This window comes from Ochlerotatus camptorhynchus, unplaced genomic scaffold, assembly GCF_037179485.1.
Source record: "Ochlerotatus camptorhynchus isolate MF236.1 unplaced genomic scaffold, CSIRO-AGI_Acam_v1.1 ptg000024l, whole genome shotgun sequence".
In the NCBI taxonomy this organism is placed as follows: Eukaryota; Metazoa; Arthropoda; class Insecta; order Diptera; family Culicidae; genus Ochlerotatus; species Ochlerotatus camptorhynchus.
Genome location: NW_027040516.1, coordinates 1 through 476,841, shown reverse-complemented (window position 1 = coordinate 476,841; position 476,841 = coordinate 1). Strand labels below are relative to the sequence as shown.

Genomic DNA, 476,841 nt, shown 5'->3' with positions numbered 1-476,841 from the left:
GGAGATTTTCGAGAAATCATTGATTTCTCTTCAAACCTTGCTCTTACCGGTGAGAAAATTTCTACAACAGTAATGTAATAGTGACATTATGTCGATTTTCCACGGGCTCATATGATTGAAGGCTGCTCGCCTTCTGGTGGTGAGTGCTGTCAGATGCAGCATGAAACACCTAATTATATACCTGTGCCTTTATTATTACATAACTAACCTACCAGCTATTTCATTCTGTGTTCGGTTGTAAAATCGAGTAGTTTAAAAAAATTGTGAGAATTTCATGCTTGCAGTAATTGTTTCCAAAGCAGTTTCGCTCTATTGAAATGTTGGAATTAAATTACACCCTTTGGAAAATGTTTATTTTTAAGCTGTCAAAGCGAGGTAGATTTCAGTACCGGGTCACATTTCCCCTCCGTCATTCGTAAGTTTGCGTGACGCTCGTGCGCCCATCTCTCGTAAAATGTTTGCTCACTAGCGCCACCTCGCCGCTTGGGTACGGTCGCCGTGCAAACTAATCTGACGGACGGCCGCAAAAAGCCAAAATGGCGGAGCTTGGCAAAAACGAGAGACGCGTCCTGCTGTGTGTGTCCCGCGGTAATTGAGTGAAATACGTGTGATTTGTGTACGAAACCGGGCCGGAAGTTTGTTCCTGACACAGCGGAACAAGGATCCGATCGAGTTGTGCTGAAGTTGGCCCCTCCGTAGCGTAGAAACGTCGTCGGAAAGCGCTTGGAAGCGAAACGGCTCGTGACGAGGTGGACCAGTGCGGGAGAAGAGCAAGCGAAGAAAAGAAAGAAGAGCAGTGTGCATCGCGCACTGTGGTGTGTGGAATTGAGAGCTAGCTGGTGGACCTCTGCGGGAAAAAAAGTAGCAGGAAATAATATTGGCAACACACCAAAGGAAGCGCGGAAGAGCTTTGTGCGTTTTTCCTCTCCTGGTCGGTCGGTTTGAGGTGCATCTGCACTTGTCAAAGCCTTCCGTCTATTATTCGAAAAAAAGGGAGCAAGTTTTGTGGGTCGAGTTCACTGTGACCAGGAAGGACGACGTCGTCGACGACGGTTGTGGTACTCCCCGGTTGAGACGCGCGAACGTTGATCCGGTTTTCCTTTGTCGCTGGCCAATAGATTTCCGCTATCAGTTTTGGTCAACATTGCACAGTTATATCTTATTCGCTCGGTTGGTGCCTCCACGCAGAGAAAGTGGTGACCACGGCGAATGCCGAAGCAAAGCAGAAGAACCACGAAACGAAGCGGGCCAGCAAAACAACGAGAAGAAAGTGAGGCAACACACAAAACATGTAAAAAGAGATCGACGCGAGTGAGAGTGTGAATTAATAATAATTAGCGCATTAGCGAGGGAGGGCCCGAAAAAAAGTGATGAAGCATCCGTCAACTGATCTCGGTTCATTGAGGGAAAATTAAATGTCATAATATTGTCATAATAGCCATCAAAAGAGTGAGGGTGGCAGAAGAAAAACAAAACAAGCACACAACACTAGCCCCACAATCAGCACCCCCCGAAGAAGCGCTCTACGCTCCTCCGCTCATCCTCTTCTGGTGCTTCTGTGCTCTGTCCACCGCACGGTCAGAGCAACGCGCGGGCGGCAAGTTGTTCGGTGTATGTGTATGCATGTATCCAAGTGTATGTTGCGTGCTTTCGGTGTTTGTGCTGCGAGGAAGTTGTTTCCCTTAGTATAGTTTATAATCACATTCGATAGCGCAAAAAGTAAAAAAAAAAATAAAATAAGGCAAACTGAGAATTTGATTCGCGCGCGCGAGAGAGAGAGAGAGAGCTAGAAAGTGAATTGAGTCGGAGTGCGCTTGGCAGTAGTAGGCAACATAAGAACCGAGGCAGAACGAGAAACAGACGCTGAGCGGGTGGTGGTACAAGCCAGCCGTCCCAAAACCTGTACTGCTGCTGCTGCTGCTCCTGCTGTTGGTGGTGGTTGTCTCCGGTGGCGTTAGTGTAGTGGAACGGGGTGTTTGAGAGGGAAACGCCGAAAACAACCCCGCGGCCACTATGACAACAAACATGTACCGGGTCGGAGGTAGGTGGAAATGAAACTTTGTTTGTAGTTGTTTGAAATATGTCTAATCTTATTACTGGGGCTTATCTGATAGTAATTGAAGATCACTAGTTATCGGCGAGGAAATCTACGGAGCATACATAATCCCATCGGAATGCTCTGAAGGATTGTCATCAATTTCAACGAAGTTCTTTAGGGTCGTCTGGTGGGGCAAGTGTGCCACCTTAACAATTGGACGTTCTATATAAGCCAAATAGTGGATAAGAGTGTGTACACCGTATTGCAAGTTCATAACATTGTCTTCATAAATAATTTACAATACTAATTAATTATTACAATTACAATTATAATAATTACAATTATAATTATTACAATTATAATAATTACAATTATAATTATTACAATTACAATTAGCAATGTAATTGTAAATTAAATCTCACCAAAAGTTGATGACGATTTTTTTAAATGTCGCAAATTTTTTTTTTTAAACTGCATTGATTTGAGCGAAATTGATTAATACTTGTTTGTAAACATATCCTTTGGTTAATCATTTTAGCAACAGCTGTTATTGGTTACTCAATTTAACTATGTAATTTTACAACATTAGGCAGGGATGGCACTCTTACCCCGTGTGAGGTTCATTTTTAAGAAGGATATTTTTGACCAATTCGAGAAAATAGGTACCTATTCTTTGTTATTAATGCTTCAATTAATCATTAATAGTCTTGGCCGGCGATGAACCAGCATCTGGCTGAAATCTCCTTAATAAAGACAACCAACCAACCATCATTAATAGTGATGCCTCTTTGCACAATGTCTAATTATTATAAATAATTTCGATTTTCAACACATGAGTACAACATATTTTTTACAATTTTTGTAAGATTTCAGTTTGGACAGAACTTTCTATAATGCTGCATAGAAACACCATTCATAGTTTCATGGCCGAGCCAGCATTGAAAATGTGTTTATTGGCACTCTTGCCCCACCTGACCCTACTTATCTTTGGGACGATCCTAAGGAAATTTAACCTTAAGCTTGCACGAGATTATTTAAATATCAAGAATCTTGCAGTTAGGAGTTATGAAGGTTCTGGAAAACGTTACTCGGGATTCATTTAGCCGACTAGACGGATTTTATTTTCAAACAATTCGTCGCTATGCAAATCGGGGTAACTTCTTCCAGTATGAATCGGAAATCCATAAAAAATAAGCATGATTTTCTAGCAAACCATAGCCCACTTAGTAATGGAACAAACTCTTTTACTTATAACAGCGTTCCTAGTGGACAACAACAATAACAATATCAGTGAATTTTTTCAGTTCATAAAACGCTCTTGTTTTGGAGACAGTTACTATGCAAGAGAAAATCCATCGTGGTCCGCGTCCAAGCTGACTAAAGTGTGTTTCCTAGAAATACCGTATGGCGCTTGCTCAAAACGTACAGGGAAACCTTGAAGACGAATCGGAAGCCTCAAAGTAAACGCCGGAGTGGAACTGACAACCGTCAGCTCTATGGAAAGGTCGTGAGGTCTATCAGAAGCAATTGCTTAACCCAGGTATGGCCGATCGCGATTTGAGTAAAAAGTATGATGTCGCCCGTAGTACAATGCAGTGAATTCGCTACAGCGACGGCTTACAGGCATACCGCGATCAAATCGATCACTCAAGCAGAATATCGTAGCTAGAACCCATGCTCGAAAGCTGTATGACAACCTGCTGATCAAGTCCGGTGAGTGCATACTTATGGATGATGAAACCTATGTAAAGGCCGACTTCGGACAGCTTCCAGGACCAAAATTTTACAAGGCGAAGGCGCGAGGTGTTTTTGCGGATATTCGCACGCGAATATATGATCTGGCAAGGAATTTGAGCAGAAGACAAAGGTTTTCTTCAATGAGAAAATGATGAACTCGGCGGTTTACAAAACCGAATGTCTTCAACCATATGATGGTTCGGTGACATTTTGGCCGGATCTTGCGAGTTGTCAGGGAACTGAAGGTAAAAGGTACTGTCATCAACATGGTCAACAGCTCAGATGAAAAATTGGTGGGTCAAAATCGCCAAAACAGTGGACAGTATAAGGGAAAAATTCGAGAATTCCTTTGCAACCGCGACGGATAATTGGCTTCGTATTTGTTTTCTTAAAATATAAGGAATAGTATGCACTTGAGTGAAAACCGTTTTCAAATTCGTTAAGTCAAATCCGAAATAGACCCAAATGATGTTGTTCCATTACTAAGTGGGTCATGCTTAACTTCTTCACAGAAGTCATACCGCTAGGGCGGTTCAAATTATCGCAATCGATCCAGAACCGGGTTACTTACCGTATGCGTGATAATGTTTGCACCATCGTACAAATAAGGTTCCCGTTTCACCTGTGCATACAATACCTTGGTTTTCTATGCATGTACGTAACCTATAGCTCATACCGGCTGTGTATAAAAGAAAATGATTTACATAGTTTGACAGTTGCACCATGACGAAGTGGCAGCGTATTCTTGATTTGTCCCACGCGCAAATGTCGCAAAAAGACATTTCAATCGCCGTAGGAGTGTCCCGGTGGACCGTCAAAAGGGTTTTAGACCAAGAAAAGAGAGGACAACTATCCGTGAAGGTGGCCACAGGGCGACAGCTCGGGTTCCGAATGTTATCGCTGCTATCAAAAAGAAGATTCGGGTGAATCCAGTGCGTTCAATAAGGAAAATGGCAAAGGAACACGGGATCAGTGACTTTACGGCACGGAAGATCGTAAAAGAAGATTGAGGGGCGAAGTCGAGGGCACGGAAAAAAATTCACATGATTACCAACCGCATCCGGGAGCTACGAGTCGAACGATGCAAGAAAATCTTGAACTTCCTTAAGCGAAGAAATCCGGTAATCCCGTTCACCGACAAGAGCATGTTTACCGTCGATCCCGTATCAAATTCCAGAACCGACCGGTATACGAGCACAAAAACGTATATCTGACCAAGCATCTTGCTAGCCTTATGGTGTTTGGATTGGTGGCTTCCGATGGCAAAAAATGGACCCGGTTTTCATTCCAGAAGGCGACAAGGTCAACACGGAGATCTACATCGGGATGTCATGTAAGTATGTTCTTCCGTGTATCAAAGAACAGTACGGTCCGAAGCCAAATGTTGTATTTCAACAAGATGGGGCTCCGTGCCACACCTCGAACCGCACTCAGAAGTGGTTGCAGGAACATCTTCCGTTTTGCGCGAAGGATATGTGGCTGCCATCCAGCCCCGATCTTAACCCGCTGGATTACTCAATATGGCGTGTCATGAAGGCCAAGGCCTGTTCTAAACGCCACCCGAGTGCAGCAAGCCTCAGACAAACACTGACCCGTACCTGGAGAGAAATGGATCCAGACTACATTATTAGAACCTGCCGTGCATTCCGGAAGCGTGTGAAGGCCGTAATTGCAGCAAGTGGAAACTCGATCGATGATAAACATAGTTTAAGACTGAGAAACATCTCCCTTTGAATAAATAAAAAAAAAAACTCGAAAACGAAATTTTTGAGGATTTTTTTTTATTTTTACCAGTTAGTGAGTCCTGATGAATGTGGGCGTCAATGAGGAATACCTGTATCCTTGACAGATACGCGTATTTCGTCTACAATGTGCAGACATTTAGTGAGGTCAGTTAGGCGATGAAAACGACGATTTGGGGTGAACACTGAGAACACAAAGGATGGATTCTCCGGAAATACATGCCCAAACGTTCGTTGGTTTGGCGTTGGGCAAGTATCAAGGCGCTAACTTTGACCGTTGTAGAGACCGGAAACTGAGAATCGGAAGATACCCTGGGACAGTTGAATAGTGACTTCAACAGCGAGATGATCGGCGTCAATAACAAAAAGTGGTTCATGCATCCAGTCACTGTCCAGTTGTTTCAGTCACCACAGCAGTATCCAAAATTCGAGCGTTTTGGTTAGTAATATGGTTGATTTGAAATAGCCCATGTAGACTAAAACTATCAAATAACGAGGCACAAGCAACAGATTTTTGTGACTGTAATACATCATCGAAAAGATGTTCGTGGCTTGGTGTGATCCAGACAAGGCAGACCAAGCAATATAGCATGATCGTTTCTACTTAGCTGTGAATGAATTGCTCCAATAGACTCGATATAGTCGTTCTTACGATCTGGTGGAAGATAAATGACACCAATGCTAATTGTGCAGTTATTCAGTTTTAACTTCACCCAGACCTTTTCTAGAGAGACATTTACACGTGTCGGATCAATGTAGCTGTTAAGATTGGATGCAATAGCAATCAACATTCCACCACCACGTGATTGTCGACTGTTATAATTGCTGCGATCCGTTCAGTAAACGGCGTAGGAATCACCGAAAACTTGTTTTTTTTTTGCGTAATCCTCGAACATGTTGATAGTACATAATCAATTTCTCCTTGGCGTCTGAAATCGGCTCGTCGCAGGCAGTCATAGCAGGACTTGAGTGATTAAGAGCAGAATCGATCTGAAAACTGATGTTACTTCAGTGGCGTCGCCGTAATGAAACCAAGTTATTAATGTTTCAAGTCACTGAAGTCTTATGATTATGCTCATTCAACTGTTCAGCAGGCAACATTGGTGTTTCTGGTGCGAAGAATAGAGCACAAATATCAAGAGCAAATTTTCATTATGTCGTAAGTAACATTCGCACCGATCCGAGAAAAATAAAGTTTCGTTTTGATGACCGAAAAGTTATTCCTATTTCCAATTAAACACATATAATCTCATAGTGATAGCAATGTTTAACATATTTAGCCGGGTTTTAATCATACAAAGGCAAATCGCTAGCTTTCATGCTAAGAAATACTGGTTTTTGAGTCAAAAGTTATTATACGTCGTTTGGTGGCCCCTATTGTTACTTAAGTCAAAGTGTATTTACCAGGATATTCGGGAGAATTATCAATTACGTCTCCTTACGTGCAGCCCATTCATCATTTTAGGACCACCGAAATCATCTTAGCAACAAACAGTTCGATTTATTCACTTTAATAATGAGAAAGCGAAACGACGAAAGTACACTTTTCACGGGTTTCTCAGTGCTGTTACTTAAGGCAAACGGCATCTCCATAGAAATTGGGTGACTTAAGTAACATCGAAAACTATTTTGATCGGAAGGTGATTACGTCAAAAAGCAATTCGACTGGTAAATAAATTTAAAAATGGGATGTGATCCTATATTCGGACAGTATATAGTGTAATAGCAGGAGCATCGATTGACACTGATAGCTCGACTTTGTTTACCTTTGTTACATTCGACGTAATGAAAATTTGCTCTTGATATCATGGCTACTATGTCACACTGCAGAATACAATGTTGCCCACAGAACAGCTGCTTGATCATGCCATAAGATTATCAATCTCTTAAACAATTAATAACAATTTAATTTGACATTTGGCTGAAAAACTATATTCCGCAAAGTTGTAGCTTAGAAAATTTCCCGTAAGAGTAGCTATATAAATTTTCGAAAAAGCAATATTGAAAATGGGTCGAATACAAAGAAGAAAAAGTTTGGTTTTCCCATAGTAATTTCCATATAAGCTTCGAATAGTTTGTGCCAAGTCAGTTTCTTACCAAATGAGTTTAAATTTTGGGAGGCTAATCAGGACCTGATTTGAAACCGTTTGAGCACTGTGGAGCGAAAATTTCAAATTTTGCATCAGTCTAGTGCACAATGAACCAATGAAAACAATGACTCACGACTTACAACTCATCCACGCAAACTAATTACACCAACTGATGGAGCAAACTTCGCTTGACTGCAGATTCTGATGTTGTTTTGCCCCTGGAAGAGGAGCCTCAATCGCGACATCGCTGATGAAATCGACGTTTAAAGTCATTGTTCACATTTAGCACATTGGTCCTTTTCACATGTTGCTCTGGAATTGTTCTACAGCCGGGAATTAGCTGAGATAATTTCAGTGGACGGTAAAGGATTTGTTTGTACTGCTTTTTAGAGATCCCTATTATTACAGGTTGTCGACTACCTGGAAAATCAGGGAATTCATTTTTGCACCTGGAAAATCAGGGAATCTCAGGGAATTTCATTCAAAATCAGGGAAATACTTCTTAATCACAGAAGTATGGTAAACTTTGCTAGTTTCAAACAACTTGATTACTCGGTGTTTGAAGATGGTTGTTCATTTTAAATTTTAAATGATGATTATGATGATGGTCCCACCTCTTACCCCTACAAAGGTTTGAGCTGGACGATTTATCTTTAAGATAATTGAATATGATATTTTAACCAGGTTGGCAAACAAAATCGAACTGGTTTCTGTTACAGATATAAATTCCCTCTAGAGTTTACAGTTGCTTCACAGCGATATAAATGTGGAAAAGCTCAGGCGTCCACCTCTTAGTTCGCCTTTTTGTCCACCTTAAATATTCATAAGCATTACAAGCAATCAAGAGTTAATGAACAATCAACAAAGCATCCTATTACACTAGCAACCCCGCAATCTGATGCTATCATAATTTTCAGCAATGTCAGGAATGCTCACGAACCCCCAACATTTGCCAGAAAACTTACTACTAACTCAAAGTATCTTGCAAAAAAGCTTCAAAACTGCATTTTTTTTATCGAATGTTAAATTCAGTCCTCTATATCCGTAATACGCGCGCGAGGCTCAAACCTTTGTAGACTACTTTTTTTTTTACTACTACTATAAAATCAAATATCAAAAATCCATCATCACCATCGTGGCGAACAAAATAGTTTTTGCAGTGCTACAATAATTATTAAAAAGTCGTTATAACAGCTATCCATACAAAATAATCCGTTAAAAATAACTTCGTCAAGATCCATAATTTGTCAATTCATAAAAAAAATCACTGGATAACCGTTCAAATGACAGTTTTAACGTGTGAAATGCAATGTCTCTTAAATTCTGCTAATGTTGTTGAACGTTTAATGTGTCCAGGCATCGAATTGAAAACATTTATTCCTTTAAAAAATAATGAATTCTGTGAAGCACAAGTCAAGAAATGTGGTGTTCTTATTTCATCCGCGTTTCTAGTATTATATCTATGATAGTCACTTCCTCTTTCAATTCGATCACACAAATATCGAGGCAGCAAACCGTTAACTACTTTAAAAATGAACACCATAGTCAAATATACAATTGTAAGGCGTCTAGCATCAAAGTTGAGGAAGTGAATCTATTACATCTCAAAATCAAACGCATTATTTTATTCTGCAAGCGCTGTAATCTCGATATTTGTGTTGCATTGGACAGAAATAAAATGGATGGGCAAAAGTCTAGATGAGGAGAGATGATTGATTTGTATAGCTGTATTTTACTGGCAATAGTTAAATCGTTTTTAAGTCGACATAGAATTCCATACTTCTTGGCAATTTTCTAGATGGCATTGTCAATGTGAGAGTTGAACTTAAGTTTGTCATCAATAATCACGCCAAGATATTTAATCTCCTGAACACGATAAATAGTATCATCATCAATTACAACAGAAACGTTCTCATTTAATCGATTCCGCGAAATCACCATAAATTTAGTTTTACTTGTATTCAATTTTAACTGCTTACACTTCAACCATCTACTTAGATACTGCAAATCTTCATTCAAGTGTGAGACGGCAACTTCTAAATCCTTAGCTGCAATGAATAACACAGTATCATCTGCAAAAAGATTAATGTCGCAAAACCGTAAAACACGTCGCAAGTCATTAATATACATAATAAATAAAAGGGGCCCTAATACACTTCCCTGGGGCACTCCAAGGTTGTTCCCCACGGGACTGTAAATCTGATTAGCTCGGAAAATTAGCTTCTCAGTGAAAGGTGAATGCACTGTTTTTACGATTCCCCACCATAGGAATCTGGCCGCAAACTACCGTTTGCGTATTAACCGGAATAATTTTCTTGGGGAGCTGGGCCTCAAGTTGTGCTCAAGGGATTAAAGACAAGTGTTTCATATGTAAGATGTAGGAGAACTGGTTGAATTTCTGCCCCTAACGTTGAGTTCAGAAACAGTCAGGAAAGAACTTCTAAGCCGGGTTGAAAAAGTTCACGATATTTCACGAAGTTCTACAAGGTAAAAGTTCGCGAGTCATAGTGAGTTTTGGCGAATATTTTCAACTCTGCTTCTAAGGGTGAGAAAATCGCCATGCCAAGGATCTCTTCTCATATCATGGAGTAAATCGAGCAAACATGTTGAAAATTTTAAGCGATTAAGCAAGACTTGTTTGTAGATTGATATCGAGAAGGTTGCAGTTTCCTTCGCTATTAATCAATAACGAGATTACAATTTGTGAATTTAGAAAAAATGTGATGTCTTCCCGTTTTTAGAAACACGCGATTTCTGTCTTATTTGCATTCTATAAAATGTATCGAACGCTTTATTCAATTGGAGATTGTACTGGACCACTCTTCATGGGTTTGAGGTTCATGTGATATTAAATGAAAAAATGTCCAGAAAGCACTACCCAACTAACAATTTTAGCTGCAGAATAGCTGATACAACCGAAAAATTACGTTATGCATCTAATTTGTACCTGTATAGGCTGAGGATAAGTAGGGGAAATGTAGGTAATGTCGGCCTACATGTCCCTAATTTGGGCCCATCGCTAAAAGTCTGCTATTTATCAATTTTATCTAGATGAACGCGTTATTAGGACGTTACTAATGGATATTTTTGGTTGCTATTGAAAATTTAGTTGATTTCTGAATTTATGTATGGGCCCAAATTAGGGACACATAGGCCGACATTACCTGCATTTCCCCTATATATGAGGAAAGTAATAGCTGATGAGATCGTGTTGACAAAACCATGTAGACACTACAACTGGAATTTGTTTGAAAATTACTGGAAAATCAGGGAATATCAGGGAATTTGGTTTTCTCCATTGAATCCTTACCCTGTATTTGTACCATCAATATGTTTCTTTCTTTATATTCATTACTAGCGAAAAATTCAGCCCAAACCCATAATAGATCGGTAGAAGAAAGCGATAGTGCTGAAAGTCAGAGACCGTAGCAAAAGCATCAGCCGCCCTGCACTGCACTCTAGCTTCATAGTCCGGTTAGTTGCCCTATTACGATCCGAGCTGCTGCCGAGATAACTGTTCAGATCAGTTGCTCCTACCTTCCACCTCTTCGTGCCGTCGCCATACTTATGGAAACCCGATCTCTTGATATGGATCATTACTCGCAACTATTCGCCCCACCACTCCGGAGAAATTAGAAAACCCAGCGTTGCACAGTCCATGGCGATACGATCATCGTCCGAATGCACTATTGGATCATATTTATCGCCTTGCGGGAATCTCCGCCTCATTGATAACGAATACATCTGCATATAATATTATCGGTGGCTCACTTCAGATCGGGCAAGTGATGTGTGCGAACGCATGACACAACACCGCGGCGACCTGACGAGTACAATGAAGATTGACTCTGACACTCTCGCCTAGTGGTAGCTTATAGCTAGATAGGTATGTACATAGGTCGATGCCTATCTCTTCACCGATTTGGGACAAATAATCGCCAGAATGCGACACGCTAACGAGTAGCAGAGTGGGCCTATTAATAGATTCGCGCAAAGTAAGCGCTATTCCTGCTGCCTACTACTCTGCACTGGTCCGCTGTCTGTCTCTTTCGCTTTGACCCTTCCCCTTCCTCAACCCGCCCACCTCTGCACACTGCAATTGTTTTCCGTCACCTAACTGTGTGATTGCTTCTCCATTTAAATATATTTCGTTCGGTGAACCGGTATCAAGTTCGGGATTTATTTTCAATTTCTGCGATTTTCGCTTTCTGTTCCTGTTTGCTTTGATTTTGATTTGATCGGGTGTGCGTTGATTGGATTCTTTGTGTGCTCTTTCCAGTGCTAATTTTTCCTCTCGAAGAGTATGTGTATGGGTGTGTGTGTGTATGTATACGTTTAACCAGTGCTGGGGCTGTTATGTCATAGATACGAAAACGAGGCTGGCAGTGAGTGCATTGCATTTCGGACGCATACATACTCCGGCTTAAACGCATACATGGCACACAAAGAGGGGGGGTGAGAATGACTTAATTTAAATTACTTCCGCTGGTCTGACCGTTTCTTTTGTTTACTTATGGATATGTGTAGTTAGTTGGTGTTATCTGCACTAACCGCTGTGTGCATAATGGTCTTATCTATCTATCGGGGATGGGGGAGTGGACTTTCGAGTAGCGTCTATTTTTTTATCGTCTGTTATGAAATCGTAGGGTGATGTCATTTTTTGCTTTGATAGATCAAAGCCATTTGATGCTTGTTATTATTTACGGCACTTTGTGAAGTTGCTTCAGGTTTTAGTATGCAGAATGAATCGAATCAAGTTCTAAATGATGATTTGGTTCCATCGACTGGAAATGCTCTCGGCAACGTGGGGCGTTAGGTAGTGACGAAACGTCGCTAGAACTATTTCACAGCCGCACGCAGTATTTGAGCAAAGGCAGTCGCATACTTTTTGCCTGTAGATTTGAAGACATACTTCAAATCTCCGCATACATCGTACGGGTTAGGCAAAGAGTGTGCGTTTGACTTGCACTGTCGCATTAATGGCCCTTCGCTCATTTTCAACTTCTATACAATTTTCATACTGCCGTACTCTAATGGAACTATCTACCTACCCTCTTCTAAAGATCATTCTCTAGCCAATACATTATCACACTAAAGCTTCATGTTAGATAGCATTTCCAACCAACTCTGATTTAAAACCCTTCAAATTGGTGGGTTAAGAACGAACATAACCTGTTGGGCTGCGGAGTAATCTCAATTCAAATGTATAATGAAATGATTTTTCGACTGAAATACTGAAAATACCTTTACTCACTCATTTGTTTAAATCTCATAAACCATACAAAATCCTGTCATTTTCGGACCAAATCTTTTGGATGGTTATTATAATAAGTCCAGTGGCGTCGCGTCCACATGTGCAACCTGTGCACGACACAGGTGTAAACAATTTAAAAAATGCGTTTAGATTTTTATAGATTTTATGGTCACATTTCAGGGCTGGTAGCAGGTCACTTTTTAGTGACTTGGTCACTATTTTGGAGCAAGTCACTAAAAAGTCACTTTTTCCACCAAAAAGTCACTAAAGTCACTATTTCCCTAAAAATAGTCACTAAAGTCACCTTTTCACTGCTAAAATAGAGTAAAATTTAAAAAATATGAACCAAATGTTTAATTTGAGTACTTGGCACTAAGAAAGTTTACAGTAGTTTTAACAAAATATACATATCTGTTAAAAAATTTAAAAACTTCAAACAAAAAACTTTATAACACCAGGAAAACTATTGGGAAATGCCTTCAATTTCGATTAAAAATTGGAGAAAATATACCTCCTTTTCCAGAAAATAAATTGTAAACCTTGGAAACTTTCCAAAGGTATTTGTCTGTGATAGATTTTCAAAAGTCTTAAGATGATTAAGAGCTTTAAAAAATCCTAAGTAAATTTTAAGAGAATTTTATAGGATTCTAGGAATGACACCAAGATATATCAGTGGAGATTACCGTTTAACAAGAGTTCTGAGAAGAATTCTATGAGTATTGGATGAGGATTCTATGTCAAATTCTAATAAGAATTCAAAATTAGTTCAAAAATTTCAAAAGATTTCTAAAGAGTTCGAAATAAATTCCGAGAATTTCAATGGAATCGAATTTTGAAGTTCAATCTCAAAGGAATGCTGAGAAGAGTTTCAAAGTTATTTTGTGATGGTTTTTTGTTTTGAGAATTCCGAGGAAATACTATGGGAATTCGAAGGATAATACGAATTTAATTTCCAACTGAATGCAGGGGAGAAGTCCAAGATTATTCTAAGCAGAATTTTATGACAATTCTAAGGGGAATTCAATAAATATAAAATTGATTTATGGAAAGAGCCTTCCGAATCAATAAAAAATCGAAAATGATCTACTTTAAATAATCATTTGTTATTACTTCATGCATGATTTTAACGATTTACATAGTCGGAGATGCTTAACGTCAAATATCATACTTTAAGTGGAGATTTTATACGATAGATAAGGAGATTAAATTATAGAGTTGATGGTTCCGTTGTAGCAGGGGAAACGCTCCTATAGTTGCGGTACGTTAGAAGCGTTAGGTTCCTATAGTTGAGTCATGGAGACTCAATACACAAGTATAGGAACCTAACGCGTCTAACGTACCGCAACTATAGGAGCGTTTACCCTACGGCAGTGTGAAAATTGTATACACAAAGTAGAAAGCGAGCAATGGACAATTTTGAGGAAGGTACGAATCGGGTAGTTGCTTACGTCAGATGGTGACTTGAGTGTGAAACAATCGATAGAACTGTTTCCGCACATGGGAGGTACATGAGCAAATCGGTGATCATCCCTTTTGCCAAACATCACGTGTTTGGGAAACATCTCTCACCATCCCTCATTTACGGATGAGCTTGGTAAAGAGAATGCTCTACCCGATTCGTACCTTCCTAAAAATTGTCCTTTGTTCGCTTTCTACTTTCTGTATACATATTTCAAACTATAACGGAACTATCAACTCTTTACTTTCATCCCCTCATCTATCGTATTAAATATCCACTGATGTTTGATGCATGCATATCCAACTACGAAAATAATCAATTTCCAAGAATTTTGTTGATTGTTCTGCGGAGAATTTCAAGAATGCAATATTAGTTTTGTAAAAGCTTATTTGCCTCAAAGTTTAAGAGAAACGGAATTATTCTAAAACAATTCTTGAGATCATTCTGAAGAAATTCTGTGGAAAGTTCTTAGCGAATTATCAAAGTTATCTACCTAGATATATCAAAATTTTAAAGATTTCGAACGCAGAATCAAATTCAAGATCATAAAAAATGGGAATTACTATTTACTTGTCATCATGTATAACGTAAGCAAAAGTAAATTATTCAAATCACTTCAAATGCTCTTCACAGAAGATTCCGTTGTGAGATTCGATTAAATTAGAGTAATTTGTGAAATTTGATTTTAAGTTCCTTGACATAAAAAGTTTATTTCAATACCAATATAAATGGTTACTTATTTAGTATTTGCAAGTCACTATTTGGTCATTATTTCCGTAATTTTAGTCACTAAAGTCACTACTATTATATCGCATCAGCACTACCAGCCCTGCATTATAGCTGTACTTCTTGACTCCAGACCACAAGTGACCATGAGTACACTATTTTACAGTGTGGTTCAATTAAATATCTTCGACCTTGGTTTGCTTCAAAAAGGGTTAAATTCAGTTCGGATGGTCTGCCTAATCCCTTATGCATTGATTTCTAAGCATGTCGATATCACTACCACGACAAAACTCGTTAAATAGTGCACCTAAAAACGAGCTCTTTTGGGTGCCGGGTGGCAAGTTTGTGAATGCCTGCAGACCTTCTATCACCTCTTGAAACATACCACAAATTTTCCACAATACATGGCGGTTTGCACCACTGGTTGTAATTGAAGCTTTCAGCAGTCACGCGTCAAACGGGAGCAACACGGAAACAGCAGTCTGGTACGCTTTGGACTTTATCATACTTGCAGACCGGTTTGAATGTGTGAGTTTAAATTAGAAGAACATTTGTGATGTATGGGTGCCCAAAGTGTGCATTTCTCGCTGTGCACTTGGATATCTGATTGCAGACAAAGAGAGTAATGGAGAAAGAGAGCGTAAAAGCCCGCTCTCACTCTCTTGTCAGTTGTGAATCTCTCAATTACCGATAGTTGCGCCGGTGCGCCTGTCAAAACTTATGAGCTTCCCCTGGTTCATTCTGATAGTGTTGTTCTGATGAATAAAGAGTTGATTAATTCAAGTTCGCTACCCAGGGAACTATGAATTTTCTCTAGATTTTGACATTGTTTTGTATAAACGGATATTCTTTATTACACTTCAGTCGAAAGAGTTAGCCTTTTGATAAAAACGAGAATTCAAGCTGAACATTGCATTAGGTTCTAAGACACATTGACAGATTCTCTCCGTCAACTTTCTCTTTGTATCTCCACGGCCATGTAAATGCATTCCTCAGTATTTTCAGCACGCAGATCGATGAAAGAAGTTTTTATCTAGCATCTAAAACGACAAACACAACAAGAAATGGTTATGTGGTCAAGTTATTAACGAAATAGAAAGTCGACGAAGAGAAGAATCGATCAATATTACTTAGAACTTAATGCAATGTTCAGCTGGAATTAGTTGCAAATACTTCGGTTAGCGCGAAAAGGGCCATACAAGTTTTGTTTATACAAGATGTAGGTGCTTCAAATGTTACGTTAGGTAGTGATTAATATAGTGATGGAGAACATGTCCCTCGAATTCATGGAGCATTGAAAAATAAAACAAAAACTAACATGAGAGGTATGAAAAATAGCGCTTCTTGGATAATTTGGGTACCTTCCGATAGTTTGTATGTATACTGTAGTTTAAATAACACGAATCAATTGTGTGAACATTTATTGAATTCTACATTATAAAACCTTCAAATTGGTGGGTCAAGGACACAAATAACTTGTTTGGCTGCGCAGTAATCCTTATTCAAAGGTATAGTTTTCAAAAAATCTCAAAAATGCACGGTTGTAGCCCAGAGGGTTTCGAGCACTTTAGAGCAAAATCCAAAAAGGCGTTTTCCTAGAATGTCGAAATAAGCATCTGGGCAAAGTTTAGTTGAAATCGGTGACATTGATCACAACTCTGTATACATTTGAGCTGGAATGACCCATATATCAAGCGTAACTATTCAAATCGACGTATCTGATTTGGTAAGCAATCACTTCAATCGACGATTTGTGGCAACTGCTAGCTCACTCACAGAAACTAACAACACTAGCTAGTAGAGGAAAGATTCTCCTACCTGATGATGGTGTTTGTTTTCGTGGGTGAGTTGGCAGTTAAGACAAATCGTCGATGGAAGTGATTGTTTACAAAAGCAGATACGGCGATTTGAATAGTTACGCTTGATATATTTTTTTTGCCTTAGTCCAGCCATGGTTATTAGTATGATGTAAACAGTTTTTAAGGTGCTGATTAACATTGGCGCATCTGATGTGAGCAAACGCTTGTAAAGCTACGTACAGATTTAGTGTGCTGAATCCGCAAGCGATTGCCACGCGGGAGACTAGTGCCGGAGGAATGTTTCTCTGGTCGCCAGGCTCGGAAACGCGTTGAACCTGGCAAGTTTTCCGTCGGTGAAAAAAAAAGGGTGCTGGTACGGAGTATTCCAGTCATGATGTTTTGGTCGATGAATCCTGGGATCCATTTGGATTGTTTCCATGTGGTGAGTTTTCACTAAGATTTGATAGATGGAACATTTTCAATCAATCCTGCTAAACCAGACTAATTTCTGACAGACAAGGAATCAATTTTGACAAACACCTTTTTGAGAATCAGATGATCACCAATAGAGGGATTTTCGAACATAATAATTTATTTTAGAATTGTCAAATTTGAGTGCGGGTTCTCCAAATGGAACACAGCCTTGGAGTATTTGAGTGTACGACTGTGAGTGCAAGGTAAATAGCACTAGGCAGCAGAATTAAGGAATCCTCTGGGATACAAGAATAGCAAGGTGTAATGGCCAGTGGAACGCTTCCTGGATGTGGGACTATGTACCGGAATGCTGGTGGTACGCAATGCCAAAACCACCAGGAAGCAGTTGTCAGTAGCTATGGGAACAATTTAATTGCGTTTCAATTAAGGCATATTATTTTTTTTCATCATTGGGAAATGGATCTATAACAAGCCAACAATTGAAAAGGCCTTAACTCCAGTTTTGTAAACAAACGTTGTAAGGCCATTTTCTCGCGAACCGAAGTCCGCAAAGGCAAACCAACATAATGAAAAGATAGGGGAAATTCTCCTCTACCCGATTGTGGTTTAGGTTTGCGGATGAAGGTTTTGGTTCGCGAGAAAATGGCCTTACAAGGTTTGTTTACAAAATGGAGTTAAGGCCATTTCAATTGTTGGTCTTGATATTTTTCAAAAATTCACCAAAATGTTAGGTTAGCGACCGTGTTGCCAGATTTTTATTTTCAAAGCTAGAGTTTTTTTAAATTAATATATGTTTTGTTTGCTCTACGATTTTTAGTATTATATTTTATAGTATATATAGTATTTTAAGCATGCCATACTCAAGGTTTCCCCAACTCAATTCTATTCAAGGTCCCTTCAATTTAGCAAGCATCACCTGATGTGTTTGATTCATTTTTGCATTTTTTTTTCACCTCACATAGAAGACTTAGTGTTTATTTGTTTTGCAGATAAGTTTTGATAAATCCGTTGCAGTAAGATTGATCATTGAGATTCAAAATTGAGCCTAGTTGTCATTGTAATACAGTCAACTGTCCCTCACTTGATATTCTGTATTTCGATATTTTTCCCAAATCGATGATTTTAAAGGCCCTTCAATTTTGCAAGCATGCGTATCTCCCTTACTCGATACGTTTTGTCATTTCCCATGTATTCTTACCCACATATGTCGATTTAATATGTTTTCTCGATAATTTTACATAAAGCAGTAGCAGTATTTGTGAATTTATAAGTCATGACATTTAAAAACAAATTTTGTCTTGTCTGACTGGCCAATATAACATTAATGATTACTTCCAACCGGGTTCTTTAATCTTGTACAATATATCGGTTGCCATACATCATCTGAAAGAGCTTCGTTTTCTGAGTACAACGATATTTTTTTCGATCCCATTTACTTCCATCTCGATTTGTAAATCAAGATTTAAAGCAAAATAACCACTTCACTGTTCGACACAAAACTCACAAATTGCCAGCTCGCATCTATACAAAGTACAACTTAGGGGCGCTAAAATGGTGATTTTTGCTAATGTAATAACACTTATATAAGATTGTTCTAGTGCTTCAGAATTGATGAAATTTTGGCAGAAAAATGCACTCCCAGGTCCTTTCATATTACGAGATTTATGGTTAAATCGCTTGTTTATCGTGTATTTTGCACGAGGGGCACGGTGGCCTTAGAGCGACCATTTTTGCTTACTGAGCAGAACATCATGACATCTAATCTCAGGCCCATCCACATTCAAGATTCGTCAATTGTTTCATTTGTTAATATCACTACATGGTAATAACAGCAACTCGATGATTGAAAAGGAGCTCGTTTGCCTAGTGGCAAACGTTTTTGCTTACTGAACAGAAGACCGTGGGTTCAATCCCAAACTCCTTCGCTTTATATGATCGTTAGGACATCAGTTTAGCTTATCGTTTACCAAAACGAACCCTTCTGCAAACCCAAACCTCTTACCCAACATCCCAGTGATTCCTCGTGGAAGTGCAGGGCACTCTTCGGCTTCCATCAAAGCGAGTGTCACGTCAACAAATTGCTACCGACTTCTTTCTTGACCTGCGTTCGGACGCGGCCGGCGCTGGTATTGCCTAGTTTGAGATCACCAGTTTTTGCACATTGAGGATGATTACTAGTCCCAAGCGTCTATTGGTTCTCCGTGTAATTATAGCTGCTCTGCTCTAAATTTCAATAATCTGGAATGACAATCAATATTCACGACATGGACATGGAATAAATCCAGGAACCCAGATTTAAAATAAATTGAGAGTCTTGAAAAAGTTTCAACGCTTATGATGATGATAGGAATTTCCAAGGATCTCTAGGTTTAATTTTCAATGGAATTCAGAAGAAAATGTGAGAGGGTGAGTTTGTTTTAGGAAAGTGAGATCTGAGGATTCCTTTCAAATTAGTTCTGAGGATCTCTAGACTCCAGGTAAAACGGAAGGAGAATTCCGAGGTAATTCTAAGTAGAATAGAAGGGAATCTTGAGTAGGATTCAATTTTAATTTACAAGATAATTCAGTGGAGCATTCCAAGCCATTCCAAAGAGAAGTCAAAGAGAATTCTGACTGAAACTACTAAGTCATTTTGACGAAACTTTTTTAAGGGATTTGTAACGAAAACTGTATGAACTTCTCCGGTTCCCGGTGCTGAACTCTGTGCCATATCATTGCATCTCAACGTCATTGTTTTTTTCTGCAGGCTCTCGCCACTGTACGACAGCAGGCACCCTGTTCTTCCCCAGTGAAGCACCGAACCTGATGCAACAGAGTGTTAAATGATCACATCTTGGATGAATCCCTGCATGGCTGACAACACGGAGCATCAAGCGGCCGTCAAGAGTATTTTGAACCGGGTATCGCAGCCCTTACCTTACATACCGGGTACGGGTACAACGACCACAGTCGTCGATGCCATCGTCCAAATCTGCACTGACCATCCAAAAACGCACATTCTGGTGACGGCTCAGTCCAACTCGGTTTGCGATGAAGTTGCGCTACGCCTGATGAAGTTCTTGACCCCAAATGATCTGTACCGATTCTACTCTCGCTCCAGTGAAAAGTGCCCGGAAAAACTGCAGTATATTTCGACGGACTTGGGAGGATGTATACCAAACTAAAGTGTTGATCTACAGTTTATCCATCTGTGGCCGTTTGGTCCAGAGTAATATTCGTAACAATCACTTCAAGTATCTATTCATAGGCGAGTGCGGAAGTGCGTCGGAGCAAGCAGCGTTGATAGTTGGTAGTTCCACAGGAAAACTTAACACTAGCGTTGTCCTGGCTGGAGACCCTTATCAACCTGGTCCAGTAGTTCGAAGTGAGTTGGCTATGAAAATAGGTCTCGGTATGTCTATGCTGGAGCGGTTGATGAAACTACCAGAGAGAACCCGAAACGAAGCCGTACAATCCTCAGTTAATAACGAAACTGGTGAGGAACTACCGTTCTCATGAAGCGTCGATTAACTAATAATTGTTGTTCCCGGATATGCTCAGGGTGGTGCTGCAGAATACAAACATTAGTATTACTGCCGAAACCTGAAAAGTAGGAGATCCAGCATCCTTTCTGGATGCACTTGGAAAACTACGGGACACAATTATCCTCCACAGGCTGACGAAATGTACGGAGAGTGAGCATGGATTTTGTTTGGATTGAGTTTGGATTCTGGAATGGGAAATATACGGTGCATGCAATCCGGACTGTGATATAGAGTGAGCCTAGAACTCGTCGAATCAAAAACGGAAAAGGTATCGATATTGCCCCATGGTAGCGATAAACGTCAGGAATGCATTCAGTAGTGCCAGCTGGGATGCCATCGCCGAAGCGTTATACAGAATGAGGGTTCCTGACTACCTTTGGAACGGGTTCGCTGATGACGACGTCTTAAAAGTAATAGGTGAGACGCGAGAAGAAGTTGAAATGCTAGCAACGGAAGCGATCGGAACGGTTGTGAACTGGATGCTATTGGTCAGTAACTGCAAAGCGATGGAACAGGCAGAAAGCATCGTCGCAGAACCTGGGAGTGATGATCGACGATTGGCTATACTTCATTAACCACATCGACTATATCTGTGAGAAGGTGGTAAAAGCCATCACGTCAGTTGCTAGAATTATGCCAAACAGCTCTGCATCAGACAGTAGCAAGAGGCGTCTTCTGGATAGTTTCGTCGATACTTAGGTACGGAGGTCCAGTGAGGAAATTTGAAAGAAATACTGGAGCACGTAGTTTTCGACTACCCAAGATTTGAGGCAGTGCGAAGGGAGATGCCTACTGTTAGCGAAATGTTCATCAACACGGAGACGCAGCCAGACTGTTATACAAATACTGACATAGCTGTAGCGAAAGTTAAGAGGCGATCAGTGACCTAGCAACGCAGGATACTGAGGTAAATAGAAATACATGAGTGCGTCTCCCGCTCCTCTTGAAGTAGTAGGTCCTGGGAAGACAAAGGTTATAGGAGAGCAAGGGGTTGTCCACATTCCACGTGGATAGTTATTTGGACTTTTGTATTCTAGCACAAATTTGTATGATCAACTGTTCAAAGTTTCATGGAAATCAGAGTTCGCGTCAATTGGCGCAGAAATGCTTAAAACTTATAAAGTTACACTCTTAAAATGGGTATGGTTCCGTGACATACTCTTGGCCTACGCTACTATTTTGATTCTATAGCTATCCCTCCTACTTTGATGCAACGTACGTTCTGTACAGCTGACGTATAAAAGCCTAGATGATTTCCGTGAGCATAGAAAAATAAGAGATGGGTTGCTACAACAGGAGCATTGGAGCAATTCTAAACCGCATTGAACCTAAAGATGGTAGAACTAACAAAAACAGCGCACGCATTCGATTAGTCTTAAATACGACGGCAACAGTTCAACAACTTTCTCGCAACACGCGCGTATTTCGTTATCTGCTTGATTCAGGTTTCTTCTAACAAACCGGTACGGCCCAGGTGCTTGACGTAATAGCAACAGCAAGAGCAAAGTACAAATTGATGGACACACTGTCCGAATCTATGTGTTGCTTCGGTCTGCTAAGTCTACCAGCTCCCACACAAGCAACACGCAAATTCTATATCAGTTTATATAACCTTTATATAACTGGAATTGGTTGGAAAGTAGTTTGCCCAAAATAATTGCATGAAGATTGGGTAGTCAATTTTATTGTATTATGATCAAGACACGAGGTGCCCAAATTGGATTACGGTGATGAATGTGTAAACTATTTCCCAAGTTGGCGTCGATATTGGAAACGTGCGGACACGTTGCGCGGTTTCAAATTCCATATCACCACTTTTTTTTATCGAATTTTACAAGATAGCGACACACGCAGTGGCGAATTATAGAGCCAAGCAGCACGGGAGGGTGTCTACAGTAATTCCGGCTATTAAATTTCGTCCACCTCTCTTGTTCTTCCTCCACGCTCTCCTTGCTGTTGTCCACCCTGCTCAAGTTCAACGGTGGTGGGCAGGTTCGATCGGCTCTTCATCTCTGCCTCTTTTGTTTCGTATGTCCCGTGGGTTCAATGCATGGAACAACTGCCACTTCTCGTTCTGCTTCTTCATCTTCTTCTGCTTAATTTTCCCTTTCGTTCCTAACGTGTACACTATGCAGTGTGTTGTTTTATAGCTATACACATCCCATTCATAGACCAATTCGCCGTCGTAATTTTCGGTTGGGGTTCAGCAAACGTGCGCGACGCAAACACATACATGGAAGAAGAAAAACGCGGAAACATACATATTTGCATGTGGATTTGTTGGACGACAACGCAACGGGCATGGAGGATCAGGATGGAGGTGCTTGGAGGATTGATATGTAGGTATTTGTAACGAGAAGCCATTTGAACGCTCTGGTGCTGCTGCTGCTACTGGACGGTTGTTTATCCTTCCACTTCCACTTGAGTTGCGGTGACCTGCTGGCACCACTGCTGGCATTGATTATTGAGGATTTCGGGGTTTTCCTGTTGTGTCGGTCGGCAGCATACGATATCGAAATCAGCGTACTTGGAAGGATAAGAGGTAATGGAGGGAAGGGTGTGAGGGAGAGCAAATAAATATTTGTTTATTGTGAAAAATATTGATTAAATATTCCACCACCCTATTATGTCTAGTTGAGCTCGAACTAGCGGCGGCTGAGGAGATTGAGATTAGATTTAAAATGATCCAATCACTGTTTCAGAATAGATAAGACATAAAAAGATAAGACTTTCAACTCAGAACTTTATGTCTGAACGGTGCTGGATGATAAGGCCTAATATGCGCAAGGTTTAAAGTACATTCATCCGAATGACAGTTACGCAGCGAACCGGAAATTTTAAAGTAATTGTTTTAGATTAATTAGATTAGGAATTCAAATCAAAACTTCCTTCCTGCTTCCCAGCAATGACTTGGAATTCATCTCAGAATTTCTTAGGACTATACATTTGAAATTTTGGTCAGAGCTCCCTTAGAATTTTCCACAGGATTTTTTAAACAACATTTCCTTTGATTTAACACTTTAATTCTTTTTTGAATTTAGCCCAAATGTCCACACATGTTCAGCAGTGTCAGGTAATCTATTTTGTAATCTGTGATAGGGAAATCACAAATCGAGTGTCATAAAATTACATGGCATGTTGAGAGATTGAGCTCGTGAGAGCTAATTTTCTCTCACAAATTTGAATTTTTTGGCTCTCTGGGGACTGGTAGTAAAGCAGATAAAACTGTAAGGAAAAAAATCATTTTTATTTAATTGTAGCTTAACAATAATTTCTGACTTATTTCTTTAGGTTGTCGTTCACTTTTTTTGACCTGAATATGCATCGAAAGAACGAATTATTTCCACTTCTCTCAAAGTCTATATGGAGATTTTTATCACTTCTCAAAAGGGTGAAAATTGCTCAAATTATGCGATAAGTGAATTTTGACGTACGAGTATCTCGAAAATAACAACTTTGGGCAATTTAAGCATTATGAGCTTATTTGTTGTAAATTTAATGTGTTTTAATAATAACACCATTTCAAAGATATTCTATTACTGTAGGTAGTATTTTGAAAAATAGTACTTTTTTCAATAATTCATAACTTTTTTGTTTATGAGTTGCCCAGCAAACGCATATTGTCAATAAGTAGCACTTTATCTAAACTACAATATGAATATAAAAAAAATAAAAAACAAAATATGCAATTTGAGTAATATATTTTTTTTTTATAATTTTGATTTATTTTTTTTGTAAATAACAAAATAATTTTTTACAGTGTAGGCACTATACTTGTCCGCAACTTCGCGGAAGACACCATCTCGATCAAACAAATCGTTCGCGAGATATATTTTTTTCTATTGATGCGCATCATTTTTGCATAAGCCCTTTTCAAGTGTTAGTCGTGTGCAAAACTAGGGAACTAAATATGTAAAATGACATTTTGGACAGTGATAAACAACTGTGAAAAATAACAAGTAATTCTACGATTTGCGAATCTGTGTGGAGCTACTCGGGTGCTAAACTGTGTCAATGAGTGTGCCCATGTGTGCCTAATTCTGTTTTACGTTTTTGGCACGCTGTGCGGAGTGATCAACCTTGATGGTTGTTTACTGGTTTGGGCCTGTTCATAAACTACGTAGACAGTTTTTTGGGATTATTGACCCCCCCCCCCCCTCCGCATGCGTAGACTATTGTCCATACAAATGTTTTTTAAATGTGTATGGGCCGTGGATAATTGTCAACCCCCCCCCCCCCCCTAAACTGTCTACGTAGTTTATGAACAAGCCCATTGCAAATTTTTGTCTACTTCCATGAGCATAGAGTAGAAGTGCTTGAAACTCCGGTACCTCCGGAAACAGTTGACTGACTGATTCAAAAATTTAATATTAACAACACTTAGTGTATATTACCGGGATTCATTTTTAATTTGAAGTTCTAGTAACCCTATGACCATCAGAAAAGGGTGTTTCTAGTAGTCTTATTTGCTTTTTTGTTTTGATTCTGCATTCCATTTCGTATCGTTCCATTTCACTTTTCTCCATTCCGACGTTTGAGCAATTTTCTAAATTTGCATGGCGTGCAGATTACCGGGGTTTAAACTAAAAAGTGTTAAAATTAAAAACAAACAGACTACCGGGGGACCACGGTATTATTTTTTTAAACTTCACCTTTTTGTGTATTAAGGCGAGAAACACGTCTTTCTAAATTTAAAAGTGAATAAAAAATTATTTTGCCGGTTTATCCAAATTTATAATCATCACGGCGGCGTGCCGACTCAAAATCATCGGCGGCGGCGCACAGGACTACATGGGATCTACTTGCATGCTTCTCAACCGCGGTATTCAAATGCCAGGGTGTCGACTACCTGGATAATCATATACATATACATATACAACATATGTATGTATTCAATATTGAAAGTTTGGGAGCTTATTAATTTCAAAACAAGGAAAGGAAGATTGAGGAACGCTGGACTAGAAGTATTTCTTATACATCCAAGACATGGACTATTTCTTCAAGATTCTGGGATGTAATTGGGGACATAATGGCTAATGAAACAAATTTGGATGATAGTGTGAGAAGTGAAGAAGTTTTTGGTAGCAATCAGTGGCGTCGCCTTAACCTCAATCTACCTGTGCACCAACTCTCAAAACATAAACAATTATCAAAATATTGCTTGCAATGGATCGAGTTAACTTGTGAACGTTTCAGCTCAATTGATACAAACATAACAAAGTTACATCATGTCAAAGTTGACCATTTTGTATGAAAATCGGCATGCGCTGCTATTTTATCGAACACAGCTGTAAATGAAAGAACCAACGACTGCGATTTCGATGAAATCTTTGATTACAATTTAGCAAATTATGATAACATTAGAAATAGAAGGAACATTGTCGATTGGCAAGCAAAATTAAGAACTGCAGGAAATGTTCAATATGCAGTTGACGTATTCTACAATGTGTTGTTTGAAATAATACTTGAAGAAGTGTCAACTAAAAGAAGAAGACGTCAGAGTCATGCAAAACATCCGGTTTGGTACAACAGGGAACTAAAAAAATTTAAAAATCGAAAGCAAAAAGCGCACAAATTTTATAAAAAAAATATAATAGTGAAGAAACTTTGGCATACTATTTAGACATTTGCGATCAGTTAAATATGGCCGTGAATATGGCATTTGAGGAGTATAATTAAAAAACTGAACTTGAAATAAAATCTTGTCCTAGGAACTTTTTCAATTATGTGAAAACCAAATTAAAATCTGATAATTTTCCATCAAAGATGCATTTGGACGATAGGGTAGGTGAGAACTTGGATGATATATGCAGTTTGTTTGAAAATTTCTTCCAACAAATCTATACTACGTTTTCAGAAGAGGACCGTGACCGTGAATATTTTGGATCTAATCCAAAATTTTCAAGTGACATCAGCGTAAGTCAAATAAAGGTTCATGATATCTTGCAACTGAACTTACTGCTCCAATTTTTTGGATTTTCAATATGTCACTGGAATCCGGAAACTTCCCTAAAATATGGAAAAACTCGGTTTTAGTGCCTATCTTTAAATCGGGCAAAAAATCTGACACACGTAATTATCGTGGTATAGCTGTTATCTCTTGCATTCCGAAAATTTTCGAGGCGATTGTAAATGAAAAACTCTTTCTTCAAATTAAAAACAGAATAACTACTATGAAACATGGCTTCATTAAAGGCCGTTCAACAACTAAGAATTTGCTCGAATTAATTAATTATTCCTCGAATGCAGTGGATAACGGAAACCATGTAGAAGTGTTGTATAAAGATTTCAGCAAAGCGTTTGGTCGAATTGAATGGGAATTCATTACGCACTCCTCAAGTGGCTTGAATCATATTTAACTGACCGCCATCAAATAGTAAAATACAAAGGAAAGACATCAAATCCCGTTGATGTCACTTCAGGAGTTCCTCAAGGCTCCCATTTAGGACCGCTTTTATTTATTCTCTTCGTCAAAGACATATCTTTCATTATTAAGAAATTAATAATAAAATATTCAAAGTGTTTTTATGTTACTTCATACGCGAAGTTAACGATTTTCAGAGTTGGTTGGAAATGCTAACATGAAGCTTTAGTGTGATGATTTATTAGCTAGAGAATGATCTTTAGAAGAGGGTAGGTGGATAGTTCCGTTAGAGTACGGCAGTATGAAAATTGAATAGAAGTTGAAAATGAGCGAAGGGCCATTAATGCGACAGTTTTTAAAGATAGACGCACATTTTTGCCTAACCCGTACGATGTACGCGGAGACTTGAAGTATGTCTCCAAGTCTACAGGCAAAAATGTGCGTCCCTCTTTTTGCTCATAAACTGACTGCGGCTGTGGAATAGTTCTAGCGACGTTTTCATCACTACCTAAAGCCCCACGTTGCGAGAGCATTTCCAGTCGATGGTGTGTTATAATGCAGTTCTTCTTTACCCAACTATTGTGTTGCTCCTCTCGTCATGACCAACGTGATCATCTCAGAGAGAAAGCAGTAGGGAGGTTGTTGCGTGCTGTACCATCATCAGCATTGTTGACGGCTACTCCCGCCTTGAGTTGTTACATTCAAAGTGTTTTTTATGTTACTTCATACGCGTACTTTGGCGCGCTTTGGGCGTACTTTGGTTCCCGTGTAAAGGGCCTTAGAAAGTTTGTTTACAAATGCTTTTGTGCCGTTATCAAATGTAATGTCTGCATTGTAATACGTTCTACACCGATTGACGACAAAAAATATATTTGTTTATCCCAACAGCTCTACTTTCAATTACTTTTAATTATTTTCAAGCAATATCGAACATTTATGGAATACAACTTTGATCCAAATATTCTTTTCCAAATCAAAGAGGATATTAATAATCCTCTTGAAACTCTGACTACTTCTATAGTTGAAACAAGAGCTGCCTCAGTACCAAAATGCATGGTTATATTCAATTATAATAGACGACGATCTTCTGCTCTTGATCCGTCTGAAAAATGTCCGTAGGCGGCAATATCAATCTGGCAGGATTTGAAAAAAACAAATTAAAACGTGATTCTCTGTCCTGAGGAACAAAACTTTTGAAAATAATGTTTCGAAATGAGACCCAAGTTCCTATTCCTAACTCTGTTGGAAGCTCACAAAAAATTTTAAAACACCTCAAAAGTCTATTCCAGCGCTTAAAGAAGGTGGTAAAATTTTGATCACACATTCGGAAAAAGTCAGGAACTTGTTAAGCAATTCGACTGTTTACCATATTTCGGTATTTATAGCTGATCTTGGGATATTTTGGACGATTTTTTATCCAATTAATTCTGGTTTTACGAAAACAAATTTATAAGATCCTTCAACAGTTTGTTTTATTAAAAAAAAGATAGTGAAATACTCATAGTGGTTTAAGAATTTATGATATTTGTCACAGCGGATCGCATTCAACGACAGATTAGATTCATATCTTTAATATCTTTCCGATCAATAAATGTCACTATTGGTCACTTTTTTATTGTTTTAAAGTCATACAAAGTGGTAACTTTTTTCGTTATTATAGTCAATACGATTGTATAACCCACTACCAGCCCTGCATATTCTAGAGGAATTCTGCTGAATAAATTTTATCATTATCTCTAAAGGGTTAATTTGAACGCCTTTTTTTGTTAAAGATAGAGTTTTTTTTTAATGACCTGGAAAAAACCTGGAATTGAAAAATGGAATTTGACAGGACACCCTGTATCTACTTTCAAACCGCTACATCACGAAAACGGTGTGACTTAGCAACAATTTTCTTATGTGGTTTTTTAATTTAAATTTGGTGTACTTCCATTATATGAAGTCGAAACAGTAATTGGATCAGGTGTGAAATATTTTTTTCAAAAACTTGATTTTTTTTAAATCATAACTTGTTCGTCCATTATTTCTCCATCTTGACCTATAGTGCAAGATGGCATTATTTGTCCCCCAAAGCATATCAATGATTTTAAGGCTTTATTTGAAATTAAAAAAAAAAGTGGGGTGAATTTTTTTCAAAGTGCATATTTTTCAAATAGTCTCATCTATTACCTGCAATATTGCCGAAGACACCCAACCGATCGGGCAACAGTTTTCGAGTAAAATTTTTCTGAAGATAAGCTTGATATTTTTCTATATGCTCTTTTTAAAAACAAGGCTGGATTCAAAATGGCGATATGAAGATGAAAAATGGCATTGTCGGTCATAAGGAACGTTTCCGCAAATTTTTAACCAAATCAAAAAATACAAAAATAAACCGATTTGCGAATTCGTAGGGAAATTGCTCATCTTGGGATGTTTTGCACCAGCACCAGCTCTCAAAAAAAGTAGAAATATCTAGTGGTGAAGAAATCCATCAGTTGGACCAGAGATATATTTCACTCTCACTCAAGTATCCTGTTTTTTTACTCCAGGTAATTCTATTTTTAAATAGGTTAGTCCATAAAGAAGCCCTTTGCTAACAATGGTCAAGCTTCGTACATTTTCAACCAATTACGCTCATAATTTTACCGATAAATCTCGAAAACTTTATGATTACTGGAGATTTCAGAAAATTTCACGCACATCCGAAAAAGTTACAGTTCTTTGAACGTTATATCCTGCCGGATTACATTCCAGCGCTTGTTTGCCCATTTCGTTTCCACCCCATTCATAGTGTGTTGTGTGGCCGACCCACCTGAACTACCAGTGAATAATGTTTCACAAGTAATTGCAGAATTGGTCTGGTTTATTATATTCATTCTTCGAACTGCTTCATCAAGGCCCGAGCATTCACGTCGCCAACAATTCCACACCAGTACAACGCTTCCTTCCCCTCTTCTAAAATTTTAACCGGTGTTGCGTAATCAATAACCGCCATTTTTGCCTGCAACCAATCGAAACGACATTCGCGTGACGTTGGAGATAAGGCAGAGGCAAATCACATTCAATACAATACATATGTATTGATATTGTGTGTCGTTGCGTATGACTAATTGCACTGAAAGTGCACCGTATTTACTGAACGATTTCATAAAAAAGAGATTTCATTTCACATCTAGTTTCGAATTCCTGTGCTTTTCAGCATAGCTGCGAAAAAAATTGCGGAAACACGCGTTGCAGTACGAAATAACGAAGGACGGCCGCCTATTTTTTTTTTCTCGGTTGAAGACGAGCGTAGATTGGTAGACGGTGGGGCGGAGGTGAGATGAAAACTTTCGCGGGGGTCATCCCGAGATAGAACCATCGCATCAGAACACAGAACCACTTTACACATGCGCCGGCCACGAGGAGAACGAAGTATGGCTTGACTGGCTGCAGCCGCCGCGATTTTCACTCTGGGTGCTATTTTGGGGTGGTGCTGTGCCGAGAGGGATGAGGCAAAAACGGAAGAGGACAGTTGTTTGGATATGGGGTTGGGTGCGGGTGGGCGGCTGAGGCTAGGTTCGGCCGAGGCAAGCGAGGCGATTTTCGATAGTTTATTAGCTGACGATGGAGAGATGTCGAAACAAGTACACTGTGGCAACCTAGCAGTGGATACTCGACTTGGTATGGGGTGGGAAGGTAGAATATGTGTGCAAATACATTCACCACAAAGAAAACCAACTGGCTGCGTTTCTAGAAAGTTCCGCTCTATTCAATAGCAAAGGGTATCACCATGTTAGAGTGCCTCAATGTATGCGATCGTTTCGGCAATTGATGACCTACGGATTCCTTCCGCTTCACCATGCCATCGAGAATCGATCTCCGAATCCGCGCCTGGCATCTACACCTATTTAACTGTTAAGTTAAAGCTCTTCGCTTCATTCGGTAGGCCTAAAATTAAAATCCTCTCCCATTCGATTTCGAAAGGTCCAGCCATCAACTTCCAAATAAAAACCCTCTCGGTACCTATGCTGTCTAGTGTGAGAAAAAGACTCATTAAAAAAAAAGAACTCATCCTCCTCTTGATTGCTTTTCCCAAGGTCAACAACTTTCGGTTGGGTCCCGGCAGTGGCACCGCAACGGCACGCGGTTGGTATGTGTGAGTATATCGGTGCTTCCTTCTGGTCGCCGATTTTTGTTTCGTTTCTCTTACCGATTTTTGATATCCACCTCCTTCTTGATTCTAAACTCCTAACAACCGAAGGAACTCGTACATCACTTCACCCGTTTGTTCTCGTGCAGAAGATCAGGGAAAACGCAAATAACAACAAGAAACTCGCATAACTAGAAGCGTGCAGTTAACGCTTTCTCCCTTCTACATTGGACTATTCCCCTGTAGTATTCCTCGACTAGCACAAGTTGATACATCCAAAACGTACCTTCTACATATACCTACCTAAAAGTACGAGCGAATGAATTCGCCAATTCTGGTTCTGTTTGCTCGCCTCGTTCGCCGTCCCACCGTTGTTCGTTTCGTTGAATGGGATAGAACGGGAGCAATGGCAAAAGAAAACGCCAGCTTCGAAATCCAGTCGTCTCCCGCAGCGTGCCTCACCAAGTTGATAAAAAATCGATACCGCATGTGTGCACTCTTATACGTAATTCTTCCTCCGTTCCGTGTACTACTAGACTTGTTGGAAGGAAGTTCCGTCACGTGGTGGTGAGTTTTGTTGGTCGACAATTTCGGGTTTAGTTGAACCAAGGTCATCGTGACGGACGAACACTTCAAGGTGTCGAATGTTATGAATGATGCCGATTATCGCTTCGTGGCAGTTGGTATCTATACGTGGAATTCCCCTGCTTGTAGAAAGCCCCCAGTCGGGGGTCAATGGACGCACTAGAAACGAGGCAAGCGAAACAAGGTACCGCCAGTCGGGGTGACATTGGGCCAAAAATGAAAAAAATGTTTATTGTTGCAAATATCTTAAAATTTACAAAAAATGATGACTAAAGTAAAGCCTGGAGTAAAGCGTAAATAACGTTAACGAGTTGTTTTATTTAAATGGTATTGTACACTTAAGTGGCATAACAGGGTGTCGACTACGTGGAAAAACCTGGGAAAGCAGGGATTTTTTTTTAAATCGGGGAATAATTTTTAATCCCTTCAGAAAAGAATTACTCATCTCGCTAGTCTCATACAATGTAATTACTCGGTGTAGTTTCAGTTGTGGGTGGCGAACTGAATTTTGATGATTTTTGTCCCTGTGGGACGCAGAGGAACGGTAAAAATCCATTTTTACATCTTTGAGTAGAGCTATACATTGTAGGTTGTGACAAAATTCATGCTCCAAGTGGATTAGCGTGTCTTATTCAATTTGGCAATCAAACCTTCATGTCAAACACTGTCAAATGCTTTTTCTATGTCTAGAAGAGTAAGTTCAGTTGAGCAGCCTTCAGATTTGTTTTAACGAATTAAATTGGTAACTTTTAAGAGTTGATGAGTAGTTGAATGCCCATGACGAAATCCAAACTGCTCATCTGCAAAAATTGAGTTCGTATTGGTGTGAAGCATCATTCTGTTCAAAATAATCTTTTCAAAAAGTTTACTTATTTCTGAAAGCAAACTTATTGGACAGTAGGTAGAAGATTCAACTGGATTTTTATACGGCTTCAAAATTGGAACAACGTTTGCATCTTTTAAAAAATCTTACCAAGAAAGACATGGTACTCTCCTGGAGTATTTTATGAGGATATAGAAAATTCCGTCATCACCTGGAGCTTAGATATTTTGTAACTTTCTAGTTATAGATCTGATTTCGTCCAGGCATCATCAAAAATATTTTCCCTAGAGAAAATATTCAGATAATCCGAAGGAACCGGATTTACAATAGGACTAGTAAAACCCAAACTGAAATTATGGGAACTCTCGAATTGCTTAGCAAGTTTCTGAGCTTTTTCCAAATTTGTGATCAAAATTTTACCACTTTCTTTAAGTGCTAGCTTTTGAGGGTTTTTTTTCACAATTTGTTTGGAACTCAGGTCTAATTTTGAAACATTATTTTCAAAAGTTTTGTTCATCAAGGTAGAGAATCACGTTTTCATTTGGTTTTGCAAATCCCTCCAGATAACTTTCATGGCAGGATCGCGTGTTCTTTGATAGTGCCTCCAATAGACATTTTTCAGACGGATCAAGAGCTGAAGATCGTCGTATATTATAATTGAATGCATTTTGGCACTGAGGCTGCTCTTGCTTCAACTATAGAAGTAGTCAGAGATTCAAGAGCATAATTAATTTCATCTTTGGTTTGCAAAGGTATGTTTGGATCAAAGCTATATTCCATAAATGTTCGATATTGCTCCCAATCAGCTCTATGGTAATTGAAAATAGAGTGGTTAGGATTAGAAATTATTTCTTGGGATATTTCTAAAGTTACTGGAAAGTGATCAGAACCGAAGTCAGCATGGTTAACCAATCGGCTCAAAGTTGACATGAATCAGTTAAGACCAAATCAATAGTTGAGGGACTTCTTGTTGAAGAAAAGCATGTTGGGTTGTTTGGATATTGAATAGTGTAATAACCTGCAGAACAATCATCGAGTGGCGTCGCCCTAACTCAACTCAATCTACCTGTTCAAAAACTCTCAAAACGTAAACAAACAAAACAATATTGGTTCCAATGGATACAAATCAGTGAAACTAGAAGACCCTATGCCTTTTGAAACTGATTTGAATGTAAACATGACCCTAAATAATGTTTTCAAAGTTGTTGAACAGGTAAAAATGAGGTTACGTGACGCCACTGCCACACCATAGGAACAAATTTTTACACCAGAATTCCAGAACAAACCATTACAACAGAGTGATTCTTTACCAAATAAATGTCTTGCTCTATTTAGTGCTTAATTTTCTTCAGTTTGTTGTCTTATTGTTTTTAGAATTTAATCACTCAGCAATATTGCAAATTAATCTTTGTCGTTTCAATTTCAGATGTAAAGCACATGGGCCTCAAAAGAAAATATTGAAGATGCTGGGCTTTGGAAACAAATATTTTTAAAAACCGAAACTGAATTATTCTTTTCCGGGGTTATAATTTTTCGTTGTTCAAAATTCTCATGATATGAATTCCAGAATTAATTTGAAATTCTGCTCTGAATTATCATGGAATTCTTCTGAAATAAACCAGAAAACACTCCTCGTAATAATTACTGTTAAATTCTTTTTGGAATTTCCTTGCAACCCCTTCTAAGAATTTAATTGGAATCCTTCTTAGAATTTCCTTGAAACTATGCGGGGACTTCGATTTCTTTGAAAATCTTTTCAAAAATTTCTTTTAACTCTTTTCAAAAACAGCAGAAATCTTTCGAAATTTTATTAAGAAACCCCTTGGAGTATTTTAAAGAATTTCCTTCAGCATTTTTTGCAATCAATTTTGTTTGAATTCTGTGATGAATCTTTCGCACTAGGGTTGAAATTATTGCCAGAACACTCTTATAGAACTCTGTTTCTTGTTTAGTTTTGATCATAATTTTCTTCTTTAAATTCATCTGTCATGATTCTCATACAAATCTTTTTTCTTTATTTAGGAGATTTTTAACCGTAGGCTAGTTCATCTCCGTCCCATACAAATCTCTTCAGAATCACGTAGGAATTTTCCTTAAAGTTTTGTTTGTCACAACTTCTTTTGAAATCCTCTAAAACTACTTAAGAATTTTATTTAGAACTTGCATTCTTCTCCACAGAAATCCCTCCAAATTCATCAAACGATTGCTAAGGACTTTATGTCAGAATAATTCTGGAATTCTGCTCAGAACTTCTCCTTCGAAAACTGTGTGGGAATCCTTCTCAATATTTGTTTGAAGTCAACACTTTGAATTCTTTCAAATTTTACTGAAAACTACAGGGTTTGACCACTAGATTCTATAGATTGTTCTGTAATTTTTTTTTATCACCCTTAAAATGTTTCCAAGTCTCAGAGCGTGACAATTCTGACTCCACGTCTCATAAGTATGATTTTTCAAATATGTGATCTTGAAAAAAATTTAAATCTCACATTTTATTTATTTTTTCTCCAAATCTTGCATCACAAAGTTTGTTATTAATCACAAAGTTCTAGTTTCAGACTACACAAATTTCAAAGCCCCAGAATCTTGGGAACCTTCTTAAATCACTTTTTATCCTTTCAGTAAACTCCTTTCAGCACGTTCTAAAAAATGCGTTCAATTTCGTTTTTTGTAAAATATTAACAACCGGGAAATTTGTAAGATTTGAGCCGGGAAAACCGGGAAAAAAACGAAAATTTTAAAATGAAAATTCACTGGCCACCCTGCACTGCAATCATCAAACAATATATTACTATTGGAATTGCTTTAAGCATTATTCTATGAGCGGTGTTTTGCATTAAAATAAAATGAAGAAAGAATTTGACGTTTGATACGTCTATGAACAATGATGGCTACACCACCACCGATAATAAGAAACGTTTCAGTTATAACGGCGATATGCACGTTATGAATTCTCAAAAAGTTAAATAGGCCGTCTTCATTATCTTTAAGAGATCGAGCATACCAATTCAAAATATTTATTTATTTAAAATCCATTCAGAATTTCAAAATCATTACGATATTGTCCGAAAATTTAACTCCAGTTTGAATAACTTCCAACATGGAGTTAGTTTTTAGCATATCAGTAATCATGTCGATTAATAATTTCTTTAAAAATTCCATTTTATGAGCAGTATTGCTAACTTAGTCAGAATCATCCAAATTGCCGTTAGAATTATGTTGGCTGGAATTTTTATTTCGATTTCTACCAGCTGCAATAGCAGCATAGTTTGCTCCACTTATTTGCTGAACATTGTTAGCAGCAGGTACAGATGAAGAATTTGAAGCTTGTTAGCTGTTTGTACCTACGGGAACGAATGTAGAATTCAATTGATTCCTCGTTGACTGTTGTTAACAACAGTAAAATAAGCTCCTGGTCGGGAACGTGAAGCTTTTCCTACCTATCGCTTGGAACGAGATCGCGACTCTAACATTTCCAAAAATTAGATTTGTGGTTTTCAATTTGAACATTTAAATTTCTTAGGATCTTCCTTCACAGAACAATCGTCCTTTTCGCGAGATGAATCACCACAATCCATGCATTTAGCTGGCATGTAGACATTTTTTTGGAAATTTCCTCCTGAAGTGTTCCCGCTTCACTCTAACATAGAGCATAAGGCTAGCTTTTTCTTAAGCCTTAAGTTTGTTTAGTTCTCTAGACTTGAAGTGAACTAAATAAAAATCATTAGAAATCCCGCTACGCGAATGCCCACTACGGGATTTTATTTTCATTTTGATTACTTGGAGTGGCTCAACTCCAAGTGATTTGGTCAATTCCTCGTTGATCTGATCCAGGAATTCACCACTGGGCAGTCCTTTCATGACAACCTTGAACAGACGTGCAGTGTTGGTGTTGTAAGTAAAAAAAATTGCTGCCTCTCAGTTAGGTACTGGAAATGTCATTTGAATCCGTCCAAGGTTTCAGCCAATGCACGACATTCACCCAGACGGCCAATTTGAAGAGAAAACATGAATTTAACGATGTTCAAATGTTCCGTGCGAAGAGCAAGGAAATCGGAAGTGGTTATCACAATAGGGGGACCTTTTCCTTCCTAGCATTAAGCCGGAAAAGTTTGGTGGAATTTTGCCTGGATGATGGATCATTCTCATCATCCGTGAGCATATCAAATTGATTGCTCAAATAAATTTCATCAGAAAGGGGATCAAGAGATTGCCCTTTTCTTTTGCGTTTAGGCGCCATGAAGATAGTTTCTGCAAATCGACTTCCAAGCATATTACTATAAGAATCCGAAGGATCGAAGAGGAATTTTCCAAATCGATATCCAAGCAGGATTACCGTGGATACGGTCCAAACAAGGATCGAAGAGGTAGAAGAGTCGAACAAGGTAGAACATTTGCAGGTAAATTTGAGCAAGCTGATTAGCGAAATTAATAATTTCACCTAACGACGTTCTCCAGCAACATTTCAAAAGCTAAATTTGATGCCATTTTTCACTTCAACACCGCCACTCATCTTCAACTTTTGCAACAACTGCAACAACCCACGACCGAGTTGCGGGTAAGGACAATGCACGCAGTAAACAATGAAACTGATCGAATAAATAAACTGTCGATAGTGCTATCGATATCGAGAGATACAAATGCTTCTGTGTCCGTCCACAGCTGAAAGCGAACTGAGAAATTCTGAGGCTTTGCAAACATAAGATGTGTCGAACTTAAATAGGCAATACAAATAGATTTTTCTATGTAGGTCGAAAATATCATTTACTTTTTGGGACTTGTCCGGGGTTGAAATCAGAACTCATGACCTCATGACTTTGACGTGAGAGGTATGGTTGTAATCACTACGTCGGGGTCGTTTCCACCATATGGACTGTCCACTTTAGGGACTGTCCATATATCTCGTGGACAGGATTTAAGCTGTTTCAGAAATTTTCTACGAAATAAATGATTTTTTAGTTTAATCTAACGTAAGATTACGTGCTCGGTATCAATATTCGGCGACTTTGTTAGGGAAACCACTTTTTTTTCCATCACGGAAACGTGGAATAGTTCAATCATTTATGGTATTTTTTTTAATTAGGGAAACACCGTTCGGCGAGACGGGATAGAATTCGTTTTGAAATCTGTGTTAGGAAAACTGCTTTTCGCAGGCAATCGGTGATAATTTTAACTATCATAGCAACAGATCCACATTCGTGCAATTTTCATTAGTGACCACGCGTGAACTTATGGGAACTGACATCCGATTGATGACCTTGACAAATGTCCAGAAAATACTCATTAACAAATTTATGGTGGTCCTGAAAAGAACCGTGTCGTGATCAGGGGTTGAAACAGTTGACGTTTTTTACTACACTCGCTTCGTTGTCGTGCGCGACAGTCTGTTTGTATTCGAACACTCATGCTCTACCGTCGTCTCTCTCACACAACACGAGCGGTAGAATAACATTCGAGCTAAAAGAAAATTATCAAAATAGCTATCATATGACATGTGTGATTTCGTTGTAATTCCTCAATTTGGTGTAAATCAAACCATTTCTGATCAGAAATATTATTACTAGGACATCATTGCTTACTATTTTCAGAATTCACACAAGCACATCATCAGCAGCTCCTATTATGAGAAAAATTAAAATACATACATTCGTGACGGTCTTCAGCGACAGTGTCGTATGACAGAGCCTGTCATACGACATTTTAGTTTGGTACTGTACTTTGATAGCTTGCTTTGCAAGTGTCGGAGGCAAAGGCAGTCAATTATCACAGAAAATGTGTCGACTGCCGTGACCGCTTACAAGACTGGTCGTGATGGTTGAGTTATGCTGATCTATTAGGGTGTTCAACACAGATGAGGCTGGCAAGCTGTATGTTGTTTGGAACGAAGGTGATGTGCTTGGCATAGATGGCCCACAGCGACTCACGATGAGCTACTGAATTCTATCAGTAGTGGTGCAGCATCTTCATCCTTCTTCGGTGAATAGACGCTTATGTGGGCTGCAGCTCGCTGCTTGCGGGCAGCCTTTCGTTGTGTACTGAAGAACAATATTCAATGCCACGCGCCGAAAGCACTGCTACTGCTGATGATGATGACGACTAACCGGACACCACATACGGTGATTGAATAAGCACCGTTCGGCGAGACCGGATGGAATTCGATTTTGAAATCTGTGTTAGGGAAAGCGCTTTTCGTAGGCAATCGGTGATAATTTGATCACCATTGCAACAGTTGGACATTTGTATAATTTTCAATAGTGACCTATTGAAAATTGTTAAACTGTTTTTGAATAAATTGATTCGTAGAAAAATTTCCAATCGATTGGCTTATTTAGAATTAAAATCCATCCACTAATGACAGAGTTATAAATGGTCAGAACCTGAAGTCTTTTCGTAACGCGGTCAATTTTGTTTTTTTTTGAAATTACACCCCCAATATGCTTCCTAAAGACGCAATCCTACGTAGAAAAATTTGGCTTGACCCATTGAGAATTCACCCATGTCTTCTTCGCATTTCAAGCTTATTGCATATCGCATATTAGCTTATTGCGTGCTCTCAACTTAGTGTTCTAGATGCACTTCCACAGTTATTAATTGAGAGCTTTCGATGCCTGTACCATTTTTGCATTGGTATAATTGTGTGGCAAGTCCAATCATACTTCTATGCCCAGGGAAGTCGAGAAATTTTCCAACCCGAAAAATTCCTAGACCGGACCGGGAATTGAACCCAGCCACATCCAGCATGGTCTTGCTTTGTAGCTGCGCTTTTACCGACTGAGCTAAGGGAGGCCACCCCAGGTGTTCCACTTGTAATAACTACGAAAAATTTTGATAGTTAAATTTTAGAGCAAACGTAATTTAAAATATTGTAAAATTGACGTGCTACTTCAAATGGGTTGTCCATAAATTTTGCTATGTTGCTTAGAAATAGAGCGTCATACTTGCCGAAGAAAGTATCTAGCTAAGTAGACAAACAAAACAGTTGTGACTGAAAGAGTGTGTCCGTTTTATAAAGTGAACAGTTTACTATCCTCAACAAAGAAGTTTAGATGGCCCATGCCTATGGAGGGTGAGGAATTCAGTTGCTAGCGCACCATGCGGTGAAACAATTAATTTACCACTACTATAAAAATCTTGACTGTACAGTGTTTCGTGATCCTTGCTTCCTTATGCAAAGAGTTATCGGGAGCCTCTTCCTGGTACGCTCTAAACACCTTTCCAGTGAAGACACTTAAGTTCAAGTTATCAATATTCTGCAAAATCGATTATCTAATTCACACATATCTAAACAACATTCTAATTATGACTGGTGAAAACTGATTACCATCGCATCAATCCAATCATCCTACGTTAGTTGCCTCTTGTTCACGACACATCGAAAACGGCACTTATACATCCTAATGTCCCAATCTGACGTAATATCTGCCGTAGCACCCCCACAGTTGACCACATTGAATGGCATACTCGCAAGGAGAGTTCGCTCTCGATACAGTTACTCGCCACACCGGGTAGACACCCATTTACTCATTGGACAAAGACAGCCAACCGACCAATGCCAGCCAGCATCGATAATCAAGATTACGCGATAATGTGCGGGCTTATTAAAATGCTTCCATGCTTCGTCCAGAATGATGCTAGTGGAAGAGTGGCCATTGGCAGACACAATGCCTCCGTAAAACCACAAAAGCTTCTAAGTACTAATTGATACTTGGAAATTTGCTTGCCGGATACGAACAAGGAAGATTGCTTTCCGGATGCCAACAAGTGTGTCGAAACGTGGGCGAAAGCTCCATAAACCAATCAACCAATAATGCCGATGCACAGCGCACCATTTAGGTCATATAGGCAAATCAGATTTTATACAAATCCTCATGCACAAACACCTACAGCAGGGTCCAATCATAACGCGAGTCTTTCACATTAATGGATTGTTCTCATAGAGGTATCGTTGACACTTGCCTCGGCTCGGAGCTTATTTGCACTCAATAAAATCTAATTGCACATCAACCAAACCAATCAATGCGACGTCAGTCAGAAGTAGAAAAAAAATATAAGAGGAAAGCTTAGTGTGCTTCCGTATGTGTCTGTGTGCGGCGTTTCAGGCTCTTACTGTCCGTTCATTAGGCCTTTATGGCTGCACATTTGTTTGTGGGGATTCTTGTTTTATTTTTTTCAAATTGGCTGAAAATGAGCTCAGGTTAGGAAAGAAATTGGCCGGAAAATCGATTGGCCCATTGTGGGCTTCATCACACACTCGACATCGAAGAAGAGGGGTGTGATCAGATTAGTGAGGATTAGTGTTATGGGTCTATATAAACTGATCGACTGGTTTTTACTGTTGTTGGATTGAGGTGAAGGTGAAGGGGAAGGAGGTGTGTCATGTCTCGGTTGGAATTGACTACCTGTTCCGTTTGTGGGTACCTATCCGTTTTTAGGATTCCACGCTATTCTGGCACGCTTGCTGAAATGGAGTCGTATTTTCGGGTGAAGATGAACCCTCAAATGAGTAAGGTCGTACTCATAAGTTATTAGTCATAACACTTGAACCATTTTTGAGATTGTTTTCAGGAGGCAGTTGGTAGTTGTAAACATTCTAAAATTTTCCATATGCATATGTCAGCTTAATATGCATCGCATTTTTCATTACACACAGACCGTAAATTTTATTTAAATGTTCTAACAATATTTTTTTTCTTTATCGTTTCAGGTAAATTCATTTAAACTATCGCAGAAATTATACTTATATTTGCTAGCATTTATAAACAAATGTCAGAACATCGTCATCTACTGAGGAAACAACATACTAAATGCTTATTCTTTATCGAATTATCTTCAAGTCTTGCAAGGTGCAATAATCAGTAAGTTAGAATAATGCGTTCAATAGAAATGTGGACCGAAAACTTGTAAATTAATATTATCAATTCTATGTCAATATATTTTAATCATCTATGACACCGTCTTTAACCAGACTGCACAGACTAAACACTTAACATTAGGGACAAAACAAAACACCCAGTAGACCAGTAGAAAAAATTCGTGGGACAGACAATACGCCTAAACGACGAGTGACGCCGCCAGGCATGGAAAATCATTTACTTTCATTTCGTGTATTCATTTGCCTTCATTTGCCTCTAACTTTTTTCATAAACAGATTTCTGTAAAATGATGTATGAAGCTTTTAGAGGTTGTTTAAATAACTACAACTTTTGTGAATAATTAAAATCTGTATCTATTATGTAGCTAATATCAAAACCTACAAAAGCTTTACACATCATTTTAGGGATTTATTTTTTCATGCAAAAAGTGAGAGGCAAATGAATGTAAATGAATGCACGAAATGAATGTAAATTATTGTCCAGGATATTCATACAATTAGTCTTATAAAGCTCGGAATAAGCGTAGAAAAGACCATAAGAGATCCAGGGCTGTTACAACAGGCGCGGATTTCGCGATTCGCGAAGGGACTGATGTGCTATCACAAAAATTTCAGAATTCATTGCTTATGATAATTTTTAGGAATACGATTTTCTATTTATCGTGTTTTATGATGTACAGAGCAGTAATTCCGGTTTATTAGAATTCATCCAGTTTTATCCAGTTTTCCATTATTAGTTGAGCAGTTCCACACAGATTCGCAAATCGTTTCGGATCGACCTTTTACGATTATGATGAAACTTTGCACAGTTGTTTTTATTGCCCAACATGCAATTTTACATATATGGTTCCCTAGTTTTGCACACGACTAACACTTGAAAAGGGCTTATGCAAAAATGATACGCATCAATAGAAAAATATATATCTCGTGAACGATTTGTTTGATCGAGATGGTGTCTTAGAAGAAGTTGCGGACAAGTATTGTGCCTTCCAAGAAAAAATATACACTGTAAAAAATTATAATTATTTTTACAGAAAAAAAATCAAAATTATAAAAAAAAAATTAAATTACTCACATTGCATATTTTTTTATATTTATTTTGTATTTTAGATAAAGTATTACCTACTGAAACTGTGCATTTGCTGGGCAAATCATAAACAAAAAAGTTATGAATCATTGAAAACATAAGTATTTTCCAAAATACCACCTACAGTTATCGAATATCTTTAAAATAGTGTTAAAATTAAAACACATTAAATTTACAACAAAAAAGCTGATAATGCTTAAATTGCCCAAAGTTGTTATTTTCGAGATACTCGTAGGTTAAAATTCACTTATCGCATATTTTAAGAAATTTTCGTACTCACAAGAACATTCATTCTGTGCTCACGCATGCACTCAGGCAAATGAACATGAGCCCGAGCGTATGTTTAAAGTTCATGCACGCACTTCGTTTTCTTCAGCGCTTGAACATCAATGTTCGCACCCAAGCGCAGACGCTGGTTTCTTTGTCAGCATTTTGTTTTCGAATAAACGTTTGGTATGTGTGACGGACTCGAACATAATTTAGTTAAATCACCAGCGTTACCAATTCAGTTATCTCTAATCACAAGAAGTAATCGTTGGTAAGTAAGACTGTATCTCGATTTTCATGGGCATAAGATATCATTGTGCTTGCCATACAACATATAAATTCTTGCATTGGTACCCCAACAAACAATTTTAGCTGCAGACCTGCATATACAGGCAAAAATTAGCTGCATAATGCAAACTAAGACTGTATAAGCTGATCTGCAGCTGAAAATTAATAACTATAAAAATGTATCTTGCACACTAGGTTGCTTGAAATGCGAAAAAAAAAATAAGAATAAGAAGAAAAATAAATTTACATTTTTCAAGACATTTTTGAATATTCTCTTCCTTGATTATATTAGTGATGTTCCTTCTGGGAGTATAAGTCCTCTACTAACATTACTGTTCCTCGTATATTGTTCTGCTTGCATGATTCATAATCGATCATTTTAGATGACCTGTTTTGAACCCATCACAGACATCGACAGGACATCGATACAAGATTCCAAAAACCTAACAGAAGACGATTTGGAGGCTTTACTCGAGAAAGAGTGCCAGCAAGCATCTACTTATAGGTTGTGTCCTTCTCAAGTTTATCTTAAGCTGAGGCTTTGGATTTGGCAAACACAAAATGTCGACTTCCAATCAACACAGATATTGTGAAATATTGGGAATCCTGACGCTATGAAGATCCACAATTGAATGCACTATAAACACACTTAGAAATAATTAATTTTACACGTTACGGAATCCTTCTTTGACATAAAATATTAGACGTAGAACAAACATGTCATGTAATATTAAGTGATTAGAGACTGAAAAGTTCGTTGCACAACGAAAAGAACGTTTGATTGAGCTATATTTCGCTTCTGTTATGACTCAACTTTATGTCAAAATTGACGCTCGTATATGTCACTCTCAGAGCACCTAAATTTACTTGAATTTTTCTAAGTGTGAATGATTGGTGTTGACGATTGTCGCTAAACCTCTCTTTAAATTACGCACGTTAACAACTCGGCAAGACCAACCAACCAATCAAGTAAAACCTCCGAGTGCAACCTCGATGTTCGAGCACAGGCGCAAGCACTAAATTTCAAGCTTGAGTTCATTAACGCTGCGCTCATCCCCACGTGTTGTTCATTTCTCTCAAGTTTGATGTGCGTGTGTAAACATGAGCCTGAGAGAGAACGCGCGCTTTGAATGAACTTGCACTTCTGAAATTTGAACTCACGCTCAGCGCCGTGCATGTTTAAGTGAAGACTGCGTATAGGCACTGACGTTGGGTGTGATACTGGCGGGTTTTGCCGCAAATCACTCTTATTTTATTTATTTTTACGCAGATAGATTTATTTGGGCTTGCAAGGGAATTATACTATTGAAATATTTCAGAAAACGCCCAACAGTGCTCCTTCTATTTGCGTGACAAGCTTAAATTGTTGTTTTCATTGAAGCATTACTCAGGGAACAATGTTACACGCCATTTTTGTACATGGTATTGTAACTAATCTTATATGTGCTTCATTTTGATTTGGGATAAATGTTTGAACTATGGCCCGGGATTTCGACTGTGGTGTGCTTCTATTGTGATATATCCATACGTAATTTTGTGGGAGGACATAGTGGAAACGTGTGAGCGTAGTTGGAGCATATACCCTATATAATTTAAAATCAGCTAGGAAACTAACTTCAAAATGAAGCATTTTAGTCACTTGAAGGTGTCACCTGGGTCGAACTAAGATATAATAAATAGGTATAGGTCAAAATCAAAAGTACTTGAAACACGTTTAACTTTAGATTATAAGCACAATTGATTGATAAGGTGAATTAGAGATTTCAATAATTTATTAAATTAGACTAATGAGATATCACATTCATCAAACGAACTTAAATAAGAAAATTCAGAAAGTCTAATAACATTAGGAAGATTAACAAAAGAATTAGGATGTCCCCCCGTTCGCTTAGGGAGGCAACTAACCTTTAAAGTTATATAATATATTTTCCTATTTAGTCTTGAACTTCAATAAGAAAACGCAAGCAGACCAATAACAAGCAGCATTAACAAGGAGAGGAATAGTTTAGGAAATAAGTAAAAGTAGAGGTATGTGACAATTAATAACTTTTGATCTTTTGTAGGTATTGTTTCCCCTGAGTTCATTGTACTCGATTACTATATTATTCTCTCAATAAGCGAAATCTCTGATATAGGGTAGAGAACTACTTCGGCCTAAGCGCCCATTTTGGGCCTATCGAGCAGAAAACTTCAAATAAATCCATGATTTCAGAGTTAACAAGTCTATTATACGTTTGGCACGATACTTTAGTTAATAAGCTACCGAACGAAGTCAATGAGATCGCGTGATATGAAGGTTTGCACCCATTATTCCCAAAAACAAAAGAAGCGCTCCGACCGAATCAATTATTATCTTCATCCGATAGGTCGAAGTGAATTCATTGGCGTTTCAATGCATTAGGCCGAGTTTAGATTCCGTAGGCCGAGTTTGGCGTCAAGAAGCAGTGTTAGACTATTGACAATATCTCAATTGATTGGTTTCTCTTTATCAAATCTTATGGTAAACAAATTTGGAAGCCATCAGTGATAATAAGATTCCGTTTGGTGCTAAACCGCAATATATTAAGAAAGACTAAGTGCGGGTTGTGCTTAATAGGCCGGAAATAGGGTAGTTAACCCTATACGGTTAAAGTATTTGTGTTAACTTATTTCTTAGTGTTCAAGTACTAACATTTGTAAACAACAATCAATGTTAATCTATGATCTAAATCTTATGTGACTGAAAAATATATCTTTCCTTATGTTGTATTGATGCATGTTTAACATTTCCGCGGCTGTCGGAATCAACGCGCCTATTTTTTTTTAGCTTATGTAGTTTAGAATTTGTTCGGTACGGTCGCGAAATTTTGAAATGATTGATACGTGCGGTAAAATAACTAAATTGAAATAAAGCTCAATAGTAAAATAAGTAGAATATCTAGGGAGGAAACCAAAATTAATCAACTTGCCAACATAGACGATCACATTTATTTTTGTGGCACTCTTTAAATGATAATAAGCATTTTTTTCTCGCTTCGGTTGTCTCGCACGGCTCTCGGAATTTACGCGGTTTTCGTAACTTACATAATTTAGATATTTCGTTCGAAACTGATTGACTTCTTCAATCTGTTTACTACGCGGATGTATCTACGCGCTCACGTCGCAGCATTTTATTTCCATAACTATCGTGAAATAATACATACGGAATCCAGTGTTCTGATTCAAAGCAGAGCAGAACTCTCATTAACGAATTCTAAATAACTCATTCAAATTTCAAACTATTTCCAGCTTACACATTCCATATCATCTTGTAGCATCGTGGCCATCTCAATCCAAAAAACATCCAACCACCTACCTCAATCTAATCATTATCCCTTCCCATGGCGATCATGTAGCCTGCATGTGAAGAGTCAGCCATTACCCCTTCTTTACTATAGGCCTTGGATTGACTTGCCCTCTTACTGCCCCACCCTGCGCTGCAAAATGAAAATGAATGAAAATGAGAACACCCTTTAAATTCTGTTTATAATTATCTTTGAATTCTGAGAGGCTCGGTGGCCTTAGAGCGACCGTTTTTGCTTACTGATCAGAACATCATGAGTCTTATCTCAGGGCAGTGGCGTCTCGTCCATATGTGCACCTCGTGCACTGCACAGTCTCGAATTTTCAAAAAGTATAATTAATATTTCATAAAAGTTAAGAGGCAAAAATTTAATACTCAATTAAAACCATTTTTGTCCGCCCTATTTATTGGTTCCATATGGATAGTAACTGAATTATCCACCACATCACTGCAGAGTAGCTGGATTGTTTACCACATCACTGCTCAACCTCCGTTTTACCCGCCACTTAAAGTAAAGTACGTAAAAACAGAAGCGAGGCATAGCGATCTTGTTTTCACGTACGGGCACCCTGGGATTTTACCACGTGCAAACAACACTCTTTTTGAGCTTCTATGGCGAATGAGCGACACAAAACAAGCAAGGAAAATATGCCTTCGTTCTACCAAAGCCACCGCATGCTTAGTTCTCCCAGTCTGAGCACTTATGCTTGTGCACCAGAAACGCTCGTATTTACAACCAGATCAGTTGTATATGTATTGAAGTCCCGTAAGCATAATTGCCGCTGTGTTAGTGTTTATTTTGTGCACTTATATGTTTGCACAGTTTAAAGAGAAGAGAATAAATTGGCAGGTATAGGCAACGTCGCATTTGAGTTTCTCTCTAAATTGATTGAATCTTGGAGAGCCGTCATTCGTTGTATACCTACCAACACGCACACATAGAATTTTTAAATTTTTAAATTTTCTCACTACCATGTCTACATTTCATTCAGTAGCCTCAGCGCATAGATGGAATATTGTTCATAGCATAACGCAAAATTAAATAGGAATCATGGAACAGGATATTGTTGATGACCTCCTGAAAAGACCGTTTGCCAGAAGATCCATGGAGGAATAAATGCTTATTGCGAGAATGGACGTCCCTCGACCAATGTTGGACAACTTGAAAACGACATGTAAAAGAAATAGTAAAATCATAACGCGGAACTTTGCCGAAAATGGACAAGTGGAAATTGTTGGTTGTGTCATGCTCGAGGAAATTTCGCGGCAAGTGGAGCATTTCGAGGAAATCGCAATTGGCGTCAACTCTACGCTACTGCTTAGGAAACGGTGAGTAACTTGAGCTTGAGCTTGAGCTTGAGCTTGATTGACCGCCCACGGTTGCTACTCTGTTATTGCCAGATCAGCTGTAATTACACAGAGAACCAATAGACGATGCTTGGGACTAGCAATCATCCTCAATGTGTAAAAACTGGTGATCTTAAATTAGGCAATACCAGCGCCGGCCGCTCCCGAACACAGGTCAAGAAAGGAATGGGAAGGATTGTGTTGACATGACACTCGCTTTGATGGAAGCCGAGAACACCTCTTCACTTCCACGAGGAATCACTGGGATGTTGGATAAGAGGGTTGGGTTTGCAGCAGGGTTCGTTTTGGTAAACGATAAGCTGAATTGATGTTCTAACGATCATATAACGCGAAGGAGCTTGGGACTAAACCCACGGTCTTCTGCTCAGTAAGCAAAAACGTTTGCCACTAGGCAGACGAGCACCTTTTTAATCACCGAGTTGCTATTATTACCATGTAGTCATATTAACAAATAAAACGATTGACGAATCTTGAATGTGGATGGGCCTGAGATTAGACTCATGATGTTCTGCTCAGTAAGCAAAAACGGTTGCTCTAAGGCCACCGAGCCCCTCATATCACATAATACCGTTGCTCAAATTTTTGTATCCATTCAAACCCGGAACCAACGACAACAACGAGTTTCGCGCAAAATACACGATACACAAGCGATTTTACCATAAATCTCTTTGATATGTAAGGACCTGGGACCGCGTTTTTCTGCTCAGTAAGCAGGCCACTGTAACCGACGATCTTTCAAATCCGAAAACTAAAAACTACGAAAAAGTACTTAGGCCTTCATTAAGTTCCACTTTCACGCGACGTTCAATGTTTCAATTTGCTCTTTACGTATTGTTCAGGCTATAAATAGGCTCTTTTCAAAAGTTACGCGAGAAATACGCACAATCGTCGCCTACCTCGCAAAACTGGTTCCAAACGACAACAAAGGCATAAGCAACGATGGATTGTTGAACTTTGCTGGCTGGTGTAGTGCTGCTGAAAAAAGATAAGTCTATTATTTTGTAGTTGAAGATGCTAATTTCAAATAACAGACTGCAGTGGTAATTTTTATACGATAGATGGAGTAGATGAAAGCATAGAGTTGATAGTTCCGTTAGAGTACGGCAGTGTGAAGATTGTATATAGATATTAGAATAGCGAACTAGGACAACTTTTAAGGAAGGTACAAATCGGTTTTTTCATCTCTCTTTACCAAACTCCCCCTTTTGGAGAGGGATGGTGAGGGGTGTCCTTGGTTAGTGATCGTTTGGATTTGGGTCACCCCACGTTGTGTTTAGGTTAGTATAAATAAATAATACTATTTAGTCATATAAATCACCACAGCTCATTATCTTCAGCGTTATCGGTTTTCGTTTCTGGATCTTTAGTTGCCTCTGTGATATACTTACTTGCGGCATACTATTTTGGGAGTGTATATGAGCGTGTACCATGTACGGTAGCTCATCTCTCATCGTGATGGTGGGACATAGTAGACAAATTAGAGAGAAACAAGGAGGTATTAGTATTAGTTATATGTAAACAAACAAAACAAAAGAAGAGAAGAGGAAAGAAGAGCAGACAAATAAAAAAGGGATGAAGTAGATAACATATAAAAGAAACGTAGGTAGATTATTAGAAAAGGCATAATCCGAGACTCGGCAATCAAACGTCACTCCCGCCGAGATCTCAGCGAAACCCCCTCCCCGCCGAGACCCACACAGCCGAGCTCGGTAGAAAAAACTAAGTGTGTAGATAGATTAGTAGGAAAATAAATAAAACTACTTTATGACTCAAAGTGCAATGAATGAGCGTTAGTTTCGGGATCATTTCAGTGTAAGAGTTATGTTAGTTTTGATCCGTAATCAGCCCTGCCGACCCCTCAACATTAGTTGCAGGCAGTGGTTGTTAAATAATGCGGCACTGTAATTACTACTATTTTAGAGGTATGATTCGTCAAGTTTATACAACTCAATGTTTCAATTGAGCCAAACTATCTATCTTACAATTACAAAAGCAAACCGAAACTTACAATTATATGCAAATGCAAAATGAAACTTGACAAATCATCGTCAATCCCCTTATTACAGGGCAGGGCCTGACGATTTGAATCTAATTTAATTTTGATCAGTGAACGGGCACCATATGGTACATTTTCTCAACATGAATCTATGATTTCTAGCCTATCTGAACTATTTAATAAATGGAAGCCATAACATGGGTTACGCTCCCCCTAAGCGGGCCCTCCGCATCCTGTCTCTGTCTTATCTCAAATACAAAATACCAATGGTATGAATGTATCTATATATATTGGTCAGGCTTCAGAATCGTCCAGTGGGCAGTGCGCTCTACACTCCAAGTTACCTTTTTTTCAAATTTACCGCAAATTTGATATTTTACCCATTGAGTGTTTATTAGTCACAATGAAACATTGTGACAGAAGTTGAGGTTACTAGTGTATTAAATAATCTAGGTCCTATTTAGGATTATATCTGAAAAATCCAAATCTGGTTAACGCCCACCCTAAACCTAAACCTGTTCTAATCCACCTGAAATGACTAACGTATGGAAGACTTTGACTACCCAGCCATGCAATAGTCTCATTCCGTGCCTTATGGCAACTTGATGATTCTATTGCGCTCATCTTCTTGCACCACCCAGGGGAGACTTGGTCCTGTACCCAATGCTTAACTTATCTCCTTTCCACTCAGCTACTCGCAATTTCTTGTGATATAGTGGGCGGAATATTATTATATGAGACAATTCAATGCAGACGTCTTTCCAAATTTGGCAGATCGACAGGTAATCGGTGAGTTACCACGATAGTTGCTATTCAACAACTCGACAACGTCCCATCGTCAACGCCTGCTATGAGAATTTCCCATTGCAGACGCCAACGAAATGACGTCATCGAGCTATCGATCAACTACCCTGGTTATCGCCTGGTACCTTATAGCACGATGCTAGGAGGCGAACCGGAAGAATCGATGAGCTACCTCCCCCCTGCTTAGGAAACGGTGAGTAACGATGACAAATATCATAAATATGAGACTTAAAAAGAAAATCAGTTTCTATGCAAGAGTAAGCAAAACTGGTAGCAGAACTGTTTCCCATCATCATTTCGTTTATTTTTTATGCAGGTACCCCCGTCGAAAGATTTGTATCCCATTTTTTTATTATGCATCAAAATTGGCTTCTACTGTTACAGACAAAATATAAATAAAATAGGTGCACAACTAGTGAATTTTCTCACGTGACGCCACTGTCTCAGGCCCATCCACATTCAACATTCGTCAATCGTTTTATTTTTTAATATGACTACATGGTAATAACAGCAACTCGATGATTAATAAGGAGCTCGTGTGTCTAGTGGCAGAAGACCGTGGGTTCAATCCCAAGCTCCTTCGCGTTTTATTATCGTTAGGACATCAATTGAGTTTATCGTTTACCAAAACGAACCCTGCTGCAAACCCAACAGCGAAGTGATTCCTCGTGGAAGTGCAGATGACTCCTGGGCTTCCATCAAAGCGAGTGTCACGTCAACACATTCCTATCTGGACCTGCGTTCGGGTGCGACCGGCGCTGGTATTGCCTAGTTTGAGATCACTAGTTTTTACACATTGAGGATGAATTCTAGTTCCAAGCCTCGTCTATTGGTTCTCTGTATATTTACAGCTGATCTTACAATAACAAAGTAGCAACCGTAGGAGGTCAATCATGCTCATGCTCATTTACCTACAAATATGATCGCAAATTTGCACTTCGTCACGTTTAAAAAAAACATTGAATACTTTCATTTATTACTGAATATTATAAACCGGTATTTTTGTTCACAATTGAACCGGGAAATCCGGAGAAACCGGGAATTTCAAATTCACTGGCCACCCTGATAGTTTTGCGTGCTTTTAAGTGCGTGTTGAGGACGGGCCCGGCGTAATGATTATTATCCATGCATCTCACACTAATTGTCACGAGTTCAAGTCCCATAAGTCACGAAAGATCTAAAATGTGTTTAAGTGACTATAATAAAAAAAAGTACCTTGAGCTCGTTTCCTGGAATGTTTCTCAAGATCATTTCAACAGTGCAATAGCCCATAAATTGAACGAGTTAAAATCCATTTCCAAATCTGTGGCTTGGAATGAAATGATAGCCGATTTGAGATCCTACCATAAGACACGTATGTGAACGAAACCCGAATCTGCGGAAACGTTTCCAAACTAGCATCACATATCCCCTAAGTTCGGCATCCATGGGGGTAAAATCCATTCAACTCGAATCCCGTTAGCCGCCATACGGCAACACAGCAACGTCACAAACACATCTATAGAACAGGCCTCTATCGAGCTGACCGCTGAACAATCAACTCCTACAGCCCCGGCCACAGCAACATTAACTAGAACCGGTGAAACATTAAAATTTCATGACATAATATCAACTCGGAGAGAAAGTGCTCATCTACGTGTATGAAGTGCGAAGGAGGGTAACGCTATTCAACTTTCATCCAAATAACGCGGCCATTCATTTTTTTTCTTCTGCCGGATCAACTACCTAGCAGTCGTTTTGCACTATACGACGTGATGACCAACAAGCCATGGGAAATTAACTAATTTAATAGCATTTATAATTACTATTCGCGACAGAGCGATGCACATTTATAGACGAACATGTGGAAAGGGCCAATGAGCCAAATGTAAACAATGACTTTTTCAGGCAAACCAACAGCAGCATCTGGTAGAGGAAGTTTGGGTGAGAAATAGACATTTTCCTCATTGGTCCTTTTCACATGTTCGGCTGGACTTAGATCCGCGCGGTAGGCAGTCAAGCTGACTGCGAGCGTACATTGACCATCAAATCCGAGCATAAACGATTCGACTATTGCCTAATGGTGCTTAAGATTTATAGACACCTTAACCCATCCGCGTTCGAGTGACCTCGCCCCATTCGTTCGGCCATTCGTAGCTACAGTTTGGGTTAATTTCGCGCAGAGCAAATATGGCTTCCATCTTCTCCTCCTGTGTATGGTGATTGGAAACAAAACCAACAACCTCCAGCCATCGCATCGAAGGGAAGAAGCGAGAGAGCTCGATTCGGGCTCTGGCTTGGGTATAAAATTAAAATTTCCTCTCGATCCGTATCCCCCTACCCTCGCACCATCGGTCTCGGGAAGGCAAGCAAATACATCAGAGCCATCGCAGAGCACCAAGCCTAGGCAGAGGAGTTGGAGATAATGGCGGTGAAAATCAGTCACCGGAAATAATACACGCACTCCGCTGCTGCCCTTCTTGCTTCTTCGCCACCCTACAACACAGCGCGCCAACAACTCTGATGCCGAGAAGGCAGTGAGGTGTGCAGCAGCAGCAGTACACCCACGGTCTGGCGCATTAGAGAAACCACGCATCTTTCCGGACAGCAGGCGGACAACAACAGCACTCGGCTCGGATCGGAATCGGTTGGACGGGACTAGAGCGGCCATCATCATCACTATCTGAGCTGGCAGCAGCCCACTCTACTACTCTCTAATAAGTATACATCGATTTTCTAAATGTGTTCGTGTACATGTCCGTGTCCGGGTGAATGTGTGCGGATAGCTGTGTTGCCAAATTGGGTTCGTTCTTGATTCACGGCTTTCAAGGTGGTTGCATAAATCAGTTGTAATTATAGTAATGGGATTTGCTAGAACTGTGAACCGTTGGGCTAGTTCGGGTTATGGACTGCGAAGTTGGATTAGATTTGATAGCACAAGACCAACAGGAAAAGAATGGCTTTGGTTCTTCGAAGGAATCTTGCAAAATGCAGTTCAGATTTACAATTACAAAAATCGATACCTCATCAAATTGACTACGTCAGATGACTAGGTTGTCCATATAACACGTGGGTGCTTTAGTGCGGGAGGGGGTGGGTCTAAAACCCTCAAAAACTGTCCACGTGGCATATGGACAGACCCCAGATGATCTGAAGAAACTTCAAGAATTCTTTGGAGAAAATCTTGGACCAACAAAATCAAGGACCAACCCCCCTGGAACGAGCAAATCGACCAACGTCAACAAGAGATTAGTTCGTCTTGTGGCTTACTGTGGAAGTTATCAAAGTTTATTTCAACTAAGCAGCTCGTTGTTTTCTACCGTGCATTTATCTAATCTAATCTTAGTTACATGGTATCGGTTGACTTAGAAGTTTGAAATTTCTGCAGAATTGTAGCTTGAAACTCTCACCTCCACTACACACTTGAACTTTTCCCTCAAGTAGAATCTTCGATATTGCCAGTTACGGCACTTGGATTGCTCTAGTCTGTGCAAGTACAAAATCTGTTGCACAATCCTCAAGTGCATCAGAACCAAATGCTTTCACAATTTGTTTTGCAGCAAAACATCCTTCGATTATTATGCTAAGAACCAGTCGGTCGTCATAAACAGGGCTGGTAACGATACTTTTAGTGACTTGGTCAGTTTTTTTAAAAGCCCAAGTCACTAAAAAGTCTCCTTTTTAAGGTCAAGTCACTAATGTCACTTTGTCTTGTAACCTGTTAATATTTTCTACTTTATAAGTATGGATTTATTTCAAGATTGATCATTTTTCTTGCAGTGTGTAGGATCTGATAGTTCAATCATGCTATATTTTGTTCTAATTTTCGAACAATTCAAAGGTTTTATGCTTCTATAGATCTTTTTCACGTTTCTCTGTCTACAGAGTCTCTACTCATTTGGCGAAATAAAATTCCCTGAGTTTCCAGGTTTTCCCAGAAATTTAACGTATAATTTCCAGGTCTATAATAAGAAAGCTTTTTTTAAATGCGTTAAAATGTGCTTTTTTTAAAACAACAACAACAGCAATTAACGCAAACGTTTTTAAGACATGACAATCAGTTTGCAAGAAACAGCAAATGACGAATTTCACGCTAACTCAACAAAGGATTTGGCAGCACCCTCTCAGATTTAAATGAAACTTTGTGGGTGTGTAGATTTCGTCTACTTAAGCAACTTTGCATACTTTTTTTTTAAACGCTAGACCAACATTTTAAAAGGGCGAAACTTTTTTTTTATTAATACTTTCTTTAAAAAAGTATAACTCAATAATGTCAAGTCCTACAAAAATGTTGCCAAATGATGATTTGTAGATAAATAAATGAGCTTGCATAATAAAATACCAAACCATTAAAAAATTTAATGCTACACTGAAGAAAAAAATGTTTAAAATTTAAAATTAAGATTTCTCAAAAATATATTTTTTTTAAATCGGAATTCTTTCTATAGATAGGCAGACCATTTATCTATAACTCGTTCATATATCTCAAGATGGGCACTTAAAAAAAAAGTTATTTAACAAAAACTTTTTCGTGTTCGCACTGATTTCAATGATTTATTTTTAGTAGACATGAAAAACATTGAAATTTTGAGACTCATGTAAAACCTACCACTCAACCGGATTTCACTTAACAAGCTCCAAATGAAAGGTACACCAAAAAAGATATTGAGACGTTTTCAATCCTAATGTGAATGATATAGAAAATTTAATTTTAATGTTATGTTTAATTGGCAGAGTATGAAAAAATTGTGTTCTTATTTCATAAATTTTTATTTTATCTTATTTAGAGAATAACTTATATATATTATTTCTTAACATTGTCAAGCAAAGTATTTTTTTTTGGATGCTCCGTTGAATTAGAATATTTTTTAGCTGCAATTTGAGTATCGGAAATAGGCTGAAAACTGTGAAATTTTTGTCTATCGGATATTTTGCATGGTGAAACGAATCTTCTAGTTCTTCTGACATTTTTTCGTATTGCTAAGTAGATATATAACAGAAATTCAATTTTGTGATGCTTTTCTCTGTTTGTTTAACTGCCCAGTCGTAGAGCTCTCGTGGGGTTGTAATAGTATTTCCGTGTTCTTGGGCAAGGCTTGCTTTTTTTGCCATTCATTTCAAAGTTCCACCAATAGGACCTTTGCCATGACATGTTGCAAAGAAATGCCAATCTGCTTCCAATTTGTTCATTGATTTGAAGTTACATAGACTGGCAATTTTTTCTGTTCTTATAATGCGCAGCTGCTCCATCTGACATAAATGTAATTTTGGAGAAATACTCTCAAGAATTCTATCAGTTTGAAATGAACAATTGAACTGCTATTGTATCATGGGCCAATACCTCTGATATTATTATAAAACTAACGTTTTCTATTTACTCTCCTTCATATAATAAACCACAATAAGGTGAATAGTTGCCTGAGCCTTATTCCAATGGTAACCCTGAGCAGCGTTCTGAATAATAAATGAATAGTTCTTAGAGAAATCGCAAATTACACACATGGTGGTGGCACATTTCTTGCAAGCTCGAAAATAACACTCTGTCGTCCTAATAGAAAAATTACAAAGCAGTTTATCCATTATTTCTTCCTGGGATACGATTCCCAAACTATTTAGCATTAATTTTACATTTTCGTGGATTGTGCACACACATACATTATGAGTACCTTTACTATCAAGTAGCTTACAATGTTTACGTCTCAACGTTGTAAATAAGGTGAAGCCAATTTTAATACTCGCATACGTTTCTTCAAATATTGTATATGCCTCTTTGAGAGACATCATAAGAAGTCGCTTCTGAACCCGTTCTTTTAGGCCATTTCGGAGTTCAGACACGTAATCGTTAATTCCAGGCATTGGCCTGCTTATATCATTACTATCAAAGAAATCTATAACAGTCTTTTTGTATAATTCACTGATTCCGTGTCTACTTGTCTTACCATATATACCGGTGCATTGAACTCTTCTACGATTTTATTTGTTGACCAAGAGTACGGTAACACTGATAAAACTTTTATCTGCTCATTTCTATCATCAGGAGATAAATTAAACTTATTTTTTTAATTGTGTTACCATTGCGTCAAATGCTTCTGCTTTACTGATGTCTGTTGGATCCATATTAAAGAATTTCTGTCGTACTGCTTGTGTGATGTTTGCTGATTTTGTTACACGGTAATCCATGGTCCTCATGTTCCTTAAGGGGGTAGTCCACTCTGGCGGCATGAAAAATAGGTCATTTTCACAAATTTGTTTGAGGGTAAATAACAATCTATTCAAAAAAAGGAATGCATGGTTTTGTCAATTGAAATGTCCTCTACGTACAAGACTAGAAAAAAGGTACTTAACTCGAAAATTCAATCGCCGTTTAAATCGAATGAGCCGTTTCTAAAATACAGCGCCCGCCAATTTTGAAAACATCGTTTAGAGATAATCGTGGCAGCAGTTGGAACTACTAAGACACGCCGTTTCGCCGGTAACGGGCAGGTACTCCGAGCGCTCACCTGAGCGCGCTTGGAGCGTCTGGACACGAGTCCACTAATCGGCCTATAACTTTGTCACTTGCGGACTTGCGGTCAAGTCTATGTCAAAGTAGACATTCCAAAGTATTTTTTAGCCCAAAAAAAATTTTTTTTTGAAATTTTCAGACTGGACTACCTCCTTAAAGAAGTTTTGAGAAACTCAGTGAATTTCCGGAAGCTTCAGCAAAGCTCCGAAAGAATTTTTGAAACTTAATGGAAATTTTAAGAACTTCATAAAATTTTGAAAATTTAGCTAAGTTAATTAGAGAAGATCACCGTAGTTCCATTAATAAAAAAATGCGAGGACTTTTAGCAAGCACCTATATCTTCAAGAAATTTCAGAGAACTTCTAAGAAATTCAGATATTTTTAGTTAGTCAGCGGCGCCGGTGGTTTAGTGGTAAGCGTGCTTGCCTCTCACCCCAAAAGGTCCGGGTTCAATGCCAGTCGGCGTCGCTGGAATTTTGTGAGACATAAAATCTCTGATCATGGGAAGTAAAGCCGTTGGTCCCCGGGCCATGAGTTGATGGGCTTTTAGGTAGGGTCCAGGTGTGGGAGCTGCCTCCCTGGCATCGGTAGCATTGGTACTCAGTACGAAAAACAAGAGCGACGGAAAAGCAAAAAAATAATAGATAGTTTCAGTGAAGTTTTGAGCACAGACAATCAGATAACTTCAGAACAATCACATTAACTTAAGGAAATTGGCAGCGACTTGCAAAGAGTTCCGTTAAATTATGGCATATTCATGGGATCAATCAGTATAGCTAAAACACCCATATCATTTACATAAATTTCAAGCATTCATGTACATTCATTTTTCTCTAACTTTTTTCATCAACAGAATTTCGTAAAATGATGTAGTAGGCTTTTGTGGGTTTTGATAATAACTACAACTTTTGTATATAACTTAAATCTATATTTCTTATGTATGACACACTATAGCGGGTAGAACTTGTTGTTTTTAGTAAATGTAATTTACATTCACTGAGGGGCCTCATAGCCTAGTCAGTAAAGGCACGGTATTACCAAGCCGGAGGCGGTGGGTTCGATTCCCGGTCCGGTCGAGGGAATCTTTCGGGTTGGAAAATTTCTCGACTTCCCTGGGCATAGTGTATCATTGTCCTTGCCACGCAATATACAAATTCATGCATTGATATTGGCATCGAAAGCTCTCAATTAATAACTGTGGAAGTGCATTTAGAACACTAAGTTGAGAGCACGCAATAAGCTAATATGCGATAAGCAATAAGCTTGATATGCGAAAAAGAAGAAGAAAAACAATAGTAGGTTCTGTTCACCCCCCTCACTCCTTTCGTATGAGACTAATATGAAAATGTTCTATCGGGGGTTTTTTATTTTTTGTAGTGTAAACCACGCCCAAACATTGATTTTCATGCCCGTATAAACCCAAACAATATATGGAAAATGACCCCCGATAGAATTTTTTTAAACTAGCCCCAAATGAAAGAAGAGCACATAAGATTTCGTTTGGTGGGTATTTCAGCAATACTGATTTTTTTATATCAATGTTATTTATGATGATGATGATCCCACCTCTTACTCCTACAAAGGTTTGAGCTGGACGATTTATCTTTAAGATAATTAAATATGACAATTTAACCAGGTTTGAAAACAAAATCGAACTGGTTACAGTTACAGATATAAATTCGCTGTAGATTTCACAGTTGCTACACATCGTATTACGTATCATAAGTATTACAAGCAATCACGAGTTAATGAACAATCAACAAAGCATCCTATACACTAGCAATCTCGTAATTTTCAGCAATGTCAGGAATGCTCACGAACCCCCGACATTTGCCAGAAAACTTACTACTAACTCAAGGTATCTTCCAAACAAGCTTCAAAATTGCAGATATGTAAGAAAAAATTGAGAGAACTTCATGTAAGCATTGAAAACTTCAAGGGTATCCAGTTAAGTTCCGGGAAAATGAGTGATATAAGGCAAAGTTCCGTCAGCGCTTATAAAGTTTTTAAAACATAACACACCTGTTGAGATCGCTAAAAAGGGTAGTTATTTGTTATTTTTTTAGAACATTACAATAAATGCAATCATTTCAATATGCAGGGTGGCCAGCAAACCGGGAAAACCGTGAAAGCCTGGAAATAACCGAGAATTTGAAAACAATTCGGGAAAACTGGGAAAAAGCCGGAAATTTGACGGGAGAACCGGGAAAATCAATAAACCTTAACATACTCCAACATAAATTAAAAGTTGAATAACAGCTTGAGCTTAATCAAGCAAATATATGTTTCTTCAGCTCAAAAATGGTTTATTCAGCTCTTAATTATCTTAAACCTTTGAAATTATTTGACCTTTCGCAAAACTCTCCTCCGAAATCCTTTGGAATTCTCCTCAGAATACCTTGGAATGCTGTGCTGAATTTTTGTGAAGCTATCTTTAGAATTTAATTTATAGTTTTCATCATTTTTCTTTATTTACCTCAGAACACGATTTCTTCGGCATTTTTCTCGGATCTTGCTTAAAGTTGTCGTGTGAATCTTCCTCAGTATTCCTTTGAAGTTATGTTCAAAAAACTCTTTAAATTCTGTTTCAATTTCTTTTTAAATTCTCCTTAAAATTCACCTGCTATTCTCCTCACAATCTGCATACAATTCTCCTTGAAGTTTTCCCCACAACGCGCTTGTAATTCTTCCAGTGAAGTTTCCTTAACCTCAATCTACCTGTGCTCCAACTCTCAAAACATAAGCAACTATCAAAATATTGCTTGCAATGGATAGATATCGAGCAAACTAGAAGATTAAGTGTATTTTTCAACCGATTCGAGTATGAATATGTCATTAAATCTGGTTTTGAAAGTTGCTGCACAGGTAAAAAGTGAGGTTACGAGACGCCACTGAATTCTTCTAAGAGTTCGTCTGGACTTAATCCTAGAATTAATTTTGGATTCTTGTCAGAGCTCCGTTGCATGTTTCTTCGAGTTCTTCTCAGAATTTAGAATTTTCCAAATTCTATAAAAAAACTTATTATTAGAACCTTGAACATTTTTCCAAAACAACACCAGCGATTTTCAATTCTGGAGTTCATATCATAAATCAGGGATCTAGAAAATTTTTCAAAATCACACTTTTTGACTATTTTTCTCAGTTTCATATTGTTGGAAAAAAAATCCACCCTGTTTTTTGCTTCTAAATCTAGGATACATTCTCGTAAGTCATCAAAATCTCTAAAAAATGGCATATTCTTAGACTCTAAACACGTGTCAAAACCTCAGAATCATATAAATTAAAATTGTTTTTTAAGATTTATATTAGTACATATCACGATACTTTATAAAAATTTCTTGCTTCGTATTAAGTTCAAGATTATTAAAACAATTTCTTAATATAATCTCTCCTTCTAAAATTGGGTGTAATGACCCATTCGCACCCACTAGCGTTCGGCTATGCGACCTTAAAATGAGAGGACTCAAGTCTAAAAAAAAGTTATTCAAATTGATTCTGAGTACAGGGCGGATTCGATTATCCGGAGTCTTGAAAAAAATTTCACTCCGGATAATCAAGCCCTCCGGATAATCGAGCCATCAAAAAAAAAATTTTTTTGGTTTCATGTGGTCTCATTTAATGTTTTTAGTGGTCCCATTGAACGCTATGGAAGGATTATAGAATCGGACCACTGGTTTCGTAGATATGGCCGGAACAAGTTCTGGCGTTTATGGGCCATGAGACTAAATTTGACTTGAAAGGAACAAAACCCATTAAGCGACACATCAAATTAAATCAATATTTGATATCAAGATCAATGGTGGCAAACATTAAGTACCTTGGACCACATTGGCCACTTCCGGGCAAGTTCCGGGTGCCTCCGGAAAAGTGGCCAGAACCAGACTTGAATAATAACCTATCATGCGACACATCAGATTATATCAAAATTCGATAACCAGATCAATGGTGGAAAAAATGAAGTACCTTGGACCATATTGGCCACTTCCGGACAGAATCGGACTTGGATAATAACCTATCATGAGGCACATTAAAATACATCAAAATTCGATAAGAAGATCAATGGAATTGAACCCATGGACCATCCGCTTGAGAAGCGAACGTGTAGCCAACCACGCCATAAGATCCCTCAACTTGAGAAAAATCGTAATCTCGCGACTCTCACGAGTGTGTAGAGACAAAGTTGAGCTTGGCTAAAAATCACGGCGTGAAGGCACCATACATGAACAACTTTGTTCAAGACAGTAACTTTCTATCTGGTCAAGAACGTGAGATATTTTATATGCGAGAATTTCACATGTATACTAGCATCATGAAGTGAGAAAAATCTGTACTACTGTCCACCAGCCAAAAGACCTTGACCTCCTGAACAACTTTCTATCTGAGGATCTCGAGATATAGCATATGTGAGAAGTGTACATGTATACTAACGCGTGGTGAGAAAATTATTAACTACTGTTTACCAGACAAAAATTCTTGACGCCCTAAACAACTTTGCCCAAGACAGCAGCTTTCTAGCTGATCAAGATCTCAAGCTATTGAATATGGGAGAAAGGCACGTATATACTAGCACCGCATAGTGAGAAAATTCTAAACTATTGTCACCCAACAAAAAGATCTTGACTTCCTGAAAAACATTGCCGAATACATTTACTTTCTATCTGGTCAGGATCTAGAGATATTTTATATGCAAGAGTTTCACATCTATAGTAGCGCCGCAAAGTGAGAAAACTCTGAACTACTGTCCACCTGCGAAAAAGCCTTGACATCCTGAACAACTATGCCGAAGACAGTACCTTTCTATATGGTTTGGAACCCGAGATATTTTATATGAGAATTTCACGTGTATACTAGCGTCGCGTAGTGAGCAAATTCTGAATAGGCTTTGATCTCCTGAAAAACTTTGTGAAAGACAGTAACTTTTTATCTGGTCAAGATCTCGAGATATATTACATGCGAGAATTTCACATGTATACTAGCGCTACGTAGTGAGAAAATTCTGAACTACTGTCCGCCAGCGACAAGGCTATGATCTCCTGAACAACTTTGTCAGAGACAGTAACTTTCTATCTTGTCAGAATTTTGATATATTCCATGTTGTAATCAATTAAGTCAAATCCCACGTAGTATGGTCACAGTTTTCGCGGTTTCCATTTACATTTTCCCTATTATCCGCATTTTTTAGGTGTTTACTGTAATCAAAGTTTGGCTTGTTTAGATCAAAACAAGTTTTTTGAGGAATACTCGTTGGTTTCAGATCGATTGGTAACTCAGCAACAAAATGGCAATGGAAAACTCATGTGTGTTGTACAAAGTACAACAGCACGAGTAACGGAGGGTTAAAGACCCTTTGGTACATTTTTTTACGGATCTTCAAAAATTTTGGTTGCCATTCCCCGCCCCCCTGAAACGTGACGTAATTAGTGAACGGACCATCATGGGATTCAGTTCTTGTATGTTGTTGTGGCCAGGGATGCCATTCTCCCCAGTGTAAGCAGGGTGATGAGTTGAAACGACACCTCGCACTATGACAAAAGCAAACTCACCCGAGAGATTTTTATTTTGTTTTCAGTTTCTATCGCTTCTCCCACTTCGCAAACAAATACAGTTTCTGACCTCGCACCTCCAACAGTCCAACACACCGGAGCGTATGAGTGATCACTAGGGAGCACCGTCAAGAGTTCGTTTGCATCACTGGGGAGAATCACCCCGGTGAAGACTTTCGTTGTTAGTTTGTTGCTAAGAGGAAGAGGAGACAACTGACTTCTTACTCTTTTATCTCTATTTCTATCTCCATCTCTATCTCTATCTTTATCTTACGCATTTCCAATCGGCCAATCACGAGCTGGTTTTCGCCCCCCGTATTGTCTTCTCTTCCTCTTAGATTTGTTGCATACAAAGATTTTTTAAAGGTTACTTTTTCTATTAACGTACAGTAGTCAATTATTTTAACATTTGGTGTACACATTTTGGAAATGTGAATACGGGAAGTGCATCAGCGCACCATTATTGAAATTTGCTTCAGTTTAGTCGACAGACAGACATGGGACAGAGATCGATTAGGATCACAGCGGGAGTTCCACAAGGCTCCATCCTTGGTCCAACGCTCTGGACCGGGATGTACAACGGCGTGCTAACGCTGAAGCTGCCCAAAGGAGTTGAGATCGTTGGCTTTGCGGACGACATCGTCTTGACGGTAACAGGCGAGACACTGGAAGAGGTGGAAGTGCTGGCGACCGAGGTGATCAACTTGATTGGTAATTGTAAGGAGCGAAGCTGCAGATGGTCCATCATAAAACGGAAGTTCTATTGGACAGTAACTGTAAAGCGGTACAGCGGGAAGATATCACCGTCGGGGGCATGCCATAACCTCAAAGTGGAAGACAGTGAGTGCTACAGGCGAAGGGAAACCGGAAGAGTACGGAAAGTTGTGAGAGCGGAGTCGTTGGCTAAAAGGCAACAGGAGTGGCAGAGAACGGTAGATGGACACGTAGACTAATAAAGAGATGAAACAGCCTCTGGCTGAAAGTCTCGCTATTAAAGATAACCTAACCTAACCACGTAGACTAATACAGATTTTTTTCGACCTGGGTGAACAAAAATCACGGAGACGTCAAATTCCACCTAACGCAGTTCTTGTCTGGCCGCGGCTGCTTCAGGAAGTATCTGCATCGGTTCGGACACGCAGTGTCACCCATCTGTTAGGAGTGTGGCAACGTGGATGAAACGCCGGAGCATGTGGTCTTCGACTGTCCAAGGTTCGAGGCAGTTTTGTGAAGGGAGATGCCCGTCCTTAACGTGGAGAAAGTCGTCGTTGAAATGTGTCGAGAAGAAGGCACTTGGAATGCCGTCAGCAGCTGCAGTGAAAATGGAGAGAGGAGCAGCGATCTAGCCACACCAGAACACCCGATGAATATTGACGAGATGCCGCTTCAAGTTGAATACCGTGACCACTTTTAATGTTTTTTTTTTTTTCATTTGCCCTGCAAAGCACAACATTCACAACCACTTTTTTGGTACTGTCCTCAAACCGCACTAAACTCAGCAACACAAAGGCTTTCGGTGAAATGACGTTCGGTGAAATGGCATTCGGCAAAATTTTCCATAGTAAATTTTTTATCGCCTCTCCCTAGCTCAAAACCTGGCTACGCCCTTGTCTTTGTATACGTTTTTCAGCCATTTTATTGATGTTTTCACTCACTCACGTCAAGCTCTGCCGGAATCTTTGGAGAAACAATAACGCATTTGCGCTGCTATCTTTCTCACGGAAGTGAGTGTATAAACAGATAAAAAGTGAACTGTCAACATTCTCACTATCTCGTGCTGTGTCTAAAAATCTCTCCAGTGGTGCCAGGAGAAATCTCCGAGGAGACAAGCAGAGATTCACCCCGATAATGATATCTCTTGCACCCGGGTGATTCTCCCCAGATAATATTCAACTCTGGTTGTGGCACATGATATGTTTGATTCCTTTCAGGTCAAAGTTAATCGAAAACCCTTTAACGCCGGATTTTGTAACAAAGGCACACAAACACTTAAATATAGTCATTTCCCGATCTTGTTAGACTGAGTCGAATGATGTATGTTACTCGTCCTCGGATCGAAAGTCGGTTTTCCAAGCGGTTTATGAAAACTAATTTGCAAGATAGGGAAAAAAAATATGACTCCGGATAATCGAGCCATTTTCTCCGGATAATCGAGCCCCGGATAATCGAGCCTCCGGTTAATCGAGCCTCCGGACAATCGAGTCCGGCCTGTACCTCGAAGATAACGTGATATTACAATCATTTTTAAAAACCGGGAATATTTTGAGATTTGAACTGGGAAAACCGGGAATTTTAAAATCAAAATTTAATGGCCACCCTGTCAGGAAGAAGAAAGACGGGAAAAATGCGGGACAACCCTGATCGCACCGAAGATCATATATACTCATCCAAAGTAAAAAAAATGGTTTTATCATAGTCTTGTAGGCCATAATTTGATCTTGAAGAATCATTTAAACCTTTATAACACTTGCAATGATACTTGGAATTTGGAATCAATCAATTTTATATCATACCCATAATTATATTATCTTGTTTACACATCTGTTTACAACTTTCATAAACTCTCAAAATTACAAAAAAAAACTCTATTCATTTCTTTCACTCGCTATCTGTTGGGACACCAGGAAAACGGCAATTTTTCCTACCACGCTTACAGAGTAAATTTTTAGATTTACTTTTGGAAGAAACGTGTTTGAATTATTTATTGCTTATAGAACTTCAAGATCTTAACTCCAGGAAGAATTGAAGGTGGTTTGTAATGATATATGTTTTTTATAACATACCAAAACTACATTTAGGCACATTTTTGCAGTGGAGGTTCTTTTATTTCATATCGATTCATGATTCCATGGGGTTTTGGAGATCTAGATGATCAATATGTTAATGCAAATCTCATTTCATATTTTTCCTACAAAGTAGACGAAGTAGGCGCACACTTAATCCAGTTTGGGATACATTATTGACTGCTTTCGAGAACGTAATTTCATTTTAATAGCTTGTTTAACCAGAGCTTAAACAATCGTCACGTCGGTCATAGAATTTTATGATAGCCTAAACAATGCGTACAGAGCAAATCTAAACATTGAACGTCACGTGCATGTGGAACTTAATGACGGCCTAAGTGATTTTTCGTAGCTTTTAAAGGGTGATACGGTCAAAATTTGGTCAATATCAACTTGACGTATTTCTTTCAATTTTGCATTTAAAAAACCTGAACACCCCTCATTTTGAAGGTGTGTGTGTGTAGAATGTTGCTCTTATTTTGATTTTGGAATTCACTCTTCAGTTGTCAAAATGCCGTCCAAGCAAGAAGAGCAGCGTATCAAAATTTTGCTCGCGCATCGCGAAAATCCGAGCTACTCGCACGCAAAGTTGGCAAAATCGCTAAAAGTTGCCAAATCAACCGTTACAAATGTAATTAAAGTGTTTGGGGAACGTTTGTCGACAGCCAGGAAGTCTGGATCGGGGGGAAATCGAAAACCGGAAGCCGCTGAGACGACAAAGAGAGTTGCCGGTAGTTTCAAGCGAAACCCTAACTTCTCTCTCCGAGATGCCGCAAATAAGCTGGGTGTATCGTCTACAACCGTGCATCGAGCCAAAAAACGAGCCGGACTATCGACTTACAAGAAGGTAGTGACTCCAAATCGCGATGATAAACAAAATACGACGGCCAAAGCGCGATCCCGGAGGCTGTCGAAGTTTGACTGCGTGGTAATGGACGACGAAACCTACGTCAAAGCCGACTACAAGCAGCTTCCGGGACAGGAGTTTTATACGGCAAAAGGAAGGGGAAAGGTAGCAGATATTTTCAAGCACATGAAACTGTCAAAGTTCGCAAAGAAATATCTGGTTTGGCAAGCCATCTGTACCTGTGGCTTGAAAAGCAGCATTTTCATAGCTTCCGGGACTGTCAACCAAGAAATTTACGTGAAAGAGTGTTTGAATAAACGTCTGCTGCCTTTCCTGAAGAAACACGGTTGTTCCGTACTGTTTTGGCCGGATTTGGCATCTTGCCATTACGGTAAAAAGGCCATGGAGTGGTACGCCGCCAACAACGTGCAGGTGGTTCCCAAGGACAAGAACCCTCCCAACACGCCAGAGCTCCGCCCAATTGAGAAATACTGGGCTATTGTCAAGCGGAACCTAAAGAAGACGAAAAAAACTGCTAAGGGCGAGCAGCAGTTCAAGGCAAACTGGCTTTCTGCGGCGAAGAAGGTGGACAAGGTGGCTGTACAAAATCTGATGGCAGGGGTCAATCGTAAGGCCCGGCAATTCGGATTTGGAAAAGCGGAAGCCTAACTGAATATTTTTCCTGAATTTTATACTAATTGAACTTGAAAAAGAAATTTAATTTGATTTTTTAAATAAACGATTTCACCGATTTACACGCGTTTTCCCTTGACCAAATTTTGACCGTATCACCCTTTAGTTTTCGGATTAGAAAGATCGTCAGTTGCAGTGACTTGCTTAGTAAGCAGAAAAACGCGGTTCCTGGTCCTTTCATATTAAAGAGATGTATGGTCAACTCGATTGTTTATCGTATGTGTGTCGTATTTGAATAGTTACAACAGTTCGTGTAACGGTATGATGTGATAAGAGGGGCTCGGTGGTAGAGCGACCGTTTTTGCTTACTGAGCAGAACATAATGACTCTAACCTCAGCCCCATCCACATTCAAGATTCGTCAATCGTTTTATTTATTAATATGACTACATGATAATAACAGCAACTCGATGATTACAAAGGTGCTCGTTTGCCTAGTGGCAAACGTTTTTGCTTACTGAGCAGAAGACCGTGGGTTCAATCCCAAGCTCCTTCGTGTTTATTATCGTTAGGACCTCAATTCAGCTTATCGTTTACCAAAACAAACCCTGCTGCAAACCCAACCCTCTTACCCAACATCTCAATGATTCCTCGTAGAAGTGTGGAGGATTCCTCGGCTCCCATCAAAGCGAGTGTCACGTGAACACATTCCTACCCATTCCTTTCTTGACCTGCGTTAGGACGCGGCCGGCGCTGGTATTGCCTAGTTTGAGATCACCAATCCTAGTCCCAAGTATCTGGTTCCTTGTGTAATTACAGCTCATCTGATCATGCTCATTTTGTCAGTTTGAAAGGTGCATTCTTAGGGCTGCCTCCAGCATCCAATCGGCCGGAAAGACGCGGTGTTCAACATGATGCAACATTTGTGTGGATATCATGGAGTCAGCTTTGAGCATCTCTACTGATATGCGATCGACCCCGGGAGTCTTGTTTGATTACATGCCACGGTTAGTTGCGTGCGTATACCTTCTGCAGTGATGATGGCTGGTTGGTCGTCGAAACATTAATAAGATGCTCAATCAACGTGTCAGATGGTCCAGTCGCGTCTCTCACAGGCGTTCTTAAGTTCATCTATGCTCCACCCAATTTGAAGGGGTCGACCCAAGTTGTTTTGAAGGGTTCGACTATAAGTATGATTAATTAAAAATTGATTACATAGTTCAAATGATTCAAATTAGCGTACGCGCCAACTTCCCAGAATGCATCTCAGAAGTTCACGTTTTCCTAATATAACCAACTAAACACAATGCAACATCTGACTCCTAGCCATGCGTTTTGGTAAATATGATTAAACTATAACTTGATCAGGCATTCGTCCAACATAGGATTCCAGAACTTCATTGCATGACTAACCTCATTTATCATTATCGCAATCTTCCAACGCTATACCAGTACCAGCAATGCGTGCGACTGGCTATCAATTTCAAAATTGCAATTTACCCTTTCACGTTGACAAACGCCACAGCTCGAACAGCTGGGCATTCCTGTCATAATAACCAGTTACCATGTCGTTACTGGAAGCTTTTAGCATCAATTTCTCCTGCTTTTCGCTGCTGCCGTGCAAGTCCCCGTTCCCCGTACCGTGCCAACCTGCCCTAAGAAAAAGAGGATAAAACAGGTGGAATCGATGTTTCCTGATGCTCCGCATCATGGTGAAGCCTTGATGTATTTATCATTTTGTATTGTGCCTACCGCTTCCGCACCTGAGCCCAAATAATTGTCTGAAATTTTAATCACTCACGTACGCACACACACACACACTCAAACATCGACAATGACTTTGGTCGACGGTTGGGTCGACACACTCATCCATTGGTCGCGACCGTCATCATTTAATGAATAACATTTTCTGCGGTTAAGCGCGCAGTATGCATTTTGCCATCATCATCATCATCATCATCGTCATTGATCGATGTCGTTGAAACAAAATAATCACTCTCGCATAAAACAGGATGAATGGGGAGCAAAGCGAGATCAATCCCTCTATCAGTACGCGTGAATTGGCTGGGTACACTGCATTGAATGAATACGGACAGCGGGGGTTTGTAATACCTCAGTCAATGTAGCGGGAAAAAAAGAGTCCACTACTGTTGAATTGAATTAAATGGCACTGACCGCGTGTCGCCTGCTGATGGTATTTGTAGTATAGAGGTAGGTACCTATACTCATGCTGTGGCTGTGAACTGGTTGATAACCCGGTAACCAGAAATGACCAATCGTGAAACCAACTTGAATTGGTGTCCAGTGTGGTGACCCCTCGCCGGCTCTGGGAAGTTTTATAATGCGGCCGGCACCTGTTGGTTGATGCTCCGACACTGCGACGAGCGGAGATAACAACCAACCAACGACAGCAACACAACTGGGCGATTGAGTGGACATAAAGCATACGGCACTTGTCCATTCATTAAATTAAAAAATTGAATGCATAAATATGTTTTTTGATGATTATTTTTGAACGATGGGTGTTGCGTTTTCGTGTGTGTGTGTGTTTTTAAGGTTTGCTGCTTTTGTGGTTGCTGGAGTTGAAGCGATCTTTGATGATATGTTTATGCATTAAACTATTCCTGTTTGAATTGTGATTTAATGCAATACTTCACGTGTAACTACTACGCTCAATCAGGGAAAATGTACGATTCTATTACAAATTTTAAAATATGTACATAGGGTCAACTACCCCATTTCCGGCCTATTAAGCACAACCCGCACTTATTATTTCTTAAACTAGCGCAGTTTACCACCAAACGGAATGTTATTATTACTGATGGCTTCCAAATGTATTTACCTTTGCGTATGTACCGTAAGATTTGATAAAGAGAAACCAATCGTTGAGATATTGTCAAAAGTCTAACACTGCTTCTTGACGCCAAACTCGGCCTACGGATTCTAAACTCGGCCTAACGCATTGAAACGCCAATGAATTCACTTCGGCCTATCGGATGATGATAAAAAGTGATTCGGTCAGAGCGCTTCTTTTGTTTTTGGGAATAATGGGTGCAAACCTTCATATCACGCGTTCTCATTGACTTCGTTCGGTAGCTTATTAACTAAGGTATCGTACCAAACGCATAATTGACATGTTAACTCTGAAATTATGGATTTATTTTAAGTTTTCTGCTCGATAGGTTCAACATGGGCGATAAGGCCAAAGTAATTCTCTACCCTACTGGATATACAGATTCTGAAATGTGGCCGTCGGAAGTCTTTTTCAAATAATTTTACAAAACTTATAATAATACTAAGCTATTGAGTATTCACCAAATTGCTACTGTATTTTCGTTCAAAGTGTCGGTTCAAACCTTCTTCAAGGACTCCAAAAGGGGTTATTGAAATTACAATCAACTCTCCACAGATCAATATTCTATTCCTTGATGGGATCAGTGGTGCCTGATTTTTTTCATACATCGTACTCCCCATAAGTCGATATTTCCATGTCGATGTTTTGTGTAGTGTTATTTTGATTCTATAACTCGGCATGTCAGAGGCAAAGCTTGTGAATATTCTGTAATTCTGATTTAACAATTAACACAATTAACCAGACACAAATCAAACCAGTTCTATTGAGTGCTCAGGGCGATAGTGTCACATCCAAAAATGTTCCAGATGTCCCCAGAGGAGAAATCAAACCCAGACTAGAAGCAACACCCGTTATGCGATAGATAAAATCTTATGAGCGGTAAATAATTAATTCATTTGCGATTACATTGATCGTTTATCACAACTACAGACACATCTGGCATTATTTCAGGCATCCTTGGGGATGAGTGGAATTGACAGCCTTAATGCGGGCCTTTGCTTGGTTACTTATTCCGAATCAACTATTCAGAATTTCCGCATGGATTCTTGAGTCATTTTCGAATTCCATTTATCCCGCTGACGATAGAAGTGCTGAAGCTGCTATTTCCCCTGGTTGACAAGTAGCACAACATTTAACAAATCGGTTGATATTGTTAATTTTTATAATGAGGTCAAAACTTATCATTTCCTTCAAACTAATACTTCCTTCCTCTTCTTTCTTCTTCTTCGCATTTCAAGCTTATTGCATATCGCATATTAGCTTATTGCGTGCTCTCAACTTAGTGTTCTAGATGCACTTCCACAGTTATTAATTGAGAGCTTTCGATGCCTGTACCATTTTTTCATTGGTATAATTGTGCTTCTATGCTCAGGGACGTCGAGAAATTTTCCAACCCGAAAAATTCCTAGACCGGACCGGGAATTGAACCCAGCCACCTCCAGCATGGTCTTGCTTTGTAGCTGCGCCTTTACCGACTGAGCTAAGGGAGGCCCCAACTAATACTTCCACACATCTAAACAAATGCTGCAAGATAAACAAAAGTTACATGAGGGGTTAAGTAAATGTATGGCGTATTTTTCGAATCAATTGGATCCATAATTCGGTGACGATAGCTACGTGTTTCGCGGATTGCAGGATCGAGAGAATATTGTCAGTCGGTTAGTGATCTTTGCCATCGGCGTTCGATGTAAGATGTAAGATATAATTTGTGATGCGATGTAATTTGTGAAATAAAAAACAGTAAGAGGTTGTTTCCAAGACACGACCGTAGATTTGACGTAGGATTACGTGTTCGGTATCAATATTCAGCGACTGTGTTAGGGAAAACACGGAAACGCCTTGTTTACGCATTTTCGTGCACAAAACAAGCGGAATTTTTCATTTATTCAATAGATAATAAAAAAGCTAAAATTGATTGGAAGAATTTCTTGCTCAAATTTTCAAATCGCGAGATATTCGCGATAAATCATATAAATTCGAGATTTTTATGCTTTTTTCTAGCGACCTAACTTTAAAACCTTTAAAACCTTACCTTAATTCGAAGTGTTTCTGTTTTGCTGGGTACATCATCAAAGAGCTTTGAGGGTGATGTGGCGGGCAGCAAGGCGAGCGAACGTTCAATTAATATTAACTATTAAACAACAATAATCCTGAAGAGAACCGTTTTGTCGTGATAGTTGAGTAATGCTGAGCTATAAGGGTGTTCAACACGGATGAGGCTGGCGAGCTGTATATTGTTTGAAACGAGGGTGACGCGCTTGGATGGCCCACAGCAACTCACGAAGAGCCACTGAATTCTATTAGTAGCAGTGCGACTTCTTCCTCCTTCTTTAGTGAATCGAAGGCTCTTGAGGGCAGCCTTGATAGCTAGTTACTTGCGGGGAGCCTTTCGTTGTGTACTGGAGAAAAATGTACAACGCCAACACCACTCACCACACGCGGTGATTGTTCGTGTGTTCAAAGACTGATGGATCAAGCGTGGTTTGGTTGTTGTTGTTGGTGACTACAATCTACCCTTCTTGAATTGGGACCATGATGATGAATTGCGATGTTTGCTACCTACAAATACGTCTTCTGAGCAGGAGTTCACTGTGGTTGAATCGTTCATCGCTAATGGTCTGCATCAGTTGAATCATTATGGTAATGCGAATGGAAGGATACTAGATTTGGTTTCTCTACTGATATCAATGTACTCGTGCTTGTGGAGTCCCCGTCACCGCTACTGCGTGTTGATGAACATCATAAACCATTGGTGCTTGTGATTGAAACTGCAAGCGAATGTGACATTTCCCGAGCAACTGATCCGTTAGATTTTGACTTCAAGCGATGTGATTTTGCAGTTTTGAGCTCAATGATTTCGGACGTCGGATGGGTGAATCTTCTAATTGGTTGCAGTGTCGACGAAGCGGTATCGATATTCTACGACAAGCTTTATGGAATCATCAGCGAAGTTGTGCCTCTAAAACAACGGACCGACACCCACAGGAAGAAACAACCATGGTGGAACAATGAACTGCAACGGCTGCGAAATCGTCTACGCAGGGCAAGGAAGCATTACTTTCGGTCTAGGAATGAACAGCATAAGGCTGAGCTGCGTGACTTAGAGAGTGAATATAACTCTTTGCATGCACAATGCTTTCGCTGCTACATTCATCGTACTGAAGCAAGTTTGAAACAGGACCCCCAACAATTCTGGCAATATGTGAAGACCCGTAAGCGATCCAACGGAATGCCTCGATATCTTAGTAACCAAGGTGAGGCAGCTGAATCTCCATCAGAATCTGCAAATCTGTTCTCAGCGTTCTTTCGAAGTGTGCAAAGTAATAACCGACCACCTTTGACTGAATCGTACTTGAGCAATTTGCCGCACTACGACTTGAACGTGACCGTCTACAACTTTTCTCGGCAAGATCTTTTTGCTAAGCTGGTTTCTTTTGACACTTCGAAAGGAGGAGGTCCAGATCGTCTGTCACCTTTCTTCATCAAGCGGTGTGCGGAGTCAATCGCTTTGCCTGTGAGTATACTCTTCAACAGATCTCTTTCCGAGGGCATATTTCCCAACAAATGGAAAACTGCAGCCATCACTCCCATACATAAAAGTGGTAATGTTAATGACGTCGAAAATTATCGTGCAATTTCGATTTTGAGTTGCTTTCCTAAAGTCTTGGAGAGTCTTGTCCATGATTCTTTGTATCGTAACGTTCAACATGTGATATCAGAGAGTCAGCATGGATTTTTCAGGAAGCAGTCAACAACAACCAACCTGATGTGCTACGTTTCTTCTTTTGTGGACAGCCTTGAAAAGCGACAACAGGTCGATGCAGTTTATGTCGACTTTTCTAAAGCATTCGACAAAGTGCCGCATGCACTGGCAGTGGAAAAACTCAAACGCATGGGATTCCCTCAGTGGCTTACTCAATGGATTGAATCGTACTTGTCTGAGCGTTGGGCTTTTGTACGCCTCGGTGGAACCTCACCTGAAACGTTCTCAATTACTTCCGGGGTTCCCCAAGGAAGTCATTTGGGACCATTACTTTTCGTGCTGTTTGTTAAGGATCTGTGCGGACTCATCAGATCACCGAAGCACATGTTCGCTGATGACCTGAAATTCTTCCGCCTGATAACCTCCATGGTCGATTGTTGCGCTCTTCAGATGGATATCGACTTGCTTCTTGAATGGTGCTCACTAAACGGAATGGAAGTGAATATTCGTAAATGTAACATAGTGTATTATCATCATTACTAATCATCTTTTGAAAATAGATAAAGTCTTAATTTTAACAGATTCGTAGAAAAATTTCCTATCGATTGGCGTATTCAGAACTAAAATCCATCAAATCAGACCACTTTCATGCCGCGACCAAATTTGGATTTTGAAATTGCACCTCCATTGTTGCGCTAACAATACATGGAATGTTAGATTGAAACTTATGGGAACTGACATCCGATTGATGACCTTGACAAATGTCCCCAAAATACTCTTTAAACAAAAAATTATGGTGGTCTTGAAAAGGACCGTTTTGTCCTGATGGTTAAGTAATACTGAGCTATTAGGAAGTTCAACACGGTTGAGGCTGGTGAGCTGTATGTTGTTTGGAACGAGGGTGACCCGCTTGGCATAGATGGCCCACAACGACTCACGAAAAGCTACTGAATCCGATCAGTAGCGGTGCGGCTTCTTCTTCCTTTTTCGGTGAATGGACGCTCATGTGGGCAGCCTTTCGTTGTGTACTGGAGAACAATGTTCAATGCCACGCGCTGAAAGCCCTGCTGCTGCTGATGATGACGACGACCGACCGGACCAGAGCTGGTAAACATCACGGCCGTCATGTGAGAATGAGAAAACAGGTCCTCTCACTATCACGAGACGAAACTACCCATCATTAGCTTTCTTGTCATTTTCCAATGATCAAGCACTCATGAGAATAATTCTATTGCGGTTTTAACATCTACATTTCTAACTGATTTAGATTAATGCAAGCAAGAAACCGTATGTGATCGGTAGGGTGAATATATTATTACGATTTTCTCGGTACAAGTAAATTTAAAAGCAATAAATGAGCTAGTAATTACGATGATCACAACACTGTCACGTTTTGTCATGACGAAAAATTCGATGAGATTTTGAAGAAAATCTCTGTCATCGTTTTCTCATCCGATGATAGTGACATTTCAAAAAGTAAATCACTTTTTGCTAATACTTGCAACTTTTCGAGAAACAGGATTATGAAAATCATGGTAATTTTCACTATTTTGGCTAACATTTCGCTTGTATCGACCCAAAACATTCGGAACTCTTCCTTAAAACTTGCAAATTATCCGACTTAAAAGATACACGGCGTTAAAAATGATTTTTTTTTTTCGTGTATGGAAAATAGTACAAAAAACGTAAATTTCAGTTAAATTTTACAATATTCACTGTATCTTTGTTATTTGAAGACCTAGAACTTTGAGTCCTTCGGCATTTTTTTATATTTTTTAATGTTCTACAACTTTGCCCAAAACATAAAACCTCTATCATGTGAAATAAGAAAGTTTGTATCGCAGCACCATCTATGCGGAGAAAATTGGAACTAATTTGCATTACCAGATGAAGGCGCATGTTAACCAAGAAACTTTGCCAAAGACTTAATTTCAATATAATGCAAAATCAATGCGCTAGAGGTTTTGTCTTGCTAATGTCGGTTCCTGGCCCAGTGTGCATTGCAACAGTTGGATATTTGTGTAATTATCAATAGTGACCTAATGCTAATTGATAGTGTTCATTTTTGCAGATTGGTAGAAAAATTTCCATTCCATTTACTTGTTTAGAATTAAAATCCATCCGTTATTGACCACTTTTCGTAACGCGGTCGATTTTGGATTTTTGAAATTGCACCCCCAATCTGTTGCCGAAAGACGTAATCCTACGTCAAAACGCTTTGTGTTTCATTCGACGCGAATCCTGCTGTCATGATTGCCACATATCGCATTGCCGAGGCAAAGGCAATCGTCATTAAATGTGTATCTGAAGCAAGCATACACATGACACATAATCCGCAATTACCTTACAATTATACTGATGGAAAGGCAGTACACCAATTCTCCCCTTCCCGATGAATTGGAGAAAAGAAATAATTAATGTTTTGAGTTCTTTATTAAATTATCTAAAATATAACATAAGCTAGCGTTCGGAATCCTCCATAGAATTTTTTTAATATTATAATGAGATTTCAATTGTCTTTGAAAATATTCTCATAATTTTAATCAAAACTCTCCTCGGGAATTCTAGTTTTGTAAAATAGACTAGACTAGACTAGACTAGAAAACGCTCCTCAGGAATCCTCCTGAGGATATTTTTTTTTAATTATCCTCAGAATATCCTATAGTTTCTGTTAATAATTATCGCGCAAATTATATTGGAACTTTCCTTAAAATGCACATGCTCACGATCCCGATAAAGTTCTTCTCAGAATCATCTAGGAATTCTCCTTAATTTTCTTTTCACAACTTCCATGGTATTATTTTAAGAATTACCTAGGAACTCAATTCTTGGAATTCATCTCAGAATTATCTTCAAATAAAACAGCAAAAAGGGTTATCTTCCATTTAATTCCACTTAATTAATCAGTCAGAGCAGTCTTCATCAGTGTCATTCCCACTAAAGGCTTATCAAAAACCTAACCCCCTTAAGTACTCATCCCCTACGTAAAAATGTCAAGATCACAGGTATAAAAATGAAACTACATCGTGTAGAATCGGAACCTTCCTAACTAATGAAAACCAAGAAAGTAGCCAGTAGGGAGTGAGCAAAGATGAGCTATCCGTACCGTAAAAGTTAAGGTAGTTCCAAACCGGAGAAACGTCAATCAAGTCCAAAGGACATTCAGGATGAATTCAGCTGTCTTCCAAATCATTCGCAGAAAATATTTAGGATGGTGTTCAGGGGAGGTCTAGTGGACCTCTACAGCAAATCCAAAGTAACCATAGAGTAATTCCAAACCTGATCAATTTCAATGTTAAAAATCGCGTAGGCCGCGCGTGAAAGCTGACGTGTTTTTCTTTTGCTGCGTATTTTTCGTCAGCGAATTAATTTTTTTTTTGCTTTGAATTCGTCAATTTGTGTGCTGAAATTTAGTTTCAAGTGTTCATAAAGTTATCATTTAGTGATATATCGTTTTTCTTTTCCTGTGTTGAGGCAGTTCAGTGCAAGCATTTGCTTTAAAAAGATCTGTGTGTGTGTGCTTTATTTTGCTGCTACTCGAACTTTCTCGAAATCACGTGTGTGGAAAATGAAAGAAGTTAAAATAAAATCCGAAGAAGTTTATAGATTTTGCGCGTTCACACATTCATACCTATATGAAAACGGATGGCTTGTGTTCAGTGATGGCGAAGAAAAGCGGGAGACCGCAGAAGAAGAATGTCAGGCTGCTGAGTGTATGGTGTGTGCGTGTAGGAATTGTGTTGGATCTGCAAAAAGATTGCCGTGCTCCCAGGTTTTCAACGACGTGCATATACACCCCAGCTAAAACGACCAATTTGGTGAGAGCTTTCTAATTGAACTTAAGGTTCCATTTACTTTGATGCATTTTCGAGGGATTCAGGTGCGGTTTTTTTCGACCCATCATTTCGGATTTGCGAAAGCTCGCGTCATTCTACTCTTTTTGATATTATACACAAAATGACGCGAGCTTTTTGCAGTCTGAAGTGGTGCGTCGAGGGGAGCTGCGTTTGAGTTTTTCGAGGATGCATCAGGGTAAATTGAACCTTAATTTTAAACAGATTTGGAATGTTAATAAGCATCTGTTTTAAAATTTAATTTTTTCCTTCTATCGTAACTATAATTCTACACTATTGAAAATATATTTCTTTTGGTAGCCAGCAGCAAAATTATCCACATAAAATTTCCCAATCAGTATTTTTAATTACGTGATTTTGTTCGTTTTTACGAGTGAAGGTTAAAGATGTTTTCAGATATGGGCGTGCAAGAGTGGGGCGGGTGGGATTTGCGCTGTAATAAGGACTTTATTTTTTTTCAATTTGGAAATGCAGACAGCACACATGATGGACTGGTAGAAAGAAATTCAGGTACCTTACGCATACAGCCGAGCAGTGTCGATACGAGTGCCAAGTTAAGAAGGGTTGTCAGTACAGAGGACAGTGAGACCAACTAGTTTCATCTTACGTTAATACATCGATATTGACAATATTTATGTATGCACATCATCAATATTATTGTTAAAATTCCCCTTCGCGTCAAAATATGTATACGTGTGTCGTTTTCTTAAAAGGCATGCAATGCAGATGAGTAACCCACTGGTTATGGCTATGCTGGTAAGATTGTAGAGCAGTTTTTCCATAATTCAGAACTAATTTGATCAGAAGTTGTGGTAAGGGTAGTAAGGAATATATCGGTAGATATGGCCACCCTGAGTGCATGATATCAGGCATAACATTTGATAACGGCACAGAAGCATTTGTAAACAAACTTTCTAAGGCCCTCAACACGCGAACCGGGGTACGCCCACGCAAACCAATACCACTTTCGGAAAGGTGATAGTTGCCCCTATCCGATCATGTTGTTGGTTTGCGTGGGCGTACTTTGGTTCGCGTGTGGAGGACCTTAGAAGGTTTGTTTACAAATGCTTTTGTGCAGTTAGCAGATGTTATGCCTGATATTATGTTCGAGTGATACTAATGCTTTCCCGATTTTTGCAGAACCATTTTTGAAAATAATTACATTTATTGCACTATAGTAGGCCTCGGCATGCATCTGGCAGATGAATGATACAGTTTTAGAATCAAGGTTATATTAAATGTGGGGTACGTGGAGGGGTTGATCAAATCGGGAAGGCACTGTACTTGAGTATTGAAATTGTACACTTTTCCTCTGTTATTATTAGAAGGTAAAGTGGAAAGCTGCATACAAGATGGTGATTTCTACTAACGCTGACGGATCAGCAGCATCTGGTAGAGGACATTTACGGTGAAGTTGATTTGCTTGGATTTGTTGCCAACCGTGATGGGTCAACGATTGAAATAATTGTTTGCATTGGCCCTTTTCACATGTTTTCCTGGATTTTTGGTGCCTAAATCTTGGTAAATTCCTTGAAATCTTAACAATAGAAATAAATTCTTCCTATTAATGATATTAGATCCGTCGACGTCAAGCAGCCAATTATTGATGGAACTTCAACATATTTTTATAATAATGATTTACTTTTTTCAGCCTACGTCCTGATTATTCAAGATTATCTCAACTTACCTGAAACTGGCATCTGGAGTCTAAGAACGACTGAACATGCTCATTTTATTTATTCTATTCCAACAGTTTCAGGTAGATTGAGGCGTCCTTCTCAACAATCTATCATGTGGGAAGGTTAATAAGCATTGCGAATGTTGTTATTTGATTTGTTGGATCGTATCGTTGGAAGGATAATCTCATTTTCCAGTGAATTTCGGATAAGTGTGGGTTCACAGGTTCACCAACATCATGTCCAGTTATTTAATTATTTTAGCTTTGCAGTGTTTCCAGTATATAAAATCATTGTTGATATATTCAATACCCTAATAAAGATGATGGCCTGTGTTCAAATAACCATGATTTTTCATAATTGATTAATTACTTTGATACTGTATTTTAAAAAAATTGCATGACACATGAAGAAAAGTATGTGTATAAGTCCCAATAAAATATTAAAAGAAGATGTAATGCAATACCTTAAAATCTAGGCAAATACTGAATTTCCCTAAATATTTCATGTACATTAAATATTACTTGATTAAATATAAATTTATCCTGTATAATAATGTGAGGGAGGTTAGGAGAATGCTACTATCATTTCAAGTGATTGATTGTAAAAAAACATAAAACGTATAATAAAAATTGTTTTTCAATTATAAGTAAATGCTTAACTCCTTAGTTGTAAATGGGTTGTATCTGTGATGTCAGTAACACCACAGAAAAAGTATGCAATCTTAATTATGCGTCTACATGTTCCTTTTCCTTGACCCCCCTCCCCCCTTGTCACATTTTGTGTATGGACCTTATATTTTTTTGTATGACTCGTCACAGTTTCCAAAACCATGTTTCTGGAGCGCGCTAGGCGTTGATTTATCTAAATGTTGCTTGATAACAATGCATTTACAGAATGAGAGAAGGAAGGCACCATTTTATTGTTAAGTTGATTGTATTTTTATTGTATTGTATTACTCATCGAAATTAAAATTAAATAGATGAAGTAGAGGAAGCAACAACAATAATAAACATTATATGCGTATAATTATAATATAGGTACCCTTTTTAGACTAGATGCTACCAACGACCAATGATTTATAAATATCAAAACTTGTTTATTTTTATACATTTTGCATTTCACTACATATATTATATAAATTATACATTGCATGATATACTATTACTATTAGCTTAATATTTCAGTTTACCCAAGCAAGTCATCGAAATTAATATGAAGCTGAGGAAGCAGAGGAAATAACAACATTAAATAATATTATATGTATATAATTATTAAGCAGATTATATCTCGTCATGTTAGTTATTCATCATAATTTTGAGCATTATTGTTAGAATCATTCGAGCAAAATATATTTAATTGCTTAATTTAAAATTATCCTATACATTTCAGTGTTGCATGCACCTGCCATTGTGAGCTGAGGAGGTATAGAGCTGCATCTTATTATATGTAAAATACTTCTTCATTGCAGTAGCAACTATATTATCCATATAAATGTATTTCATTGTGCCATATTTTAATGTTCTGATATATTTCATTTCTCCATTGCATATATTTTCATTATATAAATAAATACTGGGTTGGAAGGGAGCATCAGGGTATCATTCAAACTGAAACTGGACGATGGTATGATTGACAGCCGGAGTCTAGGAGGGAATAAACACTATCATTTTCTTTATCCTACCGATTCGATTGTGGTGGTGTGAATTCTACTCCAACAGTTTCAGGGCGATTGACGCGCCCTTCTTAACAAACCATCCAGTAGGAAGCTTAATAAGTAGTGCGAATTGTGTTATTCGATTTGTTGGAGCGTATCGTTGGAAGGAGATTCTTAAATTCCCGTGGATTTCGCGTAAGTGTCTCTGCTTACGGATCCACCCCTCCGTTTTTGGCCCTTCATACAGCGATATTGTGAATTCAGATCGGTAGCTCAAATTGATCTTGCTATTAAGTGGAGCTGCATACAAGACAAGTCTTGAAGGGATGGTGGCTGCCTTACTTACTTACTTACTTACCTGATCAATTTCAATGTTAAAGCTCAGTGAACCTCCAGAACCATTTCAAAGGTTGTCTAAAAGCTAATAAAAGGCAGATCCAGATAATCAGTAAGGCAAATGCAGAGAGAGATTGCCTGGAAAAACATAGAGGATCGCCAAGATAAATTACAAGGGGCCTGTACTTCAGGATCTTAAGGCCAATTCCAGAGATCCTTCAAAACTAACCGAGAGGAGCTCCAGGCCAGAGGACTTCCAGGTGGAATTAAAAAAAGATACACGTTAAGTCCACTAGGTTTCTGGTCTCGGGTCGTTGTCTCTCGTTTATTTAACTTGTTTCGATTTTAGTTTAAAAAGGTAAACATAATTTTGATATCATAAAAAGATGAAACGCTATTAAGTTCTCCAAATTTTGATTAAAATTATGAAATTTGAATGGAAATTGGATTACAAACACAACAACGACAAAAATTCCTGGTTAACACAGGTCTAAAGATCAGACGATTTTAAGGGTAAGTTTAGATTACATACAAAAAATCTCTACGCAAAGACTAGAAATTATGGAAATCAAATTATACAATTAATAGGGTGACGGTCCCGGCGTAGTGGTTGAAATTCACATGTCACGCCAAAGTCACTAGTTCAAATTTCATCCTGGACCAGTCACAAATGACCCAAGAGTCATTAAAGTGATTAGTGAAAGCAACGCCCGACTGAAGGCTGACGCCAAGCAGATTGGAGAGGAAAGAAACCTCCGAGTTGGAACATTTGGGCTCCCTGGTGACCGTCGATAATGACACCAGCAGAGAAATTTAAAAAATTAAGGGGGTATTCCCAATCTTTTGCCTTTTTTCGGCCTGTTTTTCAATTAATTTTTTTTTCAAGGAAAATGAATAGTAATGCGCCTAACTCTTTGGGATTCTTGTTTATTGAACATTAAAGTTTACAAATAAATTTTTTTCTACATAAAAAAAGACATTATTAACGTCACAAAATGGCGGCAAACAGACCCCTGTTCGCCGCAAACGCCTGGACGGGCGAAGACTTTTCTCTGGAACGGCTTCATCTGAAACAGATTTCGTGATGAAATTAATAATCTGCATAAGATTCTCTGGAGCTTCTCCCGTTGGCACCAAAAAATCTTGCAAATTAACAAAATGGCGGCCATATGAAAAAACAGGCGATTTTTAGCCCGCTTTTTTGCAGCTTTAAGGTGCTTCAAACAATGTTAAATGTTAATATTTTTGGCTGAAAGTGGGAGAAGCTCCAAAGAATTTAATAAGGAACAAAATGCGCAAAGATTCAAGTTAATATCTTTTATAGTTTCTGAGAAAAATCTTCGCCCGATAAAAAAATGTGGCTTCGAGAAAAACGCGTTTAAAGTTTTGACTTTAGTTAAAACCATTTGGGGGTTCTTACCATTAGTCAGCTATGCCTGGACACCGAATTCGCTGATCGGAAAACGGCTTGGGGGGATGAAAGTATATAGTCTAAAGTACAAAAAAACGTGAAAAAAAAAATTTGATTTTTTGAAAAAAAAAAGATCGGGAATACCCCCTTAATGTCGCTTAAAGCGCCAATGCATGTTTGTATTACAGAGTGTATTTAGAATTTGTAATGCATGCATGTTTTATTACAGAGTGTAGTTGAAATTTGTAATGTTCTTCTTCTTTGACTTTATTACGTCTCTACTGGGACTTTACGCCGGCTCTCAACTTAGTGTTCTTTAACCCGAAAAATTCCTGAAATCAAATCCAGCCGCCTCCAGCTGCGCCTTTACCGACTGAGCTAAGGGAGGTCAAAGTGGGAATGTGAAGAACGCGAATTGCACCAATTGCTCGGGAACCACCCACCCCATCGTCCACACCGCATATATCGGCACGTCGTATGAATGTCACGATAGTGAATGATAGACACGTCGTAAGAATGTCATACGATAACCCGATGATAATTGTTATCGAAAATAACCCGACTAGAACTACACGAAGATGCGCGCAGTGGACAAGGTAAAAAGCCATTTTCGGAGCTTTCGCAGACAGCTTGGCTGGCAATAAGCAGCCATGTATCCAGTGGAATGCACAGGACAACCAGGCCTTAGATTGAATGGTAAGGTAAGGCCTGCAGAGTTCACCTCCCGCCTCGAAGTCTGTTGATTTTACTCTGTAGTAAACTGAAGTTCCAATGAAGTTTTATGGACTCATCTGCCAGCCTCTTGGCTATGTTGCCCTTAAAACCTTCTGACGCGCGTTGCTTTAAGTTCTTCAGAAATTGCTGCATTCTCATCACATCATTCAGAGTTCCAACCAAGTATTGCCCAGGTACATTATGTCCCTGCGAGAATTTTTTCAAAACTCTGCAAAATCTTCAGAATGATCCAAGCACTTTTTTTTTCAAAATTCGAATAAACTTTGAATTTTTTTTTTCGTGTTGGATCACTGCGACCAGTACTTAGATCTATTGTGATATATTCCCCGTTTTAATATTGCTTTATCAGCATGTCGTAACACCATTTTATGAAGTGACCGACATAGACTGACCGAAAGCATTTTCCTAGTCAGGTATTACATTTCGAATGAATTGCACTACTTGGCTGGGAACTGAATTCCAAATATCAAAGGGTTCTGTCAGCCCCTTATCCAGAAAAATACGCCTCTTATTGAAGATTGCTGTACAAGAGCATAGCAGGGGTTCAGAGTTTTCTTTTTCTATGCCACATAATCGACACATGTCATCTTGAAGTTTTTCTATGAGCCTTAAGTGATATTTACATGGACAGTGTCCTGTTATTAAACCAGTGTACACACTGAGATCTTTCTTTGATACTATAATAATTTTGCTAGTCATTGAAATGCTCGGATTAATAAACCGTTTCGACTGCCTAGCAATGAGAGTGTTGTTCCAATTGGTCTCCACTTTCATTTTTTCCCATTTCTTGAACTCCATTCTAAGAGAGCAAGCAGAAACTCCACAGAATGGTTCTGGTCCTATAAATTGTTGAGATGATCCAAGCCTAGCTAGTGTGTCGGCTTTCTCATTCCCTTGAATTCCACAGTGACCAGGAACCCAACATAAGTTCACTTGGTTTTGGCAGGCCAATTTTTGGAGTGACATTGTACATTCCCATACAAGTTTAGAATTACATGTTGGTGATTTCAAAGCATTTAGTGCTGCTTGGCTATCAGACATAATGCAGATATTCGAATGTCTATAATTTCTACGCAAGCAAATTTTAGAACATTCAAGAATTGCTTGGACTTCTGCTTGGAACACGATAGGCCAGTAGCCCATAGATATTGAGATATTTATACCTGTACCTGGTACCCCTGCTCCTACACGATTATCCAATCTAGAGCCGTCTGTATAAAAGACAATTGATCCTGGACGAATGTTTGGTCCCCCATCGTCCCACAAATCGCGATCCGCATCTGCTACATTGTAAAGACTATCGAAGTGATATTTTTTCTTCATCCAATCCTCATTTTGTAACACAATAGAATCAATATTGAACATTTTTAGGATGCTCATATGTCCTCTAAGATCACCTTCAAGGAAGTGCTGTGACCGTCGGATCCTTAATGCACTCCTTTCGGCTTCTAATAGAATAAATTGACGCAACGGAAACAGATAAAGTAGAGCATCTAGTGCCATACTTGGTGTGCTACTCATTGCACCAGTTATTGAGAGAGTAGCTAGTCTTTTTCTGAGCTGATTTTTCATCGGGTTTAGGCCACCAAACCAATGATGAACTTTGAATTTTACTTTAACAACACTTAAATTCAAAAGCACATTCAAATGCTACCATCCATCAGATATCAAATTCTATACGAAAATAGCTTTAGAACATACCAAAAATAACCGGAATTCCATATTCTGTCAAGAGTCAACAGAGACAATTCCCATTCGTGCCTTCGACCTAATCGACCAACTCATAGGCACCTCGCACGCCGGAGATAGAGAACCGGTTTCAGATATACGGTTACCTTTTCGTCAGTAACAACAAGAGCGGAAACAACCGTGTAGGAAGGGTCGTGAGCGACTGCAAAAGTGTCTCCCAACCTTTTTCCCAGCTCCTGAATCCACACACCGCCCGTCCGCAACCGCCGTCGTCGTCGTCGGAGTCCTCTTCATCCCGACAGCAGCAGCTACAAGAACAACAGTAACAAGAAGAACCTCCTGCACTGCACATACACGTCACGTCAGGGTTCGAGCGGTTGGTTGGTTGGTTGGTTGGCTGGCTGGTTGATGCCGTGTGTTTGTGTGTTTGTTTATACTCAACGGGTTCATTATCATATTGATTTTTACTCTCCTATCCTGACTTCAGCACACGCTTCCTCCCTCTGTCAGTGAGCTTCGTACTGATTATAGGGAGATTCCAGCAAACTCGAGCGCTCGGTGGTTGTTGTACCGCAACAAGGAGATATAATCCCTTCATATTTACTTTTTTTATGGGAAGAAATTAACTACAGCAAAAAAGCAAGGGGGAAACCTAACTCTTGCTCAAAACACAGTCCGGACTCCGGATGAGATTCGTTCTTCGCCACCACGCCAAACAAGTGGCGGGCGGATGATTTGCATCCGAAGATTTGAGCTGGTCTTCTTTCTCGTTTTGATTTACGGCTGTTGTTTAGGACGACGACGACGATACTGCTTTTCTCCCATTTGCATATCTGTTTGATCCAATCTTCTACCTACGTCACTGCAGCGATAGCAGCAACTGAGCCAAAAAAAAAAAGAAAGAGATTTGTTTCTTCAAATATGGCTTGAATGGAAACTCGATTTTCAATGAATCGCGCGCACATGACTCACACCAATCTTGACATTTTTTTTTCTTGATTTCAGTCCGAGTGTGTGTGTATGTATGTAGATAGAAGAGAAAGTAAACGAAGCGTGAGGTTGTTCCAGGAATATGACCTACGAGCGACTCGAGCGTTATCAGCAGTGTGACCAAACGGAATTAACAGCTACTGCGTCATAGGTAAACGCAATGAAAAGAACATTTTTAATTCTTAGTAGAGTGACGTCAAAATGTTATCGACGTTATGTTTCGCACAATACATCTGGTTCACAGACAGAGTGATAAATATTGGACATTGCAAAAAGTACGTTTGCATAACATGAATTACCCACACCCAACCAGGGGATGTAAGATTTGCTTACAATAATGAGTTTCCAAATAAATGGGTGAAACAGAGCAAGTCCTTATCAACATAAAGAACTGCTCGTTTTGCTGCATAATTGCCATCAGTTAGTCTTCTGTATTAGTACAATATTGCAAATATATGTTTTGTCCCTACTCCAATCCGGGTCAAATGTTAGGGTGTAGATTACCTGAAAAAAAACCTGGATATTCAGGGAATAACAGGGAATTCATTTTTTGGACCTGGCAAATCAGGGAATCTCAGAGAATTTAGCTCAACTGCAGGGAAATATTTCTTTATAAGTACACACTTAGAAAAATTAATGTAAATTTAGGTGCTCTGAGACAGACATATACGAGCGTCAATTTTGACATAAAATTGATTCATAATAGACGTGAAATTCCGTTCAATGAAACGTAATTTAGAACTTTTCAGTCTCGGAGCACATAATTTTACAAGACATGTTTGTTTACGTCTCATCCTTTATGTCAAAGATGGATTCTGTCACGTGTAAGATTGGGTATTTCTAAGTGTGTATGATTGACTTCGCTAGTTTCAAACAACTTAATTACTCGATACAGTTTGAGGATGGTTTTTCATTTCAAATCTTAAATAGAGTTTCTAACTAGTGTTTGTTCTATGCTTGATGTTGACTTTTTGTTACTCAAATTAAAGGGGTATTTCGATGTTTTTGAGCCTATTATAAAATCAGCTCCCACTGGGTGCTGTCACATTACTGAGTAGAGTTGAGATAAAAATCCATTTTCGTAGACGCTAGACGCTGTTAGTTGTTGCAAAATTTAATCTGATAATGGGTATGTGCGTCTCTTAATAGATGTAACACCTAATTGCGTCTGACAAAATTTAACCTTTGAGCAGATCAATCTAAAAATCAATTCTTCACACTTAAAAAAATTCATGTAAATTTAGGTGCTCTGAGACTGACATATACGAGCGTCATTTTTGACATAAAATTGAGTCGTAATAGACGCAAAACTCAGCTCAATCAAACGTACTTTTCGTCGAGTACCGAACTTTTCAGTCTCGGAGCACTTAATTTTACATGACATGTTTGTTTACGTCTCATCCTTTATGTCAAAGATGGATTCCGTCACGTGTAAAATTAGGTATTTCTAAGTGTGTTTGGATTAGAGCCGCAGGGCTGGTAGCGAGTCATTTTAAGTGACTTGGTTACTTTTTTCAAGCCAGTCTCTTTTTTAAGGCCAAGTTACCAAAGTCACTTTTTCTTGTAAAAAGTCACAATATTTAACTTTTTTAAACGTGAATTTATTTCAAGATTCATCATTCTTCTGAATAGGCCTACATTTTGATCTATTTTTTTGAACAATTCGAAGTTGACGACCTTGTATAGAGTTTTTTTTTACGTTTTATCGTTCTTATCTATCTACAGGGTGTCCACTCATTTGGCTAAATAAAGTTCCCTTAATTTTTTCCAGAGTGTTCCATAACTTTGGCGGATAATTTCAAGGTTATAATAAGAATGATATTAGTGAAATGCGTTAAAAATATGTTTTTAACGCAAACGTTTTTAAGACATGACAATCAGTTTTAAAGAAAGAGCTTTACTATCAAATCCATTAAATGTTGAAGTTGAACACTTACTTCATTTTAGTAAGTCTAAGATCACAACATATTTCATATCTTGACGGTTCGTACTTACAAAAATGTGAAATCTTTAATGAAGTTCTATTGATCTCAGAAAAAAACTAGATCTTGAGATCTTTGGAGAATTCCAGTGATCTTAAGGGGCAGTCCCCGAAACTTAAGCCCAGACTATAGAATTGGTTTAAAAATCTATAAGCGAGAGTTAAGGCAAATTCAGGATAGTTCCATGATGTACCGAAATAAAATCGAGAACCCATAAGATGTTCCGAAAGATTCAGTACAGAGACCTTTGAAAAAATTATGAAAACTTCAGAAATATTTCAGGAACGTTTAAAGGTGTTAACGAGAATTCAATTTTTTTCCAAGAACATCAAGACAGATAAGAGAATTAAAGGGCAGTTCAAAAAAAAAAAATCAAGGAAATTGCAGAAACCGGAATTTCCGGAAACTGGATTTCCGGATTTCTGGATTTCTGGAACGCAATAAAAAGTATAGGAACATGCGGAAAATGTGAGAGTATTTCAATGCTGTTATATCATGAAAATTTCAAGATCTAAAATAAAAATCGAAAATTTAGCTAAGTTGATTAGAGAACATCAAAGAAGTTCCAATAATAAAAACCCGAATTTATCCACCTATGGTGTGATCAGACCCTTCTTACTTATTCAAGTTTATTTATTTTATTGTCATTATCAGTGACCAAGCCCCCCACCCCCGTGTCATCCAGTGACGCTACGCCACTGTCTGGGGGTAACCGGAATATATCCGGGTGTAGTCTATTTGGTGAGGCTACCAATCACCTTATCATCGTATTTTAATGTGATTTAATGGGTTTTAATTCATATTCAAGCAACTTCCCCGGGGTACCCGGAACATGTCCAATGTTGTCTGGAACACTTAACACGACTTGCATTGATCTTATTTTTGAATTCTGTAGTAATTTGATGTGTCGCATGATGGTTTTGATACGTTTTCCGTTAAATCCAGCGTGAAGGCCCATATTCACCGGATCTTATTCCGGCCATATCTCCGGAACCGGTTCACCGATTCCAAAACCGTTCAATAGCGTTCAATGGGACCCCAAGACCTATCATTTGGCGCCGAGTTTGTCCAAATCGGTTGAGCGGTTGCTGAGAAACGTGAGCGCATTCATTTCGTTACACACACATACACACAAACACACGTACACACACACACACACACACACACACACACACAGACATGTTCCGATCTCGTCGAGCTGAGTCGAATGGTAGCTGAGTCGAATGGTATATGACACTCGGCCCTCCGGGCCTCGGATCGATAGTCGGTTTTTCAAGTGATATCTATACCACAGACAAACAGACGTAACTCTTTGAAAAAGTTTTTCTTGAAAACATAGTATCTCAAAACATAGGTCCTCAGTAACGACATCTCTCTGGCTTCTCGCGGAAAACAAGCTTGCTCGCTAACTCGTAAACAATATTGCATAAAAGTTCTATAGAATGTATAGAAACGTCAAAGTGATCCGATGCCAGCGCTGCGGCGAGTAGTTCGCGGAACTGATAATATTCAAATCAACCGTTAAATGCGTGAACGAAGATACACAATGAAGTGTTACGTCTGTTTGTCTGTGTCTATACCCTTCTTTGTAAGAAGGGTAAAAAGGCGAGAACTTTTATCAAGCACCGATATTTTCAGCATTCCAGAGAACTTCTAAGAAATTTAGATATTTTTAAATTGTTTCATTATATTCAGTGAAGTTTCGAGGACGATCAGATAACATCAGAAAAATTACATTAACTAAAATTTGCAGCGAGCAACAATGAGTTCATTAGAATTATTTAATATTCCGAGAATTCTATGATTGATCCGAAAACTTTAGAAGCCTCAGGGAATTATAAATATATATCAAAAAATTTACCGGAACTTTTTTTATCAATTCAGAGAAATTAAGGTAAGCATAGAAAACTTCTGGGATGTCCAGGCTTTCCAGGGGAAAGTAGTGTTTTAAGGCAAAGTTACATGAGCTTTTATGAACTTTATAAAACTTAAGGAAAATTGTAGAACGTAAAGGCAATTAAATCAATTCCAGTAAAATGGTGGGTTCTTTTAAAAACATACTAAGATATTCAGAAAATTGAGACATATTTTAAGCAGTTTTAAAAACATTAGGAAACTCTAGACTATTGAAGAAGTTATGAATTAGCTTCGATAATTTGAACTTCAGACAAATCTTGAGAACTTCAGTGAAAATCATATAACTATGTTAATTATTTCGCTGCGGAAGCTTAAAGAAGTTCCTGAAATTTCAGAATAACTTCGAACACTTCACAGAAGTACAGAAACATTTCGAGAACGTCATAAAAGTCTATGGAACTTAAGGGAAGACCCGAGAACTTCAGGAACTTTTATGGACATTTCGCCCCTCCCCCTTAAATAAGTTTATTTGAGCTCCAAAAACAAATGGAATTTCAGGGGAGTTCAGTTCTATTAGTTTCACTAAATTAGTGGGAAAACTCAAGAAGTTCCCAGATTTTCAGAGAACTTTAGAGATGTTAAGGAAATTATTTAGGTTTTCACAGAAGTCCAGAAGTGCACGCAAGCTTAGACATTTTTAGAACAGTTCAAATAAATTCATGTTAGTACACCAAGCTTCATAAGAACTGAAACACTTTAGAGAAGTTTCGAGAAAGATATCGACCTCGCTAATAAAGCTCTAAACAAACAAAAAAACTTCAAGAAAGAACAAATATCCTCAGAGCAGAGATAGTTCAGAGCAGGGAAATTACATAAATTTTAAAAAAGTTTCGAGAAATTCAGTGATTTGTTAACGTTTTAGAGAAGATTCATGATCGATAGGAAAAAATATGATGAGAAGTATTGCGAGCATCAGCCTAGTTTCTCAAACTACAAAAGTACTTCAAGGAAGTTTAATTAACTTCAGGAATATTTTGGGATCTTTCAAGTAGTTCTGAAGACCTAGTCCATTCCATATTCAACGGAGATTTCTCATGAAAATTCGCTTGGAGTTTACTATCTTAGGCTTAGACGTCACATGAAGTCTAACATTCCTCAGAACTGTTGAACAGATTGCAGTTGATGTTTTTCTCGTAGATTTTTTCTTGAGCCTTAAAACTGTGCAAGGAACTTGACTCTAAATTCTTGAAAATTTCTTGAAGTATTATAACTTTTCAGTTCAGAATTTATAAAATTTGAAGCCTTTGAATTTTAAAAATGTATTTGTTACTTAAAATTAATCCATCCTGGATCTATAAAGTTCAATGTGGAAATGAAAATAACTAGGAATATTAAATGGTTTTATTTTAAAATGCATTCTTAGTAAGCAAATTATTAAATTTCTTGAGTAATGATAAGATTCCCTGAGACTTCCAGGTATTTTCAGGACAAATAAAATTCCCTGAGAATTCCTGGTTTTTCAGGTTTTTTCAGGTAGTAGAAGCTTGGAGGTTTAGTCATAAACTTTCTTTTGAATCTATCGCTTTAAAGGTTCTTATCATACATATTTAAGTGTCTGTGAGAATCTAATTGAATAAGTCTAAAACATCAAACATTTATTTGGTATGCCATCAGAACGACTAATTTTCTTCCCTTAGTTCACTATTTAGTCACTTTTTTACAACTATAAGTCACTATTTGATCACTTATTTCTTCAACCTGGTCACTAAAATCACTACTTTTTACAGCATTGATCACTACCAGCCCTGCTCAGAGCGCCTTTGATTAAATGCAAGAATGGTAAAAAATTAGGCTGGGTTTAGACAAAGCAAGTCATTTGAATTTAATTCGCTTGAAGAGTTGAGCCTGGTTCAACTTTTTTCAATTCGAGTGAGTTGATCAAGTCAGTTGCATGGCATGGTTTCAACTGAGTTGATCAATTGACTTGCCTTGTCTAAACACAGCTTTAAGATAAGATGGAATACTTCTAGTTATTGTTGCTTATTGAACAGCTTGATTAGTTCAGAGAACTAAATAAATGATAATTAAGGATAATGGCGAAGACAACAAATCAAGAAGACTCGCAACTTTGCCAGAATCCAAGCGACAGATACAGTAGCGCTGCGCTTGTGTGAAGGTGGAAGCAACGCATAGAAAAATTAGCAAATACACAAACCCTTCGCCTGAGGATGTAATCTTTGCTATCAAATTCGTTCAAAGGATTTACCTTTGAGCGGCAGATGACGCGATTGTACCTGTCTCATAGCGTTTGTATGAGAAAACGGAAGACCTGCCAGTCTTCTTGATTTGTTGTCTTTGATAATGGTCTTGCTTGGGAGGGTTTTTTTTATTGCTATGAGTAGCACTTTTATGTTTAAATTATGATCCAAATATACGTAGACAAGCATTGCCTTGACATCATAGAATGGCTTTATTGTTTAATGTTCCTACTATTGCAATTTAGATGAAATTACTCTACATAATTTTGGAAGTTAAAGCGCTATTTTTTCGATTTCCCACTGCACCCGTAAATTAGTTTTTAGTTAAGCTTATTATCCGGAATAATTGTCTTGCGAAACTGGGTCTTAAAATATGCTCAAGGCAAAACAAATATGATCGGATTAAAAACAAGTGTTTCATATGTAAAATGCAGAGTGACAAGTGAGCCGGGAAAACCGGGGTAAAATTCAAAAATAATTGTGCGAAGATTTATGAGAAAATTTACGAGGAGAGTACCAAGCGCATTACGAATGGAATTTCTAGAGGATTTTAAATAGAATTCCATGCAATTTCCAGAAGAATTTAGAGGAGAACTCCCAGATAATATGAGCAAAATTTGAAGACAATTCTCAGCGGGAGAATTTCCTCTGTCCGATGGTGTTGGTAGGAAATGGGGATTACTGCTTTTAAATGTTACTATACCCTTTTCAATCGTTGGTCGAGAATCTGAGGTGATAGCATGGGAACTCTACGGAGAATTTCAAGCAAATAAAAACAAATTGAAGCTCCAGTGAATTCTTAGAAAGAGTTTAAAATTCGAAGAGAATCTAAGGAAGAATTTTAAGAAGTTCTTGGAGTGTTCAATAGATAATTTCTGGACTGTTGTAAAGACATTTTCAAGGGGCTTTCAGAGAGAATTTCAAATTAAGAAAATAACTCTTTATCAAATAGAAGGCTATAAAGTTTTGACAAACGTGTCGCAGAACCAAATTCAAGATCCAGCAAAGGTGCTGCTGTATTAGAAATGACCCATTTAGCATTCAGCTCAATAGCATTCAGTTTTATGCTTAATTCAAATGTATATCAGTAAACCTGGAAAATTTCCAAAATTTCGGGAGAAAAACGGAAAAAACCGGGAAATTGCTAATCGAGATTTGCTGGTCACCAAAATGGAGGACACCTGGATGAATGTATGCTCCTATAGTGGAGTTCGGAAGCAGTCAGAAAAAAACTTCTAGGGGTGAGAAAATTGCCATGCGTAGGACTTCTTCTCGTATCAGTGAGTAAATCCAGATAATAAACGAATCAGGAAATTGCTGTGGATAAGTTTGGTAAAGGAGATTGACTGTATGCATGATTGAGCATAAACATGATTGACCGCCCGTAGATGCAACTCCGTTATTGCCAGATCAGCTGTAATTACACAGAGAACCAAAAGACGTTGCTTGGGACTAGCAATCATCCTCAATTTGTTAATACTGGTGATCTAAAGTTAGGCAATACCAGCGCTGGCCACGTCCGAATGCTGGTCAAGAAAGGAATGGGTAGGAATATTTTGACGTAATACTCGCTTTAATGAACACCGAGAATACCTCTGCACTTCCACGAGAAATGACTGGGATGTTGGATAAAAGGATTGGGATTGCCGCAGGATTCGTTTTGGTAAACGATAAGCTGAATTGATGTCCTAACGATTCAATAGCGCGAAGAAGCTTGGGTTTGAACCCACGGTCTTCTTCTCAGTAAGAAAAATCGGTTGCCACTAGGCCACCGAGCTCCTTATATCACAAAACAATTACGATTAAGTTTTCGTTCAATTTGTTGTTACTATGTTTCGATCCCGGCGACGCCCTCACCGGCGACGACAAAAATTGCTCTTGAGAAGAATTTGCTATTGATTTCCAATCAACGCGTCTTTCCAAAAACTCGAATATTACTTCTTTTACGTATCCATCCTTTTAACCAAAATTCATTACAGTCAATAGTGTAAGGTTCTTGGGTTCTAACCCACAGACTTCTGCTCAGTAAGCAAACACGGTCGCTAAAAAGCCATCGTGCCCCTTACATCACAATAAGCTACGACCTACGATCGTTCATTATCGGTTACAAGAAGCTATTACAATGAAATGAAATCCCCGAAATTAGTTAACAATGTCTTCCGAACCGGATTGAGAGGTTGACGTCACATTTGTATAAATATACGTATTACTATTCCGAATCGTTCCACCGATTTCTATTATTAACGATTTTCTACAATAGAGCCTCAAACTCAGTTATGAAACGTGGCTTGGGTTTTAACCCAAGATCTTTTGCTCACTAAGCAAAAACGGTTGCTCTATGACCACCGTGCCCCTTACATTACCACAATCTACTAACGATATAACAAAAAGCTATTCAAATGAAGCGACGTCCCCGAAAGCAGCCTACAATGTCTTCCAAACTGGATCACGCATCCACCCTTTCCGAAATTCATGGTTTAAACAGTTCAACTTTATGCTCTTGGAACCCAACGATGGCGGTTTATTCTGTTGTGGGAGAGCTTGGGGTTAAACCCAATATTTTGATATTGTGCTAATTAAGCAAAAACGATCCCTCCAGGGTCATCGAGCATCTAAAAACCACAACACTTCATGACAAAATATGGTTAAGTTTTCGCTTGGTATGTAATGAGCAACAGAAATACGCGATAATTCATATAGTTTCAGCGGTTGATGGTTGATTTTAAATATACGAATGGTTCCACCTACGGCGAATATGACGACGACGACGACGGCAACAGCGGATTTGGAACTTACCATTTGTCTAGGATATAACGCCTTTGTCCGGCACCTCCTGGATCTTCATGTCCGCTATCTGTCACTGTTTTATTAAAATATCAAATAGCAATTACCTTTGTCGCCCCGTAACGTAGGTTGATCACCTTTTCGTGGTACGTTACGGAATGTAAGATCTACCACCGATTCCTAGTCTTGACTACTTCAAACTAGGGGAACAGGATTTTTTTCCGTAATCAAAGGAACACGTCTTAGTCCTCGATACTTTTTATGTCTTGTTGTTAGTGATAATACTCGGCTCAGTCCACCGAGGATGATCTTGAAACAAAGAAAAAATTTGTTAGTTAGTCATGGTCATCATCGGTGTCATTGCTTATTTTTGTGGCAAAGGAATCCAATTTTGACTGACAAAGGGGTGCGCCTTTGGAGGGAGCTTGAACACTCCGAAGGGTATAAATAGCGGGACCTTTCAATTAGAATCGATTCCTTGCGGTGAAGGCAAGAATGAAAACTGTATCAAATCCGAATACCTCATCATTTCTCAATAGTGATGGAGTAATACGACATGCACTAAACTAAGGACACGGAATATACTACAATAGATCAAATTCCTGGTCGCAGTGGTGTTATGTCCCGAACAGAGGAAAAAAAAATACCTTTGTCGTAATACTTCCTTCAACGGACACAAACTTTCTTGCATTGCCATCGTCATCTGGGAGGAGGTTCGCGTCTAGTGCTTTTCCCAGGAACCGTTCGCGGCCACTAGCTATCACCCGTCCACTCTTGGGCGTATCCAACGAGTCATCCTTCTGATTGCTCGCAATCTCCGACACCGGCGAGAGACCAGCAGCCGAGTACTTTTGCAAGCGGAAAACTTGTTGATTTACGGCAACGTCGGCCACCGGATCACCACCAAAACTCCGATTATATCCACACAAAAATTAGATGTGATTTACTTTTCCTCCATATCATCTTCATCACCGCTTGACTAGAACTTTCATCCTTATGCCGAAGTAGTGCTGTTCCCTGCATACTCAAATTCAATACTATCAAACCCACAGATTTAAAACTACAATCCCACATTTCAAGGTAGGCGTGTGACTCGGCAGAAGAGGCTTTCATCGGTTATAGCTGTCACTACCTGAGCTACTAAATTGAACTAAGGCTATTTTGTCGTTTATTTTCCACTGCAGCATTATATAAGAAGCACTTATGCAGATTTTACAATTCCCCTGGGAAAACAACACTGTTATGCATCTGATTTCCTCTCAAAACCATATCACACGGCGTAAAATAAAATGCGAAATTGTAGCTGCCCGTCATGAACAGAAGCGTGTAACGCGTGGTTAATTTTGTGGTTTTCATCGTTGCTTTTAGATGCAGAAAAATGCATATTGGGCGTGAGTGTGAAACCAAAGCATAGGATTATTGCGATGCATCAGTGATTTTAAGCTATTCATTCGTTTTGCTGTCATTCAAATCGACGACCACTTAACATATTTTCACTTTATACACTAAGTAATTTACACTTGTAAATGTAGGTGTAGTTTCTATAGCATGCAAAATCAAACAATGAATTCCCAATTCTTCTTCGAACAGGTGTTTTCGAAGTTGGATTCGATTGCATTTTCGGAGGAGAAGGGGTCGAAGATGACTGAATCAGCATAACACATATCTTCCGAAAACGGGATAGAAATCCAAAACAGACCGCTTACTCGTCGTATACGTGGCGGCGGTTGCTCCGCGTTTAGGTACGAAGTGGGATCCCAAAGAGATGAGATCATAAAAGCCTTGTTTTATGTCTTCTGTGACGACAGCCGCTCGTAAAAGGTTGAAGAGTTATGGCTACCGCGCGCGCCTTCGCCATGCTATCATTATTATTATTATTATTGTTATTGTTGTTGTTGAATGTTGTGTGTGTGTGACCCCTCGCTCTTCTGTTTCCGGAGAACCAAAATCAGAATCCCGCGAGATCCAGCTGATTTGATTAAAAATTGCCGACTATAAACGGACGATTTGTTGTTGCTCCGTAAGCGTATTTCGATATAACTGATTAACTGGATTTTTTGTTCTCTTCTTCCTCTTCTTGCAGACTATGTCTACGTGGAGACATCGTCGACGACCCCGTTCCAGATCCGCCGGATCGAGGAGCTCAACAAAACGCAAAACGGCAACGTGGAGGCGAAAGTGATGTGCTTCTATCGACGGCGAGATCTGCCCACACCGCTCGTGCAATTAGCTGATAAGCATCAAAGTGAGTATTTTTTTTTTGTCTAGGGACTTCTGAGATTGAACAGTTGGGGGGTGGGATATGAAGAACGGGAGTATGTGAGATTTGTCGTTAGAGTTAGTGTAACATTCCTAAATCATATTACATTGAGTTGATTTTGTTCAACGACGTTTTCTACGATTCGTTCTGCGGAAACTGCAGTGGAGAGATCCGTTTCGACTAGCCAGCTATGAAGGTCGGTGCCGACTGATCTATCTAGAACGCATTCAAATTCGTAAAGATACTACCAGGGCAGAATTGTATTGTTTAACAATTAATTCACTTTTTTTTAAAGTGGTAATACCAACTATTAAAAATGTGTTGTTCAGCCAGTTTCGATATAGTGAAGACTGAAGAGTAATAATATTTAGAAGTAAATAAGCAACCTAATACATGATCTTGAAGTTTAGTTGGCTTCGAAGGCTCCTTAGGTTCCGGAGTTTACTACGATCACTTTTGGTAGCAAAATCCCGAAATCACTTTTGCGAAAAATTCCCAGATCGAACCGGGAATTGAATCCAGCACGGCCTTGCTTTGAAGCAGCGCCTTTTTCGACTAAGCTACGGGAGCCCTGGTTTGAAAATCTGAGACTTTTCATGATGCTGTTCTGGGTGGACATTAAAATTTTCGTGATTCTAGGTACTTTAAAAAATTTCACATTCCTCACAGGTTTTGAAAAACTGCTCAGAATTTTTTTCGTAGCTTAAGGCTGAAGAGCGTACAATAATTTCATTATTGTATTGCGTCCATTACATGTAGACTTCGTCAGTACGCCAGCTATACTTGGGCTCTAAGTCTTAGAGGTTCGATATAATTAAAGTTTAAGGCTGTTTTAAAAAATTGTTGAGTGGTGGTGCGGATTTTGCGTATCCAATATAGGGATTTCGGTTACAACCCTGTGTTTAAAAACCCTGGCCGCTTGACATTGGTTTGAAGAAAAGCCTTGACACTTTTATTTCATCCGATGACAGAGATAAAACACTCTGTGAAAAAACTAATGGCGGAAACAAAAACACTTTTATAATCTACGCTACCGTTTCTGAATAATGTGAAAATTTCTATATCTCTCTTAAAGTGGACGTATGCTACAAAATACTTGGTGTTTGGCATGGTTTTTTTTTCGCTGATTGGAGTTTGTTCAAACTGTTCCAGGAGAGCTGATGTTTGATAAACTTTGCTTAAGTATTCATGGATGTTCCAGAAAAAGCATTAGAGAAGAATCCGAGCTCTGTTTAAGATGTTCCGAGAGATTCAGTACAGAGACCTTGAAAAAAATTATGAAAACTTCAGAAATATTTCAGGAACTTCATAGAAATGCAGAGAATTTCAGAAAATTTAAAGGTGTTCACGAGAATTTAATTTATTTTAAAACATAAATGCGTTAAAAATACGTTTTTTTGTAAAACAACAACAACAACAATTAACTCAAACGTTTTTAAGACATGACATTCAGTTTTAAAGAAACAGTTTTACTTCATTTAGTAAGTCCAAGACCAAAAAAAAAATTTAATGTCTTAAATTTTCATACTAGAAAAGTTGTGGAAACTTTTAATAAGCTCTATTATTCTTAGAAAAGATAGATCTAGAGATCTTCCGGGAATTCCACAGATCTTAAGGAGAAGTCCCCGAAACTTTAGCATCTTTAGCATCTTCAAGCGTGAGTTTAGACAAAATTCAGGATAGTTCCATGATGTGCTGAAATGAAATCGAGAACCCTTAAGATGTTCTGAGAGATTCAGTACAGTGACCTTCAGAAAATTTATGAAAACTTCAGAAGGAAATTTAACAGAAATCCAGAGAATTCCAGAAAATTTAAAGGTGCTCACAAGAATTCCATTTATTTTAAAGCTGAACCTAAATCTTCTTTGAAATTGAGAGCTTTAGGGAAGCTCCGAGAACATCAATACAGGTCATAGCATTAAAGGGCAGTTAAAAAAAATTACAAGGAAATTGCAGAAACCTTAAAGAAGTTTCCGGAAAATTTCCGGGAATTTCCGGAAACTTCAGTTTGCTCAGAGAAAATTTCTGGAACGCAATGAAAATTATATGAACATCTGGAAAATGTGAGAGTATTTCAACGGTGTTATATCATGGAAATTTCAAGATCTAAAAAATTTCGAAAATTGATCTAAGTTGATTATAGAACATCAACGAAGTTCCATTAATAAAAAAAAAAGATAACTTTTAGCAAGCACCGATATTTTCAAAAAAGTCCAGACATCTTCCAATAAATTTAGATATTTTAAGATTGTTTCATTATATTCAGTGAAGTTTCGAGTATTTTGAGGAAAATGAGACAGATGTTATGAAAAATCCCATTAACTGGAAGAAATTTGCAGTGACTTGCAAGGAAATTGAAATCTCATTGAAATTATGGGATATTCCGAGTATTCTACGATTGATCTGAAAACTTGTGAAGATTCAGAGAATAATACATGTATATCAGTAAATTTACCGGAACATTTGATCAATTTAGAGAAACTAAGGTAATCATAGAAAACTTCAGGGCTGGACTTTCCAGGGAAAATTAGTGATTTAAGGTAAAGTTCCGTGAGCGTTTATAAACTTAAGGAAAATTGTAGAACTTAAAGGCAATGCAATCAATTCCAGTAAAATTGTGGGTTCTTTTAATACTAAGATATTCAGGGCAGTATAGAAAATTTTAAGGAAATTGAGAAATATTTTGGGCAGTGTTAAAAACATCAGCAAACTCTAGACTGTCGAAGAAGTTATGAATTAGTTTCGATAATTTGAACTTCAAACAAATCTTCAGTGAAAATCGTAGAACTATATTAATTGTTTCGTTACGGGAGCAATAAGTTCCTGAAATTTCAGAATAATTTCGAAAACTTCGCAGAAATACAGAGTTCGTCAGAAACGTTTCGATAACTTCATAAAAGTTTATGGATCTTAAAGGAAGACACGAGAACCTCAGGAACTTATTTGGACATTTCGGGATGAAATGCTTAAAATAAGTTTAATAAAGTTCCAGAAACAAGGCGAATTTCAGGGGAGTTCAGTTCCATTAGTTTAACTAAATTTGCGGGAAATTTCAAGAAGTTCACAGATTTTCAAAGAATTTTATAGATGTTAAGAAAATTATTGAGGTTTTCACATAAGTCCAGAAGTCTACGGAGTTCAATTAAATACAGGGTAGTACAATAAGCTCCATGAGAACTGCAAACACTCTAGAAAAAGTTTCAAGAACTTCAAGAAACATATTACAGGGATATTTCAGAGCAGCAAAATTACATGAATTTTAAAAAAGTTTCGAAAAATTCAGTGAATTGTTAAAAAATTAGAGAAGATTCAAGATCGTTAGGAAAATTGTGGAAACTGTAGGAAGTCCGAAAAAGTTGAGAGAAGTTGAAAACATTGATGGGAAGTATTGCGAGCATGAGGCTAGTTTCTCAAACTACAAAAGAACTTCAGAACAGTTTCATTAACTTCAGGAATATTTTGCGAACTTTCAAGCTGTTCTGAAGACCTCAGAATAGTCCATTACATATTCAACGGAGATTTCTCATGAAAATTCGCTCCTCATCTTAGGCTCGTATTCTTCCGAAACTCTCATGGAATTATTTCAGAAATTCACTTTTAACGCTTCCCTGAATTCTCTAAAATATATCACAAGAATATAGTTAGAATACTTCTCGCAAATCCATTGAAATATTCCTCAAAATGTCGTTGAAACTATCCAGCGAATTCAGTTTTCTTTTAATTTTCCTAGGAACTACCTTGAAATTCTTATCAGTAAGAAATCCTATGGAAAGATTCTCAGATTTTTCATTGAATTCATTTCAGATTTCCATTTGAATCTCACTCCTTCCCTTGGAATTCTACTCACATTGAAAGTCTCCTAAGAATCCACTTTCATTTCTCCTCACAAATTACTTGGATTTCTACCCTTAATTTGTTCGGGAAGTTCTCCTGGAATTATTTCCTCGAATTGCCTCGAATTATTTCCTCGAATTTCTTCTGGAGTTATTCTAAGATTTAATTGTAATCCTTCTTTTAGCATCCCCTCTACCGAATACAAGGACTGATGCTTCGATTTCGTTGTCTTTCACAAACTGCATGTAATTATCCTCAGAATGCCCTTGGAATTTTCCTCTGAAGTTCAGAGGAGGAGAAATTCCTATAAATTTTCATTAAAATTTACTTTGAATTCAATTCCGGGTTTTCTTGAAAGTCTATTCAAAACTATCTATGACTTCACATGAAATCTAAAATTCTTTAGAACTACCATGAAAGCAGATTGCATTTGATATTTTTCTCTTAAAGGGCTATAGAGTTCAATGTGTGAATGAAAATAACTAGGAATATTAAATGTTTTTGTTTTGAAATGCATTCTTTTCTTTGGAATATCTTTAGTTAGAAAATTTTAAAACTTCCTGAATAATGATAAGATTCCCTGAGACTTCCAGGTATTTTCAGAAGAAATCTTGAGAATTTTGGGTTTTCATAAACTTTCTATTGAATCTTTCGCTTAAAGGTTCCTATCGTAAATATTTTATGTGTTTATGAGATTCCAATCGAATGAGTCTAAAACATTATACATTTATTTGGTATGCCATCAGAATGACTAATATTCTTCCCTTAAGGTAACTTTTTGTCATTTTTTTTTACAGCTATAAGTCACTATTTGGTCACTTATTTTTTCAACATAGTCACTAAAATCACTATTTTGGCAGCATTGATCGCTACCAGCCCTAAATTTTATTTAATTCATTGTAGTTTTGTTAAATTCTATGATATTCTCTAAAGTACCCTGTAGGTCCTTGACATTTCCTGAAGTGTCTTAAATTTTCTCAATTTCCTTAAATCTTCTCTTAATGTGAACTCTTTTAGATGTTCCCTCATCTTCTCTATGTGTGATCTGACCTTGTGAGTGATTTAGAGAACTTTTAAGAAGCTCAGCAGCTCAGAAAAGTTCAGAGAGAGAGAGGGATAAAAGAAGGTACGGAATACTTCAGGAAGCTGTAATTTCTGCAAACCACATCTATTCAAGACACTGTAGAACAGCTCAGGGAAATTCAAACAAGCTACGACGAGTTCATCGAAGTTTCGGAGACTTGTGAAATAGTTGAAATATTTTAGACGCTCATGAAATTTCAAATAATCTTGGATTTAAATAGCATATGAGTATCTTAAGCTGGAAAGAAGGGGATTGTCTGTGGTAGACCCTATTCCATGCACGGGGTTTTTCGCAAGAAAATTAACCGAAAACCAATCCACAACCTGCTCTACGACGAGATGTATTTGATGCAGAAAACGAGTGACGAGAGTTATTGGTTTCGCTTTTCCTAGAAATAGAGTGCCCCCCTCCCCCGGCTTAAGATGTTCAGCAGCCTTCTCGTGCTCGGGATTTCGAGTAGGTTCATAAATCAGTCCGATAGTTTATGAGCATTTGATAAAACACTGGCAATTTATAAACCGTTCAGGAAACCCGGTGAGCAAATAACTTCATATCAAAATGTATGTCACCGTTCCTAAGAAGTCATCAGAGTAAAAAGTAAATTTGATATCGTACAATCGTTCTTGAGATCGTCTTGTGTTCTTGATACTAGAAACTGGCGTAGCTGCTGATTTCAATGATCTTTAAGGAAGCCTTAAACATCGTTAAACTCACTCAACCTCCAGTGGTACATAGCAACCACGTGCTTAGGGTTGTTAGTACCGGACCCTTTTTGCGAGTACATACCGGTATTTCGGTACCGATAGATTCAGTACCGGTAAAATACCGGTACAAAAAACCCATTTATTTGAAGGAATTCGGCCTGGTGTATTGTTTTACATCCATTCCTCGGTCACAACTTCAAATCCTTTGCAAGACAAATCACTGTCTGTCTACACTGTCGTATATCAAATGATAGTGAGTGATTCAATTGACAGTGACAGCTTCGAATGAGAAAGGGTCTTTTCAAATTATGGTCATGTGAGAATTCGTTTTCACAAAATTGATTGAATGGTTGTATTGGTTCATCTTCAATCGAATGATATGAACATTAAAAGCACTGCCTATGACTGTCTCTGCTGCAGTGATGGAAAAGTTCGCGATAACTCACTATGACTCGCGAACTTTTCCCATGGTGAACTTCGTTAAATATCGCGAACTTTTCTAACACTGCTCTGCTGCGACTTCCTGCTGGGTTCCAAAGCCAGTGTTTGTACATTTCCAAGTGATGAATCGACCTACCTCCACCCAAGTTTGCAAATGCTCCACTTACGTTCTAAAATTGCTGCTCATTTTGACTTCTTACAAGCACGAATTTGAGTGTTCCACATAACATCACGCTGACGTAGAACAGCACAGATTTCAAGTTGGAGTTGAAAATTCGGATTTTGGTGCTTTGACTAATCTGCTTTGATCTCCAAATATTTCGTTATTCCGCAAAGGCTCAAGAAGCCGATGCTAAAATAAATTTAAAATACATTCCAATGATTTCGTTTAAAATGGAAATAACATTTCCCAGAAAAGCAACAACCGTTTCAAACCATTCCATAGAGCCAATTTTACTGCCGGCTTACATAGAAGTGAAAAAAGTTCTTCCCGGAATCGGAACCAATTAGTCATTGCGCAGCAAAGAGAATCCTCCTTTTCTCAATCGTCCAGATTAAGTTTAAAAAAATTGTGGCATTCCGCACTATTCTCCATGTGTGAACGCCCCGAATCAATCATCCCATTCAGGAAAGTTCCGCAAAATTTGACTTGTGCTAGGTGTATCGTAAATTTTCTTCCCGGGAAACCCTTCGGAAGAAAGCTCACCTCCAATTTCCTCGACTATCTTTCCATCCATATCTGCCCGATGGCCCTGACTCCTGACGTTTCGTTCGGTTTGGCTGGCGGAAAGTTTATTTTGTGTTCCTCATTACTGACGTTATTTTCCGCCAGAGGGCAATCTCAAATGCTGTTGTTGTTTCTGGCATCATCAGCCACCGGAACGCGGAACCTTACGTCGACGACGACGGTTGGGAAGGTGAATTCCTTTTTCCACACCACTAATGCCGAATGCCAGTAGAGGTGGGTGGTTGGGTTGTGATGACTGTATGTGTGTATGCGTGGATGTGACACCAGTGTAGTGGCAGGAAGGGAACGAAGTGGGTCCCCGTGTTTGTAAACTTTTGCGCGCTACAACACGCTCGCTCGCTAGCTTCAGCTAGGTACAGCTTCCAGCACTTTGCAGTTTGATCTAGTAGGAGGAACGGGTGGGGAGTATGGGATCAATGGGAAGAAGATGTGGTTGCTTAGGAGGACCGGACGGCTGAAGAGATGGTGGTGGTGGAGGTGTGGGGTTGGTGAATTGCACTCGCTGGGTTATAGATTAAAGGAAGAAAGCAACCTCGGAGAAGGAAAAGTGTATACACCCGAGAAAATAGGATTGGGTGGTGGGTGGTTTTTTTTCGGGTTCGCTCTTTCAGCCGCACTCTGATGACGATTGGCGATGCTGTGGATAGTGGGTAAAATGTAGAGGAATGTGGGTGAAATACTAGAAATGTGGAACTGCGTTGGCCGCATGTTCAAATTGAATTGCTAGAGTTTTGTTCACAAGCTCAATTTTAAATTTTGAGTTTAACTGCATAAACCAGAATTAATCGGTGCTTTCTTTTGCTGCGTGTTTTCGCTCTTGCCAAAAATAAAATAATTACAATTTTGGAGGCGAACCAGCCTAAGGCTGAAAGCCTCCTAAATAAAGCTAAATAATAATAATAATAATTACAATTTTGATCTTGAAAAATGTGAATTGAAAGCATAGAAGTGGTATTTAAAAGAGTTTCAAGTGATTATTATCAAATCTCAGGTGTCCCAAGTGTTTGAGGCAATGATAAGTGATATGAGTTGAATGTAGAATCAAATCCTTCCTGTTTCATGGTATGAGGCCGTTTGTTCTATCTAACACTTTGGAACACTTAACTAAGTTTATTTATCATCCATAAAATTATTTCTGTTTATCCATATAAATTGAAATTATAATTTTATTACAAAATACGTGCCAGTATCAAAGAAGTATTTTTTTTATTCTGGAAGTGTGAATATACTTCAGCTATCCATTTGATATGTGAATGTGTTCATGCGGGGCTTATTGTATATGAAGATGAACTCAGAATGTACGTGTATGAACAGGAATTCTTTAAATCAGTCATTGGATTCTGGGGCACTTTTTTTTACCTAGTTCGTTTATTTACTAGGCTCAGTCGTGTGTGAAACTTTGCGAAGCCAAAAATTAGTAATGTTTGAATTTACATTTTAAACAGCAGTAGTTCTAGGTTAGTATTGGGTACCAATTACTCGTGGCGGGTTCGAGGTTAATGGGTAACAATTTCGATTGGAAGGATCTAGGTAGGAAATTGGTTTCTGAAGCCTCCTTCAGATACTACTATCGGACGGTTGACCAAATCCTGGCTGGGTAGGGGCAAGTAGCACAGAAACAGGAGGATAATAAGACTAGGACACAATGGCTAGAATTTGTTTGGAAAAGAGGGGATGGTCACATCACACTCTAACATCAGACAAACAAAGGAATTCGTAGATCGCCTGCATGTATGGAAGACCTCGGGTTCCCAATACATCTCTTACTTCACGGAAGGGTTGTCTACCTCGGGCCACTACGGTATCCAACACACGTGCTCCGAAGGCGTCATTACCCGGGCAATACCAAACTGCGTGATCGATGTCATCATAACCGGTTCTGCACCTACATATATTGCTGTCAACGAGGTTTATTCTGTAGAGATGTGCGTCTAGCAAGTAGTGGTTGGACATAAGTCTTGACATCACGCGAATCAAGCCCTGACTTACATCCAGACCTTTGAACCACGCTCTCGAATAAACGTTTGGAATAATAGAATGTAACCACTGCCCAAGAGAATTACTTGTCCAATCGTTTTGCCAACTTAAAGAGAATTGGGCACTTGATATAACCACCATTGCACTTGTTTTTGGATTCCCATGTGATTTGAGGTGTCGCATGATGGATTTTGGTGCATGTCAAATATGATATCATCATTGAATTTCTTTGGATTTTTATTCAAAATTACCTTAGAATCATCACTAAATGTCTTCAGATATGCTATCCCCTTCATTCTACCGAATAATTTTATTATTCTCTCTGGCATTTCATTGAAAATGTTGCACCTAAGAGCCATCGAAATTCTCTGTATCCTATTTTTGGGATTCCCTATAGGAAATTATTGAACAATTATCTTACTATAAAATCTAACTAATAATTCGCGTGAGGTTTCCCTTAAAATTATCTAAATAATTCTCTTTAAAATTTACCGTTTGAAAATTTATCCTTTGAATATTGGTAAAAAAATTGTTGGAGTTCATCTCAGAATGGATCATATTAGTTTAAAATGACATTTCCCACCACTCGAATATTGCCGTGGGACAATATTTTGATTTTTTTCTTCTAGAACCTCGAGAAAATAAGATTTTATTTATGCTAAGCTAGAAAAATCAGAAATTTATCACTTCACTTCCTTAAAATCACTCGTAGAAGGCCGTCTCAAAATTGCTCGACAATCTGCCATTCCATAACAAGACGATGTAGGGGTTCTCAGAATTTCGTAAAAAAATGTAGTTTTGTTCCTTATCGCAAAATATTAGACCGGTTTTTTTTTTTTAATTTTGTCATAAGGGTGACCCTTTCCATGTTAGGGTGGTCCAAAAAATCGATTTTTTTAAAATGACTTTTTTCAAAAATTCATAACTTTTGAAGAACCACTGGGCCGATTTTAAAGATCAAAATATCAAATGAAAGGACAGAAATGTGATTTTTTATCGAAAAACATTGCTTGTATTTGTTTTTTTTTTTTGGTTTTCATGGCATTCTCAAATCATCCTCTTGGAATTCCCCTTAAATTTCGAAAAGATTCTTTTAAGAAAATTTCAAAAATCCTCATTGGAATTTCGTTACATTTCTCTTCTCAATTTCATTGAGAATAACGTATTTTGATCTTACTACATAATGGTTATACCAAGTGATAAAATTTGTGATCTTACTTAGAATATTTTATCATATTTAGCTGTTTTAATTGAACTGGGAAAACTAGGTTAGACAACCGGGAAAAACATATATTGAATGGAGTTTCAATTTCATTATCTTCATTTTTTCATCTCGTGATACCACACATTTTCTGAAGTTTCGAAAAAAATAAGTATCTTCTAACTGTCGCATATAACAAATAAAAATTGACTTTCAGTCGCCAACCTAAATCGAAAATTAATTTGATGATAAATCATCACTATGGCCCGGTGGTCGGAGGTGAGGCCAGCAGCTCATTGCTCTATTCATACTGCATTGGACATCCCGTATCCAACATGTGTGATGTAGAACAGAGACGAGTTGTGTTTGTTCACATCGACCGATACTGAGTGGTTGCGGTACAAGCACATATCGTCGGTAATAGACGATTGTTGTGTATTGAGAACGCTTGCGCAAAAAGACTAAGGAAGGGAAACGGATTCGAAACTCATATGTCATTAGCCAAATACATCCGTAGACCATAGGTCCACCGTTGTATAATTGGCAATGCACCCGTGTACTGAATGGGAATTGTGGGTTTGAATCCCACCGGTGCCCTTAGATTTTTTCGCAAATTTTCTCACACGCACGTCTCTTGCCGATGATATGTGCTAACCTCTCAGTATCTTCTAACTGTCGCATATAACAAATAAAAATTGACTTTCAGTCGCCAACCTAAATCGAAAAAAATAAACTCTCAGTGTGTCGACTTCCTGGAAAAACCTGGAAAATCAGGGAATATCAGGGAATTCCTTTTTGGACCTGGAAAATCAGGGATTGTCAGGGAATTTCATTCAAAGTCAGGGAAATATTCTTTATGACAGAAACATTTTAAAAAGAATGGCTGACTTCGCTAGTTTCAAACAACTTAATTACTCGTTGTAGTTTGAGGATGGTTTTCAATTTCTAATTTTAAATTGAGTTGCGAAAATGTGGTTGTTCAACTCTTGATGTTGCAGTTTTGCAAGTGGAGCAAAAGATACTCAAATAAAACGGTATTTCGATGATTTTGAGCCTATTATAAATTCAGCTCCCACTTGGTGTTGTCACATTCCTGAGTTGAAACGAGATAAAAATTCAGTTCCGTATAGAGACGCTAGACGTTGTTCGTTGTTGCAAAATTAAGCTGCTTATGGGAATGTGCGTCTCTTAAAAGATGTTACACCTAATTGCGTCTGACAAAATTTAACCTTCAAGTAGATTCTGCGTCTGCTCGATCCAGCTGTGTCCAACAAAAATCAATCCCTTGAGTGCATTGGAGCGCCTTTGAGTAAATGCAAGAATGATTAAGTTAAATGGTTCAACTTTTTTCAATTCAAGTCAATGAATTGACATAGTATACACGCCCAAGTCAGTTGAATTCAACTGAGTTGATCAATTGACTTGCCTTCCCATGTAACCAACAAGCCCGCTAATTCGCCTTTTTGCAATATAAGACTGATGCACGGCTAACTAAGTTTTATATTAGCCGCATATTAGCCTTATATTGCAAAAAGGCGAATTAGCGGGTTTGTTGGTTACTTGGGTTATCTAAACCCAACTTTATGAGAAGATAATGATTTTTTTTCTGAATGCTTATAGTTCTTGTTCTTTATTGTGTTCTTAACAGCTTGATTAGTTCAGAGAACTAACTAAATGAGAATTTAGGATAATGGTCTTGCTTGGGAGTTTTTTTTTATTGCTTGGAGTAGCACTTTATGATTGAATAATAATTCAAAGATACAATGACAATGGACAAGCATTGCTTTGACAGCATAGAGCGGCTTTAGTAAGTATTCTAGGTCTTCATTGTAAACCTGGTTAGCTCGTAAAGTTAGCTGCACAGTAAAGTTTTAGTATGGTAATGTTGCTGCTATTGCAATTTAGATTAAATCAACTTTCAGAACTTTGGAGATTAAAGCGTTGTTTCTACGTTTTCCCACTGCACAGTGGTCCAGAATGCAGATTTAGCTGGAATGATATGTTTTGAGCCTGAAATTGAAACTTTAGACTAAAAGTCTCTTCTACAAAGTTGTTCCTTATAGTTAGGCCCTCATTTTTATGACAATGAATTCTAGGGTGGTTCCTATTATCATTAAAATCAAAAATCTAACTTTTTTGTTTGAATAAATTAAGGTATACATTCTTCGGCAAAGCTATAGCTGAGCTAATTTCAAGCAACTTTGTTGAAAATAACTTTTTTGTATCTCTTAAATTGGCAGATATAGAGCTATTTTCTTGAATTGAGTTAGGGTGACTCTTAAAAAACAGTTTTTTTGCTCTATTTTTCTTATTTCGAATTTCTCAGCAAATGTGTCTTCAGATAACTTTTAGATATTAAAAAGGCGCAAATTTTTGCTGCACAAAGCTTGTCAATATCTTTCGTCGATCAAGAGTTATTGACGTTTTTATACTAAAAATATGCACTTTTCAAATGTTAATATCTTTGGTTGGGGCAAACAAAAAAAAAGTTTATTGGCAGCATTTGAAAGAGCGTATCTCTTAAATTGGCCGATTTAGAGCTATTTTCTTGAATTGAGTTAGGGTGGCTCTTAAAAAAACAGTTTTTTTGCTCTATTTTTCTTATTTCGAATTTCTCAGCAAAGGTGTCTTCAGATAACTTTTAGATATTAAAAAGGCGCAAATTTTTGCTGCACAAAGCTTGTCAATACCTTTCGCCGATCAAGAGTTATTGACGTTTGTATACTAAAAATATGCATTTTTCAAATGGTAATATCTCTGGTTGGGGCAAACAAAAAAAAAGTTTTTTTGCAGCATTTGAAAGGGCGTATGTTATTCTCAATAATATGAAAAAATTGGAGGTATGTTATTTTTTAAACTCGTATAAAATCAATTTGAATTAATTCATATTTTTTACTATATTTGATTATATCTTTTTTATTAGAAGAGATACAGGCAACAAATTCAGCAATAAAACATTCGTCTTAAAGAGTTTTAAAAGTCTCTAGAAGATGACTTTCATGATAAATTTCAAATAAAAAAGTTATTGGCAAAAGATGGATTTCATAGGACCACTCTAATGACAAATTTATATAAAATGAGATAGTACATTTGTTTCAATATTTGGACATTTAGTGTCTTCGAAGAAGTTTTTGTTCTTAAAAATTCCCTTCTTTTGGTGTTTGCAGACGTCAGGGTGGCTAACTTTTTTGTTTTACAAAATATAAACATGTGTTGTTCAAAAAAGTTGTAGTTAAGTTACTTGCAAGCAACTTTGTCGAAGAAAATTTTTTTCTATCTCTTAACGTTCTCATTTTAGAGTAATTTTTCGGAGTTGACTTAGGGTGTTCCTGGAAAAATAGTTTTTTAGCAATAACTTTTTTATTTGAAAATTCTCATGAAAGTTATCTTCTAGAGCATTTTTAAACTCTTAAAGACGAATGTTTTATAGCTGAATTTGTTGCCTGTATCTCTTCTAATAAAAAAGATATACTCAAATAAAGTAAAAAATATGAATCAATTCAAATTGATTTTATACGAGTTTAAAAAATAACATACCTCCAATTTTTTCATATTATTGAGAATAACATACGCCCTTTCAAATGCTGCAAAAAAACTTTTTTTTTTGTTTGCCCCAACCAGAGATATTACCATTTGAAAAATGCATATTTTTAGTATACAAACGTCAATAACTCTTGATCGGCGAAAGGTATTGACAAGCTTTGTGCAGCAAAAATTTGCGCCTTTTTAATATCTAAAAGTTATCTGAAGACACCTTTGCTGAGAAATTCGAAATAAGAAAAATAGAGCAAAAAAACTGTTTTTTTAAGAGCCACCCTAACTCAATTCAAGAAAATAGCTCTAAATCGGCCAATTTAAGAGATACAAAAAAGTTATTTTCAACAAAGTTGCTTGAAATTAGCTCAGCTATAACTTTGCTGAAGAATGTATACCTTAGTTTATTCAAACAAAAAAGTTAGATTTTTGATTTTAATGATAATAGGAACCACCCTAGAATTCATTGTCATAAAAATGAGGGCCTAACTATAAGGAACAACTTTGTAGAAGAGACTTTTAGTCTAAAGTTTCAATTTCAGGCTCAAAACATATCATTCCAGCTAAATCTGCATTCTGTACCACTGTGCACTGGAGGAATCCGCCCGCGAATTAGTTTTTGGTTATGCATATTATCCGGAATAATTTTCTTATGCAGCTGGGTCTCAAAATGTGCTCAAGACTAAACAAATATAATGGGATTAAAAACAAGTGTTTCATATGTGAAATGCAGAGTGACCAGTAAACCGGGAAAACCGGAAAAGCTCGAATTTGAAATATACCTCGTCCTCTCTTCGAAAATAATAAGATTTCAAGACTGGTCTAGATTTTCAGGATAACTACAGACTTTGAAGAACGATTAAGTGAATTTTAGAATAGTTTTCCCAAGCAAATTTGAGCTGATTTTAGAATCAATTCAAGAGATAACACCAAGGTATTTCAGAGAATATTTTCTAGGTAGCTTTAGGAAAACCTCTAGGAGAGTTTTTACTAGATCTCCCAAGAGTGAAGAAGATTCCAGGAATATTGAAAAATGCCAAGGAACGCGAATTTTGAGGGTACAATTCCAAAACAATTATGCGAAGATCTATAAGGATAATCCGAGTATATTCCAAGTGCATTTCGAAAGGAATTTCTAGAGAATGTTAATGAGAATTCCAGGCAATGTTCAGAAGAATTTAGAGGAGCATTCCAAGATAATTCTGAGCAAAATTTGAAGACAATTCTCGGCGGGAAGGCAGGAAAGGGGAATTACAAGTTTTGCTCACAAAAGCTAATAGGCCCTTTTCAATTTTTGGTCTGAGGTAAATTCTACGGAGAATTTCATGCAAATTTAAAAAAAATGGAAGCTCCAGTAAATTCTTAGAAAGAGTTTAAAATTCAAAGAAAGGATGAATTTTAGGAATGTTTTGGAGTATTCTACAGAGAATTTCTGTACTATTATAAAAACAATTTCAAAGGATTTCCAGAGAGAATTCCAGAGAAAGAATTCTGGAGAGATCTCTATGAAAGGAAAGTAATCTAAAGGAAAGGCTTGAAAACAATCAAATAAAAGCCTGTTATGTTTTGAACGAAATTTTCCTACCTAAATTGTGAAGACTTCGAACCTGTCGTAGATCCAAATTCAAGATCCAGCAAAGGTGCTGCTGTCTTTGAAATTACCCATATAACCTTCGGCTTTATCGCTTTCAGTTTTGTGCTTAATTAAAATACCTACCTACACCGCGATAATTTCCAAAATCCCGAGAGAAAAACGGGAAAATTGCTAATCGAGATTTGCTGGTCACCATGAAGATGCTTTTGAGATTTGGATGAATTTATGCCCCTTGGGTAGAATGCGGATCCTTTGCGTTTTTGGCAAAATGAGATTTCTGTCTTTTTTGCAGTCTATAAAATATATGAAACGCTTTATTTAATTTGAAGTTGTACTGGACCGCTCTTCGTAGGTTAGAGGTCCGTGTGGTATTTTTGAAAAAATGTACATGAAGCACTAATATATTATGAGGAAAATTATAGCTGATGGGGTTGTGTTGCCAAAACCGGGTAGGTACTGGAAATTACTGGAAAATATCAGGGAATTTTGTTTTCTTCGTTGAGTCGACACCCTGCTCTGTTTCCAATATCTTGGCTTTTTTGCTTTGTCGTCTTGAAGGTTTTCCAAGCCTAAGATCTTGAAAAATGGTTTAGGAAACTTTCCAAGCTCTAGAGATTTTTCCAAAGACCTGAACTTGGAAATTTTTTTGAAGCCTATCTCTCCAAATACCGAAAAATCATGTAGAAGAATCTTATCATTTTTCTAAGTACATCAAATTGTGTTTTCTACAAGTCCGGAATCAAAAGAAAATTCCAAGCCCAGATTTTAGAAAATTCATGAATTTTCTATGTTTCAGAAGCACTGAAATTTTTCTAGGACTGTGAACTTACATTCTTACGTATCGTAAATTCAGGCTTTCTTTTTTTTTGGCATTAGAGATCGTGGATTTCGAAGTCCCAGCATTTAAAAATAATATCCAAATATCTCAAATTTATATCAGAATCTTACAACTGTTTTCAAGATCGAGATTTCATATCATAGACGCTTGTCAATTTTACATGCAAGTAGGAAAATTTGCTCGTTCGAGAATAATGAGAAATTTTCTTAGACTACGATTTAGAACAGGTTCCAGAGTTTGGAAAGTAGTCTGTTTTTTTTTTCCTCGATTTGTTTTCCGTGCTGAGCACCAATGCTACCGACGCCAGGGAGGCAGCTCCCACACCTAGACCCTACCTACCATCAACTCATGAACCGGGGATCAACGACTTTACTTCCCTTCCGAAGGAAGGCGTGATCAGAGTACTGTCCTGAAAATAATGGAACTTTTATCTTCCCTGAAAATATCTGGACATCTATAAAGTTCCCAGAATAATAGTTTTATATATTTTTTTTTGAAATTCCTGGAACTTCTTAAAGAAGTTAAAGAGATTAATGTTTTAGCTATTTTCCGAGCAATTTTCCTAATATTCTCTGGACGTCTCTAATGTTTTCTTGAGTTTTCTAAAGTTCTCTGGATACCCCTGAAGTTCCTAGAACAGTTGCCTTGAAATCAATAACAAAAATCCTGTAAGTTCTCTCAACATCTCTATGTTCTCTGTAGTTTCTTTAACTTCTCGGAACTTCTGTGAAGTTGTGGACATTTTTTTTATAAATTTGCAAAGCTTTCCTTATCTTCTCATGCTGTTCTTTAATTTTTGGAACTTCTTGAAGGTTCTGGCTATTCTGAATTTAATGGAACTGTCCTAAAGGATTCGAAATTTACCTGTAGTTCCTGCAATTCGCCCAATAATGAACCTGCACTGAGGTCTCAGAACTGTCTGAAGTTACGTACCATCCCTTAGGATCTATAAACTCAACTGAAGTTTTGGCATGTTCAATTTTCTTGAAGTTAATGGAGTTTGAGATCTCCAGTTTTTACACATTGAGGATGAAGTCTAGTCCCAAGCTTCGTCTATTGGTTTTCTGTGTAATTACAGCCGATCTGGCAATATCAGGGTAGCGACCGTGGGCCGTCAATCATGCTCATTTTTTTTGTACATCAAAAGCAACAGCAATTAACCCAAACGTTTTTAAAACATAGCAATCAGTTTTTAAGACACAGCTTTACAATCAAATCCATTGAATTTTGAAGTTTAGCACTTACTTAATTTCTCACTTTAATAAAGTTAAAAAAAAACTTACTTAATTTGAGTAAGTCCAAGATCTAAAAATATTCAATGTCTTGAAGTTTCGTATTCCATATACAAGTTCAGGATATTGAAAATTTTCAAAGTGCCTGAATTAAGGAAAAAAATAAATGATTTACTTCAAGTTTAACATTAACGTGATTAACTTTATGAAAGATTCGAGATCTTCATTGCAGTCCCATTAAGTTCACAACAATTGTAGTAACTTTGGAGAAGTTCTGAGTAATGAAAGGAAATGCTGAGAATTTCAGTGAAGCTCCATAAACAAACTGCGGGATCATAAGGGAAGTTAACACGCTGAACATGTGGGGAACTTACTGGAAGCTTCAAGAACCTCAAAGCGGTTCTTTTAACATCCGTAAATTTATGAAGTTCCTAGAAGTTCAGAGAACTTCACAGGTGTTAAGCGATTTCAGAAATATAGGAAACTTGAGGGGTGTTGTGCATTTTTTAAGAAGCTCTTAGCATCTCAGAAAAGCTAGATCTAGAGATGTTTGGGTAATTTCAGATCTTAAGAGCAGTTCCCGTAACTTTAGTCCACACTTTTGGAGCAGTTTAAAAATCTATAATCGTAAATTTAGTAAAATTCAGGATAGATTTTCAGATAACTTCAGAGACGTTAAAAATTTAATTGAGGTCTTCGCATAAGGTCAGAAGTTCACTGAAGCTTAAACATTTTCAGGACGGATTGCTTAAATTCAGCGCAGTACATCAAGCTTCATGAGAACTGCAAAAACTTAAGAGAAGTTTTGAGAATTTCAGAAAAGAACAGAGAACCTCAGAGCAGTTCCGTTAACATTAGAGAAGTCACATAAACTTTAAGGAAGATTAGAGAACTGCTGCGAATTGTCAAAGCGATCGTTAGAAAAATTTCGGAAACTTTAGGAAGTCCTATAAAGTTCAGGGAAGTTTAAGAATTTGATGAGAAGTATTGTGAGCATCAGAGTAGTTTCTCAAACAACGAAAGAACTTCAAGGCAGAACTTGCATTAACTTCAGGAAAAAATGGGAACTTTCGAGTAGTTCTGAAGATCTCAGAGTAGTCAATTCCATGTTCAACGAAGATTTCCATTGAACAACAACAATAATCAACATTTCGATGAAGCTATCCTCCGAATAAAATTTTCGTTTTAGTTTTCCTGTGAATTACCTTGAAATTCTCCACAATATAAAACCCTTTGGAAAGATTATCCGAATATTCATTGAATTCAATTCAGATTTCCTTTTGAATTATACTCACATTGAAAGGCTCCTCAACAATTTCATAGATTGGTTCTCATAATTTGTTTGGATAACTCTCCTGAATTTATTATTCGAATTCCTTTGATGATGTCCTGTAATTATTCTCAGATTTAATTGCAATCCTCCTTTTAGTATTTTCAAAAAATTAGCAAGGACTTATGCTCGGGATTCCTTTTCTCCCACACACTTTGTGAAATTATCCTCAAAATGCCATTGGAATTGCTCCTCAGAAATTCCTAAGAGTTTTCATTAAAATTTACCTCAAATTCAATTCAGGGTTTCTTGAAATTCTACTCAAAACTATCAGGCTTCACGTGAAAACTTTAGAACTACCTTGAAAGCAAATCGCATTTGAGGGGGTTAGAAGGAAAGGGGTGTAAGTGACTTTGATCGATTCTCTCCATCGACTTTCTCTTTTGATAGCCACAGCTTTACAAACAGATTTTGCGTTATTTCTGCCACATAGTTTGATAAAGGAGGTTTTCATCTAGCATCCAGAATGGCACATGAATCAAGGAATGTGTTTGCAGCTGAATTATTAACGAAAGAGAAAGTCGATGAAGAGAATCGATCAAAGTCACTTACACCCCTTACTTCTAACCTCCCCATTTGATATTTTTCCTTAGAAATAAGAATAAAATTCCACGAGCCTTTAAAACAGTGCATGGAATTTGACTCCAGATCCTTGAAAAATTCTTGAAATTAATACCAATCCAAGTCCAAAACTAACGGCGCCGGTGGTGTAGTGGTAAGCGTGAATACCTCTCACCCCAGCAGGCCTGGGTTCAATCCCAGTCGGCGCCGCCGGGATGTTCTGAGGCATAACATCTCTGATCACGCCTTCCTTCGGATGGGAAGTAAAGCCGTTGGTCCCCGGTTCATGAGTTGATGGGTCGATAGGTAGGGTCCAGGTGTGGGAGCTGCCTTCCTGGAACGTCGGTAGCATTGGTGCTCAGCACGGAAAACAAGATCGACGGAAAAAACAAACCAAAGGAAAAAAAAAAAAGTCCAAAACTAGTTCAAACTTAAAATTTCTAGGAAATGTGCATGTTCCAAACTATTCGGTCACTTGTTTCTTCAACATGGTCACTAAAATCACTATTTTTGACAGCAGCGATCGCTACCAGTCTTGTAATGCACAAATGATACAGGCTTAGAAAGCTCTCCAATAACTACTGTGAAAATGCTCCCAGTGGGGACGTTATAAAGCCAAATAAGAAGAAGAGAAAACTGCAAACTTTGTATAGAAATTTGGTTATCCTTGGCCATCGTTAGATCCCTTTCTTCCACTGTATTGTTTAGAGTAGATTTATTAGAACACCAACACGGTTCTAATGTGCCGATAATTACGAAAATCTGCCTTGGGTTTGGTTAATTTAGTGGCCTGATTTCAGCGAGCATTGCCTCTGAGCAAGGTTTTGATCTAGTTTGATCGGTTTGCAGGATTGACGATCCGGTATGAATAACACTGTCTAATTGCTCAATTGCGTCCAAAAGATACTCATCCCGTCTTCACTCAACTCCTTAAAGCCAGCACCCCGGAAACAACATTTCGTCACAACATACTCTCCCACAGTGCGATGGGATTCGGTTGCGACGACCGACGGTTGCTGATGGGAGGTGGCATGGGAGTTTTAGCTTTCTCTTTGATGGAAAAAAAGGCAGCCAGCCCAATTCGAGCGAGGCGAGCACCTCGGAAACAGCGATGACGATGGCTGCAACCGAGAAGCTCATTTCGTTCGCTCCTTCGTTCTTTCGTTCGTTCGCACAGGACAACCTACAAACGGACGACGACGACGACGACGGATGGTTTTTTGCAAACTGAGGAGGGTGGCGGGGGAGACGGAGGGGTTTTTGTATTAAATATAAATATATTAAAATACAAGTTTTCGGCTCGGTGTGGGTGGGGTGGAAGGGTGGAAGCTCCTCGCTTAGATTTCACTACGAGCGAAGGGTTTTTTTTTAAGTAGTGTGGGGATTATGGTGGGTTGACTGTGACGGGTTGGGGGGCTAGGAGTCTACAGGAAGAAGGATCGGATGTGTAGGAGGAAGGATGAAATACTGTGTAGACATTCTTTAACCTCTTCTTCCTCTTCGCTACGGTGGTGGCCGTAATTTTTCCATGCTTCCTTTTTTCGTTCTCTCGGACGGGGGTGGCTTCGCCCGATGAGCAGTGTTTCCTTCTTCATTATTTTATGTGATTACGATTCGGATTCGGCTCCGGTTTTGATCGGAAGGTCATTAAAATTACGCGCAAATCTTTCTCAACATTCCAATTGCACTTACACATCTGAGTGAAATCCTGGATAATGTGCATCAGCCCTGATTTCGGGTAGTGGAGATTTTGTGTTTCCCTTCTTGCGCGCACCACGAAGCGTATAGTTGTAGCTCTATGTCAATGCTGCCACCTCCGGTCGTCATTGAAGGTGGTGGCGAATAAAATCGATAGTGTCAAAAAAGAAGAAGAGAAAACCGGAGCAGCTGCGACTAACCTCAGTTCGCTTAAGCACACGTGTATTTTTTTTTCATTTGGCGCGGTATTCATTATTACAAGATCCGGCTTCGCTGGTAGAGTGTAGAGCGTCGAGTGAAGTCGTCAGGGAAGACCAATTTGTCAAGTGATGCCTGTGCACAGCGCGCCATTGCCAGTTGGAGTCTATTGGTCCATTTGTCAAGTGGCAGAGGCGATTTCTCGGGACCAGTGCGAGCTGCGACTCTGTCGTTCGGGAATGTAGAAGGAGGCTGATTTCTACTGTTTGCGAAACTTGCGTCCACGAGCGATTGCTCATGGGACTCGTTAGCGGTTTGGGTTGGTATGCGAGCTGAGTGCAAGGCTATGTCGCATCCGTGTTCTAATGCTGAAGGGATTTTGCGTTTTTTTTTTTGACGATATGCTTGTTCATTTAACTGGGGTGGTAGCAAAATGGCGGTCTGTTTTTTGTTTTGTTTCGGCTAGGAAAACAGGTTTGGGCACTTAGCATTACCGAGTAGAATAGTTGGTTTTTCTTTATTTCTGATGGATGTTCGGTTATGGTCCTCAACTTAGTGTTCTTTATGCACTTCCATAGAAATTTATTCAGAGCTTTCTAAGGCATTTTTGTATAGCTAAATTATCCAGAAACAAATGTTCAACCCGCGAATCGAATCTGCCTTTTCTGTCTTTATTGGCTGGGCTAACAGCAAATCTCAAATCTCATGCGTGAGACATTCAACTGCGCAATAATCACCGATGAGTATGATTCACAAATTAGTTACTTTTTGCATTGTTCTAGTGTTTATTTTGACATTATTCGATGCACCGTTTTAGCGGTTTTTATGAGTCTTAACTTGGAACTAGTTTTTGGCGTGAGTTTTGGATTTTAAATTTGCAAGTGAGTTTATTCTCTCAGGAGAACTCAATGAAAGAGATTTGAGATTGATTTTTTGAACACTGTTTATGGCAAAGTTGGCCAAGTCGACAAGATTGCAGGGTGACCACTGAACCGTTAATCGAAAATAACCGGAGAATATCCGGAAATTTGATTGGAACCTTTCAATATTTGGTTGTATCTATATTAATATAATTCTGTTAATAAAAGTCCGATATCTCAAATATTTCTCTAAATCTTGAATATTTCTTCAAGCCTGGATTTTTTTTTATTTTTCTATAGTAAAGGATACCAAAAAAATCTGTGATCTTAAATAAAGACAGAAATGTCCCAGAGTCTGACATTTTAAATGTTTTTGATACCTAATTTTAGAACCTTGAAAAAAATATGGTTTCAAATTTTAAAAAATTTCACCATTTATGCGACATTGAATGCACTTTAGAGGACTTTTCTCGAAGACTTTTTACTGTTGCAATTTTCTGAAATTTGTAACTCCGTAATTTTGAACAGTTTTCTAAGACCAGGATCTAGAAACTTGTTCTCAATCGAAGTCTCAGAACCATCTTAATTTTTTTTTTGTTAATTCTGAACCTTGAATTTCGGTGCACGGATTCTTGACAACTTGTCAATGTTTGAATTTATGAAATTGTATCAAGATAGTGGAATAGTACAAGAATTTGTTGTTTCCAAAAGCACATTTCTTGCTGAACTTTGCTGAAGCTTGCAGAATTTTCGTGGTCTGGTTAAAATGTGTTTGTATGTTTTTGATTAATTTATTCAAGTTTTAAAAAGTTCTTTAAATGCGAAGAAGTTGTTCTTATAAGCCTGTTGATATTATGGGAACTCCATCGAAGTTTTCAGAATTTGTGGGAACTCTGTTGAAGTTCTGGAAACACTTTTTATGTCCTTGTTGTTCCAATGATGTTTGTTAAATTTTGTTAATTTTTCCTTAAATTATTGGAATTTTCCTAAAGTTCCGAAAGAAACTTCTCTGGAAATATGGAAAGAACTTTTCGGAAGTTCGTAAAATAAGTTTTCTAAAGTTCGTGAATAAACTTGCCAGAACTTTTGAAAAGTTCATCCCTGAAGATGTTCAATGGAGTTCTGAGATGACTCCCCTCAAGGTCTAGGAAGAACTTCCCTCATGTCCTGGGATGAACTTCTCTCAAGTTCTGGGATGAACATCCTTAACATTTTGAGAATATTTTTTCTGAAGCTTTGTGAGAAACTTTTCTGAAGTTCTATGAAGAAGTTTCCCTAGCACTTGTACGTGACTTATTTTAGTCACAATCAAGTTGGCGCAAGATCCTGCCACAGCTTCGTACTGCTTGGTATTCTGAAGTTCTGAGAAGAACTTCCCTCAAGTTTAGAGAAGAACTTCCCTTAAGTTCTGCGAATAACTTCCCTAACGTTCTGGTAAGCAGTTGTAGGACAAATTTCTTGAAGTTCTTGGAGATACTACCTTAAAGTTCTCTGAAGTATTCCTTTAAAGCTCTGGGAAGAACTCCCCTCAAGTTTTCTAGAAAGAACTTCCCTCATGTTCTGGGATGAACTTCTCTCAAGTTCTGGAAAGAACATCCTTAACATTTTGGGAATAATTTTTCTGAAGTTCTATGAAGAAGTTTCCCTAGCAGCACACTTGGTGTAAAACGATTGAAGTAACTTGTATGTGACTTATTTTAGTCACAATCAAGTTGGTGCAAGGTTCTGCCACAGCTTCGTATTGCTTGGTATTCTGAAGTCCTGAGAAGAACTTCCCTCAAGTTTTGAGAAGAACATCCCTTAAGTTCTGGGAATAACTTCCTTAAAGTTCTGGTAAGCAGTTGTAGGACAAATTTCTTGAAGTTCTTGGAGATACTACCTCAAAGTTCTCTGAAGTATTCCTTTAAAGCTCTGGGAAGAACTCCCCTCAAGTTTTCTAGGGAGAACTTCCCTCATGTTCTGGGATGAACTTTTCTCAAGTTCTGGGAAGAACATCCTTAACATTTTGGGAATAATTTTTCTGAAGTTCTATGAAGAAGTTTCCCTAGAAGCACACTTGGTGTAAAACGATTGAAGTAACTTGTATGTGACTTATTTTAGTCACAATCAAGTTGGCGCAAGATCCTGCCACAGCTTTGTATTGCTTGGTATTCTGTAGTTCTGAGAAGAACTTCCATAAAGTTTTGAGAAGAACTTTTCTCAAGTTCGCAAAAACTCTGCAAATTTCAAGGAAAATCTGCGAATGGAAATCCTTGAACTACATGGAAATCTGTGAACTTCAAGTAAGGCTACGAACTTCAGGAGAATTTTACTTGATTCAAGAAAGTCTGCAAATGTCTGGAACAATCTGCTAATTTCAAAAATGTTCTGCCAAAGGCGGCGAACTCTCTGCAAGTAACAGGAAAATCTGCAAACTTAAAAAATCTTTAAAGTAGGCCTTACAAAATCCTGAAGATTTCAGGAACGCCTATGATGATCTGATGTCTTCTGAAATAATATCTCAACATCCTAATTGCATGGGTGAAAATCAAAGCGACTTGATTTAAATGGTTGGACATTTGAAGATGTTCAAAATAATGCCTGATAAACCTGAAAAAATCAGCAGGCTTGGGTTCAATCCCAGTCGGCGCCGCCGGGATGTTCTGAGGCATAACATTTCTGATCACGCCTTCCTTCGGAAGGGAAGTAAAGCCGATGGTTCCCGGTTCATGACTTGATGGGTCGATAGGTAGGGTCCAGGTGTGGGAGCTGCCTCCCTGGCGTCGATAGCATTGGTGCTCAGCACGGAAAACGTGATCAACGGAAAACAAATCAAGGAAAAAAAAAACCTGAAAAAATATCCTGATGATTCCAGAGAAATATCTGATCATCTAAAGGTTTTTGAGATAAGTTTTGATCATACTGGTATCATGGGTGAATATCTGCGATACGCTATTTGAAAACCTGAACAACCTGAAGACATTAAAATATATCCTGAAATAAACGTGGGGAAATTCCTCTCGGAACTCAAAAGAAGAGAAACCTTCAAGTTCTGGGATGAGCTTCCCTTAAGTTCTGCCATGAGCTTCCCTTAAGTTCTGGTAAGAAGTCGTAGGAAAAATTTCCTAAAGTTCTTGGAAGCACTACCATAAAGTTCTCTGGAACATTCCTTTAATGTTCTGGGAAGAACATCTTCTCAAATTCTAGGAAAATCTTCCCTGGAATTGTGGGATGTAGTTCCCTAAACTTGTAGAAAGGATTTTTTCTGACGTTCTGGGAAGAACTTCCCTAAAGTACTGGAGAGAACTTCCCTGAAAATATGGGAAGAATTTATCTCATGTTCTGGATGAAACTTCCCTAAAGCTCTTGGAAGACTTGTAGAAGCTATAGAAACTTTGGAAAGAACGTCCCTAAAGTTCATGGAAAAACTTCCCTGTAGTTGTTTGACGAACTTTACTGAAGCTCTGGAACGATCTTCCCTGGAGTTCTGGAAAGAACTTCCCTGGAGCTCTGGGAAGAGCATTTCTGAAGTTCTGATGTGAACTTTTTTAAGTTCTGAGAAGAACTTCCCTCGACGGAGGCGAACCAGCCCAAGGCTGAAAACCTCCTTAATAAAGAAAACCTAACCTAACTTCCCTCGAGTTTTGGGAAGAACATCTTTGAAGTTTCAACATCAATTTTGGGAAGAACTTTCTTGATATTCTTAGAAGATCATCCTTAAAGTTCTGAGAAGAATTTCCCTGGAGTTCTGGAAAAAAAAACTTTTCTACAAATCGGGAATGAACTTCCCTGGAGCTCTAAGAAGAGCATTTTTGAAGTTCTGAGGTGAACTTTTTTTAAGTTCTGAGAAGAACTTCCCTCAAGTATTGGGAAGAGCATCTTTGAAGTTCTGGATAAAACTTCCCTGGAGTTTTGGGAAGAACTCCCCTCAAGTGCTGAGAAGAAATTCCCTTTGTGTAGTTCTGAGAAGGACTTTTCATAATTTTTGGGAATAACTTCTTTGAAGTTTTGGGAAGAGTTTTCCTGATGTTTTGGGAAGAACTTTCCTGATATTCTTAGATGATCATTAGACTGATGCAAATTTTGACATTTTCGCTCCACAGTGCTCAAACGGTTCCAAATTGGGTCCTGATTAGTCTCCCAAAATTTGAACACATTTGAAAAGAAACTGACTTGGCACAAACCATTTGAAGTTTATATGGAAATTACTATTGGAAAACCAAATGTTTTTTTCATATCCATCTACCAATTTACCATATAGCTCTGCTTTAAAAAATGATAACTGAGCTCGTAGAAAATTTTCTCAGCTACAACTTTGTCCTGAACCTTTTTTCAATATAATGTAAGCATCAAAAGTTATCAATAATTCAAGCCACTAATGTCTTACGATTATGCTCAATCAACTGTTCAGCAGGCAACATTGGTGTTTCTGGCGCTTGGAATAGAGCACAAAAATCATGGCTACTATGTCACACTGCAAGATACAGTGTTGCTCACAAAACAGCTGCTTGATCATGCCATAAGATTATCAATCTCTTAAACAATTAATAACTATTTTATTTGACGTTTGGCTCAACAACTATATTCTGCTAAGTTGAAGCTGAGAAAATTTTCCATAAGTATAGGTTTTGAATTTTTGAACAGTGCCATATGGAAAAAGGCAAGAAGACAATGAACAAAAAGTTTGGATTTCCCATAGTCATTTCCATATAAATTTCAAATGGTTTGTGCCAAGTCAGTTTCTTTTCAAATAAGTTCAAATTTTGGGAGACTAATCAGGACCCGATTTGGAACCGTTTGAGGACTGTGGAGCGAGAATGTCAAAATTTGCATCAGTCTAATGATCATCCTTAAAGTTCTGAGAAGAATTTCCCTGGAGTTCTGGGAAAAACTTTTCTACAAATCGGGAATGAACTTCCCTGGAGCTCTAAGAAGAGCATTTCTGAAGTTCTGTGTGAACTTTTTTTAAGTTCTGAGAAGAACTTCCCTCAAGTTTTGGGAAGAACATCTTCGAAGTTCTGGATAAAACTTCCCTGGAGTTCTGGGAAGAACTCCCCTCAAGTGCTGAGAAGAAATTCCCTTTGTGTAGTTCTGAGAAGGACTTTTCATAATTTTTGGGATGAACATCCCTAAAGTTCTGGGAAGAACTTCTTTGAAGTTTTGGGAAGAGCTTTCCTGATGTTTTGGGAAGAATTTCCTTGATACTCTTAGAAGATCATGCCTTAAGTTCTGAGAAGAATTTCCCTGAAGTTCTAGGGAAAACTTTTCAACAATTCTGGGAAGAACTTCCCTGGAGCTCTAGGAAGAGCATTTCTAAAGTTCTGAGGTGAACTTTTTTTTAAGTTCTGAGAAGAACTTCCCTCAAGTATTGGGAAGAGCATCTTTGAAGTTCTGGATAAAACTTCCCTGGAGTTCTGGGAAGAATTCCCCTCAAGTGCTGAAAAGAAACTCCCTTTGTGTAGTTCTGAGAAGGTCTTTTCATAATTTTTGGGAAGAAAATCCCTAAAGTTCTGTGCAGAACTTCTTTGAAGTTTTGGGAAGAGTTTTCCCGATGTTTTGGGAAGAATTTCCATGATATTCTTAGAAGATCATCCCTAAAGTTCTGAAAAGAATTACCCTGGTGTTCTGGGAAAAACTTTTCTACAATTCTGGAAAGAACTTCCCTTCAGTTATAAGAAAGACTTGCCTCAAGTTGTGGACAAAACTTTTGAGTTCTGGGAGGAACTTTCCCGAAGTTTATTTCAGGATATTTTTTCAAGTCTTCAGGTTGATCAGGTTTAATTCTGAAATTTTTCAACTGTCCAGGAATTCAAATAGCAGATATTCACCCATGATACCAGTATGATCAAAAATTATTTAAAAAACCAGATGAAATTAGGATGTTCAGAAATTATTTTAAAAGTCAAATGATCATTAGCGTCCCTAAAATCCTTAGTTTTTTTTTTCAAGGCCTACATTAAGTTTAAGCCTTTTTAAGTTTGCTGACTTTCCTGTTACTTGCAGAGAGTTCGCCGCCTTTAGAAGAACATTTTTGAAATTCGCATATTTTTCCAGAAATTTGCAGACTTTCTTGAATAAAGTCAAATTTTCATGAAGTTCGTAGTCTTCCATGTAATTCTCAATTTTTCCTGAGAGTTGCAGAATTTTCGCGAAGTTTGCAGAACTTTTTGAAAAATTTGCTGAACTTTCCTAAAGTTTGCAGAATTTTTCTGGACTTCTTAAAAAATTTAGTTACTAGTTTTCTGAAATTCCTAGAATTTTCTCGAAGTTCACTAAACTTTTATGTAGATCTTTGATTTTTTTTATTAATTTCACAAATTTTTCCTGAAAGCTTAAACTTTCCTTGGAGGTGCAGTTTTTTTTTCCAAAAGTGAGTTGACCTTTTTTGAAGTTTGCAGAATATTCATAAAGTATGAAATATTTTTTATAGCTTTTTGAACTTTCATGTAGTTGTTCACTGTACTGTAGGAAACTCACAGATTTTTTGAAACGAATAATTATTTTGGAGTTTGCGGTCTTCCGGTAAATTTAAGAAAACAAAACTGTATTCTAATATGTACTAGTCTACGTTGGTTGACAAAATAAATAAATAAATTAAAATTAAATAAATAAATAAATTAATTAAATTAATAAGCTGGGTAAATTTATTTGGGATTTGGGATCAACGAAATTAGTAGGCACCCTAGATTTAGGACGGTATCTTTATTCCTACCTAGAGTGGTGAATTCTCAAATTAATAAGAAGTATATAGTTGCTTCATTGCTGGGTAGATTTATCTGCTTGATACTTGGACTAGGTAGCAATTCAGCTCAGGGTCCTTTAGTTACCTGTATCCAATATATAGTGATACGGTTCTGCTATACGCATCAGTTTTCGTTTAACGCACTTGAAGGTTTGTGCTAATAGTGGATTTTTAATCTTACGTTTGATCTTTGTTCAAGTCAAGAGTGTTCTTGAAATTCGCAAGCAGTTTCACAATTGTATTCTTCACAACAAAATTGACATGGTGTTCTTCGCTGTACATAGAACTCGTCTTCATTCAGCCACTTGATCCTTGACTGCATGTTGCTAGCGACGCTGTCTGCGGAGGCTCCATAGGTTGCCTTCCTCTTGGTCAATCACATTTATTCATAGCGGAATAATCATCCTCATTCAACCTTTCCCAAACTGACTTTTGAACTGGACTCTCTCTCTCTTCGGTTTGCTCCTTCAACCGTGTCCACGCATATTTCGCATTCCTGGTAACAGTAAGGTTTGCTTTGCCACTTGACACGTACAGTCGGGATTGGTTCGAGCTCGAAGTTCGGTAATGCCTATCCCACACCCCGCCGCGAGAAGGAGCAGACCGCTGAACTAGTTCAAAGGTGTTCCCTATCCTACAACCGCCGCCTGTTGTTTCATCCATCATCATACATATGTCTCATCATGACGTATCCGAACCATTCATCCTAATACCACCGTGCGTTCTTGAACAGCAGAGTTCTTCCCCCACCATAGAACTTCTGCCGGCGGAGAACCTACATATCAATCGTCAGTATTGTGGTAAAAAGTTCAAGTCGTTGAAGACACTAGACTTGGATCGAATCCGCAATGTACAAACCGTTCACCTAACAACCGTACATTTTGTGTTAAGCCCTATGGAGCTCCTGCAGGCATTCAAGAGCATTCTGCTGGCAAGGAACACATAGATCAAGCCATCTGGCGCTTCGCCCAAACGAGATTCGAGACGTGCACGAGATGACTCACGCTTGAATGCGATTGGCGAAGTACAGTTCCCAAAAACGCACCCTAGTAGCGCAGAAGGATTTGTTGGTCCGGTAAGCTAAGTCAAATCGGTGCCTCTCAATATCGGCAGAGCATGTGGATTATTGTGTGCTACTGTTAACCGGAGGCACCTACAGCGAAGACCCATAACCCGAAAGAAATAATTCTACTAGTTTGCCCGTTCGTGGACGAACGACCTTAGGAAAGGGCTGTCCAGTTGGATTGTAGTCGGGCGAGAGAGAATCAATCTTGTGGAAACCGATTAGAACCAATGGGCACAGGCTTAGGGCCGATCAATCCCTTTGGCGAAGAGGTGCGTCTTTGGGTCGTTGGTTTGTCGACATATTGTGTCCATAGACAGCGTAGTCCTGAGAAAGCTTCTAAGGCTAGCGCTTAGAGGGGCACATAGAGTGTTGGTTTCGTTCACTGAAATCAGGATCTGAGAAGTTTTCAAAGATCTTTGCTATGTTGATCGAAGTACAGAGCCTACAAATTCCAACAAGACAATACCCGATATGGGGCGATTCAAATATGACATCCACAACTTTTTCGATTTTTGGAATGAACGTCATATTTGAATCTTCCCTATTACCTTAGATCCCATTATGTTGGAAATCTCTTCCCATACACAAACATCAAACACACATGTTTTCCTCAACGAAATTGGTTCCTCGTGTGGAATTCAACATCACTCATCTCCCTTGCATCCCACACACACACACACACACACACACACATGTATTTAACCGCAGTTACTTGCCTTTGAAAAGCTATCAACAACTTTGTTGTAAAAGTCCTTGAACTTTGATCAAATTCTTGCGTCTCTCTTGGCACCTTCACCAAACTTTCGAAACTTTTCTTCCATGCTCACATCCACACAAACACGCGCATACATCGCTGCACGAAACGCTTATCATATCAACCAAAAAGGATCCACTCTCTTGGCAAACACGTTGTCGTAGTCGTCGTTGTTTTCGTCCTTGGTCCTTGATATCTCGGGACGACGACGACGACGACGGCGGCAACGGTAGAATTTCCCAGAATCCCGTTTAGACGGCAGGCAGCAACAGCTTCTAGCGCACCATTTACCGACACCCGACAACAGTCGTCCCTAGTCAGGTAGCGACATCGGTGGTGGTGATAGTGATGGTGGCGGCGCAATAACAACAAAAAGAATTGGAAAACAGCACCGGGAAGATTGGAACATACTCGAGAGAAATAAAATAAATATTGGCGTATCGTAGCCTGTGACAACAACGAATGGTCGGGATGGGGAGGTTGGGAGGATCGGGGACGGAGAAGTGTGTGGAAAATAATGGGACATCTTTTGTCTCGCTTACATTATCTTTCTCTCTCTATCACACACTTCGGTTGGACGGTCCGTGCAGCTAGAGCTCTGCACAAGTTTCTACAAGCATGGCTGGAAAATGTATCACGAGCGCCGCGTGCACATGGTTCCTGTTTTGGGAGGTACACGCGCATTTACGTCCTCGGGAAACTTTTTCAAGTCGCGGGATCTAGGGATGTTCATTTTTTTTTCTCAACATTTACAACTGCACTTGAATGTTTCATAAGTGTAAATTAATTTCCAAGTAAATAACGGAAATGGATCATTAATGATAGGCCAAGTATTTACTTCCTGTGTTTAATCAATTTTCTAAAAAAAAACTGAATGTTAGGGTTAAGGTTTTACGGTTGCACAAGTCGAATCCACAGATTGTTTTTTTTTTCAAGTGACAATAGGTATTTCATACATTGCATTTCACGGCCAATCAATAATTAATCCATAACTTTGTCTAAATATATTGCAAAGTTGAGCTATTCAGGGTGGCCACTGATTCGGGAAAATCGGGAATTCGATCATCTTAAAATAATTAATCGAATTCAGCCCGATTAGTTAGTAGAAATCCGATGAATATTTTTTCAAGGCCGGAATTTTTTACTTTTCTACAGTACAAGATATCAAAAATTAAGCCTGAGATAAACAAAAGTCTGTCATTTTTAATTGTATAGTTAATTTTAGAACCTTGAACCTGTTCGTGCCACAGATTCAAGAAAATTACTCCATTTCTGGGATATTGAATGTACGTCCATAGAGGATTTTCCCTAATTTGACATACAATGTTACACTACCTGAAATTCTTAGTCTCATAATCTTGAACACTTTTTTAAGACCAGAATCTTGAAATTTGCTCGCAATCGACGTCTTGAAATCTTGAAAATGTTTGTTAATCCTGGATCTTGAATTTCTGTGTCGGGAATCATAAATTTTTTCAATATTTGAATGCACTAAATTATTTCTTTGCAAATCTCTATAGGATTTCCTTAGGTCCAAAATGTCTTTAAAATTACTTTTACTTTCTTGATAACAGTCAGGAATTCTGTGCAGAATATTTTAGGAATTCCCTCCAGAAAACTCTGGAAATTCACTATACATTTCTCTTCGTATTCTGAATCATTCTCGCGAGAATTTGTTTCAATTCCTCTCCTAAGTTTCTTTATAATTCGCTTGGAATGTTCTTCGGTCTTCGTGGTTTAGAATTTCGAAAAGTATTCACCCAAAATGTTCACTTTTCCAGTGACATCAATTGCTGAAATGAATCATGCCGGGACGAACCAGCCATTGGCTAAAAATCACTCTAATGGAAACAAAATCATGCCGGTATTCGTTTTCTTGTCCTATTTAGCTATTTACACTAGAGTCGCTTTTTACGCGGTTTTTTTTACACGGTTTTTTTTTCACGCGGATTTCGGAATTTACGCGGTTTTTTTTACGCGGATTCCGGAATTTACGCGGTTTTTTTACGCGGATTTTGGTTTTTTTTACGGGGATTTCAGAATTGACGCGGTATATCGCTTTTTACGCGGTTTTTTCTTACACGGTCTTTTTTTACGCGGTTTTTTTACGCGGATTTCGGAATTTACGCGGTTTTTTTTACGCGGATTCCGGAATTTACGCGGTTTTTTTTTACGCGGATTCCGGAATTTACGCGGTTTTTTTTACGCGGTTTTTTTTTACGCGGGACGTATCACCCGCGTAAAAAGCGACTCCAGTGTATATGAATCCGGGACAAATGTGTTGGGTACCGGGAAAAACATGAAAAAATCCAGAAATTTAATTTCATACATTCAGTGGCCACCCTGCTATTGTGGTTTAATTTTTGGCTTGAATTTGAAATGATTAATACGTTACCGACATTTTTATCCAAATTGATAAATTAAATTTAAATTTTCAACGTTTTTATTCGAATCATAGGCTATTTTGGTGTATTCTTAATTATTTTTGGCGTTACCCGGCTTTTTTATTTTTCCGAGCTGTATGTTAATGGGGCTGTTTTATTATTTAAGGTAAAGCATTTTGTGGTTATCAACCGAACCAATACATTGTCTTTTAAAAATTATGTTTGAAGAGATTCAGAACTTTCCAAAGTGATTCCTGACTATTCTGATGTATTTCAGCATACTCTGAAGAGAGTCCAGACATTTCTGAGTTATTCAGTGCTTTCTGGAGTAATTCCAAGGCCTTCTGAAGTAATTTTAAATTCTTTTGAAGTGATTCAGAACTTTTCAAAGTAATTCCTGACTATTCTGATATGAAGAGCGTCCCGACATTTCTGAGTTATTCAGTACTTTCTGGAGTGATTCCAAACCTCTCTGAAGTAATTTCTAATTTTTCTGAAGTAATGCTGTACTTTCCAAAGAGATTCTATTGTTTTCTGAAAAGAATCTCTGAAGTGATTCAGTACTGTCCAAAGCGATTCCACAATTTTCTGAAATGAGTCCAGACATTTACGAGGTATTCAGTACTTTCTGGAGTGATTCCAAACCTTTCTGGAGCGTTTCCATTTTTAAGTGGCTGTGTACTTTCTGGTGAGATTCTATTTATTTTTGAAATCATTTCAGCCTTTTCTGAAGTGAGCCAGTCATGTCCGAACCATTTATGAAGTTATTCAGTATTGACGTGCAGTGGCGTCCCGTAACCTCACTTTTTACCTGTGCACCAACTTTCAAAACCAGATTTAATGCCATTCATACTCGAAGGATGAAACACCCGCCGGCTGAAAGTTTCTCTAATAAAGAAAGATAACATAAGATACATATACGAATCCGTTGAAAAATGCACGTAATCTTCTAGTTTACTCGATATCTATCCATTGCAAGCAATATTTAGATAATTTTTTTATGTTTTGAGAGTTGGTGCACCGGTAGATTGAGGTTAAGGACACTCCACTGCCCATGTGCTTACGATTTTTTTGGAATGATTCTTAATTTTTCTGAGGTGATTCTGTATTTTTTTTCTGAAGTGATTTCAGCCTTTTCTAAAATGAATCAGAAGAGATTTCAATTTTTTTGAAGTGATTCAGAACTTTTCGAACGGATTCCAGTTTTTTTTCGGAACTTCTGTGAATATACTTGAACTGATACGAAGTTCCCTGAAAGTTTCAAGGAAATTTACAACGAAGTTTTGAGGTTAATTTTAAAGGAAGGCTTAGGAGAGTTTCAAGGCTATGCCTTTAATATTTTCACAGAACTCAATAGAATTTACGGGACTACTCAAAGAGAATTCTGTGTGGAATTTGGAGGAAGTTCCGAAGATAATTCATTGGGAATTTTAGGAGAGTAGTTAGCGAATACTTAGGAGAGTTTATTTCAGGAGAATTCTTTTGAAAATTCCAGGTAATATAGTGATCCAAATTAAGCATTTTAAGATAATTTCAGAGTGGATCAAAGAGCCTTCTACAGAGAACTTCTGGAGTATTATGGTGCAAATTGTAAGGGATATTAGTTTTTTTTTAAAGATTTCCGGCACTTTGATTTTTTTATGATTAAATGATACATTTTTCAGTATAAGATTTCACATTTTTTTTTGTTTTCTGAGATATGGTAATAACCCTTGGTAAAACAAATGATTGACTCCCGGAACTAGATTTCCCTTCGTTTGAAATATATCCAGTTGAGGGCCTGTCCACGCCCTTGGTTATTTATGTTCGTTGAACTCTCCCAAGTACCCTGAAATGCTTCAAAGCTTCCTTAACTTCTACAAATTACTACGAAGTTCCCTGAACCAAAATCCCTAAAAAAAATTCCAAATTCTCCGTACTCTTCCAAGTTTCTGAAACTTTCAAATTTTTCAATTTTTGAATTGTTTGATCCTCTTTTTTCCCGCTGGGATTTTACGCCTGCCCTAAACTTAGTTTTCTTTGAGCACTTCCACATTTGTTATTAGAGAGCTTTCTAAACCTGTACAATTTTTGAATTAGTATTATTGTGTCGAAAGTACTCTATCATACTCTATGTCCAGAGAAATCAAGAAAAAATTCCATCCTGGTAAAATCCTAAACTGGACTGGGTTTCGAACCCAGCTTCCTCCAACTTGGTCTTGTTTTATAACTGAGTCTTTACCGACTGAGCTAAACGAGGCACCAGAACATTTGTGGACGTTCTCCGCAATTATAAGAATATCTCTGAAGTTCTCCTAATTTCCTTTAACCTTTCTAATGCATTAGGAAAAATTACACAGTGTTTCCAGGCCAAACATTACTCCAATGCACTAGGAAATTCTTTGATAGTCTCAGAACTTCTCTGAGGTTCTCCGAACTTCATTGGTGGAGTTCTCCGAACTTCTTTGGAGTTCTCCAAATTTCTCCGAACTTCTATGATGGTTTACAATTTTTCCCTGAACTTCTCCGAATTTCTCTGAACTTCTCCTAACATCTCCGAGCTTTTCTGTACTTTAACGTCTTCGATTTATTTTTTCGAAATTCCCGAACTTTTTCTAAAATTTTGCGAAGGTCGCTGAAGTTCTCCGTACTTCTCCGGTTATTTATAAAATCTACGAACTTTTCTGAAATTTTCAATTTCTCCAAATAACCCTGAAGCTCTGCGACCTTTCTAAAGTTCTGCGATTTTTCTGAAGTTCTGTGAAGTTCTTGAAGTTTCTCTAAAACTCTACGAATTTTTCTGAAGCTTAATTAATTTCTCTGAAGTTTTCCGAATTTTTATGCAGTTCTTCGAACTTCTCTGAACTCGCTGATGTTCTTCAAACGTCACTGGAGTTTTCTGAAACTCTCCTAATATATCTGAGGTTTTAGAAAAATTATCTTAATTATCTGGTGTTCTCTGAACTTCTTCGAACTTTTGTAAATTTAAACAGAGTTCTCTGAAATTCTCCGTTATTCTCTGAAGTTCTCTGAATTCCTCTGGAATTATTCGATTTTATTTGTCCCTCTCCGCATTTCTTTGAAGTTCTCCGGAGTTCTCCGGATTTCTCTGAAGCTTTCCGAATTAGTCTGAAGTTCTCTGAATCTCAATGAAGTACTCCAAACTTTTTTTTTCATGTCTTTATTACCGAAATTTTTTGCCACAGTCTGGTTCATCGTTCGTTTTTTATTTCAATTAATTTATTTTGAAGGCTCAATCGCGTTAGCTTTACGGAGCTGACATTTCATTGATTGTTGTGTAACAAGAATAGCTTAATACTACGTCTAGTAGAGGTGAACTGAGTACTCGCCGTTGCCGCCAGGTTAGAAAGGGTAACATTTCTGAGAGAAGAAGGAATGGGTTCATCTTTCGTTAGTTCGCCAGACTTCTCGAACGTTCTCTAAACTTCTCTAAAGTTTGCCAAACTTCCCCAAAACTCTCCAAACATGTTTTTAGTTCTTCATATTTTTCTATAGTTCTCCGAATTTCTCTGAGTGCCTATGAGTATTTCTAATTTTTTATACTAGAAGTTCAGCGGGATTCGTTTAAGTTCACGTAACTTTTTTTAACTTGAACTTAAAAACAGAATTAAGAATACTGTTCAATGTTCAGTGAACTTCTACAAGAAGTGCCATAAAGTTTTGGGATACGAAGTTCAGGAAAATACTACGAAGTTCGCAGAACAATCCAGAAACCTTGTAGGTAGTTCAGTAATGTTCCCCAGATTTCAGGCAAATAATATGTAGTCCAAAATGTGTTAACAAAGTACTAACTTATACAAAGTTTAGGTACTTTCAGGAAGTTTATCTAGAATATTAAGTTTAGAGGACATTTCAGTAATTTATTTTTCGATATTTAGGAAAATTCAACTAAGCTCGGGTTCCTGTTCGTAGTTTAAGGAACATTCAAAGAGTTCAGGAAACTTCTATGAAATGCAAAGAAATTCTACAAAGTTAAGTAAAATTCTACGGAATTCAGAGAGCTTTTACGAAGATCTGGGAGCATTTATACGAAGTTCAGGGAACATCTACGGTGATGAAGAAATTTATTTGAAGTTTAAGAGAATTCAATTATGTTCAACGAACAACTTAGCAAAGTTCAGGAAACATTTGAAAAATGAAAGATCTTTTAGAAAAATATGAGATTTTCAACAATACTTAGTGAATCTTTTCAGACGTTAAAGAACTTCTTATTCGAAGTTCAGAGAATTTCCTCAGAGTTCAGCGATTTTCTACCGAGATCAGGATCAGAGATCAGAGATTTTCTACAAAGGTCAGAGAGATTCTTTCGAGAACTTCTACCATGTTCAGCAATATTCAATGATTTTTAGATTGTTTTTACGAAGTTCAGGAAGCATCCATAAAGTTCAGAGAAGTTCTACGCAGTTTAGTCAAATTCCATGCAATTCAGGAAAATTCTACTAAGATCAAGGATTTTATTTATTTTTATACTTTGTTATTGAAATTGTTTAGTCATTTGGCTAGTTCATCTTTTCGGAGATCCGGGAGCATATATACGAAGTTCATGGAGTTTCTACGAAGTTCAGGGATCATCTACGGAGATAAAGAAATTTATATGAAGTTCATTAAAACTTAACGAAGTTCAAATAAGAACTCAGCAAAGTTCAGGATATATTTGAAAAATGAAGGAATCTTTTAAAAACATATGTGATTTTAACAAAACTAAGTGAATCTTTACAAACTTCAGGGATTTTCTATAAACTTCATGGAACTACTACATAGTTCAGGGTACACTTCTTCGAAGTTTAGAGAACTTCCACAAAGTTCAAGGAACTTCTACAGAGATACGGAATTCAGGAAGCTTCTACGAAGATCCGGAAGCATACAGGCAACTCCCCATATCTCGATATTGAAGGGACCTTCGAGATAAGGAGAGTTCGAGATATAAAACAATATAAGCCTACTAGACCGTTTGAAGGGACTGAGATACCATCGACATATAGTAAAAAAATTGTCACATACCGAGATATACAACATCGAGTTATGGAGAGTTGACGAAAATCATGAAGTTTATATGATGCTCAGGGAACATCTAAGGAGGTAAAGAAATTTATATGAAGGTCATGAAAATTCAACGGAGTTCAAACAACAACTCAACAATGTTCAGTAAACATTTAAACAATGATGGGATCTTTTAGAACGTTATGTGATTGTTTACAAAACAAAGTTCAGGGTACACTTCCTTGAAGTTCAGAGAACATCCACAGAGTTCAGTGATTTTATACCAAGATCAGGGAACATCTCTAGAGAAAAGAGAATTTCTATAAAGTTCATAGAGCTTCCATAAATTTTAGGGAACTTCTACAATGTTCAGGAATATTCTATGATGTTTGGATTTTTTTTTAACACTCCGAATACGGTGGGTAAAAAACTATACACCGACTACGAAGCCTCCGAAAAACGTGTAACGGCAAGTTTGCAATGGCACAACTTAGCCATTTCTTAATGAATTTCAAAAATTGTGGTACCTTTAGAATTCCTAGGGTTTCTAGATGATTTTGGAAATAGAGTCGTCTACTTTTTTAAAAGCGAAAAGAGTTGTTACACGTTTTTTTTTTAAAGGTGTGTTTGTAGGGTTTTGCAAGTGGCGCAAGATCTGTAATTTAGATTAATGGGCACAAATGTTCACAATTAGCCAGAATACAGTCATGGTTTCTATATATGGATCCTGGAGACAATGAAACGGTCCTCGAAAAATCCGGAACATCCGTAAAAATGGTTAATCCATGATCCTGATCCTAGAGCTCTGCGGTTTTTTAAAAACATTTGGAACTGTGAAATAAACAAATATTTGGAGTCGTGACATAAACATGTACCTGGATGGCCATGGCACCGTCCTCCGGAAGATCCGGAACATCCGTAAAAGTGGACAATCCATTAAACTGATCCTAGAGCTCCGTGTTTTTTTTTACATTAGGATCTGTGATATAAGAATGAATTTGGGTCATGGACCCAGATGGCCATGCGACCGTCCTCCGGAAGATCCGGAACATCCGTAAAAGTAGTCAATCTACGATCCTGATCCTAGAGCTCCGCGTTTATTTATAAACATTAGGAACTGTTATGATAGAAAGAATTTGGGGTCGTGACATAAACATGGACTTTGATGGGTATGGCACCGTCCTCCGAAAGATCCGGAACATCCGTGAAAGTGGAAAATTCACGAAACTGATCCTAGAGCTCCGTGGTTTTCTTGAAATCGTTAGGAACTGCGATATTAGAATGAATTTGGGAACGTGACATAAACATGGACCCAGATGGCCATCGGACCGTCCTCCGCAAGATCCGAAAATTCCGTAAAAATGGTCATTGTATGAAACTGACCCTAGAACTCCACGGTTTTTTCGAAATCACTTGGAACTGTCATATATACATTAATTTGCGGTCGTGACATAAACATGTACCTAGAAGGCCATGGGACCATCCTCCGCAAGATCTAGAACATCTTTAAAAATGGTCAATCCTTGAAACTGATCCTAGAGTTCTACGCTTTTTTAGAAAGCATGTGGAACTGCGATATAAGAAAGAATTCGGGGTCATGACATAAACACGTACCGGACCAGCCCAGGGCTGAAAGTCTCCTTAATAAAGATAAAAAACATGGACCTGGATGGTCATAGGACCGTCCTCCGGAAGATACGGAACATCCGTAAAAGTGATCAAGAGTTTCTTATATCACAGTGTTTAAAAAAGAACTGCAGAGCTCTAGGATCAGTTTCACAGTATGATACATTTACGGATGTTCCGGATCTTTTGCAGGACAGTCTCATAGCCATCCGGATCGATGTTTATGTCACAACCCTAAATTCTAGTTCCAAGAGTTTTCGAAAAAAACCACGGTTTTTCACAGTTTCATCGATGATCCACTTTTACGGATGATCAGGATCTTCTGGAGGACGTTCCAATGGCCATCCAGATTCATGTAGATGTCTCGACCCTAAATTCTTTCATATATCACAGTTAGAAGTGTTTTCGACAAAACTACGGAGCTCTAGAAACAGTATCATGGATGGACCGGATCTTCCGGAGGACTGTCCCATGGTCATTCGGTTCCATGTTTATGTTAAGACTCAAAATTCATTCAAATATCACAGTTCCACGGTTTTTCGTTCTTGGATCAATTTTATGGCTTGCAATCGGGCTATGGCCTTGTTGTCCTCTGCTTTCCGAAGAAGTCGTATCCACTCTACTCGATCCATGGTCAGACTTTGCCAGCCTCGTAATCTGCGAAGGGCCCGCAGGTCGCCTTCTACTTTGTCGATCCACCTTGCCCGCAGCGCGTCTCTTCTTCTCGTTCCGGTTGGGGCGCTTTCGAGAACCATTTTCACTGCGTCGTCGTGCGACATTCTTACGACATGCCCAGCCTACCGTAGTCACCCAATTTTTGCAATGTGAACGATGGATGGTTCTCCCAACAGCTGGTGCAATTCTTGGTTTATTCGCTTCCTCCACGTTCCGTCATCCAAGGGCGCGTTTGTCCTCCACGAGCATAGTCACGGTCTCGTGGCTGTAGACGACCACCGGTCTAATCAGCGTCTTTTAGACAGTCAACTCCGTGGCGAATTTTATTCGACCGGAGCGTCCTCCGGGGTCCAAAATAGGCACGATTCCCTGTCATAATGCGTCTTTGAAATTCTCTGATGGTATCATTTTCGACGGTCACCAGTGATCCCAAATCCACGAACTCATCGACCACCTCGATTTCGTCACCGTCAATCTGAACTCGTGGTCGGAGGCTAACATTGTCTTCCTTAGAACCTCTTCCCTTCATGTATTTTGTGTTTAATGCGTTGATGGCAAGTCCAATCCACCTAGCTTCAGGCTTCAGTGTGATGTGCGCTTCCACCTTCGTCTCAAAGTTCCGTGCCATGATGTCGATGTCATCGGTGAAGCCAAGAAGCTGGATGGACTTCCTGAAAATCGTGCCTCTCGTATCTATCCCAACTTTTCTGTTCACACATTTTAACGCAATGTTGAATAGCAGACATGAAAGTCCACTTGGTTGTTGATCTACACCAGTTGCTTTGTTGTTCTTCAGTCGACCGATCTCCTCCTCACCTTCTTGAAGATCAGGGGCCAGTAGCCTGTCGTCTTCTGCACGTGCTCCAAGGTCTGTTGCCGTGCCACCTTCGTTTTCTGCAGCATCACCGTTGAGGTGCTCGTCATAGTAATGCTTCCACCTCTCAATTTTATGGAGTGACCATTTTACGGATGTTGTTAATCTTCCGGACGACGGTCCCATGGCCATCTAGGTACATGTTTATGTCACGATCACAAATTCATTCTTATATCATAGTTCCTAATGTTTTTGGAAAAAAAACTGCGGAGTTCTAGGATCAGTTTCATTGATTAACCTCTTACGGATGTTCTGGACTTACCGGAGGTTGGCTCCATGGTCATTTGAGTCCATGTTTATGTCATGACCCCAAAATATTTCTTATATAACAGTTCCACATGCTTTCGAAAAAACCGTAGAACTCTAGGATCAGTTTCGAGGATTGACCATTTTTAAAGATGTTCTAGATCTTGCGGAGGACGGTCCCATGGCCTTCTGGGTACATGTTTATGTCACGACTGCAAATTAATTTATATATGACAGTTCCAAGTGTTTTCGAAAAAAAAAAAAACCGTGGAGTTCTTAGTGTTTTTTCAAAAACTGCGGAATTTTCCGGATCTTCCGGAGGACGGTCCGATGGCCATCTGGGTCTATGTTTATGTCAAGATCCCAAAATCATTCTAATATCACAGTTCCTAACGATTTCAAGAAAACCAAGGAGCTCTAGGATCAGTTTAGTTAATTTTCCACTTTCACGGATGTTCCGGATCTTTCGGAGGACGGTCTCATGGACATCCAGGTTCATGTTTATGTCACAAGCCTAAATTCTTTCTATCATTACAGTTCTTAATGTTTTCAAGAAAACCACGGAGTTCTAGGATCAGGATCGTGTATTTACCACTTTCACGGATGTTCCGGATCTTCCGCTGGACGGTCCGATGGCCATCTTGGTCCATGACCTAAATTCATTCTTATATCACAGATCCTAATGGTAAAATAAAACGCGTAGCTCTAGGATCAGTTTCACGGATTGCTCACTTTTACGGATATTCCGGATCTTCCGGAGGACGGTCCCATGGCAACCGCAGAGCTCTAGGATCAGGATCATGGATTGACCATTTTTACGGATGTTCCGGATTTTTCGAGGACCGTTCCGTTGTCTCCAGGATCCATATATAGAAACCATGACTGTATTCTGGCTAATTGTGAACATTTGTGCCCATTAATCTAAATTACAGATCTTGCGCCACTTGCAAAACCCTACAAACACACCTTTCAAAAAAACATGTAACAACTCTTTTCGCTTTTTAAAAAAGTAGACGACTCTATTTTTAAATTTTTTGCAATAAAACTCATCTAGAAACCCTAGGAATTCTAAAGGTACCACAATTTTTGAAATTCATTAAGAAATGGCTAAGTTGTGCCATTGCAAACTTGCCGTTACACGTTTTTCGGAGGCTTCGTATTCGGAGTGTTAATTAAGTTAAGGAAGCATCCAAAAAGTTCAGAGGACTTGAAAATTCCATGGAATTCAGGGAGCTTCTAGGAAGACCAGAGATCAGTTTTACGAAGTTCATGGGGTTTGTAAGATATTCAGGTAACTTTTACGGAGTTCATGAAAATTGAACGAATTTCTGGGGACTTTTACAAGGTTCAGTATACTTTTTCAAAGTGTTCAAAATTTTTACAAAGTTCAGGTAGTTTCTTTAAAGTTGAGGGAACTTCAAAAGAGTTTAATTTTAGAGTACTTCGGAAAAATTTCGGAGTACTTCAGAGAAATTCGGAGTAATTGGAAAATCAGAGGATCCTAGAGAAGTTCGGGAACTTTAAAGAATTTCCGAGAACTTCAGAGAAGTTCGTATAATTTCGAAGAACTACAGAAAAATTTCGGAGAATTTCGAAGAACTTCAGAGAAGTTTGGAGAGCTTCAGAGAAATGCAGATAATCTGTGATAAGTTCGGAGAACCACATAGACCTTAAGATAATTTAGTAGAAATTAAGAGAAGTACGCAGAAATTTTGAGATCATTAGAAGTTAGATGAATTATAGAAAACGGCAGAGATACTAGGAGTACTTCAGAGAAGTTCGTGCAACTTCAGAGTAGTTCGAAGAAATTTTACATTTCAAAGAAGTTCGAAAACTTTAAAGATATGCAGAGGACTTCAGATTACTTACAGAAGTACAGAAATATTTCGAAAACTTCAGAGAAATTCGGAGAAATTTAGTGAAATTCGACGGACATCAGAGAACTTAAAAAATGTTCGAAGAACTTCTGAGAAGTTTCGAGAATATCAAAGAACTAAACAGAAATTAGGATACCTTCAGAGATATTCGTAGGATTTTTCCGGGTTGAAATTTTTTCTCGACTTTCCTTGGTAGTATAGAGTATGGTTGGGGGAGAGGTAGCTCATCGATTCTTCCGGTTCGCCTCCTAGCATCGTGCTATAAGGTACCAGGCGATAACCAGGGTAGTTAATCTCGATGACGTCATTTCGTTGGCGTCTGCAATGGGAAATTATCATAGCAGGCGTTGACGATGGGACGTTGTCGAGTTGTTGAATAGCAACTATCGTGGTAACTCACCGATTACCTGTCGATCTCCCAAATTTGGAAAGACGTGTGCATTGAATTGTCTCATATAATAATATTCCGCCCACTATATCACAAGAAATTGCGAGTAGCTGAGTGGAATGGAGATAAGTTAAGCATTGGGTACAGGACCAAGTCTCCCCTGGGTGGTGCCAAAAGATGAGCGCAATAGAATCATCAAGTTGCCATAAGGCACGGAATGAGACTATTGCATGGCTGGGTAGTCAAAGCCTTCCATTCGTTAGTCATTTCAGGTGGATTAGAACAGGTTTAGGTTTAGGGTGGGCGTTGGCCAGATTTGGATTTTTCAGATGTAATCCTGGATAGGACCCTGTCATTGAACGTCGCGTTAAAGTGGAACTTAATGAAGGCCTAAGTACTTTTTCGTAGTTTTTAGTTTTTGGATTTGAAAGATCGTCGGTTACAGTGGCCTGCTTACTGAGCAGAAAAACGCGGTCCCAGGTCCTTACATATCAAAGAGATTTATGGTAAAATCGCTTGTGTATCGTGTATTTTGCGAAACTCGTTGTTGTCGTTGGTTCCGGGTTTGAATGGATACACAAATTTGAGCAACGGTATGTGATATGAGGGGCTCGGTGTCCTTAGAGCAACCGTTTTTGCTTACTGAGCAGAACATCATGAGTCTAATCTCAGGCCCATCCACATTCAAGATTCGCCAATCGTTTTATTTGTTAATATGACTACATGGTAATAACAGCAACTCGGTGATTAAAAAGGTGCTCGTCTGCCTAGTGGCAAACGTTTTTGCTTACTGAGCAGAAGACCGTGGGTTTAGTCCCAAGCTCCTTCGCGTTATAGGATCGTTAGGATATCAATTCAGCTTATCGTTTACCAAAACGAACCCTGCTGCAAACCCAACCCTCTTATCCAACATCCCAGTGATTCCTCGTGGAAGTGCAGAGGTGTTCTCGGCTTCCATCAAAGCGAGTGTCATGTCAACACAATCCTTCCCATTCCTTTCTTGACCTGTGTTCGGGCGCGGCCGGCGCTGGTATTGCCTAATTTAAGATCACCAGTTTTTACACATTGAGGATGATTGCTAGTCCCAAGCATCGTCTATTGGTTCTCTGTGTAATTACAGCTGATCTGGCAGTAACAGAGTAGCAACCGTGGGCGGTCAATCAAGCTCAAGCAAGCTCAAGCTCAAGGTAGTATAGAGTATGGTTGTACTTGTCACACAATAATACTAAAGGAAAAATGGTACAGATTACTTAGTACGTGTTCAAGTTATGATTGGTTGAAATTTTTTGAATACACCACCTTGAAGTTTGTTTGCGAGATTTAAAATGGCCGAATTTTAGCTCAAATGTGAATAACTGGCCATAACAAACAATTCTGCAAAGTTTCATGAAAACCAGAGAAGGTCGCATCAGATCGATTCGTCATTTTGCGTAGAACTGCTCTGTTGTAGTTTAGGGAATATGACTCAGTGATCACATCAGAGATGTTTGGGAGAACTTCAGAGATGTTTAGAAATTATCCGAAAACTTTTTGGAGATGTTTAAGGGCACCTCAGGGAAGTTAAGACCAAATATGGAGAAGGTAAAATATATAACAGAAGTTTAGATGTGTTAAGAATAGTTAAGAGAACTTAAACACATGGTTAGAAAACGTTGATAATCCTTTGAAAACATTTATAAAGATTAGGGAACCTTAGATAAAGTCGTATTTATTTCAGAAATTTTAGGGAATCTTAGAAATGTTCAGGGTACCTAAGAGTTAATCAGAAAACTTAAAAACAAATAAAGACACCTCTGAAAAGCCTTGAAAACATAAAAGTATAGTAGTTGAAGAAACATCATAAAAATGCAAGGCATATAAAGGAAGTATAACGCATTTCTTGTAAATTCAGGAAATCCTGGAGCAGTTCAAGATATTCTTATCTTCCAAATGTATACTGCAAATTAATATCTTTATTCATACAAAGTGGTCCAAAAGCGGGATGTTCTACTAAAAGCTTAAAGCCAGGTCAAATAAAATCTAGACCAACAATTGAAATAGGCGGAACAACCAAACGTAAACAATGGCTTTAAACGCAATTTATCGAAAATCAAGGTACGTTAACGCAATCTAAGCATCTGAAAGAACAAATTTCCATTATTGAATGACATTGTTAGTTTGCGTGAGTGTATTATGATTCTCGAGAAATTTGCGTTTAAAGCCATTGCTTACGTTTGGTTGTTCCGCCTATTTCAATTGTTGGTCTAGAAATAACATTGACATGTGTGAAATTCTGGTCAACTTCTCTCCATTTGTGAATAAATCAATACATTCTTAAAAATTTAGTTTCGGTATCGTTTGAATGAAAAAAAAAATCAATATTATTTAAAATTTCTCGTAACAACCCTGCTCTCCGTTACAAACTGACCATCCCTAAACTTTCTCTATCTCTTCTGCCATGTATGATCCCAGCTCACAAGCACGTTGACCGTCAGCTGGTACCGTCCGTTCGTTCGTCCGGCCAACGACGGGGCACGAAAGCTGCGGAAGAGCAAGTCGCGGTTGCACCAAAGACCTTCCTGATCATCGCTTCTCCCGCTCATACTCCAATTTCACCTTAGTTGGAGGCAGGCAGGCTTCCTAGTTAAAAGCTCGTTATTGCTGCTTCTGCCTTTGGTCGGTTGTTTCGTCCGTGCGTCTCACCATGTCTCCTCTGCGTCGTCGTCGTCATCGGCGTCATCCTCGATTTCGGATAACGGTTATGCAGCGGCAACTTGTTCCCATAAATGTGGGTGTATGCGTACGCGCGTCTACTGGTGTAGTTGTGCGCCGGGGGATGCATTTAGTTTTCAGGCTCGCATAGTGCTTCGTTTCCATGGAAACTCTAATTTAGATAGAAAGGATTTTCGGTGCACTTTTGTTTATAATATGTAGATATTTTCCGCACTATCAGGGTTTGGAGTTGTTTCATGCACGTGGTCACTATTACCACCCACACTACACTGCACAGGAAATGGGCTCGCAGCAGCTGCGGCTGTGAAAATTGAAATGGATTTGCGAAGTCTTTTTGGATACTTATGTGCAAGGTGCGACATTGATTTGGAACGAAGCAAGAAACCAAATCTTACTTCTTTTGTCAGAAAAAAAAAAAACTCTATTATTTACTGAAAACGTACCTTATGTAACAATTTTCCACGTCAATATACTGCCGTCATCCAGCCCTGTGAACTATGAACGTGTCTAACAGATGAAACACCAAAGGGGACCCATGTATTATCAACCTCACTCTGCTATTAATGAAGAGGATGGTTTCTTCTTATTCCTCGTTTCCGAAACCCACAAATTGAGCTTCCACAGCCTACACCGGTCCTACACAGGTAGTACATGTTGTCTGATTCTAATCTGGCAACGGTGCCGGATCTCCATCATCGTTCACCTGCTGCTGCCTGTACCTATAGGATGGCATTGCATTAGAAGCACGTTCGGTTCACATCAGTTTTTTGGGGGGGAAGAATTTACTATGCTCCAACGAATCTATTCTTTAATTAATTATTTGCCTCTCACTTGCATCATACGGTTTCCCCCATATATTCGCATGATGTGTCACCATATCACACAGTTTCGATTTCCGTCAAGAGGTGCATCCTTTGCGTTTCGGTGTGCGTGCTGCGCCGAGGTTCGAACATAGGCGTTTCATTCACGGACTTGTCACGAATGACAAGTGTTGAGCGGAAATTTCCGTTTGTGCATTTTCGCTAAAATTCAATCCTGTAGTTGTTTCGCCACATTATTTGAGATTGCAAAAAATAGTCGCCAGCTTAGGTGATTCAAATATGACAATCACAAGTTTTTCGATTCTTCTAGTCCCTGCAGCCCACCTTCCTTGATTTGTTTTCTGTCGATTTTGTTTTCCGTACTGAGTACCAATGGTACCGACCTGGGAGGGAGATAACACACACGGAATTCATTGTATACTTGTCATGAACATTTGTGCCGTTGATCAAAACAGGCGTAGCAAAATAGCGTGTTTTGCTTTGAGCGTGTAGTGATTGTTTGAGATTGTTCAGTATGCAGTGAGAAGCTGTACTTTTCTGTTTGGTATTTTACTATGCCACTAGATGTTTTGACAAAACCTTGGCTAATGGTATCTTTCAATATTGATTTGTGTGTATTTTGAATGAATTAAAAAGAAACGGTGTTCCATTGAATAAAATAGTTGGAAACGACAGTTTGTCACAAATTACTTTACGCAAGATTTCAATACCGCCTTGTGCATCCTTGTTCAACTGTAAGAAAAGCATCCTCAACTTGCTTGGCCAGTTCGTGACAGCAGCCGTCTGGCTGCATTTAACGTTCCATTTTTCGCTCTTCGCGACTCTCCCGCAGGAACCGATGTCAGGGAGGCAGCTCCCAAACCTGGACCCTACCTATCGACCCATCAATTCATAGACCGGGGACCAATAGCTTTACTTGCCTTCAGTGATCCTCAGTGATCAGAGAGTTTATGCATTGTCAGGGAACAACCAGCATCCTAGTCCTCCTTATCCACCCCCTCCCTGACTTTTGGGAAATGAAGTTTCCCGTAGTCAACGGGAGAAATTTGGGAAGTCAGGGGATCCACAAATTCACCCGCAGTTGGTTCCAAATCGGGATTTTGAATGAAATAACGAATTTGGAAATTTCGACCCATCTCATCAGCAGTTAGCAGCTAGACAAGTAGTTACCAAGGAGCTGCCAGTGTTCATTGGGGATCCAGTAGATTGGCCGCTTTTCATAAGCAGCTATCAACATTCGACAGAGATTTGTGGTTACTCGAATGCAGAAAACCGTCCGCGATTGCAACGTAGCCTCCGAAGTTCTGCCAAGGATGCAGTTAGCAGCTTTTTACTCAATCCGTCAACAGTGCCGCAGATTATTTCAACCTTACAACAGTTGTATGGACGACCGGAACAAATCGTCAATAACATGATTGCGAAGGTTCGCAAAATATCTGCAAACAAGCTCTGTTCCCGATGCCTCACGTCACATGCACGTTGGCCTTACAAAGGAGAGGTTTGTGGGATCAACGATTGCCCGAAGCGACATCACCGTTTGCTACATTTTGAACCAACAGCGGAGCCGAAATCAACCAGTCCTGCTGGAAGTACAAAACTGGCCTGCTCTAGAAGCATGACTATGACTATGAGTTTCAAGACAGCAGGTCTATGGCCGAACGACGCTTCGAATGTCTTGAAAAACGTTTGGCGCGGAATCCAGACCTGTACGACAGCGTCCGTCGACAAATATTCGACTTCAAATCCAAAGACTACATACACGAAGCAACGGAGGAGGAACTCGAAGAATTCGACCTACGACGAACATGGTTTATGCTGATTGGAGTGGTCGTCAACGAGAAGAAACCGGGCAAAGTAAGAGTAATCTGGGATGCAGGCGTATCGTTCAACTCAATGCTGCTTAAAGGACCGGATCTTTTGACGCCGTTACTGTCAGTCATGTTTCCGTACCGGGAACGCCAAGTTGCCGTAGCAGCAGACGTCAAGGAGATGTTTCTACAAATGTTGATCATAAAACAGGACCGCAGCGCTTTGCTGTTTCCCTACAGGGACTCTCCCGAGTTACCGTTGACCATCATGGTCTCTAATGTGGCAATATTCGGAGCGGCCTGTTCTCCATCGCACTCGCAGTACATTAGGAACATGAACGCATCAGAGCATGAACTGGAGCTACCTAGAGGAGCAGCAGTAGTGAAGAAGAGACACTATGTGGATAACTACGTGGACAGTTTCGATACAGCGGAAGAAGCGTTCGAAGTGGCTAAGGAAGTTATCGAGGTACACAGGCGCGCGAGATGCCGTATCCGCAACTGGATGTCAAGCGACAGAACCGTACTTTATAATTAAGGAGAGGAGAACCTGAAGCAATCGAAAGTCATGTTGCCGGATAAGCTAGATTCGAGCGCGTGCTGGGAATGGCGTGGTTGCAAGAAAAGGATGTCTTCGTATTCTCGTTGCAGTTTTGTGAGAAAGTGACAGACCTGGTAGACGGTACTACGATTCCCACAAAACGGGGGATGTTGCGACTCGTTAGGAGTATTTTTGACCCTTTAGGATTGGTGGCATCATTTGTAATCCACAGAAAAATCCTAATTCAAGAAGTATGGCGGACGGACAAAAATTGGGACGACAAGATACCAATGGAGATCGCTACGCGCTGGATAGATTGGATAGCGGTACTCAAGAAGATTGAAGGGACTGCGTATTCTCCGTTGCTATTTTCCGAACAACAATCCAGACAGCTTCAAATCTCTTGAACTTCACGTGTTTGGGACGCTAGCGAATAGGCTTTCTCAGCGGTTGGATAATTCCGTATAATAGACAACGGTCAGATCAGAGTCGCTTTAGTGTCGTCGAAGACGAAAAAGGCACCACTTCGAGGAATTTCGATACCACGTCTGGAATTGATGGCAGCGTTGCGGACGCTTTCGAAGGACTATTGAGCAAAATCGTTCGTTGAATATACGGAAAACTTGCTTTTGGAGTGACTCATCAACCGTCTGTTCGTGGATCAAATGGGTTGTTCGACGATATCGCCAGTTCTTTGCCTTCCGGTTCAACGAAATACTGAACCTGTCGAGCGTTGACGAATGGCAGTGGATTTCAACTAAGGTGAATGTGGCTGACGGGGCCACCAAGTGGGGAAAAGGTCCCGCTTGTGATGTTGACAGTCGCTGGTTACAGGGACCTGACATCCTATACAACGTTGAAACAGAATGGACGAAGGTTCTAGAATAAGGCACAGAGGAAAGTGACAAGGAATTACGGGAGGCGTTCGTGTGCAGCCATCTAGTCAGACAACCGGTGATAGATGCTGATAGATTTTCGAAGTTCGAACGACTGTTGCGCTCTACAGCATATGTTCACCATTTCGTTGATAGTTTGCATCCAGCCAAAAGTAGATCAACGGATACTGTTGGGATTAGTAGTGTGGATTTGCAGAAGGAAGAAAGAACGTTGTGGTCGAGTGCGCAATCTGAGGCACTTCCGGACGAAGTGACGATCTCTAAAAGAATCGAGAAGGAAGTAATACACGTGGAATGCAATTAGGAACATCAAGCCATCTTGTGAAGCGGTGTCTATTCGCTGACGAGTACGGAGTGTTACGAGTAGGCAGTCGGGCTGCAGAAGCGCAGGTTCTATCTTACGATGCGAAGTTTCCCATCATCCTACCTAGAAACCATCGCATTACGGCGTTGTTATTGGACTACTATCACCGGAAATATGGTCACGCAAATGACGAAACCATAGTCAACGAGCTGCGTCAGAAGTTTTATGTGCCTCGGCTGCGAGTGGAGATACGATTAGCCGATACGCTGCATGTGGTGCCGCATACACAAAGCGATACCCGTTACACCGAAAACCAGCGGTACGCTTGGAACCCTTTGTACGTTCCTTCACCTATGTGGGCGTAGATCTCTTCGGCCCATATTTGGTGAAAGTTTGAAGAAGCGCGGTGAAACGATGGGTCTGCCTGTTCATCTGCCTAACTATTAGGGCCATTTACCTGGAGGTAGTTGCCAGTCTGTCTACCGATGCGTGCAAGAAGGCAATAAGGAGATTCATAGCACGACGGGGCTCCCCTCTGATAATTTACCCCGACAATTGTTCGAATTTTGTGGGAGCAAGCAGGGAGCTCATGGATGAAATCAACAAGATTAATACCGAACTAGGCAGCACTTCTTCGAACGTCCACACACAGTGGAGGTTCAACCCTCCAGCCGCTCCTCACATGGGGGGCTGTTGGTTCACGCCGTTAAATCAGCATTAGGATCGGCTCCGGTAGTGCGCAAGCTGGATGACGAGTCTTTCACTACGGTATTGGCAGAAACCGAAAGTATGGTCAATTCCAGACCACTTACATTCGTTCCTCTAGCCGGCGCCGGTGGTGAAGTGGCAAGCGTGACTGCTTTCTAACACCCCAATGGGTCTGGGTTCAATCCCAGCCGAGGTCGGTGGGATTTTTCTGAGCATACAAATCTCTGGTCACGTCTTCCTTCGGAAGGGAAGTAAAGCCGTTGGTCCCGGCCCATGTGTGTTGTGAATGGGTGCGATATCCTACGCAGGTGTTGAAGCTGCCTTCCTGCACATTCGGTTGCCGTCAATGGATGCCAATCGATGCCCGTCGGTGATTGGCACTAGATTGCGGAACAGAGACCGATGTTAAATAAAGGAAAAGAAACATTCGTTCCTCTAGAAACTGCCCACCATGAATCATTGACTTCCAATCATGTTTTGCTCCTGAGCTCAAATGGTGTGCGAGAAGCGGAGAAGTTCCCGACCGATGCAGGAATGGCGTTGAGGAAATAGTTGGATCAAGGAAGAAGATCTTGTGCTCGTGGCTGACGAGAACGTTAGGAATCGGTGGTTACGAGGACGAGTAATTCGGACAATTCCGGGAAAGGATGAAGTGACTCATCGAGCGGAATTGCAAACATCTGGAGGGACACAGAAGAGACCTGACGAAATTGGATGTGCTGGACGTGGCAAGTTCTGGTGACGCCCAACCGGAAGTTATGGTGACACGGGTGAGAGAATGTTCGCCGAAACAGCCCCTCGTACTGAATACCGCAAACGGTACCTAATGCTCGACACACTACATCCAGCGGTTGGTCCGGGAAGCGCGAACCGTAAAATGGGATGACGGGAGAAACTGGGATGAAAAATAACAATAGCTTATCACTTATCAACAATCAGCACTATAACAGTATTTTGCTATTAAACTTTATACAAAGGTTAGGAATCAAAACTAACGAAGAACTCTGTTGTCAAATAGATGAGATAAATAGTACGGAGACTGAATTGTTTAAGCTGATTACCACCCAACCGTGGGTTAGTGATTACTGCTCTAAGAATTCCCACTCTATCGCAACAGAGTAAAACAAACATAAAATGTTGATTTTCTCCGAACCCCCCGTGACGCTGAGAAAACGCTAATAAAGGGTGATACGGTCAAAATTTGGTCAATATCAACTTGACGTATTTCTTTCAATTTTGTATTTAAAAAACCTGAACACCCCTCATTTTGAAGGTGTGTGTGTGTAGAATGTTGCTCCTATTTTGATTTTGAAATTCACTCTTCAGTTGTCAAAATGCCGTCCAAGCAAGAAGAGCAGCGTATCAAAATTTTGCTCGCGCATCGCGAAAATCCGAGCTACTCGCACGCAAAGTTGGCAAAATCGCTAAAAGTTGCCAAATCAACCGTTACAAATGTAATTAAAGTGTTTGGAGAACGTTTGTCGACAGCCAGGAAGTCTGGATCGGGGGGAAATCGAAAACCGGAAGCCGCTGAGACGACAAAGAGAGTTGCCGGTAGTTTCAAGCGAAACCCTAACCTCTCTCTCCGAGATGCCGCAAATAAGCTGGGTGTATCGTCTACAACCGTGCATCGAGCCAAAAAACGAGCCGGACTATCGACTTACAAGAAGGTAGTGACTCCAAATCGCGATGATAAACAAAATACGACGGCCAAAGCGCGATCCCGGAGGCTGTACACGACGATGCTGACGAAGTTTGACTGCGCGGTAATGGACGACGAAACCTACGTCAAAGCCGACTACAAGCAACTTCCGGGACAGGAGTTTTATACGGCAAAAGGAAGGGGAAAGGTAGCAGATGTTTTCAAGCACATGAAACTGTCAAAGTTCGCAAAGAAATATCTGGTTTGGCAAGCCATCTGTACCTGTGGCTTGAAAAGCAGCATTTTCATAGCTTCCGGGACTGTCAACCAAGAAATTTACGTGAAAGAGTGTTTGAATAAACGTCTGCTGCCTTTCCTGAAGAAACACGGTTGTTCCGTACTGTTTTGGCCGGATTTGGCATCTTGCCATTACGGTAAAAAGGCCATGGAATGGTACGCCGCCAACAACGTGCAGGTGGTTCCCAAGGACAAGAACCCTCCCAACACGCCAGAGCTCCGCCCAATTGAGAAATACTGGGCTATTGTCAAGCGGAACCTAAAGAAGACCAAAAAAACTGCTAAGGGCGAGCAGCAGTTCAAGGCAAACTGGCTTTCTGCGGCGAAGAAGGTGGACAAGGTGGCTGTACAAAATCTGATGGCAGGGGTCAAGCGTAAGGCCCGGCAATTCGGATTTGGAAAAGCGGAAGCCTAACTGAATATTTTTCCTGAATTTTATACTAATTGAACTTGAAAAAGAAATTTAATTTGATTTTTTAAATAAACGATTTCACCGATTTACACGCGTTTTCCCTTGACCAAATTTTGACCGTATCACCCTTTAAAAGTGCAAACGCTGCTTAGATTGACGAGAATACGTAAATACGTAAATTCCCCTATTTTTTAAAATCAATAAAAAGAAAAAAAATATATAGAATTAGAAGTTCTCTGCATAAACTTTTCACCAAATTTTATGGCATTACTTCAGCTTAAAAAAAAAATATATAAATCGAAGAGGGGGGGGGGGGAGGTGGTTTAGAAAATTAACGTTTTATGTTTTTTTTTAGTATACATTTACTGAGTTTTTTCTTTCAGTGTATTTTTTAACTAACATTTAATTACCTGCAACTTTTTCTCAGATGTCATTGTGATCAGATCAATCGTTTTCATTTTATGATTATTTGAAAAAAAAAATATTATCATATTTTTGAATTCATCTTTTTCAAAAGTCACTCTTGAAAAAAATATTTTTTTAATGAAAAATGCAAACAGTGGTAGCAGCGAACATGTCATGTCCAACCGGTTTGCGTTTTGGGCTGGAAATTCTCTATAGACAAGCCTTCAATTTTCAGTGCAGAAACAATTTCAAAATCCATGAAAACAATGCATGCTGTCTTAATGATGACCAATTTTTGAAAACAATATGACCCAATTCATCAAATGATCCTTTCGGTTCAATAGCATTTAGGTGTTTTGCTTAAATTTATTTAATATCGCGTAACCAGAAAATTTACAAAATTCCGGGAAAAAACTGCGAAATTGCTAATTGGTATTCTTTGGTTACCATGCCTTACAATTCTCTTCAGAATTACGTAAGAATTTTCCTTGAAGATTTCTTCACGCACTCCTTTTGAAATCTTCTTAAATTACCTGAGAAATTTAGAACTTCCTTTCTTCTCCAAAGAAATCCCTCCAAATTGATCTGACAATTTCTTAGGACTTCCATCTCAGAATAATTTTGAAATTCTGATCAGAACTTCTCCTTCCAAAATTATGTTGGAATCCTACTCAGTATTTTTATTTTTAAATCAACACAGGCATAACATTTTATAACGGCACAAAAGCATTTGTAAACAAACTTTCTAAGGCCCTTTACACGCGAACCAAGGTACGCCCACGCAAACCAATACCACTTTCGGAAAGGTGATAGTTGCCCCTATCCGATGTTGTTGTTGGTTTGCGTGGGCGTACTTTGGTTCGCGTGTAAAGGGCCTTAGAAAGTTTGTTTACGAATGCTTTTGTGCCGTTATCAAATGTTATGCCTGAACACTTCGATTTCTTTTAAATTTTACTTAAAATTCCAGGGTTTCTTCTCAAATTGATGTTTCAAAGTATCCCAAAAAACATATCCGAAAATTTTATTTTTTGAACGCCTCTGTATCGGAAATATCCGGGCAATCAAAAGATGTGCAGACCCATTTTGACCTATTTTTTCATTCTATACTGAACATAAGTAGGTACCTAGATATATAAAACATTTCTATCGATTGATGATGGGTCATTCGACCGAAAGTGATTACGCCGAATGCCATTAGGCCAAATAGACAGTTGTTCTTACAAACATAAAAAATATGTATGGACCGTAGACAATGTGTGAGTTGAATTAAATATTTTATATGGCGAATAAGAGCAGTAGTTAACAGTCCAGTAAACTATCCTACTAACGAACATTTAACAAATAAAATAAGAATAAGAACATTTGACCAAGCACACCGCTGATCATCAAGGTTTCTACATAGAATCCGAGCACCGAATAAAATGCACCATACATCGCCATACGCATATCAACGAGAGTGCATCAACTCTAACCGGATAGCAATGGGTCCTGGTAATTCGGCGAAAGGGATGGTGTAGTGAAGTGCGCGCTCCTGTTCCGAATACGCACTATCCGAACGACCCGGTCGGTGGTGCGGTGGCCGGTGGTCCTAGTCAGGTGCAAAGTAAACCAAGCAGAGATACAAGAGTCCTGATGTATGTACGCCTACATATGCAGCACAGTGCAGAGTGGAAACTTTTTCAAACGAAAAAAAGGGAATCCTTTTCATTCGAAATTATTTTGTTTATTGTGTGTAGAGTGTGTGTGTGTGTACTACGCTCTAGCTGCCTGGATATTCCCTGGGATGCAATCCCTGCATGGTCGATCGCCTGGCCTTCGTTATCTCCTACCCAGAGTCAACGTCTCGTTCACGCATGTGAAAAGACTGCAGCCACCGTCATCCTCCCACCGCCAAACTAGAACTTTCGATAGTGCGTCAGCACCACCAGAAGAGCCGTCGTGTCGTGCATGTATAATTCGGAAATTCTCATCTCGTCGGCATATGTTTATATATATAATATAGAAGCATTGAGAGTAGCAGAACATTGCGGTAGTCAGCAACGGTGTAGGGTGTTGTGGGTGGTGATGGTGGTGGTGGTGGGTAAAACATATAAGCATATCGGAAACCTGATGTGAAACGCCGAAAGCGAATTGTGGTGTGTGCATTTTCCTCTTACGCCGGTGCATGTCGGCGAGACACCCATAGCTGGTTATCATCATCGTACCCACCGCTATATCGCTCGACGATGCTGCACGACGATGACGACGACGACGACGACGGTGTTTGACTCTTTCCGTTCACCGAACGACCTGATCGGGTTTGCATAGTGTGGGGTCTTTGGGGAGATAGAAGTTTCGGTGCTCTACTAGAGAACGGTTTCCTGGCAAAACAGCAAATGAAAGGTTTCTTCCGTGTGCATTCTTTGTGGGTCATCAGACGATACGATGAGATTCGATTGTTTCGATAATCATGTGCTGAAAGTTACTGTTTGCTGTTGATGCGTTGTTTTCGAATTCCGGAATTGGTGCCGGATCGATCAACAAGTATATTACAGTCTTATTTACATTCTCTTCCACCGTTAATGGCATCAGTATTGTAAACAGTCAGCCCCGTAACGTGGGTAGATCACCATTTCGTGGTATGTTACGAGATGTAAGATCTACCACCGATTCCTAGTCTTGACTACTTCAAACTAGGGGAACAGGATTTTTCAGTAGTCAAAGGAACACATCTTAGTCCTTGTTACTTTTTATGCCTTGTTGATAGTGAAAAGACTCGGCTTTGTCCACCGAGGATGATCTTGAAACAAGGAAAAAATGAGTTAGTTAGTCTTTATCTATGTGATTCCTAATCTTCTATTCGTTGTTCCCTAGTTTGAAGTGGTTAAGAATAGGGTTCTGATGAATGGTCATTATCGGTGTCATTCCTTAATTTTGTTGCTAAGAAATCCAATTTTTGGAAAAAAAACTCGATGAGAAATGTAAAAACAAACGTAAATAATCCTTTAAAAACCCGCAGAAAAGCAATGGCAAACAAAAACGAAAATTGATAATTATATTTTGCAGATTGAAAATTGAAAAAATTATAATAATGAATGTAAATTTCAAGTTGAACTATAACACTCAAAAAAATTATAAAAGCAATTGAAACGTGGTTGCTACTCCGTGATTAATTGGAATCAGTTAAATTGAACATTGAATCAATTGAACTGCCGGATTGGCCGACCAACCTCGATATAACGTAACAGTCACCTTTGACTTCCATCGCCGATTTCTCGCGAACGATCATTCAAACAAGCACAGTAATAACACTAACGGACAGATGAGATAATACCCCATCTATTGGTAATATTAATTTGTATGATTCAATTGTTATTAGGGAGATATTGACGATGGAAGTCAGAAAGTGACAGTTACGTTATCTCGAGGTATACCTGTATTAAATATCAATAATGGTTTCGGTTACGTCTTTACAATTACAAGGCTGGTAGCGAGTCACTTTTTAGTGACTTGGTTAATTTTTTCAAGCCAGTCACTAAAAAAGTCTCCTCTTTTTAGGCCAAGTCACTAATGTCACTTTTTCTTGTAATCAGTCACTATTTTCAACTTTTTTTTAGCGTGAATTTATTTCAAGATTGATCATACTTTGCTTTGTGATGTTTAACCGTCTTTCTATATCTACCGGGTGTCTACTCATTTTTCTAAATAAAATTACCTGTGTTTTCCAAGTAAGTAAGTCCAAGATCTAAAAATATGCAATGTCTTGAAGTTTTGTATTCTATGTACAAGTTCAAGATATTGAAAATTTTCTTAATTCCAGAATTAAGGAAAATATATATGATTTATTTCAAGATCGTTATTAACTTTATGAAAGATTAGAGATCTTCATTGCAATACTATTAACTTCACAACAATCGTAGGAACTTTAAAAAAGTTCTGAAGAATGAAAGGAAATGCTGAGAATTAAACAAACTGTGGAAACATAAGGGAAGTTAACACGCTGTATATATGGGGAACTTACCGGGAGCTTTAAGAACCTCAAAGCGAAAATTTTTGGAACTTTTTTTTTAAATTCCTAGAATTTCAATGAACTTCACAGGTTTCAAGCGAACCTGAGTAATATAGAAAACTTGAGGGATATTGTGCATTTTTTGTAAGAAGTTCTAATCACCTCAGAAAAGCTAGATCTAGAGATCTTAAGGAAATTTCAGATGTTAAGAGCAGTTCCCGTAGCTTTAGTCTAGACTTTTGGAGCAGTTTAAAGATCTATAATCACAAATTTAGACAAATTCAGGATAGTTCCATGATGTGCTGAAAAAAATCGAGAACCCTTAAGATGTTCCGGCCGGCGCCGGTGGTGCAGTGGTAAGCGTGACTGCTTTCTAACACCCCAATGGGTCTGGGTTCAATCCCAGCCGAGGGCGGTGGGATTTTTCTGAGGCATAAAAATCTCTGGTCACGTCTTCCTTCGGAAGGGAAGTAAAGCCGTTGGTCCCGGCCCATGTATGTTGTGAATGGGTGCGATATCCTACGCAGGTGTGGTAGCTGCCTTCCTGCACATTCGGTTGCCGTCAATGGATGGCAATCGATGTCCGTCGGTGATTGGCACTAGATTGCGGAACAGAGACCGACGTTAAATAAACGAAAAGAAGAAGAAGAAGAAGAAGATGTTCCGAGAATTTCAGGGAAGTACAGAGACCTTCAGAGGATTTATGAAAACTTCAGTAATATTTCAGGAACTTGACAGAAGTCCAGAGAATTTCTGGGAAATTCAAAGGTGTTTACGGGAAATCCATTTATTTCGGAGCAGAACCGAGATCTTCAATAGAATAGCTTCAGGGAAGCTTCAAGAACATAAAGACAGATCATAGAATCAAAGAGCAGTTCAAATAATTTCTAGGAAATTGTAGAAACCTTAAAGAAGTTTTGAGAAACTCGGGGAATTTCCGGAAACTTCAGCAAAGCTCTGAGAGAATTTCTGGAACGTGATAAAAATTATATGAACATCCGGAAAACGTGAGAGTATTTTAAGTGTGTTATATCATGGAAATTTCTAGAACTCAAAAAAAAATCTAAATATAGTTGTTAAGAGAACATCAAGGAGTTCCGTGGAACTATGGGGTATTCCAAGAATTTTATGATTGATCCGAAAACGTCAGAAGTATATCAGAAAATTCGCCGGATTATGAAACAAATTAAGATAAATTCGTCCAGGGAAAATTGGTGAGCGTTTATAATGGTTATGGTACTTAAGGAAAATTGTCCAAACTTCGAGGCAAATCAATTAATTTCAGTAAAATAGCGGATTCTTAAAAATACTCATAAATTCAGAGCAGTCTAGAGAACTTTTAAGAAATTTTATTACTCGTTTTTTGCACTTTTAATAACACCAGGAAAGTCTAGACTATTGAAGAAGTTTTAAATTAGTGTCGATAATGTAAGGCAAGCTTCATGAACTCAAGAAAAATGTCGAGAATTACATTATTTCGTTCTAATTCCATGAAAATTGCGGGACACAAAAGTTCCAGAAATTTAGAAAAACTTCGGAAACTTTACAGAAGGACAGTGGTCTTCAGAAACATTACTTCATAGAAATCTATGGAGCTTCAGAAGAGATCCGCAAACTTCAGGAATTTTTATGAAAGTTAGCAAAATACGGGATCAGAGTAGGCTGTGCGTGTGATCGAACCTGACGTTTGTTTTTTTCCGTGAAGTTTTTTTTTTATCTATAATCGGTTGCTGATCCGGCCAAACCAGGCCCAGGAGACAATTTCTAGTTCCTCAATCCCTATTATTTGCCGCTGAGAAGCTGTTCCGAAGCCAAGTGGAACCTCCACGAGGCGTCCCATCATTAGTTACATCATTCGTTGAGTCGCAGCGTTGAACCTGGCTATTGGCCACGAAAAGGCTTGCCAATTATTTGCCGCTGAAAAGCTGTTCAGAAGCCAAGTAGAACCTCCAAGAGGCGTCCCATCATTCGTTGAGTCACAGCGTTGAACCTGACTATTGGCCACGATCAAAAATCAACTACATAGATCATTTGTTTATCTCAAATCGACGGAAGACATTCCGCGCAACTACCATAAACCGGACTAGTTCATGTTGATCTTCGTCAAGCTTTGTCTACAATTTGAACTGCTACATCAACACATGTCAGGCAGCATTCAGGTTCAATTGGCTAAACTTGGTGAGTTCGTTCCATTTAGTAAATTTTTATTTTTTCAAACCAGTAAGATTGGGAGATCACCTTTTTGTGGTGCGTTACTGGTATAAGATCTACCGCCGAACCCTAGTCGTGACAACTTCAAAATAGGGAATCAGGATTTTCCAGTAATCAAAGGATTAGATTTTAGTGCTTGTTACTTTTTATGACTTGATAATAGTGACAAGACTCGGGTAGTGACCACCGCGCCTTTATGCATTTCTATATTGTATGTTTCAAATATAAAATATTGTTTATGCTCATAGATTTCACATAATACTTTTCCCTTTGTCCCCTTTGTCCTTCTTCTTTTCCTTTCCCTCTTCTCTTTTCAGAAAGCGAGTAATGGCGCTATAGCCATAAGCCATAAAAGGTTAGGACAAGAGTTAGTGCTCATGTCCCAACCGTCAGAAGAAAATTAGGCATCACTTAACCTTTCTAGCTTTGATGCTTCCAACAACCAATATAATTATCAACATCGGAACGTACGGTACGAGATGTCCACGTTTCATCCATTTATTGGATTCTGAAGTATCTTGTTTAAATCTTCGATTTAAACAGGCCCGATGTTTTCTGAATCATCTTGCCCTTAAATGCTGCACAGTAGGCCTGGCCGTTTTGATAAGTGTGACGCATCTTTGATGTGAAACATATAGGTGAATTATGGCTTCGGCACCCATTGACTGTTTTCGGCAACCGAAATTGAAACGTTAATTTCACTGTATTTTCCCATCAAAACTCTTCGCTGAATGTATTAAGCCGATTCCTTACCTTTTCAGCTTCAATCTGATTACATTTTTACGACTGTGCAATCCTGTTATGCCATATATTTCTTCAAATGAAATATACACACTACAAAATACGGCTGATTTCAAGTTGCCGATAATAGAACAGCTGGTTAACACGCAGTTCAAATGGAAAGGGTGCCGAAGAAAAAGAGACTGCCGACAATAGTCACACTCACCTGCGAAGTTTGGAGCGTTGTAAAAACATGTTTAACTCGTTTTGATCAATTCTGTCGATTGGAATTGGTAGAACAGCAAGCAGCAGATAAATGTCAACAAACAAACCTGTCATGTATGTGTGTGACGCTGAGAAATCGCTAATAGAAGTTCGGACGCTGCTTAGATTGACGAGAATACGTAAATTCCCCTATCAAATAGACAAGAAAAATTATGGAGGCATATCCATCATTTTCCAGGATGCTTTCAAGAACTGGCTGTGTTGGTGTTAGATTAGATTAGATTAGATTAGATTAGATTAGATTAGATTATATTATATTATATTAGATTAGATTAGAAGTTAGCAAAATACGGGATCATTTGAAAAAGGTTTAGTAAGCTCCGAAAATTGGAGGAATTTCAGTGGGAGGTCAGTTCCATAAGTTTCAGAAAATTAGTGGAAAATTTAAAGCAGTTCCCAAATTTTCAGAGAGACGTTAAAAGGTTATTTGAGGTCTTCGAATTAGTTCGGAAGATCACTGAAGCTTCCAACATTTTTAGGACGATTCAATTATGTTCAGCACAGTACAACAAGCTTCATGAGAACTGCAAAAACTTTAGAGAAGTTTTGAGATGTTCAGAAAAGAACAGAGCACCTCAGAGCAGTTCCGTCAACATTAGAGAAGTCACATTAATTTAAACAAGTTTAGAGAACTTCAGCGAATTGTTAAACATTTAAATGATCGTTAGAAAAATTTAGGAAACTTTAGGAAGCCATATAAAGAAGTTCGGAATTTGATGCGAAGTATTGTGAACATCAGGCTAGTTTCTCAAACAACAAAAGAACTTCAAGGTAGTTTCATTAAATTGAGAACTTTCAAGTGGTTCTGATGACCTCAAAATAGTCCACGGATATTTTCATTGAAATATTATTCAAATTCTCTATGAAGCTATCAGCAGAATTAATTTTTTTTGTTAGTTTTCATCGGAATTACCTTGAAATTCTCCACAAAAAGAAACCCTTTGGAAAGATTCTCCGAGTGTTCATTGCATTCATTTCAGATTTCCTTTTGAATCTCACTCCTTCCCTTGGAATTCTACTCGCAATGAAAGTCTCCTAACAATTTATTGGCATTTTTCCTCACAAATTCCTTAGAGTTCTTGTCATTATTTGTTTGGCAAATTCTCCTGAATTCATTTTCCGAATTCGTTTAAAGATGTTTTAGAGTTATTCTCAGATTTTATTGCAATCCGCCTTTTAGCATGTTAAAAAAATCTAAGCGCTAATGCTCTGGATTCGTTTTCTCCCTCAAACTTTATGAAATCATCCCCAGAATGCCCTAAGAATTTTCCTCTGAATTTCAGGAATTTGACTCCAGATTCTTGAAAATTTCTTGAAGTATTATAGAGTTAAGTCCAGAACTAGCTCAAAATTAAAATTTCTAGGAAATATGTAAAACAAAAAAAAAAACATCTCAAGCCTCTGTGTTTTTTTTTTTAATTTTTACTGAATATTAATCCACTGTGGATCGATAAAGTTCAAAGTGTGAATGAGAATAACGAGAAAAATTAAATGCTTGTATTTTAAAATTCGTTCTTTTCTTTAAAATATCCTTAGTAAGAAAATTATTAATTTTTCTCAGAGACCTCCAGGTATTTTAAGATAGAATAAAAATTCTCTGAGGGTTCCTAATACCGTGGGTCTGGCCATAAATTTTCTATTGAATCTTTTGCTTTAGCGGCGCCGGTGGTGTAGTGGTAAGCGTGATAACATCTCACCCCAGCAGGCCTGGGTTCAATTCCAGTCGGCGCAGCCGGGATGTTCTGAGGCATAACATCTCTGATCACGCCTTCCTTCGGGGAAGTAAAGCCGTTGGTCCCCGGTTCATGAGTTGATGGGTCAATAGGTAGGGTCCAGGTGTGGGAGCTGCCTTCCTGGCGTCGGTAGCATTGGTGCTCAGCACGGAAAACAAGATCGACGGAAAACAAATCCAGGAAAAAAAAAAGAATCTTTCGCTTTAAAGGTATATATATATATCGTACATAAGTGTTTATGAGATGCTAATTGAATAAGTTCATTTATTTGGTCTCTTTTTAGTCTCTATTTTTACAACTATAAGTCACTATTTGGTCACTTATGTCTTCAACATGGTCACTAAAATCACTATTTTTGACATCACTAATCGCTACCAGCCCTGCAATTAGCTAAAAATGGGGAAGCAATATAAATAAACTTCGATAACAGAAAACAGGGTAGCCAGCGAACTGGGAAATCCGGAAAATATCTGGGAATTGAAAAAGAAGCCGGGAAAAACCCGGGACTTCGACGGGAGAACCGGGAAAAATAAAAAAAAAACATTAAAATATGGTCTTAGCCATGCAGATTTCAACATTATAAGCTTATATGTTGCTTTTCCAAAAGGTTTAATATCAACCTATACAAAATCAACAAGCAAATTCCGATCAGAATAATCATGGGATTCTTCTTAAACTCACAAGAAAATACCCTTGGAACTCTTCTAGTACCTTGGAATTCTCTTCGGAATTCCCTTAATACTTCCCTAAGCATTTTCTCGAAATATTTCACACTCCTTTAATATTATCCTGAGATTTCAAGTCCTTTGGAAATATTCTGAAATTAAAAAAAAAAACTCCTCGGAATCCTCCACAGTATGCCTTTAATATTATTCTAAGAATTCAATTCCTTTGAAAATATTTAATCAAAACTTCTCTCGGGAAGGGTGAAGAGAGTTTCCTAGTCTAGTCTAGTATATTCAACAATACCAGACTAGTAAGCTTTCGTCAGGAATCCTCCTGAGATTATTTCTTTGGAAATTATTCTCAGAATACCCTTTAAATTCTGTTAATAATTATCTCTGAATTCTCACCAAAATTCTCTTGGAATTATTCCTAAAATTCACTTGCATTCTCACCACGATCCCCATAAAATTCTACTCAGAATAGTCTAGGATTCTCCTTAATGTTCTTTTCACAACTCCCATGGAATTATTCTATGAAATTCATTTCATTCAGAACTTCTTTTTTCCAGAAATTCCTTGAAATTCATCTTAGAATTCCTTAGGATATTATCCCAGAATGCTTGAAATCGTGGTCAGAGTCAAAACGTCCCCTTATGATGTTTACCAGAATTTTGTAGTTAAAGGGTGTATTCGTGGAAATTGACACACACACACATAAACAGCTGTTACATTTTAAGGGAATGTAATACTATATATAAAGGGTGTCCCACATCAAATTGCACCACGAAAAAAAAAAACGCTGTAGAAAATTACCCATTGGGTATTTTCTCTTGAAAATTTGGGTAGAAGTAGTTTAAAGTGTATTGTTTACACTGTATTTTTATCGCTGTCAGTTTCTCGAACGTTGGAAAAAATGGCGTCACCCGAGAAGCAACGTCGCGAATTTATTGTCCTCAAGCACCTGGAAAATCCTCAACTCTCTCATCGGGACATCGGAAAACAGCTCGGAATCGTGCAGTCAACGGTGCGTCGTGTGATTAAACGTTACTACGAAACTCTGAGCATCGAACAGAAGGAGAAATGCGGTCAGAATGGATGTTCCATTAGTGATCAGGATCACAAGCGTGTCGTGAACTTCCCTGGGCATCAAGTATGATTGTACTCACTCCACATTTGAGGATCACCTCCAGTTGACTTACGCACTGGACTGAAAGATTCATAATTATTATTAGCTGGCCCATAATTGTGCGATAACTGTAATACGGATGTCTATTGGATAAAACATCGTATGGATCAACGAGTTATTTCTTAATATATGAACCGAGCAATTTTGTTGAATTATAGTTTCATCGCAAATTTACACTTGGTCAAGTTAAAAAAAAAATGAATAATTACTTCGTTTTGTACTGAATATTATAATTCGAATTTGTTTTAAGATTTGCACCGGGAAAACCGGTAGTTTCAAAATAAAAATTCACTGGCCACCGTAAGAAAGGAGTCTACGATTTTCTTCTCAGTAAGCAAAAATGGTTGCTACTAGGCCACCATGCTTCTTACACCACAACAAGCCATTACGAAAGACGTGAAGCTATTCAAATGGAATCTATTTGTTAAATTATGTGGTCGTGTTGAAAAACAAAACAGGTTACCGTAAACGGGGTATCTTTGATAATGCGGGTAACTTTGATAGTGTAATAAAAAGATTAAATTTACTCGCTGTGCTTTTTCCAAATTAGAAACATTGGTTCCATATTGTAGCTTAGGGTATTTCCATTGATATCGTATATAGTTTTTGTATGGTATGTGTTATATATTTTACTAGCATATAAAAAAAAAACAATTTTCACGTTTTCGCCTGTTTGAAAAAGCACTCAAACCATCACTTATGAAATGTATATCCGATATAGCCGTCGCAAATTCAATGTTGTATTCTTATTGCTTATGATGTTTTCTGATTATATACTCATTCAAAGTTTCATATTTAAAGAACTAAATTGTTTGAGTTTCACCCATTTTTTCTACATTCATCGAACATTATCAAAGTAACCCCAAATCAAAAAACTGAAGTTCGGTCACAAAACTAAAAAAAGTTAGTGCAAATGCTTTAATTTCCGTTAAACATATTACTGACGAATTGACTCTTGGATCCTCAGTTTTCTTTTAAAAATATAAAATTTGAAAAATAATCATTGCTGTAAAAAATATTTAGAATTCGTTTAGAACTATCAATGTTAGCCCGTTTTACGGTACTCCTCTTTAAGGTGAAGAAGCCTGGATTGAACTCACGATCTTCTGCCCAGTAAGCAGGAACGGTCGGCACTAGGGCAGGAACCTCTTCATGTCACCGGGTCATTGATCAATGCGGTCGATCCGATCGACTGTTTGCACACTGCACTGTCCCATCACTTCAAGCTCAAGATCACAAATCCCGGACACTGCTGAGCAAATCCACGCCAAACAGAGACAAAAATAAACGTATTTCTGATCAGTCCGCATCGTGCTCTCTTGCCGTGCGGATCTATTTGCTTTTTGCTTAAGGAAGTGTTACTACTACCTAAAGCTACAACAAATTTAAACAGCACTTTTCAGTGCTCAACCTGTAAAAATTTTCTACCTTGTTTGGACCCTACCCGTGGTAATCCTTCTTGGATATCGATTTGGAAAATTCCTCTTCGATCCTTCAGATTCTTATAGTAATCTGCTTGGAAGTCGATTTGGATAAAAATTTACTGCCGCCATGGCGCCTAAACGCAAAAGAAAGGGGCAAACTCTTGACCCCCCTTCTGATGAAATTAATTTGAGTAATCAATTTGATTTGCTCACGGATGATGAGAATGATCCATCATCCAAGAAAAATTCTAGTAAACTCTCCCGGCTTAATGCCAAGAAGGAAAAGATTCCCCCTATTGTGATAACCACTACCGATTTCCATGCTCTTCGCATGGAACTTTTGAATTTCGTGAAAGTTAAGTTTTCACTACAAATTGGACGTCGGGGTGAATGCCGTGTATTGGCTGAAACCTTGGATGGCTTTAAATGTCTTCTCAAGTATCTTACTGAGAAGAAGCACAATTTTTTTACTTACGACACCAAAACTGAACGTGTGTTCAAGGTTGTCATGAAAGGACTGCCCAGTGGTGAATCCCTGGATCAGATCAAAGATGAACTGGCAAAATTACTTGGAGTTGTGCCACTCCAAGTAATCAAAATGAAAATGAAATCCCGTCCTGGCGATTCGCGCAACGGGATTTCTAATGATTTTTATTTAGTTCACTTCAAGTCTAGTGAACTAAACAACCTTAAGGCCTTAGAAAAAGCTAGCCTTATGCTCCATGTCCGAGTGAAGTGGGAACACTTCAGGAAGACTGGAGGAAATTTCCAAAACCTCACTCAGTGCCGTAAGTGCCAGGGATGGGGTCACCTATGCTGCTATTGCAGTGGGTAGAAATCAAAATACTAACCAACGTTCTAACCGAAATTTTGACAATTTTGACTTAGGAAGCATTACTGCCCCTAAAATGGAATTTTTACAGAATTCATTAATTGACATGATTTCTGATATGCTTAAATCTAACTCCATGTTTGATGCTATTCAAACTGGAGTAAAATTTGCTAATACTATTGTCATGACTTTAAAATTCAGTAATGGATTTTAAAGCATTAAACATTTTAAATTGGAATGCTCGATCTCTTAAAGATAATGAAGACGAGCTATTTAACTTTTTGAGAGTTCATAACGTGCATATTGCCGTTATAACTGAAACGTTTCTTAAACCTGACCATAAGGTTAAGAAGGACTCAAATTACTTAACTTATAGAAATGATCGTCTTGATGGACCCTGTGGTGGCGTTGCCATCATTGTTCATAGACGAATCAAACATAAAATGTTTTCTTCATTTGAAACCAAAATTTTTGAAACTCTGAGAACAAAATTTGGACAACTTACGTTTATAGCTGCCTATTTGCCATTCCAATGCGTAGGCCAGCAAAAGAATTTTCTCAAGGTTGACCTTCAGAAACTTACCCGTCATAGGTCTAAATTCTTCATTATTGGTGATTTTAATGCAAAACACCGCTCATGGAATAATGCTCAAAGCAATTCCAACGGTAATATTCTGTTTGATGATTGTTCGGCAGGTTATTACACTATTCAATATCCAAACAGCCCAACATGCTTTTCTTCAGCAAGAAATCCCTCAACTATTGATTTGGTCTTAACTGATTCATGTCAACTTTGTAGCCAATTGGTTACCCATGCTGACTTCGGTTCTGATCACCTTCCAGTAACTTTTGAAATATCCCAAGAAATAATTTGTAATCCCGACAGCTTTACTTTCAATTACCATAGGGCTGATTGGGAGCAATATCGAACATTTATGGAATATAACTTCGATCCAAACATTCCTTTGCAAACCAAAGATGAAATTAATTATGCTCTTGAATCTCTGACTACTTCTATAGTTGAAGCAAGAGCTGCCTCAGTACCAAAATGCGAGGTTAAATTCGATTCAATTATAATAGACGACGATCTTCAGCTCTTGATCCGTCTTAAAAATGTCCGTAGGAGACAATATCAAAGAACACGCGATCCTGCCATGAAATTTATCTGGCGGGATTTACAAAAACAAATTAAAAAACGATTCTCTACCCTGAGGAACAAAACTTTTGAAAATAATGTTTCTAAATTAGACCCGAGTTCCAAACCCTTTTGGAAACTCACAAAATTTTTGAAAAAACCTCAAAAGCCAATTTCAGCGCTTAAAGAAGGTGGTAAAATTTTGATCACAAACTTGCTAAGCAATTTGAGAGTTCCCATAATTTCAGTTTGGGTCTTACTAGTCCTATTGAGAATCAGGTTGCTCGGGATTTTCTGAATATTTTCTCTCGGGAAAATATTTTTGATGATTCCTGGGGGACTGATTTGGACGAAGTAAGGTCTATAACTAAAAAGTTTCAAAATATGAAAGCTCCAGGTGATGATGGAATTTTCTATATCCTCATCAAGTCTAGTACCTTGTCTTTCTTGGTAAAATTATTTAACAGATGTTTCCATTTGGCATACTTTCCTGATAAATGGAAAAATGCAAAAGTTGTTCCAATTTTGAAGCCGGATAAAAATCCAGCTGAAGCTTCTAGCTACCGTCCAATAAGTTTGCTTTCTTCAATAAGTAAACTTTTTGAAAAGATAATTTTGAAGAGAATGATGCTTCACATCAATACGAACTCAGTTTTTGCAGATGAGCAGTTTGGATTTCGCCATGGGCATACAACTACTCATCAACTCTTAAGAGTTACCAATTTAATTCGTTCAAACAAATCGGAAGGCCACTCAACTGGAGTTGCTCTTCTAGACATAGAAAAAGCATTCGACATGTTTGGCATGAAGGTTTGATTGCTAAATTGAAAAAGTTTAATTTTCCACTTTACATTATGAAATTAGTTCAAAATTATTTAACTGACAGAACTCTGCAGGTAAATTATCAAAATTCCAAATCTAATCGACTACCTGTTATAGCAGGAGTTCCTCAGGGTAGCATTCTTGGGCCTATATTGTATAACATTTTCACTTCGGACCTCCCTGATTTGCCTCAGGGTTGCCACAAATCTTTGTTCGCTGATGACACAGGCATTTCCGCTAAAGGAAGAAGTCTTCGCGTTATTTGCAGCAGACTGCAGAAAAGTTTAGATTTTTTCTCTTCCTATTTACAAAAATGGAAGATTTCTCCCAACGCTTCCAAAACTCAACTTATAATATTTCCACATAAGCCTAGAGCTTCCTTTTTGAAACCTAGTAGTAGTCACATAGTCACTATGAGCGGAGTTCCAATTTCCTGGTCAAACCAAGTGAAATATCTTGGATTAGTACTTGACCAAAAATTAACTTTTAAAGACCACATTGAGGGCATTCAAGCCAAATGTAACAAATATATAAAATGTTTGTATCCTCTTATAAACAGGAAATCCAAACTTTGCCTGACGAATAAACTTCTAATATTTAAACAAGTTTTTAGACCGGCCATGCTTTACGCTGTGCCAATATGGTCTAGTTGTTGCACTACCAGGAAAAAAGCACTTCAAAGGATTCAGAACAAAGTTCTGAAGATGATTTTGAAGTTGCCTCCCTGGTACAGTACTACCGAAGTACATAGAATTTCGAATGTTGAGACTTTAGCACAAATGTCCAACAAAATAATTAATAATGTCCGGCAAAAATCGTTGCAATCCTCAATTACAACGATTAATGCCCTTTATACTTAGTTAAGATTTAGTTTTAGTTTTTAGTTTTAAGATTTCAATTGTTATACTGACATGCAGGTTTAAAAAACCTGTTTAAAATACTGAATTGCCAAGACAGGAACAATGTAAAAGCACTTAGATATATATCATAACAATTAAGGCTGGTAAGTTACTGTAGTAACTGGAGCACCTAGGTTAAAAATGAAATGTAATTTATTTTGAATTTGGAACAAATAAAGAGTTGAAAAAAAAAATGGTCATGACGATCAAATTCAGCATCGCAAATGGAAGTGCGAAACCTACCATGTGTGAAATTGACAATTTCGTGAAAGCGCTGGATGCGGATCCCGTTCAGATGATAGCTACTTACCGGATTGCGGAGGAGAAAGCAATGTTTCTAAAATATATGTTAGAAGAATCGATGCTTAATGCTTTGCTGCATAACACAGGTGTACGGGGTGTATATATGGACGCACTGCATTACCTCAATCGGAAGGGAAACAAATACATGTGTTTCTTATGTAAGATGAATGGGTCATCGGATGAATTCCTACCCAAAGCGAAAGGATCGGAATCAGCCAGTACAACAGCAACTGAAAGAAGAAAATCATCAACGGAACGATGAACACAGCAGTACGTGCATTGTCAAGGGACAACAATTATAAAGAAACATAGGAAGCGGTTGAGGTGCTGAAAGAAAAGCCGGTGAAGATAGACGTGACGTCCCCGGAGGCCGAGAAGAAGAACTGCGGAGAGCCGCCTGTTTTCAAGCATCGAAACGTCGCGTACTACTTCTACACATTTGGGATAGTCAAAAAGAAGCGGATTAAGGTCAAACAGGAGGTCAAGTGTGAACGATGGAGCAGGGTAAACGTTTGGAAGTTCAAAGGAAATTGCATAGATGGCAGAAAGCAGAAGTAAAACTCAAGTCGTCTCCCAGGAATTTTGTTATTATTATGAAATAATTTACTGTTTATCGGCTCCGTGGATTCCTTTTGAACATTTGAGCCTTAATAAATAAACTGATTGAAAAATAATAATATAACACATCCAGGAATCAAGTTATACCATTGACAGACAGCCATAATGGTTTTATCGTTGTACTCTTTCCTCGATTGCGTGTCGATACAGTAAAAAAGCTCGCTTCTCGGGAATGGGACAGGCGTCCAGTGTCACAACATCGACATGCAGCTCGCAGGCTCGGTAGGTTGAAGGTTAAGGAGTACGAATCAAGCAATAATTGTTTTGTTTTGTTGTTAATTTATCAAGGCTTAATTTCCGTACCTTTTATTTTGTAATTAACATCGTGTCTTAAAGTTAAAGTTAGAAGATTACTCGTGGTTTACTCGAGGTTAAATTGGTAAACAGTATGGAAGATGGTCTAAGCAATTTATGAATCCTGATGAATGCGGGCGGCTTAGTGGAATACCTATATAAAGAAAGAAATAAGGATTAGTAATTTCCATTTAATTCCACACTACCTTATTTGCTTATCCTTGACAGATACGCGTATTTCGTCTACGATGTGCAGACTTCTTCAGTGTAATACTCGACTGAATTAGTATGGCCATTAGTGTCCCCTTCAATATGCTCCTCCTATCCCTATTTCATGTATCTAAAACTAGTGGGACAGCCTTAAAACAGATAGGCTTACTAGGTTCGGCTTCGGCTTAAGCACCGATGACCAGGCTTGCCTACCAGGGTGAGAGCTGAGCAATAACAATGACAAATGTCAAAAATATTGTGCGATTACAGTATCCCCAACCCAGAACTGACTGACCCATAATAGTGGGGTGACTGTAGGGTACATGAATGCTTGGGCAATACCTTTACCTGGTATTGTCAGGGGATGAAGTCCTTGCGCGTTCATTGCATGAGGATACATCATGTTTGTCAAACATCCGTTGACCAAAAATTAGTGCCCCCACCCCACGATAATTGGTAAAAGTATTGCCGAAACCATAATGTACCACATACAAACCATACATATTGTTAAATCGTTCGTTGAATCTACAATTGTTCGCTTCCATACTCTTAAAATTAATCGTGTCGATACACTTCTAATCCTATTATTTTTCCTGTCTCATTTTTACAGTGGCCACATCAGAGGACTCCCCCGTAGCAATGAAGCTGAAAAAGATGTGGCTGAAAACACCGGTCGGCGAGGAGCAAGCCGCCCAAGCAGTACTAGACCCTGCCCTAGGTAGGTGCCACCACCATAATCGCCATTCTTTCTGGTATCTTACATACACCGTTGATGCTGAAACAAAAGATAGGACAAAACCTGTTATTAGGAGCTAATCATGCTATTAGTCGCTTCTTTGAGCTTATTATCATGAGAATGCTCATGATCATCTTGTTGTGCTGCCTACTGGCTGTGCGGATGACGTTCGTTCGTTCGTCAGCCGTTAACCATCCCGTCGTCGTCGATCATCAGAGCAAGAGAAGTGGATTGAAAATTGCAACCAATGCAGTTTGATACTTACTGTTACACATACACAAATGTAGTGTGTAACTGCAGCGACCACTCTTTTTTTTTTTTGCTCTACCGTGTCTACTCTTCTTCGAGTTGGACTTTTCGATGTCTATAATTATATGTGCATTCGACTCCTCTATAAATTAGAACATCGCTGAGTCGTTGTTGGCTGGTTCGTTGTTTTGAAGAAAAACCGGGCTTTGGCAGGCAAATGAATGCGTCAAGGGCGTGTCGTGTTTCGTCTTGAAATTCATCATCATCTAGTCGACGAGAGTTAGTAACGAGAATCGTCGGAAGGTTCTTCTGCCCAAACTCGAGACGACGGTCAAGGTTCTTTTTGGTTGCTTTGGGGATTTTCTCCCGGCGTGGAAGTAGATCATCTTCATCGAGCCTATACGATGAAATCGCTGAGGAAGAGATGAAGTAGGAAGGACGAGGAAGAAAACAAGAAGCGACAACGTGGATTAAACCGGGTGGGTCATCGACTGTTGTTACTAAGAGAGCGAGCAAGAGAAGGCTACTTCAGACGGGACGACCATACCGATTTGCATATATCTTGGATATGCGGCGTTGCTATTGTGCTTGTTTCTGCAAATTTTCAGCGAACCGGTATTCTGAAATGATGGTTTATTTTGATACATTCAGCTGGATAGAAACTTTTTTAATCGTTTTTTTTTTAAATTACCCACAAATCAGCTTTTGTGAAATAAAAATTGTCATATCCAGACCGTTTGTAGCACTTGGGTTGTATGCTATTCACACAAAAATAGGACAATACCGGATATGGACAACAGGTATACACTTCCACCTTCGGGTTTCCTCTTTAAAAGCAGGGGAATGTAAAATAAAGAACCCTCAGCGAAAAAAAAACTCGTTTATCATTCACCAGCAACCGCGCGCCAGTTTTCTACCCTAGCATTCAAACCTAGTCGAGAGCATGCACATCTGTCTTCCACTTGATGCTGCTGCTGCGAGCAGAACCGAATCGAGAGGGAAATTTTTAATTTAAAACTTACGAGTGCGCCTGGCTGCTCACTCGGATGGATAAATGTAAAATTTAAAACAAAAAAACAATAGAATGATAAAACCGAGCAAACGGGAACAGTGTAGATGTCAGCAAATACACTAACACATTCATACGGCCACGTGTTTGCCAGTAGTCGCCAACATCGAAAAGGTGTAACTCGTGTTTAAAGATAACGTTCGGTTGTGTATTTAAATTCGAGCAGCAGGATCAAACAGGATTCTGACATAGCAGGAATTCAATTATGGCATACGACTGGTGACGGTTCAATTGAAACGTAAGGTTGAGACAAGCTCAGAGAGCTTCAAGGTTCAACTCGATTTTCTGATAATTCCTCTAAATTTGAGAGTGTGGGATATCTCTGGACATGTCTAGGCTTTAGTCCAAGGACCCAGGCCTCGATTACAGTGTCTTTTTCATACTAGGTAGTCGAAAGATACACCAAATCAACGCCAGAAATCAAAAGTTGTCTAATATACCATTATGCAGGGCTGGTAGCAGGTCCACTTTTTAGTGACTTGGTCACTATTTAGAAGTCTAAAGTCATTATTTCCCTAAAAATAGTCACTAAAGTCACTTTTTCACTACTAAAATAGAGTGAAATTAAAACATATTAACAAAATGTTTAAGTTGAATACTTGGCACTAAGAAAGTCTACAGTAGTTTTTACAAAATATACATTTCTGTTAAAAAAATTGAAAATTTTAACCAGGATAACCAGTGAACCGCAAAACGTTAGAACACCAGGAAAGCTATTGGGAAATGCCTTAAATTTCGATTAAAAATGATCGGGGAAAATATACCTCCTTTCCCAGAAAATAAATTGTAGACCTTGGAAACTTTATAAAGTTATTTGTCTGTGATAGATTTTCAAAAGTCTTTCAAGGATGATTAAGAACTTTAAAGAATTCAAAGTAAATTTTACGAGAATTTTATAGGATTCTAGGGATCACAGACTACGAAAGTCTCATGTAAAATTAAGTGCTCTGAGGACCGATTTCTTCATCTCCGCTTAAATCTTAAAAGGTTTACCTATATAGCGTCGCTTTTGGTTATTGCTTAAATTATTAGAGACGCAAAATTCAGCTCCGAACAATTTTGGAAATAATTCCAATTCAATTGAGAGTACATTTTAACGAGAGTTGTGAGAAGAATTCTAAGATGATTGGATGAAGATTCTAGGACCAATTCTAATATGAATTCAAAATTAGTTCTGAAATTTTGCTTAAAAGAGCTCTGCTGAAAATTCAATGAAAATCCCGTGAACGCCAAAGATGGTCTCTGCGGATAGTTCTAAAAGAATTCTGGTGTGATTTCTGAAGATATTTCCAAGAGAATTCTAAAGAGTTCAAAACTAAATTCCGAGAAGAATTACAATGGAATCGAATTTTGAGGGTTCAATCTCAAAGGAATTCTGAGAGGAGTTTCAAAGTTACTCTGTGATGGATTTTTGTTGTGAGAATTCTGAGGAAATACTATGGGAATTCTAAGGAGAATACGAATTGAATTTCCAATTGAATGCAGGGGAGTAGTCCAAGATTATGCTAAGCAGAAATTTATTAAATTTCTGAGGTTAATTGCATGGAAATTCTAAGGAGAATTCAAATAAATTTAAAATGGCTTTATGGAAGGAGCCTTCATGGAGTTCCTAGAAGAATCAATAAAAATCGATAATAATCTACTTTCACTAATCACGTGTTATTACTTCATGCGTGACTTTAACGATTTACATAGTCGGAGATGCTTAACGTCAAATATCAGACTTAAAGTGATAGATGATAGACAATGAGATTCAATTATAGAGTTGATAGTTCCGTTATAGTACGGCAGTGTAAAAATTGTATATACAAAGTAAATAGCGAGCAAAGGACAATTTTGAGGAAGGGTATTTGTTTTCGTTAGATGGCGACTTGAGTGTGAAACAGTCGATAGAACTATTTACGCACATCGGAGGTACATGGGCAGATCGGCGATCATCCCTTTTGCCAGTGATGGCAGGGGGAAACACCCCTCACCAACCCTCATTAACGGATGAGCTTGGTAAAGGAGATGCTCTATCCTATTCGTAGCTTCCTCAAAATTGTTCGCTTTTTACTTTCACACTGCCGTACTATAACGGAACTATCAACATTCTACTTTCATCTCCTAATCTATCGTATAAAATGTCTTTAATTCTGATATTTGATGTTAAGCAGTTCCAACTACGAAAATAATCTATTCCCAAGATATTTGTTGATTGTTCTACAAAGAATTTCAAGAATGCAATATTACAGGGCTAGTAGTGAGTCACTTTTTAGTGGCTTGGTCACTTTTTTCAAACCAGTCACTAAAAAGTCTCTTTTTTTAAGGTCAAGTCACAAAGTCACCTTTTCTTCTAATCAGTCACTATTTTCAACTTTTTTAGCGTGAATTTATTTCAACACACTAAGATTATTTCAGGGAAATTTATCTTCAATAGAATTGAGAGCTTTAGGGAAGCTTCGAGAACATCAAGATCAGAGAATCAAAGGGCAGTTCAAATAATTTCAAGAAAATTGTAGAAACCTTAAACAAGTTCCGGAAACTTCCGATAGAGCTTCTGGAACGTGATAAAAATTATATGAACATCCGGAAAACGTGAGAGTTTATTAAGGGTGTTATATCATGGAGATTTTAAGAACATTAAAAAATGGGAAAATTTAGCTAAGTTGATTAGATAACGTCAACGAAGTTCCATCAATTTAAAAAACGAGAACTTTTAGCAAGCAGCGATAATTATCTTCAAGAAATTCCAGAGAACTTAGAATTTAGATAGTTTCACGATATTCAGCGAAGTTCCGAGTACTTCGAGGACGATCAGATAGCTTCCGAATAATCCTATTAACTTAAGCAAATTTGCAGAGACTTACAAGGAATTCCGTGGAATTATGGGTTATTCGAAAAATTCTATGATTGATCCAAAATCGTCATGGAATTTTGAATATATAGGGGAAATGACGGCTTCGGCATGACAGACTATTTTCGGCAACCCAAATTGAAACACTATTTTTACTGGATTTTTTTACGAAAACACTTCGCTGAATGCATGCAAACGATTCTTTATGCTTTCAGCTTCAATTTGACTATACTTTTACCACTGAGAAAAAGCAATATAGCAGGGTTTTCTTGAAATGAAACAAACGCACTATAAATTGTAGCTGATTTCGAGTTGCCGATAATAGAACAGCAGATTTACATGCAGTTCAAATGGAACGGTTGGCGAAGAAAAACTGGTTGCCGACAATACTCGCTCTCACTAGAGAAGATTGGAGCTTTGTAAAAGCGTTTCAAAACAGTTTTTGACAATTCTTTCGACTGAAATTGTTTGAGCAGCTGGCAGCAAAAAATTGTAAACAAACCAATACTGCATATGTGTGCGTTCCATAGAGAAAAAGGCTATAGAAAGAAGGTCACTGCTTAGGTTGCCGAGAATACGTAAATTCCCCTATATAAGAAAATTTGCCGGATTATCCAAATTTAAAGAACTTCAAGTAAACATAGATAAGTTCAGGGAAAATAAGATAGCGTTTTTAATAGTTAGAATACTTAAGGAAAATTGTCAAAACTTCAAGGAAAATCAATTAATTTCATTAAATGTGCGGGTTCTTAAAATATACTAATATATCTAGAGAACTTTAAAGAACATCAATAATCGTTTAGGTAGTTTTAATAACACCAGGAACGTCTGGACTATTGAAGAAGTTTTAAATAAGTGTCGATAATTTAATGAAAATTTCATGAACTTCAGAAAAATCATGAGAACTTCAGTGAAAATCATAAAACTATTTTAATTATATTGTTCTAGTTCCATGACAATTGCGGAAGCACAAAAGTTCCAGAAATTTAGAAAAACTTCGAAAACTTCACAGAAGGACAGTGGGCTTCAGAAACATTTCGAGAACTTCATACAACTCTATGGAGCTTAAGGGGAGATCCGCGAACTTCAGGAATCTTTAAGAACATCAGCAAAATGCGGGAGCATTTGAAAGAAGTTTAGTAAGCTCCAATGTCAGGGAGAGGTCAGTTCCATTAGTTGCAGAAAATTAGTGGGAAATTTAAAGCAGTTCCCAGATTTTCAGATAACTTCAGAGACGTTAAAAATTTAATTGAGGCCTTCGCATAAGTTCAGAAGTTCACTGAAGCTTAAACATTTTAAGGACGGTTCAATTAAATTCAGCGCAGAGTTAAGAACTTCTACGGAGAGAAACTCAAAAAATATATTTAGGAGCTATGCTCCTCTTTTATTCACTGATCGATTAAGACTAATTTACAAATTCAACTTATGCTACGAAGTTAGTTCTTGGTTAGTGTGGGAACAATGCGGGTGTTTATATGTTTCTGCTAATGGCTGCTAATGCGTTCTGGTGATTCTCCTGCTGGTGACATCATGCTATCGATGATCGTCGTGAGTCCAGCGAAAGTGATCCAATCTGGCTATCGTCTGACTTGACATACAATTAGCTGACTCGGCTAATTGATGTAAGTGTTTATTGTTTGGGATCTAGTGTGATGGTGGGAATCTGTTAAATTATGGAGCGGGTCGCGTTGATACTAACTGCAGTACAACAAGCTTCATGAGAACTGCAAAAACGTTAGAGCAGTTTTGAGAATTTCAGAAAAGAACAGAGAACCTCAGAGCAGTTCCGTTAACATTAAAGGAGTCACATGAAGTTTAAAGAACTTCAGCGAATTGTTAAACCTTTAGAAGAGTTTCATTTTTTTTCTTCTTTGGTTTGTTTTCCGTCGATCTTGTTTTCCGTGCTGAGCACCAATGCTACCGACGCGCCAGGAAGGCAGCTCCCACACCTGGACCCTATCTATCGACCCATCAACTCATGAACCGGGGACCAACGGCTTTACTTCCCTTCCGAAGGAAGGCGTGATCAGAGATGTTATGCCTCAGAACATCCCGGCGGCGCCGACTGAGATTGAACCCAGGCCTGTTGAAGTGAGAGGTAATCACGCTTACCACTACACCACCAGCACCGTTAGAAGAGAATCATGATCGTTAGAAAAATTAAGGAAACTTTAGGAAGTCCTATAAAGTTCAGGGAAGTTTAAGAATTTGATGAGTAGTATTGTGAGCATCAGGCTAGTTTCTCAAAGTACAGAAGGACTTCAAGGCAGATTCATTTACTTCAGGACAAATTTGGGATGTTCTCAGAATAGTCCATTCCATATTCAATGGAAATTGCGATGAAGCTATCCTCCGAATTCAATTTTCTTTTAGTTTTCCTCGAAATTACCTTGAAATTCTCCACAATAAGACACCCTTTGGAAAGATTATCAGAATATTCGTTGAATTCATTTCAGATTTCCTTTTGAATCTCACTCCTTCCCTTGGAATTCTACTCACAATGAAAGTCTCCTAAGAATTCATTCGCATTTCTATTCACAAATTCCTTATATTTCTTCTCATAATTTGTTTGGCAAACTCTCCTGAATTTATTTTCCGAATTCCTTTGAAGATGTCCTGGAGTTATTCTCATATTTAATTGTAATCCTTCTTTTAGTATCTTAAAAAAAAATCCAAGGGCTTATGCTCCGAATTTGTTTTTTTCCCACAAAATTTATGAAATTATCCTCAGAATACCCTTGGAATTTTCCTTTGAAGTTCTCAGGAGTTGTGTTCATCAGAAATTCTTAGAGTTTTCAATAAAATTTACTTTTAATTCAATTCAGGGTCACTATTTTTACAACTATAATTCACTATTTTTACAACTATAATTCACTATTTAGTCACTTATTTCTTCAACAAGGTCACTAAAATCACTATTTTTGATAGCAGTGATGGCTACCAGCCCTGATATTATTTTTGTAAAAGCTTATTTGTCTCTAAGAGGAAGGGGAATTATTCTAAAAAAAGTTCTTGAGATCATTCTAAAGAAATTCTGTGAAAAGTTCTTAGCGAATTATCAAAGTCATCTACCTTTATATATCAAAATTTTAAAGATTTCAAACGCAGAATCAAATTCAAGATCATAAAAAATTGGAAATTACTATTTGCTAGTCATCATGTACAACGTAAGCAAAAGTAAATTATTAAAATTACTTCAAATGCTCGTCACAGGAGATTCCGTTGAGATTCGATTAAATAAGAGGAATTTATGAAATTTGATTTTAAGTTCCATGACATTAAAAGTTTATTTCAATATCAAACCGTATTTCAATTTCTAAGTTACCATTTATTCAGTTTTTACAAGTCACGATTTGGTCACTGTTTCCGAAATTTTAGTCACTAAAGGCACTACTATGATATCGCATCAGCACTACCAGCCCTGATACGGCAACCGGAAGGGGAAAGGTGGCAGACATTATCAAGTATATGAAACTATCGAAGTTCGCTAATAAAAAAAACCGGGTTTGGCAGGCTATCTGTACACCTGTGGCTTGAAAAGCAACATTTTCATTGCAACCGGGACCGTCAACCAGGAAATTTACGTGAACGAGTGTCTGGAAAACCGTCTGCTGCCTTTCCTGAAGCAACACGATTGTTCCGTGCTGTTTGGGTCGGATTTGGCATCCTGCCATTACGGAAAAAAGGCCATGATGTGGTTTGCCGCCAACAACGTGCAGGTGCTGTTCAAGGACAAGAATCCTCCCAAAACGTCAGAGCTCCATCCAATCGAAAAAATATTGGACCATTGTCAAGCGGAACCTGAAGAAGACTCAAACAACTGTTGGAAGCGAAAGGCCCGGCAATTCGGATTCGGTCGTCCGGAAGCTTCGCTGAATATTTTTTCATAAAAATGAAAAATAATTAGGGGCTGTTCATAAACTTGATTCCTACCCCTGCGTTGACAATTGTACATTTTTTTTTAAATTTGAACAGCCCCTTCGATGTTTTTAATTAAAAATTTAATCCATTTACACGCATTCTTGTTTGATCCAATTTTGATCGTAACACCCTTTAGCAACGACTCTTTGATGTGACAGGCAAATAGATTGAATTGACAAATTACTGGCTACGATATTGAAAAAAAATCAAATGGGGAGATTAAGTATCCCCACCTTCCCCTATTATGAGCATAATTTTAACACATTTCTAAGATTAATTGTATATAAATTCTAAGAAAAAAGTGAATTAAAAATAAAATTATGGATGGAATCTTCAGCAAATTCAAGGTTCAATCATAAACATAATGAGTGTTGTTGAATTTCTGCTGCTTATTTCTCGTCTGCGAATGAAAAAAAGAAAGATTTAAACTCTGTGCTAAAGTCAAGCTTCAAGTTTCCATGAAAAGATTAACGAATAAGAATGACAAAAAACGACAAGTGTTACGAATTCGGAGTAAGAATTTTCCATTTGCGGGGATAAATAGAACGAACTTGTAAAATTCTGCGTTCGTTTCCTCCAAGTCCTGTTGGGAAATAGATTGCATGATTGCAGCTTAGGGGAAAAGAGCTGGGTGTTACTTGCAACTTGCCAGCACAAATATGGGTATGCTTTTGTGGTGTAGAAAAGATTTCCTCGTAGGGAATTTTGTCTCATTTAGGGGTATGAATATCGGTCGAGAGAGAAGTGCGGTAGCGGTGCTGCGCGTTTTGTGTCCTTTGTTTGCTTTGACATAAGTCTAAAAAACTTGGAGCGTTTGGTACGGTATGTCCTTGCATCCATCCACAGGGGTGATTCACGAAATGTATCGATGTTTGAATATATTTATATTTATTTAAACTCGAATCACTTCACAGAATCATCTTTGCGGCAAATGCTGCATTGCCGTTTTGATGTGTGTAGCATATCTTATCATGGCATGAAATTAAATGAATCCATGGCGAAATCATCACAAATGTTGGCTGTAATTCTGTAATAGATCCACTGAAACATACGCTTTGAGGTGCACGCATATACTGAACTGTGCAAATTAGGGTGGTTTAAATATTGATTTGGCTCCACCATGCTGAATCGATTTCAAATCAGGTCCTAATAATGCCCCCAAAATTTGAGTTCATTTGAATGCGAACTCATACTGTACTGGCCCTTTCAAGTTTGTATGGGATTTACTATGGGAAAAGTGAACTTTTTGTTCATATCGTTCTAGCCCTATGCTGTCATGATCTACGGTTTGTTGAAAATAGCAGTTTAATTGAATGTAAGGATATTTAGTCTTTAATTGATTACGAATATAATATTTCTCTGACGTGCTCCATAAACTGCTCAGCAGGCAACATTGGTGTGTTTGACGCAAAGAATAGAGCAAAAAATCCAGGCTACTATGTCACAAGTGCAAGATGCAGTGTTGCCTGAAAGCATTGAATCAATCATATCAGAAAGTTATCGGTTTTGTATTTTGTGTGTGTTCGTGTTTTTATTTTTTTTCTTCGTATATTTGTTTCTGTAATAATTGTATAATTACAAAGTTGATATAACGTTGATAGGTTTAACTACATGTTTTTGAAATAGTTAATTTTTTAATGATAAATCATACTCCGATTTTCCTTCTTCCTCTGCCAATCCAAACAATTGTCATCCACTTACCTCCATAAGACCACTAGTAATCGGTTCAAATCCAATAAATTTAGATTTAAGACATTAATAATGTATAACGAAAATGATAGCGTGGCTCTGTAAAGTTTATTCGATTGGGCCTGTACAAATAAATTAATAAAAAAAGTTATCGGTTCCGAAATCAATTAATAACTAATTAACTTGAAAGCCTAATCAAAAAGTGGTCTTCAGCAAAGTTTTAGCCGATAAAATTGCACATATAGGAAGCTTTTCCGTAAATCATTGAAGGCGAAGGACTAGGATGAGGAGAACAAAAAGTTCACTTTTCCGATTGTAATTCCCATATAAACTTCAAAGGGCCAGCGCAGTATGAGTTCGCATCCAAATAAACTCAAATGTTGGGAGAATGATCAGGACCTGATTCAGAATCGGTTGAGCTTGGTGGAGCAAAATCGATATTTTGAACCACCCTGGTGCACATGGAATCCTTCCAGTGCATTTGATGTACTGGTACAAAAATTGCGAATTACCTATTCCGCAAAAAGTTGTGCAAATCTCTTGTTACTCAACTGCCGTCGCGGTGTAGAAATTTTCCAATTGTGTTTGGGTGGCACATTCGCCACGTGGTCCACACTCGGCCTTCATCCAAACGCCCTTAGCATCCTCCGTCCCATGTCAGAGAAAAACGAGCAGGTAGAGCAGGTTGTTGCTGTGGTGAAAAATGAGTTACCCAAAATGAAGGAAAAATGGATAACAGTTGCGACGCTTCTGTTCTCCAATGGGGTTGGTGGTGATGGTGGCAACGGCGGGTGTTGAAGCGAAAGCGTACGCCCTGGCCATCATCGTAGCTGCTTGCCTGCTGCCCGGTGTGACTACGCGCGCCGGTCGTGAAGGGGGAAGCAAAATAAAATAACACAAATTTCCATTTTCCTCCTTCGTATTCATTTTTCTCATGGTTGAGTACGGGACCTGACCGGGTGGGTGAATGTTTTCAGGTTTTGGCAAGTGAAGCTATGGGTTAAAGGGTGGCTGGGAGTTGGGTGCTGGTCTCTGGAGGGAGCGAACAGCACTTTGTTTTGGGGTGGGGAGGGGGGAGTTGGGTGTTCGTTCTGAAGGGATATCTGCTATTCCCCATCGTCATCGTTCCGGGGATGGATCCGGAGATAAGAATACGCAGTAGAGAGGAAAGTTGGTTTTTTCCGATGGCCGGGATGCTCTCACGGTTTGGAGGAAGAATTCTTCTGAGAAAGTTTGATGATACCGTAATCACTTGGGTTGGTTTATTGAATAGAGATAGGAATATTTGGAGGTTTGTGGATCAAGTTTATGAAATATGTAACCTTAGAACGATATTGACTTTACTCAATGAGGATTTAGTTTAGTTTATTCTAGATTTGTATCTTTTTTTAAAGAAATAATTAATTGAATTGAACAGGGTGTCGACTACATGAAAAATCCTGGAAAATCAAGGAATCTCAGGGAATTATCTTTAAATTCAGGGAAATATTTCTCAATCCTTATGCATAACTGTATTACAAAATATAATGATATCACCAACATGAAGGAAAGTGAAAAAAATTGTCTTGAAGGCTTAGACTTGTACTATTTAAATCCAGGGAAAAAGTTCTTGGACAAGAAACATTTTTAAAGATCCAAAATATGGACAATTTCTTCAAGGTTCTTTGGCGTATTTCAGTTTCAAGGTTTGGTTCTTACGAAAATTTTGAAGACTGCGGACTTAGCATTTTATAAAACTCTAAGGGTTAAACCGAAGACATCATATCAAGAAGACTGGCAACTTTGCCAGAATCCAAGCGACAGATACAATAGCGCTGCGCTTGAGTGAAGGTGGAAGCAACGCATAGAAAAATGAGCAAATACACAAACCCTTTTTCTGAGGATGTAATCTTTGCTATCAAGTTCGTTCGAAGCATTTACCTTTGAGCAACAGATGACGCGATTGTACCTGTCTCATAGCGTTCGTATGAGAAAATTGAAGAGTTGCCAGTCTTCTTGATTTGTTGTCTTCGGTTAAACACAAGATTCTGCAACATTTGAGTTTCGGCGATTTACAGACTTCATTGCAAAATTGTTGATTTTTGCAAACAATCAATCACAAAAGATTATCAAACTATTCACTGTCTAGGATCTTCAAATGTTTTTAAATTATTAAATCATGATGTTTGGTTTAAGTCTTGCATCTCAAGTCTTCTTCTTTAAAAAAAGATAACTGATTGCAATAGTTATGTTACACGCAGGACCAGAATCTTAAACAGAAAATGTTAATCCAATATTTCAAACCTTAATACAATTTAGGAATATAGATTATCATTTGTCTCTGTTCGACGTTCCGAGATTTTAAAAATATATCGTGGGCATGTAAATTTACCAAATTCCAAAGATTTTAATTTTTGCATATGCATCTGAGATGTAAGGATCATAAAGTATGATAAAATGTGTTATGCCCTAAGTTATACTCAAAACATGTTCATAACATATGCTTTATAACAGGGTTGGTTTTGCTAAAAGTTCGTACGTCTGAGGTATTCAAAAACTGTTTGGAAATTCAGAAAAGGTATGCAAAGTCAGAGATCTCGAAAATTTGTATAAACCCGATATATCTAATATTCGGGATAAATTATACAACTTTTGGGATCTTAATTGTTTCTTGAGTTCGTTTCAAATTTGAGATCGGAATAATTGGATCTCATGCTCAATGATTCAAGGTATTCAAGTATTTAGAACCGCACATAATGTATCCAGATGGATGGAGTTGCGGGAAAGTAGACATGTATAGCAGTTTTGATGTTCCATACACAGATTCACTACGCGTGGATCTTAATATATACACAGAAAAATGGTCATGAAAATCTTCCATCAGTAATTTTCATGAAGAGCTTTGAGTGGGTTGGTTTATAAACCAACCCACTCAAAGCTCTTCCTAAAGGGATTCCGTTAAGAGGTTCGACAAATTTAAAGGAGTAATTTTCAGTTGATCCTAGCATGAACAGTGGAATTGTTTAGAAGCTTGCTTGATAACTGCATACAATATTGTCGATTTATGAGATACTACCTATGGCTGACATTTTCAGAAGTCCACGATTTCCAGAATTCTTTACAATATTTTTTGGATTCCGGAAAGTTTAAAGATTTTTTGACAAATTTCCTTAACATGTGAAGAGATTTAAAATTCACCCAATTCTCAGATGAATGCTTAAAGTTATACAAGAAATTTCATGCTGATTTAAATGGAAATTCCTGAATTATCAAAACTCATGAAGAATTCTTCAGGAATTTCACAGTAGCTTTATCCATTTCTTCTTCTTTTTTTTTAGTGAATTTCAGCCATTGGCTAGTTCTTCACTTTGCAGGAAAAATATCAGAGGTATAAGGCCTGCCTTGGGAAAAAAAACACAGTTGGAATTTACAGAGTTTTGGTTGGACGACATTTAAAATTTGGGAAACACAGAAGAACAAACTAGACCATTGACATTGAGTTAACTTATTGACTAATACGAACAAGGCAGAGCTCCACCGTGGAAGGCGGTGCCCCCGTCCGGTAGAGATGCCCGACGGCCGAAAGGAAGGAATCAAACATTGAAAAACAAACCAGCGTCCTTCAGGAAGGAGATCAGGGTAGCCAGGATCGAAGGTTCGTCGCCCAGTATGTGGCCGATATTTCCCGAAAGGACACACGCAGAGGATGTGCTCAACGTAGGCTGGACTATTACAGACGACGCAGGGCTTGCGGAAAACTCCTCCGTCGAAATCGTGTGAGAGCCGGGTGTGACCTGTGCGAAGCCTGGAGATGACTTGTTGCTCCTTCAGGTTCCCAAGGTCCTTCCATGGGCGCGTGCTCTGCTTGATTTTCCTTAGAAGCGGGCCTTGGTTCTCCAACCATTCTTCTTGCCACCTAGCCTGCATGCAAGTTTCGACCCATCGCTTGGTGTCCGGAAGGGGAACTTCATTGGTGTACCTGGCACCAGATGGTCCCGCTCCGGCCAGTATGTCAGCGTCGGAGTTGCCAGTGATGCCACAATGCCCCGGAACCCAAGCGAATACTGTGTTGGGGAGGGGGGGCATGTCTGATGATCCTCCGAATCCACGGATGAGTGGGCATGTTGGACCGGTGAGCAGAAATTACGCTGTGTGAATCAGTGAGGACTAGGACTGGTCGGTCGACAGAGCATTGTAGCGGTAGGCTCAAGCTCGTTGGCGAGATCTTTCCCGCAATGCCTATCCCAACTCCGTTCTGCGATTTGGACCCGTCCGTAAAACGGTGCGTATGCCTGGAGTACCCGGAGTTAAGCATCTCCGCGACGGAATGTCTGAGCGCCGCCGAGTTGTCTTCTGCCTCCTGTTTAACGGTCTCGATTGCCAACTTTTTCCTCCCAGCCAGTGGCTCTTGGCCTTCCGCCAATAGGTCGGTATTGGCTGCTGTACGGAGGATTCTGTTCCCCTCCTCGAGGAGATAGATCCATTCGTTACTCGATATTTTTGCCAAGTAGGCAGCCGGTTTGATGGCGACTGCGGTGTCGATTCGAAACCGGAAAGGAAGTACCCCGACTTCAGCGCAGGCTGTGTCGGCCGGCGTCGGGGGCAGGAGACCTGAAACTACCCGGATGTAGCCGTTGTAAACCAAGGTGCAAGGACTTGCAACAGCTTGTCCTTGGCCATTGCGGTGAGCTCCAGACCGTAGAGTAGACGGCTGTCAATAATTGCCTTGGCTACATGCAGCCGGATTCAGTGAATGAGTTCAATTTTCTTCGATTCTCCAGGAAAAACTTCTTGAATATGAGGAAAATCGAGAGATATTTCACTCAGTCTATCAGTATACTCCTAGACTGACTAAAATTTTGGTCGATTATCCTCATATTCAAGGAGTTTAAAAAAATTTACTCACTCACTGAGTAACCCCACTTTTTACAATGTTGAGATGAATTAGAGTTAATAACTGAGTTAGTCTAATTGGCCGTGCATCAGGGCTACCAGTGAATCGGAAAATCAGGAAAAATTGGAACGGGAATTAGAAATCACCGGGAAACGCCCTTCCCTAAAATTTGAATTGACAATTGAATTGAGATTAACTGGAGTATAAACAATAAGTTACCGGGTCTAATTTTAATCAACAGAAAGAAGTTAGAACCAGAGCGTTGTCGACTTTGGAAAGCAACCGTTTCGCGATTAGTGTGTGAGTGATGACCACGTTTGCGTCCATTGCTGCAATGGAAGCTTTTTTTTTCTTTGTTTAGCTCTGCCTCCCGTTGGCCATACTGCCATACAATGAAACCACTGGAAGCGGATCCCTTTCTGATAGAGGAGGATTCCCAAGTAACATTTAACGTTTTATGAAGTACTATCAGGCTTCTATAAAACAACATTAATAAGACCCTGGTCAAGATAGCTTTGCCTTTATTACATCCACCAAAACCTCATTAAGACTAGAATCTGTCTAGTTGGCCCACCCTGAAGAAGGTTCTAAAGAGTACATTATCGAGACATTTCAAGAATGACTTGCTGCAAAAAGGTTATATGACGAATGCATTGAGAACCATTTGAAATCCTTATTAAAAGTACAATAAAAGCCATTTAGCACCAATACTTGTGCCATTTGCCTTTGAAATATCGTCCGACCTTGCCAAATTCATTGTTCAAAAATGAATCTGTCAGAAATCCTCATGAATTTCCTCATCATTAAAGTGAAAGATTAACTAAAATTATCAAAACTCATATTGTGGTCAAATTTAGGTGACAGATTAAATCTAATGTGAAAAGTGCTTCGGAAAATCGAAAAAAATAAGTCCGCCTACGGAAAACGTTGATTTGACAATTTGATGATTTTCGTAATCTCTATTACTGCTCATTGATGAATTGATGAGAATAAAGTAATTTTAAAGGAAAAACATCTTGAAAAATGAAGATTGTAAAAAAGCAAATGAAACAATAACAATATGGCGATGGCATAAATAATAATTTTCCATAAGCCATTTGTGAAAAAGCTGTATTGCTTTCATGAAATCACTAACAAATGCAAAACATTATAATGCGGCATTTATGAAGATAATTTGCAGACTGAATTGTTTTGATCTGAAGCCACTTTGCTTGATCCTATTCCGTTTAGTTTTATGACGGCATTAATGGTGGCAAAGTAGCCTGGAAAAAAGTTAAACGTCAGAATTTGTTTATCTTTCGATAGTTTTGTTGTTCGATCATTACATCGAGCCTCCACTACAGCGTTGGATGAACAAGTTGCGTGGCATCTTCGATAAGGGCGATTATCATCCATTGGAAGCAGTCAATCAGGAAGTGTGTATGCATAACTTAGAACAGGTGGAATTGAGCAATCGTTTCCAAAAAGTTTCCATTCTTCCGGATGAGTTTCCTGTCAACAATTTTCCGCAGTCCTAGTTTGGCACTGATGCTATTCGGATCATCATCGCAACGTTATTACTGGAGAAGGCTGCCATTGACAATATACTGTGTATTCCTATCGCTCCTCTTAGTCGGCTGCTCTGTTGTTGTTGACCGGTTTTGTCGGAGCTGCCCTTCCAGAACTGGAATTGGATTCCTTTTCTCGTCCGTCGACAGCATTGCTAGACTTATTACTTGATTATCCTTTGGCATTTCCTTGTGACTCTGCGATTGAAAGTCCCATTTGATTATGTTTTTTTTTTTTATCTCTAGGCGGATCCATATTTTTAGTTTTATTTGTAAATAGTGGGAGGTTTTGTGATACACCTGATTAGCGTTAGCGTTAGCGTTGTTATGATATACTTCGTAGATTGGATACTAGCGACACTCACGTCTCTTCTGAAATTCTCAGCTAGACTACTTTCAGAGTAACAGAAGCATGACTGTCGCTATTCCCGGCCACGCCCATCTTTACCATAACTAGGGATAGGGAAGGAAATGTTGATGTAGAACTTACTTAACGAGAGGCCACCGACTTAGCGACACCCTCATAAGTGCTACGGAGTTGGAGGGTTGGGTAGGATATTCGGTTAGGATTCACCTCGAGCTGGCGATGCAACCAAAAGTATGTATTGTTTATTTGTTGTTTATTTAATCTCTCGATAGCCGGCTATCGAAAGAACATATTCATTTTGTTTAGTGATCATGAATTTTTAAGAGTCATGACGGAGAGCTTGGGATTAAACCCATAATTTTCTGCTCAGTAAGCAAAACGATCCCTCCAGGGTCATCGAGCATCTCTTAACCATAACACTTCGCGACAAAACACAACTGCGTTTTTGCTTGTTATTCAAATAGTTTCAGAGGTTGACCTCAAATTGGCGATGCAACCAAAAGTATATATCGTTTATTTGTTGTTCATTTAATCTCTCGATAGCCGACTATCGAAAGAAAATATTCATTTTGTTTAGTGATCATGAATTTTAAGAGTCACGACGGAGAGCTTGGGATTAAGCCCATGATTTTCTGCTCAGGAAACAGAAACGATCCCTCCAGGGTCATCGAGCATCTCAGAACCATAACGCTTCGCGACAATACAGGACTACGTTTTCGCTTGATATGCAAATAGTTTACGACGTTAATGTTCCATATCAAATATACAAATGATGGTGGCGATTTATTGTGCTGTGGAAGTGCTTGGGGTTAAATCCATGATTTTCTGCTCAGTAAGCAAAATCGATCCCTCCAGGGTCATCCAGCATCTCATAATCCACAGCGCTTCGCGTCAAACTACGATTAAGTTCTCTTTAGGTATGTAGCGAACGATTAAGATATGCAGAATTCATATGCCTTTTCGACCGGTAATCAATTCAAAATATACAAATAGTACTGCCAACGACGACGACGATTATAGTGAATTTAGAGCTTACCCCTTGTCTAGGATAAAGGCACCTTGGCACCTCCACAGGATCCTCATGTGCATCTATCACTGTCTGCAAACATATTAAAAGTTAACGCACATGATATTCTGAAATTAATGTTTTTTATCTGACATTCACATAACTTTCATATAATTATTATTATTCTATGTGATAAATCACACACATTTCACTGGACACATTTTGTTTTGTGATACACTTGATTGACACCAAAACGCATCAATATATGCTTTTTGATCCCGTTTGAAACCGGGCGGTTTCATAATTGCTTTTAAGATGATAACACACCTTTATGGAGAATTTTGTCGTGACATCAATAAAACAAATACCAATAGATTTACTGAACAGTTTTATAAAGGGATGGAGTGCTGCATTAAATTCATTTTTAAAACCAGACACTTTCTGATTTTCTCGTCTGACTTTAAAGGGTTTTTAAAACAGCATAGCTGAACTACTAATCAAGCATTTGTTGCACCGTTAAATGCTGTATTTAAACTAAAAAGATTGCTTATTGCCGTTATAAAACCACAATAAATCAGAGTGAAAGCCAAAAGGCTGTTAAATTGTTACAGGGGTTATTAGATAGCGGAAGATAAAGTGTTTATTGTGCTGTACCCTTTGACTGTAGTTTTACGATGTTTTCTATAGTAAACAAGAATCCTTGGCTCTGTAAAGTTAATTCGATGATTCGAATCTCATGACAGGTTCAGCACTCCAACTTGTTTCTCCTTTACGTGAGTGAATCATCATTGGTCTAATGGAGGTTTTACTTCTTTTTAGAAATTGCTTATAAGCAGCGAATGGCAGGGGCATAGCTCTAATATTTCTTTGAGAATCAGAAGCAGCTCTTGCAGGATGGCTTCTATGCAGGCGAACCCGACAACACTCCTTTCACCCTGCCTCCTCTAACCGACACTGACCGATCGTGCAACATGAAAAACTTGACTTCCACTTCCAAAAAGTAACAAAAGACTAAAGCTAGATAGAGCTGGAACTAGGGCGTAACAATTTTTGTAAACAATGACTTCTATCGATGATTTCTAGGAATTCACGGCACATCCACGAAGACCAACGTAACCATCGGATAAGGGAAGTCTTTCTCAACCCGATGAGGATGTTGGTTTACGTGGGAGAGCCTCTAATTTCTAGAAATCATCAAGAGAAGTCATTGTTTACAAAAGCTGTTAGGCCCTAATTCCAGCTCTATATAGAAATCTATACACCAAAAACATGTCATTGTCCGATAATTCCACTCCGAATTCACTATGTCTTTTATATCGAATAACCACACTCGCGGAACAATGGAAAAAATATCGTTGCAGCTACTCATTTCTGTCAAAAATCTATATGGGACTGTTATGCTTTTATGGGAAGTACAGGTTGTTGTAAAATACCATTATAGTTATATTAAAACATATCTATACAGCGCTAGATAGCTTTGAATGTCACAGTAAGATTTTTTTTATTCTGTAGTGATTGGATTGGTCATTTAGGCCCAATTGTGAAATTGTCTTAGAAACTTTAAATTCCAAAAAGAGGTACACTCAAGTCCTTTTCACACGGTACGTTTGTACCGATTTCTCGATAACGGTACAACCTATCGACTTGATTCGAATCACATTAACCGTTTCAAGCCATACATAGGTAATACCGGCATTCTTAAAAAAAAACATCACATTTTTTGTGTAAATACAGAACTTTTAAAAATATATCTATGGATCATGTGTGCTATAATTACGAATGGCATCAAAATCCTCTTTATTTTTTTTTCAAATATTTTAGGATATGAAAAATCAAAATTTGGTAGTTTTTTCCACGATTTTTTTTACATTTACATTTTATCCCCCGTGTTAAAAATGACCTGAGTGTAAAGTGAACAAATTCCGAAGTCTCACACAAAACATAAATCTGGATAACGGACCTACAAAAACCTTCAATATTTTGGGATTACAGGAAATTATTTGGATAGACATCAATTTTGTAGAAATTTTCAGGAATTTAAGACAAAGAGTCTGAAGATGTCGGTTATTACAGGGCTGGTGACGAGTCACTTTTTAGTGACTTGGTCATTTTTTTCAAGCCAGTCACTAAGAAGTCTCTTTTTTTAAGGCTAAGTCACTAAAGTCACTATTTTCAACTTTTTTAGCGTGAATTTATTTTAAGATTGATCATTCTTTGCTTTGTGACGTTTAATCGTCTTTCTCTATCTACTAAATAAATTTACCTGAGTTTTCCAGAACTTTAACGGATCAGGCATATAATAAGAAGGCTTTTTTATATAATGCGTTTATTTTTCCAGGCTCATTTGCCGTAGTTTTGCGGAGCCGATATTCATATTCCGTTGAAAATATGTTTTCTTTTTTTTAAAGAAATGGCAATCAGTTTTAAAGAAACAGCTTTTCAATCAAATCCATTGAATGTTGAAGTTTAACACTTACTTTATAAAGTAAAATGGATAATGGATTAAAAAAAACTGTCTACATAGTTAATGAACAGAAACTCCGAGAATCCCCGGAAACTTCAGCAAAGCTCCGAGAGAATTTTATAATTATTTATAATTTTATAATAATTAATAATTATATGAACATCCGGGAAACTTGAGAGTATTTTAAGGGTGTTATATCTTGGAGATTTCACGATCTTAAAAAAATGTGAAAATTTAGCTTAGTTGATTAGTGAACATCAACGAAATTCCATTAATTAAAAAAAATGTGAGAACTTTTAGCAAGCTTCAAAGAAATCCAGAGAACTTCTAATACATCTAGATATTTTTAGATGGTTTCATGATATTCAGTGAAGTTCCGAGTACTTCGAGGAAGATCAGATAGCTTCAGAATAATCCCATTAACTTCAGCAAATTTGAAGGATTATCATACAAATTTAGATAACTTCAGGTAAGCATAGATAAGTTCAGGGAAAATTAGTAAGTGTTTATAATTATTATAATACTTAAGGAAAAGTGTCGAAACATCAAGGCAAATCATTTAATTTCAGTAAAGTTGCGGATTCTTAAAAAATACTGATAAATCCAGGGTAGTCTAGAGAACGTTGAGGAGATTCAATAATCGTTTAGGCAGTTTCAATACCACCAGGGAAGTCTAGGCTATTGAAAAAGTTTCAAATTAGTGCCTATAATTTACGGGAAGTTTCATGAACTCCAGAAAAATCTTGAGAACTTCAGAGAAAATCATTGAACTATATTAATTATGTCGCTCTCATTCCATGAAAATTGCGGGATCACAAAAGTTCCAGAAGTTAAGAAAAACTTTGAAATCTTCACAGAAGGACAGTGATTTTCAGAAACATTTCGAGAACTTCATAGAAATCTATAAAGCTTAAGAGGATATCCGCGAACTTCAGCAGAATGCGGGAGCATTTGAAAGAAGTTTAGTAAGCTTCGAAAATTGGAAGAATTTCAGGGGGAGGTCAGTTCCATTAGTTTCAGAAAATTAGTGAAAATTTAAGGCAGTTCCAAGATTTTCGCAGTACAACAAGCTTCATGAAAATTGCAAAAACCTTGGAGAAGTTTTGAGAATTTCAGAAAAGAACCGAGAACCACAGAGCAGTTCCGTTAACATTAGAGAAGTCACATAAATTTTAAAGAAGAACTTCAGCGAATTGTTAAATATTTAGAAGAGATATATGATCGTTAAAAAATTGAGGAAACTTTAGGAAGTCCTATCAAGTTAAGAGAAGTTTAAAAATTTAATGAGAAGTATTATGAGCAGCAGGCTAATTTATCAAACAAAAAAGAACTGAAAAGCAGTTTCATTAACTTCAGGACAAATTTGGGAACTTTCAAGTAGTTCTGTAGACCTCGGAATAGTCCATTCTGATTTCCATTGAAATATACCTCTACATTCCGATGAAGCTTCGAATTCAATTTTCTTTTCGTTTTCCCCGGAAATATCTTGAAATTCACCACAATAAGAAACCCTTTGGAAAGATTCTCCGAATATTCATTGCATTCATTTCAGATTTCTTTTTGAATTTCACTTCTTCCATTGGAATTCTACTCACATTGAAAGTCTCCTAAGAATTCCTTGGCATTTCTCCTCACAAATTCTTTAGATTTCTTCTTATAATTTGTTTGGCAAACTCTCCTGAATTTATTTTCCGAATTCCTTTGAAGATTTTATGGAGCTATTCTCAGATTTAATTTTAATCCTCATTTTAGTATTTTCAAAAAGATTCCCGGATTCGTTTTCTCCCACATTCTTATAGAAATTATTCTTAGAAGACCCTTGGAATTTTTCTCTGAAGGAGTTTCTCCTCAGAAATTACTAAGAGTTTTCATTAAAATTTGCTTTCAATTCAATTCAGGGTTTCTTGAAATTCTACTCAAAACTATCAGGCTTAACAAGAAATCTTAAATCCATCAGAACTACCTTGAAAGCAGATTGAATTTGATGTTTTTCTGGAAGATTTTTTTCCCAGAACTTCCTCGAAATGAGGTCCTACGAAATTTTAATAAAATTTCACGAGCTTTTAAAACTGTGCATGGAATTTGACTCCAGATTCTTGAAAATTTCTTGAAGTATTATCGCTTTTGAGTCCAGAACTAGTTTAAATTTAAAATTTCTAGGAAATATGCATGTTCAAAAACCAAAAAAAAAACAATTCAAGCCTAGTTTTGTTTTTTATTTATTTATTTGTTACTCAGGATTAATCCACTCTATCTATAATGTTCAAAGTGTGAATGAAAATAACGAGAAAAATTAAATGCTTGCATTTTAAAATTCATTATTTTCTTTAACAAATCCTTAGTAATAAAATTATTAATTTCTCTGAGCCTTCCAAGTATTTTAAGGAAAAATAAAGTTTCCTGAGGATTCCCGGTTTTCCAGGTTTTTGCAGTTATTAGACACCCTGGGTTTGGTAATAAACTTTCTATTGAATCTTTCGGTTTAAAGGTAAATATCGTACATAAGTGTTTATGAGATATTTATTGAATAAGTCTAAAACATAACACTTTTCCTCTCTTAAGTCACTTTTTAGTCACTCTTTTTACAACTATAAGTCACTATTTTGTCACTTATTTCTTCAACATGGTCACTAAAATCACTATTTTTGACAGCAGTGATCGCTACCAGCCCTGTTATTATGATTCCAGATGTCAAATATTCGAGAGATGTTTAGATGGTCAAAAGATTAAGATTCTAGATTTTCAAGTATACAGATTTAAAATCATAGATCAAGCTTGGGTTGTGCCTGCCGCAGGATTCAGAAATTTTTCAGAGAATTTTGAGAATTCTGATGAGATTTCCTTTCAAATTCTAGTGATAATTTTAAAATACTTCTTTCGAGTATTTTTTAGAGAATATCGGAGAAAATTCTGAGGTGAATTTATAGTAAATTGTTGACAAAATTCCAACGATGTTTTAAAATCTTGAACGTGATTCAGACGTATTCATTTTATGGGAAATTGAAGGTGAATTCCATCGGAATTCACAAATGTTTTTCAAACAAATACTCGGAAGCGTTCCTACTAAATGCTGAAGAGAACTTTACGAAATTTCAGGCACTATTCCAAAAGAGTGTGTTTGCAAGACAATAATCAGGAAAATTTCAATGTTTATCGTTAAAAAAAAAACTACTGTAGACTTCTGAAATGAAAAATCAAAGATGGTTGTAAGAAAGATAATTTATTGATCTTGTGAGAATTATTCACTTTCACTATCACTTAACGCTCATCAATCAATTCCGATTTCACTTTCTGTTATTTCTCAAAACAATAGAAATCAAAAGTCTGCAAAATATTGAAAATCTGTATCAGTATGGCTGACAAGTTTTGCATATTTTTGATAATCTAATAATCAATTCGCTTTCATTATCAATATAAGAATCAATATCGCAACAAGATTTAAAATTAATATAAATTAACGTTAGTTCTCTTAGTCGTGCAATCCATCTAATTGAATCATTGTCATATCGAATTAATCGTACTCGTACACGTATTGTAACAATACTACCCACATTTTTAATTCAATTACACCCATCCCGCGAGCAACTGTTGGAGCATAATCGATGAGGTAGGTCACGTGGTGGACAAAATATCGCATCTAATTAAACCCAGTTGAGCTGTTCGCATTCGCATCCGACAACCTACCGGCAGCAGGTAATACGAATAAGCGTACATGCCCGAACAACGAATCTACTCTAACTAGAACCCCAATGAAAATTGATTTCCATGGGTGTAACGAAATTTGCCACCTTTTTTTTTTTTATTCTCGTCCGTTGGAATTGATTATTATGATGAGCCTATTGTAGCAGCGTAGAAGTCATTTGTGCTTGTGTGGTCAATGGTCTGGCCTGGTGCCTAGTTTTCTGCTAGTTTCGAAAATGTCGCACCAATTTTTCCGACATCGTTTCTGCCTTCTTTCTGGAGAAATTGTGCGTGTGCTGAATAATTCATGATTTCATTCTAGCTAGACGGAGAAAATGTCCTCCGGGCTAGGGGGCAGATGTTGGAGATTGTGTGCCCACAAAATTTACGGAAGGTTTAGTCACCTTGCACAGAGTGCAGGCAAAAGTCGTTTGCAAATCTTCGAGAGAAATTGTGTAATAGAATACCGATCTCAGATCGGGACCAACCCCCAGCAGTTCTACCGGAATTTAATTAGTATCGTCACTAGTATCGACCGTCGCAAGCAGCCACGAACTGATAATTAAGTTCGCGTGCACATCGGTAATCTTGTCGTTCGAAGCCATGTTATGAACAGTTCCAGGTGACCAACTTCTTCATACACCGAAGCCCATCTTTCTTCCCCGTAGCTTGACCAGCAGCCTCATCATTATAGCCCATTACCACCAGTGAGTACGGGGAAGGCGGACTTGAAATCGAGAGACAGAACCGTCGATATACCACACTCTCTCGCCCTTCTCCACCACCTCCGCATTGTTACAAGTCGAACCAGTTCGAGAGCCATATGCAGAGGGCAGTCAGATAGATCTCGGTGCTTGCATTGTCCGACCGGGTCGTGACGTGGAACGCAATTTCACAGAATAGTACAAATAGGGACCAAAACCCAACTGTAAGCGGGCTCGCCCCGGTCGGTGGATGGCTGTTGCGGAGGAGCAGCTTTGCGCATAGTAATTAAAAGCAAACAAAACATGATTTATATTTCATTATAACGGAAAATTTGCATTTTCAGACTGGCGAAGGTTTCCTGTTTCGTAGCGTATGGTTTGCTTCTTATAGTTTAGCTCAATTTTTGATTGCTCCGTTTTGCTGCTGTTGCTGCTGGTGGGCGGTTTTTAAGGTCAATCGAGAAGATGTACTACTCAGGTGTAAAAATTTTTTATATGGAGAATTAGGTTAGACGCCGATTAGCTGAACACCATTATACCGTATTACTAGGTCGATCATCGTTTAACCGAAACTGAATTTTCAGTCATACTTTGGAATATGTCATCGGTATTTTATTAATTTGTATAAAAATACAACATGTTTATAAATAATTTATCCAGGGTGCCAAGAACCTTTCAAAACTCTAGGAATTGTCTTTAAGTGTTGAGTTTTTTCTAGCCGTATTAAAATTAAGTTAGTGCAAAGTTTTACAATTATCTGATTTTCCAATCCTAGATCTTTTTAATTTCCCTGGTTTTAGTTTTCCTAAGAATTTTCTTAGAAAAAAGTTTCAAGTTATCTCAATCAAATTATTGATAAAGATGACGGGAATCATGCTCAACAACGTTAGAAATAAAACCAGAATTAATAATTAACCAGGGTGTAAAAGCGATAAATTGGTTTTACAAATTGTTTAAGGAATCTAAAGCTGGTAATAAATTGTGATCCAAAGAATATATTTTTTAAAGCTACGAACGTTTTGCTCGATATCTGAATTTTATTTTCACCAGACAGGGACAGATTTTTAAATTCGGAGTCAGATATAATTTTAATTATTCCTACTTCGGTAAATGCTGAGCATTTTGAACATATTTCTTTTTAAACCAAGACCTATAAAAGGATCTAACATTGCAATAATAGTCTTTTCAATGTTGTCAATAAAATCAACTCTAAACGATTTCGAAAATTTTACAATATTTTGTTGCTTGGACAATTTAGCAAAGCAAAATGATAAAACATCTTAAATATCCCTAATTTATTTTCAATAAACGTATAATTATAACAGGGTGGCCAGCGATCCGGGAAAACCGGGAAAAAACCCGGTAGTTCGACGAGAGATTCGGGAAAAATATATTCACCATATCATAGGAACACCAGAATTTTAGAATAAACCTTTAAGAGTAATTCATGATCAAATAAACTTACCTTACCAATCAGGCTAAGGCCTGGTTGTCCTCTTCTGTCCGAAGAAGTCGTCTCCACTCTACTCGATCCATAGTCTCACTTCGCCAGCCTCGTAGTCTGCGAAGGGTCCGCAGGTCGCCTTTTACTTGGTGTCGATCCACCTTGCCCGCTGCGCGCCTCTTCTTCTTGTTCCTGTTGGGTCGCTTTCTAGAACCATTTTCACTGGGTCGTCGTGCGGCATTCTTACGACGTGCCCAGCCCACCGTAGTCGCCAAATTTTTGCCTTGTGGACGATGGATGGTTCTCCCAGCAGCTGGGGCAATTCGTGGTTCATTCGCCTCCTCCACGTTCCGTCATCCATCTGCACTCCACCGTAGATGGTACGCAATACCTTCCGTTCGAAAACACCAAAGGCGCTTTGATATCTCCTTTGGTCCTCCACGAGCATAGTTCAGGTCTCGTGGCCGAAGAGGACCACCGGTCTAATCAGCGTCTTGTAGATAGTCAACTTCGTGCGGTGGCGAATTTTATTCGACCGGAGCGTCCTCCGGAGTCCAAAGTAGGCACGATTCCCTGCCATAATGCGTCTTTGGATTTCTCTGCTGGTATCATTTTCGGCGGTCACCAGTGAGCCCAAATACAAGAACTCATCGACCACCTCGATTTCGTCACCGTCAATCTGAACTCGGGGTGGGAGGCTAACATTGTCTTCCCTAGAACCTCTTCCTTTCATGTATTTTGTCTTTGATGCGTTGATGGCAAGTCCAATCCGTCTAGCTTCAGCGTTCAGTCTGATGTACGTTTGCGCCATCGTCTCAAAGTTCCGTGCCATGATGTCAATGTCATCGGCGAAGCCAAGAAGCTGGATGTACTTCCTGAAGATCGTGCCACTCGTGTCTATCCCAGCTCTTCTGATCACACCTTCTAACGCGATGTTGAATAGCAGACACGAAAGTCCATCACCTTGCCGTAACCCCCTTCGAGATTCAAAGGGACTCGAGAGTGTCCCCGATACTCGAACAACGCACATCACTCGATCCATCGTCGCCTTGACCAATCGCGTCAGTTTATCCGGAAATCCGTACTCGTGCATAATCTGCCATAGCTGATCTCGATCGATTGTGTCGTATGCGGATTTGAAATCGATGAACAAATGATGTGTGGGGACGTTGTATTCGCGGCATTTCTGCAGAACCTGCCGAATCGCGAAAATTTGGTCCGTGTTAGCGCGGACACCCATGAATCTCGCCTTGGATTGCCCCACGAACTCTCTTGCAAATGGTGACAGGCGGCGGCATAGAATTTGGGAGAGTACCTTGTAGGCGGCGCTCAGCAGTGTGATCGCGCGGTAGTTGCAGCAATCCAACTTGTCGCCCTTTTTGTAGATTGGGCATACGACACCTTCCAGCCACTCCTCCGGTAATATCTCCTCCTCCCAAATCTTGGCAATTACCCAGTGCAGCGCTCTAGCCAGTGCTTCACCACTGCATTTTAATACCTCACTTGGTAGTTGATCTACACCAGTTGCTTTGTTGTTCTTCAGTTGACCGATCTCCTCCTCAACTTCTTGAAGATCAAGGGCCGGTAGCCTGTCGTCTTCTGCGCGTACTCCAAGATCTGTTGCCGTGCCACCTTCGTGTTCTGCTGCTTCACCGTTGAGGTGCTCGTCATAGTACTGCTTCCACCTCTCAATCACCTCACACTCGTTCGTGAGAAAGTTGCCGTCCAAGTCCTTCCACATATCGGCTTGCGGCACGTAGTCTTTGCGCGAACTATTTAGCTTCTCGTAGAACTTCCGTGTGTCGTTTACGCGGTACAGATTTTCCATCGCCTCGCGATCTCGGTCTTCCTGCTGACGCTTCTTCCTTCGGAAAACCGAGTTTTGTCTGTTCCGCGCTTGTCTGTATCGCTCCACAATCAATCTCGTGCGGTGTTGCAGCAGTCTCGCCCGTGCTGCATTCTTCTCCTCTACTAACAGTTTGCATTCGCCGTCAAACCAGTCCTTTCTTCGGTCCGGGATTGCCGTACCTAGTGCCGCTGCAGCAGTACTACCTATGGCGGAACGGATGTCCCTCCAGCCATCTTCAAGAGAAGCTGCGCCAAGCTGCTCTTCCGTGGGTAGTGCAACTTTCAGCTGCTGCGCGTAGTCCTGGGCAACTCCGGCGTCCCGTAGTTGCTCAATGTTGGGTCGCGGCGTTCGACTTCGACGGGTGTTATGCACCATCGAGAGTTTTGAGCGCATACATACTGCAACTAGGTAGTGGTCCGAATCTATGTTCGCACTGCGGTACGTGCGGACGTTGATAATGTCGGAGAAGAATTTCCCGTCGATTAGAACGTGATCGATTTGGTTTTCTGGGGGTGGAAATCTTTGCGGGGGAAAAAGGTACTTCGAACTACCATACCCCGGGAGGCTGCAAAGTTCACGCATCGTTGGCCGTTGTCGTTCGATACGGCATGCAGGCTGTTTGGCCCGATTGCTGGTCTATACATTGCCTCCCGTCCTACCTGAGCGTTAATGTCGCCGATGACGATTTTGACGTCCCGTTGCGAACAGCCGTCGTACACCTGCTCCAGCTGCGCATAGAACGCTTCTTTCTCGTCGTTGGGTCTCCCTTCGTTTGGGCAGTGCACGTTGATGATGCTGTAGTAGAAGAAACGGCCCTTAATCCTCAGCTTGCACATCCTTGCGTTGATCGGCTGCCAACCAATCACGCGTTGGTTCCCAGCTCGTTGGTGGTACCACAGCTACGGTAGAAAGTAGCCGCTCGATGCCCGCTTTTCCATACCTTTTGTCCCGTCCAGCAAAGTTCCTGCAGTGCTACGACTTCGAAGTTGCGTGGTTGAAGTTCGTCATAGATTAACCTATCGCAGCCCGGGAGGTCAAACGATTTGCAGTTCCATGTTCCGCGTTTCCAATCGTAGTTCTTATTTCGTCGCGTAGGTCTGTGTCGATTGTTCCGATCCGTATTTCTTTCTTCGGTATTTGCAACTATATGTTTTTTTCCAGGGCGGCTTGTTGGTCCTGCCCCAACCCCCTTTCTCGCCGGGGGACCATCGTGCACAGCTCTGTTTAGAGTCCCACGCTGGCACTAGGACGGTGATCAGCCGCTCCTAACATGGATAACAGGAGCCATTTTGAGCCGCACTTCCTGGTGAACAGACGCTCGGGTTTGGTGAAGCATTTCCTCTATCACCGTACTATGGTTACCGCGCCAATGTTCGCGTCGCACCTCTTCACTTTGCTATTGCCGGACTGGCAACATTGCCCAGGTAACGCCACCCAGCTGTGTCCATATTTCAGCTGATAGTCTTTTGTTATCATATGACTCGGGGAGGCGTGAAGTAGGAACGTGTGAGGACCAGGGCTAGGTATTTCGCTCCTTTCAGGCAAGGTTGCAAAGACTCATTTCAGCTAAAACAATGTTTTTCTAAATTATGAAATAATTAGATGCCATGATCAAATTTTGAATTGGTAGGATACAAGAAGAGGTTGAAAAGAATGTGTTTGACATATTAAACCTGTTTATTTCACTTCATGAGAGTCACAATCAGCGATTTTTCACAAACTCACTCACTCACTCACTCACTCACTCAGCGATCAGCAAATCGCTGATTGTGACTCATAGAAAGCAAAATTTACAGGTTTTATGTTTCCAACGCATACTTTGTAACCTCTTCTTGTAAGTTACAAGTAAAACATGCCATCATACCATCTTTTGGTTTTATTATTCCGAAAAACATTATTTTAGCTGAAATGAGTCTTTGCAACCTTGCTTTCAGGTTGTCAACTCACCATTTTGTAGCTCAAATAAATGTCATGCTCTATTTGCTGCATAATTTTCGTCAGTTTCCCGTGTTATTGTTTTGGGAGTTTAATCACTCAGCAATATTCCAAATTTATTTTTGGCGTTTTAATTTGAGATTTAAAGTGCATGGGCATTATAAAAAAAGTATTGATGATGCTGGATTTTGGAAACAAATATTTGTAAAAACCGGAACTGAACTATTCTTTTCCGGGGTTTTAATTTTTCGTTATTCAAAATTCTCATGATATGAATTCCAGAATTAACCTGGAATTTTACACTGAATTATAATGGAATTCTTCTGAAATTAACCAGAAAACACTCCGCGTAATAATTACCATTGAATTCTTTTTGGAATTTCCTGAAAACCCCTTCTAAGAGTTGGATTGTAATCCTTCTTAGAATTCCTTTAAACCTATTCTGAGAATTTGAAATTCTTTTCAAAAATTTCCTTTAACTTTATTCAAAACAGCAGAAATCTTTCGAAATTTTATTTAGAAACCCCTTAAAGTATTTTTAAGAATTTATTTCTTTAAAAAAAAAAAATATTTCTAATTATCAGCAATTTTTTTGAAATCATAATTGTTGGAGCTCTGTGATGAATGTTTCGCACTAGGTTGAAATTATCGCCAGACACTCTTAGAACTCTGTTTTTTGTTGAATCCTCATCATAATTCTCTTGGAATTCTTCTTAAAATTCATCTGTCATTTTCCTCAGGATCCCCATACAAATCTCCTCAGAATCACGTTGGATTTTTTTTACAACTTTTTTTTTGGAATTTTCTAAAATAACCTAAGAATTTAATAATGAACTTCTGCACAGAAATTCCTCCAAATTCATCTAACAATTTCGAAGGACTTCATGTCAGAATAATTCTGGAGTTCTGCTCAGAACTGCTCCTTTGAAAATTGTTTGGGAATCCTCCTCAATATTTGTTTGAAATCAACACTGTTAATACTTTGAAATTTTTCTAAAAATTCCAGGGTTTGTCTGCAAGATTCTATGGATTGTTCTGTAATTTTTTATAACCTTTAAAATGCTTCCAAGTCTCAGAACCTTGACAATTACGACTCCACGACCCAAAACAATGAATTTCTTTTTCAAATCAGTTTTCTCAAAATCTCAAATTTGAATTATATTTTCTACAAATTTTGCATCCCGAAGATTGTTATTAATCACAAATTTTGAAGAAAAGTTTTAGTTTCAGACCCTACACAAATGTCAATTAAGTTATTGTTTGAAATCTTATACTGCTTCTTGATTCTAACAATTTGTTCTACGAGTTTAAATTCCGTCCTAATCGGAATAAACCTACTATTGATTTGTGCACGGTGAAATCATTGATACTATTGATCTTTTCTGATTGATAGAACGGAAATGGCCGATTACGACGAAGTAGCGCTCTACCCTATACATTTTCGTTTTATCATAGTACTGTAGGCCATAATTTGGTCTTGAAGAATCCTTTAAACCTTTATAACACTTGCAATGATACTTGGAATCAATCAATTTTATATCATATACATAATCATATCCTCTTGTTTACACACCTGTTTACAACTTTCATATTTAGTACCAAAAATCCTCAAAATTACAAAAACAATTTTTCATTGTGGGAAAATGTGAGTCATATTTAGACAGTTATTTTTTTTAAAGAATGTTGCAAGCGCGTTAATATTTTCGTCAGCAATTTTTCCATTCAGGGGTGATACAATGGTTGTAAAACCGCGGGTTGACTGAAGGAACAAGCATGATATATTTTTAACGTTGATATCATATAGGTGTATAGTTATTTCAAGATATAATTATAAAGTTTCCGAAGTGTGAATCAGAACGGTAATTTCTGTTACTGTTTTACTTTTGTTCTTCAACTGTTTTTTTGTTTTGTGTTCGTCTTTTGCTTTTATAATTAGGTTCTGAATATGTCGGCCTTGAGTTGCGTAAGGGATCCGAATATCAAGAATTTTCTCCTTTGTCAAATTAAACATTTGACCGCGTGCTGATTTACCTTTTCCTCAGTCAGCTAGATGCAATATTCACCATGAAACAACAAGATTCGGTTTTCATATCAATCACCTTCGTGATTATCTCAGCTGTTCTTCTAATCATGTATGTACCTACCATCAGCAGAGCAATAACTCAGCTTTCCGGAAGTAAACCACTTCAAAGGGACTTTGGAAACCGACATCAGATGAAAGCGATACAGCCCCACCGCAATGCATCGGAGTATGCGTGTGTTAGTGAGGAGGGAAGGGGGGGGGGGGGTTTAAACTAGAGAAGAGTGACTGCAGTTTTGGTTGGACACTTTGGAACGAAACCGCACTTTGTCTGACTGACGTCGTTGGAGATGAGCTCGGAGAGTTTTGACGCTCCATGGCGCGTTGCTTTCTCCCGTGTGATTTGAGATCGTTCGCCATCGGATGGGAATAGGGATGGGGATGGAAAGGCTGAAGTTTACATTATTTCTGAATATCCACCCAAGAATCCTGTTGCAAACTGTTCCTTGCTCTGAATGGTGGGCGCGATTGTGGGTGGGTGGTTGAGATATCGCGCGTCCTACAGTTTCCCCAGTGTGCAAGGGTGCCGGACCGGTTTTGGGGTGGTGACGGGTGGGTGGTGGTTGGACCAGTCGGGATGAGATACCTCGCTTGCTTTGGTGCTCTTGGATCCCTTGGATCCGGTGCTGGCGAGATCGGTGTGTGTATGAGTATTTTCACTTGACTGTGATGATAATGGAATCGAAGAGGTATGAATGGGATGGTGTTGCTGCTGCTGTTGATGCTGTTTCTCGTTTCATGCTAACAAAAGCTCCAACCAAATTGAAGAGGGGAGACTTGCGTTGTCCGGAGGACTGGGATCGGATGGCCGTGGGTGGTTATTTTGTGGGTGGTAAAAGAAAATTCGTGTGCAGGGTATGACGACAATTGGAAACGAGGGAAGAAGAAGGAAGGGATCCTGGCAGAAGCATTCTCCAACGAAACGAACGAGCAAGAGAGAGAGAGAGAGAGAGATTGTATTTATGCCCTCTGTGTGTCTGGCACGACGATGACGGTACGGCTCGGAATAATATATGTGTACAACACACACTCGCCGGAACCATGTATAAAATATATTCACTGTAGCTGTATTTATAGCAGGCTCTTTCCATGTTCACGGTGGAGTTTTGTGTGTACCATTCCCCAAAATCGCCCAACCACCCACCAAATCACCCATACTAGATCCCAAAACCCGGCAGTAGAACACAGCGCTGCACACTGTGTGTAGAGGGAACATACGTATGGAGGCCATCGAGCATCTCCTCGGCAACCGGAATGAGTAAGTAAACCCATCTAGTTTTAAATCCCCGATCCGCTACTCCACATATGAGCTTCGCCACCGCAGAATACCCGTGGACCTATCGAACATCAGAAAAACCATATCACATGTCGACCTTCTACACACATTTCACCACGGATCAATAAGCAAGAGTCCGGTCACAAAAGCGCATTGCACGGTTCCTCCATGCATCGCTCCCACCCCACCGCGTCCGAGCGCAGTTAAAAAAAAAAAAAACCAACCCAAGCCTAACCGATTCTACCCAAAAGACTCCCCCAATCGCGAAACTATTCGCGCGGATTGTTGAAACTTACCCGCCTCCCCCCTAGCATTGCTAACCCACGCGGACAACTGCGACGATGACGACGACGACGACCACGACGGCATCGATCGATTTGGGGAGGGCGCACATTTCCAAAACTGCATACACTGCACCGCCGGGTGGTTCTGCTGCTGATGCTGATGCAGTTGCACATTGTGAGTGCGCGCGTAAAGCTCAGTGTATGAGTGCACCATCCCGGGACTAGACCGAGAGGTGCGTGCGTGTATGCGTCGTCACCGTCACCAACCGCCAACGCCAACGTAGCCTGTCGTAACTAAGACCTGCAAATTGGCAACAAAGCTAGCTCTGCGCCCGTTTGGAGTGGGGCTAACTCCCGGTGCATCCCGGCCGGGATGCAGACACATGGATCTCAGTGGATGCATTTTGCATTGCCCTAGGATACGGAGAAGCAGAACCTAATACCTCATCCCCGCCGCAGTCTGAATTACGTGCGTACGTGCGTGCCTATGTCGAAAGTTCACAGAGTGGCAGCGGCACTGGACAACAGCGGCTGGAAATTTCCGTTCCTGCTGTTGGGATCGAAGTGCACACGATGGTTTGTGATTCCAGTACCTTGACAATTAGTAATTTGATTATCGCTGCAAATATGCAAATTTTCGGAAAAGAATACTGGTTGCGGGCAAATATTGTGGCTGTACCTGATCGGTTCGGGGTTATGTTTGGAGCTGGAGGGCAATTTTTATTTGTAAAAACTCCAAGACTGTCGGAACAGAAAATATTATTGATTTTCTTCAATTGCCTTGTTATGGTGAATATATGCGGAAAAATGAAGAAATCGCTTCACCGTTAGAAAGACAGGCCTTCATAATTAGGAGAGAAACCCTGTGCACAGTAGAAAAAAGGAGATTGTTTAAAAATGCCAAAATGGCGCTTAAACGCCAAATCAACCAAAAATTATAAAAAATCGCGAAAATGTATTGAAAACACTAAAAGAGCCACGCTATTGACTGGCCATAAAGCGATAACATAGTATTAAAGACAATAAGTAACTAAGTATACTCTCAATTCTGTTTTAACGCGATTTTGTTTGATCCGTATTTTTGATCGTGTAATCTCAAATTGAAATCAAATTTACTCAAAAACTCAGAATAAAAATCCTAGACAAATATGGTGGCATTGAAATTTTTGCATTCGTCCTAATTGAGGACAAAAAGAAATTCGAGTAAAACAGAAATTAATGTATAGCCAAAATGTATAGCCTTGAAAACGACGAAAAGCCAACTGAAAATTACAAGATTCTATTACGGATTTGCATGAAAAGTTTGCCAAATCAGCAATGTTCCGCAACATGAACAGATTCTGTAATATGGTCGTCGAAAGGTTTTGTAAATTAATTTGTCATTTTATGTTAGCTTATTTGTCGAATAAAGTTTGCATCCTCAAATGCATGCGTCTAGAAAATCATCTCGTGAAGGTTTTATTCAAAAATGTGCATTCTAATAAAATTTGCTTGTACATGAAACATATGCAGAGGATGTAATAAATGCAACCTTACATTGAATGTAAGATAAAGTTGTTTTCCGTGAAGAGGTGCAAATTTTAAATAGTTTGACACTCCGAACCATTTTCAAACGCCAATCTTAGAAAACCAAAATGACATGAAACCCCAAAAATAGTCTAAAGACCAGCGAATCCAAACACATAAAGCAATCAACGATACAGACAAAACGGTTGCTACGACTACCATGACAAACTCGCTCTGTAACATGTAGCTCGATCGGAGTGGTAGAAGGATAATTATATATTGCTTGCCTGCTTTGTTGCAATATACACGCATGAGGACATAGCTTGATCTGAATCGAGAAAAGACGTAACAAAAAAATTCCCATTAACACACGTGTATCATCTTCGGCTTTACTTCGTGATGCAGATTGTCAACAATTTGCTCGTTTCCATTTACCGCCCCGAGTGAGCTGTGTCGCACGGGCTGCTTATCATGAAAAAAAGGAAGAAGATTATATCATTATTGCTTTCCACTTATTACTTAGCGTTATCATTCGTTTCGTGGATCGCTTGTCATTTTGTCATTTGGAGATATTTCCTTGCTAAAGACGCATAAATGACAAAAAACACCTAATCGACCGAAAACCTCTAAAAATAATCTCCCAACGGTAAAATAGCACTAAACCCTCCAAAATTGTTATGCCAAAGCCGAAATGGCCTTAGTCGCCAGTGTTTTTAGGTTAAAATAGTCATTAAATACCACAATGGCCAAAACAGCCCGAAAACCCTCCAATGCCTCAGCACATCTTTGAAAACCAAACCCAAAGAAAATGTCAAAATTACCCTAAAATAAAAAAAAGGCTAACGGAACTTCAAACCTTCCTAGTGTAATTTTAGTTTGACAACAGGTGAAATGTTAAAATGATCAACAAAGACAAACATTTTGTATGGTGTCAGCAAGCATCCTGTTATTTTGTGTTTGAGGTATTTAATGTTTTAGAGCTTTTATATCATTTATCTTGTAGAAGAAATGTTGCTATTTGGAAAACACAAGTCTGTACAATGTTACAGAGAAACCTATAAAGCTTTCTTTAAATTACTAGGTATTACAGAAGCTGTTATAGCTTGACTTGTATCAGGGTAAGATGGCCACTTTTGGATGGCCGCCTCAAATGCATCAGGTTTGGCTATGGATCTAAGATTGGACCCATCGTTAAAAATCTGCTATTTATCAATTTTATCTAGATGAACGCGTCATTGGGGGACGGTACTAATGGATAGTTTTGGTCGTTATTGAAAATTTAATCGATTGCTGAACATATGTATGGGCCCAAATTAGGGGCCTTTAAGCCGACATTACATCCATTTCCCCTCTATATTGAAGTACGCCGTAGTACTTTATCTTCATCGTTAGTTAATTTTACTCTTTGAACGGAATAACAGGGTGGCCAGCTTACCGGGAAAACCGGGAAATATCCGGGAATTTAAAAAGTAACCGGGAAAACCGGGATAAACCCGGGAATTCGATGAGAGAACCGGGAAAAATAAACTAACCACACAATAGGAATAAATTTTGAGACCAGAATTTCAGAATAAACTGTTGAAACAGAGTGATTCTTTACCAAATGAATGTCTTTCTCTATAAGTGCATAATTTCTTCAGATTCCCGTCTTATTGTTTTTAGAATTTAATCACTCTGTCATATTTCAAATTGATTTTCGTCGTTTCAATTTCAGATGAAAGCTGCATGATCCTTAAAACAAAATGTTGAAGATGCTGGACTTAAGAAACAAATATTTATAAAAACTGAAACTGAACTATTCTTTGCCGGAGTTTTAATTTTATTAAAAAAAAAAATTCTCATGTTATGAATTCCAGAATTAACTTGGAGTTCTGCTCTGAATTATCATGGATTTCTTCTGAAATCAAACAGAAAACGCTCGGCGTAATAATTATAACAGGATACATCTCTCGAAATTTTATTTAGAAACCCCTTGGAGTATTTTAAAGAATTTCTTTATAATTATTAGCAATACATTTTGTTGGAGCTCTGTGATGAATCTTTCACACTAGGGTTTTAATTATCGTCAGAACACTCTTAAAACTCTGTGTTTTGTTGAATTCTCATCATGATTCTTTTTTTTTCACGGCCCACATACAAATCTCCTCGGAATCACGTAGGAATTTTCTCTAAAGTTTTTTTTTTCACAGCTCCTTTTGATATCTTCAAAAATTACCTATGAATTTAATTTAGAACTTGCAATCTTTCCACAGAAGTTCCACCGCATTCTTCTGACAATTTCTAAGAACTTCATGTCAGAATTATTCTGGAACTCTGCTCAGAACTTCTCCTTCGAAAACTATGTGCGAATCCTTCTCAATATTTGTTTGAAATCAACACTTTGAATACTTTTAAATTTAACTAATAATTCCAGGGTTTGTCCGCTAGATTCTATCGATTGTTCTGTAATTTGATATAACCCTTTACATTCTTAGAAATCTTAGAGCCTTGACAATTATAACTGCACGACTAATTAATAAATATGATATTTTTTTCAAATCTGTAATCTTGAAAAAATTTCAAAATCCCACATTTTAACTATTTTTTCTTCAAATTTTGCATCCCAAACATTGTTATTAATCCCAAATTTCGAAGAAAAAATCTAGTTTCAGATCCTACACAAACTTCAAAACCCCAGAATCTTGGGAATATACGTAAATTATTTTTTTATTCTTTTATTAAATAACCTTTCAGTATTTTTTTCAAGTATTGGTCAATAGGACGTGGGTCAAGGGGTAAGTCACTCAGCACATTGTGCAAAAAATAAGATTCGACACAGCTTGGGCACATTCATCGGCACACTTTCGGCATACCTTCGGTACCTTCGGCACAATCTTGTTGTAAATAAAATGGAAGCACTGCTGGATAACTGTAATTGAAGTTATTCACATCATGACTTGCTGTTTGAATATATATTCAGGAACATCCTCTAATTGAATATACCAGAGGAACTCAGACCAGTTTACTTTTAGATATAAATACGAAATGTAGGTTCTAGAGTGGGTTCAACAGAAAGAGGTAGTTATTCAGACCCCATTAGCACCCTTATTTCAAATAATGATGCAACTCACACAAAACAAACTACAGAAGTCTATTCATCATCCTCTATATAGTCAGTGTCCAACAATGTACCCCATCTTTCCGACCGTTGATAGACCGTTGTTTTTCACAGCACGATAGGTTAGGTTTCTGGTCTGCCTTATCATCCTATGAACATAAAACACCAACACCCGTCACTTCCCGCGTCATCCTCAATCCGATTTATCCTTGCGATTTCAAACCAAAACATTCAAGGTGTCAGAAATACCGGGTTGCTGGGTTGGGTATTTAACAAACAATCGCAGCTTGCTCTATGACCGGCACAATCGGTACACTTGCGGCACACTGACAAAAAAGATGACCCAAGATTGGTGTGCCGAGTGACCTACCCCTTGACGTGGGTATTAAATTTAATTAACCATGTTTACTTTCACGTTGTGCGAGTTACAATGTCAGTAGGTTTTACTTATTTATTTCGTGTTTAACTTTGTACACCAGCGCGAGTGCTGTAAGGTTAATATTTATGTTAATGTAGACAACGGAGTCAAGACACATTTTCTTTTTCCGATATTCCTAACAATTTGCTCTAATTCTCATTTGTATCAAGTTAATTTTTTCTGATATTTTTAAAATTAAATCTCTTATTCTTCAAAATTCTGTTTTATAACCTATTCATCCAGATAGTATTTGCCCTAGTGACGTTAATTTCTGATACTCAATAAATCCTAGGAATTTGAAATCATAAGATGTATCGAGCATAAAAATTGGTAGAATTTGATTTTTAAAAGTATCTCGAAAAATCAATAAATTGTTTTGAATACATGGTTGGTTGGTTGGTTGGTTGGTTGGTTGTCTTTATTAAGGAGATTTTCAGCCAGACGCTGGTTCATCTTCGGCTCGTTTTGAATACATTGCGTGACTCATAGAGTTGATTTTTTTCTTTAGCTTTAGAAAATACTTTTCTGTCATTTTGCTTTTATTTTTCCCACAAATAACCTCCAAGTTGGCCACGTTTTAAAAAATGCGTAAAATTTCGTTTTATGTTTAATATTAACAACCGGGAAATTAATATGATTTGAACCGGGAAAACCGGGAATTTAAAAATGAAAAGTCACTAGCCACCCTGGAAATAATTCTGGAGTGGTTTTATCTTCAGTAACAACATAAATTCTTGTTTTTTTCACTTGTCGAACTAAATTTATTATTATTGCAGATAAAATTGCATATGAATCTATGCTATCATATAGGGTAAATGATCCTAACGTCGGCCTAAGTGTTCCTAATATTGGCAGAGCTGATAGCGGGTCACTTTTTTTTTTAAGGTGGTCACTGAATAGTCCATATTTTCGACAAAAAGTCACTAAAGTCACTTTTTTGGCCATTCCAGCTTGGATTTCAATGAAAAATCGGTTCAACAAAAAAAAATACAAGTTGTTACAGTGCTACAGTATGCTCAGTTCCTACCTAGAAGTTCATCAAAGTATCAAACAGAATTAATAGTACGCATTGTGCAAAACACAATAATCAGGATGACCAATTAACCGGGGAATTGAAAATCCGGGGAATGTCGGAAATTCGATGTCACCGAAAAAAATACGGGATAAACCCGTGAGCTTCGATGCTAAATTCGAAAAAAAAAAATTTAATTCTTCCTCTCTTTAAAAAATATTAAAATTACAACTATTACAAGGACAAGCATTTCTAGATCTAGAATTCCATGTGAATTTTGTGTAGAATTAAGTGAAGAACTCCAAGACAATAGAGACCAAACTTTTAAGAGAACTCAGCTAGGTGAATTATTAAAACAAAAAAAATACAATTTCAAGAAAATCTAAGGACGAAAGTCATGGTTGTTCTGCAGAGAATTTCTGCACTGTTTATCAAATTTTTCAATGTACTCCCAGTACAAAAATGGGCAAAATTAGGGTCTTAGGTAGACGAAATTATGTTTAAAAATTCGGGAAAACGTGGACAACTCATGGAATTTATGAAAAAATTCGGAATCTGGAATACATTTCCATGAATTTTATCGATTTCCTAAAGTTTTACTAAGGGAAATGTCGGCTTCGGCAATATCTTAACCTATTATCGTCAGGGGGTAAACAAAGTCCTAGAGCACTCAAGTTTGGCCAATAGTTGCTCTCCACATGCCAAAATTGAGCTTTCAAGGACGTTGTTTACCCCTCTGACGATAATAGGTTAAGGTATTGCTGAATCCAACTTTTCCTCTATATGTAGTACGTTTAATTTTTTTTATATTTTATTAAGGAGACTTTCAGCCTATGTGTACGTTTAAGATCTGTGTCCCAGCACAGGTGATCTATAGAATTTTTATCCGTCTTACGATTATCATTACAGCTTAAATTAGTCAGCATTCATTTCGGTTTCTATTGTGCGCACATTTCTAGAAGTTTTATAATATTAAAAAGAAAATCACTCCGGAACATCTAAATTAAACTTGATAACCTCAAAACTGTCTTAGTCCTATGAATTTAAAATTTTCCGCATCTAACAGTTTTTTTAGTAAAATAATTTTCCTTATTTCTGTTTTGTTAGAGGTATCGCAAATTAATCGAAGACCAAACCCAATCTAGTATTTTAAAATGTGTTTAATTGACAACAGCATTTATGAATTAAAAAGATAAATAATCCGGAATTTATTAAAACTAAATCCAAAATCTATCAAATTCCCACAAAGTGCATGACAGATCTCTAAAGCCAAGTCAGGATCTAGCAAGAGATCTTATAATCACCTGAGGTGTATGAACCATCATCAGACACCTCTCAAGTTATAATGTATTGAAAACTTTCTTAGTTGTAAAATTTAGGATTTTTTGTTAGTCCGCTAAAATGTCAAATATTCCAAAATCTCGTCTGAAATCTTGTGAAATGAAGTTCACGGATTTTATGAATTCCTAGGATCTTTCATAAACAATTCCGATCACTCGTTTTTTTTTTTTATTTATCATGTCTTATTCTATTTTTACCAGTTTAAAACAATCTATTTCGAATTCCCTGGGCATATAGTATGATTGTACTTGCCACACAATTAATAACTGTGGAAGTGCATCTAGAACACTAAGCTGACATCATCGCGCAATAAGCTAATATGCGATAAGCAATAAGCTTGAAATGCGAACAAGAAGAAGAAAAATATACATATCGAAAGAAAGCATTTCATGCCAATTGCAGGGCTGTTACAACAGGCGCGGATTTTGCGAATTTCGTGGATCTCGTGATTTTCGCGGATTTGTCGCCGATTTGAACTTTAAGTCGCGAAAATCGCGGAAACATTAAATGACATCGCGAAAATCGCGAAGGAACTGATGTGCTGTCACAAAACTTGTGGAATTCATTGTCACCTTTCCGTCCCGGATTACTATTCCATAAGTCATACCGGATTTCCAATGTGATAAATTTTCATATTTTTTTTTATTTCCAATATGCACATAGCATTTTTTGTTGTCAAATCATAAACGAATCGTATACATATATGCGAGTAATTGCCATGTATATACGGATATTCTAGGTTCTCCTAATCGTCCTGGAGGTCAGTTGGTTTGTTCTACTATATCAACCAAGACTGAAATAATGTCTGTAGTATCGAAATATGTCCAAACAGATTCAAAGTGTCTATGAGGAACGTGCCCGACCTATTGTACGTATACAAGATGGTATAGGTTCTGAAATCATTATGGAGATCAGATTTTTTTTCTACTAGATCACCCAAGACTAATGCAATATCTGTAGTATCGAAATATGTCCAAACAAATTTGCAGTATCTATGTGGATCATGCCAACCTATTTCTGTGTATGCCGAATGTTCTAGGATTTCCAAATCGATTTTTCGATACTACAGATATTATCCCAGTCTTTGTTGATCTAGTAAAACAAATCATCTGAACTGCATGACGATGTGGAGAACCTAGATCATCTGGTATACGTGGAAATAAATCATACATTATCCATATAGACACTGTGCATCTGTCCCTCCCCTTGGCTAGTTTTTTAACCTGGACGTTGGTGGGCGGGCCTAATCTTATGCATCATAGTGTAGCGTTGGAGACGGTTGGTTTAGGTCCGGCATCGTTGGCTCATGCCGTAACAGAATAGCGTCATGAGCATGCGATGAGGATTACTGAGCTTCCCCTCTCCGATGAACCATTGCATAAGAGAACCAAAGTTCTAGCCTGAAGTGATAGTATCACACTTGTTACTCCTTTATTTGAAAGCCGCGTTGTAGTACGCTTACGTATAGGCACTGACGTTGGGTGCGATACTGGCGGGTTTTGCCGCAAATCACTCTTATTTTATTTATTTTTACGCAGATAGATTTATTTGGGTTTGCGAGGGAATTATACTATCGAAATATTTCAGAAAGTGCCCAACAGTGCTCCTTCTACTTGCGTGACAAGCTTTCGTTGTTGTTTTCATTGAGGTATTACTCAGGGAACAATGTTAAACGCCATTTTTGTACATGGTATTGCAACTAATCTTATATGTGCTTCATTTTGATTTGGGATAAGTGTTTGAACTATGGCTCGGGATTTCCACTGTGAAGTGCTTCTATTGTGACATAACCATACGTATTTTTGTGGTGCGACATAGTGGAAACGTGTGAGCGTAGTTGAAGCATATACCCTATGTAATTTAAAAATCAGCTAGGAAACTAACTTCAAAGTGAAGCATTTTAGTCACTTGAAGGTGTCACCTGGAACGAACTAATATATATTAAATATAGGTCAAAGTCAAAAACAACTTGAAACACGTTAAATTTTAGATTACATTCACAAGTGCAGGTACTTAATAAAGCATGGTAGGTAGATTAGAGATTTCAATTATTTATTAAATTAGACTAGAGATATCATAATCATCAAACGAACATAAATAAGAAAATTTAGGCAGCCTAGTAGTATTAAGTGGATTAACCGAAGAGTTAGGATGCGGAGGGTCCGCTTAGGGAGGCAACTAGCCTTTAAAGCAACTGGAAACTAGCCTTTTCATGTATTGTTTGTTTATTTTGATTATTGCTTTAAAATATCAATTTGGTATATATGTGAAAGGATGAATCAGTGGGAGATGGATTTTCGGTTTCTTTACATTTAGCATCACTATGTGTCATTTCCTCAAAACCCCCCAATAACCGGCCTCTTCAATCCCTTCCTTTTCCCATGGCGTTCAAGTGGTTCGCATAGACTATTCAGCCATTACCCGTCCTTTAGCCTCGGCTTTGGATTGACTTGCGCTCCCATTGCCCCACCAAACGCTGCAAAATGAAAATGAAAATGAAATATAGACACTGTGCATCTGTCTGGAAATATTTCGATACTAAAGACATTGTCCCAATTTCGGTTGATCAAGTAGATCAAATTATCTGAACTCCAGGACGATTTGAAGAACCTTGAACATTAGGTGAGACCATCATCATCATCTTATAAAAAAAAAAAAAAAAAAAACATCTGGATTACTCGGAAATAGATTATGCATTTCCACATAGACACCTTGAATCTGATTGCACATTTTTCACTACAGACATTATTACAGTCTTGGTTGATCTAGTGGAACAAATCAACTGATGTCCTAGACGATTTGGAAAACCTATAATTTCCGGTATACATAGTAATAAGTCGCGCATGATCCACAAAGTCACATATATACGATTCGGTTATGATTTGACAACGAAAGGTGCTATGAACCTAGCACCTTTCGTCGTATTAGAAAAAAAATATCATGAAAATGTCTCACCATTGGACAGGCACTAAAGAATATCCGCGTAAATACAGAACCGCGGCGAGACCAACAAGTGTGACTTATGAAACTCTGGTAATTTCTCGATTATGTGCAGGGAGCTTCGTTTGAATCGGTAAAAAATTGATAAAACTAGAGCCAAATTAACTACAACATTTAGGGCAGCAAAATATGTCAGTCCGCAAAGGTTAATTTTCAAGAATCTCATAATGTAAGTTTATGTTAACTAATTACTCAGAATTTATACTATGCATAAATAACTAAATATGATACATTGTTATTTTTTATTTTTTTTTCAAAGGTTACAAACCGATACTCTTTTAGCTCAGTCGGCAAAGGCGCAGCTACGAAGCAAGTCCATGCTGGAGGCGACTGAGTTCGATTCCCGTCCGGTCTATTAATTTTTCGGACATGGAGGCTGTTCATTAACTACGTAGACAGTTTTTTTTGGGATTCAGAGGAGGGCTCCCTCTGCGTAGACAATTGTCCATACACTTTTTTTTTTAATTGTTTAGGCCGTGGATAGTTGCCAACCCCTCCCCAACTGTCTACGTAGTTTATGAACAGCCCCATAGGATGGTACAGGCATAGAAAGTAGTGCTGGGACTCGGATTATCCGGATATTTTTATTTTTCAATTTTATTAATTTTTGACAATTAACAGATCTGCCATTCCACATCAGGTTACATGGGCAACCTAGAACCAACTTTTGATAAATATTTAAAGTCGTAAAAAAGAAAACTGTTAAAGGGAGAATGAATTTGATCCGAAATCCGCATGATAACCATCTCAAAGTTTTCTCAATTAAGTTTATTTCAATATTGGACACTAGAAAGCATGATATTCTGTATACGATATTTCATTTGTCTGAAAGTCAACGATATTTCATTTGTCTGAAAGTAATTTTATTGAAAAAAAAACTGAATTATCCGGATAGTTGAAGTCCCAGCTCTAATAGAAAGCTCTCAATTAAAATGTGAAACTCAAAAACTGTTTGTCCAAATCATTTGCCCTTGGAAACACTTCAAATAGAAGGGTTTTCCAAAGTGTGGTGAAAATTTGAGCCCAATATATTAAAAAATAAAAAATCCCGCCTATGGTGAAAATAAGCCATTTTTTGACAATTCGTATACCTGCCGGTAATCAGTCTGTTTACTGTAGTTACTATAACAAAAACAAAATGTGTGTACACTTATAAGAATTAACATTAAAAAACCTTCAAATTGACGTTCTAAGATCACGAATAGCTTATTTGGTTGTGGAGTAATCTCTTCTGAAAGTTGATTTTTGAATTTTTTTTTTCGAAAATCCAGGGTTGTAGCCCAGAAGGATCTAGGCACTTTAGAACAAAATCAGAAAAGGCGTTTGTTCAGAATGCCAAAATAAGCGTTTTGGCCAAGTTTGACTCAAATCGGTGACATCGACCACAACTTTTCTAAATTCTGTACCCACTTGAGCTGGAATGACCCATATAATACGTTTTGCAGTAAATACCGTGTGCTAACGCAGAAAAAAAACATTTGGGATTAATAACTCATACCTTCATAGATGTCACAGGAAGGGAAGAGTTGTGTTAGTGGAACGGTGAATGATTAGGAAACTCCATTCATTTGATTTGAGCATTTAATAAATCAGTAATAAAAGTGGAATATAAATAGATAAAACGAAAAGACCTCACCCGAATGGCCTAGTGACTTTGCAGCGTCATGTTTTCGGAAATGCTTTATTTAATTTTCCTTGAACTACCGCAATCACTGATAACGCTCTTCTAGCTTATCCCTTTGTTCTACTCGTACGCACAAAAGATCGCACTCCACAGTGTAATCAAGGTCATACATAAATCATTTTATGTCAATGATTCACTAGCAACCAAAAATATCCATTTGGATTGTACAGATGACGCATTTTTCTAAGGAAAATTGAAGAACAGGAGATTTTTATCGATGGGCCCAATCTTTAGATCCACAGGCCAACATTAGAGCCATTTCCCCTATATAGAGTGAATTTGTACGTGAATGGCACTCGAAACACTTTCCACTGGGTTTCAGTGTTAATGAACTTTTCGCGCTCGCTAAACAATACACATCCAACTGACAACTATGGCGTTATTGGAGTAGATATGCGCGCATTAAACCGGTACTTCAATACGGTACGCGACATAGCAGAGTCGACTGACCACTACCGCGGTGGTAGTAAACAGGTGAATGGGGAACTGGTTGGGCAAGGGGGAAGGGTAGTGAGTTGAGTAAGCCGTTACGTCAAGCTTTATGAAGCATTTTTTTTCTACATCAACATAACTATTCAGCGGAAGCAATTTGGCTCTAGGAGCTGCATTTTTTTCTCAATATAAATCAAAAATTCACATCGAAATCTTCTGGTTCTAATACTTGATTTTTCTCCTCTCTTTTCAGGTAAGCATCCAAATGTAATACATGGTAAAAGGAGACCGAGAAAAAGTTGTCTAAAGCTGTAAATCCAGAGCTGAATGTGGTATCTGATCGGTGTGCAAGGTTAACGATGTGGTGCTAGTTAAATTTGGATTACACGGCAGCAGCGGTAGGACTTGTAGGCAATATGACTTTCCAACTACAGATGGGACTGCAGTGCAGTTCGTCAAACGCCAATCCGCTCGGTTTTTTTTTTCGAACCATCCACACACCCTATGATCGATGTAGGAATGCAATGGAGCAAGTGATAGAACATAAAAATGCACTTCCTTATCATAAATAACAGCTAGTGAATGCGTTTTCATTGCAACTCAGTAGGGCGTGGGTGAGACGGAGGTATCACTTGCTTATCAGTTAGGCGTATTTTGGTATGAAATAAGAAAGTTTCGTAATTGCTTACCTCGGTGAATGATGATTGTGTTTATTGGTTTTAGATATTTTAAACCGCAAACACCCCGCCGCCGCCGATGGTTTTGAGTCGGCGCGCTGCCGTGTTCATTTTTGACACGCCACCGTTATAATTTTTAATAGGCTTAAATGCGCTTCTAAATTTAATAAGAAGTATTTTTTGCTAACTGCATCAAATTGGAAAATAAATCAATCATATCAAACTTGAAGATGCATAAGAATTCAAAAACAATATCTTTCATAGGTTGAATAAGTTCTTAGGGACCATAATGGTAATTATCAATCACGTTCCCGGAAAACCCCTGTAGTCATGGTCTCTCGGGACCAAAGGCACTATTGTATGTTATAATTTAACATGAAAATTATTGCGTTACTGAGCAATATTTTTTTTAATTATAAGTTTTTAATAATGGAGTCTCACGGCAATTAATGAACAAAAACTAAAAACTTAATATTTTGAAAAACAAAAAAAAATTAGATCAGGAATAAAGAAAAAAAAAGAAAACATAAATTGCTGAATTTTTGATTTGTTGAGCAAAAAATTCCAAATTTTCAAAACATAACATGCAATAGTGCCTTTCGTCCCGAGACCATGAAAATCGTTTATAATCAATGTTTTTTTTAATGTAACACTACCATTAAAGAGCACAATCAATTTCCTAGAAACAAGATTTCATTATCTTTCATTTGACCTTTTGATCCACCAAATCTTATGTTAAAAAAAACAAAAATTAGGAAAAATGCTTTTTCGGACCACTCTAACACGGTATATGGTTATATAACTATTTAACCCATTTGGTAATTTTGTTTACGGCCTGGTATAGGCTGTTACTATTTAGTAACAGTTCAAGATGGAGCAGGAATTAGGCCGTAACAGCTTTTGTAAACAATGACTTCTTTCGATGATTTCTAGAAAGTTAAGGCTCGTCAACCCCACCATCGGTTAGGGAAAGACTTGCCCTACCCAAAGGTTATGTTGGTTTGCGTAGGCGTGCCTTGAGTTCCTACAAATCATCGATAGAAGTCATTGTTTACAAAGGCTGTTACGCCCTAATTCCAGCTCTATCTAGAGTTAATCATATTTTTAAAACATCATTTAACTTTACGCCGAGCCGACTACGAAGTCTCCGAAAAACGTGTAACGGCAAGTTTGCAATGACATAGCTTCGCCATTTCTTGATGAATTTCAAAAATTGTGGCACCACTAAAATACCTAGGTCGTGACAAAAACGTGGACCCGGATGACCATGTGACCGTCCTCGAAATAATCCGGAACATTCGTAAAAGTGGTTGATCTATGAAATTGATCCTAGAGTTTCACGTTTTTTTTTCGAAAACACCTAAACTGTGATATAAGAATGAATTTAGGGCCGTGACATAAATATAAACACGGATGGCCATGGAATATCCATAAAAGTGGTCAACCCATGAAACTGATCCTAGAGCTCCATGGACCCGGATGACCTTGGGGCCGTCCTCTGGAACATCCGGAACATCCGTAAAAATGTTCAATCCATGAAACTGATCCTAGAGCTCCACTGATTTTTTTTTTCGAAAACACGAAGTTGTGTTTAACAATAAGAATGCGAACATTCTTCTACATAGGGTTTTGTTACGGGAAAAAAAAATTAAAAAAAATAATTATGTTTTAATTATTTAAAAAAAAACTTGAAAAATAGTTTCAGCTCTTTTACTCATTCATGCTATGGTTCCACCGTATCAAGGAGTTTGGTACCGAAAGCTAATCACTAAACGGATAGATTTTTTTTACTCGAATTGTTGCATAGTTGAAGATTTTTAGAAGAAAAAAGAACGTGATCAACCAGAAGCCTTGAAAATAAAGATCTCTGATCACTTGATGAACTTTGGAATAGTTGTGGAGCAACTTTGTATCATGCGAGAATGTGATAGATGTGATTTGAATTGATGAACAGTTTGATATCTTCATTACAATATTACCTGATCAATCTAATTTCTTGAGAAAATATCCAAACGTCTTTATGGAGATCTTAAAACATATGAAGGACTTTGGAATAAGGTTCAAACTGCTGTGTTTCATATAAAAGAAAATCTGAGACATGCGATATGGATTATGTAATACTTGGATATCTGGACATCCTGAGGTTTTCAAGGTGACCTCTTAACACTTGGTGTTATTTTAAATAATTTCTGAGTAACTTGGATTCTCTGCAAATATCTTGGAGATGTGATTTCCAACAGTTCAAAGTTGAAGGCAGAACGATACTTGATCATGCTGAGGTCTGAAACTAATATCTTGAGGATATTTGGGAGATTCTATAATCACCTGGCGGTCTTTTGAATAATTTCTGAGCAACATGGCAATTGATCAAAGATCTCCGTCTTCTGGTGTTTTTTTTTTCAAGACTTCAAATACTACTCTGAAGATCTCCATCTGTCCATCAATCCTAATCTTATTTGTCATATATTCTCTCATAATAAAATGTTTCTCAGAAATTATATGAAAAATCTTTAGGTGCTCTGTAAAATCCTCTGGATGTTTGTTCAAGATCTGAGGGTCATCTGTAATTTAACGGTTAGCAGTTTCATTGTGTCAGCTATTTCCCCTTGATATCAACAAGTTCAGCACCCACTTTTGATAAATACTATCTTGCTCAAAATTTACGACGCCTATAACTACACTAGCCGGCGCCGGCGGTGTAGAGGTAAGCGTGACTGCTTTCTAACACCCCAATGGGTCTGGGTTCAATCCCAGTCGAGGTCGGTGAGATTTTTCTGAGGCATAAAAATCTCTGGTCACGTCTTCCTTCGGAAGGGAAGTAAAGTCGTTGGTCCTGCCTTCCTGCACATTCGATTGCCGTCAATGGATGGCAATCGATGTCCGTCGGTGATTGGCACTAGATTGTGGAACAGAGACCGACGTTAAATAAAGGAAAAAAAATATAACTACACTCACCGATACCGCCAAGAATATGATGCCCCCGTATTGGTTGGCTTGCCCTCCCTCATTAAGAGGCCTGCATACGCCTATGGAAGTCACCCAAAATTTTGTGTGTATCCATGAACACTAGGGTGGGTCACGTGTGTATGGTGCATCACAATCCCCTGCTTCTCACTGCTCTTTAGATGTGTATTGAAGTCCACAACAATTGCCAAATTTGATCGATTTTGGTTATTATCTGGATTTACGGGAGAGAATTTAAAATGTCAAAAATTCAAAAATAGCTCAAATTTGACCAAACCTCGGATATAGATTGAGTATACTAAGGGGAACAACTTTGTCCAAAAATGTAAATTGATTCGAAGTCTAGACCGGACAGGGACTCCCTGGAAAATCAGGGAATTCCATTCAAATTCAGGGATCCTTTCTAACTATAAAATTTTAATTAATAGTATGACCTACCGCGCTAGTTTCATACAATTTAATAAGAGTCAAGTGGAGCAAGAGTACGCACTTAGTTTAAAAATTAATGTATTAATTTTATTTTATAACCGTGAGTCGATTCCTTGACTATTTTTCCACAATCCCAAATCGACTCTACCCGGTGTAGACTGAGGATCGTTATGAATTTCAAATGTTACATTTTTTCAATAGAGTTGCGAACCTGTGGTTGTTAAGTGGAGCAGAAATTACTTTTATGATTAGCAAAAAATAAACTTTCACTGGGTTTTGACACATCCTTGAGTTGAGCAATATAAATCTTTTAGTAGACGCTCGACGTTGTTGGTTGTGACATAATTTAACCTCCTACTCACCTAGTAGGTTAGGGTGTTTTCTGAGCAGATGCTATACCTAATTGACTCTGACATAATTTAACGTTCAAGTAGATTGGTGCGTCTCTTGATCGACGCTGAATTAGTTGTGTCCAACAAACATTAAACCTTTGTCGTGTAAACTACGTAATACGAATTTAGGATAATGGTCTTGTGTTTGGATGGAAGAATTTTTGATAGTTTGGGTTTTTTATTTTGTTATCCAAAAAATCCAAAATCAGGAACGGTCGAAAATCACTGCTGATCTTGAGATCAGCAAAATCTCAAAGCAGAAAATCAAGCCTGATTTTTAACCTTATCTGATTTTTGAGGTAACAAAATCACCAAACGGAAAATCAACACCTTGGTATTACAGTCAAAGTAAGAAACCGACATCCGCCACCATTTTAGAATCCAAGATGGTGGACCAAAATCATCTTAAATTAAAAAATGGCGGCGGATGTTGGTTTTCCGCTTCAACTCATCAAGCGCATTCCGTAGATGCCCATATTGCATTGGTTTAGATGCATATTCGCTGTCCGGAAGCCGCCAAATTCAATTTTAGTCCGCCATCTTGCGTTGAAATCCACCGTTTTAATTATATCCGAAATGCTGACTTGAATTTCGGAATGTCCCAGACTCTAGAATTTAACATATCTTCTAATCCTATGATTTTCGATGATTTTCTTGGTTGATATTGATGCTGGTTGATTTTGGGAATCGGAAAGCACAGCTGATATTGGTCGATGTGATGTTAGGTGATATTAATTTTGGAAGATAGCTGATTTTGATTTTCTGATCTTGATTTTAGCCAGCTCTGGTTTGGAGTTGCACGGTTGTGATTGAATAATGATTCAAAGATACGTAGACAAGCAAGACAGTCAAGGTGCCTAGAGTAGCATTATTTAGTATTCTCGATCTTTAAATGCTTAAAAGTCTGACTACGTCTGCATTGCATTGTGATGATTTTTGGATTTAATTTAGTTTCTATATTGGACGAGTTTGAGCTTCTTAGAGCTGCTCGGATAGAATCGAAATTCATTCGTCAGAGGACTTATATTGTACAATCGTTACCAGTTGAGAATAGTGGAATGTAGAGAATAAGTGGATGAGTATTAAACTACTGATAATTTGTGATTTGACTAATCAAGTGAATCGAGTGACCTTGAAGTTGTGATTTTTTTTTTAAATAAAGATCTGTACCGGATATAAAATAAAGAACGATAAGGATGAACAGAAAATCAGTCCTCGTCATGGGGTAAACAATGTAAGATTCGGAATGTTCCATTTCTTACATGAAAATTATAGTACTTTTATTATCCTTTCAGTTTACAGATAGTGATGGCAGGAGATGAGTTCCGGGAGGGTGAATTATTGCTTGTCCGGAATAAGTTGTTGATTTTTGTAGAAATAGACGATCTTCTAGCTTTTATTCTTCTCTAAATAATGTTCACCACCTGATTCACCGTTTCTAAAATCGCGTGCTTGCCATCCAACAAGTTGTTTTGCGGATTTTCCGCAGCTGCAACTTCAATCAACTTTGAATGCTGTCTGTCTGTCAAGAAACGCAAATTAGTTAGGTATTTTGTGGAATTTTTTTTTAAGGATTACTGAAGTTCCCAGCAAGTTTGTTGAGATGGTTGCCGAGCACTTGGCGGTGAAAATCTCGGCAACGATTTCCAATCACTGGAATCCGCTCGCATCTAGCGTTCTTCCCCGAAGGATTTTATTGCTGAGCTGGGTCTCACATGTGCTCAAGGAACATACAAGGTGTTTCCCAAAATAAACAGGACTTAAAAAAAGCAAAGACTTATTCCTTCGACGAATGGACTTTATTTTATTCAAAATAGTCCCCTTCGAACTCAATACAACGATTTGCACGATCTAAAAGCATATCAAACGAGTGTTTTATGGCCTCGATAGGGATGTCCTTCAGGGTGGTTGTACAAGCCTTTTGAATGTCTTCGATGTCCTTATAATGCTTTTCTTTCATCGGAAAATGTAATTTTCCGAACAAGTAGAAACGTAACAAGCGCCAACTTCCTTCTTCGCGGTATTCTGGCCGAATGCTTCAAAACATCAAGGTAGAATACAGCATTAACCGTTCGGCCAGTTGGAACGAACTCTTTATGAATAATCCACCTTCGAATAGCAGAAACAAATCAACATTGTCTTCACTTTTGACTTCTAAAAACGGCTTTTTTTCGAACTTGGCTCGTCTGGAGGCTTCCATTTGGCACTTTGACGCTTGGTTTCTGGATCATATTAAAAACACCACGTTTCGTTGCCCGTCACAATGCTGTACAAAATGTGTTTGTCCTTTCTTGCATCCTTAATGATGTCTTTCGAATGTTGAATTCTCAGCAATTTTTGGTCGTCGGTTAACTTGTGCGGAACAAACCGCGCGCACACCTTTCGGTGGCCTAAATCTTTAGTCAAAATGCGATAAATGGTTGATTTGGCGATACTTAATTCCATTTCCATAAATCTCACTGACAATTTCGGGTGATATTTGATGAAATCACGCACAGTTTTGATAACTTCCTCGGTAATTACGAATTTCGGCTGGCCAACATGTTCGTCATCGTTTAAGTCTTCACGACCATTCTTGAAGCGTGTATACCACTCGTAAACTCTGCTACGGGATAAACAATCATCACCAAAAACTTGTTTCAACATTTGAAACGTTTCGGTAAAGTTTTTGCCAAGTTTAAAACAAAATTTAATATTGGCTCTTTGTTCGATCGACATTTTTGTACCGACACTGTAAACAAACTGTAATTTGAGGCGGAATAACTTGGCTTCTATTCATCCGACTGTCATGATTTTGACAGGATGTACCTTTCCAACGCCAGTCCTCGCCAATAGATGGCGCAACCAGAAGATGAGATATTTTAAAACGCCTGTTTCCTTTGGGACACACCTTGTATTTTATAAAGGGATTAAAGACAAGTGTTTCAAATGCTAGATAGAGGGGAACCTGATGAAAGTCCGGAAACAGTCAGAAAAGTAACTTCTAGGGATAAAAAATTGCCATCCTCGAGGTATGAAACGAATCATGAATTTGGTTTTCTTCATTGAGTCGACACCCTGCTTTACATTTTTGTTTTTTAAAACCGTTGATTGAAAGCATTGAAGTGGTGTTGCAAACTAAAGAATCTTTTCAAATGTTTTAAACCTTTCATTCAATCGACGAATTGCAAAAATCATCCCAACTTTAATGTTCATCGTTGCTGCATATATTATTGGAGCTATTGAATTGAATCCACCCGAAGCATAGACAAATGCAAAAATTGGGTAATTGAAAAATGAATGAAAAATTGATTGGGTAAACACTTTTGCATCGATCCCCATGAGCAGCCGAGGGGGAAAAAAGATACCATCTGAAAAAAAAAACATACATTAAAATGAAAACAGAAATTGAAAACCATAATCACACAATTTCACACGTACACAACCGCAAACACATACAATCTACCTCACTCATGCCGCACTTTTGGACGCAACCTCTATCTCATGCAAACGATCAATGGCCTGATTGCCCAGTTTTAATTGACCGTTTTTCGACTGAAAATCATTCATTCATGAGAGATGAGCACATGCTCTAGGTGGCTTTGGTTTGAGTCACGGCCACGGCCAGTTGGTCCATTTTGTGATAATTTTATTCGGGCCACTCCCGCTCCCGGTCGGCCGGTCGATCGGTCAGTACCTGTAATTATATTTTGATTGCCAATTGGGAAAAGTGAAAGTGATTTCGATTTTTGTCATTTCGTCGATGATGATGATGGGATGGGGTCTCGTGTGATAAATGTTGCCCTTGTTTATGAACGGTTGACATTGTAGTTGTTATGCCTGTCGGATGTCGGTGTGGTAGACCATTGATTGACAGAAACATTCCGCTGACAGCAGTGCGCGTTGACCGACAGGGAACGACTGGCAATAATCAGTTGTAATGAGTGCAAATGCGTGTGAACCTCAGATGGCTGCTAGGTAACTGACCTGTTGTAAACTTGTTTGCAGCAATTATTGGAACGGTGCCAAAGTACTTGGTATGGACAACGTTAAGTGTCGGTTTTCAAAGCAGAATCTGGTGCCAAGATAAACGTTAAGTGTTGCTGTTGGTTCTACATATTTTTTTCTGCAATCGATTTTTCAAAACCAAACCGTCGGATTTAATTCTATTCTGAAATGATTTCCTTTTTTGCCCACGCCGCATGGCATCGCGCATTCTATTTTCTCTATCATTGTTTTTTTTTTCTTGCGTTCATTCTTTGCAATCAACTCTCCAATACTCAATTTTCTCGCGAACGCGCGCATTCTATCCAAATAAATTGTCTCTGGTTGCCGCAGCAGCCAGCATCAGCAGCATCAACGAACGTCACAAGTGCTCTATACTAGTACCCCCACCCCATTCGGCTTTTTCTATACATCCCTTCTTCCCGTCCACCGTCCTTCCTACGCATTACCACTCGAACCCGAACCCAAACCTCGCGCAAAACATCCTGGTTGATGCGTTGAAGATCTACATTTTCTCTATGCTGCTTCCTCCTTCCGCACACACACTCACTTTGCCTCTCTCTCTCTCTCACCCACCCGCATGCACCGCGTGCCGCACGTGTACACGACGACTACTGCTGCAAAACCCTTCCCGGTCCCGTTCTTCTTCCTCTTTCCCGCCCGCTCCGTCCATCCGTCGTTCAGCATAGTATAGCATAAATTCCGCTGCTCTGCTGCCGCGCCGCCGGTACGTACTTTCTCTCGCGCGCGCCCGGTATACCTACTCTTCGGATCGGGTCCACGGGACAACGAGATGCTGCCATCTGATGCTCTGATCCAAGCAGTAGGTATAGGTAGGTATACCGATGACTGGGAAACTACATGACCGCGTTGGGCAGACTGACTAGAGGGCGGCAGTACAGAAGGGAGCGAGCGCAGCGGTTGCTGCTGCTGAATGCTGCTAGTAGCTATAGCTGACTCGGGCGTGCAGTTTGGGTTGAGGGGTGCGTCGATGGAGTTTAGATGATGGAAAGGAAAATCTGGGCATTGTGAAATCGTCAAGATCCTTGTACTGGACCCGAACTTCAGAATCCTATCACTTGGAACAATTATTTAGATAATGAGACTTCCGCGGAATTTTTAGGAGAATTTTGAGGGAGTGTATGGATAACACAAAGTTATTTTAGAGAAAATCTCCAACGTAGTTATGGACTGAAACCCAAGACAATTGTGGGACGAATTTCTAAGTAAATGTTTAAGAGTTCCTGGTTAATTTTAAAGAGAGTTTTGGATTGGTTTTTTTTTAGGTATTTTAGGTAAGGCATTCCATGACGATTGTGAGGAGGATTCCAGGTCTAATTATTATGGATATTACGAATAAGTTTTGAGAAGAAGTTATGATGCAAGTTCCGACTTCTGAAACCACAGAGACTCAAATAATTTGAAACATTTGAAACTACAATATCTTTCTAAACCTTCAGGGGTTTCCAGAAGAACTCCAGAAGACTCCTAATTTCCGGAAGTTTCTATCGTTCCTGAATTTTTCAAAGTTTATGATGCTCTGGAACTTCCTAGAAATCCTCAATATAAACAAGTTTCCTGTGTTATCTTCAGTTCTCAGAGATTGTCGGATACTTTACTCAGTTCTCAGAGTTGTTAGAGAATTTAGCAATAGTTGGATTGTTGATTATTTTATGGAGATTGCTGATCAACAATTTTACCTGGTGTCTCACTTTCCGACAGGTGCTTCCAAAAATATAATATTTTGTAAACTTTAAATTGAACATCTTTGGCGAACGTTTCATCTCAATTGATCATAAGTTAACAAAGTTACATCAAGTCAAAGTTGACCATTTGTATGAAAATCGGCATGCGCTGCTATTTTATCAAACACAGCTGTATAAACTACCGATATAAAATGGATAAGGGCACTGTAAACACACTTCCAGATCTCGAAACATGGTGTTTCTAAATCTTTCACGTATTTAGCAATAGTGGGAAATACATTTTTGTAATTAATTTATAATTAGAACGGGTTCGCCAAACTCCAGCCTAGCTAAACTCCTTGTTTTTCATTCAATAAAACATCTCGTTTATGGCATTACCTCAGTGTTATCCCAAAATTTTCTTGAGTTTCACTTAAGAATTCCATATAAGTTCTCCTCAGAATTTCCTTGAAATGCTTCTCAAAATGCTCTTAAGCAGAATCTCTTAGAATTCTCTGGAAACTCTCCTTTCCCTTGGAAATTTCTTCAGAATCTCCTGGAACACTATTTAGATTTGATTGATTTGATTTCTTTATTACAGAGAACACACTGTTTAGAGTTTCTTTGGAAATATGCTCAAAATTCTTATAAATTCCTTAAGGCATTCTCTTGAAACTATCACCAAACTTACTTAAAATTCTGCAAAAAAAAATTATAGCTGAAGAATTAGATTCCTTTGGAATTATTATCAATATTTCGTTGAAGCTCGCCTCGGAATTTCTCTTTGGTAAATCAACATTTAACATTGAATCCCCTTCCGAATTCTCTTGGAATGCTACTCTAAATTCCTTCCGATTGTGTCTTCACAACTCAAGCTGAACAATGCGTTAGGTCCTAAGTAACATTGACCGACTCTCTTCGTCGACGCTCTCTCTACATCCTCACGACCATGTTACAGGGCTGGTAGCGAGTCACTTTTTTTTTCAAGCTAGTCACTATAAAGTCTCATTTTTAAGGTCAAGTAACTAAAGTAACTTTTTCTTGTAATCAGTCACTATTTTCAACTTTTGTAGCGTGAAATTATTTCTTCAGTAGAATCAGATAGTCCAATCGATGCTTACATGTTGTTCTTATTTACGAATAATTCGAAAATGCGTTGCTTTTACAGAGCTTTTGGACGTACAATCGTCTTTCTTTATTTACAGAGTACTCATTTGGCTAAATAGAATTCCCCGATTTTTTCAGCATTTTAACGAGTAATTTCCAGATTTATAATAAGAAAACTATATTTTAGATGCTTTAAAATTATGCTTTTTTTTGCACAACAACAATGCTCAAGTTTAATATTTATTTAATTTGAGTAATTCTAAGACCTCAAAATATTCTATGTTCTGAAGATTCGTTTTCCATGCAAAAGTTAAGATATTACAAATTTTCAAAGTGCCAGAATTAAGAAAAACAAAATATTTATTTCAAGTTTGTTATTAAGTTTGTGAACTGTTAGAGACTTCAAAACAACTGTAGGAACTTTACAAAAGTTCTGAGAAATGCAACGGAGAAACGGGAAGTTAGTATCCTGAAAATATGGGGAACTTACTGAAAGCTTTAAGAACCACTTCTGTTAGCTTCCGAGAAACTGTAGGAACTTTTAAGAAGTGCCTAAAATTTCAGAGAACTTTACCGGTGCCAAGAGCACTTTAGAAATAAAGAGAACTTGAGGAAAGTTGTGGAAACTTTAAGTACCTCAGAAAAGCTAGATCTAGATATATTTGAGGAATTTCAGAGATCTTATGGGCAGTTCCTGTAACTTAAGTCCAGACTTTTGGCGTAGTTTAAAGATCTATAAGAGTGAGTTCATCCAAATTCAGGATATTTCAAAGATGTGCTACAAAAAAAAAAAGCGAGAACCCTTAAAATATTCCGAAAATTTCAGGGAAGTACGGAGAACTTAAGAGAATTTCTGAAAACTTCAGAATCCAGGAACTTCACCGAAGGCCAGAAAATTTCAAGGAAGTTCAAAGGTATTTACGAGAATTCCATTTATTTCAGATCTAGTTCAGAACCGAGATTTTGTTGAGAGCTTCAGGGAAGCTACGACAACATCAAGACAGATCAAAGAATTAAAGGGCAGTTCAAATAATTTCATGAAAATTTCAGAAACCTTAAAGAAGTTTCGAGAAACTCAGGGAATCTCCGGAATCTTCAGCAAAGCTCCGAGAGAATTTCTGGAACGCAATAAAAATTACATGAACATTCGGCTCGTATTTTAAAGATGTTATATCATCGATATTTGAGGTACTTCAAAAAGTTTCGAAAATTAGCTTTAGTTAGAGAACATCATTTGAATCATAATATCAAAAAAAAAAAAAAAAGGGAGAAGTTTTAGCGAGCACTGACGTAAGAAATCCCAGAAAACTTCTAAGAAATTTAGATTGTTTTAGTTATTTTAATGATATTTAGCGAAGTGCCGAGTACTTCGAGGACGATCTTCATATAACTTCAGAACAATCCCATTAAGTTAAGGAACTTACTTAACAACTTATTTAACGACTTACAAGAAGGTTCCGTGGAATTGTGGGACATTCCGAGAATACTATGATCGATCCGAAAACTTCAGAAGCATCAGAGAGTTATGAATATATATCAGAGAATTTTCTGGAACTTTTAACACATTTAGAAAACTTCAGGTAAGCATTGAAAACTTCATGAACGTCCAAATAAGTTCAGGGAAAATTAGTGATTTAAGGCAAAGTTCCGCGAGCGTTTATTAGGTTTATAAAACTCAAGGAAAATTGTTTCAAGGCAGTTTAATGAATTTCCGTTTAATTGTGAATTATTATAAAATACTGAGTAATTCAGGACAGTCTAGAGAACTTTGAAGAAATTCAGAATTCTTTTTTTCTCAGTTTTTATAACATCAGGAATGTCTAGACTATTGAGGAAGCTTAGTGTCGATAATTTAAGGCACCTCTACGAACTTCAGAAAAATGTTGTGAACTTCAGTGAACATCAATGAACTATATTAATTATTCCGTTTCATTCCACGAAAATTACGGGAGCAAATTTAATCAATTGTTACGGTAAAGAATTTCTGAAAAACTTCGAAAACTTCACAGAAGCGCGGAAATTTTCGGAAACATTTCGAGAACTTCATAGTAGTCTATGGAATTTTACTGAAACTATCATGAAGGTTAGTTCCATTAGTTTCAGAAAATTAGCGGGATACTAAGAAGTTTCCAGATTTTCATAGAATATCAGAGATATTCAGAAGATTATTGAGATCTTCACATAAGTTCACATTCGCGGATGCTTAACCATGTTTAGGATAGTTCAATTAAAATCAGGGCAGTACAACAAGCTTTATGAAAACTTCAAAAATTTAGAGAAGTTTCGACAACTTGAGGAAAGAACAGAGAACCTCAGAGCAGTTCCGTTAACATTAAATAAATAACATAAATTTAAAGAAATTTCGAGAACTTTAGCAAATCGCTAAAACTTCAGCAAAAATTTTCGTTGATCGTTAGAAAAATTGACGAATCTTTATCAAGTCCGAAAAAGGTCAGGGAATTTTAAATATTTGATGAGAAGTATTGTGAGCATTAGGCTTGTTTCAAAACTGCCTTGAAAGCAGAATGCACTTGACGTTTTCCCAGAACTCCCTTGGAATGAGGTCCTTAGAAATTATAATTAAATGCCATGAGCCCTTAAAACTGGAATTTGACTCCATATTCTTGAAAATTTCTTTACGTATTATGACTTTTAAGTTCAGAATTTCAAAAACTTTTCCAAATTTAAAAATAGCCTTTCAAGTCTCTGAGTTTGGATGAAATTTAGTGTGAACGGAAATAACGAGAAAAACTAAATGTTTGTACCGTAAAACGGGGTCTATTTGATAATGCAGGTAACTTTGATAGTAGAATATAATTATTAAATTTACTCTGTGCGATTCTTCCGAATTGGAAACATTGGTTCCAAATTGTAGCTTACGGTATTTCGGTTGATATCGTATATAGTTTTTATATAGTATGTGTTACATATTCTACAAACATATTAAAAAACAAATTTTCTTGTTTTTTGCCTGTTTGAGAAAGCACTCAAACCGTCACTTATGAAATATATTTGCGATCACAAATTTAATGTTTTATTCTTATTGCTTATAATGTTTTCTGATTATTTACTTATTAAAAGTTTCATATGGCTTGAACTAAGTTGTTTGAGTTTCACGCATTTTTTCTACATTCATCGAGCATTATCAAAGAAACCCCAAATCTAAATACTGATGTTCAAACAAATAACTAAAAATTTTGCAAATGCTTTGTTTTCCGTTAAACATATTAATAGTAAATTGACTCTTGCATCCTCAGTACTTTTTTAATTTTTTTTTTGAAAAACTTTCGTTGCTGTAAAAATAATTATGATTTACTTGAAAAAAACCGTCTATGGTACCCCGTTTTACGGTATTTTAAAATAAATTCTTTTCATCAAATATCCTTATCCTACGAAAATTATTAAATTCCAGCAATAATAATTAAATTCCCTGAGACTTCCAGATATTCTCAGGAAAAATTAAATTCCCTGAGGATTTACGGTTTTCCAGGTTTTGCCAGTTAGTAGACACCCTGGTAAATTTTCTCTTGAAGTTTGCCCTTTAAAGCTCCATATCGTACATAAGTGTTTATGAGATACTAATTGAATAAGTCTAAAACATCAAATATTTATTTGGTGTGCCAAGAGAACAACTACTTTTCGTCTCTTAGGTCACTTTTTTACAACTATAAGTTACTATTTGATGACTTATTTCTTCTACATGGTCACTAAAATGGCAGCATTGATCGCTACCAGCCTTGATGTTAAGATATTCCTAGCTACTTTTAGCACACAGATCGATGAAAGAAGTTATTATCTAGATTCTAATACGACAAACACGACAAGAAACGGTTATGTAAGTTTTAATTCCTATCGGTTACTTGGGAGGTTCTGCGATGTAGTCGTGACTGATTTTTCAATGCATTTAATAAAATTAATATCAGTACATTGGGTAGGGGCCTCATAGCCTAGTTAGTAAAGGCACGGTATTACCAAGCCGGAGGCGGCGGGTTCGATTCCCGGTCCGGTCGAGGGAATCTTTCTGGTTGGAAATTTTCTCGACTTCCCTGAGCATAGAGTATCATTGTGCAAACATATACAAATTCATGCATTGGAATTGGCATCGAAAGGTCTCAATTATTAAATGTGGAAGTGCATTTAGAACACTAAGTTGAGAGCACGCAATAAGCTAATATGCGCTAAGCAATAAGCTTAAAATGCGAATAGGAATAAGAAGATCAGTATATTGGGTTCCGCGGCGCTGATCTTTTTTATCACTGCATAAGAATTGCATTTCACTGCATTTTTAACCTTCACAAATAAAACATAAACAATCCTCCAATTTTACCCTTAAATAAAATCTTCACCATCCAACAACATTCCATTGCACTGCCCCTCGGTACCAAATCATTCCCAGTATAACAACCCCCGCCCCCACCCCTCCCCCTCGCTCTTGTCATTTGCCTCGGTCCTAACCTAAACTTTCTCCGATTCCCTTGCACGCTGTTGATTCGCGCTGTGGTTGGTTCACATCCAGAGCGGATAGAGGATATTCGGCGGAAAGAAATCGATATTCTGATGTATTCGAAAATTGTATAGTTTAAATATAAAGGAATGCGAATGCGAAAAATAAAGCAAAAACAAAACATCAAACGTGCAGCAGCAGTGTGGATTCCTTGTTGATGTGATTTTCCTTTTTTTTTCGTTCTTCATCACCCGCTCGCGCTTCCCCTGTAATCTGTTGAAAAGTGATGCTCGAGGTAGTTGTGCGGAGATTGTGCGTTTGCTAATTCGGATGTACGATCATCTGTAATAAATTGAATGAAAGTTATTCTCTTTTTATCACTGCAAAAAATAGCACTCCTAATGCATAGCTTGTTTACTCAACTAGATAATGTTAAACAGAGATTATCCTGTGAAATCAGCTAGAATTTCCTTGTTTCAACGCTTGCCTTCCTAATGGATGCTCTTCGTGTAATCAGTGACCACCCAACTTCCGGTTCGGTTGGGTTCATATGTAACTCCCTCCCGCAGATCGTTGCCCGTTGCCGCCCTCCCACGCCAGGGTCGGAAACGGGAAGGTGGGTATGGCTGCATGTATTGCTGTATCGCTCGCATATGTGCTTCTGGTGTGTGCACTCTGGTGGATACAGGAGAGAAGTTCTCTATAACGGTTCCGCATGGTGGTTGCCAGTTGCCACCGCCGTCGACGCCGCTAGATGGGCATAGGTACCCATCTAGAGAAAGGGTATAGTAGTCAGTGTACACCATCATAAATCTCTATTTAATGCATTGTTCATCTTCTCGCTGCTTCCGTTCCGTTCACCTCTTCATCCGGCATTGCTGATCCTAGGGTTTTTCGAGTCCTACCTCCGCGGCGATACAGCATTGGTGGTTCCGCGTGACTGATGGTTTCAATTCTAAATCTGCCACCGCGTATCGACGATGCGTGCAAAACGAATGAGGCCGTCGCTTTTAGGATTCTGGATGATTTTTATCATCGCATGAATATAGAGCAATAAGTAGCCACCGTTGTCGTTTCCGTATGTGCATGCATAAATGAGATTGAATAGCCCTGGATAAAAGAGAAGCTTTTAAGGGTGCTTGTAGCTTATCAGATAGTCTCTTAAATGCTATTATAAAGCAAGTTATGCGTCGTTAAAATTGAAAAGGCCCTAGTAATATAACATCATTGGTTTGCAGTACACTTGGTTTTGTTTTCCGTCGATCTTGTTCTCCGTGCTGAGCACCAATGCTACTGACGCCAGGAAGGCAGCTCCCACACTTGAACCCTATCTATCTACCCATCAACTCATGAACCGGGGAAGCCGTTGGTCCGAAGGAAGGCGTGATCAGAGATGTTATGCCTCAGAACATCCCGGCGGCGCTGACTGGGATTGAACCCAGGCCTGCTGGGGTGAGAGGTAATCACGCTTACCACTACACCACCGGCGCCGCTATTTGCAGTACACTCATAAAATAAATCACATAACCAGTGGAAAATATCCATGTGAATTTCACATAACTTGCATGTGATCTCATAATAGGAAATTGCACCACTCAATCACATCAACCTTTTGTGTCCAATGAAATCTATATGATTATTCATATAAAATTTATTATGGTATTTGGATAAAATCATTAATTTTGTTATTTGAAAAATATTATGTACATTCCTAATAGAAGCTAAGTGAAAAATTTTATCAGTGTATTATCCTGTTGATTTTTTTTTTAGCCTGTGGTTTGAAGGGGGTTGTCATATCCTTAGTCATACTGTAGCGAAAAGTATGCGGGTGAACCCCGCACGTACTTGAGTGATTTGGAAAACTATTATAATTTAGAAACCTCGCAATTTTAAGTCTTTCTAATAGGTCTGAAACGTCACATAATTTTGAAATTCCAAAATTTCAAACTTTTTCAGGATCTGGGTCTAAACCACACATTAGACCGATTCAAAAATTGAAATGTTTGCTCCACAGTGCTCAAACGTTTCCAAATAAACTCCAAGTTCAGTCATTAGTCTAATTATATTCAAAAATACCCCGGTACATGTCAGTCTATGCTCCAAATATGCCGAAATCTTAACAGAATAATCTAAAACACTTTTGGAATTTTTCATGAAAATTGCGATTCAATTTGAATTATAAATATTTCAATGGCAATGGAAATGGCATGGCTGGGTAATATCTAAAATAAATTAAATTAGAATAACTATTTTCAAAAAGACCCCGACACATGCAAGTCTATGCTTCAAATACGGTGACAATTTCACAGAATATCCTCAAATACAGGGCTGGTAGTGAGTCACTTTTTAGTGACTTGGTCACTTTTTTCAAGCCAGTCACTAAAAAGTCTCTTTTTTAAGGTCAAGTCACTAAAGTTACTTTTTCTTGTAATCAGTCACTTCCTTCAACTTTTTTAGCTTGAATTTATTTCAAGATTCATCATTCTTTGCTTTGTGACGTTTAATCGTCTTTCTCTATCTACAGGGAGTCTACTCATTTTTCAAAATCGAATTTCTTGAGTTTTCCAGGTTTTTCCAGAACTTTAACGGATAAATTAAAGGCTATTTTTAAAATACATTCAAAATATGCTTTTTCTGAAAGATCTAAAACAACAGTAATTAACCAAAACGTTTTTAAGACATGGCAATCCGTTTTGAAGAAACAACTTTATAATCAAATCCATTGAATGTGGAAGTTTAGCACTTACTTAATTTCTCACTTTAATAAATTTAAAAAAAAACCTACTTAATTTGAATAAGTCCAAGATCTAAAAATATTCAAAGTTTCTAGTTTCGTATTCCATGTACAAGTTCAAGAAATTGAATTTTTTTAAAGTGCCTGAATTAAGGAAAACATTAATTATTTTTTTTCCTTTATTAGAGAGATTTTTAGCCATAGGCTAGTTCATCTCTTAATAAAACATTAAATGATTTATTTCATTAAATGATTTACTTCAAGGTACATCGCTTCATTTCAGTAAAATGGCAGGTTCTTAAAATATACTGATCAATTCAGTACAGAGAACTTTGAAGAAATGCAATAATCGTTAAGGTAGTTTTAATAACACCAGGAAAGTCAAGACTATTGAAGGAGTTTTAAATTAGTGTCGATAATTTAATGAAAGTTTCATGAATTTCAGACAAGATCATGAGGACTTAAGTGGAAATCATAAAACTATATTAATTATTTCGTTCTAATTCAATAAAAACTGCGGGAGCACAACAATTCCAGAAATTTTGAAAAACTTCGAAAACTTCTCAGAAGGACAGTGGTTTTCAGCAACATTTCGAGAGCTGCATAGAAATCTATGGAGCTTAAGAAGAGATCCGTGAAGTTCAGGAATTTTTATGAACATTAGCAAAATGGGGGAGCATTTGAAAGAAGTTTTGTAAGCTCCGAAAATTGGAGGTATTTCAGGGAGAGGTCAGTCATTAGTTTCAGAAAATTAGTGGGAAATTTAAAGCAGTTCCCATATTTTCATATAACTTCAGAGATAGTTCACTGAAGCTTAAACATTTTAAGGACGGTACAATTAAATTCAGCGCAGTACAACAAGCTTCATGAGAACTGCAAATACGTTAGGGAAGTTTTGGGAATTTCGGAATAGAACAGAGAACCTCAGAGCAGTTCCATTATCATAAGAGAAGTCACATAAAGTTTAAAGAATTTAGAGAACTTCTGCGAATTGATAAACTTTTAGAAGAGATTCATAATCGTTAGAAAAATTAAGGAAACTTTAAGAAGTCCTATAAAGTTCTGGGAAGTTTACGAATTTGATGAGTAGTATTGTGAGCATCAGGCTAATTTCTCAAACAACAAAAGAACTTCAAGGCAGATTCATTAACTTCAGGAAAAATTTGGGAAGTTCTCAGAATAGTCCATTCCGTATTCAATGGAAATTTCGATGAAGCTTTCCTCCTAATTCAATTTTCTTTTCCACAATAAGACACCATTTGGAAAGATTGTCGGAATATTCATTTAATTCATTTCAAATTTCCTTTTGAATCTCACACTTTCCCTTGGAATTCTACTCACATGGAAAGTCTCCTAAGAATTCATTGGCATTTCTACTCACAAATTCCTTAAATTTCTTCTCATAATTTGTTTGACAAACTCTCCTGAATTTATTTTCTGAATTCCTTTGAAGATGTCCTGGAGTTATTCTCAAATTTAATTGTAACCCTCCTTTGAGTATTTTCAAAAATATTCCAAGAACTTTTGCTCCGAATTAGTTTTCTCCCACAAACTTTATGAAATGATCCTCAGAATGTCCTTGGAATTTTCCACTGAAAATCGCAGGGTTTGTGCTCATCAGAAATACCTAAGAGTTTTCAATGAAATCTACTTATAATTCAATTAAGTGTCACTTTTTAGTCACTATTTTTACATCTATAAGTCACTATTTAGTCACTTATTTCTTCAACATGGTCACTAAAATCACTATTTTTGACAGCAGTGATGGCTACCAGCCCTGCAAATACTATTAAAACAACTCATGAGGTGTTTTCAGAAATACCCTCATGCATAAAAGTCCATGTTCAAAACATGATGAAATCGTTACAGAATAACCTAAAATACGTTTGGAACTTCTCAAGAGGATTGAGGCTCAATTTAACCTGTAAATATTTCAATCTGAAATGACACAGCCGGGTGATTTCTAAAATAATTTAAATTAGTAATAATTTAATGGATCTAATGTCGGCCTAAATGCCCCTAATTTGGGCCCATACATAAATTCAGCAATCGACTAAATTCATAAATAGCATATTTTTAGCCATGGGCCCAATATTTGATCCATAGGCCAACATTAGAGCCATTCCCCCTATATCTATTTTCAAAATTACCCAGATACATGAAAGTCTATGCTCCAAATATTCCAAACTCTTTACAAAATAACTTCAAACTCTTTTGAAACAATGGAATACGCATGAATGAAAATTCCCTTTGATATATAAATATTTCAAACTGAAGTGGCAATGCCGGGTGATTGCTAAAATGAATTAAATTTCTCTAATTATTTTCAACAATACCCTCATATATAAAAGTCCTTACTTTAAATATACTGAAACCTTTTTAGAAGTTCCTCAAATACTGTTGAAACAACTCATGAGAATGGAAATTCACTTTCAAAATAACCCTATATATGCAAGTCTATGCTCGAAATATGCTGAATTCTGTACAGAATAATTTAAAATACGTTTAAATGATGCAATGGTATTGCCGGGTGATTTCGAAAATAAATTAAATTGATCCAATTAATTTCAAACATACCCTCACACATCAAAGTCCCTACTTCAATATGCTGGAATCATTACAGAATAATTTATTTTAAATCAACTCATGAGAATTGAGGTTCTATTGGACTTATAAATATTTCAAATAAAAATTCGACAGCCGAGTGATTTCTAAAATGTATTTAATTGAATACAATATTTCGATCTAAAATGGCTAAGCATCTGTGGTTTTTAAAATAATTTTAATTCGATTGACTATTTTCAAAATTTCCCAGATTCACGAAAGTCTATGCATTAAATTTCTCTGAAGTTTTTACAGAATAACCTCAAATTCTTTTGAATCAATACGTGAAAACTTTGAATCTCAGTTTTCACGTATTGATTCAAATAAATATTTCAATCTGAAATGGCAAAGTTTGATGATTTCTAAAATAAATTAAATAAGCATAAATATTTTGAAAAACTGATCCGGTATATGCAAGTTGATGCTCTACAAATGCTGAAATCTTCACAGAATAATAACAAATACTTTTGAATCAACCCATGAGAATTGAGGTTCAACTTGACTTATAAATATTTATGGTTGATTGCTAAATTGTTTTCAAAAATGCCCTCATACATTAAAGTCCCTGCTCAAAATAAGCTGAAATATTTACAGAATATCCTCCTATAGGGTGTCCCAGAAAGTATAAGCACAATTTAAGCTCGCCGCCATTTCCACCCCGATGAAGTTTATCAGCTGTTCATCGATGTATGTTGTTGTTTACTTATTGCTCAACAAGTTTGTGTGCGCAAAGTGCATTTGTTTTACAAAATCATCAAAATGCGAGGCATGTCCCCGGAAAAGCGCAAGCAGATCGTGCACAAATGCGTGCACTATTCCCAACCTAGTGCAGTAAGGAAGTTGGCGAAACGGGAGGAAGTAAGTGTCGGTGCAGTCCAAACCGCCCTACTGAAAGTTCGGTGAAGAAGTTACCTTCGAGTACACATCGAAATCTGTCCGTAAACCGGGACCGGTGGACCGAAAAGTGGACCAGAAGATCACCAAGCTTTCGTAAATAAGTGTTCGACGACTGTTCCCGTTTAAACATCAGTCAATTCCTCGTCTGGAATTAATGGGTGCGGTTCTGGGAGCCCGTATGAGTCAAACCGTTCTAGACACACATTCGTACAAATTCCTCCGTACTGTACCACTTGGGCAGGAAGAACTTCAGCAGGCCGAAACCATCCTGTGGCGGCAGTTACAGTGGGACAGTTTCCCTGATGACGAACAATCTGCAGCGCCAGCCGGGTCAGACGCTGGAGAAGATTAGGAAGAGCAGTTGCATCTACAAGAGTTCACCGGTACTGGACGACGAAGGCGTGCTGCGTATGGAGAATAGACTGGCGAATTCTGGGGAAAGTTCATTCGACAAGAAGCATCCGCGAATTCGGGGACAGTGTTCAACGAAATGAGACAGAGGTTCCACATTCCCAAGATTCGTCCAGTGATCCAAAATGTGATGAACAGGTGCGTATGGTATAAGGTGAACAAATGCCTTCCAAGATCTCCAAGGATGGCTTCCCTACCAGTTGAAAGAGTCACTTCTCATCTACGGCCCTTCAGCTCCGTGGGCATAGATTACCTGGGTCCGGTGGAAGTAACGATCGGTAGACGAAAAGAGAAGCGTTGGGTGGCAGTATTTACTTGTTTGGCTGTGAGGGCGGTGCACCTCGAAGTCGTGCACAGTTTGACAACTGAATCCTGCTGAATGCCAGTCACTCGTTTCCATAGTGAGTTTGGGAAGTCAAATAACATATTCTTCGACAACGCTACATGCTTCCAGGGAGCTAACAACGAGATGGTAAGGATGGAGAGCATCAACCAGCAATGTGCTGAAAGTATGGCCAGTCCCGCTACCGCTTGGCACAATCCACCCGGAACGCCACACATGGGCGGCATCTGGGAGCGAATGGTACGATCGGTTAAGGAGGCGATGCGTGCACTGGACGACGGAAGGAAGCTGACGGACGAGATCCTAGCGACGACGCTGGCGGAAGCGGCCGATATGATCAACATGCGGCCGTTGGCCTACTTGCCGCAGGATGTGGTCGAAACTGAAGCACTGACCCCGAATCATTTCCTACGGGGAACGGTGACCAGTGCCGATACGCAGGTGGATGATGGACCTACGGATTTTGCCGAAGCACTCCGAAATATATACAAGCGCTTGCAATATCTTGCCGACAAGATGTGGGAAAGATGGATTAAGGAGTATCTGCCGACGATCAACCAACGGTCGAAATGATTCGACGAGCAAATGCCGCTAAACGAGGGCGACTTAGTGTTCGTGGTCGATGGAAAGAACCGGAAGTGGTGGAGACGAGGTATGTTATGGGTTGGGGTGTTGCAACACCGCAGAGGTGAATCTAGCAACACTGCATAACGGTACTGCAGATTGAGTGCTGCCGTTAAATGTTGACACATAGAAATGGCGATAAGTAAACAAGATGATAGTAGTAGTAGTAGTATAGATAATAGTGAGTGGTAAACATAAATCGCCATCGCAAATATAATCTTTTTTCCTATCGACTTGCTTAATTTCCTTATTGAGGCTCCGCCGCCATGAGCCCCTGGGTCTGTCTCTGTTGCGATGTCCTGCCGGATTCCAATCCAGCGCTTGCTTGCAGATTTCGTTTCCGCCCCGTCGAAGTGTGTGGCCGACCCACCTCCACTTTCGCTCTCCAATTTCTGTTGCTATCGGCTTCTGATGACATCGACGATGGAGCTCGCTGGCGTATAACAACACAGATTTCACGTTCGAGTTGAAAACTCGGATTTTGGTGCGTTGACTTATCTGGTTGGATCTCCATACGTTTCGTAAACTCGCAGAGGCAGCCCTAGCCTTGTTGATTCGTGCACCTATGTCGCTCTTGGTCCCGCCGTCCGACGCTATTTGGCTGCCAAGATATTGGAAACTTTCGACCTTCTCCACTGCTTGCCCCGCTACCGTAAAGTTGGAAGGGTTGCCCGTGTTGATATCCAACGATTTGGTCTTGTTGACGTTGATGGTGAGACCCGCCGCAGAGGAGCGTTCGGCTAGGTCATTGAGTTTACTGTGCATATCAGAGCGCCGTAGTAGAGCAACATCATCAGCCAAATCGAAGTCGTTCAGATGCTCCATGGTGATAGCCTGCCAAAGCAGCCCACGGTTCGGTACACGGTCAATTGCACCTACCATGATCTCGTCGATTACGATGAGAAACAGTAGCGGTGATAGTATACATCCTTGTCTCACACCAGCGAATACCCGGATAGGGTCGGACAAGGCTCCGTTATGCAGAACTCTGCACGTGAAAGCCTCATACTGCACTTCGATGAGGTTGACGATTTTATCCGGGACTCCCTTGCGTCTCAGGGCGCCCCACAGATTCTCGTGATTGAGACGGTCGAAAGCTTTTTCGAAGTCAATGAATACCAAATAAAGGGACTCTTGGAATTCATTGACCTGCTCCAGGATGATGCGGAGCGCGACAATATGATCCACACAAGATCTTCCGGCACGGAATCCTGCCTGCTGCCGTCGGAGAGTCGCGTCGATCTTCTCCTGTATCCGATTCAGGATAACTTTGCACAGAACTTTGAGAACAATACACAGTAACATGATGCCTCGCCAATTGTCGCACACAGTCAGATCCCCCTTCTTTGGGACCTTCACTAAGATACCCTGCACCCAGTCGGCCGGAAAAGTCGCGGTGTCCCAGATATTACAGAATAGTTGATGCAACATTTGTGCGGATAGCATGGGGTCAGCTTTGAGCATCTCTGCTGATATGCGATCGACCCCTGGAGCCTTGTTGGATTTCATGCTTCGGATAGCTGCTTCAATCTCCTGCAGTGATGGGGCCTCGGAATTGACGCGAGTGATGCGTCGCACCCTAGGCGGATCATGCCGAGATGTTGATGGCTGGTTGGCCGTCGAAACTTGAAGAAGTTGTTCGAAGTGCTCAAACCATCGTTTCAGCTGGTCAGGGGGGTCGGTAAGCAATTGTCCAGTCGTGTCCTTCACTGGCATCCTCGGGTTCATCCATGCTCCACTCAGGCGTCGTGAGATATCGTAGAGGAGGCGTATATCGCCAGTGTTTGCGGCTTTCTCCCCTTCGTCGGCCAGGGAGTTCACCCACACTCGCTTGTCCCGTCTGCAAGAGCGCTTGACTTCCTTCTCTAGAGCCGAGTACCGTTGACGGGCTTCGTTCTTGGCTCCTCTGGTTCTCGCCCGCTCTATCGCGACTTTTGCTTCTCTACGCTCATCAATCTTCCACCAGGTTTCATCTGTGATCCACTCTTTCCTCTGGGTGCGCAGCTCACCCAAGTTGTTCTCGCTTGTTTCTATAAAGGCATTCTTGATGGCCGTCCATTGTTCTTCTACGCTGCCACCTTCTGGAACGTCCGCAGCTCGAATCTCGATTCTTCAACAAAAGACTTTTTACCGCTGGATCTTCAAGTCGGGGTGTGTTGAACCGCCGCCCGAGTCTCTCCTTCCGTCGCTGGATCCGCGCCATGCGTAGGCGGATTTCGCCGGTTAGAAGGTGCTGGTCAGACGCGATGTCGGCGCTGCGTTTATTCCGGACATCAAGAAGGCTCCGTCTCCATTTTCGGCTGATGCAGATGTGGTCGATCTGATTTTCGGTATGTCCATCACGGGAAACCCACGTGACTTTATGGCCGATGGGGGAAGAGCGAGCCGCCGATCATCATGTCGTTATTGCCACAAAATTCTGCAAACAGCTCACCGTTCTCGCTCATTTCGCCGAGACCATGGCGTCCCATGACACGCTCATAGTCCGTGTTGTCGGAGCCGATCTTCGCATTGAAGTCGCCAGTGTAGATCTTGATGTCACCCTGTGGAACCTTATCCACGACGGCATTCAGTTGACTGTAAAAATTCTCCTTGTCCTGTAGCTTGGCAGCATCGGTTGGCGGATAACATTAGATTATGGTAAGGTTACGAATCCGTGTTCTAAATCTGGCAACGATTATCCTCTCATTAACAGGCTCCCACTTGATGAGAGCAGCACTTGCCTGGACGCTAAGTAGGAGACCAACTCCACGATGGCGGGGAGCGTTTTCACCTCGAATACCAGAGTATAGTAGTACCAGTCCCGACGGTAGTTTGTGTTCTCCAAAGTTTGGCCAACGAACTTCACGCAGTCCCAGGATTTCCAGCTTCATGCGTCGTGCCTCGTTGGCGAGTTGTGCCAGTTTACCCTGCTGGGCTAACGTCAATACATTCCATGATCCAATTCGTGTCCGTTGTTTTGCGCTAAAAGTCGTTGCCGTTAAATCAGTTCGATGTCTTTCTCTGTTGCTTTCTGTAACAATTGTAAAGATTTCAGAGACAGTAGGTGGTTGGCCTAAGGTCTCCTATCCGCCGTGATGGGGCTGCCATCTTAGGTGTAGCTTCAGGGGAAGAGCATTTCTTATTCAGCCGCTGGATGCTAGTCAGTTGCTGTTTGAGCCGCACCTCCATGGTGAACAGACGCTCGGGTTGGCGAAGCATTTCCTCTATCACCGTGCTATGGTTACCGCGCCAGTGGTCGCGTCGCACCTCCTCACTCTGCTATTGTCGGATTGACAACATTGCCCAGGCTACGCCAACCAGCTGTGTCCATGTTTCAGCTGGCGGTCTTTTGTGATCATATGACTCGTGGAGGCGTGAGGTAAGGACCGGACTAAGGTATATCGCTCCTTCCAGATTGTCACTCAACATTTTGTAGCCCAGAGAGCAGGTGTGGACGTCTATTAATCTGGGCGATCGTACCTTGTTTCTCTGTGCGGTGTACTTTCCTCCTGACCGTATACGCACAGGCACTGTTAGAAATGGAAAAGGGCATAACACAACTCTGGAGATGAGAATGATTGCGTAAACATTTAACATCTACTCCGTTCAAAAAGTTGCACGAACCGTTCGTATGTTTAGTGGACCGTACACGATTGCTTTTATTGACAATAATCGTATTGTCAATACATTCAATATTGACGTCAATACATCGGTATTGACAATATTTCTGTATTCACATCATCAATATTAATGTCAATAATTCCCCTTCGCTTCAATATATTGATACGTGTGGGGTTCACTTTTGACTACGAAAAAACTTACACGAAGCGTTTTCTACGTAAGGGAGAACAGCCCATAATGCACCCCTGGGGTAAAATGCCCACTTTTAGAAAAACAGCGATAACTTTTCCTCAGATGCATTTTCCGGGTAACGGTTTGTGATTGTTTTCAACTGGAGGTTTCACAAATAATTCTTGATCATAAAATCATGTATTGACCTGCTGATTCCTTTAAAAAATTACATTTTGTGCAAAACAGGACACAGTTGTTAAAATCATCGACTGTAAATTAAGCTTTTAACATCATATATCACAAAAAAAAATAACAAATTTACGTTTCGTATATTTTTTAGATATTTTACTTGATGAATCACAGTTTAACATTCTATTGAGATTTTGAGACCTTATTTCTGATGTAACATAAAGAAATAATCATTTGAAATACCGCATCCCTTTGCATTATCTACTTGCAGGGGTTATGGTTTGTTTACCATGGGGTGCATTTTACCCCAATGTTGTGGTGCGTTTTGGCCATTGTTGTCATGCGTCTTGTCCCAATGTTGTGGTGCATATTGCATCATGAATCAGGCGTTTTGCCCCGCTATCATTTTGGAAGCAATTTAGAAAATACCTTGAAAGTCATGGAAAATCATCCTTTTGTAGTTCTAAATCATTCGATCTTTGTAGAAAACATGGTAATGAACCAAACGCCATTACTTTCTTTTTGATGTTAGCTTCCATTCGCCAGCCATTGACGATTTTGCTTAAAGGGTGCGTTTTGCACCATCCTACCCTACAGACGAAGCGTTCGTTTCGACCATTCGCTCGGTTCGTTTACACTCGTTCAACGATAGTTCGGTCACGTTTGCAACATGAGAAACAAACGGAGGGTGTGCAACTGTCATCTTTCTGTTCGATTTATAGGTGCTGAACCAACGTATGAACGCGTTCAAGCACATCACTGCTTGGCACTGATGAAGTCTGCAATTAGTAGACGAAATACGCGTATCTGCCAAAAGATTAGCAACTATAACGGAATTAAAAGCAAATAAACCGACACACTCAAAGCTTTTCATAAAGGGGTTCCGTTAAGAGGTTCAACAAATTTAAAGATTTACATAAAACCTGTCAATTTCGCTTTCAGTGCGTCACAATCAGCAAATTTATGAGTCGTGAGCGTTCATGAATCGTAAACTCGTGATTGTGACGCGTTGAAAGAAATGACGACAGGTTAAACTTTTATGTATCAAACTAATTACCATTTTCGGTTCTAATGATTTCATAATTCCGAAAAACAACTTTTTATACCAAGTGAGTGCAAACAACCCTGTAGGCCACCCTTAAGTTAACCCCAAAATATAAGCCTGTGCAAAAATAGTAAAGATTTAAAGGTAGCACAAATGGTTTGAAATTTGTATGGGAATTTATATGGAAGAATTTTTAAAATCACTTTGGTTCTACTGGTTCAAATATAGAGAAAAAAATGTCATTGCTATGACAAAGACCACAAAACCTGTTGTTGTTACGAGCAGTTTTACAGCCTATCAAGAAAGATAGCAATGAGAAAAAAAAATACAAAATAGGGTTCATTGTCTGATGATAATGTGGAAGACAACTGCACCAATTTCATCATAACAACAACAGGTTTGTCAATGATTCTCATAACAACCACATTGGGAAATGGCTCTGATTTTGGCATATGGATCTAAGATTGAGCCCATCGCTAAAAATCTGCTATTTATTAATTTTATCTAGATGAACGCGTCATTGGGACGGTACTAATGGATATTTTTGGTCGCTATTGAAAATTTAGTCGATTGCTGAATTTATGTATGGTCCCAAATTAGGGGCATTTAGGCCGACATTACATCCATTTCCCCAATCATTTTTTTTTCATCGTTTGGACAACTACAACCAAAGTTAGAGCAATGTAAGTGAATCTCAATAATTTCCCATAGTAATTCACCGAAATCTCCACATAAACTTCAATCCATTGGCGCGACCTCTAAACCTTCATCAATCTTTACCATTTTTTACATAGACTCATGCTTTGGGGTATTAAATCGAACTATAGATGGTGGCCTATAATAAATTTATCACTTTTTTTTTAAACAGAGCACCCAAATGAACAGCTCCTACCCATCCGGTTAAAGGTAATGGAAGTGGAACATAAAAGCTATCTTTTGGGCATTCAGATATTTACCAGACCCATTGCAATGGTGAAGCTGATGATGGGAACATAAATTTGGCCGGACACTAGAACGCAACATCAGCAGTGTACCTGCGATGAGAAGCTATCACGCACAAAAAAATGGCAAAGAGAACGAAATGGATGCATCTACTAGCAAATAAATGAATTTCGCGCCACCCTCTGAAATCTCGCAAAACAGAGAAAAAACAACCTTCCCAGGATCACACTCTCCTATGCCGGTCGCCATCGTCAGTGGGTAGAACTTTCCTTTTTCTTTTTTTGCCCTCTCAAACTTTTTCGGCGTTTTATAACCAAACTCTAAATTACCGACGAGCAGCTCTCGCTGTAGGTCCTATCGTTCATCCATTTCCCCAGCGTAAACGTGTATGTGTGTCCGTTCGCAAGTACGAACGAGAATACGGGGATCGGTTGGTAGATGTGCATGTATTTCTCCGTTCAATTTCCGCGTCATGGTTCCTTTTTCCGAAAAAAAAACTCCATCACCCAAAACCACCCACAAAATGGTCACACAGCATTCGCCCCTTCCCCCACAAAAGTATCATGCGCCTCCATCATCATCTGCGTTCGTTCGTTACTTGCACCACTTCGCTCCTCCTCCTCCGCTTCCTCCCCCCCCCCCCACAGAACAACCAGGATCAGGCTAGTTTTGCTACCCAGAAACCCTTCCCCGGCCTGTCGTTCGAAGGCAGATACCGGGAATTCTCATTTTATAATAAACCCCAAATGATAGAAAACCCGTCCCTTTCACCAATCCCCCCCTTTCCCTCCTCACATACAATTCCTATCCGAAAACATCCCAACTTGGCGACGGGGCATAGAACGGACAACAAGCTCGAGATCCATTTTCCGCCTGAGCCTTATTGCTATATAGTTTTGCCCGACCCTTTCCCAGCTTCTGCTCCTCTTTTTTCCGCCAACTTTTCCCTGCTAGGTAGATTTCACCGTGCGCTCGTCGTTACGGCGGGTGGCGCTTTCACTCTGCTGGTTGGTCGCCGGTTTTCTGAACGGAACGGATCTGATGTGCGCTGTTGCTGTGCGGAGAATGTGCTAGGTATGTACATGCGGATGGTACACGGATGTCCTTTCTCGGTGGTGTGACTCTTTTCCTCTTCCTATTGAGGGGTGTTTTTTTTGGAGTGCTTCTTGCAGATGGAAAAAGGTGGTGACCGCATCGTCACCAACCATAGAGTGGGCAAATTTCGCGGTGAAATATTGAAAACAATAGCTGCTGCGTGCTCGTGCCTTCGAACTCCCTTTTGGGACCATGCGTTGAGCTTGAAATTGACAAAGTTGGATTGAGACATACCGCGGTGCCGGGTCTGTGGATGGGTCTTTGAAAGGCGATTGGAATGCGTCTCAGTAGGTAACTGGAACGACACTTGGTTTCAGATATTTTGTGGAAACTTTTTGTATGGGAGATGAGATGGAACTACGGTTACATAATTCAACGGACGAACCATTCACACCCCTCTCTTCTGTATCGCCCATATCCCGAGCAAAGTCGGTTAACAAAATGAAAGCAAATTGATATTAAAGTGTGCAGTTCCTATCATAATGAAAACTCATTTTGATTTCAAATGTTGCGACATAAGTTTGATATCATATTGTGCTTTCATTATGCAGTCAAGACGTTTTAAATGAAAGCAACTTAACTTGAAGTTCTGCTGTTTACGTATTGTTTAAAATTTAATTGAAATTCATCTGTCGTTGAACTAATGATTATCGTTTATCTGATTTGTTTAACACATTTTAGGTCATTCGTGACTTGCCCGCGGTGAGATTGGAGCCGAAGTCTTACAGCTTGAGAAACATGAATGGTAACCATTTACTCTAGGCCCGCATTCAGTTAAACATTATGAATGCAAAATCAGTAATCAAATTGATTTCATTGAAAGCAGGATTAGTTTTCCGTTTGCTTCAACAGTGTAAAATTTTGCTCTCATTTTTGCTGTGTTAACCGTTAAGTCAACCAAAATGAGATCAACTGGAGTATTCAAAATAAGTTACATCATAACAGCAAATTCTGATTTCAATTTGATGTTCAGCTTTGCTCGGGATGCCATTCGTCCAAGAAAGCATCATCAATCAAGCTGAATTTTATCGTCTCAAGGATATTAAGATTGATTTGAATAAGTATAGGGTGGGTCAAGGTTGTATGGAGAAAATAAACATTAGAAGGTCTCAATTCGATCGTTTGAGAATCAAGTAAAGAATGAATTCAATGCCGACAATTTAAGCATCGTTCAATATCGCATAAACTTTAAAAGATTCAGATTGACGAAAAAGGGTAAAGAGATCCCTTGTTTCGCAGACTGTAAATTGATTCGACTTACCAGAAGGCGTGAATTTTGCATTTCACGAGGAGTTCGCGTTTTTATTGCTTTTTATAACTGAGCCCACTAGCGGAAAAAAAATCCTGTGTCAGATTTTACCTCTCAGAACTCCATGAAGCTTTGCATAATTGTTCGTTATAAGCAACATGTCAGATTTGTTTTAGGATTCCCATTTTTACCTGAGCCATTTTTAATCGAGCCTTATTTTTCAAATTGGCATATTAGATATTTTTTAAGACTCGGAATAGGGTGGGTGAAAAACATTATGTCGACTACGTAGCCTCCGAAAAATGTGTACCGGCATTTTAACTGCAGGGTGGCCAGTGTATTTTCATTTGAAAATTCCCGGTTTTTTCCCCGGTTTTTCCGGTTCAAATCTTAAAAAAATTCCCGGTTATTAATATTCAACAAAAAACGATATTGAACGCATTTTGTAAATTTTCGGTAGTTAGAGGTAATAGGGGCATAGTGAACAAGTGGGGCATAGTGAGCATCCCGTGCACCAGCTTCGACTTCCGGCCGTTCGGAACAAATTGGTTGGTGGTAGGATCAATATCATAATGATATTGAACCTGGTAGTAGGTAGGTTGATTTGTTTCATGCAGCTGGAGATCCAGAGCCAAACTGCGGGATGCTCACTATGCCCCACCTGTTCACTATGCCCCTCCTCCCCCTATTTGTGGAAAAAATAAAAGCAAAATTACAAAAAGTTTTTTTAAAGCTGAAAGTAAAAATTGATCTCTATGAGTCACTTAATGTATTGCAAATAAATGCAAATCAATGATTTGGATCTTTCGAGATACATCGAAAACTTACTTTTTTAAGCTTGATAGATCTTATGATTTCAAAGCCCTAGAATTTATTGAGTAACAGAGTTTAAAGTCATTAGGCCATATGCTATCTGGGTGACAGAATTGTGAAGAATAAAATATTTAATTAAAATAATGTTTCAGAAAAAAATGAACTTGATACCAATGAGAACTAGAAGAAATTGTTAGGGATATCGGATAAAGAAAATGTGCCTTCACTTCGTTGTCTATACTAACATAAATATAAACCTTTCAGTACTAGGGCTGATGTAAAAAGTTAAACACGAAAAAAAAAATATGTAAAATCTACTGACATTGGAACTCGTTCAACGTGAAACTAAACATGGTTCATGAAATTTAATACCCACATCCAATAGACCAATACTTGAAGAATATTACTAAAGAATAAAAAAAAAGTGATTTACTAAGATTCACAAGATTCTGGGGCTTTGACATTTGTGTAAAGTCTGTAACTAGAACTTTTCTTTAAAATAGTCGTGATGTAATATTTGAAGAAAAAATAATTAACGATTTTGAAAAATTTTCAAGATCACAGATTTAAAAAAAAAATCATACTGGAGTCATAATTGTCAAGGCACTGACAATTTGAAAGTGCATTTGAAAGGTTATAACAAATAAAAGAACAACCTATAGGACCTTGCGGACAAACCCTGCAAATTTAAGTCAAATTTAAAAGTAGTCAACGTGTTGATTTCAGACAAATATTGAGGAGGAATCCCGCATAATTTTCGAAGGAGAAGTTCTGAATAGAATTCCAGAATTATTCTGACATGAAGTCCTTAGGAATTGTTAGATGAATTTGGAGAGATTTCTGTGGAGAAGGATGCTCTAAAAAGCTCTAAATTGAATTCTTAGATAATTTTGGAAGATTTAAAAAGGAGTTGTGAAAAGAAAACTTTAAGGAAAATTCCTACGTGATTCTGAAGAGATTTTTATGGGGATCTCGAAGAAAATGACAGATGAATTTTAAGAAGAATTTCAATAGAATTATGACGAGAATTCAACAAGAAACAGAGATTTTTTAATAAAATTGCATGGTTGACTTCGAATTAAAAACGAAACATTAAAACCTTGGAGAAGAATAGTTCAGATTCAGTTTTTACAAATATTTGTTTCCAAATTCGAGTATGTTCAATATTTTCTTTTAATGCCCATGCACCTTACATCTGAAATTGAAACGACAAAAATCAGTTTGAATTATTGCTGAGTGATTAAATTCTAAAAACAATGGGAAACTGAAGAAAATTATGCAGCAAATAGAGCTAGACATTCATTTGGTAAAGAATCACTCTGTTTTAATGGTTTATTCTAAAATTCTGGTACACAAATTTGTTCCTATGGTAAATTTATTTTTCTCGGTTCTCTCGTCGAATTCCCGGCTTTTTCCCGGTTACTTTTCAAATTCCTGGATATTTCCCGGTATTCCCGGTTTTCCCGATTCGCTGGCCACCTGAACTTAGCCATTTCATGATGAATTTCAAAAATTGTGGTACCTCTAGAATTCCTAGGGTCTTTAGATTACACTGGAGTCGCTTTTAACGCGGTTTTTTTTTACACGGTTTTTTATGCGGTTTTTTTTACGCGGATTTCGGAATTTACGTGAATTTCGGAATTTACGTGGTTTTTTTTACGCGTATTCCTGAATTTACGCGGTTTTTTTTACGCGGATATCAGAATTTACGCGGTTTATCATTATACACTAGAGTTGCTTTTTACGCGGTTTTTTTTACACGGTCTTTTTTACGCGGGTTTTTTTTTACGCGGATTTCGGAATTTACGCGGTTTTTTTTACGCGGGACGTATCACCCGTGTAAAAAACGACTCCAGTGTATATTGATTGTTTATAGGTTTTGCAAGTGGCTTAAGATCTATAATTTAGATTAATGGGCTCAAAAGTTTATAATTAGCCAGAATACAGTCATGGTTCCTATATATCCGTAAAAGTATTCAATTCATGAAACTGAACCTAGAGCTACGCAGTTTTTTTTTTTTCGGAACTGTGATGATCAAGGAATCAAAAATATCGCCAAATGACAAAATGACCATCGATCAACGAGCCGAACGATAAAGCTATGTCAGCAATCGAAAGCAATAATGATATAATCTTCTTCTTTCTTTTTCATGACAAACGGCCTTTGTAATATAGCTCACTCGGGTCGGTAAAGGGTATCCCACATCAAATTGAATCACGGGAAAAACGCTGTAGAAAATTACCTGTTGGGTATTTTCTCTTGAAAATTTTGGGTAGAAGTAATGTAGAGTGTATTATTTACACTGTATTTTTATCGCTGTCAGTTTTTCAAAAGTTGGAAAAGATGGCGTCACCCGAAAAGCAACGTCGCGAATTGATTTTGCGCTAGCACCTGGAAAATCCTCAACTCTCTCATCGGGACATCGGAAAACAACTCGGAATCGTGCAGTCAACGGTGAGTCGTGTGATTAAACGTTACTGTGAAACTCTGAGCATCGAACGGAAGGAGAAATGCGGTCCGAATGGATGTTCTATTAGTGATCAGGATCACAACCGTGTCGTGAAAGCGTTTAAGCGGAATCCCAATGCTTCGGTCAGGGATGTGGCCAAAAAGTTGAATCTCTCCAAGTATTTCGTTCTGAGAGCCAAGGACCGGGAGGGATTGCATACGTATAAAGTGCAAAAAGGCTCCAAATCGTGACGAACGGCAAAATATGGTGGGAAAGTCACTTCAAAGAGTTCTAATATCCCTTTTCCAAATATTGACATTCTTTGATTGAACAGTGATCCACAGCTGCAGATTATTTATATGTTCAGCAGTTTCGTTTTCAAATTGACAAAACCGACATTCGCTAGACGGAATTTTTCCAATTTTATATAAGTGATATCTGCTAGAGCAGTGACCAGTCATCAGACCAGTTATTATCCGAAGATCTTTTTTTCTAAGATTAAGCAAAATCCGGGCTTTTGCTGCACTTGGTCTTATAAATCTTTTCGCCTGTCTGGATACATCTATGGCGTTCCAGTTGGATTTTACTACGGACGTTTCCCAACTTTTAGTTCCATCCTTATAGTACACTCAGGGACTCCACAAAATGGTTCCGGACCGATGAAGTTCGATGCAGAAGCTCGTCTTGCTAGACTGTCGGCATTTTCATTTCCTTCAATGCCACAATGGCCGGGCACCCAGTATAATATGACTTCGTTCCTTTCGGCCAATTGTTTTAAGGAAAGAATACATTCCCACACTAGCTTCGATCGACATGTGAACGCCTTAAGCGCATTAAGAGCAGCTTGGCTATCCAAGAATATACAGATCTTGTATTTTCTTGTTAGACAGATGTTTGCACATTCTATGGTTGCTTGAATTTCTGCTTGAAATACTGTGGGCCTAGTGGCAAACGTTTTTGCTTACTGAGCAGAAGACCGTGGGCTTAGTCCCAAGCTCCTTCGCGTTATATGATCGTTAGGACATCAATTCAGCTTATCGTTTACCAAAATGAACCCTGCTGCAAACCCAACCCTCTTATTCAACATCCCAGTGATTCCTCGTGGAAGTGCAGAGGTGTTCTCGGCTTCCATCAAAGCGAGTGTCATGTCAACACAATCCTTCTCATTCCTTTCTTGACCTGTGTTCGGGCGCGGAAGGCGCTGGCATTGCCTAATTTAAGATCACCAGTTTTTACACATTGAGGATGATTGCTAGTCCCAAGCATCGTCTATTGGTTCTCTGTGTAATTACAGCTGATCTGGAAATAACAGAGTAGCAACCGTGGGCGGTCAATCAAGCTCAAGCTCAAGCAAGCACCATCATTTGTATATTTGATATTGAACATTAACCTCGGAAACTATTTGCATATCAAGCGAAAACGTAGTCCTGTATTGTCGCGAAGCGTTATGGTTCTGAGATGCTCGATGACCCTGGAGGGATCGTTTTTGCTTACTGAGCAGAAAATCATGGGTTTAATCCGAAGCTCTCCGTCATGACTCTTAAAATTCATTATCAATAAACAAAATTAATATGTTATTTCGATATCCGGCATACATACTTTTGGTTGCATCGCCAACTTGAGGTGAATTCTAACCGAATATCCTACCCAACCCTCCAACTCCGTAGCACTTATGAGGGTGTCGCTAAGTCGGTGGCCTCTCGTTAAGTAAGTACTACATCAACATTTCCTTCCCTATCCCTAGTTATGGTAAAGATGGGCGTGGCCGGGAATAGCGACAGTCATGCTTCTGTTACTCTTGTTTAGATTGGAACCAATGTTTACTCCCAGATGCCAGGCTTATTTATAAAAAATCTGGCAAAAATCTGGCACAGCAAATTAACATAGGAAGCTGCCAGATTTCTCAAAAAATCTGTCTGGCAGAGCAACAATTTCTCTGGCTGTGCCAGATAAATCTGGCAACCTGGCAACGCTGCTCCCCAGCATTATTCCTGAAAGTAGTCTAACTGAGAATTTCAGAAGAGACGTGAGTGTCGCTAGTATCCAATCTACGAAGTATATCATAACAACGCTAACGCTAACGAAATACTGTGGGACTATGTCCCATTGGTATAATTTTACTGACTCCAGGGCCAAAGACCCCAGCTCCAGTATGTTCACCCATCTTCGAGCCGTCGGTGTAAAATACAATAGATCCTGGACGTATGTTTGGCCCACCAGACTCCCATGTATGGTGGCTTGGTTTAACCATTTTGAAGGGAACATCGTAGTTTGTCTTTGTTACCATCCAATCTTCTATTGTTTTTACAGCTGAATTTAACTTGAAACCCTTAAGGATCTTTAGATGTCCTACCAAGTCACCATCTAGAAGTTTATTTTGGCGGTTAAACTGTAAAGCACTTTTTGCTGCCTGTAGTTAACCTAATATGTTTTGAAAAAAAAAAATTGTGAAGCTATTGGATCAGTTTCATGGATTTACCACTTTTACGGATGTTCAGGATATTCCATAGGACGGCCTCATGGCTATCCGGATCCATGTTTATGTCACAACCCAAAATTCTTTTTTATTACACAGTTCCAAGTATTTAAAAAAAAACACTGAGCGCTGGGATCAGTTTCATGGATTGGCATCTTTTACGGATGTTCCGGATCTTCCGGAGGACGGTCCCATAGTCATCCGGGTCCATGTTTATGTCACGATTCCAAGTATAATCCACGTAAAAAAAGTAGAAGGGTCTGTGCCTAGGGGCACGAACGGAAGCTTGACGTAGGACCGCTAGTGGACGGAACAAATGTGAACATTTAGTTCTTTTAATTGATCAATCATCAATTATTTTAACTCTTTCCGTTTTTTATTTGTAAGCGTATCAAATTTGAAGTATTTATTTCAAAAAGAAAGTTGATGAAGAGAATCCAAGGGACTGTCAACTTGAGTATTTTCGATTCATCTACCCGACTTTAAAAGGTGTATTTTGTTTTTTTTTTTGTTATTTATGAATTTTTAAGTTTTGTGCATTTTGGTATTAAAGAGTATTCAATTAACCCCTCACAGGATTTCCTTCCGAATTATATGAATGGGGTTTGGCGGAAAGTATCGTTTGTGCAGAATGCGTAAAAAAGGAGGGACTTCGAGAGATTGAACTCGTGAGAGCTAATTTTCTCACAAATTTGATTTTATTGGCTTTCTGGTAACTGAATATACACTAGACTGATGCAAATTTTGACATTTTCACTCCATAGTGCTCAAACGGTTCCAAATCGGGTCCTGATTAGTCTCCCAAAATTTGAACTCATTTGATAAGAAACTGACTTGGCACAAACCTTTTGAAGTTTATATGAAAATTACTATGGGAAATCCAAACTTTTTGTTCATTGTCTTCTTACCTTTTTTCAGTTTCTTATCGAATGAGTTCAAATTTTGGGAGACTAATCAGGACCCGATTTGGAACCGTTTGAGCATTGTGGAGCGAAAATGTCAAAATTTGCATCAGTCTAATATACACCCAAAGCGAATTATTCCCACTTCTCTCAAATTCTATAACACTTCCTACCAGCGTGTTCTGGAAAATGGTCGGACGATGATTAATCTCACCAATACATTCGGGCCTACAATTCCACACCTTCTATAGATACCAGGTTGAGCCTTGATAGCTAGCTGCTTGCGGGAACTGATGACCTTGACAAATGTCCAAATAATACTCTTAACAAATATATGGTGGTCCTGAAAAGGACCGTTTTGTAGTGATGGTTGAGTAATGCTGAGCTGGGTGTTCAACACGGATGAGGCTGTCGACCTGTATGTCGTTTGGAGCGAGGGTGACACGCATGACATAGATGACCGACCCGCAGCGACTCACGAAGAGCTACTGATTCCGATCCATAGCATAGCGGTCGTTGGAAACGTGTGGTTCTGAGTATGGCGATGAGTGTGCAAAATATTACGCAATTCCATCCTCCCTAATCGCACGCGCCCGAGGATAGGAGGAGAATGCCACTTCGACTTGTTTCGTCTAGTTACTACTCTCTGACGACTGTGTTGGGGAAGCAGCATATGCATGTAGGTAATTGGTGGGTTTGTTAGTTAATTCGACGCTTTTGGCCAATGCTGGACATTTACCAGTTTTTCAATAGTTTCTTGTTAAAAATCAACATTCGGAAGCATTGTTATCGATGCGTAGCCATATTCCTGATCGATTGGTGATAAAATTATTGAAATTGGACCAGGTGCAGCTGAGTTATGAACGTTCCAAATCATTCTTAATTTGTTACATGTTCCATTTTCCATTTCACAAAGTGTACCTCCATATAGAAATCAAAGACGTAGTCCTACGTCAAAAGCGTTGTGATTCAAAATCCGCGAAAAAATACTCCACTGTATTCCCATCGTGGAATTTTTAATATACTCCTCCTGTTTGCAGCATATTACTATGATGAATATTTAATACCAGCGGACAGTTCTACCAAAATTTATTTTATGTGGTTTAACCATTCTACAAGTCAGAGACGAATTAGCCAACGGCGAAATCCAAATTCATTCTACAAATTTTATTTTTATTTTATGCCATATAACTGTATCAAATCACCATTATACCAAACCATACCACTATGCCAAATGGCCATCATATTTTTCTCTTCATTCCTAATGCCAAAATATATTTATCTTATGCCAAATTACTATATGCCAAACGGCGTTATGTTATGCCAAATGAGGTAGCCCTGGTCATTTTACTGTTTTCGTCCTCCCTACCTTTTTTAATGGTGGTTTGGTTTAAACATGTAGGCTTCTTTTTAGGCGACGCTCATTTAGCATAAAGCCGTTTGTTATAATGGTCATTTGACATAATGGCTATTTGGCATAATGGCTATTTGGCATAACTCCCGAAAAACATTAAAATTAAATAGTAGGTCGTTTGGCATACTTTCCGTTTGGCAAGATGGAGACCATAGTAGGCAGGTCTGACTGTTATATGGGCTAACTTTACTTGCGCTGAATAATAAGTATATACGCCCTTTGGAGGATCTTGCTTTTTTTAAGCATAAGCAGTTTTTAAGAGTTTGATCTCAATATGGTTGAAACTGGGAAAAAAATAGTAATTTCTTAAGTAAATGACTTATTTTAATCATGAACTTTTTTTCATGTTTTTTTTTTCTCCTTTGAACAGCAGATAATGATAACAAATCAGTAATATTCGTAAAATAAATTAATATCTCGCCCTCTTTTTTCTTGAACTGTTCTCCAATTGCACATAGCTGTTCTCTCATATGACCATGATCAAAATAATAATTATATATCGGATATTTTCCCTTCTTTTGAACATGAGCTGATTATAGCAGATTATAGGGGAAATGGATGTAACGTCGGCCTAAATGTCTCTCTAAATTTTCAATAGCGACCCAAAATATCCATTAGATAAAATTTATAAATAGCAGATTTTTAGCGAGCGGCCCAATCTTAGATCCATAGGCCAACATTAGAGCATAATCTCCCTATCCACTGCTAGTAGTCAATGGTCCATTTCAAGACTTCAGATAGTTCGAGCTGTCGAACGGCATTGTGAAGTGAAAATACAATTTTCCTCTTACATACTCCTGGGGCATCTGCTGGTTCCAGAATGAGCTCCCCAATGGCATTGTTTTGTGTAAAAATGTGATTGCATCCTACTACAGGTCCCCCCAGGGCATTCCAGTGACTCCGGAAAGGTCAATGTGGTCAATGATCCACTTCAATTCTATAGAAAGCATATTCATGAAAATTCATGAAAATTCAGGTTTCCCCGGGGGCATACCGGAGGTCCCGAGAGCGGCCAATGTGGTAAATGATTCACTTTAAGTCTATAGAAAGAATATTCATGAAAATCCATGAAGAATGAGCTGTCGTACGGTATGTTTTTGAGTAAAAACGCAATTGTCCCCTACTACAGGTTCCAATGTGGTCACTGATCCATTTGAAGTTTAATGAATGCCTATTCTTGAAAAACCACGAAGAATGAGCTGTCGCACGGCATGTTTTGGTGTAAAAATGCAATTGTCCCCTGTTCCAGGTTCCCCTCGGGGCATACTGGATGTTCTGAGAGTGGCCAATGTGGTCAATGATGCATTTAAAGTGCATGGTAAGCGTGATTACCTCTCACCCCAGCAGGCCTGGGTTCAATCCCAGTCGGCGCCGCCGGGATGTTCTGAGGCATAACATCTCTGATCACGCCTTCCTTCGGATGGGAAGTAAAGCCGTTGGTCTCCGGTTCATGAGTTGATGGGTCGATAGGTAGGGTCCAGGTGTGGGAGCTGCCTTCCTGGCACGTCGGTAGCATTGGTGCTCAGCACGGAAAACAAGATCGACGGAAAAAACAAACCAAAGGAAAAAAAAAAAACAGCATCATATATAAAATTTCACCAAAAATTTAGCAATTCAGACAAGCCCTCCGGAAACCCGGAATATCTCCGGTATCCGGTGACCAGAATTATTTTCGTGGCTACACCGTAGAACAATACACTGAAGTCTTTTTTTACACGGTTTTTTTTTACGCGGTTTTTTTTTTACACGGTTTTTTTTACACGATTTACACGGTACGTTTTTAACGATTTCTCGACAACGATATAACCTATCGACTTGATTCCAATCACATTATCCGTTTCAAGCTATTTGTAATCGAATGGCATACTTAAAAAAAATCATAATTTTTGGTGTAAATACAGAAATTTTTAAAATATGTCTATATGGACCATATCATGCTTTAATTACAAATGGCATCAAAATCCGATTTTTTAAAAACTTTTAAGCATGCGAAAAATCAAAATCTCGTAGGTTTTTTTTTACACGGTTTTTTTTACACGGACCGTATCCCCCGTGTAAAAAAAGACCTGAGTGTATTAATTTTCCAGTCAAATGCTTTTGAAAGATTTAAAATCGGATCATATTTGACGAAGTTACAACACTCCAAAGTTGACCAAAAATTTGCCTATCCTAGTTATTTTGAATAACCCCTGTAAATACCCGGATCGTAACATTCTACTATCGTCGGGTCTGGGAACTTAAAATTACTCCCAAACGCAGTGGCCTCACTTTTTACCGGTGCACCAACATTCAAAACCAGATTTAATGCCATATTCATACCCGAATCGTATGAAAAATACACTTAATCTTCTAGTTTACTCGATATCTATCCATTGCAAGTAATATTTTGATAATTGTTTATGTTTTGAGAGTTGAGTTTTGAAATACTGAGCATCTAGTAATGTTCGAAAATTAAAAATTTCTTCACGTATTCGGCCAAACGGCATTCGGCCAATTGGCCGGACACCTGGGCAAGTGACTTCCTCTTGCATTCCTTTGATCTTCTTCTTAAAATCATTCTACAATTATTTTAGTATTCTCGCGAAAATGCGCTTAAATTTCCCTTCATAGTTCGCTTTAATGGTGGTTCCTAAAAATTCTCTTGGAACTCTGAACAGATCTCGTCAGGAGCAAAAAATCAACTCAGCATTCCTAAAGCATCCTCCCAAAATTCATTTAAAATTTTCATCAGAATTCATTTGGATTTCTTCCTAAAATTCCGATGAGATTCTCCTCAAAATTTGTCAAGAATCCACCTGGGAATTTGCTTGAAATTCACTTCCTAAGTTTCCTTTTGATCGTACAACTACAGACCACATTCATAAGCGAATATGCATAATTGACGTAGCATTTTAGGGTGACCCATGTAGAAAAATACGCTACAAGGGGAGGATACCAAAGTTGGTACAACTTTAGCCCCCTCCCTCTTGTAGTGTATTTTTCTACATGGCTGGTAGCCCTGAAATTCCACGTCATTTATGCCTCTCTCCTCAGAGTTTCACCCGTTAACCGAAATAATAATCATTGCCCTAAGTAACAGCTTTGGTTTTATCATGCTCTTGTAGACCTCGCTCAAGTAAACCATCGATAAAACTTGGGGTATTTTTATCATATCTAGCTGTTTACTGGAAAAACCGAGAAAAATCTGGAATTGAAATTCTCAAATCCAGTAGCACCCTTCTAAAAGGAGTGCAAGAAATTCTGGAAAAAAAAACAAGAAAGTCGTATCCTTGGTTCGTTCAATCCTGGAGTATAGTGCCATCGTCTGGTGCCCCTTAGAGCCATCTAGAATCGACCCATTAGGTCACAAAAGTTGAATCATACCGCCTCCAAACTTCAACAGCCATACTTTACTCATGTTTGCTTTCTTTTGCTCCTCTCCCTTTGTCCACAGTTGCCCTCGAAGAGGAACGGAATAGTCCCAACAGCACCGGCAGCGGCATCGACCGAGGCGAGCAGCTGAATCCAAAGCAACGGCACCAGATGAAGCACCGCGAGTTGTTCCTGTCCCGCCAAGTAGAAACCCTGCCGGCTACCCAGATCCGAGGCAAGTGCTCGGTGACGCTGCTCAACGAGGAGGAATCGCTGCTCAGCTATCTGAACAAAGACGTGAGTAGTAGTAAAGGATCGATTTCCAAACAGGCCGCGACAATCGACGATCGCCTTCGAAGGATCACACCTTTTCTCGTTTGTGGGACACCGTTTGGTCTAAATTTGCTTTGCTATTTTAGGATACCTTCTTCTACTGCCTAGTATTCGACCCGACGCAGAAGACCCTGCTGGCGGACAAGGGTGAAATCCGTGTCGGAAGTCGATACCAAACGGAGGTGCAAGCGATGCTGAAGGACGGTGAGAAGTACGAGCGGAATCTTGAAGAAATGGAAACGATAGTGTGGACGCCGCGGCATACGCTCAACGATAAGAAGATCGATCAGTTCCTGGTGGTGTCCCGGTCCGTTGGTACCTTTGCCCGGGCACTGGATTGTACCAGCTCAGTGAAACAACCGTCCCTGCACATGTCGGCTGCGGCTGCTAGTCGTGATATTACCTTGGTAGGATTGATTACTGTCTATATAGGGATTTTGAATCGAAACTTCAGGGTTCATTTTCGGTCCTTTTCAGTTTCATGCGATGGATACCCTGCACAAGCACAACTACTCGATAGAGGATGCCATGTGTTCATTAGTGCCCTCCAGTGGGCCGGTGCTATGTCGAGACGAGATGGAGGAGTGGAGTGCTTCCGAAGCGAACCTCTTCGAGGACGCCCTAGAAAAGTACGGCAAAGACTTCAACGACATTCGGAACGACTTTGTGAGTAGTACCTATCGAGGAAGGGTTCCGATTAACGGTGTCTGCTCCCTTCTGTACCCTACGTATTAAATGGGGGAAATGTTGTACTAACTGGGTTGCTTTTGTTTTTACCATGCAGCTTCCATGGAAAACGCTCAAAAGCATAGTGGAGTACTACTACATGTGGAAAACGACGGACCGATACGTTCAGCAGAAGCGGGTGAAAGCCGTCGAGGCCGAGTCGAAGTTGAAGCAGGTCTACATTCCCAACTACACCAAGCCCAGCCCGGCGCTGATCACGAACAACAACAAAAACATTCTGAACGGAAACTCGAACGGAAGCAGTGGCGTGGAGGTGCTAACCATCAGCAGTGGAAAACCGTGTGAGTCCTGCTCGACGTTAGCGTCACAACAGGTAGGGTTCTCGTAGATGCTAGTTGTCCGGATAATTAATTGTAATTAATCCCATCTTCTCTAGCAGTGGTACTCGTGGGGTCCATCGCACATGAGCTGCCGTTTGTGTCAGATCTGTTGGAACTATTGGAAGCGTTACGGAGGCCTTAAAGTAGCATCGCGATTAGCGGATAGTGGTGATATCGTCGACACGACGACGACAGCAGGAGGAGGCGAAGGAGGAGGAGGAGCAGTAGTAGTAGCAGTAGCAGTGGCAGCACCAACAGCAGGAATAGGATCGCCCGGTATCGTGTCACTGAAAAAAACACCACAACGAGTAATCAGCGGCCCAGCAACCGGGACCGGCAGTGCCGGAAGTGATATCGATGATGATCTGACCATTGTGGCTAGTAGTGGACCGATCGGAAGTTTAGACAGCGGCGGACTGAGTAATCATCGACCGCATAGGTAAGTGGGAAGTCTACTGTTCTGTGGGTGTTCAATATTTGAAACAAATTTCTCCCTCGGTTTGTAGTCCGTCCTTCAAATGTTCCATCGTCAATTGTGGTAAGGAGTTCAAACTGAAAGCACAACTGGCGCGGCACTACGCCCAGGCACATGGAATTCAGATCCGATCTGGATCGCCCCGGCCGATCATGAAGACGCGAACGGCATTCTACCTGTACACTAATTGGACCACGCGGTTATCGAGGCGGCTTTGTAGGCAAATCGTTCGCTCGAAGAAAGCCGCTCGTCAACCCTCGTACTCGATCAACACTGCTGCCGTGAAACAGGAATGTGAGTTACCTTCCTAACCCAATAGTTTCTAATAGTCTTATCCTAAATGCGTTTCTCCGTGTCACAGTCACCGTCGCCGAGGTGGGCAAGAGTATAGCGGACATGCAACGGTTGCTGATCTACAAGAAGCGAGACCGTGGCAGCGTAACCCATATAGCGAACCGTCTCGGCAATCCCGGGCCCACCGTGGGAGATTGGCTCATACTGACCCCCAAGGACAAAATGCCAAAACCGGAAGTGGTTGCATTCCCGAAGCCACCGAAGGCACCCGATGGTAGTTTAATTTACGATCGGATACCAAACAAAGTCGAGGCTGAACCGAAACCACTGAATGCTGCGGCAGCGGCGGCCGTAGCGGCTGCCAATAACCTGCCCGGAGTTACTGTGAATGCAATTGTAGGAGGAGGATCGGTGGCAGTTCCACCGGGAATTCCCACGCTAGGGAGCACGGCAGGAGTGACGGCCGGACGTACTACACCGAATGCAGCCAGCACCGGTCCAGGGATGGTGGCGAGCAGTCCCATTACCCCCACCCCACCTGTTTCCTTGAAGCGACGGAACTACGAGGATGCCAATGGAATCGATGGTAATAAAGCGATTCGTGTAAAGGATTCTGATTATTTCTGTTGGCTAAAATCGTAATTTTCTCTGCAGGTCCGGTTGCACCTCCAACGAAACGACCCAACAAGGATCCGATGCCGTCTCATCGGCCTACTCCCGAGCAGTACGCAGCCATGATGGCCGCAGCGCAGGCAGCTGGACAACCTCTCCCGAGGCATCATGTAAGTTTTTGTTTTTGAGTGGAATCTACGAATATTGAATTTTAATTCCGTTGTTTTTCAGATGAATGGTAAACCAAAAATTGCACAAATGGCACGGACCGGTTCCGGGCGGAAGCAAGTCATAAGTTGGATGGACGCTCCCGATGATGTGTACTACCGATCGACCGAACCTAGCAGGTAAGATGTCACGGATCGGTAATTACGTTGAATCCCAGACCAATGTTTCCGGGATTAAAGATACGAAACTATTTGACCTTTGCACTGTGGTCCAGAAACCGTATTATTGGGTGTATTTTGAACTCATTAATCGTAAGGACCAGCCTATTGTCTTTCACATCAAAAGATTTTCTGAAATAAATGGATACATTTTCAGAAGAATCTATTAATCTGAAACTGATGGTTTTGGCGCATACAAATTATTGCTCCTATAAACGGCTTTTGGACCATTTGATCGGTTCCAAAGGGTGGTTTCCAGCTGAAGCTAATAATTTATAATATGTTTCTTTTGGACTTCATCTGAGGACCCCTTGGACTTCTTACCTTAGGAGAAAATGTTTGACCATTCAAAGCTATACACAAAATTCCTGCTTATAAGAGAATATTTGATTAGATTAGATAGTTAAATGCTGAAGTGAAGCATCTCAACCACTATGTCCCTCCTCCCTCCACTATTCTGGGTTGCCATGGAATTCTACTCAGGCTCATTTAAATTGGAAATCAAGCAAATATGTAACTGTTATGTACATAATAAGTAAAAGATACACCTGTTTGCAAACATGGAATGTTTTGAAATATCTAAGAACACTGAACGAACCGCCTAAACTGGGCCCGGCGAAAGTCCAAAGAGTAGCACTCAGATGACGGCGTAAAAAGAATCGGCATAGGTAAACTAAATGAGCCGACGAAAGCGGGATGATCGGCATCTAGATCAATCAGTGGCTCGACCGGCAAGGAAACAAAAGTGCCCGGTAATGCGGAATCATTTGCCAGGACAAGATCTAGCAAACGTCCATTTCGGTTCGGAAAAGTATTTGCTTGCGTGAACCCGTAAAAGTTAAAACCGTCCAAAAGAGCACAGCAAGCAACCGGCATATGCAAAAGCAGTAGAGGATCAATTAATGGTGTGCCACTGTCTGTAAAGCGTTACTGCAGACCAGCTTGATTGTAGTCACCAAATCGAAAGCGGTAGAGCAGGGACTTAATTGTCAAGAAATTGAGCCTAACGATTCCACATGCTCACGGATGACACTAAGCTTGCTTTGTGGAAGTTCTACGACAATCCACAGCTGTTCCAGTTGACTGGAAATGGGTGACGTACTTACGTAGCTGGCTAGTCTCGTAGATACTGCAATCAGGACTCCGCCCCCGCACGATTTTTGACTGTTTAAGGCAGACCGGTCAGTTCTGAAGACGGAATAGAGTGACCCGAAAAGTTGCGATGAGTAAATTCGGTCGTCCAGGCACGTTTCCGTCAGCACAATCAAATCATATTCGACCTCCGCAACAGCCAGGAAAAACGAGTCGATTTTAGTCCTCAGCCCACGCACGTTTTGGTAGTAGATCCGGAGACCATTCGAGGAGCAATCACGGGAACTAGAAATCGAAAGGACATCAGGTACCGAAAGCTCGGAATCGCTAACATACTCGCTTGAGGTTGCAGGCCGGAAGCCCCCGAAACCATCACCGACCACAGGACCGGGACGATGACGATGACGGAAGTCTGCAGCAAGCGCGACTGGGTCGGGAGGTTCGGAACCTTCCTCAGTGCCTGTTTTAGGGTGTCCCGGATCCGAGGAAGAGCAGGTGGCGGCATAAACCTGCTGGAAGTTGGCAGGACGGATGCATGGATATGATGTGACTAGTGTGGAGGTCGCAGAACCGGAAACACAGCTAGAAGTTGAAGCGGTATCAGGCAAAGGAGAGGCTGAATCGTCAATATACTTGCCAGTAATAGCTGGTTGGAAGACCCCCGACCTACATCTACACTCAGGGTTGAGACGACTATGTAGAGCGCTGGCTGGAATAAGCGCGACTGCGACAGAGAAATCAGGGGCTTCCACAGTGCTATCCACGATGCGTCTCGGTGGTGATGGTGGTGGTCCAGAAGCAGTAGAAGTAGCAGCATTATTCTTGGAAATCGTGGAAATGAGCAGATTCGGGGATAACGAAGACGCATCGTTTAGCCTCGAAGGATTCGGGAGTACCTGCTCAACATTGTTCCATGAATCGTTCTCGATGGCCATTGCCTCCAACCCGCTACGGTCAGCTACAAGGACTCCTCCACCAGTAGATTTACTGGAAATCACAGACACATCAGGCAATAACTGACCATGCTTGAACGAGTCTGATTGAATACTCGCCATAGTGGGTGGGTTGGAAGACCTCCTCTCCACATCCGACAGCAGGTCCGGAACGACTATGGCGAACGAAGGCTACTGATGGCAGGACTGAGGCGGATGGATTGGGGGCTTCCAAGAGGCTTTCTACGGTGCGTTCCGGGTTCCCAGAGGCATCATCACAATGACTAACATAGTCCGAATTGCTGAAAATTTGATCGGTATCAGGCAGTGAATTGTCAATATATTGATTGTGCTTGCCTGTAGAAGCAAGCTGGAAAGACTCCTGATCCATATCCAGCCACAGGGCCAGGACGACTATGCTGAGTGCTGGCAGGAATCGGCACGACTGGGCTGAAGGAACCAGGAGCTTCCAAAAGGCGGTCATAAGTGCTTCTCAACTGGAAACTTTGCACGGGAACACGGAAACTGATCAGGCAAATGACTGTAACTAATGTATGCATACTTGCCTGAAGACGATGCTTGGGAGACCCCACTACCGAACTCGACCGCAGGGCCAGAACGACTCTGATGGCAGGAAATAGAACGACTTTGATGGCGGGAAACAGCTAGCGCGACTAGATCGAGTGTTTCGAGGTCTCCCATAATGCGACAGGCAGTGCGTTCTGGTCTACAGCGCTTCAATTCACAACGCAAAATCCAATTCTGAATCAGCAGACTGGGTCTAGTCTGGAAATGGGAGTTGAGAACTCGGAAGGTCCCGGAATAGGAGAGATCGTGATGGTAGGCGTGTTCAAACGAGGCAACCACATGTTTTTTGAACCGTCTTCAAATTCACGGAACAAAATTCCTTTCGGCCATGTATCCGATCTAAGAGCAGCTTCGCGTAGTTTGGGATCCATTCCGACTTTGTACGAGATGAAGCTCATACGACTGATGTCGGATCCTTTTTTGACTAGCGGCACAACCTTAATCGGATCTTCGGCACTGTACACAACCTTTGACCAGCTTCTCGATTGATTCCAATTTCACGCTTTCATGCAGCTCTGTCATGGTAAATTAAGATCCGGTTTACGATCCTAAACTAAATCTAGGCCTGATTAAAATCCCATCTCCTGGATCGAAACGTTGACGACGATAACACTGCTAAACTTTTTATTGAAGACTGAAAGCCGAAACAGAATGACTAATTCTTCAAGATCTTAAAACTTCTCCGAAGGTTTAGACTTTTCTGAAGTTTTCGGAGCTTCCCTGAAGTAAGTGGAACTACCCTAAAAATCCCTGAACTACAAAAAATGTTCTTTTCCTGAATTTCCTAAAGGTTTTTAAAACGCAATTTTCCAGAAGATAATTGAACTGCCCTGAAGTTTTTTGATCTATCCTGAAAGCTCCCGAAATTTTTCTGATGTTTTCGATACTTCAATCATGGAACTTCCTTTAAAATATCAAAACTTTCCTAAAGTTTCCAAAATGTTCAAGAAGTTCTCGAATTTTCTCCTACGTTTCCTAATTTTTAAAGTAGTTCTCGGAACTTCTCTAGTTCATGAAAATGCTTTGAAATTCTCGGAATATCTTATAATTCTTCGGAACGTCCTGATAGTTCCTGCAATTAATTAATGAACTCTGATCTTCCTCGGAATACTTGGAACATCTTTGTGAATAATGATACTGCTTAAAAATCTGTAAACTTCTCTAAAGTTCTGCTTTGAAGATGTCGGAGCTTTGCTGAAGTTTTCTAAAATTCCCTGAGTTTTTTTTTAACTTCTGTAAAGTTCCTGTAATTTCTTTGAAGTTACTTGAACTGCTCTGAGGTTCTCTGAGTCATCCTGAAGCTCTTGGTACTGCCCTGAAATAAATGGAACTGTCCTAAAAATCTTTTAGCGTTGAAATTCACAAAATATTTCTAGAGTTTTCTAGAATTTCCAGGACTTCTGTGACCTTCATAAAGTATCTCAAAATTATGCTGACGTTCATGGTGCTGTCCTGAATTCATCGAAACTAACGGTCAAGGTTTTCAAACTTCACCCAAAGTATGGACGTCCCTGAAGATATTGTGACCTTCTTAAGATCTCTGAGCTACCCTGATAATCATAAGACTATCTTCTCTGAGTTTCTCGGAACGTCTCTAAAGTTTCCACAATTTTCCTCTAAAGTTTTCTTGACTTACCTGAGGTTCTCCCCTTGGCTAGTTTTTGCACCTTGCACCTTGGTGGGCGGGCTTAATTTCACGCTTTATAGTGGAGTGTTGGAGACGGTAGGTTTATGGCCGGCGTTGCTGGCTCATGCCGCGATATAATGGTGGCATGGGCAGGTGATAGCGATTACTAAGCTTCCCCTCTCTGATGAACCGCTGCATGAGAGAATCATAGCTCTAGTCTGGCAGTGATAGTAAAGGGTGATACGGTCAAAATTTGGTCAAGGGAAAACGCGTGTAAATCGGTGAAATCGTTTATTTAAAAAATCAAATTAAATTTCTTTTTCAAGTTCAATTAGTATAAAATTCAGGAAAAATATTCAGTTAGGCTTCCGCTTTTCCAAATCCGAATTGCCGGGCCTTACGCTTGACACCTGCCATCAGATTTTGTACAGCCACCTTGTCCACCTTCTTCGCCGCAGAAAGCCAGTTTGCCTTGAACTGCTGCTCGCCCTTAGCAGTTTTTTTGGTCTTCTTTAGGTTCCGCTTGACAATAGCCCAGTATTTCTCAATTGGGCGGAGCTCTGGCGTGTTGGGAGGGTTCTTGTCCTTGGGAACCACCTGCACGTTGTTGGCGGCGTACCACTCCATGGCCTTTTTACCGTAATGGCAAGATGCCAAATCCGGCCAAAACAGTACGGAACAACCGTGTTTCTTCAGGAAAGGCAGCAGACGTTTATTCAAACACTCTTTCACGTAAATTTCTTGGTTGACAGTCCCGGAAGCTATGAAAATGCTGCTTTTCAAGCCACAGGTACAGATGGCTTGCCAAACCAGATATTTCTTTGCGAACTTTGACAGTTTCATGTGCTTGAAAACATCTGCTACCTTTCCCCTTCCTTTTGCCGTATAAAACTCCTGTCCCGGAAGCTGCTTGTAGTCGGCTTTGACGTAGGTTTCGTCGTCCATTACCACGCAGTCAAACTTCGTCAGCATCGTCGTGTACAGCCTCCGGGATCGCGCTTTGGCCGTCGTATTTTGTTTATCATCGCGATTTGGAGTCACTACCTTCTTGTAAGTCGATAGTCCGGCTCGTTTTTTGGCTCGATGCACGTTGTAGACGATACACCCAGCTTATTTGCGGCATCTCGGAGAGAGAGGTTAGGGTTTCGCTTGAAACTACCGGCAACTCTCTTTGTCGTCTCAGCGACTTCCGGTTTTCGATTTCCCCCCGATCCAGACTTCCTGGCTGTCGACAAACGTTCCCCAAACACTTTAATTACATTTGTAACGGTTGATTTGGCAACTTTTAGCGATTTTGCCAACTTTGCGTGCGAGTAGCTCGGATTTTTGCGATGCGCGAGCAAAATTTTGATACGCTGCTCTTCTTGCTTGGACGGCATTTTGACAACTGAAGAGTGAATTCCAAAATCAAAATAGGAGCAACATTCTACACACACACACCTTCAAAATGAGGGGTGTTCAGGTTTTTTAAATGCAAAATTGAAAGAAATACGTCAAGTTGATATTGACCAAATTTTGACCGTATCACCCTTTATCACACTTGTTACTCCTTTGTTTGAGAGCCGCGTCGTAGTACGCTTATGTATAGGCACACCCATATTTTTGCGACATAGTGGAAACGTGTGAGCGTAGTTGGAACATATGCCCTATACAATTTAAAAATCAGCTAGGAAGCTAACTTCAAAGTGAAGCATTTTAGTCACTTTAAGATGTCACCTGGATCGAACTAAGATATAATACACATTGATTAATTTTATTTTGGTAAAATAACCCGCTGTGTGCAGGCTGAGTAGATAGAAAGAAGATTGATGACGATTTTGAAGATTTCCTGCAAAAACATGATGCTCGATGCAATTAGATGCGAGAAATGAAAGAAGATTTTTGGAAGATTGATTCGCTAGTGTGAGATTCGTTGAATGTAGAATTGAGATTTAGATGTGTCGCCCCTTCGAAATAACCGTTATTATAAAATAAAGAAATACAATACAATACGTTCAAGGAACTATTAAGCAACATTGTCGTGCATAACGAAATTTAATAGATGATGCAGGATATGACTAAATCCTTATTTCAAGAGCCACATGTGAAAAGGGCATACAAGCTTTTTGTAAACAAACCTTTGTAGGCCCTTTTCTCGCCAACCGACGGTTGCCCACACAAAGCAACAACATCATCGGGAAGAGGAAAGCTTCCCCTACCCGCGTTGGTGTTATATGAGTGGCGAGAAAAGGGCATAAGAACGTTTGTTTACAAAAAGCTTGTATGCCCTTTTCACATGTTGTTCTTGATTTTTGATACCGCTTTTCTTGTAGTTATACTAATATTTTCACAACTTACATATGCTTAAACGCTAGATTTTTTTTCCGAGAAGGATGACTCTATCTAAGATGCAGAAAAATATTTTCTTTGCTGGTGTGAGATGCTCGCACGCTCAGTATCTACTAAAAGGAAGTTTGATGAAGATTTTGAAGATATCATGCACATAAAATAAATCAATTTTTGACGTAGGACTACGTCTGTGATTTCTATATGGGGGTACACTTTGTAAAAACCGAAAATTGAACATGTAACGAAATTATGAAAGATTTTGAACGTTAACAACTCAGCTGCCCCTGCACTAATTTCAATAGTTTCATCACCAATCGATCAGAAATATTTCTACGAATCGATGTAATGCTTTCGACTGTTGATTTCAACAAGAAACTATTGAAAAACTGTAAAAAACTGTATTGTAAATGTCAAGCTTTTCCAAAAGCGTCGAAATAACTAAAAAATCTACCAATTACGTACATGCACTGGCTGCTTCCCCAACACAGTCACCAGAGAAACGTTTGTAGACGAAACATGTCGATGTAGCATTGCTGCTTTCCCAACACTGTCATCAGAGAGTTACTTTTTTCTTGGGATGCCTAAAAGTCCAATTATTAACGATTAATCGTAAAGATTTTTCCAGCTACTCGATTAAATATTTATCGAATTTTCAATTATTCGAGCGCGTAACCGACACCCCTTCTTAATTCTACTCGTTTGATTTAGTACAGTAGAGAAAATAAATAAAATTACTAATTTATCTGAACAGGCATAAATTCACCGAAAAAAATTTTAAGCGTCTTTCTGCTAAAGGCTAAGATTTACCAACTTGTCGAGAGAAGGAGTTTAACGAAAAAAGGGGAGGACCTTTAGCTGGGTTGACACTGATATTCTGCGGCCTTCGAACCTGTCGCAGACACCAGTTCAACCCCTGTCCATCAGCAGATGGGCCGACACTCTTGCGAGTGCTCAATCCCGAAGAATATGGGATTATTCGGTCCGATTTGCGTATCCAGCGTACACGTCATCATCATCTTCCAAAGGCCTTAAGCCTGTACTACCATCGACCCTTCCCAGGGTCACCAATATTTTCCAAAAGAGTTAAATTTCTGAACTTGTCCCAACTAAAATTCATATCAAAAGGTTCTTTTTAGGGCAATACTAAAGAGTATAAACAGAGAGAACCCCGCTCAAATTCCTATTCCTACACAAAATTAACAAAAAGGGTTGTCCCTTATATAGGGCGCATAGGGTTGCCCCTTGTAGTTTTTTGTTATTGCTTATCTTGCTATATCAAGCTAGTTTTAGCTAATTATTTTACTCCGAACCACATGAGCGTTGCCCATTCCACCCCATTGACGAAAAAACCCCGTCGTCCCCTATATAAAGATTATATTTTCGATCTGAAATTTTATCGGTTGCAAGATATTGGCCGTGTAGCTGATAACCCAAGTCTTAATCATAGTCTGCAGAACCCTCATAACACCAATTTTTTTTTCTTGGAAAAAGACGATTTCTATTTTGATGATGATGATGATGATGATAGTGGTCTTCACTTATTGTAGCACCGGAAACTAGTTGGATAGCTGTGGGCTCTCCTCACAATTGAACTTGATCAAGCTTAATAACCTCTGATTGACGTCAGCAAATCGCTGTATGAAGGGCCAAAAACGAATGGATGGATTGATAGGCAATTCGCCTATTCATTCTTTGGGACAGTTAAGAATCTCCTTTCAGCAACTTGATCAGTCAATTGGTCGGAAAAAGAGCCATCCAACAGGAAGATGCCCCAATGAATGGGAAGAAGAGCCCGCCCTTTATCCACGAAATGTTAGCTACAGGGAATTGACATGTTCACTCTCCCCATCCAAATCGCTTCAATTGGGTATTGGTTCATGTAGTTGGAAAAAGATGATTTCTATTTTCCTCGAAAACATCAAACCCTTCGTGTTCTATTTGAGTTAAAACTGGGAAAACATTTTCTTTTTAAATTGAATAAAATTAACTTTTAAAAACAATTAAGATTTCACTAAGCTGCTTCGACTGAATTTTTTTTTTTTCGGAAACACGAAAATCATCAGGTTTTAAAAGTCATCCCCTGATCAAACTGTGTGCTAAATGCTGTTTATTTCCACAGAAAAACCCGCCGCAAAATTCCGATCATCGAGCTGCGGCGTTCGGCGCGGAAACCCTGGCGATGCTTGGCTCCAAAGTATGCGGCAATCATAGCCACCCTGCTGCCACCGGTCACCCCCGTATCGACCGCCGCCGCTGCAGCAGCGGCAGCCGGTATTCCTCAATTATCCGCGACGCTTTCACCTCAGCTGACGGCGCAGCTCACCGCCGTCGGCCAACATCCACACCCTGCCGCCGTCGCAGCGAACCTTAATCTCAACTCGAACATGGCCGCGGCCGCTTCAATGGCCAGTGTTCACCCGCTGGCGGCCCAGCTGATCGCCGGCAACAATAGCAGTAGCACCAGCAGTAACAGCGGTAGCACAAACATCAATAGCAGTAGTAGCAATAAAGCGAACAGTGATCTACAGGTTGTAATCCTAGACTGACCCGAACCTCCGAAACATCTGCAACAGAATCAACAACCACACCCGGCGTCGATGCCGTCGCAGCAGCAGCAACTACAACAACAACATCAGCAACAGCCGCCGCCACATCCATACACGATGGAAGCACTGCTCAATTAACTCGTAAAATAAAAAAAAAAAACACAGAAACAAAACATTAAGCAAGCTCTAAATAATGAAGAAGAAAGAAATCGTTTTCGTTTTTTCTTTTCGATTTTATCTTAATTTTAGGACGCGAGGATGTTGAAATATAGCGCCTCAAAAAACTATTTAAAATAATAATAAAATGTAAACTATTGATGCTCTGTGAGACAACAAAACCGTAGTAGCAAAAACAAAAAAGGATGGAAAAAACAAAAGAATGATGATAGTGACAATGCGTCAAGTGTTGTTTGAAGCGGAAGAGTGGAAGAGAGAATAAAAAAAGCTAACAGTAAGAAACTTTAGTTGCATGTGGGGAAAACAAATTGTGACCATGGACAGAGGAAATTATGTGAGAAAACATCCTGCTGTTGGCAGGATGATGGAATGTGAGTTAAAATATATTTTTTTGTAAAAAGTAATTACAAACATCGCTCCCTCTTAATTAAGAGTAAACTTCTTAAAATAAATGCAAAAATGAACGAAGAAAAATTCAAACCAACAAAAAAAAAAAATCTTGAATAAATGATTCGTGACACGAGAAAGAAAATGATAATAAGCTAAACTCAATTCACTACAAACTTTAGAAGAATACAAACAAAAAGGCAGGAAACAAAGGAATGCACGCAAGAAGGAAAGGAAGGAAACACTGGTGTGAGAAGCAGGAATATCATTGATTTTTTTCCATCTCTAATTGAAAAGTGAAACCCTCTCTCAAAAATAAACAAGCAACTATTGAAAAACAATCCACCGGTTTCGGATGTGCCTTTTGTTTTTCGTGTGTTAAATATCACTGAATTTCAGCGGCTGCGGGTGGAAATCCAGGAAAAGCGTTGAAATTTCTCGCGAGCTTAGGTGGGGCAGGTACTCTTATTTTGTTTACATCATTTGAAACAATAGAATAGTGGTGGGCGTTGGCCTGATTTGGATTTTTCAGATATAATCCTAAATAGGACCTAGATTATTTAATATTCTAGTAACCTCAAGTCCGTGCTCTGTCACAATGTTTCATTGTGATTAATCAACACTCAAAGGGGTAAAATATCAAATTTGGGGTGAATTTGAAAGAAAGGGAACTTGGAGTGTAGAGCGCACTGCCCACTGGACGATTCCGAAGCCTGGCCAAGTGAGTGGGGTATAGGTTTATTTGATTGAACGTCATTTCCATTTTATATATTTATACATTCAAACCATTGGCATTTGACAACGTGCCCACACATCATTTGTTCATCGATATAAAATCCGCATACGATACAATCGATCGAGATCAGCTATGACAGATTATGCACGAGTACGGATATCCGGATAAACTGACGCGATTGGTCAAGGCAACGATAGATCGAGTGATGTGCGTTGTATCGGGGACACTCTCGAGTCCCTTTGAATCTCGAAGGGGGTTACGGCAAGGTGATGGACTTTCGTGTCAGCTATTCAACATCGCGTTAGAAGGTGTGATCAGAAGAGCTGGGATAGACACGAGTGGCACGATCTTAAGGAAGACCATCCAGCTTCTTGGCTTCGCCGATGACATCGACGTCATGGCACGGAACTTTGAGACGATGGCGGAAACCTACATCACACTGAAGGCTGAAGCTAGGCGGAATGGGCTTGCCGTCACGCATCGGAGACGTAATACATGAGACGAAGAGGTTCTAGGAAAGATAATTTTAACCTCTCACCCCGAGTTCAGATTGACGGTGGCGAAATCGAAGTGGTCGATAAGTTCGTGTATTTGGGCTCACTGGTGACCACCGAAAATGATACCAGCAGAGGAATTCTAAGACGCATTATGGCAGGGAATTGTGCCTACTTTGGACTCCGGAGGACACTCCGGCCGAATAAAATTCGCCGCCGCACGAAGTTGACTGTCTACAAGACGCTGATTAGACCGGTGGTCCTCTTCGGCCACGAGACCTGAACTATGCTCGTGGAGGACCAACGCGCCTTTGGTGTTTTCGAACGGAAGGTGTTGCGTACCATATATGGTGGAGTGCAGATGGATGACGGAACGTGGAGGAGGCGAATGAACCACGAATTGCACCAGCTGCTGGGAGAACCATCCATCGTCCACATTGCAAAAATTGGGCGACTACGGTGGGCTGGGCACGTCGTAAGAATGCCGCACGACGACCCAGTGAAAATGGTTCTCGAAAGCGACCCAACAGGAACAAGAAGAAGAGGCGCACAGCGGGCAAGCAGACTACGAGGCTGGCTAAGTGTGGCCATGGATCGAGTAGAGTGGAGACAGCAGAGGACAACAAGGCCTTAGCCTGATTGGAAAGTTAAGGTTGTTTTTTGTGATATCTTGAAATCCTTGCCATCTAGAAAGTTGCTGTTTTCGGCAAAGTTGTTCATAGGAGCAAGACCTAATAGTTGATGGACAGAAGTTCGGATGTTTCCCACTACGTAGAGCTAGTATGCTTGAATTTTGATTCCCTTGTTTATATCATATCTTGATATTTTTCCGATATAGGAAGTTGCTGCCTTTGGTGAAGTTGGTCATTGGATCAAGACTAAGGTGGACAAGAAAACCAACCTGTACACACATGAACTGGTACGGTCCTCAAAATCGCAACACGTGTGAACGAATGGTGCACACCGTGTAAAGTTTTCATTTCGTTTACACGGTAAACGAAACTGAAACCAAAACTGGGCCTCGGTTTCGAAAACACAACCGAATCCATCAGCACCGTTCACACGTGTAAACGAGTTTGGGGTCGGGTGTATGGAATATCAACCACGAATTCGGTTCAGTTTTTTGCAAACCGAACCTGGTTTTTGCTGAACATGGTTAAACGGTTGGGCGAAGAAGCTGTAAATGGAGGTGCAGTGCTGCCGAATGTGCAAGTGAATGAAAACTTAGATGATCAAAATTCAAAGTGCCAAACTGTCAAATACCCCACAATATGGGTATTTTTGGAATCGTCGTGACATGTAGGAACCGGAAATTGATGCCTGACGCCATTTTGAAATCCAAGATGGCGGCTTCCGGTTGGAGAAAAACTGGGAAATACTGTCAAATACCCCACAATATGGATATTTTTGGAATCGGGATGACGCGTAGGGATCGGAAATCGATTTCTGACGCCATTTTTAAATCCAAAATGGCGGCTTTCGGTTAGAGAACAACTGAGAAATACGGTAAAACCCCCACAATATGAGTATTTTTGGAATAGGTATGACGGGTAGGGTTTGGAAAGCGATGTCTGACGCCATTTTGAAATCCAATATGGCGGCTTCCGGTTGGAGAAAAACTGGGAAATACTGACAAGTACCCCACAATATAGGTATTTTTGAAATCGGGATGACGTGTAGCGACCGTAAATCGAAGGAAGTCTGCTGGGTCGTTTTCTATACATCATCTACACTTCCGACATTCCTCCCCTCGGAGACGGTTGCGTGTTTTTCCTGTTCGCAGATGATACCGCAATCACCGTCAAAGGAAGAATGCCTCGCGAAATAGCAAACAAACTTCAACGATGCCTTGACACTGCCTGGTAGAAAATCAAAATCAATGCCACTAAAACTCAAACAATTATGTTCCTCCATCGGCAATCGCCCAAACTAAAATCGGCTCCTTCTTGTACTGTAATCATGGATAGCACAAGGGTTGAGTGGTCCGCCGAAGTAACCTATATCGGGATTTTGTTTGATGAAAAGCTCTTTTTCTGGTCCCATGTAGATAAAAACGTAGGCAAGTGTTTTCCCTGGGTTAGGTGTCTGTATCCGCTGATTTGCCGTAGATATCGCTTCTCAATGGTGAACAAACTGGCCGTCTACAAAAAAATCATAGCACCTGCGATCTTCAACCCAGCTCCGGTGTGGGAATCATGTGCTCAAACTCACAGGAACAAAATCCAAATAGCTCATAACAGAACCTTGAGGATGATCCTTGATCGTCGAATCGAAACTAGAATTTCAGACCTAGAAGCGAAAATTCTCAAAATTGATCCAAGAATTGATGAAATTAAGACTAGATTTGTGAAGAAATGTATTGTAAATGGGTATTTTTCTCTCATCGGAAGTCGTCATCTTGGATTTCAAAATGGCGTCAGACATTGATTTCTGGTCCCTACCCGTCATCCTAATTCTAAAAATACCCATATTGTGGGGTATTGACAGTATTCCCCTGTTTTTTCTCTAACCAGAAGTCGCCATCTTGGATTTCAAAACGTCATCAAACATTGATTTCCGGTCCCTACAAGTCATACCAATTCTAGAAATATCCATATTGTGGGGTATTTGACAATTTTTCCCAGTTTTCTCTAACCGGAAGCAACCATCTTGGATTTCAAAATGGCGTCAGACATCGATTTCCAGTCCCTACCCGTCATCGCGATTCCAAAAATACCCATATTGTGGGGTATTGACAGTATTTCTCTGTTTTTCTCTAACCGGAAGTCACAACCTTGGATTTCAAAATGGCGCCAGACATCGATTTCCGGTCCCTACACGTCATCCCGATTCCGAAAATACCCATATTGTGGGGTATTGACAGAATTTCACTGTTTTTCTCTAACCGAAAGTCGCCATCTTGGATTTAAAATGGCATCAGACATTGATTTCCGGTCCCTACACGTCATCCCGATTCCGAAAATACCCATATTGTGGGGTATTGACAGTATTTTCCTGTTTTCTCTAACCGGAAGTCACCTTGGATATCAAAATGGCATCAGACATTGATTTCCGGTCCCTACTCGTCATACCAATTCTAAAAATATCCATATTGAGGGGTATTTGACAATTTTTCTCTGTTTTCTCTAGCCGGAAGCAACCATATTGGATTTCAAAATGGCGTCAGACATCGATTTCCGGTCCCTACACGGCATCCCGATTCCAAAAATATCCATATTGAGGGGTATTTGATAATTTTTCTCTGTTTTCTCTAGCCGGAAGCAACCATATTGGATTTCAAAATGGCGTCAGACATCGATTTCCGGTCCCTACACGGCATCCCGATTCCAAAAATACCCATATTGTGGGGTATTGACAGTATTTCCCTGTTTTTCTCTAATCGGAAGTCGCATCTGGGACTTCAAAATGGCGTCACTCATTGATTTCTGGTCCCTACACGGCATCCCATTTCTAAAAATACCCATATTGTGGGGTATTTACAGTATTTCTCTGTTTTTTCTAACCAGAAGTCGCCATCTTGGATTTAAAAATGGATTCAGACATTGTTTTCCGGTTCCTACGCGTAATCCCGATTCCAAAAATACCCATATTGTGGGGATTTCACAGTATTTTCCAGTTTTTCTCTAACCGGAAGTCGCCATCTTGGATTTCAAAATGACGTCACTCATTGATTTCTGGTCCCTACACGTCATCACAATTCCAAAAATACCCATATTGTGGGGTATTGACAGTATTTTCCAGTTTTTAACTACCCGGATGTTGCCATCTTGGATTTCAAAATGGTGTCAGAAATCGATTTCCGGTCCCTACACGTCATCCCGATTATAAAAATACCCATATTGTGGGGAATTTGACAGTATTTCCCAGTTTTTCTCTAACCGAAAGTCGCCATCTTAGATTTTGAAATGGTGGTGGTCATAAATTGTTGGTATGGGTAAGATGTTTTGAGAGGGTCTTTTAGGACAGATTCGAAGAACGTACGCGATCGAAAGTTACAAAGCTACACAAATCCAGACGTTTGGTTCGGAAATTTCGGATTAAACAATCCAAAACTACCCATGGGTCGATTACTTGAATAATTTTATTACACCTACAATTTAATATTTTGTTACCCGATAAATAATGTTATTTCAAAACATATGATGATTTTGATTTGCATTCTTCTTTGTTATATGAACGGAACAATTCCAACGATGTAATCCTATAGTAATTGTGTACCTATCACTGTGTACAGTCGAAGTTCGGAAGAGACGTGCTGCAGTATCAGGAAATACTTTCAATTTTTAATCAATGTAGTGTAGTGGTTCGGTCAAAATCTTAAAAAAAATAAACCTCACAAACTGAAAACTTCTCAAAAATCCTCGAGCACCAAGCAGTAAACCACCGATCATAACCACTTGCTCAACCTTGGTCGTACGAACCGGAACACACCGTAAGCGCACAGTCCCAGTGTACCGTACTTTAGCACAAATTTAGCGGCCTTATGGCTGAAACTGGCCGGCGGAATGGTCACGATGGAAGCAATGGCAGAACTTTCGACCTTGCCCCAGTGTCTTACAATTCCGGCAGCGTGACCGATTCCTACGACTCCAACCACGTTGACCGGTCGGATGCTTCCATCCGGATGCTGCTGAGGCAACGCGGCCACCTGAAGCGAATGACAAAGGTAGAGATCACGTTCCTGGACGAACACCCTGCCGAAGGCGGGAAATTCTCCCGCCATCTCCAGCATGATTTCCTCCAGAAGGTCTTTCTGTTTGCATTGTTCCACCTCTTCGGCGCTGATGTCATCGTCCATGATCAGCAGCTTTGGGATCAGCTTCACCGTTTGCCATAGCGACAGCCCTCGCAGGGCTCGCTGCAGGGTAATGTTGATCTGTCGATCACCCAGTTGGATCAAGCAGTTTGGAATGCGTGAAGCCTCGTTCACGGCACGGCGGAATTCGCCTCCCGGAGCCATTCCGAGTTTCTTCGTGATTTTGGCGCTCATATTGAGCAGAAGAATGTAAAACAGTCCATTGACGGTTCCGTTCGACTTGACGATGCTTTGAATTTTGGCCAGATTGATGTCCTTCGCTTCTTCGAGAAGTGCTTTTTCGTCGTACTTGAGAATGTGCACCCGGGAGGGGCACAGCTCAAGCATGACTACGTTTGGCTGGACGTTTCGCATTACCAGGGAGACATCGTTGCAGGAATTTTCACTGAAGTGAGCCGTTCCAACAAGGTAGACCTTGCTACCCTCAGGGGTGGTCAACAATGTGACCGTATCTGGAAGATTTTGATCGAATTCCTTCATGGTGCTGTAGATTTTGATTGTGTCCTAGCGAAAGTTGACAAGGGTTAAACAGTGACTAACTGACTAAAATGGGACCATGGAAGAAACTTACCTTCTGACTTTGACTGTGCCCTGGTTCCGTCTGCTGGTCGTCATCTACCGGCAGCAGAGAAACATTGTGCGTTGTGTCCTTGGAATCCTTGGTCGTAATACTATCGTCGCCACCCCCGGTGCCACTAGCCAGCGAAGGCTTTGGAGCTGTGACGCTCGAAGAAGTCGCTCCAGCAGCAACACTCACCTCCTCATCGCTCAGCAATGCCGAAGCCTCATCAGAACTGGACATGAAGGAAAGCGTAGAGCTTCCGTCCGCGGATCCTACCATACTCATATCCAAACTAATCGTGCTGAGAGTGCTATCTAGAGTTTCATTGTTCAGCGATTTGGAAGGACTCTTGTGTTGTTGTGGAGTGCTGCTCGTGTTGTTTAGGTTGTTGTTCTTCAAACTGTCCAGCAATAATCGGGAAGACTCACGAGGATCCTGACTCTTTCGCTGCTGGGTCGGCTTCAACAGTTCGTTCCACTCCTGTGAAATGTTCACGTTTTCGATGTCTGTAAAGAAGTAATTTTCAATCAAGCAATTCTGAGCACCATTCGTGATACTGTTTTACCTGATTCCGTCAGAGAGAAATCTAGCTTTTCCGGACTGAGAGACGAGTTGATGGTATCGTCCAGTGCACTGTTGTATTCGGATGCAGAACTGATCGGGGAGGACATTTTATGCACTTTCTATTGTACCTTTCCTCTTGCGCTTTGTGTCCCAAACCAAATTTCGTCCAAAAATCCACTTAATGACTAGGTATATGAAAAAGAAGAAAATTCCAAAAATTAGCCGCCTTCACTTGATTTATTACAATAGATTTCATCAGATGGAACGTAAAAAAAAAAAACAATCCACGTAATCTATTTGCTACTAGTCTAGTTTAATGATTAGACTTGATTCAAGAAGCAAAGGCAAAAACAACAAAAAAAACCGAGGAATTTGCGTTCAAAATACTTACAATCCGTGGATGGAGATAACTGATTTCCAGATTCTACGATGTCCAGCGTTGTTGCGGCTTATGTTCGCTGATAGTTTACGCTTAAATGCGAGATAAAACAGGGTATAAAATAAAAATTTCTTTCGCGACACACAAAAATGCTTTTCCGCAGCAGTAAGCCAGCAACAAATCGTTTCACTCTCTTCGGGAAAAAATTCTCTCTCGCAGTTCCAAAACATCAACATCAACTGACAGATGTAGATGATATTCCCACTGCAGGGGTGAAATCGATGTTTACGTCGGGGTTTGAAGCGATGCGCCATTGCTGGCGGGAAGCTGTAACTTTGTTTGAAATGGCCGGTAAAATCGACAGTGAGCATGCATAAGGGCCTATACGCGATGATCGATTCTCTTCGTCGATTTTCTCTTTTGTTAATAACTCGCTAGATTTAACGTTTCTCGATGCGTTTGCTGTTGCTTTTGATAGCCAATACAACCTGTTACTACTCTGCATTGCACAAATTCTAGAAAATTGTTTCGCCTAGCTGTAGCAATGCAAAGAGAAAATCGATGAAGAGAATCGATCATCGCGTATTCGCCCTTATGAATGCTCACTGTCGAAATGCACAGTTGCTATAGTAAAATCCAACCAATTACCGGCCACCCGTGGCGCTGTTGTCGTAGCGGTGATAAAAATGCAACCCGGGGGCAATTTGACAACTCCAGTATATTGCCAATGTACCCCGACAATTTGGTGCTGGTGGTTCTGTCAAACTCACAAGTTTCAAAAGGGTTATCTGAATAGGGCGAATACGGGAATGATAAACAATAAATAAAATTTAAGCTTGAAATTCATCTCATTGTCGCGCGCCAACCAAACCGGAACGCGCGTCGCACTTCAAAATTAACATAAGTGACATAGGAAGTTCAGTGATGCCAGCGAGAAATGTTGTTTTGGTTTTTCAGTTGTATGTACAGTGTGTCTTTGAGTAGAACAACCAAAAGTTTAAACATATGATTTGTAAAACGAAAATATGTGATTATCATCAAACAAATAAGAATTGAGCGAGGATCCTGTCGGTGATTTCGACGCTATTGGGTACTAACTTAAAAAAAGTACAGTGGTGAACTTTATGCGTCTTTCTAAGGCCTTAAATGCATTTAGCTAAATATGTAATATATCATGCAATTTGACTAATTTTCAATTTCAGCAGTTTACTTTACTTACCCCATAAGAGAAACCCGGGAAAGTAAACATTTTTCATTTTAGAGGTCCAGGACAAGCCTTCATTGCACATCTATGCTCAAAGCAATAATCTGAAGGATAATCAAATTCAAGAGCAAAAAATAACTGAAGAAAGCAAAGTATTTTTATTGCCATTCGATGATATAATAAGATGAAACTCGGTTCAATTTGTATGGATTTATTTCATTTCAAACGAAAATTATAAATTAGCTCTTTTCATATGGCATTCTTTTCTGTTGTGTTCATGGTGAAACAAAACGTTGGTTTTCCATAGAGAAATGCCGTTGCGGCGATGAAGGACAATCCCTTTGTTTACGACGTGTGGTGACATCTACTATTTGCAAATGGGTACGTGAAACTAAGGTTATCTGTCACCTTGCCGGGGACTTGTGAAAATGTAAACATCTGTCAAACGTGACTCACATCAGAATGTTCACTTTTTAAATTGAAAATTTGTCTTGTCTTGGTACGTTTTTGGTGGTCAAAAAGCTTGTAGAATTGTAGGAAAAGAGTGTCCTTCTTCAAAGTGACAAATGACTACAATGATATCACTGCTTGCAATCAGGAAAATAGTTGAATTTTTAGACTTTGTAAACACAAGCTCCACCGCTTAACATTCTCATTGTTGTTGTAGGATCGTTGCATTATCCCGGGATGCCACGAGAACAAATTTCAACTTTTTCGAGTTCCGAATTCAGGGAGCAACAAATTCGTGCAGTGGAGAAAGGTTGGCACTGTTTACGGATCAGAAGAATATAAGTTCCAAAGTTTGTTGTCCATCCCGGTAATTTGGGATTAATTTCATGTGGCCGCTCCCCAGGATGGGAACTTTGCAGAACAAATCCATTCCCCTCAATTCTTGCTTTGCTGCTGATCTACTGGTGTAGCCCAGGCCCAGGTATCTAAATCCGCTAGCACGGAGTCCCCAACATCATCCAGTATATCCAGCAGACTGACTTGGACGTCGATTTCAATCATACAAAACATAACCTAAATAATATCGGTGCATCAAAAAACGCATTTTCATTATCTTTCAATGACATTGCAATGAAAATTAATATAACATTAAATTATTCGACAAATTTCCTACATGTATCGTATCTGCTCGTATCTCACTATTTTGAACTATAATAGTACGTTCAAACTACAGAGTTATAACATGTTATAGCGCTATCTTGATGGTGATTTCTGTGTTGCTATTATTTGACAACCGTTATAACATGTTATAACTAACAGCGCCGGTGGTGTAGTGGTAAGCGTGATTACCTCTCATCCCAGCAGGCCTGGGTTCAATACCAGTCGGCGCCGCCGGGATGTTCTGAGGCATAACATCTCTGCTCACGCCTTCCTTCGGATGGGAAGTAAAGCCGTTGGTCCCCGGTTCATGAGTTGATGGGTCGATAGGTAGGGTCCAGGTGTGGGAGCTGTCTTCCTGGCACGTCGGCAGCATTGGTGCTCAGCACGGAAAACAAGATCGACGGAAAAAACAAACCAAAGGAAAAAAAAAAAAAAACATGTTATAACTGCTCAGTTTGGACAGCGCTTAACGGAAAAAAAACGAAGCAAAACGTAGGACAAAATCCCTAACGATGCATTTGTCTCGTGTATAATGATCCGTCTATGGAGCATTAGAGTGCAATGACAAATTTTCTACATGTACACACTAAGATTTTTTTACAGGAGTCAGTATTTTTTTTACTGGGTTTTTGAATTGCTGAAAAAGTCGGTAAAAATTCAAATGCCCGTTATCCGTAAGGAATCAATGCAATCGACCAATTTTATTTTTTATCATTAAATGGAGTTAACAGAACTAAGTATGTACAAGTTCAGAACAAATTTTCTCATTAATAAATTTTCCACAGATGTTTAAACTTTTACCGAACAGTTCCGCAATTCAAAAACTCGGTAAAGCCGTACTGACTCGATAACTGTGTATCATTCATAATAGTGATCGTATCTCACTATTTTGAATTTTTTTTCATTCAATCTCTGAAATTTGAACCGTCTGTCATAAATTTATAACCATCAACTACTGTGTTACCTGACTTATAACGAATATACGTTGTATACGAGTACCCCGAATACAACGTATAGTTCGTCTAATCTTACATTGCAAATGCTATGCAAAATTAGATGAGTCATACGTTGTATTCGGGGTACTCGTATACAACGTATATTCGTTATAAGTCTACAACACAGTAAACTTTTCAAGGCGATGCATAACTTTTCAAGGTAATGCAATATTCAATATGAGTGTTGCAATACTTTTTCAAGCGAGTCCTTAATTATGACCGGTAGTGTATGTTTCGTCATCGATCAAAGTACAGCCCTTCTGTTTCATCAAAACACGGTCGTACAAGAACCTTGCATAGCGGCGCCGGTGGTGTAGTGGTAAGCGTGATTGCCTCTCACCCCAGCAGGCCTGGGTTCAATCCCAGTCGGCGCCGCCGGGATGTAATTTTAATAGTACGGGTAACTTTGATAGTAGAATACAATGATTTAATTTACTCTCTGCGCTTTTTCCGAATTGGAAACATTGGTTCCATATTGTAGCTTAGGGCAATTCCGTTGATATGGTATATAGTTTTTTATATTGTATGTGTTACATATTTTACAAATATATTAAAATTCAAGTTTCTTGTTTATCGCCTGTTTTAAAAAGCACATTATATAAGAAATATAATATTGCCATATAATTGTAATTTTAGGTTTGCTTTTGTAATTGCACGATAAATAGAAACATTGAGTTGTATAAACTTGACGAATCATACCTCTAACATAGTAGTAGTTACCGTGTCGCATGATTGAACAACCACTGCCTGCAACTAGTGTTGGAGAGGCTGGCAGGGTTGACTACGGATCAAAACGATCATAACTCTAACACTAAAATGATCCCGAAACTAACGCTCATTTATTGCACTTTTAGTTATAAAGTAGTTCTGTTTTCCCAGTAATTGATCTATGCTTCTTTCTATTGTTTTTATATTTTTTCAATAATCTGCCTACGTTTCTTTTCCTTTGTTTTCCATTTTATCTTTATTCTCTTTTTATTGTTCTGCTCTTCTTTTGTTTTGTTTGTTTAGATATAACTAATACTAATACCTCTTTTTTTCCTCTCTAATGTTTCGTCTCTAATTTGTCTGCTATATCTCACCATCACGACGAGAGATGAGCTACCCTACATAGTACACGCCTATATGGGCGCCCAAAATAGTATGCCGCAAGTAAGTATATTACCAAAACAACTCAAGATCCAGAAATAAAAACCTATGGGGCAGCAGAATAATGAGGTAACTTCTACAATGTACTGTAATTTGTACAATAATACTCATATTACTCATATTACTTTAAACAATCGTCACGTCGGTCATAGCTTGTTATGATTGCCTGAACAATGCGTAAAGAGCAAATCGAAACATTGAACGTCGCGTGATAGTGGAATTTAATCAAGGCCTAAATACTTTTCCGTAGCCTTTTGTGTTCGGATTTGAAAGATCGTCGGTTGCAGTGGCTTGCTTACTGAGCAGAAAAACGCGGTCCCAGGTCCTTTCATATTTAAAATGTATGGTAGGATCGCTTGTTTATCGTGTATTTTGCTAAACCTTTCGTTGTCGTCGGTGCCGGGTTTGAATAGTTATAACAACTTGAGTAACGGTATGATGTGATATGAGGGGCTCGGTGACCTTAGAGCAACCGTTTTTGCTTACTGAGCAGAACATCCTGAGTCTAATCTCAAGCCCATCCACATCAAGATTCGTCAATCGTTTTATTTGTTAATATGACTGCATGGTAATAACAGCAACTCGATGATTAAAAAGGAGCTCGTTTGCCTAGTAGCAAACGTTTTTGCTTATTGAGCAGAAGACCGTGGGTTCAATCCCAAGCTCCTTCGCTTTATACGATCGTTAAGACATCAATTCAGCTTATCGTTTACCAAAACAAACCCTGCTGCAAACCCAACCCTCTTACCCAACATCCCTGTGATTCTTCGTGGAAGTGCAGAGGAGTCCTCGGCTTCCATCAAAGCGAGTGTCACGTCAACACATTCCTGCCCATTCCTTTCTTGACCTGCGTTCAGGCGCGGCTGGCGCTGGTATCAACAATCAATACGAAACTAACGATTTTAAATTGGCCCACCACTTTAGTAGCCTATTGGTCCCAAGCAAACGATTAACGTACCCTATTCTAGTCAAAATTCTAGTACTACGCAATGTTTGTTTTGATTCGCTATGAAAGTTTGACAGATAAAATGAGGGGTTATTGATTTTTCCTATGTTTCGAGGGGTGCCCTAATAAAAAATTACCATATACGAACGATAACCCAAATGATTGAACTATTCCACAAATGGTTTGGATGATACCCAGAACACGTCATTAAGCAAATTAACCATAACATTTTTATAAGGGTGATTCGACAAGCTTGGGACCGAAGATAGTACCAGAGGTGAGCCAAAAAGTTGAGCACGTTTCTTCGGGACCTACTTGTCTTAGAGTTACCTCTATGCTGGTATTGCCTAATTCGAGATCACCAGTTTTTACACATTGAGGATGATTGCTAGTCCCAAGCATCGTCTATTGATTCTCTGTGCAATTACAGCTGGTCTGGCAATAACAGAGTAGCAACCGTGGAAATACCATAAACAAAATCATAAAGCACTTACCTTGTCATACAGCTAAGTTGAAATTCTATTACTACACTTTGTTTGTTTTGATTCGCTATGAAAGTTTGACAGATAACATCAGGGGTGTGTGGATTCATGCAGAATATGCAGGGGTGAGTGAAATAGCTTGGGACTGCTTGGGACCGTTGTTCTGGTACTGAGTGAGCCAAAAATAATAATGATTTTCTTCGGGACCCAGTGGTCTTAGAGTTACCTCTATGTTTTTAATGCACCACCAACGTAGAGTGCGCCACGCGAGTTCGAGAAGAAACGTCAACCAAACCGTTTGTTTACATCAGAATAACTATTTTTCAAAACGCAAATTCAAGCATTTTTCATTCAACATCTTGCCAATTTCTATCGGTAATTGTCTTATTGTACGATTTTCCACAGGTCTGAACTGATTTGTACCTTAACTATTCACACACAAAAAATCCGGAAGATCATAACCACTAAGGCTCTTTTCTAATTTTCCATTTTTCTCAACAAAAATATTCCTGAACACCAGCAGGATCTTTGCAAAAACGTTACAAAATTAAATTTTTCAACTGTAGATTAAGTTCTTGAGCATCTCAGATGAATCAATTTATCAGGAAAAGTAAAAAAGTGTTCCGCTTCCTATGTCTCAAGGCAAACATTTCTGCTCACAACACTCTTTTTGACGTTCTCCTATTCACCGCCAGAGGCTGAATCGATCGTTTAGTTTCTATTAAAAAGGCCTATACTAAATTAACTTTTGGTAGCACTGACAGCTGACTAATGTATACAAAAATTGTGTTCAATTTGTGCGTGACTTCTGCGTATCCTGGGCGCGGCTTATCAAGCTTTTCAACCAGAAATAAAAATGCCGAATTTTTCGAAGGCAAAAAAGCAAATTCAGTATGAGAAAGCATGGCGATTTGTAATTCAGAACCGGAAAGCGATGACGATTTTGAAGAGATCTTGGATTTCCTAACGGTGATTTCGGAATCAGATTCAGAATATTCGGTCAATAATGATGATAGTGATTATGAGTTCCATTATAAGCTCATAGATGCAAATGAAGTCCGGAGGTTCGGAATCGACAATCAAACATATTTTGTAACGATCAGGAATTTAGTATAAATTTGTATATAATTTGATAAGGTTAAATTGTTTGAATTAAATTCCTTAAGGTAGGCAGTAGGAAGACACAAGCATTTTTGCTGAAATCTTTCCTAAGACGGGTCCATTTAATTTATGGATAAGGTAGGAAAGGGACAGTCGTACAATTAAACGAGTCAAGTTATCTTTCGTGTCTTTAGATTCACGATAGGAGACGAAGGGTTTCGGGAAATGATGGACTTCCGGTTCGTCCGAGTTTTACTTTCTTTTATCTGATGATTCACGGTCTCGATAATTTCGTCCGTGACTTCCCAACGTTCTTGAAGTGTGCGCGTTTGTTCGTGGTCGTTTTTCCTAGTTAAAGTATGATATTTAAAGTGATGTCTAGTGTTTAAAATTAATTAAAGATTTTTGTTCGTTCCTTTAGCTAGTAGAATAAGTGTGCGTGTAGAAAATTGTGTGCGATCAGGAGAAAGGCTAGAGAAATACAGGTAATTTTTGATGTGCTCAATATGTGCTGTCCATGTCCGTGCTCGTGCTTGTGCTCACTGTTCTGGTGTAGTCTTGTTGTTAAATCGTTCGCAGCAATTCACCGTGCCCAAACGCAGCAACTTCTCCCCAACGGACGGAATTTCCCGGCAACCGCCAACCGGCCGGAAGCGGACGGATCCGTTACGTAATCGGTCCGAGGAGACTCAGGGGATCTCCACGTGGACACGGTCCACCCGCCGGTTCGTCAACCTACCAGAGTAACCGCCATCGCATCGGCGTGTGAAACGCCATTGTCAGCGAAGCACCTCCATTCATCGGATCACCAACGACGATCACTAAAGGGCCACCCACATTAGATCCGTTTGCGTTGCGTTGACGTAAATTTGACAGTAAGACAATAGATTTAGCTGTCACTTTGCCGCAACGCGTCCAATCCGGATCTAATGTGCGTGGGTCTTAAGAGTGCGTCGAACCCGTCGATAGGTCAACATCATCTGGTGAGTCAAGCCTTTTTTTTATTTTTGGAGTGTGGCGTCCGGCGAGGGCGCCACGGAGTGATTTTTTGCCAGTCTAAGACTGATGAGCGAGTAGCGCCGAGTTTCCGTGACACGCTTTTCCGGAACTCGTGACTCGCCTTTGAAACGTAACATTTTTCAACGCCAACGTCGTTGTCACCAGGAGCGCAGACTCGTTTGGAGCTGAGTTGCCGATAAAGTGACGTCACACACATGAACCAGTAGAGCACATGAGCACGTTAGTTAGGGAGAGAGAAATCGCACACACATAGGAGATAGGAACGAACACATACAAATAAACTGAAATTAATTGGAACATGTAAATAAATATACGTAAGATAAGTAATGTTGGAACACCCGTTATGCACTAAATATACCGCCTGAATAGTTCCGTAATAATACATGTTTTCGTAAAATGACCATCTCCCTAGCTTTAATTAATTGAATGTATTCGACATCACTTCGCGTTCTCCGTCGTAGTTTTCGTGTCCCGTCCTCATGTTGAGAGTTTGAATGTTCGGGAGAGTAGTCCACTTCCAGATCGGGGCGACGTCTAGTGGCAAGTGACGAGACTGCCGATGATGATAAATTCTCTTTTGTAGAGGTTTTTAGGTATGGGTGAGCTCACACCGACTCTCTGAGTGACTATAGCGTGTTTGTGGTTTCATGGGGATAATAGGGTTTTCCCGTTTTGGACGTTTGGTTGAAAGCCGGCTTGCCTGATCCGTAGATCCTTTCTAGGAAATTTAATGGACTCGCCCTTAGGGTTAGGAGAGTCTCAACCGGGTAAATTTACATTGGGCGTGTGGTCTCCCTTGTGGAGTGGCGCTTAAGCCACACGTTTTTAGAGACGGATCGCCCGGGCTGGCTACAAATTGGCGCCCAACTGCAGGTTTTCGGAATTTGGTTTTGAATTATGAATAGTTTTAGGTTCACGTATTGATAGATTTATGAATTTCTTCCGAAATGTTTGGTTTTGAGGAGAATCTTTGAGTGTTATTGAAGTTTAGTGAATTTATAGAAAGTTGTGTAATATTGAGTTGAAGTAACATTAAATTGATTGTAGAGCCTTTTTGGGAAATTGTGTATAAAAGAATTAGAATATAATTTAGATAGCTTCCATAAAGTTATTTATTGTTTCTCTTTTTTATAATTTTTATTACAATTTGTTAGATTAAATAATTTTGTTGTTGTTGTCATGGCTTCTAAATTTCCTCATACGGATCATTTGACCAATGAGGAGATAGATTATGAGCTTAGGATACGAGGAAGAATTGATGAAACTGAAAATGACGTTGAGACGAAGTACCGTTTGTTGAGGAACTTGTTCTTGAGAGATGCTAAAGATTATTACTCTCCATATACCATTGATCACGAGTATGATCATATTTGCTCCAAGATCGGAGAATTAAAAAGGAAGTCGTCAAAAGGGTAGTGGGCAGTCATTGCTACGATTTGGAGGGTTTGGATGGAAAAAGACTTGGCATTTTCCATTGTAAGTTTCTGAAGAAGCTTACCAAGCCAAGCTCTTCATAAATTGTACGATGTTCTAGCTATGTAGCTGTCTAGTCACCGGGACAGTAACCATGCACCAGCGAAAGCTAGGTTGCAATGGAAATTTTATTTGAATGTGGTGAAGTTTCTCCAGCTATGAAGCTCTTAGGTGGCACCTAAGAGTAACAATTATACCGTTGAGAGACTTCACGGTTAAAAAATACATGCTTTCCTTGTAAAGCTTTGCCCTACAAAACCTTTTACTTACTAGGGACATCCTTGGTCTGTTACGGCAGTCCAAGATGAGCTTTACAAGATGTGCTGAAGAGAGTTTACTGGTTCTTTCAAGATAGAACCGTTAGAAAGAAACGTTCGTTGCTTGCGGTGATCCCCTCGACCAGAATTCAGAGAGAGCCCGGGAAGTTTTCCCGGACGATGATCTCAATACAAAGAACTCCGAGCCAACTAGGCGTTGACGAGCAATACCATGAATGGAAAGGTAGATCGTGAGTCTGATACCGGGGAGTATCAGATGCTGACCGAAGAATAAGACTCAGAAGTCTTTCAGACGATGTTGAGCAAATCCGAGTTAATCGAGCAGTAGCAACATTTCACGAACGGATTCCAGCTTAAAAGAATCGAATATACTGCCCATAAAGTGGGAGGGATGAAGAGGATAAACCTTAAAAAGTTTTGTAAATAATGTGTAAATATGCTAAATTGGATAATTTTCAGAATTTGTAAATAATGTTAGTTTGTATTTCACAATAGTTCTTAATGCTAGGTTAGTACTTAAAATTAAGAATATAATTTTCGTTCTATAATAGGGGAAATGACGGCTTCGGCATGACAGACTATTTTCGGCAACCCAAATTGAAACACTATTTTCACTGGATTTTCTTACGAAAACACTTCGCTGAATGCATGCAAACGATTCTTTATGCTTTCAGCTTCAATTTGACTATATTTTTACCACTGAGAAAAAGCAATCTAGCAGGGTTTTCTTGAAATGAAACACACGCACTACAAATTGTAGCTGATTTCGAGTTGCCGATAATAGAACAGCAGATTTACATGCAGTTCAAATGGAACGGTTGCCGAAGAAAAACTGTTTACCGACAATACTCTCTCTCACTAGAGAAGATTGGAGCTTTGTAAAAGCGTTTCAAAACAGTTTTTGACAATTCTTTCGACTGAAATTGTTAGAGCAGCTGGCAGCGAAAGATTGTAAACAAACCAATACTGCATATGTGTGCGTTCCATAGAGAAAAAGGCTTTAGAAAGATGATTGTTGCTTAGGTTGCCGAGAATACGTAAATTCCCCTACATAAATTTACAACGAATTAATTTGGTTCCTTTTTTGTTTTGGCATCCTCTTCTTATATTTTTTTCTCTTTCGTCTTGTCCGACTGTTCCTAAAAACAAAAAGAGAGAATTAATCCATGTCCAAACACTTACCTTAATTAGAAGTCAACTTTCCTGTCCGATTATTCCAAGAAGCATCCTCCGGTCGGCATTGGGTGGTCTTCAACTTTAGGTCGCCCTGTGGAAATCCGGTCCATTTCACGGCGAGAGTCCGGGACGCCAGATGTTTCGTCGCCTCCATCATCCAGCCATTTTTCCTCCATATATGTCCTAAACCACAGTAAAAATATAAAACATTACTACTTACTAGTGCTCATCTACCTTCCGATCGGTGTTACACTACCAGAAGTCATTTTCCGGCAGTTTAATTGGGAAATTACCAGAATTTTCACTATCTTTCCGCACTACACAATGTTTACCTTCACTGTTTGACGTTTCTTAGAGTGGGTGGGTGTATCAGTGTGAGTGTTGTAATGTACAGAGAGTGAGTTCTCTCTGAGTGTCATGATAGAGTTGGGTTGCTTTTTTTTATTTATTAAATGTTTCGGTGGAGCTAGGGAAAAACCTAGGCATTTTTGAAACGTTGTGGGAATGATTGTTTTGGGAAAATTTATGTTATGTACGCATGTATTAGCGAAGCTGGAGATAACTCCGGCGTGTTAATATGTGTCGTGGGTTTAAAGTTTATGTGGTTTATGTATATGTTTTGTCCCACACAGAGGCTTAGAGATCAGGTAGCAGGCTTGGTGATCCTCTGTGAGACAAAACAGTTGCGGTGAGTTCAGAAGAGAAACGTTTTACCAACGCAAAGGATTGGTGTTGTTTCGAATCTGAATGAACCTGTTTTGGAAACTGTCGAGTATTTGCGGTACATTTAGAAGAGAGGCAGTTAACCAACAATGAGGATTGGTGTTTGTTCTCTTCTATTTGTATCTGTTGGGTGTTTGGGGTTGTGTTCATTGTGAATCAGAGTTTCTTTTTCTCAATGGTGTGATGTAAAAGATTAGGCTTTTGTTGAAACCGGAAGGTTTTGGCAGTGATGCCGTTTTGGGGAATTTTTGTGGTGTGTTATTTTGTCGGTATCGGTACACCAACCTTCTAAGAACGTCAAACAGCTCAATATTTTGTTGGGTGAACCTAAGTTTTTGTAAATTTAATTTTGTAAATAGTATATATAGATAGTTCATGAAATTCTTGAATTGAATTAAGTATTGGGAAAATTGATAAGGAACCCGGATAATTTTAATATTCTTTTTGAAGAATAGTTTTAGGGAAATAAATCAGTATATTTTTTTTCAACAGATAGGGTAAATTATGGCTTCGGCACCCATTGACTGTTTTCGGCAACCGAAATTGAAACGTTAATTTCACTATATTTTCCCATCAAAACTCTTCGCTGAATGTATTAAGCCGATTCCTTACCTTTTCAGCTTCAATCTGATTACATTTTTACGACTGTGCAATCCTGTTATGCCATATTTTTCTTTAAATTAAATATACATACTACAAAATACGGCTGATTTCGAGTTGCCGATAATAGAACAGCTGGTTAACACGCAGTTCAAATGGAAAGGGTGCCGAAGAAAAAGAGACTGCCGACAATAGTCACACTCACCTGAGAAGTTTGGAGCGTTGTAAAAACATGTTCAACCCGTTTTGATCAATTCTGTCGATTGGAATTGGTAGAACAGCAAGCAGCAGATAAATGTCAACAAACAAACCTGTCATGTATGTGTGTGACGCTGAGAAATCGCTAATAGAAGTTCGGACGCTGCTTAGATTGACGAGAATACGTAAATTCCCCTACTACAGTTTACCATTACGAAAATTTGGTTTAACGCCTTAAACCAAATTTTCGTAAACCGCGCCTGGTTTAATGTAACGATCAGGAATTTAGTATAAATTCCTGATCGTTACAACTTGGTTCCGGAAGTGTATGGGAGACTTTTAATGCTTGCACAGGCAGTGAACTGCAGAGCTTCTCACTCGGGTTAATTGAAAATATGGATTTATTTAGGAATATGGAAACGGAAGGAAGTATTTTTGATTGTGATAAAATGATCGAGGAAACTGAAGAAATGATTCAGCATGTGCATGATGATGCCAGAAATGAAAAGGATGAAGGTATGTTCTAAATAATTCTTAACTCTTCGGGCACCACACTGAAAATGGAGTCGATAATTTTTTCAAAATGATATATCTTAGTCGCTATTTATCCGTTTTCAAATGTTTTATTACCGTTGGATAGGTCACATCCTAATCTTTTCATAAGCTTGTTGTTCACGCTCCCTGATGGTGTCATAGCTTCATAAAATCAGGATTACCAAATTATAACAAAATTTTCGGAAGGTCATTATTCATTCTGTAGGGCAATTAAAAATGTGTGCATGGTGCATTCTATTAGATACTTTTATAGGCTTTCAGGAAAACATATAAAAGGACAAACCGATCAACTTCAACTTGCTGAAACGACATGTCTACCGACTCGACAAAAACTGAAAAACCAAAAGATTGATTAACTATCAAACTCGTCATTGTGTGCTATGCTCAATCAAACCATCAAAAAGGACAATTAATACCCTTTCCAACAAGATAACAACATCAAAAATACATGAAAATTTACCGAAGATATTACAAAAATAGTGAAAAGTGTGATTTAGGTGTGGTAGTCGAAGAGTTAATTATTGTTTTATTGAAGCTGATTTCCCTGTATAACAAAATTTCAATTCAGGAAGAAACCATAACGAATGCCGTTTCCCAAAATAGTCTGTTTTCCTAAAAAAATGTTCGTCAAATTCGAATCCAACTTAAACTAATGCGCACCTGGTGACAGGAATAAGCACTATCCGACGGTGATCAGCTAGTGACAGCCCTTGGAAATTTCTTTATTTTTATGGAAATTTGTTAAATTACAGTGCTACCATAGAGGTAACTCTAAGACCACTGGGTCCCGAAGAAAATCATTATTATTTTTGGCTCACTCAGTACCAGAACAACGGTCCCAAGCAGTCCCAAGCTATTTCACTCACCCCTGCATGTTCTGCATGAATCCACACACCCCTGATGTTATCTGTCAAACTTTCATAGCGAATCAAAACAAACATAGTGTAGTAATAGAATTTCAACTAGAATAGGGTACGTTAATCGTTTGCTTGGGACCAATAGGCTACTAAAGTGGTGAGCCAATTTAAAATCGTTAGTTTCGTATTGATTGTTGGTGCTACTTCGTGTAAATATGCTATTAAAATGAATGAATCTTATACAAAACCTAAAACCCTATTGTGATATGTGTTGATCCTAAAATAAAAATTACTAGTTTTCAAATAAAATTGAACAAACATGATGAGGTTATGGACATGGTTATGTTAACAGCCATACCACATCGATTAATGTTGATATGGAGACGTGACCAACCAAATCAAATAAAAATAGAAAAGGGCCCCTTGTAAAATGTATTCCAATACAGGCATCCGTTGCTGGTTATTGGTTTAATACGGTAGGATTGTATTCGGATTTGATTTGCAACCATCGATTGAAGCATGCAGGAATTTCGTCGGTTTTATCATGTTTGTTCTACGATTTTTATTTTATTTCAATGCTATTTCAATAATTTAGCACTTAAATATCTAATTCTACTTACCAGAGAGATTCTACTTATGCCAGAGAAGAAAGGGTTTCCGCTCGGCTATATTCCTTCAGCTATAGGAAAGATTCAGGTTCAGCTATAGGAAAGATGATGTTCCTGCGGATGGAACAATATATTGTTTTGATTGCTTCAATATGTAAAATTGTTTGCAGGTTTATTTGAAAATTTTCCATCTGTCAAATTTAAGTGAAAATTCACCAAATGGAACACAGCCTAAGCTACTGTCATTGATAGTGTACATTCTAAAGCCGATTTTCCACCAGCCTATAAATACTAAGTCCCATACGATCGAAGTCTGGTGAGTGCTATCATCAGCAGTACATAACACCTAATTGATATGATTACACCGAGCACTACTTCAGTGAATAAATGTCAAGATCAATTAACCTTGATCACCGTAAGCCAACGAATCTGCAATAGGAAGAAACCAAGAACTCTCGTTAAAATAATATGATAATTACACCTTTATTTGATGACCTGCCCATTACATTTATCCTTTTCCTTTATCTGCTGAGTGGCGGATCATCCGCCAACGACGACGACGTCGCTATCTTCATCTTTCTGATGGCAACGGTGGTAATAATGGAAACAGTGGCAGCGTAGGATTCCTTTTATTAAATGTGTCTTCCTCACCTAGTTAGCGCGCTAATTCACTGCGCTTCCTTTGCCTTTTTCGAGGAACTCTCCTCATCTGGAAATTCCTCCAGCGAGGGCGACGATAAGAAGACGAAATTTCCGCGTCAACTTTTCCATATAAGTGGCAAACTTTCCTAAATTAACACATAATCCAAGTGATTATGAAATCTTTCTCTTTTTTGCTTTTTCCCACCCTGCTGCTCCGGGGCTCATCGCATGGCACACGTGTAGGGTACCAACCAACCTATACATATGTTGAACGAAGATCCTGTGAGCTTGATTGTGCAACCCCGACCAACCGCGCAGTGCGAAGCTGAAGTGTGTCGTTCTGATTGTTCGCATTCCTTTGCACATTGGGTGCTACACGGCCAACCAGATCAACCCAAATTTGAGTTCAGTTTACTCATAAATCGCAAAAACGTGCAGGAACTCAGCAATTAGTGAATTTGCCTCCTGTTTGTCCAGGTTTTGCCAGGAAAAAATCGCGAATATGAGAAAAGTAAAGATTGGATTCTCTCAGTTTATCAGTACTACTCCTAGACTGGGTTAAGCTTTCTTCAATTTTCCTCATTTTCCGGCAGATTTTTAAGGTTTTCCACAGGAAAATATGGGGCAAATTTACTCATCGCTGAGTTCCTGCACTTTTTGCGATTATGAGTAAACTGAACTCAAATTTGGGTTGATCTGATTGGCCGTGTACGCCACGAGCGGCGCTTGTCAGTGGAGAAGGTGCTCTTTTTTCGCGAGCTTCCGTTATCTGTCACTTTTCATAATGAATATAAAATTTAAAAGACTGCGCTCGAGCTGATGGTGAGGGGAGGTTATGTTATCCGCACCATGCTTCCCTTGCAAAGGTGAAGCCACGAGGTTACATTTTTCGACAGGATTCTTGGCGGCATTCTTGCTTCAGTCCGGAAGAGGGAGGACGATGGAAATGGCAAACTTTGGCTTGATGAAGAAAGCGCATTTTCCATCCTTCCTCGCATGGGGTCGTTTTTCGAGAGGAAACAGACGAAAAGAAAAATTTCTGTTAATCATCGAATGGGTTAATTATTCTGATTTTGCTTCTTTTGATGCACCATCTATTGTAAAAGCTTGTGTATTCCTTTTATGGCTATATCTTCAGTTCACGATACTCATGAGAATGTGTTTATTTACTAAGATTGAGCTCAGTTGCATTGATTGTTGTTAGCAAACTGACAGCGGTTTGCCAGGTCCAGTACTCTGAGCATGAATTTCTCTAGGCTTCAGAAAACGTTGATATGTATCGAGCCGTTTTGGTGTGAAGTAGACATCCAACTGATGGAAAGCATGGATCAACACCGAGTAACTCAGCCAAATCCGGGCCTACTAACGAACACATCTTGTACGGCTGGAGCCTGGACTGGACCCTCTAAGGATATACAAGGTCCATTAAAATTCAGGAGTTTTTCCAATATTCCCGAGATTTCCCTAAAATTGAAAACAAAAATGTTGGAGCGATTTATCAAACTAAAATCATTATTTGTTAACACACTTATTCACGGTTTCCTTGTACGGTTATTGCTTTTACAGTTTCGAACTGTAAATCACAAAACCCACCGAACATTCAGCTAATCTCAATTAAACTGTTATAGAATAATCATACCTTCAGTACACTCGAAAGATATTTAAATCTAAATAGATTAAAAGCTACGCTAAATCACCGACAAACCGACATGAAACTTAAACTTTACTCTTGATCGAGAATCCATAACGGCCGATTCAAATGTGCAGTGAACTCATCTGTCAAAACCATAGAAATGTTTTATCTAGATAAAAAAAATAATTTGTCCGAAATAGATTAGACACGAACCAACTCATACATTTTGTACGCGTGTTCGTGGCTAGGATAAAGATTTGCCGCGAACATGGCGGCAGGTGTCAGTTTTGTGCTTTGATCAGAAATTTCTTCGTAATTTGTATGATCATTCATGTCGGTTTGACACCGACAAACCGACATGACACTTAATTCTGACTTATGCCCGAAAATCGTAAACGGCCGATTAAAGGGTGATACGGTCAAAATTTGGTCAATATCAACTTGACGTATTTCTTTCAATTTTGCATTTAAAAAACCTGAACACCCCTCATTTTGAAGGTGTGTGTGTGTAGAATGTTGCTCCTATTTTGATTTTGGAATTCACTCTTCAGTTGTCAAAATGCCGTCCAAGCAAGAAGAGCAGCCTATCAAAATTTTGCTCGCGCATCGCGAAAATCCGAGCTACTCGCACGCAAAGTTGGCAAAATCGCTAAAAGTTGCCAAATCAACCGTTACAAATGTAATTAAAGTGTTTGGGGAACGTTTGTCGACAGCCAGGAAGTCTGGATCGGGGGAAATCGAAAACCGGAAGCCGCTGAAACGACAAAGAGAGTTGCCGGTAGTTTCAAGCGAAACCCTAACCTCTCTCTCCGAGATGCCGCAAATAAGCTGGGTGTATCGTCTACAACCGTGCATCGAGCCAAAACACGAGCCGGACTATCGACTTACAAGAAGGTAGTGACTCCAAATCGCGATGATAAACAAAATACGACGGCCAAAGCGCGATCCCGGAGGCTGTACACGACGATGCTGACGAAGTTTGACTGCGTGGTAATGGACGACGAAACCTACGTCAAAGCCGACTACAAGCAGCTTCCGGGACAGGAGTTTTATACGGCAAAAGGAAGGGGAAAGGTAGCAGATGTTTTCAAGCACATGAAACTGTCAAAGTTCGCAAAGAAATATCTGGTTTGGCAAGCCATCTGTACCTGTGGCTTGAAAAGCAGCATTTTCATAGCTTCCGGGACTGTCAACCAAGAAATTTACGTGAAAGAGTTTTTGAATAAACGTCTGCTGCCTTTCCTGAAGAAACACGGTTGTTCCGTACTGTTTTGGCCGGATTTGGCATCTTGCCATTACGGTAAAAAGGCCATGGAGTGGTACGCCGCCAACAACGTGCAGGTGGTTCCCAAGGACAAGAACCCTCCCAACACGCCAGAGCTCCGCCCAATTGAGAAATACTGGGCTATTGTCAAGCGGAACCTAAAGAAGACCAAAAAAACTGCTAAGGGCGAGCAGCAGTTCAAGGCAAACTGGCTTTCTGCGGCGAAGAAGGTGGACAAGGTGGCTGTACAAAATCTGATGGCAGGGGTCAAGCGTAAGGCCCGGCAATTCGGATTTGGAAAAGCGGAAGCCTAACTGAATATTTTTCCTGAATTTTATACTAATTGAACTTGAAAAAGAAATTTAATTTGATTTTTTAAATAAACGATTTCACCGATTTACACGCGTTTTCCCTTGACCAAATTTTGACCGTATCACCCTTTAAATGTGCAGTGATCCGGACTGTCAAAACCATAGGATTTTTTGATCTAGATAAAAATAATTCATCCAGAATAGATCCAGAATATTTCCCGTTCCTGGGAGAATGTTGATATGTGATTGGATCTGCTGAGCTCGCACAGGCTCTTAGTCAAAATTGTGTGTGTCCGAAGTGGACGTTTTAGCAACCGGTGGAAACTAACGATTTTAAATTGGCTCACTACTTGACTAGCCTATTGGTCCCAAGCAAATCGATTAACGTACCCATTCTAGTCAAAATGCTAGTACTACACTATGTTTTTTTTTGATTTGCCATGAAAGTTTGACAGATAAAATGAGGGGTTACAGGATTTTCCTATGTTTCGAGGGGTGAACCGATTAGCTTGGGACCGAAGATAGTACCAGAGCTGAGCCAAAAAGTTGAGCTCGTTTCTTCGGGACCTTCTAGTCTTAGAGTTACCTCTATGGTTTTAGTACGTAGAAATTACTTTGTAGCCCCCCGGCTGCGTGTCACTGAACGTCCAGAACAGGAAGTGACGCATGACACGTTCGACTCGACTAGAATGAACCACGGAATACAGGAATGCGTTCTCTCCAACGGTCCAGCAGTTGATGAGTGACTCGATATTCCTCCATTTTTTTCCAACTCGATCTCATTCTTGGGTTTCTTCGTCTAAAGCTTATATTTTTTCCTTGTTCCGAATGTTTACGACAACGAATTAGCAACTGATTTTTTACGCGTGAAGTGTTTACTAAAAAACTATGATAACCCAGCATAGAAATTCAATCTTCTATAGATTACTTTTAAATCTAAGCGCTATGTATATGAAATAAATCCAAAAAGGATTAAAATATAATCTATTTCCGAATAATAATAATTTTGAGAGTATGCTTCGCACCTAACATTATATTCACATTGATTTGTCTACCTTGTCTTTATACCTTGAATCCTCAATACCAGTCATTATTAATTGAACCAACAATCAATACGAATCTATCGATTTGAAATTGGCTCACTACTTGACTAGCCTATTGGTCCCAAGCAAATTGATTAACGTAGTTAAAATTCTAGTACTACACTATGTTTGTTTTGATTCGTTATGAAAGTGTGACAGATAACATGAGGGGCTCGTGGATTTTCTTATGTTTCGAGGGGCCCAACGATTAGCTTAGGACCGAAGATAGTACCAGAGCTGAGCCAAAAAGATGAGCTCGTTTCTTCGGGACCTTCTGGTCTTAGAGTTACCTCTATGGTAATACAGGGATTGAAAAATGTACGAGCGTTGATAGATGATTTCATGATTTTTGGGTGTGGTGACACCATTGGTGATGCATTGTTGGACCATAACAAAAATCTACGCGTATTTCTGGAAAGAATGCGGGGAAAACATAAATCTGAATCCGGACAAATCAAGCTATGCCAGGATAGCGTCAAGTACTTTGGGTACACTTACAGCAAGTGGTGTGAAACCAGATCCAGAAAAAGTGAGCAGCACCTTGAATAAGCCGAAACCACAAGATGTTGCAGCCGCACGCTATGTCTGAAGGCACTTTTTTGCAACTTTCATGTACCTCAGTTTTTTCTTCACATGAAGTTAGTATTGATCCTAACAATCAAATCTGTGAAGGTTTTAAAATAGTTCATCTTGGGTTTTTTGAGAAGTATTGAAGTACCGTTTATGAAGGCGTATATGGACTATTGACGATACAAAACTGTTACGGATCGAAACAAATTCAGCTTAACATGATTCAAAAGGGAATTAAAGCAGTCAAAAGTTCTATTGAAAAACATTGATTGATTAGCTCATGCCCTCGATCACATTTTAAAAGTGAAGCGTAAAATTCTCTCTATTATATCTGTTTTCTAAGACATGGAGTGGGAGTTGTTCCACCAATTAGACAGCTTATAGAAGTTACATTCAAATTCAAATACCTGTTCATAAGTTTTTCCTTGAGTTCGTTGAACGTCGATGAAATTCTTCAAACGTTCCTGAGTTCTTTGAACATCTCTGAGCTTGCCATTTTTTCCCTGAAAGTCTCAGATATTTCTTAAAGTTCACAGTACTTTCCTAATGTTATGAAATGTTCTCTGTGGTTCACAGACCATCCTAAAGTTTGCAAAATTTTCCTCACGTTTAAAGAACTTTTTACAGAGCATCATTGAAATTCATATAATGTTGCTATAGTTCACAGAACTCTCTTGAAATTCGTTGAACTTACCAGGAAGACATTGAACTCCCCTGAAGCTCACAAAACGTCCCTGAAGTTCGCAGAATTTTCCTGAAGTTTATAGAACTTCTCCTCTGAAGATCGAAGCCCATCTTTCCAGTTTGAAGAATTTTCATGAAGTTTGTAGAGCTTCCCTGAAGTTCAATGAACGTCTCTGAAAGTTGTTGAATTTCTCTGCTTCTTTGGAGGAACTTCTTTAAAGTTTGCAGAACTTTCCTTAAATTCATTACATTTCCTTATAGTTCGCAGAATTTACTAGAAAGTCACTGAACCTTCCTGAAAGTTTCCTAATATGGGAACTACAATGAAGCTCTAGCAATTCTGTAGTAATTTAAGGTTAGGGCTACCAAAATTCACTGGGCAAGAGTAGCTAATCTCATGTGAGTTTCATTCCTGTATTATCGACATTATCAGATAATAAGGCATGATTTTTTTTTACAGAGTCGCTTTTTCGAAGCACACCAAGCAAACTATCTATTTTCTTCATGAGGTTTTTAATTCTTCAAGATTTTCTACACGATACATCTATAAAAAAACACACGAAACAGGACGAAAATCAATGCCTACTATGATTACGGGGCTGTCACGGACTGTCCTGCTCGTTTCTTTCTCTTTTACTTCTATGAGGGAAGAAAAATTAAATGACATGTTGTGCTACCAACACATATAAAATGATTTTGCGCAAAGTCGTCATAATCAATATGGATCTTAGTTATAAAGAGAACTTCTTTAATGCCATTTGGATTAATTCAATCAACTTTTGAACCTTACTTAACTTTCACTATATGTTAAGTATTACTTCTGCGTGAAGTCAATGATTTACATAGTTGAAGATGCTAATTTCAAATAACAGACTAAAATGGTAATTTTGATACGATAGATGGAGGAGATGAAAGTCTAGAGTTGATAGTTCCGATAGTTTCACACTGCCTTACTCTAACGGAACTATCAACTCTAGACTTTCATCTCCTCCATCTATCGTATAAAAATTACAACTTTAGTCTGTTATTTGAAATTAGCATCTTCTGCTTATTTAACTGCATTTTTTTTTTCAATTCATAGTCCATATACGTCTTCATAAACGGCTCTGTAAACTTCAAAACACGTTTTCACAAAAAAAAAAAACCGAGATGAAATATTTTGAAACTATCACAGATTTGATTGTTATGATCAACACTGTGAAGAAAAATCTGAGGTATAACGGGTGGCAACTAAAATTTTGGAATTTCTTTCTCAAGCTGCCAAAAAAAGACAAACATACTTGAAGAAGATCTGATTTATTGAAATTAAAGATACATTGTCCATTGTTGAAAAAAAAAATTAGTGAACATTTGAAAACGGTCCGTAATCGGATGTTCGGCGAAGCTTCCGTTTGATGTCGGAACAGGAGCGTTGTACGGCCTTCATGTCAACTTTGCGAATGCATCTCTTGATTCTACCAATCAACTGTTTGCAATTCGTGGCTCTCCAGTTATTTTTGTACACCAAGGAGCTCAAAACCCCGAAGAAATCTTCGATTGGGCGACACTGAGGCAGATTTGTCGGGTTGTGGTTTTTGGGTACAAATGGGATTGAATAGGTATTCAGGAACGATTGTGTTTTTTTGGCGTAATGCGATGACGCTTTATCCGGCCAAAACACGTATTGTCCATCAGCATGATGTTTTTGTAGAAACGGGATCAAAATTTTCTTCAAACATTTGTTCTGGTAGGCACATATTGATTGATTGCCAAACCAGAGGGCTTGAACCACGAGGCACGAGAAAGAGAACGAAGTCCTTTTGCGTCCATAATTTTGGCTGGTCTTCCACTACCTTGCTTGTGAGCAGTTGTTGGGGATCTTAGGATATGGTAAACAGTCGAAGCCGCAACATTTTCGCTTTTAAAATGTTGTACCGTATACTTTTTGCCGAGATTTCTGTGCAGTTCGTAGAACTGTACAACGCGCTCACGAAATACTTCTTGTTTCGACGGCATTTTGAGCAAAACTGAGCAAGCATAAACAAAACAAAAAAAACTAGCAGAAAGAGGAGAGAGAGAGCTAACACATACACACTCTTATTTCTCTCTGAGCTCGTTTGTTGTTGAGCATAGAGGCCTCGAAAAAATTCCAAAATTTTAGTTGCCATCCGTTATGAATGCTGCAAAAAAAGTGCCTTGAGACATAGCGTGAGCCGTTCAAAGATATTTAGGTATGGTAACATACAGAGAACACTATCTTCCAAGCCGCTCTACGGTAGCGGAACAGTTACGTAGATTTACAAATAAAGACCAGTCTTGGAATTGGGGTCATGTACAGGGTGAAGCCTTTGACCAACTGAAGCAGATGGTAACCTCAACACCGGTACTGCAATACTTCGATGCATCCAAGAACACGATTATCCAATACGACAGTAGCAGCTTAGGACTAGGCGCTGTTCTTCTTCAATATCAGTCAGTCGTTTACGCGTCAAAGACCCTGAGTGCTACCGAACGTCTCTATGCACAAATCGAGAAAGAATCGTTGGCCATTCTATTTGCCTGCTAGATGTTTGAAATGCACATCCTTGGACGACCAGTAACGGTTCAGACGGATCATCAACCATTGATCAACATTGTCCAGAAGCCTTTGACTGGGGCATCCTTGAGAATTCAACGTATGCTGCTAGGCTCACTAGTTGACTAGCCTATTGGTTCCAAGTACATCTATAAGCGTACCCAATTCTAGTCGAAATTATAGTACTACCAACAATCAATACGAAACTAACTATTTTAAATTGGCTCACTACTTGACTAGCCTATTGGTCCCAAGCAAACGATTAACGTATCCCATTCTAGTCAAAATTCTAGTACTACACAATGTTTGTTTTGATTCGCTATGAAAGTTTGACAGATAAAATGAGGGGTTATTGGATTTTCCTATGTTTCGAGGGGTGAATCATTAGCTTGGGACCGAAGAGAGTACCAGAGGTGAGCCAAAAAGTTGAGCACGTTTCTTCGGAACCTACTTGTCTTAGAGTTACCTCTATGGTACTACATTATGTTTGTTTTGATTCGCTATGAAAAGTTGACAGATAAAATGGGGGGGTTCGTGGATTTTCCTATGCTTCGAGGGGTGCATCGATTAGTAAGTTGAGCAAGTTTCTTCGGGACTTTCTGGTCTTAGAGTTACCTTTATGTTACAACGCTAGCAAATCATTCTGAACTTCACAACAGGTAGACAAGTAATAATCGCTGATTCTACTAGTCGTGAAATTTATTACATTTTCATGGTCGATATTGAAAATATTTGTGCTTTGGACTACCTTTCCATTTCAGATGCTTGAGTAGACGAGATTCGAGCCAGAAAAGACCCGCATATCCAATCTGGCATCTGGTGCATTATTGAAGGCTGGCCAGAGAAATATTGAGATCCCTAATAAAAATAACCATAAAAAAGAGCTTAACGACGTGTTCGGGGTATCAATTAAACTATTTGTGGGATAGTTTACCCATCCAGGATATAGTTCGTTTAAGGTATTTGTTTATTAGGGATGCCAGATGCCACCAGCTATCCAAATCTACTGGAAGCACAAATACGAACTCAGCACCCACGATAGTCTCGTTCTACGCAATGATCGAATTCTAAATCCACGATGTTTGAGAGGATATATCTAAGCCAACAATTGAAATAGGTGGAACAACCAAACGTAAACAATGGCTTTAAATACAAAATTCTCGATAATCAAAACACTCCCACAGAAACTAATAGCACAAACGAAGTGACAGACGACTAACTGGTGATGAAATCAATTAAAATAATGTGGTTCGCTGTAATAGAATTTTTAAAGAAGCTTGTGCCATCATCCACCAGATGAGCTAGACCTTATTTTTGTTTTGATTTGAACAAAGTTGATTTTGTGTGAAATTATCTTTGACAGTGTGCAAAGAGTGTATCATTTTGTCATTTTTTTTTTATGAAATTCAGTTTTAAGTAGAGTGAAAGAGATAGAACCAAAACATTATAATACATTTGGTGAAAATGCTAGTACAATCATACAGGTAACTCTAAGACCAGAAGGTCCCGAAGAAACGAGCTCAACTTTTAGGCTCAGTTCTGGAACTATCTTCGGTCCCAAGCTAATCGATTCACCCCTCGAAACATAGGAAAATCCACTAACCCCTCATTTTATCTGTCAAACTTTCATAGCGAATCAAAACAAACATAGTGTAGTACTAGAATTTTGACTAGAATGGGGTACGTAATAGGCTAGTCAAGTAGTGAGCCAATTTTAAATCGTTAGTTTCGTATTGATTGTTGGTTGTACTTCCCGGCTGCAGTGACAACTCACAAGATCCGGCAAAAATGTCACCGGATCATGTGACTGGATGAAAGGCATAATTCGTTTCTGGAGACATTCGGTTTTGTAAACCTCTGAGTTCATCATTTTCTCAATGACGAAAACCTTCGTCTTCTGACCGCAGCTGCAAATTCCATGCCAGATCCGAGGCCAGATCATATATTTGCGTGCGAATTTATCCGCAAAAACAAATTTGAATCTGCCAGGGACACCTCCTCGAGCCATCCCTTGTAGAATTTTGGTCCTGGAAGCTGTCCGAAGTCGGCTTTTACCTAGGTTTCATTATCCATAAGTATGCACCCACCGGACTTGGTCATACAGCTTTCGAGCATGGGTTCTCGTTACGGTATTCTGCATCATACTTTTTACTCAAATTGTGATCAGAAATACCTGAGTTGCTTCTGATGGACATCAAGACCTTTCCATAGAGCTGACGGTTGTCAGTTCCACTCCGGCGTTTACTTTAAGGCTTCCGATTTGTCAAGGTTTCCCTATACGTTTTGAGCACGCACCATACGGTGTTTTTAGGAAAATTCAACACTTTAGCCAGCTTGGACGCGGACCATGATGGATTTTCCAGGTGACTGTGAATCATTTTTTTTTCTATGCTGCTCTTGCATAGTGACTGGCTCCAAAACAAGAGCGTTTTATGAACTGAAAAATACACTGTTATTGTTATTGTTGTTGTCAACAAATAGGCGTCAAAAGCTTTCAAAAACGTCCACTAGATGCGCCTGTAATAAGCAAAAGAGTTTGTTCCATTACTAAGTGGGCCATGGTTTAAGGTGAATCGCTGTGACATCCTTATTCTCGGAACCACTTCGAATTGTACACACAGCTTCTACGACACGTGCAACATTCAAATTGTTACTCAACGTTTGCTGCACTGTAGCATACATGAAGTAGTAATTTCAGGTGAAATGGTGTACCGATTTCCAGAATTTGTGTAATTGAAAATTCGAAGAGGAAGTGCATGTATAGCCTACGTGGTGGCCATTTGTGGACTCTACAAGGAATCACCTTAAATACATCACATTTTCTTCTAATAACGTTTTATTCTAAACCCAAGAGATGAGTTGATCCAGGATCCAGCTTAAAGATAGTAAATTTTATGACTTGGTCGAAGAAGGACAACAAAATGCTCCAAAATACTGTAAAGGCCGGCGCGCAATAGATACGTTTTCAGGTTTTTGACAGTTAGCCCATGCATTATCTGTCAAAAAACCCGAAAACGTATCTGTTGTGCACCGGCCTTAAGAAGGTAAGCAGGAATAATCAACCATAGATGTGCGCAAAGAGCAGTAAGTTGAGAACAGACCTAAAACTTCTATAAGAATGAAAAAAAGGACCACGCGTCTCCATAATTTTGAACATCAGGGGACACCTATGACGATGTGCCCTTGTTATTATAATGAGATGCGAAAACCACTGATTAAATTGCAGCATTTAATAAATAAACGAGCTTTGATCAATAGGATAAAAAACCACATCATGCTCAAAGCAACGATGGATAGCTTCACCAAAAAGTGCCGTTGAACTCCGCCTGTCCACATCCTGGTGCTGGTGCGTGAGACGGGTCACCTGAAAACTTTTGAACCAGGTCGTGGTGCAGTTTGTTTAGGTTTTCTCCACTTGCAGTTTCCCGCTGGAAGGCCTTTCGCTTCGTAGTGGACCTGCGCACTCCCGGAACCAAGAAGCACGAAGGTGCACTCCGACTCTTGGTGGAGGGGAAAAAGTACGATAGCTTCCAGTCAGTGTAGGTTCCGGTCCGGTCGGTGGCTCCTTAGGTTCGACAGTGTCATTCGGAGCTTGCTGCGGAGGACACACAGCCGATCTTGCAGCGGGCATTGTTAATCAAAGAACAACTAGTTCGCCAATTGACAAATATATACGTTGCTCTCTGTCGGGAAAAGCTGGCCGGTTTGGGGGAAGACAGTTAATCGTAGATTATCGATGTTTTAGCGGATGTATGTTGCTGCGTGCGAGGTGCTCCGTCCACCCGAGGCGGCATTCCCCCCGCATATAGAGACAACACAACTTGATGAATGTTACCATTGCCTCCCAACGGAAGTGGACCTCTGGCCATGGAGTCTGTGTGTGTGTGTGAGTGTGTGTGTTTGAAAGCGAGCAACATGGGCGAGAGAGAAAGAGCAAAATGTAACACAGATAGGAAGTGGCGCGAAATATGATTAATGTCGCAATTACTCACCGAATGGGGGAGGAAGGGGTCACTGGGCTCGTTTTTTGGAGCAATGTAATCATGAAGAAGCAGCAGCAACAGTAGAGGGTAGGCTGGTTGGGGAGGGCGAACAACCCGGTAGGTATATCGGTGCGTATGTTTGCAAGCGTGGGAACATGCGATTCGACATCATTATAGAGGTAGGTACGCTGGATAGGTTATTTCTGGGAATGAGATGCGATTTCGGTTTTGCGCGGCCATAATTTATGTACTAACTGTGCACTCTGACAGGCGAATGGCACGTTACAGAGACTGCTGCTGACTGGCACGGGGCAAAGTGGCCTCCCGGGAGTCCAGGGCGAAAATGAAGTAGCGTAGGTACATGCAGGCTCGCGATGGGAGTGTATTTCGGACAGCGAAATGTGTAAATCGTGTACCCCTGGCCGCATGAGAGGTGAAATCGATATTCCAATAGCAGTTGGGGAATGACCCGCTTTTTTCCGAATGAGTATTGTCCTGAAGTGTTCGGATAAAGCGTTTCGCTGTTTTGTGTAGGGTTTTGAACTTGACCCCATTGGTGTCGATTTGATTCATTTCTAGTAATTGGACGGGAGCAATCGATATGCGTTGTTCTGCAGTAGGTATATTGTACTGAAATAACATATTCATAGACGTTGAAGGTCATTGGCAAGCCTGTTTAACAAATTCCACAGTCACTTACTTTTACTTTCCTTGATCCTTCGATGAGGCTTGTACTACTGCATAATTGACTCGGTTCGTGTCTTACTGGCACTGGCAAACTTACTGGCCGGATTTGCGACAAACACCATTCTTGCGTGACTCTTTCTTGTACCAGCTTTAGCTAAAGTCCTCTAAGTAAAAGTATGGTCGTCTGTCAAAAGTTGTTCCAATTGAACTGTCAAAATGCACTGCTTTGTTCGATTGGAACAACTTTTTTTCAGTTTTGCGGTGACAGTCGTGACAGTTTTACTAGAGTGCTTTAGCTTTAGCGGTTATCTGTACATATACTGGGTTCACCATAGAGTTGAGCCACTCGCTTAGAAATAACTAATGTTATTTAGATTATGTTGATACTTTGCACAGTTGTTTGTGTGACGGAATCCATCTTTGACATAAAAGATGAGACGTAAACAAACATGTCATGTAATATTAATTGCTCCGAGACTGAAAAGTTCGTTGCTCGACGAAAAGTACGTTTGATTGAGCTATATTTCGCGTCTGTTATGACTCAAATTTATGTCAAAATTGACGCTCGTATATGTCACTCTCAGAGCACCTAAATTTACATGAATTTTTCTAAGTGTGCAGCTAGCCATCGTTGCTGGTTTTTTGAGCGTCTGTCCGCTTTCACTGCAGCAATTTTCCTCCCGCTGGACGGGGGGGTTGACGTTACTAAAGTGATGGATTATATGTCTTATAATATTTCCATTAATATTAGAATCTTCCTTAGTGGAAAATATTACCTATATTTCACTTCAGTAAGCCTCAAATGAATGATTCTTGGTTGTTAATTGAATTTCCTCGATAAAATCGGCTGCTTCATGTAGGCTGAGCACTTCTGATATCTAAATTTTGTTCTGTTAACAGAGGACTTATTAGAATTTTCTTTTTTTTATTAATTTATTTGATACGGCTCAATCGAATTAACTTTACAGAGCCGAGGATTCTTGATCACTATAAAAAACATCTTAAAATTATAGTCAATAAGTACAACACAATAAACACTTTATAGCGGCGCCGGTGGTGTAGGGGTAAGCGTGATTACCTCTCACCCCAGCAGGCCTAAGTTCAATCCCAGTCGGCGCCGCCGGGATGTTCTGAGGCATAACATCTCTGATCACGCCTTCCTTCGGAAGGGAAGTAAAGCTGTTGGTCCCCGGTTCATGAGTTGATGGGTCGATAGGTAGGGTCCAGCTGTGGGAGCTGCCTCCCTGGCGTCGGTAGCATTGGTGCTCAGCACGGAAAACAAGATCGACGGAAAACAAATCAAGGGGAAAATAAACACTTTATCGTCCGCTATCCAAAAAGCCTCCTTCATCAGAACGGGATCCGCTTTCAGTTGTTTCATTGTATCGTCAACGGGGGGCAGAGCGCTTTCATTGCATAAATGGACGCAAAACGTAGTCAGCACTCACATACTCATCAGGAAACAGATGCTTTCCAAAGTCGACGACGCATCGACTGAAAGAACTGCTGATGAAGAACAATGAGGAAGACCACACAATGGTTGCTGCCAAGTAAGCAGACTGTCGACAGCCGAGTGAACACTGATTAGAATCTTCTCACAAACAAAGCAGTACTTTTCTAGTTAGTAATATTCTAATTAAATTAAATTTTATTCAAATTATTCATGTAGCAGTCCATTAGCAGACAGATGCAACATTGTTGCCAGTAATTTTCCAGCAATTTTCCTTTATTTGTTTTCACTTGATTTTGTTATTCTGGTAGATTTTCTAAATTGGTTAAAAATTTCGAAGTCAACATGGACACGTGTCCAAGACAAAATTGGAATATTTATCACAATTTAACAAGAATATTTCTTTCTTCATAAGCATGTATTCTAAATCTCTAGATATTAAATATGAGACGCGGTGGATCCGCTTTGGAACTTAGGAGAATGTTTGAAAATATATTATTTTCGCATACCTGTTTCTACTAAATACTACAAAATGGTGAGTTGACAACCTGGAAGGAGTGGGATACCTTGCTCTGGTCCTCACAAGTTCCTACCTCACACCTCTTCGCTGAAACATGGACACAGCTGGGTGGCGTAGCCTGGGCAATGTTGCCAGCCCGGCAATAACAAAGTGAAGAGATGCGACTCGAACACTGGCGTGGTAACCATAGTACGGTGGTAGAGGAAATGCTTCACCATGGAGGAGCAGCTCCAAACGGGCTCTGTTCTCCATGTTAGGAGCGGCTGATTACCTTCCTGGTGCCAACGTGGGACTCTAAACAGAGCTGTGTACGATGGTACCCTGGTGAGACAGGGGGTTGGGGTAGGCCCAACAAGCCGCCCTGGAAAAAATATAAAGTTGCAAATACCGTAGAAAGAAATACGGATCGGAATAATCGGCACAGACCTACGGGACGAAATAAGGACTACGATTGGAAACTCGGAACATGGAACTGCAAATCGCTCGGCTTCCCGGGCTGCTTTTTTTTTCTTTATTTTAGAGATTTTTCTCTAGTTCATCTCTTAAGATTGAGAAAAGGAGAAAACAAAATTGGGTTCTCAGAAGGAGATTCCCAATCTTGGCTGTGGTACATTTATCTTGCTATAATGAAAAGATGTAGAAAACTGCCAAAACGGCCAACAAAACGGAAATACAAACAAAGAACACTCAGATATTGTGGTAAAGGTTCGCCTCCTTTAGGAAGGTGATGAGGGCGGCTGCTGCCGGGGACTCGTCGCCCAACAGGTTCCGAATGGTGATTGACTTCAAGCCGAAGGTCTTCCAACTCCGCGCAGTTCACGAGGATGTGCTCCACGGTGGCTGGTACTCCGCAGGTTTCGCAGGTCCTCCGGAACGGTGGTCCTCCGAAGTTGTGGGAGACTCTGCTGTGCCCGGTGCGCAGCCTTGACATCACTCGTTGTTTTCGTAGGTTTGGTCGATCCTTCCATGTTCCGGTGGTCGCCTTGATTTTCCGAAGGTGGTGTGCCCTGTTGTTCCTCCACTCGGTGTCCCAGGTTCTCCGAATCGTCCGCTTGATTCACTTTTTGACATCTTGGTACATTGCCGGTGGACCTGGGTCCGGTGTGGCCTGAGCCGGCAAGGTGGTCGGCTATAACGTTCCTTTGGATCCTGAAGTGACCGGGTAGCCACATGAATACTGTGTTGGGCGACACGTGCTTTACCGTTCCTTGGTCCACGGATGCTTCGGTGTTTCTGTTGTTAGGGCCAATATCACGCTGTGTGAGTCAGTTACGACTAATATCGGCCGGTTGGCCGGTAACTTAACCGCGTGGAGAATGGCCGCTTCCTCAGCTGAGAACACCGAGCATTGGGTCGAGAGCGATCTGCTCACAAGCAGACCATCTCTGGAGACCCCCATTCCCACTCCACTCCTGGAGAGAGAGCCGTCAGTGTACCTAAATTCATAACGTTGGTAGTGCGCCCCGAGAGTTTCGACAACAGTCCGGCGTAAAGCCAGCGAGTTGTCTCCTGCCCTGAAGCGGTCCTTGATTCGGCTGTTAATTTTGATCTTGTGCGATTGCCAACTTTTGTCTCCGTGCCAGTGGACCCTGGCCACTGGAGGGAGATCTACGGCGGCGGCCGTGCGGTCGAGTCGGTTCGCCTCGTCGAGGAGAACGACCCTGTTGTTTCCCGATGTTTTAGCGAGAAAGGCAGCGGCTTTGGCAGCAGTAGCTGCTGTGAAAACGAGCCGAAAAGGTACGATACCGGCTTCAACGCATGTAGTGTCGGCCGGGGTAGAGGGCAGAAGACCGGAGACTGTTCGATCGTAGCCGTTGTACACCGGTCCCAGAATCTGGACGGCTTTCTCGGCGGCAAGGCATGTAATCGACGACTGTCAAGTAGACGACTGTCAATGATGGCTCGAGCTACACGGAAGCGGATTTCGCGATTGCTGGATCGGTGGGGGCGGAAGATGGTCTTAATCAGGTTGGACCGACTGCGACAGTCCTTCTTTACTTGTTGGAAGTGCGTCTCAAAGGATAAATCCGCGATCACCGAACCCTGTGGCACTCCGGTTTCCTCACTGAAACTTCCGGATTGCACGTTTCCGACCGAAACCCGAAAAGATCGGTCAGTCAGAAAGTTCCGAACGAATTGAAGGATGTGTCCTTTCAGGCCCCAATCAGCAAGCTTCTTCAATACAGCTGGAGTCCATGTTCGGTTGAACGTTTTGGAGATGTCTAGCGAGACGAACATCAGACTGAAGGCTGAAGCTAGGCGGATTGGACTTGCCATCAACGCATCGAAGACGAAATACATGAGAGGAAGAGGTTCTAGGGAAGACAATGTTAGTTTCCCACCCGAGTTCAGATTGACGGTGACGAAATCGAGGTAGTCGATGAGTTCGTGTATTTGGGCTCACTGGTGACCGCCGAAAATGATACCAACAGAGAAATTCAAAGACGCATTATGGTAGGGAATCGTGCCTACTTTGGACTCCAGAGGACGCTCCGGTCGAATAAAATTAGCCGCCATACGAAGTTGACTATCTTCAAGACGCTGATTAGACCGGTGGTCCTCTACGGCCACGAGACCTGGACTATGCTCGTGGAGGTGTTTTCGCACGGAAGGTATTGTATACCATCTACGGTGGAGTGTAGGTGGATGACGGAACGTGGAATTGCACCAGCTGCTGGGAGATCCACCCATCGTCCACAGTGCAAAAATTGGGCGACTACGGTGGGCTGGACACGTCGTAAGAATGCCGGACGACGACCCAGTGAAAATGTTTCTCGAAAGCGACCCAACAGCAACAAGAAGAAGAGGTACGCAGCGGGCAAGGTGGATCGAGTAGAGTGGAGACAACTTCTTTGGACAGCAGAGGCCATCATGGCCTTAGACTGATTGGCAAGGTAAGTAAGTTTGTACCATATCTTATACACTAAATTTTGTTTGGCCCTCATGCAGGATGGGTATTTTTATAAAGAGACAGAGAGAGGATTAGTAATTTCCATTTAATTCCACTGCCTTATTTGCTTACCCTTGACAGATGCGCGTATTTCGTCTACAATGTGCAGACTACTTCAGTGTCTTGTACCGTGCGGGACCGAAATCCGTACAGCACCGAAATCCGTACGCCCTGTTGAATTTGTTTATTTATATGCATCATAACAATGTAAATATTATACATGAATACATAATCATGTTCATTCATGCATTAGCTTAATGTTTACGTCAACAATTAAGCAGAATGTCATGCAATTAAAATAAGAAAAATAAAAACCTTAACACGTGTCGGGCATTTCTGTCAATCGGTTGCGTTCTTAACGATTTTCTAAGAAAATCTCTCGGATTTACTTTAGTTTGTTAAGCGTATTTTAGTGATGTTTGCAAGTAGTTTCCTGAAGGTCGATCGAAAAGGTTAGTGTTTATCGTTTTATATCTCAATTCTAAGCAATGGATCGTTCATATGGTATTTATTTATCAAAATTAGTACTGTACGGATTTCGATCCATATATAACAGCTGATTCTAAATCCGTACACTTGTGCATCACTAATGACGATTCTACTTTATCCAATGTTTTTCAGCAGATCATGGAAACTAAATACACGCCGGAGGATTTGGAGAAGACTGTGGCAATGATGCGTGCGGAGAAATCTTACCGAGAAGCATCCAGGGATTTTGCCGTTCAATTCACCACCATAAGAGATGCCGTATTGAATCGCTACTCTCTTATTTTATTCGTATTGTAAACGTTATATTATTAATATCTTTTAATGAAGAGCGTCAAGAACCAGCCGAAAAGTAAAACAACGCAGCTTCCCTACAGGATATCACCAACACACATATACAAATTAGGGGCCATGCATAAATGACGTAGAATTTGAGGGGGGAGGTGAGGGTTTCAGAATTTGTGACCGGCCATGTATTGGATATAGCCAAATACGCTACGAGGGGGGGGGGGAGGAGTATAAAATTGATCAACAATATGCTGCATCATTTTTGGATGCTCCCTTACAGAGAGCAGACAGAAATGGGCCAGAGAGCATTCCCAGCTACCAGCGAGGAATGACCGGAAATACACATGAAAGTAGTGCGGGTGAAAATTGATAAAGAGAACGCAAAGAAACAAAGGATTGAGGAACGACAAAAGAAAAAGGTTTAGCGAGAGAGGAAGAGGAGGAAGAAAAGGAAGAAGAGCAAAGAAAGTTCCCTAATAAACGAATACCATGAACGAACTTTATCCCGGATGGGTAAACTTTCCCACAAATTGTTTGGATGATACCCCGAACACGTCGTTAAGCTCTCTATTATGGTTATTTTTATTAGGGTTGGAAGCATTTTGCACGTTATCACATGTCAAATTTCAAAAACCTCGAAGTTGTGATCGGAGGAAAACTCCAGTAAGAATATTAAACCCAAAGCACTGGTATAGAATAAAATTTGGAAGAAATTAATCCTTAAACATGATATTAGTTAGCATAAAAATCCAGAACAGTTACCTTCTTAAATAAAAAGAATTCAGTTACCTCTCCTTTGAATCGATTGGAGCATCAATTAATCTAACGCTGATATCATTAGTTAAAAAAGTAAAAGTAAAAAAAATGAACTTGAACCTTTGACGAATGATTCTTATGTAAAATCGTGCACTGAATTCAACAATGTAGTCAAAAAAATGTCAGTAGGATAGTTTTTGAGATACAGCTAAAAATGAAAATTCACTTTAAACAAGTTTGATTACTATTATAGTACAAATAATACTAATATCTCCGGTTGTAATGAGATTATATCAATTATTTTAACGCTAAATTAGAGGTAAGAAATTTTTTCGTTCCATCAATTGAACATCAATTGTCAGTGAGATTGATGGTATTGTTGTTAGTTAATAGTTTGTTTTTTAAGTTTTCCTAAGAAAAATTGAATTTCTGCTAAGTTTTTAAGCAATGTAAATTAAAATGTTTATGGTGGTTCTACCATTACTCTCACGGAAAAATAGTGTTATAACGATCGAAATAAAATTTTATCACGTTTAATTTGGCGTTAAAATAATTAATATCACTTCATTGCAGCCAGAGATATTTGTGTTTTAGTTTTTTTAACGTGAGATTTCATTTTTTTAGCTAGGGGAAGGAGGGGCATAGTGAATAGGCGGGGAATAGTGAGCATCCCGTACTTTTGCTCTGGATCTCCAACTGCATGAAACAAATCAACTGGTAGTAGGATCAATATCATTAAGATATTGATCCTACAGCCAACAAATTTGTTCTGAACGGCCGGAAGTCCAAGCTGGAGCACGCGCGATGCTCACTATGCCCCACCTGTTCACTATGCCTCTCTTACCCCTATATCTCCAAAACTATCCTACCGAGATTTTTTTGGACTACACTTTTGGATTCAGCGCACGATTTTACATGGGAAATGACCATCAGCGTACAAAGTTCAAATATGCTGTAAACTAGTGGATTTAAACGAATATAGCTGTTTTGGACTCTTAGCCAAGCAACTACAAAAAAAAATACTTTATTCAAGATAGCAACACGTTTTTTTTTTCATTGATTTGGATCGATTTACATTCATGTACGGATTTTGATTCATGACTGTACGGATTTTGATTCATCCTCAACACAGTGTACGGATTTCGATTCAAAACTGTACGGATTTTGATTCAATCGTAAAACGCTGTACGGATTTTGATTCAAGATATGTGCAATTTAAATCCTTTTTTCTAATAATTAAAGGTAATTTTAAGACCTGGTGTTTGCAAATATTGGAAAAATAAAGATAAATGTAAAGGACAAAGATGTGATACAGAGCATAATGTGATAGCATTATTTAGTATTGACCGTTAATGATTCTCTCGTGCTTAGGTGTACGGATTTCGGTCCCGCACGGTATTAAGCCTCATGAAATTCTTAAGTTTATTTGACTCAGTGTAGGTAAAAAAGTGCCGATGCCGTCTTTTTCCCTACTTCCTTTTTCAATTCGCCGATTTATTTTCACGCTTCCACATCTGTTCTGTGATTCCATCCAATTCCATCCAATCCACATCGTTCTGTTGACATGCTGTAACCGAGAGACATGTACCAATCGTCCCCAATTCCAGCGGCACTAACGTGTGTCATAAATATATCCCCATTTCTAAACTGCAAATTAAATTTAATACTTTCCGCTCGAGTAAGTGAACGGCCAGATCCACACCTACCACCGCCGCCGGACGGAAAGCTGTAGGTAGCTAGCTGCCAACAGTGCCACTGAATTTCCAAATAAATCAAACAATGAATATTTGATGAACAAGGCTGCAGCCAGCCAGCAGTGTCGGTGTCCCCTGTCCTTTCCCCCCAATCTGTGTTTGTATGCCACATCGTCTCTATATAAATATGAAGCGAGAGATAGAGTAAAACCGGTGTTGCATCATCAATTTTCAACAAGCGAGTACCCTGACAACGGCTCAATTTGGATTTGAGATGAAAATCGTTGCATATTGTATGCAAAAACCATCACCAGCCAACAGAGATTCCGCTTCCTGCTCTGCTCATCTACTGGGATTCCCATCCATCAAGCCGAGGTGTGTTTGGGGGGCATGTGGTTACCCTAGGAGCTAAGCCCTCTCAGGATCAGGACGTCCCAGCCCCCTGCGAGATTTGCGGTCTGTTATGGGAAGGAACGGTGTGAGAGAGTTGTGCATTATTGAAATGGTGGTTTGAATAAGATCAGGATTTGATCATTGATTGGGATTGATCAATATTTTAAACTTTCATTGATACACTCGGACGATGATGCGGAAAGTTAGCGCTTCGAGAGTGGTAACAAACTTGTGTTTTGCCATTACTTGTGAGAACTTCAACCGTTAATGCAACTAGAGCTAATTAATGCGGTTGAACTTCGTGCTGTTCTCACAAAGTTGGAACAAAAGTAGCGAATGAAGCTATAAAAAAAAAGTGGCAGGCGCTTCGATCCGTTTTCGATTTATCCTGGAATTCAAGAAAGGCTGCCAAGTAAGACAATGCGACGGAGAAAAACTTTCTCCTCTAATGAAAGTTTCATTCTGTTGACGACGAGGAAATCAGAAAGGAAACTCGATGAAACTGGACGTAAACCGCTGTGTAAGCACATTTCTTGCATTCTACTTGAGATTCGTTGTTTGGAAGCGTGATTTTTTTTATTCATTCTGGAAATTTCTCATGCAATTGAAATGAAACGGTCCCAGCTAAAACCTTTATTTTCTTTCGTAGAAGTTTTTAATCTTCTAGAGCCCAAAGCACTAAGAACGGTAAATCTTAGGATCTCAGAAAAATTTAAAAATGCTTAACATTTACTAAATTAACAAAAAAAAAAACCGTTTTTTCAAGTTCCATTATGGTTTTTCTATTTTTCGGCACCTGTTAATCAGGAAACAATTTCATGCTACCTGCTAGTATGGAAACAGCTGATGACTTACTAGGGTATTCTGGTGAGAAATTAAAATATTCGCGATAGCGATCTTCTTCAAAAAATGTGGTATAGATTTTTTGAAAGAAAGTTAGATAGATTACAGATTTCTCAGGAGTTTATATAACCATAACCAATGCACAATGGTCCCAAACCCGTATTTAGGAAGACAAAAATGTTTGCACCCAAACCGTCAGTTTTAGGTATATGGTTTCTCAGGGAAAGTTTCTTCATATTTTTTGTTCAATCTTTTTATTTTCGTAAAATTAGGGTGGTCCATAAAATTGATGAATTAAAAATACAAACTTTTTTGTTATTTGAGATAGACCAAAGCAGTTTTCTTTAAGAGTTGTAGAACAATCAATTCAAAACAACTTTGTTAAAGACACAATGTTTTTATCTCTTATGGTTCATGAGTTATGATTTTTTTTAATCAAGCAGGTTAGGGTGGCCACTATGTAAAATCAATTTTCTTTGAATATCTTTTCATGCGTTAATTTCTCGTAAAAACAAAGTTAAAGGCTGTTTTCTTCGAAAAAATGGCTCTTTTCAATTGCCAATGTCTCAAAATGGAGCAAACCAATATTCAAACATTTAATTTCATTGGAAACATAGTTTTTTCTTCATTTTTGGTAAAAAACTGCAAGAGCTTTTTCTGTTTAAAGCATTTAATTTAATTTAAAAAAGTAATATTTTCAGCACAAACTAGCCAAAACTTTTCAAATAAAAGAGATAACAATTTAGCAAAAATATGCGTCATAAAAAGTTTTTAAAGGGTCTAGAATAAAAATTTCACGAGAAATGAACGAATAAAAAGATATTTAAGGAATGCCGATTGTCGAAGGGTTACCCTAATTAGCTTGTTTAAAAAAAGCATAACTCATGAACCATAAGAGATAGATATATGGTGCGTGTGATTAAAGGCATTGTGAAGCTTGCTACAGTGTACACCGTAGATTATGAAACTTAGAAACGGATATTTTCCAAAGAACACTTTACTTGTTATTCCTAATTTCAACATCTTTCGCAAAACATCGCAAAACAAATTAAAGCCTGTCTGAAAGCTAAATTTTCTAGTTATCTTTTGGTTGCAAAAGAATAGTGGGCGGATGTGTCCGTCATATGTTTTGCTTAGTCTAAATGTGAAAAAAGTATATGTTTGCTAGTATTTTATTAGGAACTGTCACTTAAAACAGTGCAGATTTTCCTTTTTGCTCTACATTTTACGTGAAATAAACCGAGGATCATTTCTTCTGAAGCAACCAAGTTGATAAACACATTATTTTTTGCTATATTTGAGCAAAACAGTAACAAGATACATAACGATTGTTTTTTTTTAATTTTGTGATATCGCTACACTTTAACAACCATAAACAATATCTAATCAATAGAACTACACAAATCATTAAATTTAAGATAGGGGAAATGTATGTAATGTCGAACTAAGTTGTCTCAAATTTGGGCCCATACATAAATTCAGCAATCGACTAAATTTTCAATAGCAACAAAAAATATCCATTAGAACCGTCCCAATGACGCGTTCATCTAGATAAAATTGATCAATAGCAGTTTTTTGGGATGGGCCCAATGTTAGATCCATAGGCCAACATTAAAGCCATTTACCCTACTCTTAATACGAAAAAATGTTTAAACAAATATTGAAATAAAAAATATCGACTTTATTTTTTGAGGTTTTGGCCAGCCAGGAACCACTGTGCGTTGATGGTACTATGCTCGTATCAAAACCAAGAAACGGTTCTTCATCTTCGTCAGATTCATCATTCCGACGTTTCGTGCCTGGTATTGTAACGCAACATTATACCGGCGTCGACGCCCTTCCTTCGCTCGAATCTGCTCCTTGTGAGCCGAGATCACGTTGGAACCGATTGCAATCGGAAAAACATTTGGAGAAATTTGTTTAACAAAGGTTGCCTCAGTCCATCTCGGAAGCTCTCGTAATTTAGGATTATTGTATAAAAAAACCTTTTCGCCTTGGGCTAATTTAGCCAAAGGATCTTCAATCTTGTCCTTAAACTGGGGGGGGGGGGACTAGAAGGATTTCCAATTGGTCGTTGAACCAAATACTTTTTGAATGTTTTATTTGGATTTTTCAGATCGATAACTGTTTTCGGTCTGTAATTCAATATTTTATCTGACGGCATTCCTTCCCCCTAAATCAAACAACTATTGCGATAGTTGATTAAAAAAAATAGCTGAGTTAATCTTGGAAGCCTAATGTTTTCATTTCTGGGTCTTTTCCCACTTCATTTGTCATTTGGAACAAAAGTTTTCTCTCCAACCAGCGCAAAAAACATCTAACCAGTTTCACCTGATTAGAGGTGTAAAATAGTGATCTGTGTGTGTGTGTGTGTGTGTGTGTGTGTGTGTGTGTGTGTGTACAATCTAACCCCCACTGTCCGGCAGTGTTATTATGGAAGAAAACTGCTTTTTATTACCCTTAAATTAAAGCAGGTTTAGTCCGGGAGTTAGAAGGTGTTAGCTCTATTGCAGCTCCAGTGACCCATTTCAGAATGCCTGGTAATTCACGACCACTCCGAGGTCACTTTTACTTACAATAAGCCCCGCATGTTCACTCTACCTTTATCAAATGGATAATGGTATCATAAACACACTTCCAGATTCAAAAAATATTATTTCCAAATCTGGCACGTATATAGTTTTGAAATTTTTTCAACTGTATTAAATCGATTTGAATGGACATTTCTTATCAATTTTGTTTCGAATACCTCTTGATTCATCTGCTGACAGCACTTACTGGCCCTTACCGGCGACCAACTCATCTGCCCGCAAATGCAACAACGCCTAAATCTCAAAACTCTCCGAACGTCCCCTCGAAAATGCAATCGAGATATGTATAAGAGCAATCTTCAACTGGAACGTACTCACCAAATCAATACATCCGGGAGCAAATTCCAGATGCTTATTTTTCTCTCGCAAACCTGTCGTCATCGAACGGCAAAAAAGGAAACTCGGTGAGCAATTTTGTGACACGGAATTTTCACTGAACATAAACCGCGAATTCACGAATTTCACCACACCCAACTGCGAAACACGTTCAGAAGCACTTTTGGTACAATTTCGATCAATTTCTTTCGAAAACACAACAAAAAAAAGTTACAAGCGAGCCAACATCAACACCGATTGTGCCGAGTTCTTTCACGCACCTTGCAGCGCGTAAATAAACTGAAATTAGAAAATTATCACTCGCGATGCCACTAATTTCTGGTCCGGGAGAAAATCAAACAACGCAGATCGCGACATCTCTTCTGATACTTGCAAACATGTTGAATCACGTTTTCTTTCTCTATTCTAAAACTTCCCGGAAAGCGAGAAAACTACCAGTCACACACGTATAAACGTCCGGGAGGCAGAGCGCCAGCGATAATCCGGCAATTGCAGCCGAAAACTATGAGAGCGAACGCACGCACAATACAGAGAACAAACTTAAAACACAACCGTATCCAAAGGCGTTCGAAACTGCACCCGCACTTTAGGTGAATCATCCTGTCGCAAAAAGCCATGCAGGAGACGGATTCTTCATCGCCTTTAACTGGTTTAGTGCATTTGTCACAGGCGGAAATCATGCTGACTCAGTTTCCAAAAGTGATTTAGAAACAGCGGTGGAGATGCTCTAATACGCAAAGAGGAATTGGATTCTCAAGATCGCCCAATGCTAGACAGTATACACTACAATATGTCTGATTGGATAACTTTTCACTGTTTTCACAACACAAAATATGCTCTAATTAGACGATTATCGCAACGAACTGCACTTTCCACTAACAACCAGAACAATATTACAGGTATACCGAACGGAAAAAAACGAATAACGATAGCCCGTGTGATAAAAAATCGGCAAATTTAGCAGCGCACAATCACGACGATGTGAAGTTGAAGCTTCCTGGTGGCTTCCTATCTAGAGGTGTGAAATAGTGATCTGTGTCCAAAACAATCAAATGCAGCTGATCTTCCAAATTATTCAGAGATACTTTCACCAAAACTTTACCAAGAATCTCCAAAGGAGATCCGTTGATAACAATCAGTCTGTTACTACATTTAATCAAAGTAAGCCTCTTAAAAAGTTTCAAAAAATCAGCCTTACAGATGACTGAAACTGCTTACCCACTATCTACTTCCATTTTGCACTTTTTTTTTCAATTAAAACCTCAAGGAGACAAGGTTTGCTTACTTTTTTTTAACTCTTTATTTGTTTCAAATTCAAAATAAATTACATTTCATTTTAACTTAGGTGCTCCAGTTACTACAGTAACTTACCAGCCTTAATTGTTATGATATATATCTAAGTATTTTTACATTGTTCCTGTCTTGGCAATTCAGTATTTTAAACAGGTTTTTTGAACCTGCATGTCAGTATAACAATTGATATCTTAAAACTAAAAACTAAAACTAAATCTTATCTAAGTATAAAGAGAATTAATCGTTGCAATTGAGGATTGCAACGATTTTTGCCTGAAATTATTAATTATTTTGTTGGACATTTGTTCTAAAATCTCAACATTCGAAATTCTATGTACCTCAGTAGTACCAACAATCAATACGAAACTAACGATTTTAAATTGGCTCACTACTTGACTAGCCTATTGGTCCCAAGCAAACGATTAACGTACTCCATTCTAGTCGAAATTCTAGTACTACACAATGTTTGTTTTGATTCGCTATGAAAGTTTGACAGATAAAATGAGGGGTTCATGGATTTTCCTATGTTTCGAGGGGTGAATCGATTAGCTTGGGACCGAAGATAGTACCAGAGCTGAGCCAACAAGTTGAGCACGTTTCTTCGGGACCTTCTAGTCTTAGAGTTACCTCTATGGTAGTACTGTACGAGGGAGGCAACTTCAAAATCATTTTCAGAACTTTGTTCTGAATCCTTTGAAGCGCTTTTTTTTCCTGGTAGTGCAACAACAAGACCATATTGGCACAGCGTAAAGCAAGGCCGGTCTAAAAACTTGTTTAAATATTAGAAGTTTATTCGTCAGGCAAAGTTTGGATTTCCTGTTTATAAGAGGATACAAACATTTTATATATTTGTTACATTTGGCTTGAATGCCCTCAAAGTGATCTTTAAAAGTTAATTTTTGGTCCATTATTAATCCAAGATATTTCACTTGGTTTGACCAGGAAATTGGAACTCCGTTCATAGTGACTATGTGACTACTACTAGGTTTCAAAAAGGAAGCCCTGGGCTTATGTGGAAATATTATAAGTTGAGTTTTGGAAGCGTTGGGAGAAATCTTCCATTTTTGTAAATAAGAAGAGAAAATATCTAAACTTTTCTGAAGTCTGCTGCAAATAACACGAAGACTTCTTCCTTTAGCGGAAATGCCTGTGTCATCAGCGAACAAAGATTTGTGGCAACCCTGAGGCAAATCAGGGAGGTCTGAAGTGAAAATGTTATACAATATAGGCCCAAGAATGCTATCCTGAGGAACTCCTGCACTAACAGGTAGTCGATTGGATTTGGAATTTTGGTAATTTGCCTGCAGAGTTCTGTCAGTTAAATAATTCTGAACTAATTTAATAATATAAAGTGGAAAATTAAACTTTTTCAATTTAGCAATCAAACCTTCATGCCAAACACTGTCGAATGCTTTTTCTATGTCTAGAAGAGCAACTCCAGTTGAGTGGCCTTCAGATTTGTTTGAACGAATTAAATTGGTAACTCTTAAGATTTGATGAGCAGTTGAATGCCCATGGCGAAATCCAAACTGCTTGAGTTCGTATTGACGTGAAGCATCATTCTATTCAAAACTATCTTTTAAAAAGTTTACTTATTGAAGAAAGCAAAAATCCAGCTGAAGCTTCTAGCTACCGCCCAATAAGGTAGATAGAAGCTTCAGCTGGATTTTTATCCGGCTTCAAAATTGGAACAACTTTTGCGTTTTTCCATTTATCAGGAAAGTATGCCAAATGGAAACATCTGTTAAATAATTTTACCAAGAAAGACAAGGTACTCTCTGGGAGTTTTTTGATGAGGATATAGAAAATTCCATCATCACCTGGAGCTTTCATATTTTGAAACTTTTTAGTTATAGACCTTACTTCGTCCAAATCAGTCCCCCAGGAATCATCAAAAATATTTTCCCGAGAGAAAATATTCAGATAATCCCGAGCAACCTGATTCTCAATAGGACTAGTAAGACCAAAACTGAAATTATGGGAACTCTCGAATTGCTTAGCAAGTTTCTGAGCTTTTTCCAAATTTGTGATCAAAATTTTACCACCTTCTTTAATGCCTTGTTCAGACTGGAGAGTTATAACATGTTATAACGGTTGTCAAATAATTGCAACACAGAAACCACCATCAAGATAGCGCTATAACATGTTATAACTCTGTAGTCTGAACGTACTATAAGCATAGAGGTAACTCTAAGACTAGAAGGTCCCGAAGAAACGTGCTCAACTTTTTGGCACAGCTCTGGTACTATCTTCGGTCCCAAGCTAATCGATTCACCCCTCGAAACATAGGAAAATCCAATAACCCCTCATTTTATCTGTCAATCTTTCATAGCGAATCAAAACAAACATTGTGGGGTAGTAGAATTCCGAGTAGAATGGGTACGTAAATCGTTTGCTTGGGACCAATAGACTAGTCAAGTAGTGAGCCAATTTAAAATCGTTAGTTTCGTATTGATTGTTGCTATAAGCGCTGGAATTGGCTTTTGAGTTTTTTTCAAAATTTTTGTGAGTTTCCAAAAGGGTTTGGAACTCGGGTCTAATTCAGAAACATTATTTTCCAAAGTGTTGTTCCTCAGGGCAGAGAATCGTTTTTTAATTTGTTTTTGTAAATCCCGCCAGATAACTTTCATGGCAGGATCGCGTGTTCTTTGATATTGTCTCCTACGGACATTTTCAAGACGGATCAAGAGCTGAAGATCGTCATCTATTATAATTGATTAGAATTTTACCTCGCATTTTGGTACTGAGGCAGCTCTTGCTTCAACTATAGAAGTAGTCAGAGATTCAAGAGCATAATTAATTTCATCTTTTTTTGCAAAGGAATGTTTGGATCGAAGCTATATTCCATAAATGTTCGATATTGCTCCCAATCAGCTCTATGGTATTTGAAAGTAGAGCTGTTGGGATTACAAATTATATCTTGGGATATTTCAAAAGCTACTGGAAGGTGATCAGAACCGAAGTCAGCATGGGTAACCAATTGGCTACAAAGTTGACATGAATCAGTTAAGACCAAATCAATAGTGGAGGGATTTCTTGCTGAAGAAAAGCATGTTGGGCTGTTTGGATATTGAATAGTGTAATAACCTGCCGAACAATCATCAAACAGAATATTACCATTGGAATTGCTTTGAGCATTATTCCATGAGCGATGTTTTGCATTAAAATCACCAATAATTAAGAATTTAGACCTATGACGGGTAAGTTTCTGGAGGTCACCTTTGAGAAAAATTTTTTGCTGGCCTACGCATTGGAATGGCAAATAGGCAGCTATTAACGTAAGTTGTGCAAATTTTGTTTCAACAGAAACTCCCAAAGTTTCAAAAACTTTGGTTTCAAATGAAGAAAGTATTTTATGTTTGATGGCAACGCCACCACAGGGTCCATCAAGACGATCATTTCTATTAATTAAATAATTTGAGTCCTTCTTAACCTTATGGTCAGGTTTAAGGAACGTTTCAGTTATAACGGAAATAAGCACGTTATGAACTCTCAAAAAGTTAAATAGCTCGTCTTCATTATCTTTAAGAGATCGAGCATTCCAATTTAAAATATTTAAAGCTTTAAAATCCATTGCTGAACTTTAAAGTCATGACAATATTATTAGCAAATTTTACTCCAGTTTGAATAGCATCAAACATGGAGTTAGATTTAAGCATATCAGAAATCATGTCAATGAATGATTTCTGTAAAAATTCCATTTTAGGGGCAGTAATGCTTCCTAAGTCAAAATTGTCAAAATTTCCGTTAGAATTACTTTGGTTAGTATTTTAATTTCTACCCGGTGCAATAGCAGCATAGGTAGCTCCATTAACTCGCTGAACATTGTTAGCAGCGAGGGGAGTAGGTACAGATGAAAAATTTGAAGCAGGTGTGATATTTGTACCTACGGGTACGAATGTAGAATTTGTTCCTTGCTTACCGTTGTTAACAGCAGAGGAATTTATACCTGGTCGAAAACGTGGAGCGTTTCCTACCTGTCGGTTAAAACGAGATTGTAGGATCGCTTTGCGAGTCTTACATTCCCAAAAATTGGATTTGTGCTTTTCACCACAATTTGAACATTTAAATTTCTTAGGATCTTCCTTCACAGGACAGTCGTCCTTTGCGTGAGAGGAATCACCACAATTCATGCATTTAGCTGGCATGTAGCAATTTTTAGTTCCGTGACCCCATCCCTGGCACTTACGGCACTGAGTGAGGTTTTGAAAATTTCCTCCAGTCTTCCTGAAGTGTTCCCACTTCACTCGGACATGGAGCATAAGGCTAGCTTTTTCTAAGGCCTTAAGGTTGTTTAGTTCACTAGACTTGAAGTGAACTAAATAAAAATCATTAGAAATCCCGTTGCGCGAATCGCCAGGACGGGATTTCATTTTCATTTTGATTACTTGGAGTGGCACAACTCCAAGTAATTTTGCCAGTTCATCTTTGATCTGATCCAGGGATTCACCACTGGGCAGTCCTTTCATGACAACCTTGAACACACGTTCAGTTTTGGTGTCGTAAGTAAAAAATTTGTGCTTCTTCTCAGTAAGATACTTGAGAAGACATTTAAATCCGTCCAAGGTTTCAGCCAATACACGGCATTCACCCCGACGTCCAATTTGTAGTGAAAACTTAACTTTCACGAAATTCAAAAGTTCCATGCGAAGAGCATGGAAATCGGTAGTGGTTATCACAATAGGGGGAATCTTTTCCTTCTTGGCATTAAGCCGGGAAAGTTTACTAGAATTTTTCTTGGATGATGGATCATTCTCATCATCCGTGAGCAAATCAAATTGATTACTCAAATTAATTTCTTCAGAAGGGGGGTCAAGAGTTTGCCCCTTTCTTTTGCGTTTAGGCGCCATGGCGGCAGTAAATTTTTTATCCAAATCGACTTCCAAGCAGATTACTATAAGAATCTGAAGGATCGAAGAGGAATTTTCCAAATCGATATCCAAGAAGGATTACCTCGGGTAGGGTCCAAACAAGGATCGAAGAGGAATAAGAGGAGTTGAACAAGGTAGAAAATTTTTACAGGTTGAGCACTGAAAAGTGCTGTTTAAATTTGTTGTAGCTTTAGGTAGTAGTAACACTTCCTTAAGCAAAAATGCTTACTTTCTTAATTGCATCAACCATTAAACAAGGATAATCACCTGAACTGTCGTTCTCCGAATCGTAATCAACGTAAAGCCTCTTGAAATAGTCGTGCATCCGTTCCGGTTTGGGAGCCTTTTCCACGAACAGTATTTTTGAATATGTCCTTGTTTGCCACAGACATGACAAGTGAAATTGGAGTACCTTCCTTTGCTAGAGAAACGCGGGCCGGATCTTGACCTATTCCTATCATACCTTTTATCGAACCGCCTACCACAACTACGATCTTCAATGTTTCTCTGCTCATAATCAGGTGACCTCCTACCTAACCTATACTTCACCGAGTTAACGTTCCGTTCGTCACTTTTCATTTGCGCGTTAGATGTCGTAGTTTCTTTATTTTTAATGATTTTTTCCGCTTTTTAAAATTTAATTCATTCTGTCTAATAGTCGATGCTGCACATCCTTATTAAAAACTCCATAAACAAATTGATTCCTGATAGCGGAATCTCGAAACTCTCCAAAATCACATGCTTCGACTAAAAGTTTCACCCCCAGAATAAAATTCTGCCCATACTCACTCGGTCCCTGCTTACGGGAACGAAATTTATAACGTAGCTTAATCTCCGAGTCCAATTTGTCGAAACTTTCTTTTAGTTTCTTCGTAATGTCCTCGTAGGTTAAAGTTCTCAAATCCGTCGCCGGATACAAAAGCTTCTTCTTCTTCTTCGCATTACAAGCTTATTGCATATCGCATATTAGCTTATTGCTTGCTCTCAACTTAGTGTTCTAGATGCACTTCCACATTTATTAATTGAGAGCTTTCGATGCCTGTACCATTTTTGTATTGGTATAATTGTATGGCAAGTCCAATCATACTTCTATGCCCAGGAAAGTCGAGAAATTTTCCAACCCGACTGAGCTAAAGGAGGCGCCAAAAGCTTTACCGACTGAGCTAAGGGAGGCGGATACAAAAGTTTCACCTGCTCAAACGTTGGAAGCCCACAGCAACTTATGAAAATATCTTTTTCTATCTCTTGATTAATATTATTACTTGAACAAATAAAATCTATAAGCTCTACATAATTAGAAAAAAAAACTCGTACCCACTCGTCCACCGAACCAATCGGTGCCATTTTGAACTTGCTACCACGATGCACTCCGCTGGACGGAATCCAGAACTTCCTGAATCAGGACCAATCAGGACTGCTTCCCACCGTATCGCTTCACACCTCACGCTGTTACGAGTGCTCTTAATTAATTCCTTCGCCAATATCCGATGCAGCAAAAACGTGTCCGCGACCCGGCCTAAAATTTCGTCGCAGCGAGCAAATTGCAATCAATCCAAAGTCCAAAACGCCCTAGCTCCGAATCAAACTTCCGTTTCTGAAATTCCGAGTAATCTTACAACTAACCTAATCACTTCACGCTCCACTTTTCCTCGTCGTCAGTTTTATGTTTTCTTCCTAGTTCTATGTTTTCTTCCATGTAACACTCGTATACATTTACTGTTCACTCTTTGATCACCAAAGCAAGACTCCTAGATTTATTCCATTCTTTCGTATATAAGGCAAATGACACAAAGGAGAGATTGACGATGCCCTATCGGAGAATACAATCGGTTCGTTAAGCGTTTGCTACACTGAAACATTTTCGATCGGACAATACATTGAAGAGACTTCTGCCGTGTGGGGTTTAAGGTGTTTCCTTGTAGAGTCCATTTTTCCATCACACCTTGCAATTTCAAGAGCACACAACTCAAGATCTACGAGGCTTATACATCTGCTAATTTCAGATATTGCTTGCTTCTCCACAGCAAACAACAAGTAGTAGTTTCAGCTACGTGCATTCACAGAAGCTTTATTATTTTTACATGTGAAATCGCGAAGTGTAACACGAAAAAGGACGCTACAGTGAATCGCCTTAACTGAGAAGGGTGTATCAATATTTGAAATCTATTCATCATCATCCAAGTGATCATCATTTAAATCACAGACTTTTGTCACGGGAGTGTAGGATTTGCCTGTGTCAACCAAAATTTATTCATCATTGTTCCAGCTCAGTGTTTGAATATGATCGACCAATGTTCCACATCCAACTTGCAGCGCAAAGTTTCCGAACGGATGAAAAGTAAAATACTATTGATTACATCATCCAGCTTACCGGGGGATCAAATTTAAAATTCACTGTAATCAGCGAAAATTGGCGCAACGAACGATGGGAAGGATAACAACTAGTAGTAGTAGGTAGTTAGTTACAAGACTGGAATCAGAAACAGCACCGCACAGCACAGTAGAAACACGCCGAATGGCACCACCCACGGCACAGCTGTGATCCTAGCTCTGTTGTAATCGAAACTGTCGTTTTGCTGAGGCTGATACTATTCCACCGATGCAAATAAACTCGGAGAACCATGGTGCGGTTAAGCAAAAGGGGAACTGCCTCCTGACAGTTTGTCTACCGAAGGAATAATTTTCTCCGATGAGACCGACGGTGATTACTGGGTCTCTTGAGGATTTAATTTTGCCGAGTGATTCAAAAATGATGTCTACACTGACACTGGTTTGACGATTTGTGGGTTTGAATTAGCTTCACACGATGGTTTTGGCAAAATAAATTAATAACCGCATTAGTGAATTTTCACCGCATCATCAAAAGGATTCAGAAAATTGAACCGATACGCTACTGCACACCTTCCCATAAAGTGCAAATTTCCATTACAGGAGTTGATGAACCGGAAGCTCTTCTTTTCCGGTTACCGGTCCCGGGCCAACACCACGTAAAGTATGATACCAAATTCTTAACCTTCTCCTCCTTCATCTTATTTTTACCCATCAAACCTGCAACCTTATTATAGAGAGTGTGCATCGTTATACCCGGTCGAAGGTCTTCCGCCTGTTTCCAATATGCACCTAGCCATCCTTTAGATGTAGGTATTTATATCCTAGCAGATTCTGCACGACGACGGCGCATACGGATACGTTCCGCAAAGTGGGGTTGAAGCGCACTGTCAGAAATTTAAATAATCATAAATCATGCAGCGGATCTAATGATAATTTATTACAGCCCGCGCTGGGCGACGACACCAGGCTCAAGAAGCGCTTCCATATAATGCACCCAGTTGGCAGCAGGACTTCTTGGTTGGTGTTCGTCGAGGTCTCGAACCGTTCGTTCCGGATCTTTGTTTTCATTTCTTTCGGGACATCGAAATTACTTTCTACCTACCCTCGGCGTTGGCGGCAATAGGAAGCTGAGGGGTTTGCTCAACGAACGCTACGGGTGTGGTGGTGACGTCTATGCCCCTGCAAGTGACGATGGAGAGATATGAACTTCGCTCACTTGCAGTCATAAGTTACCTCCCTTTCCTTGGCGAACGCAAATCGCAGGACGAGTACAAATTGCAGCGGAACAAACTTGACGGAAGTGATGAAATTGAAATTTTACCGTTATTAATGTTGGGAAATGTTTAACGATGACAGCGTCAGTGGAAGGATTGCTTCCGGTGTGCACGTGAAGTTGGATTATTTATGCTGGGTAAAGAGACACATCTCGTAATCGAAAATTAAAGCGTTCTTTTGAGCTCAATGTGCCAAATGTGTAGATTGAGGTTGAATTTTGTTATTTTGCTGAATTATTAATATTTACTCGATGGATGTTGCATTTGGTATTCGTTTTGCCAACGTGGTCCTCTGAAAAGCAGCTTGCTTTTGAGTGAAAGGCCGAGGTAGACTACCATTCCACCACTGTGCCGTTCAAATTGATTTTATTATTCTCACACGAAACAAGCCTGGGAGTTTTTGAATGAGGAAAGACTATCACCTGGGTCTTCACCACGATAGGAAATCCAGTCCTCTCTGAAGTTTGGCGGTCAGAGCTCCGATGACCCTACCCTTATATAGGGTGTTCCAGAAAGTATAAGCACAGTTTATTATTGAAATAAAACAACGTTAGGTTAATGAACTCAAACTTTTATTTCATATACAGTCGTACCTCGATATAAAGCAACGTTACGTTATATTGAGCTACGTTATATCGAAAATTGTTTAGCATAACCCAAAGATGACCCAATTTTTTCTAGTCATTTAACAGGTTTACAAAACCTTTCTTATACAATTTTCCCCAATTTTATTAGATAAGTTCCCAAAGCTTACCTGAAAGATATGAAAATGAAAAAAAGAAGCACTAGAGTCTGTGCCTAGGGGCACGAAAGGAAGGTTGATGTAGGACCGCGATTGGTCGGTACACTTGTTTTTGTGCTTAGTTCTTTTAGTTGTTTAAAATCTTTATCCTTAAAACTCTTCAAATATTTCAAAAGGTGGCCGTTTGTGTGAAAATGGAATCAATAACAACAGTAAATCAACTACGGCGCCGGTGGTGTATTGGTAAACGTGATTGCCTCTCATCCCAAAAGGCCTGGGCTTCAATCCCAGTCGGTGCCGGTGGGGTATATCTGAAGCATAAAATCTCTGATCAGGGAAGGAAAGCCGTTGGTTCCCAGTCCTTGAGTTGATGGGTCGATAGGGTATGGTCCAGGTGTGGGAGCTGCCTTATATTTTTGTTTTGGCACTCTTTATGATAAAATAGTGAACTTTTCATGAGCATTAACGGCAAATAATTCACCAACACTAGCGGACCGTGAGTTCTTGACCACCTTTACATCCATTCATCTTGGAGGCGAATGATATTGATATTCTAATTGTTTTAACTGATACTGGCTAGGTGGCTAGTGATATTCAGCATGAGTGCACGGTTGGATTTGAGTTCACTCACTCAAGAAAAAGTGGCACAAGCTACCGGCAATGTTTACTAATCATGAACACTAATGGTGTCACGCTCCATCTCGAATTAACTTTTAATTCAGACCCTGTTTGGATGATCTGCCAAATGCTTACTTAGAGGCATGTTGATTAACTCTGATGTCGACATCAAAGCAGCTGGATATTCTTGATCGAGATTTAATCCGGTTGGAGCTTACCACCATAAATGTTCATTATTCAGCTCCAACGGTTATTATTTTTGGATTGAACCCCGATCCCAAAGGACAGGCTGTTCTCGACGTCGATGTTAATCAATACTATCCTTAACATATATTTGGAAGATCCTCCAATCAGCGAAGGAATTAAGAGTTTATCCTGGTTGGAATTTACCGTTATTAGTGTTCATGATTAGTAAACAAATACCCGCAGCTATTGCCACTATTTCTCAAGTGAGTGAACTCAAATCCATCCGTGCACCCGTCTATTTATATTTTGCAGCACTGCTCATAGTTTTGACCAAGCTCTGTCTGGCGGAACCGATTAAAAAAAACGTATGGTGGATGTGATTTGGCAGAAGAATTTCGGAACGACGAAGATCTCCTCTCACTACACCGTGCAGTGTCCGTGTCGGAAGGTATTTGCGGTGGAATGAGCGAGCAAACTAGCTATGGTTGTCTCTTTCATACCAACGCAAATCGTATCCGGCCTGGACACTGCACGGTGTAGTGTGCAGATCCCTTTCCGCTGCTTCTACTTTCTCTCTATCTGTTTTATCTGCTAACTCCGACCAGCTTGACTATCTGGCAGCAACTGATGGTAAAGCGACTTGGCAGACCTTTTTATGGACGAACATTTCGACTGCTCGTCCTCTTCCTATATTCTGGTGTTATTACCTGTGAATAAGTGACAATCAGCCGGATAGAAATATGCCCGATATCGCCGCACGTCTTACCTCCACGGTGGTTGGTAATTGAGAGTGACGAGAATGCAGTGTCCAGTTCGTTGTCCTCACAACACTCATCATGGCTGACTACGAGTCCCTGCGATAGTGCTGAATGTTCAGCACACTGCACTGAGAAGCATAGGGCGCTCTTAACACCCACACATTACCGAGCTCCAATCACATCTTGCCAGAAAGCGCTGAGGGGGGCAAATTTACATATGAGTTGGAAAGTGATGTCCGTGCGAGAGAATATAGATTCATCCCATCCGTTCGCGCTTCTGATTAGTACACGGCATATTCATATTTTATTTGTTAAATTTCTTAATTGTTCCATTGTTCTATTTTCACTATTTGTACTATACATACATAAAAAAACTACAAGGGACAGTCCTATGGAGTTGTACGCAATGGTGACGTAGGACTACGTTGTCTTATATGAAAAAATGTTATTTGTTAACTGCAGAAGGAGCTTGTTAACAAATTTATGGTGGTCCTGAAAAGGACCGTTTTGTCGTGATGATTGAGTAATGCTGAGCTACTATTAGGGTGTTCAACACTGATGAAGCTGGCGAGCTGTATGTTGCTTGGAACGAGGGTGACGCACTTGGCATAGATGGCCCACAGCGGCTCACGACGCGCAACTGAATCCGATCAGTAGTGGTGCGGCTTCTTCTTCTTTCTTCGGTGAATCGAGGGCTGAATCGAGAGGCGGGCAGGCTTTCATTATGTACTGGAGAACGCCAAGCGCCGAAAGCACTGCTGCTGCTGCTGATGACGACCGGACACCACCACTTATCACGATTGAATAAGCACCGTCGATCTTTGTCGTGGTTGGGGAATTCTGAGATCTTTCTTCACAGCTTCGGTGAGCTAGTTTGATGTTCTTCGTCATGACGATAAGGCGCTTGATGACGGTGGCCCACAGTGATGTTTCTCACGATGAGCAACTGCACAGTGGCGGTGTGGCTTCTTCACTACTTCTCTGGCTAGAGCGCTCTTGTAGGCAGCCTGGGTGCAAGCTGCGTTCGGGAGCCTATCCACCGGTCCGCATATCGTGTGTTAGGTGATTGATTTGAACACGTTCGAAGTTCGAAAGGAAATGCGGCTTCGGCTTGTTTCGTTTGTATGTGATGTATTTGTTAGGAAAAGCACCTTGTGTCTTTTTGAAAACAACATTTTTTTCGTGCGGACCCAGGTTTACCTTCACAAACCAACAACACGATCGGGTAGGGGAGACAAAACAAGACAAAGAAAACAAACTATCCGTCATTGAGCTGGCTCCTCTCTCTCGGATAAAAATGATGTTTATGCAACTCAGCGTATATGTATATGTTCTCTATAGTATTCTCTTTAAATTGGATGAAAATAAAAAAAATAAAATAATCCGCAGTTTCTTTAATCGCATGCCAAGGAGCAAACTTTTGATATGACGCTACTGTTAAGCTTTAGCACAGATTCCTTGGCGATAACTCTGTCCACTTTTGTGCAGTATTTTTCAAATTCTTCGAAAGAATTCGCTGCATTAAAGTGTATCTGTAGATATCCCTTGGAAAGGGCCCAGAAAGTTTAGATTGACCGGGTCTCCGGAGTATTCATATATTTTGGCACGTATTGCACATTGCTTGCTTTGAACCAAGCTACCGTGTTGTTTGAGTAGTGCATTAACTCCAAATGGGACCAAAATAGTACTGGGCCATAATGTTGCCGGATCATGGGCCGCAGACGCCGTAACGAACGTAAATTTCAGAATTCATCACCTCCTTCGTAACAAACGGCTTTTACATCTTGCCGCACTCATATATCGCTTACCATACTATGGCCTTCCGTAAAAACTTACTTATCGGCATCATCAACTTCCTGACTATCATGGACTGTGTAGTATTGGTCTCCCGAAAGCGTCTTGTAGTAAAATTTAACGTCATGGTAAACACGCCAATTTTCCACACAGCAGGCTATCATGTAGCTTCGGACCCCTCGGTTTGATGGATGCGGCTTGTTTCTGACTCCGTTTCGGCTTCTCTATCTCTTGAACGTGTTCAGCCCGTTTCATGCTTTGGCACGTTGGACGATAAGCTGGGTTTAGACAGGGCTAGTCAATTGATCAAGTCAGTTGAATTCAACTGATTTGAACGCGAATTGAACGTGTAAACCATGCCATTCAATTGGCTCAATCAACTCACTTGAATAGAAAAAAGTTGAACCAGGCTCAACTTTTCAAGCCAATTGAATTCAACTGAGTTGATCTTTTGACTTGCCTAGTTTAAACCCAGCTTAACTCTTCGATGTTCTCAGTTTCGCAGCCAAATCTCGAACAGAGGCACTTTTCTTAAGCTGGGTTTAGACTAGGCAAGTCAAATGATCAACTCAGTTGAATTCAATTGGTTTGAAAAGTTGAGCCTGGTTCAACTTTTTTCAATTCAAGTGAGTTGATCAAGTCAGCTGAATGGCATGGTTTACACGTTCAATTCGCGTTCAAGTCAGTTGAATTCAACTGACTTGATCAATTGACTTGCCCTGTCTAAACCCAGCATTACTGACGATAGCTTGGTGATCAGCTGGTCCACTTTTCGGTCCATCGGTCCCGGTTTACGGCCAGATTTCGATGTGTTCTTGCAGGTAACTTCTTCACCGAAATTCCGGATGGCGGTTTGGACTGCTCCGATACGGGCCTGTTCATAAACTACGTAGACAGTTTTTTGGGATTATTGACCCCCCCCCCTTCCTCCTGCGTAGACAATTTTCCATACAAAAAAATTAAAATTTGTATGGGCCGTGGATAATTGTCAACCCCCTCCCCCTAAACTGTCTACGTTGTTTATGGACAGCCCCTACGTAATTCCTTCATTTTCGCCCACTTCCTTACTGATAGGTTGAGAATAGTGCACCATTTTTCCACGATCTGTTTGCGCTTTTCCAGGAAAGACCGCGCATTTTGATGATTTTGTAAAATAAATGCACTTTTCGCACGCAAACTTGTTGAGCAATAAGTAAACAACAACACACATCGATGAACAGCTGATAAACTTCATCGGGGTAGAAATGTCAGTGAGTTGAAAGTGTGCTTATACTTTCCGGGACACCCTATAGATGATGGATGTGACATCTGCGAAAAGGGACAACGATCCACCATCGAGGAGAGCCGGCATATCAGAGCTGAACAGGCTGTACAAGATGAGTCCAAGGATGCTTCCTTGTAGAACATCCGCACCGATGTTGAAGACATCCGATGTGATGCCGTTCAGAGAGACTTGGAATGTCCTGTTCGAGAGTAAGTTTGGAAGACCGTATTGCTGCAGTTTGTAGACCAGGCCACCGTGCCAGACATTATCGAACGCCTTTTTCAGCGTCCAATGCCATGCCATGGCAGATGTTTTAGAAGCAGACTTGTTCCGTCTGAGAATGTTTGTAATTCGAGTTAGGTGGTAAACTGTCGAGTGACCTTTATGGAAGCCAAACTGTTCCTCGAGAATCAAGTTGTTTTCATCGGCAGATGCCAGAAGTCGGTGGTATACTTCCCTTTTGAACAGTTTAGATAACCCCGAGAGAAGGCTGATGGGTCGGTAACTTGAAGGAGAGGACGTCTGGAATGGCATCTGAATGGGGATGACTTTAGCTGACTTCCAGCACGAGGGGAAGTAGCCAAGTCTGCACTGTTTAAAAATCAGTGCCAGTTGGTTGGAGAAGTGCTGGATGTCAGTTAAAGTCATCCCCATTCAGATGCCATTGCAGAAGTCCTCTTCTTCAAGTTACCGACCCATCAGCCTTCTCTCGGGGTTCTCCAGATTCTCCATCTGGAACTCAAGTTTTGAGGTCAACAGTTCGTCAGCCGCGATGGATGTTGGAGGACTGAAAATGCACGAAATTATGAGTGCTGACAAAGTGTTGTATCAGCCTTCTCTTCTGGGGTCATCAGATGGGCGACTGAATCATTGGGTTGATTCAACGGCACAAGTGGTGGAATGGACGTTGCCTTATTTTTAATGATTTTTGATAGAGAACGCAACTTACCACTAAAGTCCTCATTTCTGAGGTTCAATAATTTTTGTTAGGTGGTTGCAATGGGTCTTCAAGGTGGTTCAAGGTTCCGTGCGTTGGTACTGCCTAAGCATGGCGTTACGGAGTCTTATAATGTCTTTAGTGGGTCTATCAAGGTTCAGAGTATTGCTCACCTGTCTTAAAGCTGGCACGTGTTGTTCCCTGGCTTGGGATATCTCCTTCTCCATGGAACTCAGGCACCGGTCAACGTCTTCGTCCGGACGCAGCGTTGGAGCTGGTCCCAGCTAACGCGATGGTAGTTGCGCCGGGATGCTTGTGACCTGTTAGCAGAGAAGCCTACTTCGGCCACCACTGGATAGTGGTCCGAGCTCAGCTCCTGACAGGCCACAGGTTGTGAGATGTTGAGAGTGTTCGAGTCCAAGATGGTGTAATCCCCCCCTTGCAGGTCCTCGTTCAGTTTCGCCGTGCCGGTTCGATTGCGCCGCCATTAGGTCACTAGCGATAATGAAGTTGCCGCACTTTCGGGCGAGTTTGATGATTTCTTGCTGGAGGGCCGCTGACGACTCGTCGCTGTTGTTGATTTGCTTGGGGCAGTAGGTCGCGAATTGCGATGATGGTAATTGGGCCAAGTTATGCGCTTACCTCAACCTCGATGGCTTCGATTGTTTTCAGCTGGAAGCTTGTTAGCAGCAATTGATGTTCCGTCTCGCAGCGATGCCCAAGTAGCATTCATCTGTGATACAAAGTTGCAGCAACTTGATTGTGACTAAAATGAATCCTATAGACGTTACCTCAACCGGTTTGTGACAAGAATGCTGCTAGGGTGGCCACTCTCTCACCCCCAGGGCAGGTGCGGTAAAATCTTACCATGCGAAAGTTGGGAAGGCTGACGTTCAGCTCGGACTTTAAGTGCCTCTCGGTGATGATAGCGATGTCTATATTTAGGAACTTAACGAACTCGATGCTCTTGCTCTTACATTACAGTTGGCGATCTTGATGGCTTCACGGTCCATGATTGTCGATGAAACGTGATGCAGCAAGAATCTGCTCATTGCGTACCGGAACCTTGTTCCGACCTGGCTAGTACTGCGTGGAGGCTCTTTTGCGGAAATCCATGAGTTTCGCACGTTTTGGACAATACTTGTAGGTAGCCTGATGAGCTGTACCACAACAGATGCACCGCATTGTGGATCAGCGTCCTCTATCCTCTTGCATGCTTGCATGTTACAGCGATGAGCCATGTGGCAATTTTTGGTCCCGTGCCCAAACATAAGGCAGTTTGAGCATTAGGTTGAGACTGATGAGACTCACCCTAGTGGCTCAACCAAGACTCCCGGATATCTAGCTCAGTAGCATGAGACCCCTGAACTATGTCACAGAGCCGGCATGCTACTGGGTAATTCGGAGAGGTACGCGGAACAAACTGTGCAGAAACTGTGGGATTTCTTAAGTGATGGTGAAATTATTTGGAAGCTAAAGTGTGGGTGGAAAAAGTCTAGAAGTTTATTCAAAAGGAATTATGGTGCGGATGGTTTTATTGGGCTATTATGGGGTGTGTTCTATGGGTTTCTGCTTCCTTGGTACGTACCGGTGGTGTTTGCTGGACGATGGCGAGCGCTCGCTGGTGGTGATTGTATTGGGCAGCTGTTGTTTGACCGTGATGGCGGTCCGTGGCTTGATCACTCCGTCGACAATGGCGGATCGGTGTCTTCAACTGGTCTGGAAGATGGCGCCTGGTGACTGGAGCTGTGGTCACTATTTACAATGGTGGATTTGAGGCTTGGGTTTGCGCGTTGCGATGGCGGTTCGCAACCAGGGAATGTAGCAATCCCTGTACCGAAGTAGCATTTTCGGTGTCAACGGCGTCTCCCTTCGTTGGCGAATATCAGCTGACCGTGACAAGGCCACCTTGGTCGAGCCGGGAATGGTCTTCCTCCTTAACAATTAGGACTACCGAGTCCGAGGATGCTCTCCTTTCTGGCAATTATTAAGCCGGAGAGTGAAAGGTCCTTGACATTTAGACCAAGACAGTCGAGACTGACTTGGTGGAAAAGTGCCGATCGTGAGGATATCCTTGGAATAAACCAAAAAGGTCCTGAAGGTCCAATGGTTGTTTAAACCCAAGCCAAAATCATATTTGGTCAAATTCAGTTACCTGAATGAACACCAGGAACATAAAAAAGGTCGTTCACTGTACTTCGGTTCACTTTTGTACTCCACTCACGTCTTCTAGGCACAAACGCTGGTTTACTTCTGGGCAATGGTTGACCATCCCAGCTATCAAAAGCCCTCCTTTTCCCATCCAGTTTTCAATTCGTTCTTTATTTCCTCCATTTTCCTTCCTTGTAGCTTAACACCACCCATCCATATCATCCCTAATAAAAATTGTATGGTTAATTTGCTTAACGACGTGTTCTGGGTATCATCCAAACCATTTATGGAATAGTTCAATGATTTGGGTTATCGTTCGTTTATGGTTATTTTTTATTAGGGATCTCCTTCGCCTATTGAGTTTTTCTACCACAGTTGATCATAACACCCTTTCGATCCTGTCACACCCAATTAAGTTTATAAACTAATATCAATTCAAACTACTTACTAACAAAAATTTATATATTTTTTAATTACAGCAATTTTACCAACAATCCTACTAATCCTACTAACCCAACACTGACACTAAAAAAACACTACAGTTTCCTAAAACAAAATGCACAAATTAAAACCTAGGACATTGTAACTAAACGGTTACAAGGTAACGTTATGGTGGCGAGGTTTATACCATTCCCATTTTATCACGATGTAGAAAAGGGCCCGAAAAAAAAAGGGTCCTTCAGACACGTTGAGTTTCGCTCGAGGTGGACGGTATGGACAGCTGGTCACGGTATTTGGGAGGTGTCTATTTGTCTGTCCGGATATCGTGGGAGAAATACTCCACTTTTTTCTGCTTCAACAGCTCTTGGATGGCCTTGTAGTGGTTCAGTCCACATGCGCATGGTTCGAAATGACTGAACGTTGGTGGTTTCCTTTCAGGGTTCCCGGGCGAGCTTGTGACCGCATCATCACGTGACGGTTTTCACAAGCTGGGATCGAACGATGTTTCGCTTAACACCGCGAAAGAAAGGCGCGAAAACTATCGCAACGGACATAAGAGGAAGAGGAGACAATACCGGGGCGAAAACGAACCACTTTTCTGTCAAAGGCGAAACAGCTCGTGATTGGCCGATTTGAAGTGCGAAAGATAGAGATAGAGATACTTATAGATAGAGATAGAGATAGAGGAAAAAGAGTAAGAAGCCAGTTGTCTCCTCTTCCTCTTAGCAACGGACTAGCACAATTAACTCAAGAGCAAGAGAATGAGCGGATGAAACCGGACTGGACTACTTGACAGTTAAGCAGAAAATGCGACAGTGAGCATGCATAAGGGCGTAAACGCGATGATCGATTGTCTTCGTCGATTTTTTCTTTTGTTAATAACTCGCTTGGATTAACATTTCTCGGTGCGTTTGATGTTGCTTTTGATGGCCAATACAACTTTTTACAGCACAGTATTGGACAAATTTCAGAAAATTGTAGAACACTATGCTCTCCCGAAGCCCGGGCGGGAATCCCTTTACGAAAAATGGCGGTACTTTCTCCTTCTTTTCAATTTTCAGCTCGTCGCCATTTCCTAGAATGGCGTAACGGTTGTTCGAAAGCAACTTTTTTTGAAGCTGACTGAACGTTGGGGGTTTTCTGTCAGGGTATGCTTCCCGGGCGAGTGTTGCGACTGCATCATCATGTGGCGGTTTTCCCATGCTGGGATCGAACGATGTTTCGCTTAACACCGCGAAAGAAAGGCGCGAACACTATCTCAACGGATCTAAGAGGAAGAGGAGAAAATACGGGGGCGAAAATGAACCACTTTTCTGTCAAACGTGAACCAGCTCGTGATTGGCCGATTTGAAGTGCGTAAGATAGAGATAGAGATAGAGATAGAGATAGAGATAGAGATAGAGATAGAGATAGAGATAGAGATAGAGATAGAGATAGAGATAGAGATAGAGATAGAGATAGAGATAGAGATAGAGATAGAGATAGAGATAGAGATAGAGATAGAGATAGAGATAGAGATAGAGATAGAGATAGAGATAGAGATAGAGATAGAGATAGAGATAGAGATAGAGATAGAGATAGAGATAGAGATAGAGATAGAGATAGAGATAGAGATAGAGATAGAGATAGAGATAGAGATAGAGATAAAGATAGAGATAGAGATAGAGATAGAGATAGAGATAGAGATAGAGATAGAGATAGAGATAGAGATAGAGATAGAGATAGAGATAGAGATAGAGATAGAGATAGAGATAGAGATAGAGATAGAGATAGAGATAGAGATAGAGATAGAAATAGAGATAGAGATAGAGATAGAGATAGAGATAGAGATAGAGATAAAGATAAAGATAGAGATAGAGATAGAGATAGAGATAGAGATAGAGATAGAGATAGAGATATAGATAGAGATAGAGATAGAGATAGAGATAGAGATAGAGATAGAGATAGAGATAGAGATAAAGATAGAGATAGAGATAGAGATAGAGATAGAGATAGAGATAGAGATAGAGATAGAGATATAGATAGAGATAGAGATAGAGATAGAGATAGAGATAGAGATAGAGATAAAAGAGTAAGAAGCCAGTTGTCTCCTCTTCCTCTTAGCAACGGACTAGCACAATTCACTCGAGAGCGAGAGAAAGAGCGGATGAAACCGCACTGGACTACTTCGAAAGTGAGCATGCACAAGGGTGTATACGCGATGATGGATTCTCTTCATCGATTTCACTTTGCATTGCTACAGCTAAGCGAAACAATTTTCTAGAATTTGTTCAATGCAGAGTTGTAACAGGTTGTATTGGCTATCAAAAGCAACAGCAAACGCACCGAGAAACGTTAAATTTAGCGAGTTATTAACAAAAGAGAAAATCTACGAAGAGAATAGATCATCGCGTTTACGCCCTTATGCCTCATCACTGTCGACTTGACAGTTAAGCAGATAATGCAACAGTAAGCATGCATAAGGGCGTAAGCGCGATGATCGATTCTCTTCGTCTGCATTGTACAAATTCTAGAAAATTGTTTCGCTTAGCTGTAGCAATGCAAAGAGAAAATCGATGAAGAGAATCGATCATCGCGTATACGCCCTTATGCATGCTCACTGTCAAAGTAGTCCAGTGCGGTTTCATCCGCTCTTTCTCTCGCTCTCAAGTACAATCAGGTACAATTTTCAGGAAGTACGTCCAGCTTCTTGGCTTCGCAGATATCATGTACATCATGGCACTGAACTCTGAGACGATGGTGGAAACGAACATCAGATTGAAGGCTGAACCTAATCGGATTGGATTCGTCATTAATGCATCGAAGACATAATACGTGAAAGTAACTACGGCGTTGAAATCCAGGTGGTTGAGGAGTTCGTGTATTTAGACTCACCGGTGATCACCGATAATGACAGCAGGAGAGACATCCAAAGACGCATTTCGAGAGAGAATTGTGCTTTCTTTAGACTGCGAAGTTCCCCGACTATCTACAAAACGGAGATTAGCCCGGTCCGGTATGGCCACGACCAACGGTTTTTGACCTCTACACGTTGTTCCCGTTCGGAAAGTTCCCATACTGTAGGATATTTGACAGTGGGGTTTATTACGGATGTCACTTTACGGTGAAAACTTGTCACTTGTCGTCACGGTGAAGTGATTCCCATTTGATTTGTACGGCAATCACGGCTCTTATTCCGAATATCACTTTCTTATCACCGTGTAGTGACACTCGTAATAAGGCCCAGTATTTCTAAAATCGGTGGCCGTCATCTTGGGTTCCAAAATAGTGTCCAGCATCGATTTTCGACCTCTACACGTCATCCCCGTTTCAGAAATACCCATATTGTAGGGAATATAATATTTTTGTAAAACCGATGGCCGCCATACTGGATTTAATTATGGCGTCCATCAACGTTTTTCGATCCCTACACGTCGTCCCCGGTCTGAATATACCCATATTATAGGGTATTTGACAGTTTGTATAAAACTGATGGCCGTGACGTGTTGGATTTCAAAATGGCATCCTTCATCGAGTTCCAGCTTCTACACGTCATCCCCGTTCCGAAAATGCCCATTTTATACGGTGTTTGACACACGGGAAAAAAAGAGTTCCCATATTCGTGAACCACAGCCGTGAACCATAGTTCACGGTGTATATTTGAGAAAATTTTGTTCTGGATAGTTGGCCGTGATTTTTAGTTCATGGTCCGTTCCCATTTTCGGGAACGGATTTTTTTCCGAGCAGTGTTTCTAAAGCCAATGGCTACCATCTTGGTTTCCAAAATGGCGTCCATCATCAATTTTCGATCTCTAAACGTAACCCCTGTTCCGGAGATACTCAGATTGCGCAGCAATTTCCTATATAGGCAGGTTTTTGAGGCATAGCATATTCCGGAAGTTGCATGTACACTGGCACCGCGTAGTGAGAGAGTTCTGATTCAATATGATCACCAGCCGAAAGGACTTGGTCCCCTGAAAAACTTTGCTGAGTCAAAATGATCGATTTACAGCAGAAATTTGGTTCATTGCCTCTAGTGAACAATTATGCGAAGATTTATGGAATCCTGAGAGATAAAACTTGAAATTGGATTATCATATGTAAGTATGTCTAATTTATTTTGATTACCCCCGTATTTCAGTGCTTGAAGATTACTTGGTCACACCTACACTTAAACAATTGTTAATGAAGAACCAGTGATGGAAAAGTTCGCGAAAACTCACTATGACTCGCGAACTTTTCCCTTGGTGAACTTCGTGAAATATCGCGAACTATTCCTACACTGTGAAGAACCTTTCTAAGCATATAGGATGTTTGCATCCCTACAGTAGATTGCAAGCAAGAAAACCATACAAATAAGAACGCTTAAATTTCCTTTGCTAAGTTAATCATCCAACCCACATATCCCGTTACAATCATCCCAGCAGGTATCATCGTTCCGTCAGATTGACTACAGAGCAACCAGCAGCAAAGTCAGAAGCCATTTATCAAACTTTTATCGGAGATCACTTGGACGTGCTTCTGCCCATCCTGCTGTCAATCAAACAAGGTCAAAAGAGGGATATTTAACCAATCACGTTACCGATCATATCGACGAACAAATTGCACCATCATCACCAGCAGTATCCACATCGCCTTTGACGGCACGTCACTATTCTCTGTCTCTGTTGCTCCGTAGTTGGTACCCAGTATATCTCCGTAAAGCCCTGATCTACCGCAACAGCACGTAAGGGTAGCTTTACTTTGTTGTTGCTTGCTGGTATAAAACTTATTATCAACAGAAACCAGGGGCCGGGGCTCGGGCGGGAGTTGGTGTATTTTCCTCCGGTGTGTCCAGATCCTGCTGTAGCATGAGGATATCACGTACCGTCATCACCATCAAATCGTTCAAAATCGTTACATTGGGTATTTGTACGCTCTCTCGTCGGTGGGGCGCCACTCTGGGGGAATCATTTTCGGGTGCAAAACAAGTGCCAAGTCATGTTTTTCTTAGTTCTGTATGGCTGACTGCCCTGGCCAAAGAAGTACGTTGTGTATAGTAGAGCATGATTTGTGTTTGTGTGTGTCGCTAGCAGAGATGATCGATTTTAATAAATCCGTATTATTCAAATCTTTCCACAATTTCAATTGATCATCCCCATGCTCACATTTCATGGGCTCAACAACAATCTTACCACCTCAAATCAAATGACTATTACTCGAATCCCTGGCTAAGCCCCTCGATACATATCATCACTAGCTCCCCGCCCACAGACACACGACGCACCCGTATTATCCTCGGCAAACGATTTGCCAAAACGTCAGGCAGGCTTTCGGCATTTTCCCAGCACAGAGTGAGAAGAATCGACAGCAGGGAGGGGAAATCAGATAACAAGAAAAGTTACCAACAGAAGGCCGGAAGCACGGAGGAAATAAATTTTGCCATCACGTTTTCCGGATCTCTTCCTATGGCATGGCGGCATGACCTTGCCGGTGCCGGGTGGGGATGGTGTGGTAACGTGTGCCAAGTCCGGTCCTGATTGGTGGCGGCAGAGGAGAGCACAAATCACAACCATTTCTGTCTGCTACTGGGCGTCTGAGTGTTTTTCTCACTTTTACGGTAAACTCGTTGGGCTATGCGGTACGGTGTGGGTGCAGGTGGAGAGTGCATGATACTTTTTGGCTTGTAGGTATAACGATGGCAGTCGAAGAATTTCTATTTACGATTCGTTTCGTACACCTAAGCACACCTTTCAGGTGGTTTCGTGCAATGGGATATTCGAATTCAAGCTATAACAATTGAATTTTTCATATTTATTCTACTGCTTCAACTTTTTCTGTATGTATGAACGACCCTGGGAACAATGTTTAAAAAAAAGGAGGGGGGGTCAACTTTTTTCAATTGAGGATTAGATCAGATGCCGCCAGGCCGAACGCTATTATGCCACATGTGATAAGGCCGAGGAGCGAAGAGGTCACTAGGTCAAACTTCTGTCAAACTACATAAATGTTTTTCAGATTTGCATGTTGACCAGCAAATTCCGATTAGAAAGTTTTCTTTTTTGCAAGTTTTCCCGGAATTTTGTAAATATTTCCGGTTGTACGATATACATTTAAATCAATTATACAACCGAATGCAAGTGAGCCACAGGATCACTAAGTTAAATGAGTCATTAGTAAGACAGCACATTTTGTTTTCTATCGATCAACTTCCATAAAATTTCATATTGAACTCTTCACATAATGTCCGGAATGTTCTCATGTATTTTCTTTAAAATCATTACCATCACAGAGTTAAAATAAATTTGAGAATCTTCCTGGGATTTCTTTGAAATTTATGTTGCAGTATCCGTTCGATTTTGGTACCAAACCTGAAAATTTAGTGTTAGTAGCCTAAATCGAACGGTTTTTTTAAAATTTAATTTAATATTTCGTTGATTTTGGACCACTGTAAGTGATCTTTATGGCATAGACGTTAATAATATATTTTTTTTTATTAAATATTGTAGTTCCATTGCTCTTTATTTAAATATTATTTCAAATTCAAAAAAATTAATATATTTTAAAAATCCGTTCGATTTTGGCACGGTGCCAAAATCGAGCCACGTGCCAAAAACGAACGGCTGTTGTAAAACAGTCGGGAAATTCTATACAGGACAGTGTTTACAAAAAACATGGAATTTATCCGGGCCTATCTGTCCCTGTCCATTACCAGACTGAGATGACGAACCAGGGATGACATCATCTGATTTCTGGGATGACAGTCGTTTTCGACCCTTCTTGCTATCGCGTGGCAAAGTGGTGTCATCTTCGTAACTTCGATTTTTCGTTGATTCTTCCAAGAATTCACTGATGCTTCATATCATAATTTACTTGAATTCTTCATTTCAGTTTCGTGCAATTCACATCAGAAAAGTCTTGAAATTCTGCTCAGTATTATCTATATTCTTCTCGATATGCCATTGGAATTATTCTCAAAAATCTATCGAACTGCCCTGAACCTAGCGGAACTTATTTGAAAAATCTTAAAACATCCCCGTACATTCTTGAAGTTTTCGGAACGATCCGCAAGTTTTAAATTCTTAGATATTCCAATAAATCTCCTTTTAGAAGGTTCTCGCATTTTTTCTGATGTTAATTGAACTAACGTAGATGTACCCGTTATGGCTGTAAGGTCCTATTATGGTATGATCCTTATATTCATATTAGGCGTTAATAATAGATTTCCGGCCTCTATACGTCGTCCCCGTTCCGAGAATACCCATATTGTAGGGTATTCGAAATTTCATCACAAACCGGAAGTCACCATCATGTATTCTAAAATGGCTTCACGTTGTCCATGGTCAGAAAAAATATGCTGTAAGTAATTTGATAGTTTTTCACAAACCGGAAGTCTTGATTCCAAAATGGCACCAATATACGATTTCCGGTTTCTATACATCGTCCCCGTTTCGAAAATACCCATATTGTAGGGTATTCGACAGTTTTCCACAAACCAGATGTCACCATTTTGGATTCCAAAATGCCTCGATCATCGATTTCCAGCCTCTACCACAGGACTGCAACGCCTGTCATCTGCGAACAACTCGAGTGAAGCCAAATTTCGCTGGTGCTCTGGTGCTAATTTGACAGCTCCTCCTTGGCCTTTATATTATTAAGCTTGGTGCAGTCGCGCCGCGTTGCGGAAAATAAATAGAGTTATCAAGATAACGTTATAACACAGATAAACAGACATAACACTTCCAATCACATTCATCGCAAATAATGTTTTAGTTGAGAATGTTCTTGTATTTGTCATGGTGGCGCCACTGAAGCATTGAGCAAGCCACCACATTTCGAACTTATCAGTGATGCCAGTTCTTTTTCACGTCTAGTTAGTAGATGTCAGCTCTTGAAAATGATAAGTGGTCAAGGCATCCCACTGGTCTCCAGTGTGTGTCTCACATACCACATCTGACGAATACAGAAAAAAAATTGTTGAATATTACATCAAAACTGCTGCACATTAGTCATTCATTACGTTGTACGATGTACACAGCATTCGAGAACAAATCATGTAGATGACTGTAATATTCTATCAACATTTATCAGTTATTGATGTTCAATACTTCACCATGAATATCATTGATTGATACATATTATTTTTTTCTTCTGTGTACACATTGAAGTGATGAGCGGTGGTAGAGAGGGCACTAACAAGTGATGCATTATCACGTTTAAAAACTGTTTTTCCTGCAAAAGAAAAAGCACACTAAGCAAAAAAACAAATCCCTAAAAAAAGTCTTAGCTTCTGAGAATTTTTCCTACGGATCCGTATATCTGCAGAATTCAATCAATTCTATAGATCTTCTGAAAAATTCATAGAACCGACATCACTCACTTTTGTTTTTATTCAACACAGCTGACGCGTTGACAGAACGAGGGAAACGCAACTAGTGAAAAAATTACATGCACGAGAGATGCTCCGGTTGCAAAACATTACTTGGGAATGTGGATGATAGATGGTGCTAGTGCGCATGCAAAATACGCTTGAAGATATTTTTTGAAGAATTTTCTTCTAAGAGTTATGTCTGTTTGTCTGTGGTTATAAGAAAGCATGATTCACGCAAATTGTGCTCCTCAATTCGAAAACAACTAAATCATTTTTGAACTGTCCATTGCGGGAAAGTAAGAATGGGTTGAAAGAATGCCACCTTGCCGCATATAATGTTACATGGTTAGTGCTTAAATATGTTATGGATCACCAGTGCTGTTGATGTTTTCGGTAGTTTCAATAACTGGATCGAATTGCACGGGGTTGGCCTCTACACGTCGTCCCCGTTCCAAAAATATGTACCCATTTTGTCCGGTTGATTTGCTATCCGTCGATATTGTTTTCCGTACTGAGTACCAATACTACCAACGCCAGGGAGGCAGATCCAACTCCTGGACCCTACCTATCGACCCATCAACTCATGGACCCGGGACCAACGGCGTTACGTCCCTTCCGAAGTAAGGCGTAATCAGAGATTTTATTCCTCAGCTACGATGACTGGAATCGAACCCAGGCTCCTTGAGGTGAGAGGTAAACACTACACCACTGGCAGTGATGGAAAAGTTCGTGAAAACTCATTATGACTCGCGAACTTTTCCCTTGGTGAACTTCGTGAAATATCGCGAACTTTTCCAACACTGACCACTGGTGCTGCCAAATTCAGATACTTCATTGTCAGTTATTTACCAGTATATACCGTAATGTACCGAAATCCAGACACTTAGTCCATGAATGCGGACGCTTTAAAGTTAATTCTAAATGCCTACTATGCTCAAAATAGTATGTAAATTTTAACAAGACTTTGTATCACCGTTGAGAATAATCACAAATTTTTATTTTGTTGTAAAGTAGACGTAATAAATAATTGAAAATTAAATGTCCAGAATAACGGTCCGTCCGGTATTTAGAGCATTATGGTTTATAAGTTTCAGTTCATTCTTAGAACAACAAATTTGGATAAGAAAATTATCTGTACATACATTTATAACTATTTGCATTTGAATAATTCACAATAAATATTCAGTGTATGATTTTTTTTATTAATCATGAAAGTTCGGAAAATATTTTTTTCAATGTGAGCAATGGGTATAAGGACTGGAACGGCACACCTTGGCTGAATACATCAAGATAATTTTTGATATCTGAACTTTGATATGTTGAATTTGATAAATTATCTCAATTAATTAACATAGTAATAACAACAATCAATTCGAAACTAACGATTTTAAATTGGCTTACTACTTGACTAGCCTATTGGTCCCAAGCAAATTGATTAACGTACCCCATTCTAGTATAAATTCCTGTACTACACTATGTTTGTTTTGATTAGCTATGAAAGTTTGACAGATAAAATGAGAGGTTTGTGGATTTTCCTATGTTTCGAGGGGTGCATCGATTAGCTTGGAACCGAAGATAGTACCAAAGCTATGCCAAAAAGTTGAGCACATTTCTTCGGGACCTTCTGGTCTTAGAGTTACCTCTGTGGTAATAATAAGTCCGGATTCATATTTTTGTAAGTACAGTCAACTTTCCACAACTTGATGTCCACTAACTCGATATCGAGTTATAGAACCATCGAAACAATGAAATTCATGGCTCTTGTGATAGCGATTTTGTATGAGACTGTTATTCTTAACTCGCAAATTCTTTAACCCGATGGTCCCTTCAATATCGTGTTGCAGAGATTTCACTGCATTTGGAATATCTGTTGGGTTTCACTGTTTTCATTTTGTTTCTACTTTGGTTGCACTCGTCTGTGCATGAAATGTCAAATGAAGGGCAAATTTTGCAGATCAATGTCAATGCAGCAGTAGAATAACTGCATATTTTGCGTTTATTACGAGCGCTGAAAATAGTTGTGCACTGTTTTGTAAGATATAATTATTATTAAGATGAAAGATGTATCTTTACAAGATACAGCATAAAAACCACAAGAAAAACTAAACATACACACATGTGACAACTGACAAGTGTGGAGGGACTGTGGTCAAGCTGACGATAACGAGCCGAAGTGTGTCAACTGCGGTGGAAACCACCGTGCCTCCACTCGTGACTGCCCCAAGCGAGTGGAATTCATTTAATTTCGCCAAAAGGCGGCAACAGGCAACCTGACCGGTCACCACCGTAAAAATCGTATGCCCCCGGCCAACACTGATGCTCTGTACCCTGCAATCCTGCCCCCCGAGTGGTCCCGTACCTAGCACTGCTTCCTCTAAACAATCAACGAGCCCGCTGGGTATTATCCAACAGAGCAAGCGGCTCCCAGCCGCCTTTCAGCCCAACATCGCCTCACTGCTGCAGTGGCCCAGCCGAATCAAGGTCCCTCCACTGTCCCTGGTTTGTTGTATGCCAGTGCTGTGTCAGGTGAGTCCGTCGGCGATTCCCCGTTCACCATGGAGGTACTTGTGACACTCGTGGCAGAGGTCATCATCATCCTGCGCACTTGCAGGAACAGATCGGAACAGCATCATGCTGCCCTGTCCCTCGTCACTAAGTAGTTCTGGTCTACCTAACTTGAAGACCAAAGGATTAACAAAGATCATTCAGGCCTGAATGGGGAATCTCAGAAATAACGATTTTGCCAATAAGATCCGTTTTCTCCCAAATTGCGCAAAGCCCTTATGGAAACTAACAAAAATCCTTCAAAACAAGCTAGTTGTGGCGTTGAATCAACCTAATCATTTAGTCATCAATCTGATAACCCCTGAAGAGAAGGCTGATGCTATAGGTCAACACTTCGTCAGCTCTCAAGTCTATATGAGACTGTGGTTGCTGAAAATATAGCCAACCTCCATCAAATTCCCAATAATTTTCCCAACAATTGGAATCCGAGATTACGGCTGACGAACTGTTGCCCTATATTATGATGATGATGGTCCCACCTCTTACCCCTGCAAAGGTTTGAGCTGGACGATTTATCTTTAAGATAATTAAATATGACATTTTAGTCAGGTTAGCAAACAAAATCGAACTGGTTTCAGTTACAGATATAAATTCCCTCTAGAGTTTACAGTTGCTTCACAGCGATATAAATGTGGAAAAACTCAGGCAACCACCTCTTAGTTCGCCTTTTTGTCCACCTAAAATATTCATAAGTATTACAAGCAATCAAGAGTGAACAATCAACAAAGCATCCTATTACACTAGCAACCCCGCAATCTGATGCTATCATAATTTTCAGCAATGTCAGGAATGCTCACGAACCCCCAACATTATCCAGAAAACTTACTACAAACTCAATGTATCTTCAAAATAAGCTTCAAAATTGCATTTTTTTTATCAAATGTTAAATTCAGTCCTCTATATCCGTAATACGCGCGTGAGGCTCAAACCTTTGTTGACTAGTATTTTTTTTACTACTACTATTAAATCAAATATCAAAAATCTATCATCACCATCGTGGCGAACAAAATAGTTTTTGTAGTGCTACAATAATTATTTAAAAAGTCGTTATAACAGCTATCCATACAAAATAATCAGTTAAAAATAACTTCGTCAAGATACATTATTTGTCAATTCATAAAAAAATATCTATGATAGTCACTTCCTCTTTCAATTCGATCACACAAATATCGAGGCAGCAAACCGTTTACTACTTTAAAAATGAACACCATAGTCAAATATACAATTCTTTGCTTCACCGACAACCATTGTAAGGCGTCTAGCATCAAAGTTGAGGAAGTGAATCTATTACATCTCAAAATCGAACGCATTATTTTATTCTGCAAGCGCTGTAATCTCGATATTTGTGTTGCATTGGACAGAAATAAAATGGATGGGCAAAAGTCTAGATGAGGAGAGATGATTGATTTGTATAGCTGTTATTAAATATTTGCGGAGAAAACATCCCAACTATAGCCAAACTTCAACGCGTTGATTGCCGTCCCTGGAATCTTCCTCGTACCAAGGTGGAGTGGACCATCAAGAGGGCCTTCAAAAAGGGACAGAAGACGAATAACGCCAGGATCATCACTCGAGAGCACCTCAACACCAAATATTGCGTACACCAAAATTTATACGGATGGATCAAAAACCTCTAACGAAGTTGGCATTGGAGTCATCGGACCCGGCATTCTAGTTGAAAGAAGCCTTGAATCTCAATGCAGATTCAAAGGATAATGCCACCCCTGGATACAAGCCATTACACAGTACGCCCCACCTTCAACCGTCTTTACGTGGATTCCCGGACATTGCGGTATTCCCGAAAACGAGGCTGCGGACAGACTGGCGGGATCTGGTGCATCCCGTCCCCGCTACACCAGGAACGTACCCCTCGTAGACGTCAGGCGTTGGATTGCGAATAATATTTTGGAAGCCTGGCAGCATGAAGGGTTCCAGTCGCGGACCACTTTCCTGAGGAAGATCAAGGAAACCGTACGCCCTTGGTTGGACAGCCAAAAGTACAAGGACCAGCGGATCATCTCAAGACTCCGGACCGGCCTTGCGAGGATTTCCTGTAATTTCGGTAGGAAGGTTCGTTCAATTTGCAGCATCCCCGACTCGATGATACACGTGCTGTGTGTCTGCCCGGAGTTCCAGAAGCTACGCGAACAACACGGAATCCCGGCACATTAGAACAGTCAGAACAAGTAATTGCAGCTAAGTTTAATGATTATTTCGTAGACAGTGTTTCATTGATTACTAATCAATCTATTGAAATGGTCGATGAACCTGACGAAATAAAACAGCCAGTTAATAGTAGTTGCAGATTTGAAGTTTTTCACCCAATTACATTAGATGAACTTAGAGTTATTTGTTTTTCATTAGGAAAATCGGCTGGAGTAGATAATGTTAATGCTAGAGTTATTCAAGATTGCTATCATGTCATTGGCCACATCTTTCTGGACCTTATTAATGAATCATTGCAGTATGGACATGTGCTACAAATTTGGTAGGAATCCTTAGTGATTCCTAATCAAAAAGTTGCTGGAACGATTAAAGCCGAAGAGTTTCGTCCCATCAACATGTTGCACACATTAGAGAAAATCTTAGAACTTGTTGTTAAAGGCCAGCTGTTGGAGTATTTGAACAGCAACTTTTTGTTGATACCAGAACAATCGGGATATCGGGAAGGTCATTCTTGTGAAACTGCATTGAATTTGGTGTAAGCAAAGTGGAAAGACAACTTGGAGCGTAAAGATAAAGATTGTTGCTGTTTTTTTTTGGATCTGAAACGCGCTTTTGAAACAATTTCTAGGCCCTTACTGTTAAGTACAATCAAGCGCTTTGGAATTACGAGTACTGCATATAAATGGTTTGAAAGCTATTTGTCTGACAGAACTCAACGGACTGTTTTTAATGATTCTGTTTCCAGTCCCGTGGGAACAACCTTGGAGTGCCCCAGGGAAGTGTATTAAGGCCTCTTTTATTTATTATGTATATTAATGACTTGCGACGTGTTTTACGGTTTTGCTACATTAATCTTTTTGCAGATGATACTGTGTTATTCATTGCAGCTAAGGATTTAGAAGTTGTCGTCTCAAACTTGAATGAAGATTTGCAGTATCTAAGTAGATGATTGAAGTGTAAGCAGTTAAAATTGAATACTAGTAAAACTAAATTTATGGTAATTTCGCGGAATCGATTAAATGAGAACGTCTCTGTTGTAATTGATGATGAGACTATTGATCGCGTTCAGGAGATAAAATATCTTGGCGTGATTATTGATAACAAACTTAAGTTCAACTCTCACATTGACAATGTCATCAAGAAAATTGCCAAGAAGTATGGAATTCTATGTCGACTGAAAAACGATTTAACTATTGCCAGTAAAATACAGCTATACAAATCAATCATCTCTCTTCATCTAGACTTTTGCCCATCCATTTTATTTCTGTCCAATGCAACACAAATATCGAGATTACAGCGCTTGCAGAATAAAATAATGCGTTCGATTTTGAGATGTAATATATTCACTTCCTCAACTTTGATGCTAGACCCCTTACAATGGTTGTCGGTGAAGCGAAGAATTGTATATTTGACTATGGTGTTCATTTTTAAAGTAGTTAACGGTTTGCTGCCTCGATATTTGTGTGATCGAATTGAAAGAGGAAGTGACTATCATAGATATAATACTAGAAACGCGGTTGAAATAAGAACACCACATTTTTTGACGCATACTTCACAGAATTCATTATTTTTTAAAGGAATAAATGTTTTCAATTCGATGCCTAGACACATTAAACGTTCAACAAAATTAGCAGAACTTAAGAGACATTGCATTTCACACGTTAAAACTGTCTTTTGAACGGTTATCCAGTGATTTTTTTTTAATGAATTGACAAATTATGTATCTTGACGAAGTTATTTTTAACGGATTATTTTGTATGGATAGCTGTTATAACGACTTTTTAATAATTATTGTAGCACTGCAAAAACTATTTTGTTTGCCACGATGGTGATGATGGATTTTTAATATCTAATTGAATAGTAGTAGTAAAAAAATAGTAGTCTACAAAGGTTTGAGCCTCGCGCGCGTATTACGGATATAGAGGACTGAATTTAACATTCGATAAAAAAAAAAATGCAATTTTGAAGCTTATTTGGAAGATACCTTGAGTTAGTAGTAAGTTTTCTGGCAAATGTTAGGGGTTCGTGAGCATTCCTGACATTGCTGAAAATTATGATAGCATCAGATTGCGGGGTTACTAGTGTAATAGGATGCTTTGTTGATTGTTCATTAACTCTTGATTGCTTGTAATACTTATGAATATTTTAGGTGGACAAAAAGGCGAACTAAGAGGTGGACGCCTGAGCTTTTCCACATTTATATCGCTGTGAAGCAACTGTAAACTTTAGAGGAAATTTATATCTGTAACAGAAACCAGTTCGATTTTGTTTGCCAACCTGGTTAAAATGTCATATTTAATTATCTTATAGATAAATCGTCCAGCTCAAACCTTTGTAGGGGTAAGAGGTGGGACCATCATCATCATCATCTTAAATCATGGAATGCTTTCTGTCAAAGTTTTAACTCACATACGTTAGCCGACATCCTTTGGAACAACTTCAATAAACTATGTGGCAAAAGAAAAACGTCCTGAAGAGGCTTGGTGATAGACGATAAGTTTCTGCAACGTAATGAGACTGCTCTGAAGCTCCTTGATCTTAATTGAATTACTAGAAATTGTCCAGAAATCTATTGAACTGCCCTGAACTAGCAGAACTTATCTGAAAAATCTTGAAACTTCGCCGTACATTCTTGAAGTTTTTGGAACGATCCGCAAGTTTTGAAGCTTCCCTTAAATTCTTAGATATTCCAATAAATTCTCATTTTAGAAGGTTCTCGCATTTTTTCTGATGTTAATTGAACTAACGTAGATGTACCAGTAATGGCCGTAAAGTGTGATCCTCATATTCATATTGGGCGTTAATAATAGATTTCCGGCCTCTACACGTCATCCCCGTTCCCAAAAAAAAAAACCCATTTTGTGGGGTATTCGAAATTTCATCACAAACCGGAAGTAACCATCTTGTATTATAAAATGGCTTCATCCATCGATTTCCGGCCTCTACACGTCGTCCCCGTTCAGAAAAAAAACTATATTGTAAGGAATTTGATAGTTTTTCACAAACCGATAAACCGGAAGTCTTGATTCCAAAATGGTGCCAATATACGATTTGTTTGTCATTGCGAGTGGTGCGATTACATTTTAATTAACACAATTGCTTGACAGTCACCAAAGTATCACTAATCCCACCATCTTAGAGTTCTCCTGATTCCTCAAACAGACCTACCTACTAACACTAATGAACGAAAATGAGCAACTCTGTAAGTAGGATTTCCCCTTAAAACCACGCTCATCGAGGGGATCAGCTTGGAAGATACAAACCAATCTCTAGCGACAGCGCGTGGTTGATACCATATCACCATCCATCTGCCCCGCTAAATGGCACACCACTTCCAGAGCTTAACCGGCAAAATGGTACCCATCTGTTTCCAGCGAAACCTTGGTTTGTTTAACAGTATCAAAGCACCCACTTTGATTTTAATCTTTTACCCACAATTTCTCATCACATTTACTCCACCCCCGCGTCTCCTCCATTTTAGTGCAGGATGGAATTGAAACTATCCTTCAGAATTGTTGTATTTTTGCACAACGTACCTACCTACACAGTTCGTGTCTTGTGTCGTACTCCTCGTCAAAGAGTGCTCATTCATTTTTTTTTACTCCTTTGAAGATCCTTGGCAGCAACAGCAGTAGTAGTGGTAGCAATAGGAATCGTTCGTTCGACTTCCACCCGGTAGTTCCCTCTGGCTCGGAAGCTGGAACTGTGATGTGCCATGTGACGCAGAATAAATCCCCTTTGACACGGTCTCTCACTCCGCTTCCACTCCGGAGCGGAATGGTAACACCTTTTTCCCCTTTCGCTCCATCACTTGGGTTACCAACGAAGTTTTCCACCGCCACCATTCAGTGCCGGGGCGTTGCCGTTTCATCATGCCAAGTGGTATTCCAAGCAGCTTGGGGGGGGGGGGGCAGTCCCCCTTGTCTCGCTTTGTGACCCCTCCATAGTACAGCAGGTTCGGTTTGCTAGGCAAACACAATCAACTTCGGTATTAATACTGGAAGCGCTCGCAACGAAGGACTCTCCCGGACATGGGATCAATGGGCCGCCGCCGCCGCTCGCTCTTCCTAGGGCGAGAGGTATCGGAAGGGAGCAGCTTTTCGATATCATTAAATAGCTTAAAGCTGTAAATGGAAATGACTTTTTTTTACTGCTCACTCTATTTCCCTTACCAAACGTTCGTTGTTGTGTGCTGTCTGTTCGTCGGGTCTGTTTGTCTGTCTGACTGCTATGCACTACCGACGGGAGGACAGCAGCAGGACAATATGACGAGTGCTTTGGCATTTTACAGTCCCGCTGCTTCGGGAATAGGTACTTTGCTTTTGGCCATATAGATGATGTCTTTTTTTTCTAAGGGATTATAAGATGAAGATGTATGATCAATTGAAAGGATTACGTTGACATCGGAGTGGGAAGGGATTAGCAATGGTCTCAATTGTGATGGATTTTCAGCAATTCTGAAAGCATCAGACACACGGCGTAGGACCTGTAGGCTCAAGGCCACATCCCTAAACACCATTTGGCCGAATGGGACATTTGATCGAAAGTAATTAAGTCGAGTTATATAAATAGGTATGTTAGCCAATACTATTCTATCTGTGCGAGCATAGAAGTGCCCATGGTACATATAATTTGTAGTAGTAAAATTGTGCTTATTTCTGTTGATTATGATAGTACATTGATTTAACATTTTAATTGATTAGCCTACCTGTCTCTCCATCTTTGTATTATTTTGATTTTCTTATTTAATATCTGCGTTTTTCAACTAGTTTACAGAATTGGGGGTGTGTTTTGTTTGAATTGAAAAAGTGAAAACCTACCTTACTACGAGTATAACTTAACCTAACGTGCTAGATGACGTATGATCTGATGATTTGATCTCAGACAGGTGTCTCTGAACCTTTCCAGGATGAATACTCTCCGTTTTTCTAATGTCTGAATTCCAGCCAGGAGGTGGATCTCAGAATTTCTAGTCCGCGGGGGACTGTTTAGGATCATCCTGATCATCCATGTTCTGGATCCTTTGGAGTTTAAGGTTATGGCATTTGGCGCAGCTCTCCCAGATTGGCATCCCGTATTCTATTACGGGAAGGACGATTTGTTTGTAGACAGCCAGCTTATTTTTCAGGGATAGAGTAGACCTCCTGTTGATGAGTGGATACAGTAATCTTATCAAGATGTTACACTTGGTTTTGGTTTTGTCAACGTGCTCCCTGAAAATCAGCTTGTTGTCTAGTGTTAAGCCGAGGTAGCCTACCTCTTTCAACCATTCCACCACTGTGCCGTTCAGGTAGATCTTATTATTCACCGACGGAACAAGTCTGGGAGATTTAGAGTGTGGAAAGATGATGGGTCTTTGCCGCGTTTATTTATTTCTACTTGTCAACAGATAAAATAGTTACCCTAATGACAATTTTCTATATCTAAACATCAAAACTGCTTCAAACACAAAATTAACGCAAACATCTCTTAAAGCTACGCTTATTTTTCTCGCGGGACACATTAAAATCGAACACATAATAACAACTATTGAAAACGCGGCACATACTCAACATTGGTTCGTGTACGCCATAGTTGGTCCTCAAACGCCGGTTGTTGAAGAACGCATGCAGCCGGAGGTCCCGTCGTTGAGTGTTGATGTCAAGAAGACTGAGAAGTGTGGAGCAGTCGACGTTCCCTTGCAGAAGATCCGCAACGAAACAAGCCTTCGCCACATTACGCCTTCCTTCCAAGAGCTCCAGGTCGATGAGGTTACAGTGACTTTCATAGCTCGGCAAGTTACGCGGGTCGCGCCAACGAAGGTGTCGCAACGCAAAGCGAATAAATTTTCGCTGAACAGCTTCAATTCTATGGATGGCATTCTGATAGAATGGCGACCAAACAACGGCAGAGTATTCCAGTATAGGTCGAACCAGGGAACAGTATAAAGCCTTCAGACAATACACGTCCTTGAAGCTTTTGGCGAAACGGAATAAAAATCCTAGCTGCGATGAAGCTTTAGATACAACATAAGCAATGTGATCCTTGAACGTTAATTTGCAATCGAGCATGACTCCCAAATCCTTGACAGTCGATTCGCGTTTCAAGCTTATTCCTCTTAAGGTGTAATCGTGGAAATGCATCGCCCGTTTACGGCCAAAGGAGATGACCGAGCACTTGGACACATTTAAAGACATCCTGTTTATCCGGCACCAATCATCAAAGACTTCAAGTTCTTGGTGGAGGAAATGAGCGTCTTGAGGCCCTTGTATTACGTAGTAGAGCTTCATGTCGTCGGCGTACGAGAGTTTAAGGCATTTGAGGATCAAGTTCACGTCGTTCATATACAACAGGAAAAGCAATGGCCCCAGGTGGCTGCCTTGAGGAACACCAGATGTAACAATGAAGGGTGGAGAAGCGTAGTCACCGATCTTAACAGACATAGATCTGCCAGTCAGATAGGAGCGAAGCCAGGTAAGTAGACTCCCATGAACACCCATTTTGTCATATTTAGAGATGGTAATTTCATGGTTCACTCTATCGAAAGCTGCAGACAGGTCGGTGTATATGGCGTCAACTTGATGGCCACGTTCAATCTCACGAATAATGAACGAAGTAAAAACAGTTAGATTAGTCGTCGTTGAGCGCTTAGGCATGAAGCCGTGTTGATCCTGAGAAATACTGTACGAGCAGTCTTGAACCAACTTTTCCAGGACAATTAGCTCGAATAATTTGGAGATAGCACTCAATGCAGCTATTCCGCGGTAATTGGCGACAGTCTGCTTGCATCCTTTTTTGTGAACAGGGAAAACAAACGAATCCTTCCAACATTCTGGAAAAACTCCGGAGGTCATTGACAAGTTGAAGACCTTAGCTAAGGGCTCTGAAAGAGTGTATAGGCAACGTTTCAGTACTAAAGAGGGAATGCCATCTGGACCAGATCCTGTTGATGTTTTCATCTGTTTCCCGGCTGAAATCACCATGTCGCTGTGGATGGTGAATGGAGAACCAAACACCGACGTACGAGGGACATTACTCGTGGCCGCAGCAATTTCCTGAGCATCAAGAACTTCGTCTGAAAAAACGCTGCTGAATTGTGTGCGAAACATATTGGCGATATCTGCGACGGAGTTGGCATCAGTAACGCCATGAGTCATATTGGACGGCAATCCCGTTTCTTTCCGTTGCTCGTTCACATATCGCCAGAATTCCTTAGGATTAGCTATGAGACGACTCTGCAAGTGAGACTGATGTGCGTTGTACAAGCATGCATTGAGATCTCTGTACTCGTTGTTGGCGCGGACGTAATTAGCCTTCGTAGAATCTGTGTGATATTTACTGTGTTTCCTCAGTGCAGCCCTTTTCAACTTTTTCAGATGCTTAAGATCAGAGTTCGACCAGGCGGGTTTGGCAGGTTTACACCGTAGTTTTTAGGCACAAACTGATCGATAGCGTAGAATATGATACCACACATGGTCGAGGCAGCCAGATTCGCATCCCCGGAGTCTAGTGTCGCATTCCAATCCACATTAGCGAGAAAGTTATTCATTCGCTCGAAGTCTCCTTTGTGAAAGTTGTAGAAGACGGTTTCGGCGTGGTCTTGGAAGCGTTTCTCAGGATCGATTGCAAGCGTCAACAGTAGAGGTGAATGATGTCTGCAGTTTTTGACGAGCGGTGCCGGAGCATGGGTAACAGAGCAGCTTTGTCCCAAATCCTCCCCGAAAAAGCACAGATCAAGCAAACGGTTGTTTGCATTCAGAACGCCATTCACTTGCTGAAGCCTTGCGGTTGAATACGCGTCAAGCAAGGAGAGAGAAGCCGGTCTGAACGATGAACGGGAATTGTCAGGAAAGAAGCCGTGAGCATCGCTAAGCCACGATACAGTGCCAAGGTTGAAATCGCCCAAGATGACGATGCTGTCCCTGGCATCCATTTGAGAGACAATCCAATCCAGCGAAAGTGCATGCTTCTCAATCAGGCTGTGGTCGTTAACGCGTTGATATGGATCTTCCAGTTGTTGCAATATTCATGAAGTTTGGCAGTCAGAGTTTCGATGACCCTACCCTTATAGACGATGGAACAGAGACAACAATCCACCATCCGATGTGATGCCATTCAGAGAGACTCGGAACGTCCCATTTGATAGATAGTTGTTAACTATCTTCACTAGGAAGATTGGAAGACCGTAGTGCTGCAATTTGAACACCAGGCCATCATGCCAGACATTGTCCAACGCTTTTTTAACGTCCAACAACGCCATGGCAGATGTTTTCGAAACAGACTTGTTCCGCCTAAGAATGTTTGTTACTCGAGTCAGCTGGTGGACGGTCGAACGGTGCCAGATGGTTGTAGAATCTGGAACTCAAGTGTTTGAGTTCCAGATTCAGGATGTTGTCGAAACCTGGGGCCTTCATGTTTTTAGATGATTTGATATAGGCCAAAAATTCATCAGCCGTAATCTCGGATTCCTCGGAAAAAAATATTGGGAACCTTATGGAGGTTGGTTGCGTTTTCAGCAACCACAGCTTCGTAAGCACTGACGATGTTTTGTCCGAGATTATGGGAGCTGACGAAGTGTTGAACAATCGTGGCAGCCTTCTCTTCAGGAGTTATCAGATGAACCACTGGGTCACGGTAACGATCTAGTGGGGTCAGTGGTGGAATGGCCTTGGCTTATTTTTAAGGATTTTCGTTAGTTTCCAGAAGGGCTTTGCACAACTTGGGAGAGAGCGAATCTTGTTAGCAAAATCCTGATTTCTAAGCTCCAGTATCCTGGTTTTTGTACGATGATTGCAATGGGTCTTCAAGAAACGCAAACCAGAATGCTGGTGTTGCCTTCGAATTGAGTTACGGCGTCTAACAAGATTTTTGGTAATTCTATCAAGGTTCAGAGTATTGCTCACCTGTCTGGATACTGGCACGTGTTGTTCCCTGGGCAGGGATATCGCCTCCTCGATGGAACGCAGACACTGGTCAACGTCTTCGGGCGTCTCCGGAAGGACACCGTAGTGGACAAAGTGTTGAAACTGATCCCAGCTGACACGATGATAGTTGCGTCGGGAAGCTTGGAATCGGTTGACGGATGAGTCCACTTCGGCCACCACCGGATAGTGGTCCGAACTCAGCTCCTGGTGGGTTACAGATTGCGAGATGTTGTGTCCCAGGTTGCTGACGAAGATGTCGATAATGGAGTGCACGCCGGACCGACTCAGCCTGGTGGGAGTGTCCGGTGCTAGGATGGTGTAAAGAGCCTCTTGCAGGTCGTAGTTCCGCCTTTGGTTGCCCCAAGCTTGATGTTTGGCGTTCAGGTCGCCAGCGATGATGAATTTTCTACGGCGTCGTGTTATCTTGACAATATCCCTCCGCAGGTCTGTCGCAGATCCATCCCTGGCGTTTGCTTGTTTCGGGCAGTAGGCCGCAATGATGGTTACGGGACCGACGGGTGTGAGAACTTCCACTACCAATGCTTCAACCATTTTCAGCGGGAAACTGGGTAGCAGCCGGCAGCAGATGTTGTTCCTGGTAGCGATGGCCACTCAACTACCTCCAGAGCTTGTCCGATCCAGCCTCATGAGCCGGAATTCAGGAATAAATACGCTCCTCTGCGGTGAACCAAGAACCATCGTTGATTTCGAGCTGTGATAGGGACGGTCCATTCTGACGCCAGTTTAGCCCAGGGGCTGTGAGCTTGAGCAGCAGTAGCAGCGGTACAAGCAGCAGCCAATCGTTGATTGAGTGGCAGCGGTGGCAGCACTGGAATCGGTCGACGTGGAACCGGTGGGAAGCTCTGATCATGCGGCCGGGCTGGTTTCTTGTCGATGCTTTCTTCCGGATCTCGATGTATTCGGCGCGCTTCGAGCAGGCCTTGCTTGTAGCTTTGTGAGCAGCACCGCAGTTGGCGCAAATGGGATCGGCTTGATCGAGTCTGTCGCAGGCGTCGGTTTTGTGTTGTTTGCCGCACTTGATGCAGCGGCTGACCATATGGCAATTCTTCGTTCCATGCCCGAACAGCAGGCAGTTCGAACATTGGGTGACTCCACGACTGACCGGCTTGAACCGCTCCCACTTCTCCACTTTGTTGAACAGGTCTTGTTGTGGCGGGCTTTCTTGTGAATTTGGACCGGCTTCAGTCCATTAGCCACCTGCTCTTCCAAGAGGACGCCTCACGCCGTGTCCGAAGTGGCAGATTAATCAACTTTCATGTACATACCTCGGATTTTTCTTCACCAAAAGTAAGTTTGGGTGCTTAAATTTAACAATCGATTGGTTTTAAAATATTCTATCGGAGAAAATTTGAAAAATTTTAATTTAAAATTTTGAATTTTTTACTATTTTTATAGAAGGTTTAGCATGGAGACGCAATGTACTTTGTGGAGAGATGGATTAATCTAATTTCATATACCTCGGATTTTCTTCACCAGATGTTAGTTTCGATGCTTACATTTTAAAATCGGTTGGATTAAAAATAATCTGTCGAGGAAAAATTTGAAAAAATTTACTTGAATATTTTGCATATTACTTAATTTAGCTCTAAAATTTGTTATGTTTGCTTGACACAAGTTCATCTTGGAAAACCACATAAATGCAACAAGTACACTAAGCTTCAAAATCTTTCGGTTAGGGCGGAAGGAAGCCAAGATCATTTGGTTTCAACGGCTATACGAGAGTAATTATCAAAAGACCAACCAAAGGGGAAAACCTAGTAGTATCAAGTTTATAAATACAAAAGAGAAGGAAAACACGGTACCAATTTCTCATGAGGATGTGTTTAGTTGGAAAGCTGACCTGGATTTTAGCACGCGCAAGGTATGTTGTACAGAAATTAATACTACACCCAACCGGTGGATGTAAGATTCGCTTACAATTATGTGGGATTCATCATCAGAGGATGTAAGTGGAGACCGCATGAACCGAGGATGCGATATACCTAGCTGCGGTCCGATGTAAGAAAATTGGAGACCGAAAAATGTGGAGTGTATTAGTGAGTGAAATTAATTATGTCGAAAAAAAATAGAAAAAAGGTTGCCGACTGGACCCGAACCACGGACGTTGTGACTATCAGACCTGTGCTTTCTCCACTGCTCTCTCCATGCTTTTGAATATAGTTAGCCTAAAAGCAAACATGAAGCGCTCATTTTCTCGCATGCTCGACTTCGTATGCTTTTTCTGCTGGAGAGATTCGAGATAAGTGTGTGCGTCGTTCTACAATGTTCTACAATGTGCGTCGTTCTACAAGCTTACTGGTATAGTCGAAAGCGTAGATAGAACACGAAATGAAAAAGACAAAAAAAAACATTACATCGCCTGTAAGGTCAACTTCTAACATTCGCTGCGATGTTCATGAACAGAGGATGATAGGAAACGGAACTAACAATCATTGTAATAGATTTTTGGTTTGCGTGTAGATACTTGTTAACCTATGTTGGTTTCTAAAGCTGGCACGTAACATTCGTCTCAAAAACTGTAAGGCAATTCAACCTGGGTTGTGCACTTCAGAACCGAATGAGTGAGCTTGAAGATTTCTTCAAATTCCACCAAAGGGAAATCTTATCTTGCCGAAAAACGTCCCGTTGTTATGTGTAACAGCGTTGAAGGTCTTATCCAATACATTAAGGCTAGAAGAAATGTGGATGATTGTTATCTGAAGATAGGAATTGATGCTCTTTAACACACAATACTATTTTAATTGACCCTTGAATTAAAATAGTATTGTGTGTTGAAGATAAGCAGAGGCAGCAATGCAAACAAGAATTCAAGACTCAGGGGTTCGTCAAGCCCTGATCTTTGCTCTTGCTCCTGGTATACAAGAAAATTCTCGATAACTTTTTCGAATAGACGTATCAGATTTTGTAAACAATGCATTTGATCGTCGATTTGGCGTAACTAGTAGCTCGCACACGCATACTAACACCGCTATCAGGTAGGACTAAATTTCCCCTATCTGATGGTAGTGTTAGTATGCGTTGGCGAGCTACCAGTTACGCCAAATCGACGATCATATGCATTGTTTACAAAAGCTGATACGTCCCTTCGAAAAAAGTAATCGAGAATTATAGAAACCTATCTAAATCTTGGGGATATCTAAATTTGACTTCGCTCGAATATTTTGTCGCAGGTGAGCGTTCATAAGATTAATATTACTGATACTTAGATACTGATTAATAATTATATTTTCAGGTGATCTAAAAGTAATCAGCACACTGGTGTAATGGGCAATAGTGCGACTGATCCATGTGCACATTGCACGGTGCATAAGAAAGATCTAGCTACTACCACAGGTGAACCACGAACGCTTGGTTCGATAAAGCAATTTGCAGAACGTTATATGGCATCAGGTGGAATGGAGAAGGAAGCTAGAGACTTCTTCAATTGTGTAAACAAACCTTTATTTTGCGGTAATGACTGCACGAAAGTATTGGATGTATGTCCACCGCCATCATTGCAACAAACATAGCTAAAAACCATTCAAGCATTGCAGAATTATGGGCTAAGGCTGCAAATGCAACTCGACATGCGGAATTTGGTTTTGCTGGAAGACATTGTCGTGCTTTACTAACCAAAAAAGAAGTTTTACTTGATGCTGGTCTAAAATAATATGCCCTTACGATGCAAAATCTTGGCTCGGTTATTGAAAAATGTTTTAGCACGGAACTTATTGATGGGTATCGTCAATCTATCGACGAATTTCGTGAAAGTTGGGAAGCTTTAAGACTTCCAACAACTCCGAAGTTTCACATCATTAGATTCCAAGTAACTGGATTTTGCAGTAATGCAAAGGACTTGGACGATATTCAGAACAGACAATCGAAGCAATTCACCACGATTTCGCCAAAACATGGATGAACTATAAAGTACCTGAAAGCCACATCAACGAAATCTGCTTAAGGCAGTCATCGCATACAATAGTAGCCACATTTGAGACCAATCTAGGAATGAAGCTTTCCTTATGAATTAAATTAAACTTTGTTCGCAGCACCAGTATAAACAATTTACATCATTTAAATGAAATCAAATATTCGATATAATAAACAGTCAGTAAAAGCGTGGCTATTTAGTTAGAAGACTTCCCTTGTCATAGAGTATCACTATATTTGTCTAACTCTACGAATGCAAAAATGGTACAACTGTGCAAGTGCTAAAACCACAAAGTTGAGAATAGACGTCTGTAAGTTGCTTCCGTATATCAATAAAAACAACTTTTCAGTTCACTGATCAGAACAACTGTATTTCGTATTTATGTTTACATTTTCGATGTTTTTGGCTCCTCGGTTTCGCTCGGTTATAACTGCAAGAAACACGACAACAGAAAACTAACTGGAAACAAGTAATACACTTCAACGTCAAGTTTCGTGTGTGACGTAAATGAAAACAAAAATAAAAAAAGCAAATGAAAAATAACTGTTCTAAGATACATATGAATGTATAAAATTTAACTTATAAACATATGCCTAAATTATAAAGTGTTTTGCGTCTCCATGACATGTATAGAAACGGTAAAAAAAAAATTCACAAATTTCAAATCAAGTTTATTCAATTTTCCCCCGATAAAATATTTTTAAACTAACCGATTTTTAAATGTAAGCACCCAAACTTACTTTTGGTGAAGAAAAACCCGAGGTACATGAAAGTTGATTAATCCGCCACTTCGGACACGGCGTGGCCTGTGTCCATGTCGTATAGTTCGCACCTTGAACGACTTATCAGCCTACTCCACCTGTGCTTGGTCCAGTATGGTCTGTACCGCCTTGTAATATTTCAACGCCGGAACCGTCAGTTTGTATCCTTCCGTGCACAGCTGGATGGTGCACCGGACGCTGCGTGATGAAGAAGTTTATTGATTCGGAGACGAGCCAGCCAACGGCTGAAAGTCTCCTTTATAAAGATATAAAAAAAAGAAGTTTATTTTTTCCTGCAGTCCGGAAGGGAAGCCCTACACGTAACCCTACCGCTCAATGTTATGTAGTGCAATGCCGATTGGAGAAAAAATTACGTTGGGTGGAGCTGTGTATTTCTGCCCGAGGATCGGCGCAACATTTCCGCAGTGCCCATGCGGTCGAGAGTTTGAAGCTTACAGAACAAACCGTAGCTATGCCAGAGATAGAGGAGTTCAACGAACATCCTCACCTTCGAGGATTACCGGTGACCGATTTATACAGAAGAGTTCCTCAAATTCTCATTGACCTGAAAGACATCCAGCTATCGAATCCATGATTGGCAAACTGGATGAACCAATTGCCATAAAGTTGTAGCTCGATTGGATAGTCTACGGAGTTAATCATGCAAGCAAATATTCTTACTGTGTGTGTCTCTAAGCCCCCGTTCATGGTTTCCGTTGTGCTATTGTCCGAGAACAAAAGGGTGAAAGACACCCTGAACTGCACGACCGTGAGGATTGGGAACCGGTTCAAAGTGGATCTTCAGTGGAGAAAGCACGACTTACTATTGAGCATTTTCAGATGAAATCTGACTAGCTTTAGCCTTTAGCTTTTGTCTGTTGTCCTCCACCAAACGTTTCGTCTTCATCACACAGCTCGAACGCCGTACACGGATCTTAGTTTTCTTCTATTTTCTTCTTATCTTATTATTATTCCAATGATCTTCTGGGAGGAAACTCGCGTCCAATGTTACTCTTCTTTAGCTCTACCGAGCACTCGGAATGTGCACTCCGTGCATCATTGAATCTGTTCGAGCCCGTCGCGGGAAATCTTTCGGACACACATGAAAAACTCGCGGTTTACATACAAAACACCTTTTATTACGCGAACACAAAATTACATTTATTACGGTAAAGGACGGAACGAACGTGATTGGTGGGGTGCCCCTTTCTGAATCCAAACTGTTCCGGAAGGAGAATGTTATTTTCCTCGACAAACTTGTGCAAACGATTGAGAATGAGTTTCTCGAACAATTTGCTCAGCGCTGAAAGGAGGCTGATTGATCTGTAGCTTGAAGACAATGTTGGATCCTTACCGGGTTTACGGAGTGGTATGATTTTTGCTACTTTCCAGATGGTTGGAAAGTAGTGCAGTTGCAAACATCTGTTGAAGATAGCGGTTAGAAGAGACTGCACTTTCATGCTGAGTCTCTTCAAGATCAAGTTGAGTATACCGTCAAACCCGGGAGCCTGGTAGCGATCGGTCGTCAGCTCTATGTTTATAAGGAGCAAGAACGGCTCGGCGGGAGAGATTCTCTCTCGTATCTAATCTTAATTAGAGATGCACATACAAAACTGTGGCATCGATATTTCTTCTCTTCTCGCTCTAACATATGCCGGCCGCCTTGAAATACCTAATTTCCATCATCTATCTTACTCTAACATTAAACTGCCTATAATATTTGAACACTGTTCGATTGGCGATGGCTTTGGCCTACATTTGGATCAGCTGTTCTCGTATGCGATCGTTCTGCTGCATTGCTTCAGCTGTTGTTCTTTTGGTGCTGTTGAACATGATGATGTTTTCGCTTGTTGCTGTTGTTGTTTTGATGGAGCTGTGATGCTGTTTTGAAGAATCCGCTGGATATCCGCCGTTATGTCGTCGTCGGTCGTTCCAGGTAGGTGTAGTGTACCTCGGAATGGTGGGAACGAAAATGGAGTATCCAGGAGTAGAAAGTAGTAAACCGGAACAATATCAGGTATGCTTGATGTGATGACAGTACAGGAGCAGGAGTAGTCCGTAGGCTGGTACTTCCATTCTGTCCGGTTTCGACGATTTCTGACTGATGACATTCGGGACGGTTTCCATCTATTCTACTGATTGCTGGTTTCTTTCCAGGTTCTTGCTTCGATTGCTTTGCTTGGTGGTTTGATACTGGTGCTTACTGACGAGATGATGCTTTACGATTTTTGGCTCTGACGGAATCTGACTGACGTGACGAGTTGATGTCGGACGTGGACCTTGGTGAACTCAGTGGACCTGGACGACCGATTGTCGTCGGAGAGGTCGATGTTTTGATGTTCTTCAATGGTGGTGTAGCTGCAGAGTCGCTATAAGAAATGAGAGGGTGCTTTTTTACCATTTTAATCACAATAAAAAGCGACTTACCTGGAGCGGAGGCCACCGTGTCCTCCGCGGGCACCGATGATCCTCTCCTTCTCGCTCTGATGACGATTTACTAGCTGTTTCGATGATATCCGAGGGCTGCGAGATGCTGTTACAAAGCTGCTGCTACTCGTTGTGAACGCTGGACAAGCTGGCCATGCTTGCTGACGCACACTGGTAGTGCAACGAGGACGTAGTGTGCACTTCTCCTTCTCGATGATGCAGGTGCAATTTACCTCGAATAATCAAATTTTATATGCAAATTAAATAATGTCTGAACAGACTGGGTGCTGAAGCGCTGACGATGTTCATGCTCGAACGAACCGAAAACAATGCATGCAACCATTAACCACCACCGAAACTATACGGATTACCTCGAGTGAAGGGGAGCGGCTCGATTTTCTATCGACTAAGACTGTTCCGGGGAATCGAAACCAAGGGCGAATCGTGACTGGGAAAAATGAGTGGGATTATTTTTACGAAAAATACAATATACGATTAATTTAACTGGTTTGCGGAAGCCTTTCAATACTGCTTCCACCTGAGTCAGGAGAGTGTGCACGCCAATCATTCGTTTGAGGAGCATTTTGAACGATTTGACTGCCGATTCCCACAGTCCACCGAAGTTTGGCGAACGCGCTGGAATAAACCGGAATTCGCTCTGCTCTTCGTCTCGCACCTACGAAGTTTCTTCCGTTGTCGCACATTATGATCTCCGACTTGCCTCGCCGGGAAGAGAAACGCTTCAGGGTCGCAATAAATCCCTGAGCGGACAGGTCTGACGCTAGTTCAAAGTGAACGGCCTTGGTTTCTAGGCAGACGTAGATGGCAACGAAGATACGACTTTTGGAACGGGCCACAGTAATCCACACCTATGCGCTGGAATGATGGACACGGGGTGACTCTTTCCGGGGGGAGATCCGCCATGAGCTGGCCCTTAATCTTGGGCACGAAACATGGTACACACTTGTGGATGACCTTTTTCACTAGGGTCCGGGCGTTTGTTGGCCAGAACCGCTCTCTAACGGACGAAACCATGAGCTGTCGTCCACCATGCAATATCTTTCGATGGTAGTGAACGACGACCATGTACGTAAATGGAAGACGGTGATCCAGGATATACGGGTGCTTGCGACGGGTCGCAATCGATGCGTGGCGAAGTCGGCCGCCAACGCAGAGTATTCCGTCTTTGAGGTCCGGGTGTAGTGACGAAATCTTCGACGACTCTCGAACTTCTCTACCGTTTGTTAAATCAGCTAACTTCAGCGAGAAGCTTTCTTGTTGGGAGAGCCTGACCAACGCTTGCAAAGCATCTTCCAGTTCGAGCGTTGTGAGAGGACCACGCCGTCGATTGTCACCGTTCTGCGGTTGCGAATTGTGGCGGAATCTGCGAAGCCAAGCAGTCAATCATACGAGATGTGTATACGATGATCTGAGGCTGAAGATATTGCTTGTAGTTACCACTGGAAGTGCTGTCGCCATGCTCTTGGCTTCGAGATCCATGGGACCGAAGTCTTCTTCATGTATCTGATGAGCAGATGGCCAGTTGTGCTCGGCCAATTTTAGCCAATGCGGACCGTTGTACCAGAGCGATTCATATTGTACGCCTTGTTACATATACATATACATGTACATGTACATATTCCATCCTCGGCATTGTTACAATGAATCTGCCAGTCTCGTCTCCAGAAGACAAATCCAGTAGACTTCGAGACCAAAACAAACTAGCGGACACCATAGGGCTGTATACCAAAAGGAAAAAAGGACTCACATGCACTATCAATCAATTTATTATTAATTAATTGCCACGGGTAGCCACATTCAACAAGCCACCGTACAACAAGCACTACTTCCCAGATTATGCTGCAAGTATGTCCGCCGTTGCTCCTGACTGTTTACGTCTCGTTCCTGGCGCGTCGTGGTCTTCCAAATGGCCGCAGCTTCCCGCCGTTCTCTATCGCGATGACGCCGCGAAATACACTATTGAGATCGCCAAACAAAGAACGTCGCCAGCCGTTTTGCTATGGCGCTGAGAGTCTCACTGTTGCTTCTATTCACTATGAAGCACAATTGTCAGCACAATATCACGGACTCATAACATTTCTTCTCGCTTTAACAGAATCAATGTGAAGATTAGTATGTGATGGTGTCATATGGAAAGTGCAAAATAAAAAGAAAGAAATACGACCGGGATTAGTTTCAAGAAGTGATAATTTTCATCGGATTCCTCAACTGACCATACTCGAGCAAATTAAGTATATTCAAAGCTATATTACGGGTATTTGGGTACTCATAGGCACTCAGAATGGTTCATCGGTTGCGAAGTGAAGCATTTCTCAAAGTGATGCGTTATATTTCTCAATATTTTGACTTAGTCCTATTGTTAACTCAAAATTATATTTTCACTACCCAAACTGCATTGCATACTTTATGAAGGTTTCAGAGTATTCTACGAGTTAACAACCTGGTGTAAATATGCAACCCTCAGGCCGTTCGCAATGCTGTTGTATTTTATAAGGACTGTTTTAATTTAAAACTAGAACAGAAACGCACCTCTCGCAATGCCGAGTTGCAGTTTCATTATTCGAGCACTATTTTGCACCAGATTTGCAACTGCTCGACTATTGTGTTTTATTTCTGAGCGAGTTTGAAACACGAATGGAACTCTGTTTCAAATTTCTTTGGATGTATTTAAAGATGTTTCGAAGAGCTTCACAAAAACACTCTATGAACTTCATAGAGAACAGTAAAGTTTATGGAACTTGATGATTACAAACATCTTTTAGAACTGTGCGTTGCGCTGATCGTGTTGCAGTTTTATTTTTGACAGTTTCAAATTATAGAATTGTCGAGTAGTTTAAAACAATTTTGAAACTCAGCATTACGAACGGCCTCACAAAGTCAGAATTATTCACTACGGGTAATCAGCGAAATTACTTGCATTTTGCTCAGGCACTTTTGAGCAAACTGCAATCACTCTCTTATACTCGCAATGTGTCACGACCAATTTGACACAACGACGCCCCTTACGCTCTCTGATTAAAGCGCAGGGGATGGAAATGTTTATCTTACGCTTAAAAACTATTTACTGACCCGGAAATGCGTACCACTGAACGGTAACACACCACATTACTGCCACCCACCACCACCGCTATCATTAGCAGAAATTCGCAGAACCATATTATACGCTTATCGTTCATTTTTTTTGTAAAGGGCCAAACGTTAATTAAGGTTAACTACTGAAAGTCTGAAAATTGATAGCAAGAGATGCTCTTTGGCCTTAATACCCAGCGCCAGAATTCTCGGCGATGCCAAATGGGAAGGGGGGTAATTAGCACGAATTCATTCGGTGCAAATGAGGCTGCCGGAAAAAAATAATTCCCTTTCCCAACGGGGTATAAATTTTACGAGCAAAATTTTAATATTTTAATTGATCTGACGAAGCACCAGGCCCATCCGCACGCACTTGAAAGTGGCACATAATGCGGTTGGTGGAAGAAGGCTTTCATATTGATCGCCCTTTATCGGTCGGTCGTTATGATTTATTTTTCACATTGAGCTATCGAGTGCACGTGGGTAAATGAGTTCACACCCGCCGGCGGAAGTCGCGCCGAGAGGAACAGGTTCATGTAGGTAGCGATACGTGAATAAGAATCACTACAAACATCAGTGGCACATTCCCGTTGGATATTTGTGGCGAAATGGAATCGAATGTTGTAGCAATTTCCAACCGATTTCACGATTGAGGGAATTCCCGAAATGAAAAATTAAAATAAATTGTTTCCCTTGACTCGTGCCCCAATGGTGCGATAAAAACGGAAGCACTTTTGGCTGCTGTCGGCAGTGGGGAAAGTAACTGCGAGGCTAAAAAATGTCATACGGACTCACCTGGCAGTGCGATCGAACTTGGCTTAACCTGTGGCGACATAATTTGCTACAAAGCGTGTTGCATTAGTTTTGACCTTCATTGTCATATGCCAACATCTACAAGGCTTTTTCAATCTGGCAACCGAGTGTAGAGTGACAAACAGAGAGAAGTAAATCCAGGCAGGAACAATCATTTTGTGTAATGGAGAATGAAAAATTAAATCTGTATCAATTTATGCATCAACGCGTCGCGTCGTCCGCCGGTGCGAATATGCAGACTATCCAAACCGGCGAGGATTCCCGCTGAAGCACCTGTATTTATTTGTACGATGAATGTGGAATAAACACATCACATCGTACCGGAATGAAGCTCGCGAGAATGTTTCTATTAATATTAATTTTACTGCAAATGAATCTGCCAAAAGTGAGCAGTTACAGAGTTGGTGTGTGCTTCACTTTTTTTTTATCGGTACTGTTTTGCGTTGTGACCGGGAAAACGGCAGTTAATTTGGGAGATTTATTGTTTGGATGCACTTTGTTTTTTTAGTAATGTTTGTTGTTTTCAGAATAAATGGTATCATGTGCTATTAGTGAGTAAGTTTTTACAACCAATCGATTCAGAAAACCTTTAACGTTGAATAATATTGGTTAACATCACATCAAGATCATACAATTTGAAAATGAAAGGTTTATCACATACACAGGACCAAATTTGGAGGAGTCACTTATTTCAGACCAACTATTAAAAATAGTGCCGATCGGAGCATCCGTCGGGTTTGTTGGTCTATTCAGCAACAGGGCGCTAATGCACTGGAATAAACGCAGTTGCAGGGTGAAAGAGAAAAAGTAAACATTGTAACTGCCATTCGTTTCCCAAACCAAGTGAATTGAACACGTGTATTGTCTTCTCCACAAAATTATCTTTCTTTTTCCATTCCCGCGCCTTATTCCGTTGTTTCGGGTTGCTGTGCCCGGTGGGGTTAGTGCTTTATTAAATCCTCAAGATTCTTGAAACTATTGAATACAGCAAAGATTAACAAAATGCCTGTATCATTCTGAAACACTATGCAGCTTCAGAACTTAGGAATCGTCAAAAAATAAATCAAAACAAACTTCTAGTTCGGTTGCGATTTTCATTATTATTAGTTATTAAGGATTGTGATAGGTTGCAACTCTGATTCTCGTTATTCACCTGTAATTGTTCACCGAATTTCCTTGGAATAGTTCTTAGAACACTCGTACATTTCATCTTGGAATTTGTTTAGAGCTGAATTACAAGGGAATCGAATTCTGAGAATTCGATTCCCTTGTAATTTATCTATTAATCCCCTTCAGTGTTGGCAAAACCATCAATCAAATTATATGTTTACGCTCTCAATATCACGCGTGATATTAGAACACAATATCATGCTTGATATTGATTTTACAAGGTCATTTGATATTACGAGGCTGCGCTGCTTAAGGCTTTTACGCGTGTAATACCGGAGCCCAAGAAACAATTCTGGGAATTGCTTCCAGAGACGACAAACTCACAACCATAATGAACTTTTGATTTTCTTCGAAAATAAATAATACTTTTTTCCTTTATTATTATACTCAAAACATTGTCTCAATATTACTTCTAAAAAATAAATGCTTTAGAACAAATTGTTGGTTTTTAACGTAGGACTACGTCTTTAATTTCTATACTGGGGGTCACATTAAAAAAATCCTAATTCAGACATGTAACGAAAAATCCCGAACGCGGACGCAACGATAGAGCGCAAATCGAACACACAACACATTGAGCATGTTCACATGCGCGCTCACCATTTCACCAATGAAAGGAAGGGAGGAGAAAAGCAGTGATAGTAAAAACGCTTGCCAAATCGTTTTCTTCGTCATTTGCTTTAGGATTGGGCGATCTTCAGAGAAAGATCGATCTTGACGGATGGATCTTATATTTGGATCTAGAATCGATCCACTGATTAAATCGGTACCAAAGAATCGATCATTGGTAGATGGATCTTTTGATTTTTTTAATACGCTTGTTTACATTGGTACACCAAGAAATTCTTTCCTTTATAATATTCAATTTTATCACCAGAAATTTTTCTTTGAATAAATTGCGCGCAAAATAACGAGCAAACGAAAATAAAGAGGAAATGAACGTCACACTTGCTCACTGTCAATGTGGGTGTGTCAATTCAGTTCGGTTGCCAACAATGAAATTGAAATGTTTCACATAGCAATAGAATATTCTCTATTCGTTCACATAAATGAAAGAACCAACGACTGCGAATTTGATGAAATCTTTTATTACAATTCAGCAAATTATGATAACATTAGAAATAGATTGAACATTGTCGATTGGCAAGCAATATTAAGAACTGCAGGAAATGTTGAATGTGCAGTTGACGTATTCTACAATGTGTTGCTTGAAATAATACTTGAAGAAGTGCCAACTAAAATAAGAAGACGTCAGAGTCATGCAAAACATCCAGTTTGGTACAACAGGGAACTGAAAAATTTAAAAAATCGAAAGCAAAAAGCGCACAAATTTTATAAAAAATATAATAGTGAAGAAACTTTGGCATACTATTTAGACATTTGCGATCAGTTAAATTTGGCCGTGAATATGGCATTTGAGGAGTACAATTTAAAAACAGAACTTGAAATAAAATCTTGTCCTAGAAACTTCTTCAATTATGTGAAAACCAAATTAAAATCTGATAATTTTCCCTCAAAGATGCATTTGGACGATAGGATAGGTGAGAACTCGGATGATATATGCAATTTATTTGCAAATTTCTTCCAAGAAATATATACTACGTTTTCAGAAGAGGACCGTGACCGTGAATATTTTGAATCTTATCCAGAATTTTCAAGTGACATCAGCGTAAGTCAAATCAAGGTTCATGATATCTTAAAGGGTTTAAACAATTTAGATGCATCTAAAGGTCCTGGTCCTGACGGTGTTCCGCCAGTTTTTATGAAAACTTTAGCAATTGAACTTACTGCTCCATTATTTTGGATTTTCAATATGTCACTGGAATCCGGAAACTTCCCTAAAATATGGAAAAACTCGTTTTTAGTGCCTATCTTTAAATCGGGTAAAAAATCCGACATACGTAATTATCGTGGTATAGCTATTATCTCTTGCATTCCGAAACTTTTCGAGGCGATTGTAAATGAAAAACTCTTTCTTCAAATTAAAAACAGAATAACTACTATGCAACATGGCTTCTTTAAAGGCCGTTCAACAACTACGAATTTGCTCGAATTAATTAATTATTCCTTGAATGCAATGGATAACGGAAACCATGTAGAAGTGTTGTATACAGATTTCAGCAAAGCGTTTGATCGAATTGACATACCCATGCTTCTTTTTAAACTTCAAAAATGGGAATTCATTACGCACTCCTTAAGTGGCTTGAATCATATTTAACTGACCGCCATCAAATAGTAAAATACAAAGGAAAGACATCAAATCCCGTTGATGTCACTTCAGGAGTTCCTCAAGGCTCCCATTTAGGACCACTTTTATTTGTTCTCTTAGTCAATGACATATCTTTCATTATTAAGAAATTGAAAGTTTTAATATATGCTGACGACATTAAACTTTTTTTGGAAATAAAAGATTCCAAAGACATCATCACATTCAAAGAGGAAATTCAGATATTCCATACTTGGTGTCAAAAAAGCCTGCTACAATTAAATATAAAAAAATGTAACTCCATTACCATTAGTAGAAAACAAATCCTACCCGATATAACAATCACTTTAGGAAACCAGATCGTAGAAAAGTGTGATAGAGTCAGGGATCTAGGTGTTATTTTGGACTCAAAACTTACTTTCACCGATCATTATAACACAATTATTAACAGAGCTAACAACATGCTTGGTTTCATAAAACGTTTCTGCTATAACTTTCACGATCCTTATACGATAAAAACATTGTACATTGCTTATGTAAGGTCTATATTAGAATATTGCAGCATAGTTTGGTCTCCTTTTTCAATCACACACGAAGAAAGAATAGAGTCCGTTCAAAAGCAGTTTCTATTGTATGCACTCCGCAAGTTAGGTTGGACTGTATTTCCTCTGCCATCTTACACAGCTCGGTGTATGCTCATAAATATCCAAACATTAAAAGAGCGTCGTGAATTTGCTATGATTTCTTTCGTAAACGATATCGTATCACATCGAGTTGATTCAATAGAACTATTGTCATCCTTAAATTTATATACACCATCTAGGCATTTACGAAATAGAAATATATTTGCTACAAATCGTCATCGTACGAATTATGCCAAATTTGGACCCTTGAACCAAATGATGGATACATATAATAAGCACTGCGATAACATTGACTTTACAATGACAAAAACCAAATTAAAGCAATATTTTAATTCCTCGCATAACGTCAACTAGAAGTAATGTTTTAACTTGTTCTTAAGACATATTATAAAAAATATAAACAAAGACAAAATTGTAAAAATAGCACTTAAGACAACAATTGTAAAACGGTCTACACTGATTGACGACAAATAAATAATAACAATGTACACGGAGAAACAGAATGATACGTTAATGATTTAAGTTTACTCATTTTCGAGAAAAACGGGACAAAACAATTGTTAAGATTAATTATTTATAATTTTTGTGCAGTTTTGAATTAGAGCTGGGACTTCAACTATCCGGATACTTCAGTTTATTTAACGTAGGACTACGTCTATAGTTTCTTTACTGGGGTACACTTTGTGAAAACCAAAAATTGAACATGAAACAAAATTATGAAAGATTTTGAACATTAATAACTCAGCTGCCCCTGGGTCAATTTCAATAATTTTATCGCCAATCGATCAGAAATATATCTACGCAATGCTTCCATTTGATGATTTTAAACAAGAAACAATTGAAAAAGTGATAATGTCAAGCATTATCCAGAGTACAAATAAAAAGTGATAATTTTATCACTGTTTTCATGGAATAAACTTTGTTCCCAAACGCAGTCGTCAAATCGAGTACCACTCGGTAGCACCAATGCCACCGACGCCATGGGAGGCAGCTCTCACACCTGGACCCTACCTATCGATTCATAAATTCATGAACCGAGGACCAACGGCTTTACTTCCCTACATAAGGAAGGCGCGATCAGAGATGTTATGCCTCAGAACATGCCGACTGAGATTGAACCCAGGCCTGCTGGGGTGAGAGGTAATCACGCTTACCACTACACCACCGGCGCCGCTAACTTTCCAGGTGTTGACATTGGCAAACTGCACAAAAGAAAAAGGAGGCAGTGTGGCTACTTGATAGCAAACTACTCATAATGGGAGGAGTCTTTCGTCGTCATAATCGAGTACCACTTGGTTGCACATCATTCTGCTTTAACCTGAAAAGATATAAAAGAGCGCTGCTGTCTAGCCTCCAACTCACGACAATCCACCGCTCGACACAGTGGAGGACATCGACCGGGCCCTGGAGGGTCTCCATCAAGCCATATCCGTGGCTGACGAAGAGTGCGTTCGACGAGTTCCTGTGAGGGGTAAGTTTCAAGCAATTGATTCCCACACCAAACTCTCGATTCGGCTCAGAAATGTTCGTAGACGCCAGTTCCAGCGAACTGGGGATCTGCAGCGTAAATACGAAATGGTCGATTTGAATCGGCAGATCGCTTCCAGAATGGTCTCAATCCGGAACGAGAGTTTCGGGCGGCTCGTTCAGAACCTGGAAGGTTGCCAAGGTGCTGAAGTCTCACCCCAAGCCTTAGAGTCAATGACGAACGGCTTATCACCAACGAAGAGAAAGCCAATGCGATTGGGGAGCACATTGCCCAGTCGCATTTGCTTGGCTCCAAAATCCCAAGTCCACTCGAGAACCAGGTTGCGCAGTGCGTCCAGACGTTAGACGCCTCCCCTTGTGTCGTTCCTCCAGAAGAACGGATTACAGAGGAACAAATTTGCTCAGCGCTGAAACAAGAACATGAAGGCTCCCGGGTTTGACGGAATATTCAACCTAGAGATGAAAAATCTCAGCGCGAGGGTGCCCTCGCTGCTGGCTGCCATCCTCAACAGGTGCCTGGAGCTGCACTACTTTCCAAGCATCTGGAAGGTGGCTAAAATCATCCCGATCCGCAAACCTGGGAATGACCCTTCACCGGAAAAGTTCGGGTTCCGCAAGGGGCATTCCACCAATCATCAGCTAGTGCGGGTGATGAATAACATCCGAAGTAACAAAGCTGTATCCAAGTCCACAGCCATGGCTTTGTTAGACGTCGAAAAGGCGTTTTACAATGTCTGGCACGACGGACTTATATACAAGCTTTGTAACTCTAACTTTCCACCATACCTTGTGAAAATCACCCGTAATAACTACCTCCAGCAAAGGTCGTTCAGGGTGTCGTTGAATAGTTCGCTTTCGGGACAATTTCCGATCCCAGCAGGTGTTCCGCAAGGGAGTCTGCTGGGACCACTGCTTTACAGCATCAACACGTCGGACATCCCTCCTCTAGGAAACGGTTGCGTGTTCTTCCTGTTCGCAGATGACACCGCGATAGCCGTCAAGGGTAGGATGCCTCGTGAAATTACAAACAAGCTCCAACGATGCCTTGACACCTTTACTGATTATGCCACCACGTGGAAAATCAAAATCAACGCCTCGAAAACCCAAGCGATCATGTTCCTTCACAGACAATCGCCAAAACTTAAACCGTCTCCCTCCTGTACCGTAATAATGGATGGTACAAGGGTCGAGTGGCCCGCTGATGTTACATCTCGGGATGTTGTTCGATGAGAAGCTCCTGTTCCGCTCGCACATAGAGAAAACCCTAGTTAAGTGCTCCGCCTTGGTTAGGTGTTTGTATCCGCTCAGTTGCCGCAGATCCCGCCTCTCAAGGCAAAAAAAAAAAAAAACTGGCTGTCTACAAACAGATCATAACCCCCGCGATCTTCTATGCCGCCCCGGTGTGGGAATCGTGCGCTCAGACCCACAGGAACAAAATCCAGGTTGCACAGAATAGAGTGTTGAGGATGATCCTAGATCGTCCATTCGACACAAGAATAGCAGACCTCCATCAAGAGGCAGAAATTCCTAAAGTAGATTCCAAAATTGAGGATATGACAACCAAATTTATCCAAAAATGCAATCTTTCTGAACATGCTTTAATAAGTAATTTGTACATAGTAGGTTAAGTGTATATAGTAGAGTAGGTTAGTTTTAAGCTGTAAATAGCAGTATTAAGTAGTTTCTCTTCAAATTCTAAAAACAAAACAAACCAATCCCACCAAGGTGGTCAGCCGTGTACTAAGTCTAGGACTAATTCTGTAAAACAAATTTTGAATTTTGCCCATACCTAAAGATGAAGAAAGCAATTAAATCACTTTGACAAATGTATATGGTAATCATCCAAGTTGAACCGAAATAAAGATCATTTAAAAAAAAAGCCTCAACTCATTCTCGTTTCGGACGCCGTGATGAGCAGGCAGCAGAAGCAGTCGTCTGGCTCACCGTGGTGGTGTCAAACGTGTTTCCGGTCTGATCTACGAGAAAACACGAGGTGTGCTGAAGGTGTTCTTGGAAAATGTGATCCGTGATCCTGTCATCTATACTGAACACGCCAAGCGTAAGTGGCCATCGATGTCGTCTACGCTTTGAAGCGACAGACAAACTCTGTACAGTTTCGGAGGTTAAATCATCACTAACTTTGGCAACAAAACGGCCCTTTTCTGGGCCAACAAGCTTATTACAGTAAAAAGTTAGAATAGAATTTATCTGCCTGTTGGTCTATATTCAGAACCACATGCCCCCAAACGACCACACAACATGCTCTCCAGAGTATTAAACTTGTAACCAAACTTGGAAGCAGGGGTGCAAGTGATTTTTAACCGATTCTCTTCATCAACTTTCTCTTTAAAAAAAAAAACTATAAATTTGGTACGCCTACAAATCAAAAATGGAAAAAGTTAAGATAATAGATGATCGATCAATTAAAAGAACTTCACATTTGTTCCGTGCCCTAGCGGTCTTACGTTAAGCTCCCGTTCGTGCCTCTAAGCACAGACTCTTCTACTTTTTTTTATTGGGTATCAAGCTGGAGCTGCTTGACAGCTTAGTTTTCAAGACTTGACCAATTTGAATAAATTTTGATTCTATCTTTGACAATACAGCAGAAGGACTAGCCTATGTTGGCAGCTTGAACACTGGATTCCGTATGTATTGTTTCAAGATAGTTATGGAAACAATGATATGACGTGTGCGCGTAGATACATCCGCGTAGTAAACAGATTGAATAAGTAAATCCGTTTCGAACGAAATATCTAAATTATGTAAGTTACGAAAACCGTGCGAGACAACCGAAGTGAAAAAAGGGCTTATTATCATTTGAAGAGTGCCACCAAAATAAATGTGATAGCCTATGTTGGCAAGTTGATTAATTTTGGTTTCCTCTTTAGATATTCTACTTATTTTACTATTGAGCTTTGTTTCAATTTACATAAGATCAAAACACTTTTGGCAAGCTCTACCGAATTGCGAATCACTTCTGCGTAAGCTCCGTAACCGTGTTGAATCCGACAGCCGCGAATAGTTAAACATGTATCAATACCACATAAGCAAATATCGATTTTACAGTCACGTAGGTTTTAGTTCATAGATTTACATTGACTGCTGTTTACAAATGTAAGTACTTGAACACTAAGAAATCAGTTTACTCAAATTCTTTAACCGCATATATCAGAGATTTTGCGTATTGAGAGAATAATATAGTAATCGAGTACAATAAACTCAGGGGAAAACAATACCTACTAAAGATTAAAAGTTATAAATTGTCACATACCTCTACTTTTACTTATTACCTAAACTATTCCTCTCCTCGTTTATTTTCTAAATGCTTTTGGTTTGCTTGCGTTTTCTTATTGAAGTTCAAGACTAAATAGGAAAATTTATTATACAACTTTAAATGTTAGTTGCCTCCCTAAGCGGACCCCCCGCATCCTAATTCTTTTGTTAATCTACCTAATGTTATTAGACTTTCTGATTTTTTTTTTTTATTTAAGTTCGTTTGATTATACCTTAAAGTGACTAAAATGCTTCACTTAGAAGTTGGTTTCCTAGCTGATTTTTAAATTATATAGGGTATATGCACCAACTATGCTCACACGCTTCCACTATGTCGCACCACAAAAATACGTATGAGTATGTCACAAAAGAAGCACACCACAGTGGAAATCCCGAGCCGTAGCTCAAACACTTATCCCAAATCAAAATGAAGCACATATAAGATTAGTTACAATACCATGTACAAAAATGGTGTTTTACATTGTTCCCTGAGTAATACCTCAATGAAAACAACAATGAAAGCTTGTCACGCAAATAGAAGGAGCACCGTTGGGCACTTTCTGAAATATTTCAATAGTATAATTTCCTTGCAAACCCAAATAAATCTATCTGCGTAAAAATAAATAAAATAAGAGTGATTTGCGGCAAAACCCGCCAGTATCGCACCCAACGTCAGCGCCTATACGTAAGCGTACTACGACGTGGCTCTCAAACAAAGGAGTAACAAGTGTGATACTATCAATGCTGGACTAGATCTTTGGTTTTCTCATGCAGTGGTTCATCAGAGAAGGGAAGCTCAGTAATCCTCGTCGCATGCTCATGACGCTATTCTGCCACGGAATGAGCCAACGATGTCGGACCTAAACCAACCGTCTCCAACGCTCCACTATAAAGCATGAAATTAAACTCGCCCACCAATAGCAAGGTGCAAAAACTAGCCAAAGGGAGGGTAATATATTAGCTGGTGATTTTATTATCATTTGAAGGGCTTAACTGATTTTTTCAATTTAAAACAAACGGTAGATGTATATACGCGTATTTCCAGGCACAGTAGAACTTTAATTGACCACGTTTATTCCAATTTTGATTCTACTTTTTCAGTTACGGATACTGATTTGAAAATAACCGATTATGAGACCTTAGTGATTTATGTATTAGATAATATCAATAACAATGATGCATTAGTAAAATTGAAGTGCTGGGGGAAATATTCGAAGCAGGCTGAGCAGGTGGTGGCTGAAGTCGGCATCAACGTGGCACCTGATCAAAGCCTGTGCAAAGATTTCCATCATGTCAACTGGGTGCAGTTTGTGGTTGTGGTTGACAGAATCCGCCGTTTGACTTCATCCCATACCCGTTCCACTTCTCAGAGTCGGAAATGGTGACGATCGGCTCATTACCATACAAGAGAAAGCAAATGCGATTGGCAATCATATTGCTGCATCGCATTTGCTTGGCTCAACTATCCAAAGTCCGCTCGAAAATCAGGTGGTGCAATGCGTCCAAAATGTAGATTACTACTCTTGTGCCGTGCCTCTGGAGGATAGGATTACAGAAGAACAAATTTGCTCAGCGCTGAAGTATGCAATGGATATGATTGCCCCAGTTTTCGACGGTATATTTAACCTAACCATAAAAAGGCTTAGCATGAAAGTCTATGCAGTTTTAACTGCCATCTTCAACAGATACTTGTTTCTACTACAGACCGCTCAGCCTCCTCTCAGCGCTGAGAAAATTGTTTGAGAAACTCATTCTCAATAGATTGCTCAAGTTTGTGGAGGAAAACAATATTCTCCTACCGGAACAGTTTCGGTTCAGGAAGGGGCACTCGACCACTCATCAGTCAGTACGGGTGATGAACAACATCCGAAGTAACAAGGCTGTATCCAAGCCTACAGCCATGGCCTTGCTAGACGTCGAAAAGGCGTTTGACAATGTCTGGTAAGACGGACTTATTTACAAGCTTTGTAACTTTAATTTCCCGTTGCATTTGGTCAAAATTACTCGTAACTACCTTCAACAAAGGTCGTTCAAGGTATCGTTGAATGGTTGTCTTTCAGACAAATTTTCCATCCCGGCAGGCATTTTGTTGGCACCCTTGCTCTACATTCCTCCCCTCGGAGACGGTTGTGTGTTCAGTGTGATATCAGTCAAGGGCAGAATGTCTGGCGAAATTACAAACAAACTACAACGATGCCTTGACAACTTTGTTGACTATGCAAAAACTTGGAAAATCAACATCAATGCCTCCAAAACCCAAACTATCATGATCCTGCACAGGCAATCCCCCAAACTGATACCGGCACCTTCTTGCACATAAGTCATAGACGGCACAAGGGTTGAATGGTCTGCAGAAGTTTCGTAGGTACCTTGGAATGGTATTCGATGAGAAGCTCCTGTTCCACTCGCATATAGAAAAGACGTTAGTTGCGTGTGAAAGCTTAAACGCTGTCCAGACTGGAGAGTTATAACATGTTATAACGGTTGTCAAATAATTGCAACACAGAAACCACCATCAAGATAGCGCTATAACATGTTATAACTCGGTAGTCTGAACAAGGCATTAGTTAGGTGTTTGTATCTACTGATTTGTCGCAGATCCCGTCTCTCTAGGGTTAACAAACTGGCTGTCTACAATCAAATCATAGCAGCTGTAATTTTCTACGCGGCGCCGATGTGGGAATCAAGTGCTCAAACTCACAGGAACAAAGTTCAGGTGGCACAAAACAGAGTGCTTAGGATGATCCTCGACCGTCTTTTCGACACTAGAATAACAAATTAACACGAAGAGGCAGGCATTCCTCAAAATAGATTCCAGAATTAACGAAATTTAGACAAAATTTGCACAAAATTTGATTTATCAGAACATGCTTCGATAAGCAATTTGTAGGTTAGGTGTATATAGTTGTTATAAGTTTGCTGAAGTTGTAAATAGTAGTTATAAGTAGTCTCTTTTTTCAAATTTAAAACAAACCAATCCCATCAAGGTATTCATTCTTTAAACAAGCCTGATAGGACTAGGAACTTTAAATAATAATTAAATAATTTCAAATGAACTAATGTTGAAAAGACGCATCTGTGTCATTTGATAATTCATACATGTAAAACCACACAAATTCAAGAAATAAAGATCAATTAAAGTAAAAAAAAAAACTCTTCAACTTCCAGATGCGTCCGTGCCACGAGTGCCAGTTTTCACGACTGACAAAAAAACAATGAAGTCTAAAATTTAATAGATGCGATTGGTGTTAAAATTATTGAAATTGGTCCAGGGGCAGCTGAGTTATTAACATTCGAAATCTTTCATAATTTTGTTACATGTTCCATTTTCAGTTTTTACAAAGTGTACCCCCATATAGAAATCACAGACGTAGTCCTACGTCAAAAGTAAAAGTCTCTATAAATTCACGCTAATCCATTTTTTGTTTCTTTTAAAACCCACCGTGGTGTGCAAGCAATTCATGCAATAAATTTCCTTTTACAGGTACATATAAAGTAATGCTACTCCTTTTATTGACTTAATTGATGGGCACCTACTTCCATGTCAAATTTATTTATATTGTCGTGCTCTGATGGTTACTTCAATAGATATATGTATGTCATGACAAGTCCAACAGGAAAAGATCCTGTCTCAGATCACAAGGATGATTCATAGAAGTTTGTGCAATATTACATTTCCCACACCCCACACCAATCTACTCACAGTCCATGTACGTACCTACATTAATAAAGGAGAGCAATTCTATCGTCTCATTGAGTTTCACTTCTAGTGTCGGAAATGTATAATGACCTGCACGCTTTCATGATGTTGGACTGTGGTAAAGGAATCCCCCGAATAGCACTCAACCAATTGAGCTGATTCTCTGGCATACCAAAAATCAGCTCCACTAAACAGTTTGAGAACTGCCAAAACAATAGCGGTGGGTTGACTGCACCACCCACCGTGCTATTCGGGGGATTCCTGTAGTCAAAAGGTTAGCCGGTACCATTTATTGTAGCGCTGAGATTCTCGGTAATTGAAACCATCCGAACCGGTCAGCTACCGGAGTCCCTCTCGTGCTTCCCCATTCATTTGGGTTTTTCTACCTTGTGCTGTTCAAGCCAACGCACAGTGCAACTCGAACTCAACTTCACTGAATACACAATAATGTGCTCCACCTACGCTTCCGTCCCACCAGGAATGTTCTACAGCTTAGATACGTGCACCACCTCCCCCACACAGAGGGTCTCATTTGTTCTGATCTTGGTCGAAGCACCAGCCAGCAATAAGCGCAACGCTACCAACCACCCACCATCCAGCCAGCTAAAGAGGGTTAAGAACAATATTGCCTTTTGTTAAGCCGAGCGGATCGCTTAATTAGATTTTGATTAAACTTTTGCACTGATGTGTGAGCCCGGTTGATACCACAGCAAGGAAGCTACCACCGGAGGTAGCAGATTGAGACCGAACGTCGAAATATGATGTGCTCAATGCGATGGAAAACTCCGGCTTCGAGAAATGAACTCCGAGCATGCTGCATATCTGCATGGCCGTCGTGCTCCTTTTGTGTAGAGCGACCTTTCGTGCGTTGTCGTCGTTTTGGTGGAATGAGAAAAGTGAAGTGGTTGGGAAAGAATGCGCCTATTGCGGCTACTGCTACTGCTTAGTCCGGGAATGAACATATCGGTGAATCGATGAGCATGTGTGTAAATAGAAAATTTAAATTAAAGTTCCAAAAGCGCTTGAAGCGGCCGCTCGTTTGAAACAAGAGGACCGTCATCGTCATCGTTCGGAAAATACGCGGGAAACTTTTCACATTTGTATTGTGAGTTTTTCCTCCATGCATGTTGGTAGGTAGCAAGGTGGAACAAATAGACAGTGAGTAAACGCAAATGAGTGCAACAATGCCGATCGTTAATCGGAATGGAATAATTAAAGCGAACGGTGAGGTTTTGTTTGTTGACTTTTTATCGAAGCCTCCGCCGAACGGGTTGTGTGCTGTGAATGATGTTTTATCTCGTCCGTTCACGATGGATGGACATGAACAAAAGGTGTCATCGCATCGGGGTTTATTGTGCTTGGAATGGAATTGTGTTGTGTGCTTGAAAAAGGGAGAAATACGAAACAGTAATTTGATACAATTCGCAAACACTTGCACAGAAGTTATCGTTGATTGGAAAGCCTTTCTTTCATGCACCTATTGCTAAATTAGAGGTAAAACGTGGGGCTTGATTGTTGTGCACATACTTTAAAAATATACATTTTTAAGGTACCGTAAAACGGGGTATCTTTGATCAGTAAAATATAATGATTAAATTTAATCTCTGCATTATTTCCGAATTGGAAAAATTAGTTCCATTTTTGAGCTTAGGGTATTACTTTTTATATCGTATAGAGTTTTTATATAGTACTAGCTGAGTGTGCCCGGCCTTGCTCGGCATTCAATATTAGCTTGAGTTTATGCGCCGGTAAAAAAAACTACAAGGGACAGCCCTATGGGGTTGTACGCAATGGTGACTTAGGACTACGTGGTCTTATATAATTAATATTATTTGTTAACTGCAGCAGGAGCTTGTGTTTTGTGTAGGAATAGGAATTTGAGCGGGGTTCTCTCTGTTTATACTCTTTAGTATGACGCGCTTTACATTGATGGCCTACAGCAATTCACGAAGAGCTACTGATAAGTTGAATGGTAATATGGCGTACAAAGTAGTGTTTTTGTTGAGTTGTGCTGTGAAAATAAATTAATAATTTCGTGTGAAATAGTGGCGTGTGCCGCGAAAGGATTATTCCAACGCGTGCCCGTGGTGTTTTTCTAACAGGATAAGTAGAGGAAAGGTTGCCTAGCAACTAGTTTTTGTTTAATTTTGTATTTTCCCCCCGGCGCGCTATTGATTTGTATAGTGAGCTGTGGCGGTAAAATTTTATTTTGTGTTCTCCTCCCCTGTATATGTCTGCTGCTAACAGTGTTAGCGTTTAATTTGGTAGAATGGATGTGTGTAATGTATGCGAGCAGTCTATTGCTATGAGTGGGCTCCCAGTTACGTGTGTAGGTCCGTGCAATGGAACGTTCCATTTCGCTTGTGCGGCACTCACTAAGACTGCGGCCAGGCTTATAGCAGATAATGCAAATATTCTGTTCAAGTGTGATAGTTGTCTATCAGATCAGAGTTGTGACGAGCAGAATGATCTGATCTCGCGCGTCAAAAGGATAGAGGAAGAGATGAAGAAGGTTTTTCAACTCTCGGACTCGATCACTGGCATGCGAGATCACATTGCTGCTCAGGTGGACATCGCGGTTAAAAGCGGGATGGCAGATATTAGAATAAATGTAAATGGTCTTGAAAATTTGATTTGTGAGAAATTGGATAATATGAAAAGTTCATTTTTTAAAATTGATGCGGAAAACCAATTAGCTGTAAAGAATGACCCGTGCAGTGCATCTAGGACAATTCAGTCGGAATCGGACAAAAATACCAGACGCAAAAAACGTAAATTAGTAATTAGTAATAGTGATCATGATGATGATGTTGTTTTTCAAGAAAATGCGAGTTTTGCGGATGTTGTAAAAAGACATAGTCGTATTAGTCAAAGTAAAACTAATAGTAACAGTAATAGTAAAAGTAACAAACCAGAAAATCGTAAGACTCGTCCAGTCATTGTGATTAAACCGAAAGAGTCCAAACAACCTTGCGAAGATACTCGTAAGTTTTTAAAAACTCAGTTGGATCCAAAAACACACAAAATCAGTAATTTTAGAAATGGTAAAGATGGCTCCATTATTGTTGAGTGTGCAACAGGAGCAAACGTAAGTGATGTGAAAAATGGTATTGAAAGCAATCTGGGTGAAAAATATAGTGCTGTTGTTCCCACTTCGGTGCCAAGATTGAAAATAGTGGGCATGAGCGATCAGTTTTCCTCCGATGTCTTTATTGACTACTTAAAAAGTCAAAATGAAGACATCGCTATTAATGATGTAAAAGTAGTGAACATGTTTGAAAATCCACGCTTCACTTATAACAAGTTTAGTGTTGTAATTGAAGTCGATGTCGATACTTATAAATGTTTGTTATGTGCGAAAAAAGTAAATGTAGGGTTTGATCGGTGCTCGATAGTTCCCGCGATTAATGTGTTGAGATGCTTCAAATGTGGAGAATTTGGGCACAAGAGCATGGATTGCAAAAATTGTGATAGATGCTCTAGGTGCAGCCAACAACACAAAACGTCGGAGTGTACGTCAACTGTATTGAAATGTATTAATTGTTTGAAAATGAATAAAGAACGAAAAATGAACTTGGACGTCAACCATGCCGCATTTAGCTCGGAATGTTTGCTCTATAAAAGACTTTTTGATCAGAAGAAAAGCAGCTTGCGTTTCAATAAATAGCAGCCAAGTTCCAGGAATGTGAATCAATTCGATTTTTTATATTTGAATATTGCGGGGTTGTCAACAAACTACGTAGCATTACGTCAGATTGTTGAGAAAAAACGTCCTCTTTTAGTTTTATTATCTGAAACTCATATTGTAGAAACTGAAGCTTTTGATCAGTATAGTATTCCGGGATATATTGTTGCTGCTTGTTTATCACATTCTAGACACACTGGCGGTGTTGCTATTTATGTCAAAGAATCAGTTCAATTCAACCTTCGTACCAACGAAGTTATTGATGGCAACTGGTTCTTGGGCATTACAGTTGTACGTGGCATGAAGATGGGTAATTATGGTGTTTTGTATCATTCTCCCAGTTCTAGTGACCAGCGTTTTGTTGAAGTTTTAGAGAACTGGCTCGAGACATTCCTTGATTCTAGTAAATTAAATATATTGGCTGGTGATTTTAATATTAATTGGCGTGATAACCATAATTCGAATCATTTGAAGCGTTTAGCTGAGTTTTTTAATTTAAAGCAAACGGTAAATGAATATACGCGTATTTCCAGGCACAGTAGAACTTTAATTGACCACGTTTATTCCAATTTTGATTCCATTTGTTCAGTTACGGATACTGATTTGAAAATAACCGATCATGAGACTTTAGTGATTAATGTCTTAGACCATGTTAACGATAACGATAATTTTGTAAAATTGAAGTGCTGGAGGAAATATTCGAAGCAAGCTGTTTCAAACCTTGTTGAGAGAAGCCTGGATTTTCCATTCGCGGACGGTAACTTAGATGAATCTACAGCTGTTCTTAATAACACTTTGAAAACGTGTACCAATCAACTAGTTGAGCAAAAGTTTGTTTCTTTGAAAAACTCGAACAGCTGGTACAATTTGGATCTTTTGCGTCTTAAACGGAAAAGGGACAAATGGTACAAAAAGTTTTGTAGATCTAATAATGACAATCATTGGACTAGGTACACAATCGCGCGTAATAAGTATTCACAATCGATAAAGAAAACTCGTTGTGAATATGTTCAAAGGAAGATTGATCAGCATCAAAACAACAGCAAAGAGTTATGGAAAATTTTGAAATCTTTATTAAAACCTAGTAATTGCAAACCGCGGTCCATAACTTTTAATGGCACATTAGAACAGTCAGAACAAGTAATTGCATCTAAGTTTAATGATTATTTCGTAGACAGTGTTTCATTGATTAATCAATCTATTGAATTGGTCGATGAACCTGACGAAATAAAACAGCCAGTTAATAGTAGTTGCAGATTTGAAGTTTTTCACCCAATTACATTAGATGAACTTAGAGTTATTTGTTTTTCATTAGGAAAATCGGCTGGAGTAGATAATGTTAATGCTAGAGTTATTCAAGATTGCTTTCATGTCATTGGCCACATCTTTCTGGACCTTATTAATGAATCATTGCAGAATGGACATGTGCCACAAATTTGGAAGGAATCCTTAGTGATTCCTATTCAAAAAGTTGCTGGAACGATTAAAGCCGAAGAGTTTCGTCCCATCAACATGTTGCACACATTAGAGAAAATCTTAGAACTTGTTGTTAAAGGCCAGCTGTTGGAGTATTTGAATAGCAACTCTTTGTTGATACCAGAACAATCGGGATATCGGGAAGGTCATTCTTGTGAAACTGCATTGAATTTGGTGTTAGCAAAGTGGAAAGACAACTTGGAGCGTAAAGATACGATTGTTGCTGTTTTTTTTGGATCTGAAACGCGCTTTTGAAACAATTTCTAGGCCCTTACTGTTAAGTACAATCAAGCGCTTTGGAATTACGAGTACTGCATATAAATGGTTTGAAAGCTATTTGTCTGACAGAACTCAACGGACTGTTTTTAATGATTCTGTTTCCAGTCCCGTGGGGAACAACCTTGGAGTGCCCCAGGGAAGTGTATTAGGGCCCCTTTTATTTATTATGTATATTAATGACTTGCGACGTGTTTTACGGTTTTGCGACATTAACCTTTTTGCAGATGATACTGTGTTATTCATTGCAGCTAAGGATTTAGAAGTTGCCGTCTCACACTTGAATGAAGATTTGCAGTATCTAAGTAGATGGTTGAAGTGTAAGCAGTTAAAATTGAATACAAGTAAAACTAAATTTATGGTAATTTCGCGGAATCGATTAAATGAGAACGTCTCTGTTGTAATTGATGATGAGACTATTGATCGCGTTCAGGAGATTAAATATCTTGGCGTGATTATTGATGACACACTTAAGTTCAACTCTCACATTGACAATGTCATCAAGAAAATTGCCAAGAAGTATGGAATTCTATGTCGATTGAAAAACGATTTAACTATTGCCAGTAAAATACAGCTATACAAATCAATCATCTCTCCTCATCTAGACTTTTGCCCATCCATTTTATTTCTGTCGAATGCAACACAAATATCGAGATTACAGCGCTTGCAGAATAAAATAATGCGTTTGATTTTGAGATGTAATAGATTCACTTCCTCAACTTTGATGTTAGACGCCTTACAATGGTTGTCGGTGAAGCAAAGAATTGTATATTTGACTATGGTGTTCATTTTTAAAGTAGTTAACGGTTTGCTGCCTCGATATTTGTGTGATCGAATTGAAAGAGGAAGTGACTATCATAGATATAATACTAGAAACGCGGATGAAATAAGAACACCACATTTCTTGACTTGTGCTTCACAGAATTCATTATTTTTTAAAGGAATAAATGTTTTCAATTCGATGCCTAGACACATTAAACGTTCAACAACATTAGCAGAATTTAAGAGACATTGCATTTCACACGTTAAAACTGTCTTTTGAACGGTTATCCAGTGATTTTTTTTTATAAATTGACAAATTATGTATCTTGACGAAGTTATTTTTAACGGATTACTTTGTATGGATAGCTGTTATAACGACTTTTTAATAATTATTGTAGCACTGCAAAAACTATTTTGTTCGCCACGATGGTGATGATGGATTTTTGATATATGATTTAATAGTAGTAGTAAAAAAAATAGTAGTCTACAAAGGTTTGAGCCTCGCGCGCGTATTACGGATATAGAGGACTGAATTTAACATTTGATAAAAAAAAAATGCAATTTTGAAGCTTATTTGGAAGATACCTTGAGTTAGTAGTAAGTTTTCTGGCAAATGTTGGGGGTTTGTGAGCATTCCTGACATTGCTGAAAATTATGATAGCATCAGATTGCGGGGTTACTAGTGTAATAGGATGCTTTGTTGATTGTTCATTAACTCTTGATTGCTTGTAATACTTATGAATATTTTAGGTGGACAAAAAGGCGAACTAAGAGGTGGACGCCTGAGCTTTTCAACATTTATATCGCTGTGAAGCAACTGTAAACTCTAGAGGGAATTTATATCTGTAACTGAAACCAGTTCGATTTTGTTTGCCAACCTGGTTAAAATGTCATATTTAATTATCTTAAAGATAAATCGTCCAGCTCAAACCTTTGTAGGGGTAAGAGGTGGGACCATCATCATTTTTCATTACTGATTCCGATCAATAGCGGTGCGGCTTCTTCCTCCTTCTATGGATGCTTATGTGGGCTACAGCTCGCTGCTTGCAGGCAGCCTTTTGTTGTTTACTGGAGAACACCACCACTCACCACGCGGTGATTGATTAAACACCGTTTGGTGAGACCGGATGGAATTCTTTGAAATCTGTGTTAGGGGAATCACTATTCGCAGGCAATCGGTGATCATTTTAATTATCAAAGTAACAGTTACACATTCGTGCAATTTTTAATAGTGACCTTTTAAAAATCTTAACAGATGCGTAGAAATCTATCTGATCGATTGATGATAAAATCATTGAAATTGGCGACCGTAGAGTTGAGGTAGGGATCAATATTCGGCGATTTTGGTGATGTGGCTAGCAGCAAGGCGAGCGAACGTTCAATTAAAATTAACTCTTAAACAACAATAATGTATGGTGGTCCTGAAAAGGACCATTTTGTCGTGATGGTTGAGTAATGCTGAGCTATTACGGTGGTCAACACGGATGAGGCTGGTGAGCTGTATGTTTTTTGGAACTAGGGTGACGCGCTTGGCAAAGATGGCACACAGCGACTCACGACGAGCAACTGAATCCGATCAGCAGCGGTGCGGCTTCTTCCTCCTTCTTCGGTGAATCGAGGGCTTTTGAGGGCAGCCTTATTTGCTAGCTGATTGCGAGGAGCCATTCGTTGTGTACTGGAGAACACCATCACTAACCATACGCGGTGATCACTGTTGTCACATTTTTTCCAATTTCAATCTGTATTTTCATCGCAAAAAAATCTTTTTAATCTGTATCTGGCTAACAAGAATCTGTAAATCAAATTTGTATAACTTCTTTATTATTGTCATAGTGCGGATCTACTTCCATTGAGCTCATACATAGTTCAGAAAGAGTTTGTTTAAAAAAATATAAACTTGAAAAATTACAAAAGATGTTTTCTAAAGAATTTATCTACATTGAACTCTCAACAACTTGATATGGAAGGGACCATCGAGTTATAAAATAACAGGCCTATACAGAATCACTGTCATAGTAGCCATGCAATTCAAGGTTACTATGGTTCTATAATTCAATATCGAGCTAGTGGACATCGAGTTCTGGAGAGTTGACTGTATTTAAACAAACGCGGAATCCAACATTCTTGATTTTTCAAGTGATTTTTATCTTTTCTACCAGCCTGAAAATACAGAAAATTAAGTTCCATTATTAAGAGACAAATCTGCATCCGGTTGAACATTTTCTGAATGAAGTAACAATCACATTTTCTTAGAATTAGATGCCTGAAATTATGAAATTCGTTATCTGGTAATTTGGTTTTTTTCAACTCCGTAATTATTTATTAAGTTTTATCACAAACATTGTACTGGAAGTTTAGTCGAATTGCATTCATTATTTACTTTTTCTAATATGATGCTAGACAAATATCAAAATATCTAATTGACTCTTCGAGTCACAAAATGTAATCAATCAGTGTGTGGGTTTGCTAAAATGGTTTTTTCCTTGATATGTTTTCTGTCGATCTTGTTTTGCTGAGCACCACTGCTACCGACGCCAGGGAGGTAGCTCCCACACCTGGACCCTACCTATCGACCCAGCAACTCATGAACTGAGGACCAACGTGTTTACTTCCCTTCCGAAGGAAGGCGTCATCAGAGATGTCATGCCTCAGAACATCTCGGCGGCGCCGACTGGGATTGAACCCAGGCCTGCTGGGGTGAGAGGTAATCACGCTTACCACTACACCACCGGTACCGCTAAAATTGCTTGTTCAGCGATTTAAAAAAAATTAAGCAATCATCGTACCTGTCACCATTTGTCCAAGAAATCAAAAAATCTGAATATCAGAAGTTCATTCAAAATTATCGAAGATAATACAATAATATTTTATTTAGTGAAAAATACGATTTGTTTTTGATGCTCAAAAAGTGAATTCAAGTTGCTATTTTTTCTACATAGTCTATCCACCAGCTGAATTTTTTTTTACTCGATTTATTAACAAAAGAGAGAGTCGATAATCGATTAATGTAGATTGGTCTATTTGAAAGGTAACGCGAGAAGTGTCCAGAAAATACTCGTTAACAAATTTATGGTCGTCCTAAAAAGGAACCGTTTTGTCGTGATGGTCGAGTAATGCTGAGCTATCAAGGTGTTCAACACAGATGAGGGAGGCGAGCTGAGAATTCGATTTTTAAATCCGTGTTAGGGAAAGCGGTTTTCGCAGTCAATCGGTGATAAATTTCATTATTATAGCAGCAGTTGAAAATCTGATAAAGTGTTCATTTTAGCAGTTCCATAGATGACATTCCAATCGATTGGCTTGTTTAGAATTAATACCCATCCGCTATAGACAGAGCTATAAGTGGTCGAAACCTAGCCAATTTTCGTAACGCGTTCGATTTTCGTTTTTTGAAATTGTAATAAGTTGCCGAAAGACGTAATCCTACGTCAAAAACATGCTCTATTGTACGCAAGCATGGGAAAAATCGTTCCATTTTGCATTCTCAACTCACTCACATGCATACAACTTCAGAAACGAACAGCAGCTTGTGCGAGCCGCACTGATTTCGTTCGTATTCGCATTTCTTCTATTTTCTTCGATGAAAGCAGAATTGAGCAAAACAGACAGCTGAGCGTAACATGAATGATTCTGAGTGTAGTAGTGTGGATGATTCCTCTCTTATTATTTTTTCCATGCTGAGCCTTTTACGATTGCATTCTGCTGAGTGAGCTGAATGAGAATTTTGCAGAAAGAATCACTTTTTATTTTCTAGCTTTAAACATACATTGAAACATTTAAATCGCTATTAATATCGAGAAAACTGTTATACTGTTACACATAAACATAAGCGTCACGCAAATAACTTAAAACTGCTGTGGCCAATTCAACTGATTTAAATCAGTGAGCCTAAAACTATCTGACTCGGCTATTTAAATAGTTAGCATTCGGATTTTACGCATTCAATCTGGTTCTCCCTCGCTAGAGAAAATTGTTCGGCTGCCTTTCAGTTTATCCTTATTTCCTTCTACTGTACCTATTACAATAGAGGTAACTCTAAGACTAGTAGGTCCCGAAGAAACGTGCTCAACTTTTTGGCTCAACTCTGGTACTCTCTTCAGCCCAAGCTAATCGATGCACCCCTCGAAACATAAGAAAATCCACGAGCCCCTCATTTTATCGGTCAAACTTTCATAGCGAATGATGGCAATCGAAGGTGCAACCTGCGTAGGATATCGCATCCATTCAAACACACATGGGCCGGGACCAACAGCTTTACTTCCCTTCCGAAGGAAGACGTGACCAGAGATTTTTATGCCTCAGAAAAATCCCACCGACCTCGGCTGGGATTGAACCCAGACCCATTGGGGTGAGAAAGCAGTCACGTTTACCAATACACAATACACCACCGGCGCCGGTTGTTACTGCAATAATGCCAATAAGTATTTTCTGGCTGAGCTCAGGGAGGATCCAAATCAAGATTGAAATAGTACGGTTAGTAAAACCATAGTGTAAGGGCTACCAGCGGCGCGAGGAGTGGGTGGGACAGGTGGGACATTAGGAAGTTGAGTGTATATACAATGGTTGCTATGATGAGTTTTCACCGTTTGCTCTCCAGTTTTCAAAATGACGTTCAAGCAAGAGGAGCAAAAGAATCCGACGTTCTCACACGCCAAGTTGGCAAAATTGCTGGATGTGGCCAAATCGACCCGGACAAACGTTTTAAAAGTGTTCATGGAGCGCCTGTCGACCGCCAGGGAGCCTGGAAACGGCGGCAATCGTATTTTGGACGTGACAGTGACAACGAAGAAGGTGGCGGTGAAATATAAGCGGAATCTTAACCTCTCCATCCGGGACGTCGCTGGCAAGCTCAATGTATCCCAGACTACTGTGCAGCGGGCCAAGAAACGAGCCGGGTTGTCGACGTTTAAGAAGGTGAAGGTGGCGAACGGCGATTACAAACAAAACACGTCGGCAAAGCAGCGGTCCCGAAAGCTGTATACGAATCTACTCACAAAGTTCGACTGTGTCGTCATGGACGACGAAACTTATGTAAAGGCAGATTTCAAGCAGCTTCCGGGACAGGAGTTTTATACCGCATCAGGAAAAAGGAAGGTGGCTGAAATTTTCAAAACCATCAAACTATCGAAGTTTCCGAAAAAAAATATCTCGTCTGGTAGGCCATATGCACATGTGGTCTAAAAAGCGGCATTTTCATTACTACGGGAACCATCAATCAAGAGATCTACGTCCAGGAGTGCCTGGAAAAGCGGCTGCTACCATTCCTAAAGCAACATAATAGAGCTGTGCTGTTCTGGCCGGACTTGGCGAGCTGCCACTATGGGGAAAAAAGGCAATCAAGTGGTACGATGCAAACAACGTGGCTGTGTTACCCAAAGACCACAACACTCACTATCGAACGGTATTGGGCCTTGGTCAAACGGCATTTAAAAAAAAAAACTAATAAATCTATGGAAAACGAGCAGCAGCCTAAATCTAACTGGCGTTCAGCGGCGAATAAGGTCGATGAGACCACTGTGCAAAATTTAATGGAAGGGGTTAAGCGGAAGGCACGACAGTTTGGATTTGGCAAACCAAAAGAATAAACGAACATTTTTTCCTTTAAGCATATGAATTGAACCAGCAAAAGAAAAATAAAAAGATTTTTGTGATATGAATTTTGACAGAAAGAAACGAATTTTTTGTCGACCAATTTTTGCGCGTTCCAGTCTTTATTTGAAATTTTTTTTTGTAAATATCGCGCGAAAGTCTGTCAATAACAATGACAAATCTCAGCACTGAGCCAGACAAAAAGGACAAATTCGGGCCGAAGGAACGCAAAATCACCTGAGTTTCCGCCAGATTATTACCAAACTCGATCTTCCACACAAAATCGACAAAACCAAAGCCAAAACTAAACTTACATCAAAGCATAAAGTTAATCGATTAAAATATCCAACCGAACCACATGTACTGGACTAATGAATGGAACCACGTATTTTTTTTCTGATGAGAAAAACTTCAACAAGGATGGTACTGACTGGTTGCAACAGCCATTATTGGCACGATTTAAAGGCCATCCGATCCAAGAGAAATTTTGGAAAAGGAACGGAAATGGTATTTGGTGCATTTTCCTACGATGCTAAGCTTCCTATTGCCTGGATATCCAAGATAATAAACTCGACCACTTACTGCGAGCTCCTGCAAAAAGTTTTGGTTCCGTATTTGGAGGATTATCTGGACGATTCGGCTGTTTTCAGCCGGATAATGCCTCAACCTATGTATCACGCCAATTTAAGGCGTGGTTTGATGCAAAGGAAATCACCGTTTTTGAATAGCCAGTAGACTGATGCAAAATTTAACTTTTTCGCTCCACAGTGCTTAAATGGTTTCAAATCGGGTCCTGATTAGCCTCCCAAAGTTACAACTCATTTGGTTAGAAACAGACTTCGCACAAGCCATTTGAAGTTTACTTGTAAATTACTATGGGAAATCTCAACTTTTTGTTCATTGCCTTCTAGTCTTTTTCCATATTAAGCTGCGAAACAGTTCGATAGCCATTCTTATAGAAAATTTTCTCAGCTACAACTTTGCTCAAGATCGTTTCTATGTAAAACGAGACAGGAAAAAGTTATTAATTATTTAAGAGATTGGTAAACTTATGACAAGATCAAGCAGCTGTTCTGTAGGCAACACTGTATTTTGCAGTGTGACATAGTAGCCATGATTTTTGTGTCCTATTCAACGCCCCAGAATCACCAATGTTGCCTGCTGAGCAGTTGATTGAGCATGATCATAAGACATCAGCGCATTGAACCATTGATAACTTTCGATTCTTGCATTTAATCAAAATGTGGTCTTTAGCAAAGTTTTAGCAAGTACAGTTGAAAGTATTTGAAGGAGACCAATATGGTGAATTATTAGATAGACATGAACAAAAATCTTGGCTCTACCATAGTAATTCCCATACAAACTTCAAATGGTTTGTGCCATCTCAGTTTCTCACCAAATAGGTTCAAATTTTGAGAGGTTAGTCAGGATCCGATTTGGAATCGTTTAAGTATTGTGGAGCGAAAATTTCAAAATTTGCATCACTCTAATAGCCAGCTTGTAGTCCAGATTGTAACCCTATCGAGAACCTTTGGTTATTAATGGCATCAAAGGTTTACGCAAATGGACGTGAGTTCAACACCATGAAGAACCTCAAAGCATGCATAAGGCAAAGCTGGGAGAAAATCGACACACAAACAATCCAGAATCTTGTTACCTCAATACCCAATCGAATCTTCGAAATCATTCAGAACAAAGGAGAAGCTACCAAGTACTAAAGAAACAACAGTTCATGAAAAATTGAATTTCTTTTACTTTTTCGACAGTGCGGCTTGAGTGGTGGTGTAGTGGTAAGCGTGATTACCTCTCACCCCAGCAGGCCTGGTTTCAATCTTATACTTGACTATTAGTACAAGACACTGAAGAAGTCTGCACATTGTAGACGAAATACGCGTATCGGTCAAGGATAAGCAAGAAAGGTAGTGGAAATTACTAATCCTTCTCTCTCTCTCTCTCTCTTTATATAGGTATTCCACTAAGACGCCCACATTCACCAAGATTCACTATAAATAATATTTTCCAATCAGTTTGATTAGGTACTGAGTTTAACCTACATTTCTAACATTGAACCGATTATTAACTTGGGTGGACCCCTGGCGTATTGGTTACGCCAAAGCCTTGCGTTCAAATCTTCGACTATAATATAAAAAAGTATTCTGACTTGGCTGAAAACAGAGATGATCGGATTGTGTTCTCATTGGAGCCGCTTTGAACGGCAATGCGCCACACCTTTACTACAGTAAACAAACTTACCCTTTTATCGAAAACACCTACCCCAACAAACTCTCCATCCCTCTTCCGATTGCCATTTCAAAGTTTTAAATCTATCACCGCTGGCAAAAATTTGCTCATAATCGAAATCAAATATTCAAAAGCACAACATTTCACTTCCAAGGTATCCCAAAATCTCATATTTCAAAGTGAGCTCACCCAGAGCACTTTCCTTTGCCAACCGCTTCCCCATAACCATCACTGTTCCTTCTCTAAATAATAAATCAACCAGATCCGAACCTTTCCCACTCAAACGACCTCTTCATAAAAGTAATTCTATCGTGCAACCCTTTCACTACACTACAAGGTTAGAACACCAGCCAGCAGTGACCATCGGCACAGCATGCGACTTCCACTACAAAGTTTCACTCTCAAGTAAAACTTCACTAATATTACTCCCATAAAAGTGGCGGGTGCTGTTAGAAGAAGAAGAAAAAAAAAAAACTCCCAACTTTGGGTGAAAGGTTAAGATCCCTGATTAGTGCGCCGTCAGAGGAATTCTCCAGGGCGTCGGTCGGCTCCGAGAAGGGGAAGGTGACCCAAAATTATGACAACTTTTAAACGTTTGCCTCCGGAACAGATATCGGTGTGAGTGTGAGCCTTTGTTTAGGGAACCAACCCGGAACATTTGCCGAAAAGTTTTCCAATTCCTTCGGTCGTGAAAGGGATTTCCACTTGGCCGATCCTTCTGTCAGCGGGAGTCCTGGAGAAAGAAGGTGGAAAACTTAACTAAATGAAGATGGTTCGTACCTTGGCGTTACCTTGCCGAGAGTGCGTGACGCGTCGCGTGCACTGTGGGTGCGTTGCAGTAGTGGGCAGATTTTTTTCGAAATTGAGATTTTTCAAAGCTGTTTAAAAAAATTTTAAACCTTTTAAGTTACATACAAATTTATACAAAATTCCTGATCGCTACAATTTTGGGTGCATCATTTGAATTAGAGAATATTTTTACAGTAATTTGGTTGTTTGAAATTGGTTTTACTTTCTTAAAAATTGTATCGAATTCCCGATTATCTGCTTGACCGTCAAGCAGTACAGTTCGGTTTTTGCTCGCTCTGTCGAGTTGTTCGATAAAGATGCTGGTGTGGAGTTTTCGGTGCTCGCATTTGGTTTGTTTTGTGTCCCGGGCGCGATAATTTGATTCGGAAAGGTTTGTGCTGATGTTTCCCCCTGTTGCTTAGGGGCTTGGTGTGTTCTCGCTTCTCTTTGTTGCCCGTGTGACTTGACCGCGCTGATCTATTGTTAGGTTTTTGCGATGTGCATTGCTTTTGTGCACCGAGTGAATTGAAAAAGATAACCCGAATTTATCCACCTATGGTGTGATCAGACCCTTCTTACTTATTCAAGTTTATTTATTTTATTGTCATTATCAGTGACCAAGCCCCCCACCCCCGTGTCATCCAGTGACGCTACGCCACTGCCTGGGGGTACCTGGAATATATCCGGGTGTAGTCTATTTGGTGAGGCTACCAATCACCTTATCATCGTATTTTAATGTGATTTAATGGGTTTTAATTCAATTCATATTCAAGCAACTTCCCCGGGGTACCCGGAACATGTCCAAGTGTGTCCAATGTGGTCTGGAACACTTAACATGACTTGCATTGATCTTATTTTTGAATTCTGTAGTAATTTGATGTGTCGCATGATGGTTTTGATACGTTTTCCGTTAAATCCAGCGTGAAGGCCCATATTCACCGGATCTTATTCCGGCCATATCTCCGGAACCGGTTCACCGATTTCAAAACCGTTCAATATCGTTCAATGGGACCCCAAGACCTATCATTTGGCGCCGAGTTTATCCAAATCGGTTGAGCGGTTGCTGAGAAACGTGAGCGCATTCATTTCGTTACATACACACACACATACACACATACACACATACACACACACACACAGACATGTTCCGATCTCGTCGAGCTGAGTCGAATGGTATATGACACTCGGCCCTCCGGGCCTCGGATCGATAGTCGGTTTTTCAAGTGATATCTATACCCTTCTTTGTAAGAAGGGTAAAAATGATATCTAGCTACTGTGTGGTTGGAATCGCTTGGGGAGGAATTGTTTTAAAATGACTAGAGGAAAATATGCGTGGAAGCATCGATAATGCGCTCCCGGATATATTGATTTGGTGAGTACACTCCAGTTGAAGATTGTTCTCTTTATTTCTCGATTACATTTTCGAGGGGACGTGTCTGCTTTTGTGAACAGTGCGTTTGATGGTCGGTTTGATGTGGCTGGTGGCTCACCCACGCGTGCTGGTGCCGCTATCAGGTAGGGGAAAATTTCCCCTATCTGGTGGTGGTGTTGGGATGCGTGGGTGGGATGTTGCGTCGGATTAGGGAACAGTCGTAGTTTACTTTGTGAAGTAAGGGACACGGAAGCCCACATAGTTTTACCGGTAACCTTCGTTCGTGTTGTACGATTTCGGTGGGTTGTTATCACAAGATTATGATTGTTTTTAGGGTTTTTAAAGTTCTGTCCAGTTAGAATCCGGAATCACGTATTGTTTTGCAGCGGCACGGAAAGTGACCGCTGCAAGAATTATTTTAAAGCGGTTTGTTCACCTAGGCGTCCACTTTCTGTGGTATAAATTTCACGGTGTTTCGTGCAGTGAGTTAAACATTATTCCAGATGGAAGCCGTGAGGAGAGAAAAAATTCTGCACACCCACGTTGATAATCCAACGTGGTCCGCAATAAAAATCGCAAGAACGTTGAAAATCGCCAAATCAATCGTGTATCATGTGCTCACACGTTTCAGGGAGTGGTTGGTTGGTTGGTTGGTTGTCTTTATTAAGGAAATTTTCAGGGAGCGAAAGAGCGTGGATCGAGTGCCTCAAGGTAAGCGTCGTAGTGGAACATATGACCGCAAGCTGAACCAGAAGGTGTAGAGAACCGTCAGAGCAAACTCTGGACTATCAGATAATGAAATCGCACAAAAATACACTGCTGCTCGCACCACCGTTCGAAGAATTCGTTTGCGAGCAGGATATCGTTCTTATCGAGCCAGCAAGCAACCAAACAGAACGTTGAAGCAAAGTTTCGTCACCAAAACTCGAGCTCGGAAATTTTACCAGCAGGTTTTGACGAAGTATTAAGGATGCCTGCTCATCGACGATGAAACATACGTCAAAATGGATTTCGGACAGCTTCCTGGCCAAAAATTCTACATGGCGACGGCACGAGGAGATGTTCCTGCGAAGTTTAAGTTTGCTTTTATGGACAAATTTGCCAAAAAAACTGATGATTTGGCAAGGGATATGGAGCTGTGGAGCAAAGACCAAAGTGTTCGTGACGAATAAGACGATGGACTCGAAGCTGTACAAGGAAAAATGCTTCAAAAACCGCGTACTACCTTTCAATAAAGCCCATAAAGGTCCCGTGGAGTTTTGGCCAGATTTGGCGAGTTGCCACTACAGCCGGGAAGTCGTAAAGCGATAATAACGTAGATTTCATCGATAAAAACATAAATCCACCCAACTGCCCGCAGTTCCAGCCAATCGAGAGATTTTGGGCAATAATGAATTATTATTATTATTTAGCTTTATTTAGGAGGCTTTCAGCCTTAGGCTGGTTCGCCTCCAACTGGCAATAATGAAGCGGAAGCTTAAGAAAAGTGGAAAAACGGCTCGGGCCGCGATTCAGATGACCAAAATGTGGAACAAATGTGCCAAGGAAGTTGACTCCGGAGGTGTGCAGCATTTGATGGGAGGAATAAAGAAGAAAGTGAGAATTTTCATTAGAAAAGAAGAGGAATTATTAGTATTGATATTTTTTTTTGGCGGGGGGGAGTTTGGTAAAGAGAGATGAAAAAACCGATTTGTACCTTCCTTAAAAGTTGTCCTAGCTCTCTATTCTAATATCTATATGCAATCTTCACACTGCCGTACTCTAACGGAACTATCAACTCTATGCTTTCATCTACTCCATCTATCGTATAAAAATTACCACTACAGTCTGTTATTTGAAATTAGCATCTTCAACTATGTAAAGCGTTGACTTCACGTAGAAGTAATACTAAAACATATAGTCAAAGTGATATTTTTTCCTTAAATTACAGTTAATTACCTTTTTTGATGTATTAACCTTATTCGTACGTCGATCCGTTTCCGAGATACAGATTATTTTATTATTCCGGATTCTAAATGGACATAGCTTTATGTGATTGCGTGTATTTTTTCTTTTCTTTCTTTTCCTAACTATACAAAATTTATTTAAGATTGTGTTGGTGAGTTTGTTCCAGTTAAAAACAATCCATTTGTTTCCTGGCGGGATGACCTCGATCGCGCGTGATCTATTTTTCGGTTTTAGATAGAACATAAGAAAAACGATACTGTCGGTAATACATTACGATTTAGCCCAAGTCACTATTGTAGAAAAATGGAACCTGTTTGATCTTGGGTGGAACGCTTCGGAATGTTTAGAAACATAGAGTGCACGCTTGATCCAGTTTGGGATACATTATTGACTGCTTTCGAGAACGTAATTTCATTTTAATATATTGTTTAATCAGGGCCTCAACAATCGTTTCGTCGGTCATAGCTTGTTGAACAATGCGTAAAGAGCAAATCGAAGCATGGAACGTCGCGTGAAAGTGGAACTTAATGAAGGTCTAAGTTCATTTTCGTAGCTTTTCGATTTCGGATTTGAAAGATCGTCAGTTGCAGTGGCTTGCTTACTGATCAGAAGAATGCGGTCCTAGGAGGTCGAATAAATCAAGCGCCGCAGCCGTACGACAGCAAGCATCAGATATTTCTTCCTGCGTCTCACGCATACTCCACGCTTTTGGTTCTATCATACCACGATAAACATCTGCATGCAGCTCCGCAACTTCTCGACTCTGTTCTTCGTCTGCGGTATTGAATCACAGGGGCCAGAAACCTAGGCAAATCCATCGTACACAGCTGCATAGACTGCGTCAAAGCTCGTCCAAAACTCTTGGAACAATTCATGGCCGAGCTACCAGCGTCACGAGTCACCGCCACGCGACCATTCTCCGTAACCGGCGTTGACTACTGGGGAACCATCTCGCTGCATAATCGTCGAGCAGCACCACAAAAGGCCTATGTAGCGGTTTTCGTTTGTTTTTCCACCCTGTACACATCGAATTAGTCATCGATCTGAGCACAGCCAAATTTCTTCAGGCGCTACGTTGTTTTGTTTCTCGTCAAGGTCTGTGCAGTGACATATACAGCGACAACGGTCGGAACTTCATCGGAGTCGACAACGAACTGCAAACGGCACCGGTGGTGTAGTGGTAAGCGTGATTACCTCTCACCCCAACAGGCCTGGGTTCAATCCCAGTCGGCGCCGACGGGATGTTCTGAGGCATAACATCTCTGATCACGCCTTCCTTCGGATGGGAAGTAAAGCCGTTGGTCCCCGGTTCATGAGTTGATGGGTCGATAGGTAGGGTCCAGGTGTGGCACGTCGGTAGCATTGGTGCTCAGCACGGAAAACAAGATCGATGGAAAAAACAAACCAGGAAAAAAAACAACGAACTGCGGAAACTGGTACGCAGCCAGGAACACCAGGAAGCAGTAGCTCGAGAATGCACCAACAAGGGGATTCGTTGGCTCTTCAATCAGACTGCCAGAATCGTCGATCTCCATCCGGGACTCGATGGTGTCACGCGGGTAGTCGTCCTATTGCGAAAAATTGCCTGCTTTCGATATTTCCTATACAAAACAACACCACCGAGAGCAATGATGATTCATCCAACAGCATAACTATCACCAGTCGCAATCACTAGAATCCTCTGCTAATGTCGAAATGTCCTTTCCACAACGAGATTCCGATGAAGTTCGTTTGGCTGGAAATGCTACCATTTATTAACGTCCTTTTAAGCGAACCACCTTGAAGAGGTGGAAAAAGTTCATTCAGGACGGGCAAGTCGCAACCAGCACCCAGCCGATTAGCATCCCCAGGTAGCGATAATCACGTTCTTATGCACCTGCTTTACCCGGCTTGGCTGGAAATGGTTCCACCATAGAGGTAACTCTAAGACCAGAAGGTCCCGAAGAAACGAGCTCAACTTTTTGGCTCAGCTCTGGTACTATCTTCGGTCCCAAGCTAATCGATTCATCCCTCGAAACATAGGAAAATCCACTAACCCCTCATTTTATCTGTCAAACTTTCATAGCGAATCAAAACAAACATAGTGTAGTACTGGAATTTATACTAGAATGGGGTACGTAAGTTGATTTGCTTGGGACCAGGGCTCTACAATTTCGAAGCTCTAAAATGAACTCGTGTTTTGTTTCTCTCATACATACGTGTTCGACGCTTCATTTCTATAACGCCTAGCTAGACTATCAGCAAGAAACGAAAATAAAAAAGAAGGACGCTTAGAAGGAAAGGCTGGCTGTGGAACTTCTCGTCGTTGCTTTGCTCATCGCTTTCAATGTAACTAACGTCGATTTTCTAGTTAAACGAACTTCATTATGGCTTTCAATCCCCTTTCACGAACACTCTATCACCGCTCTTTCAATTTGTTTAAAATGCGTTATGTCCCGTTTTCGATCATTTTTTTCGATAAACATATGGATGGAAGATAAATTAGAAATATGACGTGTAATCTTCAAGTGTTTTGACGTGAGAAATTCTTTAAATGTGTTATTTCATTTTCCGTCATATACGTCATGAAACCTCTGTTGATGTGTTTCATGAAAGAGAAAACTATCAAAGTCGAGCATCCGTTTCGACGAAGCTTGAAAGGAAGACCAATGGAGCGACGGGAGAAAGAGAGACAAGCGATTGAACATTTGTTTGTGCACGCCGACTGAGGTTCTAGAATGCTGCGAAGCTGTTCGACTTTAACAGAAAAAGAAAGCCAGCAGTCTCTTCGTCGCATCGATTTGGTCGATTGAAGCTGATATTGTGACGCCCTGCTTGGGACCAATAGGCTAGTCAAATAGTGAGTCAATTTAAAATCGTTAGTTTCGCATTGATTGTTGGTTCCACTCCGGATCACCTAAAAAGATACAAGGCATTTTTTTATTTTGGGACAAGGTAAGAATCTGTGCAATAGTTTTAATTACGCCGTAACCCACTACCGGGTCTTATTTTTTTATATTCTCGTTGCCCGATTGTGCTGATCGTAGATAACAACATCGCTGTAACGAAGGATATCGACAATTCATCAAACGTCATCCGACTATCGACGTCATCGAGAGGGAGCATCAATTAATTGCGACACAGAATGAGCGATTTTACTGTCAGAAATACGATTTCTGAAGGGGCCAGCATGTTCGTGCATCACGAAAAGTGCATCTGCGCGCCACCTGTTTTTCAACCCGCATCGACCGACAGCATTAACCATTCTTCCATCATCGATTATGGCGCCTGGCGGAAAAGTGCGTTCTCGCTCTATCTGGGACTACCTACATAAAATGGAGGCACCGTCTATAAAAAGGCCAGCAGTCATCAGTGAACGATCATCAGTTTTTCTCGACGTCATCATCCTTCTACAACTCAGAAGAGTGAATCAAAACAACGGACGGATAGTGGAAGTTATTTTATTTCAATAAGATTTTGTAGTTTAATGAATAATGAAAAGTAGTGAAATAGTTAAATTAATGAACAATAAAGATAATTTGAACAATCCTGCGTGCTAATTCCCGGTACAAAAGTGTCTCAAGTGCCTGAAAAGAGAAGAAAGAATAATAAAAGAACTTACCTGCGATAAGTGTTCCCGTTGTGATCTTTAGTGCTCTGAAAAGAAGAAATTTGAGCGCAGAAAAGCTGTTCTCCGAAGATCTATCAAACACATATTAAATATATTTCTGGTCAAATCGATGGTTTATCGTGTATTTTGTGAAACTTGCCGTCGTCAGTGTCGGGTTTGAATGGTTACAACAGCTCGAGTAAAGGTACGATGTTATATAAGGGGCTCGGTGGCCTTAGAGCGATCGTTTTTGCTTACTGAGCAGAACATCATGAGTCTAATCTAAGGCCTATCCACATTCAAGATTCGTCAATTGCTTTATTTGCTAATATGACTGCATGGTGATAGCAACAACTCGATGATCAAAAAGGAGCTCGTGTGCCTAGTGGCAAACGTTTTTGCTCACTGAGCAGAAGATCGGGGGTTCCATACCAAACTCCTTCGCGTTAGGACATCATTTCAGCTTATCGTTTACCAATCCCAACCCTCTTATCCAATATCCCAATGATTCCTCGTGGAAGTGCAGAGGTGTTCTCGGTTTCCATCAAAGCGAATGTCACGTCAACACATTCCTACCCATTCCTTTCTTGACCTATGTTCGGGCGCGGCCGGCACTGGTATTGCCTAGTTTGAGATCACCAGTTTTTATACATTGAGGATGATTGCTAGTCCCAAGCATCGTGTATTGGTTCTCTGTGTAATTACACAGCTGATTTGGCAATAACAGAGTAGCAACCGTGGGCGGTCATTCATGCTCATGCTGCTTATGCTTAAAAGTCGTATTGAATTCCTTGTCGGCCTTTTTGTATTCTTCCGTAGAAAGTTAACCGGTTGAAGGTTGTTCCACATCGATAAACGATAACGATAAACTTGAAGACGGCATCTATTTTAAGTTTTCAAAGAATTATCCAAAAGTATATTAAAATCGAAACATTTCAGTTTTTCGATAAATCCAACTTACAAGTTTCTTGTTTCTGAACTACACTTCATTGATTTGGATAGAGGTTTACAACTTTTTAAATTATTATCCATGATCAAAAAAATACTTACTCTTTAACATGACACGCTAAGAGAGATGAACTGAATGAAGCGTTATACCCCGTTCACATTACAGCGTATATCACGTGATATACGCTGTCTTGAAATGAGCACTCATACATCTAGTTTTCACTGGAAATCCTATGTATGAGTGCTCATTGCAAGACAGCCTATATTACATGATATAAACCATAGTCTGTACGGGGTATTAGAAGCCTCCGCGGGGTGCTTTTTTTAAGTTGTTGTGAAATCGCGGAATGAAGCATGTAAAATGTGTCCTGTTGAATGGTTTCGGTTCAAAAACAAGCTTGACCCATTTTTCTCTCTTCTATTTCAGAATAGTTCAACAATTTAACAAGCGTCGATTTGATCCTAAAAATGCTTCTTCAACCATTGTGCGACGAAAGAAAAACACGGAAGGAGTTTTCATCATCACCATGAATAATATATAAACCTACGCGGAAAATCGGTATGAGTAGCTGTCGGGATCCCCGTCATGACTGGAATTCATTGTGCGTAAACTTCAACACAACACACTCGAAATTTCAAAAATCACCATCGGCAACGGTTGACCTAGTCTCGGAATCTTTGAAAACGCTCACCACTTTAAGTTATTCCGCAGGAATCAATGCAATGGCTATCGTTTGCCGGTGTGTATTAAAGGAAAAAAGTTATTATCGTTGCTCGTACTGTACTCCATACTCAGACAAGACGAGCGATATGAAGCTGTACGTACGGTGTAGCAGTCAGTTCTGATTCCAATAATGTACCCGTAATGGATTCGGTTTTATGGTACTTCTTAATGGTAAAGACTGCTGTCGGGAAGGAAAGCTAGACCGAACGCTCCAACAGGCAAGAGTTCTCATGGCCTAATAAAGGATGTCTTCCAGAAGAGACGCAAGCCCTTTCTTTCTGCTCGCACGGTAGTGGTGATAGCCTCGTCCGTAGAAGCGTTTTTATGATGTTTGCCATCATACATGACTGTTGGTGCATGCCCGGCACGAGGAAGGGGAAGCAGATGATACTCGTCATTTGTAAATAGACTTGGTTGATGACCCCAAAATTAGTCGTAATGGTAGTTGAGATTTGTTGGTGGAATTGTGTTTTGTCGGAGGAACATAAACATTCAAGCTGGTGAATCCTGATTAGGTCCGTTAGAACATAAAAGTATGGAGTGCATTGGAGATGAATTTCAGTGGTACTTAAATTTGTTTTTGCAAATCATGCCAGATAACTTTCATGGCAAGATTGCGTGTTCTTTGATATTGCCTCCTACGGACATTTTTCAGACGAATCAAGAGATGAAGATTGTCGTCTATTATAATTGAATTGAATTTAATATCGCATTTTGGTACTGAGGCAGCTCTTGCTTCAGTTATAGAAGTGGTCAGAGATTCAAGAGCATAATTAACATCAAGGAATATTTGGATTGAAGTTACAAACTTTGGTTTCAAATGAAGAAAGAATTTGATGTTTGACATGTCTATGAACAATGATTGCAACGCCACCACCGGCTCCCTCAAGACGATCATTTTTTTCTATGATGTGTTTTCTTCTCGATCTTGTTTTCCGTACTGAGTACCACCAATGCTACCGACGCCAGGGAGGTAGCTCCTACACCTGAACCCTACCACCTATCGACCCATCAGCTCTTGAACCGGGGGGCAACGGCTTTACTTTCCTTTCGAAGGAAGACATGATCAGAGATTTTATCCCTCAGAACATCCCGGCTGCGCCGACTGGGATCGAACCCAGGTCCTTTGGGGTGAGAGGCAATCACGCTTACCACTACACCTCCGCCGCTACTTTCGATGTATGATATAATTTGCGTCCCTTTTAACCATATGGTCAGGTTTAAGGAATGTTTACGTTATAACGGCGATATGCACGTTATGAACTCTCAAATAGTTAAATAGCTCGTCATCATTATCTTTAAGAGATCGAGCATTCTAATTCAAAATATTTAATTTTTTAAACACATTACTGAATTTTAAAGTCATGACGATATTGTTTTACTCCGTTTGAATACCATCAACAGCATTTTAGGACCGGTAATGCTACCTAGACCAAAACCATCGAAATTTCCGTTAGAATTATGTGGGCTAGAATTTTGATTTTGATGTCTACCAGCTGCACTAGCAGCATAATAGCTCAATTTACTTGCTGAACTTTGTTAGCAGCACGTACAGATAAAGAATTTAAAGCAGGGGAGCTATTTGAACCTATTTGTACGGCTACGAATGTAGAGTTTGTTCCTCGCTGACCGTTGTTAACAGCTGAGGAATTTGCACCTGGTCAGGAGCGAGGAGCGTTTCCTACCTGTCGCTTCGAACGCGATTGTAGGATCCCTTTGCGAGAAAACATTCTCAATAAATGGATTTGTTGTTTTCACCACAATTTGATCGTTTCCTAGGATCTTCCTTCACAGGACAGTTGTCCTTTGCATGAGAGGTTTCTCTACAATTCATGCGTATGTAGAAATTTTTGACGTAGGATTACGTCTTTTAGCAACATATTGGGGGTGGTCACGAAAATGCGTAATTTTGTCATCAGAAAACGAGGCATTTCCGAGATGGGAAAAGTGATTTCCCTAACACAGTCGCCCAATATTGATATCGAGCACTGAGCACGTCAGACGGTACCTATGTTTATGCCTTTTGATGCAGATTTTAAACCCCTCCTATTAAGAGAATTTTACAAAAAAAAAAATCTTGCCGAATTTTTTTAATAGAACTTGCTTAAAATTTGTATCAAAAAGCATAAACGTAGGTACCATCCGGTATGCTCAGTATCTGTGATTGATCCCTAATACATATTTCATTTCCGCACCTCTATCATCTCCAAGCTTCCATCCTATCGGTCCATTCAGGACCACAAATGACTGATAAAAGAGGTTACTGAAGAGTTAAAAAAAAGAGCTTGTATCCAATACATAGCGTCTAGGACACCGACAGAGCACCTCAAAAGCAGAACTCTCAAATTGTTTCCGAATTTCAACCTTTCGAATTTTTTCACTGATAACGAATTAAGATATCAATTTAATATTTACTATACTTTTGTTGTGACATTAAAACTACCTTTTGTGATCCTACGTTAAATCTACGGTGGTGTCTTGGATACAACCTATTATAAAAAGAGAGAGAAAGAATAGTAATTTCCATTTAATTCCACTACCTTATTTGCTTATCCTTGACAGATACGCGTATTTCCTACCTATTACTTTTTGATCCGTGACCCTATCCCTGGCACTTATGGCACTGTGTGAGGTTTTGGAAATTCCCTCCAGTCTTCCTGAAGTATTTTCACTTCATTCGGACATGGAGCATAAGGCTAGCTTTTTCCTAGGCATTAAGGTTGTTTAGTTCGCTAGACTTGAAGTGAACTAAATAAAAATCATTAGAAATCCCGTTGCGCGAATCACCAGGAAAAGATTTCATGTTAATTTTGATTACTTGGAGTTTCAATTCATCTTTGATCTGATACAGGCATTACCAACTGGGCAGTCCTTTCAAGACAACCTTGAACAGACGTTCAGTGTTGGTGTCGTAAGTGAAAAATTGATGCTGCTTCTCAGTAAGATACTTGGTTTCAGCCAATACACGGCATTGACCCCGACGGCCAATTTGAAGAGAAAACTTGAATTTAACGAAGTTCAAAAGTACCGTGCGAAGAGCATGGAAATCGGAAGTGGTTATTACAATAGGGGGAACCTTTACCTTTTTGGCATTAAGCCGGGAAAGTTTACTGGAATTTTGCCTGGCTGATGGATCATTCTCATCATCCGTGAGCAAATCAAATTGAATGCAAATCAAATGAATTTCATCAGAATGGGGATCAAGAGATTGCCCTTTTTTGCGTTTAGGCGCCATGACGGCAGTAAAACATTTCTCAAAATCGAGATCCAAGCAGCTTATTATAAGATTCCGAAGGATCGAAGAGGAATTTTCAAATCTATATCCAAGAAGGTTTAATTTGGGTAGGGTCCATACAAGCATCGAAGAGGAAGAAGAGTGGAACAAGGTAGAACATTTTCAGGTAATATTAAGCAGTGAAAAGTGCTGTGTAAATTTGTTGTTTTTTTTAACGAAACGAGGAACAGCTGACTCAAATCTTCATTTGTTATGCAACTACTGATAAATATAACATTCATAATCAAGAGCTTAACGAACCATGATTTTTTTTCCTATTTCCGCAAGTTAAAATGAAGTAGCGATGGAACGAAAATTGATTATGTCATTAAGAAGTAATAGTTTAATCTCGCATAGCTAGCGCGTAGCTATATCAATTTAACAATGTTTAGGCAATATACAAAAATAAATCAAATAATTTCCGGAAAATCCCAATAAAAAGTTGTTTGTAAATTTTAACGATAAGTGTTTGAAAGAAATGAAATCTGATTGTTCAGAATCATTCACAAAGCTAGGAAAATTTTGATCATATCGATGATCTGGCACGGACATTTCCATTAAACTATTTCTGATCTTTCGGAAAAAAATATTGTTGGAACTGGAGAATCGCGAAATACATTCGAAAAGTACCAAATATTATTAACATTTAAAAAACAAAAAATTACATTCAAGCCTCTACATGTAGAAAACGGTGCCACTTAGAAATAATTTTGGACAGTGCTTTTTTATTGTAAATTTGATGTTATTTCATTATAGGGGAAATGGATGCTATGTCGATCTAAATGCCCCTAATTTGGGGCCCATTCATAAATTCAGCAATCGACTAAATTTTCAATAGAGACCAAAAATATCCATTAGTACCGTCCCAATGACGCGTTCAACTAGATAAAATTGATAAAAAGCAGATTTTTAGCGATGGACCCAATCTTAGATCCATAGGCCAACAATGTGAGTTTCCCTGCCGCTGGAAACTTTCTTATCTGTTCCCAGTGCACAAAAAAGGAGATAAACGGAATGTCATAAATTATCGTGGAATCACCTCTCTGTGTGCCTGCTCAAACCTGTTCGAGATTATCATAAATGGTGCTCTGTTCGCATACTGCAAAAATTATATCGATACAGAACAACACGGTTTCTACCCGAAGCGCTCCGTGTCCACGAACCTGGTGCAGTTCACTTCTAACTGTCTGCGATGCATGGATTCAGGATGGTAAGTCGATGCTGCGTATATGGATCTAAAAGCTGCATTTGACACGGTTTATCATAATATCTTGCTGACCAAGCTGGAGATACGTGGCATCTCGTCAACTGCTGTGGATTGGTTCAGATCTTACTTGGTGAATCGCTATGTACATGTCAAGATTGGCGCGTCGGAATCGGATGTTTTCTCAAACAACTCGGGAGTCCCGCAAGGCAGTAACCTAGGACCACTACTATTTTCGATCTTTTTAAACGACGTCGCCTTGCTCACACCATCAGGATGCCGCGTTTTCTATGCAGACGATACGAAAATCTACAAAATTATTAAAAGCCTCTCGGTCTGCTGGGATCTCCAGAATATGTTAGGTATTTTTGCAGACTGGTGCTCAAGAAATTTGGTGAGTCTAAGCATAGAAAAATGTAACATTATTTCCTATCACCGAAAAACCGAACCAATCATGTTTGACTATGTTCTCTACGGACGCTGTCTTGCTCGTGTAGAGCACATAAAGGATCTCGGCGTTACCTTGGACTGCAGACTCACTTTCAGAATCCCCTACAATGACATAATCTCCAGAGATAATCGATAATTGGGATTGACGTGTTTCGTCATCGGCTACTTGGCCTTTTCCGTACCGTTGACCGTAACTATTTAGTTTAAGTTTTATTCATTTAGACAGTTATTGTCAGTTGAATTTTTCAATAAACAATAAACAATAAACAACAATAAACAATAAACAATTAGAGCCATTTCTCCTATCAATTCTAAACAGAAATTGGATCATGTTTGGGATATTTTTCCAAAAACTTTTTTTTTTTACTTTTTGTCCATCGTTTTTTTATCATGACCTTATACGATAGATGGCGTTTTTTTTTATCCATAAAAAGATTTTTTTTAGAAAAAAAAATACAAAAAAATCCATTTTTAAGAAAATTATTACATTTGAGCTTTTATTTTTATCGTGTAATTTGTATGAGAGTGTACATCTTTTATTAAAATAGACCCAACTAGAGAGGGTCTAGTATAAGAGAGGAGCGGACTGGCTGGTATTGAGCCAAACGAACTGTCTACGCCAGAACAAATCGGGCGGCGACTACTGTGATTGTATTGGCAGTGTTGCTAGAATTCACCAAGGCATAGGTTGCCAAGGCAGTTTGTTTTGAATCCGCTGCTCTCTTATACTAGACCTTCTCTAGTTCTAACCATTACCTACAACTTTGTCGAAAGCACTAAACCGATCGAACCAACCATTTTCAAGTAACAGTTTTCTAAAGATGAGCTGAATATTTTCTATAGGCCCTTTTCTAAAATAAGTCTTGATTCAAAATTGTGATTAGAATATTGAAAATTGCGCTTTTGGACAACAGTAAGGTTGCTGCAAATTTTCATCCAAATAAAAAAAAATACAAGAATAAATGGATCGGTGAATTAGTATGGAACCGCTCTACGGTGATGTGAAGCATGTAGTTCGGGAGAAATTTCCTGTTGCCTTAGGCCGCGATATGCTTACAAGTGTACGGGGTCTATATATGGATGTAGAAAAGGCGATTCCTAACTCGCTGCATTTATTCAATAGAAAGAGGAACATATTCTATCCAGGGAACACACATTTCAATTTCCTTTGTCGGATGAATTCCGGCATCGGATGAATTCCTGCTCCAAGGTTTCAAATACTCATTTCAGCTGAAATAATGTTTTTTGGAACATTAAAACCAAAAGATGGTATGATGACATGGTTTACTTGTAACTTACAAGAAGAGGTTACAAAGTATGCGTTTGAAACATAAAACCTGTAAATTTTGCTTTCTATGAGTCACAATCAGCGATTTTCTGATCGCTGAGTGAGTGAGTGAGTGAATGAGTGAGTGAAAAATCGCTGATTGTGACTCTCATGAAGTGAAATAAACAGGTTTAATATGTCAACCACATCCTTTGCAACCTCTTCTTATATCTTACCAATTCAAAATATGATCATAGCATCTATTTATTTCATAATTAAAAAAAAAAAAAAACATTATTTTAGCTGAAATGAGCATTTGCAACTTTGTCCTGCTCCAAGTGGAAGGATCGGAAGTACAACAACGAACGGAAGAAGCAAACCAACGACGAAATGAGGAAGAGACCAGTACGTACGCTGGTGTAGTGACTGGAGGTGTACACGAGGAAGCGGTTGAGGTCCTGGAAGAAGAGGTTGTGGTCATAATCATGGTTGTTTGAGTTTTCATTTTCGAGAAATTCACGCAAAAATTAATTGTTTGCGTTTGCGGCATTGGCCCTTACGAAAGAAATGTATGGTATGGTTGTATGCATAGTAAGCATTGACGTCGATGGTGACTCTACAACTCTTTACTCCTGGTAAAATTCCATAAGCATCTGACAATCGGTGCATGGAATCAAGCGGTCTTTGTCACCGTGGTACCAACCAGCCACCGTCTCTTCACGCAAAGATTGACAGAATCTTATGGAATTTTCATAGGAGTAAAAGGCTAAGGAAATGTTCAACATGTTGCACGCACAGACTGATGTTTGTTTATGGGATTTTATCATAGGAGTAAGGAGCGAAAAGGCGAATTGTCAATAGTCAAGATAATGCACATTGAGATGTAAACAATTGAGGCCCAGATAATTTGTCGTTTCTTTTGTTCCTCCGCTGTTCAAATGCTTGACGGAGTTTAGCGTGTGGGCATTCTTTTTTCGACTAGCTCGACAGGGGGCTTTTCAAAGGATTTTTAACTCGTATTTTCAAGTCAGTCAGAAGCCAATCAAGAGCTTTGTTATCCAGTATTGTCAATTTACAGATGTAATATTTCTTCGTCTCTTCGATCTAATTGCATTGGATTGATTACGGAAATTATGTTAATTGAATGGAATTCAATGCAAATATCTCGAAGATTTGATGAATACGTTGAATAGGTGTAAAACTACCATTTGATCTGTGGTATTTTGAAATATTGTTAGCTGTGCTTTTAGTGAGTCAACTTATGATTACATCGCGAAATATCTTGGTGATGCACATTAACGTTTACATTAAAAATGCATTTTTTTTCGAAACAAAAACCATAAACAAAACAATTTCCAATAAAACCAAACGATTATTTTCGTTTGTAAATAGTGCTTAACTTTCATACACCTAGCTGTGACCTTAGCCATAGTGGTTGAAAAAAAAAAGTTTGTTGCCCTTTGCCGATCAATCAGGATCAACCTTACCTCGTGTTTTGTTTTAAAGTAATTGGAGTAGTTCTTTGTGTTACTGTTTTATAGAAAGTTTCAGTACATTGGCCCTTATTACCGATGTCACTTCACGGTGAAGTGACAACTTGTCACTCACGGTGAAGTGATTTCCATTTGATTTACATGGCAATCACTTCACCGTGAGTGACAACTGGTCACTTCACTTCGTTTTCACCGTGAAGTGACACCCGTAATAAGGGCCATTATCAGCATCGATACTGAACCGGAGCGGGGCTTATTGTAAGCAAAATCTTCGGAAGCATGCGATCTTGAAATGGGCTAATGGATATACGGTAAAGCTATTACCTTCGAACTCCAGAGTTCAAACTTTTTGCAGTCATAAAAAAATGGTTACAGGTAGATTTTATACATAAAGGGTGATACGGTCAATATTTGGTCAATATCAACTTGACGTATTTCTTTCAATTTTGCATTTAAAAAACCTGAACACCCCTCATTTTGAAGGTGTGTGTAGAATGTTGCTCCTATTTTGATTTTGGAATTCACTCTTCAGTTGTCAAAATGCCGTCCAAGCAAGAAGAGCAGCGTATCAAAATTTTGCTCGCGCATCGCGAAAATCCGAGCTACTCGCACGCAAAGTTGGCAAAATCGCTAAAAGTTGCCAAATCAACCGTTACAAATGTAATTAAAGTGTTTGGGGAACGTTTGTCGACAGCCAGGAAGTCTGGATCGGGGGGAAATCGAAAGCCGGAAGCCGCTGAGACGACAAAGAGAGTTGCCGGTAGTTTCAAGTGAAACCCTAACCTCTCTCTCCGAGATGCCGCAAATAAGCTGGGTGTATCGTCTACAACCGTGCATCGAGCCAAAAAATGAGCCGGACTATCGACTTACAAGAAGGTAGTGACTCCAAATCGCGATGATAAACAAAATACGACGGCCAAAGCGCGATCCCGGAGGCTGTACACGACGATGCTGACGAAGTTTGACTGCGTGGTAATGGACGACGAAACCTACGTTAAAGCCGACTACAAGCAGCTTCCGGGACAGGAGTTTTATACGGCAAAAGGAAGGGGAAAGGTAGCAGATGTTTTCAAGCACATGAAACTGTCAAAGTTAGCAAAGAAATATCTGGTTTGGCAAGCCATCTGTACCTGTGGCTTGAAAAGCAGCATTTTCATAGCTTCTGGGACTGTCAACCAAGAAATTTACGTGAAAGAGTGTTTGAATAAACGTCTGCTGCCTGCTTCAGGAATAAACACGGTTGTTCCGTACTGTTTTGGCCGGATTTGGCATCTTGCCATTACGGTGAAAAGGCCATGGAGTGGTACGCCGCCAACAACGTGCAGGTGGTTCCCAAGGACAAGAACCCTCCCAACACGCCAGAGCTCCGCCCAATTGAGAAATACTGGGCTATTGTCAAGCGGAACCTAAAGAAGACCAAAAAAACTGCTAAGGGCGAGCAGCAGTTCCAGGCAAACTGGCTTTCTGCGGCGAAGAAGGTGGACAAGGTGGCTGTACAAAATCTAATGGCAGGGGTCAAGCGTAAGGCCCGGCAATTCGGATTTGGAAAAGCGGAAGCCTAACTGAATATTTTTCCTGAATTTTATACTAATTGAACTTGAAAAAGAAATTTAATTTGATTTTTTAAATAAACGATTTCACCGATTTACACGCGTTTCCCTTGACCAAATTTTGACCGTATCACCCTTTAATACCACTGCTAGACCACTGCCAGACAGGAGTGTGATTGTAGATACATACAGTACATACAATAAATGAACGAATGAAAAATTGCATCAGTCAAATGTGTCAAAATTAGTCTGTTTTTTTTTTATAAAATCTTTATTCTGTCTTCCTAACATATAAACATGTCTTACAAGCTAAGCTATTCTAAACTAATTACAGGCATTTATTTCTAAGAAGAATTTGAAGCTAGGCAAGGAGATCATATGTCGTTCTGTTTCCAAAATATATTGACTAAACTGAACAAATTTTCTTAGAATCATAATTTTGTCATCCCTGCTAAACTCTTCTAAGGTTGGAGCTATCAAACTGGAAAAGGTTAAGAAGCGCATTAAACGAGGATCAAATCTGTTTAGTAAATGTCTAATGACTGATTGACCGAAAAACGTTTACAAAATATATGCTCAAGATCTTCGAGGAATCCGCATGATAAGCAATTAGGGTTGTCAGCAATACCTATGCGATACAAATGAGCTCTGTGATCAATTTTCCTATTATAAAGTAAATAAAGAATAGATTTTTCATTTGAGTTCAGGTTCTTTAAGTTAATATTATTCCAGACACGTGGCCAATTGTTTTGTTCTTTAGTTTCAATAGTTGGTCCAGGCAATTTTATCAGAATATAGTTCATGTATAGATCATGTTCGTAAAACAAATTCATGAAAGAAGGATACATATGTGGTAGTATAGTAACAGGTTTCCTAATGACTACTGACTACTGATATTAGGCAGAATATAATTTTTCAACAAACACGTGTCGGTTGAATTAGGATTTATCCCAGGCTACTATTGTAGAAAAACGTAATTGATAGATATTGGGCGGAACGCGTCGGAATGTTTAGAAAAATAGGGCGCACGCTTGATTCGGTTTAAGATACATTTTTGACTGCTTTCGGGAACGTGATTTCATTTTAATAACTTGTTTACTTGTTTAACCATTGAACGTCGCGTGAAAGTGGAACTTAATGAAGGTATCAGTGCTTTTTCGTAACTTTTAGTTTTCGGATTAGAAAAATCATCGGTTGCAGGACAGTGTTACGCTTTATATTGGATAATCCAAAGCTATGTTGATCATTATAACATTAAATTTTGAATAACAAATGATAAGACAATACCTCTGACCAAGGAAAAATGATTTATATAGTTTTCATGAAAGTTGACGATACAAATACTAATGAGGAAAGGAATTCCGCATTTCCTTTTCCCAAGTCCTTTTCCTCTCCTTCCCTTTCCTTCTTCTCTTTTCAGAAAGCGAGTAATGGCGCTATAACCATATGCCATATAGGGCTAGGACAAGAGTTAGTGCTCAGGTCCCAACCGCTAGAAGAAAATGGTAGCGAGCAAGGGCGCTATAACCTAGGCAAATACAGCATTCCCTCCGTATAGGTTACGTCCGCACTCCGCTCTCTGTTGTCCTTCGACTGAGGTCAGCTGGATCGATTGAGGGATGGCAGTGGGTTGGCGGTGCCGTCCACACTTGTACGGAGGGAGGACTGTACGCTCGAACACAAGGGGTAAATACCTGTGTTCCATCCCAGGAGATCGGACAACCAAGGAGTGTACATTAACTTTCTTAGCTTTGTCACTCCCAACGATTTATATAGCCTATTTTCAAATCCTGCATACGGAGCGGTTGGTACGGTATGTCCCCGCTCTTTGATTACCTGTGGATTAAATGTTAACCACTGTCTATACTTATTAAGTAGACATGGTAAACATTCACTTCCACAAAAATTAACTAAACGCTACACAGTAGGCCTGGCCGCTTTATTGTTTGTTTCACATCCTTGATGTGCAGCAGGCATTAATAATGACAAGAAAAATGATAGATGTATCATTTTCCAGGATTCTTTCAAGTACTGGCTGTGTATGTGTAGACTAGACTAGACTAGACTAGACTAGTAATTGGAGTAGTTCTTTGTGTTATGATTTGAGACGAAACTTTCAATGGACGGCAATTGAGAAACATAGGGAGTGTTGAAATCTTGGGTATTATAGGTATCGATAAGCGCTCGATTTTATTTATCGCTCTGCTTGCAAAATTCTTGCGAATGAAACGATGCAAGGTCAGCTCAAAAGACTGCACATTTTTAAAATGGTACTTCTGTATAAACCTTGACAACTTGTTGCAAAGTTTTGCTGCTTCTCTCTGGACTTAGTTTACCACAGTTTTGCTGTGTGAAGCAAGGTGATGAATTTGTTGAAGCTTGCTATATAATTATAAATAAAGGACACAAATGGTTACAGAAATAGTAAGGCATTTGACATGACAGTTCAGGAGTGCTAAAAACACATAGAATTATAAACCACGGTAGAATTATTTAAAATAGTTGACATGCCCCTTGATCCCCTTTCTCATCATACAGCTGATATTATCAATTTGACAGATCGATGTCTTTCTATACCACTTGAAATCACTGAAATGTGGTCGATTTTTGAAGATCGAGTTCCCCATATGTAATGTGCGTCCCCGGACGCCGAGAAGAACAGTGGAGATGCGCATTACTACTAAATTCGGAATTATGGACTATACCGAGAAGGCGCGGATAAAGGACGAAGAGGACGCCAAGCAGCGGGCGCTGCTGAAGGAAAAAACAATAGGAAGAAGCAAGGAAGTTGAGGGTACGGATGAAAGCGGAAGCTAAACTGATGTCTCCTCCAAGGAAATGCAAGAAGGACTCGTAATCAATGTCCCTCATTAACATTTTATTGTAATTTTACAGTTATGTTATGGTTCTTGTCTCCGTGGAGTTCTTTGGATATTTGAGCCTAACAAAACAATACTTGAAAAAGCAATCCCGCTCTTCTTTTTGAATTTTTATGTTCTGCACGGATTAAATGTGACGTTTCTCTTCTCACTTCAACGAAAATTTCGATCTCTAGTCTCAAGTTTCACAATTGGATGTTCTCATTGGTGTAATATGCAATAGGGGCTTAGATCTAATTTCACACTTTGTCGACTTTCATCTGGGAATAGCCCGAACTAGCCTCTGAAATTTCACAAGCCTGCCTGTGTCCGGAAGTTCCCTGAATTTGGTGAATATGACCACCTTGATTATTCATAAAAAAAAATTCAACAACAATCTTGCATGCTTATGTCATCTTGGAGCTCTTATTAATTTAATATACGGTTTGAAGGAATAGCGCACTAAATTCACGCCAACGTCACGAGTTCAAATTTCATCCCCGGGCAAGTCACGAATGACCCAAGAGTTTCACAGTAACTAGAATAAAATTAGGTGGAGTTGTGTACAAGACAAGACCGCATGGTTGACGTAGACTACGTTAAGCTGTTTAGTGAAATTCTAGTGTTTTTTTTTTATTAAATATCGATTTTAAATACAGTAGAAGTAACCTTTGATTTCGGTCCTACGTACATATTTTGGTTAAATTCAGGACCTCAGGATATTCTATTACATGCGGCGAAGAGTTGATTGTCCCTCTTATGACACTTTTCAACATATCATTACGGAAGCATATTTTTCTCACAAGCTGGAAAACGTAAGCCATGTTCCCCGTGTTTAAAAAAGGGGATCGACAGATCATCGAGAATTACAGAGGAATAACATCGTTGTGTGCTTGTTCAAAGGTTTTCGAAATTATAATGAATGATGTACTTTTCGACTCCTGCAAGAATTACATTTTTACGAATCAGCACGGTTTCTACCCCAAAAGATCAACATCTACAAATTTCTTCCAATTTGCTTCGTTTTGCATACGCAACATTGATGCTGGTGCTCAGATCGACATCGCATTCACCTATTTCAAATCAGCTTTCGATAGAGTTGACCATGGAATATTATTGAAACGTCTAGGAAGAATTGATGTCTCTGCGGATCTTGTTAACTGGTTGGATCATGCCTTACGGATCGGAGCCTCACCGTTAATATCGGATTTGAATCTTCGGAACAATTTTCAAACTTATCTGGCGTTTCACAAGGTAGCAACCTGGGTCCTTTGTTATTCTCAACCTCGATCAACGAGCTTTCCCTCGTACTACTATCTGGTTGCCGTGTGTTTACGCTCATGACGTCAAAATATGCATCATCATTAAAGGTATCGAGGACTGCTATGATCTACAACTGCTGCTGAATAGTTTTGCTGATTGGTGCACCCGAAACATGCTGACGTTGAGCATCCACAAATGTAACATAATATCGTTTAATCGCAAGCTCAACCTATGCCCAACGACGCCCTCCGTGGCGAGATCCGTTGAACTTACTACACTATGGAGATCGAAGCATATTATTGGGACTGCAGATGCTTGAGCAGAGACGGAATGATGGAGGAGAAACGGACGCACCGGAGATACTAGGTCAACTTAACCTTAACGTTCCTGAACGATTGCTTCGCCAACGAAACTTTTTGCTGTTTGTTCCCCGGAACTCCTTGTACGGCCTTTTTGATCCTGTCCGCTTCTGTCTGCTAGGTTCAACGAAGTCTACATCCTCTTTGACTTCAACTCTACTGTGGCAACATTTGAGCGTAGACTGACTGAATTGCATTCATGGATAGAGTGAGATTCGTTACTGTGATAGGTGAGTAATAGAGTAATATTCCATTGCTCCTAAATTGTAACGATTAAGCTACCTGTATCTTTTTTCTCGATTCCAATGGAGGTGATTGAATTATAAGTTTTTATGTTTTGACTACAGCTGATATTTGAAGCTATGATTACCTTATGTTATGTGCACGGAGGGCTAGTTTTGTAATGTTTGTACTGTATTGTGAAAAGATATGGGGGTTTTACGTCAGTTAAATTGGCTTTTCCCCATCACATTCATTAAGACGACAAAAATCAGATGAACAAATAAATAAATAAACTTATAATAAGTTCATTTGGTTCTAAATTACAATCAGATATGAAGGTAGGGCTATCTAAAGGTGATTTTTTGAAGTGTCCAACAATGGCCGTCATGATGACTGATATTCCCTATAACTTCAAGATTTAGAGAGCACAAATCTTTGACGCTGTTGTGACATCACTCATGAAATTGGAACTCCTTGTGTACTGCACTGCATCAAACGTGAAGTTCCAGTTTCATTGTTGTATTTTTTGTGAGAGCTGATATTTGGCCTCTTGATATTTTTAGGTGGTAATGAGATTGATCAAAAATAAGGTTTCCACAGAGATTTACCTTCAGAACGCTAAAGAAATGCACGCAAAAAAAACGGGGTTTGCTTGCTAGCCCATCACTAGGTAGTTTGCTTTAGATCTTGCACATTGGCACATTGGTAAAAATTTCATTTTTTACCACTGCCTTCCTACCGCTGCTGCTGCTGCCTGCTACCTGTCCGAAGCGAAAATGAGTCGAAGCACGACAGCAGCGCAACTTTTTTAGATTCATAGTGTTTTTATGTTACTTCATACGCGACGTTTGCGATTTTTAGAGTTGGTAGGAAATGCTAACATGAAGCTTTAGTGTGATAATTTATTAGCTGGAGAATGATCTTTAGAAGAGGGTAGGTGGATAGTTCCGTCAGAGTACGGCCGTATGAAAATTGAATAGAAGTTGAAAATGAGCTAAGGGCCATTAATGCGACAGTACAAAGTCAAACTTCGCGTATGAAGTAACATAAAAGCACTTTGAATGTAACAACTCAAGGCGGGAGTAGCCGTCAACAATGCTGATGATGGTACAGCACGCAACAACCACCCTACTGCTTTCTCTCTGAGATGACCACGTTGGTCATGACGAGAGGAGCAACATAATAGTTGGGTAAAGAAGAATTGCATTATTACACACCATCGACTGGAAATGCTCTCGCAACGTGGGGCTTTTGGTAATGATGAAACGTCGCTAGAAATATTCCACAGCCGCATTCAGTAATGAGCAAAGGCGGACGTACACCTTTTGCCTGTAGATTTGAAGACATACTTCAAATCTCCGCGTACATCGTACGGGTTAGCCAAAAGGTGTGCGTTTGACTTTGTACTGTCGCATTATTCAACTTTTATTCAATTTTCATACTGCCGTACTCTAACGGAACTATCCACCTACCCTCTTCTACAGATCATTCTCTAGCTAATAAATTATCACACTAAAGCTTCATGTTAGCATTTCCAACCAACTCTGAACTTTTTTAGGTTCAAGCAGAACGATGTGCAACCAAGTGGTTTTAAAAATTGGAAAAGCATTTACTGTAGGGTAAACGCGTTACGTTAGGCTCTATGAAGTCTCCATACACAATTATAGGAACATAATATCCCGTACAGACTATGGCTTATATCATGTAATATTGGCTGTCTTACAATGAGCATTCATACATAGGATTTCCAGTGAAAACTAGATGTATGAGTGCTCATTGCAAGACAGCCTGTATTACATCCCAACGAACAATTTGAGCCGATTAAAAGCTAACGTACCGCAACTATAGGAGCGTTTTGCCTAGGCCGATGACATAGTAACGCGTTTAGCGAAGCGTGCGCGTGCGCGTGTGCGTGTGCGTCTGAGCTGCTTTGATGAGCGTCCATGCAAAATGCTTGGTAAAACGCTTAAACCTGTCATAGTAAACGCATTGCACTGCGTCAGCAATAGCGTCAAAGCACTCCTTGAAGTGTTTTCACGCGCGTGCACGCAAAAGTCTGTTGTAGTGCCATTGAAATTAAATGGTGATCGACTAGGTAACTGCGATTTTGGTCGTATTTTATAAAATGAATATGAATAATTGCGTCATAAATAGCATCGGTAGATTAAGTACATTTTAATATAGCCGGCATTTTTGTTCTGTTAAATGTTACATGTTAAATGTTAAACAAACTGTTAATAAAGAATTTTGAAATGTAAAATGTTAAATGTAATATGTTAATTGTTAAATGGTAATTGTCACATTTTACATGTAATGCTTCATGTTGAATGTTAAATTTTAATTGATAAAATGATAAATTTTAAGTGTTAAATCTTCAATTTGTTAATTTTAAATGCAAAATGTTAATTGTTAAACGTGAAATGCTTAATGTTGAATGTTAAATGCCAAATGCTAGATGGTAATTGTAAAAAAATTGAGATGTTAATTGCTAAATGTAAAGTGTAAAATGTGCATGTTAAATGTTGATTGCTGATGTTAAATGTCAATTGTTAGATGTTAATGCTGAATGTGTATGTCAAATGCTAAATTCTTAATGATACATGTTAAATGTAAATTGTCAATTGTTACATATTACATGTAATATGTTAAACTTTAAAGTTTAAATGTTAAATATTTAATTATAAAGGTTTAATGCTAAATTTAATGCTAAATATAAATGCAACATGTGAATTGTAAAATATAAAATGCTTAATGTTTAATGCTAAATGATTAATGCTAAATGTTATATGTTACATGTTAAATACATGTTAATTGGTAAATTTTAAATCAGAATGTTTAATTTTAGATGTAAAAAGCTGAATGTGAATGTTAAATGCTAAATGCTCAGGATAAAATTTTAAATTTAACATATTATCCGTAAAATGTAACATGTGAGATGTAAAATGTTTATTGATCCAGGTTACATTTAATATGTGAAATTATAAACGTAAAATGTTAAAAGCTAAATGTTAAATGTTAAATTTTTAATGTTAAATTATAAATGTTAAATGTTAAATATTAAATGTAAGATGGTATATGTTAAATGCTAAATAGTAAATGCTAAATATTAAATGTAAATTATAGCAATTCAATTTGCGTTAAAACGTTAAATGTAAAATTTTTAATGTTAAATGATACAAGTTAAATGTTCAATAATAAATTTCAGATGGAAAATGTAAAATGCTAAATGTTAAATGCTAAATGTTAAATGCTTAATAATAAATGCTGAATGTAAAATGTAATGTATAAAATGCTTAATGTTAATTGCTAAATGATTAATGCTAAATGTTACACGTTACATGTTGCACGTTTAGTGTTAGTTGTTAAATGTTCCATGTTCCATGTTAAATGTTACATGTTATATATAATATTTAACATATATAATTTAACATTTTACATTGTAGCAAGTGACAAATAACATGTAACATTTAACATTGAACATGTTAACTTTAGTATTTAACTTTTAACCTCAGACAAACAGACATAACACATAGAATAATTTTCGCAGTAAAACATCGTCGCTAAAACTCTACCGCCATCTGTCGAGTACACTGTGATAGGCAGTAAGCTCAACAGATGGCAGTTGTGAATAAACGTCATACGACTCCCATTGCGCTTGGGCCTTTAGCAGTTTACATTTAACGATTTGCATTTAACATTTAAAATTTAGCGTTTAGCATTGAACATCTAACGTTTAACAATCAACATTCAGCATTATAAATTAAAACAATTTAACATTCTACAATTCACATTTAAAATTAAGATAAAGCATTTAACATTTAGTATGTTCTATTCAACATTTAAAATTAAACATGTTCAATCTATTTCTTGTGTTGAAAACAACGGCTCGTTTGCAACAAAAACGAAACAAATATTTTTGCTGCTTTGCTGTCATACCGAATAGCAACCCATCTCGGTTTGCAACTTGGTCCACAAATTTGATGACACGCTGCTACCCGGTCGTGTGTTCACGGTTTTTTCGCTATTTTGTAGACCCATTTACGAGCCCACTTAGCTCCCATTTGGTCGTTTGGAGCCCGCGGTGGAGATACTCTTAACGATAAATAAACCGATGGAACTTTTCATTAGCTACCGATTATGAAGAAAAAAATCCGACCCGCTAGAACATTCCACAACGTGCTTACGCAAGTGAACGGAGAGACTGCTGTTTAATTGGAATTAAAATGCATATCGACTCAGAAACACTAATTTCGCTGGTTTCGCAAAAAAACCACTGTGGGATAAAACGGTGAAGCAATACCGGATCAGGACGTTGGTGGACAAGCTCTGGCGCCAGGTTTCAACCGAATTAGGAAACGATGTTACAAGTAAGTTAAAAGCAAATTGCAATATATGGGTGCGGAAATCTTATGTTTCATTTTTGTTCTTCAGCGGAAGCTTGCAAGAAAAAGTGGAAGTCATTACGGGATCATTTCGGGAAAGAGTTGAGAAAAGTTCCTGCATATAGATCAGGAGACCCAGGACCAGATAACTACGAGACGTACACCGCTTGGCCACATTTCAAATCCATGCTGTTTCTTAAGGGCCAAATGATACCACGAAAATCTGGAGGCAATCTGCAAGCGATGGAATCTTTGAACGATAATGACGTGCAGCAAACGACAACAGAGAACACTGCTGACGAATCAATTCAGTTGCTTGAAGTCCCGGATTCATCTGATGTTGATGAAACGATCCCACGTCCACAACCCAGAACTGGTAAAAGAGGTCTGCAACACCAATTGGTCGACATCGAAACACGCAAGTTGAAGCTTTTAGAAAAAAAAGTACGCAAAGCCAACACTGATGATGACGAAGACGAGGCATTTTTTAAAAGTTTGCTACCCCATGTTCGGAAGTTGAAGCCAGAGGCGAAGTTATTGTTTCGGATGGATATACAGAAAGTCGTACAGGAACATGTGTACCAGAAAAACCGTTTCCTGAACGATCCGAACCAGAACCTCGATGTACATGGAGCTGCAACTTCAGAAAATCCCATGCTGTTCCAGTATTCTACTCCAGTGCGAAGTCGAATGGAATTTACCAAAACGATTGGAAGAACTCCCCGCTCACATGATGGTTCTGGATATCATAGCTCTCCGCATTTTCAGAGCCAAGCTGGAATTGTTACTATTCTGAACCCGGACGAACAGATTGATGCTGCAGATCAATTCCCTACAGTCATTTCATCTGCAAGACAGTACTACACGGTAATCACTTCGCCAATTTCCAGTGCACTATCACAACAGTGAGTTTTATTTTCATTTACCTGTTAATTACATTTAATGCCTGTATTCAAATAAAACAAATTTCAGTTATTCAGATTTTGTTTTTGTTCACAAATTCCATGAAGTAGTTTCGTACGGCACTGCCTGTTTTCGTGGAAACCCTGTTGAAGTTGGTTACGTTATTGTTGTTGGCCATGTTTGTAAATACGGCAGCTGCCTCCAACTGCGCTTCAACTCCTTCATGGCCAATTATGATATTGTGCAGGATGCAAACTGCTTTCACAATGTCATCAGAAAATTCTGGCATTGTTTCAATTGGCTTGCATAAAATTCTCCATTTAGCGGTCATGATGCCGAATGCGCATTCAACGCATTTCCTTGCCCTAGAAAATCTTGCGTTAAAATATTCATATTCCGGACACAGTTGCGATCTTGGATACGGACGGAGCAAGTTTCTCATCAGAGGGTACGCTTCATCTCCTATGAACACGTGCGGCATTTTAAAACGTAAATCTGGATCAGGTAATGGAGCATCTGGTGGAACGTTTAGCTTTCCTTCATGCAACAATTGATGCATGTCGGATGCGTTAAACGTTCCTCCATCGCTCTGCTTTCCATATCCTCCGGTTTCGATCATCAAAAATCTGCTGTTTGCATCTGCAACTGCTTGTAGCACAGTTGAAAAAAAAAAACCCTTGTAGTTGTAAAACAGCGATCCAGATCCCGGAGGGCACTTTATGCGGATATGCTTCCCATCAATGGAACCTATGCAATTTGGGAAGTTCCATTTTTGCCAGTACTCTTCAGCTACCATCCGTAACATTTGTTCTGTGGGTATTGGCATGTAAATGGGCTGAAACACTTCCCATAAAACTTGACATGTTTCACGCACTATTGCAGCAACAGTTGATCGACCCATTCGAAAAGAAAATCCTAGCGTGGTGAATGATGATCCGGTTGCTAGATACCTACAAAAAATAAGTTATGTATTTATAAATTATGTTATTTTCCATTTATTGAAAACACTTCCTTACCTCAGTGTAACAATGAACCGTTCGCAAGGCAAGATTGGTTCTTTATTAAAATTTGTCCAGTTTTTCATCAGTTTACATTTGATCATATCCATCATCAGGTCAAAAGTTGACATGTCCACCCGAGTGTAAGAACGGAATTTCTCCGGGTGTTTACGAAGATCGGGGTAGAGTCGGTTAAACTCTCCATCTCTGGTTCTATTTCTGTTGATTGGGTGAATCGCAAAATCTCTCTCCTTTTTCATCAACAAATGTATTGTGCTTGAAGAAGCAAAAAACTCTTCGTCGGAAGAATCCATTTTGACTGCACACAACACTATAATTATAAACTACCCAAATCTTAGCAGGATCTACTCAAATTCCGTTAGAGGTGGGGCTACTCAGGATTGAGTGAAAAAAGTTTGGACTGACATGATGACAAATGGATTAGCAAATGAACAATATCGACCTTTTTTTTTTATCTAGTTCGTTTATTTGGAAGGCTCAATCGCGTTAGCTTTACGGAGCCGATAATTCATTGTTCACTGTGTGTAACAAAATTCACTTAATTCTATGTCTAGTAGGAGTTGGGCCGATTACTCGCGGCTTACTCGAGGTTAGAAGGGTACATTTTCGAAGGATATGATCAGGGGAGGAGCTTGGGGTAGGGTTTCGTTGTCTCATCAGAGCGTTGTCGCCAGTATGAACGGTAGTGCTGTTCTAGCTTCGTCCGGAGTTCGACCGGCTATGGTGGGTGACCAGTGGGCGACGATGAGACTCATCGAGACGGGGGGACAAGACAAACAAAAACTAATAAAGAGAGACAAAAGACAAAAGGAATTAAATTCTTATACTAGACATTTGAAGAAAAACATAAACGGACTGCATATAGCAGAGATCACGGGTTGCCAACACGTCTCTGATAGGAACATAGGGTTGTCTTCCTTGGGCCTCGAGGGTATTCAAAAGTCGCTCTCTGGCGGCGTCATTATCCGTACATTGCCAAACTGCGTGTTCGATGTCATCGTAACCGTTTCCACACCGACAGATGTTGCTGTCCACGAGGTTTATTCTATTGAGATGAGCATCTAGCGAGTAGTGGTTGGACATAAGTCTACTCATCACGCGAATGAAGTCACGACTTAAGCCCAAGCCTTTAAACCACGCTCTCGAAGAAACATTAGGAATAATTGAATGTAACCACCGTCCAAGATTTCCGGTGTCCCAATCGGTTTGCCAACTCGAAAAGGTACTCTGACGCACTAAATGGTAAAATTCATCGTGTGAAATTTGCCTGTCATACAATTCGCCTTCCTGCGCGCCCACCTTTGCGAGAGAGTCCGCCTTCTCATTGCCTGGGATTGAGCAATGTGAGGGGACCCATACAAAGGTAATCATATATGATCTTTCGACCAGCACACACATCTGCTCCCTTACCTTTGAAAGGAAATAAGATGAGTGCCTACCTTGTTTCATCGACCGAATAGCCTCAATCGAACTGAGACTATCCGAGAAGATGAAGTAATGGTCTGTGGGCATATTGGAAATCATCTCCAATGCGAAGTTGATTGCTGCCAGCTCAGCAACAAAAACGGAACAAGGTTCCTGAAGTTTGCGGAAGGCGCTAGAGTTTTCATTGAAGACACCGAAGCCAGTGGATCCATTGAGACGGGACCCGTCTGTAAAATATCTTTTCATGCAATTGACTTGTTGGTACTTTTCAGTAAAAATACGTGGGATAATAATAGGTCGAAGTTGATCGGGAATCCCATGAGTTGCTTGTTTCATGGTCAGATCATATTCAATTGAGGAACTGCGATTGGTGAAGTGAACACGGTCTGGAGTATAACAAGGAAGACACATATCTGATGATATGTAGTGGTGGTAGATTCTCATAAATCGAGATTGTGTGTTCAGCCCACGAATTTCTTCAAAATTAGCAATTATAAGTGTGTTCGTCACTCCGCATTTGATTAGTATTCTGAGAGAGAGCTCCCAGAAACGGTTCTGGAGGGGTGTTACTCCTGCCAGAACCTCGAGACTCATGTTATGCGTTGAGTGCATACAGCCTAGAGCAATACGCAGACAACGATATTGAATTCGTTCCAATTTTATTAGGTGACTTTTTCTTGCCGAGAGAAAGCAGAAAGAGCCGTACTCTAGAACAGAGAGAATACTTGTTTTATAAAGCGTTATGAGGTCTCCCGGATGAGCACCCCACCATGTGCCGCAAATTGAACGGAGAAAGTTGATCCTCTGCTGACATTTTTGCTTCAAATACGTAATATGGGCATTCCAAGTGCACTTTGAATCAAACCAGACCCCAAGGTACTTGAAAGACAATGATTGAGTAATGTTTCTGCCCAAAAGATTAAGATGCATTTGGGCTGGGTACCGCTTTCGAGTAAACACTACCAGTTCAGTTTTCTGCGGCGAGAATTCGATCCCTAGATTCATAGCCCAAGAAGACAAGTTATCTAAGGAATTTTGCAATGGTCCTTGCAAGTCCACGGCATGTGGACCTCTTACGGAAACCACACCGTCATCTGCAAGTTGTCTTAGCGTGCATTGTTCTGCCAAACAGTTGTCGATATCTTTGACATAAAAGTTATAAAGAAGAGGGCTGAGACATGAGCCTTGGGGCAGGCCCATGTAACTAATTCTGGAAGTTGTCAGTTGTCCAAGGGAAAAGTTCATTTGCTTTTCTGACAACAAATTGTACAAGAAATTATTTAAAATTCCAGAAAGTCCACATCTGTGCAGATTGTCTGACAGAATTTCAATGGAAACTGAATCAAAAGCCCCCTTAATGTCCAAGAATACTGAAGCCAATTGCTCCTTGTGTGCAAAGGCCAGTTGAATATCTGTGGAAAGCAGCGCTAGACAATCGTTTGTTCCTTTGCTCTTGCGGAACCCAAACTGTGTATTTGATAGCAAGTTATTTGATTCGACCCAGTGATCGAGTCTCCGAAGGATCATTTTCTCCAACAATTTCCTAATGCACGAAAGCATGGCAATCGGACGGTATGAGTTATGGTCAGACGCTGATTTGCCAGGTTTTTTAATGGCTATTACTTTGACCTGTCTCCATTCAGGCGGTACAATGTTGTTTTCTAGCAAGGAATTGAATAAATCTAGCAAGCGTCTTTTAGCGATATCTGGGAGATTTTTCAGAAGATTGAATTTAATCATATCGCTTCCCGGTGAGGAGTTGTTCGATGAAAGAAGAGCCATAGAGAAATCCAGCATTGAGAATGGTCTATCCAGAGAGCCGCCGCTAGGAGACGCTTCTCGAAGAATATTTTGTGCTGGAACTGAGTCCGGACAGACCTTTTTAGCGAAATCGAATATCCATCGGTTGGAGTATTCTTCACTCTCATTGAAAGATGAGCGGTTACGCATGTTGCGAGCCACCCTCCATAAGGTGTTCATTGAGGTTTCTCGTGAGAGTCCCTCGACGAAATTGCGCCAATAACCGCGTTTTTTTGCTTTGATTAATTGTTTCAGCTTTGTCTCAAGCTTTGAATATTCCTCGAAGTAAGTGGAGGTTTTGTGTCTACGAAAAGCTTTGAAAGCATCAGATTTTTCTACATACAATTTTGTGCATTCTTCGTCCCAACCAGGTGTGGCCGGTCTCCTTTTAAAGGGTGCACTTGGAACTTTTCTTGTTTGTGCTTCCAGTGAGCTTTTGTAAATCAAATCGGCTAGGAACCGATATTCTTCCAATGGTGGAAGCGCATCTATTGATTCGACACCGATTGTCACCGCCGTTGCATATTTCTGCCAGTCGATGTTCCTTGTAAGATCAAATGGAACCCGAGATGGTTCTGCAGAGTGAGGGCCACACTTTATTGAAATGATGATTGGCAAATGATCGCTACCATGGGGATCATTGATAACCTTCCACTGACAATCCAATGATAGCGATCTTGAACACAAAGATAGGTCGAGTCGGCTTTCTCGAGCCGGAGGTTTTGCTATACGTGTCGCTTCACCAGTGTTCAAAATAGTCAAATTGAAATCGTCACATAAATCGTAAAAAATAGCCGCTCTATTGTCGTCATATAGATCGCCCCACCCAGTACCATGGGAGTTCATATCACCCAGAATTAATACTGGGGATGGAAGAATCGAAACTAGATTCCAGAGTTGACTACGGCTAATGGAGGTTCTTGGTGGAACGTATACTGAAGCTATGCAAAGATCTTTGTTCTTCACATTTATTTGGCAAGCGACGATTTCGACGCCTGATAGAGCAGGAAGGGAAATTTTGTAGAAAGGGTAGCACTTTTTGATCCCTAAAAGTACTCCTCCATAAGAATCGTCTCTATCCAGGCGAATAATGTTAAAATCGTGGAAGTTGAGTTCTTTATCGGAAGAAAGCCATGTTTCACAGAGAGCAAATATATCACAATCAGAATTGTGAAGTAAAAATTTGAACGAGTCTAGTTTAGGCACTAGACTACGGCAGTTCCACTGTAGCACAGTGATCATATCTTCAACCTCGTTCGACGAATTATCCTTCGAAAGATATGATTGATGCAAGGAGGGGCCATGAAACAGTCAATTGCTTAAGATATGATTCTAGTGTTGGAAGCAAGGCAGAAACTAAGCTTCTAAGAGGGTCTTGTATGTTGAACATATTTAATATGAATTCCACAATGTCCGAAAAAGCTAGCAAACCTCGTTTGGACTTGGATTTCTTTTGAGAAGTTTGAGGAGCAGCTTTTTTATATTTTTTTCTTTGTTGGGCAATGGCGGAAAATTCTTGCTGCATCCAGGGATTGGATCAACAGGAGCCTTCGGTTTTGTTTTTTCATCCCCATTACCCTGGGAATTTGGCAATCGTCTGGAGGTGACTTTAGTTTTCTTACGGCGCACTTTCGGGGAGGGGCATTTTCTTTTTGAGGAACCGTCTATTTTGCGTGTACCACCGTAGAATCACCTTCATCGGATGAGTCAGAGTCCGATTCTTCAACTGACAAAACCGAAAATTGGTTTGCATCTTGGACGGCTGATGCAGCCTTCAACATTTGAGCATATGTCTGCTTGGAGCGTCCAGAGATTGAACGCTGCACTTTATCGGAGTGCTGTTTGTACATCGGGCACTCCTGCAAGGGGTGAGGATTCTCGCCACAGTAAGCGCATTTTACTGATTCTTTGTGGCAAGAATCCTCTTTGTGGTTTTCACCACATTTGCCACAACGAGTTTTGTTGCCGCAATGGCTGGCCGAGTGTCCCAGCCTTTTGCAGTTGGTACAATTATATACCCTCTGTACAAACAGTCGCACCGGAAAAAAAGCACCATCAATTTTAACAAAGTTTGGGAGAACTGAACCTGCGAAAGTCACCCGGAACGAGTCTGAATGTTTATAAACTTTTTTACCGTCTAGCAAAGATGCTGAATGCAGTTGCCTTACATCCAGTATCTTCACTAGCGCGGTAGCGAATGTCGAGTTTTTAAAAGTTCCCGAGGCATGTTTCAAGTCCTCGACAGTCAGACTCGCGTCGGAGACCACGCCTTCTATCTCCACATCTCGAGAAGGGATGTAGATGTTATACTCAACACTAAACAACTCGTGATCAGCAATTTTATTTGCCACATCATAAGTCGGTGCTTCTACACGCAGTTTGTTGAATCTTTCTTTGTGTACCAAGATTCTCGGATACTTACGCAGCAAATCTCTCGTTATGTCGAGAGTTTTCAAAGGTTTATTTTTGGGCCGAAAAAAGACAACCCATGGTCCTTTCGAAGACGGTTCATAGTATCTGGTTCGCGTAACGTAGGCATCGGAAGATGCCATAAGTGTTGCGCAAAAGCAGTGCGCAACCACTTAAGAAGGAAAAAAAAATAAAACCTTCACTAATTAATTAATTTTAATTACTAGTAATTAAATTTTTTGCCCGACGTACGAACAAATCAAAAAGAAAAAAAAAATCGAAGCAAAAAAAAAAAAAACTTATATCTACTTGCAAAAAGTTGTCTCACTATGACCCATACTCCCCTACCAGGGGTGAGAGACAGAGTCACGCGCCACGAGGCAAAATTAAACTACAATAGGGAGGCAATGGACTTGCAAAATGTATTGTCTAATACTTATGCCGGTTGTAAGCAACCTATCAGCCGTTGCAGCTAGATGGTCCGTTTGCTGCTGCTGGTGGTGATGATTGGTGTTGGTGGGTCGGCACGATGATGGAAAAAATGGCTTGACGACCGGATGGATTACCGGGGTGGATTAAAGCTGGATGGCAACTCCAAGGGACTCGGCCCATGGAATTCCACTTCCTCTGTTGCACACTGGTCACTTGGGGCACCCAATGGGGGGGTGAAAAAACCGCTCGGGCGGAAAAAACACCGAAAAAAACTAGATGCCGCGCGACTGAGACCGGGACGTTGTTAACCGACTGAGTGTTCAACTAGGAATGAATATCGACCTTAATCTGATCGATGTTGTTCATTTGTCATCTTGCTAGTACCAACTTTTAGCACTCAATTTTGAGTAGTCCTAGTTTCTTGAATTTGGGTAGATCCTATTGAAAATTGGGTGGTTTAGAATTGGTGTGAAGACCAGTGATTTTGACTGACAATAATGCGAGCTGCGCTTTCAAAAACGCGTTGAGTATGTCATAGCACGCATCACTTGACGCTTTATTGAAATTCAGCAAACGCGAACAACACGCGTTGCTCGACGCTCCGCGTTACTATGTCATCGGCCTAAGCGTTATTTTCTATCGATTGGTGTATTTGAATTTTAATTTCATCTATATGTGACAAAGTTATAATTTTAGATTCAGATTTACCCCCTGTACCTTTCCGTAAGACGTAGTCTACGTAAAAAATATCACGTTAAACTTTGCCAATTTTTTTAGGTACATACAGACAAAGGATATACGGTGACTGTATAAATTTATACCGGCTGTTCTCTAAACTTAAAACTCCTGAACTTGCTTCCAGAATTGCTAGAAGTCCTGAACTTGCTAAGAATTGAAGAAATCCTGAAATTGCTAAGAATTGCTAGAAGTTCTCTGAATCTCCCTTCGCAATTTTTTAGAAAATACCTTCGGAATTACTATAAATTAAAAATTTTAGGTTACCAAGTTAGAATCAGACCTATAATTCCATATAGGACGTATAACCAAGAAGAAGGAAAAGCTAGTCTTAATCCCAAGGATTATTGGGTAAATCGTTTTAATTCCAAGCTAAATTGGTGACAGCTTTGCCACCAGGTACTTCACACCATTCTCGGAGGCACCCGCTTGAAATGCAACACGTTTCTCAACCAGATGCTTGTGTTTATTACAGGATCACTGTTTGCCTAACCACAACCACATTAGCACATGTTCGATGTGCACAGTCGTCGAAAGGACCAATTGCTTCTTGGACGCGAGAAGAGATGACCAACTTAAACTATGCAAACAGCACTGAAACAGAACAGACAGCACATGATGCCTCGTAATCCGTAGCTCAATTATCGAGCGGTAAAACCATGAATTTATGCATGAGCCGTATAAAATCCGGTTCACTTTCATCTCTCCGTCATATCTTTTTCGGTCCTCCTCTTTACGTTGCATCCAATATGGACTCAAGCCCATCAGACACTTCGGACTGGTGTGTGGTCATTCTGTGGAACTCTCTCTCCCTCTCTCTCTCCATTGCAATTTCCACATTTCACTACCGTTTGCCGAGTCTGTGTGCCGAATATAACCCATACGTAACGGGATGATGAATAAATTTTAAGTATCAATAAAGCGAGAATGGATGATGGTTTACCAGAGTATACTCTCCTTACATTCCTTGAGGAGAAATGCAAACGGTTCATCTTATTTTACGCGCTTCTCAATTTTAAGGAAATTATATACAGCCACTGTCTTCTTTACCGGATTGGACAAATAATTTGCAAATTGGAATTTCCAAAACTCGCTGTTATTGTTTTTCTCGACTTTCCTTGGAAAACGCCCCGGATAGATTCCGACCGGTGGTGGTAGCAGTAACTTACGACTATAACCGAAGGCCAAAGAGGAAGCAATATGTTTGCCCCTTTTAAATCCTCTTTTGTGGTAATCATTAGTGCTTGAGTGGTTCCAGGTTTCGGAACGGAAGTAAACCCCCTGGACCAGGACCATAATCTTATATCTTTGCCCCGGTGGTGGTGAGGCCCTCTTCTCCTCCCCCAGCCTCGAAGACGACGACGACGACGACACAGGCAATCGTGTAATCCCTTTGGCAAACAGTGTTTCATCCGTCCCTGGTGAGTAATAGTGTGTAGCCAGAGCAAACCAGCAAACCAGCAAGAAACGACGGGTATCATACATTCATTCGTTCCGGGGTAGTCCAGCAGAAGGATGCAAATGAGACTAATCCCTTTCTCCGTCTATATAATATTATCATATATTGAGATTGCGTAATTTTATTGGCTGGAAATGGAGAGAATATGAATTTCAGTGGAGCGATGAGAAAACAAATGCTTGCTGGGAAGGATAAGCCTCTGCTCGGGTAAGGCCGGATTTTAGACAATCAATTTTTGGTTTCGTTGGGATTTGGGCTCATGTTTTATTTCAATTGTCGTAAATATAAATGTATTAAATCAAAATAATTGGAAGGATTCGGGCTGTTTTAATGGGATATGATTATTCAATTTGAGGCAAACGGTTGTTTTGAGGATGAACAATACGGGCGATGAAGCGATGACAGCAAACTCATCCTTCCCTGAATAAGAAGCACTGGATCGTTTTCAACAGACGCGAAAGTTCTTCAATAAACGCAATAATGAGGGGATAGGTATGGTGGTATCGAATCTTCTTCTTTCGCTTTATTACGTCCCTACTGGGACTGTACGCCAGCCCTCAACTTAGTGTTCATTAAGTACTTCCACAGTTGGTAATTTAGAGCAATCTAAACCTGTACCATTTTTACATTAGTATTATTGTGTACAATCAAGTACAATCATTCTCTATGCCTAGAGAAGTTGAGATATTTTTCAACCCGAAAAAAATCCTAAGTAGTTCGGAGCCGCCTTCAGCAGGGTTTTGCTTTATAGTGTACAATGCAACGAACAGTCCTGTCTATCAGTCGGCAGTCAAACGATGACTGCAGTCAAAATTACTAGTAGTAGTAGTAAAATTATGTTTATTTCTGTTGATTATGATAGTACATTGATTTAACATTTTGATTGATTAGCCTACCTGACTCTTCATCTTTGTTTCATTTGCTGTTCTAATTTAATATTTGCGTTTTCGACTAGTTACAAAATACAATTTCTTCTTCTTCTTCTTCTTCTTCTTCTTCTTCTTTGCATTTCAAGCTTATTGCATGTCACATATACGCTTATTGCGTGCTCTCAACTTAGTGTTCTAGCTGAACTTACACAGTTATTAATTGAGAGCTTTCGATGCCTGTACCATTTTTGCACTGGTATAATTGTGTGGCAAGTCCAATCATACCCGAAAAATTCCTAGACCGAACCGGGAATTGAATCCAGCCACCTTCAGTATGGTCTTGCTTTGTAGCTGCACCTTTACCGACTGAGCTATGGGAGGCCAGAATACCCTTTGGGGGTGTGTTTTGATTGAATTTAAAAATTTGATAAGCTACCTACTTAATCTAAAGCTTAACCTAACGTGTCAGATTCCTAATGATCTGCTGATCGGGTTGCCTACAGTAATCTCTGAACCTTTGGATGGTAGCTGTTCTCCGTAGCTCCAGCGTCTGAAGACCAGCCAGGCGATGGACCTCAGAGTTCATCATTCGTGGAGGACTGTTGAGGATCATTCTCAAAAACTTGCTTTGGATCCTTTATAATTTGAGGTGATGGGAATTTGCGCTACTCTCTCAGATTGGCACCCCGTATTCTATTACAGGAAGGATTATTTGCTTATAGACAGCTTGTTTTTCAGGGAGAGAGTGGATCGCCCGTTGATGAGTGGATATAAGGATCTCATCAGGATGTTACATTTGGTTTTTGTTTTGTCAATGTGTTCCCTGAAAAGCAGCTTGCTGTCGAGTGTAAGGCCGAGGTATACTGCCTCTTTTGACCATTCCACCATTGTGCCGTTCAAGTTGATGTTATTATTCTCAGACGGAACAAGTCTGGGTGATTTGGAATGAGGAAAGATGATGACCTGGGTCTTTGCCGCGTTGATGCGGATCTTCCAGCTGTTGAAGTATTCTGACAGGACATTTAGGCCTCTCTGAAGTTTGGCGGTCAGAGCTCCGATGACCCTACCCTTAAAGATGATGGATGTGTCATCTGTGAACAGTGAACAGGTTGAACAAGATGGGGCCTCTGCACCGATGTGGAAAGCATCCGATGTGATGCCATTGAGAGAGACTCCGGTAATTTTTAATTATCTTCACTAGGAAGATTGAAAGACCGTATCGCTGCAATTTGTAGACCAAATATTGTCGAACGGTTTTCCAACGTCCAAAAATGCCATAGCAGATGTTTTAGATACGGACTTGTTCCGTCTGAGAATATTTGTTACTCGAGTGAGCTGGTGAACAGTCGAGCGTCCTTCACGGAAGCCAAACTGCTCCTCGAGCAATATGTTGTTTTCCTCGGTAGATGCCAGAAGTCGATGGTAGATGGTTCATTCGAACAGCTTGAGAGAGAAGGCTGATGGGTCGGTAACTCGAAGGAGAGGATGGATCTTTCCCAGGTTTCCGGATAGGGATGAGTTTAGCTGACTTCCAGCACGAGGTAGCCAAGTCTTAGGCACTGATTAAAAATCAGGTGTTTGAGTTCCAAATTCAGGATTTGGTCGAAACCTGGGGCCTTCATATTTTTAGATGATTTGGTATAGGCCAACAGTTCGTCAGCCGTTATCTCGCATTCCACAGGAAAGTTGGTAGGAATTCAATGGAGGTTGGTTGCATTTACCGAAACTGCAGTATCGTATGGACTAGGCATGTTCCTTCCGAGATTATGCGAGTTGACGAAATGTTATCACGGGTTATCAGATAAGCAACTGAATCATTGGGTTGATTCAACGGCACAAGTGGGGAATAGGTCTTGGCATATTTTTAAGTATTTTGGTTAGCTTCCAGAAGGGCTAAAGCAAAGTTTCACAATCTGGGAGAGAGCTCATTTTGTTACTAAAGTCCTCGTTTCTGAGGTCCATCATCCTGGCTTGGATTATTTATGTTAGACGGTTGCAATGGGTCTTCAAGGCAGGCAGTCCAGTGCGTTGGTACTGCCTACGCATGGTGTTACGGAGTCTGATAAAGTTTTTAGTGGGACTATCAAGGTTCAGAGTATTGCTAACCTGTCTGGATACTGGCACGTGTTGTTCCCTGGCTCGGGCATCGGTCAACGTCTTTGGGGGGTGTCCGGATGTACTTCATAGTCGAAGGCGGTGTCGACACAGTGCTGGAACCGATTCCATTCAACACGATGGTAGTTTCGCCGGGATGCTAGAAATCTATTAGCCGAGAAGCCTACTTCGGCCACCACCGGGTAGTGGTCCGAGCTCAGCTCCTGGAATGCCACAGGTTGCGAGATGTTGTGTCCCATGTTGCTTACCAAGATGTCGATGGCCGCATGAACCCCAGACCGACTCAACCGGGTGGGAGTATCCGGGGCCAAGATGGTATAGTGGCCCTCTTGCAGGTCTTCATTCAGGATGGTGCCGTTTCAATTGCTCCGACCGTTGCCCCAAGCTTGGTGTTTTGCGTTTAGGTCGCCAGCGATGATGAAGTTCTCGCTCCTCCGGGTGAGTCCCTGATGTTGGTTTGCTTGGGGCAGTAGGCCGCGATGAGGGTGATTGGGCCAAGTGATATGCTCATCTCCACTCCGATGGCTTCTATTGTTTTCAGCTGGATGCTTGGCAGTAGCCGGCAACTGTTGTTCCGTCTTGCAGCGATGGCCACTCTCCCACCCCCGGAGCAGGTGCGATCAAGTCTGACGAGCCGGAAGTCGGGAAGGAATACGTTCAGTTCGGGCTTCAAGTGTGTCTCGGTGATAATAGCAATGTCGACCTCCTTGGTGTTGAGGAATTCGAGTAGCTCTCTATGCTTCTTCGTCAGCGAGCAAGCGTTCCAATTTGCAATTGTTATAGCTTCACGGTCCATACTTGATGACGAGTGAAAAGGCAGCATGAAGCTGTTCAGATCGAGTCTTGCAGGTTCGCAGGATGACGATCACCTTTGCAACCAGCGTTACTAGTTCTTCCGATGTGAAAGGAAATTCGTCAACTGAATCGCTTGAGGCAACACGGGCATACGATAGTCTAGGCGCCGAGGCAGAAACATAATTTGGCGGGCCGCTGCGGCAGTGAGGCGATGCTGAGCTAAGGGAGCGGCTCGTTGATTGTTGATGAGTAGCGGTGGGAGATTCGGGACCAGGTGACGAGGCTGGATTGCCGGGTATTGTTCATTAGTGATGGCTGGTGGTGTGCGTTTGTTTCGATGTCGGCCTGGCTGGTTGCTAGTTGCCACCTTCTTCCTGATGTTGATGAATTCCGTTCGGTTGGGGCACGGTGAGTACCGCCGCAATTCACGCACTTTGGCTCGGTGTTATCAGCTTGAATACAGGTCGCTGTCGAGCGGGCCATAGCACACTTTTCGCAGCGTGGTTTCATATGACAGTTTTTCGTGCCATGGCCGAAGGAGAGGCAGCTTGTGCATTGGGTCACATCACGGTTGTTGCGGTTTGTAGAATTCCCAGTCGATAATGACCTGAAACAGGTCACGTATGTTGCTCTTCAGCGCAGCAAAGGTGGTGGAGCCCTTCATGAAGTGGACCAGAAACAGTTGGTCACGATAGTTGGTATTGGACATAGGCCGTCGATTCATTGGGTGGACTGCCTCTGGTTTTAATCCGAGCCTCACCAGTTCATCTTTTACGGCATTTAATTTCCATCATTTGTATCAACCATTCTGTGGGATATGAACATCAAAACAAAGCATGCCGTTTTTTGCTGAACCCTCTACATGCATCGATGCGAAGATAATCAAACACAACAGGAAAAGAAAACTCGTCGCTCTTCACGATTTCGGTGGAGTAGAGAATTCACGAGAAATTTCCTGCAACCTCCTCCAGCAGCAACGAAATCCTGCAGAAGCTCCCTCTAGAACTTCCACTGCCAACATTGAAATCACGCAAAACCTGCTCCGCCGAGAACGCGGGACAACTCCGTCGAAATTCCGTAGAACCTCCGTAGGCATCATCGGAAATCTCCACCGGAAACATGCGGAAGCTCCTCCACCGAAAACACGAGATAATACCGTAGAGATTTCCTGAAACTTCCGTTGGCAGCACCAAAAATCACCACCGCGAATGCGAGAAAATTCCGATGAAATTGGTACCTCCGTCGTTGGCAGAATCGGAAACATCCTTCAACATTGTGTAGAACCGCCTCCGTTGAGAACGCGAGAAAACGGCATCGAAATTTCGCATTGTTTTTTGGGTCATACTTTATGTAATTTTAATTTATTTACTTGTCAACAGCAACAGACTCAATGTAGCCCCAATGTAATTCATTTAGTCAAACCGAGTCAAACGTAATCCCGGTGAATGAACCCTTTATCAAGACAAACAAACATCCTAGAACCTTCGTTGGCAGCATGTAAAATCTTCGCCGAAATCATGCAGAACCTCATCCGCCGAGAAGGCAAGGAAAATCCGTTGGAATTCCCAAGAACTTCCGCTGGCAGCATCAAAATCACCGAAATCACGTGCAACCTCGTCCGCCGAGAACGCGAGAAAACGCCGTCGATATTCCCTGGAACTTCTGTCAGCAGCATCCAATCTCTTCACTGGTATCGTGCAGAACCTCCTTCGCCGACAATGCAGGGAAACTCCGTCGAAAGTCTCTGGGAACCTCCGTTGGCAGCATCTCAATTTTCGACGGAAGTTTCGCGAGAGTTTTCACCTGTTCATGGCTGCGAGGGTTCTGGTAAATTTCAGTGGAGATTTTTGGTGCTGCCGACGGAGGTTCCAGTGAATTTCAACGGAGTTTTCTCGCGTTTTTGGTGGAGGAGGTTGTGCACGATTGCGGTGGAGATTTATAATGGTCGAGGAGCTTCTGAAATGAATTTCGTTGGCGTCTGCAATGGGAAATTCTCATAGCAGGCGTTGACGATGGGACGTTGTCGAGTTGTTGAATAGCAACTATCGTGGTAACTCACCGATTACCTGTCGATCTGCCAAATTTGGAAGGACGTCTGCATTGAATTGTCTCACATAATAATATTCCGCCCACTATATCATAAGAAATTGCGAGTAGCTGAGTGGAATGGAGATAAGTTAAGCATTGGGTACAGGACCAAGTCTCCCCTGGGTGGTGCCAAAAGATGAGCGCAATACAATCATCAAGTTGCCATAAGGCACGGAATGAGACTATTGCATGGCTGGGTAGTCAAAGTTTTCCATTCGTTAGTCATTTCAGGTGGATTAGAACAGGTTTAGGTGGGCGTTGGCCAGATTTGGATTTTTCAGATGTTATCCTGGATAGGACCCTGTCATTGAACGTCGCGTGAAAGTGGAACTTAATGAAGGCCTAAGTACTTTTTCGTAGTTTTTAGTTTTCGGATTTGAAAGATCGTCGGTTACAGTGGCCTGCTTACTGAGCAGAATAACGCGGTCCCAGGTCCTTACATATCAAAGGGGTTTATGGTAAAATCGCTTGTGTATCGTGTATTTTGCGAAACTCGTTGTTGTCGTTGGCTCCGGGTGTGAATGGATACACAAATTTGAGCAACGGTATTATGTGATATGAGGGGCTCGGTGGCCTTAGAGCAACCGTCTTTGCTTACTGAGCAGAACATCATGAGTCTAATCTCAGGCCCATCCACATTCAAGATTCATCAATCGTTTTATTTGTTAATATGACTACATGGTAATAACAGCAACTTTTATGTGTAGACTAGACTAGACTAGACTAGACTACATGGTAATAACAGCAACTTTGTGATTAAAAAGATGCTCGTCTGCCTAGTGGCAAACGTTTTTGCTTACTGAGCAGAAGACCGTGGGTTTAGTCCCAAGCTCCTTCGCGTTATATGATCGTTAAGACATCAATTCAGCTTATCGTTTACCAAAACGAACCCTGCTGCATACCCAACCCTCTTATCCAACATCCCAGTGATTCCTCGTGGAAGTGCAGAGGTGTTCTCGGCTTCCATCAAAGCGAGTGTCATGTCAACACAATCCTTCCCATTCGTTTCTTGACCTGTGTTCGGGCGCGGCCGGCGCTGGTATTGCCTAATTTAAGATCACTAGTTTTGACACATTGAGGATGATTGCTAGTCCCAAGCATCGTCTATTGGTTCTCTGTGTAATTACAGCTGATCTGGCAGTAACAGAGTAGCAACCGTGGGCGGCCAATCAAGCTCAAGCTCAAGCTCAAGCTCTACGGATTTCTACGGATTTTTTTTAGCCTAAGGTGATATTTTTTTTAGTTCGAAGGTGATATTTTACGTTAAATGATAAATCGATGAAAGAACTTTTGAAAAAAATACCAGGGACAGCCCTCTGGGGTTGTACGCAATGGTGACGTCGGACTACGTGGTTCTTCTTGTTATTCGCATTTCAAGCTTATTGCTTATCGCATATTAGCTTATTGCGTGCTCTCAACTTAGTGTTCTAGATGCACTTCCACTGTTATTAATTGAGATCTTTCGATGCCTGTACCATTTTTGCATTGGTATAATTGTGTGGCAAGTCCAATCATACTTCTATGCCCAGGGAAGTCGAGAAATTTTCCAACCCAAAAAATTCCTAGACCGGACCGGGAATTGAACCCAGCTACCTCCAGCATGGTCTTGCTTTGTAGCTGCGCCTTTACCGACTGGGTTAAGGGAGGACTACGTGGTCTCTATATAATAAATGTTATTTGTTGACTGCTGAAGGACTTGTGTTTTGTGTAGGAATAGGAATTTGAGCGGGGTTCTCTCTGTTTATACTCTTTAGTATGAATATGATTGCTCTGAAAAGAAGCTTTTGATATGAATTTTAGTTGAGAAATGTTCAGAAATTTAACTCTTTTGGGAAATCTTGGTGGCCCTGAAAAGGGCCGGTAGTAGTACAGGCATGAATACCATGGAACTGTTGCACCTGTAGTTTTTGGCATACTTTCACTGATTACTTCCCTGGGATCCTTGTTCAGTCATAGCAAGATGTGCGCGTGAGGACTTCCACGGTGCTGAAATTCAATCGTGTCAACCAGCTTGTTGAAGTACACGCAGCACGTGACTGGATCCTCGACTGGATCATCATTCATCAGAGTTGCTCTTTGTAGTGCAGTCAATTCCTGGATAGGATCTGTTAAGTCGTTGCCATTGTGTACTTCTGACAATCGATGTAGGAGATTCAACAAATGGGGCCACCTCATTTTACTTGCATTGAGTGTGAGGAACATCGTAGGCTTTCCCAATTGTCGCATCATGGTGAACAAATTTCTCTTCCTTTGTTGCCAATACTGTACTGAATTCGGTATTGATTTGAGGAAGGATAAAGTTCGCACAATGCACTGCTCCATGAATAATGTGGGCCTTAAGGTCCACGTGTAATGTTTGCGGTCGCCGTGCACTTAAATGTACATTGCAAGCCTTCGTAAACCCTAAGCCGAAGAACTTTCATTGTCATATACAACAAATGTGGTTTGGCCACTCGCCTGGCTTGACGACGAGTTTCACTGGATGCCATCATGAAATATGTCACCCGAACCCCTGGCTTGAATTACCGCAGATGGCCGAAACAAATGGCAGGAAAAGCTATCTTTTCGCCGTGCTCGCCATATATTAAAGACAGAGGAACCCTGTTTTGCGCGGGAGCGATCTCCAGGCATTTGTTCTCATTCCAAAGGAGCGTTTCCTGTTGCCCAAGCAGCTATTCTGTCTCATTATCCACGACAATGGTTTCCAGCTCAATTTGAGGATCCACTACAGGGGTTTCAAGACCATCTATGGTGATCTGATCAATTGTGATCCCATAGAGGTGGTACAGTGGTGTCGTAATCTAATAAAAAAGCCACGCTTTTACCGTAGTTTCCTTTATAAAGCCGGACAAGTACGACGACTTATGGATTACGTGCTTTTTGATGAACACGTTGAAGGCCTGATCATCATCGAGCTGACGGGGAAGAGAGCGTCGTCTCTCTTACACAACGCAAACGGTAGAACAACATTCGAGCAAAAAGAAAATTATCAAATGATTATCATATGACATAGGGGAATTTACGTATTCTCGGCAACCTAAGCAGCGACCTTCTTTCTATAGCCTTTTTCTCTATGGAACGCACACATATGCAGTATTGGTTTGTTTACAATCTTTTGCTGCCAGCTGCTCTAACAATTTCAGTCGAAAGAATTGTCAAAAACTGTTTTGAAACGCTTTTACAAAGCTCCAATCTTCTCTAGTGAGAGCGAGTATTGTCGGCAACCAGTTTTTGTTCGGCAACCGTTCCATTTGAACTGCATGTAAATCTGCTGTTCTATTATCGGCAACTCGAAATCAGCTACAATTTGTAGTGCGTGTATTGCATTTCAAGAAAACCTTGCTAGCTTGCTTTTTCTCAGTGGTAAAAATATAGTCAAATTGAAGCTGAAAGCATAAAGAATTGTTTGCATGCATTCAGCGAAGTGTTTTCGTAAGAAAATCCAGTGTTTCAATTTGTGTTTCCGAAAATAGTCTGTCATGCCGAAGCCGTCATTTCCCCTATGTGCAATTTGGTGTAAATTAAACCATTTCTGATCAAAAAAGTTATTAGGGGAAACGCTCCTATAGTTGCGGTACGTTAGAAGCGTTAGGTTCCTATAGTTGTGTACGGAGTCTCCATACACAACTATAGGAACCTAACGCTTCTAACGTACCGCAACTATAGGAGCGTTTACCCTACTATGACATCGTTGCTTGCACAAGCAAAACATCAACAGCTCTTATTATGAGAAAAACTAAAATACTTACATCCGTGATGATCTTCGGCAACAGTGTTGTATGACAGAGCCTGTCGTATGACATTTTAGTTTGGTACTGTAATTTGAAAGCTTGTTTTGCAAGTGTCGAAAGCAAAGGCAGTCGATTATCACAGAAAATGTGTCGACTACGGTGACCGCTTACAAGACATGACTTTTATTCGCCTTCACACGGCACCGTCGAAAATTTTTCTCTTCATGCAAAGATTGACTGTATATTATGGGAACTTTCGCCGGAGTGAAGAGATAGTACGAAGGCCACCATGTTTCACGCACAGTCTGACGTTTGTTTGCTCAAAAAGCGGATAAGTGAGCAAGAAAACGGTTGACAAGTTGCAGAGGTGTATTTTACTTTATGCTTTTTTGCCTTCAGAATCAATGTAAATGTAAATGTAAAATTCGATTCTGAAGGGAAACGTACACTGAAGAAAAAAATTCGTAGAAACTGTACCGAATTCCGTAGACTTTGCCTACGGATCCGTATTTCCGCAAAAAATTATAAAATCCGTAGATCTACGGAGATTTCCGTAGATCTGACATCTCTGGATGCAGTCAAACTTTCTACGTTTCCCTTAGGCTTTTAGATTAGCATAATATGCCGGCCACCGCGGTACTATAATCGTAGCGGTGATGAACTTGGGATCATCTGTCAAACTGCATACATTTTCAAGTTTTTGATAAGAAAACTATGTTTTACGTGTTATTGTAATTACTTTATTCAATAACAGAAAGCAAATATGAACAGAAAAGTAGCGTCGGTAAGAATGGTAAGTAAATTCTAATTTTTAAATGCAAAATTATGGAGTTTTCTTCAAAATGAAAAATATGTTGCTCCCAGCAAAACATCAACAAATAATCCGCCTTATTCTGCGAGTCACGTGACTCGCAGAATAGGGGGAAATGTTAACAATATTTTTACAGGATTCAAAATGAGAATGCAATCCTGCAGGATCATCCCATCAAAGATTGAATTAAATCAATAAGTTTTGCTGTTTGAGGTTAGTTGTTAGAACAATTTTACATATTGAAGCAATCAAAACAATATATTGTTCCATCCGCAGGAACCTTTCCTATAGTTGAAGGAATATAGCCGAGTGGAAACCCTTTCTTCTCTGGCATAAGTAGAATCTGTCTGGTAAGTAGAATTAGATATTTAAGTGCTAAATTATTGAAATAGCATTGAAATAAAATAAAAATCGTAGAACAAACATGATAAAACCAACGAAATTCCTGCATGCTTCAATCGATGGTTGCAAATCATATCCTAATACAATCCTACCGTATTAAACCAATAACCAGCATCGGATGCCTGTATTGGAATACATTTTACAAGGGGCTCTTTTCTATTTTTATTAGATTTCACGTCTCCATATCAACATTAATCGATGTGGTATGGCTGTTAACATAACCATGTCCATAATCTCATCATGTTTTTTTTCAATTTTATACTTTGGTCATTTTTCAATAGTTAATCATTGATAAACAACTATCTTATTTATACCAAACAAATCTTAAAATCAATCTGAATAAAATGGTGTATTTTTTCCTTTGATTTGTTTTCCACCAACACCAACACCGCACCAATGCTACCGACGCCAGGGAGGCAGCTCCCACACCTGGACCCTACTACCTATCGACCCATCAACTCATGAACCGGAGACCAACGGCTTTACTTCCCATCCGAAGGAAGGCGTTATCAGAGATGTTATGCCTCAGAACATCCCGGTGGCGCCGACTGGGATTGAACCCAGGCCTGCTGGTGTGAGAGATAATCACGCTTACCACTACTCCACCGGCGCCGCTATTTGAGAAAGTTTTGCGATCGCTTAAACCATTGTTCTTCCTGGCCAGTGGCATCGCAAATGCGTCCATGTTCCACTCAAAGCCCATCTGATTATCTTGACCCTGTGCTTTCCCATTTAAGCATCTGCTTTACATCTTAGCTGTCATTTTCAAATTGATCCCCGTCAATATTTCATCTTCTTAATTCTACCCGTCCTTTTCAACCCATTAACGAAATTAGTTCCAATGGTAATCACCAGTGACAAGCCAAAGGACACTCTCTCCCACCGAGAGCACATTAATTAGCCAGCTCCAACCGGATGGCTTTTTCAAACTGTAGAGTGGCACCGTTATCATCCGCCGCTATAATCCATTCTGAGAAAAAAAAACCGCCATCAAAGGCAGACTCCCTGATCCACTAGGGCCAATGAATTCCGAAACCAAATCCATCCCAACCTACACCATCATCATCCTTGTATGGCCATATCCCCAAAGCCGTTCCGATGAGCTGCTTCTGCTTTTGCTACTACCACTTTGCAGCCAACGGAAATGATAATTGATTGCCGAGGAATTTTACGCGGAAATGTGCGTCTTTTAAACCTAATAAAAATGATTATCCTCAGAAAAGTCTCCTGCCTTAGCTCCTACGAGGAATCAGCAATCATCATTTTCTGAAAAGTCTCCCAAAAAAAAAAAGATGCTGTTAGGCCTGCTGGATTTCGTTGCTTATCCTCCCTTTATCGGCGCGCATCGACCCACGAAGAATTTAGCTACTTTTGATGTATTATCTCCCGCATTTCGGTGGCGACGGCGGCTGTGGCTGTGGCAATGGCACTCAGCTCAGAAGTATTTTTGCAGAAAGATAAGCCCGTTGATCAACTTGAAAGGACTTGACTCGACTGAATATGGGAATTTCCGCATTTCCGCTGACTCCTTGACGTGCCTTGGATGAGGGGTCGGGGAGGGAGGTATGCCTCGAATAAAAAAGATATGAATGGCACTCTCTCATCACGCTTCGTTTACGAAATGATGATGAATTTCAATTAGAAATATGGAAATTTTCGGCGCAGAGTTTGTGCGAGGTTTTTGTTTTTTTTTCTGTTTGGGAAGCTTTTGTTTTGCTGTGCTTGCTCAATTACCTGAGATGAACTCATTTGTGTAGCGAGCGAGTGCAGATGAAAAGTTACTTTTGCTGGATGAATTCGTTTGTGCTTTTGGCATAAATTAAAACTCAAATTTCGTAATTGGGATCGACCGGGATTCCGAGTTCTGATGCTCACATTGAAATTGGGTAGGTTAAAGTTAGGATGGTTTTAATTAATTCATGAGGATTTTCGGCAACTCGGCGTCTCATACAGTAGTAGTAAAACTCTTCTTTATTAACAAAATATTGATGTGCAATACATTTGGTATCCTTTTTGATTGATTTGCCGGATGGGCTTTTCAGCTCTAGTTATGCGATGGGGTTTGTTTTAAAATTAAGTGTCTGTAGTCTAATGTACATTTTCCCCCAAAGTGGGGTGTGGTGATTTTATAATAGATCAATTTGATATCCTACCTAACTACAATTTACATAACTATCATTACTGTACCAGCTCTTGAAGAGCCGGTTGAACTGAGGCTCGGTAGCGCTCTCTGAACCGCTCGATAGATCCACTAAACCTGTTTTCAGCCAGACGATGAACCTCAGATGTTAACAATCAGGGCGGCAAGTTCAGGATCATTTTTAAAATCTTATTTCGGACCTGTTGTAGTTTTAAATGATGAGTTTTGCCCAACTCTTTCAGATAGGTATGCCGTACTCCATCATCGGGAGGATGATTTGTCTATAGACAGCAATCTTGTTCTGCAAGAATAGGCTAGATCTACGATTTATGAGCGGGTACAGGGATCTGATTGCCGTTACATTCAGCGACAGTTTTGTCAACTTGCTCCCTGAAGATAAGCTTGCACTCCACCGTGTGGAAGATAGATTCTATCTTCCACACACCGTTGTGCCGTTTAACTTGATTTTGACATCCTCAGCCGGAACAAGTCTTGGTGATTTAGAGTGGGGGAAAAGTATGGTCTGGGTCTTCACAGCGTTGACGCAAATCTTCCAGCTGGTGAGGTAATCTAGCAGGGCATCCAGGCCCCTTTTGAGTTTCGCTACTAGCGCTCTGATCACTCTACCTTGGTAGATGATCGCGGTATCGTCTGCGAACATAGACAGAATGCCGCCTTCTGGAAGTGCAGGCGTATCGGAGGTGTACAGATTGAACAGCAGGGGCCCCAGGATACTACCTTGGGGAATGTAGCTCCTTGCAAGGAAACCTGGAATGTCCTTGCCGACAAATAAAGGCTGACTAAAAGTAAATTGGTACGCCCCTCGTACTTCTATAGAGAACAACTGGTGCAAGTTTGATCAAAGTAGTCGATCGCGTTCAGAAATAACGTCAAATGGAACTCGAAAGAGAAAACAATATTGAGCACAAGCATCTGGAAAATCCGGAGTGGTCCGGTTCCAATCTGGCTGAAGTGCTGAAGATGCCGAAAACAACAGTTTATCGAGTGCTCAAAACTTACAAGGAAACCCTGAGTGTGGACTGGAATCAGCGGACCTACGAAAACAAAGTTAAGGGTTGTGTCCAAAGCACGAACGCATTGTTGACGTAGAACTGCTAGATAATTTTTGCTGCTCCATTCACTTACATATTAATAACAAAATAAATGGTTTAGAAACTTAACTCCAAGACCGCCAATTTATCCCAGGAATATAACTCTTTCTGTAAAAATGTGTGGTGCTGAGAAAGGCTGATTGTCCTATGCAAAAATGAGCTTCGGTGCGACATCGTTCTTAACTTTAAGCTCATCCCACACACCTGCCCGATATCATCCGGTCACAGCGCCTGCGAGAATGTTCAGAACGGCGGCAGAAAGAGAGGAAGAAAATCCACCTCTTGCTCCTGTTGGCCCTTTGCCATGCCAGCCAAAGCGGAAATGAGCAGAGGCACGACAGCAGCGCTGTTCAAGCAGAACGATTTGAAACCAAGTGGTACTAGATGATGACGACTGGGTTTGGGGAAAACGTTTATTTCATGAAAACAGTGATGTGCAAATGTGTTTTTTTATAGAAAATTGGAACAATATTTATTCCAGCAGATTTGTAGAGTCATTTCCTATCGATTGGCGTACGTGGATTTTAATTTTATCTTTAATTGACAAAATTACAAGCGTTCAAAACCTAACACTTTTTCGCAACTCTTTTTTTCGATTTGCACCCCGGTATAGTCCACAAAGACGTAGTTCTACGTCACAATTGGAACCAGGGATAGTCAGCTGCGCAGCAAGGTGTTGAGGTGCGTTAAAGCCAACCCCGGTCTTTCGATTCGAGATGTGGCCAGAAGGTACAACTCCAACTTTCAAACGGTGTGGAACATCCTTGCCAGGGAATTAATTAATTTATCTTTATTAGGGAGGCTTTCAGCCTTGGGCTGATTCGCCTCCAACGTTGCCAGGGAAGGATATAAGTCGTACAAAGCCAGTAAACATCCGAGCCGACACATGAAGCAGAATTTCGTGGCCAAAAAGCGTGCAAGGCTTTTGTACGACCGTGTTTTGACGAAGCACAAGGGCTGCACTTTGATTGATGACGAAACATACGTCAAACTCGATTTTAAGCAGCTTCCCAGCCAAAAGTTTTACATCGCAACTGGTCGTGGGGATGTGCCGGGAAGATTCAAGTTCGTGTTTGCCGACAAGTTCACGAAGAAGGCCATGATTTGGCAAGCGATTTGCAGTTGTGGCCTGAAAACCACATCCTCGAAGATGACATCCCAAGTTTACATCGAAGAATGCCTCAAAAAGCGTGTGTCCGCAAGCATAGGGGCAAGCTGGCCAGCTGGTTCTGGAGTGGTATGCTGCCAACAAGATCGATTTTGTCCCCAAGCTAATGAACCCTCCGAATTGCCCGGAATTTTGACCAATCGAAAAATACTGGGTAATTTCAAAGCAGTGACTTTGACGAAGCGGCGGGGCAGTCAAGGACATCCAGCAAATGCGGGCAAAATGGAAGAAATGCGCTGATTCCGTGTGCGGGCGCTGATGGGTTCCATCAAGAGGAAGGTTCGAGATTTCGTTCGAACTGGAGAAATGTAGCCATCTAATGCAGTAGCTTTGAAGTTTGAATAAAAGTACTGTAAAGCAACCATTAATGGACTTTTTAAACTTATTGGATCACGAATTAGAGGTCTTTCTGTGCGTACCAATTTACTTTTAGTCAGTCTTTAATTTTTGGTTACCTGCACCAAATACCTGGGAAGATTGTATTGCTGCAGCTTGTACACCAAGCCGTCATTTTGTTTTCCGTGCTGAGCACCAATGCTACCGACGCCAGGGAGGCAGCTCCCACATCTGGACCCTACCTATCGACCCATCAACTCATGAACCGGGAACCAACGGCTGTACTTCCTTTGCAAAGGAAGGCGTGATCAGGCGGGGCCTGCTGGGATGAGAGGTAATCACGCTTACCGCTACACCACCGGTGCCGCTAGTGCCAGACGTTATTAAAGGCTTTTTCTACGTCGAGCAGAGCCATTGCAGAGGTTTTCGACAAAGGCTTGTTCCGTCTGAGGACATTTTTTACTCGAGTCAGTTGATGCAGGGTAGAGCGCCCGCGGTGAAAACCAAGCTGTTAAAAGACGACTGTAAATTGATTTTTCAAGCCCGAATGAAGGCTGATGGGGTGGTAGCTTTTTGAGCTGATGGGGTCTTCCCAGGTTTTCGACTGGGAATTACTTTAGCTAACTTCCACAACGAGGGGAAGTAGCTAAGTTGCAAACATCTGTTGAAGATCAGCGCGAGGTGATCGAGGAACTGGTGGCTTAAGTGCTTAGGTTACAAGTTGAGGATACCGTCGAAACCTGGGACCGTCACATTTTTGGATGTTTTGACATAGGTCGACAGTTCGTCAGCTGTGATCTCCATCTGCACAGAGAAATCGTTGGGAGATTGATGAAGGTTGTTGACAATATATTCATAGGGACTGACAATTGTCCTAGTTTATGCGAGCTGACGAAATGTCGACGTATCTCGGTAGCCTTATCTGCAGGGGTTATCAAAAGATCCACAGAGTTACCTTCTAGTGGAATCAACGGTGGATGGGCCTAGGTTTGGTTTTTAAGATTTTTGAATGTTTTTAGTGAGGCGATTATAATTTGTTTTATAAACAGGCAGACCAGAACGTTGGTACTGCCTGCTTATGGTGTTACGGAGAGTTATAAGGTCTTTAGTGGATCTATCGATTTTCAGAGTGCTACTCACCATTCTAGGAGAAGGTACGTGTTGTTCTCTGGACTGGGAGATTGCCGCCTCAATGCAGCGGAGCTGGTGGTCGCTGTCATCGGTAGAGACAGGGTGTACATGGTAGTTGATGCCATCGTTGACGCAGCACCGAAACCGATCCCAGTCGACATGGTGATAGTCGCGTTTCGATTCCTGGAACCGGTTTACTGATGAGCCGACCTCAGCTACCACCGGGTAATGGTCGGAGCTGAGTTCTTGAACGACGACTGGTTTAGAGATGTTGGCCAATGGTAGAAATCAATGGTTAAATGAGCGCCGGATCGACTCATCCGGGTGGGAGAATCCGGGCTCAAAAAGTTGTGGTGACCTTCTTCAACATCGTCGTTTAAAATAATGCCGTTCCTGTTGTTTCTGCTGTTTCCCCAGGCTTGGTGTTTTGCGTTGAGTACATCATCGTTGCGGCGATGATGTACTTGCCCTGTCGCCGAGTTAACTTCATGATGTCCCCCGGATCTTCCATCCTTTGAACTGCCAACACTGGTGATACGCCGTGGAAATAAACCCTCGGGATTTTTTGTTTACTGTTCCGTCTTGGTTCTTCGTTCACAAATTTTGTGAGAGTGGAATTCTCGCCTAACATTTGAAAAGGGCCTATCCTCATTGATCGATTCTCTTCATCGAAATCGATGAAGAAAATCGATCAATAATGATAGGCCCTTTTCTCATGTTGCGCGAGAGTTACGCCCGGAGATTTGTTGGTCTTCTTTTTGTTCGTTATTTACACGTGAAATATCGATCGGATGCATTTCAAATGAATCGGGCGTGACTAGATACTACAGAATCAGTACGTTTGGCATATCAAAACAATATAATTCGTAGTTCTGGTGCCAGGCGTAACAACCAGATGCATCATAGAGTTGAAAGCTGGAAATACGCCATGTAAGAAGAAACGTTTTTGATTATTTGAAGTGATATTTTCTGCAACTTTTTCGTAATTATCGAGTAGTTTGTGACCTGTTCTCTCTATATGTGGCAAAATATGGTTTGTTTACATTTTTGAGTTACGCCCTTTTCAAATGTTAGTCTAGAAATGTTTAGCACAATCACACAATAACAGCAGAGTTGCCAAATAATGATAATTTCGTGCATTCTGAGTCACATTACTGTTACCCAAGCAGTTCATGCCGTAGATGCTTGTTCACTTTAACGGCTCCGTGTTATAACTTTGCTCAAGTGATTTAATTTCGATTCAACATTTATTTGTACAACATCACATTTAAGATAAGACATAATCAACAATAGTACGCCACAATACTCGGTTTGCGGCTGCCGCTCTCCATCCTCGGTTATGCCCAATGCTCGCTAGATCACGCTCTACCTGGTCCGCCCATCGTGCTCTCTGCGCTCCACGCCTTCTTGTGCCAACCGGATCAGTAGTGAACACCAACTTTGCAGGGTTGTTGTCCGGAATTCTTGCAACGTGCCCTGCCCACCGCATCCTTCCGGCTTTGGCCACCTTCTGGATGCTGGGTTCGCCGTAGAGTGCAGCGAGCTCGTGGTTCATTCTTTGCCGCCACTCACCGTTCTCCTGCACACCGCCGAAGATCGTCCTTATTTAGCACACGTCGCTCGAAAACTCCGAGTTCTTGCAGGTCATCCTCTAGCATAGTCGATTTCTCGTGTCCATAGAGGACCACCAGTCTTATTAGCGTTCTGTACATGGTACATTTGGTGCGGGGGTGAATCTTTTTTGACCGTAGTTTCTTCTGGAGCCCGTAGTAGGCACGACTTCTACTGATGATGCGCCTTCGTATTTCACGACTCACATTGTTGTCAGCCGTCAGTAAGGATCCAAGGTAAACGAATTCCTCCACTACCTCGAAAGTATCCCGGTCTATCGTGACATTACTTCCTAGACGAATCCTGTCATGTTCGGTTCCGCCTACTAGCATGTACTTTGTTTTTGACGCACTCACCACCAGCCCGATCTTTGCTGCTTCGTGTTTCAGGCGGGTGTATAGTTCTGCCACCGTTCCAAATGCTCTTACGATAATGTCCATGTCGTCCGCAAAGCACACAAATTGACCGGATTTCGTGAAAATCGTACCCCGGCTGTTGAGCCCGGCTCGTCGCATTACACCTTCTAGAGCGATGTTGAAGAGTAGGCATGAGAGTCCGTCACCTTGTCACAGTCCCCGGCGAGATTCAAATGAACTGGATAGTTCACCCGAAACCCTTACGCAGTTTTGCACACCGTCCATCGTTGCTTTGACAGTCTGATCAGCTTCCTAGGAAAGCCTTTCTCGTCCATGATTTTCCATAGCTCTGTGCGATCGATGCTGTCGTATACCGCCTTTAAGTCGATGAACAAATGATGCGTTGGGACCTGGTATTCACGACATTTCTGAAGGATTTGCCGAACGGTGAAGATCTGGTCCGTTGTCGATCGGCCGTCGATGAAGCCGGCTTGATAACTTCCCACGAACTCGGTCATTTCAGGTGATAGACGACGGAAGATGATCTGGGGTAGCACTTTGTAGGCTGCATTCAAAATGGTGATCGCTCTGAAGTTCTCACATTCCAAATGGTCGCCTTTCTTGTGAATGGGGCAGATTACCCCCTCCTTCCACTCCTCCGGTAGCTGTTCTGTTTCCCAGATCCTGACTATCATCCGGTGCAGGCAGGTGGCCAACTTTTCTGGGCCCATCTTGATGAGTTTGGCTGCGATCAGGCATGGTAAATCATTTGCATTCATTTCGTGCATTCATTTACATTCATTTGTCCCTAACTTTTTTCATCAACAGAATTTCACAAAATGTTGTATGTAGTTTTATGTAGGGTAAATTATGGCTTCGGCACCCATTGACTGTTTTCGGCAACCGAAATTGAAACGTTAATTTCACTGTATTTTCCCATCAAAACTCTTCGCTGAATGTATTAAGCCGATTCCTTACCTTTTCAGCTTCAATCTGATTACATTTTTACGACTGTGCAATCATGTTATGCCATATTTTTCTTTAAATTAAATATACACACTACAAAATACGGCTGATTTCGAGTTGCCGATAATAGAACAGCTGGTTAACAGGCAGTTCAAATGGAAAGGGTGCCGAAGAAAAAGAGACTGCCGACAATAGTCACACTCACCTGAGAAGTTTGGAGCGTTGTAAAAACATGTTCAACCCGTTTTGATCAATTCTGTCGATTGGAGTTGGTAGAACAGCAAGCAGCAGATAAATGTCAACAAACAAACCTGTCATGTATGTGTGTGACGCTGAGAAATCGCTAATAGAAGTTCGGACGCTGCTTAGATTGACGAGAATACGTAAATTCCCCTATGTAGGTTTTGTTATTAACTAAAACTTTTGTTAACAAGTCAAATCCGTATCTCTTATGCATGACGAACCAGAGCGAACAGAAGCCACTACTGTTTTTCAGTGAATGTATTTTACATTCACTGAAAAACAGTAACAAGTTCTGCCCGCTCTAGTTCGTGATGCATAAGAGATACAGATTTGAGTTACGCGCAAAAGTTGTAGTTAATAACAAAACCTACAAAAGTTCTATACATCATTTTGCAGAATGCTGTTGATGAAAAAAGTTAGAGGCAAATGAATGTAAATGAATGCATTAAATGAATGTAAATGATTTTCCATGCCTGGCTGCGATACCATCCTTACCAGCTGCTTTGTTGTTTTTGAGCAGCTGAATGGCATCCTTAACTTCCCTCAGCGTGGGAATGTGGTCAATTCCGTCCTCTGCTGCATTCAATCACCTCACGTCCGTCCGTCAAGAAGCTCCCGTCCTTATCCTTGCACATTTCGGTTCGTGGCACGAAGCCGTTGCGGGATGCGTTGAGCTTCTGGTAGAACTTCCGTGTTTCTTGGGAACGGCACAGCAGTTCCATTTCCTCGCACTCCGCTTCTTCCACGCGGCGTTTTTTCCGATCACGCTCTTCTGCATTTCACCCATCACGATGAAAGCTGTGCCCAGCTCGCGTGTGTTGCCGCAACTCTGGTAGATGGTATGATTACCTCTAAACGTTCGCACCATGGATCCTGTCCAACACACCTCCTGCAGCGCTACGATGTCGAATCCATGGTCCTTCAGTAGATTGGGGAGTATTCGGGTGCTCCCGATGAAATTGAGAGATCGACAGTTCCACGTGCCAAGTTTCCAATCGCAAGTCCTATTTCGTCGCTGGGGTCGTTGCCGTTGGTCTCGGGTCGTATTCCTTTGTTGCCGATTTTCCGTTGCAATGCTTTTTTACGGCTGGCTCGCAGGGCCTGACACCAACCCCCTAGCTTTCCGGAGGACCAGGGTGCACAGTTGTGCTTAGAGTCCTTCACTGGCACTCGGACGTAGATCAGCCGCCCCTAACATGGGGAACAGACGCAGTTGTGAGTCGGAGCGATTGTCCGCGTTGGTTACCCGATCTTCCCTAAGTTTGCTCACAGTTGCCGGCCGGTACCATGGGAAAGTAGGGATAGGAGTTGCTGGGAAGAGGCTAGTGATCTCAATGGGATCTGTATTGCGCATTACTCAGCATTAACCGACTAATTTAGATTCAAATTTGGCTAATAAAAAATCTGCACATGTTCGTCACTGAAAGCATTGTCACTGACAATCGGGTTTTCCTTGACGATGATTGTTAGCTGAAATGAGTGACCAAAGCAGAATTTTGAATATCCCCGTGTATTGTCGAGATTTTGCAGCACTGAGCACGCTTAAAAATTCCCTTGTCGTTGCACTGCATCATCATAGGCTTTGTCGTCCTCGCTCACATCCAAAGGTCTTCTTATGCACGGCACAAATGGCTGCCCACACCTCACTCAAACCGTCCAGCTCGATTGGAATATGGCACTTCTTCAACCGCTTCTGGCCTTATTTTGTACACTGTATCCGAAATGCGTTTTAATCGCGGTTCGAGCGATTTTCGTTCGCGGACGAGTTTATCCATCTTTGTGGATTTTAAGTCACTGGTCTTTTAACACTTCTTACACCGTTTGTTTTCTGTCGGAAGTCAGACTTCTGAACAATAATTTAGTGCCGACGACACAATACGCCATCTTGGCGATTTTGAGTGCCATAATAATGAACCAGAAGGGAAAAACAAACAGCCCTAAACAAAAAAGAAACCGCAAACTATCATCAGGAAGCCATCGATAATGACCAGCAAAATACGAGTCCTCGAAACCAAGTTTCGGCCCCTTCCACTAATTGCAATTATGATCGAACCGATCGGAATCGGAGGACCCGGAACGCTTAGGAGCCCACCAGAAAACGCTGCTTGCTGGCGAGCAATAAATGTTCAATTAAATTGCTGCCATTATTTCCGAATTGTCTGCACTTTTTCATACATCGCGCCGCCACCAGGCAACAGGACGAGAAAACCGGACCGGACGAGGACACTGGATGCTGTTATGCAGGAGCACCATAGTCAGGAATAGGACAAACGAAACGACACATTCATTTGCTGCGCTCTGTTCAAGCTTCGAAGCAGCACTCTCGAAATGAATGTGGGGTTTTTTTTTCTCGGAGGACTCGGACGGAAACGATTCGAAATGTCCCAATGCAGCCAGCCAGCCATTCGGGAACCGCATTTCCGCTCGATTTGATTGATTTCGAGCGCCATCTATTTAACGGTGGGAGTTTTTCTTGCACGTCATATGTGTGCGGTGGCAATATTGGTCTTTTCGAGTGGTCTCCGGATTAAGGGCATAAAAAGTGGTTATGAAGTAGGGTTTTTGAGGGTTTGATTGTTTGCTGTTTGGGAATGGGCTGGTTGTAGAGCAGAGCGACGTTTGGAACTGAGGGAGAAAAGCAATTAGTTCCAATTAAATAGCTCATGAGTGGAATTCTGAGCAATCAAAATAAATTGATTGTGTTGTGCACACAAATGGTGATCAGAAGATTTTCCTAAAAACAATCCAAGTCTTTCAGGTTCTTTCGACAGCATCTTGGGCATGGGACTACAGCGTCATTTTTGAGGATCCATCCTCAACCAAAAAAAAAAAAAAAGATTTTACTCCGATGCGATGGGATGCGTGTGGGATGGATGGGTACGTGGAATTGAATTGGATACAGATGATTGGAATAGGATTGAGAATGAAGATGTGCCAATAACAAACATATGAAAATAAGAAATTGAGCCTCATGGCTATGATAGTTTTAAAATAACAATAATAGCAACAATGTGTTTAAACGTTTCCTATCGTATCCAGCACCCCTTGGCACAACCGGAAAACTCATAACCTAACTGTTGAATGTTAGCTCTTCACTGCTAATAAACATTCCACTTCAGGGCCCTCGAGCCCTTCCTCCAATCCATCAAATGAAATTCATCTCAGATTTACTGCTCCCGAGCAATAACGACGGACATAAACTGGCATATGGTGAGCAAAGCAAAAGCAAATTTTCCTTGCAGCCATTTTTCCAATATTTCCTCAAACTTGCTCCTTTTGTGCCATGAATCGCCCCGGACTAGACCGACCGACTCACTGCAAGCTATTCAATAAGCGCTGGCGCTGAGAATTAGCCATCACCACATACCCACCTACTCCCTGTTCAGCCATCCACTGCTCCCCAACTGCTCTGGTACTCGTACGCTGCTGACACAGACAAACAGACATAACTCTTAGAAGAAAATTCTTAAAAAATATCGTCAAGCGTATTTTGCATGCGCACTAGCACCATCTATCATCCACATTCCCAATCAATGTTTTGCAATTGGAGCATCCCTCATGCATGCGTTTTTTCACTAGTTGCTTTTCCCTCGTTCTGTCAAGGCGTCAGCTGTGTTGAATAAAAACAAATCAGATGGAAGTCAGTGAGGTCGGTTCTATGAAATTTTTCGAAGATCTATAGAATTGGTTGAATTCTGCAGAAATACATATCCGTAGGAAAAATTCTCAGAAGCTAAGACTTTTTTTTAGGGATATGACATAAGAGGTAAAATACCAAAGAATAATACCAAAAAATTATATGCAACATACCTTGTACATAACAATAATTGATATATGGATACCAAAAGAATACCTGTGTGGTATTTTTTATGGTATTGGATTTGCATAATTTGGTATTGGAATAGTATTTTGGGAAATTTTTTTTGGTATTATTTTTTGGTATTTTACCTCTCATGTCAGGCTCATCCATACCAATCTAAGGTATCGAGATATTCGTTCCTGCTCGGGTAGTGTGCTTTTTCTTTAACTGGATTTTTTTTTAAACGATGTAATGTATCACTTATTAGTGCCCTTTCTACCACCGCTCATCACATCAATGTGTACACAGAAGAAAAAAAATAATATGTATCAATTAATGATATTTATGGTGAAGTATTGAACATCAATTACTGGTAAAAGTTGATAGATTATTACATTTATCAACATGATTTGTTCTCGAATTCTGTGTACATCGTACAACGTAATATTAGGAACGGAATGACTAATGTGCAGCAGTTTTGATGTAATATTCAACCTTTTTTTTCTGTGTCGTCAGATGTGGTGTGTGGCCACATGCCTTAACCACTTATCATTCATCTACTAACTAGACGTGAAAAAGAACTGGCATCACTGATAAGTTCGAAATGTGGTGGCTTGCTCAATGCTTCAGTGGCGCCACCATGACAAATGCAAGCACATTCCCAACTAAAACATTATTTGAGATGAATGTGATTGTGAGTGTTATGTCTGTTTGTCTGTGCTGCTGGTTTAGTTGGTTTGTGCTAGAGAAAGAATGAAATCATCGGTGATGAGCATCGTTTCAGCTTGACTAATATGGAGCCATTTTTTTTTGTTTCGGTTCGCTCCGACTCCGGCTCCGGTTGTTCGGTCGATGGAAGATACCTGCTGTACACTATAACTGGTGTTCCTGGCGAACAGACTTTTAGATGGACGGACTGACGGACGGTGCGGGTGTGGATGATAGTGAACGGAAAAATGTAATCTATAATTCATAAATAGTATTCCCACATCCAATTAATATCGAAACAAGTTTCCCGGATGGTTCAATCATTCAGTTTTTGCCTCGAACGGAGGGAATGGTGTTCATTCCTAGGGAGTGGGGTATTTGGTTACACATTTTAGTGATGATAGAGCAAGAAGGGAACGTCGAAAGCGTGAATTCGGACGATTTTAAAGATAGCGAATATTATTCAGAGCAAGTGATAGCAGGGCTTAACCGGCGCCGGTGTTGTAGTGGTGAGCGTGATTGCCTCTCATCACAAAAGGCCTGGGTTCAATCGCAGTCTGCGCCGCCGAGATGTTCTGAGACATACAATCTCTGATCACGCCTTATTTCGGAAGTGAAGTAAAGCTCTGGTCCCGGTTCATGAATTGTGGTGGGTCGATCGGTAAGGTCTAGTTGTGAGAGCTGCTGGTACTCAGTACGGAAAGTAAGATCGACGGAAAACAAATCAAGAGGAAAACAAGTGAGAGCAGGCTCAAGTAACCAAAAGTTCTGATAAAAGGCTATTTGTGGCTAAAGCAGCTTGGTTGAAGGTGGTCTATAGAATTCTAAGCAGCCTCATTCTTAAATCTTAATAGCAATTAGATCGTGAAAGTTCCGGTACCATAATTGAAGAGCATTCTAAGCAGCTTCTGGGGGAACTTGAACGGAACTTTTAGAAAATAAGTTAAAAACAGGTTTTTGTCCTCTACACCAATTTTACATTGTTCGTTAAAGTGCGTTATTTCTGAAGGCAGGTATGAACGTGTATTGATTTATCAGCATTAGTATTAGTACGAATCTGTTTATAGCATTAAACCCAGTCCTTCTGCGTGGCAGCTTGTTCGGAACTTTGTTGTGGCCATGTTTTCAGCCTTGCCTGAAGTTCCTAAGAAGTGATTAGAGATGCTTTTGACGTAGGACTACGTCTTTCATTTCTATACTGGGGGTAACATTTAAAAAAAAAAAACAAAATTCAGACATGTAACGAAAAATCCCAAACACGGACGCAACGATAGAGCGTAAATCGAACACACGACACATTGCGCATGCTGACATGAGCGAGCTCAATGCTCGGTTGACCGCTCACCATTTCACCGATGAAAGGAAGGGAGGAAAAAAACAGCGATAATAAAAATGCTTGCCATATCGTTTTTTCCGTCATTTGCTTTCGAGCAATGGACGGATAAGCGTCGGACAGGACGTATGAGTGGAACAACACGCATCGCACCAATACGAAGACACGACGACGAAAACACCCACATCGACCGGAGGAAAAGCTTCCCGCAATAGGCAGCATGACTAGGCCGCCGTCATCCGGTCGGCATCGACTTGCACTGGTGTGGCCACCATTTGAAAAACAACCGGCCACCAATTCAAAAACGGAAACAGCTAAGAACTAAATGATCAACATATTTGTTCCGTCCACTAGCGGTCCTACGTTAAGCTTCCGTTCATGCCCCTAGACACAGACCCTTCTACTTCTTTTGAAACTTTTTTTGAATTTCAAGTTGATAGGTGTACGCATCGGAACTTTATGGAACTTGAAAGTGGGTTTTATCGTTGTATACGGCACTTTTTGTTGCTTGGGAACAGTGTTGGCAAATTCCGAAATCAATTGATATTTTTCCGCTCTCATGGGCTCGCAATATCACGCGTGATATTGGAACAAAATATCATGCTTGATAATGATTTTATAAGCTCCTTTGATATTGCGAGACTATTCACAACGTGCAAAAATCAAGCTGAGAGTTGACTCGACACAAAAATGATTCCATTGCACATCGTTTTCTTAGAAAGAGAAAGCATAGTTTGCTATCTCTTTTTAATCTTCACCGATGGTAGACGCGAAGGGACTGCTGCAAGCCGTTATGGAAGTTTTTGTTGCATTCGGGTGCAAAGCAAAAATCATTAAACTCAATCTCACCACGGTTTGGTGAGATTTGCAGTTGGTGAGTTTTGTTAGCTTGATATTCCGAGCTGCGATATCACAGCTTGCAAAATCAACCGCAGTTGCTTGCTTGTTGATTGTTGTCTACGAAAATCAAGCGTGATCTTGGGCGTTGGTGAGATTTGATTTTTTGATATTTTCCCAACACTGCTTGGGAAGAAAGTTCTGTCGAAACTTTATTTGAACTTTATGGAACTTGAAAGTTCAATCGGAACTTTATTTGAACGTTATGGAACTTGAAAGTTCTATTGGGACTTTATTTGAACTTTATGGAACTTGAAAGTTCTGTCAGAACTTTATTCGATCTTTATGGAACATGGAAGTGAGTTTTATCATTGAATGCGGAACTTTTGGTTACTTGGGGGGGTTTTTAAAATGGCGAGCTCATAACTTGGAAACTGATTTGAGCTCGATGCGTTCACAATTCAGCTATCCATTGGCATAGCATACCGAATTTTCAGGTTTTATAGATGTTGAAACATCAAAATCGCTACTTTTAAATTTCTTTGGAATAAGGTTTAAAACTTTGCAACTTAATTCCACCCATAAGGTTTTGTACAACGGTTGACATTTTATTCTGTTTTCAATTATGATTTCAACATTTCGTGCTCCGTAGTGACAACTTTAGGCTGCTTACGGAGTTCGTACTTCATTATAGCCCAGTATCTTTCGATCGGCCGCAACTTCGGTGTGTTTGAGGGATTGAGATCCTTCGGCACGAAATTGACTCCATTCATCTCGTACCACTCCAGAACGTCCTTGGAGTAGTGAAAAGAGCCTAAACCAGAGATGCCAACTTTTTTTTTTATGAGAAGCCTGCGAAAAATGTCTGTGAATTTCAGAAATGTCTGTAATTGGGCTGCATAAATTTAGCAGAAGTTTTGCGCGTGACGAAGGGGGGGGGGGGATCATGAAATAGATGCGAAATTCGAAATGTCTGTTAAAATCATGTTCGAGCAAAATGACCTGCTAAAAATCTAATTGAACCTCATTGGAGTTGAGAATGCATCCATTGACGCCGTATACGTTAAAAGCAATTAATAAAAAGATAAATTACGATTACACGACAAATAAGGTCGACTCAAAGATGAGATAAGTCCACTCATATTCTTGAAAACGTAGCTAACTCATAGACTGAGTAAAACTTCCAGAGCTTTGACAGGAATTTGTTTTCTAATATGAGCAACATCTCGATGTGCATATGAAATTAGTACACGGACAAAAGTTTTCATGTATTTCATTAACAAAACCAAAAATATCTATCTGAATCTCACGTAACATTCATGTGTGTTCTATATGATAAATCACTTAAATTTCATTTGACACATACGGTTCATGTGATTTTGTGATGCAATTCCCAATTATGATATCACATGAAAGTGATGTGAAATTGTAATGAATATTTTCCATTGGATATGTGATTTATTCTTTGAGTGTGTACTTCTAAAATGAATAAATTTTTCGTCGATATTCGAAAAGATTTATGAGGCTCGGAAAATTATACTCAGTCTACAAGTAAATTACGTTTTCTAAAGTCTATTATTATTATTTAGCTTTATTTAGGAGGCTTTCAGCCTTAGGCTGGTTCGCCTCCATTCTAAAGTCTAGAGTAAATTAAACTTAAATTTGAGTCGATCTTATATGCTATGTAGTGTGGAAATCAGTTCGCTACTTAGTACTGGTCCTTTTGCAAGCCAGCAGCGAAATGCATCGTGCGATACCTGAAATCACATGAAACTCTGCATAATAATTAGTGCAAGTATTTGTATTCACTCATAAAATAAATCACATAACCAGTGGAAAATATCCATGTGAATTTCACATAACTTTCATGTGATCCCATAATTGGAAATTGCACCACTAAATCACATGAACTTTATGTGTCCAATGAAATCTATATGATTTCTCATATAGAATTTCTAATTCTATGTGATTGTTGCGGCAAGTTTCTTGGATACCCGAAATCAATTGAATAAAGTGAATTTAAACATGTAGTACCTAAAACCATACTTACCTTGAATTGTATAACACATACACGTAATAGCACTCACTCTCAATCATACACGCAATCTCGCTCATCCACACAAGAAGTGTAACCGATAGGAGAAATAAAGTTCAGTTGTTCAGTGACCAGTAAACAGAGAACACTTTCCTTTGCGAATCCGAAAACCAACTATCCCGTCGTAAATTATCGGTTTGACTTGCCACGCGAAACGGCAAGTAGTGTCCCGAACATTTTTTGGTGCCGAAACCCGGGAATGAACCTGATTCGCGTTATGTCGTTGTGAAGTGTCCAAGACACAGATTTCGTCGGAGTGGATCCAACAAACTTGGTGTTCAAGACACGAAAACAGTGCGCTAAAATGTGCCCACGGCATAGAAAGTGAATAAAATTTGCTACTAATAGTGCACACGGGGAAGGTTCCTATAACCGCTATTGTTCTACATCACATTGTGTAGTAGCAACCACGTTGCTAATTAATTGTTCGTCACGTTGAACCGTCAACGGTGGTGATAGTCTGATCCGCGTCATTTCGCAAGTGAACATCGTTGTCGCCGATATAGTGTCCAAGATACAGATACCATCGGGCCGGTCCGAGTCAATTTAGTGTCCAAGACACGAAAAAGTATGCCCACGGCATAGGCAAGGTTCCAGAAACCACTATTGTTCTAGGTCGCATGTTGTAGTAGCAACCACGTTGCTAATTAATTGATCGTGGCCCTCTTTAAACCGTCCACGACGGTGCCTAATTGATCCGAATCAATTCACGTGTGAACTTTTCGTTTTTTTTTGGGTGTCCAAGACACAAATCCCACCGGATCGATAGAAAGTGTCTAAGATACGAAAAAAAGTGTGTTGAACTGTGCCCGTGGCATGAAAAGTGAACAAAATACTGCTAGTGCCCACACAGGATACACCCTATTGTAGTAAATATCTCTTTGCAGCCACGTTGCTGATTTATTTTCCATTATCACAGGGTGAATAGACCTACGACGATTATTGTTAGTGCGCTTTCTACTAGGGATATCGCTCCCGAACAAAAAGAATAGTTTGCTGCCGCGTAGTGAATATTGGAAACTTGCTGATCGTCACTCGATTGGTTGGTGGTGGTTGGTGCTGATCGCCTCATTGATCGTCGTTGCCTGGAGCTGATAGCTGGTGCCGATCATCCTTGCTGGTACCGGTGTAGTCGGAAGGGGTCAATCTTCGTCCGGATTATCAGTTGGTATCATCATAGTCGTCGACACGGCGCGTAAGAGGCGTTACGAGGTAAATTCTTTCCTTTTCTCGGGGTAACCAACACGATGGCGCCGTCGAAGCGGATCAGTAAGGCGACCAAAATGAAATGCCTGTACCGTCGGCGTGCAAATATTTTAAATTCGGCAGGGCTGATCCAGACGTTTGACGTTGAGTACGTCGTGGATCAGGCCAATCAACTTCCAATTCGTATCCAACATTTGGACGAATTGTGGCGGGAATTTGAGGGAGTACAAAATGAAATCGAAGATCTTGAAGACGCAGATGACGAGTTCAGTGATGAGAGACGGACATTTCAAAGTCTTTATTACACCCTGAAGGCATCGTTGACAACCAAGGTACCCCCTCCGTGTATTCCGTCGTCGTCTAGAAATCCTCCGATCCCCGTTGCTCAGTCTGTGCCAAATCTCCGTCTTCCAGAAATCAAACTCAAAGAATTTTCCGGCAAGTTTGATGAATGGGAGTCATTCAGCGATCTTTTCATCTCACTGATTCATTCAAACCAGCAGCTAACCATGGTGCAGAAGCTGCATTATCTGCGTGCATCGCTCACTGGCGAGGCTGCACGCATGATTGCTCCCCTCGATATCACCGCAAACAATTATTCGGTAGCATGGAAGCTACTGAAAGACCGATTTGAGAACAAGCCGATGTTAATCAAGCGTCACATGACTGGCTTGCTTTCAATTTCTCCACTTAAAAGAGAGTCTGCTAGTGAACTTCTAGATTTGGCAGATGAGTTTGACCGCCATGTTCAACTTTTGGATAAGCTTGAGGGAGTTGAAGAGCATTGGAACTCGTTCTTGGTGGAACGACTCAGTAGTTGTCTAGATCCCATCTCTCTTCGCGAATGGGAAACACAATTCTCGGGCGAAGTTAGACCAACATATCAACGTGTCGTCGATTTCATCCACAAGCGATCCCGAATCTTACAAACCCTTATGCTCTCCCAACCTAGCGCTGGCTTGCAGCCCGAATGCAAGTCGAAGCTACGTGTTTCTGCTGTTCACGTAAGCTCATCGAACACTGTAGTGTGCGCCTGCTGTCAGCAGCAACATTTGCTGTTTCAGTGCGGCAAATTCCAGTCCCTCACTCCTCACGAACGGTTCGATCTCATCAAAAGGAACGGCCTCTGCATCAACTGCATGAAAGGGGCCCATCTAGCGAAGGACTGTACCAGTGGCGGATGCAAAACCTGTGCGAAGAAACACCATACGATGTTACATTTATCACCTTCGACCACAATGGGCAACCGTCTACAACATCCGGTACAACTAAATTCCTTCGCTTAATCGAATCGTTCGCAAAATCAACAATCGCAACTCGGTTCGGTACAAAGCTCTCGGTCGGTTGAGCTTTCGAACGCCTCACCACTCGTGTCGTCGTTTCGCGAATTATCGTCCGCTTTCGGTTACGAACCTCCCTCGTCGTCGGTAGTCTCGTTCGATTCAAATTTACCTCCTAATGCCTGTCAAAGTGCTGAAGTGATCCACAAACAGAACACAAATGCCGTGCTGCTTTCTACTGCCGTGATCAAGGTCCTGGATGGGGACAATAAATACCAATACGCTCGTGCGCTCTTGGATAGTGGATCCCAGCCCAGCTTCATCTCCGAAGCACTGTGTCAAAGGCTCAACTTAAAGCGGACAAAGCTCAATTCTCCAGTCAGCGGTATCGGACAGTCTATGGTTAACGTACGCTACGGTGTAACCATGTCGATTGCCTCTCGCTTTGGTACCTTCACATCCAATCTTGACTGCTTGGTTTTACCGAAGCTCACCGTTGCACTACCCAGTTGCAGCATCGACGTAACACGCTGGCGGATTCCAAGGCATCTACCACTTGCCGATCCGCAGTTCAACATTATCCAAGGGGTTGATGTCATCATCGGCGCTGAACTTTTCTACTTGCTTCTGGAAAACCAGCAGATCAGTCTAGATGCTGGCTATCCAATCCTCCAAAAAACCGTTCTCGGTTTCGTCGTCTGTGGTAAAGTCACGGAACAAGCTACCACAGAGGTAGTTGTGCAGTCTAGTCATCTCTGTACCGATGAGTCGCTCGATTCCCAGTTGGAAAGGTTCTGGGAAATTGAGAATCTTGATAGTGAAAAGGCATTCACTCCAGACGAGCAGTTCTGTGAGGAACATTTCCAGCAAACCATTTCGAGGGACGAGAATGGTCGATACGTCGTTCACCTTCCGTTGCGGAAAGAATTGGTTTCGCTAATCGGGGACTCGTATACTCCTGCACTTCGTCGATTGCTGTCGATGGAGAAGAAGTTCGCCGTTGATGAAAACTTTCATGAAGAATACAGCAACGTTATGGAGGAGTACCAGAAGTTGGGCCACATGGAGGTAAATTCGCGCGCGTTATCCGGCCCACAGTTTTTCCTCCCCCACCACGCCATCCATCGCCCAGAGAGCACAACAACGAAGACTCGGGTTGTATTCGATGGATCCAGCCATGGTGCCAACGGCCTGTCGATAAACGAAGTCATGTGCATTGGACCCACAGTGCAGCCACCGCTGCAAGCAACCGTCATCAATTTTCGGATGCCACGCTTTGCCTTTACCGCTGATGCACAGAAGATGTTCCAGCAGATCTGGATACATCCAGCTGACCGCAGATACCAGCAAACTCTTTGGAGGAACGATCCGTCCGAGCCAATTTGCGTTTACCAAATGAAGACGGTTATGTACGGACTGGCCAGCTCACCATACTTGGCAACTCGAGTGCTCAATCAATTGGCAACTGATGACGGAGAACACTACCCTCTCGCAGTGCCAGTCATCCGGAAGGGAACCTACGTCGACGACGTATTGACTGGGCACGACGATCTACACACCCTTCAGGAAACTTGTGGGCAGCTCATCGCCTTGCTTGAAGGTGCAGGTTTCGTATTGCGAAAATGGGCGGCCAACGACAGCACGGCACTAGTGAACGTTCCTACCGAGTTATGGGAAACCTCAAGAAAGTTAGAAATCGATCGTTCGACTGCCGTCAAGACGCTAGGCCTTCTGTGGTTTCCTGAATCCGACCAGCTCATGTTCAAGATACCAGCCCTTTTTGAGCACGCCGTCATCACCAAGAGGGTAGTTGTGTCCGAGATGTCCCGCTTGTTCGACCCCATCGGTCTGCTCGGGCCTGTCGTACTGTGTGCCAAAATGTTTGTGCAAACACTCTGGGCGGAACACTTGCCATGGGATACGGAGCTCTCTACCGAATTGCAAGAATGGTGGATGACTTATCGAACTGACATCCAGCAGCTATCGATCCTACAAGTTCCGAGAAGGATTCTTGCAAACACTTCTCGTCAATATTCTCTTCACTGCTTCTGCGACGCTTCAACGAAAGGTTACGGGTGCTGTGTCTACGTCGTTTCGCCAGACGAAACGGGAGAGCTCCATAGTCACATTCTTACCTCGAAGTCTCGTGTTGCACCACTGCGTGGACAATCTATTCCACGGCTGGAGCTTTGTGCTGCGCTACTTGGAAGTCAGCTCGTGGACTCTTTACATAGGACTACCGAATTTACAGCGTCAACGACAATGTGGACCGACAGCACAATCGTTCTACACTGGCTAAAGTCGAGATCCAACATCTGGAAAGTTTTCGTTTCCAATCGGGTGGCTGAGGTTCAACGACTTACAAAGGCATTCGAGTGGAGACATGTTTCCACGGACTTAAACCCGGCCGACCGGATTTCGCGAGGTACCCTGGCAAGTCAGATCGCGAAAGACGATCTATGGTGGCATGGTCCCAAATTCCTGCGATACCCGAAGGAGCAATGGCCAGAATCAATATTCCCGACGCCAGATGATCAATTCGTCAACGAGGAGGCTCGTCGTGTCGTCGCATTACATATCAACACAGTAGATCAAGAGCTCTTCGACCGATATTCAGAGCTCGCCAACCTGCTGAAAGGTATTGCCCACTGCTACAGGTTTTACCACAACTGCAAGCGGCCAAAGGAGCAGCGCTCAACTGGATCACTGTCGCCTGATGAATGTGATCATGCACTGAAGGTTCTAGCTCGTCTCGCTCAACGTTCCTCCTTTTCGGCAGAAGTCAAGATATACACTCTCCAGAAGAATTCCCCGACGCCACCGAATCTTGGACCAAAGTCCCCTCTTCGAAAGATGAACCTTTTCATGGACGAATTCGGGTTGCTACGAATCGATGGTCGTTTACGCTACTCGAACGCACCATTCGACACCCGATTTCCGATCTTGCTACCGTCCGACCACAAACTGAGCTTGATGATCGTGCGAGCAGTACACCTCAAAACATTGCACGGTGGACCTTCACTTCTGCTTGCTACAGTACGTCAACGATTCTGGCCACTCCGGGGTCGTGATCTAGCTCGTGCAGTAGTTCGTCAATGCGTCACTTGCTTTCGGTGTCATCCTAAGCTGTCAACTCAAATCATGGCACCGTTGCCGGAAGTACGCACTACACCAGCACGACCGTTCTTGTATTCGGGAATGGATTACTGTGGGCCGTTTCTCGTTCGTCCGCTGAATGGGAGGGGCGCGTCGGTGAAAATGTACGTTTCGCTTTTCGTCTGTCTGGTGGTGAAGGCCGTGCACATCGAAATCGTCGCTGATTTATCCGCCGCGTCGTGTATCAACGCCGTGAAGCGCATCGTCGCGCGGCGCGGACGTATAGTGGAGCTACATTGCGATAATGCGACCGCTTTCGTCGGGGCGGATCGTGAGCTCATCGCGTCGCGTAAAGAGTTCCTGCAGCAGTTCAAGGGCGACGAATGGCGAAACCATTGCTTGGACAACGGGATCAAGTTCCAGTTCATCCCCGCCCGCTCGCCACACTTCGGTGGCATTTGGGAGGCGGGAATCAAATCATTCAAATACCATTTCCGTCGAATCATGGGACTGAAAGCATTCTCGGTGGATCAGTTCCACACAGTCGTCACGCAAGTTGAAGCAGTGCTCAATTCTCGCCCCCTATCACCGCTCACTGATTCTCCCGATGATCTGGCGGCTCTGACGCCAGGACATTTCCTGGTCGGGGAACCACTCGTCGCAATCCCGGAACCAGATCTGAACCACATCAATCCTGGACGGCTCAGTCGCCTACAGGATATGAAGAAAACGCTGCAGGACCTTTGGACTCGTTGGTCACGTGACTATGTGAGCCAGCTTCACCAACGGACGAAGTGGAGAAAGCAACAAACCGATCTACGACCAGGTCAACTAGTCCTTCTGAAGGAGAATACGCCACCTCTCCACTGGCCTTTGGGGCGTATCGTCGAGACCATTCCGGGCAAGGACGGCCGAGTTCGGGTGGTTGTCGTAAAGACTGCGGGCGGCCGCTACAAGCGAGCCGTGACTGAAGTGTCGGTTCTTCCAACCGAGCAGGACGAAGAAGCTACAACGAACGACCAAGTTATCTGTTGAAACTGGACGTTGTCAACGGGGGCCGGCATGTTGCGGCAAGTTTCTTGGATACCCGAAATCAATTGAATAAAGTGAATTTAAACATGTAGTACCTAAAACCATACTTACCTTGAATTGTATAACACATACACGTAATAGCACTCACTCTCAATCATACACGCAATCTCGCTCATCCACACAAGAAGTGTAACCGATAGGAGAAATAAAGTTCAGTTGTTCAGTGACCAGTAAACAGAGAACACTTTCCTTTGCGAATCCGAAAACCAACTATCCCGTCGTAAACTATCGGTGTGACTTGCCACGCGAAACGGCAAGTAGTGTCCCGAACAGTGATATTCAGGTAAAAATTATTGTTTTTGTTTTTTTTTTGGAAAAATACTATGTGCGTTCTTAATAGAAACTAAGTGAAAACTTTTTTCAGTGTTGATTTCCCTTAACTTATACACTACCGATCATGAGTTTAAGGACACCCCCAAAAAACCATGCAAATATGTTTTGTTCAATGATCTCTCATTTTACGTTCAATTTTTGATCTCCAAAGGTTATTTGAATTGTATGAATGGTATAGCATAAGTGTTCTACAACTACTTTTATTTCAAAATTTGGCCAACCCAATTCTGAGAAAATCAGTCACGATTCTTCAGAGTAAATTTTGAAAAATGTTGTAGCTGTGGGCGAACTTTTAGCACACAAAATTTGAAAATTATATTGAACAATTTGCCAATACCTTTCAAATGATTTAAAGAGAACGAAAATTGGACGTAACATGACAGAGATATGAACATAACAAATTTGTCATGTTTTTTTGGGGGTGTCCTTAAACTTATGATCGGGAGTGTAGGTTACCTGACATTTGAAAAAGTTCGTTATGAAGCTTTCTCTTGGGTTTTCTTTGATTTTTCTCGATTTTTTCCATATTTTTACGACTCTTATTCAGAGGTACAAAACGGCGAAAATGGCTGCTTCGTTCAGCACTAAAACTGCATGTGGATGTTCTCGAATAAAAAGATGGAATAGGATAGAAATACTGTCCGTTTCATTCAACAGAGACGACAGTAATCTGCTTCACATTTCATTTAACGGATTTCTATAAAATATGCTTAAAAATTTTGATTTTTTAAGATAAACTCGAGTCGTAATGATTAATAACAAATACCTGCCGATATTATCCGATTTCATTCACTATTCATCGATAATCTTGGATGTGGTAGAATTATCGAGCATTATGCTGATGTTGTTTTTAGTGTGTTTTGTGATGTGAACGGTTACTTTCTTGAGCACCTGCTTTTGTGATTGTTGCATGTTCAAACTCTGGAAGCAACGATATTTTCCAGCAGATTTGGCAACAGAATTGATGGCCAAACGTGACCAAGCCGCGACTCGACCAAACCCAAGACCAAACGATTGGTGCCATCGATGCTGATCTTCACCGGATGCCTGAGATTGGGGAGGTCTGTTAGGGTAGTGATGGAAATCAGTAATGACCATCGGAGATATCGGAGAATTCCCATTCGCGTTTCCGCACTTCCTATAATGTGTGTAATGCGCCATACTATCACCTCAAAATTTCAAGAGCACAGCTGCCACAAAACATACAACAATGAATCTGGAACTTCACATTTGATGCATCAAACAGGGAGTTCCAATTTCATGAGTGATGTCACAACTGTATACGAAAATTGTGCTCTAGAACACATGCCATCATCAGGCAATTTGTGGACTCTTCAAGGAATCACTATAAATGATTTTTGAACATACGATTTTCGAACAGATTTATCAACCAAAGAGTGGATCAGCAAACTTGTAATGACCAAACTGAAGTACGCTTACGCAAACCAATTCCACCATCGGATAGGAGAGAATTTTTCCTTGCTGACGGTGTTGTTGATGTGACAAGGCGAGCATCGATTTGCGACAAAAGATCATTACAAGATTTGATTACAAAAGCTGATCCGCTGTTTTGAATTGTTGGTTGAGATTTCACGACGTTCCTTTCTTATAAACAAACGGCTTTCATCGTTACTTGTCATGATACTTATAGAGATCAATAAATCAAACTTTAAAGTATTTTTTGGCAAATTTTGAATAAATCTAGGACTTTCGTCCCCCTCGGTTTCATTAACTTTTTTAGTGACAGTGACTATAGACAGTCAAGTTATAGACCGGTCAACGTGAGTTGACGAATCAAAAAAAAAAAAAACATCAAATCGTATGGAAAATGTTCGTTTTGGATACAACATGGCAGCTATAACTATGACCGTCTATAGCAGTGACAGCTCGTTCGTATGGTGGATTTGAAAACTGACGAATTTCTAATGCGTGTTGTTAAATGAATCGCACGTGTTATTTGATTAAAGATGTAAAACAGTGTAACCAAATAAATTTTAAATTTTTTCCTTTGTTATAAAAGTCTGTAAGTATCTGTGAAAATACCAAAAAGTCTGTAAATGTCTGTGAAAAAAATAAAAGTCTGTAAATTCACAGACATGTCTGTAAATCTGGCATCTCTGGGCTAAACCCAGATCATGAATTTCTTGCGACACTTTGACACTTGCTGTTTCCTGAGGAACAGGAAACATTGAACTTGGAATTTGGAATTGGTTTTAAGTCCTCTAAAGTATGTTTCATCGTCCATGATATAGAAGTGTGGGTTTGTCAACATTTGTGTGTACAGCTTACGTGTCTTGCGTTTCCTGTTCTGTCGTTTGGTACGTTTTGAACCTTGAATGAACGTAGCCCTGCTCGTTTCTTGGCATTCTGCACGAAACTTTTCGTCAGGTGCATTTTTTTCGCGACATCCCGAACGGAATAGTTGGGTTTGCGTTTGAAGGCAGTACCCACTTGCTTGCGATCTTCAACGTAGTACGGAACACTTTTTCTGGCACTAACTTGCATCCGATCGACAGTTAAACGTTCTCCGAAACGTTTTATGACACGAGAAACAGTAGATTGTTGGATTCCCTACATCTTTCCGATGACTCGGTGCGAAAGATGTAGGTTGTTGAGGTGAGTGTGCAAAATGTTCTCACGCACGCACTGAATCGCGCGAATCCATATTCAAAACTACTAGCAATTTCACAATAATTCTCTCGCAGTGTAGACAATACACACTGAGGTCATCTCATCCGAAATTCCATTAAAATTTGCCCTAAGGGCAAAATGTTACGGCTTTTTTGAAAATGATGCAATTTAACTGTGGATACCCTTTATTTATTTATTTATTTAATATTTCTCATCAGACTTTGTGTTGTCTTAATGAAATTTAATAATTTGATGGGGAAAAGCTGAAATGGCGTAAAAACCCCACATCTTTTCACAATACACAATTCAAAATACAAAATTAGGAACCTCGTCGTCAAGTAAAATACAGTGAACATGAAACAAAAAAGATTCAGGTGGCACATTTCTTAAGCTGTGAGAGCATTGGAATGTTACTCACCTGTTGCAAAATGTAATTTTGCCCATCATTGCACGTCGAGTTATTCCAATTTTCAGTAGATTTCATCCCTCGTGCAGACTTCGTTGAATTCGGTTACGAAACGCAGCCGCAGAAATGTTGAAATCGAAGTATTCGTAGAAGCTGTTAAAACTAGCAGACATGAATCTTATTGGATCATGCAGGCCCTAAATTGTTGCGCGCGCCCCAAGATGTAAGAAATTCCTTGTCCACAATGGTCGTTCAGGAGCATACTGGGAGAGTCGATACCGCCCAAAAATACCTTAGCAACGAACACTGCCTGAGCGATAGTGCGTCTACGTTCTAATGTATCAAGGCCCAAAAGTTGGCAGCGATGTTCGTATGGTGGGAGATTGACAGGATCGTTCCATGGGAGGTGGCGTAATGCATAACGTACGAATTTTTTCTGAACGGATTCGATTCTCGCTATCCAAATCGCTTGGTATGGGCTCCAGATGACATCTCCAAATTCCAATATTGAACGCACGAGAGAACAGTACAGTGCATGGCATGTTGGATCACGAAATTGATCAGCAATCTTGAAGATAAATCCGAGTTGTCTATCAGCTTTAGCGATGATCTCAGAATAATGCAGCTTGAATGTAATTCCAGGATCAAGCGTAATTCCTAGATCGCGGATACTGTTTACACGTTTGCAAAGGTTCATTGTTGATTGTATAGTTGAACTTGATTGGCTTCTGCTTGCGATGAAAAGAGATGATGCTGCATTTTTGAATTCTCAGCGTGACGAAGTTCCTGGAACACCAATCCACAAAGTCTTCGATCATATGCTGTAACTGTGAACAGTCAGTAAGGCTTCGAACTACAACATAAATCCTAACATCATCTGCATAGAAAGAGAGACAGCCAGCCGGAATAATCAATCCAACCTCGTTAATGAAGATTGAAAATAGCAACGATCCTAAGTTGCTGCCTTGAGGGGCACCGGATGTATTGGCGAAAGAGTTTGATTGTGCTGCACCAATTTTCACGCAGAGCTCTCGATTTGTCAAGTAAGACTTGAACCAACGAATGAAGCCCTGTGACACACCAAGCTAGCAGGATAGCATGATCAACTCGATCAAAAGCAGCCTTCAAATCCGTATAGACGACATCTGTTTGTGCTCCTGCTTCCATATTCCGAAGGCAGGAGGATACTTCGGGTTGTATTTTTTCGGTTTACTCAAGTAATCAGCAAGCCCGCTAACAGCCCACCAATCACCCTTCTCACAATATAAGATATAATGCAATATAAGATGTAGAGTGGAGCCAAGATTCGAAATAGGGGACACTTTTGAAGATGCAGGATTGGGCCAGGTTATAACAGGCTGGAAGCCATTAGGCAAAACGCTATTACGCAGAAGAGGTCACTAGGTCACTAGGTCAACCGATGTTCCAGAATTTATGATATCTTCCCAGTACATTTTAATTAAGCATAAAACCTAATGCGATTGAGCTTAAGGCACCACTAGGTTAACACTCCGCACACGATGCCTCCGGAAAATTGAAAATGTTTGAAAAATCATTGTTCAACAATCGATCGATTTAAAATCTATGTATACCAAATCTAAATCTTTAAGGTTTGTAGTTTCAAATGGTGTCAATAGATTTGAAACACATAACTTTCTTAAGCACGCCGTCGTTTATTGGCAATATGGTTGAACATTTTAAAACTATAACACCCGGCAAGCGTTTCCAATTATTTGATATTACGTACACGCAAAAATCATCATATTTGTAGTTCTGTGTCAAGATTTCAGCTAAATTGGTCATAACAAAACATATTTGCAACATACCAAAGTTGGCTAGTTTGTATGACAATCGACCTATTGTGCTAATTTAAAGGCCTCCGCACGCCGTGTCCTAAGTGGCGGATTAATCAACTTTCATGTACCTCGGGTTTTTCTTCACCAAAAGTTAGTTTGGGTGCTTAAATTTAAAAATCGGTAAGTTTTAAAATATTCTATCGGGGGAAAATTGAATAAACTTGATTTGAAATTTTTGATATTTTTTTACCGTTTCTATGCATTTCATGGAGACGCAATACAGTTTGTAATTTAGGCATATGTTAAAAAGTTAAAGTTTGTACATTCATATGTATCTTAGAACAGTTTTTTTGTTTTTATCCAGTTCGTTTATTTGGAAGGCTCAATGGTGTTAGCTTTACGGAGCCAATAATTCATTATTCATTGTTTTAAACAAAATTCACTCATATCTGTGTCTAGTAGGAGTTGGGCCGAATACTCGCGGCTTACTCGAGGTTAGAGGGGTACATTGTTGAAGGATAGGATCAGGGGAGGAGTTTGGGGTAGGGTTTCATTGTCTCATCAGAGTGTTGTCGCCAGTATGAAAGGTAGTGTGGTTCTAGCTTCGTCTGGAGTTCAACCTGCTATGGCGACCAGCGGGCGACGATGCTTAGAGCAGTTATTTTTCATTTGCTTTTATTATTTTTGTTTTCATTTACGTCACACCCGAAACTTGACGTCTACTCTCAACTTTGTGGTTTTAGTACTTGCACAGTTGTACCATTTTTGCATTCGTAGAGCTAGACAAATATAGTGATACTCTATGACAAGGGAAGTTTTCTAACAAAATAGCAGCGCTTTTAATGAAGATAATCATAAAAAAAATACACGTATTTAATTTTTGATTGTTTATTATATTGAATATTTGATTTCATTTTGTAAATTGATGGAAATTATTTATACTGGTGCTGCGAACAAAGTTTAATTCAGTTCATAATTGTTAGGAAAGCTTCATTCCTAGATTGGTCTCAAATATGGCTACTGTTGTATGCGATGACTGCCTTAAGCAGATTTCGTTGATAGTTGTTGTGGCTTTCAGGAACTTTATAATTCATCCATGTTTTGGCAAAATCGTGGTGAATTGCTTCGATTGTCTGTTCTAAATATCGTCCAAGTCCTTTGTTTGCATTACAGCAAAATCCAGTTACGTGGAATTTAATGATGTGAAACTTCGGAGTTGTTGGAAGTCTCAAAGCTTCCCAACTTTCACAAAATTCGTCAATAGATTGACGATACCCATCAATAAGTTCCATGCCAAAACATTTTTCAATAACCGAGCCAAGATTTTGCATTATAAAGGCATATTCTTTTAGACCAGCATCAAGTAAAACTTCTTTTTTGGTCAGTAAAGCACGACAATGTCTTCCAGCAAAACCAAATTGCGCATGTCGAGTTGCATTTGCAGCCTTAGCCCAAGATTCTGCAATGCTTGGATAGTTTTTAGCTATGTTGTCGTAGGCACTGTTCATTAGACCCAAAAACAAGTGCAATGATGGCGGTGGACATACATCCAATACTTTCGTGCAGTCATTACCGGAAAATAAAGGTTTGTTTACACAATTGAAGAAGTTTCTAGCTTCCTTCTCCTTTCCACCTGATGCCATCCAACGTTCTGCAAATTGCTTTATCGACCCAAGCGTTCGTGGTTCACCTGTGGCAGTACCTAAATCTGCACTAAGCTTCAAAATCTTTCGGTTATGGCGGAAGGAAGCCAAGATCATTTGGTTTCAACGGCTATACGGAAGAAATTATCAAAAGATCAACCAGTTGCAAGCATTTCAAATCAAAGGGGAAAACCTAGTCGTATTAAGGTTATCAATACAAAAGAGAAGGAAAACACGGTGCCAATTTCTCATGAGGATGTGTTTAATTGGAAAGCTG

General features: G+C 39.9%; 3 protein-coding genes across 3 annotated transcripts; 2 read left to right on the top strand and 1 right to left on the bottom strand.

The window, feature by feature from the left end:
- Positions 1–481: 481 nt before the first annotated feature.
- LOC135707395 (metastasis-associated protein MTA1-like) lies at positions 482–271,005 on the top strand. Its single transcript, XM_065229214.1, has 13 exons — positions 482–2,041; positions 96,853–97,014; positions 168,936–169,043; positions 257,903–258,117; positions 258,240–258,560; positions 258,631–258,819; positions 258,938–259,213; positions 259,280–259,659; positions 259,727–259,989; positions 260,057–260,575; positions 260,644–260,771; positions 260,833–260,948; positions 269,674–271,005. The coding sequence occupies exons 1-13, from the start codon at positions 2,014–2,016 to the stop codon at positions 270,098–270,100; spliced, it is 3,132 nt and encodes a 1,043-aa protein (XP_065085286.1). The 5' UTR covers positions 482–2,013; the 3' UTR covers positions 270,101–271,005.
- Positions 271,006–275,998: 4,993 nt separating this feature from the next.
- Positions 275,999–278,393, bottom strand: LOC135707125 (traB domain-containing protein-like). Its single transcript, XM_065228854.1, has 4 exons — positions 278,228–278,393; positions 277,838–278,021; positions 277,282–277,778; positions 275,999–277,214 (listed from the first exon to the last, which is right to left on the bottom strand). Exons 2-4 carry the CDS (start codon positions 277,941–277,943, stop codon positions 276,282–276,284), a joined length of 1,536 nt encoding a protein of 511 aa, XP_065084926.1. The 5' UTR covers positions 277,944–278,021; positions 278,228–278,393; the 3' UTR covers positions 275,999–276,281.
- Positions 278,394–464,328: 185,935 nt separating this feature from the next.
- On the top strand, positions 464,329–469,698 carry LOC135707244 (uncharacterized). The gene is made up of 2 exons (XM_065229015.1): positions 464,329–465,500; positions 465,621–469,698. The coding sequence occupies exons 1-2, from the start codon at positions 464,329–464,331 to the stop codon at positions 469,696–469,698; spliced, it is 5,250 nt and encodes a 1,749-aa protein (XP_065085087.1).
- The last annotated feature ends 7,143 nt before the right edge of the window (positions 469,699–476,841 follow it).

Coding starts and splice junctions, on each gene's coding strand:
- LOC135707395 (XM_065229214.1), top strand. CDS start 2,014: ATGACAACAAACATGTACCGGGTCGGAG. Junction 169,044..257,902: donor AGTACTAGACCCTGCCCTAG/GTAGGTGCCACC, acceptor CTTTGTCCACAG/TTGCCCTCGAAGAGGAACGG. Junction 260,772..260,832: donor AACCTCTCCCGAGGCATCAT/GTAAGTTTTTGT, acceptor GTTGTTTTTCAG/ATGAATGGTAAACCAAAAAT.
- LOC135707125 (XM_065228854.1), bottom strand. CDS start 277,943: ATGTCCTCCCCGATCAGTTCTGCATCCGAATACAACAGTGCACTGGAC. Junction 277,779..277,837: donor TTTCTCTCTGACGGAATCAG/GTAAAACAGTAT, acceptor ACTTCTTTACAG/ACATCGAAAACGTGAACATT. Junction 277,215..277,281: donor GGCACAGTCAAAGTCAGAAG/GTAAGTTTCTTC, acceptor AACTTTCGCTAG/GACACAATCAAAATCTACAG.
- LOC135707244 (XM_065229015.1), top strand. CDS start 464,329: ATGGCGCCGTCGAAGCGGATCAGTAAGGCGACCAAAATGAAATGCCTG. Junction 465,501..465,620: donor GCGAAGAAACACCATACGAT/GTTACATTTATC, acceptor TTCGGTACAAAG/CTCTCGGTCGGTTGAGCTTT.